The sequence below is a fragment of the Melospiza melodia genome, chromosome 7 (genome assembly GCF_035770615.1).
Source record: "Melospiza melodia melodia isolate bMelMel2 chromosome 7, bMelMel2.pri, whole genome shotgun sequence".
Taxonomy (NCBI): Eukaryota; Metazoa; Chordata; class Aves; order Passeriformes; family Passerellidae; genus Melospiza; species Melospiza melodia.
Window position 1 is genome coordinate 1,627,629 of NC_086200.1, and position 576,716 is coordinate 2,204,344.

At 49.5% G+C, this 576,716-nt stretch overlaps 4 protein-coding genes across 4 annotated transcripts; all 4 read right to left on the bottom strand.

Moving 5' to 3' along the window:
• Positions 1-133,966: 133,966 nt before the first annotated feature.
• Positions 133,967-134,899, bottom strand: LOC134420451 (olfactory receptor 14C36-like). The gene has a single exon (XM_063160622.1). The coding sequence runs from the start codon at positions 134,897-134,899 to the stop codon at positions 133,967-133,969; it is 933 nt and encodes a 310-aa protein (XP_063016692.1).
• Positions 134,900-212,808: 77,909 nt separating this feature from the next.
• Positions 212,809-213,729, bottom strand: LOC134420863 (olfactory receptor 14J1-like). Its single transcript, XM_063161274.1, has one exon. It carries the CDS (start codon positions 213,727-213,729, stop codon positions 212,809-212,811), a length of 921 nt encoding a protein of 306 aa, XP_063017344.1.
• A 135,314-nt stretch (positions 213,730-349,043) lies between these two features.
• On the bottom strand, positions 349,044-349,946 carry LOC134420452 (olfactory receptor 14J1-like; the record flags this gene model as incomplete). The annotated part of the gene is made up of 1 exon (XM_063160623.1): positions 349,044-349,946. A coding segment is annotated over exon 1 (903 nt), but the record flags the coding sequence as incomplete, so codon positions are not given.
• Positions 349,947-557,419: 207,473 nt separating this feature from the next.
• On the bottom strand, positions 557,420-558,356 carry LOC134420453 (olfactory receptor 14C36-like). Its single transcript, XM_063160624.1, has one exon. The coding sequence runs from the start codon at positions 558,354-558,356 to the stop codon at positions 557,424-557,426; it is 933 nt and encodes a 310-aa protein (XP_063016694.1). The 3' UTR covers positions 557,420-557,423.
• Positions 558,357-576,716: the final 18,360 nt, after the last annotated feature.

Genomic DNA, 576,716 nt, shown 5'->3' on the forward strand with positions numbered 1-576,716 from the left:
GAGCCTCATCCTTCTCCAGTGCACTCTGGATCAGTCCATAGCAGATGGGGGGGGCTGTGCTTCCACCCCTGGGGCAGTCGGTTCCAGCTGTACTACACGCTGCTCCAGGTGAAAGCAAACTGAGGCCTGCATTCTGCTGTCAGAGGAATGGAGAAAGATGTGTTAGCAATGTCAACAGTGGTGTACCACTTTGCTACCTTGGACTCCAGCTCGTACTGGAGTTCCAGCATGTCCGGCCCAGTGGTGCTCAGTGGAGGAGTCACTTCATTCAATGCACGATAGTCCACTGTCAATCTCCATTCTCTGTCAGATTTGTGCACAGGCCAGATGGGGCTGTTGAAGGGTGAGTGGGTTTTGCTGACCACCCCTTGGCTCTCCAGCTCACGGATCATTTTGTGGATGGGGATCACAGTATCTTGATTCATCCGATACTGCCAGCGGTGCACTGTCGAGGTGGCAATCGGCACTTGTTGCTCTTCCATCTTCAGGAGACCTACTGCATATGGGCTTTCTGATAGTCCAGGCAAAGTGTTCAACTGCTTGATGTTTTCTGCCTCCACAGCAGCTAGGCCAAAAGCCCATCTGAGTCCCATTGTGTTCTTGTAATAGCCATTCCGGAGGAAATCTATGCCCAGATACACGGGGCCTCTGGCCCGTCACAATAGGATGTTTCTTCCACTCTTTTCCAGTCAGGCTCACCTCGGCTTCCAACAGGGTCAATTACTGTGATCCCCCTGTCACCCTGGCAATGGAAACAGGTTCGGTCCCCACATGTCCCGATGGCATTAGGGTACACTGTGCACCAGTATCAACTAAAGCATTGTACTTTTGTTGTTCTGATGTGCCAGGCCATCTGATCAACACCATCCAGAAAATCCAGTTTTCCCGTGCCTCTCCCTGGCTAGAAGCACGGCCCCTCTAACCCTGGGCATACATGGTAGAGGTACCTTCCAGGGCATCTGACAGATCATACTCAGCAGCTTGGTCATGGGAGGATGAGGCTACCTTCACTTTACTGGAGTTCCCTTGGTTAGTGTTTCTCTCCTTGAGTTGATGCACCCGTGCTGCCAGGACAGAAGTGGGTTTTCCATCCCACCTTCCCATGTCTTCCCCATGGTCACGCAGAAAAAAACACAGGTCAGCCCGTGGGGTGTACCCTCTCTGTGTAGCTGGGGAACGTTGGGCTCTGACTCTGGGGCCTGTGACTTGCACTGGTGCAACGAGGGTACTGTTCCTCCTCACCTCCTCCCTCATCTCCCTCATCTCCTCTCTGAGTTCTTGGACCACAGCACAAAGACATGAGCCTGCATCGGGCCATTGATCACACTCTCATAATTCCTTAGCTTGTTGGCCACAGAACCCAATGTCTCTCGGTTGGTGTCGGCATTAATCATTGCAATAAAGGTGGTATATTGAGATGGCCCCAGATTTGCCAGGCTCCACAACATTTGCCCTGTGCACCTGACTTTTTCAGGGTCATTATCATGCTGTCCATCCCTCCCAAAGAGTCCCTCCAATACTGCCACTTCTCTCAGCTGTTGGATCCCTTCCTCAAGAGTCTTCCAGCGCATTCTATGGTGGTGGTTCTCCATTCTTTCCCTGTGAACAAACCTCTCTCTGACACTTGTTAAAAGCCACTCCCGGAGGGAAAGGGACCCTGGCTCCCTTGCAAAAATCTGATTGATACCTGAGTCCTGGGTCAAGGGTCCCAGATTCCTTGCCTTACCACCATCCAACTGGACGCCTGTACCCATAAGATCCCAGACCCGGAGTAACCAGGTTGTATAAGCCTCACGTCCCCATTGTACAATGTCTTTGTGCAGATTACAGAGACTTTCGTACATCAGAGACTCAGTGATGATCACAACCTCTGGTTCCTCTGTGGGTTTTGAGGGCCCTCCCCTATCTGCTTTCATCTTAAATCTCCTTGTTTCCACAGGGGCAACTGCTGCTGGCTGTGTCTGCCTTTGCAATTCAGCTGGAACCTGGACAGTTGTAACATCTGTGGGTTCTACTGCTGCACTATTAGACTCTCCCTCTTCAAGGCAGAGGGAGGGCTTCTCACCAGCTGGGGAAGTGTATTCCTTCAGCATCTGGCCCATCTCATGTATCTCGTTGACCGAACCCCCCACCCAATCTGGGTGGTTTGTATCTGAGGTGGGCTGTAGGGCAGGGTCAGGCTCTGGGGCAGCAGCATCCCTAGACTCTGGTGGTGTGTTAGGTTCTGGGGTAGGTGTCAGGGTAGTTATCCAGGTTAATCTTCCCTTCTCTCTAAATGCTAAATAGAACAGGCCTATCAGCAACACTGGCCACTGTATGATATTTTTAGTATTTAGAGTGGATCTGAACCCTTCAAAAACTGGTGGGGCGGACCCAAAGAGATGGTTAAAGGGTTGGGAGAAGATTTTTCCTGGTGTCATTTCTTTACAGCAGGTGCCATTATTAAAGTAACCCTAAAAACATACAGTTAGTTTTGTGCGATAGCTGTGAATCCATGTGCCTGCTTTCCAGAGGAAGTTAAAAATCTATGAATCCCTCACCTTATTCACCCATAAAACAAGCCGGATAACAGACACAGTAGCCTTGGTTATAGGACTCATGTTTAGATAAGGGCTTATATATGGGAGAAATACAGCCACGATCACGTGCCACCCAAACCAGGGCAAGCTGGACCACGTGGTGTTGCTTAATGAGGTTTCTATAGCAGCACACACACAAAAAATTAGATTACTCAAGAACTGTTACTCCCTTTTGGTTTCTGTGCCCTCGAGGCCCACATTGGGCGCCAAAATCTGTCTTGGTTTGGAAAGCCAGGAGTCTGCTCAGGAAGGCAGGCACCTTCCCTAAAATGGAGAATGTAAACCCTCCCCATGTCCCCGAATTGCGATAAACTTTAAATTAAGGGGGCTCTCAGGCAAAAATATGGAAGCAGGAAATAACAGTTCTTTAAAGGGATAAGAAAAAAAATAAACCATAGAATAAACAATGCAGTACACTGGAACAACACTGACAGAGTCAGAACCCAACCTGACACCCTGTGGGGTGTTGGTAGCAGTCCAATTGGAAATGCGGCTGCAGTCCTCCTGAAGTATCAGGTGTGGTTCTCTTGGAGCGAGGGGAATCTGTAGAGAAGGATGTATTCTTCCTCTGAAGATCCAGTAGAAGAAGGGACAGCTGCTGTTCCTCTGGGGAATCCAGTGGAGAAAGCCATGCTGGTGTCTCAAAATCTTCTGGATTATATCTGGGTAGAAATGCTTGGCTCCTCCCTCTGGGTGGAGCATCTCATAATCGGATGTTATAGTTCTTATTAGTCATGCAGTGACATTCAATAGCTGTTATCAGCAATGTCCCCTCCTGAGGGATGTGTGAATGTGGTCACTCAAAGAGAGAGATAAAGCAAACTGCCCACTTGACCAAAGGTAATCTGCCGTACAGATGGTAATGGAAAACAACTTTGCAATCTTCAACAGCCATGCTGTGCCTCTTAGTGACAAACCTGCCCTCCCCAAGTGCCCCAACCACCAAGGCCATTACAAAGGGAGAGGAAAGAGGACTATGGGAGACAGATGACAATAACATCACTACACATCTTAACATACACATAATATCTATCTCCACATTGTGAGACGAACTATGACATTACTCATCTGTAACACTGTGCAATAGTGGAGCCTTGTCCCTACTAGACCTGGCAATGTCCCAGTAGCACCTGTGTCCCATGAGGCCCCACTTGGTCACAGCAGAGCCTTGGTTTAACAACTGACCCTTGTTTCCTTGAGATTCATTTTGTGAAAAAAACATTCACTCTCCTGTGAAAATGTACAGAGTTTAATAAAAGCTTAATTGGAGACCAGGACCATGGAGCAAAGGTTATTATGGCCAGGTGCATCTTGGCACTCAGCCAGGAGCACCCTGTTACCTTCGGGGATCCCCCTGAAATACCTTTCCCCTTACATCAACCTGTTGCATATTCATAGACCCTCATGCATATTCATAAACTACTTTACATATTCCAGGAAAGATTTTACATGGCCCCTCCTTGGGTCTGCCTTTTCAGAGCATGTGTGTTTCTTGGCTGTGGTTTTGGCTCCTTCTCTTTATCACCTCCAGTTTTTGGGCCTTAGTCCACTCTGCCTTAGACGGTGAGTACGGATAGTTGGCAGATCTGTACAGGTGTCCTCATCTTGTGTGCATTGGATGTTATCCCATCCAAGCAGGCAGTTTAACACAAGCAGCTATTCCACTAAGCTTAATTAACAACACAAATAAGAACGATATTTTTACAACAAAGTTACTTTAACATCACACATATAAAATCCATTTTAATATTTGCAAAAAGCCAATATTATGATATTTATCTATAATAGGGTGAAGGAGCCCTGGCCCAGGCTCTGGCCCTGGGGGACACAGGGACGCTGCTGGGGGGTCCCTGTCCCCCTGTGCCTCCCCCAGGGCCCTGGCCCCCCGTCCCTATGTCAGGTTCTGGGGTCGATCTCGTGGAACATCCTCTGGGGGAGGCTGCGGGGCCGGGGGCGGGGGGATCCGGGGGGACAGGGGACCCTGCTGTGCATGAGCAGGGTTGGACTGCTCTGGGGGGAACTGTGAGGGGGACCGGGGCAGAGCGACCTCCCCAGGGACCTCACACAGCCCCCGTGATGTCACACTGCCCTGTGATATCACACAGCCTCTGTGATGTCACACAGCTCCTGTATTGTCACACTGCCCCTGTGATGTCCCACTGCCACCTGTGATGTCACACAGCCCCTGTGATGCAACACTGCCCCTGTGATGTTGCACAGCTGCTCTGTGATGTCACACTTCCATCTGCAATGTCACACAGCCCCTGTGATGTCACACTGTCCCAGTGATGTCACACTTCCATCTGCAATGTCACACAGCCCCTGTGATGTCACACAGCCACCTGTGATGTCACACAGACCCTGTGATGTCACACTGCCTCCTGTGATTTCACAAAGTCCCTGTGATGTCACACTGCCCCTGTGATGTCAAAATGCCCCTATGTTGTCACACAGACCCCTATGGTGTCACACTGCCCCTGTGAAGTCACAAAGCCATCTGTGATATCACACAGCTCCTCTGATGTCACACAGCCCCTGTGATGTCATGCAACCACTCTGGTATGTAACGCCGCCTCCATATGATGTCATTCAGCTGCTGTGTGATGTCACAGTCACACTATGAAGTCACAGCCTTCTCTGTGACATCACACAGCTGCTCTGCAATATCATAATCTACGTCACAACCCACATTGTGATATCACAGAGCCACCATCTGTGATGTCACAGCTAGCTCTGTGATGTCACACCCCACTCCGGGCTCTTACACAGCCCACTCTGTGCTGTCACACAGCCCCTTGCTGACATCCCACCTGCTTTGTGGCTCTGTGACACAGCCCCAGAGGTGCTGCTGTGACACAGCCCCCTCTGGGTCATCCCACAGCCCCTGCCAGTGCTGAGCCCCTGTGAGCTCTGTCTGTGCCCTGCTCGTGTCCCTGAGGGGCCCTGGCAGTGCCCCAGCCCTGCTGGGCTGTGCACAGGAGCTGCTCCTGGCCAAAGCTGTCTCTCTGCAGTGCTGCCCCTGCCAGGAGCTGCCTCTGGGCCAGAAGCCCGGCCCAGCTCAGCAGCACACACACAGCACAAGGACTTAATGACCCTCTGGGGCTTTGGTGCTCTTTGCATCAGACTCAGTCCCTCAGAGAGGGCTCAAAAAACTTCTCAAGAACTCAAAGTGAGATTGAAGTACTGAAGTTTCTTTAAAGAGATCTCTGTGAGGGACAGGACTGACAAAGTGTTCCCAGGTTCCAGGCAGAGCAGAACACTGGAGGCAGTGATGATAGCTGGGGACAAACAAGGCAAAGGTGTCTCTGATGCTGAGCAAAGCTGGATGTGTTTGAGGAATGCAAAGGGCCAAGGCCTGAGCCCCAGCCTCTGGCCAGGCTGATCCTGTCCCTCCCTCCTTGCTCAAGGCTCTTCCTGGGATGGGCACTGGCAAGTGGGGATGTGCAATGCCAAGGGGCGGCCCCTGCCAGGCTGCTGAGCAGGGACAAGGAGGCAATGAGGCCCCAGGCCTGCAAGGGTCACTTGTCCCCTCGTGGCCTCAGACCCAGGCCCAGCAGCCATGACCAAAGTGCTGCCCATGTTGGCCCTGGCAGGGCTGTCTTGCAGCTGCTGCCCATCCCTGTGCCCTGTGCAGCCCAGGCTGTCCCACGGTGTCCCTGCCCTGCGCCTCTGTCCCTGCAGGCTGTCGGCATCCCCCGGCTGCCCCACCTGCCTGGGCCCTTCCTTTGCTGACAGCTCTGCCTCCTGCCTGCCTCTGCCTGCCCACACAGAGCCTTGGGCTGCTCCAGGCTTCTGCTGGGGATGTGCTGCACCACAGCCCTGCCCTGGCAGGGATATTTCTTTCTCCTGGTGCCCAGGCTGGACCTCCCCAGCTGCCCTTGGTGCCATTGTTTCCTTCTCATGCTTATATCCTCCAGGAAGAAAAGCTCCAGCCTCTCTGAAACCACCTTTCAGCCCCTGCCAGGCTATGCCTTTTCTATCCTCAGTCTCCACACCACTGAGCCCAGAACCTGCAGCCTCTCCCTGTTGGTTATGTCATAAGGCCTCCAAACCCCATCTTGGGAGATGTTTGGGTCCTCTCCAAGGTCTGTGAAAATGGGGAAATAGATATCAAAGGTATTTTCAGGCAAATCTTTCAGGGGCAGAACAAGGGTCAATATCTCTAATGTGAATAAGGCTGGATTTACATTTCTTAGAAGGAAGAAATAATTTACAATGATGAGAGTGGAACAAAACTGCAACTGTTTTTCCAGAGAAGTGGATGCCCCATCCAAGGAATTTTCCAGGAGCAGGAGCTTTGTGCAACCTGACATAGGGAAACGCTTTCATTCCCCAAGGATGGAATGAATGGATGAACAATGTATGCTCTACTGATTGTGCTTTTTTTTTTTGCACTGAAGAAATGTGACATTTTCTAAATGTACTAGTCTATACATTTTTTTCCAAATTCCTGTTGTGTGGGTTCTCTGCTGTGCTGGGTGACCTCACAAGGCTTCTGGCCAGAATGTCATCTGAGGGCAGCCAGGCTGCTGCAGCAATTCAGAGGCATCTCCCTAATAATTTTAATAACCAGATGATAACAACCCACTGAAACTTGAACAGAACTTGTTCATCTTTAAGCAGTTTAAGCAATCATTTTAGAAAAAAAATGTATAGACTAGTAAATTTAGAAAATGTCACATTTCTTCAGTGCAAAAAAAAAGCACAATCAGTAGAGCATATATTGTTCATCCACTCAGCTGGGCACACCACTGAACTGCTGCACCAGAAGACGGGCACTATGCTGTCCTGTATTTCCCTTTGGCATTCTCTCTCAGAGCGCAGATTAGACAAAACCAAAAATCTCAACTTTAGTCAATCTTTACGTTCAAGAGAAATTCAAGAATCTTCTGCAGTGGCCAATGCTCTGCACGATGATGAACTCTTTGCAGAGGCCAATGCTCTGCAGGTGTAGGAATTCTCTGCGCAGACCAACGCTCTGCAAACAATTCCCTTTGCGAATCGCCTGGTGCAGCCGCCTGCAGGAGCCCAGGCTGCGCACACCCAGCCAGGGCCACGTTCTCAGGCAGCTGAGGCCATGCCGCTTTCACAGACGCCAACGCCGCGTTCGCGGTTCCCAGGCACCCGAGGCCCCCGGCAGCCACCGCCGTTTCCTGGATCCTGCCCCTCCCGGCCCCAGACGCTTCCCCAATATGCTGCTGGGGCTCGGGGGCTTCGTATCTCCGGGCTGGGGCTCGGCCTCCCCTGCAGGACAAGGTGGGGGGGGGTCCCGGGGATCCTGTCCCCCCCAGAAGCGTGTGTGAGTCCCCCATGTCCCCCCCAAGTCGGGGTCACCCCCTTTTCTCTGCCCAGAGCTCCTGAGACAGCTCCTGCTGCCCCCTGGGAGGGGCTTTGTGGAGCCCCCCGGGACCCCCTTGAATGCCCATTCCTGGGCACTGGGACCCCCCTGCATCTCCTTCCCCAGCTGCAGGACCCCCTCCACCCCCTTATCCTTCCCCGACTCCCCCTGCACCCCTTTCCTGGGTATTCTCCTCTCCTAGCCCCTGGATCCCCCCTTTCCATGATCCCAGGGATCCCCGGACCCCATTCCTGGCCAGCCCGGGGCACCTCACCCCCAGGCCTCCCTTAGCCCGGCGACCGGTGACGCCACTGCAGACTCGGGCCACCATTGGTGGGCAGCAAAGAGCGACACCAATGGCGGGGCCGGAGGCGGCTCAGGGGGTGCCGCGCCTGGGGTGGTGAAGGGCCTTGAGCTGTGAGGGGCCGTGAGGGTCTGTGAGAGGCCATGAGGGGCTGTGAGGGACTGTGAGGGGCTGTGAGGGGTCGTGACGGTCTTTGAGGGTCCATAAGGGGCCATGAGGGGCTGTGAGATGTCACTCTTGCACCGAGAATGACACAGGTACCAGCAGGAGGCAGTATTGCAGAAAGACTAAAAGAAGGTTTTATTCAAGAGAACCATGAGGTTTTTATAGAGTGATACAATATATTCTATTTGATTGGCTGGTTAACAGAACCACATTCTTTATACACTGTCCTTGAGAAGAAGAGAAAGATGAAGTAGAACACCACCTGCAGATTGTTTATACATAAGTTCTCACATTCTTTCAACTTGCTAATAATTCTCACAAGATGCTGTGAGAAACACTTGCTGTTTCTCCATCTCTGTCCCATGGCATCCACAGTGAGGGGCTGTGAGGGGTCTTGGGGAACTGTAAGGGAGCCATGTGGGGTCATAAGGGTCTGTGAGGATCCATGAAGTGCTGTCAGGGGCTGTGAGGGGTCTTGGGGAACTGTGAGGGGCCATGAGGGGCCTGTGAGGGACCATGAGGGGCTGTGAGGAGCCATGAGCTGTGAGGGGCCGTGAGGGGCTATGAGGAACTGTGAGGGAGCCATGAGGGGCTGTGAGGGAGCCATGAGGGGCCGTGAGGAGCCATGAGCTGTGAGAGGCTGTGAGGGGCCATGAGGGGCCATAAGGGGCCATGGGGAACTGTGAGGGAGCTGTGAGGGGCCATGAGGGGCCATGAGGGGCCATAAGGGGCCATGGGGAACTATGAGGGAGCTGTGAGGGGCTATGAGGGGCCATGAGCTGCGAGAGGCTGTGAGGGGCCATGAGGGGCAATGGAGAACTGTGAGGGAGCTGTGAGGGGCCATGAGGGGCCATAAGGGTCTGTAAGGGGCTGTGGGAGGCCAGGCTCCTTATGGAACCAAGGGTCCATTGTGACACTGCGGAACCAAGGAGATCATTGTTGACAGTGCAGAACTTCATGGAACAAAGGGGCTATTGTGGCACAGCAAGGCCTTGTGGAACCAAAGGGACCATGGTGACACTATGGAACCTCATGATACCACAGGTCTGTTGTTACACAGCAGCCACAGCAGGGCCGTAGAACCAAGGAGATCACACTACACAATCTCATGGAATCAAGGCACCCATGTTACACCAATGAACCTCATGGACCAAAGGGTCCATTGTGACACTGGAACCAAGGAGACTTTTGTTGGCAGCCCTACACATTTATTGGTTTAGTTAGGGTGAGTTTAGAGTTATCTTTTTTAGTGGAATTGGAGAATACTACAGCAAATAGCAGTGTTGACCTCATTGTCAAATGTACATGGCAAAGCATTAAGGGACACCTATTATCACAGAAATTTGTGCTAAGTAAAATAATTTACTTGTTTCTAGAAAAGGGGGGAATAAAATATGGGATTGGAAATTTAACTCAGGGTAGAAAGCAATTTTGGATTTTTTTGATTAGTCTTTTAACTTGTGTGCTTAGCAAAAAGCCTGCAGAGAGAGAACAAAGGAGACACAAGGCTACTCAGAAAATATTGTATTTGATTTCCAGAGTGCCCAGACGAAGGAAGGAACAATGAATCTGCCTCCATGTTCTCAGAAGGCTAATTTATCAATTTGTTACTATATTATATTAAAGAATACTATACTAAACTATAGTAAAGAATACAGAAAGGATACAGACAGAAGGCTAAAAAGATAACTTGTGACTCTTTCCAGAGCCCCGACACAGCTTTACCCTGATTGGCCAATAAGTCAAAACAATTCACATTAAACCAATGAAACAATCTCCAAACACATTCCAAAGCAGCAAAACATTGGAGAAGCAAATCAGATAATGATTGTTTTCTTTTTTCTCTGAGGCTTCTCAGCTTCTCAGGAGAAAAATTCTGGGTGAAGGGATTTTTCAGAAAATAGGAATGTGACAAGAAAGAAAAGCTGAAGAGAGATGAGAAGAGGCTCCCTGCTGACTTTGAGACAGAAGCAAACAGAAAAACTGAATCAGCGTTATAAACACCACATTACAACTATGTGACTGAAAATTTGTACAGGCTCATAAAATTGATACGTTTAATACATATGCATGATTTTATGCAAATGCAACATTATACAAATGCAACATTAGGGGATAAAGTAGACTCAGGAATTTTGGGGGTGCTCATGTCCTTGGGGAGCATGTCCAGCAGTGAAATAAATAATTCCAGCTTTACAACTTTTACAAGTTGTGGGATTTTTTTTCACAAATCACCCCCACTCTGGTCTGCTACACCACTTAGACCAATTCAGGCAGTGAGACAATTGAACCAGTTTAACTAGATAAACCAGTTAAACTTGTTCATTTAGATGAACCAATTAAACCAGTTGAAGCAGTTATAAACTCATTGTGGAACCACTTAAATAATTTAAAACATTTAAACCAGCTGAGTTAGATAGACTGGATTAAATTACCTAAATTAGAGAAATCAATTAGACAATTCAGCCAGTTAAACCAGTTACCCCAGCTAAAGGTGCCAGGCCCTGGGGGACTTTGCCCCGGATTCACCACCAGGAAGTTGGTTCTATTTATCCACCAGGAAGTTGTAATTTAGGATTTTTCCAGACAGAGGAGGGATTTTCCTGCCCCAGGACATTTCCAGCACCAGTGGAGACCCAGAAGGTGCTCAAACAGGGAGACCACAGGGAAATTTGGGGGCTGGGGTGGAGATACTGGATCCAGGGTCTACCTGGATCCAAGGAGACCAAGGTGGAGATTCTGGATCCAAGGAGTGCTGAGGAAAGCCCGGGGCTGAGGAAACCCCAGAGCTGAGGAGAAGATTTCAGTGCTGAGGAGACCCTGGATCCAAAGAGACACCGAATTTGAGAGGATTCCAGATCCAATAAATTTCCAGAGACAGGAACAAGATTCCGGAGCTGAGAAGATTCTGAATCCAAGGAGACCCCAGATCAGAGGAGAAGTGCTTAGGAGACCCTGGATGCAAAGAGATACCCAATCTGAGAGGATTCCAGATCCAAAGAGATTGTGGATCCAATAAATTTCCAGAGACAGGAACAAGATTCCAGAGCTGACAAGATTCTGAATCCAAGGAGACCCCACAGCTGAGGGAAAGATCCTAGATCCAAGAAGAAGATTCTGGAACAAAGAGACTCTGGAGCTGAGGAGGAGACCTTGGAGTGAGAAGATCACAGATTCAAGGAGACTCCAGAGCTGAGAAAATTCTGTCTCCAAGGCCAAGATCCCAGAGCTGAGGAAACCCCAGACGGGAGGAGTAGATTCTGTCCCCCTGGAGCAGCCAATCGTGTGCCAAGATGTGGAATTTCCTGGAGAGGACCGTGGAGATCCAGATATCCAACAGCACCCAGAATGTCACCCTGGAGAACCCCAGGTGAAGGGAAGGTGCAGGAGGACCCCTGGGGTGCAGGGTGTGTGGTGGTTTTAGTTTGAAATTGGGTGGAAACACCAATTTTGTGTTGTGGTTTAGGTTTGCTAATTTAAGATATTTTTAATTTGAATTTTTTTTGCTGATATACTAAAGAATGTGGTAGGTTTGATGTTGGCTGATTACTGATACACTTACTTTTTGTGGTGAGATAGGATTAGGAGAAAGGTAAAGCAGGTTTAAAACTTCAAGAGGGTATAAAGAAAATTTTATTAAAAGTAATTAGAACGAAAAAAGTAGTAAAAACCAAAACAAACCTTTTAGAAAACTTTTCTTCTTCTCACAAGTTTTCTTCCTCACTGATAATGTAAAGAAATTACACTTAAGATTTTTAGTTAGTTTATAATTTTTAAAATAGTTTTTCTTTAGTTTATTGAGGGAGAAAAGTCTTTTTTGTTCAGGTTATGGAGACTTTTTTATAAGAGACAAAGGAAACAGTTCTTTTGTGGTTCTTAATTTGTTACAAATAGCAGTTGTTTGGGGAATTTTGCTATGATGAAGTTTTTCTTATTGTTATAAGCATTTTTATAGCTTGTTGATGGGTTGTGTTGATTTAAGGGGTATTGTTTTAAAGATGTGTTGTTTAAAGGTGAAAATTCTCTTTATTGTTTTCTTTTAAATTATTTTTATTTTTAGGAATAGAGATTTTTTTTTTTGGAAGCATAGGACTACGTTTTTTTTCTGTTTAACTTTTTCTAGGATTACACTTATTTTAGCATTTGTTTATTTTAGTATGGAGGCTTTTGTTTGCTATCAACTTGATACACTTTTTTCTCTTTATATCTTTATGTGCTATAAGGAAAAAGAGTCTTTTCTCTATAGCTTATAAGAGGATTTTAGCTCTAAAAAGCAAATAATTTATTTTTCTTTCTTATTTGGGACTTCTACACCAACTTTGATGTCTTTATGCTGTTCTTTTACATGTTTGTATTTCGGGGTTTTTTCTCATTTGAGAGAGGATTGAGGCACTGGAAGGGTTAACATTACATTGAATTTGACTCCATGTCCTCAGAAGGCTGATTGATTATTTTTTGATATTATATTATATTATCTCAGAATCTCTGCTGATCACAGTGACCCCAAGTGTCAGAAAGTCTCTTTTCCCAGCCCGGCAGTAGAAGAAGGAGTCAGAACTCTTCTATTCTTGTTCTTAAGGTTGTTTATTGGTTTTTTATCTATAATTTTTTTTTTTGCTCACCAAGGTCTGTCTGGCAGGTTGGGTTGAGGCACATTGCCCGTCCTTGGGGTGGTGTTATCTTTTTATACTAAAAACTACGTGTACAATATTTACAATAACTTCTAAATGCTTATCACCTATGTTAGACAGTGAGTTTTTACTCTAAACTAATCTAAAAATGCCAACATCACTTAAAAGATGGAGGAAGAAGGGAAGGGAAGGGAAGGGAAGGGAAGGGAAGGGAAGGGAAGGGAAGGGAAGGGAAGGGAAGGGAAGGGAAGGGAAGGGAAGGGAAGGGAAGGGAAGGGAAGGGAAGGGAAGGGAAGGGAAGGGAAGGGAAGGGAAGGGAAGGGAAGGGAAGGGAAGGGAAGGGAAGGGAAGGGAAGGGAAGGGAAGGGAAGGGCACTTAAATTCTTCTATTTTGGGACTTTAAGCCCCCATTCTAAAAATCTCAAAAATCTATTTTTCGCCCCATGACAAACTAACTATTATTCTACTTAAACTCTCTTGACTTGTAATCCTTCCTATAAAGGCTGGTAATTGTTTTTTCCAAGGGCTAAATCAAAGGCACAGGGGTCTTGGGCTCTGTGCCTAGGTCTCTGAGCCCCCCAGGCAGGGGCTGGAGACCTCCAGGGCAGCCAGAGGAATTTCCTGGGTTCCCTCAATATGATATTAAAAGAAATGATATACTAAAACTACACTAAAGAAAGAGAAAGGATATATCAGAAGGCTGGAAATGAATGAATAATAAAAACCTGTGACTGACCAGAGTCCTGACACAGCTGGACTGGGATTGGTCATTAATTAAAAACAATTCACATTCTGGGTAAACAATTCTCAAAATCACATTCCAAAGCAGCAAAACAGAGAGAAGCTGAGGCTTCCCAGCTTCCCAGGAGAAGAAATCCTGGCAAAGGGATTTTCCATAAAATCTCACAGTGAAGCTGTTTGACTTGGTTTGGCTGAGTTGGGGGTTGAGGTTCGGGTTTGCTGCTTTTTTGTTGATTGGAAAGGAAAGAGAGAATTTTGAGGGTTTTTGGTTTTTAACATGTGTGCTTCACAGAGTTGTGCCCAGCTTCTCAGTGGTTCAGCAGCCCATCAGTTACACAAAAAGCTTTGCATCACTCCCCTGAATTTTCCTCCCATTCCAAACCAGGACAGGGTGGTGTCGCAGACATATTTTATGAAAAATCTTTTCATTAAGATTTTTTCTCTTGAGAAGTTGAGAAACTTAAAACTAAATGTAAACAACAATTATTTGCTACTGTAGAATGCAGCAAGTGCATCTTTGATTGGTTTCATGTAGTTGTTTTTAATTAATAGCTAATCACGGTCCAGCTGTCTCAGACTCTCTAGTCAGTCACAAGATTTTATTATCATTCTATCCTTTTCTAGTCTTTGCTAGCTTTCTGATGAAATCTTTTCTTCTATTCTTTTAGTAAGTTTTAATATATCATTTTCTTTTGATATAATATATATAATAAAATAATAAATTTGCTGCTGTAGGATGCAACAAGTGCATCTTTGATTGGTCTCATGTAGTTGTTTTTAATTAATGCTAATCACAGTCCCACTGTCTCAGACAAGATTTTATTATCATTCTATTCTTTTCTATTCTCTGGCAAATTTCTGATGAAATCTTTTCTTCTATTCTTTTAGTAAGTTTTAATATATAATTTTCTTTTAATATATATCATAATAAATCAGCCTTCTGAAACATAAAGTCAACATTCTCATCTCTTCCCTCATCCTGAGACCCCTGTAAACACCACCACAGGGTGGGGTCATCATCCCATGATGGGAGCATCTCCTAGGTCTTGGTCCATCTCCTATTTGTCCCCCAGTGCTCCCAGCACCTCCCAGCAGTGCTTCCATCACCTCCCAGTGCTCCCAGCATGTCCCAGCAGTGCCCCCAGCACCTCCCAGTGCTCCCAGCCCCTCCCAGCAGTGCTCCCATCACCTCCCGGTGCTCCCATCACCTCCCAGCAGTGCTCTCATCACCTCCCAGTGCCCCCATCACCTCCCAGTGGTGGTGAGACTGTCTCGTGCTGGTTCCACCACCTGCCACTTGCTCCACGATGATCTGCTGGTGTGTGACCGTGTTCACAGGGGTCCGAGAATGAGGGAAGAGATGAGGATCTGACTCCATGTTTCAGAAGGCTTGATTTATTATTTTATGATATATATTATATTAAAATATATTAAAAGAATAGAAGAAAGGATTTCATGAGAAGGCTAGCTAAGAATAGAAAAAGAAAGAATGAATAACAAAAGGTTCTGTCTCAGAAAGAGAGTCTGAAGCAGCTGACTGTGATTGGCCATTAATTAGAAACAACCACATGAGACCAATCACAGATGCACCTGTTGCATCCCACAGCAGCAGATAGCCATTGTTTACATTTTGTTCCTGAGGCCTCTCAGGTTCTCAAGAGAAAAAATCCTAAAGAAAGGGTTTTTCATTAAAAAATGTCTGTGGCATTGGTGGTCTCACCATGCTCCCCTGATGGCACAGCCCCATTTCTCCTCCCCAGGACCTACTTCTACAGTGGGCACAGCTCCATCCCCCCAGCCCTTCCGTGCCCCCAGGCTCCTCTGACACCTGCCAGTTCTCCAGCCCCCTGTTCCATGGCTGTTGTGGAGTCCTGGTCTATGAAACCACCACCTTCACCGTGGCCATCTTCTTCTCCAGCCCCCTGGATTACAACCCCTTTGCCATGGAGCTGGGCCTGGAGCTGTCCCTGGTCAAAGCTCACCTGGGCAGCTTGAAGGACACCTACAGCCGCATGTCCCAGATGAGGACATCCTTCACCACCAACGGAAGCACTGCGTGCTGCCACATCACCCTGGACACCTGCCAGGAGCCTGTCCAGGTGAGTGTTGGCCACGCCAAGGTGACAGCCACCATGTCCAACACACTGAGGTCCATTATCAGGGTGGTTCTGCAGGAGCAGGAGTGCTCAGGGAAGGAAGCTGGAGAGAGGCTTCCATGCTATGTGACAGCAAAGGAATTAATTTGGTTTTTACTGGGCTTGTGAACAGAGAAACCAAGCACACAAAAACTGCTTTTCCCAGCAAGAACAGTTGGAAGATAAGAAGAAAACATCCAGCTCAGGAATGTAGGAATAGACAAAACAAACAAAACAAGGCCTGAATCTGGGCTTTATGGTAAGTTGTAATATGTAAATTGCTTACTTGTAAAATTGTGTGTACACAAATGGTTAGGAGTTTCCCTTGTGTGACCTCAGGTCTGAATAAATTATGCCTTTTTAAACCAAATCAGTGTTAAGAAGGCTTGTTCCAACATTATGGAGTTTTTGTGCCAGCCAGAAGATCAGCCTAGAGCTTCAATGAATCTACAGATCTCTAGCCAGCGCTGAGGAATTTTCAGGGAGAACCTCAACTTTAGACCTTCAGGGACTCGAGGCAAGATCCCTGGCATAAGTGAAGGCATCATTTAAATTATTTTACTTTGGGTTATTGACAAGGGATGCAAATCCCCGCACAGAGTTACTGGTAAGTTTCAGAACCCAGGAAATTCCTCTGGCTGTCTTGGATGGCTCCAGCCCCCTGCCCGGGGGGCTCAGAGACCTTGGCACAGAGCCCAAGACCACTGTGACTTTGATTTTGACCCATGGAAAAAAAACTTTCGAACCTTATATATATGAGGATCTGCAAACGACGAAATTCTAAGTAGAATAATAGTTTGTCATGGGGTGAAAAATAGATTTTTGGGGTTTTTAGAATGGGGGTTCGGGAGGCAAGATGGAGGAATCTGGGTGTGTCCAGTCTTTCTCCTTCTTCTTCTTGGCCTCCATCTTCTGCTGTGATGCTGGCACTTTTGGATTGGTTTGGAGTAGAAGCTCACTGTCTGACATAGGTGATAGGTATTGGGAAGTTTTGGTAAATAATGTACATGTAGTTTTTAGTATAAAAAGATAACACCACCCCAAGAGTGGCCAGAGTGCCTCTGTCTGACCTGCTGAACAGACCTCAGCAAGCCAAGAGAAAGAATTTTATAGTTAAAAATTACTGCCCTTCTCTGCTCTGGCTTCTGCTGTCAAGATGATGGGCTGAACCTCCTCACCTCACTGGCAGAGGGATTCTTCAAGCCCCACAGAAAGAACTGTAAATGCCCTTTCCCAGGAGCTGTCAGCAGCTGTGCACAGCCAGAGTGTGACGGAGCTGTGCTGGCTGCGTTCAAGCTATCTCACAGCCTCACTTCTTGTGCCCACAGGATGGAAGCCAATGTGTGCCTGGCACAGGGATGCACTTGATCTCTTACTCCCCACTTTCCTGTTAAAGTGTTGGAACCCAGGAATTCCTCTGGCTGCCCTGCAGGACTCAAGACCCTGACAGTGGGCTCAGAGACCTTGGCACAGAGTCAAAACCACCTGTGCCTTTGATTTTAGCCCTTGGAAAAAACAATTACCAACCTTATATGAGGATTCACAAGCCATGAAAGTTTAAGTAGAATGATAATTAGTTTGTTCCAAGATAGAAAAGTAGAATTTTAAGATCCTTAGAATGGGGGTTCAGGAGGCAAGTTGGAGGAATCTGGGCATGTCCTATCCTTCTTCTTTCTTCTTAGCCTGCATCTTCTGGGTGATGTTGGCACTTTTAGATTGGTATAGAGTAGAAACACACTGTCTAACAGAGGTATTGGGAAATTATTGTAAATAATGTACACATGGTTTTTGGTATAAAAGATAACACCGCCTCTGAAGGAGGTCAGTGTGCCTCAACCTGACCTGCCAGACAGACCTCCATGGGTTGGAGAAAGAATGATGTACATAAGAAATAATAAACAACCTTGAGAATGAGAGCCAAGGAATCCTGAGTCATTCTTCAGCTGGGAAAAGAGACTCTCTAACACATCTTGTGGTCGAATGACCACAGAGACCTCCGAGATTAAGGGCAGTCACCTCTTGGAGAAAGTCTTGATCATCTTCTCAGCTTTGCACCCCTCAGGTGACAAAAGAAAAGCCTGAGGCACTCAGCTTCCTGGGAAATAGGCTAAGCATCTGGCCATCCTAAAGCAGCAGGAGTCAGACAGCAACAGCCCTGCAGCAGAGTGCAACTTCACACTCAGTATCCATAAATCGCTCACCTTTCCCTATTGGAATATGAATCCCAATATTACCAGTTAGATTGTGCCCGGGCCAGTCTGACCCTTGCTGCTGGGCCAAAGGCAGCAACTGCGGTATATCACCCCAGAGATACCTTTAGCTTGCTGGAGGTTGCAGCTGGGCACTGAACAAGTCCAGGCTTGTTAGGAACTCCGTTTACCTCAGGAGAAAGGCTTCAGGCAAATGGTGAGGAGGAAAAGGAGATGGATTCTGCTGGAGGGTTTATATCCAGAGGTTTATTCCATGGTTACAAAGGTCTGAATGTGAGCAACTGCTCCAACAGAATCCTGACCGCATGGCCTGATCACCTTTTTAAGCTCAGGGACAGGGGAAGGGGAGGGAACAGGTGAGCACCAACCAGATGAGAGGGGCAGGGTCTCAGGGGGGGATGACACCCAGACAGGCCAAAAGCCCCTGGGCTTGAGGGGCATCCTTTGAACTTGACCAACCACACAACGCCTTGCTGGAATGTTAAACCTGATTGACAGCCCAGAAGGGGGCGAGGGGGGAAGGGGAAGAGAGGTATTGGCACACCTGGGGAAGGAAGTTTACAACACACTGCATAATCTCCCCCTAGTTTTGTTTAAAAAGAAGAGGACTGTGTTTGTGGTGCAGAATGATTGCCAAACCATGGTTGGTAAATCAGTTCTTCCTCTACAGGAGGGTCAGTGTCTTCCACTGAGGCTTCTAGGTCATCCATTGGAGCACCGAGGGCTTCCAAATGGTAGACCTCAGGAGGGGGAGATGAGCTTGAAATTAACTTGAGAACCATGCGTTTGATTAGTCCAAAAACAATACTAATAATTACAATAAATATAACTAAAATAAACAGCACTAAAAACACAGTTTTCAGAATAGTTCCCAACCAGCCCGAGACTCCCCAGCCCTTGAACAGTCCATTCAGCCAGTTGTCAGTTTCTCTGTTGATGTCCGAGAACCTTTGTCAAGGTAGTCCATATGTGGTTTGGGCTGAGGCACTATGCAGGAGATAGCAGGTGGGATGATCACAAGTAGGACAAGAAGCAGGCTCGGTCTCATGGCATCTCGAGGCTACACACGAACAGTGGGATCTAAACTGGTACAAAAACTTGAAACAAACATATATTACAAACTATTCCAGACAGGAGGCTTAAATGGAACTTCCTCCAGAGAACGCGTGCGGCGTTTTCTTCTCCAGGCAGCATGAGCAACCTGGGGCGCTTCTGTAGATTTCTCTGAGACCTTGGGAACATAGGGCTTTACCCATTTGGAAGGAACCCACCTTAAACCAGAGGGGGTGGACACACAAGCGTATCCACGTCCCCAAGTAACCAATTTGTAAGGTCCCACCATTTTCCAAGTCTCAGAGTCCTTTACTAAAACCGGAGGTTTTTCTTTCATTACCCTATGATTGCTCCACCCAAAGTGGCATAGGATGGGTGGGTTCAGGCTGTCAAAAGAACAATTCAGAAAATTGATTGTGAATAGCGCCCTGGATAACCGGATGTGGGGAGGTTCCACCTTCAGAACCTGCTGTTGTTGGTCCAGGACCCTTTTAATATCACAGTGAGTTCTTTCTACAATGGCTTGACCTGTAGGGGAGTAGGGGATGCCAGTTTTGTGCTCTACTCCCCATTGCTGCAGGAAGCTCCTGAATTCCTTGGATTTATAAGCAGGCCCATTATCAGTTTTCAGCTCCTTGGGGATGCCCATGAAAGAAAAAGCCTGTAAGAGGTGCTTAATAGCATCGATAGATGATTCTCCTGTGTGGGCAGAAGCATAGACCGCTCCAGAAAAGGTATCTACACTAACGTGAACATATTTCTGCCGCCCAAAAGACTGTATGTGTGTTACATCTGTTTGCCACAGTTCACAACTGTTCAGTCCCCTTGGGTTTGCTCCCGTACTCACTGTAGGGAGTGCATGTTGTTGGCAATTTGGGCATGTGGCCACAATCGCTTTGGCCTGTTCTCGAGTGATGTTAAACTGACGAACCAGGCCAGGTGCATTTTGGTGGAAAAGCTGGTGGCTAATTTTTGCCTGTTCAAAAACATTTGGGAGAGTGGCCATCACTGCAGGTGCAGCAAGAGCATCTGCCGTTCTGTTGCCTTCAGCCATAAACCCTGGCAAGTCAGTGTGTGACCTGACATGCATCACATAAAATGGTTGCTCTCGGTGAGTGACTAACTTTACCAGTTTTGAGAGCAATTCGAAAAGTGCGATGTTAGACACTTCTTGCAGTATTGCTTGATCTGCCCTGGATGCTACTCCTGCCACATATGCAGAGTCTGTAATCAGATTAAATGGTTCTGAGAACCTTTCAAAGGCCCTAACAACTGCAGCCAATTCAGCAACCTGAGGTGAACCTTCCACCTCACCAATGTCTGTCTCCCACTGCTGGGTTTGAGGATCCTTCCAAGTCATAACGGACTTGTGGGACCTCCCGGACGCATCTGTAAAGACAGTCAGAGCCTTTTTTAAAGGTCTCCTACTTAAAGCACTTCTCAGTTTTAAGGTAAATTGAACATCTTGTTCGAACAATTTGTGAGCGGGCCACGCTACCGAAATTTGTCCTGAGTAGGAATCCAGAGCAAACTGCAACACTTCATTTTCTTGAAACAATTGTTCCAGTATTTTCATAGTATTTTGACCTGATTTTAACTCAACTGGAATGTGAATGCACTTAAAATCACATCCTGCTAACTCCCTGATCCGGGTCTATGCTTTCCGGATCAGTTCCGCTACCAGCTCCTGAGGCTTTGTCAGTCTCTTGGACCTTTTGTGACTGAGGAAAACCCATTCTATGATCAAGAGAGGGTCCCTCTGGTCCCGGTCCTTTTTTGGTGGGTTCTTTGCCTGAGGTGTTTGTTTTTCCTCCCACTGGAAAATAATTCCATGGAGGTGTGGCAACTTACCTAGGATGATAAATTTGAATGGCAGGTCAGGCCAGCATCAGTTGGCCTGTCTTGTGGACATTGCAATCTGAACCTTTTCTAGAGCTTTCTGTGCCTCTGGGGTAATGGACCTAGGAGCACCTGGGTCCTCTCCCCCTTTCAATAAATTGAAAAGAGGGGCAAGGTCTTCGTTAGTCAGACCGAGCCATGATCTTACCCAATTCAAAGACCCACACAACTTGTGGACATCCGCAAGGGTCTTGATCCTTGGATTGATTTCTAGTTTTTGGGGAACAATGGTCCTATTTCCAATTTCTAAGCCCAAATACTTCCAAGGTGGCATCTTTTGAATTTTCTTTTCCTGGAGCTCGAACCCTGCAACAATCAATGCATCGATCGTTAGGTCAAGCGCATGTGTGAGTAAATCATCATTGGGGGCACACATAGGGATATCATCCATATAATGATAGATGATGGCCTTCTCTGTGGCTGCACGTACTGGGGAAAGCAGGGAAGAGACATACCACTGGCAGATAGCAGGAAATACCTTTAATCCCTGAGGAAGAACGGTCCAATGGTACCTTTTCATAGGTGATTCCATATTAATGGAAGGGACGGAGAATGCAAAACACGGTGCATTGTCAGTGTGCAAGGGGATTTGGAAAAAAACAATCTTTAATATCAATAACAGCTAATTTCCAATCTTGAGGAAGCATTGTTGGGGATGACATACCAGGCTGGGGAGAACCCATATCTTCAATTACATTATTAATTTGTCGGAGGTCGTGAAGAAGTCGCCATCTCTTTTTGTCAGCTTTTTGGATGACAAACACTAGAGAGTTCCATGGGGACATGGTCTCCACAATGTGGCCCTTTTTTAGTTACTCTTCCACTAGTTCCTCAAGCATCTTTATTTTTTGTTTACTGAGCGGCCACTGTTTCACATCAACTGGTTTGTCTGTTTTCCACTTCAGTTTTTGGGTGGGGCGCTGTTGTTCAATGACTGCTGCACAAATATGCTGTGGAGAGTCTGGAATATCAATTGTGACACCCCACTGGGCCATTAAATCTCTCCCTAACAAAGGTTCCAAATAATCTAACACAAATGGACGGATATTTGCCAATTGTCCGTTTGGTCCCTCAAATTGAATAATGCTTTTGGATTGTCTTGCCAATTGCAGACCTCCTACACCTTGAAGATGACCTGCAACTTTTTGCAAAGGCCAATGTGCTGGCCAGTCTTGTACTGGAATTACTGTGCAGTCTGCACCCGTGTCTACAAGCATCTCAATGCGTTTTGACTCCCCACCCCCAATGAGGTTACACCATAATTTGGGTTTGTCTTTCCCAATAATTTGGACTCGGGCGACTTTGGGCCCTTGTTTTTCAATATTTTCAGGTAAAGATGGCACAGGGATAGCTTGTGCAACAATTTGTCCCTTGGGAAGAAACAGGGGTGGGTGGAAACAGTGCAGGCCGAGAACGAATTGCTCAGGATCTGATGTTGTCATTCCTGGAGCAATTTCAATCTCTTGTGGTGTGTGTTTGGTGTCCCCAATGATGATGTACTTACAATGAACCTGGTTCCAAGTACCCTTCTGTTCAGGATTAACAGAGACAAAATTCCAGTCAGTGTCCTCCAGGTGGAGTGACTCTGTCAGCTGCAACCTGTAAGGCTCATTCACAGAAGACGTGGTTAACACAGGATCATCTAAATCATAACAAAGGTTATTTTGTTTCACTTTCAACAGTGGACCAGCAGACTTGGTCTTTGAAGCACCTGCTTCACTTACACAAATATTAATATTATCGCGCGCTTGATTTGTTTTGCTACCCTTATTCCCTTGGCCTGCTCTTTTTGTGTCTGCACGCCTGGCAGGCCGGCGCTCCCTTTTCAGTTTTTTTGTTGTTGTTGACCCCCGGGGAGGGCTTGTAGTTCTCCTCCCCTGCCATGTCTGAATTCATCAAATTCCCTTTTCAGGGGGCACTGGTTACTCCAGTGCCCTAGGTTATTACAAAGCAGGCATGGTTTTGTGGGCTCAGCCATTGCTGGTCTCCGCTGCTGCCCAGGGTACTGCTGTGCAGAGGGAAAAGGCGCAGGGCTGGCAACGGCGACATGCTGAGGTGTGTCTTGGCAGCAGCCTTGGTCTGGTGTCTTCAGCCACACTCATCAGAGGCACTTTCCTGTTACAGACTAGAAGCATGTCTTTTAGTATAGGGGGAGGTTCTATAGGAAGGCTCAGGATTGCTGCTTGACACTGTTTATTTGCATTTGTAAATGCCATTTCCTCTAAAATCGCTTCTCTAGCATACTCTTTTTTAACTTGTATTTCAATAGCTCTAGTTAACCTTTCTACAAATTTCAAAAAAGTCTCTGATGGTAGCTGTTTAATTTTACTATAGGGTTCAAAAGGCCCCTCAGGTTGTAGGGAAAAGAATGCTTTTTCAGCTGCTTCTTTTACTTTCTCGAGTGTTTCTGCAGGAATTGCAGTAGCTTGGATTGAGGGAGAAGACCATTGGCCCTCACCACAGAGGTGCTTGATGGTGATAGGGTTACCCCTGTTGTCTTTGGCTGTGTTTGGATCAGCATGCAAGCCTGGGAGAGCATCATTCAGCATTTGTTTCCATGCTAATTCCCATAATTTGAATTCCGTGGAGGTCATGAGACAGGAAAAAAGCTGTTTTAAATCATGTGGAATCACTACAGTCCTACTCAATTCAGAATTTAAAAGGCCACGGAAATATGGACTGTGTGGACCATATTCTTTATGAGATTTACAGATGTCCTTAATCAATTGTCGTCCAAAAGAACTCCAATTAGCAGTTGGGGCTGCTCCCTGAGCTGCAGGCTGAAAGGTAACAGGAGCCAGTGACAACATGGGTTTATGCATTTGGTCTGCTGTTCCCTGCTCTGTATCACTTGAATTGGAAGCATTGGGATCACAGATACAGGTTTGGGGACAGGCAGTGAGTGTGTCCCACCTGTAGGAACCTGGGGAGGGGGCGGGGACGCAACGGGTACAGGGGGTGGAGACAGGGGGCTGGCAAGGGGCGGGGACACCCTAGGAACAGGGGGCGGGATCAAGGGGCGAGCAGGGGGCGGGGATGCCTGGTGACGTCACGTCAGCAGACGCCCCCTGGGAGGAGTAGAGGGGTGGAGCTGAGGGTACTGCAGGAAAGGGAGGGGGAGGGGGGAAGGTGTCACAAGGAACAGGAGGAGAGGGGGATGGGGCTGGAGTTTCGGGATGCTTAAGAGGATTTTGGGAAGAAGAAGACCAGGTTTGGGAAGATGCAACGTGGCATCCACCATCTTGTGGACCCCCTAGGGACTGGGGGCCATTTTGGGCATCACTGCTCTCTGGAAAGGTGACACATACTGTGGGTTTCAGAGGAGGGGACACCGGGGATTGGGGAAGGTTCCACGCAGCCTGGCCAGGGCCTTGTGGACAGGGCAACTCAGGCATTTTAACAGACTCTGGGAGTCAACTTCCCAAGGAGTGCGCTCTCTTTAAAATACCAAGTTTTGGGGTAAGACGTTTAGGGGTTTTAGAGCTAGGAGAGGGAGAAACAGGGAGAGCAGAGGTACATGGTTTTACATTTGGCTTTTTCTCCATTTCCTTTTGTTTGAGCAATGCTGTTCGAATTTGTAAACTCCAAAACACAAATTTAGCTGAGGGTGCATTGCCAGATTGTCCTAAGGTTATCAATTCATTTCCAAATTTATCCCAGAATTGAATATTGTGGATTTCTTCAGGGGACATTTTCGGGAAGTGCAGGAAAAGCCATCTTATAAACTGTTTCAATTTTCCTTTTGAGAACTTCACATTACCACTGATAAAATGCTAACAATATTATAAAACACTCCTTTTTGTACAATGCTGAGTTTGGAACCCTTGTTAGATGTAAAAGGCAAAGTTCCTAATCCCGCTTGACCAAAAACAAAGCCAAAATCAGCTACCCATTTCTAAAAAAAAACACAGATAGGAAAGCGATAACGAGCAGACAAAAGCTTCACAATGCAGCTGTATATACTGCTTTTAAAATTCCCGGGCAGCAGCAGCAGGGCACGCCCTGCCGAGCCAAGGCAGAAACAAAGCCTCCCCCACCGTGGAATGCAGCCCCCCTGTGAAGCAGAGAGAGCAGCCATGCCACATAGCAAGCTGAAACCGGGGCCCGCCCTCGCCGCGTGTGCAGAGAACACCCCCCCCCCCCCCCCCCGCCCCCGCACAGAGAGAGAGAGAGAGAGACAGATATCCCTTGACCACGTGGAGAGAGCCGAGCACGCTGCGCTGCTGAGCCAGGGGGAAGGGCAGAGCACTACCGCTCCGGCGTGCATTCCAAAAGAGAGTAACACATGCAGCAGAAAGCTAAAAGCTAGAACGCAATGAATTCCGGTCTGTGGGGAAGCCAAATTTGCAAAGGCAAAAAAGGAACAGAACTCACGGCAGAGTCTGTTTTTGAGCTTCTGCTCCACTGAGAGCAGAGATACTTAACCGAAATGGAAGCTGTAGCTGGCTGGGTACAGGCGAGTCTCTTTACTGGAACAGGACCTCTCTGTGGGCGAGAGAGGCTACCCTGTCCTCCCTCTGGAAAATCTGCTCACTACAAAGGAGCTGGGCTTTCCAGAGGCACTGAACAGTCCGTGAAACTTCTTCTGGGAATATTCCCAAAGTCTCTAGCTGAGGGCAATGCAACCAAAGCCCTTTTCAGCTGGGTGCACGGCTGCCAGAAGCTTCTCCGAGGTACTGAGAGTCCGTTCTCGGGCTGCAGAGTCGCTTAACCAACCCCAGGGATGCCAAAATATTGGAATATGAATCCCAATATTACCAGTTACATTGTGCCTGGGCCAGTCTGACCCTTGCTGCTGGGCCAAAGGCAGCAACTGCGGTATATCACCCCAGAGATACCTTTAGCTTGCTGGAGGTTGCAGCTGGGCACTGAACAAGTCCAGGCTTAGGAACTTAGGAACAAGTTAGGAACTCCGTTTACCTCAGGAGAAAGGCTTCAGGCAAATGGTGAGGAGGAAAAGGAGATGGATTCTGCTGGAGGGTTTATATCCAGAGGTTTATTCCATGGTTACAAAGGTCTGAATGTGAGCAACTGCTCCAACAGAATCCTGACCGCATGGCCTGATCACCTTTTTAAGCTCAGGGACAGGGGAAGGGGAGGGAACAGGTGAGCCACCCAACCAGGTGAGAGGGGCAGGGTCTCAGGGGGGGAAGACACCTAGACAGGCCAATGGCCCCATCCTTTGAACTTGACCAACCACACAACGCCTTGCTGGAATGTTAAATCTGATTGACAACCCAGAAGGGGGCGAGGGGGGAAGGGGAAGAGAGGTATTGGCACACCTGGGGAAGGAAGTTTACAACACACTGCAACATTTCCCTCAGCAACAAAGAGGTCCTTGCAGCCAGGAGGAAGAGAGTGATGACCACCTACCCTATCATGATATCTTGGTGAGACTTTTGGAAGCATGGAGGATTGGTAAGTGAAGGAACAGAAGCTGTTGTGGTAAAAGGGACATTCTGGAGAGGGGAAGTTTGGAGCAGAATAGGCCCTTAGAGCCAAGCCAGATTCTGTCTGTTGAACCTTTCCATGTCATGGTGTTGGCAGCTGGGCAGCCTTGGCCCAAAGCCGATGGGCACTGGCGGTGCAGGGAGGGAGTTACTCAGCATACATGCATGTTCCTGCTTAGGAGCTGGATGCACTGCCTAGCAGGAGAAAATGACAGGGAGACAGTCTGCAGCTGCCCCAGGTCCTGCAGACCCATGCCCTGTGGGCACCCCCTGCTGGGGCTGTGCATTAGTTCTGGCAGCACCACTCTCCCCTTTCCATCATGCTGAGCCAGGAGAGGAGCAGGAGGCTCTCCTGGCACTGGCAGCTGTTGCCCTGGCACCAAAGGCTGGGCTGAAGTGCACCCTGATCCTCAGCATCTCAACTGCCTGGGCACATGCCATGGGGCAGGCCAGGCTCCCTTGCCTCACTGGGGCTCTGGGGGGCCCGGCAGTGTTTCCTGGGTGTGCCCCAGTGCCACAGTTCACCTGGGACACTTGGATTCAGGACAGCACTGAGGGCAAAGTTCCCCACTCAGTCACTCTTGCTTGGATGCTAAGATCCACATGGCAGTGTCTCTGGGCTCCCCCTCAGCATGCTCAAGGGCATCAAGTAGCTCTCCTGTCCCTCTTGGCCTTTCAGGCTCTGCACCTGTACCCCATGCTTGCAGCAGATGATTCATGCGACAGGAGACTTTGGCACAATTGAGCACTCAAACAAAACAACAGGTCTACCCCAGCTCTGGCGGGACAACAGGTCTACCCGGAATCTGGAGGGGCAACAGGTCTAACCTGGCTCTGTAGAAACACTAGGTCTACCCCAGCTCCAGAGGGACACCAGGTCTATCCAGAATCCGGAGGGACAGCAGGTCTACCCCAGCTGTGGGGGACACCAGGTCTACCCAAGCTCCGGGGGACAACAGGTCTACCTCGCTCCAGCAGGACTTGGTCCAATTTCGGTGGGTGCCGGGTAGACCTGTCGTCGCGGCCAGCTCCGCAAGTTCACCAAGGGGGCCCGAAAGAGTGGATCCGGAGAGGCGAGAGAGAAGGGCGAAAGAGGATCCAGAGAGGCCGAGAGAGAAGGGCCAAAGAGGAGCCTGAGAGGACGAGAGAGAAGGGCCAAAGACCATCCTAGAGTCACTCGCTGGCCGAGGCCAGGCGGACACAGAAGCTGCCAGCATGTCCTGCTCCACCCTGGCTTCTGCCTGCCCATTTGCAAGGGGGGGCGGCCCCCCTGGGCACTGCTGGCGGCCGAGGCAGTGGTCCCTCATCCCTTTCCTGCCACCCTTAATTCCCGGACTTGCCTTGGCGGGCACAATTGTTCAGGGCCAGAGCCCACCCACGGTGCCTGCCCGCCCTAGAACGGACTCGCTCAGAAGCGCCGCTCCTGCTTGGCACTGCAGGGCCAGGCAGATGTGGCGCCACCTCCTCCCCGGCATGGACCACATCATCCTGGGGCACCTGGTGCTAAATCATTCCTAGACCACCTGATTCTGCCGCAGGCTTTCGGATGGAGCACAGCAGCTCCCTCGCTGCCATCTATTGACAATCAGCCCTCCACACAAGCCTTTCTCGTGGCGGCCCCGGGTCTCCCATTGCCGGTAGCATCCTGCGAGGGAGCCCGTTTGCTGCCGTCTGTGGTCGCGGGGATAGACCAGTTGTCCCTCTGGAGCCCGGGTAGACCTGGAGTCCCTATGGAGCCAGGGTATATCTGTTATATAGCCAGGTTTTCTGTGGACCTGTTGTCCCTCTAGATTTGGGGTAGACCTGTTGTCACTCTGGATTTGGGGTAGACTTATTGTCCCCCCAGAGCTGAGGTAGGCCTGTTGTCCTTTTGGAGCCCAGGTAGACTTGTTGTCCCTCTAGATTTGGAGTAGACCTGTTGTCTCCCCATAGTCGTGGTAGACCTGTTGTGCCCCCAGAGCTTGGGTAGACCTGTTGTCCCTCTGCATTTGTGGTAGACCTGTTGTCCCACTGGTTCAGGGGGGGGTAGGGGGAGGGTCAGGACACTGCAAACCATCTCTGATCACAGCTCAGCCCTTCATTTCTCTCTTCCTAGGCAAAAGCCATTCTTTGCCAACTCTTCACAAGCACCCTTTCCTCTCTGCGAGGACACAGCTGGCATGGAGAACACCAAGGCAGAGGGAACAATGACCAGAACCAATTTAATCTCAGTCAAGTGTCTTTTAGCCTAAAACTGGAAAAGGAAAGATGTGTTAAGCCTAAAACTCTTGCTCTCTTGACGTGCTTCTCCTGAGCTCATGGGAAGGACAGCAGGTGTTGGATTCAGCTGCTCACCCAAAAATCTCTTGTGAGACCAGAGCTAAGCTGGGGTGTGCAACCATGGAGCCCCAGGAGGGCCCAGCTGTGCTGCACAGGAGAGCTGCCTCAGCCATGGGTTTCTGCTGAGTGCAGTCGGAGCTGTTTTTCAGGTTGATGAGGCAAGTGCCTTCTCCTTGCAGGGGCTTCAGTGTCCTCTAGGAATTGTGGAGTGGAATCTTAAGGCTCATTGCAGTTTGTGCCTGTTTAGGACTCAGGTTTGTGTTCATTGCTTTCTCCTATGTGCAGATCTTCAGGGCTGTGCTGAGGATCCCCTCTGAGCAGGGACTGCACAAAGCCTTTTCCACCTGCCTCCCTCACCTGCCTGTGCTCTCCCTGTTTCTCAGCACTGTCATGTTTGCTCACCTGAAGGCCCCCTCGATCTCCTCCCCATCCCTGCATCTGGCTCTGTCAGTTCTGTACTCAGTGGTGCCTCCTGCCCTGAACCCCCTCATCTACAGCCTGAGGAACGAGGAGCTCAAGGCTGCAGTGAGGAGACTGATGACTGGATGGTGTCAGGAACATTAAACTGCTGGTCAATTTCTGCAAATCACTTGTAATCTTTGATACTTTTTGTTAGTTTAATTTTGGAGGTTCTTTTTCTTTGTTCTAGTTTTTTAATGTTGTCCGCAAAGAAAAGCCACTCCTTCTGCCATTTATCATTTTGTTTTTCTCTACCTTCCCCGTGGCCACAGACTGTGTCAATGAGGGGTTGCACTCTCAGTGGCTTTCAAGGAACTAAAGGATCTCGCAGCATAGTTTTCTGCAGAGATGCCCTTTTGTTGCCTTCTCTGGAGCTGTAGCAGCAATGTCTGTGTGCAGAGCTGGGGGCAGATCAGTGCTGGCCCAGCAGCTGTGCCCAGCAGCAGCACTTGGTGTTGCCAGTGCCACTGCCATGGCCCTGCCCTGCTGCCCTGGTGGTCCTGGTGTTGCTGTAGGGCCTGAGTGCTCTCGGGGCCAGGCACAGTCCTGGGGGTGGCAGTGCCATGGCTGCAGCAGGGACAGGCCATGGGCACTGCTGGGGCAGCACTGACGCCTCAGCCCAGGGCCTGGGGGCTCCAGGCTCCTTGCCCAGGCTCTCTCAAGAACACAGCTAGGGCAATGCTCAGTACAGAAAACCCCCGTGAGCAGCCCCAGGGTGGCTGTGGGCAGGCTGGGGGCAAACAGCATGGCTGGGGCTCTGCAAGAGCCCTGGGGGAGACAGGAAGGAGCAGCAGAGCAGGGGCTGATCCATCCCCAGTGCACTGCACAGCCCAGGGCAGTGTCCCAGAGTGTCCTCATGGAGCTGCCAACATCATCCCCCCTCTGCAGCCCTGGCCTCTCCCCAGCTCACACAGGTGCCCCATCCTTGCAGGCACAGACACAGCAGCCCTGGCTCAGCAGCCCCTGTTTGCATTGCACACAGCAGGGGGAGCACCCCCATGCTGTTGGTGTGGGGACATGAACCTGAGGGAGCACAAATGCCATTAGCCCCTGAGGCCAGCAAGGGCTGGGAGACACCAGGGAAACCATTTAGCTTTGTCCTGGCCTCTGCAGTCAGCCAGAAAGTTTGTTCCCATCAGCTGGGAGTTTCCTGTGCCACTGCAGACGCTGTGGCTCAGAGCCAGGGCTGCCTGGCAGCCACTCCCAAACTGCCCTGAGCATTATTTTGGCTTCACCTTTGCTTTCTTTACCCTTCACTGGTACACATTTCTTCCCATTGCCCACCCCAGTTCCCTCCCCTGCAAACAGCCCATCCCTGTTTGCCCTTTCCTCTCTGGCCCCACTCCCCATTGCAGTTCCTGACTTGGCCCATGGGAACGTCCCTTGGGCAGCAGGATCATCCTACAAGTGCTGCAGGAATTGTCTGCAGGCTCCTGCAGTGCCTGGTGCTGCTCCCTTGCCAGAGGCACCACAGGCCAGGGGGACACATCTGGGCTGCTGTGTCTGGCTCTGGGGCTCCCTGTTCTGGGCAGTGAGGAGGAGCTGCAGAGGCTCTGCAGGACTGACAGGATGGGCTTTGGGGCTGGCAGGAGAAGCTGAGGGACCTGGGCTGCTGGAGCTTCTGAAGAGGAGGCCCAGGGCTCATTCTGAACTGCGCCAATGGTGGTTTCAGAGAATCCCAAAATCAGCAAGGTTGGAAAATACTTTAGAGATCATCAAGTCTAACCTGTTCCCCTAAAACTGCCTGGTCTGCCCTGAGCCTCCTCTTCTCCAGGATAAACAACCCCAGCTCCCTCAGACACTACTCACAGGACTTGTGTTCCTGACCCCTCCCCAGCCTTGTTGCCCTTCTCTGGACACGCTCCAGCCCCTCCATGGCCTTCCTCAATTGTGGGGGGGGGGGGCAGAACTGGACACAGCACTCGAGGTGCTGCCCAAGCAGTGCTGAGCACAGGGGAAGAATCCCTGCCCTGCTCCTGCTGGCCACACGATTTCTGAGCCAGCCCAGGAGCCATTGGCCTTCTTGGCCTGCTGGGCACACTGCTGGCTCATGTCCAGCCTTCTGTCCATGAGTCCCTGCAGGTCCCTTTCTGCCTGGCTGCTGTCCAGCCACTCTGTCCCCAGCCTGTAGTGCTGCAGGGGTTGTTGTGGCCAAAGTGCAGGACCCGGCACTTGGACTTGTTCAACCTCACCTTGTTGGGTTTGGGTCCTGGATCCAGCCTGTCCAGGGCCCTGTGCAGAGCCCTCCTACCCTCCAGCAGATCCACACTCACACTCAGTTTGGTGTCATCTGCAAATTTCCTGATGCTGGACTCAATCCCTTCATGCAGATCATCAGTGCAGATATTGAAATCCTCGCTGGCTGGCTCTGATCCCTCAGCCATCCTGTGGGTGCCCTGGGATGGCACTCAAGGTGATCTTTTCCATAACCTTGCCGGTCACCCAGGTCAGGCTGACAGGCCTGGAGTTCCCCAGCTCCTCCTTCCAGCCCTTCTTGGGGATGGGCTCACACTGGCACCTCCAGTCCTCTGGGACCTCCTTGCTGAGCCAGTACTGATCGTAAATGATGGAGAGCAGCTTGGGGAGCTCATGCACCAGCTCCCCTATCCCCCTAGGATGGATCTCATCTGATCCCATACACCTGTGAGCATCTGAGTGGCTCAGTAGGTCACCAACTACTCCCTCCTGGATTACAGGGGCTGTTCTGCTCCCTGTGCCCATCTGCCAGCTCAGGAGAGCACTTGTCCAGAGGACAACCTCTCCTTATACTGAAAATTGAGAGAAACAAGATGCTAAGTGGCTCAGCCTTCTCCTTATCTTTAGTTACTATATTCCCCACTACATCCAATATATAGTAGAGATTTTTATCTCATGTTTTGCTATTAATTTAGCTGTAGAAAAATTTTGTATTATTTTTCACAGAAGTGGTCAGGTTTAGCACTAATTGAGCTTTCCCCTCTCAACTTTTGTTTCTGCATGACCTAAGAACATTCTTAAATACTTCTTAAGTTGCTAGACCTTCTGTCCAAAGTTGATGTTCCCTCTTTTTACCTTGAGTTCCCAGAAAAGCTCCATAGGCAGCCAGGCCAATCATTTTCCTCACTAGCTCATCTTTTGCCACAGTGGGATAGGCAGCCCCTTCCTCCTTACAATTACTTTCTTGAAGTGTGTCCATCCTTCCTGGACCCCTTCTTTTTTAAGGTCTGTTTCCCTTAAAAGAAATGAGTACCTGATTTGGTACTTCCCAAATCAGCATCCTAAATAGGCCAAAGTCTGCCTTTCCTAATTCCAGTGGAGAAGTTTCGTTGCTGCCCCTCCTTCTTTCACAGAACATCGAAAACTTGATTATTTCATGGTCACTGTGCCCGAGGCAGCCTCCGAGCCCCACATCTGCCACCAGCCCTTCTCTGTTTGTGAACTGCAGGGGACAGAGCTTTCCTTGGTAGTGGGAGTGTTACCAAAAATGTGGTAAAACAGAATAATCCTGAACCCCAATGTAGCATTAAGAAGCAGCATTCTTTATTCAGGGGAATGCACAGGGCATAGCTCCTCCCAAAGCCGTGCAGGCTGAGTGCAGGAAGGTTTCTGTTTATTTTCTGTATTTTCCTCACATATTCATTGATTGTCCTGGACTAAACATAGAGATGATAATCACTTCCCCAAAATCATTAACATATTTCCCCTCCCCTTTGCTGTGTTCATCTGTCCTGGGGGTGTTTCTGCTGGTCCCTGGTTCTCGTGGACCCCAATGTTCCAGTGGGCCTGGCTGAGCTGGCAGGACACAGAGGCTGCTGAACTTCCAGTTCCCCTTCTCACACAATGGGCATTGAGTGGTTTCCATAGGCCTGGGGTTTTGGAGAACAAGCTCCAGGCGTCAGCTCACTGGGTGTAGACAATTGATCATCTGGTAACATGAGGTCACAGAGTGGGTTATGTGAGGTCATCGAGAGCTATGACATTGTAGACTGCCTCTGTGACATAACAGAGATCCAGCTGTCACATCACAGGGCAGAGGTCTGACATCACAGAGCAGACTATGATATCACAGAGTTGTCTGTGACATCAGAGACCAGCTGTGTGACATCAGAGAATGGGCTGTGACATCACAGAGCAGGCTGTGACATCCCAGAGGGGCTGTGTGACATTCCAGCAGGGCTGTGTCAGGTCACTGGGTTGGTCACTCTGCCCCAGCTCCCCCTCACAGTTTCTCCCAACAAGTCCAATGCTGTCCATGCCCAGCAGGGTCCCTGTCCCCCGGGATCTCCATGGCCCAACTGGAGCCACAGCCTCCACCAAAGGATGTTCCACAGGATCCACCCCAGAGCCTGACATGGGGACAAGGGGCCAGGGCTGTGTGACCAGGACAGCTAGGATGGGGATTATCCAGGTCACTGTGGCCTGGGTTGGGTTGCCCAGAGCAGGAAGGATGTCTGGCAACTGGGGCAGGGTCTGGGAAGGGCCTCCAAGGTGGGGCTGGAGCCCTTGGGCTGTGGGCAGAGGCTGAGGGAGCTGGGCTGGTCCAGCCTGGAGCAGGGAAGGCTGAGGGGCTCCTCATGCCAGCCTGGCAGTGCCAGCCAGGAGGGGATGGAGAACACAGAGCCAGGCTCTTCACCGGGGGGCTGGGGGGAGACAAAAGCCAATGCATGGAAGGGAAAAGAGGGGAGATGAGCCAGGAAGCTGGAGATGAAATGAGTCAGGCTGGTTTCAGCATTTCCTCAGCACCAAAAGCAGCCTGACCTCCTTTGTCCATCCAGGACTGACAGCTTTTCAAATCAGGAATTGTTGGAGCTGTTTTGCCCCCACTCCAGGATGAGAAGCCTGATAGAGTAACTAATTGTTTTTGTATCTATCATAGAACCATGTTTGTCTGAAAGTAGTTTTAGTATGGAAATCACCTGTGGATGGCAGACTCATCAGACACTGCTGGCATGTTGCACAATGCTCAGGGAAGAGCTGTGATTGTTATTAAATTGTGTCCTGTTCAACTGTGTTCTGTGAGCCATGAAGAGAAACTTTCTGTGCCTCTGAGTCTCAGCAGTTCCTGACCCCCAAAGGACAAAAACCTGATGAGCTGTGGCTCCCACTCCAGTAGTGGCCCTTGGACCTCCCTCCATCCCCAGAGCAGAGCTCCCTTGTCCCAGAAATTCCGGGGCAATGCAGGGATGAAGGAAACAGGACAGGCTGTGGGGATCAAGGGAAGGGTGGAACCAGGGAGAAGAATGACTTTTGCATTTGATGGAGCTGTGCCTTCCCTTGGCTTTGTTGGCTGACAAGAAATGAACATCCCTCTGTGTCTTGGGCAGCTCCTTCTCCAAGAAAAGCAGGTGGGATTTGGAGCCAAGGAGCTGAAAGCTGCAGATACAGCCTGGGCTGGAGGGAGCTCAGATTTGCACAAGGCTGCTCTGAGTGCTGGGACTTGGATGGGGGAAATGGTGGGGTGGGGGTAGGGACAGAGTCTGATTGATAGTCAGCCATGAAGGGTCTTGATTTTCATATCTATTCAAACTGCACGTGGTTTTTGGATACAGTGTCAATTGGAGATTGCCCATATCAATGAATTAACAGGAAAAAAACCCTAAACCGGACCTAAAAAATCTTTTCTCACTGTCTTTTTAAATATCATATATTCACTTTGAATATACTACCGAGATCTACTTAACTACAAATTATTTGTAAACTGAAATCAAATTATTCCCAGAGGCTTGGCTTGTTTAGGTGTTCTGAATGTTAATGAGCCCTGGGACACTGAATTCCTGCACTGAAGAGCTGAAGGATTCTTCAGTGAAGAAGAAGTATTTAGAGCAGGAAAATTCAGCAGCAGCCTCCAAGGTGCTGAGGATGTCAGCAGCCCCCACTGAGGCCATCCCTGCCCAGAGACCGTGGGGGAATGGGCAGACAAGGAGAGCGTCCCTGGGGCTGGGGCAGCAAAACTCAGAGGCACCAGCGGCTGCAGCTGGGAAATGGAGTGTGGAATGTGGCTGGGAAAGCCCTGCCTGGGCTGTGCCAAGCAGGACAGACAAGCCCTGACTGCCATCCCCCAAACAACTCTTTCAAGGAGACATTTAAAAGGAATTACAATTGTTTGTGTACCCTGAGTTGGACTCACTGGAGAAATACCAACAAGAGTTTCTCAGGAGCTCAGAAGAACTTTAGGAAATCAGAGAAACTTTGGCAAAAATTTTTCAGGGCATTGTATTGATTTTGGTTTGTTAATTAAGGATTTTTCAAATCCTGGGAATTTTTAAGCAATGTATTGATGAGTGTGGTGGGTTTTAGTGTCAGTTAACTATTTATGTATTTCTTTTTTTGTGAGATATGATTAGGAGAAAGGGAAAGTAGACTTAAAATTTTAAAAGGGTATGAAGAAAATTTTATTCAAAGTATCTAAAAGAAAAAAACGCAGCAAGAATTAAACACTTTAGAACACTTGTTTTTGTTCACAACTTTTTCTTTTTACTGACAATGTAAAGAAACTGAACTTAAAATTTCTAGTTGCTTTACTCTTTCTAGACTAGTCTTTTTTTTATTACTTTGGGATGGACGTTTTTCTTGGTAAATTTATGGAGATTTTTTTTACAGGAGGAAAAAAATTTTTTTGTGATACTTTATTTTGTCATGGATAACAGTTGTCTGGGGAACTCTGTTCTTTTGAAGTTTTTTTTATTGCTACAAGCTTTTATGCAGCTTGTTTATGGGCCATGTTAACTTATGGGGTATTATTTTAAAAATAGTTCTTTAGAGGTAAAGGTTTTCATAATTTATTTTAAAATTATTTTTATCTCTGGTAATAGAGATCTTCTCTTGGGAATACTGGATTACTTTTTTTCCCCCCTGTTTAAACTTTTTATGTAATTACAGTTATTTTAACAGTTGTTTTATTTAGCATGGAGGTTTTTCTTTGATATTAGTTTGAATTTTTTCAATAGTTTTATGTGTTTTAATGAAAAAATAGTTTTTTGGGATTTAATTTCTTCTTTACTGACTTTGATGGTTTTATGTTGGTTTTTTATATGCTTGCATTTTGTTTTTCTTTTACTCGAGGGAGGATTGAAGTATTGAAAGGATTAACACCTGACCTGTCAGTAGCTTGTGGTTGAAGTTGTGGTTGGGTTAGGATTGGTTTTATGGTTCATTTTTGTGGGATGTTTTGTTTAATTTTAGTTGTGGGATTATATATGTGGATTGCAGGTTGTAGGAGTTTTTTGTTTTAATTGTCTTGGGGGGAGGGGACTTAATGGTAAGATTCTAACAGCTGTGGCTGGCCTTGTTCTGGTTAGGAGTTTGTAGGCTCTCTTCTTTTCCTGTTTGGTAGTTGTTGGGGTTTAGTTTGGTTTGAATGGGGCCAATGGGGGGGGGTGGGGGCCAACCTGAGGAGGAGGGAAGGGGCTCAGCCCATGGCAGAGTTGCTTGGTTTGGTTTGGTTTGCTTTGGTTTGGTTTGCTTTGCTTTGCTTTGCATTGCTTTGCTTTGGTTGAGATGGGGGCCGGGGCCAGGGCTCACTGCTTCATTGTTGACTGGAAAAAAAAGAGGTGGTTCCTGGGCTTTTTCATCTTTAACATATGTGTTTCACAGAGGTGTGTTCAGTATCTTAGTGGTTTAACAGATTGTCACTTGCACAAAAAGTTTTTTATTAAGTTTTTAAATTCTTCTCATGTCAAATTATGACAGACATTCAATCAACATAAAACACTTCTCAAAGCATTGACTTGGCCCATTCAACTTCACAAACTCTAAGACTGTTCAATTTAATGTTAATCAAAATGTGCAGAAGCACAGAAACAGAAGAAGAAGACACAGAAAGAGAGAAAAACATAAAAGATTTAGAGAAGCCCACACATAGCTACCAACTCCTGGATTCCAGCACTGTTCAGATGGAAATTCCAAAAGGAGATAGGTCTAGATGTGTGCTTGCCTTGTGGTCAGCCTTCAATTCCCCTTGATATCCCTGGGCCCTTCCCCCAGGTGAGGCTTGGGCTCATTTGGTCCCTCAGGAGCTGGGCTGGGGGCTGCAGAGGTGGCTGTGGAGCATTGCCTGTGCTGTGCCAGGGACTGGCAGACACTGCTGGGCTGGGATAGAGGCTCTGGGGGGATTGGGGTTCCAGGGTAGGGCAATGTTGGGCTTACAGGGCCGGGCAGGGCTGGACCTGCCCCTTCCTCCCCCTCACATGAAATATTTTCAGCCAAAAATCTCCTCCAGTCTTTGAAAATAGACAATGTTGGAGGTCAAAATCCCAATTCTGGCCATGGGCACGTGGATGAGAAGGGCAGTTCTATTCCATAGCACAGAGTGCCAGTGTTTAGAAGGCAGGTGAGAGCCTCACTAGGCCTAGGCCAGCCAGATTTGTCAGTAATGGCAGTTTTTGTCTGGAAGCATTCTTTGGACATAAGGAATTTTGGAGGTGGAAGCCCAATCTTGGCCATGAGTGCCTGGAGAAGTAGGACAGTTCTTTCCCATAGGAAGGAAAGCATGCAGCCTTCCCCACTGTTTCGAGGACCCATGAGAGGTGACCCTTGTGAAAACATTGCCAGCCAGACTTGTCCTGGCCATATTCCTATGGGAACAATCTCTGGATATAAGGAAATTCGGAGGTGAAATCCTAATTCTGGCCATGGGTGCCTGGAGGAGGAGGAGAGTTCTTTTCCATGGCCAAAAAGCATGGAATCCCAGTGTTTCAGCAGCAGAAGAGAACTGCTCCATTCCCCCCTCCCCTTCTCAGGCTGCCCTGCCAGCTGAGAAATGCTCCCTGGGGCTCGGCCTTGGCCAACAGCCCCTGGGCTCAGCTCCTCTGCAGCTCATCACAAACACTGTCTGCTCCAGCCACTGCTGCTGCCCAACCAGCTCCTGGTTTCTGTAGGAGCAGCCCTGGGAACTGTTTTTGCTCCCTCAGCGGCACAACATCCCTGTTCTCACACTGCCAAAGAAAGCTGTTGGTGCCAAGTGCGGCCAGGATGAGCCATTGCAGGGACTGAAGCCCCTCTCTTGGGGCCCTGCAAACAGCGCTCCAAAAGGAGCCCTTGGAGCTCTCCTGGGCCAGCGACTCCCTCTGAGTGGGGCCTCTCCCAGCTGGGAACTCTCCTGTTTGCTGAGCTTATCCTTTTGTAATTCTTTGCAGCTGTGCACGATATAAATGACACAATTCCTTAGGTTGGTGTCTGTCTCTTTGGTAGTGACCCTGCCCACTGGTGAAACAGGGCCCCCTCTTGCCTAAGTGTTCCCTGGGAAGGCAAAAGCCCTCCCTCCAAAATTCCCCCTTCCTCCCTGTTCCCCCCCCTTCACACCCTGACCATGATGTGCTCTGCTCTGGGCTATGCCCGGGGTCAGTTGGGGTCCCCTGTCCTGGCTGTGTCCCCTGCCCAGGTCCTCCGCAGCCCCAGCCCCTCCCCAGCGTGGCTGGACAAGGGGCAGGGCCGGCTTTGGCTGTGCTGCAGCTCAGCAAGAACAAAACCATCTCTGCGTGCTCAGCCCTGTGCTCAGCACCTGGCCCAGCAGTGTCCCAGTGCCAGGGGCTGTGCCCTCAGTCCCTGCCAGGGGTTTCCGTGGCAACTGCCAGGCCAGGTGACCCAAGTGTCCCCCCAGTGCTGGTTGCCATGGAAACAGTGCCCAGCCCTGCCCCTTTCTGTCTGGCTGACCTGGCCTTTGGCCCTGGCAGTGCCGGTGGCTGCTGGTTCCTGGTGCCTGAGCGGCCAGCGCGGCACAGGGCAGGTGGCCATGGCACAGCCCCCAGCAAGGGATCCCCTCTGGCTCTGGGCATTGACACCAGCCCTGAGCAAGGGGCCAGGGCAGCTTTCCATGGCCACCAACCATCACAACAGGTCCAGGCATTGGTTGTCATGGCACCAAACCAAGGAACAGGTCCCTGTGTCCATTGCCACGGCACCTGGTGGCACCAAGGAGTGTCACTGCAATTGTACCTGGAACAGCCCTGGCACCGCTTTGTCCTGAGGGTTGCCATGGCAGCTGAGGACAGCAACAGCTGGTGCTCTGCAAGGGCCCTGAGGGAGACGGGAAGGAGGAGCAGAGCAGGGGCTGATCCATCCCCAGAGCGCTGCAGAGCCCAGGACAGCGTCCCAGAGCATCCTCATGAAGCTGCCAACAACATTCCCCCTCTGCAGCCCTGGCCTCTCCCCCAGCTCACACAGGTGCCCCATCCTTGCAGGCTCAGACACGGCAGCACTGGCTCAGCAGCCCCTGTTTGCATTGCAGAGAGCACAAATGCCATCAGCCCCTGGGGCCAGCAAGGGCTGGGGGACACCAGGGAAACCACTCAGCTTCGTCCTGACCTCTGCAGTCAGCCAGAAAGTTTGTTCCCATCAGCTGGGAGTTTCCTTTCCCACTGCAGACGCTGTTGCTCAGAGCCAGGGCTGCTGTGGCCTGGCAGCCACCCCCAAACTGCCCTGAGCATTTTCTGGGCTTCACCTTTGCTTTCTTTCCTCTTCCTGATAAAAAAGTCTTCTTATTGCCCACCCCTGTTCCCTCCCCTGCAAACAGCCCATCCCCGCTTGCCCTTTCCTCTCCGGCCCCACTCCCCATTGCAGTTCCTGACTTGGCCCCATGGGTGTTGTTGTTATATTTCTACAATCTCATACTGTTTCTAAAGTCCCATATTTCTCAAGTCCTATACCTCCTCTCCTCGGTGTTTTCTTATAGCTAAATACCTACACAGCACAGACTCCTCCTTCTGCCAGTTTTTGCTTCTTAGTCAGGGCACCCACAAGGCTCACCCTGACTGGCCAACCCACCCCCTTTTATTCCAGTTATCTTCACTAGCCACAGCTGCAGCCCAATGAAGGACATCACAGCTGCAGCCCATCAAGAACAACTGGGACTTACCTGGGCAAGGCCGCTATACAAATATTCAAGTACAACACACATACTCTAATAGGACACAAAAGCCACCTATACTATACATGGCAACATCCCTTGGGCAGCAGGATCATCCTACAAGTGCTGCAGGAATTGTCTGCAGGCTCCTGTAGTGCCTCCTGCTGCTCCCTTGCCAGAGGCACCCCAGGCCAGGAGGCCACATCTGGGCTGCTGTGTCTGGCTCTGGGGCTCCCTGTTCTGGGCAGTGAGGAGGAGCTGCAGAGGCTCTGCAGGACTGACAGGATAGGCTTTGGGGCTGGTAGGAGAAGCTGAGGGACCTGGGCTGCTGGAGCGGCTGAAGAGGAGGCCCAGGGCTGCTCCTGCAACTGCTCCAAGGGTTCTTTCAGAGAATCCCAGAATACGCGAGGTTGGAACAGGCCATGGAGATCATCAAGTCCAACCTGTGCCCTGACACCGCCTTGTCTCCCCTGAGCCTCCTCCAGGATAAACAACCTCAGCTGCCTCAGCCACTCCTCACTGCTCTTGTGCTCCAGACCCCTCCCCAGCCTTGTTGCCCTTCTCTGGACACGCTCCAGCCCCTCCATGGCCTTCCTAAATTGGGGGCCCCAGAACTGCAAACACCACTCGAGATGCTGCCCAAGCAGTGCTGAGCACAGGGGAAGAATCCCTGCCCTGCTCCTGCTGGCCACACCATTCCTGATCCAGGCCAGGAGCCATTGGCCTCCTTGGCCAGCTGGGCACACTGCTGGCTCATGTCCAGCCTGCTGTCCATCAGTCCCTGCAGGTCCCTTTCTGCCTGGCTGCTGTGCAGCCACTCTGTCCCCAGCCTGTATTGCTGCAGGGCTTGTTGTGGCCAACATGCAGGGCCCAGCACTTGGACTTGTTAAACCTCACCTTGTTGGATTTGGGCCATGCATCCAACCTGTCCAGGGCCCGGTGCAGAGCCCTCCTACCCTCCAGCAGATCCACACTCACACTCAGTTTGGTGTCATCTGCAAATTTCCTGATGCTGGACTCAGTCCCCTCGTTCAGATCATCAGTGCAGACATTGGAATCCATGCTGGCTGGCTCTGATCCCTCGGCCATCCTGTGGGTGCCCTGTGATGGCACTCAGGGTGATCTGTTCCATAACCTTGCTGGGCACCCAGGTCCAGCTGACAGGCCTGGAGTTCCCCAGATCCTCCTTCCAGCTCTTCTTGGGGATGCACTCACATTGGCACCTCCAGTCCTCTGGGAGCTCCCTGCTGAGCCAGCACTGATGGTAAATGATGGAGAGCAGCTTGGGGAGCTCATCCACAGCTCCCTCATCCCCCTGGGATGGATCCCATCCATTCCCATACACCTATGAACATCTGAGTGGCTCAGCAGGTCAGCAACTACTTCCTCCTGGATTACAGGGGGCTGTTCTGTTCACTGTGCCCATTTACCAGCTCAGGAGAACACTTGTTCTGAGGACAGCCTGTCCTAGTATTGAAAATTGAGAGCAACAAGATGATCAGTAGCTCTGCCTTCTCCTTATCTTTAGTTACTATATTCCCCACTGCATCCAATAAAGAGTAGAGATCCTCCTTATCCCATTTTTTGCTATTAATTTAATTGTGGAAACATTGTCTATTTTTTTTTTTTTTCACAGAAGTGGTCAGGTTAAACCCTAATTGAGCTTTCATCTCTTGACTTTTTTTCTGCACGACTTTACAACTTCCTTAAACATTTCCTAAGCTGCTTGACCTTCTGTCCAAAGTTGATGCACCTCTTGTTACCCTTGAGTTCCCACAAAATCTCCACGCCCAGCAGGCCAGTCATTTTTCTCACTAGCTCATCTTTTGCCACAGTGGGACAGGCTGCTCCTTCCCACTTAGGATTACTTTATTGAAATATGTCCATCCTTTCTGGACCCCTTTTGTTTTTATGAGATGTTTTCCTTAAAAAAAATCAGTGCCTGCTTCAGTAATCCCCAAATCTGCATCCTAAATAGGCCAAAGTCTGCCCTTCCTAATTCCAGTGGAGAAGTTTCGTTGCTGCCCCTCCTTCTTTCCCAGAACATTGAAAACTTGATTATTTCATGGTCACTGTGCCCCAGGCAGCCTCCGAGCCCCACATCTGCCTCCAGCCCTTCTCTGTTTGTGAACAGCAGCAGACAGAGCTTTCCTTGGCATTGGGAGTGTTACCAAAAATTCAGTAAAATAGAAAACTCCTTAACACCAATGCAGCATTAAAAAGCAGCATTATTTATTCAGGGGGATGCACGGGGGACAGCTCCTACCAAAGCCCTGCAGGCTGAGTAAAGGAAAGTTTCTGTTTATATTCTGTATTTTGCATACATATTCATTAATTGTCCCAGACTAAATATACATCTGATAATCATTTTCCCCAAATCATTAATATATTTCCCCTCCTCTGTTCTCCTGGGGGTCTCTCTGGTGGTCCCTGGTGGTCGTGGACCCTGATTTTCCAGTGGGCCTGGCTGAGCTGGCAGGACACTGAGGCTGCTGAATTTCCAGTTCCCCTTCTCACACAATGGGCACTGTGTGGTTTCCATAGGCCTGGGATTTTGGAGAACAATCTCCAGGTGTCAGCTCACCTGGTGTACACAATTGATCATCTGGAAACATGAGGTCACAGAGTGGGCTATGACATCACAGAGTGGGTTATGTGAGGTCATCGAGAACTATGACCTCATAAACTGCATCTGTGACATCACATGGCAGAGATTTGATATCACAGAGAACACTGTGACATCACAGAGTTGGCTGTGTCATCAGAGACCAAATGTGTGACATTAGAGAATGGGCTGTGACCTCACAGAGCAGGTTTTGACATCCCAGAGGGACTGTGTGACATTCCAGCAGGGCTGTGTCAGGTCACTTGGTCACTCCGCCCCAGCTCCCCCTCACAGTTTCTCCCAACAAGTCCAATGCTGTCCATGCCCAGCAGGGTCCCTGTCCCCCGGGATCCCAACGGCCCACCTGGAGCCACAGCCTCCACCAAAGGATGTTCCACAGGATCCACCCCAGAGCCTGACATGGGGACAAGGGGCCAGGGCTGTGTGACCAGGACATCAAGGACGGGGATTATCCAGGTCATTGAGGCCTGGTTTGGGTTCCCCAGGGGAGGAAAGATGTCTGGCAGCTGGAGCAGGGTCTGGGAAGGGCCTCCAAGGTGGGGCTGGAGCCCTTGGCCTTGTGAGCAAGGCTGAGGGAGCTGGGCTTGTCCAGCCCAGAGCAGGGAAGGCTGAGGGGCTCCTCATGCCAGCCTGGCAGTGCCAGCACGGAGGGGATGGAGAACACAGAGCCGGCTCTTCACAGGGGGCTGGGGGGAGACAAAAGCCAATGGGTTGAAGGAGAAAGAGAAGAGATCAACCAGGGCATGAGGAGATGAAAGGAGTCAGGCTGGTTTCAGCATTTCTTCAACATGAAAAGCAGCCTGACCTCCCTTCTCCATCCACCACTGAAAGCTTTGCAAATCAGGAATTGTTCAATCTGTTCTGCACCCACTCCAGGAGGAGCATCCTTATACAAGAACTTAATTGTGTTTATACCTATTCCCACATTTGTGTAAAACTACTTTTAGTATGGAAATCACTTGTGAATGGTGCACTCATCAGACACTGCTGGGACATTGCACATAGCTCAGGGAAGAGTGTGATTGTTATTAAATTGTGTCCTGTTCAACTATGGTCTGTTGGCCATGAAGAGAAACTTTCTGTGCCTCTGAGTCCCACCAGTTTCTGACCCCCAAAGGACATAAACTTGATGAGTTGTGGTTCCCACTCCAGGGGTTGCACTTGGACCTCCCTCCACCCCAGAGCAGAGCTCCCTTGTCCCAGAGAGTTCCTGGCAATGCAGGGATGAAGGAAACAGGGCAGGCTGTGGGGATCAGGGGCAGGGCACAGTGTGGAGAGTTTAGTTCAGGCATGGCTTGAAGAAAAAGGCCATGAAGCCATGAAACTGAGAGAAAAGTAACAGGTAGCTGTGAAGCAGTTCCCAGCCTGACTTCTATAAACAATTAGACTCTTTCAGGCATCATTGTATAAACAATAAAGTTCTCAGGCAGTCTTCTCATAACAAGTGTAACACTCTCTCTGGGAAAAGATGGCACCCTGAGAACAGATGTGGAAGTTTTGGGAACCGTTCGCATCACAGTGAGAACACTGGTTTTGTTTTGTGTAAACAATCAACGGTGTAGTAAAACAAAAGGTGTGGTTAGAGTTTTCTCTGTTAGCCTATCATAAACCTGTATTTCAGAATATGCATGAAGTTCGTTAACACTATTATTTAAGCTGACTGATCGATCAATAAATCGAGTTCGATGCATCACAGGATGGTCGTTCTCCCCTCACTTCAACAAATGGTGACCCCGACGTGATAGTGGACACGACGATCGCGACCACCACGGGGATTGCGAACACCACGAGAAGTGAGGACTGGTTCAGGCTCCGAAGCAGCGGGAGCGGCAAATAAGCGCGAAACCAAAGCGGAGAAAAAAAAGCCGCCGATACGCGCCGTGCCCTGGCGACCATATAGATGGGACCAGCTGATACGTGTGGCCGATGCCTGGAAATCGCTGCTAGGTAAAAGTGCGCACTTAAAAGAGGTATGGAAAGGCAAGCCACATATGAACTTTTTATTATGTTTTTGCAAAAAAGGCAAATTAAGGGAATAGACTTACGGAAGGAATTGCAAGGTCTTTTGGCTTATGGTCTGGAATGGGGAGTCTTCGTGAATCCCCACACAGTTTACGAGTTAACGGAATTGCGTGAATTCGGTGATTTATTGTCAGAGGCTGCTTTAGAGAGTGGTAAAACTGCCAAGAAGCTAAGCAGGCCATGGCGAGTGATATATGGCGCACTGTTTTACTATCTATCTGAGTGCAAGACAGCGGCCGCGGCTCGCGGAGCTTGCGAGGCTGTGCTACTCCGAACTCGGCACGGGCGCTCCGCCATGGCGAGCAGCCGCGGCGAGCGACGCGGGAGCGGAGGCAGTGGCGGGGAGAGCGGAGCCGCAGCCGCGGGAGCCGAGGCTCGCCGCCCCGGGAGAGAGCGAAGCCGCCACGGGGGGAGCCGCGGGTGCAGCGGTGCCTGCAGCAGAGTCAGCCTGCCGGTGAGTAAACAAAGAGCCCAGCGCAGTGGGGGGGTTTCGCCCGCTCCGACACACGCGCCGCGGGACTGGAGCGCTTTTTGCAGCGGGAGCGTTTCTCCCTCCCCCCACAGCCGGCAAAAACTTCAGTTTAAGACCTAACAGCCTAATGGATGCCTCGGTCTAGGACATAACAGCCTAATGGATGTAACTTTTGTCAGCAAAAGGAAAAGATCCCTGTTGAAATTAAGAAACAAGTGATGGTAAACAAGGAAAGTTAAAGGCACTTTTGTTCTTCCTGGCAGAGACTATGAAACAGGAATCAGCGTACTGTATGCATGGGTCAAACTTCGGCCGATTTGGCTCGGCATTGGTTATGCTGTTTTGAAATCACCTGCATTAACGTAGACTTTAACATCAGAAGCCCGGATGGTTCAGTCAATGGAACATCAGACTCTAAAATTATATTTTGAAAAGTTTAAAAATGTTAAGATGTGTTGGATTGATTGTATGAGTGAGATGTTGTGAGTGTGCTTTTTGGTATAGAAATGCTATAGCAAACACATGAAGAAAGTTATTTTAGCTTAATATTTTAGAATCAGGCCTGTAAGTAAGTTATAGTAAATGCTATATTTTATTTCTATAGTAAGTTTTATCCGTTGCTAAGTAGTTTAAGTCGAATTATCTATTAAGTGCCGTTAAATGTTAAATACTGTTAAGGTTTAGTTTTGTTAAGTTGATCTCCTGTTAAGTTTAAGTGTTATTAAGTTTAAATAAAGCTAGATTCTGTTTAAATTATATTAGGTTTAGGTTAAGTTAGATTCTGTTAAGTTTGATCTTACATTATTTACAAATAAGTCTGTTATTTAAAGTCAGTTAAGTTTTGTTATAGTTAAGTTTTATTAGAATTAAGAGATTTTACATGTAAGTTCTGTTGATTTAAAAATCTATTAAGTTTAAGTAAAGATAAGTTTAAGTAATGTTAAGATCTATTAAGTTTAAATATTTTAAGTTTAAGTATTTTAAGTATAAGTGCTATTAGTTTTAAGTGATGTTAGATAGATTTATGCTTTTACGATAGACGTTTATTTTATGGCTTGTGTGCAAAGTGTTGTTGTGAACTTCAGAGAAACCTTGCTAGCTGAAAATACTATTTAATTATTAGAATTGCCTACTCTTATATTGCAAAGAGTGTAACACAGCTAGCCCATAGAATTTTGAAGCCAGTTAAGTTCTGTTAATTTACAAATAAGTCTGGTAAGTTAAATATTTTAAGTGCTTTAAGTGTATACTATTTTCTCACCACTCCAAATCAACAAAGGACTGAGAATCGCACAGCTGATGCCATTTCAGCCAAATGACTAAAGAATTACAGACTGTAAAACAGATTTTGAACTTTTCTGAGAGGCCCGGGGAAGGGGTGGATGTGAAAATCTCAAGGACAAAAAGGATTGTTTTCAGACTTGCCGTTCACCTCCTCTCCAGGTTCGCATGAATGAAAACAACTAACAGCTGTCTTTTCTTAGTCCAATTACCATCTACCTTGCAATGCCTGATAAGGCCGGACATTGTGGCTCAGCTGGGGGTGCGTTTAACCCTTTGGGATAAAACGCCGTTGCCGGAGGACCAGAGAACTGATTGACATTATTGAATCATTATCATCTTTCTATATAAAAGGACCGGCAAAAGAGAACTGTCTTGAATGTCACAGCCCAAATTGTGCTGCTTGGGTTGCACTGTGTTGTGGGGGTTGTGACAGGACCTTTTGGGTGGATCAGTTGTCACTTTTTCGTTTATGGTGTAATACCTGTAATTATAGACATAACTGGGAACATAATTGGGAGTGGGCACTACGGAATGAAACAGGACTAAACACTGCCTCAGCTTTAGCTCTTTATGAGTCACATGAGCAGAAAATCTTGGCTTATTATCGGTGGGAGGTAGAGTGTATTTTGAAAAGGATTAAAGCTCAAAGTGCATCATATATAACCTCTGTAAGGTGTAAAAAACTGGTGCCTTTAACACAACATTCCGTTGTAGGGCCTATAAAAGGAGATCCCAATCAGGCATTAGACAACTGCATTAGAAGGTTACAAAGGTGTGGTCTTCAGGTCTCGGGAACAGTAAGGTTAAAAACAGATATAAGAAAAAGAAAGTCAAAGTAAAACCAGAAAAATGAGGTTTACTTTTATTATATTACTTGGTGTAGTGGTAGCTGAAGAATTAAAGGTAACACATTTTAGTCAACCTAGAGATAATGTATGGTTAACACTTGCTAGGCAGATTAATCAGACATCGCTTTGTCTCAGCATTGGAGGAGTTACTAACCCCTTTCGAACATGTTTGGTAGGACTTCCAGTGTGGTCTCCTCAAGAATTCTGCAGTTTTATTAACAACCGTGCCTTATGTATGAGCAGTATGGTAAATATTAAATTGCCTAAAGGGTATACTGCCAGTCAGAGTGACGGCTACCGTCAATGCCTGTTAATTCAATCACTTAATATTCCTTTGCATTCTCCACCTGAGGAGTTGGAGCTTTTCGGGAGTGTAAATGCTAGCATGACCAGCACTTCTGACGGTGGGTGGTTTAGCTTTGATTATTCTAATCCTCAAAAGATGAATCAACATAAACAAACATGGGCTACCCTGGATTCAGCTCTAAAGCCAAACATAGTGTCTAAACAACTCTACAACCATTGTAAAGGCTCTAGCATCATAACACCTAAGAAATTACCTATGGGTATATTTCTAATTTGCGGAGATAGAGCCTGGAATGGTATACCTGCCCAGCCTCAGTGTGGACCTTGTTATTTAGGCAAGTTATCTTTATTCCACCCTAATATATCTGTGCTAATGCAATTAAGCCATAAGATAAGCAGGCAAAAGCGTAGCTTACATAATTTAGACTGTAGTCAAATAGGAGATCCGTGGTTCTGGAGTAAATTTAAGCAAGTGATGGTTTCAGCTTTCCTACCATGGGGTGCTGCAAGCAAAGCATTGACTCTAGCAAAACAAATAGGGTGTTGGGCTAAGGGTGAACTGAGTAAAACTTCACAGATATTAGATATGTTAACTGCAGATGTACAGAGTGTTAATCACGCTGTTCTACAAAATAGAGCTGCTATAGATTTCTTATTATTAGCACAAGGCCATGGGTGTGAAGAGTTTGAAGGAATGTGTTGCATGAACTTATCTGATCATTCTGTATCTATTCATGCTAAGTTAAAAGAGCTACGGCTAGGATTCAAAAAACTTAAGGAAGAAGAAAGATTAAGTATTGATGAGTAGCTTAAAAGTTTCGGATTGGGACCCTGGCTAAGAAACCTTATAACATATGCTATAGGGATATTAGGGGTACTCTTATTACTTTTACTTATATTACCTTGTTTCTGTAGCTGTATTCAAAAGATGGTTAGTAGGATGATAGAGAATACCTGGCAAACTAACCTCCTTTCTCTTAAAGAAAAAAGCGGGGGAAGTGTGGAGAGTTTAGTTCAGGCATGGCTTGAAGAAAAAGGCCATGAAGCCATGAAACTGAGAGAAAAGTAACAGGTAGCTGTGAAGCAGTTCCCAGCCTGACTTCTATAAACAATTAGACTCTTTCAGGCATCATTGTATAAACAATAAAGTTCTCAGGCAGTCTTCTCATAACAAGTGTAACACTCTCTCTGGGAAAAGATGGCACCCTGAGAACAGATGTGGAAGTTTTGGGAACCGTTCGCATCACAGTGAGAACACTGGTTTTGTTTTGTGTAAACAATCAACGGTGTAGTAAAACAAAAGGTGTGGTTAGAGTTTTCTCTGTTAGCCTATCATAAACCTGTATTTCAGAATATGCATGAAGTTCGTTAACACTATTATTTAAGCTGACTGATCGATCAATAAATCGAGTTCGATGCATCACAGGATGGTCGTTCTCCCCTCACTTCAACAGCACAGCCAGGGATTTGGGGTGGTTGTGAGCCCAGGGCAGGACCCAGCCCTTGGCCTTGGTGAACCTCATCCAATTTTCCTGGGCCCATGGCTCAGCCTGTCCAGATCCCTCTGCAGAGCTTCCTGCCCCCCAGCACAGCCACACTGCCACCCAGTTTGGGCTCACCTGGGAACTGACTGTGGGTGCCCTCGATGGCCTCATCCAGATCAGCAATAAAGAGATTTCACTGACCTGGCCCCAGTCCTGAGCCCTGGGGACACCCCTGGATGTGACTCCATTCCTCAGCTGCTCTGAGTGCCAGGGGTTGGATGAGGGAAATGGTGGTGCGATAAATGAATAGGATTCATGCCAACAATGGTAACTGTATCAATATTTTAGAAAAAAGTAATAGAGGAAAAGAATATGTAATTAGTGTCACAAAACAGATGTTTTCAGATGTTCATGAGATTATAGGGTCCAGGATGTAGATTGAGATAAGTAGCATCCAAAAAGTAGCATTTTGGAATATAATGCTGGCTTCTACACTACTTGGGGCGCATCTGCAAAATGTGGAGTTGCTCAAAGAATAGTGACCATGAGGAGAAGCCTTCATTGGATGTGACCACCAAAGAGCCAAAAGACCCCTTAGCAATAGTGCAAGCATGTGCTGTGCAGTACAGTGACATAGATTTCAAGAATCAAAAAGAGGAAGAGATTTACGGGAAAATATTGATGAATCTGTATTAGCATACAGTATATAAACTCGTGTTTGTATTCCTGTGCTATTTGTACAGGAGGGTGCGAGAAACCCTCCCCATATCCTGCTTGATCAGTTTTGCTTATGCTTTATCAGAACCACTGAGAAATTTTTTTGTATCTGTCAGACTTTATTTGACTGTAGTATTTTATATAAAAATGCTGCTCAGTTAAAATTGCTGCTAAATTCAACTTTGTTGTTTATTTAATTAGACATGTAGAAATTCTTTCATAACAGTGGGAAAGAGGTAGGGACAAAGTGTTATTCATAGCAATAAAAGGTGTTGATTTTCATATCTATTCTGACAGCATTAGAAGGTGCTTGGGGTCAGTATCAATTGGACATTGCTGATACCAATCTATAAAGAGGAAAAGAGAACTTAACAAGACAAAACAATTCTCTCCTAATTGTTTTCAATACAGTATATTCACTTTGAATACACTTCTGAAATTTGTCTAATTAACCACAAAAGAATTTAGAACTTAAATGATTCTCAGGGGCTTTTCTTGGCATTTTGGGCAAATGTTTATGAGCCTTTGTCAGTGAATTCTTGAACTGAAGAGCTCAAGAAAGAAGAGGCCTCAGGAGGAGTAAAATTCATCAGCAACCTCCAAGTGGATGAGGATCCATGCCCATCAGAGCAGCAATGAACAGAAATGGGCACAGCTTTGTGGCTGCCCCAGCTTTGACATGGGCCCTGGGCCTGGAGCAGGAGCAGCTCTTGAGGGCCCCAAGGCCATGGCTCTTGTGCTGCCCTGGGCAGATGGGATGGCAGCAGGGGCTGCAGAGCTCTCAGCACCTCAGCCCAAGGGGAGCAGGGCAGCCAGGGAGCCTCCTTTGGCCTTGGCCAAGCACCTTCCCCCATGGCTGGGGCTGAGTCCTGTGGCAGCTGCAGCTGCTGCTGTGCCCTTGCCAGGGGCTTAGGCTGTGGGGCAGTGCCCAGAGCAGCCTGGCCTGAGCAGAGCTGTGGGGCCAGAGCCAGCTGGGCTCGGCTGGGGAGAGGCCCTTGGTGGTGCCCGGAGCTCAGGGCAGCTGGCAGAGCTTGCAGGGAGCTGGGCTGGGCTCAGAGAGCCTGGTCCAGAAACCATCAGTGTCCCTCTCAGCCTGGCTGAGCGTGCAGGGGCAGGACTCAGGTCAGGCCTTGTGGGGCAGGGCCAGCTCCTGTGCAAGGCATCGCAAACAGGCAAGTGGCCCAGAGAGAAGGTTGTTCTGGTCCCTGGGTGGCATGGACAGAAAACAGAGAGGGCCCAGGACATTTGTCAGTGCCAGCCTCTGTGCCCAGTCCTTGGCAGCCCTGGCTGCTGAGCCCAGCTTTGGCCTGGGCTGAGTTTGGCTGTGGCCCAGCTCCATCCTCCTGCGGGGCTCAGGGCCTGTTCCCGACCATGGCCAGCCCTGGCTGCCTCTCTGCTGGCCCAGAGGCCGGCAGAGCCCAGGGCAGGGCTGTCTGTGCAGCCCCACAGGTGCCACGGGCTCTGCAGGAGCTGGCAGAGGCTGCCCAGCAGGGAGGCCATGGGGCACAGAGCCCCAAGGCTGCTGTGGGCACCACGGCACAGGGGCCGTTCCCAGCCACAATGCTCCTGGCCTGGGCTGGGCCTGCACAGGGGCTGGGCCACCATGGCTGGGCCAGCACAGGGCCACAAAGGGGCCACGCAGCCGCTGCCGGGGCTGACAGCAAGGCCAGGCACACACAAGCAATTGCTGAGCATGGCCTGCACTGGCCAGACCTGACTGTGCCAAAGGCAGAGCTCAGCTGCCCTTGGGGGCTGCAGGAACAGTCCAGAGCCCAAAGAGCCTCCATGACTGTGCTGGAGACCAAGGCTGCAGGAGGGAAATGCAGGGCTGCCGTGGAATGGGGAGGGCACTGAATTCCAGCACACACCTCAGCTCTCTGATGATCCCAGCACCATGCTGGGCCCTGTTTCAGACTGGAGCAGAGCAGATGTTAATGGGACAGGAGCCCTGCGGGTCTGTCAGGGACCTGCAGCTTGCAAGGTGCTCTGCTCTCCCTCAGGTGCACTCAGAGAGATCCAATCCCAGCTGGGCACCTCAGGGCAAAAGTGGAACTGCCTGTTCATGGGCACACAACTGATGTCACCCTGGATAGGGGCACAGGTTTTAATACATGTTTATCTGACAATATACAAGCGAATCTTTATTATGTGGGTCATTTGAGTACTTTTAAGAAATAGCAATATTTTCCCACCAGAAACGGTGGCTCCCACTCTACTTGTATAACCAATACTCATTCTATTTTTTAATCTCCCTTTTCCATCCGGTGTTTCTACCTCTCCTGTTGAAATAGTCATGTCTGACTACATCTCTTCACTAGACCAGCTGGATCCATGTCCTTCCTGCTGCTCTCCCATTTCTTCTTCCATATGCTCTCTGGCCATTCAAGTGCCTCTCAGCTGACTGGTTTCATGCTTTGAATCTCAAGGAGTGGCCAAATCTTTAAGAAGTTCAAATCAATATGAATTAAATATGTCGTTCTGGTTATATCTATCTCAGAATTACCTTTTTTATGTCTTTGTCTTGAACTGTTTCTGTATAGAAATCCCTTCTGGGTGGTGGACATGTGAAATGCTGCTGGGACACGACAGGAAACCGAGGGAAGACCTGTGATGGTTATTAAACTCTTCAAATATTCCTGTTGTGTTTGTAGGCAAGAAATTTTTCTGTGCCTCTGAGTGTCACCAGTCCCTGAACCCAAAGGACACAAACCTGATGAGTAGTTGTTCCCACTGTAGGGGCGCTTGGGCCTTGGCTCTGCACAGGAGAGCTCTTCATCCCCTTTCTCTCTTTTCCTCCCACTGGGCATAGAGGGAGCTCCTGACTTCAGCATGTGACTCGTGTGTGCAAAGAGCAAATCTGGGCAGAATCAGGGCAGGGAGGGTTTGGGGGGACCTTGGGATCTGTGCTGGGCACAGAAGGTGTTTTCCATTGCTCTGAGACTGTCTGCTGTGGGAAGTGGATTTAATATCAAGCAGAGGAATGACTTTTGCATTTGATGGAGCTGTGCCTTCCCTTGGCTTTGTTGGCTGACAAGAAATTGAACATCCCTCTGTGTCTTGGGCAGCTCCTTCTCCAAGGAAAGCAGGTGGGATTTGGAGCCAAGGAGCTGAAAGCTGCAGGTGCAGCCTGGGCTGGAGGGAGCTCAGATTTGCACAAGGCTGCTCTGAGTGCCGGGGCTTGGATGGGGGAAATGGTGGGGTGGGGATAGGGACAGAGTCTGATTGATTGTCAGCCATGAAGAGTCTTGATTTTCATATCTATTCCAACTGCATGAGGAGGCACTTGGATTCAGTGTCAATTGGAGATTGCACACATCAATGAATTAACAGTAAAACAAAATTACCAGGACCTAAAAAGTATTTTCTCACTGTCTTTTTAAATATCATGTGTTCACTTTGAATACACTACTGAGATTTACCTAAATACAAATTATTTGGAAACTGAAATCAAATTGTTCCCAAAGGCTTGGCTTGTTGAGGTGTTCTCAATGTTAATGAGTCCTGGGACACTGAATTCCTGCACTGAAGAGCTGAAGGCTGAACAAGCCTCTGGAGCAGGAAAATTCAGCAGCAGCCTCCAAGTTGCTGAGGATGTCAGCAGCCCCCACTGAGGCCATCCCGGCCCAGAGACCGTGGGGGAATGGGCAGACAAGGAGAGCGTCCCTGGGGCTGGGGCAGCAAAACTCAGAGGCACCAGCGGCTGCAGCTGGGAAATGGAGTGTGGAATGTGGCTGGGAAAGCCCTGCCTGGGCTGTGCCAAGCAGGACAGACAAGCCCTGACTGCCATCCCCAAACAACTCTCTCAAGGAGACATTTAAAAGGAAATTCAATTGTTTGGGTCCTCTGAGTTTTATGTGTTGAAGAAATAGCAACAAGAGACTCTAAAAAGTTCAAAAGAGCAAAACAACCTTTACTGTCAACTTTAGAAAATCAGAGAAACTTTTGCAAATGTTTAATATGACATTAAATCGGCAAAAAACACAATTCAAAGCATTACCTTGTGCTATTCAACTTCATAAGCTCTAAGCCTGTTCAATTTTAAGTCACTCAAATTTGGAAGAGGACATATATACGAGAAGTAGACACACAAAGAGAGACAGACAAAAAAGATACAGAGAAGCATACACACAAACAAACACACAGAACTACCAACTCCTGGATTCCAGCCGTGCTCAGATGGAAATTCCAAGAGGAGGGAGGGTCAAGATGTGTGCTTGCCTTGTTGTCAGCCTTCAATACCTCTTGGTCTTCCTGGGCCCTTCCCCCAGGTTGGACTTGGGCTCATTTGGTCCCTCAGGAGCTGGGCTGGGGCTGCAGAGGTGGCTGTGGAGCATTGCCTGTGCTGTGCCAGGGACTGGCAGCCACTGCTGGACTGGGATAGAGGCTCTGGGGGGATTTGGATTCCAGGGCAGGGCAGGGCTGGGGTTACAGGGCAGTGCAAGGCTGGACCTGCCCCTTCCTTCCCAACACACAAAATTTTTCCAGCCAAAAATCTCCTCCAGTCTTTCACAACAGGCAATGTTGGAGGTGGAAATCCCAATTCTGGCCATGGGCACCTGGCTAAGAAGGACAGTTCTTTTCCATAGGAAGGAAAGCATGGAGCCCCAGTGTTTCAGCAGCTAATAAGAAGAGACCCCCAACATGCCAAGGTCAGTTGGATCAGTCAGGAAGTCAAAAGGAGGCCAAACCAGCCAGACCTATGGGGCCTAACAGTGTCACAACAGTGCCTTGATTCCATGGGGTCCAGCAGTGTAACAATGGTCCCACAATGGTCCCTTGAGAAGACCTGCAGTGTCACAATGGACCCTTGGGTGTATGGGGTCAAGCAGTGTCACAGTGGCCCCTACATTTGATAAGGCCCTGAAGTGTCACAATGGTCTCCGTGGTTCCCCAGACCCCATAATGTCATGTGACTCCTCTGTTCCATGAGCCCTGAAATGTCACAATGTACCTTTGGTTCCATGCAGCCCTGCAGTGTCACAAAGGCCTCTTGGTTTCATGAGGCCCCACAGTATCACGATGTTCCTCTTGGTTCTGTAGGTACCCCCATGGTCACAATGGTCTCTCTAGTTCTCACAATGCTTTGCTTATTCCATGGTACCTCATAGCATCACAAGAGTCTCCATGATCCCATGAGTCCCCTCAGTATCACAATGGAGCCCTCAGTGCCATGGTGCCCCACAGTGTCACAATGGCCCCTTGCTTCCATGAGGCCTCACGGTGTGCCAATGGATCCTTGGTTTGATGGGGTATCTCAGTGTCACAATGACCACTACATTCAATGGAGTCACACAGTGTCAGTACTGTTCCCTTGGTTCTATGGGGCCCAGCAATGTCACCATGGTCTCCATGGTTCCATGAGGCCCCACAGTGTCACAATGGTCCCTTGGTCTCACAGGGCCCCACAGTGTCACAATGGTCCCTTGGTTCCATGGGCCCTGTGCTGCTGCATCCCCCCCTCCCCTTCTCAGGCTGCCCTGCCAGCTGAGAAATGCTCCCTGGGGCTCGGCCTTGGCCAACAGCCCCTGGGCTCAGCTCCTCTGCGGCTCATCACAAACACTGTCTGCTCCAGCCACTGCTGCTGCCCAACCAGCTCCTGCTTTCTGTAGGAGCAGCCCTGGGAACTGTTTCTGTTCCCTCCGTGGCACAACATCCCTGTTCTCACACTGCCAAAGAAAGCTGTTGGTGCCAAGTGCGGCCAGGATGAGCCATTGCAGGGACTGAAGCCCCTCTCTTGGGGCCCTGCAAACAGCGCTCCAAAAGGAGCCCTTGGAGCTCTCCTGGGCCAGCGACTCCCTCTGAGTGGGGCCTCTCCCAGCTGGGAACTCTCCTGTTTGCTGCACTCAGGGATCCCCAACAACTACAGAGCCTGGGCCGATCCCCGCACTCCTCCAGGCTCAGCCCTTCACCTGCTGGGGAGATGCCAAAGGATCCCACAGTGAGCATTTCCTGTCCTCAGGGGAATTACTCACAGGACCGACACTTTGTGTGCACACAGGACTGCCTGTGCTGAGGAAATGTGGCAGAAATGCTGCTCTCTGAGGGGTTTGAGTGCCTTAGATAGCTGAGTCAGTCAGGCCTGTAGGTCAGGTTAAGTCACAAGGCCTAAGTGAAGATAAATGCTGCTAAGAGTTGCTCTTTTGCTAAGCTGTTACCTTTAATATAAGTTATCTGTTAAGCAAAATATTGTAAAGTGTTATTCCACTGTTAAATTGCAAAGTCATAGGTTTGAGTTAGATTAAATGCTGTTACACTCTGCTCTTTTGCTAAATTGTGAAGTTGAAAGTATCAGTTAAGGTTAATGTATAAGTCCTGTTAAGTTTGAGCTCTGTTAGGCTTTCAGGCAGTATTCCTTTCATCCTTGCCCTCGCTGTCCTTGTGTCACACACAGACACACAGGGACAGTTCTCGGGTAATTTCTGGTTAGATTGCCTGGATTTGGTTTGGTTCTGTTGTTCCTTTGGAAACAAAGGAACAACAGAACCAAACCAAATCCAGGTGTGCCTGAAGTGTCCAGTCAGGAGAGTGACTCTTGCCAAGGAACTTTGTGCTGTTGTCCCTTAATATTAAATCTGGTTTTTACTGATCCCTTGCTGGGCATTTTTTCAGCGCTCTCAAGGCCTCGTTCGTAACAGGGTGAAGGAGCCCTGGCCCAAGCTCTGGCCCTGGGGGACGCGGGGACGCTGCCGGAGGGTCCCTGTTCCCCTGTGCCACCCCCAGAGCCCCGGCCCCCCGTCCCCGTGTCAGGTTCTGGAATCAATCTCGTGGAACATCCTCTGGGGGAGGCTGCGGGGCCGGAGGCAGGGGGACCCATGGGGACAGGGGACCCCGCTGTACACGAGCAGGGTTGCACTGCTCTGGAGGGGACTGTGAGGGGGCCCAGAGCATAGTGACCTCCCCAGTGACTTCACACAGCCCCTGTGATATCACACTGCCCCTGTGATGTCACACTGCCCCTGTGATGCCACACAGCCCTCTGTGATGTCACATATGCCCTGTGATATCACATAATCATATCTGTGATGTCACACTACACCTGTGATGGCACACAGCTATCTTTGTGATGTCACACTGCCCATGTGATGTCACAATCTGTTCTGTGATATCACAGCCAGGTCTAAGATGTTCCACAGCCACCAGGTGATGTCACAACCCACTCTCTGATGCCACAGAGCCACCCTCTATGTTGACAGGATCTGCTCTATGGCCTTACACCCTAATCTGTGATGGCACAGCCAGCTCTGTGATGTCACCACCCCCTCGTTGATGTCACAAAATCCTCAAGAACTCAGTTCTATTGAAACCCTGAAGTTTCTTGTATTTGAAGAAATTTCTGTCAGGGACACAACTGAGAAAGTGTCGCCAGCTTCCATGCAGAACAGAACATTTGAGGAAGTGATGGCAGCTGGGGACAAGCAAGGCAAAGGTGTCTCTGATGCTGAGTAAAACCTGGATGTGTTTGAGGAATGCAAAGGGCCAAGGCCTGAACCCCAGCCCCTGGCCAGGCAGATCCTGTCCCTCCCTCCTTGCTCAGGGCTGATCCTTAGCAGCCAACAATCACAAGCCCCTGTTTCTATGGTCACTTTCCATGGCAACCATCACCAGCCCCCTGTTGCTATGCTCAGTCCCTTGGCAGCTCCATGGAGACCCCATGCCAGGGGTGGTTGCCATGGACACCAGCTCAGGCCTGTAGCCAGAGCCCGTTGCCATGGCAACTATTGGCAGCCCCATCCCCAGGCTCATGGGATCCCAGAACCACAGAATTGGCAGAGCTGGGAAGGACCCATCAGGATCCTCCAGTCCAACTGCTGGCCCTGCACAGGACACCCCAACAATGCCAGCCTGGGCCTGGCAGCGCTGTCCAAACGCTGCTGCAGCTCAGAGAGCCCTGGAGCTGGGACCCTTCCCTGGGGAGCCTGGGCAGGGCCCCAGCAGCCTCTGGGCAAAATCCTTTTCCTGACATCCAACCTGAGCCTGCCCCGACTCAGCTGCAGCCGTTCCCTCCACTCGTGTCCCTGGGCACCAGAGGGAAGAGGTTCCCACAGCCCCAGTCAGGGACCCGCTCCCAATGCTGTTGCCATGGCCACCAGGGCTGGGACCAGCTGGGATGCTCGGTTTCAATGGGCCAGGATTCAGGAATAGGATTCCCCAATTTCCTGCTTTCGCTAAAACTGCGCTGCCCTCACTGCCCTCCCGCCTCCCATGGAAAGAACAAAAGGCAAAGATTCCGGGCTGGGATAAGAACAATTCATTGGGAACAGCAACAAGATAAGGAAGAAACAGAACAGAAACCATATTGCTAACAGAAGGGATAAATGAAACTGTTTACAGGGAAAACTACAACACAGCTGCCTGGCTCTTCCCAGCAACATATATCCCCCACCTGTAAAGGTCACCCTTCTCCTCAGGGAGAGAGTCCCTTTCCTGCCCCTGGCAGTGACCTGAGGTGAGAGTGAATGTAATGACATGCCAATGGCCAGACCCTCATGTTCGTCAGTTCCACACGATGTCATTGACAGGGGAAGGAATAGGGACAGGTGTCTTCCCAGCATGGATCACAGGGAACATGGATCACCCAAGCTCTTCCCAACATGGTTTTCTCATGGGGGATGAAGCTGGAGCAGTGCACAAAGCTCCTCCTGCAATTGGAGCATTTCCAGCTTCCCTTACTTGTGCCTGTGTTGGTGTCTGGTCAAGTCAGAGCTGCTGGTGAACCTCTTCCCACATGTGGTGCACTGGTAGGGCCTCTCCCCAGTGTGGATGTGTAGGTGGGTGACAAGGTGGGAGTTTTGCTTGAAGCCCTTCCCGCAGTTGGGGCAGTGGAAGGGCCTCTCATCTGTGTGAATCCGCTCATGCAGGAGGAGACTGGAGCTGCTCTGAAACCTCTTCCCACAGGTGGGGCACTCGTAGGGCCTCTCCCCACTGTGGATGCACTGGTGCCTGATGAGGTTGGAGTTGTGCTTGAAGCCCTGCCCACACTCAGGGCAGCAGAAGGGCCTCTCTTCTGTGTGAATCCGCTGGTGCTGGAGGAGACTGAAGCTGGTCCAAAACCTCTTCTGACACTGGGGACACTCGTAGGGCCTTTCCCCAGTGTGGGTACATTGGTGCCTGATGAGTTCTGACCTGTAGCTGAAGCCCTTCCCACACTCCCCACATTTGTAGGGCCATTCCGCGGTGTGGATCATGTGATGACGGATCAGGGTGCTGCTCTGCCTGAAGCACTTGTGGGGCTTCTCCCTATCATGAAGCTGCTCATGGGCCACCAGCTGCGAGCCCTGGCTGAAGCTCTGCCCACCTTCCTGGCTCAGGCTGGGTCTTTCCTACTCAGAGCCCACTGGGCTGGGTTTGGAGCCCCTCTTCCCATGGAGTCTCTGGAGATTTTCCTCCCTGTTGGATTCCTGTGCCCTGGAGTCACTCATAACAGCCTCTTCCATGAGGTTCTGCTGTGGGGATTTGTCCTTCCTGGTCTCCATCCTCAGCTCCTTCCCTGGGGGAGGAAGGACAAGGAGAGGATGGGATTTGCCTCCGTGCCAGAGGGAAGGGGAAGGAGATCCCCCCAGTGCATCCCCGGCAGGACAGAGTTGGCAGCAGGGTTGTCCTGCAGCCAGGGGCCATGCTGGGCTGGGAGATGGAGCAGGAGAGAGGAGGAAAGGGGTACTGACGTCCTCCTCACCTGCCTGGGTATCCTGGGGCATCTTCCTCTTCCTCGCAGCCTCCTTCTCCATCTGACAAAGGTTTCAGGATGGGAAATCCTGTTTTGGGAGAATAACAAGGGATGAGCACATTGAAATTTTTTCTGGTTTGAAGGCAAACCTGGGAGACAGTCTAAGCTAGAACTACAATTTAATAAGAAAATGAAGATCAAGGCAATGATACAGAAACACTGCCTTAAACTGACAGAGTCAGGATATAACCTGACACCCTGTTGGTCAGGGTGGTTGCAGCAGTCCCATTAAATGGTGGCTGCAGTCCTGTTGGAGTGACGAAGGTGATTCTGTCAAAGCAGTGATCCTGTAGAAGTGTCTGGCCTTCCTCTGAATGTCCCGTGGTGGTTCTGGAGCTTTTGTCCTCTGGGAATCCAGTAGGCAAGCTGCTCCTGGTATTGCAAGCCTCAGCTTATATCCAGGTAGGAATGCTTGGATCCTCCCCTTGGGCGGAGCATCCCACAATGGGATGATGGAATTTTATCAGTCCTGCAGTGACACTCAATGGCCAATTAGCACAAGATATCTCCCCTGGAGGGCATTATCAGGGGTGAGTCATGCAAGAGATAAAGAACACTGCCTTGCCTGTTTATAGCAGTTGATGAAGATGGTGATTGAAAACATGCATTTGCTTACATCTTGGACTGCAACCTGAAACAGTGGGGTAATCCCTGATCAGGGGTTGAACACCACCCCCTTACCCAAACTGGCTCAGGTGTAAAACCCCCACCCTGCGAAGGCCACAGACACAGGGGACAATGTCACACTTGCCCTGTCTCTGTCTCTCTCTTGCCCACCCCCCTTTTCTCTTTCACAGACTGGGGGGTTTTGCCAAATCTAAGAATATTTTGTCTTTTTTTCCCTATCAACCTTGTTAACACCTACACAGAGCTTTATCTTCCTTTTCAAAATCTGAATTCGGCCAAATTTCCACATTTCTTTTCTCAGCATGTGCCAGCAGCTGAGCTGGAGCTGTGCAGGACTAATGGAACTTGGAATTGCCACGAATTCGCTTCTTTTGTCAGTTTATTAAAGTTTGGGGTTTTTTTGCATTTCCATCAAAAGTGTCTTGTGGGAAAAGCAAATTCAAGTCATTTTTTGGAGGGTTAAGTTTGATTTCTGACCAGAAACAACTTTACTTTCTCCAGTGCCCAGAGGATGCTCAAGGGGTCTCTGAGCCTCTCACACTGGGAGATGCTTGGCAGGAGCTGGAGGGAGTTGTCCCTGTCCCTGTCACTCCAGGCCATTCCCCAGGGGGTGTCCCTGTCCCTGTCACTCCAGGCCATTCCCCAGGGGTTGTCCCTGTCCCTGTCACCCCAGCCCCTTCCCCAGGGGGTCTCCATCATTCTCACCCCAGGGAATGCCTGGGGGGTCTCCCTCCCTCTCACCCCTCTGCCAGGGGGTGCTCGGGGCAGTCTCTGTCCCTCTCCGCCCAGGGGATGCTCAGGGGGTCTCTTTCCCCTCACCCTGGGGGATGCTCAGGGGGTCTCCATCCCTCTGGCCTCAGGCAATGCCTGTGCAGGGCTGGGGACCAGGGGCTCTGTGTCCCTCTCACCGCTGAGGGTGCTCGGGGCTGGGGGGTCTCTCTGACCTTCTCACACCTGGGGAGGCCGGGGGGGTCTCTGTCCCTCTCAGCCCTGGTGTGACCCCACCCAAACATCATCGGGGTCAGAGGGACAGAGACACCCCCAAACCCCCAGAAAGGCTGAACCTGGGATTTTTGGTTTGGGGCTGAGGATTTAGGAAGGGGCTGAAATTGGGGCTGGCCTTGGAGTTGGGGCTGAGATTTGGATTAGAGCTGGGATTGGGGTTAAGGCGAGACAGGGGATTGGCTTTAGGGCTGGGGTTGGGACTGGGTCTAGGGCTAGACGAGTCTGGCACTGGGATGAGATTAAATACAGAACTGTGAGTTTGTCTAAACATGGAGTGAGACTGAGACAGGATCAGGGTCAGGTTTGGGATTGAGCTCACCCAGAGAGGGACAGGGGGATATCACAGTGGGAAGGTTTGGGGAAAATCCTGGTTTAGGAAAAAAAAAAGGTGTGAATGCCTTCAGTTGGGGATTCTTCCCACCCAAGTCCATTCCTAGAAGCCACCTGATATCCAGAAATCAAGAGTGAATAAAAAAAATGCCACCCAGATTTTCCCATTTCCAGTCTCATCGCTCTCGGGTTCTGCTTAGTACCCCATCTCAGGGCTGCTGGGGATGCCATGTGTCCTGGGGATTCCCTCTCTCCAGGGTCCTGCTTTTGGATTCTGGGGGGTTTAGGGGTCCTGCTCTCAGCCTCCCCACAATCTAGCCACTTGGGGGTCCCCCCACTTCCCACCATCCTACCCTGGTTTAGGGCAAAATTGGGAGAAAATCCCCAAAAGGGGTTTCCTCTAGACAGGAGATTCAAGCAGATTCTTTCCCAGCTGATTCAGAAAAATATTTCCTTGGAGAAAATTGCAAAAAAAACCTGTTTATTTAGCAGACAAAGAATTCACCAGCAAAACAAATGAACAATATTAAACAAGAAAATTGTTGCTGCTCCAAAAGAGATGACAAACTCACAAATTCCTTCCATGGGCTGTAGCTGGGCTCACTCAGTCTCTTATCAGTCTCTTATCAGTCCCTCCAGCACTGGAAATGCCGTGGCCCAGGCTCGGCCAGGTGGGCCACAGGTGTGAGGTGCCTGTGGTGTTCTGGTTGTTCAGTCCAGAGCAGGTTTAAACAGCACCAAAGAAAAAGAAAAATCACAGTCCAGGGAATTTCTCTGCCCCAGCGAGCTAAAAACTAACTAAAAGCAAAGGAGAGCTCTGTCCTGGTGTCTGTCTGTCAGCAGACAACTGATAGCTTAGGTTTTAAGTTCTTCTGTTCTGTTTTGATTTGCAGCTTTAGCTTTATATTAAATGTTACTGGGATCTTTTCTCAGGGTGTTGAAAACAAAACAATCCTGTTCTAGCTGGAGACTCAAGGACAATCTCTTCAAACTTCACGCCCAAAGCATAAAAAACGTCAAAAGAGGAGAGCAGGCAAGCAAGCAAGGAGGATGAAACTTCATAATTTGAAGTTATTAATTGGACAGTTATGTGCAAATGGACTAAAACTTATAAAAATGTGAGATCTTGTGATCAAGCCCTCTTTTGCTCATCCAGGCAGAGCCACAGCTGTGGCTCCAGTACTGCCGGGGTGTGGCCTTTGAAGGCATTTCAGTAAAAATCCACTTCGTTCCTCATAGCTCTGTCTGGCCTCTGTTCCAGCTCCTTAAGTCATCACAACAGTCCAGGAGCCGGAATGTGGAGGAGTGAGTGCAGTTTCTGAAAACAAACTGCAGCTTCTTCCTCCTCCCTTCGCTCTCAGAACCAGCCTTAAAGGTGCAGAACTCATTTCTGGGCTAAACAGACCGATGGGGTACGAGCATCATGAAGTCACTCCAGGACACCCCTGTCAGGGTCAGGGGGTCCCGTCCCCGCCTCATCTCCGGGCTGCCGGGGGTCCCCCAGCTCCGGTATCGCCCCTTCCCCTCTCCCCGCCCCGGGGGTCCCCCGTTCCACAGCCCCGGCTCTCACGGGGATCCCCAAAATCAATGTCCTGCCCCGTTTGTACTGGGCCATCCCTACATGGACCCGCCGGGCGATCGCGGCTCCTCTCCTCCCGGAAAAGCTCCTCTTAGGGAGCCCGGAGATATCCGGGGCTCGAGTCCGGGATCTGCCGGCTCCGAACACTCTCCAAAAAATCCTCCCGGAGACCCCTGGCTGGAGCCGGGGCGAGCTCGGCCTCCGCCCTCACCTGCGGCTCGGGGCTGGGGGCGATGCTCCCGGGGCAGGGGGTGCTGCAGGCTCGGCGTGCGAGCGCTGCGAGCGCCGCGATTCTCCCGCTCCTGCTCCCGCTCCTCCTCTCCCTCCTCTTCCTCCCGCATTTCCTCCGCTGCCAGCCCGGACCCCCCTTTCCCACCGCTCTGCCCCGCGGCCCCGCAGCACCGGCTGCTGGGTGGGGGAGCCCCCGATCGGCCCCAGGGCTGGGCAGGGGCTCGGGGACCCCCCCGGGCGGATCCGTCCCCCCGGCCCGAGCCCCAAATTCCGCCCCGGGGCCGCCGGGCTCTGCGGGCCCGCCGGGCAACCGATGAGTCATCGGAGAAAAAAGCTCTGGTTGGCTGGAAATTGGTTAGCGCCTCTTCTGATTGGCTGGAATTGTGAAAGGAGCTGCAGAGTCCATCTGGAGCCTTTTCCTATTTCTTTCTCTCTGAGAATATTTCTGATTTCTTTCTCTCCCTCACTCCTTTCCATTTCTTGTGCAGTACAATCCAAGTTCGAGCAGATCCACAGGTTGCGTTCCCATGATCTCATTTGCACCTTCACTCAGGTGTGAGAAGGTCAGAGAGCGCCCCCAGCCCCGAGCACCCTCAGCGGTGAGAGGGACACAGAGCCCCTGGTCCCAAGCCCTGCACAGGCATTCCCTGAGGCCAGAGGGATGGAGACTCCCCGAGCATCCCCTGGTCTGAGAGGGACAGAGACTGCCTCGAGCAGTCCCTGGCACAGGGTATGAGGGGGAGGGGAACCCCCAGGCATTCCCTGGGGTGAGAACGATGGAGACCCCCTGGGAATGGCCTGGGGTGACAGGGACAGGGACAACCCCTCCAGCCCCTCCCAAGCATTCCCAGGGCATGAGGTACAGAGACCTCTCGAGCAGCCACTGAGCACTGTGTTATAAATGAGAAGCTTGACTAGGCCAATATTCAAGCAGCAATCAATTTATTAATTAATATGGTAAAGCATGAGCAATACAGCGCTGGGTACAGTAGGGGAAGTTTTCCCTCCCACTGCACACCGATAGTTGAGGCTTACAGGTATTTATAGGGGTACTCATCAGCTTTCTCTGCAGTTTCTATTCCCAATTTTTACATCCCAATTCTATACCTATTGTGAATTAATTTTTCTCAGGATGTATCCCAGAAAGGAGTATCCCCAGATGGTGGTGGTTTGGTTTCCGAAAGAAGGAGGAAATCTCCCAGATGGTGAGGTCCAGATTACAGATGTGGGTCCACCTTTTATTTGCAAGGACTATAAATCTCATAACAGTGATGTCCAGCTACCCTTGGTCGAAATCATGAATCCTTGAGCTGATGTTCATCTTCCTTTCTCAAGCTGCTTTTCACTCTTTTGTTAAGGTGTGAGATAAGCATGTTTCCTTTTATATATTCTAAAGCTATAGTTTCAAAGATCCTTACTACAAGCAGTATTCTCAAATTATACTTCAAAAGGTTATTCTTATTGCAAAACTCTTTAAGGCTTAGCTACCAGCAGAAAGTTCCTGTCCAAAAGCAATATCCTAAAAGCGTTAATTCAAAAGCTCCTATATCACTTTAAGACTTATCAAGGTTAATTACAAACAAAGAATAGGTTCAAAGGCCTTCTTCCATGCTTTGCTTTCCTCAGTAATTATTAGAATTCATCTTTATACCTGTTCCATGGTCGGTTTCCGCCCATATTACAATCACAAATATCACGTTGCCAGTATGTACCTGACACGAAACACAGCTCTGTATTTCGCAAGGGGGCACAGGGATGGCTCCTGTGAGAAGCTGCTGGAAGCTTCCACCGTGTCTGGCACAGCCAATTCCTGGTGGCTTCAAAGACGGACCTGCTGCTGGCAAAGGCTGGGCCAGTTACAAATGGTGGCAATGCCTCCGTGATATCAGATTGAAAAAGAAATCAAAATGGAGATTGTGGCGCAGTTTTAACTCCAGTCAGAGGAGAGTAGAGGGAGAACATGTGAGAAGAACAACTCTGCAGACATCAAGGTCGGTGCAGAAGGAGGGGCAGGAGGTGCTCCAGGCACTGGAGAGCCAGGCACCCTGCAGGAGAGCCATGGAGAGAGGGGCCCTGCTCCCAGGCTGGAGCAGCCTGTCCCTGGAGGAATGCACCCCTGGAAGAGTGACCCATGCTGCAGCAGTTTGGAAAGGACTGTTGTCCCTGGCATGGACTCACACTGCAGCAGTTTGCAGAGGGCTGCTGCCCCTGAAATGGACCCACATGGGAGAAGCTCCTGCAGAACTGTCTCCCTTGGGAGGGACCCACGGTGCAGCAGGGGAACCACTTCTCTCCCTGAGCAGGGGCAGAAGCCATGGGTGATGAACTGACCATAACCCCCATTCCCTGTCTCCCTGCACTGCTGGTGTGGGAGGTAGAGCTGGAAGGAGGGAGCTGAGGGGCTTATTTTATTTCCCCTTTTCCTACTATGACCTTGACAGTAATAAATGAATTTCACATCTCTAAGCTAAGCCTGTTTTTCCCAGGACAGTATTTGATGAGTGATCTCACCCAGTCCTTATCTCAACCCATGTACCCTTTATTAAATTTTCTTTGTCCAGCTGCAGAGGGGAGTGAGTGAGCAGCCCACATGGATGCCTGGCATTTGGCCTGGGTCAACCCACGACACCTTGGTACCACAGTTTCACAATGGGCGCTTTTTTTCCTACTGCTTCACAGTGGCCCCTCGGTTCCATGTGTCCTGCACTGTTCCATGAATCTTTAGTTCCATGGGGTCCTGTAGGGTCACAATGGTCTCCTTGGTTTCATGGTGCCACAGTTGCCATAATTTCCATGGTATCACAACTGCCCTTGGATCCCAAGAGGCCCCATAGTGTGACAATGGCCCCTTGCTTGCATGACGCCCTGTAGTGTCACAATGGTGTCCATGATTCCATCAGGCCCTGCAGTGTCACCGTGGACAGTTGGTTCAATGACACTCCACAAAGTCACCATGGCCCCTTGGTTCCACAGAGCCCCACTGTGTCACTGTGGTCTCCTTGGTTCCAAGGCTCAGAAGTGCCAGAATGACCCTTTGGTTCCATCAGGCCTTGAAGTTTCAAAATGGCCTTCAAGGTTTCATGAGTACCCCCTGTGTCACAAGAGACTCTTGGTTCCCTGAAGTTCTCACAATGGGCCCTTGGTTCCATGAGGTTTGGTCGAGTCCCAATTGACTCCTTGGTTACATGAAGCCCTGCTGTGTCACAATGCCCATAGTTCCATGAGTGTCCATGGTGTCACCATGGTCTCCTTGGTCCCCCAGTATCATCATGGTCTCCTTGGTCCCATCCAGGCCTTGTAACAAGAGATAGGGAGCCATTTTGTGCCTTAGATAAAGGCTGCAGAACTCATGGTTGTGAGGCTGTGTCACTGATTAGAAAAAAAACCCACCTGAATCTGAACGCGAAACATCCTCTCAAGTACCTTCAATCCCAGCCTCAACAAAGGTAGAAAATACAAACAGAGATTCCACACTAAATCAAAAACAGGGACCATATTTGGAATGCAGCCAAATGCCTTCAAGTGCATTCAAATGCACTCACTATAATGGGGAGGTGATAATCCCCTATTCCAAGAGTGAACTTAAGAAGGGCTGACTATTGAAGGAACTGCAGAGAACCACAATATAAGAAAAGCAGGTGGCATAGGTGATTCTGTGATAGGGAGCCCAGAAAGCAAGAGCAGATGAAGCAGTACAATTGCCACCAAGAAGATCACGTTCACACGCTGTGGGCAGCAACCCCATCAGACCATGCCACCATCCCCTGGTACAAGGGGGGTCACGATGGTTCGTTTCACTGATCTCAGGGTGCAAAGACACACAGCAGGGGACTTTCAGTATTAACCAAAACAAATGCACCTTTTATTGAGTGCCCACAGCAGATGCAACAGAAGGATTAGAAATGAGATAAAGGACAGAGAGAGAGAAAAGGAGGGGGGGAATAGCTACCAACAGAGAGATGAGATCCTCGTGGTCTGGCCAATAGATCCGTCTGGTCACGTCGGTGAGAGTCTCAAAGTCTTTGGTTAACTCAGGGCTCTTTTATAATCTACCGCTGGGAGGGGAGCAGGACGGCACATGGAGGGAACAGTGGAGAATAAATCCATTGAGAACAGGTACAGACAGCCCAGTTGTGAACAGCACAAACCGGTGCCAGCAGTGAGCGGGGCCCGTTGTTTCTGGACTTGTTCCTATGGGAAACCTCCTGCTTCCCATGGCAGACATCCTGCTCCAGTCAGGCCTGCACCCCTGGGTTAAAATTTGAAGGGACTCAGTCTCAGTCCTTGGGGAGGGCTTTAATCTCCATCCTTGATGACGGTTGTGAGGCAGATGAGGGATCTCTGGACCATCTCTTACAGACTGACATGCCTAAACATAAAAAGAAATGTGCATTTCCCCTTAAAAATAAAATTTAGGGAATTAGGAAAATTATAATTCTTTTTGTTATTTATGATAGTAATATGCTATATTTGTATCACAAAATTTTAACATTTGTATTTAAAAATCCATACCTTTTTAGCAAGCAAAAAATTTATTGGTCATTAGTTCTAAGTAACACAATTCCCAACATTAATTCATTGACCAGTGTGGCTATTGATTTCTACTTCTTGAGTCTAATCTGTCCTATTTTAAATCCTTTTGTTATCTTTTTTATCATTTTCAAAGACAGGATAAAAGGGGCCACTTTGCGGTGCGTGGAGACATTTCTGGGGCACATTTAGGGCAGTTTTGGGTCTGGAGAGGGAATTCAGAGAGAATTTGAGGGTCCGGAGGGCACTTGGGGGAGACGAGTGGGCACTTGGTGGGGCAATCAGAGATTCCAGTTCGGGGTGCGGGGCAGCACTTGGGGGTCCAGGGGGGCGCTTGGAGGTCAGGGAGGGGAATTTGGGGCCCTTCAGGGTCCGGGCGGGCCCTTGGGAGGCTCTGACGGGGCTCACTAGGGCGCGAACGGTGATGGGAGTTGTAGGCGTGGGTCTAATGCAGTTTAACGGAGCCGCGGAGCATAATGGGAGTTAAAGGCGCAACTGCAATAGACATGGGCGGAGACGCGGGGCATGACGGGACATAAAGTCACGGCTGGAACAGCAATGGGTATGTGCCGCGGAGCATGATGGGAGCCGTAGTCCCGGAAGTGGCTCCAACGCTTTGTTTGGTGGTCCGGGAAGGCTCTTGGCGGATACTTCTGCATCCGAGTCACGACTTCACATCCTCGGAGGAACGTAAACGGTTCGAGAGAATTTACCGGGAGCTCGGGGAGCTCTAAGCGGGCTCTTTAGGGCGCGGGGCACGGCAGGAATTTTGGGCATGGGACTGTGTTCTGAGGGGCTCTGGGGGGGATGAGAGGAGATGAATTTCCAGAAGTGGCTGTACCGGGCATCTGTGGGGTTGGGAGCACGCAGGGGGTCCGGGGATGCTTTTGGGGGGTTCCGACTGGGCGCTGATGGGGCACTGAGGGATCCTAGAGGATCTGGGGGACACTTAAAGGACAAAGGGGGGGCGGATCCCGGGGTTAGAGTGCCGGGCATGACGGGACTTGTAGTCCCGGCTCCAATGGGGCTCAATGAGGCCGCGGGGCATGACGGGAGTTGTGGCTACCGTAGGCACCGTCCACGAGTCTCCGATGTCTGGCACTGATTGGCTTCGGGCGGCGATGGGCGGGAGTCTCGGCAAATGGGATGCGGCAGAGGCGGGAACAGCCCATTCAACTTCTCCAGTCCCTCCCAGTACAGCCCCGTTCATCCCCATTACAGCCCAGTTTATCCCAAGTAAAACCCTGTTCAACCCCAGTACCCCTCCAATCCCACCCAATAGAGCCCAGTCCCTCCCAATACACCTGAGTTTATACCCAGTCCCTCCAAGTTCCCTCCAGTGTCGTCCACAGGCTGCCCCAGTGTCCCCAATCCTCCCTGATATGGCCCCAGTGTCACTCTCAGTATGCCCCAGTGTCTCCCACAGCATTCCCAGTATGTCCCAGTCCTCCCCAGTGTTTCCAAGGACAGTTTCATTTCTCTCGGTGGCTGTGGCAGCCAAACCCAGCAGTGGGGTCAGTGCAGTGCCCATGGCCACCGCCCCTTCCAGGGGCCCAGTGCAGCTTGGGCTGATGATCCACCCTCACAGCTGGCCCAGGGCAGCTCTGCAGTGCCTTTGGTGGCACCTGGGGCTGGCACACACCTGAGCACTGGGTCTGTTTGCAGTGGGGAAACTCAGGAGTTTCAGATTGCTGCAAAAAGTACAAAAAGGGAAAACCCCTCTCAGGCTGGGTGCAGCCAGCTCTGCAAGCACAGCAGGGCCCAGGGCAGTGAGGACAGACAGGATGGGGCTGGGCAATGTGGAGCAAGGCTGTGCACACTGGGTCAGAGCTCCAGGCACAGCTTCTGTGAGCAGGCCAGAGCTGCTGAGGAGAGACCCTGGGTCAATATCAGTCACAGAATGCTGCAATCATCTCTGCTCTAAGGAGAAATTTTTTAAAAGACACCCTTTAAAATAGGAATGTATATTTTATTACTGCTCTTTGAAAACTTTCTCCGTAACTGGACTAGGAGAACTTCAATGAGTCTCTCAGGGCTTTGCTGTTGTTTACATCAGACTCAGTCCTTGAGAGTGTCTTGAAAAAACTTCTCAAGAACTCAAAGGTAAATTTGACTCCAAAGTTTCTTGAAGTTTCAATGGCTCCCACTGAGGGACATGACTGCCTGCCTCTGCCTGCCCACACAAAGGCTCCTTCTGGGGGACATGCTGCACCACAGCCCTGCCCTGGCAGGGAAATTCCTTTCTGTTTGGGTCGTGTCTGGCTCTCCCTATCTGCCCTTTGCATTAATTCTTTCTTTGTTCTGGGTGTTCTCTATTTTTCCAAAAGGATCCACCATCTCTGAAACTTCCCTTCGGTCCCTCCCAGGGCTCCTCTGCTGTCCTCAGTCTCCACTCCACTGAGCACAGAGCTGCTTTGTCCCTGTACATGAATTTGCTGTTTCAGAGGGTGTCATTTATTCAGGCCAGAGCTCCAGTCAGGGATAACTCCCAGCCTCACATGGACATGTAATTCTACCAGCGAGTTGCTTCTATACAGTCACTAAATGTGAATTACAATTTACCCATTTCCATAAAACCCACCCCATGTTCCCAGATTCAGTCCTTGTTTTCTCTGTCCCTGCACCCTTGAGCCAGATGTCTTCATCTTCTCTTCCAAGCATTCCTCCTGGGAATGCAGCCCCTGCATGCCTTGTTCCTGTGCTGTAAGTTCACAGGCACAGTAAAAATTGAATTAAACCTTTTGGTATCAAGGCCAAGGCTTTGTGTGGGCAGGCAGTGGCAGGCAGGAGGCAGAGCTGTCAGCTAAGGAAGGGCCCAGCCAGGTGGGGCAGCCGGGGGATGCCGACAGCCTGCAGGGACAGAGGCACAGGGCAGGGACACCGTAGGACAGCCTGGGCTGCACAGGGATGGGCAGCAGCTGCAAGACAGCCCTGCCAGAGCCAACTTGGGCAGCACTTTGACCATGGCTACTGGCCCTGGGCCTGAGGCCACAAGGGGACAAGTGACCCTTGCAGGGCTGGGGCCTCATTGCCTCCTTGTCCCTGCTCAGCAGCCTGGCAGGGGCCGCCCCATGCTCCTGCCCTTGGCATTGCACATCCCCACATGCCAGTGCCCATCCTGGCAAAAGCCCTGAGCAAGGAGGGAGGGACAGGATCTGCCTGGCCAGGAGCTGGGGCTCAGGCCTTGGCCCTTTGCATTCCTGAAACACATCCAGCTTTGCTCAGCACCAGAGACACCTTTGCCTTCTTTGTCCCCAGCTGTCATCACTGCCTCCAGTGTTCTGCTGTCCCTGGAACCTGGGGACACTTTCCCAGTGGTGTCCCCTCTGTGTGACCTATTAAAACTTCAAGAAAAATTGGAGTTTAAATTTAACTCTGTGCTATTGAGAAGTTATTTCAAGACACTCTCAAGGACTGAGTCTGATGTAAACAACAGGAAAGCCCTGAGAGGGTCATTGAAGTTTTCCTAGTCCAGTTATGCAGAAAGATTTCAAAGAGCAGTAATAAAATACACATTCCTATTTTAAAGCGTGTCTTTTATTAAATTTCTCTTTAGAGCAGAGGTGATTGCAGCAGTCTGTGATTGATACTGACCCAGGGTCTCTCCTCAGCAGCTCTGGCCTGCTCACAGAAGCTGTGCCTGGAGCTCTGACTCAGTGTGGACAACCTTGCTCCACATTGCCCAGCCCCATCCTGTCTGTCCTCCCTGCCCTGGGCCCTGCTCTGCTTGCAGAGCTGGCTGCACCCAGCCTAAGAGGAGTTTTCCCTTTTTTTACTTTTTGCAGCAATCTGAAACTCCTGAGTTTCCCCACTGCAAACAGACCCAGTGCTCAGGTGTGTGCCAGCCCCAGGTGCCACCAAAGGCACTGCAGAGCTGCCCTGGGCCAGCTGTGAGGGTGGATCATCAGCCCAAGCTGCACTGGGCCCCTGGAAGGGGCTGTGGCCATGGGCACTGCACTGACCCCACTGCTGGGTTTGGCTGCTACGGCCACCGTGAGAAATTAAACTGTGCTTGGAAACACTGAGGAGGAACTGGGACATACTGGGGAACACTGGGAACACTGTGGGAGACACTGGGACATACTGGGAGTGACACTGGGGGATACTGGGACATACTGGGGACACCCCCGTCTATATCTGGTTCTGGAGGAGAAAAGTCACACACCACAGGCCCTGAGACCTGAAAGCTCAGTTTTGAGCTATTGTTTTCACAGGAGTGTTTGCTGTATGCTAAGGAGAGGGCACCATGCCCTGTTTTCAACAATAGCAGCTTTGGAAGCTGTCCCACCTCTCGGCCTGGCTGGACTTCTCCTGAGTTCCAGGTGGTCTCCCACCAAAGACCCCCATCTGTTTTACAACAACCGTGAGAGACAGACAGAGATGTGAGAAGATTTTCCATCAAGGACTGAGACATGAAACTCCTAAAAAGGCTCCTCTGCTCCTTCCAAGGACTGGGACTGAAACCCCCAGCCCAGGGGAGTTTTGTGGGGAGGCAAGCTGACCGAAGCGAGATGTTTGCCTGCAGATTGTGACCACTGGGGAAAGAAAACAATGGCTCTCATTTACTGCTGAGAACATAGACTACCTGTTACATCTGTCCCCTATTGTATCTGTTCCCCCCCCCTCACAATTTTCAGTAATAAAATCCTCTGAGTTAGCTAGAGCCTTTGAGATCTCCCCAGTGTAGCAGGCGGATCCTCGGCTGGACTGCACCAAAGGACTTCGTCTCTGCGTTGGTAGCTATATCCCCTCTCTCTCTCTCTCTCACCCCCTCTTTTTCTCTTTCTCTATCTTTTTCTCTCCCTTAATCCCTCTATCGCATTTTTGCTGTGGTTATTTCAATAAAACTGCATTTGATTTGATTATCACTGCAAACCCTCTTGTACCGTGTTGGTGTTTGGCACTCTGAGATCATTCCTACGAACCATCAGGTCATCTGTCTACTAGGACAGACCCTGACATTGGAGAGTCATTTCTATGAGTTTTTTCGATGGGCAAAGTTCTTTGGGTTTTTCATGAATGTGCTCTTTGCCCTTGATATGTTTTTATGGGAATGCATGGAACCCATTTTCCAAGCCATTTTGAACCTTGGATTCGGGTACCCCCGCATTTATCCAATGTTCAGGGCACTTTTTCCGGTTTTGAAAGAGAGAGTGGCTGCCTTTCCCTAGATTGCTGACTGCAGGAGGCAAGCCCTATTCCCCCGAATTCTCATGGGAGAAGTTCCTTTTGGGGGAGATGATCTGCTGCTTCCCAGCCTCCCTGGCTCGCAGCAGAGGGGTGAAGTCTTGCCCGCAGCCAAAGAAGTTTTTCCCCTGCATTTTCGGAGCATGCTCAGATGGAGCCACTTTTTCCCTCCTCCATTGCTCTCAGAGGGGTTTGAGTGGGCTGAGCCGCCCCTGGAAGCTCTGCAGGCATCGTCCCGTCCAGCCTCTTGGACCCCGCCTCGCTCAGACCTGGGGGTGGCATCGGTGCCCGAGGTCCCGCCTCCCGAGTTTGTGGGGCTTCCCCAACTCTCCCTACAGGTGCGGGCGCTTCCCCATGTGGCCTCTCCCACGGCCGTCCCTCCTGCAGAGCCTGTGGGTGCAGCGGCCCCGCCTGGGCTTGAGAGCTCAGAAACACCGCTTCCCGCGGCTGCACCGGTGTTGCAAGGCAACAGCGATCAGGCACCGCTTCCGCCTCTTCCCGCAGCTGCGCCGGTGTTGCCAGGCGATGCACTCAGTGACAATGGCGGTTGCCGCCAGCGTGTGTCCGAGGCTGCGCCGCCTGTGGATGCACCAAGAGCCGACCCCATGTGGGTCCCTGTAGCCCCGCTCGCGGTGGCCCTGCTTTCACCCTCAGCGCCGATGCCGGAGGTGTCAGTTGAGACCAGCGACCCAGTGCTGCCGCCGTCACCCCCCCCCCCGCCTGCTGTGACTGCACTCTCTCTGGCCTCGCCCCCCCCACCAGCCACCCCAGCAGTTCTGCCGCCTTCGGGGACTCCGTCCTCCATGTCTGCGTCAGAGGCTGCCCTGGAACCGGAGGCATATCTGAGCTCAGACCGTCCCATGCCGTTTGCCCTTGCAAGAGCGGTTTCAGCGGCTGGCCTCTCCTTCCGTGGAGGAGGCATGGCTCAACAGCTGAGTGCGGGTGCATCCCGGCCGCCTTCTTTCAAGCTCAGTGTTCTTGGCGGGTTGGGGAGTGTTTGGTCGGTTGTTTCCCCTTGGGGGGTGCGAATCTCCCTCCCGTCCCTCATGCGCCCCAGCCGCAAGGGGGAGGTGGGTCCTGAAAGTTCTGCCTTTAGTCCCCAGCCCAGAGGGGGTGGGGGTGGTACTGGGAGGCAGATGGGGGGAACACCTTGTGCATTTGCATTGCAGAGGCAGAGGGAATGGCGGAAAGCCATCATTGCTTGTTTTCTGTGGGGAACAAACATTCCCAGACCCGAGATGGAGATTCTCAGGACAGCTTCTGTCCCCTCACTGCCAGCATGCATCAGTGATTTTGGGGGAAAGGATGCGTTTGGTCACTTGTTCTGCCATTGCACTGGCAGTGTGGTGCTGGGCTGTGACAACACAGAGCCCGCCTCGCAGACCGGGCCTGGGCTGTTTGGCTCGGTTCCCTGGGCCAGGGCCACTGCCCGGCCGGCTGCTGGGTTTGGGGGCTTTGCTTCCCCTGTCAGGACCTGGACCACTGTTCTGTGGGACAGGTCTGGGGTTCCTGATCCTTCCACGTGGGCCAGGGCCCACTCAGGGCCTCTCAGGCTCCTCTCTGCTGCTGCTGCTTTTTCCGGAAAAAAAAAAAAAAAAAAAAAAAGTTGAAAGAGCTAATAGCACCTCAAAAGTATTGAAGAGCCAAAAATTACAGGTAGTTCAATAAAGGAGTGTGGCCAAGGCATTAAAAAATTTTTCTCAAAATTGTTTGGTAACTGTCAATGGATTTTTGATAATTATTGATGATTTTTCTTCAGCAATTTGTTGTTTCAGGATTCTGCAAGACTGTTTCAGGACCAAAAGGGACTTTCAGAAATGTCAAAGAGGAACATCTTCAGTCGATGGACTTTCTCCTGTAACTCAGCTGTTTGGAGTTGAAGCAATGAATTTCTTTGCATTGTTTAAGCATTTTCTTATGTTGTAAGATTGTTTTAGTGATATTGTAGAATTTTATGTTCTACAAGTGAAGAATTTCCCTGATCATTCCACATCAGCACTTGATTGAGGTTTTTCATTGGCAACAGATAACCCGTCAAGTGTTTGTTCTTTCTTCTGCATGGGTACAGCAGACAAAATGACAAACACTTTTCTTTTTAATTTAACTAAAATAAAAAGGGTGATATGTCACAGACATCTTTTATGAAAAATCCTTTCCTTAGGATTTTTCCTCCTGAGAAGCTGAGAGACCTCAGGAACAAAATGTAAACAATGGTTATCTGCTGCTGTGGAATGCAACAGGTGGATCTTTGATTGGCCCATGTTGGTTGTTTCTAATTAATGGCCAATCACAGTGAGCTGGCTTGGACAGAGAGTTTGAGCCACAAGCCTTGGTTATCATTCTTTGCTATTCTATTCTTAGCTAACCTTCTGATGAAATCCTTTCTTTTATTCTTTCAGTATAGTTTTAATATAATAAATATAATTAAGTAATAAATCAAGCCTTCTGAAACATGGAGTCAGATCCTCGTCTATTCCCTCATGCTAAGACCCCTGTGAACACGGCCACGGTGACAGGCTGCCAGGGAGACAGCGTGACCGGAGCTCCACCACCCCTATATCCCGGGCACAGGCGAATTGGGGGCATTTCCATGGCACCCCTGCCACGCTTCCCCATCCCCCCTGCCGACCCCCCTTTGTCACTCCCTCAGCGTGGGGGACTTGGTGGCACTGCAGGACCCCTCTCTGTGCCATCACTGAGGTGGCACCTGTGCTTTTTGTCACCACCACCCGCCAATTTGTCACCAGCCAAAACGTCCTGTATTGATAGAGTATCAGGGTGACAGGCAAAACTTGGAAGGTTTATTAGATACTGGTGCAGACTCCAGCATTATCAGCCCGGATTGCTGGCCCCACAACTGGCCGTTACAGCCAACCACAGTAGCAGTTACCGGGGTTGGAGGCTTAACGCTTTCAAGGAAATCACCCATGTTATCAGTAACTATTGACAGAAAAATTTTATGGAGTGTTTTCTCTGTTGTGCCTTTGCCTCCTACTGTGCAGTGCCTCATTGGTTGGGACATTTTTGCTCAAATGGGGGTAGTGCTGAAAAAAGAGTACTCTTTGGGCTAATGGCCATTGTGTGGACTTTCCCAATCCCACTCATTTGGAACACAGACACACCAGTGTGGGTTAAGCAATGGCCATTAAAAAGGGAAAGTCTGGAACAAGCACATGTACTCTTACAAGAACAATATGAGCAGGGTCATTTACAGTTGTCAGTAAGCCCATGGAATACCCCTATTTTTGTTATAAAAAAGAAGTCAGGAAAGTATTGTTTGCAACAGGATTTATGGGCTGTAAATGAACAAATGGAGCCTATGGGAGCCTTACAACCAGGTTTGCCTAACCCAGCCATGTTGCCAAAGGACTGGCCACTGTTAATTGTGGATCTTAAAGACTGCTTTTTTACTATTGCTCTTCACCCTCGAGACACTCAGAGGTTTGCATTTACCTTACCGGCTTTAAATAGGGAAGAACCAGACAAGAGATTTGAATGGCTTACTCTCCCAAAGGGAATGCGCAACAGCGCCGCCTTGTGTCAGCTGTATGTTGACAATGCTTAACAACTTTTGCGACAGGCCTGGGCCAAAACAACCATTTATCATTACATGGATGATATTTTATTTGCGCAGCCACAACCTTTTGCAGGTCAACAAATTCAAGAAATACATAAGGCCCTGGAACTACATGGCTTAGTTGTAGCTCCTGAAAAAATTCAATTATCTGCACCCTGGAAATATTAGGGATGGACACTTACTGATCAGGTTGTTACCCCCCAGAAATTGCAATTGAATATTAAAATACATACATTGCATGATGCTCAAAAGTTACTTGGTGATCAGCAATGGCTGCGCCCTATTGTGGGCATCCCAAATGAGTTGTTAGATGAACTTCGACCTTTACTAAAAGGGACTGACCCAGCATAACCTGTCCATATAACCTCTGAGCAGTTTAAGACACTTCAGCAGATATTGGACTGTGTGACACAGGGCAGTGTCCGGAGACGAGATCTTAATCTCCCCATACAGCTGACAGTTTGGTGTGGAACTAAATTTTTACTGGGTGCACTTATTCGGCAAAACAGAAAAACGGGGGAGGCGTGGGCCTTAGAATGGATATCTCCTCCACTTCAACAGCATAAAACCATTCTTCAAAAAATTGAAATTTTGGCTGACCTGCTTAAGAAGGGTTGTGAACGTGCATTACAGATTACGGGAAAGGAGCCTGATCAGATACGGATACCAATGAAGAAAGATACATTGACCTGGTACCTGGTAAACAGTATGGAATTACAAGAGGCACCGCTGGGAGCTGGAAGAGTGATTGCCACCGATGATATTCCCAATATACCATTGAACTGGATAGGGCGGTGGGGTTGGATTCAATGCCCAAAAAGATCACAGAAGCCCCTGTTGGATGCTATAACAGCCTACACGGATGCAGGAAGAAAATCAAGAACTGCTGCAGTGACCTGGCAGGAAAAGGGACAATGGCACCATCAGATTCTCCAGGCTTCCGAGTCGGATACTTTACAAATGATGGAGCTATTGGCTGTTTTATGGGCCATGATGCATTTTTCGGGGCCCCTCAACATAGTGACAGATTCTTTGTATGTTGCAGGAGTGTGTGAGTGAATAGAGGATGCATCTATAAAAGAGGTTCAAAACAGGAGGTTACATGAACTGTTTATTCAATTACAGAGGGCAATTAAGCTGAGAACACATCCCTTTTCTGTTATCCATATCAGAAGTCACAAATGGGATATTGGTCTGGGAGAGGCTAATGTGCGAGCAGATAAGCTAGTCTCAATCACACAAATGACTACAATTCCCAGGCAGACTATTGCCAGAGAGGCACATTCCATGTTTCACCAAAATGCAAAAGGTCTCCATAGAGAATTTCAGATATCTATGGGCGAGGCACGGGCAATAGTCAAAGCCTGTCCCATGTGTAGTCATCATAATGGGGTCTGCGGGTAAGGTCTGGGAGTTAACCCAAGAGGGTTGAGTACAAATGAGACCGGGTAAATGGATGTCAAACATGTTGCTGAGTTTGGAAGGATGAAGTATGTGCATGTTACTATAGAAACTTACAGTCATTTTATATGGGCCACAGCACAGACTGGTGAGAAAGCCGGGCAAGTGGAGAGGCATCTCAGTAGCTGCTTTGCAGTAATGGGAGTGCCATGGTGTATTAAGACAGATAACAGGCCTGCCTACTGCAGCAAAAGAATAAAGCAGTTCATGCAAATGTGTGGGATAGAACATGTGACAGGCATTCCTAATTCCCCAACAGGGCAAGCAATCATAGAAAGAGCTAATGGTACCTTGAAAAGATATCTAGGTAAATACAAGGATATTAGAGAACCGCAAGAAAGCCCATTAAGGTGTTTATTTGTTTTAAATCACTTGTGTGTTTTTGGGGAAAGCAAGGTGCCTGCTGTAATTCACATTCACCACTATGTACAGGAGAAAGAGAGTGTAAAGCAACACGTATGGGTAAAATACAGAGATCCTAAAACAGGGCAATGGCAAGGTCCTGCTAAGGTGATATATTTGGGCCGAGAACATCTTTGTGTCTCTACCCCTACAGGGTCCTTATGGGTACCTGCTAAATGGACCCGAGCAGCTGTATTAGATGGAACCACCAGAACTCCATCAACTGAGCGCAGAAGACTGTCAGGGAGTAGAGACGAAGCTGTTGATCATCCTTCGACCAATACTTCTTAAGCTGAAAGGACAGTGTAGTTTGGCTATCTACCGAGCGATCAATCGGTGTAAATCCTTAGATTATATACTAAGCCTGCTTTAAGCGTTTTCTACATTTGATTTTAGAGGGCCTAGGGACCGAGCTTGTATTAATTGTCATAATAGACAGTGTGCTGCATGGGTATTGTTTTTCTGTGGGGGCTGTCAGCAAACTAAGTGGCTACATCAGACTCAATTACCTTACTTGTGGTGCAGGAACTGTGAATTTTATTGGCAGTTTGGCTCCTGGCAAGCAGAACTCCAGGCCTTTACAAAATTACCTGGCTACCAAGGGTTACAGTTGTATGAGTCACCAGAACAGAAAATTATTGCATGATTTAGGTGGGAAACCCAGCATTTAGTTAAACGTGCTTTGGGACAGTCCAAGTCGCATATTTTACAGACTAAGTGTGGTAGGGGTATTCCCCTTTCACAAACAAGTATAATAGGTCCAATTTCTGAGGATCAAGATCCCAACCAAGCGTGGGACAATTGTCTGAGAGACCTAAAGAGGTTAAATCTGGGCAGATCAAGGAGAAAGAAGGGGAAAGGAGAGACATTCTTAACGACTTGTGGGAAACACGTTTATCTCCCAAATGTGTGGGTGGTTCAATGCAGCGCCTGGGGAGACCAGGGTGATGTGGCACATTTATGCTGCTATGTTGCTGATCCTCACCCTCTTAGCAGACAGTGCAGATGCTACCGGAGAGATGAAAACTCATCATGCATGGGCCCCACCTCAGCCTAAGACTAATATTTGGGTCACCCTGGCAAACTTAACTAACTAGGAGGCTATTTGCCTGTCATTATCTTCTCCCGGTTATGAGATCTCAGCACCTCAGGACTGAGGTGCAGAGAGACCGAGACCACCCTTGCGGGGCTCGGGAGTCCTGGAACGTTGCCAGAAGTGTCTGGTGGCTAAACTTTGATCCTACAAGGGAGACGACACCTATATGAGGATGGGAGGATTTCACTGGGGTAAATGGTGAAGGGATAAGTTAATTAGAGTGTAAAACACAGGGTTTAGGATTTCCATACAGGGGGGTTTAGAGAAGTAAGATGGAGGAATTGGAGCGTGTCCTGTCCTTCTTCTTCTTCTTCTTCTTCTTCGCCTCCATCTTCTGTGGTGATGTTGGCACTTTGGGATTGGTTATTACTAGAAGTGCACTGATCAATAAGGGTGACAGGTATTGGAGGAAAAAGGTAAATATAGTATATGTAACTTTGAGTATAAAGATAGGTGACCGCCCCAGGGGCTCTCAGTGTGCTCATGGCTGACATGCTGTGCAGACCTCTGTCGGGCCGAGAGAAAATCTTTTAGATAAACAACTAATAAACACTGAAGATCGAGAAAAAACCTAAAGCCTCTTCTCGTCCTTTGAAGCGCGGGCTGTCCAAGGCCATCCCCAAGCCTTTCCAGGCCATAAATCAGCCGGTAGAAATCCGGCAAGTGGCGTCTGCTGCGTGGGCTACTCCCCACCAGACCTTTCGGGGGGGGATCAGCCCTGAAGAGCTGAAGAGCAGAAGAGAACCAAGAGGGCAGCGCCGGTCTTGGACGAATTCCCAGGAGAGCACTGATAACTCCTGAGGAGAGAAGCCAGAAAAAAGAAACAAGAGAAGAAAGAAAAGAAAAAAAAAACGGCCAGGACAGTCTGCAAAAAACAGCAGTCACTGAGAATTCCATCTCTCAGCTTCTGCCAAAGACAGTTCGTAGCAGAACAGCCCGGAAAGGAACCAGGAAAGGCGCCCCTGGATCCATCCCTCGTGACCCGCTGGACGGAGATCGAGAGCCTCCGGATTGCTCTGACGACAGATTTGGTGAGAAGGTCAAAAATAAGAACATGGGGGGCACACTCTCCCAGGAACAGCTGGGAATTTTGTCCGCCTTACAAGGTGTGGCTGCAGCATACACAGAAGGGATCCCAAAGAAAGAATTAAAACAATTATTGTTGTGGGTAAGGCTAAACTATCCACTCTCGGAAACACGCCTGCTGTTCGAAGTAGGGTTTTGGCAGGAAATCAACAGACATTTATATCTCCTAGCAACAATAAAAGATGAGACAGCATTAAAACTGCTCTCGCCGGCAAGATTGATGCTGGAAGGTATCTCGGTGCAGTTGAAAAGACTGGAGAAGCAACAAGTTGCAGGGTCCTCAGAAGGAGGGGGAAAGCAAAGCTCTGAGAAAAAATTAGCTCTGGCCTCAGGTAGCCAGGGGGAAAAGGCTCTCGAGGAAAGGGAGCAGGAAATACTATCAGATCCTCCAGTCCCAAGACCCAGAAACCCCAGGAAACTCCTAAAGCGTCCTGAAACCCCGGAAATTACAGAGGAATCAGGATCGGAATTAGGATCCGACTCGGACAGGAGATCGGAAGGGGGGGTGCAGGGGGGAGAAAAGGAATCGGGGGGGGCGCTTTCTCGTGGAGGGCACGGCGGCGGAGGCAGAGCAGGGCGGCCAGGCTGCGGCGGTGCAGGCGGGGAGCGCGGGTGAGGAGATAATGGGAGACACAGGTTCCGGTGCGGCTTTGGTCAGCGCAACGCCGGGGGCGGCGGCCGCCCCGGCCCGCAGGGTAGCGGAAACGCGCGCGGCGGGCAAAACTCGCAAAGACCCGGGGGAGGAGTCACAAACCAGGGCGGTGGCGTTAGGCATGGGTGGCAAAATGGGGGAAACTGCGCAGCCCCAAAGGGCCACCGTAATGAGATGCAGGAGGCACGTGGTTGTGACGTCAGACCCAGTGCGGAGGTCAGCTCGGATCGCGGAGCGGGCCCAGGTGCTGACGGGAGGTGGGCTGCGCACGCCGGTGGGAGGAGCCAGGGACACAGCATCAGAAGAGGAGGAGACAGAGTCAGGGACAGACCGAGGGGAGGAGACCTCGGAGGTGGAACGAGGGGGAGAGAGTGATGTCAGCTCGGGAGAGACAGGGAGCGGCTCGGAAAGCACCCGTGTGCAGAGAATAGAGCGCGGGCGGCGGCGGGCCCGATCCCCTGTGACGTCTCTGGCGAGGGGGGGCCGCGCTCGGGATTTTACGTGCCGGGGCTCCACACCTTCTCCAGACTCGGTGCCTTTGGTTGAAACCCTGGGAGTTCCAGTCCCTTCCCTTCAAGAGAGACGCTCTGGTGTTCGAGCTCCATTTTCAGCTGAATTAAAAGCCAGGCAGACTCGGTCTAAAACGAGATCACGAACACGGCAGTCGACCGGATGAGGGGCAGTCGAGTTCGCTCCGTCATCCGAACTGGGGAGCCTGGTGACAGCGCCACCTCGTGGGGAGATGACAGAAGTGCACGAGATGCCGGATCTGTTCGGTGGAGCCACAGCCCCATCTCGTGGCGAGACTGCAACAATGCAGCAATTTTTCCCAACATTATACAAAAAGAAAAGCGCTTCAAAGAAGACAGTGATAACACAGCAAAGGGATTATCTGTCGACTTCGGGATTTCGTGAAGACGATGAAAGTTCAGATGAAGCACAGCAACAAGGGGAAGATGTCATAAGGATCACAGCATCAGAAGGTGTTCCGGCATGGATGCTGTCAGCAGCAGAAGCAGCAGAAAGCTTCTTGCATTCATTTGATACAGTAAAAAAGAAATATCTACAAGATCCTCGAGTTTCCTTTTAGGATTTAGGAGCGAGGTTGAAATCCTCAAGGCAAAAAATGAGGTACGATGAATCACCAATGACATCCACAACACCATTATTCATGCAACTCCCAATGGAGTCTGAAGAAGAGGAATTTCTAGAGCCAGTGAAGACAATGGATTGGAAGCGAATCAGAAAAGCATTGGCAAAGGAAAAGCATTTATTTCCGGGGTCAGGAGATCTGACAATGCCGGTGACATATGATGCCCAGGGACAGAATCCAAGGTGGGAAAGGATGGGTCATGAGACACTCAAAGACTTAGGGAAGGCGGTTCAAACTTTTGGGCTGAATTCACAATACTTCAAACAATTATTAAGAGGGACATTAACCTCCTATGATCTCACGCCATATGATATTCGAAGTATTGTGGCAATGATTCTCACTGACACGCAAAGTCTTGTCTGGGAAAAAAGGTGGAGAAAATATCTTGCTGAATTGCGGAACAGATATCAAGGTGGGCCAAATGCGAACCTCACAGAAGGGCAGTTAGCAGGAGATCCTCCAGATGACAACCCAGGGGAACAAAAAGCGCGGCTTCCGCGAAGAGTGTTAAGTGACATCAAGGAAGCAGCGCGAATGGCAATCATGCAAATCACACCAACAGGAGCTCCAGAAGTCCCGTTCTCTTGCATCAGGCAAGGTCCTGCAGAACCATTCATGTCATTCATCGATCGACTCACGCAAGCCGTGGACCGACAAGTGACGATCGAAGAAGCAAAGAGGCCTCTCTTGGAGAGCTTGGCTTTTGGCAATGCCAACCCGGATTGTCAACGGGTCATCAGTGCCATGCCAGGACAGCCATCCTTGGCAGAGATGGTAGAGGCATGCAGCAAGGTGGGGACACCTCAGCACGTCGCATCGATCGTGAAGAGTGAATTAAGAGAGGAATGGGAAGAACAGTTAAAGGGACACTCAGAAAGGCAATCTGAGGACAAGACACTGGAAAAAATGTTGGATAAAATACTCCATCAACAGGACGAGAACATCAACAAAGTTCTCGCAACGATACAGAAAAAGAGCAATTCCCCAGGAGGACAGTGCTACAAGTGTGGGGAATTTGGACACATGAAAAGGAATTGTCCACGAGCACATACACCAACGCCAGCACAAAAAGCGGAGAGGCCAATTTGCGCGCGGTGCGGAAGAGGAAGACACTCTGTAAAGGAATGTTATTCCCAGACAGATGTGGACGGAAATCCGTTACCGCATCTGGGAAACGTGAAAAGGACCGCAGCCATAAATCGCCAGCACGCTCAGACACAAGTACTGGCGGTGGCTCAAGAGCAGACAGGGCAATCATCAGTGAGCAACAAGCAGATGCCCTCAGCAAAACCCTCAGTCAATTCCACAGTGACCCAGACCTCCTCCCACCAGGGGCACAGTGTGCATTGGCAGCTTCAAAACTAGTATGCTTTCTGGATGAGAGTCATGCGGAGATACCAACGGGTATCTGTGGGGATTCATATAAAAAACAAGATTTCTTGATAGTTGGGCAAGATAAATGCAGTATTCTTGGACTCATTGTTTAACCAACGGTTGTCTCAGCGGACAAAAATACAGAGTTGACAGTGTTGGCAAGAGCACTTTGTCCACCATTGACTGTACCAGAAAATACTGTGGTTGCGAGAGCTTTCGCATTGCCGCCACACGCGGTTGGAGAGGTCATGTCAATCTTCGATGAAGAAGGTTTCCCTATGAAGGAACATGTTGAAGTACATACAACATGGGTGAAGCACATAGGTCAAGACCGACCCACGCTCACATGCAATTGACATGTGGGGACAGAACAATAGCGATCAGAGGTATGCTCGACACATGGGCAGATGTTACGGTCATATCGTACATCTTTTGGCCATGCAGTTGGAGCTTGGTCGCGCCATTGGGTTCTCTCTCAGGCATAGGGGGAGCTTCTCTGTGTCTGCAAAGTGAGAATTCTGTCGTTGTCACGGGACCAAGAGACAAGACGGCGATCATTCATCCTTTTGTCGTCCAAAAGCCGATCACAGTCTGGGGTTGGGATCTTTAGGCACAATGGGGCGCGAAGATCGAAGTGGGTTTTTAATAGGGGTCACTGTGGCACTCGCCACATTGAAGTTGACATGGAAAACAGATGATCCAGTTTGGGTGGATCAGTGGCCCCTTGAGCGGAAAAAGTTGAGTGCTTTGAAAGACCTGGTCCAAGAACAAATGCAGAAGGGACACATCAAGCCAACAGACAGCCCTTGGAATTCTCCAGTGTTTGTCATCAAGAAAAAGCTATCGGGCAAATGGAGATTGTTACATGATCTCAGGAAGATCTACGAAGTCATAGAAGACATGGGACCGCTTCAGTTGGGACTTCCATCTGTCTCAATGATTCCCAGAGAATGGGTGCTTGTGGTCATTGACCTCAAGGATTGCTTTTTCAGCATTCCACTCCATCCAGATGATGCTCCGAGATTTGCCTTTTCAGTTCCGAGTATCAACAAAGAAACGCCTCTGCAGCGGTACCATTGGGTCGTTCTTCCACACGGTCTGAAAAATTCTCAGCCTGGGCTGGGAACACAGAGCAGAGCTCACTCAGGGCTCACTAGAGCAGAAATCTGCCCAGGTTTGAAGCAGTCATTCCCTGGCTGTGGGAAGAGAAGCTGCCGTTCCTGCAGGGATCTCCTGGAGCTGGCACATCCCACAGCTTTTAGGACCTTTCAGGAGGACTCTCAGAGCTGCTCCAGGCCAAGGCTGTGGCCCCAGGGCAGGGCTGGCTTTCCCTGCTGCCCCAGCCCAGGCACAGCCCAAGGCAGCTCCTGTTGCCAGGCTCTGCTGCAGGGCTGAGCAGCCGGGGCTGCAGCCAGGGGTGCCCAGGGCTGTCCTGCAGAGCAGGGTCCTGCAGCCCAGGGCGCTGTGCTGGGGCAGCGACTCTGCTGCCTGCCAGGGACAGCTCTCATCCAGCCTTGGCAGCAGCTCCCAGCGCTGGGGAGAAGCTGTGGGGGGAAGGAGCCACCCTGAGCAGGGCAGGGGCTGCTGGTGAGAGAGGCTGGGTGGGGCAGAGCTGCTCCCTGCTGTGCCTAGGCACAGCTCCAGAGGACACTTCCCAAAGAAGGTAAGCCTGGGATTGCTGCAATGATCAGGAGCTTTCCTGAGAGTATTTTCAATTTCCTACTTGGAGAGGATGGAAACATTGGAGTGATGACAAAAGATTTTTGTATTTTTTACATTTTATTTTTTCATAGCTCTCTAAATTACTATTATATAGTTACAATACTATAATCCTTAGTTTATTAAACTCTTGAACCTCTTAAACCACTATTATATTCTTATATAGCTTTAATCCTGAATTAAATCTAGTATGTTTTCTTACCTTTCTCTTAATAACCTGACTGTCTAAATATATTCCTAAAATGCTGTATAGTCCTATTCTTTTATATAGTTCTGAAATACTATATAGTCTTCTAGGAACTGGACATATAGGAACATTTTGGGTTTTAAGAATGAGCAGAATATGAGCAGTCATTACAAAAAGTGAAGGCAAAGAAGCCCTTGGACCTACTCCAATGGATTGAGCCAGGGGTGTGTAACTGGGGCAACTGAATCTCTTATTGAATGTTCCTGTTAAATATCCTAGTTAATCAATCTCAATAAATTGTTGAAATCAGGGCCTGGGTGTGACCCATCCCCACTGGGACACCCGGAAGCTTCCAATTAATATCTGGTTTTTACTTTACTGTTCTAACACTTGTAGCAAGGGTTTTTTTTTTTGTTTTTTTTTTTTCTCTCTGGATTATAGACAATGGGGGGATGAGAGAAGCAGAACAGGAATTGTAATCTCAGAATCACAGAACATTCTGAGTTGAAAGGGACACACAGGATCATCAAAGGAATGTTTGAACATTTACAGAGACTCCAGAATTGTAACTTTGGGTGGTCAGTCTCTCTGCTGGGAGCCTCCCAAAGGGCCCTCAGCCAGTCCTCAGCCCTGGACAGCAGCAGCATCACCTTTGCAGGGCCCATCAGGGCTCTCCTGAGCTGCCCTTGCCCAGCTGCACACAGAGCCTGCCCCAGCCAGGGCCCTGCACACAGGCAGGTTTCTGTAGGGCTACGACCAGGGCACACGGGCTGGGATGGGCTCTGTGAGCACTGGCAGGGACAAGGCTCCTCTCAGGGGGTAATGTGCAGGCCCAGGGAGATGCTCAGGGAAGGAGAGGGGGCTGAAGAGAGCAGTGCTGGGGGCAGGAGGGCACTGTTGGTGTGTGGGAGGTGCCAGGCACAGCTGGACACGGGAACACTGTCCTGAGTGCCTGGCTGTCTCTGCCCTGCCCTCTCAGGCACAGCACCACAACATCTTCTCTTGGTTCTGCACTGCCCTGATATTGTCCCTGTTATCTGCTGCTCTCAGGGAGGCTCTGGCATTTGCAGCAGCTGAGTCAGGCACTGCCCTTGGCATTTCTGCCAGGCAGGGGTGTGTCCATGGGAATGGGGTGTCCAAGCTTCCCTGGCACCTGTGGGGCTGTGGGCAAAGCAGTCCATGGGAAAGGGGAATGAGCTGAGCCCCCTCCCTGAGATCCCATCATGGGCACAGCCAGGGATCTCTTTGCTGTGCCCTTCCAAGCTCTGAGCTGCCCTCCTGGGTGCAAATCTGTGCCAGAGCCTCTGGGAGTTCCCTGAACGTCTGACGGGGAAGTGCAGAGCTGCCACAGCTGAGGAAATGCTGTTGGGTTTGCCAAGGAAGCTGTGAGTGTCCTTGGCACAAGGGGGTGTTGAGACCTTGCCCAGAGACCTTTAGAGAGGGTGAGACATTCAGGGATCCCTCTGCTCTGGGCAGGGTCTGGTTTATCCCAGGCTGACCCAGGAGTGTGATTGTGCTCTGATTGCAGCAAAAGGTGCAAAGCCAGGGAAGTTGGGAACAAGCCCATCCAGCCCCTCACCTTCCCTCAGCCACAGGGAATCCTTTGCCTCTCCCATCTCTCAGTGGCAAACTCTGAGTGCAGCAGAAATGTTGGGGATTTCTGACCTCAGAGAACCAGGAATGATGTGTGGCTAGGAAAACAATTCCGAAAACCAACTCCTGCCATCCACGTCCTATAGAAATGGGAGTGCAGATGCTACCAAGCCTTTCTGCATTCAGAGTGATTCCCCTGACAAATCCTGAATATCCATCCTTGTCCCTCCCCACAAACCCAGGGCAGAGGGCATTGCTCCAAGAGAGCCCTCACGCACAGGCCTGGCTGCTCCTGGCACACTCAGCCAGAACAAATGGAGCTCAGGCAAGGACCTGGGTGAAGGATTTCCCACAGCAGGAACAAGGGTGGGTGAGTCCGAGTGGGACAGTCTGCAGGGAATGGCCCAGGTTTGGGTCAAAGCAACCTCTCCTGACTTGTCACTGTCCTTTCTCCATGAACAGGTCCCCATGCCCAGCCCCAGCAAATGTCCAACAGCAGCTCCATCAGCACTTCCTCCTGCTGGCATTGGCAGACACGCGGCAGCTGCAGCTCCTGCACTTCTGCCTCTTGCTGGGCATCTCCCTGGCTGCCCTCCTGGGCAACGGCCTCATCATCAGCGCCGTAGCCTGGAGCCACCACCTGCACATGCCCATGTTCTTCTTCCTGCTCAACCTGGCCCTCAGCGACTTGGGCTCCATCTGCACCACTGTCCCCAAAGCCATGCACAATTCCCTCTGGGACAACAGGGACATCTCCTACACAGGATGTTCTGCTCAGCTATTTTTCTTTATGTTCTTCATCTCAGCAGAGTATTTCCTCCTGACCGTCATGAGCTACGACCGCTACGTGTCCATCTGCAAACCCCTGCTCTACAGGACCCTCCTGGGCAGCAGAGCTTGTACCCACATGGCAGCAGCTGCCTGGGCCAGTGCCTTCCTCTATTCACTGCTGCACACAGCCAATACATTTTCACTGCCCCTGTGCAATGGTAATGCCCTGGATCAGTTCTTCTGTGAAATCCCACAGATCCTCAAGCTCTCCTGCTCTAAATCCTATCTCAGGGAACTTGGGCTTCTTACACTTAGTGTCTGTTTGGTAGTTGGCTGTTTTGTGTTCATTGTTTTCTCCTATGTGCAGATCTTCAGGGTCGTGCTGAGAATCCCCTCTGAGCAGGGACGGCACAAAGCCTTTACCACCTGCCTCCCTCACCTGGCTGTTGTTTCCCTGTTGGTAAGCACTGTAGCAGTTGCCTACCAGAAGCCTCCCTCCATGTCCTCCCCATCCCTGGATCTGGCCCTGTCAGTTCTGTACTCGGTGGTGCCTCCAGCCCTAAACCCCCTCATCTACAGCCTGAGGAACCAGGAGCTCAAGGCTGCAGTGAGGAGACTGATGACTGGATGCTTTCAGGAACATTAAACTGCTGGTCAATTCCTGCAAATCACTTTTAATAAAAATCATCTTTGATACTTCTTGTTGGTTTCATTTTGGAGGTTGCTTTTCTTTGTTTTGCTTTTTAAATAATATCTACAAATAAATGCCATTGTTTGTGCCATTTCTCATATTTTTTTCTCTCCACCTTCCCTGTGGCTACAGACTGTTTCAAAGAGGGGCTGTACTCTCGGTGGCTTTAAAGGAACTAAAGGATTTTCCAGCAAAGTTTTCTGCAGAGATGCCCTTTTGTTGCCTTCTCTGGATCTGCAGCAGCAATGTCTGCGTCAAGAGCTGGGGGCAGATCAGTGCTGGCACAGCAGCTCTGCTCCTGCTGGCCACACCATTCCTGATCCAGGCCAGGAGCCATTGGCCTTCTTGGCCACCTGGGCACACTGCTGGCTCATGTCCAGCGTGCTGTCCACCAGTCGCTGCAGGTCCCTTTCTGCCTGGCTGCTCTCCAGCCACTCTGTCCCCAGCCTGTAGCACTGGGGCCAAATTTCAGGGCCTGGCACTTGGATTTGTTAAACCTCACCTTGTTGGATTCATCCTCTGGATCCAGCCTATCAAGGTCCCTGTGCAGACAGCTCCTATGTTCCCTCAGATCAAAACTCACATCCAGCTTGGTGACATCTGCAAAGATATCATTGGTTCCAAGGGTGCCCTCAGTGTCACAGTGGCCCTTTGGTTACACTGGGCCCTGCACTGTCCCACTGGTCTCCTTGGTTCCATGGGCCCCAAAATGTGACAATGGACTCCTTGGTTCCATGTGGCTTCACAGTGTCACAATGTTATCACTGGTGCTGCAGTTTCACAGAGGCCCCTTGGTTCCATGGGTCCCAGAGTGTCCCAATATTCCCTTGCTTCCAGGAGGCCTGGGGTTTTGGAGAACAAACTCCAGGTGTGAGTTCACCTGGTGTAGACAATTTATCATCTGGCAACACAAGGTCATAGAGTGGGCTATGACATCACAGAGTGGGGTATGTAAGGTCATGGAGAAGCTATGACACCATAGGCCACATATTTGACATCACAGGGCAGAGGTCTAACATCATAAAGCAGACTATGACCTCACAGAGCAGGCTGTGACATCACAGAGGGGCTGTGTGACATCCCAACAGGGCTGTGTCAGGTCACTGTGTTGGTCACTCTGTCCCAGCTCCCCCTCACAGTTTCTCCAAACAAGTTCAATGCTGTTCATGCTCAGTGGGGTCCCTGTCCCCCGGGATCCCCCCCACCCACCTGGAGCTACAGCCTCCACCAAAGGATGTTCCACAGGATCCACCCCAGAGCCTGACATGGGGACAAGGGACTGGGCTGTGTGACCACAACAGCAGGGACATGAATTATCCAGGTCACTGTGGCCTGGGTTGGGTTCCCCAGGGTAGGAAAGATGTCTGGCAGCTGGAGCAGGGTCTGGGAAGGGCCTCCAAGGTGGGGCTGGAGCCCCTGGGGCTGTGAGCAGAGGCTGAGGGAGCTGGGCTTGTCCAGCCTGGAGCAGGGAAGGCTGAGGGGCTCCTCATGCCAGCCTGGCAGTGCCAGCAAGGAGCTGATGGAAAACACAGAGCCAGGCTCTTCACAGAGGGGCCTGGTGGGAGACAAAAGCCAATGGGCGGAAGGGGAAAAGGAGAGATCAGCCAGGACAGGAGGACAGGAGGACAGGAGGAAATGAAATGAGGCTGATTTCAGCATTTCCTTCCCACCAAAAGCAGCCTGACCTCCCTTCACCATCCACCACTGACAGCTTTGCAAATCAGGAATTGTTGGAACTGTTTTGCCCCCACTCCAGGATGACCATCCTGACACAAGAACTTAATTGTGTTTATATCAATCACAGAACCACAATTGTGTGAAATTAATTTTAGTATGGAAATCACCTGTGGATGGTGGCCTCATCAGACACTGCTGGGATGTTGTACATGGCTCAGGGAAGAGCTTGATTGTTATTAAATTGTCCTGTTCAACTGTGGTCTGTTGGCCATGAAGGGAAACTTCCTGTGCCTCTGAGCCTCACCAGTTCCTGACCTCCAAAGGACACAAACCTGATAAGTTGTGGTTCCCATTCCAGTGGTGGCACCTGCACCTCCCTCCATCCCCAGAGCAGAGCTCCCTTGTCCCAAAAACTCCCTGGCAATGGAGAGATGAAGGAAACAGGACAGGCTGTGGGGATCAGGGGCAGGGCAGGGCCAGGGATTTGGGGGTGGTTGTGAGCACAGGGCAGGACCCGGCCCTTGGCCTTGGTGAACCTCATCCAATTGTCCTGGGCCCATGGCTCCAGCCTGTCCAGATCCCTTTACAGAGCTTCCTGCCCTCCAGCATAGCCATACTCCCACCCAGCTTGGGCTCACCTGAGAACTGACTGAGGGTGCTCTTAATGGCCTCGTCAGATCAGCAATAAAGAGATTTCACTGACCTGGCCCCAATCCTGAGCCCTGGGGACACCCCTGGATATGACTCCATTCCTCAGCTGCTCTGAGTGCCAGGGGTTTGATGAGAAAAATGGTGGGGTGGGGGTGGGGACAAAGTGTGATTGATTGTCAGAGATGAAGGGTCTTGAGTTCATATCTATTCAAATTGCATTAGGAGGTGCTGGGGGTAAATATCAACTGGGGATTGCTGATACCAACATATAAACAGGTGTCCTGGTTTAGGGCAAATTTGTTAAAGAATCTGCAAAGGGAGGCCCCTCCAGAAAGCAAAACCCACACAACCTCTCCCCCCCAACCGGTTCGGGAAAAAATTCCTTGGAGAGAGGTGGAAAGAACCTGTTTATTTGACTGGCCCAGCACCCCCCAACACACAAAATGAACAATACCAGCTGACACCGCTCTGAGAAAGATGACAAAATCAGAAAGTCTCTTTCGGGGGTGGTTGCTCTGTTCTCAGTCCCTCCGGCGCTGGGCCAGCTGCTGCAGCCGAACGGTGCAAACCCTTGGTGTTTCCCGGGTCCCAGTCTAGAGCAGGTTCGAGATGGTCACAGGAACAGGAGAGGAGAAACAGTCAGGGAAGAAATTTGGACTGGTTACCTAAACTAGCTAATAACTGCTTATTATAAGCAAAAGCAAGAGCAGAAGCAAGAGCAGAAGAGCAAGCAAGCAAAGCAGCAAGCTTAAAGCAAGAAGTGAAAAACCGCCCTATGTACTGCTGTCTCTGTGTCCCTGATAAGGGAAACCCAAACAAAACTTCCACTCTTCAGAGCCGGTCTTAAAGGCACAGAACAGATGATTGGGGATACAAGCATCCTCACGTCACCCCAGGACAACAGGAAAAGAACACAGGACAAAACAGTTCCCTCTGCATTGTTTTAAATACAGTATATTCACTTCTAATACATTTCTGAAATCTGACTAATTAACCACAGAAGAATTGAAAATTTGAATTATACATAGGGGTTTTTCTTGTTTGGATGTTTTGAACAAATGATTATGAGACTTTTCAACTGAATTCATGAATTGAAGAGATCAAGAAAAAAGAGGCCTCTGGAGGAGGAAATTCCATCAGCAATCTCCAAGTGGCTGAGGATCCATCCCCATCTGAGCAGCAATGGACAGAAATGGGCACAGCTTTGTGGCTGCCCCAGCTTTGGGATGGGCCCTGGGCCTGGAGCAGGAGCAGCTCTTGAGGGCCCCAAGGCCGGGGCTCTTGTGCTGCCCTGAGCAGATGGGATGGCAGCAGGGGCTGCAGAGATCTCAGCACCTCAGCCCGAGGGGAGCAGGGCAGTCAGGAAGCCTCCTTTGGTCTTGGTCAAGCCCCTTCCCCCATGGCTGGGGCTGAGTCCTGTGGCAGCTGCAGCTGCTGCTGTGCCCTTGCCAGGGGCTGAGGCTGTAGGCCAGTGGCCAGAGCAGCCTGGCCTGAGCTAAGCTGTGGGGCCAGAGCCGTCTGGGCTGGGCTGGGGAGAGACCCTTGGTGCTGCCCAGAGCTCAGGGCAGCTGGCAGAGCTTGCGGGGAGCTGGGCTGGGCTCAGAGAGCCTGGCCCAGAAACCATCAGTGTCCATCTCGGCCTGGCTGAGCGTGCAGGGGAAGCACTCAGGCCAGGCCTTGTGGGGCAGGGCCAGTGCCTGTGCAAGGCATTGCAAACAGGCTAGTGGCCCAGAGAGGAGGCTGCTCGGTGCCCTTGGTGGCACAGACAGAGCCGGGAGGGGGCCCAGGACATTTGACAGAGCCAGCTTCTGTCTCCAGCCCTTGGCAGCCCTGGCTGCTGAGCCCAGCTTTGGCCTGGGCTGACTTTGGTATTGCCCAGCTCCATCCTCCTGAGGGGCTCAGGGCCTGTTCCCAGCCATGGCTGTTATGCACAAAAATTCTGCTAATTTTTTTGTGAGAAAAGGTTACAAAAATCAGACAGATTACTGTTGCTGCCGAAGTTCTGCTTGTTTTGTTATTGTAATCTTGGGTCGTTGAGGCTAATTGCTCCTTTTGTGTTAACAGAGCCTTGCCCGAGGCTAAGTTGGACTTTTCCCCAGAATGGTGAAGAGACGTGGGGGGGCTATGCAAAGTGACTCTAAGACCAGCATGCTGTGAGGGACTACTGCTCCAAACGGACTGAGAAAACCCCAAAAACAATGAGACACCTAAGAGTTGAGAGATTGGAGTGATGTCTGGACATGAGGAGAGGAGTGCTGAGCCTGCAGAGATGCAGAACACCTTTGGAGTCCCTCTCACCCTGAACACGGGAGTCGTCCCGATGCCAGGAGTGGACGGGAAAGAACGGGGAAAAGTAACATCGGAAGGGGTCACCACGCCTTAAAGGCTCCCACAAGGACCAGGCCCCCAGCTCTGCCCCTGGTGGACAAAGCTGCACATATCCTCCTCATCCTCGTTGCCCTAGGAGACACAACGGGAGACCTGTCTGAGCTGCCAAATCCTGAGCTGATCACTTTTAATAAAAGCATTAAAAGTAGAGAAAGTCTCCTGCCCTGTTTATTTCAGCTGGGGTGTTCGTCCGGGATAGCCACGCTTGAAGAGCACACCAGGACTGGCCATCTTGGACCTCCAGGACAGCTGGCCACCAGGACCAGAGGGATCAGCTCAAGAGCAAGCAACGCAGAGGAGCACCGGAGCACTGGACTGGTGAGAAATCCGGTGGCGGGAGTGGGAGACGTGCGCATGTGTGTGTGAGTGAGATGAGGGCCGGCAGCCGGACCTTCGAAGTGAGAGCGGTCCCCTCAGTACTGCGTTTTCGGACTTTCACGAGAAAGCAGGCCAGGAACAGGGGGAAGTGCATGGAATTAGTGTGCATCAGTCGTCTCCTAAGGGGGATAGAAGGGCCCCTTCCCTACGGGCGTGCGGAGGGAATAGTTGTATGAGTGGCACGCACCCAAAGTAATTCCTGACAGAGGGAAGTCAGGCAGATTGTAAGTCCCGAGAAGGATTCGGGTAGATTGTAAGTCCCGAGAAGGATTCGGGTAAGATTTTTAAGTCCCAAGAACGATTCCGGTAGATTGTAAGTCCTGAGAAGGATTTGGGTAAGCTCAAGCCCTGCAGGCAAAGTAAGTCCTGACAAAGGAGTCAGGCACAAAGCCCAGCAAAGGAGGCTGCGGTTTGCTTCTAAGTCCTGATACGGTGAAGCCTAAAAATTGGCAGGTTAGGCAAACTAAAAATCGGGCAGTTGTTTTTCCTGACTGAGGAAGTCAGGCACGACCTGGATTCTTAGGCCGAGGTTTCGTATGTTCAAGTCCCGATAGATGTAAGACCTGACGTTGGGAATGTTGGGCAATCAAGAGATGGGGTAGTTGTTTCAGTATAAAGTCCTGAGCATCAGGCAGAAATTTGAAGTTCAGTGGAGGAGGCTGAAGCTCCTCAAAACAAGGGTTTTTTTGAAATTACCAATCAGTAAAGGCACCTTTGGGACTTTTTACTATTGAGACCTGTAAAATGGGAGGGTGTAACAGTAAAAAGACTGGCAAGAGACTGAGGAATATACCTCCCAATAGTCCCTTAGGAGAACTGTTAGAGAAATGGGATTCTATAGAGGCCATGGAGGGATTAGATAAAGTGAAAATGATCCACTACGGTGTAGAAGTCTGGCCAGAATTAGAGGTGCAAGGAGGATGGCTATGGTGTGGGACAAAGGATAAGTGGATGTGCCAACAACTGAATCATTATCTGACAGCTTGAGGAGATACCGATCCTGAGCAATTATTCCTCTTGCTGGTTAAAGAGCGCTGTTGGGGATGAAGGGGTGCGAATTTGTAAGGTACAGAAGAAGGAGGGAAATGAAGGAGGGGATGATAGGACTAGTAAAAGATAGGACCCCCTGGATTATTTGCCTCCTTCTGCCCCTCTACCTTACAATCCTCTTCTTCAAGCACCTCAAATGGCAGGTCCGGTTCTTCCCCCAGCTGCCATCTCATTACCACCTGCTAAAATTCCTCCTTCTACCTCTTCAGCTTCCCCTGTGATAAACCCAGTATCTCCTCCAGTAACCACTCCTTCACCACCTTCAGCTCCTCCAGTTCCTTCTCCATCACCACAAGTGCCTACTTCACCTGCTGCATTCTCCACCCCTTCTCCAGCTCCACTTAATATCCACTCAGGCTCTTCTCCCCCTCCTATTGCTGTTCCTTTACCTCCTCCTAGTTGGGACACAAATATCTCCTTGCCCACTAAACAGCTATCAGCAGATACACCTGCTGATGAGCAGGAAGTTCAGGGTAACCCAGATACCCCTCAAAGTAGTTTGGCATCTGAAGATGGGCTGTACTGTAGCACCAGATCCAAGATCTCCAAGGCAGAGAAACTCTTTCCTCTCAGAGAAGTTCCTATGGGAGGAGTAGCGGGAGGTGCTGGCTTTGTGAATGCTCCCCTAACTGCTTCTGAGGTGAGAGGATTCAAGAAAGAGTTGGGGCATTTAGTTGAGGACCCAGTGGGCATAGCCAACCAAGTCAATCAATTTTTATGTCCAAATATCCACACTTGGGGAGAGATTAATTCCATCTTGAGTATATATATTTTCCCCAGAAGAGGTCCAGATGATCAGGGCAGCTGACATAAGAATATGGGAGATAGATAACCATCCAGGACCCCAGGTGCCAACAGGTGAACAGAAATTGCCACTAACAGATCCCAGCTGGAACCCTAACCAGGAGGAGGGGAGGAAGGCCATGATGGAATATAGATCTTTGATCATACGGGGATTAAAGAGTCAGTTCACAAAGGACACCCAATTGGCATTTGAGGGTGCACAAGAGAAAGATGAAGCTCCTGCTGCCTGGCTTAATCGCCTAAAGCGGAACTTCCAGTTGTACTCTAGAATAGACCCAGACACCCTAGAAGGTCAAATGCTACTAAAAGTCCAATTTGTTACCAAATCTTGGCCTTATATATGGAGAAAATTGGAAAAGATGAAAGATTGGCAAGAGAAGGATGTCCATGAGTTATTAAGAGAGGCCCTGAAGGTGTATGTAAGGAGGGAGGAAGAAAAATCAAAGGCCAAGGCTAAGATCATGGTTGCTGTAGCTAGAGAAAGTGCAGGGTTGGCGGGTCCACCACCAGGAGGAGGCAAGGATAGGCCTCTTGTACTGTCAGGAGAGACCTTAAGTCCCTTTGAGAGAACGACATTGCTATTACTGTGGAGAAGCAGGACACGTCAGGATGTTTTGTAGAAAGCTCAGTTTCGATGCAGCAATATCCAGGGAATAGATAATTTAGGGAAGATCCTTAGAGGTGACGATTAGAGGGTCAGGGGCTTTACACTATAGGGGACCCGATGCAACATCTAGAAGAGCCCTTGGTAAACTTTGAGGTGGGACCTTTAAATGAAGAATTAGAATTTTTGAGTAGATACAGGAGCAGATAAGTCCTGTCTCAACAAAGTAACATTTGAAGTTAGAAAAAACCAGCCAGGTAGAAAGGATATCCAATAGCACCAAAACCAGCCAGTAATACTAAACTTGTAATAAGTGATGTGAAAGTAAAAGGTACCTTATGGTTGTCTTGTTGTGTGTGTGAGAGTGAGTCACAAGCAAAGTCAGCCTCAACTTCCCGGGCAGGTGGGAAGGGGGCAGTGGAGGGAGTGTGTGTGACCTGCAAAATCAGGATACTGTTCCCTGGGCAGGTAGGGGCTGTGGCCAAAGAGTGTGTGTGTGTGACCTGCAAACCAGACTAGTGCTCCCCAGATGTGTGAGGGAGCCATAGCTGTAAGAGCTGTAAGAGCGTGAGTGACACGCAGACAGCCTCACAGGTGAATGTGCACCAGAGGCAACCAGAGTCAGGGTCCTTCCAAGAGGCCCAGAGATACTGAGACCTGTGGGCCAACCCCAAGGTGAGGGGAGCCACAGGGACCCGTGATTTTCTAGGAATAATGATCCAGTTTGTGTCTTGAGGGTGTGAAGGAATGGGTGATAGTGAATGAGAAATAAAAGACAGTGAATATAGATGAATTAGAATAGAGGTAATGTAGATTGTGCATTACAAGTTTTACCACATCTCCTTAGAGGGAAGTGTATTGTGTAGAAAAATAGTGTGAGAAAAAAAAAATTAAGTGTAAGAGGTTGAAAGAAAAGTAGTATTTAAGCTGTAAGTGAAAGTAAGAAACAGAAGCAAGAGATAAATAGATAAGATCTTGAAAAATAGAACAGAAAACCAGTGAATTAAATACACAGAAAAATAGGAGAATAAAAGCACTCTGGGAGATTAGTTAGCTAACAGAATACAATGCCTTGCAAAATACAGAGTATGCAGAAGTTGATGAGAGAAACATGCAAGCTATGGAAAAAGAGAAATTAACCAATAATATTAAACAGAGAAACTGAGTTTTGATAGAATCATAAAATAGCAGACCATTATTACCTGTGTTTGAAAGCCCGTTTCAGGTATCTACATTACTAATTTGACTGTGCAGACCAAAGGAAAAAGGTTGGACCCACATCAGTCTCACCCCCTGGCATTGGACCAGGATTCAACATCAGTTTTTTCCCTCTGGCATTCTGGCATTGGACCGGACTGCACCCCATTTTCCCTCTGGCATTGGGCCAGAGTCCCAGTTTTTCCCTCTGGCATTGGGCCAGAGTCCACACCACTCTCATCTCCGGGCACTGGACAAGATTCATCTGCTTCACAAGTTAATTCACCTGAGTATACTGTGATAAAAGGACCAAAAGATTTAAAGTTGACTCTCAGAAGGAAGAGTCAAAAAGACTGAACTGTATGGGAAAACTGGTATCAGAGCTCTAACATTGCTTAAAATGTTTCAAGACGGTTCTGTGTAAACTATGTTGGTAAAAAGTTTAAGACCGTAAATAAGTAATTCTGGTTAAGTTCCCCAATTTAGTTCTAAAGACTCCAGGTTAATCCTCTACAGAGCACTTCCCTAGGAGAAACCAAAATTGGTAGGGAACAGACCAAGAGAGGTTTAACCAGAGAAGTGGGTAGAAGGGACTCTAAAGAGCTTGGGAGCTTCTTCTCAGTAAAATTCCCCAAGAGACAAGGCCGGGTGGGCAGGCTGTGCAAGATGACCCATACTAGACTCTTGGGAAGGGTGGTAATGATGGCTCTAATTGCTGGTGGTGCTCTGGGGAGCCCAGGAGAGCCATGCAGTGAATGCAACCAACCCCTCTATGAGGAGCAAGTGAGCTCCTTGTCTAGAGTCTACATCAATTCTAACCCAAATTGTGTTAACCTCTCCCAACTGGTCCTTTATCAGAAAAATAAGAGAATATATTGGATATCACACAATACTGCCACTTTTAGGCAGCAACTCCTGGGAGAGTGCCCTGTAGGAGAAGCCTGGTTGTGCTTTGAATGTGATGCTGCTGAAGCAAGCTTAGTAGATCTAGTCAAAAGAAAAGAATGGTAAAAGCAGTAGGAAAGATGGCTTGTAAAAGGTATTTAGCAGTAAAGAATTCAGCTACCCGGTGGATTCCAAGAGATCCAAATAAATTAGAGTCTGTTGAGAGAAAAGAGACAAGTGTATCTACTATGAAGTATATGAATTTTATGAGTGTACCGAAAAAGGGATAAACCCGTTTTGGAAAATGAAAACACTGTGTAAATATTAGGAATGCCCAACAGAAACTGATAACACATTTTGGGAGAGCCCTAAACACCTGGTTTTTATCTGTAGTACTGCAGCATACACTAAATTGCAAGGAGACTGGTCTGGCAGTTATACCATTAGAATGATAAACCCAGCTTTCTTTTTATTACCCAAAGAATCTGGAACAAGTTTAGGAGTTCCTATATATGATGATTTAAGAAAAACCAATGGAGGAGGCGAAGTGCAATAAAAATTGCAAGAATCCAAAATTGTAAGAGCCAGGTTTATACCCCAAGTAAAATTATCAAGACTTATGGCCCAGCCACCTGGGCTCAAGATAGGCCCTGGGGTTATTGGACCCCGATATCTATGTTAAACAGAATCATCAGGCTTCAGGCAGTATTAGAGATGAAGACAGCAATCATTAGAAACATCTCAAATGAAATAAAAAAAACAGCATATGTAAGTGACCAAGAACAGACTCCTGCACATGATTCCAGTTGTGGGGGATAAACTATGGACTTTCAAAGGAAATTGGTGGGGAAAAGTAGCTTTCTTCACTGTGTGTACACTTGCTGGTTTGCTCTTTTTACAATGCTTACTTCCCTGCTTAATTAAATTGGTAACATCTGCCATGCAGGCCAACCTAGAGATCTCTGAAGAAATTAACCTGAAGAAACCAGAAAAAGTAATAAAGTTAAGTAACCATGATTACCAGAGTGCTCAAGACATTTATAATCAATACAAAAAATTAAAGAAATTAATGAGTCAGAAATCGCAAGTTGATAAGAGCTTAAGTTTAGGCCTGATCATAGAAAAAGAGGGCGGACTGTTATGAGTAGAAAAGTTGCCCATTTTTTTAAAAGGTTGCAGAGTTCACAGTTTGGGCCAGTTGCTGCAAAGGTGGAGTTCTAACTGTTTGTTGTTGTTAATAGTTACCCTGTTGTTATTAGGTTTTCATTAACTACCTGTTGTTGATGGCTGAGAATTCCCCTTTTTGTCGAGTAACACCCTGCTGCTTCCTGGAGGATGGCACCCGAGACGGTGAAGAGGAGAGGACATCAGGGTTGGCATGCAAATGAAGAAATGCCTCACCAAACCTAGCAAAAACCCCTAAAAACAACGAGCCAACACGGAATTAAGGGATCAAAGTGATGTCAAAATGTGAGGAACAGAATCCAGTGTCCACTAAGACCCTTTTTACCCTTCACTCTAACCTAAAAAGACATCGGCTAGAAAGAGGACCCCAAATGTCAAACCAAAAAAGCAGGAATCTCTCGATGAGGACAGAAGCCCCAGCTCTGCCTGCAGACCAGAGGACAAAGCTGCACTTTTTCCTCCTCCTCTGTGCCACTCCTGGAACCAGCAGCGGTGTGAGCATGACACACCGTGGTTTTTCCCACCTGAGCTGATTTTTGATAAAGGCATTAAAAGGAGAAAGATCTCCTTCCTTATTTATTTCAGGTGATGCTCGTGGGACAGGGGGTGCTGCAGAATCACCGTGCAAGCGGTGTGAGCGGTGGGATTCTGCCGCTCCTGCTCCTCTTCCTCTTCCTTGTCCTTCTCCTCTTTGTCGTCCTCCTCCTCCTTGTCCTTCTACACCTTGTCCTCCTCCTCCTCCTCCTCGTACTCCTCCTTGTCTTCCTCCTTGTCTGGGGCCTCCTCCAACTCCACGTCCTCCACGTCCTCGTTCTTGTCCTAGTCCTCCTCCTCATCCTATTCCTCCCCCTTGGCCTCTTTCTCATCCTCCTCCTCTTTGTCATCATCCTCCTCCTCCTCACCCTTCTACACCCCGTCCTCCTCCTCTTCCTCATACTCCTCCTCATGATCCTCTTCATCCAGGGCCTTCTCCTACTCCACCTCCTCCACATCCTTGTTCTTGTCCTCATCCACCTCCTGGTCCTCCTCCTCGTTCTTGTTCTATTCCTCCCCCTTGGCCTCCTCCTCCTCCTCCTCTACATCTGTCCTCACCCTCCTCCTCCTCCAAATCCTTGCCCTCATCCTCCTCCACATTCGCGTCCTCATCCTCCTCCTCTTCGTCCTCCTCCTCCACCTCCTCATCTACCTCCATGTCCTCCTCATCCTCCTCCTCTTCATCTTCCTCCTCCTCGTCCTCGTCCTCCACCCCCATGTCCTGGTCCTCCTCATCCTCCTTGTCCTCTCCCTCATTGTCCTCCTCCTCTGCATCCTCCTCTTCCTCATCCTTTTCCTCATCCTCCTCCTCTTCCTCCTCCTTGTCCTTGTCCTTCTTGTCCTCACCCTCCTCCTCCTCGACCTTGTCCTCCACCTCCATGTCCTCATCCTCCTCCTCTTCCTCCTCATCCTCATCGTCCTCCTCCTCGTCCTTGTCCTCCTCCTCCTTCTCGTCCTCGTCTTCCTCCTCCTCCTTTGTGTCCTCATCCTCTCCCTCCTCCTCCTTCTCGTCCTCGTCTTCCTCCTCCTCCTCTGTGTCCTCATCCTCTCCCTCCTCCTCCTTATCCTCCCACTCACCATCATCCTCATCCTCCTCCTTATTTTCATGCTCTTCCTCCTTGTCCTCCTCCTCCTCGTCATCCTTGCCCTCCTTGTCCTCCTCCTCCTTCTCATCCTCATCTCACTCATCCTCCTCCACCTTGTCCTCCTTCTCCTCGTCCTCTTCTTCATCCTCTGCCTCCTCGTCCTCCTCCTCCTTGTTCTCCTCCTCGTCCTCCTCCTCCTGTCCTGCATCCTCATCCTCTCCCTCATCCTCCTTCTCCTCTCACTCAGTGTCATCCTCATCCTCCTCCTTATTTTCATCCTCTCCCTCCTTGTCTCCTCCTCATCCTCTCCCTCATCCTCCTTCTCCTCTCACTCAGTGTCATCCTCATCCTCCTCATTTTCATCCTCTCCATCCTTGTCTCCTCCTCTTCCTCATCCTTGTCCTCCTCCTCCTCCTCATCCTCCTTGTCCTCCTTCTCCTGTCCTCCTCCTTTTCCTCGTCCTCCACATCCTTATCCTCTCCCTCCTCCTCCTTGTCCTCCCATTCAGCATCATCCTCATCCTCTTCTTTGTTTTCATCTTCTTCCTCCTTGTCCTCCTCCTTGTCCTCCTCCTTGTCCTCCTCCTTGTCCTCCTTGTCTCCGCCTCCTCCTCCTCCTCCTCCTCCTCCTCCTCCTCCTCCTCCGCCTCATCCAGGTCCTTGTCCTAATCCTTCTCCTTATTCTCCTCATTCTCCTCCTCCTCTTCCTTTTCCTTTTCCTCATCCTCATCCTCATCCTTGTCCTTCTCGTCCTCGCCCTTCTTGTCCTTTTCTTCCTCCTCCTTCTCCACATCCTCCTCCTCCTCCTCCTCCTTCTCCCTTATCCACATCTTCATCCTCCTCCTCCACTTCCTTGTTCTCCTCAACCTCCTCATCCTCCTTGTCCTCGTTCTCATCCTCATCCTTACTTCCTCCTCCCTCTCCACCTCCTCTACTTCCTCCTTCTCCTCTTCATCCCCTTCCTCCCCCTCCTCCTCTTCCTCGTCCTCTTCATCTTCCTCCTCCTCCTCAGCCATGGCTTCCTCTTCCTACTCCACCTCATCCTCCTCTTCCTCCTCCTCATCCTCCTTGCTCATCCTCCTTGTGCTCCTCGTGCTCATCCTCCTAGTTGACAGGATGGGAGATTTTCCCCTCCCTGTTTTCCGTGGGACGATGAAGCCCAGCTGCCCTTTTCTTCTGGTGCCTCCTCTCCTCAGCTGATAATGTCAAACTCCCCAGGAGCAGGAAAATCCCCATTCCCTGTTTCCTTTTGGCTGCAAGCTGGAACATCAAGAACTTTCTGACAGCCCTGCTGAATGACCCTGGGAGCAGGTTTGTGAGAAAGGGCAGAAAATGTGTTGTGATAGGAAATCAAGTTACAAAATTATTTCTTTCTGTTTAATTCATTTTCAGCCAGTTCTAGTTCTGTTTTCTGGAGTGCCACCTTCTCAGCTGATTGTGTTTGTGTCCTCCCTTCTCTCCTGCCTCTCTTTCCCTGCTCTGTTTCTCTCTCAGGGTCTCTCTTGGCCCAGGGCAGCTCCCACCAAAGACCCTGCCCTGATTTAATTCCCAATCCACGAGCTACAACAACCAAGGGTGAAGTTATGAAGGCTGGCTTTGAAATGTCACTCTAAGAGTTTGTTCCACTTGGCTTTTGGCTCCTTCTTAAAAGTTTTGCTTTCCAGGGCAGGTGCATCTTTTTCTGACTGAGAACTGGAATTTCAGCCCCTGGGAGTGTGTGCCATGGATGCCAGGGGGGCATTCCTGAGGCCTCCAGGGTGCTGCTCCTGCCATGCCTCCCAAGGAACTGTGCAGGGCCAGGGGACAAGGTCCAGCAGCTCTGTTGGTTCTGCAGTACCACAACACCCCCTGGTGTTTCCCTGGGTTTCCATGAGTTTCCCTACTGCCAACAGCGGTTCCTTGGTTCCCATGAGGCCCTGCTGTGTCACAGTGGATATTTGGTGTCATGAAGTTCTTCAGTGTCACAATGGCCTCCCTCACTCCATGAGCTTCCGCAGTGTCACAATGGACTCCTTAGATGGGCAGTGCCACCATGGAACATTGGCTCATGCAGCCCCGCTGGGTCACCATGGACTCCTTGGTTCTATGAGGTTCTGGAGGTGTCTCCATGGTCTCCTTGGATCCACAGTGTCAAAATGGACCACTGGGCCCTGCTGTGTCACCATGGCCCCTTGGTTCCATGGGACCCCAGGGTCAAAATTGACTCCTTGCTTCCACGTCACCCCAAAATGGTCCCTTCATTCCATGAAAAATACAAAAGTTTTGTAGAAACATTGAGCAAATTCTGCTTAACACACCTGGGAACATCTGTTTGCATTCAAGAGAGGTTAAAGGTGAGGATGGCACCAGCAGCTTCCATCTGCAACAGAGATCCAGGTTAAGGACAGGGACAGAGAATTCAGCTGGGAGACTCAGAGAATTCTGCTACCAGAGATCATTTCTGCTCACACTGTCCCTTGTAGAAAGGTGACACCATTCCACGCAGCCTGGACTGAGCAGGTGGTTCCTGAGTGGGGTTTGTTGTTCAGAAAACCTGCTCAGGCTTTGCCTTTCCTTCCCAACAGGAAAACTTCTCCTGGGCCCGTGTGCAGGCAGAGCCATGAGGAGAGCAGGTGGGACATGGTGCACTAGGCTGGGACATGGAGCTGCAGAGCTCAGGGGACAAGGTTCTGCTGCAGGGCACAGGGATGTCAGTGCCAGGTGGGCCATGTCATACATGGTGAGGCTGGGGGTGAGGAGCAGCTTGTCCAAACAGGGTCAGCCCTCAATGGGCTCATTCTTCTCTGTGCCCAGACCTCCTAAGGAGAAATTCAGCATCAAGATCACCTGGGGAATGCTTCTATCAGCTCTTCTCTGAACTGGAAAATAAAAAAACATATTCACTCGATGAAAGAAACAAAGTCATGAGGTGCACTTTGAAATCTTTTTCCTTAAAGGCACTCTAAACTGACTTCAGTGCGCTGAAGGCCTGGAGACTTGAACATGATTGAAAGAAGAAAAAGAGCTTCTGAGGGTTTTCTGCATTTTAATCAGCCCTGTCATGGGTTTGAGGCTGAGTCCAGGACCCTCAGGCACTGGGAGAAGGCTGAAGAAGCTGTTCAACAAGTCAGAATCAAAACTCCAAGTCCCTTGGAGCATCACTGGGCCCCACTGAGGGCAGGGAGTGCCAAAGACTCCCCAGGGACTGCTGAGAGCAGATCCTTGAGGCCAGGATTGCAGGGAGCCAAAGGCTCTGAGCAGGGAATTGCAATGCTGAGCAAGGCCTGGGCTGGCTGGGGGAAGCAGAAAGGCCTAGCCCTGAGCCCAGCCTGGGACAGCAGGGCCTGTCCCTCGCGGGTGGCTCGGGGCTGTTTGTGGGGCACTGGGATGTGAGGGGCAGCAAGGACAAATGTCATAAACTTGTGTGACACTCTAGATCCTCATGGAACCAAGCAGCCAGTGGACACTGTGGGAAGTTGTGGAACCAAGGGGATCATTGTGGCAATGTTGGGGCCCATGGAGCCAAGGGGCCAGTGTGACACTGTGGGGCCTCATGGAAACAAGAGGCCATTGTCAGCCTACAGGGCTGGAACACCCCAGAACACTGAAATGCTGGGGGCAACCAAAGTTTCCTTGACTTGAGTTTGGTGCACAGGAGAATCACCAACCAGATATTCTTAACATGGCCAGATGCAAAGAATATTCTTGGTAGGAAGGGACCCTCAAGGATCATCAAGTCCAGCTCTTAAGTGAATGGCCCACACAGGGGTAGAACCCACAGTCTCAGTGATCCCAGCACCATGCTCAAACCAACCGAGCTAAGAGGTCAAATGACACAAAATTTTACTGACAAAATATAGACAAGCAAGAAACTTTTGCAAAGTGTTTAATATAACATCCACTTAACAGAAAATGCTTTTCATAGCATTAACTTAATTAACTTAGCCCATTTAACCTAAAAACTGTTAACCCTTAAGAGGTTAAGTTAGCAAAAAAATTTTCCAGGTAAGTAGGATTAGAAGGAGAAGAAATAGAGAACAACAGAAAAAAGAATATCTATAGAAAGACACACAAATAGGTACCAACTGCTCAGGTTCCAGCCTTGTTAAAAAAGGATATCCAGGAAAAGGCGGGATCCAGACCAGGGGCTGGCCTCGTACTCTGGCTTTTAACCTCCTGGGCCTTCATGGGGCCTCCACTGGGGTGGGACTGCCAGTTGCTTGTCCAATCAGAGCCAGGGTAGCACCAGTTGCGGGTGTGTGATTGATTGATTAACAGCTAGGGTAATCAGAGCTGGGTTAACATCACCCCCTGCTCTGGGATCGACAGCTCTGCCAGGGCAGAGCTGGGGGTGGGGCTCTGTCCAACCACAAACCAAGGCCTGACCCGGCCCTGCCCCCACAAAGGCATTCGAGTATCCCAAGATGTCTCGGGACATCAATCTCATCCAGCCTGTGACAGCGACCACGGTGACACTACGGAACCTCATGGAACCATGGGTCAGTTGTGACAATGGAGGTCCAAGGACACCATGGTGACACTATGAAACCTCATGGAATCAAGGAGACCATTGTGCAGCTCAGAGGCCCTGTGTATGCATGGGTCAGTAATCAAACAGTGGGCCCAGCAGGGATGCATGGAGCCAAGGGAACCCTGTGACTCTGTTGGGGCTCATGAAATCAAGAAGCCATTGGGACATTGCAAGACCTCATGGAATCAAGGAGAATACTGTGACAGTGTGGGGACCCGTGAAATCAAGGGAACACGGAACAGGTCTGCCTGGTTTGGCCTCCTGGGGGCTGTCCCACTGAATTTGACATGTCAAGGGCCACTTCCATTCTGACTGTGAAGCACTGGGGCTCTGTGCTTTTATTCCTATGGAAACGAACTGTCTTTCTTGTCAAGGCACCCATGGCTGAAATTAGGATTCCACCTCTAAAATTCCCTATATTTAAGGGTTTCTCCCAAACAAAATCTGCCAATACAGTCAAGTCCGGCTAGTCTTGGCCTCTGGTGACTGCCTCTCATCTGCCCGGGGGCTCACTTGTTTCCTTCCAATGGAGACCACTTTCACACTGCGGGGTGTTGTGGAGCCAAAGGGCATTGTTACATTATAGGAATTTGTGGAACCAAAGGGATCATTGTGTCACTGTGGGCTCCGTGGATCCAAGGCGCCATTGTGACATTGTGGGGTCTTGAGGAACCATGGAGACCAATGTGACGCTTTGAGGTCTTCTAAAATGCAAGGTACATTGTGACACTGCAGAGAATCATGGATCCAAGAGGCCGTTCTGATACTGCAGAGGACCATGGATCCAAGAGGCCTCATGGAACCAAGGACATCTTTGTGGCTCTGTTGGGCCGCATGGTCCCAAGGGGCCAGTGTGAAGCCACAGGGCTTTGTGGAACCAAGAGGCCATTGCTGCATTTCAGGGCCTCGTGGAGCCAAAGGGCCGTTGTGATCCTGCGAGGCACCGTTGATCCATGGACAGCATTATGGCATTGCAAGGCCCCATGGAATCATGGAGATCATTGTGACACTGTGGGGACCCATGGAACCAAAGGGCCATTGTGACACTGCAGGCTCTCATAGAGGGAAGGGGTCATTGTGACACTATGGGAAGTTGTGGAAACAAGGGAATCGTTGCACTACTGGGCCCCAATGGAACCAAGGGGCCATGGTGACACAGTGAGGCTTCATGGAACCCAAAAAACATTAGGACACTGTGGGGACTTGTGGAACCATGGAGACCATTAGGATCCTTAAGGAATTGTGTAACCAAGGGGCCACCCTTAGGGGGCATTATGGCAGCAAGGAGCCATTGTGACTCTGCAGGGCCCTGTGGAAGCAAGGGAACATGAAATTGGTGTGGCTGCCTTGGTCTCCAGGGGTCACTTGACAAGTCTGGCTGACCTTGGAATGTGGAAGGCCACTCTCATCTGCCCCTGAAACACTGGGGCTCTGGGCTTTCCTTTGTATGGAAAAGAACTGTCCATTTTTTCCAGGCATCCATGGCCAAAATTAGGATTCCACCTCCACATTTCTGTGTATCCAAGGATTGCTGCCAGACAAAAGCTGCCAGGACAGACAGGTCTGGCTGGTCTTTGATTCCTGAGTGCCAGAACTCACTGGTTTACCAAACACTGGAAAGGAGACTGTGCTTTTCTTTTTATGGAAGAAAAACATCCCTCCTCTCCAGGCACAAATGTCTGAAATTAGGACTCCACTTTCATAATTTCAAATATCCAAGGGTTGCTCCAAGCAAACCTGCCAGGACAGACAGGTAAGGCTTGCCTTGGCCTCTGGTGGTTGCCGTTCATCAGCTCCTGAAACATGGAGGCTCCGTGGTTTCCTTTCTATGGAGACCAATGTGACACTTGGGAGCCTTGTGAAATGAAGGGGCCATTGTAACACTGCAGAACACCATGGATCCAAGTGACCATTGTGACACTATAGAGCCTTGTGGAACCAAGGACATCCTTATGGCTCTGTTGGGCTGCATGGTCCCCAGGGGCCAGTGCAAATCAGCCATGTGGGAGTTATCCTGGCTCTAACTCAGAGTCAGACAGATTTTACCCCGGAAGAACTAGGCGTGAGTTTCAAGCCCTGGGAATCATTTGTTTAACTTAGGGTGAGCTTGAGAGTTCCCCCATAAGCCTTTAGTGTTGTTACGCTAAGTTGTCCAAATTCTACTCCCCTATTGGTTTATTGGTTACTTGTTTCATCTGTATGGTTATTGTTCTAGTTTTCTAGCCCCATTTCTGCCTATGTTGTTGCTTCCCCTTTGTTTCAGGTCTTAGGATCCTGCCCCTCGATCTGTGCTCGACTTCTCCATGTTTATTGTTCTTCACCCTGTATTAGAAAAGTTCCTTTTAAGCAACTCCATTGATCCTGCTCCTTTTCATTTTCACCACCCTCGCCCTGAAGTCAGGGAACCAGAGATGTTTGTCGCAGCCACCCTCATTGGGACATTTGGAGCCTGAACAGGGACCATGACATTCAGGGCTCCCTGTGTCAGTCATGTCAGCTGGGGTTAGCTGATAGATAGGCCAGTGCTTCCCAGGATTTTGGATTGTGCCGGGCCTGGTGGATTCATCGTTGTTTCGAGGGACCATGCCCAGGATCGGCAGGGACAACAATGGTTTCACTTGCATAGGATTGTAGGTGGGTTTGGGGAAATGCAAGATATTTATTGCCCATTTTGCCACTGTGATTTTACAATATGCAGCCACGTCCCATTATTGATTTGGGGTGTTCCGATGGCTCTTCCCCATGTGGCAGAGAAAGAGAAAAATGGGCAGCCAGATGTTCAAGGTAGAAAGGAGCATATATGGATGCTTTAATTCTCACTGATCATGACAAAATGTTTTCAAAGAACAAATTAAAATCAATCATGAGGTGGATTATTAAAAGTTTTCCAGATGCCTCTGTGGTTGAAACCTATACCACTGAATTTTGGGACTCAGTGGGAGTGAAATTTTACAGTCTCTGGACCCCATTGCAACCAGAGCCACCTTAAATCTGCATGTTCCCCATCTTCCAAACCATCCCTGAGACCCTTCACCAGCAAGCAGTGTGTTGAAAACTCAATCCATTTGTCACTCCTAACTTGGGATCTCCCCTCAAACCTCCTTTCTCAGACCTTCCATGATGGTCCAAGATGGCAATGGACAGGCTGTCTTGGAGCATCATGCCCTGGAGAGTCAACATGGAAGGAGCCTGAATGTGGCTTGGGAGCCGGACCATCCTCCCTCCATCTTGACTCCTCCACTTCCTGCTACCACAACCTTGTCTCCTGCCATGAACGAGCCTCCAAGTATCCACCCCCACAACTGCAGGTCACACCCCCGCTGTCAATCATTCCACCTCCACCCTGGGCCATGCCTCCAGAACTCCACCCCAGAAGTCCACCATCCTAAATCAAGGCCCTTCCTTCCCAACACCTGACAAAATGGCAGTACCCTTTGCATCACCCTCCGGCAAAAATGTAACCCCCATGGTCAAAGATACTAAGCCCAACTGTCACACTATTTCTAATCCAAATGTTTCTGCTCCAAGTTATTCTTCCTCCCTAGAAGACAGTTTGGATACCCCAGAGCCACCTCACCACTCAATCCCAGAAGATCCCTGGGAAAGGATCCGGAAAGAAGCAGTTAAGGAAGGAGACTTGCAAATATTCTCAAAACGTCTCATTGCCCTGGTATGTTATGAAAGAAGAGGGCAGAATCCCAGGTATCAGCCATTGGTTTATGGGGATATCAGGGATCTGTGTAGGGCAGCTAAAGACCATAGGAAGGACTTACCTTTTTTAATAGCCTAATGAGGGCCATATTTACAGCACATGTCTTACCCCCTATGATTTAAAATATATTATGACCATGTTGTTGTCACCTAGAGAATACACCCTGTGGGAAGGGGGATGGAAGTACTTACTAAATGAATTAATAGCAGACTATGCTAATAATGAGGCAAGGGAGGAATTGACATTCAACCATCTAGCTGGAGAAGGACAAATCAGCCTACCAGATGATCAAGCAGCAGGTATCCGCAGAGAAATATTGGATGATAATTATATGGCTTTGAAAGCTTTAATCCAGGTATCGGATGGTAGCACCCTCACTTTGGATTACCTTGGGTGGGTGTAGCTAAAGCTTTAGGACAATTTGACCATCCTGGGTGCCTGTTAAGTAAGCAAACCAATGCTACCTCCTACACATTGAGTGGCCTGCTCTCAGACATAGAGACCATCAGACATGCCACCTTGCAGAACAGTGATAGAATTTTTACTCTGGGCACATGGGCATGGCTGTGTAGACTCTGAGGGCATCTGTTGCATGAACTTCTTCAGCGAGTCAATCCACAAGAGCATTCAAATTCTGAAGGAACAGTTCAAGAAGCTTCAAGTGGAAAACAAAGACTGGGTCAAAAAACTGTTCCAATCCAAGGCACTAAAGAGTTGGATGATGTCTAGCTAAAACAGGACTACGCATTCTCTTAGTGGTTGTTGTTGGTTTATTGTTAATTGTTCCATGTTTGTTTGGATGCTTTTAGAAAGTCTTAGAAAATTCTTTCGGTTCCATCTTTGTTGTAAACCAGAAAGGGGGAAGATACCCAATACAGGCTCCTCATGGACGCCTTGGAGGAGAGAATTGGAAGCCAGGATGGCACAAAAACCTCTCAGAGACTCGGTGTGGGAAGGAAAATCCTTAAAAGTACGTAAAAGTATTCCCAAATCCATAAAGTACCTTAAAAACCTTGAGTATCTCACAGCATTAATGAGCCCCACTGAGTGTCAGTACAAAGCTCTCAAGGGACTCATTAAAAAGCAGATAACTGAGGCCTCAATTGAACAAACCTCTCACAGAGTCTGTATCAAAAGGGAAACACCAAGTACATTCAAATAACTGAAGTACCCTGAAGCATTAATGAGCCGCACTGAATGTTGTTACTGACAAAGCCTCTCGAGGGACTAATTACAGCAGATAATTGGAGGCCATGATTGCACAAACCTCTCAAGACTCCGAGGCAAAAGCCAAAGCCAAAGTCCTTTGAAAAACCAGCAGTCCCTGGGAGCATTCAAGAGTCCCCAGGGCCATTCCTGAGCAAGGCTTCCCAGGGACTCCTTCCAGCACATCCTTGAGGCCATTGGGATGTGGGCTAGGGGAGGATGCTGAGGGCAGTACAAGGGGCTGACAGCGCCCAGCCTGGCTGGCGCTGTGCCAGTAGGCCCCAGTGCCTCAGGACAAGGTGTCTCCTCACAGCCCTTGGTGGCACAGACCCTTCTGCTGTGCCCCAGGGCAGCAAGACATGGCTTCTCTATGTCCCCACCTGTCATCACTGCCTGCAGTTCTCTGCTCTGCCTGGGGCCTGGGGACACTTGCTCAGTCGTGTCCCTCAGTGGGACCCATTAAAAGTCCAAGAAACTTTGGAGTTGGATTCTGCCTAGGAGTTCTGGAGAGGTTTCTTCAGCTCCCTCTCAGGGACTGATGTTCAGGGCCTGAGCAGAAAGCCCCAGAGGCTCATTAAAGTCCTTGTGCTGTGTCTGTGCTGCTGAGCTGGGCTGGGCTCCTGGCACAGAGGCAGCTCCTGGTAACCAAGAAGAGCTTCAAAAGCACATTTCTCTTGATGAGCAGCACTTCGGCCAGCCCAGCAGGGCTGAGGCACTGCCTACAGCCACCCCGGGCACAGCACAGAGAGCTTCAATCAGTCAGGGCTGGGAAGATACTGAGAAGTGCCTGAGGCAGAATCACTGCCAGCCCTTGGCACAGGAACTTCTGGCTCCAGGACAATGCAGCTGCAGCTCCTAAAGCTGGAACATCCCAATGCCTACAGACTCTGTGAGTACATTCCCTGATTGTCTCTTCTTTAGAGCAGCCAGGGGTGCCCAGGGCTGTCCTGCAGAGCCGAGTCCTGCAGCTCAGGGCGCTGTGCTGGGGCAGGGACTGTGCTGCCTGCCAGGGACAGCTCTCAGACAGCCCTGGCTGCTGCTCCCTGCACTAGGGGACAAGGTCTGGGTGGGAGGAGACAGCTGGTAAGGCTTGGGAGTGTTCTCCTTGTGTGGTGAGGATGCTGCATTGTTCAGGACTGCTCCCAGCATGGCAATTAACTGCAGAACATTTCCAAGTCAATTATCCAGGGAGCACAGCTAGGACGGGGTTTCATAAATGGGAAAATCCTGCTTTTTTATTCTACTCATCTGTTTTGCCTAAATGGGAAATTGCATATAGATATTCTTCTCTCAGTTCAGGTGGAGAATAAATACAAAAGAATCCTACAGACCTGAATAAACCAGGCAGTGAGAGAGATCAGCAGAGGGCCCCTCACAGGGCAGCATCTTTTTTGGTTTTCCAGCCTCCTCAGGGTTGCTCTGACATTGCCATAAGAGCCTGCAGAGCCTGAGCTGCCCCTGGGCAGTGCCTGAGCAGGGAGGTGTCTGCAGGGCAGAGCTGAGCCTCCAGGGCTGGGCTGGGCTCTGGCAGCAGTGGCAGGGCCCAGTCCTGGGCACAGGGAAGCAGCTGCTGGCAGGGACAGCTCCAGGCAGCAGAGCCCTGGGCAGGCAGTGTGGGGAAAGTGCTCCCAGGCTGTGCTGGGGTATTTTAAGTCCTCTCCAAACACAACTATTCCATGATTACTTTTCTTACATCCCCATGCCAAGGCAGCACAAATGTCCAACGGCACCTCCATCAGGGACTTCCTCCTGCTGGCATTGGCAGACACACGGCAGCTGCAGCTCCTGCAGTTCTGCCTCTTGCTGGGCATCTCGCTGGCTGCCCTCCTGGGCAACAGCCTCATCATCAGCACTGTAGCCTGCGGCCATCACCTGCACACTCCCATGTTCTTCTTCCTGCTCAACCTGGCCCTCAGTGACCTGGGCTCTATCTGCACCACTGTCCCCAAAGTCAGGCAAAATTCCCTCTGGGACACCAGGAACATCTCATACACAGGATGTGCTGCACAGGTTTTTGTTTTTTTTTTCTGTGCAGCAACAGAGTATTTCCTCCTGACCATCCTGTGCTACAACTGGTACATGTCCATCTGCAAACCCCTGCACTACGGGACCTTCCTGGGCAGCAGAGCTTGTGCCCACATGGCAGCAACTGCCTGAGCCAGTGACTTTCTCACTGCTGTCATGCACACGGTCAATACATTTTCCCTGCCCCTGTGCCACAGAAATGCCCTGGGCCACTTCTTCTGTGAAATCCCCCAGATCCTCAAGCTCTCCTGCTCTAATTCCAACCGTAGGGAATTTGGGCTTCTTGTAGTTACTGGTAGTCTGGCTTTTGGTTCTTTTGTGTTCATTGTTTTCTCCTATGTGCAGATCTTCAGGGTTGTTCTGAGGATCCCCTCTGAGCAGGGACAGCACAAAGCCTTTTCCACCTGCCTCCCTCACTTGGCCTTGCTCTCCCTGTTCATCAGCACTGCAGTATTTGCTCATCTGAAGCCCCCCTCCCTATCCTCCCCATCCCTGGATCTGGCCCTGTCAGTTCTGTACTCAATGGTGCCTCCATCTCTGAACCCCCTCATCTACAGCCTGAGGAAATACAAGCTCAAGGCTGCTGTTTGGACACTGATGACTGGAGGCGCCAGTGAACAGAAGACACAGAAACATTAAACTAACAGCTAATTTTCTGGAAATCACTTGTAAAAAAAGTTATCTTTAATATTTCTTGTTGGTTTTATTTTGGAGGTTCTTGTTCTTTGTTTTACTTTTTCAATATCCACTAAAAAGTAATGTAATTTTTTGTCCAATCCCCCATTTGTGTCTCTCCACATTCCCAGTGGCCACAGACTGTTTTGGTTAGGGGCTGTTCTCTCAGTGGAATTAATGGAACTAAAGGATCTCCCTGCAGAATTTTCTGACTAGATGCCCTTTTGTTGCTTTCTCTGGAGCTTCAGCAGCAATGTCTGTGTGCAGAGCTGGGGGCAGCAGCTGGCCCAGCAGCTGTGCCGAGCAGCAGCAGCACTTGGTGTTGCCAGTGCTGCTGCCGTGGCCCTGCCCCGCTGCCCTGGTGGCCCTGGTGTTGCTGTAGGGCCTGAGTGCTCTTGGGGCCGGGCACAGCCCTGGGGGTGGCAGTGCCGGGGCTGCAGCAGGGACAGGCCATGGGCACTGCTGGGGCAGTGCTGATGCCTCAGGCCAGGCCCTGGGGGCTCCAGGCTCCTTGCCCAGGCTCTCTCAAGAACACGGCCAGGCCAATGCTCAGCACAGAAAACCCCCATGAGCAGCCCCAGGCTGGCCGTGGGCAGGCTGGGGGCAAACAACATGGATGGGGATCTGCAAGGCCCCTGGGGGAGATGGGGAAGAGCAGCAGAGCAGGGGCTGATCCATTCCCAGTGTGCTGGACAGCCCAGGCCAGCGTCCCAGAGCATCCTCATAGAGCTGCCAACAACATCCCTCCTCTGCAGTCCTGGCCTCTCCCCCAGCTCACACAGGTTCCCCATCCTTGCAGGCACAGACACGGCAGCACTGGCTCAGCAGCCCCTGTTTGCATTGCATACAGCAGCAGGAGCACCCTCATGCTGTTGGTGTGGGGACATGAACCTGAGGGAGCACAAATGCCATCAGCCCCTGGGCCCAGCAATGGCTGGGGGACACCAGGAAAATCACTCAGCTTTATCCTGGCCTGTGCAGTCAGCCAGAAAGTTTGTTCCCATGAGCTGGGAGTTTCCTGTCCCACTGCAGACGCTGTTGCTCAGAGCCAGGGCTGCCTGGCAGCCAGCCCCAAACTGCCCTGAGCATTTTTTTTGCTTCACCTTTGCTTTCTTTACTCTTCCTGCTACAAATTTCTTCTCATTATGCAGCCTTGTTCCCTGCCCTGCAAACAGCCCATCCCTGTTTGCCCTTTCCTCTCTGGCCCCACTCCCCATTACAGTTCCTGACTTGGCACCCTGGGAACATCCCTTGGGGAGCAGGATCATCCTACAAGTGCTGCGGGAATTGTCTGCAGGCTCCTGCAGTGCCTGGTGCTGCTCCCTTGCCAGAGGCACCCCAGGCCAGGGGGGCACATCTGGGTTGCTGTGTCTGGCTCTGGGGCTCCCTGTTTTGGGCAGTGAGGAGGATCTGCAGAGGCTCTGCAGGACTGACAGGATGGGCTTTGCGGCTGCCAGGAGAATCTGAGGGACCTGGGCTGCAGCAGCTTCTGAAGAGGAGGCCCAGGGCTCATCCTGCAACTGCTCCAAGGGTGGTTTCAGAGAATCCCTGAATGAGCAAGGCTGGAAAGGACCTTGGAGATCATCAAGTCCAACTTGTGCTTTGACACTGCCTTGTCTCCCCTGGGCCTCCTCTTCTCCAGGATAAAAAACTCCGGCTCCCTCAGCCGCTCCTCACAGGAGTTGTGTTCCAGACCCCTCCCCAGCCTTTTTGCCCATCTCTGGAAATGCTCCAGCCCCTCCATGTTCTTCCTAACTTGGGGAGCCCAGAATTGGACACAGCACTTTAGGTACTGCTCAGTCATTCCCAGCACAGGGGAAGAATCCCTGCCCTGCTCCTGCTGGCCACACCATTCCTGATACAGACCAGGAGCCATTGGCCTTCTTGTCCACCTGGGCACACTGCTGCCTCGTGTCCAGCCTCCTGTCCATCAGTTCCTGCAGGTCCCTTTCTGCCTGGCTGCTGTCCAGCCACTCTGTCCCCAGCCTGTAGTGCTGCCGGGGTTGTTGTGGCCAAAGTGCAGGACCCAGCACTTGGTCTTGTTAAGCCTCACCTGGTTGGATTTGGGCCCTGGATCCAGCATGTCCAGGTTCCTGTGCAAAGCCCTCCTCTCCTCCAGCAGATCCACACTCACACTGAGCTTGGTGCCATCTGCAAATTTGCTGCAGGTGGACTCAATCCCCTCATCCAGGCCATCAGTGCAGATATTGAAATTCACGCTGGCTGGCTCTGATCCCTTGGCCATCCTGTGGGTGCCATGGAATGGCACTCAAGGTGATCTGTTCCATAACCTTACTGGGCACCAAGGTCAGGCTGACAGACCTGGAGTTCCCCAGCTCCTCCTTCCAGCCCTTCTTGGGAATGGGCTCACATTGGCACCTCCAGTCCTCTGGGACCTCCCTCCTGAGCCAGCACTGATGGTAAATGATGGAGAGCAGCTTGGGGAGCTCATCCACAGCTCCCTCATCCCCCTGGGATGGATCCCATCTGCTCCAAGAGACACCTGTGAGCATCTGAGTGGCTCAGCAGGTCCCCAGCTTCTTCCTCCTGGATTACAGGGGTCTGTTCTGCTCCCTATGACCATCTACCAGCTCAGGAGAAAACTTGTACTGAGGACAACCCATCCTAAAATTTAAAATTGAGACAAACAAGATGTTAAGTCGAGCAGGCTTTTCCTCATCTTCATGTACTGTATTCTCCACTGTACCTAAAAAAGTGTAGAGGTTTTCCTAATCCATGTTTTGCTATTAATTTATTTGGAGAAACATTCAGTATTATTTTTCATAGAAATGGCCAGATTAAGTTCTAAAGGAGCTTTCACCTCTTTCCTTTTCTTAGTGTGACTTAACGACATCCTTAAACATTTCCTAAGTTGCCTGGCCTTCTGTCCAAAGGTGATGTTCCCTCTTTTTTCCCCTGAGTTCCCACAGAAGCTCCATGGGCAGCCAGGCCAGTCATTTTCCTCACCAGCTCATCTTTTGCTACACTGGGACTGGCTGCTCCTTCCCCCTTAAGATTACTTTCTTGAAATGTGTCCATCCTTCCTGGATCCCTTTGTTTTTAAGGACTGTTTCCCTTTAAAAAATCAGTATCTGATTTGGTACTCCCCAAATCTGCATCCTAAAGAGGCCAAAGTCTGCCCTTCCTAATTCCAGTGCAGAAGTTTTGTTGCTGCCCCTCCCTCTTTCACAGAACATTGAAAACTTGATTATTTCATGGTCACTGTGCCCCAGATAGCCTCCGAGCCCCACATCTGCCTCCAGCCCTTCTCTGTTTGTGAACAGCAGGAGACAGAGCTTTCCTTGGCAGTGGGAGTGTTACAAAATCCAGTAAAACAGAAAATTACTTAACCTCAAAGTAGCATTAGAAGCAGCATTCTTGATTCAGCTGGATGCATGGGGGAGAGCTCCTCCCAAAGCCGTGCATGCTGAGCACAGAAAGTTTCTGTTCATTTTCTGTATTTTGCACACATATTCATTGGTTGTCCTGGACTAAACACACATATTATATTCAATTCCCCAAAATCATTAACATATTTCCCCTCCCCTTTTGAATGCACCCTTCTGTCCTGGGGGTCTCTCTGCTAGTCCCTGGTGGTCGTGGACCCCAATGTTCCTGTGGGCCTGGCTGAGCTGGCAGGACACTGAGGCTGGTGAGCTTCCAGTTCCCCTTCTCACACAATGGGCATTGTGTGGTATCCATGTAGGCCTGGGGTTTTGCAGAACAACCTCCAGGTGTGAGCTCAACTGGTGTAGACAATTTATCATCTGGTAACATGAGGTCACAGAGTGAGCTGTGACATCACAGAGTGGGTTATGGGAGGTCATTGAGAAGCTATTACATCATAGACTGCCTCTATGATATCACAGAGACAGCTGAGATCACAGGGGAGCAGTCTGACATCACAGAGCAGACTGTGACATCATGAAATTGGCTGTGACATCAGGGATCAGTTGTGTGACATTAGAGAATGAGCTGTGACATGACAGAGCAGGCTGTGACATCAAGAGGCGCTGTGTGACATCCCAGCAGGGCTGTGTCAGGTCACTGGGTTGGTCACTCTGCCCCAGCTCCCCCTCACAATTTCTCCCAATAAGTCCAATGCTGTCCATGCCCAGCAGGGTCCCTGTCCCCCAGGATCCCCCTGGTCCACCTGGAGCCACAGCCTCCACCAAAGGATGTTCCACAGGATCCACCCCAGAGCCTGAAATGGGGACAAGGGTCCAGGGCTGTGTGACCAGGACATCAAAGACGTGGGTTATCCAGGTCACTGGGGCCCGGGTTTGGGTTGCCCAGGGTAAGAAAGATGTCTGGCAGCTGGAGCAGGGTCTGGGAAGGGCCTCCAAGGTGGGGCTGGAGCCCCTGGGGCTGTGAGCAGAGGCTGAGGGAGCTGGGCTTGTCCAGCCTGGAGCAGGGAAGGCTGAGGGGCTCCTCATGCCAGCCTGGCAGTGCCAGTGAGGAGGGGATGGAAAACACAGAGCCAGGCTCTTCACCAGGGGCTGGTGGGAGACAAAAACCAATGGGTGGAAGGGGAAAGAGGGGAGATAAGCCAGGGCATGAGGAGATGAAATGAGTCAGGCCGGTTTCAGCATTTCCTCAACACCAAAAGCAGCCTGACATCCCTTCTCCATCCACCACTGTCAGCTTTGCAAATCAGGAATTGTTTGAGCTGTTTTGTCCCCACTCCAGGATGAGCATCCTGATACAACAACTTAATTGTGTTTATATCTATCAGAGAACCACATTTGTCTAAAATTAATTTTAGTATGGAAATCACTTGTGGATGGTGGACTCATCAGACATTGCTTGGACATTGCACATAGCTCAGGGAAGAGTTTGATTGTTATAAATTGTGTCCTGTTCAACTATGGTCTGTTGGCCATGAAGAGAAACTTCCTGTGCCTCTGAGTCTCACCAGTTCCTGACCCCCAGAAGACACAAACCTGATGAGTTGTGCTTCCCACTCCAGTGGTGGTACCTGCACCTCCCTCCATCCCCAGAGCAAGCTCCCTTGACCTAGAAAGTCCCTGGCAATGCAGGGATGAAGGAAACAGGACAGGCTGTGGGGATCAGGGGCAGGGCAGGTCCAGGGATTTAGGGTGGTTGTGAGCCCAGGGCAGGACCTGGCCCATGGCCTTGGTGAACCTCATCCCATTGTCCAGGGCCCATGGATGGCTCCAGCCTGTCCAGATCCCTCTACAGAGCTTCCTGCCATCCAGCAAAGCCACACTGCCACACAGCGTGAGCTCATCTGGGAACTGACTGATGGTGCCCTCAATAGCCTCATCCAGATCAGCAATAAAGAGATTGAATTAACCAGGCCTCAATCCTGAGCCCTGGGGACACACTGGGATGTGACTCCATTCCTCAGCTGCTCTGAGTGCCAGGGCTTGGATGAGGGAAATGGTGGGGTGGGGGTAGGGACAAAATGTGATTGATTGTCAGCCATGAAGGGTCTTAATTTTCATATCTGTTCAGAATGCATTAGGAGGTGTGGGGATCCATATAATTTTGACATTGTTGATATCCATCTCTAAACAGGAAAACGTAAAAGGAAAAAACAGTTCTCTCTGCCTTCTTTTAAATATAGCATATTCACTTTGAATAGACTTTTGAAATGTGTCTAATTAACCACAGAAGAATTGAAAACATAAATTATTCCCAGGGGCTTTTATTGCTCAGGTGTTTTGAACATATGTTTATGAGCTTTTCTCACTGAATGACTGAAGAGCTCAAGAAAGCAGAGGCCTCAGGAGTGGTAAAATTCATCATCAACCTCAAAGTGGCTGAGGATCCATCTGCACCGTGGTCCCCAAAGTCATGCACAATTCCCTCTGGGACACCAGGGACATCTCCTACACTGGATGTGCTGCCCAAGTTTTTTTTTTTTTTGTTTTTTTGGTTTTTTTTTTTTTTTGGTTTTCTGCCCAGCAACAGAGTTTTATCTCTTCACTGTCATGTACTATGACCGCAACGTGTCCATCTGCAAACCCCTGCACTACGGTACCCTCCTGGGCAGCAGAGCTCGTGGGCAGCAGCTGCCTGGGCCTGTGGCTTTCTCACTTCTCTGCTGCTCACGGCCAATACATTTTCCCTGCCCCTGTGCCATGGCAATGCCCTGGGCCAGCTCTTCTGTGAAATCCCACAGATCCTCAAGCTCTCCTGCTCCAAACATTATCTCAGGGAATTTGTCCTAATTGCTGTAAGTGTGTGTTTAAATTTCGGATGTTTTGTGTTCATTGTTTTCTCCTATGTTGAGATCCTCAGGGCTGTGCTGAGGATCCCCTCTGAGCAGGGATGGCACAAAGTCTTTTCCACCTGCCTCCCTCACCTGGCTGTGGTCTCCCTGTTCCTCAGCATTGCAGTGTTTGCTCACCTGAAGCCCCCCTCCATGTCCTCCCCATCCCTGGATCTGGCCCTGTCAGTTCTGTACTCGATGGTACCTCCAGCCCTGAACCCCCTCATCTACAGCCTGAGGAAGCAGGAGCTCAAGGCTGCAGTATGGAGACTGATGACTGGATTCTTTCAGGACCATTAAACTGCTGGTCAATTTCTGCACAACACTTGTAATAAAAGTCATCTTTGATAATTCTTGTTGGTGCAGTTGTGGTGATATTTTTTCTCTTGATTTAGGTATTCATATTGCCCACAAAGAAATGTCATTGTTTCTACCAATTCTCATTTTGTTTCTCTCAACCTTCCCTGTGGCCACAGACTGTGTCAATGAGGGGTGCACCCTCAGTGCTTTAAAGGAACTAAAGGATCTCCCAGCAGAGTTTTCTGCATAGATGCCCTTTTGTTGCCTTCTCTGGAGCTTCAGAAGCAGTGTGTGTGTGCAGAGCTGGGGGCAGATCAATGCTGGCCCAGTAGCTGTGCCAAGAAGCAGCAACAGCATTTGGTGTTGCCAGTGCTGCTGCCGTGGCCCTGCCCCGCTGCCCTGGTGGCCCTGGTGTTGCTGCAGGGCCTGAGTGCTCTCGGGGCTGGGCACAGTCCTGGGGGTGGCAGTGCCGGGGCTGCAGCAGGGACAGGCCATGGGCACTGCTGGGGCAGTGCTGATGCCTCAGGCCAGGCCCTGGGGGCTCCGTGCTCCTTGCCCAGGCTCTCTCAAGAACATGCCCAGGCCAATGCTCAGCACAGAAACCCCCGTGAGGAGCCCCAGGCTGGCCGTTGGCAGGCTGGGGGCAAACAACATGGCTGGGGCTCTGCAAGGCCCCTGGGGGAGACGGGAAGGAGCAGCAGAGCAGGGGCTGATCCATCCCCACTGCACTGCACAGCCCAGGGCAGCGTCCCAGAGTGTCCTCATAGAGCTGCCAACAACATCCCTCCTCTGCAGTCCTGGCCTCTCCCCCAGCTCACACAGGTTCCCCATCCTTGCAGGCACAGACACGGCAGCACTGGCTCAGCAGCCCCTGATGGCATTGCATACAGCAGGGGGAGCACCCCATGCTGTTGGTGTGGGGACATGAACCTGAGGGAGCACAAATGCCATCAGCCCCTGGGCCCAACAAGGGTTGGAGAACACCAGGGAAACCACTCAGCTTTGTCCTGGCCTGTGCAGTCAGCCAGAAAGTTTGTTCCCATGAGCTGGGAGTTTCCTGTCCCACTGCAGACGCTGTTGCTCAGAGCCAGGGCTGCCTGGCAGCCAGCCCCAAACTGCCCTGAGCATTTTTTTTGCTTCACCTTTGCTTTCTTTACTCTTCCTGCTACAAATTTCTTCTAATTGCCCACCCCAGGGTGCCCAGAACTTGACACAGCACTCGAGGTTCTGCCCAACCAGTGCCCCTAAGCACAGGGGAATAATTACTGCCCTGCTCCTGCTGGCCACACCATTCCTGATACAGGCCAGGAGCCACTGGCCTTCTTGGCCACCTGGCACACTTCTGGCTCATGCCCAGCCAGCTCTCCATCAGTCCCTGCAGGTCCCTTTCTGCCTGGCTGCTGTCCAGCCACTCTGTCCCCAGCCCCTAGTGTTGTAGGGGTTGTTGTGGCCAAAGTGCAGGATCTGGCACTTGGACTTGTTAAACCACACCTTTTTGGATTTGGGCCCTGGATCCAGCCTGTCCAGGGTCCTGTGCAGAGCCCTCCTAACCTCCAGAAGATCAACACTCCCAGCCAACTTTGTGTCACCACGGTTCCATGAGGCTCCAGTCTGTCCCAATGATCTCCATGATTCCATGAGGCCTCCAAGTGTCACAATGGCCCTTAGGTTCCATGGGACCCCTTGGTGTCACAAAGTTCCTTGGATCCTTGAGTCCCGGAGTGTCACAATGGCGCTGTGGTTCCTCAGGGCCCTGCAGTGTCAGAGTGGATCCTTGGTTCCATGAGGTGAGACAGAGTAGAGATCCATTCTGAATTAGGTGAAGTGTCTAAGAGAAGTGAAAAGTCTGTGACGCCAAAGCTGAAAGAAAAGTCAGATGCCGGAGACAGTAAGACGACAGAGAAAGAAAAACAGAAATGACCACAAGGTCAATTTGCTCCCAACCTAAAAATTCCTTTGATAAAAGAGAACTGGCGATAAATGTCATGCAGAATGAATATGTATAAACCTATTGTGAAACTGTATGCATATGCACTTAGAAGAGAGATAAAAAGAGACCTGAAGTCTTCAGAAGTACACATGCTTTTTAGAGAAGCTTGCATCCGGCACGCATCGTAATAAAAGCATACCGAGCTTTACAACTTTTATAAAGTTGTGAACTTTCTTCTTTTCTCCGCAAAACAGAGGTCTGTCAGTGCAGCAACGCTCTCCTTAGTTCCACAGTGTCACAATGGCCTCTTGGTCCCAAGGGCCACCACAGTGTCAAACATGTTTCCTTCATTCCATGAGGCCCTGAGGAGCAGCCCTGGCCCCTTGCTTCCACGGGGCCCTGCAGTGTCACAACGGCCCCTCATGACACCAGGTTCTGCTCTGTCACAATGCTCTGCATGGTTCCACAAGGCCCTGCACGGTCACAGTAGCTTCTTGGTTCCATGAGGCCTCAGAGTGCCACAATGAATTCCTTGGTGCTTCAGTGTCACAATGGAGCCCTGGTGACACCAGATGCTGCAGTGTCACCAGGGACCCTTGGTTCCATGGGGCACCACAGTGTCACAATTGTTCCCTCAGTTCCCAGAATCCCTGCAATGGAACAATGGCGTCTTGATTCCATTTTCCCCAGGCTCTCCCAAGGTCTCCTTGGTTCCTCAGTGGCACAATGGCCCCTTGGTTCCACAAGGCCCTGCAGGGTCACAGGGGCCTCTGTGGTTCCACCAGGACCCACACTGTCACTATGGACTCCTTGCTTCCACTCAGCCCCACAGTGTCACAGTGGCCCCTTGGGCTCTGTACTGCCATGTCACACACAGTGTCACCATGGTCCTCTTAGTGCCACCAGGCTCTGTAGTGTCACAAGGGTCCCTTGCTTTGCCAGGGCCCTGCAGTGTCACAATCATTAGAGAATCAACCAGGCTGCAAAAGACCTTGGAGAGTATCAAGTCCAACCTGGGACCCAACACATCCTTGTTACCAAGGCCATGGCACTGAGTGTCTCATCTAGTCTTTCCTTTAACACTTCCAGGGATGGTGACTCACCCACCTCCCTGGGCAGCCCATTCCAATGCCCAGTTGTGTGGAGAATATTTCCTAATGTCCAGCCTAAATGTCTCCTGGTGCAGCTGAAGGCTGTGTCCTCTTGTCCTGTCACTGTTCCCTGGGAAAAGAGCCTGAATGCCACCTGGCTGCACCCTCCTGTCAGGGAGTTGTAGAGAGTGATGAGGTCTCCCCTGAACCTCCTCTTCTCCAGGATAAACAACCCCAGCTCCCTCAGCCGCTCCTCACAGGAGTTGTGTTCCAGACCCCTCCCCAGCCTTGTTGCCCTTCTCTGGACACGCTCCAACCCCTCCATGTCCTTCCTAAATTGGAGGGGCCCAGAACTGGACACAGCACTCGAGGTGCTGCCCAACCAGTGGTCAGCACAGGGGAAGAATCACTGCCCTGGTCCTGCTGGCCACACCATTCCTGATCCATAGGAGTGACGGAGGTTGTATGAGGGAAATGGTGGGGAGGTGGTGGGGACAAAGTGTTACTGATTGTCAGCCACGAAGGGTCTTGATTTTCATGTGTATTCAGACTGCATTGGAAGGGTCTGGAGGTCAATATCAATTGGACATGCTGATATCAACCTATGTACAGGAAAAGAAAACCAAACATGCATTGTTTTCAATATAGCAGATTCACTTTGAATACTCTTCTGAAATCTGTCTAATTAATCACAGAAGAATTGAAAACATAAATGATTCCCAGTGGTTTTTCCTGTTTGGGTATTTGAACAAATATTTATGAGCTTTGCTCACTGAATTCCTGAACTGAAAAGTTCATGAAATAAGAGGCCTTTGGAATAATAAAATTCGTCAGCAACCTCCAAGTGGCTGAGGATCCATCCCCATCAGAGCAGCAATGAACAGAAATGGGCACAGCTTTGTGGCTGCCCCAGCTTTGGCATGGACCCTGGGTCTGAAGCAGGAGCAGCTCTTGAGGGCCCCAAGGCTCTTGTGCTGCCCTGGGTAGATGGGATGGCAGCAGGGGCTGCAGAGCTCTCAGCACCTCAGCCCGAGGGGAGCAGGGCAGCCAGGGAGCCTCCTTTGGCCTTGGCCAAGCACCTTCCCCCATGCCTGGGGCTGAGTCCTGTGGCAGCTGCAGCTGCTGCTGTGCCCTTGCCAGGGGCTGAGGCCATGGGGCAGTGCCCAGAGCAGCCTGGCCTGAGCAGAGCTGTGGGGCCAGAGCTGTCTGGGCTGGGCTGGGGAGAGGCTCTTGGTGCTGCCCAGAGCTCAGGGCAGCTGGCAGAGCTTGCAGGGAGCTGGGCTGGGCTCAGAGAGCCTGGCCCAGAAACCATCAGTGTCCATCTCAGCCTGGCTGAGCGTGCAGGGGCCAAGAAGAGCAGCCCAGATTCTACAAGTTCTCTGTGTGGGAGCTGAGCTTGTGACCCCTTGAGCCCTCTGAAGTGCTGGGTCTGCACCTCCAGCTCCAGAGGAGATGTGACAGATGGGAGCAGAGACAAATAATTTCTGCTGGATTGTTTCTTGTGTTTGCTTATACATGTGACCTGGAGTCATGTGTAGATGAGGTGTTTTTCATCAGATAACACTGGGAGAGTGATAATAATATCATTTTTTAGCTGAAAATACTATTTCATGCATAATACACAATAAGAAAAAAAAGACACATAATTAGAAGAGCATCTGAATTTTTAAGATTCATTGATGTCCCAGCAGTCAAACCCCTGAAAATAATTTCCTCAGGGCTTCCTTGAGATGAGAGGTGACCAGCAGAGGCCAAAGCCTGCCAGAGCTCTGTCCCAGCAGCTTTTGTCTGGGAGAACCCTTGCATACAGGGAATTTTTCAGGGAGAGTATTAATTTTGGCCATGGGCACCTTGAAGGACGGACAGTTCTTTTCCATAGGAAGGAAAGCTCAGAGTCCCAGTTCTCCAGGTGCTGATGAGAGGCAGCCCTCAACATTCCAAGATCAGCTAGGCCTTTCAAGTGGCTCCTGGCAGGCCAAACCAGCCAGACCTGTTTCATGTTCCCTTTGGTTTCATGGCGCTCTGCTGTGTCACAATGTTCTCCTTGTTTCTGAAGTGTCACAATGGCCCCGTGCTTCCATGAGGCCCCCACAATGATGTCCTTGGTTCCATGAGACCCCACAGGGTCACAATGGTCCCTTGGATTCATGGGACCCCTGCAGGGTCACAATGGTCCCTTGGTTCATGAGATCCTGAAGTGTCACCATGGTTGCACAGAAAGGAAAGCACAGAGCCCCATTGTTTCAGGGGCTGATGAACGGCAGTTACCAGAGGCCAAGGCCAGCCAGATCTGTCTGTCCTGGCAGTATTCATCTGGAAGCAACAGAAAAAATATCTTGGATACAGTATCTAGGGTATACAGAATTTTTTGGGCCAGAATCCCAATTTTAGCCCATGAGCACCTGGATGAGAAGGCCATTTATTTCCCTCAGGAAGCAAAGGACAGAGCCCCAGTGTTTCCAGGGCAGATTGGAGGCGACCATGAGAGGCCAAACTGAGCCAGACCTGTCTGTCCTTGCAGCTTTTGTCTGGGAGAAACCCTTGCATGTAGGGAACTTTGGAGAACTACCAATTTTGTCCGGAGCTGTGAGCAGAGACTGCAGGAGCCGGGCTTGTCCAGCCTGGAGCAGGGAAGGCTGAGGGGTTCCTCATGCCAGCCTGGCAGTGCCAGTGAGGAGGGGATGGAGAACACAGAGCCAGGCTCTTCACAGGGGGGTCTGGTGGGAGACAAAAGTCAATGGGTGGAAGGGGACAGAGGGGAGATCAGCCAGAGTATGAGGAGATGAGTCAGGCCGGTTTCAGCATTTCCTCAACACCAAGAGCAGCCTGACCTCCCTTCTCCATCCACCACTGACAGCTTTTCAAATCAGGAATTGTTTGAGCTGTTCTGTCCACACTCCAGGACGAGAGTCCTGATACAAAAACTTAATTGTACTTATATCTATCAAAGAACCACGTTTGTGTGAAATAAATTTTAATATGGAAATCACTTGTGAATGATGGACTCATCGGACACTGCTGGGATGTTGCACATTGCTCAGGGAGGAGTTTGTAATTGTGTGATTGTTATTTTAATTGAGTGATTGTTATTAAATTGTATCCTGTTCAACTGTGGTCTTTTGGCTAGGTCCAATGTGGGCTGGAGGGAGCTCAGACTTGCACAAGGCTGCTCTGAGTGCCAGGGCTTGGATGGGGGAAATGGTGGAGTGGGCGTAGGGACAGAGTCTGATTGATTATCAGCCATGAAGGGTCATGAGTTTCATATCCATTAAAACTGGATCAGGAGGTACATGGATTCAGTGTCAATTGAAGATTGCACATGTAAATTTATTACTAGTGAAAAAAAAATTACAGGACCTAAAAAAATATTTTCTTGCTGTCTTTTTAATCTCAGGGTAGTCACATTGAATAGACTTCTGAAATCTGACTAATCAACCACAAAAGACTTGAACATTTAAATCAAATTATTCCCAGAGGCTTGGCTGGTTAAGGTGTTCTAAATTTTAATGAGCCCTGGGACACTGAATTCCTGCACTGAAGAGCTGAAGGCTGAACAAGCCTCTGGAGCAGTCAATTTCAGCAGCAGCCTCCAAGTTGCTGAGGATGTCAGCAGCCCCCACTGAGGCCATCCCTGCCCAGAGACCGTGGGGGAATGGGCAGACAAGGACAGCATCCCTGGGGCTGGGGCAGCACAACTCAGAGGCACCAGCGGCTCCAGCTGGGAAATGGAGTGTGGAATGTGGTTGGGAAAGCCCTGCCTGGGCTGTGGCAAGCAGGACAGACAAGCCCTGACTGCCATTCCCCAAAAAACTCCCTCAATGAGACATTTAAAAGGAATAACAGCTGTTTGTGTACTCTGAGTTGGATGTACTGGAGAAATACCAACAAGAGATTCTTAGTAGCTCAAAACAACTAAATAGTCTTTATTGCGAACTTTAGAAAAGCAGAGAAACTTTGGCAAAAGGTTTAATACAACATTCAATCAATTAAAAAAAAAAAAAACAAACTTCTCAAAGCAATAACTTGGCCCATTCAACTTCACAAATTCTAAGCCTTTTCAATGTAATGTTAATCAAAATTTGCAAGAAGAGAGAATTAGAAAGAGAGAAAGATATAAAAGATACAGAGGAGCACACACAGAGCTACCAACTCCTGGATTCCAGCACTGTTCAGATGGAAATCCATAAGGAGGTTGAGTCAAGATGTGTGCTTGCCTTGTGGTCAGCCTTCTATACCCTTTGCTCTTCATGGGCCCTTTCCCTACATGGGACTTGGGCTCATTTGGTATCTCAGGAGCTGGGCTGGGGGCTGCAGAGGAGGCTGTGGAGCATTGCCTGTGCTGTGCCAGGGACTGGCAGACACTGCTGGGCTGGGATAGAGGCTCTTGGGGGATTGGGGTTACAGGGCAGGGCTGGGGTTCCAGGGCAGGGCAAGGCTGGATCTGCCCCTTCCTCTCCCACACATGAATTGTTTTCAGCCAACAATCTCCTCAAGTCTTTCCCAATAGGCAATGTTGGAGGTGGAATCCAAATTCTGGCCATGGGCACGTGGAGGAAGATGGACAGTTTTTTTCCATAGGAAGGAAAGCACAGAGCCCCAGTGTTTGGAAGGCAGGTGAGAGCCTCAATGGGCCAAGGCCAGCCAGACTTGTCAGTAATGGCAGATGTTGTCTGGGAGCAGTGTTTGAATATAGGGAATTTTGGAGGTGGAAGCCCAATCTCAGCCATGGGTTCCTGGAGAAACAGGACAGTTCTTTCCCAAAGGAAGGAGAGCACAGAGCCTTCCCCAGTGTTTTGTGGATAAAAGAGACTTGACCCTTGTGAAAACGCTGCCAGCCAGACATGTCCTGGCAATATTGCTATGGGAACAATCCCTGGATATAAGGAAATTTGCAGGTGAAATCCCAATTCTGGCCATGGGTGTCTGGAGGAGGACAGTTCTTTTCCATTGGGAAGGAAAGCACGGAGCCCCAGTGTTTCAGTAGAAGATAAGAAGCGACCCTGAACATGGCAAGGTCAGTTGGACCAGTCAGGCAGTCCATGGGAGGCCAAACCAGTCAGACATGCTCTGTGTCCCCTTGATTTAAGAGGCCCCATAATGTCACAATGGTGTCTTGATTCCATGGGGTCCAGCAGTGTCATAATGGATCCTTGGTTCAGTGGAGTCACACAATGTCAAAGTGGCCCCCAGGTTCCAGAAGACCCCAAATGTCACAATGGTCCCAAGGATTCCATGAGGCCTTGCAGTGTCACAATGGTCTCTGTGGTTCCCCAGGCCCCACAATAACATGTGATTCTTCTGTTCCATGAACCCTGAATGTCACAATGGAACTTTTGACCTTGGGGGTTTGCAGTGTCACAATGGTCTCCTTTGGCTCAAGAGTGTCACAATGGACGATTGATGACAGGAGGCCACTCTGTGTCACCCTGGAGCTTTGGTTCCATGCAGCCCTGCAGTGTCACAATGAACCCTTGGTTCAATGAGGTTCCACAATGTCACCATGACCCCTCAGATCCATGCAGCCCTGCAGTGTCACAATGGTCTCATTTGGCTTCACAGTGTCACAATGGACCACTGATGACACGAGTCCTCCCAATGTCACAATGGCCCTTTGGTTCCATGAGCCCATGAAGTCTCTTAATAGTGTCTACATGGTTCCATGAGGCCTTGCAACATCACAATGGACCTTGGGATCCATAGGGTCTCACAGTGTCACAATGGCCCCTTGGTTCAATGACCCCAAAGTGTCATAATGGTCTCCAAAATTCCATGAGGTCCGGCGGTGTCACAATGGTCCCTTGGTTTCATGGGGTCCATCAGTGTCACAAGGATCCCTACATTCCATGGAGCCACAGTGTCAGTACGGTCCCCTTCGTTCCGTGAGGCCCAGCAATGTCACAGTGCTCTCCATGATTCCATGAGGCCCTACTGTGTCACAATGGTCCCTTGGTCTCACAGGGTCTCACAGTGTCACAATGGTATCTCGGTTTCACAGGGCTCCATAGGGTCACAATGGTCCCTTGGTCTCACAGGGCCCCACAGTGTCACATTGGCCCCATGGCCTCACAGGGTCCCACAGTGTCACAATGGTCCCTTGGTTCCATGGGCCCTGTGCTGCTGCATTCCCCCCTCCCCTTCTCAGGCCGCCCTGCCAGCTGAGAAATGCTCCTTGGGCCTCGGCCTTGGCCAACAGCCCCTGGGCTCAGCTCCTCTGCAGCTCATTACAAGCACTGTCTGCTCCAGGCACTGCTGCTTCCCAACCAGCTCCTGCTTTCTCTAGGAGCAGCCCTGGGATCTGTTTTTGTTCTCTCACTGGCACAACATCCCTGTTCTCACACTGCCAAAGAAAGCTGTTGATGCTGAGTGTGACCAGGATGAACCATTGCTGGGACTGAAGCCCCTCTCTTGGGGCCCTACAAACAGCACTCCAAAATGAGCCCTTGGAGCTCTCCTGGGCCAGCGACTCCCTCTGAGTGGGGCCTCTCCCAGCCAGGAACTCTCCCATTTGCTGCCCTCGGGGATACCCAACAACGACAGAGCCTGGGTCAATCCCCCCCATTCCTTCAGGCTCAACACTTGGCCCACTGGGAAGATGCCAAAGGATCCACAGGGAGCATTTCCTGCCCTCAGGGGAATTTTTCACAGGTGCCTTGCACTGACTCTTTGTGTCTGTGTGCACACAGGAGTGCTTGTGCTGGGGAAATGTGGCAGAAATGCTGCTCTCTGAAAGGTTTGAGTTCCTTGGATATCTGAGTCAGTCAGGCCTGTAGGTAAGGTGAAGTCAACAAGGTCTAAGTGAAGTTAAATGCTGCTAAGAGTTGGTCTTTTGTGAAGTTGTTATGTTTATTATAAGTGTAGTTAAATATTGTTAACTGTTATTCCTTTGTTGAAATTGCTAAGACAAAGGTTTTAAATTAGGTTAAATACTGTTAAGTGCTGTGCTTTTGCTAAACTGCAAAGTTTAAGGTAGAAGTTAAGGTCGAGTTCTAAGTTAAGTCCTGTCAAGTTTGAGCTCTTTTAAGCTTTTGGGCTGTATTTCTTTTATCCTTGCCCTCATTGTCCTTGTGTCTCTCACACACACACAGGGACAGTTCTCGGTTCATTTCTGTTTTGATGGCCTGGATTTTGCTTGGTTTTGTTATTGCTTTGTTTCCTTGCTGTGCCTGAAGTGTCCAGTCAGGAGCAGAGTGACTCTCTCCAAGGAACTTGTGCTGCTGTCCCTTAATATGAAATCTAGTTTTTGCTGCTCCCTTGCTGGGGATTTTTTCAGCACTCTCAAGGCCTCGTTGGTACCAGGGTGAAGGAGCCCTGGCCCAGGCTCTGGCCCTGGGGGACATGGGGACGCTGCCAGGGGGTCCCTGTCCCCCTGTGCCACCCCCAGGACCCCGGCCCCCCATCCCCATGTCAGGCTCTGGGGTTGATCTCGTGGAACATCCTCTGGGGGAGGCTGCGGGGCCGGGGACAGGGGGACCTGGGGGGACAGGGGACCCCCTGTGCACAAGCAGGGTTGGACTGCTCTCGGGGGAACTGTGAGGGGGGCTGGGGCAGAGTGACCTCCCCAGTGAGCTCACACAGCCCCTGTGATGTCACAGAGTCATCTCTGTGATATGACACAGCCCCCCTATGATATCACACAACCACCTGTGATGTCACATGCCATGCTGGAATGTCAGAAAGCTCACTTGTGATGTCACAGAGCCTTCCCTGGCACATCACTCTGTGATGTCGTACAGCTGTGATGTAAGGACATAGAAGACTCTGTGATGTCACCCAGGCTGCACCTGCAGCTTTCAGGCTCCAACTCCCACCTGCTTTCCTTGCAGGAACTGCCCGAGACACAGAGGGATGTTCATTTATTCTCAGCCAACAAAGCCAAGGGAAGGCACACCTCCATTAAATGCAAAAGTCATTGTTCTCCTCGGCTCTGCCCTTCACTTGATCCCCACAACCTCTCCTATTTCTTTCATCCCTCCTTTACCAGGGACTTTGTGGGACAAGGGAGCTCTGCTCTGGCTATGGAGGAAGTTCCAAGTGCAGCCACTGGAGTGGGAATCACAACTCATCAGATACCTGTAATTTGAGGGACCAGGAACTGGTGAGACTCAGAGGCACAGAAAGGTTTCTCTTCATGGCACACATAAAATATGTGAACATGATAAAATTTAATAAACATCAAAAAACTTTCCTGAACTCTTTGTGACATTCCAGCAATATCTGACATATCCACCATCCACAAGGGATTGCCATAAAGGAAGAATTTTAGACAAAGACATAGGAAGAAGTGAAAGAAAATATATAAACACCACTAAGATGTGTCTAAGGAGTTATTTAAACTTCTGGAAGATTGGGCAACTCCCTGAAGCTCAGGGCATAGAGCCAGTAAAGGGAGATGCATTGGAATGACAAGAGAACAGCTGTGGGAGGGAGTCTGGGAGCAAGGGGAAGGTCATAGATACAGCTGGCCTAACTGAAGAGGTATCCTTAGACATGGCCATTTAAAGAGGACAGCTGGAAACACCTGAAGGAAGAGAGTTGTGAAATATTACACTTAAAGTTGGGGGCAAAGGTCGAGGAGTAGCTGATTATTTATACTCCTGCCATCAGAAGAAGAATCCAGTAGATCAGGAAATCCTGTTCCTGGTGGGAAAACATTTTCATTTCTCAAAAGTACCCAAGTGACTCAGATAAAAAAAGATTTCCTTGTATATTATGAAAGAAACAGGTATTAAAACCTATGCCCCCTTCCAGGCAGATAGAGTTGTGTCCCCCTGAACAGGCAGTGCCACTGGTGCCCTGAGGTGCCCAGCTGGAATTGGATCTCTCAGAGAGCACCTGAGGAAGAGCAGAGCACCTTGCAAGCTACAGGTCCCTGACAGCCCTACAGGGCTCCTGTCCCATCAACATCTGCTCTGCTCCAGTCTGAAACAGGGCCCAGCATGGTGCTGGGATCATCAGAGAGCTGAGGTGTGTGCTGGAATTCAATGTCCTCCCCATCCCTCAGCAGCCCTGCGTTTCCCGCCTGCAGCCTTGGTCTCCAGCACAGCCATGGAGGCTCTTTGGGCTCTGGACTGTTCCTGTAGCCTCCAAGGACAGCTGAGCTCTGCCTTTGGCACAGTCAGGCCTGGCCAGTGCAGGCCGTGCTCAGCAATTGCTTGTTTGTGCCTGGCCTTGCTGTCAGCCCCGGCAGCGGCTGCGTGGCCCCTTTGTGGCTCTGTGCTGGCCCAGCCATGGTGATGCAGCCCATGTGCAGGCCCAGCGCAGGCCAGGAGCATTGTGGCTGTGAACGGCCCCTGTGCTGTGGTGCCCACAGTAGCCTTGGGGCTCTGTGCCCCATGGCCTCCCTGCTGGGCAGCCTCTGCCAGCTCCTCCAGAGCCCCTGGCACCTGTGGGGCTGCACAGACAGCCCTGCCCCTGGGCTCTACCAGTCTCCGGGCCAGCAGAGAGGCAGCCAGGGCTGGCCATGGCTGGGAACAGGCCCTGAGCCCTGCAGGAGGATGGAGCTGGGCCACAGCCAAACTCAGCCCAGGCCAAAACTGGGCTCAGCAGCCAGGGCTGCCAAGGGCTGGGCACGGAGGCTGGCGCAGCACTTGTAGGATGATCCTGCTGCCCAAGGGATGTTCCCATGGGGCCAAGTCAGGAACTGTAATGGGGAGTGGGGCCAGAGAGGAAAGGGCAAACAGGGATGGGCTGTTTGCAGGGCAGGGAACAAGGCTGCGTAATAGGAAGAAATTTGTAGCAGGAAGAGTAAAGAAAGCAAAGGTGAAGCAAAGGAAATGCTCAGGGCAGTTTGGGGCTGGCTGCCAGGCAGCCCTGGCTCTGAGCAACAGCGTCTGCAGTGGGACAGGAAACTCCCAGCTCATGGGAACAAACTTTCTGGCTGACTGCAGAGGCCAGGACAAAGCTGAGTGCTTTCCGTGGTGTTCCCCAGCCCTTGCTGGCCCCAGGGGCTGATGGCTTTTGTGCTCCCTCATATTCATGTCCCCATAGCAACAGCCTGGGGCTCCTCACAGGGCTTTTCTATGCTGAGCATTGGCCTGGGCATGTTCTTGAGAGAGCCTGGGCAAGGAGCATGGAGCCCGCAAATCCCTGGCCTGGGGTGTCAGCACTGCCCCAGCAGTGCCCATGACCTGTCCCTGCTGCAGCCACGGCACTACCACCCCCAGGGCTGTGCCCGGCCCCAAGAGCACTCAGGCCCTGCAGCAACACCAGGGCCACCAGGGCAGCGGGGCAGGGCCACGGCAGCAGCACTGGCAACACCAAGAGCTGCTGCTGCTGGGCACAGCTACTGGGCCAGCATTGATCTGTCCCCAGCTCTGCACACAGACATTGCTGCTGCAGCTCCAGAGAGGGCAACAAAAGGGCTTCTCTGCACAAAACTCTGCTGGGAGATCCTTTACTTCCTTTAAAGCCATCAAGAGTGCAGCCCCTCATTGAAATAGTTGGTGGCTGCAGGGTAGGTGGAGAGTAGCAAAATGAGAAATTGTACAAACAATGACATTTCTTTGTGGACAAAACAGAGGGGCTTTACAGCTAGCTTGCAAGCAAAGATGAGTTAATAGAAGAAATAACAGTTAGTGATTTTAGAGTATATTCATAGCAAGGAAGAAAACAAGGCAGTCACCATGGGAACAGATTAGTAAAGATTTATGAAAATTTTTGTAAGCTAGACTATGTGCATAAGTAGATGTTTATATGTACCCTATTAAATTTCTGTGAAATTTTGCCAATTATATTGACAGTAATAGCTTTGCATCAATGATTAAAAAAAGTTATTGTGATGTAATTCATGACTTAAGATCACTCTTTTTAAAAAATATATTAACTACAGAACATGCAAAATAAAAATGTTTTCTTCTTTGACCCTAATCACGTGTGTGTAGGTCATGTCCAACCAAAGAGTATCAGACAATATTATTAAATTAAATCAAAGAACTTTCAAAATGTCATAAGAAGTATCAAAGATGATGTTTATTACAAGTGATTTGCAGAAACTGGCCAGCAGTTTAATGGTCCTGAAAGCATCCAGTCATCAGTCTCCATACTGCAGCCTTGAGCTCCTGCTTCCTCAGGCTGTAGATGAGGGGGTTCAGGGCTGGAGGCACCACCGAGTACAGAACTGACAGGGCCAGATCCAGGGATGGGGAGGACATGGAGGGGGGCTTCAGGTGAGCAAAGAGAATAGTGCTGAGGAACATGGAGATCACAGCCAGGTGAGGGAGGCAGGTGGAAAAGGCTTTGTGCTGTCCCTGCTCAGAGGGGATCCTCAGCACAGCCCTGAAGATCTGCACATAGGAGAAAACAATGAATATGAAACAACCCAAACCTAAACAGGAACTACCAACAATGAGCCCCAGTTTCCTGAGTTTGGACTGTGAGCAGGAGAGCTTGAGGATCTGTGGGATTTCACAGAAGAACTGATCCAGGGCATTGCCATGGCACAGGGGCAGGGAAAATGTATTGGCCATGAGTAGCAGAGCATTGAGAAAGGCGCTGGCCCAGGCAGCTGCTGCCATGTGGGCACAAGCTCTGCTGCCCAGGAGGGCTGGGTAGTGCAGGGGTTTGCAGATGGACACGTAGCGGTCATAGCACATGATGGTCAGGAGAGCAAGCTCTGTTCCCAGGAAGAAGATAATCAGAAAAACCTGTGCAGCACATCCTTTGTAGGAGATGTTCCTGGTGTCCCAGAGGGAATTATACATGGCTTTTGGGACAGTGGTGCAGATGGAGCCCAGGTCGCTGAGGGCCAGGTTGAGCAGGAAGAAGAACATGGGCGTGTGCAGGTGGTGGCCGCAGGCTACAGCGCTGATGATGAGGCCATTGCCCAGGAGGGCAGCCAGGGAGATGCCCAGCAAGAGACAGAAGTGCAGCAGCTGACGCCGCCGCGTGTCTGCCAATGCCAGCAAGAGGAAGTGCCTGATGGAGCTGCTGTTGGACATTTGCTGTTGCTGAACATGGGTGAGAGGAGTTACCTGTAACCAAAATCAAAGCCATTTCTGATACACCCTTCCCTGGAACACACACAGAGCTTTTGGTATTCAGGTGTTCTGTGGCTTTCTTTTAAAGCTCCCCCCGTGTCTTTCCTGCTATTCTTAAGTATCAGAAAACCTCAGCTTTTCTCCAGCCCTCTGGAAGAGCAGAGTGAATTCCCTGAGGCAAGATTAAGAGTAGAGACTGAGGGGAAATGGTCTCTAACTTCATTTTGTTTGGAGTTTCTCTGGCTTTCTCTTTTCTCACATGGAGGATTTGCACACTCCCATGTTGCTCTAAAAAACCCCCAGATGCTGGTGAGAGCAGATGGATCCACCGCAGTCCAGCTCCACACTTGTAGCCAAGGGCTCACGTTGCTCATTTCACCAACCCAGCAGCATTTTCAGTGTCACAACACTTCTGCCTTTCCCCATCAATCTTACAACTCAGAGATGCTCTAGGACAGGTTTTCACCCTATATTGAAGCTCCCAGCTTGGACTGAAATCACAGAATGACTTGCAAGAGTCCTTATGATGGCATTGGATTGAGGGAGATGCAGCTGCTTACCTGGCTGCACTGAAAGCATTGCCCAGAACCAGGCACTGGGGACAGTGTCACCCTGAGCCAGCTGTGCCCCCTGCCAGAGCCCCCAGTACTGGGCAGCTGCTCCCAGCCCTGTCCTCTGCAGAGGGAACAGGGCCCAGGGTTGCAGAGCTGCCCCACGGCTCTGCTGCAGCTCTGCCTGCACAGGAGGGGCTGCATGCCTTTGAGCCCCGGCCCTGAGGGCAGAGGCTTGGCTGGGGGCACAGGAGGAAGGGGACTTATTCAGAGGGAGGGGCTGCACTGGAGAGGATCTTGTGGACATCTCTGAACTCTCCCGGCCACAGCATTTCTGGGTTTTCTATTCTCTCATTCCCTGATCTTCTCTCTGCTTCCTGCAGATTTTCCTCCTGCAGGTGTTTCCCTGTGCCTGATCTCTCCCTGCCAGCACTCACAGAGCCCAAATCTCTGTGCACTCTCCTTGGCCTGACAGAACCTTGCCTGTTTGCAGGGCACTGGCTGGGGGCAGGTTCTGTTTGCAGCTTGGAGAAAGGACAGCTCAGACTGAGCCTGATGGGTCCAGCAAAGGTGATGCTGGTGCTGTCCATGGGCAGAGGGGCTGTAAGGAAATTACAGATCTCCTACTGATCACTAAAAGGTACAGTTTGCATTGTCTCAGGCACTTGTCAAAATTAATAATGAATAATTCATAATCAAACTTAAATATTTACCTCACCCTCCCTGCCATGGTCCAGTAGTAGGAAACTGAATACAAAGTCTTAGGAATTTACCTCATTTTTTACAAAGTCCTTGTCCTGGAAATATTCTATGACTGATCAGAAACACTCAGCATATCAGAGCTTCAAGAGCATTTCACCTACCCCACACCAGAAATATTCAGTTCTACTCACAGAGTCTGTAGGCATTGGGATGTCCCAGGTTTAGGAGATGGCTCCAGGAGCAGCAGCTGCATTTTCCTGCAGCCAGAGGTTCCTTTGCCAAGGGCTGGCAGTGATTCTGCCTCAGGCACTTCTCAGCATCTTCGCAGCCCTGACTGATTGAAGCTCTCTGTGCCTCTGTACTGTGCCCAGGGTAGCTGTAGGCAGAGCCTCAGCCCTGCTGGGCTGGCAGAAGAGCTGCTCCTCAATAGAAATGTGCTTTTGAAGCTCTTCTTGGTTACCAGGATCTGCCTCTGTGCCACCCTGAACTCAGCAGCACAGACACAGCACCAGGACTTTAATGAGCATCTGGGGCTTTCTGCTCAGGCCCTGAACATCAGTCCCTGAGAGGGAGCTGAAGAAACCTCTCCAGAACTCCTAGGCAGAATCCAACTCCAAAGTTTCTTGGACTTTTAATGGGTCCCACTGAGGAACACGACTGAGCAAGTGTCCCCAGGCCCCAGGCAAAGCAGAGAACTGGAGGCAGTGATGACCGATGGGACCTAAGACAAGCCAAGTCTTGCTGACCTGGGACACAGCAGGGTCTGTGCAACCAAGGGCTGGGAGGAGACACCTTGTCCTAAGGCCCTGGGGCCTCCTGGCACAGCCCCAGCCAGGCTGGGCACTGTCAGCCCCTTGTCCTGCCCTCAGCATCCTCCCCTAGCCCACATCCCAGTGGCCTCAAGGATGTGCTGGAAGAAGTCCCTGGGGAGCCTTGCTCAGGAATGGCCCTGAGGGCTCCCTAATGTTCCCAGGGACTGCAGGTTTTTCCCAGGACTTTGGGTTTGGCTTTTTTCTTAGAGTCTGTGAGAGTTTTGTGCAATCATGGTCTCCAATTATCTGCTTTAATTAGTCCCTGGAGAGCCTTTCTCAGTAACAACACTCAGTGGGGCTCATTACTACTTCGAGGTACTTCAGTTATTTGAATGTACTTGGTGTTTCCCTTTTGATACACACTCTGTGAGAAGTTTGTGCAATCATGGCCCCAATTCTCTGCTTTAATGAGTCCCTTGAGAGCTTCGTACCGACACTCAGTGGGGCTCATTAATGCTGTGAGATACTCAAGGTTTTTAAGGTACTTTATGGATTTAAGACTACTTTTACGTACTTTTAAGGATTTTCCTTCCCACACTGAGTCTCTGAGAGGATTTTGTGCCATCCTGGCTTCCAATTCTCTCGTCCAAGGAGTCCATGAAAAGCCTGTGTTGGGTATCTTCCCCCTTTCTGTTTTACAACAAAGATGGAACTGAAAGAATTTTTTAAGACTTTCTAAAACCATTCAAACAAACATGGGACAATTAACAATACAATAACAACAACCACTAAGAGAATTATTAGTCTTTTTGTCGTCACCGCAACTGTTTTAGTAAACATCCTCCAACCATTTAGTCCTCAGGATTGGAAGAGTTTATTGAACCAGTCTTTGTTTTCCACTTGAAGCTTCTTGAACTGTTCCTTCAGAATTTGAATGCTCTTGTGGATTGACTCGCTGTGGCTGGAGAGGTTCATACAACACATGCCCTCAGAATCTACATGGGAATGCCCATGTGCCCAGAGTAAAAATTCTATTGCTGTTCTGCAAGGTGGTCTGTCTGATGGTCTCTATGTCTGAGAGCAGGCCACTCAATGTGAGGGAGGTAGCATTGGTTTGCATACTTAACAGGCACCCAGGATGGTCAATTTGTCCTAAAGCTTTAGCTGCAACCACCCAAGGTAGCTCAAATTGGGGTTGCTACCATCCGATACCTGGATTAAAGTTTTCAAAGCCATCTCTTTGATATCATCCCATACTTCTCTGAGGGTACCTGCTGCTTGATCATCTGGTGGGCTGTGTTGTCCTTCTCCATCTGGATGGTTGATTGTCAATTCCACCCTTGCCTCATTATTAGCACAGTTTGCTATTAATTGATTTATTAAACACTTCCATCCCCCTTCCCACAGGGTGTATTCTGTAGGTGACAACAACATGGTCATAATATATTTTAAATCATAGGGGGTTAAGACATGTGCTGTAAACATGGCCCTCATTAGGCCATTAAAACAAGGTAAATCCCTCTTATGGTCTTTAGCTGCCCTACACAGATCCTTGATTTCCCTGTAAACCAATGGCTGATACCTGGGATTCTGCCCCCTTCTTTCATAACATCCGGGGGCAACGAGGAGTGTTCAGACTATTTGCCAGTCTCCTTCCTTAACTGCTTCCTTCTGGATCCTTTCCTAGGGATCTTCTGGGGTTGAGGGGCAAGGTGGCTCTGGGGAATCCAAACTGTATTCTGGGGACGAAGAATAACTTGGAGCAGAAACATTTGGATTAGAAATACTGTGACAGCAGGGCAGTGTATGTTGTATCATGGGGTTATATCATTGCCAGAGGGGGAGGCAAAGGGCACTGCCATTTTTTCAGGTGCTGGGAGGAAGGGTCTTGATTTAGGATGGCAAACTTCCAGGGTGGAGATCTGGAGGCATGGCCCAGGGTGAAGGTGGAATGACTGACAGTGAGGCATGACCCGCAGTTTTGGAGGGGGAGTCTGGAGGTTCGTTAGGAGCAGAAGAGAAGGTTTTGGTAGCAGGAAGTGGAGGAGCCAAGATGGAGGGAGGATGGTCAGGCTCAGGGCCTTTGGAGAAATTTTAATGATACGTCTCAGGATTGATTTTAACTTGTTCTTTGAAGATATTTGGTCATGATCAATGAGAATTAACTTAAAGCATTGATATACACACCTTTCTACTTTGGACATCTGGCTGCCCATTTTTCTCTTTCTTTGCTTTAGGTAGAACAGCCACTGGAACACCCCAAATCAATTATGGGACATCAGTGCATATTGTAAAAAGGCAGTGACAAAATGGGCAATAATTTTCCTGCGTTTCCCTAAGCCCACCTGCAATCCTATGCAGGTGAAACTGTCGTTGTGTCTTGTGGATCCTGGCGGAGGTCCCTCGAACCAATAATGAATCTGCCAGCCTGGCACAATCCAAAATCCTGGGGAGCACTGGCCTATCCATCAGCCAACCCCAGCTGACGTGACTGAATGTCAGGGTCCCTGTCTGGGCGCCAAAAGTCACAATGAGGCTGGCGGTGACAAACCTTTCTGGTTCCCCAGCTTCAGGGCAAGGGTGGTGAAAATGAAAAGGAGCAGATGCTGGGGAAGATGAAACAAGAAAGCCTTAAAGATATGATTGCCTGGCAAAAGATTTTGAAAATATGGAAACTATAAGTCAGACTGAAATGAAAGCAAGCTTTGAGATACCAAGCCTTAGCTACTGAACAACTGGAAAACAATGGTATGGCTGAAGGTAATACTCTTTTGATGAAACAATACCCTCTGCTTGCAGATAGGTCCAAGGGTCAGAGCAGACCCTACTAGCTTGACAAAGGAGGTCAAAAGAAGTGGTCCAAAGAGTAGTTTTTAGGGTTTAAAATGTAACACAGTATGGTAATGTAATGATTCTTATAGGCTGTATATAAATGCTATAAGATTTGTATATTGTATTATATTGGTTAGTGAAAATTAGAATATGCAGCACAGAAAAAGATTTATTGTATTGTAACGGGAACTCCCCTCCTCTTTCAGGCATCCATTTTGGGTTCCTCTTTTGAGCTCTTCTTTTGGGCCTCCTCCAAGCTGTGGCTGGCAGCTCCAAACAAGGTCCCTGCACCCAAAACCCTTTGCAATAAACCACAAGTTCCAAGACCTGGCTTCAGAGATCTCTCACCTCCGTCTGTCCCAACTGTCCTACTGCCCAATGCTACAACAAGCAGGATCAATGGAGTTGCCCAAAAAGAACTTTAGTAAACGGGGGGAAAAACAATTAACATGGAGAAGTTGAGCACAGTACAAGGGGTGGGATTCAAAGACCTGAGATAAAGGCAAAGCAACAATATATACACATGAGGGTAGAACACTCTAGAACAATAACCATACAGGACAAACAAGTAACCAATAGGGGAGGAGAACTTGGACAACTTAGCATAACAACACTAAAGGCTTATGGGGGAACTCTCAAGCTCACCCTTGTGGGATCTCAGCACCTCAGGATGGAGGTGCAGAGTGGCCGAGAACACCCTTGGGGGGCTCGGGAGTCCTGGAACGTTGCCAGAAGTGTCTGGTGGCAGGACTTTGATCCTACACAAGAGACGACACCTGTATGAGGATGGGAGGATTTCACTGGGTGAATGGTGGAGGGATAAGTTAATTAGAGTGTAAAACACAGGGTTTAGGATTTCTGTACAGGGGGGTCTAAAGAAGTAAGATGGAGGAATTGGGACGTGTCCTGTTCTTCTTCTTCTTCTTCTTCTTGGCCTCCATCTTCTGTGGTGATGTTGGCACTTCGAGATTGGTTATTACTAGAAGTGCACCGGTTAATAAGGGTAGAAGGTATTGGGGAAAAATTATAAATATTGTATACGTAACTTCGGGTATAAAGATAAGTGACCGCCCCGGGGGCTTGCAGTGTGCTCATGGCTGGCTTGCTGTGCAGACCTCTGTTGGGCTGAAAGAAAATCTTTTAGATAAACAATTAATAAACACCAAGACCGAGAAAAGATCAGAAGTCTCTCCTTGTCCTTTGAAGCATCGGACTGTCCAAGGCCACTCTGGGCCTTTCCAGGCCACCTAAACAGCCGAGAAACCGACAAGTGGCGTTCGCTGCGTGGGCTACTCCCCACCAACCTTTCGGAGGGGGGATCAGCCCTGAAGAGCTGAAGAGCCAAGAGGGCAGCCTCGATCTAGGACGAGTTCCCAGGAGAGCACTGATAGCTCCTGAGGAGAGAAGCCTGAAGAAAAAGAAAAAAGAAAAAAAAAACGGCTAGAAGAGTCTGCAAAAAAACAGCAGTCACTGAGAATTACATCTCTCAGCTTCTGCTGAAGACAGTTCGTAGCAGAGCAGCCCGGATCGGAACCGGAAGGCGCCTCCGGATCCTTCTCCTGTGACCTTCTGGACAGAGACCGGGAGACTTCGGACAGCTCTAATGACAGAATCGGTGAGAAGGTCAAAAAATAAGAACACGAGGGGCACACTCTCCAAGGAACAACGGGAAATTTTGTCCGCCTTACAAGGCGTGGCTCAAGCATACACAGAAGGGATCCCAAAGAAAGAATTAAAACAGTTATTGTTGTGGGCAAGGCTTAATTACCCACTTGCCGAAACATGCCTGCTAATCGAAGTGGGGTTTTGGCAGGAAATCAATAGTCACTTATATTTCTTAGCAACAAAAAAAGACGAGACAGCGTTAAAGCTGCTCTCGCCGGCAAGATTAATGCTGGAAGGCATCTCAGTGCAGTCGAAAAGACATGAAGAGCAACGAAAAGTTGCGGCACCCTCAGAAGGAGGGGGGGAGTAAAGCTCCAGGAAAAAATTAGCTCTGGCCTCAAGAAGCCAGGGGGAAAGGGCTCTCGAGAAAAGAGAGCAGGAAATAGTATTAAAGCCCCTGGTCCCAAAACCCAGAAACCCCAGGAAGCTCCTAAAGCGTCCTGAAACCCCGGAGAGTACAGGGAAGTCAGGATCGGAAGGGGGGGTGCAGGGGGGAGAGAAGGGATCGGGGGGGGCGCTTTCTCGCAGGGGAAACGGCGCGGCAGCGGCGGAGCAGGCGGGGAGCACAGGTGAAGAGATAATGGGAGACACGAGTTCCGGTGCGGCTTTTGTCAGCGCGGTGCCGGGGGTGGCGGCCACCCCGGCCGGCAGAATAGTGGAGACGTGCGCGGCAGGCAAAACTCGCAAGAACCGGGGGGGGGTGTCACATACCAGCGTGGAGGCGGTAAAAACGGGTGGTGAAATGGGGGAAATTGCGCAGCCCCAAAGGGCCACCGTAGTGAGACGCAGGAGGTGCGCTGTTGTGACGTCAGACCCAGTGTGGACGTCCGCTCGGATCGCGGAACGCGCTTGGGTGCCGGCGGGGGGCGAGCTGTACACACCGGTGGGAGGAATGGACACAGCGTCAGAGGAGGAGGAGACAGAGTCAGGGACAGACCGAGGGGAGGAGACCTCAGAGGTGGAACAAGGGGGAGAGAGTGACGTCAGCTCGGGAGAGACAGGGAGCGGCTCGGAGAGCACGCATGCGCAGAGAGTAGAGTGCGGGCGGAGGGCGGGCCCGATCCCCTGTGACGTCTCGGGCGAGGAGGGGCCGTGTTAGGGATTCTACGTCCTGGGGCTCCACACCCTCTCCAGACTTGGTGCCTCTGGTTGAAACCCTGGGAGTTCCAGTCCCTTCCCTTCAAGGGAGACGTTCTGGTGTTCAAGCCCCATCTTCAGCTGAATTAAAAGCCAAGCAAACACGGTCTCAAGTGAGATCGCCGACACGGCAGCCAACCGGAAAAGGAAGAGCAGTCGAGCTCATTCTGTCATGCGAGCTGGGGAGGCCGGTGACAGCGCCACCTAGTGGCAGGAGGACAGAAGTGCATGACATGCCGGATCGGTTCGGCGGAGCCACAACGCCGTCTCGTGGCGAGACTGCAACAATGCAGCAATTTTTTCCAACATTATATAAAAAGAAAAGCACTTTAAAGAAAACAATATTAACACAACAAAGGGATTATCCATCGACTTCGGGATTTCATGAAGATGATGAAAGCTCAGATGAAGAACAGCTACAAGGAGAGGATGTCATACGGATCACAGCATCAGAAGGTGTTCCGACATGGATGCTGTCAGCAGCAGAAGCAGCAAAAAGTTTCTTGCATTCAGTTGATGCAGCGAAAAAGAAATATCAACAGGATCCTCGAGTTTCCTTTTCGGATTTAGGAGCGAGGCCAAAAACCTCAAGGCGAGAAATGAGGCACGATGAATCACTAATGACATCCACAACATCATTATTCATGCGACTCCCAATGGAACCTCAAGAAGAGGAATTTCAAGAGCCAGTGAAGACGATGGATTGGAAGCAAATTAGAAAAGCATTAGCAAAGGAAAAGCATTTATTTCCAGGATCAGGAGATTTGACAATGCCAGTGACATATGATGCCCAGGGGCAGAACCCAAGGTGGGAAAGGATGGGTCATGAGATACTCAAAGACTTGGGGAAGGCGGCTCAAACTTTTGGGCTGAACTCACAATACTTCAAACAGCTATTAAGAGGGACATTCACTACATACGACCTCACACCATATGATATTCGAAGTATTGTGGCAATGATTCTTACTGACACGCAAAGTCTTGTCTGGGAGAAAAAGTGGAGAAAATATCTTGCTGAACTGCGGAACAGATATCAAGGTGGGCCAAACGTGAACCTCACAGAAGGGCAGTTAGCAGGAGATCCTCCAGACGACAACCCAGGGGAACAGGCAGTGCGGCTTCCACGAAGAGTGTTAAGCGACATCACGGAAGCAGCGCGAAGGGCAATCATGCAGATCACACCAACAGGAGCTCCAGAAGTCCCGTTCTCTCGCATCAGGCAAGGTCCCACAGAGACATTCATGTCGTTCATCGATCGACTCATGCAAGCCGTGGATCGACAGGTGACGATAGAAGAAGCGAAGAGGCCTCTCTTGGAGAGCTTAGCTTTCGGCAATGCCAACCTGGATTGTCAACGGGTGATTAGCACCATGCCAGGATGGCCATCCTTGGCAGAGATGGTGGCGGCATGCAGCAAGGTGGGGACACCTCAGCATGTCGCATCGATCGTGAAGCCATTCCGAACGCGAGAACACGAGAACGCTGATCCAAAAAACAAAGAGACGAGTACTCAGACAGGAGTCGAGACTCAGACTGCATAGAGTGATTCAGAAGAAAAATAAAAAGAGGCTAAAGACTTTGGGGGAATTTTCCTTTAGGGTCTTGAATGAAAAACAGAACAATGATCTCACGCAGAAGCGGAGTCATGGGTTTCATGATGCTTATGTGCATCATTCTTTCATTCATTGCAGTAAGCAATGGGGGTAATTTAGCTATTACTCAGCCAAGGCAAAATGTATGGGAGACTTTAGCTCAGGCAGAGAATTTAGATAGTATTTGCCTGACACATTTGAGGCCAGGAAAACCACTTTCAGCATGCATGGTTGGATTGCCAGTGGGCGAATGGCCAGTTCCAGGGCACTCCGCAGTTAACATTTCACAGGTCATTAAAGATCCTGTGAAAGAGTGGTGTGCTCATGGCTGGCTTGCTGTGCAGACCTCTGTTGGGCTGAAAGAAAATCTTTTAGATAAACAATTAATAAACATCGAGACCGAGAAAAGATCAGAAGTCTCTCCTCGTCCTTTGAAGCGCCGGACTGTCCAAGGCCACCCTGGGCCTTTCCAGGCCACCTAAACAGCCGAGAAACCGACACACCCTAAGTTAAACAAATGATTCCTAGGGCTTGAAACTCACATTCAGTTTATCTGGGGTAAAATCTGGTTGACTCTGAGGTACAGCTGGGCCAACTCCCACACCATTGCTTTGCTCTAGTCCCTTGGGACCATGTGGCCCAACAGGGCCACAATGATGTCCTTGGTTCCAGGAGGCTCTACAGTGTCACAATGGTCCCTCGTATCCATGGTGCTCTGCAGTGTCACAATGGCCCCTTCAATTCATAAGGCTCCCAAGTGTCACATTGATCTCCATAGGAAGGAAACCATAGAGACCCATGTACAGGAGCTGATGAACAGCAAACACCAGAGGCCAAGGCAAGCCTGGCCTGTCTGTCCTGGCAGGTTTGCTTGGCACAACCCTTGGATATTTGAAATTATGAATGCAGAGTCCCAATTTAAAACATTTGTGCCTGGAAAAGAGGGATGGGTTGGTTTTTTTCATAAAAAAGCACAGAGCCCTTTCCAGTGTTTGGAAAATAGGTGAGTGCTGCCCCTCAGGAGTCAAAGACCAGCCAGACTTCTCTGTCCTGGAACTTTTGTCTGGGTGTAATCCTTTCATTGACTAAACTTTTGAGGTGGAATAGTAATTTTGGCCATGGATGCCTGGAAAAAATGGACAGTTCTTTTCCATAAACAGAAGAGCCCAGAGCCCCAGTGTTTCAGGGGCAGATGGGAGTGGCGTTCCACATTCCAAGGTCAGCCATACCTGTCAGGTGATTCCTGGGAGGCCAAGGCAGCCACACCTATTTCATGTTCCCTTGGTTCCACAGGGCTCTGCAGTGTCAAATTGGCTCCTTGCTTCCATGAGGCCTTGCAGTGCCACAGTGGTTCTATTGCTTACATGATGCCCTCAGGTGTCATAATGGCCCCTTGTTTCTATTGGGGCCCAATACTGCAATAATGATTCCCTTGGTTCCACAAGTACCCATAGTGTCTCAGTGGCCCCTTCCTTCCATGAGGACCTGCAGGGTAGCAATGGTCTCCATGATTCCACTGGGCCTTGCAATGCCACAATGCTCTCCATGAAACCATGGTGCCCTGCAGGATCACAACAGCCCTTTGGCTCCACGAGGCCCTGAAATGCAGCAATGGCCTCTTGGTTCCATGAAGCCCTACAGCTTCACACTGGCCCCTTGGGACCATGCGGCCCCACAGAGCCACAAAGATGTTCTTGGTTCCATGAGGCCCCACAGTATCACAGTGGCCCCTTGAAACCATGGTACTCTGCAGGGTAACAATGTTCCCCTTGATTCCACAAGTTCCTACAGAGTAACAGGCTCATCAAGGGTCTGCAGTGTCACCATGGCCCCTTGTTTCCACAATGCTCCACAGTGTCATAATGGTCTCCATATGAAGGAAACAAGTGAGCCCCAGTGGTGCAGGGCCAGTCACCCGAGAGGCAGTCACTAGAGTCCAAGTCTGGCCAGACTTGACTGTATGGGCAGCTTTCATCCGGGAGTAACCCTTGGATATAGGAATTTTTAGACACGGAATCCCAATTTTGGCCAAGGATGCCTAGATAAGAAAGACAGTTCTTTCCCATAGGAATAAAAGCACAGAGCCCCAGTGCTTCACGGTCAGATGGGAAATGGCCCTTGGCATGTCAAATTCAGTGGCACCTGTCAGACAATCCCCAGGAGGCCAAACCAGGCAGACCTGTTCCATGTTCCCTTGATTTCATGGAACCCCACATTGTCACAATGGTCTCGATTCCATGAGGTCTGGCAATGTCACAATGGCTTCTTGGTTTCATGAGTCCCAACAGAGTCATAGGAGTCCCTTGTCTCGAAGCTGCCCCATTGTGTCACAAGGGCTCCTTTTTTATATGGACACAACAGTTCTATTGCTGACCCTTGAATCCATAGGGCCCCTGAGTTGCACAATGGTCTCCTTGATTCCATGATTCCTGGATTCCATTGTCTAACCATCGTTTCCTTGGATCTCCATTGTCTCAACTGACCCGTGGTTCCATGATGTTCCAAAGTGTCATCGTGGTTGCTGTCAGAGTCTGGATGAGATTGATGTCCCGATGCTCGGAATGCCCGTGTGGGGCCAGAGCCGGGTCAGGCCTTGGTTTGTGGTAGAACAGAGCCCTGCCCCCAGCGCTGGCCTGGCAGAGCTGTCAATCACACAGCAGAGGATGGTGTTTACCCAGCTCTGATTGGCTGAGCTGTTAATCAATCAATCACACTTAGGCAGCTGATGCCTACCCTGACTCTGATTGGACAAGCAGCTAGCAGTCCCACCCCAGGGGTGGGCCCATGAAGGCCCAGGGGGTTAAAAGCCAGAGCATGAGCCCAGCCCAGGGTCTGGATCCTGCCTTCTCCTGGGGTTCCTCTGTTGGTGATGGTGGAACCCAAGCAGTTGGCACCTATGTGCGTCTCTTTCTATGGATCTTCTGTCTTTCTGTTGTTCTCTTCCTTCTCCCTCTAATCCTACTTACCTGGAACATTTTTGGGTAACTTCACATGTTTAGGGTTAAAGGTGTGGGATCTCAGCACCTCAGGATGAGGGTGCAGAGCAACCAAGACCACCCTTGGGGGGCTCGGGAGTCCTGGAATGTTGCCAGAAGTGTCTGGTGACAGGACTTTGATCCTACACAGGAGATGACACCTGTATGAGGACTGGGAGGATTTCACTGGGGTGAATGGTGAAGGGATAAGTTAGTTAGAGTATAATACACAGGGTTTAGGATTTCTGTACAGGGGGGTCTAAAGAAGTAAGATGGAGGAATTGGGGCGTGTCCTGTCCTTCTTCTTCTTCTTCTTGGCCTCCATCTTCTGTGGTGATGTTGGCACTTTGGGATTGGTCTTTACTAGAAGTGCACCGGTTAATAAGAGTAGAAGGTATTGGAGAAAAATCATAAATATTGTACACGTAACTCTGGGTATAAAGATAAGTGACCGCCCTGGAGGCTGCGGAGTGTGCCCATGGCTGACATGCTGTGCAGACCTCTGTTGGGCTGAAAGAAAATCTTGTAGATAAACAATTAATAAACACCAAGACCGAAACAAGATCAGAAGTCTCTCCTCGTCCTTTGAAGCGTGGGCTGTCCAAGGCCACTCTGGGCCTTTCCAGGTCTTTGAAACAGCCGAGAAACCGAGCAAGTGGCATCCCTGAGCTATCTCCGGACATAAAACAGCCGGGAAGAGAAACCGACAACCAGCAAACATAAATCAACCGTAAAACAGAAGAGAAAAATGAACTCCGACATAAAGGATTTTATATTAAATGTGTGGGAATCTGAGGCACAGAACCCAAGCCTTGGAATTCAGAAGTTTTTGGGAATTTAGCTACTTGAGCTGGGCTTCTTGTGGGACTTTTAGCAGCCTTGTGTTCCTCACTGTTGGGTGAATAAACCTTGTCAGTCTTGCTGGTATCATTTGCTCCCTTTCCTCCAATGATTTTAACAAACTTTTCAAGGAATAACAACAAAATATTTTCTTTACACTGGCCACCCACAACAGCCATTTTCCTCATCAGGTCTCCCATAAGTTGCTCAGTGGAAGCTGTGTCCAAGTTTCCAAGAGTTCTTCCAGAGAGAACCACAACCTGCTCAGAGGAGCAAACCATTCTGTTGTCAAAGGCACTTGAGGTCAGAGAACAGTTTAAGGCAGGGTTTCTGTATCATTGCCTTGATCTAAATTTTCTTATTAAATTGTAATTCTAGCTTAGACTCTCCCACAGATTTGCCTCGAAACCAGTAAAAAACTCAATGTACTCATCCCTTTTTTTCCTCCCAAAATAGGATTTCCCATCCCTAAACTTTCGCCAGATGAAGGAGGAGGCTGTGAGGAAGAGGAAGGAGCCCTGGGTTACCAGGCAAGTGAGGAGGAATTGAGTGCCCCTTTTCCCCTCTCTCCTGCTCCATCTCCCAACCCAGCACAGCCCCAGGCTGCAGGACAACCCCACTGCCAACGCCGTCCTGCTGGGGATGCACTGGGGGGATCTCCTTCCCCTTCCCTCTGGCACAGAGGCAAATCCCATCCTTTTCTTGTCCTTCCTGCCCCAGACAAGGAGCTGAAGATGGAGACCAGGAAGGACAAATCTCCTCAGCAGAATCTCGTGGAAGAGGCTGTTTTGACTGGCTCCGCAGCACAGGAATCCAATGGGGAGGAAAAGCCCAAGATCCTAAAGGAAGAGGGGCTGCAAACCCAGCCCAGTGTGCTCTGAGAAGGAAATACCCACCCTGTGCCAGGAAGGTGGACAGAGCTTCAGCCAAGCTCAGAGCTGGTGGTCCATGGGCAGCTTTATGATTGGGAGAAGGCCCACAGGTGCTTGGAGTGTGAGAAGAGCTTCACGCAGAGCAACACCCTGATTCAGCACCAGATGATCTGTGCTAGGAAATGGACCTATGAGTGTGGGGAGTGCGGGAAGGGCTTCAGCTGCAGCTCTGCCCATGTCATCCACCAATGCATCCACACTGGGGAGAGGCCCTAGCAGTGTCCCCAGTGTAGGAAGAGGTTTCAGAGCAGCTCCAATCTCCTCCAGCATCAGCAGATTCACACTGAGGAAAGGCCCTTTTGCTGCCCTGATTGCAGGAAGGGCTTCAAGCACAACTCCAACCTCATCACGCATCAGCGCATCCACACTGGGGAGAGGCCCCATGAGTGTCCCCAGTGTGGGAAGAGCTTCACCCAGAGCTCTCACTGGACCAAACACCAATGAAGGCAATGATAAGGGAAGCCCTGCAAATGCCCTGACTGCAGGAACAGCTTCATGCACCACTCCAGCTTCGTCCTTCTTGGAAGGATCCATATTGGTCAGAGCCCTGGTGACCCATATTCCCAGTGATCTGCGCTGAGAGGACACCTGGCTGGTTTTCCTTTTGGTTTGGCCCCAAGTTCCCCTTGATTCATTTTTATCACTTAAAAACACATGAAATAAGACTAAAAAGAAAGTAATTGATCAAGGATTTCACAGCTATTTCAGGTGGAATTTATGGTTTGGGGACATGTTCTGGAGGATTTGTGGGTTCTTGGGGGATTTCAGGAAGTTTTCTCCATATCTTTGCACTCTAAAAGTCAAGATGGATTGATTTGTCACCTCAAACTGACTCAGTCCCACCAAAAACAATTCAATCTGACCCCAAAAGAGCTCAACTCCACCTCAAATTGTCTTATTCCCACCTAAAAAAACCTCATTCCCATGTCAAAATTATTAAATTCCACGGCCTCCAGGGTGTGATGGGGTTGGAAGGAGACTGGGAGAAGTGGGATCCAAATTCTTGGGTGTTGGACCAGGATTATGTAGGGCTGGGTGTGTGGGATCCATTATGATAGTAAATAAAATTTCCAGAATTATTTATTTCTGCCTCAATCATTTTCCATCACTTCCAGTTTATTTTTCAGCCTGCCACCTTCTCAAATTATTGTGTTTGTGTCCTCCTTTCTCTCCTGCCTTTCTTTGCATGCTCTGTTTTTCTCTGAGTGTCACTGTAAGATCTTGCTCCACTTGGCTTTTGGCTCCTTCTTGAGAGCTTTGCCTTCAAGGGCAGGAACATCTTTTCCTGGCTGGGAACTGGAATTCCAGCCCCTGGGCGTGTGTGCCATGGATCCCAGGGGGCATTCCTGAGGCTCCCAGGGCGCTGCTCCTGCTGTGCCTCCCAAGGAGCTGTGCAGGGCCAGGGGACAAGGTCCAGCAGTTTTGTTGCTTCTGCAATGCCACAACAGCCCCTGGTTCCATGAGTTTCCATACTGACAGTAGCAGCTCCTTGGTTCCCATGATGCCCTGCTGTGTCACAGTGGATATTTGGTGTCATGAAGTTCTTCGGAGTCACAATGGCCTCCCTCACTCCATGAGCTTCCGCAGTGTCACAATGGCCTCCTTGGATGGACAGTGTCACCATGGAACTTTGGCTCCCTGCAGCCCCGCTGGGTCACCATGGACTCCTTGGTTCCATGAGGTCCTGAGGGTGTCTCCATGGTCTCCTTGGATCCAGTGTCACAATGGACCACTGGATCAACCTGGCCCTGCTGTGTCACCATGGCCCCTTGGTTCCATGGGACCCCAGGGTCAAAATTGACTCCTTGCTTCCATGACATCCCCTCAGTGCCAAAATGGTCCCTTCATTCCATGAAAAATACAAAAGTTTTGTAGAAACATTGAGCAAATCCTGCTCAACAAGGCTGGGAACATCTGTTTGCATTCAAGAGAGAGGTTAAAGGTGAGGATGGCACCAGCAGCTTCCATCTGCAACAGAGATCCAGGGAAAGGACAGGGACAGAGAATTCAGCTGAGAGACTCAGAGAATACTGCTCCCAGAGATCATTTCTGCTCACACTGTCCCTTGTAGAAAGGTGACACCATTCCACGCAGCCTGGACTGAGCAGGTGGTTCCTGAGTGGGGTTTGCTGTTCAGGAAACCTGGTCAGGCTTTTCCATTCTTTCCTTCCTAACAGGAAAACTTCTCCTGGGCCTGTGTGCAGGCAGAGTCATGAGGAGAGCAGGTGGGACATGGTGCACTGGGCTAACACATGGAGCTGCAGAGCTCAGGGGACAAGGTTCTGCTGCAGGGCACAGGGATGTCAGTGCCAGGTGGGCCATGTCAGACATGGTGAGGCTGGGGGTGAGGAGCAGCTTGTCCAAACAGGGTCAGCCCTCAAGGGGCTCATTCTTCTCTGTGCCCAGACCTCCTAAGGAGACATTCAGCATCAAAGTCACCTGGGGAATGCTTCTATCAGCTCTTCTCTGAACTGAAAAAGTAAAAAATACTCTATTAAAGAAGAAAAGTCATGAGATTCACTTAAAATCCTTCTCTTGAAAAGAATTCCAAACTGACTCCAGGGAGCTGTACAAGCCCCGAAGACCTGAAAACCATTGAACCCAGAGAAAGAGCCTGAAGTGCTTTCTGTATTTTAATCAAACCTGAGGGAGGTGAAGGGAGACGAGCACATCCTATTGATGATCTTTGTCTCAAATGTATTGATGCAGCTTACATACTTTTATAGTATTGTTAATTAAGCTCATACATATTGCAAAAGCTGAGCTCATCATTGGTTACAGATTACATGTCATCCCCTCCTTTGTCACTAATACCTGTGGCTTCCTTGTTGAGACTAATACTTGTTTTTTATCCTGCTGCTGACTACATTCAAGGACTCCATGTTTTTCGCCACGTTTTTCTCATCATTTGATCAAGGACACAGTGTTTTTGTTTTTCTTGTAATCAGAAGGCTGAGAACTTACTGCTTACAGCTGCTTTTTACTGCTTAACCAGCTGTATATGATCATGGCCTTTTTCTATAGGCCATGTCTGAACAAAACTCTCCAACAAAACCCATGGTGGATTTGGGGCTGAGTCCAGGACCCTCAGGCACTGGGAGAAGGCTGAAGAAGCTGTTCAAAAAGTCAGAATCAAAACTCCAAGTCCCTTGGAGCATCACTGGGCCCCACTGAGGGCAGGGAGTGCCAAAGACTCCCCAGGGACTGCTGAGAGCAGATCCTTGAGGCCAGGATTGCAGGGAGCCAAAGGCTCTGAGCAGGGAATTGCAATGCTGAGCAAGGCCTGGGCTGGCTGGGGGAAGCAGAAAGGCCCAGCCCTGAGCCCAGCCTGGGACAGCAGGGCCTGTCCCTCGCGGGTGGCTCGGGGCTGTTTGTGGGGCACTGGGATGTGAAGGGCAGCAAGGACAAATGTCATAAACTTGTGTGACACTCCAGATCCTCAGGGAACCAAGGGGCCAGTGGTGGGACACTGTGGGGCCTCATGGAAACAAGAGGCCATTGTGAGCCTGCAGGACTGTAACACCCCAGAACATTGAAATGCTGGGGGTAACTAAAGCTTCCTTGACTTGAATTTGGTGCACAGGAGAAACACCAACCAGGTATTCTCCACATTGACAGATGCAAAGAATATTCTTGCTAAGAAGGGACTTAAAATGATCATCAAGTCCAGCTCTTAAGTGAATAGCCCACACAGCGATTGAACTCACAGCTCTGGTGATATCAGCACCATGCTCTAACCAACTGTGCTAAGACATCAAAATTACACCAAATTTTACTGGCAAAATACACAGTCAAGGAACTTTGGCAAAGGGTTTAATACAATATCCACTTCAACATGAAACTCTTATCGTACCATGAACTTAGCCATTTAACCAAAAAACCTTCAACCTTTAAGAGGTTACCCAAAAATGTTCCAGGTAAGTCGGATTAGAAGGAGAAGAAATAGAGAATAACAGAAAGACAGTGTTGTCACATTATGTCACCATACATAACATGGTTTGTGCTGCACAATTAATTCATCTATAAATAAGAAACCCAGCCAGCTCCATGAAACCAACCCCTGCGTTGACTGACAGGTCAGTCAACCTCAACTAATTACAGAACCTCAACTAATTACATTGCATCCTAAGCTGCAGACATGTCACTGGTCCAGGAGCTAGGCAGTGTAAAAGATCAGACCAATGGGATATCCAGACTGGGTTTTTCATACATCTCTTTATAAAGAGGAGGTGGGGGAATAAATGCTCTATGTTCCACATGGACATCGAGTGAGTGGTTGTCTTTGTTGCCAACCCACTCTGCTCCACAATCACAAGACAGACAGTCTATAGAAAGACATGCACATACGTACCAACTTCTCATGGCACCATGGGTCAGCTGTGAGAATGCAGGTCCAAGGACACCATGGTGCCATGGTGACACTATGGAACCTCAAGGAACCATGGCTCAATTGTGACAATGCAGGTCTAGGGACACCACGGTGACACTTACAGAACCTCATGGAGCCAACGGGGCCATGGTGACACTGTAGAGCCCCATGGAACTGAGGAATCCATTGTGACTGATAGGCAAGATGTCTTTACAGACAATTTGATGGGTGAATGTAGGGGTGTTAACATCCTTGAATTGGGTCTTAATGTTTCTACTAACTTCAAGCAACAGGGTTATTACAGAGCCCAGATAGCTTGGCTTCTGAAACAGGCGAGTGGGTCTGCATGAGCTTGAGTTAATGAACTTTGGGTTAAAATGATGGTTTCAAGAGGGGAATATGGGGTTGGGGATTCAGGAGGGCTGTACCTTCTTTGTACCTCAACCAATAGGGAATACAAGAGGGCAACATGCAGCCAGGCGCTTAGGATAAAAAGAGGCTACACCTTCTGAAACCTCGTGAAAGAGAAAACCCCGTGGGCATGTGCCCTGGTGAATTCTCTCCCTTTATTCCATTAAAATTGAAGGACTCCTCCCTCTCCTTTATGGACACTGGCTTTTCATAGTGTGATTTTCCGTACATGACACTCTGGAACATCACAGAACCAAGGAGCCATTGTGACACATCAAGGCCCTGTTGGAACAGAAAAAGCATTGCTGACAGTACAGAACTCATGGAATCAAGGGGCCATTGGAACAATGCAGATCCAAGGACACCATGGTGACACTATGGAACCTCATGGAATCAGAGAGACCATTGTGACACTCTGGTACCTCACAGAATAAGGGGGACCATTACGAAATTCAGGACCCCTGTGGAAAAGGGGGCCAAGGATGAAGCTATGGGGCCCGTGGAACCAAGGAGTCATTGTGACACAGCGGGGCCACATGGAGCCGAGGGGCCATGGTGACATTGGAAGGCCTCAGGGAAGCATGGGGCTATTGTGACACTACAGAAGAAAGGAGAACACTGTGACTCTCCAGGGCCTCATGGAACCAAGGAGACCATTGTGGCACTGTGGGGCCCCATGGAACCAAGGCAACAGGGAACAGGTGTGGCTGGTTTGGTCACCCAGAGGCTGCTGAACAGGTCTGGCTGACTTTGGCATGTCAAGGCTGCTTCTCATCTGTCCCTGAAGCACTGAGGCTCTGGGCTTTCCTTCCTGTGGGAGAGAACTATCCTTGCTCTCCAGGAGCTCATAGCCAGAACTGGGATTCCTTCCCCAAATTTTCTTATATGCAAAGATTGTTCCCAGGTGAAATCTGCCAGGAGAGACACATCTGGCTGCCTTGGCCACCCAGGGGCCACTTCTCATCTGCCTTTGAAACACTGGGATCATGTGGTTTTTTTTCTTATGGGACAAAACCATCCATCTCGACCAGGTGCCCATGGCCAAAACTGAGAATCTGCCTCCAGAAATCCCAACATCCAAGGATAGCTCCCAGACAAAAGCTGCCAGGACTGACAAATCTGGCTGGACTTGGCTTCCTGAGGGCTGGAAATCAACTGCCTCTGAAACACTGGGGCTCTGTGCTTTCCTTCCTAATGAAAAGAACTCTTCTTCCTGTCCAGGCACCCACAGCCAAATATGAGATTCCACCTCCAAAATGCCCTATGTCCAAGGAGAGTCCCTAGATGAAAGACAGGTGTGGCTGTGTTGGCCTAAGGGTGGCCACCTCTCATCTTCTTCAAAAACACTTAGACTTGGCATTTTTCTTTCCTATTGGTAAAAACCATCCATCCTGACCCGGTGCCCACAGCCAAACCTGGAATTCTCCCTCCAAAACTCCGTACATCCAAGGATTACTCCCAAATGAAAGCCAGACAGGTCTAGCTGCCCTTGCCACTTGGGAATTGTCACTCACCTGCCTCGAAACACTGTGGTTCAATGCTTTCCTTCCTATGGAAAAGAACCATCCTTCTTCTCAAGGAGTCCAAGGTCAAAATTGAGATTTCTCCTCTGAAATTCCAAATATCCAAGGACTCCTCCATGACAAAAGCTGCCATGACAATCAGGCCTGGCTGGCTTGGGAGCCAGAACAGGAGCCACCTGTCTCCTCTTCTGCCTTTGAAACACTTGGGTTCCATGCTTTTCTTCCTATGAAAAAGAACTGTCATTCTTATCTACAAAGAAATGGCCAAAATTGGGATTCCACCTCCTAAATTCCCTATATCCAAGGGTTGCTTCCATACAAAAGCAACTAGAACAGAGAGGTCTGGCTGACCTAGGCCTCTGATGGCCCCCTTTTGTCTGCCCCTCAAATACCGGTGTTCCCTGCTTTCCTTCCTATGTAAAAGAACCATCCTTCTCCTCCAGGTGTCCATGTCTGAAATAGGGATTCCACCTCCAAAATTCTGTACATCCAAGGGTTGCTCCCAGGTAAATCCGTCTGTACCATCAAGTCTGGCTGCCCTTGGCCTGTGGTGACTGCCCCTGCAACACTGGAGTGGATTCTTTCCTTCCCATTGTCCTGGGGTGAGGTTATGATACTTGTATCCCCATTCAGATGTTCTGTGCCTTTTAAGACTGTCTCTGAAGAGTGAAAGTTTTGTTTGGGTTTCTCTTGTCAGGGACACAGAGACGGGCAGTACATAGGGCTGTTTTTGCCTTTTGCTTTTGGCTTTCTGCTTTGCTCTCTCTCTCTCTGCTCTTGCTTCTGCTTGCTTTTCCTTCTGCTTATTAGCTAGTTCTAGCTAAACAGTCCAAATTCCTTCCTGGACTGCTTCTCCTCTCCTTTTTCTTCGACCATCTTGAACCTGCTCTGGACTGGGACCTGGGAACACCGAGGGTTTGCACCGTTTGGCCTGCAGCAGCTGCCCCAGCGCCAGAGGGCCTAGCAGAGCAACCACCCCCGAAAGACACTTTCTGATTTTGTCATCTTTTTCAGAGCGGTGTCATCCGGTATTGTTCATTTTGTGTGCTGGGGGTGCTGTGCCTGTTAAATAAACAGGTTCTTTCCACTTCTCTCTGAGGAATTCTTCCCAAACCGGTTGGGGGGAGGGGCCGTGTGGGTTTGCTTTCTGGAGGGGCCCTCCTTTGGAGATTCTCTATCCAATTTGCCCTAAACCAGGACACTGGGTTTATCATAGGGGAAGCTGAAGAGGTAGAAGGAGGAATTTGAGCAGGTGGTAATGAGATGGCAGCCAGGGGAAGAACTGGACCTTCCATTTGAGGTACTTGAGGAAGAGGATTATAAGGTGGAGGGGCAGAAGGAGGCAAATAATCCACGGGGTCCCATCTTTTATTAATTCCATCATCCCCTCCTTCCTTCCCCTCTTTCTTCTTCTGTACCTTACAAATTCACACCCCTTCATCCCCAATAGCGCTCTTTAACCAGCAAGCTACGTACAATAATTGCTCAGGATCGGTATCTCCTCAAGCTGTCAGATAATGACTCAGTTGTTGACACATCCACTTGTCCCTTGTCCCACACCAAGGCCATCCTCCTTGCACTTGAAATTCTGGCCAGACTTCTACACTGTAGTGGATCATCTTCACTTTATCTAATTCCTCTGTGGCCTCTATAGAATCCCATTTCTCTAACAGTTCTCCTAAGGGACTATTGGGACGTATATTCCTCAGTCTCTTGCCGGTCTTTTTACTATTACACCCTCCCATTTTTCAGGTCTGAACAATAAAAAAAATCCCAAAGGTGCCTCTACTGACAGGTAATTTGAAGAAAAATTTATTTGCCTGATGCTCAGGACTTTATACTGAAACAACTGCCCGATCTCTTGATTCCCTAACTTTCCTAAGGTCAGGTCTTCTATTTACCAGGACTTGAAAACACGAAACCCCAGCATAAGAAGCCGGTTCGTGCCTGACTCCCCTGTGTCAGGAAAAACAACTGCCTGATTTTTAGTTTGCCTAACCTGCCAATTTTTAGGCTTCACTGTATCAGGACTTAAAAACAAACCGCAGCCTCCTTTGCTAGGATTTGTGCCTGACCCCTTTGTCAGGATTTACTTTGCCTGCAGGGCTTGTGATCTTGCCCGAATCCTTCTAGGGACTTGCAATCTGCCTGACTTCCCTCTGTCAGGACTTTTGGGGGTGCATGCCACTCATACAACTATTCCCTCCGCACACCTGGGGGAGGGGGCCATCTTTCCCCCTTAGGAGACGACTGATGCACACTAATTCCACACGCTTCCCCCTGTTCCTGGCCAGCTTCCTCATGGAAGTCGGGAAACGCGGTACTGAGGGGCCACTCTTGCTCTGAAGGTCTGGCTGCTGGCCTTTGTCTCACTCACACACACACTCACTCGTCTCCCACTCCTGCCACCAGATTTCTCACCAGTCCAGTGCTCCGGTGCTCCTCTGCGTCGCTGGTCCTGATCCGATCTCTCTGGTCCTGATAACCAGCTGTCCTGAAGGTCCAAGATGGCCAGTCCTGGTGTCCTCTTCTGGCATGGCTATCCCAGACGAGCGCCCCAGCTGAAACAAACAGGGCAGGAGACTTTTTCTCCTTTTAATGCCTTTATTAAAAGTGATCAGCTCAGGATTGGGCAGCTTACCGGGTCTGCAGTCTCTGTTGTCTCTCCCAGGGCGAGGAGGAGGAGGAGGAGGATATGCGCAGCTTTGTCCACTAGGGCCAGAGCTGGGGGTCCAATCCTCGTGGGAACTTTAGGGCGTGGTGACCCCTGGTCTTCAACTCCGCAGCCTCACCCCCCCTTCCCGGTCTGGTATCAGGACGACTCCAGCGCTCCAGATGAGAGGGACTATGAAGGTGTTCAGCATCTCTGCAGGCTCAGCACTCTGTTCCTCACGTTTAGACATCACTCCAATTTCTCAACTCTATACTGGCTCGTTGTTTTGGAGTTCTTTTCAGTGATTTTGGAATAGTAGCTTCCCATGGCATGCTGATCCCAAAGTTAGTTTGCATGCACCCCCTCCCATGTCTCAGTCCCTTCCGTTCACCATCTGGGGAAGAGAGCCATTAACTTGGCCCCAGCCAGGGCTTTTACTGATACAAAAACAACTATTAACCACAATTACCCGTAATTACAAACAAGCAGCACCCCAGCAGCAACAGTGGTCTGATTAGTTTTTGTAGCCTTTTTTCTCACAGAACAAATTGGCAGATTTTTGTTTATAACAAATGAATTAATGTTGGGAATCGCGTTACTTAGAAACAATGACTAATAAATTTTTTGCTTTCCAAAAATGTATGGATTTTAAATACAAATATTAAAATTTCGTAATACAAATATAGAATAATACTATTATAAATAAGAAAAACAATTATAATTTTCTTATTTCCGTAAATTTTCTTTTTAAGGGGAAATGCATAATTATTTTTAGGTTTTGGGATGTCAGTCTGTAAGAGACGGTCCAAAGATCCCTCATCTGCCTCACAGCTGCTGTCAAGGATGGAGATTGAAGCCCTCCCCAAGGACTGAGAATGAGACCCTTCAAATTCTAACCCATGGTACTGGCCTGACTGGAGCGGAATGTTTGCCATGGGAAGCGGGATGTTTCCCGTAGGAACCAGTCCTGAAACAAGGGGCCCCACTCAATGCTGGCACCGATTTGTGCTGTTCAGAACTGGACTGTCAGTACCTGTTCCAAATGGATTTATTCTCCACTGTTCCCTCCATATGCCATCCTGCTCCCCTCCTGGTGGTAGATTATAAAAGAGCCCTGAGTTAACCAAAGACTTTGAGACTCTCCCCAACGTGACCAGACGGATCATTTGGCCGGAGCACGAGGATTTAATCTCTCTGTTGGTAGCTATTCCCCCCCTCCTTTTCTCTGTCTCTCTATCCTTTATCTCCTTTCTAATCCTCCTGTTGCATCTGCTGTGGGCACTCAATAAAAGGTGCATTTGTGTTGGTTAATACTGAAAGTCCCCTGCTGTGTGTCTTTGCAGCCTGAGATCAGTGAAACAAACCATCGTGACGCTCCTTGTCCCAGGGGATGGTGGCATGGTCTGATGGAGTTGCTGCCCACAGCGTGTGAACGTGATCTTCTTGGTGGCAATTGTACTGCTTCATCTGCTCTTGCTTTCTGGTCTCCCTATCCCAGAATTACCTATGGCACCTGCTTTTCTTATATTGTGGTTCTCTGTAGTTCCTTCTATAGTCAACCCTTGTTAAGTTCACTCTTGGAATAGAGGATTATCACCTCCCCATAATATCGAGTGCATTTGAATGCACTTGAATGCGTTTTGCCTGCATTCAAAATATTGTCCTTGTTTTTGATTTATTGTGGAATCTCTGTTTGTATTTTCTACCTCTGTCGAGGCTGGGATTGAAGGTACTTGAGATGATATTTGGTGTTCAGATTCAGGTGGTTTTTTTTCTTCTTATCAGTGACACAGCCTCACAACCCTGAGTTCTGCAGCCTTTCATCTATAGCACAAAATGGCTCACTGTCTCTTTTTACAAGGCCTAGATGGTACCAAGGAGACCATGGTGATACTGGGGATGCAAGGAGACCATGGTGACACCATGGACACTCATGGAACCATGGGCATTGTGACACAGCAGGGCTTCATGGAACCAAGGAGTCAATTGTGACTCTACCAAACCTTATGGAACCAAGGGCCCATTGTGACACTGAAGAACTTCAGGGAACTAAGAGTCTCTTGTGACACAGGGGAAGGTGCTCATGAAACCATGGAGACCATTTTGAAACTTCAAGGCCTGATGGAACCAAAGGGTCATTCTGGCACTTCTGAGCCTTGGAACCAAAGAGACCACAGTGACACAGTGGGACTCTGTGGAACCAAGGGGCCATGGTTACATTGTGGAGTGTCATTGAATCAACTGCCCATGGTGACACTGCAGGGCCTGATGGAATCATGGACACCATTATGACACTACAGGGCGTCATGGAAGCAAGGGGCCATTGTCACACTATGGGGCCTCTTGGGATCCAAGGGCAGTTGTGATACCACGGAAATTATGGCAACTGTGGCACCATGAAACCAAGGATGTGATCTTGCAGGATCCCGTGGAACTAAGGATTCATGGAACAGTGCAGGACACATGGAACCGAAGGGCCATTGTGAAGCTGTAGGACCAAATGAGCCCATTGTGACACTGTGGGCCCCCATGGATCCAAAGGTCCATTTTGACATTGCAGGCCCTCATGGAATCCTGGAGACCACTGTGAAACTTTGGGGCCTTGTTGAATTAAGTGGCCCTGCAGGGCCTGATGGAACCATAGAGCCAAGGGTCCATTGTGACCCTGTGGTACCAAGGTGTCGTGGGTTGACCCAGGCCCAATGCCAGGCATCCATGTGGGCTGCTCACTCACTCCCCTCTGCAGCTGGACAAAGACAATTTAATAAAGGGTTCATGGGTTGAGATAAGGACTGGGCGAGATCACTCATCAAATACTGTCCTGGGAGAAACAGGCTTAGCTTAGAGATGTGAAATTCATTTAGTACTAACAAAGTCAGAGCAGGAAAAGGGGAAAAAAAATAAGCTCCTCACCTCCCTCCTTCCAGCTCTACCTCCTACCCCAGCAGTGCAGGGAGACAGGGAATGGGGGTTATGGTCAGTTCATCACCCATGCCATGGCTTCTGCCCCTGCTCAGGGAGAGGAGTGGTTCCCCTGCTGCACCGTGGGTCCCTCCCAAGGGAGACAGTTCTGCAGGAGCTTCTCCCATGTGAGTCCATTTCAGGGGCAACAGCCCTCTGCAAACTGCTGCAGTGTGAGTCCATGCCAGGGACAACAGTCCTTCCCAAACTGCTGCAGCATGGGTCACTCTTCCAGGGGGTGCATTCCTCCAGGGACAGGCTGCTCCAGCCTGGGAGCAGGGCCCCTCTCTCCATGGCTCTCCTACAGGGTGCCTGGGTCTCCCGGGCCTGGAGCACCTCCTGGCCCTCCTTCTGCACCGACCTTGATGTCTGCAGAGTTGTTCTTCTCACATGTTCTCCCTCTGCTCTCCTCTGACTGGAGTTAAAATTGCACCACAATGTCTATTTTGATTTCTTCTTAAATCCGTTATCACAGAGGCATTACCACCATTTGTAACTGGCCCAGCCTTTGCCAGCAGCAGGTCCATCTTTGAAGCCACCAGGAATTGGCTGTGCCAGACACGGTGGAAGCTTCCAGCAGCTTCTCACAGGAGCCATCCCTGTGACCTCCTGTGAAATACAATGCTGTGTTTTGTGTCACGTACATACAGGCAACTTGTGTATTTGTGATTGTAATATGTGTGGAAACTGACCATGGGACTCTTATAAAGACAAATTCTAATAATAACTGAGGAAAGTAAAGCATGGAAGAAAGCCTTTGAGCCTATCTTTTTTTCGTAATTAACCTAATTAACCTTTAAGTTGATTTAGGAGCATTTGAATTAAAGCTTTAAGAATGTTGCTTTTTTACAGGAACTTTATGCTTGTAGCTAAACCTGAAAGAGTTTTGCAATAATAACCTTTTGAAGTAAAATTTTAGAATATTGCTTGTAGTGAGGATCTTTGAAACTATAGCTTCAGAATATATAAAAAGAAAACATGCTTATCTCACACCTTAACAAAACAGTGAAAAGCAGCTTGAGAAAGGAAGATGAACATCAACTCACGGATTATTAGTTTCAACCAAGGTAAGCTGGACATCACTGTTATGAGATTTATTGTCTCTGCAATTAAAAGGTGGACCCACATCTGGATTCTGGACCACACCATCTGGGAGATTTCTTCCCTCTTTCGGAAACCGAACCACCACCATCTGGGGATACTCCTTTCTGGGATACATCCTGAGAAAAACTAAATCACAATAGGTATAGAATTGTGACATAAAAATTGGGAATAGAAACTGCTGAGAAAGCTGATGACTACCCCTATAAATACCTGTAAGCCTCAACTATCAGTGTGCAGTTGGAGGGAAAACTTCCCCCACTGTACCCAGCGCTGTATTGCTCATGCTTTACCATATTAAATAATATGGTAAAGCTACTTGATTGCTACTTGAATATTGGCCTAGTCAAGCTTCTCATTTATAAAAGAATCCACATCAGCCCAGGCCGGGGTGGGCAGTGGCTGCTCAGTTCCATGGACTGGACACAGTTCTGGACGCTTCCCTTGGAGCGACTGCAGGGACAGAACACTGGGGCTGTCACTGCTGGGGTGTCACACATAGGGGAACGCTGGGGCTACCTCAGTCCTGCCCTGTCCCCCAACAGCTCTGCCAGCGCCTCAAGGGGACACAAAGGCTGAGCCAAAGGGTGAGAATTGCACAAGGGGATGAGCTGGCAGGGGCCCATTGGGATCAGCCAGTCCAGCCCCCAGCCCTGCACAGTTCCCCCAACAATTGCAGTCTGTGCAGCCCTGGGAGCGGTGTCCAAAGGCCTCTGGAGCTCTGGCAGCCTCGGGGCTGTGCCCATTCCCAGGCGAGCCTGGGCAGTGCCCAAGCCCCCTCTAGGGGACGAAGCTTTTGCTGATCTCCAGCCCAGCCCTGCCCTGGCCCAGCTCCAGCCATTTCCTTGGTCCTGTCCCTGCTCAGCTGGGCAGAGATCAGAGCTTGCCCAGAGAAGCTGTGGCTGCCCCTGGATCCCTGGCAGTTTCCAAGACCAGGCTGGACAGGGCTTTGAGCAGCCTGGGATAGTGGAAGGTGTCCTGGCCCATGGCAGGGGGTGGAAAAAGATGAACTTTGGGGTCTCTTCCAAGCCAAGCCATTCTGTGATTCTGTGATTTTGGGAGAGATGCTGAAGGTCTGGCTCAGCTTTATCTCACTGAATGTCTGGACCCAGCAGCAGCCATGGGTGGGATCATCTCCTCCCTCTCCCTGTGGCTGGAACTCACCCAAGGGCAGCAACTGAATAATGTCCCTCATGGGCAGTGAGTGCCAGAAAGGAACGTTGTTCCCTGGGGAAAACACAATGTCCTTGGGCTTCAGCAGAGCATTGAAATGGGCCCCCTTGAGCACTTCAGCACCACTGCAATCTCCTCTTACTGCACTCGGCCCAGGAGATCTCCCAGAGCAGCTGCAGAGGAGTCGCGGTCAGGATGAGGGACATTTATCAAAGGTTGATGTAGATCAAAACAAGCTCTGGCACCATTCCACATTTTTGTTTGTCACTGGGAAATAAATGCAGATGTCCCCATGCCACAATCTCAGTCCCCCCAGGGTTCCTGTGTTCAGTTTTGTTCCCTAATATGGAGACACAGGAGCTCTCCCAGCTGGACAAGGTGTCAGGAATCCCTTCCTGAGTTTGACACCCTTGGAGAGGGTGAACAAGGAGGTCCCTTGCTGCAGGAGACTGTGTGGGTTTTGGAAACAGGCCAGACCCGGAGAAGGCTCCTTCTACAACCCCTCAGCATCCGGCAATCCCACGTCTTTATTTGGGTGACTGTCTTGTCAGGGCAGGGAGGGGGGAGAGAGGAGCCTCCTTGGGGCAGGGAGAGGAGGCAGAGACACCAAAAGCAGGAGTCCCAAAGGGATCTGGGCACATCTGGATCCAATGGCTGCAGTAGGTGTGCCATTCCTAAATCCAGTTTGGGAGAGCCATGGCCCTGTTGCTGTGTGAGCTCTGAGGCATCTGATGGTGGGAGATGCTCAGGTTTGTCCTGTTTACATCCCCAGTTCCTGCAGAGCTGCTGTCAAACAGTGCCAGGAGATGCTCCTGGCACTGACCCTGGCACGGCTCAGGGCTCAGCTTTCCTCAATCAATCCCACTTCAGAGCTTCACTCTGCTGGGAAGATGTCAGTGAGTCAGGAGCAGCACAATCCAGAGAATTGGAGGATGGCTTTATGTTGGTAATTCAGGGAATGGGTTTCTCTGGCAGGATGCTGGATACCAGGGATTTCTGCCCTCCCTTCTCAGGAGAGTTTGGGTTTCTCGTGTCGGTGCTGTTCCACAGCTCCCACCATCCGTGCTCCTTTCATTGACACTTGCCCAGCTTCCCAGTGTCCTTTCTGAGGGGGAAGAAAGGAACGTCCATGGTGGCACCCCTTGGCTGCCTGGGGTTCCAGCTGCTCCGGGAGCTGCAGCATGTCTGGCACAGCCGCTCTCAGTGGGGCTGGGCCTTGGTTCAGGCTCCACAGTCCCTGTCAGTGCCCACTCCCCGCTGGGCTCATCCTCTGGCCGTGTGGGGCTGCTGAAGGCTCAGCAGCTCTGACTGAGCACTCCCAGCTCTGCAGCTCCTGACCCATCCCAGGGATGGGGTCTCGCAGCCCTGGTCGGGGCTGTGTTGCCCACGGGGCTCTGGTTTGGGGTGTCCATGGGTACCTGCTGTTCCTCCACCCCCAGCAGCCCGACGGCAGAAGGGTCCTCTGGGAGCCCAGGCAAGGGATTCAGCTGTGCCATTCCCTCTGTCTCCGCAGCAGCTCTCCCAAAAGTCCTTTGGGCTCCCTGAAATCCTGTCTCCTGAGGTGATCCATGCCAGGGAGTCCCAGGGGGCTGCTGGACAGGTCTGGCTGACCTTGGCATGTCGAGGGCTGCTCCTCAATGCCCCTGAAGCACTGGGGCTCTGGGCTCTTCTTCCTAAAGGAGGGAACTCTCCTGATCTTCCTCCAGGGCCCTATGGCCAAAACTGGGATTCCTTCTCCAAATTCCCTTACAGGCACAGATTGTTCCCAGATGAAATCTGCCGGGAGAGACAGATCTGGCTGCCTTGGCTACCTGGGGCCACCTCTCATCTGCCTTTGAAACACTGGGACCATGTGCTGCTCCAGACCCTTGGCCTCTGGTGGCTGCCCCTGCAACCCTGGGGCTGCATTCTTTCCTTCCCATGGAGATCCCTGGTACACTGTGGGGACCTCATGGAACCAAGGGGATCATTGTGGCACCACTGTAGTCCATGGAACCAAGGGGATCATTGTGGCACCACTGCATCCCATGGGACCAAGGGGATCCTTGTGGAACCACTGGAGCCCATGGAACCAAGGGACCTTGGTGACACAGAAGGGCTCCATGGACTCAGAGACCATTATGGCTCTATGGGGCCTGATGGAACCATGGAGACCATTCCAACCTTCAGGGCCTCCAAGGGAGCATTATGCCACCTCAGGGCCTGGTGGAAGCAAGGGACAATTGGTACACTGTGGGGCCCCATGGAACCCAGGGAACATGGAACAGCTCTGGCTGGCTTGGCCTGCCAGGGGCTACCTCACAGCTCTGGCTGATCTTGGGATGTCAAGGGCTGCCTCTCATCAGCTCCTGGAGCACTGGAGCTCTGTGCTTTCCTTGCTATGGAAAAGAACTGTCCCCCTTTTCAGATGCCCATTATCAAAACTGGTACTCTCCCTAAAATAATTTCCTCTATGCAAGGGCATCTTGCAAAACAAAACCTGCAAGCTCTGGCTGGCCTAGGCCTCTGGTGGTCACCTCTCATCTGCCCCTGAAACAGAGGGGCTTTGTTCCTTCATTCCTATGGAAAAGAACCAGCCTTCTTGTCCAGGGACCATGGACAAAATTAGAATTTGGTCTTCCAAATTCTATATATCCAAGGACTGCTCCCAGACAAAAGTTGTCAGGACAGACAGGTCTGACTGGCCCTGTCCTCTGGTGATTTTCTTAGACTATGAGCTGAATGTTTTCATTTGGAAACACCTTGGAGAGGGCCCAGAGGTGTCCCAAGGAGGGGTTTGGAGGGCTTGGGCACATGAGCACTGTATAGGGACAAAGGAGCTCTGTGCTCAGTGGAGTGGAGACTGAGGACAGTGGAGCAGAGCCATGAGAGTGCTTAAAGGGAGATTTCAGGGATGGTGAATCCTTTTGACATAGGAGAAAACAGTCAGAGAGAGAAAGAATTAATGCCAAGGGCAGCTGGGGAGGCCCAAACTAGCACCAGGAGAAAGGAATTTCCCTGGCAGGACAGGGCTGTGGTGCAGCACATCCGAGCAGGAGCCTGGAGCAGCCCAAGGCTTTGTGTGGGCAGGCAGAGGCAGGCAGGAAGCAGAGCTGTCAGCAAAGGAAGGGCCCAGGCAGGTGGGGCAGCCGGGGGATGCCGACAGCCTGCAGGGGCAGAGGCGCAGGGCAGGGACACTGTAGCACAGCCTGGGCTGCACAGGGCACAGGGATGGGCAGCAGCTGCAAGACAGCCCTTCCAGAGCCAGCTTGGGCAGCGCTTTGGCCATGGCTGCTTGGCCTGGGCCTGAGGCAGGAGCAGGAGACAAGTGACCCTTGCAGGGCTGGGGCCTCATTGCCTCCTTGTCCCTGCTCAGCAGCCTGGCAGGGGCCGCCCCATGCTCCTGCCCTTGGCATTGCACATGCCCACATGCCAGTGCCCATCCCGGGAAGAGCCCTGAGCAAGGAGGGAGGGACAGGATCTGCCTGGCCAGGGGTTGGGGCTCAGGACTTGGCCCTTTGCATTCCTGAAACACATCCAGGTTTGCATAGCACAGAGGGACGTTTTCCTTGCTTGTCCTCACCTGGCATCACTTCCTCCAGTGTTTTGCTGTGACTGTGTAACATCAGAGAGTGGGTTGTGACATCACTGAGTGGCTGTGTAACATCATAGAGCAGGCTGTGACATCATAGAACAGATTCTGACAGATTCCTCTCAGAATTTCCTTCTGAATGCTGCTGGAATACAGGAGCTGGTAGCTGTGTGTATGTGCTTCTCTAAATCTTTTTGTCTTTCTCTCTTTCTGTGTCTACTTGCATTTTTGTCCTCTTGCAAATTCTGATTTACTTAAAATTGAACAAGCTAAGAGTTTGTGAAGTTGATTTGGCCAAGTCCATGCTTTAAGAAGTGTTTTTTTTGATTGAATGTCATCTTAAACATTTTGCCAACATTTTTCTGATTTTCTAAAGTTGCCAATAAAGGCTGTTTGGTTGTTTTGAGCTCCTGAGAAACTCTTGTTGGTATTTCTCCTTTGCATCCAACTCAGAGTACAAACAATTTTAAATGTCTCCTTGAGAGAGTTGTTTGAGGGATGGCAGTCAGGGCTTGTGTGTCCTGCTTGGCACAGCCCAGGCAGGGCTTTGCCAGCCACATTCCACACTCCATTTCCCAGCTGGAGCTGCTGGTGCCTCTGAGTTGTGCTGTCCCAGCCCCAGGGATGCTCTCCTTGTCTGTCCATTCCCCCGTGGTCTCTGGGCAGGGATGGCCTCGGTGGGGGCTGCTGACATCCTCAGCAACTTGGAGGCTGCTGCTGAATTTTCCTGCTCCAGAGGCTTGTTCAGCCTTCAGCTCTTCAGTGCAGGAATTCAGTGTCCCAGGACTCATTGACATTCAGAACACCTTAACAAGCCACAACTCTTGGAATAATTTGATTTCAGTTTCCAAATAATTTGTGGTTAATTATACAGATTTCAGAAGTGTATTCAAAGTGAATACATGATATTTAAAAAGACAGAAAATATTTTTTTAGGTCCTGTTTAGGTTTTTTTCCCTGTTAATTCATTGAAATGTGCAGTCTCCAGTTGACACTGAACCCAAATAGCTCCTCATACCCTTTGAATAGATATGAAAATCAAGACCCTTCATGGCTGACAATCAATCAGACTCTGTCCCTATCCCCACCCCACCATTCCCCCATCCAAGCTCTGGCACTCAGAGCTATGTCCTGTTTCCTTCATCCCTCCATGGCCAGGGACTTTCTGGGATAAGGGAGCTCTGCTCTGAGTATGGAGGGAGGCCCAAGTGCAGCCACTGGAGTGAGAACCACAACTTATCAGGTTTGTGTCCTTTGGGTATCAGGAACTGGTGAGACTCAGAGGCACAGATAAGTTTGTCTTCATGGCCAACATAAAATATGCAAACATGATAAAATTTCATAAACGTCAAAGCACTTCCCTCAGCTCCTTGAGACATCCTAGCAACATCTGACATGTCCAACAACCACAAGGGTTTACCATACAGGAAGGATTTTAGACAAAGACATAAGAAGACGCAAGAGAAAACATAAAATAACAAAGATGCTGACAAAGGAGTTCTTTAAACTCCTGAAAGATTGGGCAACTCCCTGAAACGCAAAGCATGAAGCCAGTTGAGGGAGGTGCATTGGAATGATCAGAGAACGTGCAAAAGGAAATCTGGGAGCAAAGAGAATAACTTAAATCCAGCTGCCCGAAATGAAGAGATGTCCTTAGACATGGCCATTTAAACAGGAGAGCTAAAAACACCTGAAGGAAAGGGGTCATTAAATATTAGACTAAACATTGATGGCAGAGGTAGAGGGGAAGACTAGCATTTCTTTCCCTGCCATCAGTAGAAGAATCCAGTAGATCCAGGAAATTTCCATTCTTGGTGGGAAAACTTTTCCAGGCAGACATCATTGTGTGCCCATGAACAGGCAGTGCCACTTTTACCCTGAGGTGCCAGAGACTGGATCTCTCTGAGAGCACCTGAGGAAGAGCAGAGCACCCTGAGAGCTGCAGGTCCTTGAAAGCCCCACAGGGCTCCTGTCCCATAAACATCTGCTCTGTTCCAGTCTGAAACAGGGCCCAGCATGGTGCTGGGATCATCAGAGAGCTGAGGTGTGTGCTGGGATTCAATGCCCTCCCCATCCTGCAGCAGCCCTGCATTTCCCTCCTGCAGCCTTGGTCTCCTGCACAGCCATGGAGGCTCTTTGGGCTCTGGACTGTTCCTGCAGCCCCCAAGGGCAGCTGAGCTCTGCCTTTGGCACAGTCAGGTCTGGCCAGTGCAGGCCATGCTCAGCAATTGCTTGTGTGTGCCTGGCCTTGCTGTCAGCCCCGGCAGCGGCTGCGTGGCCCCTTTGTGGCTCTGTGCTGGCCCAGCCATGGTGACCCAGCCCCTGTGCAGGCCCAGGCCAGGAGCATTGTGGCTATGAACGGCCCCTGTGCCGTGGTGCCCACAGCAGCCTTGGGGCTCTGTGCCCCATGGCCTCCCTGCTGGGCAGCCTCTGCCAGCTCCTGCAGAGCCCTGTGGGGCTGCACAGACAGCTCTGCCCCGGGCTCTGCTGGCCCCTGGGCCAGCAGAGAGGCAGCCAGGGCTGGCCATGGCTGGGAACAGGTCCTGAGCCTTGCAGTAGGATGGAGTTGGGCCACTGCCCCTGGTTCCTGGCCTGGATCAGGAATGGTGTGGCCAGCAGGGATTCTTCCCCTGTGCTGGACACTGGTCGGGCATCACCTCGAGTGCTGTGTCCAGTTCTGGGCCCCCAATTTAGGAAGGACATGGAGGGGCCTGGAGCATGACCAGAGAAGGGCAACAAGGCTGGGGACAAGTCTAGAGCACAAGTCCTGTGTGGAGTGGCTGAGAGAGCTGGGGTTGTTTATCCTGGAGAAGAGGAGGCTCAGGGGAGACAAGGCAGTGTCCGGGAAAAGTTTGGACTTGACGATGTCCATGGCCTGTTCCACCTTTGCTGATTCTGGGATTCTCTAAAACCACCCTTGGAGCAGTTGCAGGATGAGCCCTGGGCCTCCTCTTCTGAAGCTCCAGCAGCCCAGGTCCCTCAGCTTCTCCTCCCAGCCCCAAAGTGCATCCTGTCAGTCCTGCAGAGCCTCTGCAGCTCCTCCTCACTGCCCAGAACAGGGAGCCCCAGAGCCAGACACAGCAGCCCAGATGTGCCCCCCTGGCCTGGGGTGCCTCTGGCAAGGAAGCAGCACCAGGCACTGCAGGAGCCTGCAGACAATTCCCGCAGCACTTGTAGGATGATCCTGCTGCCCAAGGGACGTACCCATGGGGCCAAGTCAGGAACTGCAATGGGGAGTGGGGCCAGAGAGGAAAGGGCAAACAGGGATGGGCTGTTTGCAGGAGAGGGAACAGGGGTGGACAATTGCAAGAAATGTGTACCAGGGAAGAGTTAACAAATTAAAGGTGAAGCCAAGGAAATGCTTGGGGCAGTTTGGGGGTGGCTGCCAGGCAGCCCTGGCTCTGAGCAACAGCATCTACAGGGGCACAGGAAACTCCCAGCTGATGGGAACAAACTTTCTGGCTGACTGCAGAGGCCAGGACATAGCTGAGTTGTTTCCCTGCCATCCCCCAGCCCTTGCTGGCCCCAGGGGCTGATGGCATTTGTGCTCCCTCAGGTTCGTGTCCCCACACCAACAGCATGGGGGTGCTCCTGCCTGCTGTGTGCAATGCAACCAGGGGCTGCTGAGCCAGTGCTGCCTGCAAGGATGGGGCACCTGTGTGACCTGGGGGGAGAGGCCAGGGTTGCAGAGGGGGGATGTTTTTGGCAGCTCCATGAGGACGCTCTGGGACGCTGCCCTGGGCTGTGCAGCACACTGGGGATGGATCAGCTCCTGCTCTGCTGCTCCTTCCCTTCTGCCCCATGGCCCTTGCAGAGCACCAGCTATGCTCTTTCACCCTAGCCTGCCCACAGCCACCCTGGGGCTACTCACGGGGCTTTTCTGTGCTGAGCATTGGCCTGGCTGTGTTCTTGAGAGAGCCTGGGCAAGGAGCCTGGAGCCCCCAGGCCCTGGCCTGAGGCGTCAGTGCTGCCCCAGCAGTGCCCATGGCCTGTCCCTGCTGCAGCCCCGGCACTGCCACCCCCAGGACTGTGCCCGGCCCCGAGAGCACTCAGGCCCTGCAGCAACACCAGGGCCACCAGGGCAGCGGGGCAGGGCCATGGCAGCAGCACTGGCAACACCAAGTGCTGCTGCTGCTGGGCACAGCTGCTGTACCAGCACTGACCTGCCCCCAGCTCTGCACACAGACATTGATGCTGCAGCTTCAGAGAAGGGAACAAAAGGGCATCTCTGCAGAAAACTTTGCTGGGAGATCCTTTCCTTCCTTTAATGCCACCAGGGGACCATCCCCTTATTGACAAAGTCTGTGGCCATGGGGAAGGTGGAGACAAACAAAATCAGAAATGCTACAGACATTTCTTTGTGGATAACATGAACAACAAAAACGGGACAAATGACTCCACAATGAAACCAAAAAGAAGTATCATAGATGATTTTTATTGGAAGTGATTTGAAGAAATTGGCCAGCAGTTTAATGTTCCTGAAACCATCCAGTCATCAGTCTCCTCACTGCAGCCTTGAGGTCCTGGTTCCTCAGGCTGTAGATGAGGGAGTTAAGGGCTGGAGGCACCACTGAGTACAACTGTCACTGCCACATCAAGGTATGGGGAGGAGATGGAGGGTGGCTTCAGATAGGAAAACATTGCAGTGCTGAGGAACAGAGAGAACACAGCTAGGTGAGGGAGGCAGGTGGAAAAGGCTTTGTGCCGTCCCTGCTCAGATGGGATCCTCAGCACAGCCCTGAAGATCTGCACATAGGAGAAAACCATGAATACAAAACAGCCAAGTACCCAACAGGCACTAACTGCAGTGGGCCCTAGTTCCCTGAGGTGGGATTTGGAGCAGGAGAGCTTGAGGATCTGTGGGATTTCACAGAAGAGCTGGCCCAGGGCATTGCCATGGCACAGGGGCAGGGAAAATGTATTGGCTGTGTGCACCAGAGCATTGAGAAAGGCACTGGCCCAGGCAGCTGCTGCCATGTGGGCACAAGCTCTGTTTCCCAGGAAGGTCTCGTAGTGCAGGGGTTTGCAGATGGACACGTAGTGGTCATAGCACATGATGGTCAGGAAAAAATACTCTGTATTCGCGCAGAAAACAAAAAGAGCTGTGCAACATATCCTTTGTAGGAGATGGTCCTGGTGTCCCAGAGGGAATTGTGCCTGGCTTTTGGGACAGTGGTGCAGATGGACCCCAGGTCAGTGAGGGCCAGGTTGAGCAGGAAGAAGAACATGGGCGTGTGCAGGTGGTGGCTGCAGGCTACGGCGCTGATGATGAGGCCGTTGCCCAGGAGGGCAGCCAGGGAGATACCCAGCAAGAGACAGAAGTGCAGGAGCTGCAGCTGCTGCGTGTCTGCCAATGCCAGTAGGAGGAAGTGCCTAATGGAGCTGCTGTTGGACATTTACTGCAGTTGAACTTGGGACCTAATAATGGAGAAAAGGACAGTGAAGATTTAAAGGAGATAGCTGCAAGCAAAATCAAAGCCATTTCCCATATACCATCCTCTGTAACATACATGGACATTCTTTTATGTTTAAGTGTTCTGAAGTTTGCCTTTTAACCTCCCCCATGTCTGTCCTGATATTCTTGGATAGCAGAAACCCTCAGCATTTCTGCTGCCCTCTGGTAGAACAGAGTGAGTTCCCTGAGGCAAGAGGACGAGTGGAGACTGAGGGGAGATGGTCTGTCACTTCATTCTGTTTGGAATTTCTCTGGGCTTTGACTTTTCTCAAATGGAGGATGTTCACACTCCCATGTTTCTTTTAAAAACACCCAGGTATAGATGAGAGCAGATAGATCCACCACAGCTCAGCTCCACATTTGTATCCAAGGTCTCACAATGCTCATTTCACCAACCCAGCAGCATTTTCAGTGTCACAACACCTCTGCCTTTCCCCATCAATCTTATAACTCAGAGATGCTCTAGGACAGATTTGCACCCTGGATTGAAGCTCCCAGCTTGGACTGAAATCTCAGGGACACTTCCAAGTGTCCTTATGATGGCATTGGATTGAGGGAGATGCAGCTCCTTTCCTGGCTGCACTGACAGCATTGCCCAGAGCACTAGGCACTAGGTCACCCTGAGCCAGCTGTGCCCCCTGCCAGAGCCCCCAGTGCCGGGCAGCTGCTCCCACCCCTGTGCTCTGCAGAGGGAACTGAGCCCAGGGCTGCAGAGCTGCCCCATGCTCTGCTGCAGCTTTGCCTGTACAGGAGGGGCTGCATGCCTTGGAGCCCCGGCCCTGAGGGCAGAGGCTGGGCTGGGGCACAGGAGGGAAGGAGCTTGTTCAGAGGGAGGGGCTCCACTGGAGGGAATCCTGTGGGCATCTCTCAACTCGCCCTGTCACAGCATTGCTGGGGTTTTTTTTTTCTCTCCTTGCCTGCTCTTCTCTCTGCTTCCTGAAGATTTCCCTGCTGGAGATTTTTCCCTGTGCCTGATCCCTCCTTGTCAGCACTCAAAGACCCCAAATCTCTGTGCACTCTCCTTGGCTCTACAGAACCGTGCCTGTTTGCAGGACCATAGCTGGGGGCAGGTTCTGTTTGCAGCTTGGAGCAAGGACAGCTCAGACTGAGCCTGATGGCTCCAACAAAGGTGATGCTGGTGCTGTCCATGTGCAGAGTGGCTGAAAGTACATTAGGGATCTCCTGTGAACCTATTGATCACTAAAAGTAACAGTTTGGATGTCTCAGGCACTTGTCAAAATTCAAGATAAATCTTTCATAATCAGGCTTTAATATTTATTCACCCTCCCTGCCATTCTCCAATAGTACGAAAATGAATACAAAGTCTTAGGAAATTTCCTCATCTTAGTAAATGTCCTTGTCTTATAAATATTCCATGACTGATCAGAAATCCTCAGCAGGTCAGAGCTTCATGAGCATTTCACCTCCCCTGCACTGGAAATACTCAGAGTTGTACTCACAGAGTCTGTAGGCATTGGGTTGTTCCAACTTTAGGAGATGGCTTCAGGAACTGCAGCTGCATTGTCCTGCAGCCAGAGGTTCCTGTGCCAAGGGCTGGCAGTGATTCTGCCCCATGCACTTCTCAGCACCTTACCAGCCCTGACTGATTGAAGCTCTCTGTGCCTCTGTGCTGTGCCCAGCGTGGCTGCAGGCAGTGCTGGGCTGGCAGAAGAGCTGCTCCTCAATAGAAATGTGCTTTTGAAGCTCTTCTTGGTTACCAGGAGCTGCCTCTGTGCCAGGAGCCCAGTCCAGCTCAGCAGCACAGACACAGCACAAGGACTTTAATGACCCTCTGGGGCTTTGTGCTCAGACCCTGACCATCAGTCCCTGAGAGGGAGCTGAAGAAACCTCTCCAGAAGTCCAAGTCAGAATCCAACTCCAAAGTTTCTTTCACTTTTAATGGGTCCCACTGAGGGACACGACTGAGCAAGTGTCCCCAGGCCCCAGGCAGAGCAGAGAACTGAAGACAGTGCTGACAGGTGGGGACATAGAGAAACAAAGTCTTGGTGCCCTGGGGCACAGTAGGGTCTGTGCCACCAAGGGCTGTGAGGAGACACCTTGTCCTGAGGCCCTGGAGCCTCCTGGCACAGTGCCAGCCAGGCTGGGCACTGTCAGCCCCTTGTCCTGCCCTCAGGACTTCCCCCAGCCCACATCCCAGTGGCCTCAAGGATCTGCGAGGGGGAGTCCCTGGGGAGCCTTGCTCAGCAATGGCCCTGGGGGCTCCTTAATGCTCCCTGCAGGGACTGCAGGTTTTTCAAAGGACTTTGGGTTTGGCTTTTGCTTTGGAGTCTCTGAGAAGTTTCTGCAATCCTAGTCTTCAATAATCTGCTCTAATTAGTCCCTGGAGAGGCTCTGTCAGTAACAACACTCAGTGGGGCTCATTAATGCTTCAGGGTACTTCAGTTATTTTAAGGTGCTTGATGTTTTCCTTTGGATACAGACCCTATGAGAAACATTGTGCAGTCACAGCCTCCAATTATCTCCTTTAATTAGTCCCTTGAGAGCCTTTTTCAGTAAAGACACCCAGTGGGCCTTTAATGCTTCAAGGTACTTCAGTTATTTTAAGGTATTTGGTGTTGCCCTTTTGATACAGACTATGTGAGAGGCTTTTGCAATCATGGCCCCAATTATCTGCTTTAAGGAGTCCCTTGAGAGCTTTGTACTGACACTCACTGGGGCTCATTAATGCTTTGAGATACTCAAAGTTTTTAAGGTACTTTGGATGTTCCTTTCCACTCTGAATATCTGAGAAGTGTTTTTTCCAATTCTGGCCTCCAGTTCTCTCCTTCAAGGAGTCCATGAGGAGCCTGTGTTTGGGATGGACCTCAGTGGGAGCCATTCATGCTTTGAGATACTTTGGGTGTTTTCTCTGGCTTTGACTCCTGGAAAGGTTTGTGCAATCTCCTTTCAGGCCCTGAGGTTCCATGGCTGAACTCCAAATGCACCACGGGGCTCATTAGGATCAAGGAAGTCCTGACAAACCATGGCTCTGCCTTTATTTCCCTCTGGTCTAGTTCTGTTCAGCGGGAAGATTTGCTTTTGCAATTTTGTGGAAATATTTCAAATATCTTCTACGAAATATGTATTCCTATCTTAAAGGGTGTCCTTTTTGTTGTTCTTATCACACAAGAAGTGATTGCAGCATTCTGATTGGTATTGATCCACAATCTCTCCTAGGGAGGTCTGGCCCGGTCAGTGAAGTTTTACCTTGAGAGCTTACCCAGTGGACAACCTTGCCTCACATTACCCAACCCCGTGTGAGAAACTATTTTCACTTACAAAAATATAAATACTTGATTAAGATCTTATCAAAATACAATAGAAGACCGAATAAAGAAAAGAATACAGCACCAGGAGCAAATGATTCAGTCTCATATGCTCATCTAAAAAATGGATGTTCTGTCTTTTATACCTCTAGCCTGTCCCAAAGTCTTTTCAGTCGACTTCTTCTTCACTGTCCAATGGTGGAGATCACTGTCTTACCCCTTGACTGGAATTCAGGCGCTGCCATAGTAACAAGCCAACCCTCCCAAATGCCCCGACTACTGAGGCCATCCTGTGATAACAATGCAAGGGAAGGGGAAGGATAATTATACATCTACAAAACTTCTCTTAACATATATTTAATATTTACTCTTAAATTGTGAGAGTCAACCATAGGATTACTCATCCATAACAAGGCCCCCTTTTCCTTTTCTTAAAATAATTTTGCTGGAACAATTAAGTCAAAACATTCTCTTGCTTGCTTGAATGAGTCATACCAGCATCTCTTGCTGTGGGCAAGGACAATGGGAACAGGTGAAAAAAAATCTCAGGTTTTCCTTAGACTCACTTAATTGGAATGGACAAAAGGGCATCACAGATGTCCAGTATGGCCTTGATACCCATCTACCCTGCCTATGTGGCTGCTACCCATAGTCAGTGTATCTTAGGGGTGAGTACAGAGGCCAACTTGATGCTGCCCTCCAGTCCGTGTTGAATTAAAAGACAGTTGAGGAATTATAGAGGTCTGGTCTGGCCTTTTGTCTCTACCTTACCATGCCTACGGGATTGCTCCCCAGAGCAGGGCTATAGAGCCTTCTTGTTAGCAAACAAAGAAGTCAACTCGGTCTTGCCCTCCTTTTTTGTCTTATTTTCTTAAAGAAGCTATACCATTACCTTTTTTAGTTCCTTGTGTACTTCCCCTCCACAGATGTTGGTAATTCTCACCCATGAAAACAGGAAGACAGTTATCAAGCTTGTTGGTAGAAGATTGACTCTACTTTTTGGGCATCTTAGTGTTTTTCTGGTTGTCTTTCAGTCTCTGCTTGAGAGTCAATCTTGTTTCACCTGGCCTGGATGTAACAGTCCACTCTTTGGGTTCTTCTGCTGGGCCTTTGATTCTGTTGGCATGAGTCCATCGCCACTCGTCAGTTCGCATGACCGATTCTGTGTTGAGCAGTACCTGAAAGTGACCTTCCACTGAGGAGTTAGAGGCTGATCTCTCCATGACGTGATCATCACCCAATCCCCAGGATTAATATTATGGATTCTGAAATCCATGTGTGGTAGTTTGAGGAATCGCCCCTTTATGTCTTAGCCCTTCCAAAGTTTGTGCTATAGACATCACTTATTTCTTGGCATTGGCTTCCCCTTCCTCATTGGTGGCAACCTTCTGGGGTGAGGTCAGGAAGGGTAACCCAAACATCATTTCATAGGGTGACACCCCCAGATCTGACTGGGGTTGGGTTCTAATTCTTAATAAGGCCAAAGGGAGACATTTTACCCATGACATTTGGGTTTCAATCATTAGCTTAACTGGAGCTCTTTTAAGAGTTTGATTCATCCTCTACATGACCAGAACTTTGTGGATGTCATGGAGTGTGTAATTCCCATTTTACTGCCGGGGCCTGAACAACTTTTTGCAATATCTGAAATGAGTTCTCCAGTCTGAATCAATCCTGTTTGCCATCCCATATTGGGGAATGATTGATTCTAGAAGTGTTTTAGTCACAACACTGACATTGGCTTTAACAGTGGGTACCACCTCTACCCAATCAGTCACGTGATCTACTGTCACTAGCAAAAACTTCCAGCGCTGTATGTGGGGAAGCTCAGTAAAGTCTACTTGGATGTTTTGGAAGGGCCTTAAGGCTAGATCTCCCCCTCCTCTAGGTCTTTTCCTCATGATTTTCTTATTTACTTTTTGACGTATCATATCAGTTACTTGCTTAGTTATTCTGAAAATTCCTATGCGTCCCCAGTCCCTTAGAAATTGATCACTTAGCACTTGTGTACCCCATTGTGTTGTTCCATGTATGCCTTCTAGCATTTTCCTGGCAAGGGGTTTATTCAACATTTGCCTCCCATCTGCTAATCTCCACTTCCCTTCATTATGTTTCTTGGCTCCTATTCTAAGGAGTTCTTCCTCTTCTGTCTCCCTGAATACCGGGACTTTTTGCATATCTCTCATGGGTGTTAATACTAATATTACTTTTTCTGTCTCTGATTCAGTTGCATTTTTGGCTTCTATATCAGCTAAATTGTTCCCTTGTGTCCCTTTCTTTTGTCGTTAAACATATACCACCACTACTTTCTCTTGCAATTGTAAGGTTTCTAACTCTTCTAAGACAGATTTTTCATTAATCAGTCCCTTTTCCTTTGAATTGAATAGCCCCCTCTTTTCACAAATTTTTCCAAAGGTATGCACTACTCCAAAAGCATATTTTCAGTCTGTATCTATTGTTCTCCTTTTCTGTGCTAATATTTCCAGAGCTCACTTTAGGGCATACATCTCACACCTTGGGCTGACCAGTTGGAAGGTAACTTTCTCTTTTCTATGGCTGCCAACCCTTCATGCACTATAGCGTACCCCAATACCCTGTGCCCCTTTACTACCTGTGAAGATCTATTGATGTACAATCGTCTTCCACCTTGGAGTGGTCAATCTGTTAGGTCCTCTCTTCCTTTAGTTTGATAGTTAATAACCTCTGAGCAATTATGTATTAGTGCCTCATCTGGTTCTCCATACATAAACTGGGCAGGGTTGAGTTTGTTGCTCTAAACCATTATGCATTAAGATGGCTTCATACTTTAGCACTCGGGAATCAGTGAGCCATTTCTCAGCCTTTTGGCTTAGGATACTTCTGTCTGAGTGTGGGGTACATATTTTCAATTTTCCCCCAATTTTTTGCTTTCCTCCACAAGTATGGCAGTCACTGCCCCCACCTGAATGCAGGTTGGCCACCCCTGACTGACAGGGTCTAGTAATTTTGATAAATAGGCCACTGGCTTCCTGGATCCCCCCCAGTCTTGGGCTAATACTCCATGTGCTATCCTTTTTTCTAGATCCACAAACAGATAAAAGGGTTTGTCTGAGGCAAGAAGACTCAATGCTTGTGCACTGACTAATTTTTGCTTTAAAGCTTCAAACTTTTGTTCATCGTCTTTTCCCCACCTAATCTCTTCTTCAACTAGTTTTTCATACAAGAATGTGACGGCCTGTGTGTATCCTTCAATCCATAGCCTACAATATCCCAACAGGCCTAAAACCTTCTGACTTCCCTCTTAGTTTTTGGTCATGGGAGTGAGACTATCCCTGTAATTCTCTCAGGGTTCAGCTGCCAGCTCCCTTGGCAAATCACATGTCCTAGGAATTTTACTTCCTACTCTACAAATTGGAGTTTCCCTCTTGATACCCAAAGTCCTTGGTCCCTCAGAAAATTTAACAATGCTATGGTGGATTCCCGAACTTCCTTTACTTCCTGTCCTGGGATAAGAATACAATTTACATGTTGGATAAGCTTTATGTCAGGTTTGATGGAGAAGAGTTGTAGTACTTCTCCTAGGGCTTGACCAAATAGGTTTGGGGATTCAGAAACCCTTTGGGGTAACCCAGTCCACTGAAGCTGTTGCTTCCTCCCAGAATTGAGGTTTTCCCATTCAAAAGCAAATATATCCCACTTTTCTCTGCCAGTAGGCATGCCTAAAAAGCATCTTTTAGGTCTATCACACTGAACCACTGGTGCGAAGGAGGGATATTACTCAGTAGTGTATAGGCGTTAGGCATTACTGGGTATCAATTCACTGTTCTTTTGTTCACTTCTCTCAAATCTTGGACAAGCCTGTAAGTCCCATCTGACTACTGGTAATATGGGTGTATTATGGGGGGGACATACATGGTTCTAATTTCCTGTCCTCAAGTAGGTCCTGGATCAGTGGCCATAATCCTCATCTCCCTACCAGGGAGAGTGGATATTTTCGTACCTGAACTGGATGGTTCTCATTAACTTTTTTTATTACCACAGGTTTCATGTTCTGTTTACCTCAGTTTTTCAGTTTTGCCCACACCATCTCATGAATTTTCTCCTCATTTTCTTCTCTTAATTGGAGAAGCTTAACTACCATTTTCCCTTTCTCTGGGAGCACTCCAATGTCAAACTGCACCTGTAAATCCCATCCTAAGAAATTTCACCCTGCATCTGGAACTAATTGGTCTTCCCCAATTCCTATTTTATTTGTTCCTTCCAACTTTATTTGCATTATAACTGAGACTTTGAACCTGTCCCCTTGTCTTGCCTTGAAAAGACAGGTGTCTGCTAAGGAAGGCAGGAGCTGCCCCTGAAATGGAAAATGTAAACCCCTCCTGCCGAATTGTTATCATTTTGAAATTAAGAGGGCTTTCAGGCAAAGATATAGGAGAAGGAATACCAGTTCTTTACCAGAAAAAAAGCAAATCAAAACAAAACAATGCAGTAATACAAAACACTGACAAGAGTCAGAATACGACCTGAAACCCTGTGGGTCAGGGTGGTGATAGCAGTCTTATTAAATGGTGGCTGCAGTCCTCCTGGAGTGCCAGGTGGCACATGTACAGCATCTGCATATGCTTGGATGTGGTTCCATTGAAGCAGTGATCCTGTAAAAGGGGGTAGTCTTCCTCTGAAGATCCAATGGTGGTGTAGATGGGCCTGGTCTTTGTCTGGGAATCCATTGGGAAAGGCTGTCTCTGGTGTCCCAAAATCTCAGATTATATCCAGTTAGGAATGCTTGGTTCCTCCCTCTAGGCAGAGCATCTCACAATGGGATGATGTAATTTTGATCAGTCATGCAGTGACACTCAATGGCCCATTAACAGCAGATGTCTCCCCAGAGGGAGAATTGGTTGTGGAAGAGATAAAGAAGATAGAAGATATTAACAGAAGATTACTTCTACCCCTCTAACAGATGGGAATAGAACACACACATTGCCTTGAAATCCAGGACATTATCCACCCGTTATTCTATTTCCATCTGCATCACAATGAAACTTTACACATAGTTCTCACTTATGACTGGGTTTCCCTGTGGTACACAAAGGGGTTCTCCACCTTTCTGCATTACCCACCAAGTGTAACCAGGTCCTGGAGCAATAAAAATCCCAGGGATGGGTTTGTCTTTGCCTGCGGTGGGATTAATCCAAACAGGCTTTCCTAAAATACCTTTCATGTGTACAACAGGGACTTTATCTCCATCCACTGTGTGCAGGGGTTCAGACTGGGCAGGACCAGCTCAATTGATGGACCCTTGGGTGCTGACCATCCAGGTGGCTTTTGCTAAGTTCATTTCCCAATTTCTAAAAGTTCCCTCGCCTACTGCCTTCAGGGAAGTCTTAAGTAGTCCATTGCACTGTTCCACTTTCCTGGCAGCTGGTGCATGATAGAGGGTATGATATATCCATTCAATACCATGTTCTCTGGCCCAGGTGTTGATAAGGCTTTTCTTGAAATGGCTCCTGTTGTCTGACTCAATTCTCTTGGGTGTGCCATGTCTCCACAGGACTTGCTTTTCCAGGCCCAGGATGATGTTCTGAGCAGTGCTGTGAGACACAGAGTAGGTCTCCAGCCATCCAGTGGTGGCTTCCACCATGGTCGGCACATAGCCAAGTCTGAGGCAGTGTGATGTAGTCAATCTGCCAGGCCTCCCCATACTTATACTTGGACCACCGCCCACTGTACCACAGGGGCTTCACTCGTTTGGCCTGCTTGATGGCAGCACACGTCTCACAGTCATGGATAACCTGAGAAATACTGTCCATGGTTAGATCCACCCCTTGGTCTTGTGCCTACTTGTAGGCAGCATCTCTACCCTGATGGCCTGAGGCATCATGGGCCCATTGAGCTAGGAATAACTCTCCCCTGTGTTCCCAATATAAGTCTACCTTGGACACCTCTATCTTTGCAGCCTGGTCAACCTGCTCATTGTTTTGGTGCTCCTCATTGGCTCTACTTTTGGGGACATGGGCATGTACATGGCAGACCTACACAGGTAGCCTCCCTACCCTGGTAGCAATGTCTTTTCACTCTTCAGCAGCCCAAACTGGTTTTCCTGTATGCTGCCAGTAAGCCTCTTTCCACCTCTCCAGCCATCCCCACAGACCATTGGCTACCATCCATGAATCAGTATAAAGGTAGATATTTGGCTATTTCTCACTTCCTGCAACATCCAGGGCCTGCTGAACGGTTTTGAGTTCGGCAAATTGACTTGATCCACCTTCTTCTATGGCCTCTGTGACCTGTCATGTGGGGCTTCATATGGCTGCTTTCCACTTCCAGTTCATCCCTACAATGCAACAAGAACCGTCAGTGAAAAGAGCATAGCGTGTTTCCTCTTTTGGAAGTTGGTTATATGGAGGAGCTTCTTCAGCCCATGTCACTGGTTCTTGTTCTCCATCTGTGACACAAAAATGTTCACCTTCAGGCCAATTTGTAATTACCTGCAAAATCCCAAGGCAAATCAGTTTACCTGTACAGGCACACTGAGTGATAAGAGCAATCTACTTGCTCCATGTAGCACTGGTGGCATGGTGAGTGGAAGGAACCTTGCCTTTGAACATCCACCCCAGCACCGGCAGTTGAGGTGCCAGAAGGAGTTGTGATTCTGTACCAATCACCTCTGAGACAGCTTGGACTCCTTCACAGGCAGCCAAGAATTCTTTCTCTATTGGGGTGTGGTTGGCTTCAGAGCCTCTGTATCTTCAACTCCAAAATCCCAGTGGTCAGCCTTGAGTCTCTCCAGGCACTTTCTGCCAAGGGCTCCAGGTCAAGCCATGGTTCCCGACTGCAGAGTAGAGCATGTTCTTCACATCTGGTCCCATCCTGACTGGGCCAAGGACTACTGCATGAGCGATCTCCTGCTTAATCTGGGCAAAGGCTTGTTGCTGCTCATGGCCCGACTGGAAATCGTTCTTCTTATGGTTGACCAGGTAAAAAGGGCTGACAATCTGACTGTACTCGGGAATGTCCATTCTCCAAAAGCCTATGGCACTAAAGCTTGTGTCTCTTTCTTATTGGTGGGTGGAGACATTGCTGTGACCTTGTTGATGACATCTGTAGGAATCTGATGCCGTCCATCTTGCCACTTTACTCCGAGGAACTGAATCTCGTGATCTGGTCCCTTTACTTTGCTCTGTTTGATGGTGAAACCAGCTCCCAGGCCGTCTGGGATTATTTTCTTTCCTTTCTCAAACTCTTCCACAGCTGTGTTCCCCCACACAATGATGCCATCAATATACTGTAGGTGTTCTGGAGCCTCACCCTTTCCTAGTGCGGTCTGGATCAGTCCATGGCAGATGGTAGGGCTGTGCTTCCACCCCTGGGGCAGTCAGTTCCTCCAGGTGAAGGCAAACTGAGACCTGCATTCTGCTGCCAAAGGAAAGGAGAAAAATGCATTAGCAATGTCTATAGTGGCGTACCACTTCACTGCCTTGTCCTCCAGCTCATACTGGAACTCTAATGTCTGGCACTCAGTGGTGGAGTCACTTCATTCAAGCCACGATAGTCCACAGTCAATCCCCATTCTTTGTCAGACTTGTGAACAGGCCAGATTGGACTGATGAAGGGTGAGTTGGTCTTGATGACCACCCCTTGGCTCTCCAGCTCATGGATCATTTTGTGGCCTGGAATCACGGCATCTTGATTCATCCAATACTGCCAGCGGTGCACTGTTGAGGTGGCAATCAGCACTTGTTGCTCTTCCACCTTCAGAAGACCTACTGCAGATGGGCATTCTGATAATCCAGGCAAAGTGTTCAACTGCTTAATGTCCTCTGCCTCTACAGCAACAACGCCAAAAGCCCATCTGAGACCCTTGGATCCTTGTAAGTAGCTGTTCAGGAGGAAATCTATGCCCAGAAGGAATGGGGCCTCTGGGCAAATCACAATAGGATGTTTTTTCCACTCTTTCCCAGTCAAGCTCACCTCGGCTTCCAACAGGGTCAATTGCTGTGATCCCCCCATCACCCCGGCAATGAAACTGCTTCTGCCCCCACATGTCCCAATGGTATTAGGGTACACTGCATGCCAGTATCAAATAAAGCATTTTACTTTTGTGGTTCTGATGTGCCAGGCCATCATATCCACACTATCCAGAAGATCCGGTTTTCCCATGCCTCTCACTGGCTAGAGGCAGGACCTCTCTAACCCTGGGTATACATGGTAGAGGTACCTTCAAGGGGATCTGACAGATCATACTCAGCAGCTCAGTCATGGCAGGTTGAGGCTGCCTTCATTTTCCTGGAGTTCCCTTGATTAGTGCTTCCCTCCTTGAGTTGACACACCCGTGCTGCCAGGACAGAAGTGGGTTTTCCATCCCACCTTCCCATGTCTTCCCCATGGTCATGCAGAAAAAAACACAGGTCAGCCCGTGGGGTGTACTCTCTCTCTGTAGCTGGGGAATGTTGGGCTCTGAGTCTGGGACCTGTGACTCGCACTGGTGCCATGTGGGAACTCTTTCTCCTTACCTCCTCCCTCATCTCCCTCATCTCTTCTCTGAGTTCTTGGACCACGGCAGAGACATGAGCCTCCTTCAGGCCATTGATCATACTTTCATAATTTCTAAGCTTTTTGGCCACAGAACCCACTATCTCTTGGTTGGTGTCGGCATTAATCATTGCAATAAAGGCGGTGTATTTAGATGGCCCCAGATTTGCCAGGCTCCACAGCATTTGCTCTTTGCACCTGACCTTATCAGAGTCATTATCATGCTGTCCATCCCTCCCAAAGAGTTACCTCCAATAGTGCCACTTCTCTCAGCTGTTGGATCCCTTCCTCAAGAGTCTTTCAGTGCATTCTATGGTGCTGGTCCTGCATTCTTTCCCTGTGGACAAACCTTTCTCTGACACTTATTAAAAGCTGGTATCAGAGGGAAAGGGACCCTGGCTCCCTCACAAAAATCTGATTGATACCTGAGTCCTGGGTCGAGAGTCCCAGATTCCTTGCCTCACCACCATCCAGCTGGACGCCTGTTCCCATAAGATTCCAGACCCGAAGTAACCATGTTGTATAAGCCTCACATCCCTGTTGTGCAATGTCTTTGTGCAGATTACAGAGCCTTTCGTACGTTAGGGACTCAGTGATGATCTCAACCACTGGCTCTTCCGTGGGTTGTGAGGGCCTTCCCCTATCTGGGTGCTCTGCGGTCATCTTAGATCTCCTTGTTTCTACAGGGGCAACTGCTGCTGGCTGTGATTGCCTTTGCAATTCAGCTGGAACCTGGACAGTTGTAACATCTGTGGTTTCCGCTGCTGCACTATTAGACTCTCCCTCTTCAAGGCAGGGGGAGGGCTTCTCACCAGCTGGGGAAGTATATTCCTTCATCATCTGGCCCATTTCATGTATCTCCTTCACCAGACCCTCTACCGAATCTGGGTGGTTCGTATCTGAGGTGGGCTGTGTGGCTGGGTCAGGCTCTGGGGCAGCAGCATCCCTAGGCTCTGGTGGCGTGTTAGGTTTTGGGGTAGGTGTCAGGGTGGTTATCCAGGTTAGTCTCCCCTTCTCTCTAAATGCTAAATAGAACAGGCCTATCAGCAATACCAGCCACTGTATGATATCATTAATATTTAGAGTGGATGTTAACTCTCCAAAAACTGGTGGGGTGGACCCAAAGAGATGGTTAAAGGGTTGGGAGAAGATTTTGCCCAGTGTCATTTCTTTACAGCAGGTGCCATTGTTAAAGTAACCCTAAAAACATACAGTTAGTGTGTGATAGCTGTGAATCCATGTGCCTGCTTTCCAGAGGAAGTTAAAAATCTATGAATTCCTCACCTTATTTATCCTTAAAACAAGCTGGATAACAGACAGAGTAGCCTTGGTTATAGGACCCATGTTTAGATAAGGGCCTACAAATGGGAGAAATGCAGTTGTGATCATGTGCACCCAAACCAGGGCAAGCTGGACCACATGGTGTCACTTAATGAGGTTTTTATAGTGGCACACACACAAAAAATTAGATTACTCAAGAACTGTTATTCCCTTTTTGTTTCTGTGCCCTCGAGCTGCACGTTGGGTGCCAAAATCTGTCTTGGTTTGGAAAGACTGGAGTCTGCTAAGGAAGGCAGGAGCCTCCCCTGAAACGGAGAATGTAAACCCTCCCCACCCCTCCAAATTGCTATAAATTTTAAATTAAGAGGCTCTCAAGCAAAAATATGGGAGCAGGAAATAACAGTTCTTTAATAGGGGAAGGAAAAAAAAATAAAAGGATAAAATAAACAATGCAGTACACTAGAACAACACTGACAGAGTCACAACCCAACCTGACACCCTGTGGGTCAGGGTGTTGGTAGCAGTCCAATTGGAAATGTGGCTGTAGCCCTCCTGAAGTGTCAGGTGTAGTTCTGTTGGAGCAAGGGGGATCTGTATAGAAGGATGTATTCTGAAGATCCAGTGGAAGAAGAGGCAGCTGCTGTTCTTCTGGGAAATCCTGTGGAGAAAGCCGTGCTGGTGTCTCAGAACGACAGAAGATTTAAAAAAAATCTTAAAAAATCTTAATCTGGATTTATCTGGGTAGCAATGCTTGGCTCCTCCCTCTGGGTGGAGCATCTCACAATGAGATGCTGTAGTTCTTATCAGTCATGCAGTGACATTCAATAGTCTGTTATCAGCAGATGTCCCCTCCAGAGGGAGGTGTGAATGTGGTCACTCATAGAGACAGACAAGGAAAACTGCCCACTTGACAAAAGACAACGGCCATACAGATGGTAATAGAATACATACTGCCTTGCAATCTGGAACAACCCCAGAGCCATCAGCCTGTCCCTCCTGGTTATGTGATGAGGCCTCCAAATCCCATCTGGGAAAATTTTTGGTTCCTCCCCAAAGTCTGTAAAAATGGATAAAGTGATCAAAGGCATTTTCTCCCAAAACTTGCAGTGACAGAACAAAGGTCAATATCTCTAAATTGAATGATGGTGGATTTACATTTGTTAGAAAGAGGAAATATTTTACAGTTCGGAGAGTGGCACAAAATGACAACTGTTTTTCCAGAGAAGTTGATTCCCCATCACAGGAATTGTCCATGAGCAGGAGCTTTCTGCAACCTGACCCAGTGAAACCCTCTCATCCCCAAGGACAGAATTCCTGTAGTGTGAGTTCTTTGATGTGCTGGGTGCCCTCACAACACTTCTGGCCAGAATGTCTGCTGAGGGCAGCCAGACTGCTGCAGGGGCAGTGGCCTCGCAGCCATCACCATGGCAGCCCTGTCCCCTGGGCCTGGCTCTGCCCTTTCCTCTGCCCCTGCCTTGGCTCTGCTGCCATGAAGAGTTTTGTCATTAATATCTTGTCCCCAAGGTGCTGGGCCCAATGGCTTCCCAGTCAGGCTCCTGGAGCAGAAGTGGCTTTTCAGAGCCCAGCCAGGAATGAGCCCTGAGGCAGCAGCTCTGCAGTAGTGGCCACCAGGCCGGGCTGCCAAGGGAGGCTTCTGGCCATGGCCTGCAAGCAGCTGCTGCTGCTAAGGTGCCTTTGGTGCCTCACGCTCTCCCTGGCACAGCTCCCAGCGCGGCACTCTGCCCTTGTGCCGAGCCCTTCCCTGTGTGGGGCTGGCCTGGGGCTGTTCCTGCAGCGGGACCTGCCCTGCTCATGGCACAGGAAAGGCAGTTGCTGCTGGAGCAGGAGGCTCTGCCTGCCATGGGCTCCAACAACTCCAGACAGGCCCTGTTGACTTCAAAATTGCTTCCTAGAGCAGAATATTCTAATGGTTAGAGCTCCAATGCTGTGGAGGAAATAACTCTGATCAGGATTTTTCTGTCTAATCATGATCAGATCAATAATAGCTGTATTTCTAGAAATCTGTCTGGTATTCCATCATTAATCCTGTGGGACAAGTTGCATTAAAGGTCAATTCCACCTGTCCAATCTTTTGCACCTTTTTCAAATTGGATCCAGCCACTCCCAGTCTCCTCTCTAAAATGGAATTTTAGGAGTCTAGAGGTCCTGCAGGACTTTTGGGGTTCTGTGGTGGCTGCTGTCTGTCATTTCTCCACCTCATGTCTCAGCAGGATTTTCTCAAATAAAGAAATAAAGCTTTTGCCTGAAGCTCCCACTGTGCCCATGACAGGAACCCCTGTGAGTGTCTGGGACATCCCGGCTCTTTGGCAGCCTGGGGACTCCTGGGATGTCACTGTGGAGCCCCCATGAGTGCCTGTGACAGATCGATGCCTTTGCAGCCCAAGGTCCCCTGGGATGTCACCATGGAATGGCTGTGACTGCCTCTGACCACAGGGCTCTCTACCATCCCCAGAAAGCCCTGGAACGTCTCCATGGAGCCCCTGTCTCTGCCTGTGACATTCCAGCTCTGGAACAGCCTGGAGACTCTTGAAAAGTCCCCATGTGTTGCTGTAGGACACGAAAGAACAGAAAGGAGCACCACTGTTCTCAAGGTGAAAAAAAAAGGAAGTTTATTTTCTGACTCCAACATTTATAGTTTTCTAAGAGTGACAGTGGATTGCAGGGTGACAGTGCCACTTCTCCAATGACATGGAAAAACCAAGATTCCATCAACTCTCTCATCCTCCATAAAGGAATGCAAAACAATGAGTTATTTATAACAAGTGTGTGAGAAAGTTCGCTATAAGAATGTCAATATCTTAGAAAATCTTAAAAAATCAGGGTGACTCCCATGGAACCCCTCTGAGTGCCTGTGGCAACGCAGCAACGCAGTTCCTTAGCAGGCAAAAAACACCAGAACCCATTGCTCTGGAAACTTTCCAAGGCAACCATCACCAGCCCCCTGTTGCTATGGGCAGTCCCTCGGCAGCTCCATGGAGACTCCATGCCAGGGGTGGTTGCCATGGACACCAGCTCAGGCCTGCAGCCAGAGCCCGTTGCCATGGCAACCATTGGCAGTCCCATCCCCAGGCTCATGGGATCCCAGAAGCACAGAACTGGCTGAGCTGGGAGAGACCCATCAGGATCCTCCAGTCCAACTGCTGGCCCTGCACAGGACACCCCAACAATGCCAGCCTGGGCCTGGCAGCGCTGTCCAGATGCTGCTGGAGCTCAGAGAGCCCTGGAGCTGGGACCCTACCGTGGGGAGCCTGGGCAGGGCCCCAGCAGCCTCTGGGCAAAAACCTTTTCCTGACATCCAACCTGAGCCTGCCCTGACTCTGCTGCAGCCGTTCCCTTCACTCCTGTCCCTGGGCACCAGAGGGAAGAGGTTCCCTAAGGCCCAGCCAGGGACCCGCTCGGAAGGCTGTTGCCATGGCCACCAGGGCTGGGACCAGGTGGGATGCTCGGTTTCCATGGGCCGGGCTTCAGGAATGGGATTCCCCAATTTCCTGCTCTCACTAAAATCGCGCTGCCCTTGCTGCCCTCCCGCCTCCCCTGGAAATCACAAAATGCAAAGATTCCAGGCTGGGATAAGAGCAATTTATTGGGAACAGCAATGAGATAAGGAACGAATGGAACAGAAACAATATTGATAACAGAAGGGAAAAATAAAACTTTGACAGGGAAAACTACAACGCAACTCACTGGGTCTCCCTGGCCACAATCTCCCCTTCCTGGAAAGGACACCCTTCTCCTTAGGGAGTGAGGGAGAGAGTCCCTTTCCTGCCCCTGGCAATGATCAGAGGTGGGAGTGAATGACTGGACACGTCCATGGCCAGACCCTCATGTTCCTCAATCCCACATCATGTCATCGGCAGGGGCAGGAAAAGGGACAGGTGCCTTCCCAGCATGGAACATGGATCCCCAGGACTCTTCCCAATGTGGGCCCTCTAACTGGGGATGAAGCTGGAGCAGTGCCTGAAGCTGTTCCTGCAGTTTGGGCATTTTCAGTGCTTCCCTTACCGGTGCCTCTGTTGGTGTCTGGTCAAGTGACAGCTACTGCTGAAGCTCTTCCCACACTGGGGACACTCTTAGGGCCTCTCCCCAGTGTGGATGCGCCGGTGTCTGATGAGGGTGAAGTTGTGCTTGAATCCCTTCCCATAGTCAAGGCAGCAGAAGGGCCTCTCATCAGTGTGAATCCGCTCATGTAGGAGGAGATGTGAGCTGATCTGAAACTTCTTCCGACACTCGAGACACTTGTAGGGCCTCTCCCCCGTGTGAATCTGTTGGTGGATGGAGAGGGCGGATCTGCAGCTGAAGCCCTTCCCACATTCCCCGCACTCATAGGGCCATTCCCCAGTGAGCATTATCTGGTAGCTGATCAGGGTGCTGCTCTGCCTGAAGCCCTACCCACACTCCAAGCACTTGTAGGGTTTTTCCCCATCATGAAGCTGCCGATGAGCCACCAATTCCAAGATCTGGCTGAAGGTCTTTCCACCTTCCTGGCTCAGGGTGGGTCTTTCCTCCTCAGAGCACCCTGGGCTGGGTTTGCAGCCCCTCCTCCTGTGGGATCTCTGGGGATTTTCCTCCCTGCTGGAATTCTGCACTGTGGAGTCACTCAAAATGGCCTCTTCCACGAGGTTCTGCTGTGGTGATTTGTCCTCCCTGGTCCCAATCCTGAGCTTCTTTTCTGGGGGAGGAAGGACAAGGAGAGGGTGGGATTTGCCTCCATGCCAGAGGGACGGGGAAGGAGATCTCCTGAGTGCATCCCTGGCAGGATGGCATTGGCACTGGGGTTGTCCTGCAGCCAGGGGCTGTGCTGGGCTGGGAGATGGAGCAGGAGAGAGGGGAAAGGGGCACTGAATTCTTTCTCACCTGCCTGGGTGTACCGGGGCATCTTTGTCTTCCTCACAGTCTCTTCCATCCGGCCCAGTATTTGAAATCGGAAATTCTGTTTTGGGAGGAAAACAAAGGGTGTGCTCATTGTCTTTTGTACTGGTATGAAGGCAAACCTGGGGAGGGTCTAAGCCAGAATTATGATTTAATAAGAAAATGAAGATCAAGGCAATGATACAGAAACACTGCCTTGAACTGACAGAGTCAGGATATAACCTGACACCCTGTTGGTCAGGGTGGTGGCAGCAGTTGCATTAAATGGTGGCTGCAGTCTTGTTGGAGTGAAGAACGTGATTCTGTCAGAGCAGTGATCCTGTAAAAGGGTCTGGTCTTCCTCTGAAGGCCCAGTGGTGGTTATGGAGATGTTGTCCTCTGGGAATCCAGTAGGCAAGCTGCTCCTGGTGTAGCAAGGCTCAGCTTATATCCAGGTAGGAATGCTTGGATCCTCCCCCTAGGCGGAGCATCCCACAATGGGATGATGGAATTTTATCAGTCCTGCAGTGACACACAATGGCCCATTCACAGAAGATATCTCCCCTGGAGGGCGTTATCAGGGGTGAGTCATGCAAGAGATAAAGAACACTGCCCCAGCTGTTTATAGCAGTTGATGAAGATAGTGATTGAAAACATGCATTTGGTTACATCTTGCATTGCAACCTGAAACAGTGGGGTAATCCCTGCTCAGGGGGTGAACACCAACCCCTTACCCAAACTGGCTCAGGTGTGAAACCCCCACCCTGGGAATGCCAGGCATACGGGGGACAATGTCACACTTGCCCTGCTCCAGGGGAGGTCTCTGTCCCTGACACTCCCTTGCTCTCCTCCCTTTTCTCTTTCTTTCCAACTCTTTCTCTACCTCACATTTACAGTTCAATAAAATTCACCTTGGATTTGGTATTGTTAGCACTTTAACTGGGGCAGAGGCATCTCTCCAACAATTTTCTTAACCAGATTGTGACATTATTTTGGCACAGTGAGTTCAGGGCACATTTGTCTGACCCCAAGTGCCTTTGACAACACTATGGTTCCCTCCCCTGAGGACGTTTTGGTTCTTCCAGGAAGAACTCTTGGAACTTGGATGCAGTCTTTCCTTCTTCCTGGGGAACTTATGGGAGAACTGATGAGGAAAATTGCTGTTGTGGGTGGCCACTGAAAAAAAAAATTGTTGTTCTTCCTTGAAAAGTTGGTTAAAATCACTGGAGGAAAGGAAACAAATGATATCAGATTGTCTGATAAAGTCCATTTACTCCAAGGTGAGGAATACAAGGTTGCTAAAAGTCCTACAAGAAGCCAGCTCAAGTAGCTGAATTCCCAAATAACTCCAGCCAGGGGTCTCTGAGAGGATTTTTCTGGAGAGTGTTTGGAGCCGGCAGATCCCAGACTCGAGCCCCGGATATCTCCGGGCTCCCTAAGAGGAGCTTTTTTGGGGGCAGAGGAGCCGCAATCGCCCCTCGGGAGGGTCCTAGGTGGTCCATGTGGGGATGGCCCGGTGCCGACGGGGTGGGACATTGGTTTTGGGAATCCCTGTGAGAGCCGGGGCTGTGGAACGGGGGACCCCGGGGCGGGGAGAGGGGAAGGGGCGATACGGGAGCTGGGGAACCCCCGGCATTCCGGAGATGAGGTGGGGACGGGACCCCCTGACCCTGACAGGGGCGTGTCCTGGGGTGACTTCATGATGCTCATACCCCATCGGTCTTTTTAGCCCAGAAATGAGTTCTACACCTTTAAGGCTGGTTCTGAGAGCGAAGGGGAGGAGGAAGAAGCTGCAGTTTGTTTTCATACACTGCACTCACTCCGCCACATTCTGAGTCCTGGACTGTTGTGATGCCTTAGTATTCCAGTGACTTGTGAGGGTTCCTCAGGGTGAGAGAGATGGACAAGAATCTTGCTCCATGATCAGAAGGCTGGATTTATTGATTTATGATATATAATACATTATGACCATACTAAAAGGAATAGAAAGAAAAGTTGCAGAAGCTTGCTAAGCAAAGAATGGATAGGAATCTAAAAACAAGAGAGTTCTCTGTGACTCTGTTCCAGAGATCTTGGCCCTGTGATTGGCCCTTAATTGTACACATGGAACATGAGCCAATTACAGATGCACCTATTGCATTCCACAGCAGCTGATAATTATTGTTTGCATTCTCTTTCTGGGGCCTCAGCTTCCAGAAGATGAAAAAATCCCAAACAAAGGATTTCTATGGAAAAATGTCTGTGACAGCTTAAGGAGCTGGAACAGAGGCCAGATGGAGTTAAGAGGAGTAAAGTGGATTTTTACTGAAGTGCCTTCAAAGGCCACTCCCTGGCAGTACCGGAGCCACAGATGTGGCTCTGCCTGGATGGCTCCAAGATGGGAGCAAAAGAGGGCTTGGTCACGAGATCCCACATTTTTATAAGTTTTAGTCCATTGGATATAGGAGTAAACTGCCCAATTAATAGCTTCAAATTTTGAAGTTTAAGTCTCCTTGCTTGCTTGGCTGCTCTCCTCTTTTCACGTTGTTTGTACTTTGGGCCTGAAGTTTGAAGAGATTGTCCTTGAGTCTCCAGCTAGACCAGGATTGTTTTGTCTTCACCACCCTGAGAACAGATCCCAGTAACACTTAATATAAAGCTAAAAGCTGTACAACAAAGCAAAACAGAAAAACTTAAAACCTAAGGTAACAGCTGTCTGCTGACAGACAGATAGCAAGACAGAGCTCTCCTTTGTTTTTAGTTAGTTTTTAGCTCTCTGAGGCAAAGAAGTTCCCTAGACTGTGGTTTTTCTTTTTCTTTGGAGCTGTTTAAACCTGCTCTGGAGTGAATACCCAGAGAGCACCTCGCACCTGTGGCCCACCTGGCATTTCCAGTGCTGGAGGGACTGATAATAGACTGATAAGACACTGATAAGACACTGAGTGTGAGGAGCTACAACCTAAGGAGGGACTTTCCGAGTTTGTCATCTATTTTGGAGCAGCAGGAGGTTTTATTGCTAATATTGTTCAAATTTTGTGCTGGTGAATGCTTTGCCTGTTAAATAAACTTTTTTTCCACTTTTCTCCAAGGAAATATTTTCCCAAACTGGCTGAGGGTGGGGCTGCTGAATCTGCATTCTAGAGGAAACTCCTTTTGGAGGGTTTCTCCCAAATTTGCCCTAAACCAGGACAGGGTGGTGGAAAGAAGGGGGAACCCCAAGTCCTGGATTGAGGGGACGCTGGAGAGAGGGACCCTGGGACCCCAGAACCTCCTAGAATCCAAAAGCAGGACCCTGGAGAGGGGGGATATCCAGGACTCATGGGATCCCCACCAGCCCTGAGATGGGGGACCAACCATAACCCAAGAGGTATGAGACTGGAAATGGGAAACTCCTGGAAGCTTTTTTTTATTCACTCTTGATTTTTGGACATCAGATGACTTCTAGAAGTGGACGTGGGTGGGAGGAATCCCCAACCCAAAGGATTCATGCCTTGTTTTTCCCCAAACCAGGATTTTCCCCAAACCTTCCCACCGTGACATCCCCCTTGTCCTGCTCTGGGTGAGCTCAGTTCCAAACCTGACTCTGATCCTGGTCTCAATCTCACTCCACGTATAAATGTTGTGGTGTGCTGTAATGTCCCATTTTAGACTTCCAGGTCACTTTCCCAGCTGTGCCTATACCTCTCTCCCTTCCCCCTTGCACCCATGCTGAGTGAGTCCTGTCAATCAGGCTTAACATTCCAGCAAGGCGTCGTGTGGTTGGTCAAGTTCAAAGGATGCCCCTCAGGCCTGGGGGTAATTGGCCTGTCTGGGTGTCATCTTCCCCTGAGACCCTGCCCCTCTCACCTGGTTGGTGGCTCACCTGTACCTCCCCTCCCCCTGTCCCTGAGCTTAAAAGGTGAATCAGACCATGTGGCCGGATATTCTGTTGGAGCAGTTGCTCACGTTCAGACCTCTGTAACCATGGAATAAACCTCTGGACATTAAACCCTCCAGCAGAATCGTCTCCCTTTTCTCTTCACCATTGCCTGAAGCTATTCCTCCTGAGGTAAATGGAGTTCCTAACAAGCCTGGACTTGTTCAGTGCCCAGCTGCAACCACCAGCAAGCCAAGGTATCTCTGGGGTGATACACCGCAGTTGCTGCCTTTGGCCCAGCAGCAAGGGTCAGACTGGCCCAGGAACAATCTAACGGGTAATATTGGGATTAATATTCCAATATATAGACACACTCACAGTTCTGTATTTAATCACATCCCAGTCCCAGACTTGTCTATCCCCAGACGAAATCCCAACCCCAGCCCTAAAGTTAATCCCGTGTCTAGCCTTAACCCCAATCCCAGCTCTAATCCAAATCTCAGCCCCAACACAAACTCCAGACCTAATTCCAGCCCCTTCCTAAATCCTCAGCCCCAAACCAAATCCCATGCTCTTCTGAGGGTTTGGGGTGGCGTCTCTGTCCCTCTGACCCCGCTGATGTTTGGGTGGGGTCACACCAGGGCTGAGAGGGGCAGAGACCCCTCCCAGCCTCCCCAGGTGTGAGAAGGTCGGAGAGTCCCCCCAGCCCCAAGCACCCTCAACGGTGAGAGGGACACAGAGCCCCTGGTCCCCAGCCCTGCACAGGCATTGCCTGAGGCCAGAGGGATGGAGACCCCCCGAGCATCCCCCCGGGGCGAGGGGACAGAGACCCCCTGAGCATCCCCTGGCCTGAGAGGGACAGAGACTGCCCCGAGCACCCTCTGGCACAGGGGTGAGAGGGAGGGAGACCCCGACCCCCCAGGCATTCCCTGTGGTAAGAATGATGGAGACACCCTGGGAAATGGCCTGGGGTCACAGGGGCAGGGACACCCCCTGGGGAATGGCCTGCGGTGACAGGGACAGAGACAACTCTCCCAAGGCCCTCCCAAGCATCCCCAGGGCGAGAGGCACAGAGACCCCGTGAGCATCCCCTCAATACTTGCCAAAATAACCTTGGTAGAAATCAGACTTTGCGTAAAATACTTTGATGAATATTTGATTTCCCACAAGTCACATGTGATGAAAACACAAATCCCAAATATTAATTACCCAATAACAGAAGCAATTCTGTGGCAATTCCAAGTTTCATCGGTTTCTGCACAGCTCCAGCTCAGCTGCTGGAAGGTTCCAATAAAACAAACAGGAAATTTGGCCCAATACAGATTATTAAAAGGAAAGGGAAGCTCTCTGTAGCTGTCACAAAGGTTAAAGGGACAAAGAGAATAATGATTCTCACATTTGGCAAAGCACCCAAGCCTGGGAATTCAGGAGTTATTCAGGAATATGGCTACTTGAGCTGGGCTACTTGTAAGACTTTTAGCAACCTTTTCTTCCTCACCATGGGGTGAATGAACCTTGTCAGTCATGCTGGTAACATTTGCTCCCTTTCCTCCAGTGATTTGAAGAAAAATTTTAAGGAGGTAACAAAATATTTTCTGTACATTCCGGGCCCACAACAGCCATTTCCCTCATCACTTCTCCCATAAGTTGCTCAGAGGAAGCTGCGTCCAAGTTTCCAAGAGTTCCTCCAGAGAGAACCCCAACCTCCTCAGAGGAGGGAATCATGGTGTTGTCAAAGGCACTTGGGGTCAGACAAATGTGCCCTGAACTCACTGTGCCAAAATAATGTCACAATCTGGTTAAGAAAATTGTTGGAGAGATGCCTCTGCCCCAGTTAAAGTGCTAACAATACCAAATCCAAGGTGAATTTTATTGAACTGTAAATGTGAGGTAGAGAAAGAGTTGGAAAGAAAGAGAAAAGGGAGGAGAGCAAGGGAGTGTCAGGGACAGAGACCTCCCCTGGAGCAGGGCAAGTGTGACATTGTCCCCTGTATGCCTGGCATTCCCAGGGTGGGGGTTTCACACCTGAGCCAGTTTGGGTAAGGGGTTGGTGTTCACCCCCTGAGCAGGGATTACCCCACTGTTTCAGGTTGCAATGCAAGATGTAACCAAATGCATGTTTTCAATCACTATCTTCATCAACTGCTATAAACAGCTGGGGCAGTGTTCTTTATCTCTTGCATGACTCACCCCTGATAACGCCCTCCAGGGGAGATATCTTCTGTGAATGGGCCATTGTGTGTCACTGCAGGACTGATAAAATTCCATCATCCCATTGTGGGATGCTCCGCCTAGGGGGAGGATCCAAGCATTCCTACCTGGATATAAGCTGAGCCTTGCTACACCAGGAGCAGCTTGCCTACTGGATTCCCAGAGGACAACATCTCCATAACCACCACTGGGCCTTCAGAGGAAGACCAGACCCTTTTACAGGATCACTGCTCTGACAGAATCACGTTCTTCACTCCAACAAGACTGCAGCCACCATTTAATGCAACTGCTGCCACCACCCTGACCAACAGGGTGTCAGGTTATATCCTGACTCTGTCAGTTCAAGGCAGTGTTTCTGTATCATTGCCTTGATCTTCATTTTCTTATTAAATCATAATTCTGGCTTAGACCCTCCCCAGGTTTGCCTTCATACCAGTACAAAAGACAATGAGCACACCCTTTGTTTTCCTCCCAAAACAGAATTTCCGATTTCAAATACTGGGCCGGATGGAAGAGACTGTGAGGAAGACAAAGATGCCCCGGTACACCCAGGCAGGTGAGAAAGAATTCAGTGCCCCTTTCCCCTCTCTCCTGCTCCATCTCCCAGCCCAGCACAGCCCCTGGCTGCAGGACAACCCCAGTGCCAATGCCATCCTGCCAGGGATGCACTCAGGAGATCTCCTTCCCCGTCCCTCTGGCATGGAGGCAAATCCCACCCTCTCCTTGTCCTTCCTCCCCCAGAAAAGAAGCTCAGGATTGGGACCAGGGAGGACAAATCACCACAGCAGAACCTCGTGGAAGAGGCCATTTTGAGTGACTCCACAGTGCAGAATTCCAGCAGGGAGGAAAATCCCCAGAGATCCCACAGGAGGAGGGGCTGCAAACCCAGCCCAGGGTGCTCTGAGGAGGAAAGACCCACCCTGAGCCAGGAAGGTGGAAAGACCTTCAGCCAGATCTTGGAATTGGTGGCTCATCGGCAGCTTCATGATGGGGAAAAACCCTACAAGTGCTTGGAGTGTGGGTAGGGCTTCAGGCAGAGCAGCACCCTGATCAGCTACCAGATAATGCTCACTGGGGAATGGCCCTATGAGTGCGGGGAATGTGGGAAGGGCTTCAGCTGCAGATCCGCCCTCTCCATCCACCAACAGATTCACACGGGGGAGAGGCCCTACAAGTGTCTCGAGTGTCGGAAGAAGTTTCAGATCAGCTCACATCTCCTCCTACATGAGCGGATTCACACTGATGAGAGGCCCTTCTGCTGCCTTGACTATGGGAAGGGATTCAAGCACAACTTCACCCTCATCAGACACCGGCGCATCCACACTGGGGAGAGGCCCTAAGAGTGTCCCCAGTGTGGGAAGAGCTTCAGCAGTAGCTGTCACTTGACCAGACACCAACAGAGGCACCGGTAAGGGAAGCACTGAAAATGCCCAAACTGCAGGAACAGCTTCAGGCACTGCTCCAGCTTCATCCCCAGTTAGAGGGCCCACATTGGGAAGAGTCCTGGGGATCCATGTTCCATGCTGGGAAGGCACCTGTCCCTTTTCCTGCCCCTGCCGATGACATGATGTGGGATTGAGGAACATGAGGGTCTGGCCATGGACGTGTCCAGTCATTCACTCCCACCTCTGATCATTGCCAGGGGCAGGAAAGGGACTCTCTCCCTCACTCCCTAAGGAGAAGGGTGTCCTTTCCAGGAAGGGGAGATTGTGGCCAGGGAGACCCAGTGAGTTGCGTTGTAGTTTTCCCTGTCAAAGTTTTATTTTTCCCTTCTGTTATCAATATTGTTTCTGTTCCATTCGTTCCTTATCTCATTGCTGTTCCCAATAAATTGCTCTTATCCCAGCCTGGAATCTTTGCATTTTGTGATTTCCAGGGGAGGCGGGAGGGCAGCAAGGGCAGCGCGATTTTAGTGAGAGCAGGAAATTGGGGAATCCCATTCCTGAAGCCCGGCCCATGGAAACCGAGCATCCCACCTGGTCCCAGCCCTGGTGGCCATGGCAACAGCCTTCCGAGCGGGTCCCTGGCTGGGCCTTAGGGAACCTCTTCCCTCTGGTGCCCAGGGACAGGAGTGAAGGGAACGGCTGCAGCAGAGTCAGGGCAGGCTCAGGTTGGATGTCAGGAAAAGGTTTTTGCCCAGAGGCTGCTGGGGCCCTGCCCAGGCTCCCCACGGTAGGGTCCCAGCTCCAGGGCTCTCTGAGCTCCAGCAGCATCTGGACAGCGCTGCCAGGCCCAGGCTGGCATTGTTGGGGTGTCCTGTGCAGGGCCAGCAGTTGGACTGGAGGATCCTGATGGGTCTCTCCCAGCTCAGCCAGTTCTGTGCTTCTGGGATCCCATGAGCCTGGGGATGGGACTGCCAATGGTTGCCATGGCAACGGGCTCTGGCTGCAGGCCTGAGCTGGTGTCCATGGCAACCACCCCTGGCATGGAGTCTCCATGGAGCTGCCGAGGGACTGGGCATAGCAACAGGGGGCTGGTGATGGTTGCCTTGGAAAGTTTCCAGAGCAACAGTCGGCTGGTGATGGTTGCCATGGAAACAGACCATAGCAACAGGGGGTTGGCGATAGTTGCCATGGAAACTGACCATCGCAACAGGGTCCTGGTGATGGTTGCCATGGAAACTGACCAGAGTAACAGGGTCCTGGTGATGGTTGCCTGCTAAGGATCAGATTTTTCACAGGTCCTCAGAGGTGTTCAGTGGGGATTTTCCAAGAGTCTCCAGGCTGCTCCAGAGCTGGAATGTCACAGGCAGAGACAGGGGCTCCATGGACACCTCCCAGGGGTTTCTGGGGATGGTAATGAGCCCTGTGGTCTGAGGCAGTCACAGCCATTGCATGGTGACATCCCAGGGGACCACTGGCTGCAAAGGCACTGATCTGTCACAGGCACAAGGGTAGAGTGCCGTGCTGGGAGCTGTGCCAGGGAGAGCCTGAGGCACCAAAGGCACCTTGGCAGCAGCAGCTGCTTGCAGGCCATGGCCAGAAGCCTCCCTTGGCAGCCCGGCCTGGTGGCCACCACTGCAGAGCTGCTGCCCCAGGGCTCATTCCTTGCTGGGCTCTGAAAAGCCACTTCTGCTCCAGGAGCCTGACTGGGAAGTCATTGGACCCAGCACCTTGGGGACAAGATATTAATTGTCGCAGACATTTCTTCACAGAAATCCTTTCTTTTAGATTTCTGTGTCTTCTGGAGGCCAGAGACCTCAGAAGACAAGGTAAACAATTATTATCAGATGCTGTGGAATGTAACAGGGTTTTCTTGATTGGCTCATTTTCTATGTTTATAATTAAGGGCAAATCACCAGTGCAAGCTAGGGGACTGAGTCCTTGGGAAAAACTTTGTTATAGATTTCTTTCTATCTATTCTTAGCCTAGCCTAGCAGCTCTGCAAACGTCTCTCTTTATTCTATTTAGTATAGCTATAATGTATTATATATGATATCTCAATAAATCAAGCCTTCTGATTCAAGAAACAAGATTCACTGTCTCTTCTCTCACCAGCAGCGACCCACTCAGGTGTGGTAATAATTAATGACAAAACTCTTTATGCCCGCAGAGCCAAGGCAGGGGCAGAGGAAAGGGCAGAGCCAGGCCCAGGGGACAGGGCTGCCATGATGATGGCTGTGAGGTCACTGCCCCTGCAGAAGCCTGGCTGCCCTCAGCAGACATTCTGGCCAGAAGCGTTGTGAGGGCTCCCAGTATATCAGAGAACTCACAATAGGAATTCTGTCCTTGGGGATGAGAGGGTTTCACTGGGTCAGGTTGCACAAAGTTCCTGCTCTTGGACAATTCCTGGGACGGGGAATCCACTTCTCTGGAAAATCAGCTGCAGTTTCGAGCCACCCTCTTACTTGTAAAATATTTCCTCCTTCTAAGAGATATAAATCCACCCTCATGCAGTTTAAAGATATTTGCCCTTGTTCTGTCATTGCAAGATTTGGGAGAAAATAACTTTGATCACTATTTTTCCATTTTCTCAGACCTTGGAGAAGACACAAAAATCTCCCAGGATGGGGTTTGGAGGCCTCATCACAAAACTAGCTGGTAGAGTGTGATGGCTCTGGGCTCAGTGGTGTGCAGACTGAGGGTAGAATAGGAGTAGCCTGGGAGGGATGGAAGGGTGGTTTCAGAGAGGCTGGAGATTTTTTTTCATAGTGGGAATGAGCCTAAAGAAGACATATTAGCACCAAGGGCAGCTGGGGAGGCCCAGAGTGCACACCAGGAGAAAGGAATTTCCCTGCCAGGGCAGGGCTGTGGTGCAGCATGTCCTCCAGATGGAGCCTGGAGCAGCCCAGGATTTGTGTGAACAGACAGAGGCAGGTAGGAGGCAGAGCTGTTGGCAAAGGAAGGGGCCAGCCAGGTGGGGCAGCCGGGGAATGCCGACGGCCTGCAGGGACAGAGGCGCAGGGCAGGGACACCGTGGGACAGCCTGGGCTGCACAGGGCACAGGGATGGGCAGCAGCTGCAAGACAACCCTGCCAGAGCCAACATGGGCAGCACTTTGGCCATGGCTGCTGGGCCTGGGCCTGAGGCCACGAGGGGACAAGTGACCCTTGCATGGCTGGGGCCTCATTGCCTCCTTGTCCCTGCTCAGCAGCCTGGCAGGGGCCGCCCCATGCTCCTGCCCTTGCCATTGCACATCCCCACATGCCAGTGCCCATCCCAGGAAGAGCCCTGAGCAAGGAGGGAGGGACAGGATCTGCCTGGCCAGGGGCTGGGGCTCAGGCCTTGGCCCTTTGCATTCCTCAAACACATCCAGGTTTTGCTCAGCATCAGGGACACTTTTGCCTTGCTTGTCCCCAGCTGCCATCACTTCCTCCAATGTTCTGTTCTGACTGGAAGCTGGCGACACTTTCTCAGTTGTGTCCCTGACAGAAATTTCTTCAAATACAAGAAACTTCAGGGTTTCAATAGAACTGAGTTCTTGAGGATTTTGTGACATCAACGAGGGGGTGGTGACATCACAGAGCTGGCTGTGCCATCACAGATTAGGGTGTGAGGCCATAGAGCAGATCCTGTCAACATAGATGGTGGCTCTGTGGCATCAGAGAGTGGGTTGTGACATCACCTGGTGGCTGTGGAACATCTTAGAGCTGGCTGTGATATCACAGAACAGATTGTGACATCACATGGGCAGTGTGACATCACAAAGATAGCTGTGTGACATCACAGGTGTAGTGTGATATCACAGATATGATTATGTGATATCACAGGGCCTATGTGACATCACAGAGGGCTGTGTGACATCACAGGGTCAGTGTGACATCACAGGGGCAGTGTGATATCACAGGGGCTGTGTGAGGTCACTGGGGAGGTCACTATGCCCTGGGCCCCCTCACAGTCCCCTCCAGAGCAGTCCAACCCTGCTCGTGTACAGCGGGGCCCACTGTCCCCATGGGTCCCCCTGCCCCCGGCCCCACAGACTCCCCCAGAGGATGTTCCACGAGATTGATCCCAGAACCTGACACGGGGACGGGGGGACGGGGCCCTGGGGGTGGCACAGGGGAACAGGGACCCTCCGGCAGCGTCCCCGTGTCCCCCAGGGCCAGAGCTTGGGCCAGGGCTCCTTCACCCTGTTACGAACGAGGCCTTGAGAGCGCTGAAAAAATCCCCAGCAAGGGATCAGTAAAAACCAGATTTAATATTAAGGGACAACAGCACAAAGTTCCTTGGCAAGAGTCACTCTGCTCCTGACTGGACACTTCAGGCACACCAAGGAAATAAAGGAACAACAAAACCAAACCAAATCCAGGCAATCAAACCAGAAATTACCCGAGAACTGTCCCTGTGTGTCTGTGTGTGACACAAGGACAGCGAGGGCAAGGATGAAAGGAATACTGCCTGAAAGCCTAACAGACAGAGCTCAAACTTAACAGGACTTAACTTATACATTAACCTTAACTGATACTTTCAACTTCACAATTTAGCAAAAGAGCAGAGTGTAACAGCATTTAATCTAACTCAAACCTATGACTTTGCAATTTAACAGCGGAATAACACTTTACAATATTTTGCGTAACAGATAACTTATATTAAAGGTAACAGCTTAGCAAAAGAACAACTCTTAGCAGCATTTATCTTCACTTAGGCCTTGTGACTTAACCTGACCTACAGGCCTGACTGACTCAGCTATCCAAGGCACTCAAACCCCTCAGAGAGCAGCATTTCTGCCACATTTCCCCAGCACAGGCACTCCTGTGTGCACACAAAGTGTCGGTGCAAGGCACCTGTGAGCAATTCCCCTGAGGGCAGGAAACGCTCACTGTGGATCCTTTGGCATCTCCCCAGCAGGTGAAGGGCTGAGCCTGGAGGAGTGGGGGGATCGGCCCAGGCTCTGTGGTTGTTGGGGATCCCCGAGTGCAGCAAATGGGAGAGTTCCCGGCTGGGAGAGGCCGGACTCAGAGGGAGTCGCTGGCCCAGGAGAGCTCCAAGGGCTCCTTTTGGAGCGCTGTTTGCAGGGCCCCAAGAGAGGGGCTTCAGTCCCAGCAATGGTTCATCCTGGCCGCACTTGGCACCAACAGCTTTCTTTGGCAGGGTGAGAACAGGGATGTTGTGCCACTGAGGGAACAGAAACAATTCCCAGAGCTGCTCCTACAGAAAGCAGGAGCTGGTTGGGCAGCAGCAGTGCCTGGAGCTGTCAGTGTTTGTGATGAGCTGCAGAGGAGCTGAGCCCAGGGGCTGTTGGCCAAGGCCAAGCCCCAAGGAGCATTTCTCAGCTGGCAGGGCAGCCTGAGAAGGGGAGGGAGGAATGCAGCAGCACAGGGCCATGGAACCAAGGGACCATTGTGACACTGTGGGGCCCTGTGAGACCAAGGGAACATTGTGACACTGTGGGGCCTCATGGAACCATGGAGACCACTGTGACATTGCTGGGCCCCATAGAACCAAGGGAACAGTACTGACACTGTGGGGCCTCATGGAACCATGGAGACCACAGTGACATTGCTGGGCCCCATAGAACCAAGGGAACAGTACTGACACTGTGTGACTCCATTGAATGTAGTGGTCATTGTGACACTGACAGACCCCATCAAACCAAGGATCCATTGGCACACTGTGAGGCCTCATGGAACCAAGGGGCCATTGTGACACTGTGGGGCACCATGGCACTGAGGGCTTCATTGTGATACTGAGGGGACTCATGGGATCATTGAGACTCTTGTGATGCTATGAGGTACCATGGAATAAGCAAAGCATTGTGACACTGTGAGGCCTCATGGAACTAGAGAGACCATTGTGACCATGGGGATACCTACAGAACCAAGAGGAACATTGTGATACTGTGGGTCCTCATGAAACCAAGAGGCCTTTGTGACACTGCAGGGCTGCATGGAACCAAAGGTCCATTGTGACATTTCAGGGCTCATGGAACAGAGGAATCACATGACATTATGGGGCCTGGGGAGCCACGGAGACCATTGTGACACTTCAGGGCCTTATCAAATGTAGGGGCCACTGTGACACTGCTGGACCCCATGGAATCAAGGCACTGTTGTGACACCGCAGGTCTTCTCAAGGGACCATTGTGGGACCATTGTGACACTGCTGGACCCCATGGAATCAAGGCACTGTTGTGACACTGTTAGGCCCCATAGGTCTGGCTGGTTTGGCCTCCTTTTGACTTCCTGACTGACCCAACTGACCTTGGCATGTTGGGGGTCTCTTCTTATTAGCTGCTGAAACACTGGGGCTCCATGCTTTCCTTCCTATGGAAAAGAACTGTCCTTCTTAGCCAGGTGCCCATGGCCAGAATTGGGATTTCCACCTCCAACATTGCCTGTTGTGAAAGACTGGAGGAGATTTTTGGCTGGAAAAATTTTGTGTGTTGGGAAGGAAGGGGCAGGTCCAGCCTTGCACTGCCCTGTAACCCCAGCCCTGCCCTGCCCTGGAATCCAAATCCCCCCAGAGCCTCTATCCCAGTCCAGCAGTGGCTGCCAGTCCCTGGCACAGCACAGGCAATGCTCCACAGCCACCTCTGCAGCCTCAGCCCAGCTCCTGAGGGACCAAATGAGCCCAAGTCCCACCTGGGGGAAGGGCCCAGGAAGACCAAGAGGTATTGAAGGCTGACAACAAGGCAAGCACACATCTTGACCCTCCCTCCTCTTGGAATTTCCATCTGAGCACGGCTGGAATCCAGGAGTTGGTAGTTCTGTGTGTTTGTTTGTGTGTATGCTTCTCTGTATCTTTTTTGTCTGTCTCTCTTTGTGTGTCTACTTCTCGTATATATGTCCTCTTCCAAATTTTGAGTGACTTAAAATTGAACAGGCTTAGAGCTTATGAAGTTGAATAGCACAAGGTAATGCTTTGAGTTGTGTTTTTTGTTGATTTAATGTCATATTAAACATTTGCAAAAGTTTCTCTGATTTTCAAAAGTTGACAATAAAGGTTGTTTTGCTCTTTTGAACTTTTTAGAGTCTCTTGTTGCTATTTCTTCAGCACATAAAACTCAGAGGACACAAACAATTGAGTTTCCTTTTAAATGTCTCCTTGAGAGAGTTGTTTGGGGGATGGGAGTCAGGGCTTGTCTGTCCTGCTTGGCACAGCCCAGGCAGAGCTTTCCCAGCCACATTCCACACTCCATTTCCCAGCTGGAGCCGCTGGTGCCTCTGAGTTGTGCTGCCCCAGCCCCAGGGAAGCTCTCCTTGTCTGCCCATTCCCCCACGGTCTCTTGGCAGGGATGGCCTCGGTGGGGGCTGCTGACATCCTCAGCAACTTGGAGGCTGCTGCTGAATTTTCCTGCTCCAGAGACTTGTTCAGCCTTCAGCTCTTGAGTGCAGGAATTCAGTGTCCCAGGACTCATTAACATTGAGAACACCTCAACAAGCCAAACCTTTGGGAACAATTTGATTTCAGTTTCCAAATAATTTGTAGTTAAGTAAATCTCAGTAGTGTATTCAAAGTGAACACATGATATTTAAAAAGACAGTGAGAAAATACTTTTTAGGTCCTGGTAATTTTGTTTTGCTGTTAATTCATTGATGTGTGCAATCTCCAATTGACACTGAATACAAGTGCCTCCTCATGCAGTTGGAATAGATATGAAAATCAAGACCCTTCATGGCTGAAAATCAATCAGACTCTGTCCCTACCCCCACCCCACCATTTCCCCCATCCAAGCCCTGGCACTCACAGCAGCCTTGTGCAAATCTGAGCTCCCTCCAGCCCAGGCTGCACCTGCAGCTTTCAGCTCCTTGGCTCCAACTCCCACCTGCTTTCCTTGGAGAAGGAGCTGCCCAAGACACAGAGGGATGTTCATTTATTGTCAGCCAACAAAGCCAAGGGAAGGCACAGCTCCATCAAATGCAAAAGTCATTCCTCTGCTTGATATTAAATCCACTTTCCACAGCAGACAGTCTCAGAGCAATGGAAAACACCTTCTGTGCCCAGCACAGATCCCAAGTTCCCCCCAAACCCTCCCTGCCCTGATTCTGCCCAGATTTGCTCTTTGCACACATGAGTCACAGGCTGAAGTCAGGAGTTCCCTCCATGCCCAGTGGGAGGAAAAGAGAGAAAGGGGATGAAGAGCTCTCCTGTGCAGAGCCAAAGTCCAAGCGCCCCTGCAGTGGGAACAACTACTCATCAGGTTTGTGTCCTTTGGGTTCAGGGACTGGTGACACTCAGAGGCACAGAAACATTTCTTGCCTACAAACACAACAGGAATATTTGAAGAGTTTAATAACCATCACAGCTCTTCCCTCGGTTTCCTGTCGTGTCCCAGCAGCATTTCACATGTTCACCATCCCGAAGGGATTTCTATACAGAAACAGTTCAAGACAAAGACATAAATAAAGGTAATTCTGAGATAGATATAACCAGAACGACATATTTAATTCATATTGATTTGAACTTCTTAAAGATTTGGCCACTTCTTGAGATTCAAAGCATGAAACAAGTCAGCTGAGAGGCACTTGAATGGCCAGAGAGCATATGGAAGAAGAAATGTGAGAGCAGCAGGAAGGACATGGATCCAGCTTGTCTAGTGAAGAGATGTAGTCAAACATGGCTATTTCAACAGAAGAAGAAATACGGAATGGAAAAGGGAGATTAAATAGTAGAATGAGTATTGGTTATACAAGTAGAGTGGGAACCACCGTTTCTGGTGGGAAAATATTGCTATTTCTTAAAAGTACTCAAATGACCCACATAATAAAGATTCGCTTGTATATTATCAGATAAACACGTATTAAAACCTGTGCCCCTATCCAGGCTGACATCAGTTGTGTGCCCATGAACAGGCAGTGCCACTTGTGCCCTGAGGTGCCCAGCTGGGATTGGATCTCTCCAAGAGCACCTGAGGGAGAGCAGAGCACCCTGAGAGCTGCAGGTCCCTGACAGACCCGCAGGGCTCCTGTCCCATAAACATCTGCTCTGCTCCAGTCTGAAACAGGGCCCAGCATGGTGCTGGGATCATCAGAGAGCTGAGGTGTGTGCTGGAATTCAATGCCCTCCCCATTCCACAGCAGCCCTGCATTTCCCTCCTGCAGCCTTGGTCTCCTGCACAGCCATGGAGGCTCTTTGGGCTCTGGACTGTTGCTGCAGCCCCCAAGGGCAGCTGAGCTCTGCCTTTGGCACAGTCAGGCCTGGCCAGTGCAGGTGATGCTCAGCAATTGCTTGTGTGTGCCTGGCCTTGCTGTCAGCCCCGGCAGCGGCTGCGTGGCCCCTTTGTGGCCCTGTGCAGGCCCAGCCATGGTGGCCCAGCCCCTGTGCAGGCCTAGCCCAGGCCAGGAGCATTGCGGCTGGGAACGGCCCCTGTGCTGTGGTGCCCACAGCAGCCTTGGGGCTCTGTGCCCCATGGCCTCCCTGCTGGGCAGCCTCTGTCAGCTCCTGCAGAGCCCCTGGCACCTGTGGGGCTGCACAGACAGCCCTGCCCCGGGCTCTGCCAACCTCTGGGCCAACAGAGAGGCAACCAGGGCTGGCCATGGCTGTCAACAGGCCCTGAGCCGTGCAGGAGGATGGAGCTGGGCCACAGCCAAACTCAGCCCAGGCCAAAGCTGGGCTCAGCAGCCAGGGCTGCCAAGGGCTGGGCACAGAGGCTGGCACTGACAAATGTCCTGGGCCCTCTCCCTGCTCTGTCCATGCCACCCAGGGCTCAGAACAACCTTCTCTATGGGCCACTTGCCTGTTTGCAATGCCTTGCACAGGCGCTGGCCCTGCCCCACAAGGCCTGGCCTGAGTCCTGCCCCTGCACGCTCAGCCAGGCTGAGATGGACACTGACAGTTTTTGGGCCAGGCTCTCTGAGCCCGGCCCAGCTCCCTGCAAGCTCTGCCGGCTGCCCTGAGCTCTGGGCAGCACCAAGGGCCTCTCCCCAGACCAGCCCAGCTGGCTCTGGCCCCACAGCTCTGCTCAGGCCAGGCTGCTCTGGGCGCTGGCCCCACGGCCTCAGCCCCTGCCAAGGGCACAGCAGCAGCTGCAGCTGCCGCAGGACTCAGCCCCAGCCATGGGGGAAGGTGCTTGACCAAGGCCAAAGGAGGCTCCCTGGCTGCCCTGCTCCTTTCTGCCTGAGGTGCTGAGAGCTCTGAAGCCCCTGCTGCCATCCCATCTGCCCAGGGCAGCACAAGAGCCATGACCTTGGTGCCCTCAAGAGCTGCTCCTGCTCCAGGCCCAGGGCCCATGCCAAAGCTGGGGCAGCCACAAAGCTGTGCCCATTTCTGTCCATTGCTGCTCGGATGGGGATGGATCCTCAGACACTTGGAGGTTGCTGATGCACTTTATTACTCCAGATGTCTCTTCTTTCTTCAGCTGTTTCGTTCAGGAATTCAATGGAAAAGGCTCAGAAACAATAGTTCAAAACCATCAAACAAGAAAAGCCAATGGGAATAATTGAAGCTTCAAATTCTTCTGTCATTAATTAGACAAATTTCAAAAGTATATTCAAAGTGAATCTGCTATATTAAAAAAAAAAAAAAAGCAGAGGAAATTGTTTTGACAGTTATTCTTTCCTGTTCATAGACTGCTATCAGCAATGTCCAGCTGATAGTGACCCCCAGTACTTTCTAATGCAGTCTGAACAGATATGAAGATAAAGACCTTTTATGGCTGACAATCAATAATACTTTGTCCCCACTCCCTCCCCATCATTTCCCTCATCCAACCCCTAGCCCTCCTATGGATCAGGAATGGTGTGGCCAGCAGGACCAGAGCAGTGATTCTTCCCCTGTGCTCAGCACTGGTTGGGCAGCACCTCAAGTGCTGTGTCCAGTTCTGGGCCCTCAATTTAGGAAGGACATGGAGGGCCTGGAGCGTGTCCAGAGAGAGCCAACAAGGCTGGTGAGGGGTCTGGAGCACAAGTGATGTGAGGAGCAGCTGAGGGAGCTGGAGTTGTTTATCCTGGAGAAGAGGAGGCTCAGGGGAGACCTCATCACTCTACACAACCCCCAGACAGGAGGGTGCAGCCAGGTGGGGGTCAGACTCTTTTCCCAGGGAACAGTGACAGGACAAGAGAACACAGCCTTCAGCTGCATGAGGGGATGTTTAGCTGGACATTAGGAAATAATCTCCTCAAAAAGAGTGATTTGGCACTGGAATGGGCTGTCCAGAGAGATGTGTGAGTCACTGTCCCTGGAAGTGTTTAAGGAAAGACTGGATGTGGCACTGAGTGCCATAGTCTGGGTGATAGGGTGGTGTTGGGTCCCAGGTTGGACTTGATGCTCTCCAAGGTCTTTCCCAGTATGGTTGTTTCTCTGATGATTGTGACACTGCAGGGCCCTGGAGAAGCAAGGGGCCATTGTGACACTGCGGGGCCTGGTGGCACTAAGAGGATCGTGGTGACACTGTGTACGACATGGCAGCAAAGAGCCAAGAGGCCATTGTGACACTGTGGGGTTGGATGGAAGCAAGGAGTCCATAGTGACAGTCTGGGTCCTGGAGGAGCCACAGAGGCCACTGTGACCCTGCAGGGACTTGTGGAGCCAAGGGGCCATTGTGCCACTGCAGAACCAAGGAGACCCTTGGGAGAGCCTGGGGACAATGGAATGAAGGGGCCATTGCTCCATTGCAAGGACTCAGGGAACTGAGGGAACAATTGTGACACTGTGGCGCCCCATGTGTGAGAGTCTGTCCCAATTTTCCCTCATCTGCCTCACGATCGTCCTTGAGAGACCACTGAAGAGAAGACACCCCCTGTCTATATCTGGCTCTGAAGGAGAAAAGTCACACGCCACAGGCTCCGAGATCTGAAAGCTCAGTGTTAAGCTATTGTTTTCACAAGTGTGTTTGCTGTATGCTAAGAAGAGGGCACCATGCCCCGTTTGCAACAATAGCAGCTCTGGAAGCTGTCCCACCTCTCAGCCTGGCTGGACTTCTCCTGAGTTCCAGGTGGTCTCCCACCAAAGACCCTCACCTCTTTTACAACCACCGTGACAGACAGACGGAGATGTGAGAAGCTTTCCATCAAGGACTGAGACATGAAACTCCTAAAAAGGCTCCTCTGCTCCTTCCAAGGACTGGGACTGAAACCCCCAGCCCGGGGGAGGTGTGTGGGGAGGCAAGCTGACTGAAGCGAGATGTTTGCCTGCAGATTGTGACCACTGGACCGAGAATACAATGGCTCTCATTTACTGCTGAGAACATAACTAGCTGTTACATCTATCAAGATCATTTACTGCTGAGAACATGGACTACCTGTTACATCTGTTCCCTCTTGTATCTGTTCCCCCCCACCCCCACACACACAATTTTCAGTAATAAAAGCCTCTGAGTTAGCTAGAGCCTTCAAGATCTCCCCAGCGTAGCAGGCGGACCCTCGGCTGGACTGGACCAAAGGACTTCGTCTCTGCGTTGGTAGCTATATCCCCTCTCCTTCTCTCTCTCTCTCCTCTCTCTTTCTCTATCTTTTTCTCTCCCTTAATCCCTCTATTGCATTTTTGCTGTGGTTATTTCCATTAAACTGCATTTGATTTGATCATCACTGCAAACCCCCTTGTACCGTGTTGGTGTTTTGCACTCTGAGATCATTCCTACGAACCATCAGGTCATCTGTCCACTAGGACGGACCCTGACACCATGGAACCAAGGGTCCCTGGAGACACTGCAGGATCTTGTGTCACCAGGGCTCCATTGGGACACTGCAGCACCAAGGAATTAATTGTGGCACTCTGAGGCCTCAGGGAACCAACAGGCCACTGTGACCCTGCAGGGCCTTTAAGAACGATGCAGAGCATTGTGACATAGCAGGACCTGATGCCAGGATTGGGCCATTATGACACTGCAGGGCCCCATGGAACCAAGGGTCCAGGGCTGCTCATCAGGGACTCCTGAAATGAAGGAAACATGTTTGACCTCATGGTGGCCCTTGGGACCAAGAAGCCATCGTGACACTGGGTAAGGAAGGAGAGCATTTCTGCACTGACAGACCTCATGGAACCAATGATCCATTATAACACTGCAGGGCCCAAGGATCCACGGGATTTTGTGACACCGAAGGGGCCCCATGGAACGAAAGGGACATTGTGATACTGAGAGGTCTCATGGAATCATGAAGACCATTGCGACACTCTGGGGCCTCATGGAACCCTCATGACACCAAGTTGGCTGGGAGTTTTAATCTGCTGGATGGTAGGAGGGCTCTGCACAGGGCCCTGGACAGGCTGCATCCAGGGCCCAAATACAACAAGGTGAGGTTTAACAAGACCAAGTGCCAGGTTCTGCACTTTGGCCACAACAACCCCTGCAGTGCGACAGGCTGGGGACAGAGTGGCTGGACAGCAGCCAGGCAGAAATGGACCTGCAGGGACTGATGGACAGCAGGCTGGACATGAGCCAGCAGCATGCCCAGGTGGGCAAGAAGGGCCAATGGCTCCTGGCCTGGATCAGGAATGGTGTGGCCAGCAGGAGCAGGGCAGTGATTCTTCCCCTGGGCTCAGCACTGGTTGGGCAGTGCTGTGTCCAGTTCTGGGCCTCCCAATTCAGGAAGGACATGGAGGGGCTGGAGCATGTCAAGAGAAGGGCAACAAGGCTGAGGAGTGGTCTGGAACATAAGTGGTGTGAGGAGTGGCTGAGAGAGCTGGGGTGGTTTATCCTGGAGAAGAGGAGGCTCAGGGGAGACAAGGCAGTCTCCGGGCACAGGTTGGACTTGATGATCCCCAAAGACTTTTCCAGCCTTGCTGATTCTAGGATTCTCTAAAACCACTCTTGGAGCAGTTGCAGAACGAGCCCTGGGCCTCCTCTTCAGAAGCTCCAGCAGCCCAGGTCCCTCAGCTTCTCCTGCCAGCCCCAAAGCCCATCCTGTCAGTCCTGCAGAGCCTCTGCAGCTCCTCCTCGCTGCCCAGAACAGGGAGCCCCAGAGCCAGACACAGCAGCCCAGATGTGCCCCCCTGGCCTGGGGTGCCTCTGGCAAGGGAGCAGAACCAGGCACTGCAGGAGCCTGCAGACAATTCCCGCAGCACTTGTAGGATGATCCTGGTCCCCAAGGGATGTTCCCATGGTGCCAAGTCAGGAACTGCAATGGGGAGTGGGGCCAGAGAGGAAAGGGCAAACAGGGAGGGGCTGTTTGCAGGGCAGGGAACTGGGGAGGGAAATAGGAAGAAATTTAAAGCAGGCAAAGAGTAGAGAAAGCATAGGTGAAACCACGGAAATGCTCAGGGCAGTTTGGGGGTGGCTGCCAGGCAGCTCTGGCTCTGAGCAAACAGCATCTGCAGTGGGACAGGAAACTCCCAGCTGATGGGAACAAACTTTCTGGCTGACTGCACAGGCCAGGACAAAGCTGAGTGGTTTCCCTGGTGTCCCCCAGCCCTTGCCGGCCCCAGGGGCTGATGGCATTTGTGCTCCCCCAGGTTCATGTCCCCACAGCAACAGCATGGGGGTGCTCCTGCCCGCTGTGTGCAATGCAAACAGGGGCTGCTGAGCCAGTGCTGCTATGTCTGTGCCTGCAAGGATGGGGCACCTGTGTGAGCTGGGGGAGAGGGCTGCAGAGGGGGGTTGTTGTGGGCAGCTCCATGAGGATGCTCTGGGACGCTGCCCTGGGCTGTGCAGCACACTGGGGATGGATCAGCCCCTGCTCTGCTGCTCCTTCCCCTCTGCCCCAGGGCCTTTGTAGAGCCCCAGCCATGCTGTTTTCCCCCAGCCTGCCCACGGCCAGCCTGGGGCGGCTCACAGGGCTTTTCTGTGCTGAGCATTGGCCTGGCTGTGTTCTTGAGAGAGCCTGGGCAAAGAGCCTGGAGCCCCCAGGCCCAGGGCTGAGGTGTCAGCACTGCCCCAGCAGTGGCCATGGCCTGTCCCTGCTGCAGCCCCGGCACTGCCACCCCCAGGGCTGTGCCAGGCCCCGAGAGCACTCAGGCCCTACAGCAACACCAGGGCCACCAGGGCAGCGGGGCAGGGCCATGGCAGCAGCACTGGCAACACCAAGTGCTGCTGCTGCTGGGCACAGCTGCTGTACCAGCACTGACCTGCCCCCAGCTCTGCACACAGACATTGCTGCTGCAGCTTCAGAGAAGGGAACAAAAGGGCGTCTCTGCAGAAAGCTTTGCTTGGAGATTCTTTAGATCCTTTAAAGCCACTGAGAGTGCAGCCCCTCATTGACACAGTCTGTGGGCACAGGGAAGGTGGAGACAAACAAAATGAGAGATGGCACAAAGAATGACATTTCTTTGTGGACCATATGATAAAACTAATAGAAAGGGGGAAAAAAAGCCTCTATCAAGCCATCAATAACATTACTTTTATTTCACGTCATTTGTAGAATTTGGCCAGCCCTTTAATGTCTCTGAAACTATCCAGTCATCAGTCTTCTCACTGCAGCCTTGAGCTCCTGGTTCCTCAGGCTATAGATGAGGGGGTTCAGGGCTGCAGGCACCACTGAGTACAGAACTGACAGGGCCAGATCCAGGGATGGGGAGGACATGGAGGAGGGCTTCATGTAGGCAAATATGGCTGTGCTGATAAACACGGATACCACAGCAAGGTGAGGGAGGCAGGTGGAAAAAGCTTTGTGCCGTCCCTGCTCAGAGGGTATCCTCAGCACAGCCCTGAAGATCTGCACATAGGAGAAAACAATGAACACAAAACAGCAAAGTGCTAAACAGCAAGTAACAACAAGATAACCAAGTTCCCTGTGGGAGTTAGAGTGTGAGCAAGAGATCTTGAGGATTGGGGGCACGTCACAGAAGAACTGGTCCAGGGCATTGCCATGGCACAGGGGCAGGGAAAATGTATTGGCTGTGTGCAGCAGAGCATTGAGAAAGCCACTGGCCCAGGCAGCTGCTGCCATGTGGGCACAAGCTCTGCTGCCCAGGAGGGTCCCGTAGTGCAGGGGTTTGCAGATGGACACGTAGCGGTCATAGCACATGATGGTCAGGAGGAAATACTCTGCTGAGATGAAGAACAGAAAGAAGAAGAGCTGAGCAGCACATCCTGTGTGGGAGATGTCCCTGGTGTCCCAGAGGGAATTGTGCATGGCTTTGGGGACAGTGGTGCAGAGTGAGCCCAGGTCGCTGAGGGCCAGGTTGAGCAGGAAGAAGAACATGGGCCTATGCAGGTGGTGGCTGCAGGCTATGGCGCTGATGATGAGGCTGTTGCCCAGGAGGGCAGCCAGGGAGATGCCCAGCAAGAGGCAGAAGTGCAGGAGCTGCAGCTGCCGTGTGTCTGCCAATGCCAGCAGGAGGAAGTGCCTGATGGAGCTGCTGTTGGACATTTGCTGGTGCCTTGGCATTTGGATCTGTAAAAAAAGTAATCATGGAATATTTTTGCTTGGAGAGGACCTTAAATATCCCAGCACAGCTTGGGGGCACATTCCACACACTCCCTACCCAGGGCTCTACAGCCTGGAGCTGTCCCTGCCAGCAGCTGCTTCCCTGTGCCCTGGGCTGGGCCCTGCCAGTGCTGCCAGAGCTCAGCCCAATCCTGGGGGCTCATCTCTGTCCTGCAGACCCCTCCCAGCTCTGGCACTGTCCAGGGGCAGCTCTGGACCTGCAGGCTCTGATGGCAACGTCAAAGCAACCCTGAGGAGGCTGGATAAACAAGACAAGATGCAGCTTCTAAGGGGCCCTGTGCTGATTTCTGTCACTGCCTGGTTTAGCAACATCTGAGAAATTTTTTTTTTCTCATCCTGGACTGCCAGATGAATATCTGTTTGCAATTTCCCATCAAGACAACCCAGAGCAGTACTTTAAAAAAGCAGGATTTTCCCTTTTATGCAGTCCCTGCCTCGCTCCGCTCCCTGCATAATCTACTTGGAAATGTTCTGCAGTTAAGTGTTATGCTGGGAGCAATCCTGAACAATGCAGCATCCTCACGACACCATTAGAGCCCTCCCAAGCCTTACCAGCTGTCTCTTTTCACCCAGATCTTGTCCCCCAGTGCTGGGAGCAGCTGCCAGGGCTGACTGAGAGCTGTCCCTGGCAGGCAGCAGAGTCCCTGCCCCAGCACAGTGTCCTGGGCTGCAGGACCCTGCTCTGCAGGACAGCCCTGGGCACCCCTGGCTGCTCTGCACAAGAGACAATCAGAGAATGTACTCACAGGGTCTGTAGGCATTGGGATGTTCCAGCTTGAGGAGATGGCTGCAGGAGCTGCAGCTGCATTGTCCTGCAGCCAGAGGCTCCTGTTCCAAGGGCTGGCAGTGATTCTGCCCCAGGCACTTCTCAGCACCTTCCCAGCCCTGACTGATTGAAGCTCTCTGTGCCTCTGTGCTGTGCCCAAGGTGGCTGCAGGCAGTGCCCCAGCCCTGCTGGGCTGGCAGAAGAGCTGCTCATCAAGAGAAATGTGCTTTTGAAGCTTTGCTTGGTTACCAGGAGCTGCCTCTGTGCTACAAGCCCAGTCCAGCTCATCAGCACAGACACAGCACCAGGACTTTAATGAGCCTCTGGGGCTTTGTGCCCAGGTCCTGAACATCAGTCCCTGAGAGGGAGCTGAAGAAACCTCTCCAGAACTCCAAGCCAGAATCCAGCTCCAAAGTTTCTTGGACTTTTAATGGGTCCCAGAGAGGGACATGACTTAGCAAGTGTCCCCAGGCCCCAGACAGAGCAGAGAACTGAAGACAGTGCTGACAGGTGGGGGCAAAGAGAAGCCAAGTCTTGGTGCCCTGGGCCACAGCAGGGTCTGTGCCACCAAGGGCTGGGAGGAGACACCTTGTCCTGGGGCCCTGGGGCCTCCTGGCACAGCCCCAGCCAGGCTGGGCACTGTCAGCCCCTTGTCCTGCCCTCAGCATCCCCCCCTAGCCCACCTCCCAGTGGCCTCAAGGATCTGCTGGAAGGAGTCCCTTGGGAGCCTTGCTCAGGAATGGCTCTGGGGGCTCCTTAATGCTCCCTGCAGGGACTGCAGGTTTTTCCCAGGACTTTGGGTTTGGCTTTTGCCTTGGAGTCTCTGAGAGTTTTGTGCAATCATGGCCTCCAATTATCTGCTATAATTAGTCCCTGGAGAGGCTTTGTCAGTAACAACACTCAGTGGGGCTCATTAATGCTTCAAGGTACTTCAGTTATTTTAAGGTACTTGGTATTTCCCTTTTGATCCAGACTCTGTGATAGTTTTGTGCAATCATGGCCCCAATTATCTGCTTTAATGAGTCCCTTGAGAGCTTTGTACTGACACTCAGTGAGGCTTATTAATACCTTGAGATACTCAAGGTTTTTAAGGTACTTTATGGATTTAAGAATACTTTAGGTACTTTTAAGAATTTTCCTTCCCACACTGAGTCTCTGAGAGGTTTTTGTGCCATCCTGGCCTCCAATTCTCTCCTCCAAGGAGTCCATGAGGAGCCTGTGTTGAGTATCTTCCCCCGTTCTGTTTTACAACAAAGATGGAACTGAAAGAATTTGTAAGACTTTCTAAGAGCATCCAAACAAACAAGGGACAATTAACAATACAACAACTAAGACCCTGTTTTAGCTAGACATCATTCAACCCTCTAATTCCTAGGATTGGAAGTGTTTATTGAACCAGTCTTTTTTTTCCATGTGAAGCTTCTTGAAGCTTTTTTCCTTCAGTATCTGAGTGCTCTTGTGAATTGACTCGCTGTGGCTGGAGAAGTTCATGCAACACATGCCCTCAGAGTCTACACTGAGCCATGACCATGTCTCCAGAGTAAAAGCTCTATCGCTGTTCTGCACGGTGGCATTTCTGATGGTCTCTATGTCTCAGAGCAGGCCACTCAATGTGAGGGAGGTTGCATTGGTTTGCTTACTTAACAGGCACCCAAGATGGTCTAATTGTCCTAAAGCTTTAGTTCGGCCATGCAAGGTAGTCCAAATTGGGGGTGCTACCATCCGATACCTGATATCTTTTTGATATCATCCAATACTTCTCAGGGGATGCCTGCTGCTTGATCATCTGTTAGACTGTGTTGTCCTTCTCCACCTAGATGGTCGATTGTCAATTCCACCCTTGCCTCATTATTAGCACAGTCTGCTATTAATTGATTTAGTAAATACTTCCATCCCCCTTCCCACAGGGTGTATTCTGTAGGTGACAACAACATGGTCATAATATATTTTAAATCATAGGGAGTTAAGACATGTGCTGTAAACATGGCCCTCATTAGGCCATTAAAAGAAGCTAAGTCTCTCCTATGGTCTTCAGCTGCCCTACACAGATCATTTGATTTCCCTGTAAACCAATGGCTGATACCTGTGATTCTGCCCCCTTCTTTCATAATATATAGGGGCCACGAGGAGTTTCGAGACTATCTGCCAGTCTCCTTCCTTAACTGCCTTTTTCTGGATCCTTTTCTAAGGATCTCCTGGGGTTCAGGGGCAAGGTGGCTCTGTGGAATCCAAGCTGTCTTCTGAGGAGGAAGAATAACTTGGAGCAGAAACATTCAGATGAGAAACATTGTGACTGTTGGGCTTAATATCTTTGATCATGGGATTATATTGTTGCTGGAGGGTAAGGCAAAGGGTACTGCCATTTTGTCAGGTGTTTGGGAGGAAGGGCCTTGATTTATGATGGTGGACTTCCAGGGTGGAGTTCTGGAGGCATGGCCCAGGGTGGAGGTGGAATGATTGACAGTGGGGCATGACCCACAGTTGTGGGGGTGTAGTCTGGAGGTTCATTCAGGGCGGAACAGAAGGTTGTGGTAGCAGGAAGTGGAGAAGCCAAGATGGAGGGTGGATGGTCAGTCTCCTGAGTCACATTCAGGTTTCTTCCATCTTGAGTCTCCAAGGCATGATGCTCCAAGACCACGTGGCCATTGCCATCTTGGACCATTGTGGAAGGTCTGAGAAAGGCAGGTTTGAGGGGAGGTCTCGAGTTAGGAGTGACCAATGGATCAAGATTTTGAGACAGTTGTTGCTGGTGAAGGGTCTCAAGGATCAGTGTGTGTCTGACCAGGAATAAGCAAAGCAGGCTCCTGCTTAGAAATAAAGAAAACTTTATTAACTAAACTACAAGAAAAGAGGAAAAAAAATCCATAAGGGAAAAAATTAAAACCTTACAAAAGCATTTTCCTCCTCCCCCCCCACCAAATTTCCCAATGCAATACATTCCCCGAAATCACCAACTCTCACTCTGGCACCACCCTTTAGAATACTCAATCTTCAGTTCATGAAGAGGAGAGGAGTCCTTCTTGCACCATAGGCTTCCCCTGGAAACACGCTGAAACCTCGTGTGCTTCCATGTCACTCAGCACCACTGGAAAGTCCTTTGCCATCGTGACACCTTTCCTTCCATGCTCAGTGCTCTCACCACTGTGCATGGAGCAGACCTTGTTCTAGGGTTGTCTTTCCAGGATGCCTTGTCTCACTCCAAAAAAGGCACATTCTCTCCTTCGGGACATCTGTGCCCCCCAAGTTTTCACCTCCTGGGACCGAGGGGTAACCACACTGAACCCTCCTGGTTCTGAGGCACTGCCTCCCCCTAAATGCAGTCTCTGTGTCACAGGAAAAACAATGGTTCAGTCTATGGCCACACAAAAAAAGTCCAGCCAGAAGGCCACTCCGTCATCTCTCCCCCCACTCAAGAGTCTTCTCCACTTCCCTCGTGGCCTATCCCTTGTTATCTCATCTCTTATCTCTCTTCTTATTCAGCTCCAGGAGGATCAGCATTTGCAAGGTTTCTGTCATGCAAGAAAAGGGTTAAAAATTTCAGTCTCTGCATGTCTGAGAGCTCTGGAACTCCCACGTTGCCCTGCCGGGCACCTTCTCGCTTGCACTCCCCCCTCTTCTCCTTCTCAGTTGGCCGCTATCAAATTCAGACGCTGGCTCTCGCTCTCTCTCTCCTGGGGGGGGGATGGCTGCCCGATGGCTGTCTCTTAGGGCTCCTCCACGCTTCCATCCTCAAGGGCCTCCTCACCTCCCATCTCTGTCCAGGCCCAGGCCTACCGCAGGCTGCCCCTCCCCTGCCCAGCAGCAGCAGCTGAAGAGGGGAGGGAGATCCGACCTCTTTCTCTTGAAGTCCCAAGAGAGCTTCCTGGGGCAGCAGCTCTGGTTTTTACCCCCTGTGTGTTCTCAGAGGTGTGTCCGAACGTCAGTGGCTACATCAGGTGCCAATATTTAAATCTGAGCACCCATTGGTTTGACTACAGCATCCCAGAATTCCCATTTTCTGGTCAAACCAGCACACCCACTCACTCTTTCTGTGAAGAACTTCTTCCGATTGTCCAGCCTAACCCTCCCCTGGTGCAGCTTAAGGCTGTGTCTTCTTGTCCTGCTCTCCAGCAGATCCACACTCACACCCAGCTTGGTGCCATCTGCAATTTGTGAATGGTGGACTCGATCCCCTCACCCAGATCATCAGCGAAGATATTAAACAGGACTGGGCCCAACATGGATCCCTGTGGGACACCACCAGTGCCTGGACACCAGCTGGGTGCAGCACCATCCCCACCACTCTCTGGGCCCAGCCTCCAGCCAGCACTTAAATCTCCCAGCAAGGAGGGAACCTGCCAAAGCCATGGACTGCAGCTTTTCCAGGGAATCCTGTCAGAGACAGAGTCAAAGGCTCTGCTAGAGTCTGGGCACACAACATCCAAGCCTTTCCTGCGTCCACAGGTGGGTCACCTGGTCATAAAAGGAGACCAGATTGGTCAGGCAGGACCTGCCACCCCTAAATCCACGTTGGCTGTCTCTGATCCTTCAGCCATCCTGTGGGTGCCCTGTGATGGCACTCAGGGTGATCTGTTCCATAACCTTTGCGGACACCCAGGTCAGGCTGACAGGCCTGGAGTTCCCCAGATCCTCCTCCCAGCCCTTCTCGGGGATGGGCTCACACTGGCACCTCCAGTGCTCTGGGACCTCCCTGCTGAGCCAGTACTGATGGTAAATGATGGAGAGTAGCTTAGGAGCTCATCCACCAGCTCCCTCATCCCCTTAGGATGGATCCCATCTGATCCCACATCCCTGTGCCCGTCTGAGTGGCTCAGCAGGTCACCAACTGCTGCTTCCTCCTGGATTACAGGGAGCTGTTCTGCTCCCTGTGCCCATCTGCCAGCTCAGGAGAACAACTGTCCTGAGGACAACCTGTCCTAATATTGAAAATTGAGACAAAAATGGTATTAAGTAGCTCAGCCTTTTCCTTGTCTTTAGTTTCTATATCCTCCACTGCATCCAATAAAGAGTAGACGTACTCTTCCCTCCTTTTGCTATACGCTTTTTGAAAAAAACATTTCTTTTTTTACAGAATGGGCCAGGTTAAGTTCTGATTGAGGTTTCACCTCTCTAATTTTCTTTCGCATAACCTAAGGACATCCTTAAACACTTTCTGAGTTGCCAGTCCTTTCCCTCCTGAGTTCCCACAAAATCTCCATGGGCAGCCAGGCCAGTCATTTTCGTCTCTAGCTCATCTCTTGCAACACTGGGACAGGCTGCTCCTTCCCCTTTAAGATTACTTTCTTGAAGCATGTCCATCCTTCCTGGACTCCTTTGTTTTTAAGGGCTGTTTCCCTTCAAAAAATCAGGACCCAAAATCAGCCCCACATCTGCCACCAGCCCTTCTCTGTTTGTGAACAGCAGAAGACAGAGCTTGCCTTGGCAGTGGGAGTGTTACCAAAAATTTGGTAAAACAGAAAACTCTTTAACCCCAGTGTAGCATTAAGAAGCAGCATTCTTTATTCAGCTGTATGCATGGGGGATAGCTCCTCCCAAAGCCATGCATGCTGAGTGCAGGAAAGTTTCTGTTTATTTTCTGTATTTTGCACACATATTCATTGATTTTCCCTGACTAAACACACATATGATGATCATTTCCCCAAAATCATTAACATATTTCCCCTCCCCTTTACCCATGTGTTCTTCTGTCCTGGGGGTCTCTGTGATGGTCCCTGGTGGTCATGGACCCCAATGTTCCAGTGGGCCTGGCTGAGCTGCCAGGACACTGAGGCTGGTGAACTTCCAGTTCCCTTCTCACACAATGGGCACTGTGTGGTTTCCATAGGCCTGGGATTTTGGAGAACAAGCTCCAGGTGTCGGCTCACCTGGTGTACACAATTGATCATCAGGAAACATGAGGTCACAGAGTGGGCTATGACATCACAGAGTGGGTTATGTGAGGTCATTGAGAACTATGACCTCATAGATTGCATCTGTGACATCACATGGCAGAGATCTGATATCACAGAGAAAGCTGTGACATCGCAGAGTTGGCTGTGACATCAGAGACCAACTGTGTGACATTAGAGAATGGGCTGTGACCTCACAGAGCAGGCTGTGACATCACAGAGGGGCTGTGTGACATTCCAGCAGGGCTGTGTCAGGTCACTGGGTTGGTCACTCTGCCCCAGCTCCCCCTCACAGTTTCTCCCAACAAGTCCAATGCTGTTCATGCCCAGCAGGGTCCCTGTCCCCTGGGATCCCCCTGGCCCACTTGGAGCCACAGCCTCCACCAAAGGATGTTCTCCAGGAGGAGCATCCTGATACAAGAACTTAATTGTGTTTATATATATTGCCACATTTGTCTAAAATTACTTTTAGTATGGAAATCACTTGTGAATGGTGGACTCATCAGACCCTGCTGGGACATTGCACATAGCTCAGGGAAGAGTGTGATTGTTATTAAATTGTGTCCTGTTCAACTGTGGTCTGTTGGCCATGAAGAGAAACTTTCTGTGCCTCAGAGTCCCACCAGTTCCTGACCCCCAAAGGACACAAACCTGATGAGTTGTGGTTCCCACTCCAGGGGTTGCACTTGGACTTCCCTCCACCCCAGAACAGCACTCCCTTGTCCCAGAGAGTCCCTGGCAATGCAGGGATGAAGGAAACAGGACAGGCTAGGGGGATAAGGGATTTGGGGTGGTTGTGAGCCCAGGGCAGGACCCGGCCCTTGGCCTTGGTGAACCTCATCCAATTGTCCTGGGCCCATGGCTCTAGCCTGGCCAGATTCCTCTGCAGAGCTTCCTGCCCTCCAGCACAGCCACACTGCCACCCAGCTTGGGCTCACCTGGGAACTGACTGTGGGTGCCCTCGATGACCTCATCTGGATCAGCAATAAAGAGATTTCACTGACCTGGCCCCAATTCTGAGCCCTGGGGACACCCCTGGATATGACTCCATTCCTCAGATGCTCTGAGTGCCAGGGGTTGGATGAGGGAAATGGTGGTGCAATAAATGAATAGGATTCATGCCAACAATGGTAACTGTATCGATATTTTAGAAAAGTAATAGAGGAAAAGAATATATAATTAGTGTCACAAAACAGATGTTTACAGATGTTCATGAGATTATAGGGTCCAGGATGTAGATTGAGATAAGTAGCATCCAAAAACGGAGTATGTCTTGGGATAATTAGAGAATCAACCTTGAAATAAACAGAATTGAAATTATTTCAGGTGTCTATGAAATGAAAAGGTTTTCTTTTGGAATATAATGCTGGCTTCTACACGACTTGGGGTGCATCTGCAACATGAGGGGTTGTTCAAAGAATAGTGACGATGAGAAGAAGCCTTCATTGGATGTGACCACCAAAGAGCCAAAAGACCCCTTAGCAACAGTGGGAGCATGAACTGTGCAGTACAGTGACATAGATTTCAAGAATCAAAAAGAGGAAGAGATTTACAGGAAAATATTGATGAATCTGTATAAGCATACAGTATATAAACTTGTGTTTGGCTTCCTGTGCTTTTTGTACAGGAGGGTGAGAAAAACCCTCCCCATATCCTGATTGATCAGTTTTGCTTATGCTTTATCAGAACCACTGAGAATTTTTTTTGTATCTGTTAGACTTTATTTGACTGTAGTATTTTATATAAAATTGCTGCTCAGTTAAAATTGCTGCTAAATTCAACTTTGTTGTTTATTGAATTAGATGTGTAGAAATTCTTTCATAACAGTGGGAAAGAGGTAGGGACAAAGTGTTATTCATAGCAATAAAAGGTGTTGATTTTCATATCTATTCTGACAGCATTAGAAGGTGCTTGGGGTCAGTATCAAGTGGACATTGCTGATACCAATCTATAAAGAGGAAATAAGAACTTAACAAGACAAAACAATTCTCTCCTAATTGTTTTCAATACAGTATATTCACTTTGAATACACTTCTGAAATTTGCCTAATTAACCACAAAAGAATTTAGAACTTAAATGATTCTCAGGGGCTTTTCTTGGCATTTTGGGCAAATGTTTATGAGCCTTTGTCTGTGAATTCCTGAACTGAAGAGCTCAAGAGAGAAGAGGCCTCAGGAAGAGTAAAATTCAACATCAGCTTCCAAGTGGCTGAGGATCCATCCCCATCAGAGCAGCAATGGACAGAAATGGGCACAGCTTTGTGGCTGCCCCAGCTTTGGCATGGGCCCGGGGCCTGGAGCAGGAGCAGCTCTTGAGGGCCCCAAGGCTGCGGCTCTTGTGCTGCCCTGGGCAGGTGGGATGGCAGCAGGGGCTGCGGAGCTCTCAGCACCTCAGGCAGAGGGGAGCAGGGCAGCCAGGGAGCCTCCTTTGGCCTTGGTCAAGCACCTTCCCCCATGGCTGGGGCTGAGTCCTGCGGCAGCTGCAGCTGCTGCTGTGCCCTTGCCAGGGGCTGAGGCCATGGGGCAGTGCCCAGAGCAGCCTGGCCTGAGCAGAGCTGTGGGGCCAGAGCCAGCTGGGCTGGTCTGGGGAGAGGCCCTTGGTGCTGCCCAGAGCTCAGGGCAGCTGGCAGAGCTTGCAGGGAGCTGGGCTGGGCTCAGAGAGCCTGGCCCAGAAACCATCAGTGTCCATCTCAGTCTGGGTGAGCATGCAGGGGCCATCACAACCCCTGTGATGTCACACAGCCACCTGTGATTTCACAAAGGTCCTGTGTTGTCACACAGCCCCCGTGATATCACACAGCTCCTGTGATGTCACAGAGCCCCCAGTGGTGCCACACAGCTTTTTTTGCAATGTCACAAAGCCACCTGTGATGGCACAGCCCACTCTGGCATGTCACATAGCACCATTGTGATGTCACAGAGCCAAATCTGGGATGTCAGCCTGGAATGTCATGCAGTTGCACTGTGATGTCACAAAAGACTCTGTGATGTCAGAAAGCCACAATGTGATGTCAGAATTTGTTCTGTGATGTCACAACCTGCTCTGTGATGTTACACAGCCAGCCAGTGATGTCACAACCCATTCTCTCATTTCACAGAGCCACATTGCATGATGGCAGGATCTCCTGTATTACCTCACACCCTACTCTATGATGTCACAGAAACTGTATGATGTCAAAACTCCCTCAGTGATGTCACAAAACCCACTCTGTGATGTCATACTGTTATGAGTAGAAAAGTTGCCCATATTATTAAAAGGTTGCAGAGTTGACAGGTTGGGCCAGTTGCTGCCAGGATGGACTTTTAACTGTTTGTTGTTGTAATCATGGCTTGTTAATAGTTTTTCGTTAACTACCTGTTGTTGATGGTAGAGAATTCCCCTTTTTGTTGAGTGGCACCTTGCTGCTTCCTGGAGGATGGCACCCGGGATGGTGAAGAGGAGGGGACAACCAAGTTGGCATGCAAATGACATTGGGGTTTGCATGCAAATGAGGAAGCCCCTCACCAAACCCCTAAAAACAACCTACCAACATGGAATTGATGGATCAAAGTGATGTCTAGATGTGAAGAACAGAATCCAGTGTCCACTAAGACCCTATTTACCCCTTATCCTAACTTAAAAACATGTTGGCTGGAAAGAGGACCTCAAATGTCAAACCAAAATACTGGGAATCACCTGGTGCTCTAGTGAGGAAGGAACTCCCAGCTCTGCCTGCAGACCAGTGGACAAAGCTGCACTCTTTCTCCTCCTCTGTGCCACTCCTGGGGGCAGCGGCAGCATGAGACCCATCAGATCGCCCCACCTGAGCTGATTTTTAATGAAGATATTAAATAGGAGAAAGATCTCCTGCCCGATTTATTTAGTTTATATTAAAAAAAATACATTTTTAGGAACCAAAACCATTCTTGGTTGTTGGTTCTAAGTAATACAATTCCATTCATTCATTCAATAATCTCCATTGGCTATTTATTTATTCCTCTTTATGGTAACTAGTAATATTTGAGTCTTTTTGTCATCTTTTTTATCATCTTTTTCTCAGAAAGGGTCAAGGGAGGCTCTTTAGGGTCCATGGAGACATTTCTGCGAAAAATTTGGGGCAGTTCTGGGTCTGGGGAGGGAATTCAGAGAGAACTTGAGGGCCTGGAGGACACTTGGGGAAGCTGGGTGGGCACTTGGAGAGGAACTCAGGGATTCTGAGGGACAGTTTGGGGTCTGGGGCAGCACTTGGGAGACCAGGGGGGCCCTTGGAGGTCAGGGAGGGGAATTTGGCGACCTTCGGGGTCCAGGCGGGCCCTTGGGGGGCTCTGACTGGGATCTCTGGGGTGCGGGGGTTGATGGGAGTTGTAGGCTCGGGTAGCATATGGTTAAACGGGGCCACGGAGCATCACGGGAGTTCAAGACGCAGCTGCAATGGCTCTCGGTGGAGGCGCGGGGCATGATGGGAGATGAAGTCCCGGCCGAAACAGCGCTGGACATGCGCCGCGGAGCATGATGGGAGCCGTAGTCCTGGAAGTGGCTCAAACGCTTTGTTTGGGGGTCTGGGAAGGCTCTTGGGGGACACTTCTGTGTCCGAGCCGCAACTTGAGATCCTTGGGGGAATGTAAACAGTTTGAGATCACTTGCAGGGAGCTCAGGAAGCTCTAACCAGGCTCTTTAGGGTGCGGGGCATGGCAGGAGTTTTAGGCGCAGGACTGTGTTCTGAGGGGCTCTGGGGCCGTGGGGGACGAGAGGAGATGAATTCCCAGAAGCGGCTGTACCGGGCATCTGTGGGGTTGGGAGCACTTAGGCCTCCAGGGACACTTTTGTGGAGTCCCAAATGGTCTCTGAGGGGGCACTGAGGGGTCCTGGAGGATCTGGGGGACACTGAAGGGACAAAAAGGGTGGCAGATCCCGGGGTTCTGTGGAGCACAGGGCATGACAGGTGTTGTAGTCCCAGCTCCAGTGGGGCTGAATCGGGCCTCGGGGCATGACGGGAGTTGTATGAAAAAAAAAGGTGGTGCCAGTATCAGGCAGCGCTTTCGAGATCCTGTGGGATCTCAGCACCTCAGGATGAGGGTGCAGAGCAACCAAGACCACCCTTGGGGGGCTCGGGAGTCCTGGAATGTTGCCAGAAGTGTCTGGTGGCAGGACTTTGATCCTACACAGGAGATGACATCTGTATGAGGACTGGGAGGATTTCACTGGGTGAATGGTGAAGGGATAAGTTAATTAAGGTGTAGAGCACAGGGTTTAGGATTTCTGTACAGGGGGGTCTAAAGAAGTAAGATGGAGGAATTGGGGTGTGTCCTGTTCTTCTTCTTCTTCTTCTTGACCTCCATCTTCTGTGGTGATGGTGGCACTTTGGGATTGGTCTTTACTAAAAGTGCACTGGTTAATAAGAGTAGAAGGTATTGGAGGAAAATCATAAATATTGTACACGTAACTTTAGGTATAAAGATAAGTGACCGCCCTGGAGGCTCGGGAGTGTGCCCATGGCTGACATGCTGTGCAGACCTCTGTTGGGCTGAAAGAAAATCTTTTAGATAAACAATTAATAAACACCAAGACCGAAGCAAGATCAGAAGTCTCTCCTCGTCCTTTGAAGCGCCGGGCTGCCCAAGGTCACTCTGGGCCTTTCCAGGTCTTTGAAACAGCCGAGAAACCGAGCAAGTGGCATCCCTGAGCTATCTCCGGACATAAATCAGCCGGGAAGAGAAACCGACAACCAGCAAACATAAATCAACCATAAAACAAAAGGAAAAGAGAAAAATGAAACTCCAACATCTGGCGTCCCTGGAATCCGACAAGATCCTAAACCAGGCGCTGATTGCCTTTGGGCAGTGATGGGCAGAAGCCTTGGCAAATGGGATTCGGCAGAGGTGGGAACAGCCAATTCAACTTCTTCAGTCCCTCCCAGTACATCCCCAGTACACACCAGTATAACCCCAGTAGAACCCAGTTCATCCCAAGCAGAACCCAATACACCCAGTGCCCCTCCAGTCCCTCCCACTACATACCAGTGTAACCCCAGCACAGACCAGCACAATCCCAGTACAACTGATCCCAAGTAGAACCCAGTACAACCCCAGTGCCCCTCTAATCCCTCCCGGTAAAGCCCAGTCCCTCCCAAGACACCTGAGTTTATTCCCAGTCCCTCCCAGTTCATCCCAGTGACATTCACAGGATGCCCCAGTGTTCCCCAGTCTTCTCCGCAATGGCCCCTGTGTTCCCGAGTACGTCCCAGTCCTCCAAAGTATCCCTCCCAGTATTTCCCAGTCCTCCCCAGTGTCACTCCCAGTATGGCCCAGTGTCTCCCACAGCGTGCCCAGTGTCTCCCACAGCGTTCCCAGTGTCCCCAGTGTGTCCCAGTCCTCCCCAGTCTTTCCAAGGACAGTTTCATTTCTCACGGTGGCCGTGGCAGCCAAACCCAGCAGTGGAGTCAGTGCAGTGCCCATGGCCACAGCCCCTTGCAGGGCCCCAGTGCAGCTTGGGCTGATGATCCACCCTCACAGCTGGCCCAGGGCAGCTCTGCAGTGCCTTTGGTGGCACCTGGGGCTGGCACACACCTGAGCAGTGTGTCTGTTTGCAGTGGGGAAACTCAGCAGTTTGAGATGGCTGCAAAAAGTACAAGAAGGCAAAATCCCTCTTAGGCTGAGTGCAGCCAGCTCTGCAAGCACAGCAGGGCCCAGGGCAGTGAGGACAGGATGGGGCTGGGAAATGTGGAGCAAGGCTGTCCACACTGGGTCAGAGCTCCAGGCACAGCTTCTGTGAGCAGGCCAGAGCTGCTGAGGAGAGACCCTGGGTCAATATCAATCACAGAATGCTGCAATCACCTCTGCTGTACAGATAAATAAAATAAAAGACACCCTTTAAAATAGGAATGTATATTTTATTACTGCTCTTTGAAATCTTTCTCCATGACTGGACTAGGAAAACTTTAATGACCCTCTCAGGGCTTTGCTGTTGTTTACATCAGACTCAGTCCTTGAGAGTGTCTTCAAAAAACTTCTCAAGAACTCAAAGTTAAATTTAAAGTCCAAATTTTCTTGAAGTTTTAATGGGTCCCACTGAGGGATACAACTGGGAAAGTGTCCCCAGGTTCCAGTCCGAGCAGAACACTGGAGGCAGTGATGACAGGTAGGGACAAGCAAGGCAAAGGTGTCTCTGGTGCTGAGCAAACCTGGATGTGGTTCAGGAATGCAAAGGGCCAAGGCCTGAGCCCCAGCCCCTGGCCAGGCAGATCCTGTCCCTCCCTCCTTGCTCAGGGCTCTTCCCGGGATGGGCACTGGCATGTGGGGATGTGCAATGGCAAGGGCAGGAGCATGGGGCGGCCCCTGCCAGGCTGCTGAGCAGGGACAAGGAGGCAATGAGGCCCCAGCCCTGCAAGGGTCACTTGTTCCCTACATGGCCTCAGGCCCTGGGCCGGCAGCCATGGCCAAAGTGTTGCCCAAGTTGCCTCTGGCAGGGCTGTCTTGCAGCTGCTGCCTGAAATAAACAGGTCAAAGACACTTTTTCTCCTTTTAATGCCTTTATTAAAAAGTGATCAGCTCAGGATTGGGCAGCTCGGACAGGTCTGCAGTCTCCCATCATCTCTCCCACGACGACTCAGTGAAGGAGGATATGTGCAGCTTTGTCCACTAGGGGCAGAGCTGGGGTTCTGGCTCTCGTGGGAGCCTTTCAGGCGTGGTGACCCCTTGCAGATGTTACTTTTCCCCGTTCCTTCCCGTCCGCTCCCGGCGTCGGGACGGCTCCCATGCTCAGGGTGAAAGGGACTCCGAATGTGTTCCGCATCTCTGCAGGCTCAGCACTCCGTTCGTGATGTCCAGACATCACTCCAATCTCTCAACTCTTAGGTGGCTCGTTGTTTTTTGGGGTCCTTTTTAGCAAGCTAGAAGCAGTAGTTTCTCATGGCATGCTGGTCCTTGGAGTCACTTTGCATAGCCCCTCCCACCCTCTCAGGTCTCTTCACCATTCTGGGGAAAAGTACAACTTAGCCTTGGGCAAGGCTCTGCTAATACAAAAGGAGCAATTAGCCACAACAACCCGTGATTATAATAACAAAACAAGCAGAACTTCGGCAGCAACAGTGATCTGGCTGATTTTTGTAACCTTTTCTCACAAAAAAAATTAGCAGAATTTTTGTTCATAACACTGCCCATCCCTGTGCCCTGTGCAGCCCAGGCTGTCCCACGGTGTCCCTGCCCTGCGCCTCTGTCCCTGCAGGCTGTTGGCATCCCCCGGCTGACAGCTCTGCCTCCTGCCTGCCGCTGCCTGTCCACAGAGAGTCTTGGGCTGACACCACAAGCTTAGTTCAATTTTTCCCCTGCCTGTGAACTTTCAGCACAGGAACAAGGCATTCAGGGGCTGCTTTCCCAGCAGGAATGGTTGGAAGAGAAGATGAACACATCTGGCTCAAGGGTGCAGGGATAGAAAAAACAAGGACTGAATCTGGGAATTGAGGAGGGTTTTATGGAAATGGATAAATTCTAATCCACATTTAGTGACTGTATATAAGCAACACGCTGGCTGCTGGCCCAGGGCCTGAGGCCACGAATGGGACAAGTGACCCTATTGGAGCCGGGATTACAACGCCTGTTGTGCCCGGCGCTCCACAAAACCCCCCTGGGATCCGCCCACCATCTGTTCCATAAGTGTCCCCCAAACCCTCCAGGATCCTTCAGTTCCCCCTCAGTGCCTTTCCAGCACCCCCCAAAAGCATCTGCAGACCCCTGAGTGCTCTCAACACCATAGAGGCTGGGTACAGCCACTACAGGGAATTCATCTCCTCTCGTCCCCCATGGCCCCAGAGCCCCTCAGAACACAGTCCCGTGCCTGAAACTCCTGCCGTGCCCCGCACCCTAAAGAGCCCGGTTAGAGCTTCCTGAGCTCCCTGCAAGTTCTCCCGAGCCGTTTACATTCCCCCAAGGATCTCAAGTTGTGGCTCGGACACAGAAGTGTCCCCCAAGAGCCTTCCCAGACCCCCAAACAAAGCGTTTGAGCCACTTCCGGGACTGCGGCTCCCATCATGCTCCGCGGCGCATGTCCAGCACTGTTTCGGCCGGGACTTCATCTCCTGTCATGCCCCGTGCCTCCACCGAGAGCCATTGCAGCTGCGTCTTGAACTCCCGTGATGCTCCGTGGCCACGTTTAACCATATGCTACCCGAGCCTACAACTCCCATCAACCCCCGCACCCCAGAGATCCCAGTCAGAGCCCCCCAAGGGCCCGCCCGGACCCCGAAGGTTGCCAAATTCCCCTCCCTGACCTCCAAGGGCCTCCCTGGACCCCCAAGTGCTGCCCCGCTCCCTGAACTGTCCCTTGGAATCCCTGAGTGCCCCTCCAAGTGCCCACCCGTCTTCCCCAAGTTTCCTCCAGGCCCTCAAGTTCTCTCTGAATTCCCTCCCCAGACCCAGAACTGCCCCAAATTTTTCCCAGAAATGTCTCCATGGATAGAGTGGCCCCTTTTACCCTGTGCGAGAAAAATAATTTAAAAAAAGATTACAAAAGTTCTGCAAATATTACTAATTACTATAACGAAAAAGAAATAAATAACAATAGAGCTTAATTAATTAATTAAGGGAATTGTGTTACTTGGAACCAATGACCAATAACTTTTTGCTTGCTAAATATTATAGATTTTTTTAAGAACAGCATAAAAAATAAGTAATAAAACTCCATAATAATATTTTATAAATAAGAAAAATATAATTATAATCGTATGAATTACTAAATTTTATTTATAGAGAAAAATGAATATTTAAAAAAAATTTTTGAATGTCTGTCTCAGATGGGTGATGTCAGACATGGTGAGGCTGGGGGTGAGGAGCAGCTTGTCCAAACAGGGTCAGCCTGCAAGGGGCTCCTTCTTCTCTGTGCCCAGACCTCCTAAGGAGACATTCAGCATCAAGATCAGCTGGGGAATGCTTCTATTAGCTCTTCTCTGAAATGAAAAGTAAAAAAATATTTCCTTGACTAAAACCAAAAATTACGAGGTGCACTTTGGAATCTTCCTCCTGAAGAGAACTCCAAACTGACTCAAATCAATACACAAGCCCTGGAGACTCAAAGACAATGGAAGGGAGACAAAGAGCTCCTGAGGGCTTTCTGTATTTTAATCAGCCGCACGGTGGACTTGGGGCTGAGTGCAGGACCCATAGGCACTGAGAGAAGGCTGAAGAAGCTTCTCAAGGAGTCAGCAGCAAAACTCCAAGTGCCTTGGAGCATCACTGGGCCCCAGTGAGGGCAGGGAGTGCCAAAGGCTCCCCAGGGACTGCTGAGAGCAGATCCTTGAGGCCAGGATTGCAGGGAGCCAAAGGCTCTGAGCAGGGAACTGCCATGCTGAGCACGGCCTGGGCTGGCTGGAGGAACCAGAAAGGCCAAGCCCTGAGCCCAGCCTGGGCCAGCAGGGCCTGTCCCTCATGGGTGGCTCGGGGCTGTTTGTGGGCCAGGGGGATGTGAGAGGCAGCAAGGACAAATGGCATCAACCTACACCCCCTGCAGCCTCCCCAGGGAGGCCGAGGGAGATGCAAAGTGCAGCCCTTGCCAGGAAAGTTCCTCCTGTGGGGCCTCCAGAGGCGCTGCCCAAGCCCAGGGCACAACGGCCTGGGTGCCTGTGGCCCTGCCAGCCCTGCCCAGCCCTTGGCCATCTGTCCTGCAGGCTGTGCCCCCTGTGCGTGCTGCTCCTCTGCCCTGGCCCGCTGCACTCGCCCATCTCACTGTGCCCCAGCATTTCTCACCCAGCGTTTCTGTGCCCTCCCTGGGCTCCCTGCACCCAGTGCTGGCGGCTCCTGGCACAAAGAGCCCGGCCATGGCCCAGCCTCACGCTGCCACACCTCCACCACCAACATTCTGCCCTGCAAGGGACTTTGCTTTCTCCTCAGCTCCAGGCTGAACTTTCCAAGCTGCACTTTGGGGACGTTTCCTGCAATTCCCATTGCCAAGGAAAGCTCTGTCTCCTGCTGCTCACAAGCAGAGAAGGGCTGGTGGGAGATGTGGTCAGAGGCTGTTTGGGGCACAGTGATGTTATGTTTGCTCAATTCTCCCATCATAAAAAAATCAAACAATATTAAAAGTAGTAGAAATTTTAATTGAATAGTTAAAATAAAAAAATATAAATTTGGACACAATATAATTTGATTAAAATAAGGGATAATTTGGTTCAAATAATAGCACATAAGCAAAAACAACCACGGGGTACAGAGTGCGGGGTTCAATGACTCTTGCCACTTCACGTACAAGCTTGCCAAGTGAAAATCACCCCTTATATGCTATGTGTCAATTCCATCTCCTCCCATTTTCGGTTCGTCATATCTCTATTTCCGCCTTCATTACCACCTTCACCACGCATGTGCCACCACTCGGTTTGGTGGTCGCACAAGTCTTTGGAGGTGGTCACTGATGAAGGCTCTGTAGTCTTCTTCGTTGTCCTTTAATTCACCTTTGGGTTACACATGCACACCAAGCCAATCCAATGCAAGCCAAGATTAACATACCACTAGATCTACATATCAAGGCAATAAATCCCTTATAATTAGCATTTTCTGGGACCCAACCAGGTTTTGCTTCCTTTCTGCTCATTTTTAGCAACTGTATCTTCATCTTCTTTCCTCCTGTCCTTGTGAACATCTGCTTGGGGGGGAGGGGGGAGGTGGAGCCCCTCCTCTCCCTCTCTTATTTGGCATTACAACTTTTAACTATTTTTATTATTCCCGAATATTAATTACAGTACCAATATTGATTGCTCTTTCAATTTTATCAGCACAAATCATACCTATTTATCACAGTGACCATGAAATTATTGAGTCTTTAAATATTCTGGTAAAGGTGGAGTATGAAAAACTTTTCTACATTGGAGTTACAGAGAACAGAGTTTGGCCTATTCAGGATTGATTTGGGGAGTACCACATCAGGTACTGATTTCTTATACGGAAACAGCCCTTAAAAACAAAGGATTCCAGGAAGGATGGACACCCTTCAATAAAGAAATTTAGAAGGGGCAGCAACAGCCTGTCCCTGTGAGACAAAAATTGAGCTGGCAAGGAAAATAATTGGCCTGGCAGGGCATGGAGGTTTTTCCAGGAACTCAAGGGAAAAATTAGGGTGCATAACCTTTGGACAGAGGAGCAGGAAACTCAGGAAATGTTTAAGGATATTGTTATGTTATGCAGAAAGTAATACAGAGAGGTGAAAGCTCAATTAGAACTTAACCTGGCCACTTCTGGGAAGGATAATAAAAATTTTATAAACATATTATGCAAAAGGAGGGACACGTACAACTTCCATTCTTTATTGAATATGAGGGGGAATACAGTAACTAAAGCTGAGGAATAGGCTGAGGTACTTAACGCATTCTTTGCCTCAAATTTCAAAAATCAGACAGGTTATCCTCAGGACAAGTGTTCTCCTGAGCTGGTGGATGGGCACAGGGAGCAGAACAGCCCCCTGTGATCCAGGAGGAAGCAGCTGGGGACCTGCTGAGCCACTCAGATGCTCACAGGTGTCTCTGGGACCAGATGGGATCCATCCCAGGGGGATGAGGGAGCTGGTGGATAAGCTCCCCAAGCTGCCCTCCATCATTTACCATCAGTCCTGGCTCAGCAGGGAGGTCCCAGAGGACTGGAGGTGCCAATGTGAGCCCATTCCCAAGAAGGGCTGGAAGGAGGAGCTGGGGAACTCCAGGCCTGTCAGCCTGACCTGGGTGCCCGGCAAGGTTATGGAACAGATCACCTTGAGTGCCATCCCAGGGCACCCACAGGACGGCTGCAGGATCAGAGCCAGCCAGCGTGGATTTCAATGTCTGCACTGATGATCTGCATGAGGGGACTGAGTCCAACATCAGCAAATCTGCAGATGACACCAAGCTGGGTGTGAGTGTGGATCTGCTGGAGGGCAGGAGGGCTCTGCAGAGGGACTTGGACAGGCTGGATCCAGGGCCCAAATCCAACCAGGTGAGGTTGAACAAGACCAAGTGCTGGGTCCTGCACTTTGGCCACAACAACCCCTGCAGTGCTACAGGCTGGGGACAGAGTGGCTGGACAGCGGCAAGGCAGAAAGGGACCTGGGGGCACTTGTGGACAGCAGGCTGGACATGAGCCAGCAGTGTGCCCAGCTGGCCAAGAAGGCCAATGGCTCCTGGCCTGGATCAGGAATGGTGTGGCGAGATGGAGCAGAACTGTGGTACCGCCCCTAACCTGCCCCCAGCTCTGCTCATAGACATTGCTACTGCAGCTCCAGAGAAAGGAAGAAAAGAGGGATTTCCAGGGAAAACTGCTGGGAGATCCTTTAGTTCATTTAAAGCCACTGAGAGCACAGCTCCTTATTGACACTGTCTAGGGCTACAGCAATGATGGAGAGAAACCAAAAATCAGAAGTGGCATCAACAATTTTTTTGTGGACTAGATTAATAGACTAAAACAAAAGTAAAAAAACACCACAACCAAAAAAAAAAAGAACTATCAAAGATGATTTTTTTTACAAGTGATTTGCAGAAACTGGCCAGCAGTTTAATGTTTCTGAAACTATCCATTCATCAGTCTCCACACTGCAGCCTTGAGCTCCTGGTTCCTCATGCTGTAGATGAGGGGTTGCAGGGGTGGAGGCACCACTGAGTACAGAACTGACAGGGCCAGATCCAGGGATCGGGAAGAGATGGAGGGGGTCTTCAGGTAGGCAAAAAATGAGGTGCTGACAAACAGGGTGACAACGGCCAGGTGAGGGAGGCAGGTGAAAAAGGCTTTGTGCCGTCCCTGCTAAGAGGGGATCCTCAGCACAGCCCTGAAGATCTGAATATAGGAGAAAACAATGAACACAAAACAGCCAAACAACAGAAAAGCACTAACCACAATAAGTCCAAGTTCCCTGAGGTAATGTGAGTGTGAGCAGGAGAGCTTGAGGATCTGGGGAATTTCACAAAAGAACTGGCCCAGGGCATTGCCATGGCACAGGGGAAATGAAAATGTATTGGCCGTGTGCATGAGAGCATGGAGAAAGGCACTGGCTCAGGCAGCTGCTGCCATGTGGGCACAAGCTCTGCTGCCCAGGAGGGTCCCGTAGTGCAGGGGTTTGCAGATGGACACGTAGCGGTCGTAGCACATGATGGTCAGGAGGGAAAACTCTGCTGCAATAAAGAAGAGAAAGAAAAAGAGCTGAGCAGCACATCCTGTGTAGGAGATGTTTCGGGTGTCCCAGAGGGAATTGTGCATGGCTTTGGGGACAGTGGTGCAGATGGAGCCCAGGTCGCTGAGGGCCAGGTTGAGCAGGAAGAAGAACATGGGTGTGTGCAGATGGTGACTGCAGGCTACGGCGCTGATGATGAGGCCATTTCCGAGGAGGGCAGCCAGGGAGATGCCCAGCAAGAGGCAGAAGTGCAGGAGCTGCAGCTGCCGCGTGTCTGCCAATGCCAGCAGGAGGAAGTGCCTGATGGAGCTGCTGTTGGACATTCCTTAACTGTGGGCATGGTGGACTGTTGAAACAAGTTGACCAAGTTGAGACCAATTGACAAGTTGAGACCAAGCTCTTGGAAACAATCCTATGGGGTTTTTTTAGGAATTCCCTCAAAACTATTTCTCTACTTGTAGGGAAACTTCTGTCAATATTTTATTTTTGAGCTTGGGTTTATGCTCCTGAGTTACTGATTCATCTTCAGCACTGCTCTCAGCCTGAACCCTGGGGAAGCCCACAGGGAAAACAGCACTCCCTCTGCCCCATTGCAGTCAGACCTGCTGGTCCCCACACAGGTGCCCTTTGCCCATTCCCCCTCCTGTAGTTCAGGGTGATCTAACATAAACCAAGCTTGAAAAATTAAGTCGAGTTTTTAAAGACTCCGGTTTGAAAGTAAATTTCTCTAAGCCCTTCTCTCTCTCCCTGTGCAGCTGGACAGGTTGGGATGCCAAGGGTTGGTCTGGCTCTCTGCTGCCTGGAGTTGTGCCTACTGGGAGCTGTTGCTCTCTATGCAAGCTGTGTCCCTGCCAGTGGTGCCAGAGCCCAGCCAAACCCTGGGGCCTCAGCTCTTCCCTGCAGACCCCTCCCGGCACAGGGCACTGCCCAGGGGCATCTCCCTGGCAGCAGGGCCTTAAGGGCAGGCCAGACAAACAGAGATGCTGCAAGCCAAGGTGCTGCTGCTGCTGGCTGTAGGGAGAGGAGGCTGAGGAGGCACTTTGTGAGGGAGATCTGAGGCCCACCTGCTGATGCCCAGGCTGACAGTGCAGGAGTCTCAGTGACACAGAGAAAGCTGACAGCCCCCTTCCCTTCCCTTGAGGAGAAAGCTGAGAGTAGCCCTGGCCATGCAGCACCATCTCCAGAGCAGGAGGAATCTGCCCTGATGGGGGTGGCCCCTTCCACCTCCAACTTCTCCCCTGCAGTGTCCATGGGGAGCTGCCAGGCCGGCTGAGAGCTGCCCCTGGCAGGTGGCACATGCCCTGGGCTGGCCAAGAGCCCTGAGGGCTGCAGGAGCTGCTCTGCAGGACAGCCCTGGGCAGCCCTGGCTGCAGCCCCAGCTTAGCCCCTGCAGCCATCCCTGGCAGCAGCAGCCGTCCTGCCCTGTCCATCTGACAGTGCCCAGGGCAGCCCCGCCCTGCAGCACATCCTCCTCCTCATCCTCCCTCCTCCTGTGCCACAGAGAAACTGGGAGAGTCCTCCTGACACATCCCCCAGGCTGTGGAATGTGCTGGCTTCAGGAGATCCCTCCAGGAGCACAGGGGACACTGCCCTGCACCCACACACTTACCATGCAAAGGACTGTGAAGATGTTTCCCCAAGTGAAGTCTCAGCTGAATGTCTTCCCATTCCTGATTGCCTTCAGCCTGACTCTGCCTGGCTCCTGTCCCCTCAGTGCTTGCAGGCAGAGCCCTCAGCCCTGCTGGGCTGGGAGAGGAGCTGGTCCTGGCAAGAGCTGTTCCTTTGAACCTCAGCAGCACAGACACAGCACAAGGACTTTAATGAGCCTCTCACGGATTTGGTGTTGTTTACATCAGACTCAGTCCCTGAGAGAGTTCATAAAACTTCTCAAGAGTTCAAACTTAAAATGAAACTCTGAAGTTTCTTGAAGTTTTAATGGCTCCCACTGAGAAAGTGTCTCCAGGTTCCAGTTAGAGCAGAACACTGGAGGCAGTGATGACAGCTGGGGTTAAGCTGGGTCCAGCTTCCCTTGGTCGAAAATATAAATCCTTGTGTTGATGTTCATCTTCCTTTCTCAAGCTGCTTTTCTCTGTTTTGTTAGGGTGTGAGATAAGCAGGTTTCCTTTATATATATTCCAAAGCTATAGTTTCAAGGATACAAGCAATATTGTAAAATTATTCTTCAAAAGGTTATTATTGCAGAACACTTTAAGGATTAACTGCAAGCAAAGAGCAACCTCCTTAATGCTTTAATTCAAATGCTCCTCAATCAACCAAGGTTAATTGCAAACAAAAGATAGGTTCAAAGGCCTTCGTCCATGCTTTACTTTCCTCAGTTATTGTCAGAATTCGCAACTGTCCCATTATCGGTCTCCACACATATTGCAATCACAAACACACACATTGCCTGTTTGTACCTGACAAAAACCACAGCTTTGTATTTCACACGTGTCACAGCTGGCACTTGAAACACTGCATGTCCTCTGGGCAATACAGTGTGGGCGATATTCCACCATGCAAAGGCTGCAAGATCAGCTCTGCAGGACATGGAGGACTCGACCTTGTCTGTCGGGGCTCAGCTGGCTGCGCTGCTGGAGCTCTGCAGAGAGCTGATCCTGGAGGCTCTCTCTGCTGGGGAAAACCTGAGCCAGGGGGAATTTTCCTTTTCTTTAAGATTTTTCTTTTCTTTTCTTTTGAAATTTTTATCTCTATTGGAAGAGATAAAAATAAATAAATAAATTACAGCAAATACATAATTCTATGTATTACTATATATTATATATTACTGTAAATAAATAAATTCTAGAATGCGTTATGATACACAGACTCCCAGGAGCTTTCCTTTGCTGCCCAGGGTCTGCAGGGCAAGAGGTAAGAAAGGGTGAAAAGGCAGCTTGTGCTCAGCAGCACAGCAGGCTGAGGGGTGGTGAGGCCCTGAAGGGGGAAAAGGGCGCCATGGCTCAGCAAGTTGCCCAGGTGTGCAGTGTTGCAGGGAAAATGGTCAGAGGCCCCTTGGCCTGTGGTGGTTCTGCTGAAGCCTTTGTGCTGCCCACAGAGCGGCTGGGCAGGGGCCAGAGCTGCGGGGATCCCTGCCAGAGCGGTGCCTGGAGATGGCCACAAGCCCTGTGCCAGGCAGGAAGCGCCATCCGTGTCCTCCTGACCGTGTGCTGCTGGCTGCAGTGCTGAGGGCTCCCAGGTGCCTCTGGATGGGGCTGCTCTGGAGCTGCTGTGGGGCTGCAGTGCTGCTGCCGGGCAGCTTGGCGGGGCTAGGGCAGCACATGAGGGGCTGGGGCGCTGGCAAGCCCTGGGCAATGGGCTGTCAGAGGCCACCAGCAGCCCCCTGGCAGCCGCCTTGTTCCTACCAGAGTTGACTTGCAAGAGGGACCCTGGGCACTCTGGAACTAACAGCATCAGTGTTGTTGGAAACCCAAATGCAGGGAAATCTCAGACCTTTGGTCTTGTCAGCAAAGCTTAGAATTAAACACAGGATTTGATGGGAGACCTTGGAAAGGGCTTCCAAACTTAGGTGCTAGGAGCGAGAATGTGGATTTCTAGTTTATTATAGCAGAGACACGGGGAGGAAGGTTGAAGTGAAGGAAAGTTTAGAGTTTTAGGGCTGAAGATCTAGAAAAAAATCAAAGTAGTTACAATGGTAAACAAGAAGCTTAAGATGCAGTGCTGTAGGTTTGTGTGTCATAACATGATTGGCTAAGGAAGCTTACACTGTAGCATGAGTCCATAAGACAAAAGATTGAAGGGTTGGCTCCAAACTCCAAATATCCTTGTTGGCAGTGTCTTCTTGGCCAAGAAATCCTTCAAAGCTCTTGTAACTATAAGTCTTGCGGCCTTGTGAGCCATGCAGTGCAGATGTGAGCCAAACTCGCCCTTCCTGTCTATGTAGAAGAGAAGAAAAAGCAATGGCATCATCTAAAAAACTCAGAGGTCTGCTCTCTAGCTTGTTCCAAACTCCCTCAAATCCCCCAAAGTGGCATTTAGCTACAAAGAGATGACAGGGACTCTTAGTGCTGGCTCTTTGACTCCACAGCAGCTGCTTTAGAATCTTTCACTTAACCCTGTGTAGTCATGTGCCAGAAATGGATCATTTGAAGAAACTTTCTCAACTGACTTGCATGGAGGTTTGTTTGAAGGGTATTTGAGGAGAAAGGCTCCCAGCAGAGGTCTGGGCTTTGGCCTAGCTGTGTTCCCTGCTAATTGTGAAGTGTGCCATCAGCTGCAGGGCTTTCTGGGCTAAAAATATCATCCAGTCACTTGGACTTGCTCTTTTAGGCCTCTAAGAGCTGGACCCAATTTCGGGCACATTTGGAGACCTCATCTGTGGGTGGATGGACCACCTAGGATTTTCCCAATTGCTGGGAAAGGTTCTCCGGGTCCCTGGTGTAAAACGGGGCTCCCCAGCAGCTGCGCATCTGCAAGATGATAAACAATTGTCTCGGTTTGAAGAGAGAGGTGTCTGCTAATGAAGGCAGAAGGCTTCTCTGAAGTGGAAAATGTAAATCTCCTCCCTTCAAATGATTCTCATTTAGTAATTCAAATGCTCTCAGGGAAAGATATGGGGATAGGACTGAGCCCGCAGAGCAGGGCAGCATTTGCTGATGGTCTGAGCCCTTCCTAAAGATCCTGTGCGGGCTGTCTTAGACACCTGGGGCCAGGCATTCCTTCCAAGCTGAGCCACTGTGGTTGGGCTGGGGGCAGCCCCAGGGCAGTAGGCAGCGTGTGCAAGGGCCCTGGGTTACACGCTGCAGCACGGTCTCTGTGCCATGGAACGGAACCCGGTGACCAAGGGCCCTTTGTGACACGTGGGAAATAGAAGCTTGCCCAGCTGCTGGGAACACACAACGGGGCAGAATGGGACAGAGTGCTGCCGTGAGGAGCCCCCGCACAGCACACTCGTTCCTGTCTGACCCGGAGCCTTTCCAAGGCATTATTCCTGCAGCTGAGCTCGCGGCCAGACCACAGGACTTGGTGACCTGTGGCCTTCCCAAGGCTTCTCTTCTGCGGGTGCCCTAACAAATCCAGTCCCCCTGAAAGCGCCCAAGGTGGCCTGGGGGGAAGAGGAGGAAGAAAGCCCTGGAGCTGCCCCAGCACATGAAACCAAAGCGGTGGTGCCGTCTGAGCTGCCGCAGGAGGGTGAGTGGCAGAGCTGGGCCACAGGGTTGGTGCCTGCAGCCAACTTTGCACCATCACATCCCATCCCATTTTATCCCATCCTACCCAATCCCATCCCATGCCCATGGACAGGACAGAAGAGGGGCCAAGCAGACACCCTGCAGTGGCCGTGCTCCATCCCCTGGGGCATCCCGGGGCTCTCCCTGCCTGGGCAGCGCAGGGCTGGGCCGTGTTCTCCGGCCTCTCCCGCAGCCCCTCAGCTCTGGCTGCACTCGCTCTTTGCCAGGTGCAGCCCTGCAGCGCACACAGGAGCAGGACCCCGCCCGTGGCCTCTTCCGCAGCACAGCCCAGGTACCTGCAGCCACCCCCACCTGGGCTGGGCCTGCTGGCACCGCGCTTGGAGCATTCCCTGCAACATCCCTGGCTTCTTGCCTTTCTCCTACAGCTGGTTTGCAAATTCATCAAGAAAATTTGGCAGGAAGAGACCAGCACCATGGGCACTGGGCTCAGAGCATATTTGCACATCTTCAAAACCAAGACCAGTGCTGCACCGCTGGATATGCTTGCAGAGGAAGGCTTTTCCAATCTAAAGCAAGTAAGCAGCCTGTGGCCAGGGTTTGATCCTCCCAGGAATTGCTTGGTCTCCCAAGCCACGCCTGCTGGTCACTGTAACTCTTTGAGGCCATGGCAGTGTGGTGGGTAGGGAAGCACTTCTTTAGGGAAGCTGGGGACATTCCTTCCCTCCGGCCGCTTTCCAAGTCTTCCCGTGCCTTCTCCAGGTTCCTGCCCTGGTCAGGTACATCCACCAGTGGCTCCTGGCCAATCAGTTTGCTGAGCACAGGCTGAACAGGACGCTGCTGGATCTCACCGAAGCACACCCTGCTGACATAGTCATGACGCTCCTGCATGTGGCCCCATCCTGTGACAGGTATGGGGCCAAAATGCCCAGAGGGCTCAGGGCTCGCCAGCCTATCAGCCTGTACAGCCTGGCCCAGGTGTGTGACCAGCAGAGAGTTCCAGGGCCTTCTGGCTGCTCCCTTGGCCAGCCCCGGCACGTGCTCCCTCGGTGCCCCGCAGGGGCCTGTCCCCACAGCACTGGCTGCCTGGGTGCTGCTGGCGAGTGGCAATGGGCACAGGCAGAGCTGGCAGCCAGCTCAGGTCCCCACTGCTCCCCAGGCCATGGTGCTGTGTCTGAGACCCTCCTGAGACAGAGCTCTAACCCCACAGAGCTGCTTTGACCATGTGGAAGAGCATCATGTGCTCGCCCAGGACTGCAGAGCCAGCACTGCTGACACTCCTGGATGTGCTGGGGAGCTGGCCTGAGCACAGCATGTGCACCTCGGATGGGGACAAAACGGCTGTCTTTGTCCTGGCTGTGAGTTTCTGTAACTGGCCTTTGTTGGCCCCAAGGCTGCCTCTCCAGAAGCTCTCCATCCTCCTTCCCCCACTGCATCTCCCTGCCTCAGATGCTGGGTTGAAACCCGGCCCAGCCTGACTCGGCCCAGGGGCAGCTTCAGGCCCACCAGGCCCCGTGCTCCCCCTGCGTCTCTCTGAGCCTCTCCCTCCCCTGCTCGGGCCCTGCCACACGGACACCTCGGCACTGAGCCCTGTCTCGGGGGGCTTTGTCCTTTGCAGGCAACTGTGGTGATGTGGAAGATCCTCCAGGTGCCCTGTGTCCCACATATGGTGACATTGTATTTCCCTCGCTTCTTTGTAAATCTTCTCTTCCAAGTGTCCTTGAGCACTCTGGATATGCCAGAGGAGGTCGATGCATTCTGGAAGGGATTCCAGGATGAATACAGCCTTGGCACCAGCCCCAACAGGAGCTCCATCCCACTTGTCCTGTCTCTGCCATGTCCCTGGGCAGGAGCCAGTGCTCCCTTTGTGACCTGGGCTTTGCTGTGCACACAGGTTTGCAGTGAGGACCCTGAAGTCCCTGCTCTGCCGAATGCAGCACAAGGATATGGTGGTGGCAATGGAACACAATTGTGGCTGGGACACGCTGCTGTGCGCTGACACCCACCACTATGCTGTGGGTGTGCTGGCCAGGTGAGACCTCCTTTTCCCCACTGCCTCTGACATTTGTGCTCTGTACCCAGGGAGCTCCACACAGTCCCCGAGGTCGTGGGCCAGAGGGCCTTGTCACCGAGGGATGGCCAAGCAGATTGGAAAAGGCGGGAGAGGAGGGCGCCCACCAGGAGCTGCCTCCCAAATAGCCCAGAGCCCCTTGCAGGATGCTGGGGAAAGACCAGACCTCTGCGTGTCAGTCGTGGCAGAGGTTTGTCCCCCTGGCCCACAGTCTTGGTTCCTTTTCCTGCTGCCAGGGAGATGTGCTGTGTCTCCATTCCCTTGTGTTCCCAGATCGCTCGCTACCTGCTCCGGCTGCTCAGAACACAGGAGTCACGCTGGGAGCTGCCCACCATGGTGTTCCTTGCAGAGGTGAGCCTGACGGCCAGCGCTGCCTGGCTGAGCTGCCTCCCAGCTCTCTGCCCTCTTGGAGCCGCAGCTGCCTGGCACGGTGCCCGCGCCCTGTGCTGCTGCCTGGGCCCGGCCCCGTGCGGCTCCGGGCTCCTGCTGGGCAGGTCCCTGTCACTGCCCTGTGCCTTTCAGGTCCTCGAGTGCCTGGACTTGAGTGAACGTGGTGCTAACAGAGTCCTGCAAATCTTGTCAAGGCAGCTGCAGAGCGAGTGCAGGGAGAGGCATCGCCTGGCACTCAGGGCCCTTCTTGAGCTCATTGAGGAGCCCTCCATGGTGAGAAGGGGGCAGTGGCTGAGGCTGAGCTAGGGAATGCAGTCGCTTGGACTTGGCAGGGCTTTGGGTGCTGGGGCAGCTGCTCCCAGCTCTCCTGCCTCCCAGTTCAGCTGCCCGAGTGCTTTGGGACAGGCTTTTGGTCTCTGACCCCTGTGTCCAGGTTTAGAGCAAATTTGGGGATGAATCCCCCAAAGGAGCTCTGGTGGGAAAAGCAGATCAAATCAGCCCCTCCCCCCCAACTGGTCCAGGAGGAAAAAATACCTCCTTGGAGAAAGGTGGAAGAAAACTGTTTATTAAACAGTAAAACCAAAACAATATCAAACAATGAGACCCCTTGCCACTCTAAAAGAGATGACAAACTGAGAAAACCCCGTTCCCGGGTTGCATCTCACTCAGTCTCTGATCAGTCCCTCTGGTGCTGGAATTGTCGCAGGCCAGGCCCGGCCCGGTGGGCCAGAGATGTGGGCTGCCAGTGCTCCCCTGGGTGTTCAGTCCAGAGCAGGTTTCAAGAGGTCCAAAGAAAAGGAAGAAAACACAGTCTAGGGAACTTCTTTGCCTCAGCTAGCTAACACTAACTGAAAAGCAAAAGAAGAGCTCTGTCCTGCTGTCTGTCCGCAGACAACAACAGTCCAGGAGGAGGAATGTGGGGGAGTGAGAGCAGTGTCTGGAAGAAAAAAAACCTGCACTTCTCTGCCCCCTTCACTCACTGCAATAAGTCTTAAAGGTGCAAAACTTACTATTCAGCATAAACAGAACAAGACGATTGGAGATAAAAGCATCATACAGCCAACCCAGGACATTCTACCCCTTATCCCCATACCGTCTGCTTACTACTAAAACTAATATAAATTCTAACTCTACAAACACATACAATATACATCCATTATACAGCTATACACAGACAATGGTAATAACATTCAGTAAACAGTGATATTTACACTTTTTATCCAACAATCAGATCTCCCTGAGGTACACATCGTTTTCTTCCATCTTTTTGCATTATCCACCATGTGCAACCTGGTCCCTGAGCAAAAACAACCCCACGAATGGGTTTGTCTGTATTCGAGGCAGAATTAATCCAAACTGTCGTCCCTAACAAACCTCTGACATGTACCACTGGGACTTTGTCTCCATCTACTCTATGCAAAGGCTCAGATTGGGCAGGGTCCACTCAGTTAGTAGAGCTTCGGGTGTTAACTAACCCAGGTGTTGATAAGGCTGTTCTTGAAATGAAACCCATTGTCTGACTCAGTTCTCTCAGGGGTGCCATGTCTCCACAGAACTTGCTTTTCCAAGCCCAGGATGGTGTACCGGGCCATAGCATGAGACACAGGGTGGGTTTCCAACCATCCAGTGGTGGCTTCTACCATGGTCATCACATAGCGTTTGCGCTGGTGTGTCTGGGGCAGTGTGATGTAGTCAATCTGCCAGGCCTCCCCATACCTGTACTTGGACCACCACCCACTGTACCAGATGGGCTTCACTCGCTTGGCGCTGCTTGATGGCAGCACACGTCTCACAGTCATGGATAACCTGAGCAATACTGTCCATGGTTAAATCCACCCCTCGGTCTTGTGCCCACTTATAGGGGGCATCCCTGCCCTGATGGCCTGAGGCATCATGGGTCTATCGAGCTCAGAATAACTCTCCTTTATGTTGCCAATCTAAGTCTATCTTTGACACCTCTATCTTTGCAGCCTGGTCTACTTGGTCATTGTTTTGGTGCTCCTCATTAGCTCTACTCTTGGTAATGTGAGCATCCACATGGCGGACTTTCACAGGTAGCTTCCCTACCCTGGTAGCAACATCTTTCCACTCTTCAGCAGCCCAAATTGGTTTTCTTCTATGCTGCCAGTTAGCCTGTTTCCACTTCTCCAGCCATCCCCACAGAGCATTGGCTACCATCCATGAATCAGTGTAAAGGTAGAGCTTTGGCCACTTCTCTCTCTCAGCAATGTCCAGGGCCAGTTGAACAGCTTTGAGTTCAGCAAGTTGGCTTGATCCACCTTCTCCTTCAGTGGCCTCTGCCACCTGTTGTGTGGGGCTCCATACGGCTGTTTTCCACTTCCGGTTCATTCCACACTGCAGCACGAACCATCAGTAAAGAGAGCGTATCGTGTATCTTCTGCTGGCAGTTGGTTGTATGGTGGAGCTTCCTCAGCCCGTGTCACTTCTTGTTTCCCTTCATCAGCGAGACCAACGTTTTCACCTTCCGGCCAGTTTGTAATTATTTCCAGAATCCCAGGGCAATTCAGGTTTCCAATACAGGCGCGCTGTGTGATAACAGCAATCCATTTGCTCCATGTAGCATTGGTGGCATGGTGCGTAGAGGGAACTTTTGCTTTGAACATCCACCCCAGTTCTGGTAGTCCGGGTGCCAGGAGGAGTTGTGCTTCAGTGCCTGTTACCTCTGAGGCAGCCTGGACTCCTTCATAGGCAGCCAAGATTTCTTTCTCTGTTGGAGTGTAGTTGGCTTCAGACCCTCTGTAGCTACAATTCCAAAATCCTAGTGGTCGGCCTCGAGTCTCCCAGGCACCTTCTGCCAAAGGCTCCAGGACAAGCCATGATTCCCGGCTGCAGAGTAGACCACGTTCTTCACCTCTGGTCCTGTTCTGACTGGGCCAAGGGCTACTGCATGAGCAATCTCCTGCTTGATCTGTGTAAAGGCTTGTTGCTGCTCAGGGCCCCAGTGGAAAGTGTTCTTCTTACGGGTGACCAGGTAGAGAGGGCTCACAATCTGACTGTATTCGGGAATGTGCATCTTCCAAAAACCTATGGCACCTAGGAGAAGTTGTGTCTCCTTCTTATTGGTGGGTGGAGACATTGCTGTGATCTTGTTGATGACATCGGTGGGAATCTGACGCCGTCCGTCTTGCCACTTCACTCCCAGAAACTGGATCTCTCAGGCAGGTCCCTTGACTTTGCTCTTCTTGGTGGCGAAGCCAGCTTTTAGCAGAATCTGGATGATTTTCTCCCCTTTCTTGAACACCTCTGCTGCTGTCTTCCCCCACACAATGATGTCATCAATATATTGCAGGTGTTCTGGAGCCTCACCCTTTTCCAGTGCAGCCTGGATCAGTCCATGGCAGATGGTGGGGCTGTGCTTCCACCCCTGAGGCAGTCGGTTCCAGGTGTACTGCACTCGCCTCCATGTGAAGGCAAACTGAGGCCTCAATTCTGCTGCCAGAGGAATGGAAAAAAATGCATTGGCAATGTCTATAGTGCCATACCACCTTGCTGCCTTGGACTCCAGCTCGTACTGAAGTTCCAGCCTGTCTGGCACAGCAGCGCTCAGGGGTGGAGCCACTTCATTCAATGCACGATAGTCCACTGTCAATCTCCATTCTCCTTCAGATTTATGCACAGGCCAAATGGGACTGTTGAAGGGTGAGTGGGTCTTGCTGACCACCCCTTGGCTCTCCAGCTCTCAGATCATTTTGTGCATGGGGATCACAGCATCTTGATTCGTTCGGTACTGTCAGCGGTGTACTGTTGAGGTGGCAATTGGTACTCGTTGCTCTTCTACCTTCAGGAGTCCTACTGCAGATGGGTTTTCTGACAGTCCAGGCAAGCTGTTCAATTCCTTGATACCCTCTGTCTCTACAGCCGCTATTCCAAATGCGCATCTGAGTCCCTTTGGGTCTTTTAAATACTCACTTAGAAGGTAGTCTATGACCAAAACACATGGGGCCTCTGGGCCAGTCACAATAGGATGTTTCTTCCACTCATTTCCAGTCAGGCTCACATCAGCTTCCACCAAAGTGAAATCCTGTGATCCCCCTGTCACACCAGCAATAGAAACAGACTGTCCCCACATGTCTCAATGGAATTAATGTACATTGCACACCAGTATCAGCCAAAGCTTTGTACTCTTGTGGTTCCAGTGTGCCAGGCAAAGGAATCCACACAGACCAGAAAACACAATTTTCCCTGGCGTCTACCTGGCTAGAGGCAGGGCCCCTCTAAGCCTGGTTATCCTTCTTTCCCTGGGCATATGTCTTGGATGTTCCTTCAAGGGGATCAGACATGTCATCATCATCATACCTGGCCATTTGGCTACGGGCAACTGGAGCTGCTTTCCTTCTGGTGGCTTCCTTCAATTCACACACCCGTCGTGCCAGAACAGCAGTAGGTTTTCCATCCCACCTCCCCATGTTTTCTCCACAATCATGCAGGTAGAACCACAGCTCATTTCGTGGGTTGTACCGTCTCTCATCATCTGGGAGATGTCTGCCTTGAGTACCAGAACCTCTGATCTGTACTGTGGAGATTTGGAGAAGGTCTTCTTTAATCTCCTCTCTGAGCTTCTTATGATTCTCCTCTATCTTGTCCTCTAAGTTCTGCAGACGTGTTTCTACCGCTGCGATTCTGGCATGTGTTGGGCCATGTACAGAATCTGCATATGCTCGGAGCTTCCTTGCCATGTCAAGCACAGTCTCATCCCTCTCATCCCTCTTCATGATGGCTAAGGCAGAAGCATACTCATGTGGCCCAAGTCGTACAAGTTTTCGCCACATTACAGACGTGCGTGGTACTAAGTCTGGATTCCTAGTTGTTACATCATCTGAGAAGATAATCTCTGCCATGGCCATTTCTCTCAGGCGTTGGATCCCTTGCTCTATGGTCTTCCACTGAGTTTGTTGCATATAGAGATCATCTGCACACAGGGATCTTTGTGCAACACTGTCCAAGACCCGTGACCAGAGGCTGCGTGGATTAGCCCCCCTCTTCATTCCTTGGTCAATAACAGGATCTTGTGACAGTGATCCCAAATGCCTGGCTTCAGTGCCATCCAGAATTGTAGCCTCGCCTGCAGCATCCCAGAGACGGACCAGCCAACTAATTATGGACTCATCAGGTCATCGAGTGTAACCCTTCCGTAAGCCACAAAGGTCCTTCAGGGAAAAGGACTCAATATTTGCATCTGATCTTGCACCTGCTGCTTTGACTCCTGATTTTATGTCAGGAGGCATTGAGGTTACTTCTCCTTCATCATCATCATCATCATCCACTGGTTGATTGGTCTTGTCTGTGCATTTCCCACTTCTAGTGCTGGTAGCAACAGCCATGGGTTTAGCTGCTGGCTTAGGCTCACTATCTGGTTTGTCTGCTGACTTTGAGCCTGGGGTGTTGGCTGCAGCCTGAATCACTGGGATAGCTGATTTATCTCCCTGCCCCCTGCCTCTGTCTCCTGCCCTTCAGTATCTAGCAGTGTGCGATAAGCATATGTCAGGGCCCAGCTCACTGCAATGACCTTCCTCTCCTTAGGCTCATCCTGGTACTTCTCTTTCAGGTATTTGCCCACCTCAGCTGGCTTCTGAATTTGTTCATGGGGAAAATCCCAGACTATAGGGTCAGAGAATTCCTTGAGGATTTGTCCCATATCCTCCCATCTCCCACACCACTTAGGATTTTCCGCACCTGGGTCTATTCCTGGGTTCGGGGTCTCATCAGCCCGTCTAGAAATCTCATCCCTCATTCTAGAGAAGCTGCAGGCTGTATAGAGGAAGCTTACCAGACTGAATATCAGAAAGATGGTCTCTTTAACGTTCAGGAGAAACTGAACATTCTTCAGTAGTGATGCAAACAATTCATAGGAGAAGAAAGAAAGCAAAGGCTGAAAGGCTTCATCCCCTGCTCCTCCTTTAACAAACTGGGTGCGTAACCATAGCCATGAACCATTCATACCTGGAGCAAACTCCAGCGTGTTTATAAACTTCTTACAAACCATTACCACCAAGCCCAGCAGGAGAGATCTTCTGGTCACAGCCCCTCTGCTGTGAAAACTATGTATTAGGGACAATACTAAAGCTATTTCTGGATAATAAAATAAGCCTAGGGACCATAGAGGTATTAAGATCACAAAAAAACCTAGGGACCAGAAATACATGCAAACCTTTACCCCAATAGGCATTATGAATTCAAAAAGCATGGCTATTAGCTGATTTAAATGAACACATAGTAATGGCAACCAAAATGCAGTCAAAACAGGGTTTTTCCACTCTCTCTCGAGCACCACGAGTTGGGCACCAAGATTTTGTCCTGGTTAAGGGCAAATTTGGTACAGAATTTCCAAAGGAGGGCCCCTCCCCCCCACCGGTTTGGGAAGAATTTCTCAGAGAGAAGTGGAAAGAACCTGTTTATTTAATAGGCACTGCAACCCCCAGGACACAGAATTAACAATATGGGGTGACACCACTCTGAAAAAAAGATGACAAATTCAGAGAGTCTCTCTTTGGGGTGGTCGCTCTGTCATCAGTCCCCCTGGCACTGGGGCAGCTGCTGCAGCTACAAAGTGCAAACTCTCGGTGTTCCCAGGTTCCAGTCTGGAGGTTCAAGATGGTCAAAAAAAAGGAAAGGAGAAACAGCCCAGGAAGAAATTTGGACTGTTTAGCTAAACTAGCTAATGAGCAGAAGCAAAAGCAAGCAGAAGCAAAGCAGAAGCAAGAGCGAGAGATAGAGCAAAGCAAAAAATCAAAGCAAGAAAGCAAAAGCAGCACCATGTACTGCCCGTCTGTGTCCCGCCAGGCTGATAAGAAAACCCAAACAAAACTTTCACTCTTCAGAACCAGTCCTAAAGGCACAGAACATAATATCCAGCATTAACAGAACACATGAATGGTGATACAAACATCATAACGTCACCCTAGGACACATGGGGACCACTGTGACACAATGGAATCTCATGGAAGAAAGTGTCAGCTGTGAACGCAGCATGACCTCACAGAACCCAGGGGCAACGGGGACCGTGCTGTGGCTCGTGGGAGCAAGGGGCCATTGTGACACAGCGTGGCCTCCTGGAACCCAGGAGAACATTGTGGGCCCATTGATTCTCATGGAAGCACCACCCCTGTGCGAAAAAGGGCAGTGTCACAATGGTCTCCTGGGTTCCATGAGTCCTCACTGTGTTTAGAATTGACACTTGGTTCCCCAAGATTCCATAGCATCCCTCTGCTCTCTTGTGATTTGAGGCTGTGCTGTGTCACAATGGACACTTGCTTACGCCAAGGCTGGAGATGTCCCAGTGGCACTGGGCTTCCATGAGGCCATGCTTTGTCACAATGGGGCCTTGGTTCCATCAGGTTCCATTGTGTCACAATGCTCTCCTAGGTCCCATGAGGCCTTGGTCTGACACAGTGGTGTCTTGTTCCTACAAGGCCTGACAGTGTCCCAGTGGCACCTGTGTCCCATGAGGCCCACCTTGATCAAAGCAGAGCCTTGCTCCCATGAGATTCCACTGTGTCACAATGTTCTGCTTGGTTTCATGAGAACCTGATGTATTGACAATTGATCCTTGGATCCTAGAGATTCCATTGCATCCCAACAGTGTCCTTGGTTCCATGAGGCCCAGCTTTGTCACAACTGGACCTTGGTTCCATGAGATTCCATTGTATCACAGTGGTGTCCTTGGTTCCATGATGAGGCCCTGCTGGGTCACAGTGGAGCCTTTGTGACATTCGTTTCGATGGTGCCACAATGGTCTCCAGCATTCCATGAGGCCCTGCTGGGTCACAGTGGAGCCTTTGTGACATTCGTTTCGATGGTGCCACAATGGTCTCCAGCATTCCATGAGGCCACACAGTAAAAGAGTGGACCCTTGAATCCATGAGTTTCCATTCCATCACAATGGTCTCTTGAATTCCATGAGGCCACGCTGTAAAACAGTGGACCCTTGGATCCATGAGTTTCCATTCCATGAGGATGATCACTTGCATTCCATGAGGCCCTGCTGTGTCGTTAAGGAGCCTTTGTTCCATGTGTTCCCATTGGGACACAATGGTCTCCAGGGCTCCATGAGGCTGAGCCATGAAATTCTGGGCACTTGGTTCCATGAGATTCCACCATGGTGTCACCATGGTCTCCTGGGTCCTGGAACAGTTCACACTTGGTTCCATGAGATTCCACCATGGTGTCACCACGGTCTCCTGGGTTCTGTAACAATTCACACTTGCTTCCATGAGATCAGTGCTGAGAATTTTGGACTTTCTGAGCTGAGAAACACAAATTCTCAGCAGCCAGGTTTCCAACAGGAAACAATGTTCTCTTGTGTTCCAGTAGGTTCCATTAGGCCCATCTCTGTCCCCATGGACACCTGGTTCTATGAGATTCCTTTGGGTAACAATGTTCTCCAGTGTTCCATTGTTAATAATAACAATTTCAAAAAATGATTAATTAATTAAAACAATATCATTTGTTTAACAATTTCAAAATTATTAAAACAAATCACAAATAATCAAAACAACAAGCAAATCATAGTATGAGCATTGTCTTTTAAAAATTATTTTCTAAAAATTAAAGTAACTTTCTGTAAACTATACTTGATAATTAAGAAATTGTTCTAAACCACATATGCTTGATTCATAATTGTTTTGTGTCAAGTGTTTTGGGGACATCTATTGTATAGAGTACATCAGCTAAGTGGTGTGAATTGATCACAGTTGTCAATCTCCTAAGCTTTTTCATCATGTTCCAGTTCATAATGAATAGGGCTGCTGACAAGATAAAGCCAAGCGTAACTAGGATCAAAAGAACAACAATTGGATGGCACACACTGTTCAGGATACCTGTGGCAGTAGGTGACCACCCTAAGAGAGTATCCCACCACTTATGCTCAGCATCCTGCTTTACCCTCTCCATAACCCGGTGTATTTGTCTCACGTTGTGATGAACAGTCACTAGGGTCTTCTGTCCATTCTCCTTGATTTTCTCGAGGATGTCAACCAGGTTCTGATGGAGTAGTAGTTACCTCACGAGGGTGAGGTTCATTCCGATAGGAGTGGGCATCAACTTCTGGATCAGTGTGTAGTTGGATTGCAATAGGTAGTGAGAGGTAACTGGAGCTTCGTAAGAGAAATCACATCCTATAATCTTAGTAAAGTTACAAGCACAAAAGTTTGAATGATTCTTTGTATCTACTACAACATCTTCTACAAAAACAGAATCACATGTGGTTCTAAAGCACACACAGCCATTGCCTATGTATATAAGAACTGTCTGAGTAGCCTTATGTGGATGAATCTGAAAATGACAGATGTTCTGCTCTGTGTCCAAACAGATATCCTGAGATACAATTGCATTGCTTTCACAGATGAACCCTTGTTGTTCTCAGACAATACAAGATTCCAGATAAACAGTTTGCCATTTGTCATCAACCTGACGGGCCCATCCCCTATGTTCAGTAGGATAGAGAACAGCTCCGTCATGGTTTAATTCTAATGCAGTAACAGGGAAGACCAAATGTACGGAAGCATTGCGTATGGTTAAAACAAAAGCAGTGGCTGTGTTTGAAATGGGATCATAGGTAAAGTTCACCAAGTTCCACCAGGACTGGAATTCTTTTTCAAATTCACTGGCACTGTCCCAGATTATTTTCCGAATTTCTGTTGGGAAGGTGCCTTCCTTGCCCTCTCTTATAATTGAAGCAGAGACCGACTGCATCCACAATTGTGCCTGGATACAGCTGAGGGCTAAGGAACCATTGTTCTGTGTAGCACTAAGTGCATCAATTACCAATTTGTGATCATTCACGTTCACTCTTTCCCAATTTGGCAAAACGTTTGACAGCAGCCACTGGTGCGTCCCCAAGGCTGACAGAGATGACCTCAGTGGTTGCTGCAATTTGGTCAGGTCCCTAGTTGTAGCAGCCAATTTGTTCATTAGTACTTCAGAGTCAATGCTATTCAGAATTCCCAATCCTATACCCACAACACCGGTCACATCCCTTAGTGTTCTAATTTTAAAGGAGCTTCATTTCCGAAGCCAAGTGGTCTAGCCTTCAAAAGAAGTTTGCAGGAACAGAGAACAGGTTGACTGAATATCTGAAACATTGTTCTGCATTAGCAATTTGACCCGTTTGAGAGACCATGCCGGATTGAACAATATTTGTTGTTGGCCAGTTTTCCTGATCACATAAGGTCCAATCTCGAAAATTATCAGGATGAGTATGACCAGATGAAGTGGTGACAGTGGTAACAATGGTAACAGTGGTTTGAGCATTTTTTACAAATATAAAAGAAAGGCCTTGAGTATCCTTGGCCCAGAGACAAATTACCTCTGTAGTGTGGGTTAATGTGAAACTGTACCAGCAATCTCGTACGCTTGGGTGCGTACAGATTTGCTTCTGTTCATTTTCCCGATCTGTGGAAGTACGGATTGACATTGCTTTGCTGTAGTCAGACCCATTAACCATTCAACACCCAACACTAATTAGTTCACCCACTATTCCTTGAAGCTGCCAGGTTTTGTGTCTCTCCCATTCCTGTCTGGTGTACAACTTATCCTCATGTGTAACTACTGTTAGCAAGTTCAGACCCATGATATTTCCCATAGATCCGGTGGATTGCAGGAAGGCTTGAGACCAGGGCCACTCAAAGGGGTTCCCTGTTGCCTCTGCCAATTGGGGTGTGACGTTAGAAAAAAGGTTCACACTTTGGGTCTGAGAGAGTGTAATTACAGCACTCGGTGTGGGTTTTTGGTACAGTGTTTATCTTGAATGTGTAAACCAAGCCTCTTAGTCCTAATGGACTAGCTGTGTCATTCTCCCAACGACATGTCACATAAGTGGGTTTGGCCAAAGTAAAACTGTACCAGCAATCAAGTGATTCATCATTACAATCTCTTGTAATTGCAACATTGGTGGTTTTGGCACTGGAAACATAACTACCAACATGTTCCTGGCGGCAACACATAGTAAGGGGACTTTCTATTTTCAAACATCCCCACTTCTTCATGGGACATAATTTTGCTGAGGGGATATCCAGATGATTCCTTCCACCTGCTTCCATAAAATTTCCAGCAATTATGATGGAGGTGGCTTTCTCATGGAGGGTACCTTCCACCTTTCTGCATGTTACCACAATTGACTCACCAACCGTTCCCGTCAGGGTTCTCATCAACTCATTCTGGTCCCATCTCCACTCATTCGGGTGGTACACCTTGGAGTCATGCTGCACTAGGGTTGCCAGGCTCAGGTAACAACCCTTGGGATAGGTTCCAAGAACATTGGTGTGCTGGACAATGGCTTCAGGCTACAGCTGCTCACCAGGGGGTTGTCCATGAAATTGTGGTAAAATGCAGAAAAGTATTAGCAAGGTTATCATGTTTTCAGATGATTCTCATGTCCCTCGGGTTTCTCCTGTAAAAGCAAGAACAACAAAAAATCCTGCCACTGAGAGGCAGAAAGGAGTTTAAAATGAGGGGATTATCCAGCGTGTGTGTATGCGGTGCTCTTTTCCAAGAGTGTCAGAGGCTACCCATGCATATTTATTCAGAGGGGTTTTCAGCACAAGTGGTACCTCGCCCACCATGGGGAGGTCCACTAAGACAGGTTGTCCAGGGTAATGTGATGGATTGTTTGCATCGTCGAGACCTTCCAGCGAAGGGATGATGCTTAGAGGTGTGGGGTAAAAAGCAGTGACTTTGGGGCAGCCGTTCACTCCCCACCTGTTATTTACCCCTTTAACAGCCTCCCACAACCGACAATCCCAGCTTGCTTTCTGGGGCTTAAGGAACCGCTTTAAAAGGCCATTTGTCCTTTCCACGATCCCCCTCCCTCACCCTCGTTAGCCTGAGGGTAGTAAGGAGTATGAAAAGTCCACTTTATGCCTTCGGCTCTGGCCCAATCCTGAACTACCTTGGCAGTAAAGTGAGACCCATTGTCAGACTGGATTTCTTGCAGCTTTGGAAAAGTTCCAAACCACCCCTGCAAAGGTTTAACTGTATTATCACCTGTGGCCCTTTTAAAAGCATTGGCTTGTACCAACCCAGATACAATTTCCACTCCTACTAACACAAAATGTTTACCTCCTGATTTCTTAAAAGGACCAATATAATCTATCTGCCACGCATCCCACAAGCCTTTACCTTTCCTCAAATGCAGAGGGTTATCCTCTAAAGGATGCCTTTCCAGTCGCTTGCGGCACTGTTCGCAGGCCGATATGCATGTTTTACACATTTCCCTGGTGACTGGCCAGCCGCGGGCGTGTGCTTCCTGGTACAGATCCTTGGCACCTGTGTGCTGCCTTTTTACATGTAACCATTCTAACAGTTGATTCCAATCCTCTGAAATAGTTTCTCTTTTAAGGGGGCTAAGCCTTGCTAGTTCATCACCTCTGTTGTTCCATTCACCTGCTTGGTTTCCATCTGTTTGATGAGAAGCTACTCAACCAACCAGAAAGTTTCCTTTACTGGCGATTTCTAGGATTTCTTTCCACTTATCTTTCTGCCACACTGGGATTCTGTTAACTTCCCAGCCATTCTGTTGCCAGAAAGGGAGCCACTCAGTGCAGACTTTGTATACCGCATATGAATCAGAATAGATATAAACAGGAGAAGTGTTTTGTGCCTCACGCTGGAAAACACTCCAGAGGGCTATGAGTTCTCCTACCTGAGCGCTGCCCTCCCCTTCTGTGATAATCTTTTCACCAGATGAAATATGTAAGGCAGCCGCCTTATATTTCCAAATTTTTCCTTCCCGCTTTGAGGAAGCATCTGTAACCCAACAGTTTGTTGCTATTTCAGGTGAGAATGGTGGTGCTATTTTTATTACAGAAGCCGGTTTGTCTTGGCTACTATCTAGGCTCTCAGTATTTTGTATTGCTAAGAATTTTGCAGCACCTTCTGTGACAGAAAAACTATTGCACTAATACTCTATTTGAGCATACCATTTCCTGACGGATGATTTTTGAGCTATGCCGTCAGGTGGAGGGGTCCCATTTGTGACAGCTTTAATTACCTTGAAGGGACCTCTCAAGATGATAGCTTGCTGCCGTGTGATTTTTTCTACTTCAATGAGAGCTAAGCTAACAACAAACAATCCTTTTTCCCAGGTAGTGTATCTTTTTTCAGCATCTTTAAAACCACGGGAAAAGAAGCTGACAGGCCTTGTTGGGCCTTCGGGACCTCGTTGCCAGATGTGTATTGATAGCCCTGAGGAGGCAAATCCCCATTCCACTTGGAAAGGGTCTTTAGGATGGATGGGCCCCAATGACTGATGTGCAGTGGCTTCAAAAATCAGTAACTGCAGTGCTTCCTCCTGAGAAGGAGTCCAATCCCATTTGATTCCTTTCCTCAGTAAATTGTAAAGGGGCCTAGCAATGATTGAGAAATCTGGGATGTGTTTCCTCCAGAATACTAACAGTCCTAAGGCTTGCTGGAGGTCTTTTTTGTTTTCAGGCATTTTCATCTGCTCTAGAGAAGTTAGAGTGTCAGGTGGGATGCATGTGCTGCCAGATCGCCACCAAATTCCCAGGAATTTCACTTCCTGAGAAGGCTTTTGGATTTTCTCTGAGGGGATCTTTAAATCAAGGTTCTCCAGATGAGAGATTATATTCTGCTGGAGATCCCCCACCTCTTTAATTTCCTCTCCTCCTACCAAAATGTCATCAATGTATTGGTACACAGCTACAGTGTCAGGTTTAGGTATTTTTTCTAATTCTTTTGCTAAAGCGTGATGTGCTAGTGTTGGAGAGTGTTTGTATCCCTGAGGGAGTCTGGTGAATGTGTACTGTTGTCCCTCCCATGTGAATGCAAAGCGATCCATGTCCTCTGGATGTATAGGTATCATGAAGAACATGTCTTTGACATCTATGGTTGCCATGATTGTGTGAGCCTTTTCTTGTATTGATGTTATCAGTTCAGCTAAATTTGGCACTGCTGCAGTCAGAAGGTCAGTGTTGGCATTCAGCCTATGGTAATCAACCGTAAGCCTCCACTTCCCGTTAGGCTTTCGGACTGGCCACACGGGTGAATTGTATGGGGAGTGTGTGTTAACAATTATTCCTTGATCACGCAATTCCTGAATAACTGGTTTGATGCCTTCTCTAGCTCCAGAAGGCAAGGGATACTGTTTCACATTGATTGTTTTACTGTAAGGCAGTTCGGGTGGGGTCTGAAGCAGCCTAATGTTAAGTTGTGGAGTGCCAAAAGACCAGAGGAAACCCTCAGTGTCTTCCCACTGTCTTCCTGAGAGGACATCCATCCCTAGCAGATTATTCGGTATGTCCCCAATTACCATTTTGATAATCAATTGATTTTCTTCTCCAGGGAGTGTTATTTTGACTAAAGCAACGTTCATGGGTTCTATGGTTCCTAAAGCATTAAGAACGCAGCATTGCTTTTTTGTTGGAACAACTCCGCACTTCTGGGCATCTCTATGTGTCAGTGCGGAGATCTGGGCTCCCGTATCAACAATGTAGGTTACCAGAACTTTTTTAGGACCCGTGATTGCTGTAATTAACATGTCTCCTGATTTATTTTTTGTGAGCCTTCGTAAATAAACCCAATCTCCACCCCTTCGCTCACCTGTAAGCGGTGGAGATATTAGTTTCCTGAAAGCTCTGTTGGTGAAGATTCACTGTTTGTGATTTGGGGCACGGGCGGGTGGGCAGTTACGTTGCTTAGATTCTGTGAAAGAAGTTGCGAAAGAGTTACTTCCGGCTTACTGCTGGTGCTTTTTAGGAGACACGCAGCCAGGGTTTCACTGTCCAAGTTCTGAGAAAGAAGCTGAGAAAGAGTTAATTTTGGCTCACTGGCTGTGTTCTGTGGGAGAGGCTGAGATGCAGCCTCACTGCCCAGGTTCCGAGGAAGAGACTGTGAAAGGGTTAACTTTGGCTGATTGCCTGTGTTCTGTGTGAAAGACTGTGATGTATTGTGTGTACTGAACTGTGTACTGGTAGGAGTGTTTGTTAATTTCTGGTGAGGGAGGGGGATCGGTGCACTGGGCTGGGTATTTGACCTCCTAAAATTCCAGTTAGTTATGATTTTCTGCAATTTTTCAAGTGGTAAACCATCCATTATGTCCCGGGGAACCCCTTTCTTTATTCCCAGCATCCACCAGCGTTGTCTGTTGGAAATCTGTTTTCTTGGTTCTATGTTTTCAGTGTTAGGGGTTCCCATAAACCGGACACCTTTTGTTTTTTCAGATTTTTCTTCCAGGGTCTTTACAGGCCCATACTGTCTGCAATAGTTTATTAAATCAACTGCTACCTCACCCCATGTCCAAGTCTTGCGGTTACTGTTAGATGTGTCAGATGGTGTTGTGGGAGCCTGTGTTTGTGTGTAGGGTGAAGGTGCAGCGTCAGTGGATTCAGACTGATCAGTGGAGTTGTTAAGAAGTCTTTCTAATCTATCTATTGGGCTTAGAGCCATAACTGTTTTCTGAATAGTGATTGCGGTTGATTTCAATGTTTCTGGAAGCCCACGAATTAAAGGGGTCATAATTTCAGGCTTCACAGGCAATTGCATTGGGGATTCAAAACCAGGAATTAATTTTTTCTCATGAATCATTTGCAAACATGCAGCTTTTTGTACACTTTCTAGGATTTGGTCAGGGGTAGTGGCAATTGCTAAGGGATCACCCCTTTCCAGGGGATTTATTCCCCCGGCCCAATAGGCTGCACGTTGTGTTAGAGACCAGGCATCACGCTTATCTCCTGTTGTTAGGAAAACACCGTGTCCCCAGTAACCGCTGGCTTCTTGTTCAGTTAACTTAATCTGGTCTCCACCAGTGAGAGAAACACGAAACACATATTCTGTTTCTGATTCGTGGGGGAGGCGACCGAATTCCTTTTTCAATTTAGCTAATTCGGTAGCGCTGAATGGTGTTTGTTTTGTTGTTATGTGGGGATCCATGTCTTCATCATTAATGTAATTATATTCAGTCTTAATAAAAAGTCTCAAATGAGGACAACAATTTTCCCCACAATTTTTAGCTGTTTCAGATTCTTTTTGTTTTACTGCCTCGAGTTCTTTCTAAGGATAAATCTTTTTAATGCAAGGTGTTACTTTTTCTTCCTCCTCTGTAGAGGAGTTGATTTTGTGTATGGCTTTGGTGTGTTCTTCCCTAAGAGCAGCTCGCAGTGTGTAAATTTCATTTCTGTCCTCATTTAACTGTTTTTGCAAAATTTCAACCAAATTTTGAAGGGAATCTATAATTACCATTTCCTCAGTTCTCCGTTTACAGCGGTTTTCTATGGCTGCAGTAGGACATGCTCCAAGAACTGAGCAAAGAATGTTTTTATTTTTACCCATTTTGAATTTTGATTCATGTTGCAGAGAACATATTCTATCAATGACATTTTCCAAATTAAACCAATTGTTCTCTGCCCAAGTTTCTCCGCCAGATGATGGTTTGGCATGGTATTTAGCAAGCAAGGTGTAAAAGTCAGCTTTTGCTTTCGGATTGAAATTTTCACTCATTTTTGTGTGAAGGGACTAGGACTATACCAGGGAGCTGATTTGCGAACTCAAGTTACACAATCATACAGACTTTTGTTCCACTCTGTCTCCCTAGATAGCTGAAGAAAACAAATCTGTCTGGAAGGCACTGTTTTAATTGCTTCAGATTGTCCCTTCCTTTCCAGACAGTCTAGACGCACACACTCACACACACAAATGTTTTCTCTGTGAGGGGACCAGAAACCTAGAACAGGGAAAAGCCACTCAGCCTTCGCTGCGCCGCCCCTCACTCCCTGTGTAGGTGAAGGGACAATATCTGTCTAAAAGGCACTGCTTAATTACTTCAAGTCTGCCCCTTCCCTTTTAGACAGTCCACGTACACAAAATACAGCAGTAAAAAACAGTAACAGGTTCAAATTCAGCTCAAAAACAACAGTAACAGGTTCAGATTCAATTCAAATACAACAACAACAACAACAACAGTGTCAATATCAGTATCAATATCAGAAACAGCATCAATATCAGGATCAGGAGAAGTATCAGTGTCAGTGTCCGTGCCGGTAAAATCAGTAACAGAAGTGACAGTAACAATTTCCCCTGCTTTTGCACCGAAAAATCTTTTGTGTCAATTCCGGAGCCTGTGTGCTCAATCGAGCGTGAGATTTGGCTTTGGCGTGTGTAGTCTGCGAGAGGTTACAAACTACACAAAACCTGCAAAATCTCACTGGCTGCTGGAATCCTTGTCCGTGACGCCAATTATGTGAAGGTCTGCCCAAAATGAACGGGTGACGAATGATTTTTGGGTGCAAAAATAACCAACAAGAGGCACAGGGGTTTTGCAGTAACAAATCAGCAAGGTGCAATTTTATTGATTATAACCACAGCTAAATATGCGTTTGGTTAAGGGATCCGGGGAAGAGAAGGGTAAGACAAGGAAAAGGGAGGAAAGAAGGTCAGGGAATGGGGTATAGCTACCAAAACGTGATGTCTTCGGGGTCCCGCCGCCAAAACTCGCTTGTAAACGTCTTGGGGAGATCTCAAAGGACAGTCGGGCCGAACCCCAATATATATACTGTTCTTGGTTGGGGGAAGGTAACTGAAATTAGGTTTCCATGGAGGGGAGAAGTCCATTGTTTTCATGGCCGAATGCTCACAGGTACGTTAGGTTTTCCCCCTCCCTGAGTTGGGAGGGAGTACAGTCCCAGTCTCTGGAAGGAGGTTTCCAGGGGGGTGCCATGGGGGTGCCATGGGGGTGCCAATAGGGTGCCAGAGGGGTTCTTGGTTCCTTGATGAGGGGATTCGCATCTCGGTTGGTCCATCACGGTGGTTGAAGACAGGCAAGAGGGGTCTTCTTATGGAGCGGAGGGGAACCACCCCAGAGCTCAGTCCAGCCAGGTCAGGAGTTTGGAAGAAAGTCCAGTTCAATTGTCCAGAAAAGGGCAGCATGCCCCCTTCGAGTACAGCATGGCGTGTTCTGCAAACATCACTTGTGAACACAGTAGATAAGCAGGAGACTTTCTTTCCCAACCGGCTCAGCAGCTTTAACCCTTCGGTAGTCTTTTCTCATGACAATTGTGAGGCAAAAAATGAAGGATTTCCATTTGGTTGAAAATCCCAACTTTCACAGTCACTTCTGCAGTATATTTTTCCATCTAACAGAATAATTCCAGCTGATGTGCATACCCTAATAAGACTTAGAATGCCACCCTATCAGCAGGTGATGTTTCATAAAAGCTGGGAGCAAAAAGTGTGCTCAAGAAGCAGCAAGATCTGTGCTAGAGTGCAGGGTATGGTTTAACAGCACAACAGTTTACTTGGCAAAGGGCCCGGGGCTACTGCCACTGCCCAGGCTAGGAGCATTGATCAAGTCTTACAGATGAGCCAACAACTAGCATATAATGCTATCCTTGAACTTCCAGATAAGTTACGCACTATGTCTTTTTAGACAGATTTGTCAAAGAAAGAATGAAGACTTCGATAAATTTTTAGACAAATTGCATGAAGCTATCTATAGTGATTCTCATTTAAATTCAGACACAAAGATACAATTGTATGGACTTTGGGATCATTACTCCATTCCAAATAGCTTTCCCTTCAGTCACAAGAGCCTTCCATCTCTTCCAAAAATTGCCTGCTGAAACTCTTCTGCTCCCTTGCAAATCAGTTCACTACTCCAGCATAACCCTTGAAGCATGGACAGATGACTCTTCAACTAATTATAGTAGAAAATAAGGGTATTTATTGCAGCCGTGGTCACATGTGAACTAGTTTCCAAAGACATGTTCAAGGAGTTGCAGACTCCTGCTCTCTATTTCTACAGAAAAAGTTTTACATTAGGTTCCTAAGGACACCTAATACATAATTATTATCTGCCTGCTTCATATTTTTATCAGCTGAATATCTATTACAGCTGCACAATTGTACTCCCTCAACTGGATTGGTGGGATTTTGAAATGAGGAAGTGGTTGTATGGGAGGAAGAAAGCAGTCTTCCTCATGGTGAACTCTTCTCCCATGGCCAGTTGGCAAGACCTTTTGACCTGCTACTCATGGTCCAAGCCTCTCCTAACTCTTCAATTATTCTTAAGGCAAGGTATTTCTATGGTCTCAGCTTCTTCACAACTGCTTCCTCTATCCCTGTCACTCCTAGCTTTATGTTCCTAATATATTTGGTACTCTTTAACTAAGGTACATGATTTCTGCTAGCTGTAGTACTAACTAAGCTTCTTACATCATTTTAAAATCTTAACTAAAACATGCAATCTTCCAATTCTATTCCAATTCCAATATTCCAATTCTATTCCCAGCTGGCCCCTCGACTTATCTGCACTTTTCAATTATCCTAAATACATTTTCGGGTTACCCCTTGACTCACCTCAGGCACAACCCCGACTGCCTCTCTCCCAGCAGCTCAGAGCTGCATTGCACAGCACTTGCTGTGCGCCACAGAGCACAAAGCAGGCTGGCCTGGTGGGCCTGAATATTTCTGCCAAACACTCTGCATCTCACACCCTTGCTCTGGCTCAGTGCAGAACTGCAGGGTTGCAGGCGCTTCCTCCCAGAGCTGCGTGAGGCGCTGGCTCCTACAGATGGGCCCTGCCAAGCTGTCCCTGCCTCACGCTGGCCTCGCTTCCCTGGCACAAGTGCCGGGCCTGAAGGAGCTGCCCTGTGCTCCAGCCTGCCCAGCAGCCCGGCTCCCTGCCCCGGTGCCCAGAGTGCTGCACACACTGCTGGCCTTTGCAGGAGTTGCAGAGCAGCCGGCAGAAGAGGAGGAATCCTCAGCCAGCCCGCAGCTGCCCTTGGCCTTTCTCTGCTCCTGGGCACACTCCAGACGGCCATGGCCTCCAGGCCGGGCTGTGCCCAGCACGGCTGCGCTTCCCCTCGGCAGCAGCCAGCTGCCACCTGGGCTCTGAGAGCGGAGGATTCACCCGCTCCCAGCAAGAGGCACCCAGGGCCCGGCTGCGGCCTCTTGCAGCTCCAAGGGCCTCCTTCCAGCCTGCCTCTGCCGGGGCTCAGGCTGCTCCGGCCTCTGCCGGGGCTCTGCTGGGGCTTCAGCCCAGGCAAGGCCGGGCCCGCTCTCACCTCACAGGCACTGACAGCTCTGCACCACAGGAGACCTTCCCGAGCACCCTCTCTGATCTTCTGCTTTCTCACTTGAGCAAGGCTCTCCTCCAGCCAAAGAGATTATTGCATTTAGGGAGCCCAAATGCTCTCCAGTCACAGCTGAAGGCCTGCATCTGTATAAGATGTTTGGGCTGCCCCATTCTTCCTGTGCTTTTGCCTTCAAATGCCATTGCCCTTTCTGCCTAAAATAGAAGTACCAAAGATGGCCAAAAACAGACCAGTGGGCCATATTCCAAAGGCAGTGTGGTCTGGAGAGGATGAATGAAGAACATCCTTCCCCACTTTCACACCATGCCAAAGACACTGTTTCACTTTCCACCTTTAAGAAACAACAGACAATTCAGAAGGAATTCTCGAGCTTATTCGCAGAGTGAGAAGGAAGGGAATCTTCAAGGTGAGTTGTGGTTTCAGAAACTTTATTGATTTTCAATCCTACTCTGCAGTCCTATTAGACAATCCTACTCTAACCCTAACCCTTACCTTAACCCTTATCCTTATCCTTATCCTTATCCTTATCCTTATCCTTATCCTTATCCTTATCCTTATCCTTATCCTTATCCTTATCCTTATCCTCATCCTAATCTTAATCCTTATCCTTATCCTTATTCTTATCCTTATCCTTATCCTTATCCTTATCCTTAATCTAATCCTAATCCTAATCCTAATCCTAATCCTAATCCTAATCCTAATCCTAATCCTAATCCTAATCCTAACCTACAATCCTACTCTAAACTGATTGAGGAATAAATGGTCCTGATGTGATTGTCACATTCTTGTCTCCCTCCTCTTCTTTACTGAAACAATCAGTGGCACCAGGCTGGACGCAGGCTCAGCAAATCTTACAAATGGATGCTGCCCAAAGGGAAAAAAACCAGATCAACAAAAAACAATGAACCATGACTTTCCAAGCTCAGTGCTTCACAGGATTCCTCCTGCTCCTAGAAGGATGCAGGAAGAGGAACAATGGGACTGTCTACACCTCCATCTTTATGTGCAGACTTTGCCATCACAGGCAAACCTGGCCCAGAATCCCACTCATCCATTTATACAGGTGTCTTCATCTTGCTGAGATTTTAGCCCTGCCAGTGCTCTAGAAATGGTGCTTTCTGTCCTTGGAGTTTCTTCTTTTCAGGGAACTCCAAAGCCTCTCATTGGTCCCTCTCTTTGAAAGACAGGCACTGTGCTGATTCCCACAGGGACAGAAAGCAGTGTCTGCCTTTCCATGCCCTGCCCCTCGTGTGCTGGATGGCACCTTCCTTCCCAGCAGGGCCAGCCCAGTGGCACTGGGCCCTGCAGTTCCCTCTCTGCCACACAGCCTGGCAGTAACCCTGGCACAGTTCCCGTCTGCTTGAGCGTGCCAGGCCGCAGATGGGGCTGGGACAAGTCCCTCCCAGCTGTCCCTGTTTGCATGGCAGAAACCTCTGAGGGTGGGCTGGGGGGCACCAACCAGGGCCCCTCAGAGGCTCACAGTGAGCCCCCCACAGCCCCTCCTGCCCACAGCCAAATCTCTGACCCCTAGGCTGGGACTGGCTTCCTTGGGTTCCTCCACCACCATTTCATGTCTCTGTACCCTGCATTGCTCTACTTCAATTCTTTTGCCATTACATAAAACTGAACACCCCACCAAATTACAAAGGAAGGTGACAGAAACAGCCAGAGGACCTCTCTGACTCAGGAAATGCAGAGAGGTGGGGTTGCTCAGTTTTGTCAAGAACAGGCCCCAGGGAGACTTTATTGCCACTTTCCAAAACTTCAGAGTGGCTTTGAGGAAAGTTGAGGACATCTTTTTTAACAGGGCCAGTTACAATAGGATGTGGGTGAATATTTTTTAACACAAATAGGATCTAATCAGAACTTGTTTACTCGGAGCATGGTGTGACCCTGGCACAGCTTGCCCCAAGAGCTTGTAGGTGCCCCATCCCTGCAACCATTCCGGCTCCAGTGGGAAAGGGCTCTGAGAAACTTGATGTCTTTAAAGATGTCCCTGCTCATTGCAGGACACTTGCACCAGAGGACATTTGCAGGGCCCTGCCAGCCCAGCCCAGTCTAGGATTCCTCACTGTTTTCATTTGAAGAGCACCAAGAGTGGAGGTGAGGAGGAAGGGGGCTCATCTGCTGCCTTGGGCTTGAGTGGAGGAGGAGCCCATCCCTCAGAGCGTGTTTCACCTGCAGCCCCTTCACATTTTACCTGCAGGAGCTCCTTGGCAGACCACCGCCGCGCCTCGTCTCTCTGCAGGCAGCAGCTCAGGAAGTCACGCAGGCAGGATGAAAATAGGTTGGGCTGCTGCAGCTTTTGTCTTCCTCCTGTGGCTATCAGGAGTTGAGGCTGGGGAAAAAGGAGACACCAGGCTCCACCTGCTTCTTTCCCATCTGTCACTGCTCTCCCAGATCCCACTGATTAAGCTCCACTCTGCAGTGGCAGTTTCTGCCCTGGCACAGACCCAGAGATGACTTTCCTTTACCAACCAAAAAACCCAAACCCCGATGCAGCCACAGCCTCTCCAACATCTCACAGATCTTGCCTTGGCAGCTGATTTCATATACTGACCTAGTTAGTGGGAGCTACATCAGCAAAAGGACATTTGCTTCTCTGAGGATTCATGCCAGCTTGAGAGGCTTTTTGGAAGAAGGACTTTGCTATACTAACTCTACTGTATCCAAGGGTTAGTACATGGAAAGTATTTCTGCAGTGCTTGTTGGTCCCTTAAGCACTGCTGCCACAAAACAAAACTAATCAAGCTTTTTGCTTTGTTCTTGAAAAGAATGGGAATTGGAGGGAAAGAAAGGAAATCCACCAGGTATTCCTCAGGTAAGGAAACAAATCTTTGGAATCTCATCCTCAACACAGACACATTATGGTCCATGCACAAATGTACTGGGATGAAAACGCCTGCTTGGACACACAGGAGCCACCTGCAGCTCTGTTTCTCAGCAGTCTGAAAATTTCTGCTTTCCTTACATGGAAAAGAAAAACCTTTCATGGTCAAATCAGAAGGAGAGGTTCCATCCCTATGATCACCCTCTAGTCATTTGGCTGCTCAAGTCAATGCATAAATGGTAGGCCCATCCCAGAAAGTGCCAGGAAACAAATGGGAGGTTTTGGCAGGCTCTCCACATCACCAGGCTCTGGCTTGGTGACGGGCAGAACGTGACTTGGGCTGGGAGAGAAACATGGTCACTGAGTGTTTCAGCAGCACTGCACAAGAAGCAGAAGAGACTCTGTAGCCTTTACACCCTCATGCCCAGGTTTCAGGCACGTTTCCCAGTGAGAAGAAACTGCACAGGGGGTTAAGTTCCTCTCTAAAAACCAGTGCCTTAGCAACTTTCATGTGTTTGGGCTTCTTTTCTTCATTTCTGGAAATGTAACACCACTTCTGAGAGGCTTGCCTTGTGGTTTTAGGGGCATCTTCACAGACAGACAAGTGGGAACAACTTGATACCCAAAGCAAATGTTGCCTGAGAAGAGCTGGGGAGTGTTTGCCTGTGGTGAGGCTTGAGCTGTCTGGCAATCCCCTTCCATGATGTGCAGAAACATCCAGCTGCTCCCCAGAACTCAGTCCCTCTGGGCACGCAGGCCTCTGGAAACACCTGACGATTCCAGCCTTTCTCCTGCTCAAGAGCATCTAACCTAAGCTGAGCTCCAGTTTCTTCAGCAAGGCCAAGGATGCTCACTTCCATGCAGCTGACAGTGTCCATGGAGCTCAGCAGGTCTTTCTGATACTCCTCAGGCCAAGGAACTACAGTGTAGATTGGCAAGACATCAGCTGATCATTATCCAGTGTGGTTCATGTGGAACCAAGCTCTAACACGCTGACAAGTCAGGGGGAGAGAGCTCATTCTGCTTTTGCAAGATGGTATTTAGAAACATAAGACACCAACTTGGAACTATTCAAACCTCAACTTGCAGAATCCATCTCAAATAGACAAAAAGAACAATGGCAAGAGGCCTTGGAGTCTCCATAAAAATGCCCACCACTGTCATGATAACTCTGTGCTCATGGCACTGAAATAGATGGTGACCAAAGAGACTTTGCTATTATCCTCTTCAACCCAAAGGAGAATTTCAAAGCCAGAAATGGCAATGCACTCCCCTTGTGTACAAATAATTTATGCGGCTTTCTGTCCTTTCCCACATCACCAGAGGTGACAAAGAGGGTTTTATCCTGACTCTCAGCTGAGCTCAGCCACTGGCCATGGTGGGGAGCTGGAGCCCTCCCTGTCATTATAACAGTGCAGGCCAGGGATGGCCCTGCTCCTGTGGTAAAGAAACACAGCACTGGTGTCAACTGCCCATGCTGGATCCCAGCCCAGGCACCTGCCTGCAAGCTCATCAACTTGTTAAAGTACCCAGAAACAGCCAAGGGTTTGGCAAACAATTCTAACTGCAGTCAGAGAAAAACACATCCTAAAATTATCCAGGCCACCCACACACGTGACTGAACAATGTACAGATGACTTGAAAGCCTGAAAGTTTCAACAACCACAGGATTTGGAAAAGATGCTACAGAATGGAAGAGAAGAGCTGCATATAAAAAATGAAAAAGCAAGCAGAACTGCTTCGGCATTGCTTTGGTAGTAGGTTTTTTTCTCTTTTCCTTTTTTGCTTACTCTTCTTTTTCCTTTTTTTCTATGTTTTCTATAAAATTGAAACTGAGAAGGTCTAACCTCCATTGCTCAGGATGTTTATCACATGTCTACCCTGTCCACTGAAAAATTCTTGTCCTTCAGAAACAGAGTTCCAACATTGTTCAGAAAACAAGTGGGAAATGTCAGGCACGGCTGGAGGCCAAAATGGCAGGTTTCTGAACTGGTTAGGTTTCTGAACTGCCACTTCCCTTTCTGATACAACCAAAGCTACAGCAGATGCCGATGTGTTGCAGGGGCATTTTTAGAAGGGGACCTTGGTGGAAGTGGTGTCAGCAGATGGCAATGGGATTTTGTCCAATGGCACACACAACATGGGACAGGTGAGAAAGACAGTGGAATCAGTGAGTATTTACACCTTACCAAGACAGGAGTTGCATGCCAGGAAGGAACTTCTCGTTCCACCATTTCGATGCCCACAATTCCCAAAGACCATATGTCCACTTTGGGGCCACATGGTTGACCTGTCACCACTTCAGGCGCCAGCCACCCAGCAGCGCCGGCCACGGAGCTCCATCTGCCCTGCTCAGGGCTGAGCTGAGCAAAGAGGCCAAAGTCAGCTGTGGAGAAAACAACAAACCATGAAAGCCAGCTCCAATTAGGAAACCAAGCAAAAGAATTCCTCACTCTCAGGCTAAGAATGGGCTGTTGAATCTCCTGGAGAACTGTCCACGCTCGATTTCCTTGGGGCTTTAGCCAAGGGAGTATGGAATTGGCCACTTCCAAAAAAACCCAGGTTTCTTAATGCTGCTCACAGCAGTGGACTTCATTCCCCTGAAGCTTTAGATTGTAGATCCCTCTGTCTAGAAGGGACACACACAGAGCAAGGCCACTCTTGACTGCTTGTGGTTCCTTATACCTCTGTGCACGTTGCAACTGTGCCCTCAGCTCGCAGCAGGGGTCCCTGCACTGCCACCAGCACCATTTTTGGGGAGCTGGCAGTCACGCCAAGCAGCCCCACACACACATCCCTGGAAAGCTGCATCTGACCAAGAATATACTGACCCAGCTTGACAGAACCGTCAGTTCTGAGAAGGATGTTGCTGCTCTTCACATCTTGGTGGATGACATGGTTTGAATGAAGAAAATCCAGTCCTTGCAGGCACTGAGCGAAAAAACAGAAAGAGGAGGGCAAAAATGAGTGATGTGATTTCATCACACAAGAAAGGAGACAAAGAATCGAATGGGGGAATGGGGAGTAAGGGCAGAACAGTCATGGCCACTGAGAGGAAGAGCTTGCTGCTCCAACACTTGCAGGGCAGGACCTTTCTGAGGAAAGGCACATCAGCTTTTGAAAGAGCAACAGCACCTGCTGTTGTAGGCTGTCCCCTGCAAACCAGCCAGGATGACTGCTGCTGCAGTGGACCTGCTTTTTCCATGCAGAGGACAAAGGAGGGGTTTGGAAAGGAAAAGTCCTTCCCTTCGGTGTTTAGTGGATCACTTTTGGGTGGGAGGCTGCATGGAAAAGATTTTCTTGCTGGCCTCAGCACAGGCTTGGAAGTATCACACCAGTCACTTTGCGGAAGCAAAGAGCATTTTGGCTGCACTTCTATCCTTTTCAGCTGAGGACTGTGAGAAATGAGTCTTTTTTCTTTGCTGGTCTTTTCAAATCCTGCCACCAGCACTTTTCTTTTACAGGCAAGGAATGCAGCGAAGACAGACTCCAGGCAAACATTTAGAGAGGCAAGGTAGAGAACAGAAAATACAAATACAAATACAAGAGACAGAACGAGAATACAACAGCAGGAGATAAGAGTACTGGCACTGAGTACAGGGAGTTCAGGGGCACTGGCAGGCCTTTCCCTTGAGATGCTTTTACTTGCCCATAGCATACCAGCAACACAGAAACAAAGCTTGGCACAGGAAATCACTTCAGCTCTGAGCCCGTTTCCCAGATAATCCTGCCGAAGCCCTTGGAAACACAGATGGGATTGCTGACCTCCCGACTGATGGCTGCCATCTCATCTTCCGACAGGTAGGTCTGGCTGATGACATTGCTCAGAGTGCCTCCATCCATGTACTCCATAACCAGGGACAGTTCCTCACCCACAAGGTAGCTGAAAGAAGGAAACAAGGGCATGGAGATGAATGTACATGGCTAAGTTGCTGTTTGGAAAAGACAGGTTGGTTCTTCTTTTCAGGTCCCTTTGAGACAAAGACAAAATAAAGGAAGAGACATTCCCTCTTGGCTGTGCATTGTTTGCCATCTGTGCAGTCTCAAGGAGAAAGGCACAGCTGCAAAAAAGGAGATGTCTTAGATGGGCAGCAAGCAAAATGTGCAGTTTAGTAACAGCCCAGATTAAAAAACCTGTCATGCATGGTGTTTCTGGAAAAAAAGTATCTAGTCTTCCTGGCATGCATAGCAATGGAAAACAGTGGCAACAATCCAAGGGAAATCCTTGTTAGTTTACCTGGACGTAAGAAGACACTTGAAAAAAATCAAGCTCCAAAACAAAGTGGTGGCTGTGAATATAGAGATCATTGATTTAGTAAGACACAACTCATCCGGGTTTTTGAACAATTTTCAAATACCATGTGCCAGCGAAGACTAATGCAGACAAAATGCAATCTCTTCCCATCCACTGGAGATGAAAAGAGCAATCATAATTAGCCAATAATTACAGCTCTATTTTCTGCCAGTGACCAAAGTGGGATTTTACCTTGCATGTTTGCAACATGCAAACAAACATTCATGGGACAAAAGCACAACTCACCTGTCTAAACAGTTGACCAGGTTGAGATTTCTATTCACCTTCATGACCATGAGTTCGTTGACTTTTAGTTCCTTCTTCCTCAGTCCTTGAAGCTGTATTTTCTTGATGGCCACCTAAAACGACATTGAAAATCAGTAACTTGAGGGGTTGGTGGCATGAGACCACAAGGCACGTGGAGCGAGTGATTTTGCAATGACACAGCTGAGCTGTGCCAAACTCCCTTGTGATTAGGCACTGCAGTAATTAGGAACTGACATTCCAACAGCCCATTTCTCTGCTCCCTTGGGAGCCAGTTACAGGACACGTGGGGCCACTGACATTTTGCCTTGACCACTTGGTAACAGCAGTGTCTCAGTTATCACCCACAAACCTTTGACCACACTCTCTGCTGCTTTGTTTGGGACTCAGAAGAAGTAATCCATGCCTTAATACTCTGTGGATACATCTTGGGCTATGGGCAGGGCTTAGGGCTTTCAGGGACACCTTGCAGATCTCTCCCTATGTGCAGTTCCCAAGTGCAGCACTGCAGGTGGCTAAGGAACTACCAGTAACTTTCAGATGGATTTGCTGGCAGCCAGAAATGAGAATTCAGGACTCTGAAGCTGTAGCCCCAAAGAGCAGTGAGGTGCTCGAAGGCACCACCTTTGTTTTAGCAATGGAGAGCGAGTGAGCGCGTCCTTCTCTGAAAGGAACCGCTGCCCTCCGTGCCTTCCTTCCGGCAGCTGAGGAGGACAAAGTCCCAAATGTGTTCTGTGGGCTGGCACCAGTCTGTGCTTCTTGTGCCTTTTCATCACAGCTCTGCCCAAAGCTCCAGCCACAGCTCACACCAGAGGGGAAAGCCCTCGAGTGCAGCAGAGCCTGCAGGGGCTGTTGACATTTACCTCTCCTCCTGTGGCAGTGTCAAGTGCTTTAAAACATCTCCAAAAGTCATAGAAACAAAACAGAAGCAGAGAGAGGAGAAGCCATTTAGATCTTGCAGTGAAAGCCAGCCCACACAGGTGATCTGTGCTGTAAATATCGCAGACCTGCAGGACACTGGAAGCATTGAGATGTGTTTGACAATGCCTTCTGAGCACACTTAGAAATTCTGATCAGCACTGAAAATCTAAGCCCAGTGCCTGAACACATTTGCAGCTTGTCTGACTTCACACTTGATACCTATTCCACCAGCAAAACACCTGATGCATAGTTTTGTACAATTAACATTGCTTGGACTCACCCACTGCCAATATTTTCCAGTTCAATGTATTTTAGAATAGGATTTTCCATCTTCACCATTCTCCCTGAGGGAAACAAAATGCAAGATGTTCACTTTAAAGCAGAGATCTCACCTTCTAGGAGATACAAAAGGCAGCCCCACTGTCTGGAGCTCTGAGCCCTCCCTTTGTGGACAGCTGGCTAACAACAACAGGAACAGGAACTGGAACAACAAGAAAAGAACAACAGGCCCACAGCACAAGTGGCTGGCACAGAGACTGATTTCCAGCATCCTTTGAAGGGAGAGACCTCTTGACAGCAGGCCCACAGGGAAGCACAGGGAGATACATTCAGAGGAGACTGGGACCAGAAGAGAATACCTACCAAGGCAAGTAAGTTTGTCATCTAGAAACATTAAGGAGAGCTGGAACTAACAGTGCCTTTGTTTTCTTGGGAATAAACACTGTGAGATTTAGAAAAGGTTTCCTACTTGCTAAGATTAAGTGCACCAGGACATCTAGAATCAGTTCCTCTGAACAGATGCCAAGTTCAGGACAGGAGGAATATTGCCAAGTGTTCCCATCTTTTCCACCTTGCAGCAGTTTGCCAGAAGAATGCCTCTGTGTTTGTAAACCAGAGCAGCTCATGCTAGAACCAATCCCCACGGGGCTTTCAGCATCAGGACCCTCACCCTTTATGAGCAGGCTGAGCTCAAAGACGCCCTTGCCCATGCCCTGCATGAAGAACCGCGCCGCTTCTCTTCACCCTGACAGCGCGGATCAGTCGCTCCCATTGCACTCGCCCTCTCGGCACCGCACACGTCCCCATCTTCCCAACTTGGCACGGCGGGCATGGGCACAGAGGACAGCAGTGCTCCTCAGGCGCCCCTGTGACACAGAGAGCTGCCCAGAGGAGATGCTGACCCTCTTGTGAGTCCAGGCCGTGTGAGGCAGATGCCGGCCCAGAGAAGGGGCTGCGGCTTCAAGCAGCTCCGCGCTGCAGCAGCCGGGCAGCAGCGGGACCCTCCCAGCTAAGGAAGGCTCCAGCCTCTGCATTCCCACAGCCCTCAGGGACAGGGCAGCGACCACAAAAAGGCTGGCAAAGCCCCAGCATGAGCACTGACAGGCACTGATGAGAAGAAGCCAGAGTGAGCCTGAGCCCCAGACAAGCTGTTACCCCCATTCAGGACACAACAGGATGGGCTTTGAGATCAGCCACACCCAGGCACAGATCAGTGCCCTTTTTGTCCCAACAGGTGATGGTAGACACAGAATCCACTGGGCTCTCTTCTCAACCCTACCAGATCTTATCTGAGAGCACAGCACTGGCAGCTGTTAAGGGCAAGAAGCAGATTCATTGGGTTGCGCTGCAGAATCACAAAGGGCTTGATCTGTTCTCCTAGAGACTGATCTCAGCAGGGCTTCTGCCAGTGGCTAGGACTCAAGCAGTCACAGCCTTCTGCTGATCCAGGAACAATCCCTGATTCTGCCTTCGGCAGAGAGGGAAGCTCAGGCAAACTCCAGCCAGTCTAAGCTGCCCTCAGAGGCAGCAGGAACACCCAGAGCTCTCTCTTGCTGCCTCGGAGCACTGCCAGCACTTCTGTGACACTAAACTGATCAGAACCCTTGGTACAGCTATGCTGACACATGCACACAACACACTGTCCCTCAGATAAGAAAGATACCAGACGTACTCTGCTGCTCCAGGGAGTCACCCGCCATCTCCTGTTGCTGAGCAGCAGCTGGGTCAGCACGGCAGGTGAACCAAGGGCTCAGGCTCCACTTCTTCAGCTGGGGAGCAAAGGCTCCTTGGGATGGCACTGCTGCTTCTGCAGCAGCTTCAGTGTCAGAGTCGGTGTAGATCTGAGACAAGAAATGAGTTGATGTCAGGAAGGTGTGGCAGAGATTGCCCTGAAATGCAAGAGAGATTGCCATTTGAAATGCAAGCCCTTAGGAAGCTGCTGTCAGCCACATGCAGAGCTCCTCAACTGGATTGCTTTGGATGTCCCCTTGTGAAACCAAATGGTCAAAACCAAAGGCTGGTTTGACTCGAGTTCATAGCCAGTTTCTTGTTCTAAAGGATGACTGCAGCAACGACCGCTCCACTTCTCTCAAAGACTCCTTTCCCCCTCCTAGGTCTGCAGATACATTTGCAGCTCCTCATTCTAATATTCTACCTCCTGCCATGAAATTCTCTTTTTCTGCACCTTCCTCGGGACATGCTTATCCTGCAGCATCTCTGGGTGGGTCAGTTCCTGGGCCTCATGCCAGCCTTGGGGCTCTTGGTTGCCCGTCATTTGCTGGAACTCTCTGCAGGCTGCCAGGTAGGATGGCGACACTTCCACCTCAAGTCAAACAGAACAAAGCAGTCAGAGACTACAGCTTGTGCCTGTCAGCCAGGAGACATCGACTGGGAAGAAAGTAAAGGACAGGAGCAGATCTGCAAGGGATACAGACAGCTTGTAGCTCGTATTCGAAATCTATGTGAGTGACCATGTTCACCTGCAAAAACACCTCAAGAAACAAGGTCACCTGGAAGAAGCCAGCAGGAGTTCATTTGGATGACTGCTGGCTAAATGGCCAAAGGAGTAATGCCACTGTCTAGAGCATCAGCTGAGATCCAGCAGAGCAGGAAGTGTCCTTGAGAGCAGCTTTAACAGAGGCCTCATCAGGATGGCACTCAGAGGCATCACCCACCCCTGCTGCTCTGCACTGGAAAGGCAAGGAGGGCAGAAACCACCCTTGGGTGACTGCAGTGCTGATGGCTATTTCCCTCACTTGCTTTTCTAGAGCCTTTTGCTCCTGAAGGAGGCAATTCATTTTCTCTTGGATGATTTTAATTTTTTCGTCTAGCCTCTTCTTCCTTGCCTTGGTCCTAGCCTCAGTTTCCTGCAGCTGTGCCTGCATCTGTTTGTCAATTTTCTGTAAACAACAACGGAAAGGACTCTCTTTCATGAGTAGAGTGGCTGCCATTCCTTCATTCACCTGTTTTTGTTGATTACCCCTGTGCATAGGGAGATTCTTCTCCTCTTGGATGTCTTCATTCCTCCTCTTCACTGCCATGATGGCATTCTGAGCTTCAAGCAGCTCTGCTTGTGGCTCTGCCTTGATGTTCTGTGCACACAAAAGCAGAGCAAGTGACTGAGAGCTGCCATCAAGCTCAGCTTTTCCCTCTTTTAGCCTCAAAATCACATTTATTCAGCCCCTTCTTTCTGCTTCCCTACCCAGCTCTGCTTCCACTGTAACCCTCCTGTGCTGGTGCTGATCTCTGCAGATTGCAAGGCTCTGTCCTTCCAGTGCCTGTGGGACTCCTGGCCTCCTCAGTCCCAGGAGCTCTGGTTGATGCCCCTCTCCCTGCCCTTCCCTCTGTGCCCTGGCCAGTCAGGCTTACCTGGCCATTCTCCTGTGGCTCTTCCACCTGCTGCCTGAGCTGCTCTTCCTGCCCTCGGGCAGGGAACAGCACTCCCTGAGTCTGGCATGGCATCTCAGATAAGGCAGTGTGCTCCTGCTCTTTCCCTAGAAGCACCTGCACAGAAAGCAAGAGAAGATGGGTTTCAACTTCCCATACGCCCTTTGTGGGCCAAGACTCACAGACTGCTGGGCTCACACGTTCCCAAAGCACTGTGCTGCTGCTCTCCTGGGTCGTTCTCTGCCCGAGGGGAGGCACAGATTCCAAAGTGACCCTGGCCCTACAATCAGGGGCCATCTGGGACTGAAGCTCCAGCAGCCTCTCAGGCAGCTGACAGGGAAGGGGTGGCATTTCTCAAGGGTCTGGTGAGGGCCTCCCTCTGCTTCCGCCGTGTCCTGTTTGTCTCTCCTGAAGGGATGCCTTTAGGTGAGCTTTGCATCTTCCACTGCTTTGGAGCAGAGTCAGGAGGATTTAAATAGATACATAGATAGACAGACAGATCTCACTTTTATAATCTCTCTTTACTGTACTGTGGTATTTACATTCTTTGAATGGAGAGAGATATAATTCTCTCTCCTAGGTTTTTTTTAAGGGAAGGTAGTGAGAAACTTAGAGAAGAAGAGAAAACAATTCTAATCTCTACTGGCTGTTCTTGTTTTTTAGTATAGGAAGAATGTGTTATAGTGATTGTTTTCTGAAAGTGATTTGTTAGTTGGATTTTAGTGATAGTTGTTTAGACTGATTAGTTAATTAGATAAAAGACTGCCTGGAGACAGTCACGAGATTTTCTTTAGTAGCTTTTTAGTGAAGTATCTCTTTAGTATAGTTTTAATATAGTACTAGTGTAATATAACATAGCTTAAGAAAGCATTTGTTTAACCTTCTTAATCATAGAGCCAAAGCACATTATTCCCCACGTGGGGGTCACCTTGAATTAATCCTGTTCTTTCTGTCGCTACACACATCAGCACTCGGTAGCAGTGCCCCGATCAGCAGCCATCCTGAATTTGCTCTCCTGTTGCTTCAGTAACCCACACTCTTGGGGAATCTGGAGCATGTCGGTCCTTATGGAATGCAACCAGACCCAGAGCATTGCACTGGGAACAGCTCTCTTTGTGCATCTGTGCTCGGGCAAGTTCTTCTCTTGGACTCGCCCACACTGATGGTGCTAAAGTGGCTGGAATCAGAAATGCAGCCCAGCCCCTCCCAGCTCCTCTAATCTCTGAGGGCCAGCTGGAATGCAAGGGCATTGATTTCCTACTCACTTCCCAAACACAACACACACTGATTCCCTGGGATGCCAAAAGACACGGGAGCCGTTAACTTGAAAATGATGGGCAAGCCCTACTGGCTGGTCTGGCACCAGAACAGCTCGTTCTGCACCAACATCCCTGCCCCAAACTATGTGTTCTTGTGCAAAAATACTGCATTATCCAGAACTGCCTCCTTGAACATTAAAATTTTAGCAGAATTTCTGCCAGTGCTGTAAAAGGGCAGGAAAGATTGAGAAAAAAGCTCCCTTGCTCTCTGGAGAAGGAGAAATTGCACAAGGCTTGTCCTTCTAGCAAACAAACAAATAAACAAAATATGAAAGTGTTACCCACACCAGTGTCTAAAGCACTTGGATGCAGTGAAGGGATGTCTGGCAGGGAAAAAGCCCTCGTGCTGAGCACTGGCTCTATGGATCCAAGGCAGGGATCAATGGCAGTCTGCCTGAAGGTCCCTCATGAGCCCCCATTGTCCAGGCTAAAGCTCCCTCAGCACCTTCTTCCTGGCCTTGTGCTGCACCCCTTGCCCAGCTCCCCTGTCCCTCTGTGCCCACGCTGCAGCCCCTCCATGACTTTCTGCTTCCCAGGGCCCACAGCTGCACACAGCACTCCAGCTGTGGCCGCAGCGCTGCCCAGCACAGGCCACGCTCCCTGCCCTGCTCCTGCTGCCCCACTGCTGCTGGCACAGCCACCGTGCCCTTGGCCTTCTGGGCCCCCTGGCCCCACTCTGCCTCATCTTCAGCTGCTCACGGCCGCCAGCCCTGCGTCCTTTGGGCCCACGCAGCTCCCCAGCCACAAAGGTGCCCATTGCACTTCAGATACTGCAGGCACCATTGCAAGGTGTACATCCTGGGTTTAGCATTACAAGACAGCAGTCAAGGACTTGCAGCTTTTCTCGCACTCTAGGCTCCAATGCAGTTTTCAAATGCAGTTTTCAAAGCATACTACACAATAGAAGGTATCGACAGACACATGCAGTGTCTGGTTTTTGCCTCAGAAGAAGGGTTCAGAACTACTCCCTTTGTTTCTTTTGCCACGCCTGACAAGAATGCCCCCCCACAGCTTCATGGACAACACAGTCATCTCCTTGCAGCTTATCAAAGACCAAGAAACAGGCAGACTCAGAGCACCTATCTGCTCTGCTACTGGCTGCTCTGCCTGAAGGGGCAAAAGAGCAACCTGGCAACAAAGGCACCAAAATCCCTGACTTCAAGCAGCAACTCTACATCCCCAGTGTGTCTCTGAAATACTCCCAAGTAAACACACCCAAGAAGTTTGTGGAGACAAAGCACCAGAAAGAACTTGTGTGGTCAGATCAACATTTTTTTTTGTGCCTGCAGCTACTTGGCCAGTCTGTGCAGGGGGACAGGTCTCTCCACGCCACAGTGTCCCCTGTGTTTACAACAAGGCTGAGCACAGTGTCTTTGACATGCTCCCTCCTCTGGGAACAGGGAGCCTTCGTGCTTCAGGCTGGCCCCTATCAAAATGCCAGGAAGCTGGTGCCTAAACATGACAGACCAAAGCCCATTGTCCATCTCTCACAGGCTGGGGGCAATCACTGGGTCCTGGCAGGACTCCAGCACTCAGCATCCTCAGCCAGCAACAGCAAGTGCTGGCTGGTCAGAAACTTGCAGCTCTGCCCTGCACTAAAGACAGCAGCACACACAGCTGGCACTTACTGGCTCAGAATGTTCAGGCTGTGGTGTGAGCACAGCTGGAGGCTGGCACTCATCCACCTCATTTGCCTCCTCTTCGGCCTCCTCTCCATGAGCAGAGGGAGCCAGGGGAGAGACTGCTGTTGGTTCTGTGATCTGTGGACAGACAGCAGTATGAGGGACACAAAGTTACCTATAATTTATAACCTCATTTCTATTCAGCACTTTATGCTATTCAGCTCTATTTCTACAACCAGCTCTGCTAAGGACAAATCAGAAACTTTGATAACAATGGGATTCTAAGTCACTGACACTAAATTTAAATGGGCTAATTCAACAGAATTGCTAATAGTTCTGAATTAGACATTTCGCCCTGGCTACTATCAAGAAGCAACATTCTCTCTGCAAAACAAGCTTTTCATTCCTTGAAAGTTCTGAAATGGAAAATTAGGAAATAGCCAGCGATGCCTTTGTTATTGCTGCTGCAGACATGGAAATGGATTTTCTTTCAGCCTGCCCAGCTGGCCCTCTACACTCTACTGCCACAGGCCAAGCTCACAGCTTGCTCTACAATTCTTAAGCACCAGGAACATGAAATGTTCCTTTCTCACTCACCTCAGGATCAGCACCTCTGAATACACGCTTCAGGTGACCTGTAGTGGGCAACGGAAAATGAACAAGTGCTGTGAGAAAACTGCCTGGGCTGCTGAATCCCACAGAAGAGAAGAAGTCAACCCAAACAGAGAGTATTTTTCTTTATCAACATCCCTCCACATGACATAGTTCCTTCACACAGCCAGCAAGAGATCAGGACAATAATCTTGGTTGTGCCTACACTTTGGCCAGTTTAGCCAGTAAATGAATACAAACATGATCAAGAAAATGCAAATTGTTCTTCAACACTCAATGCTTCTGTTCTGTCCAGCAGATAAAGCAGCTATTGTTCTCTTGTCTTTCAGGTACTTTTTTAAAAAAAGAAGTTTCATGCACTAATTCCCATTAAGTTGCTGAAAACAGTCACCCAGAAAAGCTTGCCCCAAATCCCCCTGAGCTGTGGCAGTTCCATTGTGAAAGAGCACAGCAGCAGCTCCAGGCTCAGGAGCAGACACTCACTGCTTTGGCGTTTGCACTTCACTGCAAAGGGAATCACTCTTTTAGCACTCAGTCAAGGGTCAAAATAGACAGTCAAATCCTTTCATTACAAAATTTGGAACAAAAGAAGCTTTCTCTGAGTTCTGGGGAGAACTAAAAAGTCCTTAGAAGGCCTTCTGAGAAGGCCTCCCAGTCTGCATTTTGGAAGTTGTCCTGCTTGTCCCAGCAAACTGAGAAAATGACAGACTCTGCTGCCACAGACTCTCCTGTGGAGGGAATGGAAGCCCAGCAGGTTCCCCTGCAAATGCTGCCCCTGTGGCTACAGACACCCCCTTTTTAGCTGAACCTCTTGACAGGAGCTTTACCAAACCACTGGCATCCTAATGCTCTTTCAAAATCAGAAACTCAGCCCCCAAGAAAGAGCAGGAAGACATACAAAAGCCAGGTAAGGATACACCCTAACCTAAGTAGAATGGAAAACTCTACTTACGTGCAAAGTGTGTAACGTAATACACGGAAAAAGAAATGCCATATGCAGCAAAAGCTGCTGTGGCCAGATGGTGAAATATTGTCATTTTTGAAAGTTGGGTAAATAGAAGAAACAAGGCTCTTGTCAGTGGGCAGCTACCCACTGACAAATACCCCAACCAGAAAAGTTCTCATCAACTGAGCAAGGCCTAGGGCTGCTCTGACACTCAGGCCTTCCGTGCACCAAGGCAACCTTCTGATGTCACGACGACAAGGTGGCAACCATGCCCTGACATCACAAAGCAAACGCTCCATGTTGGTCTGTGAGTTTATGCAAAGCAATAACCAACCTTCCCTACAGCAAACACAAAAGAGCCTGGGAAGTTTTTCTGTGTCACAAAGCAGCGCAAAAGCCCCTCATGGGCCAAACCCTGTTCAGGGATCCAAGAGGAACTCCAGGAGGGCCCCAAGCACCTACAGCCTGTACCCCAGCTGAGCACTCAGATGGGACCCAAGCAAAGGAAACCAGAACAAGACAATGGCCCACAGCATTGCACATGTGAGAAATGACTCTCACTTTTAAAATTTTAAAGGTTTAGTAAACCTTAACAAAGGACTGAATAAGGAAAAATTGCAGCATTGGGAGTCTCTGTGACTAGCAGCCTTGTGCTCATCTACAAAAACGATGTTCTGCCTTTTATACTCTTAGCTCCTCTAAAAGTTTTGTCAGTCAACTTTTTCTCTGCTATCCATTGGAGGATATTACTTTCTTGCATCCTGACTGGAGGTCAGGTGTTGTTACACCCTGCCTGCTGGTCACAAGCCAGCCCTCCCTGAATGCCCTGACTACCAAGGCTATTACAAGGGGGACGGGAAAGAGGACTATGGGAGGATATATTACAATACCATCACTGCACATTTGAACATCCACATAACATCTGCTTCATAATTGTCAGAGCCAACCATTGCATTACTCGTCTAGAACACACAGAACCTGGAGAGAAGCCACTGTTGGCATCACAGCTGAAATGCTTCATAACAAATCTCCCCACATATTTGCACCTTTATTGGACATGCCCAGGGCTCCGGTACCTGTACATCTCTGCCTCTCTTCCCCTTTGGCAGCAGTCGAACTGGCAGCATCTGCCCGCCAGCAGCAGCTGCTCCCAGCTGGGAACGCCACTGGCGGTGCTGATTTCCAGAGGCTTCTGTGTGCCAGGGGAAGCCAAGGCAGGAGCGGGTTGAACGGTGCTGGCGCTGCTGCTGCTCTGTGCCAGAGAGCCCCGGCTGGGCAGGGCACGGTGCCCACTGTGCTGCGGGCTCCTTCTCCTGCCACAGCTGGGCACACCTGGCAACAAGGCATGACAACCTGTGGGCAAGCCAAGGAGTTTCTGGGGCTGCACTGCTCTGCACACACCCAGCACACCTGCAGCACACAATTTTAACCCTCAAACTGGTAAACCAAAGGGAAACAGCTGGAAAAGATTTCATTTTGGCCATTCTTACCTGCTCAACAGAAGTCTTCAAAATGAACATTACCAAGCAGGGCCGAATTCCTGCTGCCAGCTCAGGGTTAGAAGAGAGGCAATCCTTGATCTCAGCACTGGGTGTGTGGGGAATCACTTCCCTAACACGTGCACACCCAGCAATCTCACTTACTAGTTTGTATCCATGGATCTAAGACATATTCAATACTTTGCTGAAACTCACAGGCTAAATATTCCTCTATCACAGACATCTTTTCATTAAAATCCTTTTGTTAGGATTTTTCCTGCTGAAGCTGAGAAGTTTCAGCAACAAAGTGTAAACAATGGGTATCTACTGCTGTGGAATGTAACAGGTGGATGCATGATTGGTCTCCTGTGGATGTTTGGATTTACTGACCACTCATGGCAGAGCTGGGTCTTGCTCTCTGCCAGGAGACAGACCTTTGGTATTCATTCCTTTTATATTCTTAGCTTAGCTGGCCTTCTGACTTTTCCTTCTATTTCTTTTAGTATAGCTATAATGTAATATATATCATAAAATAATCAAGCCCTCTGAACATGAGGTCAACATTTTCGCCTCTCTCTTCATCCTGCAACCCTTGTGACCATCATCACATTCCCCGAAATTATTTGATTTACTGATTGATACTTATTGACACTTAAATCACTTCTCCGAATTTACTGACATGAGAATAGGAGTGTCCTGTAGGTCCCTGCCGGTCTTTGACACAGGTTCAGGAGGAGACAGACCCATGCACAAAATAACCCAGGACAAAACTGGGCTTGCAAAGCAAATTCATTCTATTTGTTGCACTAGCAAATAATACATACCAAGCCCTGGATTCCTAAAAATTTGCTGAGCAGGAGAAGGAGGTGGAGCATGGTGCTCGGCAGCAGGGGCAGGTAGGCAGTGCACTTTCAGGACATCCCCTGGATCAAAACGCTGTGCATCTCATCCTTCTCACCCTTCCAGCTCAGAACCAGGCCTGGGATCTCCTGCTCAGGAGTGGAATTTCCCAGTTACAGCATTGGCTCACACATGCCTGGCGTGTGAGATGAGGCCAATGAATCCAGGATTTAAAAGAACTGGAAGAGTTAAAATTTTAGCAAGATTTAGTTAGGGGGAAAGAGTATAGCAAGAAGAGTAGAAATAATAGAGGATAGTTAATTTTTAGCAGATAAGGTAGTTAAGGCTAGGGTAATATATCACTTGCCTGTCTTTACTATGTTTAAAGAAGCAGGATGGGATGCGGATTTCTTTGTGACAAAGAAGAGGACCGTAGCCTGCACCTGGGCCCCAAAACTACAACTATAGCCAAGGGGTGTGAAAGCCTGCCAACAGGTCATAAGGAAAGAGGTCAAATTGAGCAAGAAGTCTTGGCCTTCATCAGAAGGAGACCATTCCCCACTTTAAAACCCACTCACCCATGTGATGTGAAAGAATCCGCAAATGTGAAGGAACTTTGGACTCAGTTATAATACATTTGAATACAAAGGGGGTAGGTGGGGTTACCTAATGAATATGTATTAGTTGTTTTGGGAATTATATGAATATGTAAGATTTTTTTAGATCAGTAGAGAGACAGTGCTTCTTCACACATGTCTTCAGGAGACAACTCCTCCTGTGCCTGGCTGTAATAAACACACCACCTCCTACCTTTAACTGTGGGGAGTTCTATTCCACACCTCATTTGGTGACCACGGCAGGAACGCTTCCCTGCTCCAGCAAGAACATCTGGGCTCTGGATGTCTCTGGGCGCTGCCAGGACATTCCTTTCCTGGAGGCACCTCTGCTCTCAGCTGTTCCTCGTGGGGGACAGACAAGACTGCTGGCACTTTGGAGAAAGGAACGTTTAACTCTGTATAAAGTAACCCGTAAGGCGTATGCAGGGGAAGGGCTGTTCACAAGTCACACAGAGATGTCCTGTGCACAACGTACGCCTGTGCAGTTTGGGCTTGGGTCTGGCTGATGGCAGAAAGGATTTGCTGTGTCAATAAGGACCTGCTAGGAATTCTGGAGGTGAATTGAGCAAATCCTGTTTTATTGCTGCTATTTTTCCTGTGTGTTGTAATTGTGGCTGTGTTTTCAGTGTGTGAATTGTGGAGAGTATTATTAATAATTGGTTAGCTGAGAAAGGCCACACTGATATAATGCCACTGGTTAAGCTGAAAGAGAAAAGTCAGCAGTCAGCAAGCTGAAAGGAAGAGTCAGCAGCGACCTTGCTGCAACATGAGGATAGGGAGTTGAGATTAGTCCTGAATATATCCTAAGAATATGTAGAAAGTATCAAAAGTAGAACCATAGGAATGTAGAAGTAGGCGTAGGTGCTGATATGTAAGCTGACCAATCCTGAGCTCAACTTTTGCAATATGTATGAAGCTCATTATTAACTGTATTTAACCCACCGTACTGATCAATAAAATCGAGCCTGTGATGATCAAATTGATGTCCTGGTTCCCTTCCGCCGACAAATGGTGGAGAATGCGGGCATAACCGAATCTCTGCCCTTTTTCTCGGATTAAAAGAAAAAGGGATTACGCCACGGTCGAGGAAGTTGGGTTTGGGTCCTTGCAGCTGGGACGGTGCCAGAATTTGAAGCACCCTTAAGGTTCACAACTGTGACTTAAGCCAATACGTGTCCGCCGGAGCCTGGAGAGCTGCAACAGCGCGCGCTGATTAATAGGTATGGATAGGCAAGCGGCATATGATTTATTTACCACCTATTTAGAGCGGCGTGGGATAAAAGGGATAGATTTAAAAAAGGAGTTACCAGGGTTATTAGCTTATGGCCATGGTAAGGGTATCTTTTCTAATCCTCATACAGTTCATGAGTTATCAGAGTGGAGAAAGTTTGGGGAAATATTGTGGGATACAGTACTAGACGATGATAAATCAGCAAAGAAATTCGGGAAGTTATGGCGGGTGGTGTATAACACGTTACTTCAGCAGGTCTCTGAGAGAAAGGCAGCAGAAAGGGCAACAGAAGCTCATAAGAGGAATATAGGGTATGGTCGTGAAGATGATCCCCTGGCACCTTCTGTAACTAAGGTACTTATGCCTAAGAGTCCCCAGCAAAGTGGTGTGGAGGATTTTTCTATAGGCGCAGTGGAACCGTCTGCACCTTTCCTGTCAGAGGGGGAGGGCGAGTCGGATGGTGGGAGTAAGAGCAAGCCAGCTTTGCCTCCGCCACCAGCTTCAGGCGGGTCGGATGGTGGGGGTGGGAGCAAGCCAGCTTTGCCTCCGCCGCCAGCCTTGCCTCCGCCGCTTCCCCTCAGTGAGCCGGCTCCGGTTACAGCTTCGGCGGGGGAAGGGCCCATTCCTCCGCCTGAGCCGGCTCCAGCGGGGGGGCGGATTGCCCCCCGCAGGCTGGCTCCGCGTGAGCCGGCTCCGGTTTCACTGTCAGCTCCAGCGGAGGAGGGGGGGCCATTTCCCCCGTGCGAGCCAGCCTCTGCTTCACTGCCCCCCCCGCGCGAAAACTCGGTGTCTGTACCGAAGCGCCAGCAGCATAGCACCCTTAAAGAGCCAGATCCCATCCCAGGGGCACACCGTGATCCATGGGGGGAGATGGCTAAACAGAGGAGGGAAGCTTGGGCTGCTTTGGCGAAAGAAGTAATGCAAATGGGGGATGGTGATGTTGGAAAAGAAATGAAATTTAGCAAAATATTTAATTATAGTGAGTTGTGTGTGAACTGGTTTGTTAAAAAGCAGTTTTGTAGCCGTTGAAAAGTGTGTTGAGTTTTGTGTGTAACCTAGCAGGTAGTCTTAGGGATTTAATAAATAATTAAACTAGTGCAAGAAAGTAAGAATGCTAACCTGTCTAGAGGCAGCATACAATGCTCTTAGAATAAGATAAGCAGAGGATCAATGATCTTGTTTGTGAACCAAGGAATGTATCACAAGGGGTCTGTGACCAGGCAAGGGGAACGGGGAACTGTTCCTTGGAGGCTAGGCAAGGGGAACGGGGAAACTGTTCCTTGGAGACTTTGTTGTGAATCGCATGTATAAGAGGGAAGCACCCATACGTGAATTTGGGGGCTCGGACTTTAGGGACGTGAGTCCCCCAGTTCCCCGGGCCCTTAATAAAGCACCCACAAAACTTATCTGAGTTTTGTGTCATTTATCAATCGGGCAACAGTTTTCTGGCGACCGCAGCAGGACTCCGAGGGCTGCTGGGGCGGTTCGCGTCCCGATCCACTCCAAGCCGGCACCGAGCACTTCTCGGGGAGTCATCGGTCGTGCCCGACCCCCCGCGCCTGTCGGACAAACTGCATTAAGGTAAGCCCGAAGGTGCTTTATATTGGAAAAAGGTGATAATTGGATTTGGATTTGGTGGTTGGTAAAAAAAAAAGCCTAGGCTCCGGCCATAAGACGTCTAAGGACGCAGGACCGGAACTCGCCTCCTGTTTGTTTTAGGGAAGGACGGCGAGAAGGTATATTGGTTTAAGGTATATTGGTTTATTGGGATTAATAGTGGAATTAAACGTTGTAATATGATGTCTTTTAAAACTTTTAAAACCTTAGTGCAAGCCAATGGTAAAATACCTGGAAATACACCATTAGGTTGTATATTGAAACGGTGGAAAAGTGAAGGGTATTATCAGGAATTGGATAAAAGTAAAATGATAGATTATTGTAATCATTGGTGGCCTGAATATGAGATTGGGGTAGCGGGATGGCCGGTGAATGGTACACTGGAATTGGGGATAATGGAATCTTTGATGCAATTTTTAAGGAGGAATGAGAAATGGGATGAAATACCATATTGGATTTGTTTTTCGTTTTATATCGGAAAGAGGAATGGCAAAAGGAATGTGGTATTTTGGTTTTAGAAGTGAATGATGAAAGGGAGTGTGTGGGATGTAAAGAAAGAAAGGAGCGTAATTTGTATCCTTCAGTCGAGGAAGATTTGTCTTATTGTATAGCACCTCCGAGGGTTCCGGTTGCTCCTAATGTGCCCCCTGCTCCCCCTGCGGATATAGCTATAAAAACGGGATCTAGTGAGAGTGATAGTGATGGTGGTGATGGTGAAAAGAATGAGAGTGTTAAAAGAACTCCGTTAGCAGGGCGGACTCGCAAGGGAAGGAAGGGGCAGAAGGGGCCACATTTAATTGCGCCGTTGAGGGAAGCTGTGGGACCACAGGGAGAAAGAATACTTATAAAAGTGCCTTTCTCCCCCGGGGATTTGGTAATATGGAAGCAATCAGCGGGGAGTTATCGGGAGGATCCTGAAAGGGTGGCAAGGGTGGTTAAAATGGTGATAAAGACTCAGAATCCGGACTGGAATGATTTACAGGTATTATTAGATACTATAATGGATTCCACGGAAAAGGAAATGGTTATTAGAGCCACTAGAGAAAAGGCTCGTGAGGAAATTCGGTTGAGACAACTAAATGAGACAGTTGATGAATTGGTACCAAGTGAGGAACCTAAGTGGGACCCAAACTCTACGGGAGGAATAAGGGCTGTAAAACGATATCAGGAATTGTTGGTGGAAGGAATTAGGACAGGAATACCTAAGACTATGAACTGGTCTAAGTTGTATTCGGTCAAGCAGGACAAGAATGAGTCTCCGTCTGCCTTTTTAGAACGATTAAAAGACATGGCTCGGAAGTTTACTAATTTAGATGTAGAGGATCAATCAGGAAAACTTCAGTTGGCATTGTTGTTTATGGGGCAATCACAAGAGGATATTAGGAAAAAGTTACAAAAGCTGGAAGGAGAGGATACTAGAAGTTTGGATAAAATGCTGGAGGTAGCGTGGAAGGTATACAACAACAGGGAAAAAGAAACTGCAAAAAGACAACAAGCTAGTATTCTGGCTGTAATGCAACAGGCAGGGGCAGGAGGAAGACCCATTAGGGGTCGAGGTCGGGGAGGAGCTAATCACGGACAGAGGGGATTGCCAAGAGGTCGGGGAGGATTTGGGTTTGCACCTAACATGGGGAGGTTGGATCCAAACCAGTGTGCGTTTTGCCGACAATTGGGACACTGGAAAAATGAATGCCCGGTTAGAGGAGGTATGGGCATGGGAAACATGGGATTAAGGACAGCCCCAGTGGGAAATGCCCCTGTGGGAGGATTCACGGGAGGACCAGCAGAAGTCGCTCAAGCACTAGTTTTGGGAAACTATCAGAATCAAAGCTGACTAGAAAAGGATTTAAGGGTAGTTTTAGAAATAGATGGAAAGGATCAAGAATTTATGGTAGACACTGGAGCTACTTATTCTGTACTCAATAGACGATTGGGACCTTTGAGTGACACAACGGTACAGGTGGTGGGGGCAACAGGGAAACTAGAGGAACAACCATTTTTACAACCTTTAAATCTTAGGTTTGGGGGGAAGGAATTAGATCACCAATTTTTGTATATGTCAAACTGCCCCACACCCCTTCTTGGCAGAGATCTGTTGTCCCGACTTAATGTGAAAATAATATTTGAAGGGGGAAGGGTGAAATTGGAAATACCTGAGGAACAAATAGCAGACATTTTTGTAATCAAGGAAGTGGATGCCTCTCCTATTCCAGAAGAAATTGAGCAGGCTGTAGTACCCTGGGTATGGGAGTCAGGGGTCCCCGGAAAATCTAAAGCTGCGCAGCCAGTAAAGGTGGAACTAAAGGAAGGGGCCCAACCAGTGAGGATAAAGCAATACCCCTTGAAGCTTGAGGCAAGGAGGGGAGTAGCCCCGTTAATTAAACAATTTTTGGCTCAAGGAATATTACAGGAATGTGAATCGGAGTATAATACTCCAATTTTTCCAGTAAAGAAACCTAATGGTAAGTACCGTTTGGTACAGGACTTAAGGGCTATTAATGAAAGAGTGAAAGACATACATCCAGTTGTTGCTAATCCTTATACTTTGTTAACATCTGTATCAGAGGAGTTTAAATGGTTCTCAGTGATTGACCTTAAAGATGCCTTCTTCTGCATCCCACTGGCAGTAGAGAGTAGGAAATATTTTGCCTTCGAGTGGGAGAGTCCTGATTTTGGGAGAAAGAAGCAGCTCATGTGGACGAGACTCCCACAGGGATTTAAATGCTCCCCTACTATTTTTGGAAACCAACTGGCCAAGGAGCTGGAGGAATGGAAGATAACCCAGGTAACAATATCCCCATCCTTGTATGTAGTCCAGCAGTACGTGGACGACATTTTTCTGGCTACTAAGGAAAGGGAAATGTGCGTGGAATTAACAATTAAATTACTCAACATGCTTGGCCAAGCAGGGTATCGGGTTTCTAAGGAAAAAGCTCAATTGGTCAAAAATAGCGTTATTTACCTCGGTTGTGAGATCACACAAGGGCAGAGACGTTTGGGAGTAAACCGAATAGAGGCAATATGTGCTATTCCTTTGCCTCGTAACCATCAGGAATTGAGATCTTTTCTAGGAATGGTGGGATGGTGTCGACTGTGGATCATGAATTTCGGTCTCCTAGCCAAGCCACTTTATGAGGCCTTGAAGCAGCATCGGTTGGAGTGGACGACACAGCAAAAGAAGGCCTTCCAGGAATTGAAGCAGGCACTAAAAGAGGCCCCAGCCCTAGGACTCCCTGACGTGACCAAGGAATTCCAGTTGTACGTGAATGAGAGGCAAAAACTGGCATTGGGGGTCCTCACCCAGAAGGTGGGATCCCGGAAGAGGCCAGTGGGATACTTCTCTAAACAACTGGATTCGGTAAGTTCCGGGTGGCCCTCGTGTTTACGAGCCGTGGCGGCAACAATAATTCTTATTCAAGAGGCCCGGAAATTGACTTTGGGGGCAAAAATGAAAGTGTTTGTTCCCCATATGGTCATGGCCGTTTTGGAGCAAAAGGGGGGTCACTGGCTATCATCCAGTCGAATGTTGCAATACCAGGCCATCCTGAGAGAACAGGATGATATTGAAATAAGGAATACTAATCATGTTAATCCAGCAGAGTTTTTACGCAGTGACCAGGAAGCTGGGGGACTGGTGCATGATTGCGTAGAGGTAATTGAACAAGTATATGCCAGCAGACCCGACCTAAAGGATGAACCATTGGAAGAACCTGAATGGGAACTATACACTGATGGATCCAGTTTTGTCGAGAATGGGACTCGCTATGCCGGGTATGCAGTGGTAACATTGGATCGGGTAATAGAGGCAAAGGCTTTGTTACCTGGAACTTCGGCCCAGAAGGCAGAGGTGATTGGACTCACCAGAGCCCTGTATTTGAGCAACGACAAAAGGGTTAATATCTGGACAGATTCTAAATATGCCTTTGGTGTGGTTCATGTACATGGGGCGTTGTGGAAGGAAAGGGGGCTTTTGAATTCACAGGGAACCAACATCAAGCACCGGGAAGAAGTGCTACAGCTACTGGATGCGGTACACAGTCCCAAAGCAGTTGCAGTAATGCATGTTAGAGGACATCAGACTGCGGAAGGAGACGTTTACAGAGGAAATCGATTTGCTGATGTTACAGCACGGCAAGTGGCAGGGGAAGTATGGAGTCAAATGGCAATGGTACCGGTAAGAACAAATCCGGCTACCCCATACCTGAATCAGGAGCCCAAATATTCAATAGAAGATGGAAAACTAATAAACTTGCTAGGGGCACAGAAGAATCAACTTGGGTGGTACGTTACACCAATGGGACAAATAGTGGTACCTACCCGCATAATGAAATTTATTTTGGAATCAGAACATAATAAATGTCATTGGGGGACAGAAGTATTGGTAAAATTTTTGAAGAATGAGATAATCTCTAATCAGATGTTAACAATGGCAAAAAGAGTTAATGCAATGTGCCCAGTATGTTTGAAAAATAATCCAGTAGTTAGGAGACAAATACAAATGGGAAAGTTGCAAGTCGGGCCACAACCAGATTACTGGCAAGTTCATTTTTCTGAATTGCCTAGGGCACAGGGATACAGATACTTGTTAGTGTACGTATGTACGTTCTCAGGGTTGCCGGAAGCTTTTCCATGTAGAACTAATCAGGCTAAGGAGGTGGTAAAAACCTTGTTAAAAGAAATAATACCAAGATTTGGAGTACCTTTAGGATTGTCATCAGATAGGGGTCCACATTTTATAGCCGGGGTAGTGCAGGAATTAGCACGAATGTTAGATATAACCTGGAATTTGCATACCCCCTGGAGACCTCAGTCTAGTGGGCAGGTGGAAAGGATGAATCAAACCCTTAAAGGACAAATCAAAAAGATTTGCCAGGAAGCTAAACTGCACTGGCCTCAAGCTTTGCCTTTGGCCCTACTCAGGATTCGAATTAAACCAAGGGAAAAGGTAGGCGTAAGTCCATATGAGATATTATATGGCAAACCATATCATGCAACTGTATTAAAAGGGGAGGTACATGTGAGTGGGGACCAGGTGATTGCAGAGTATGTTATGTCACTTAATAAGATCTTGAATTCTTTAAGAAATACGTTACAGTGGAATAGACCGCTCACGCTGGAGAATTCTGTCCACGACATCCAGCCTGGGGACCAGGTGTACGTCAAGAAGTGGATCACAGATCCGCTACGGGAATCATGGAGCGGACCCCACCAGGTGATGATGACGACCTACACGGCGGTGAAGGTCCAGGGGATGGATGCTTGGATCCATTACACTAGGGTAAAGAAGGCACCGTTCCAGTGGGAAACCCAGATAGTGTCTCCAACCCGGATGATCTTCCGCGCAAAGCCGCCTTCTTAATTATATTACTGCTAGTGATCATGAGACTAGTACCCGTTCAAGGGTCTACTCTTGTACAGGTTGAAAAAACAAAGGTTACAGTCATGGAAGGGATGGATGTTCAATTAACTTGTGTTATCTTTGACAGCCAGAGAGTTGAGGCCGGTGAAGTTATTGCAATATGGCAACGGGGGGCTGAAAGAAGCCGAGGCAAGATAGGAGTCGGTTGGGATCAGGATAAACAACAAGGAAACACGGTACTGAATCTTACCAAGGTAACCACAAACGACACGGGAGAATATACATGTTTGGTCAAAATACAGGATAGTTTTGATTACAAAAGAGTGAGTATGAGGGTTTTGCCATGGACAGGGGATCGTGCTGAAAACATAAAGGTTAATCCAGTATCAATGGCAGTGGACATGTGGGATGGGCCACCTCTCAGAATAAATTGTTCCTTCCTATTAAGATCAAGATATCAAAGGAACCTTTGGGTCAAATGGTGGAAGCAAAATAGGGAACTGACCTGGGACAGAATAGAGGACGGGACCAATTGGTGGGGAAAGGAAGGCAAAGGTTGTGGGTGGTTGAGTGTCACTAATCCTAGAATAGGAAATGCATGGTGGAGGCATGACAGAATGATGTTATCCTTACAGAGGCACGGTAGGAGTAGGCGGGAGGTTAATGATACAATAGAACGAAATACTGAGCAGGAAAATTTAGTGGTAGGATTAATCAGAGATTTTGGGATCATGCAGAATGTGACTAAAATAACAGCTTGCCTGCCATTGCCACAGGCTGCAGGTGAACCAATTCCCTGGGGAATAATACCAGTAACCAAAATGCCTGAAACATTCAAGAATGTTTCATGGTCCTGCCAGTCAGTTCCCAAACCAGTAGATGTATGGAGGGATTTGTGTATGACCACTTGGGCTATGACTAGAGAGGAATGTGAAAAGAAATCCAATCATTATGGTTGGATTCAAAATACCAGGAGGTGTTTAATTGCAACCCCAATAGATGAGCCATGCAATACAGTACGAATAAGAACGAAATCCCAACAAAATGAGATGAGTTGTCAGAATGTCACACAGAATTTTGACACCTGGAATAGTTGGAAGACATTATGGGGACCTAGTGTTTTGGAACACTATAATTACCTTGGGGAAGTACAATGGTGCATCCAATGGTCAGGAGTAAAGAATCAGTCACATTATAGGGCCCTTATCACGTCTACATCTTCCCGAGAGTTCAGACCGCAGAAAGAGGATTGGAATTGTACTGAGGCTTTTACATGTGATACACCGGAAGACCGAATCGGATTGGTACTGGTGAAAATGGCATTAAAGTGGGGATGCCGAGTGTAGGGGGTATGATCACACGGTTAGCAGAGAGTCCATGGATGGACCTATAGATTGCAGATATACTACTGTGCATAGCCCTGGAAATCTAGTCTGGGTATTGGGACACGGACAGTGGACCACACATTTACCTCTAGATGGATCAGTAACACAAATCACCCTAGGGGTTCCCACATTGTGTCCATACTGGAAACAGAACAGATTGATCCAAAGGAAAGGACTCAGAAAGAGGGAAGAATCCCTAGAGGAGCAGTGGCATGAACCTGGCTCAGGAGTGCAATTTGGATGGATATTGGAGTCATTATTCCCTCCGGTAGCGACATATCGAAACAGGGAAATGCTCAACAATTTGTTAGGACAGACAGAAAGGTTGGCAGCAGCTACTAAGAAGGGATTTAAGGATCTAAATTTGCAATTGCAAGCTACATCAAGAATGACCCTACAAAACAGAATGGCATTGGATTTGCTACTGTTAAAGGAACATGGAGTTTGTGGTTACCTGAGTAGGAGAATAGATCATTGCTGTGTACACATTCCAAATGTTACACTTGAAGTTGAGAAAGATATTTCTCAACTGGCAGAAGTGGAAACAAAAACCAAGGAAATTGAAAGGGAAGCACAGCATAATTGGATAGGAGCAGTATTTGATTCTTTGGGGCTTCACCTGTCTGGCTGGATTACGTCTGCTATACAGTATGTACTAATGTTTTTAGTATTTCTAGTGACTATATGGATTGTATATAGATGCCTCTTAGGTGTGATCGAAAAGGAAAAGAGGCGATCTCTCCAGTTGCTGAAGGCGATGACCCGTGGGCGGCAGAATGAAGAACATTCCCCACCTCGTTATGAAGATGTTACTGTCAATACTGTTGATTGAGCATCCTTGCAGCAGGACTGAAGGATGCTCAAAAGGGGGGAAATGTTGGAAAAGAAATGAAATTTAGCAAAATATTTAATTATAGTGAGTTGTGTGTGAACTGGTTTGTTAAAAAGCAGTTTTGTAGCCGTTGAAAAGTGTGTTGAGTTTTGTGTGTAACCTAGCAGGTAGTCTTAGGGATTTAATAAATAATTAAACTAGTGCAAGAAAGTAAGAATGCTAACCTGTCTAGAGGCAGCATACAATGCTCTTAGAATAAGATAAGCAGAGGATTAATGATCTTGTTTGTGAACCAAGGAATGTATCACAAGGGGTCTGTGACCAGGCAAGGGGAACGGGGAACTGTTCCTTGGAGGCTAGGCAAGGGGAACGGGGAAACTGTTCCTTGGAGACTTTGTTGTGAATCGCATGTATAAGAGGGAAGCACCCATACGTGAATTTGGGGGCTCGGACTTTAGGGACGTGAGTCCCCCAGTTCCCCGGGCCCTTAATAAAGCACCCACAAAACTTATCTGAGTTTTGTGTCATTTATCAATCGGGCAACAGTGAGGCGGTGGAAATAGCTTCTAGTCTTGCATGTCCAGTTACATACACACCACAGTATGATGCACAGGGGAACCTTACGTATAATATAGCAGAATATACTCCCTTAGATTGGAAGCTGTTAACTCAGCTACGTTCTACGGTTAGTCAGTTTGGAGTAAAAAGTGAACCTGTTAGGCAAATGTTAGATTATCTTTTCAATACTCAGGTTTTATGTCCTAATGATTTAAGAGGAATAGTTCGGTTGATATTCACTCAGCATCAGCAGTTATTGTTTAATGCACGACCCATTACATGGAGTAATAGTAGAGGAGCTGATGGGCTTAGGGGCATATTTGCGTACAGAGGCACAGATGATATCGGGAGCAGATAAACTTAGAGAGTCTATGCAGTTAGTGCGTGCTGCAATAGACATGGTTAAAGAACCAGGAGGGTTACCGGCTTATATGGGCATTAAACAAGGTAGAGAAGAATTATTTGGAAATTTTATCGATAGAACAGCTACTGCTATAGATCGGGCTGGTGTTGCAGGGCGCTATTGAAGCAGTGTGCTTTGCAAAATAGCAATCCAGCAACCCAGAGAGTGTTGGCTACTTTAGGGGCAAATTGGACTATTGAGGAAGCATTAGAGCGAATGGCATTAATGCCAACAGCTTCACAGGCATTTATAGCAGAAGCCTTAAAGGAATTAGGATTGGGGTTGCAAAAGCAAGCAGAGTCCACTCAAAATCAGGTGCTAGCTGCTCTTGCTCCTCTCCGAAACGGCTCACTGGCATTCACGCAAAGAGGCTCGAGACCATTCATCACACAAGTTGCCGCCATGACATTGGAGACACCAGCAGCTGCCGTGACATCGCTGTTACCTCCTGTCTGCAACCCGCAACAACTGGGAGCCTCGGCTTGGACTTAGCAGCAGTAGACGTCACACTAATGACGAACCGGCCTGCGAGGATACCCACTGGATTAAAGGGTCCTCTTATGTTAAATGGACAAACATGTGGAGCATTATTGCTGGGACGTTCCTCTATAACTATGTTGGGATTATTTGTTTTGCCTGGTGTTATTGATGCGGACTTTACCGGGGAAATAGAAATTATGGCTTACACCCTTTATCCTCCGATTAAAATTACAAAAGGACAACGCATTGCTCAATTGGTACCACTGTCACAAATGACATCAGGAATACAATCATTTTCTGGGCAAACACGGGATGAAAAAGGTTTTGGCTCTACTGGTGTTACACTTTTAACTGTGGATTTACAAAATAGACCAAAACAAAAGGTTGAAATTACCTATGGGCATCAAAGCATAACCCTTTATGGATTATTGGATACAGGAGCAGATACTAGCATCATTTCTCCAGAAGCATGACCACAACATTGGCCTCTATTTCCTTCATCAAACATGCTCACAGGAGTGGGAGGATTTACATTGGCAAGCAGGTCGCTGTCTTTGTCTGTGTGCATTGAGAATCAACAAATATCTGCTGTGTTTTCAATTGTTCAACTGCCTCCTACAGTTTCCTGCTTAATTGGAAGGGACATTTTAACACAATTGGGAGTGATGTTAACTAATCAGCACCCTTTGGGGTAATTGCCATTGCTTGGACTTTCCCCATTCCACTCACCTGGAAAACGGATACACCGGTGATGGTTAAGCAATGGTCATTAAAAGGGGAGAGTCTTATGCATGCCCATGAATTGGTCAGGAACAATATACAAAGGGACACCTACGACTATCCACAAGCCCTTGGAATATACCTATTTTTGTAATCAAAAAGAAATCAGGGAAATATCGTTTGATACATGATTTGAGGGCTGTAAATGACCAAATGGAACCAATGGGGGCCTTACAGCCTGGTCTTCCAAATCCAGCTATGATTCCAGAACACTGGCCACTTTTAATTATTGACCTTAAGGATTGTTTTTTCACTATTGGCCTGCATCCTGATGACATGAAGAGATTTGCTTTTACTTTACCAGCAATAAATCGTGGGGAACCAGATATAAGATTTGAATGGACATCTCTTCCGCAGGGCATGCGCAACTCCCCCACTTTATGTCAGCTTTATGTTGATGCTGCATTACAACCACTACGTTGTAAATGGCCAGCAACTATAATATATCATTACATGGATGATATTTTGTTTGCACAGCAACAGGCATTCTCCTCTTTACAGATTAACACCATTAAAAATACTCTTGCTGCATATTCACTTGTTATTGCTGCAGAGAAAATTCAGACTACAAAGCCCTGGAAATATTTGGGATGGACTTTGACGGATCAAATAGTGATACCACAAAAATTGGAATTACAATTGGACATTAAAACTCTACATGATGCACAGAAGTTGCTGGGAGACTTACAGTGGCTGAAGCCTATTGTGGGAATACCAAATCACTTATTAGAAGCCCTACGGCCTTTGTTAAAAGGTGTGGACCCTACTACTCCTGTACACCTGACAAAGGAGCATCATCTTGCCTTGCAGAAAATTAGTAACTGTGTACAGCAAGGGTATGTGTCTCGTCGACAACTCGACCACCCCATTGACCTTACTATCTGGAATAGCCCTTGCCACTTGCTTGGGGCTCTCTCTGAGTTGCAAAAGAAAACGGGGGAGATACGGGTATTGGAATGGTTATCACCACCACTAAAGCATAAGAAAACAATATCTTCAAAAATTGAACAATTGGCTGCATTAATCAAAAAGGGGCATCTCAGAATTCTTGAAGTGGATGGTAGAGAACCTGCTACTATTAGATTGCCTATGGAAAAAGAAACCTTGGACTGGTACTTGATAAATTCAAAGAATTTACAAGAAGCATTATTGATGTCACCTGCTAAAGTAGAGACTAGTAAATTAGTGCCTAGAGTTTTGCAATGGATGACAGAATGGAACTGGATTACTCGACCTTTGAGAGAAGAAAACCCCATAGAAGGAGCTATTACAGTTTTTACAGATGCAGGAAAGAAATCAAGGCGTGCTGCTGTTACCTGGCAAGAAAAAGGACAATGGAGGCATCAACTCCTCACAGCAGACCCTGCAGATAGCTTACAAACTTTGGAATTGTTAGCAGTAGTATGGGCGGTGTCCAACTTACAGGAGCCTTTAAATGTGGTCACAGACTCTATGTATGTTGCAGGAGTAGTCAAACGAATAGAGGAAGCAGCAATTAAGGAAGTGAATAATAAACGATTGTATGAGTTATTGATACAGTTAAGGAAGGCTTTACGAGAAAGAAATGCAGCATATTCTGTGATTCATATTAGGAGCCATAAGTGGTCTGAAGGTTTAGGAGAAGGGAATGAACATGCAGATAAATTGGTTACCCTACCCATTGATTACTCTTGTCCTATTGACAAGCACACATTGGCCAGAGAAGCACATAGTAGATATCATCAAAATGCAAGAGGTTTAGCAAAACACTTTGAGCTGAGTTTGTCAGAAGCCAAGGCCATTGTCAGAGCATGTCCAACATGTAGTTATCATAATGGTGGGATAGGTCTAGGCATCGGAGTTAATCCTCGAGGTTTAAAAATAAATGAGATATGGCAAATGGATGTTACACACATAGCTAGATTCGATAAAGTCAAGCATGTGCATGTCACCATAGATACATATAGTCATTACATATGGGCTACGGCTCAGGCAGGACAGAAAGCTATACAGGTTATCAGAAATCTGTTAAGTTGTTTCGCTGTCATGGGAGTTCCAAAGAGTATCAAAACGGATAATGGTCGAGGTTATGTAAGTGCTAGGGTCCGAAAATTTTTGAATCAGTGGTCTGTTAAGCACGTGACAGGTATTCCACACTCTCCTACTGGACAGGCAATAGTGGAAAGAGCAAACGGTACCCTTAAGCAGTATATTGAAAAACATCAAGATTTGACAGATCCACAAGCATGTTTGGCTAAGGTTTTGTATGTGATTAATCATTTATGCAGTTTTTGGGGAAGATGATACCCCCCCTGCAATGAAACATCATCCGAGGTCAGGTCAGGAAAATACTAAGGAAACAGAGGTCTGGGTTAAGTATAAGAACCCGAGTACAGGATTATGGGAAAAACCTGCAAAAGTATTATATTGGGGTCGGGGGTATCTTTGTGTTTCCTCACCTACTGGGCCTTTGTGGGTGCCTGCTAAGTGGACTAAACCTGTTTTTGATGCAGCCTCTGGTGGATCGCCTTACGGAGGAGGACAAGGAGCGACTGGGGAAGAAACTGCTTCTAGTCCTACAACCACTACTGTTACAATTGAAGGGGTACTCGGAAGCGGTGGACAGAGCACTGACACGTCACTACCGGACGGTCCAGGAGTTGATTGGTTTCATTGACTCATTATCAACTTTTCACTTAACAGATCCAGCGAAACTACATTGCCTTGACTGTCACAATCCACATTGTGCTGCCTGGATAGCTCTACGTTGTGGGGGTTGTAAAAGAACTTTTTGGATAGAACAATCATTATTACGGGATTTGTGGTGTCATACTTGTGAACACGAGCATACATGGGGAAAAAGCTGGCAAGATGAATTAAGGAGACAAACGGGGCAAAACGCATATATAGCTTTAAATCTTTATGAGTCTCCTGAACAGAAGGTTCTTGCTTATTATCGATGGGAAATACAATGTATTGTAAATAGAATTAAGGTTCAAAGTAAATCACGTATAGTTTCTATAAGGTGTAGGAAATTAGTGCCTTTAACACAGCATTCAGTTGTAGGACCCTTCCAAGGGGATCCTGATAGAGCATTAGATTGCTGCATTGATAAGTTGCAAAAATTAAGTTTGAAAGTGGCAGGACCAGTGAAATTAGGAGCAGCAAGACTGAAGACAGATAAGAAAAAGAAGGCAAAAAAGGGAACGGTCTCATTTGAATAGGGGTATCAGTGATTGCTAATTAATTTTCTATGATTAGAACACTTTTACAGTTGTGGGACCCTCAGGAGGATATAGTTGTTGAGGAGGATAACGAACAAGAACTACGATTACGAAATAGGATACACCTTGTGTTAAGGAAAGACCTTGAGCTGTTAGCCTCATATAGTAAAAAGGCTGAAGAGGCTTTGCAATCACCACCATTGAATTGGTTGCTTTGAATTGAAGAACCAGAATTTTATACTGGTCCTTACGTACATTCGCTTCCTTGTTATGTTTGCAAAAAGGATAAAGATAAATGCTATGCATGGGTAGCTTTGCATTGTGCAGATTGTAATCAGGTTTATTGGTATCCACAGAGGTCATTGGGATATTTATGGTGTACACCTTGTTTTGGAACGTGGATTCGAAATCATATCTGGGTTAGAGCTCTTGAACAAAGTACTGGCCTGCCAGGATGGACAGGATTACAGCTCTTTGAGAGCGCAGAACAAGTGATTATAGCATATCTTAGGTGGAAGTTGCAGGAAATACTTAGAATATTTGAAATTAATACAGTCTCACGCATCATAGCAGCGCGCTGTAAAGCTGATTTGCCTTCAAACTTACCTCATGCTATACCTGTGAGCAAGGATGCTGATTTAGAATTAGATCAGTATATTCAAAAATTGGCTCAGCCTTACAATAGACATTCTAGCAAACCAGGGAAAAGACAACGAAGAAAGGAAAAACAAAGCAAGCAGAAAGAAAAATGAGGTTTGTTCTTGTTATACTGCTCAATGCTGTAGCAAGTGAAGCAGTAGGAATAACACACTTTAGTCAACCAAGGGAAAATTTATGGGTAACACTTGCTAATCAAACTAACCAATCATCGCTTGGTCTTAGTCTTGGAGGAGTCACTAACCCATTTCGAACATGCCTGGTGGGACTTCCAGTGTGGTCTCCTGGAGAATTTTGCACTTTGATAAACAATCAAACCTTATGTATTTCTAACATGTCAAACATCACATTGCCAGCGCAACAAGGGTATACTGCAGGTCAGAGTGATGGCTATCGTCAATGCTTACTAATCCAATCACTAAACACCTCTTTGCATTCGCCTCCTGAAGAATTGGATCTTTTTGGAAGTACAAATGCCAGTATGTTTAACACTACAGCTGGCAGATGGTTTAGCTTAAAATTTTTGGATGCTCAGAATTTAAACCAACCTAAGGAAACATGGGCCACCCTAGATTCATCCCTGAATGTGAGTGAATTCTCTCCGCAGCATTACAGTCAATGTAACGGCACAAATACCACAGCACCAATTAAATTACCCACAGGAATATTTTTGATTTGTGGAGACAGGGCGTGGAATGGTATACCAGCTAAACCACAGGGTGGACCCTGTTATTTGGGAAAATTGTCATTGTTTCACCCTAATGTATCCTTGTTAATGCAGCTGAGTCAAAATTCAAACAGGAAAAGACGTAGCATACATGACTTAGACTGCAGCCAGATAGGAGATCCACAGTTTTGGGGCACATTCAAACAAGTGGTGGTTTCAACTATCTTGCCAGGAGGATCTGCCAATAAAGCCATGAATTTAGCAAAACAATTAGGATGCTGGGCAAGGGATGAGCTGAACAAGACATCACAAATTCTAGACATGCTAATCGCAGATGTGCAAAGTGTTAACCATGCTGTTTTGCAAAATAGAGCTGCTGTGGATTTTTTGCTCTTAGCACAAGGGCATGGATGTGAAGAGTTTGAGGGAATGTGTTGCATGAATCTGTCTGATCATTCGGTGTCCATTCACACTAAGATAAAAAATTGCAACAGGGACTTCACAAACTTAAGGAAGAAGAAGGTTTAGGAATTGACGAATGGCTTAAAGGCTTAGGACTTGGACCGTGGCTGAGGAACCTTGTGATCTATGCTATAGGACTGCTGGGTGTAATTTTACTGTTTTTGCTTATTTTGCCTTGTATCTTTAACTGTATTTAAAACGTGGTCAGCCGTACAATAGCAAAAACATGGCAAACTAATCTCCTTGCTCAAGAAGAAAATGGGGGAAATGTGGAGAGATTTATTAATAATTGGTTAGCTGAGAAAGGCCCTACTGACATAATGCCGTTGGTTAAGCTGAAGGAGGAAAGTCAGCAGTCAGCAAGCTGAGAGGTCAGCAGTGACCTTGCTGCAACATGAGGATAGGGAGTAGAGATTATTCCTGAATATATCCTAAGAATATGTAGAAAGTATCAAAAGTAGAACCATAGGAATGCAGAAGTAGGCGTAGGTGCTGATATGTAACTGACCAATCCTGAGCTCAACTTTTGCAGTATGTATGAAGCTCATTATGAACTGTATTTAACCCTCCGTACTGATCAATAAAATTGGGCCTGTGATGATCTAATTGATGTCCTGGTCTCCTTCCGTCGACAATCTGGTGTCCTGCTCTCCCTTCTTTTGACAGGCACTGGCATGTGGGGATGTGCAATGCCAAGGGCAGGAGCATGGGGCGGCCCCTGCCAGGCTGCTGAGCAGGGACAAGGAGGCAATGAGACCCCAGCCCTGCAAGGGTCACTTGTCCCCTCGTGGCCTCAGGCTCAGGGCTAGCAGCCATGGCCAAAGAGCTGCCAATGTTGGCTCTGGCAGAGCTGTCTTGCAGCTGCTGCCCATCCCTGTGCCCTGTGCAGCCCACGTTGTCCCACGGTGTCCCTGCCCTGCGCCTCTGTCCCTGCAGGCTGTCAGGATCCCCCGGCTGTCCCACCTGGCTGGGCCCTTCCTTTGCTGACAGCTCTGCCTCCTGCCTGCCTCTGTCTGCCCACACAAAGCCTTGGGTTGATACCAAAAGGGTTAATTCAATTCAATACCAAAAGCTTAATTCAAAAGGGTTAATTAAATTTTTACTCTCCCTGTGAACTTTCAGCACAGGAATAAGGCATTGAGGGGCTGCTTTCCTAGCAGGAATGGTTGGAAGAGAAGATGAAGACATCTGGCTCAAGAATGCAGTGACAGAAAAAAGAAGGTCTGAATCCGGGAACTTGGGGTGGGTTTTAGGGCAGTCAGTAAATTGTAATATACATTTAGTGACGCTGGTGGAATTACATGTTCACATAAGGTTAGGAGTTATCCCTTGCTAGACCTCAGTCCGGAATAAATGATACACACTTAAATAGGAAATTAGTGTTAATGAGTCTTATTCTGATATTTTTGAGATTTGGTGGCAGTGGAGCCTCAGAGAATCAAGGAATCAACTGTGACACTGAGCAAACTCATGGAACAAAGGGTCCATGGTGACACAGAAGAATCTCATGGAACTAAAATCCATTTTGGCACATTGGGGCCACATTGAACCAAAGGTCCATTGTTATAGTGCGGATCCAAGGAGACCATTGTGACCCTGAGAAACCTCTTCAAACCAAGGGGCCATTGTGACACAGCAAGGCCTGGTGGAACCATGGGTCCATTGTGACAATGCAGAACGTCACAGAACCAAGGTGACCGTGTTCTACTGCGGAACCTCATGGAACCAAGAGTCCATTGTTCCACTGTGGGGTCCTGTGGAGCCAAGGGGAACATAGTGACATTGTGGGGCCTTATGGAACAATGGAGACTGTTCTGACACTTTGGGACCCACAGGAACCAAGGGGCCATTGGAGGATGGCAGGGCCTGGTGGAATCAAGGGGATTGCAGTGAACACTGTGGGTGTCCATGGGATGAAGGGTCCATATTGACACCATGGAACCAAGGATACCATTATGACACTCTGAGGCATCATGGAACCAAAGGTGCATTGTGACACAGCAGGGCCTCATGGAACCATGGAGGCCATTTTTACACTTGGAGGCCTCGTGAAACCAAAGGGCCATTGTGGCACTTCAGAGCCTTGTGGAGCCAAGGGGACCACAGTGACACATTGAGGTTTCATGAAACCAATGGTCTGTTGTTACACTGCAAGGCCTTATGGGATCATGGAGACCACTGTGACACTACAAGGCCTCACTGAACCAAGGAACCATTGTGACACTGTGGAGTCTGGCAGGCCAAGGGGCAGTTGTCACACTGTGTGGCACCATGGAACCAAGGAGGCCATTGTGACGCTCCCGGGCCCTATGGAACTAAGGATCCATGGAACATTACAGGACCCCATGGAACCAAAGTCCATTGTGATATTGCGGGGCCTCATGGAATCCTGGAGGCCATGATGACACTTGGAGGCCTTGTCGAATCAAGGGGCTCTGCAGGGCCTCATGGAACCAAGGAGACCCTTCTGACACTGTGGGTCCCCATGGAACCAAGGGTCTATTGTGACACTGCGGCACCAAGGAGACCCCTGTGACACTGCCAGGCCTCATTGAAGCAAGAGACCATTGTGACACTCTGGAGCCCCATGGAAACCAGAGGCCAGTGTGACACATCTGGGCCTGATGGGACCAAGGATACAATATGACATCACTACTGTGACACTGCACGGCCCCATGAATCCAAAGGAACAGGGAACAGGTCTGGTTGGCTTAGCCTGACTGGTCCAACTGCCCTTGGCATGTTGAGAGTCTCTTCTCATGTACCCCCGAAACCCTGGGGTCTGAGCTGACTTTCAAATGGAAAAAAAACCTGCCCTTCTCATTCAAGCATCTACGGCCAAAACAGGATTCCCTCTCCAAAATTCCCAATATCCGGGGATTGCTGCCAGAGAAAAGCTGCCATTACAAACAAGTCTGGCAGCCCTTGGCCTCCTGAGGGCTGGGTCTCACCTGCCTTCCAAACACAAGGGCTCTGTGCTTTCCTTTCTGTGGAAAACAACTGACCTTCTTCTCCAGGCAAAAATGACTGAAATTGGGATTCCACATATAAAATTTCAAATATCCAAGAGTTGCTCCCAGACAAGCCTGCCAGGACAGACAGGTCTGCCTGTCCTAGACCTCTGGTGACTGCAGTTCAACAGACCCTGAAATACCGGGGCTCTGTGGTTTCCTTCTGTGGTGACACTGCAGGGAACCTGTGGAACCATGGAGACCATTGTGACACTGTGGGGCCTGGTGAAATGAAGGTGCCACTGTGACACTGTGAGGCCTTGTGGCACCAAGACCATCACTGTAGCTCTGTTGGCCAGCATGGTCCCAAGGGGCCAGTGTGAAGTAGCAGGGCTTTGTGGAACCAAGAGGCCATTGCTGCATTTCAGGGCCTCGTGGAGCCAAAGTTGTCACAGATATCTTTTGTGAAAAATCTTTTCTTCAGGATTTTTCCCTCTTCTGGGAAGCTGAGGCCTGAGAAAGAGAATGTAAACAATGGTTATCTGCTTGCTGCTGTGGAATTTAACAGGTGCACCTGTGATTGGCCCGTGTTCCATGTTTACAATTAAGAGCTAATCAGGGGCCACGCTCTCTCTGGGACAGATCAGAGAGACCTTGTTGTTGATTCATTCTTTTTTCTATCCTTAGCATAGCAGCTTCTGAACTTTGCTCTCTATTCCTTTTAGTATCGTCTTAATGTAATATATATCATAAAATAATAAATCCAGCCTTCTGATCATGAAGTCAAGATTCTCGTCTCTCTCTTCACCCCTGAGGAACCCTTGCAAGCCCAGTAACAGGCCGTTGTGATCCTGCAGGGCACCGTGGATCCATGGAGAGCATTGTGGAATTGCAAGGCCCCATGGAATCATGGAGACCATTGTGACACTGGGGCCCCACGGAACCAAAGGGCCACTGTGACCCTACAGGGCCTCATGGGAGCACGAGGCCATTGTGACACTGCAGAAACAAGGAGAACATTGTGATACTGCAGGGCCTCCTGGAACCAAGGGGAGATCAAACAGATCTGGCCGGTTTGGCCTCCCAGGGGCCAGGTGATCTTGAAATACGGGGGGCTGATTCTCATCAGTTCTTGAAGAACTGAGGCTCTGTGCTTTCCTTCCTATGGAAAAGAACCATCAGTCTATCCAAGTGCCCAAGGCCAAAATTGATACTCCCCTTGAAAAATTCCCTATATGCAAGGGTTCGCCCAGACAAAAGCTGGCAGGACAGAGAGCTCTGGCTGACCTTGGCCTCTGGTGGTCACCTCTCATCTTAAGGAAGGCCTGAGGAAAGTATTTGAACAGGTTTGACTACTGCAACATCAATAGGTCTCTCATCCTCTGAAAAACTCAGATGCTGTTCTGATCATATGTGTCTTTTTTTCCTCAGTGTGTATTATGCATGAAATATTATTTTCAGCTAAATAATATTATTCTTCTCACTCTACCAGTATTATCTGAAACAAAACACCTCCTCTGCATATGGATCCAGGTCACCTGTACAAGCAAACACAAGAAAGAATGCAGCAGGAATGATTTGTCCCTACTCCCATCTGTCCCATCTCCTCTGGAGCTGGAGGTGCAGCCCCAGCACTTGGCAGGGCTCAATGGCTCCCAAGATCAGCTCCCACCCATAGAACTTGCAGACCCTGGGCTGCTCTTCTTGGCCTCTGCACGCTCAGCCAGGCTGAGATGGACACTGATGGTTTCTTGACAGGCTCTCTGAGCCCAGCCCAGCTCTCTGTAAGCTCTGCCAGCTGCCCTGAGCTCTGGGAAGCACCAAGGGCCTCTCCCCAGCCCAGCCCAGACGGCTCTGGCCCCACAGCGGTGATCAGGCCAGGCTGCTCTGGGCATTGCCCCAAGGCCTCAGCCCCTGGCAAGGGCACAGCAGCAGCTGCAGCTGCCACAGGACTCAGCCCCAGCCATGGGGGAAGGTGCTTGGCCAAGGTCAAAGGAGGCTCCCTGGCTTCCCTGCTCCCCTTGGGCTGAGGTGCTGAGAGCTCTGCAGCCCCTGCTGTCATCCCATCTGCCCAGGGCAGCACAAGAGCCCCGGCCTTGGGGCCCTCAAGAGCTGCTCCTGCTCCAGGACCAGGGCCCATGCCAAAGCTGGGCCAGCCAGCTGTGCCCATTTCTGTTCATCCATGCTCTGATCAGGATGGATTCGCAGCCACTTACAGGTTGGTGATGAATTTTACTTTTCCAGAGGCCTCTTCTTTCTTGAGCTTCTCATTTGAGAAATTCAGTGACAAAGGCTCATAAAGATTTGTTCAAAACACCCAAACAACAAAAGCCTATGGGAATAATTCAAATCTTCAGTTCTTCTGTGATTAATTGGACAGATTTCAGAAGTGTCTTCAAAGTGAATCTACTATATTGAAAACAATGAAAAGAGAATTCTTTTGTCCTTTATAGTTTCCCTGTCTATAGATCGATATGAGCAATCCCCAGTTGATATTGATGGCCAGCCCCTCCTCATGCAGTCTGAACAGATATGAAAATCAAGACCCTTCATGTCTGACAATCAGTCACACTTTGTCTCTACCCCCATCCCAGCATTTCCCTCATCCAACCCATGGCACTCAGAGCAGCTGAGGAATGGAGTCACATCCAGGGCTGTCCCCAGGGCTCAGGATTGGGGCCAGATCAGTGAAATCTCTTTATTGCTGATCTGGACGAGGCCATCGAAGGCACCCAGGTAAGTCAGTTCCCAGGTAAGCCCAAGCTGGGTGGGAATGTGGCTGTGCTGGAGGGCAGGAAGCTCTGCAGAGGGATCTGGCCGGGCTGGAGCCATGGGCCCAAGACAATGGGATGAGGTTCACCAAGGTCAGGGGCTGTGTCCTGCCCTGGGCTCACAGCCACCCCAAATCCCTGGCTATGCCCTGCCCCTGATCCACACAGCCTGTCCTGTTTCTTTCATCCCTGCATTGCCAGGGACTCTCTGGGACAAGGGAGCTCTGCTCTGGGTGTGGAAGGAGGCGCAGGCGCCAACACTGGAGTGGGAACCAGAAATCACCAGGTTTGTGTCCTTTGGGCATCAGGAACTGGTGGGACTCAGAGGCACAGGAAGTTTCTCTTCATGGTGAAGAGATTGTGGTTGAACCGGATATAATTCAATAACAACCACGTTCTTCCCTGAGCCATACGCAATGTCCCAGCAGTGTCTGACATGTCCACCATTCACAAGTGATTTCCATACTAAAATTAATTTTGGAAAAATATGGTTCTGTGATAGATATAAATAGAGTTAAGATTTTGTATCAGGATGCTCATCTGGAAGTGGGATAAAACAGCCTGAAAAATTCCTGATTTGCAAAGCTGTCAGTGGTGGATGGAGAAGGGGGTCAAACTGCTTTTAGTGTTGAGGAAATGCTGAAAGCAGCCTGACTCATTTCATCTCCTCCTGTCCTGGCTTATCTCCCTTCTTTCCACTTCCACCCATTGGCTTTTGTCTCCCCGCAGCCCCCGGTGAAGAGCCTGGCTCTGTGTTCTCCATCCCCTTCTCGCTGGCATTGCCAGGCTGGCATGAGGAGCCCCTCAGCCTTCCCTGCTCCGGGCTGGACAAGCCCAGCTCCCTCAGCCTTTGCTCACAGCCCAAGGGCTCCAGCCCCACCTTGGAGGCCCTTCCCAGACCCTGCTCCAGCTGCCAGACATCTTTCCTGTCCTGGGCAACCCAACCCAGGCCACAGTGACCTGGATAATGCCCGTCCTTGATGTCCTGGTCACACAGCCCTGGCCCCTTGTCCCCATGTCAGGCTCTGGGATGGATCCTGTGGAACATACTTTGGTGGAGGCTGTGGCTCCAGGTGGGCTGGGGAGATCCCCGGGGGACAGGGACCCTGCTGGGCATGAACAGTTTTGGACTTGTTGGGAGAAACTGTGAGGGGGAGCTGGGGCAGAGTGACCAACCCAGTGACCTGACACAGCCCTGCTGGGATGTCACACAGCCCCTATGGGATGTCACAGTCTGCTCTGTGATGTCACAGCCCCTTCTCTAATGTCACAAAGCTGGTCTCTGATGTCCCACAAGAGTCTGTGATGTCATAGTCTGCACTGTGATGTCAGACCTCTGCCCTGTGATGTGACACGTGGGTCTGTGATGTCACAGAGGCAGACTATGATGCCATGGCTGCTCGATGACCTCACATAACCCACTCTGTGATGTCATAGCCCACTCTGTGATCTCATGCTACCAGATGATCAGTTGTCTCCACCAGCTGAAGTGACACCTGGAGCTTGTTCTCCACAACCCTAGGCCTGTGGAAACCACACAATGCCCATTGTGTGAGAAGGGGAACTGGAAGTTTGCGAGCCTCAGTGTCCTGCCAGCTCAGCCAGGCCCATGGGAACATTGGGGTCAATGAGCACCGGGGACCACCAGAGAGACCCCCAGGACAGAAGAAAGCATGGGTAAAGGGGAGGGGAAATCTTAATGATTTTGGAGAAATGATTATCACATGTGTGAAAAAGAATAGAAAATAACCAAATTTGCAGATGACACCAAGCTGGGTGTGAGTGTGGATCTGCTGGAGGGTAGGAGGGCTCTGCACAGGGCCCTGAATAGGCTGGATCCTGGGCCAAAATCCAACAAGGTGAGGTTTAACATGTCCAAGTGCCGGGTCCTGCACTTTGGCCACAACAACCCCTGCAGTGCTACAGGCTGGGGACAGAGTGGCTGGACAGCAGCCAGGTAGAAAGGGACCGGCAGGGAGTGATGGACAGCAGGCTGGACAGGAGCCAGCAGTGTGCCCAGGTGGCCAAGAAGGCCAATGGCTCCTGGCCTGAATCAGGAATGGTGTGGCCAGCAGGAGCAGGGCACGGATTCTTCTCCTGCACTCAGCCCTGGTGAGGCCACACCTTGAGTGCAGTGTTCAGTTCTGGGGCCCCATATCAGGAAGGCCATGGAGGGGCTGGGACATGTCCAGAGAAGGGCAACAAGGCTGGTGAGGGGTCTGGAACACAAGTCCTGTGAGGAGTGGCTGAGGGAGCTGGGGTTGTTTATCCTGGAGAAGAGGATGCTCAGGGGAGATAGGGCAGTGTCAGGGCACAGGTTGGACTTGATGATCTCCAAGGTCTTTTCCAACCTTCCTGATTCTGGGATTCTCTGGAACCACCCTTGGAGCAGTTTCAGGAGAAGCCCTGGGCCTCCTCTTCAGAAGCTCCAGCAGCCCAGGTCCCTCAGCTTCTCCTGCCAGCCCCAAAGCCCATCCTGTCAGTCCTGCAGAGCCTCTGCAGCCCCTCCTCACTGCCCAGAACAGAGAGCACCAGAGCCAGACACAGCAGCGCAGATGTGCCCCCCTGGCCTGGGGTGCCTCTGGCAAGGGAGCAGCGCCAGGCACTGCAGGAGCCTGCAGACAATTCCTGCAGCACTTGTAGGATGATCCTGCTGCCCAAGTGACGTTCCCATGGGGCCAAGTCAGGAACTGCAATGGGGAGTGGGGCCAAAGAGGGAAGGGCAAACAGGGTTGGGCTGTTTGCAGGGGAGGAAACAGGGAGGGGCAAGATTGAGAAATCTGGAACAAGAAAGAGGAGAGAAAGCAAAGGTGAAGCCAAGGAAATGCTCAGGGCTGTTTGGGGGTGGCTGCCAGGCAGCCTTGGCTCTGACCAACAGCATCTGCAGTGAGACAGGAAACTCCCAGCTGATGGGAACAAACTTTCTGGCTGACTGCAGAGGCCAGGACAAAGCTGAGTTGTTTCCCTGGTGTCCCCCAGCCCTTGCTGGCCCCAGGGGCTGATGGCATTTGTTCTCCCTCAGGTTCATGTCCCCACAGCAACAGCATGGGGGTGCTCCCCCTGCTCTGTGCAATGCAAACAGGGGCTGCTGAGGCAGTGCTGCCGTGTCTGTGCCTGCAAGGATGGGGCACCTGTGTGAGCTGGGGGAGAGGCCAGGGCTGCAGAGGAGGGATGTTGTTGGCAGCTCCATCAGGACGCTCTGGGACGCTGCCCTGGGCTGTTCAGTGCACTGGGGATGGATCAGTCCCTGCTCTGCTGCTCCTTCCCATCTGCCCCAGGGCCCTTGCAGAGCCCCAGGCATGCTGTTTGCCCCCAGCCTGCCCACGGCCAGCCTGGGACTGCTTACAGGGGTTTTCTGTGCTGAGCATTGACCTGGCCATGTTCTTGAGAGAGCATGGGCAAGGAGCCTGGAGCCCCCAGGCCCTGGCCTGAGGTGTCAGCACTGTCCCAGCAGTGCCCATGGGCTGTCCCTGCTGCAGCCCCGGCACTGCCACCCCCAGGGCTGTGCCTGGCCCCGAGAGCACTCAGGCCCTACAGCAACACCAGGGCCACCAGGGCAGCGGGGCAGGGCCACTGCAGCAGCACTGGCCACACCAAGTGCTGCTGGTGTTGGGCACAGCTGCTGGGCCAGCACTGATCTGCCCCCAGCTCTGCACACAGACATTGCTGCTGCAGCTCCAGAGAAGGCAACAAAAGGGCATCTCTGCAGGAAACTCTGCTGGGAGATCCTTTAGTTCCTTTAAACCCACCAAGGGAATAGCCCCTCATTGACACAGTCTTTGGCCACAGGGAAGGCAGAAAGAAACAAAATGAGAAATGGTACAAGCAATGATATTTATCTGTAGACAATATGATGAAAGTAAAACAAAGGAAAAAACACCACAACCAAAGCAACAAAAAGTATCAAGGAATACTTTTATTACAAATGATTTCCAGAAAGTGGCCAGCATTTAAATGTTTTTGAAAGCATCCAGTCATCAGTGTCCACACTGCAGCCTTGAGCTCCTGGTTCCTCAGGCTGTAGATGAGGGGGTTCAGGGCTGGAGGCACCACCGAGTATAGAACTGACAGGGCCAGATCCAGGGATGAGGAGGACATGGAAAAGCATTTGAGGTAGGTGAGCAATGCTGTGCTTACAAACAGAGAGACCACAGCCAAGTGAGGGAGGCATGTGGAAAAGGCTTTGTGCCATCCCTGCTCAGAGGGGATCCTCAGCACAGCCCTGAAGATCTGCACATAGGAGAAAACAATGAACACAAAACAGCCAAATGCTAAAGAGGCACTAACAGCAATGAGTCCCAGCTTTCTGAGGGCGTTGGTGTGTGAGCAGGAGAGCTTGAGGATCGGGGGCACATCACAGAAGAACTGGCCCAGGGCATTGCCATGGCACAGGGGCAGGGAAAATGTATTGGCTGTGTGCATGAGAGCATTGAGAAAGCCACTGGCTCAGGCAGCTGCTGCCATGTGGGCACAAGCTCTGCTGCCCAGGAGGGTCCTGTAGTGCAGGGGCTTGCAGATGGACACGTAGCGGTCATAGCACATGATGGTCAGGAGGAAATACTCTGCTGAAATGAAGAAGAGAAAGAAAAAGACCTGAGCAGCACATCCTGTATAGGAGATGTTCCTAGTGTCCCAGAGGGAATTGTGCATGGCTTTGGGGACAGTGGTGCAGATGGAGCCCAGGTCGCTGAGGGCCAGGTTGAGCAGGAAGAAGAACATGGGCATGTGCAGGTGTTGGCCGCAGGCTATGGTGCTGATGATGAGGCTGTTGCCCAGGAGGGCAGCCAGGGAGGTGCCCAGCAAGAGGCAGAAGTGCAGGAGCTGCAGCTGCCGTGTGTCTGCCAATGCCAGCAGGAGGAAGTGCCTGATGGAGCTGCTGTTGGACATTTGCTGTGGCTGCACATGGGGACCTGTTCATGAAGAAAGGACAGGGATAAGTCAGGAGAGGGTGCTTTGAAGCAAACCTGGGCCATTCCCTGCAGACTGTCCCGCTGGGACTCACCCACCCTTGTTCCTGCTCTGGGAAAACCTTCACCCAGGTCCCTGCCTGAGCTCCAGTTGTGCTGGCTGAGTGTGCCAGGAGCAGCCAGGCCTGTGCATGGGGGCTCTCGAGGAGTCATCCTTGCCCCTCTGCCCTGGCTTTGTGGCCATGTGGCAGAGGGATAAGGCTGGATATTCAGGATTTGTCAGGGGAATCACTGCTAATGCAGAAAGGCTTTGTAGCATCTGCATTCACAGTCCTATAAGACACAAATGGCAGGAGTTTGTTTTAGGAATTATATTCCTACCCACACATCACTTCTGGCTCTCTGAGGTCAGAAATCCCCAGCATTTCTGCTGCACTCAGAGTTTGCCACTGAGAGATGGGAGAGGCAAAGGATTCCCTGTGGCTGAGGGAAGGTGAGGGGCTGGATGGGCTTGTTCCCAACTGCCTTTGCACCTTTGGCTGCAATCAGAGCACAATCACACTCCTGGATCACCCTGGAATAAACAAGACCCTGCCCAGAGCAGAGGGATCCCTGAATGTCTCACCCTCTCTAAAGGTCTCTTGGCAAGGTCTCAGCACCCCCTTGTGCCAAGGACACTCACAGCTCCCTGGCCAAACCCAACAGCATTTCCTCAGCTGTGGCAGCTCTGCCCTTCCCCGTGGGACATTCAGGGAACTCCCAGAGGCTCTGGCACAGATTTGCACCCAGGAGGGCAGCTCAGAGCTTGAAAGGGCATTGCAAGGAGATCCCCAGCTGTGCCCATGATGGGATCTCAGGCAGGGGCTCAGCTCATTCCCCTTTCCCATGGACTGCTTTGCCCACAGCCCCACAGGTGCCAGGGGAGCTTGGACACCCCATTCCCATGGACACACCCCTGCCTGGCAGGAATGCCAAGGGCAGTGCCTGACTCAGCTGCTGCAAATCCCAGAGCCTCCCTGAGGGCAGCAGATAACAGTGACAATATCAGTGCAGGGCAGAACCAAGAGAAGATGTTGTGGTGCTGTGCCTGAGAGGGCAGGGCAGAGACAGTCGGGCACTCAGGACAGTGTTCCTGTGCCCAGCTGTGCCAGCACCTCCCACACACCAACAGTGCCCTCCTGACCCTAGCACTGCTCTCTTCAGCCCCCTCTCCTTCCCTGAGCATCTAAGCCTGGACATTCCCTCCTGAGAGGAGCCTTGTCCCTGCCAGCGCTCACAGAGCCCATCCCAGCCCGTGTGCCCTGGCCGGGGCCCTACAGAAACCTGCCTGTGTGCAGGGCCCTGGCTGGGGAGGGCTTTGTGTGCAGCTGGGCAAGGGCAGCTCAGGAGAGCCCTGATGGGCCCTGCAGAGGTGATGCTGCTGCTGCCCAGGGCTGAGGAGTGGCTGAGGGCCCTTTGGGAGGCAAGCAGCAGAGAGACTGACCACGCAAAGTTACACTTCTGGACTCTATGTAAATGTTCAAACATTCCTTTGATGATCCTGTGTGTCCCCTTCAACTCAGAGTGTTCTGTGATTCTGGGACTACAATTCCTGTTCTGCTTCTCTTATCCCCCTGTTGTCTATAACCCAAAGAGGAAAAAACCCCATTGCAGCAGTGTTAGAACAGTAAAGTAAAAACGAGACATTTTTTGGAAGATTCCAGGTGTCCTAGTCAGGATGGGGCACACCCAGGGCCTGATTTCAACAATTTATTAAGGTTGAATAATTAGGATATTTAACAGGAACCTCCAAAAGGAGATTCAGTTTCCCTAGTTACACACCCCTGGGTCAACCCATTGGAGTAGGTCCAAAGGCTTCTTTGCCTTCACTTTTTATGACTGCTCATATTCTGCTCATTCTCAAAACCCAAAATGCTCCTATATGTCCAGTTCCTAGAAGACTATATAATATTTCAGGACTATATAAAAGAATAGGACTATACTGCCTTTTAGCAATATATTTAGACAGTCAGGTTATTAAGAGAAAGGTAAGGAAACATACTAGAGTTAATTCAGAATTAAAGCCATATAAAAATATAATAGTGGTATAATACAGTTAAGAGTTTATAGAGTTAAGTAAGGATTATAGAATTGTAACTATATAATAGTAATTCAGAGAGCTATGAATCTATAAAAATGTAAAAAACACAAAAATCTTTTTGTCACCACCCCAACGTTCCCATCTTTGTCCAAGAAGGAAATTGAAACACTCTCAGGAAAGCTCCTGGCCTTTACAGCAATCCCTGGCTTACCTTCTTTGGGAAGTTTTCCTCCGGAGCTGTGCCCAGGCAGGTCTGGAGCTGGGAGCAGCCCTGCCCCACCCAGCCCCTCTCAGCAGCAGCCCCTGCCCTGCTCAGGGTGGCTCCTTCCCCCCACAGCTTCTCCCCAGCGCTGGGAGCAGCTGCCAGGGCTGACTGAGAGCTGTCCCTGGCAGGCAGCAGAGTCCCTGCGCCAGCACAGCGCCCTGGGCTGCAGGACCCTGCTCTGCACGACAGCCCTGGGCACCCCTGGCTGCAGCCCCGGCTGCTCAGCCCTGCAGCAGAGCCTGGCAACAGGAGCTGCCTTGGGCTGTGCCTGGGCTCGGGCAGCAGGGAAAGCCAGCCCTGCCCTAGGGCCACTGCTCTGCCCTGGAGCAGCCCTGAGAGTCCTCATGAAAGGTCCTCAAAGCTGTGGGATGTGCCAGTTCCAGGAGATCCCTGCAGGAACTGCAGCTTCTCTTCCCACAGCCAGGGAATGACTGCTTCAAACCTAGGATGCTTCCTGCTGTGGTGAGCCCTGAGTGAGCTCTGCTCTGTGCTCCCAGCCCAGGCTGAGTTTAACCCCTCTGTGCCTCTGTGCTGTGCCCGGGGTGGCTGCAGGCAGTGCCCCAGCCGTGCTGGGCTGTGCACAGGAGCTGCCCCTGGGCAGAGCTGTCTCTCTGCAGCTCTGCCCTTGCCAGGAGCTGCCTCTGGGCCAGGAGCCTCTGTGCAGGTTTTTCAAAGGACTTTGGGTTTTGCTTTTGTCTTGGGGTCTCTGAGAGTTTTGTGCAATCATGGCCTCCAATTATCTGCTATAATTAGTCCCTGGAGAGGCTTTGTCAGTAACAACACTCAGTGGGGCTCATTAATACTTCAGGATACTTCAGATTTTTTAAGGTACTTGGTGTTTCCCTTTTGATACAGACTGTGAGAGGTTTGTGCAATCATGGCCCCAATTATCTGCTTTAACGAGTCCCTTCAGAGCTTTGTACTGACACCCAGTAGTGCTCGTTAATACTCTGAGATACTCAAGGTTTTTAAGGTACTTTGGATTTTCCTTTCTGTACTGAGTCTCTGAGAGGATTTTGTGCCATCCTGGCCTCCAGTTCTCTCCTCCAAGGAGTCCATGAGGAGACTGTGTTGGGGATGGACCTCAGAGGGACCCATTTATGCCTCAACAAACTTTGGGGTTTTTGTCCATCTTTGACTCCTGGAAAGGTTTGTGCAATCTCCTCTCAGGCTCTGAGGTTCCAGGGCTCAGCTCCAAATGCACCATGAGGCTCATTATGATCAAGCACTCCTGACAAATCATGGTTTTGCTTTGATTTCCCTCAACTGTAGTGCAGTTCACTAGGAAGTTCTTTTTCTATTGTTACAGAGAAATATTTCAAATAGCTTCTAATAAATCCACATTCCTGTTTAAAGGGTGTATGGTTCTCTTTAGAGAAGAAATGATAACAGCATTTTGTGACTGATAGACCCAGGGGCTTTCCTAAGGAGGTCTGGCCTGCTCTGAGAAGCTGTGTCTTGAGATCTGACCCAGTGTGGAGAGCCTTGCTCCACATTTCCAAACCCCATCCTGTCTCTCATCACTCACCTGGGGTAAGCTTAGCTTGGAGAACTGGCTGCACTCAGGCAAAGAGGGGTTTTTCTTCTTTTATTTTAGCAATCCGAAACTCCTAAGCTCCCTGTTGAAAACAGACACCCTCCTCAAGTGTGTGCCAAGCCCAAGCTGCCACCAAGACCACTCCAGACCTGCCCTGGGCCAGCTGTGAGGATGTGTGGAGGCCCAGAGGCCTACCATCAGAGTCTCAATCCCCTAGACATGGAGGACTGGTTCCAGATAAGAGGAATAGGCTTTCAAGTTAGGGTGAGACGCTTTCTTCTCCCATAGATCTTTGCATACACCTGAGTTATGTCACGTTATGTTATCCCATTGGCCCATTGGCCTAATTACCCTAGTTCAACTCCTATTGCTCACATTTGTTTGGCCCTTAGAATGTTCTCTCTCTGTCCCTCCACTGGCCCTAGTTTGCTGCATTCCTCCACCCTTGTTTCCTATTGGCTGACCTGAGCTCTGACCCCTCCTCTGCACCATTTCTCCCCATATCCATTGGACTCTGACCCTCAGCTCCACCCTCACTACCCCATATAGGGCCCTGTTCCCTCAGCCTAAATTCTGTTTTCATCCCTGGACTGTGTTCAGCTGTGTACCCTGTTCCTGTACCAATAAACCCAGTTTGCTGGAGATCATATGAAGACCTATCCTGCCCATTCTGTCAGCTTTCTAAGGTAACAGTGAGCTTTGGACCCATGAGTGCTGGACGCTCCAAGGGCCTTAGTAGTGCCACCTGGCACCCGAACAGGGACCTGATTCATTGAGGTCCCTGTGAGCGTCTCCAGTGGTGATCCTGCCAGTCAGACATCACTGGAAGCTGTACCCCTTCGGGTCAGCTGCAACACTGAAGTTAGACTCGAGTTTTATCAAATCTCACTGAAGAAGAAGTCGACAATCCCTTCAACATCTGTGGGACCAGCTTCTCTGACAGCCCCATAAACTCCACTTTGGCTGGAGATTGTGCCTGTGAGACTGAGAGTGAGTGACTGAGTGGCAGAGAGCTTCCAGGGGTTTGGGCTTTTGATTTTCTGTTCCTGTGGATGGGCATTTCCTCTTCTATTGGGGGGAGCTATGGGAAATAATCAGTCCCAAGCTGCAAAGGATGTTTTTGTTAAGTTTTGGAGAGTTTTAAATTTAGAGGGGGGTTCATTTTCTGAGGGGAGTTTAAAAGGTACTGTTCATGGTTATTTGAGGAGCTTCCTGATATCTCTGTTGCTTCTATCTATCAGTTACCATTTTGGGATGCTGTTGGGAAAAAGTTTTATATTTTACAAACACAAGGGGTTTTAAAAGCTGGAAAGTTTTTGCTGTTGTTTCATTCAATTTATGGGATCATGTAACGAGTTCATGGTTCCAACCCATTGTCCTGGTTTATTCAATCCTCCCCCCAAGTTCCTGAACCCATGTTCCCTGAGAACAGGATGGGAGATGTCTGTTTTAGGCACAGACAAGCCATCTGCCAACTGCCATCTGCCATCTCCCCTCCTTTTCTGTCCTCTTCTCAGGGTGGTAGTGGCCATGCTGCCCTGAGATATTCCCTCGCCCACATTCCTTCATCCCCTGATCCTAATCCCCCTTCCTATAAATCACAAGATGGCAATGCTCCTGTTAGAGAGACCGCCATTTTAGATTCCCTCCGGCCTTCATCCCCATTTCCTGCCTTTGCTCCAGGTACCTCCCCTGTGACAGTCCCACTTTGACATTGAGTTCCACCCCCAGAACTGGAAATGGGGCCAACTGGAAGGAAGCCATTTTTGCTACCAAAGGCCTTCAACACAGAGTGTTGCCAGTCGGCCAAAGCCCTGTGCCTCTGCCAGCAGACCTGCTTCCTCTAAGAGGAAGAGAGCAATAGCTTATCCAAGAGTGAGGATGAGCCCAAGGATTCTTGGCACAGGATACAGAGAAAAGCCACAAAGGAGGGGAACTGGGAGGTGGTATCCAAGATTCAGGTGGCACATATGCAGTATAAGCAGGGGCCAAAACCTCAAAGGGAATCTATTCCCCACAGGGAAATGAAGGATTTACTTAGGGATGCAAAGGATTATGGTAGGGTTTCTCCCTGTTTTAACCATTTGCTGGACACGACATTTTCTGCCCACCTGATGGTACCATAAAATCTAAAACAGTGTATGAAAATTATATTGTCACCTGCTGAGTTTATTTTGTGGAAAGGACTTTGGATAAATAAACTTAATGAATTTCCAAAAGGTTATGTTAAGGAAGAAGGGCAAAAACAACTCACAGTGGACCACATTACCAGGGAAGGAGACTATACTAGACTGCAGTATCAGGCTGAAGTCCTTCCCTGGTCAATACTGGAAGATCTCAAAGGTGCTGCACGGTCCACCCTCCTCCAAACACCTGAAGTTTCTACACCCCACACTGACTTCACTGACATTCGCCAGTGCCTGGACAAGAGCTATATCAAGTTTATCAATCACCTTATGAAAGTGCTGGAAAAACAGGTAGATGACGAAAAGGTCCGGGATTATTTTATTAGGAAATTAGCTTTCTATAATGCCAGTATTGACTGCCGAAAGGTTCTGCACACCCTCCCCCTTACCCTGAGCCGACCATAGCTCAGATAGTTGACGCTTGCATTTGCCAAGCGAACTCAGACCGTGACTCCAGCCTAGCCAAGGCCACCGGCCATGGTGCAATGGAAGCACTGGTTGCAGCAAATATTTTTCCCCACAATACAAAATGTAATAAAGGCAGTGAAAACTGTTATAACTGTGGTGTTAGAGTTCAAAAACACATAATCACGGAGCGATTATATGCGGTGCTTTTTATTAAGAGCTCTGGGTGTAACGGGTATATTCAACCCAAATCTGACTCCCGACCATACATCCGAAATGATCATGTTTTATACTCTATCGTTACATAACTTTCATGTTAATTATTAAACTTATATTGTTCTATTGTATACATAAATTTAGCCCCTCTCTGAATTTCTAACATAGTTTCTCACTATTCTTCTTATGGTTATATAATAATTACATTTAATTACTAAACAATCATCACATCTAACAATTATATAATTTATCATACTGCTTACGCAGGTGCAGTTGATCTGGGAAAGCACAAAGCCTAACATTTTAGATTCTATCTTTAACTTTTTCCAAGGGTCCACTATCATTCTCCCCCCTTTGAAAGCATTTTCACTTCACTATAGGTGTAAATGTTTTCACTTAATACAGTCCTTTATTCCTCAGTTCGTACTTGGTTCTTCAAATCCAGGGTTGATGTAAACGTTGTCGTGGATGCTGTTACGAACTGGAGAACCAGAAGATGGTGGGCGTGGATCTCGTGTTAGTGCCTTTATTATCCTCTGGTTCCAGGATGTTTTCTTCTGTATGTCTCCCTTTAAGAAGCTGTAAACTAACCAAGTTGCTAAGAATACAATTAGTAAGATTATCACACACTCAATGATAGATTTAATCCATGAACTCACATTCCACCCCAATCCTTTAAAGATTTTTCCTAATCAGCTTGTAGCCAAATCCTTTTGCTCTTCTTGTGCTTCATGATCTACTTGTTTCAACTGATTGATGTCATATTCTACATCTGCAGTTACATTTGGGATATGAACGCAGCAATGATCAACTTGTCCCTTTAAAAATCCACATACTCCATGCTCTTTCAGGAGTAACATATCTAGGGCCAATCGATTTTGTAAAGTCATTTTTGTGGTGGCTTGTAATTGTATATTTAATTCTTTAAATCCTTCCCAGGTGACTCTTGCCAGTCTACCTACCTGACCTGTAAGTTTGTACAGCATCTCTCTGCTCTTATAGTTTGCTATAGGACCAAGCAATGACTCTAGGGCCCATCCAAATTTCACTCCACTAGAGGGTTCTTGCCAAGTGTCATCTGGATTTTCATTGTCTAGAACTTCTTGTCTTGCTCTTATCTGCAGAAGTTCATGTTTTCCATTAAATGGGGAGTTTTTCCAAATTGGACATAAGGTTGGGAGGCCTAAAGTAATCTCCTTTACTTTCCCATCTATAGGCAGATGTGTTGTCCAGGTACCATCACTTGCTGCCCATACAAATTGTCCTGGACCTCGGATTGTAATCCTGGTACACCCTATAATGACTTTATAATTCACTCTGCCTTGTTTATGTTTGATCCCTCTGCAAGCACAACCAATTTGTAGGGCTATTGCCAGGGGTGGCATCTGTTTTATCTCTTCATCATCTGAAGTGCAGTCGTAAGTTTTATTACATGCCCACCAACTTACTTTGTCTGCCCTCGTTCTGCTACTAGTGTCAGTATTTGTTATTGCTGGATCTGTTTCATTCTCGGGGCCTTCCCACTTAATACACCAAGGGGTGTTTGTGATATATTGGAATCTTTGAAGAATACTCACAGACCACGCACTGTCCCAAGGCTCTATCTGATCTTTCTTATCCTTGGCCTCACATTCCATACCAGAGTTGTTTCTGTAACTTGCCTCGATTCGGGTACCAGTTTACATGTAATTATTTTGTTCTTTTGTATTTTAGGTAGTTTTGATGTTATGATTCCCCAATTTACTGGGTCTCCTGCTGCCTTTGGTATTGGCAGACAGGCAGTTATTCGGCTGGTGTTTTGCATTTTGGCAAAATCTTTGACTAATCCGATCATTACATTCTCAGCCCGAACTGCATTAGAAACCTTTATCACCTGTGTTTCCGTTTGTACCTCTCTCTTCATTCTAGAATGAAGAGTGGTTAGTTGATCATTTTGCATTCCACATCCCAAAGATATTAATAAACATAACGTTAGCACAATTACTGATAGCATTCTGAAAGCAATTAAACACGTCTTATCTGCAGCCTTTGTTCATTCCAGAGTTTATACAGCCTGTGATCCAGGATGGATTTCTTCACTCGGGTATAGTGGATCCAGGGTTCCACGCCGGCTACTTTGACTGCTGTAAAGGTGGTCAGTAGTACCTGATGGGGTCCACCCCACTTTTCTTTCAGCGGTTCCTCGTTCCAGTTCTTGATTTACACCTCGTCTCCTGGATGTATGTTATGGACTGGGTTCTCAAGAGTCACTGGTCTATTCCACATGAGGATACTCCGGAGCCGAGCTAAAGTTTTCCCAAGAGACAGAACATAATTATACACTTCCTGCTTTCCTGTGACATGTACATTAGGATTAGGCTCAGGAGATTCATATGGTTTCCCATACAATATCTCATAAGGACTGACTGACATCCCACTCCTAGGCTTTATGCGAATCCTCAACTGTGCTATTGACAAAGCCTGGGGCCACTGCAATTTGGTTTCTTGGCATATTTTACTGATTTGCCTTTTTAGTGTCTGATTCATCCTCTCTACCTGTCCACTTGACTGGGGTCTCCATAGTGTATGGAGGTCCCAATTTATCCCCAGCAATCTACTTACCTCTCTTACTACTGTAGCTATGAAATGGGGTCCCCTATCTGATGATACTCCTAGGGGTACCCCAAACCTGGGAATAATCTTCTGCAGTAACCACTTAACTGTTTCCTTTGCTTGGTTCGTGCGACAGGGAAGGGCTTCTGGCCACCCGGAGAATGTGTCAACCCCCACTAACAGGTATTTGTATCCTCGAGTCCTTGGCAGTTCTACAAAATCTACCTGCTGATAGTCTCCTGGCTCTATTCCTATCCGAATTCTTCCTAGCTGTGCCTGTCGCCTGGCCACTGGGTTGTTTTTCAAGCAGATATCACATTTTGACATTACTGATTTTGCCATTGTAAACATCCGTACTGAAATTAAACTCTGCTTTAGCAATTTTACCAATGCCTGCAGTGACATTCGTTATGTTTAATTTGTAGAACCTCTCTCATTATCAAGAGGGGTACCACTATTTGTCCTTGTGCAGTTACATACCATCCCTCTGAATTCTTTTGTGCATTTAGCAAACGTGCCAGTCTCTCATCTTCTACTGAATATTTTGGTTTTGGAGGCAAATTGAATTGGGATACATTAAGCCTCAAAGGTATCAATGCCATTGTTGTTTGCACCTTTCGAGCAAGCACCTGTCGTGCTGCCCAGTCTGCTTTTCGATTTCCCTCACAGATTTTGGAGTTTCCTGATTGGTGTGCTTTGCAGTGAATGATTGCTACTTGTTCAGGTTTTTTGTACTGCCTTTATCAATTGCAGGACAATTGCATCCTGATGTTTAATGCGCGTACCCCAAGAAGATAACAGTCCTCTTTCTTTTCACAGTGCTCCGTGTACATGCACCACTCCAAAAGCATGTTTTGAGTCCAGATATTTACCTTTTTCCCTTCACTTAATTCTAGTGCCCTGGTTAAAGCAATCAGTTCTGCCCTCTGGGCAGATGTATTTGGTGGTAATGCCTTTGCCTCCACTACTGTATTGACTGTTGTTACCACATATCCAGCGTATCTGGTTCCGTTTTCCACGAAGCTGCTCCCATCTGTAAACAGCTCCCACTCCGGCTGCTCTAGTGGGACGTCTTTCAGGTCTTCTCTTGCTGAATAGGTGTACTCTATCACTTCTACACAGTCGTGTTCTAATGGGCCTTCTTCAGTTGTGGTACCTAGGAACAAAGCTGGATTCAAAAGGTTAGTTGTTTTTAATGTGACATCATCCTGCTCAGTCAGGATTACCTGGAATTTCATCATCCTGCTGGGAGATAGCCAACGGCCCCCCTTTTGTTCTAAGACAGTGGTTACCATGTGTGGTACATTGACATCTATGTGCCTTCCCGTAGTAAGTTTCCTGGCTTCTTGTATAAGGATCACAGTAGCTGCGACTGCCCGCAGACATGGGGGCCACCCGGCACTTATGTTGTCGAGTTGTTTGGAAAAGTAGCCCACCAGCCTTTTCCAGCTTCTCAGACGTTGGGTCAGGACTCCTAGTGCTAGGCGCAGCCTTTCATGTACAAACAGCTGGAAATCTTTAGACAGATCAGGTAACCCTAGTGCTGGAGCAGTTGTCAGTGCTTCCTTTAATTTTAGGAAGGCTTCTTTCTGTGGTTTGCCCCAGGTGAATGGCTGCGTCTTCTGAGCTTCGTACAGGGGTTTCGCAATCAGTCCATAGTCCACGATCCACAAGCGACACCATCCTGCCATCCCGAGGAAGACTCGCAGCTCATGTAAATTCTGGGGCTCTGGAATAGCACAAATAGCTTGGATACGATTAGTACCTAGTTTTCGTTGCCCTTGTGAAATTTCACATCCCAGGTAAATCACAGTCTTTTGTGCGATTTGTGCTTTTCCTCTGGATACTTTATAGCCTCCCATCCTCAGTGAATTTAAAATCTCAATGGTTACCTTTATACAGGTTGCTCTTTCTTCTGTAGCTATTAGTATATCATCAACATACTGCAACAATAAGTATTGGTCTCTTGGTACTTGCCCATTTTCAGTCCAAATTTCCAGTTCCTTTGCCAGTTGGTTTCTGAATAGGGTCGGCGAATTCTTGTAGCCTTGTGGTAATCGTGTCCAGGTGAGCTGGGTCTTTCTTCCGTTCCCTGCGTTTTCCCACTCAAAGGCAAATAGTTTCCTACTTTCTTTGTCAAGGGGGATGCAGAAAAAGGCATCTTTTAAATCAATTACGTTAAACCATTTATATATCTCCTTTACGGATGTTAGCAATGTATAAGGATTTGTTACCACTGGATAAATGTCCTTTGTTATTTTATTTATTACTCTCAAATCCTGCACTAATCTATATCCACCATTTGGCTTCTTTACTGGAAATATTGGTGTATTAAATTCTGATTCACATTCTTCTAAAATTCGGTATTTCAAGAATTTCTCAATAATCTTTACTATTCCTTGCCGTGCTTCTGGTTTTAAGAGATATTGTTTGACTTGTACAGCCCTTGCCCCTTCTTTTAACTCTACATGCACTGGTTGTGCCAGTTTAGATTTCCCTGGTATATCCGTCTCCCATACAGAGGGAATCACTGCATCTTCTACTTCCCTAGGGATAGAGGGGACAGGTTTTTCTTTGATCATTAATATCTGTCCCGTCTTTGATTCAGGTGTTTTCATTATAAGCTCTCCATTTTCAAAGGTTATTACCGCATCAAGTTTTCCTAGCAAATCTCTCTTTAAAAGTGGAATTGGACACTCAGGTACATATAAAAATTGGTGTGTCATGACCTTGTCTCCAAAACACAAATTTAGGGGTTGCAGGAAAGGCCGTTTTTCCTCTTTCCCTGTAGCGCCAACTATTGTTGTTTCCTTGTCCCCAATTTGTCCTTCCAAATCATTCAATACAGAAAAACTAGCTCCCGTATCTATTAGAAATCTGACCTCTTTATGCCCTAACTGTATATTTACAACAGGTTCCTTAACTTGTTCTACCGGTTCTATGTCTAGTCAGCTGGTATACTCCCCCAGGACCATCTCCTTGGTAGCCTGCTGGAACTGATTGCCCTGGTCAAACTGGTTATTCAAACTTGGGCAATTTTGCTTCCAATGCCCCTCCTGCTTACAATATGCACACTGATTCAGGCTTAACCCTTGGGTACTGGTCTCCTACCCCGACCATTCCTGTTATGCCCCCTGAAATTTGGGTTCCCTCTCCCCTGTATTACTGCCAAAAGATTCTGCTGATGCCTTTTACTAGCTTCTTTTTCCCAATTGTTATATACCTTCCAGGCAACCTTGAGTAACTTATCCAAATTCCTTAATTCTTCCCTTTCTAATTTTTGCAATTTTCTACGAATGTCATCCTGTGATTGGCCCAAGAATATGAGAGCAAACTGAACCTTTGCTTGCTCTGTATCCATTTGGAGGTCTGTATATTTCCTTGCTACCTCCTTAAGCCTCTCCAAAAATGCAGTGGGAGATTCTTTCTTTTCCTGTCGAACCTCATATAGTTTGGACCAGTTTATAGTTTTGGGCACAGCATTTTGAACTCCTATTTGGATCCACTCTTGGTATTTCCGTAATCTCCTCATATCACACGATAAATTAGGGTCCCAATTGGGATCCTCAATTGGGAAATTCACGTCTAAGTTCCCTGTTACCAGCCCATTTCTAATATCTTCTCTTTTCCTCTCTTTGGCTGCCTTAAGTACCATTTCTTTTTCAGTAGAATCCATCAGAGTATCTAATATTACTTGTAGGTCATCCCAGTCAGGATTTTGAGGTTTTATAACCATTATTACTACGCGTGCCATTTTATCAGGATTTTCTCTATAAGTTCCGGCTGACTGTTTCCAAATAACTAAGTCTGCCGGGGAAAAAGGTACTTTTACAAATACTGGCCCTTCCACTCCGACACCTTGTCGCAAGGGGGCAATCACAGTCTGTTTTTGTTTGCTTATGCCTTTTCTATGCACAACTGGAGCAAGATTTGACCGACTCCTGGTTCTATGGGCTATTCGGGTCACTGATTCATTACCATTGCTATCTTTTTCACTTGCATATGTCTTTCTCCTTGCTATCACAGTTAGGTTTTACTCATCTTCCGAGAAAGAGGGATCAGGTGATGATGGGAGAGGAGAATAAAAAGGGAAAGGTGTACTAGACGAGACAGGTTCAGGAATAGGTGGGTGAGGAGCAGGTAGTGGGATAGGGACAGATGAAACAGATGGGATAGGGTTAGGTTCTCTTGTTCCTATTGGAGCTACTTCTAAATCAATATCTGTATAATTTTCCCTACTCAAGCTTTCTCTTGACGCCAAGTGTTCTAAACAACGTTCCTCACAAACCCCACACTTTGCAGATGTTTTAACCATTAGTAATCCACATTAATCCTGCCATTCTGGCTTTCCCTGTAAATAGTAAAACAGATCAACATATGGGACTTCATCACATTTTCCTTCTTGTTTACAAAATGACATTAACTGCGAAATAGTATTATATTGCAGAGTACCATATTTTGGCCATTTTTCACCGTTCTCCAAGGCATATTCTGGCCACCATGAATTACAATAATCAATCAACTTAGTTTTACGTAATCCTTCCCCAAAGTTACCCTGTTTCCAATGTGCTAATAAGCGCCCCAAAGGAGAATTTTGTGGGACAGGGGTGTTACTGCCCAAAATCCCTTTAAGTTTCTCCATTTCAAATACAACACAAATGCCAACCCCACAATGCTTTCGTGATTGTCTTACAGAACGGCACCTAGGCTTGTACCAACAGGAATTCCTTTAGCCCAACCAAGCATAGCTTTTGCTGTGTCTTATTTGGCAGGCATCCAAAACCAAACCAAAGTAAAAAGCACCTTACCTTTCTCTGGGGGACGTTTGTTACCGGCGGAAGCGGTCACAGCCAATGGGCTCCCCGAGAATCCCTCGGTGCCGGCTGGAGCGTGATCGAGTCACGAACTCACTCAGCAGTGCTCTCAAGGGCCCATCTGGGGGTCCCCAAAATGTTGGCATTCAAAAACACATAATCACGGGGGATTATATGCGGTGCTTTTTATTAAGAGATCTGGGAAACGGGGTATATTCAACCCAAATCGGATTCCGACCACACATCCGAAATGATCATGTTTTTATACTCTATCATTATATAACTTTCATGTTAATTATTAAACTTTTATTTTTCTATTGTATAAATAAATTCAGCCCCTCTCTGAATTTCCTACATAGTTTATCATTATTCTTCTTATGGTTTTATAATAATTATATTTAATTACTAAATAATCATCACATCTAACAATTATATAATTTATCATACAGCTTACGCAGGTGCAGTTGATCTGGGAAAGCACAAAGCCTAACATTTTAGATTCTATCTTTAACTTTTTCCAGGGCTCCACTATCAATATGGCCATTTTCATCCCAGATTCCTCATGAAGTGAGAAGCCTGAGCTTGTGGAAGTGCCTGAAAGATGCCCTGTTCCTCTGCAGGGACAGTCAGGCTTAAACAGGAAGTTGTTTTGAAATAATTGTGTGATAGATGAGTAATGCGATGGTTGAGTCTCGCAATTAAAAGGCAGATACTGTGGATATCCTAAGACAAGTTTTATAGATTTACAGTTTTGTTTTACCCCCCCCCCCCCTTGTTTTGTTATTATCACAGGGTTTCCTGGTAGTCGGGGTTTTTAGGAGGGTTGGCTTGTTACTATGGCAACACCTGACCTCCAATCAAGATGTAAGGTAGTGATCTCCACCACTGGACAGCAAAGAAAGAGTTGATTAACAAGATTTTGAGAGGGGCTAATGGGTTAAAAGGTGAAACATCCATTGTGTGGAAAGCACATGGTGGGCAAAATCCTTTGCTCCCGGTGCCGTAATATTTTCTGTGTTCAGTCTTCTGTTGTACTTTTTGATAAGGTTTTAATAATCCTTTTAAATTTTTGGAAATGAGCATAATTTCTCACAAATGGGGACTCATCTGGGAAATACACCTGGTGGCCTTAGGAGTTTTCAAAATGGGCACCCCCCTCCACAGATTTGTGGAGTCTATTGGACTCTCCCAGTTCCACCAGTGGTTGCGGTTTGGAAGCCCAAAGACTCCAGGAGACTGGATAAAGAAAAGAGGGGAAGAGGTGTGAGTACCAACCACATAACTATTTTTGGCCAGATTGTGACTCTGTAATTCCAGTATATGAAAGTGAGCTTCACCTTAGTAATATGCTGGATCCATCCTGGTCCCTTGAAGCATCAGGATGTTGGATGGTAGAAAAGAAAAAGGAACAGTGGGACACATAGGGGGGAGGAAATTTGGTATCCCACAGACAAGGACCCCATGGCTGGTGGGACACGTAGGATTGAAGGGTTTGTGGGGACTTGGGAACTGGGTTCCCCATCGGGCAAACCGTGTTTGTGCCGGGATGGGGACCCACAGCATGATTCCCATCCAGCAAACAGCATGGGAGCCGGTGAGCTCCACATGGCACGGTGGCTCGTGCAGTGCTCAGAGCGGGGGCAGCCTCTGGGGTGCAGCCAGTCCTGTAATTTCCAGGGCCAGCCGAAGCCGGGCTGGAAGTTGGGTGACCGCCGAGGGGTTTGCTGCAGGGAGTAACCCAGGAGCTGGTGCAGCAGTTTGTGTGCTGCCGAGCCAAGGGCGTCGGGGCAGTCTGGCTGCCAAGCCAAGTCACGTCAGGGTGGAGCTGCCCAACCAAGGGAGTCGGACTGGGCCAGCTGCTGAGCCGAGCCAAATTGGGGCAGGCAGAGCCGCTGAGGCTCAGCCGAGTCAGGCCAGGGGCAGGACCGCAACCGCCAAGCCAAACTGGGACGAGCTGAGCCTCCAAGTTGAATTGGGGTGGGCAGAGCAACCAAAGCCAAACCAAGTTGGGTGAGAAGCAGGATGGAAGCTGCTGAGACAAATCAAGGCAGGCAGAGGCCACCAAAGCTGAGCCACATTGGGCCAGGGGTGGGACTGCAGCTGCTGAGGTGACTTGGGCCGGGGCAAGTCACAGCCGAGGTGCGCCAGGCGGAACAGGGAGCAGAGTGCGACCGTGGGACCAGAGCATTGAACCGAGAGGAGGAAGGGCAGGGACCAATCCAGTGATACAGAAGCCCCTGGATCATAAGATTTTTTAATTTTTACTTGTCAAAAGAGAAGTACAGTTTTTTTTGTTTTTCCTCTCTCTTCCCTTTCCTTCTCATTCCTCTATTCCTTGTTTCTTTTTTTCCCACTCCCCCTTCCCTTTTCTCTTCTGAGAGAGGCAGGCTCTGTCCAGAGGGCCTGTGGTTGGAAAGGCAGGCTCTGTCAGAGGAGGGCCTTTGATGGGCCAGTCAGCATGGGACAATGGGCAAATAGGGAATCCCTAAGGGAAGGAGTACAAATTGAAGAGGTACCAATAGTATACTCCCAGATGGCCCACTGGGAAGGAAACTGGACCTGTGGAAATATGACCAGAGATAAGGATGAGGTCAAAATGATTGAGTATTGCATGGTAAAATGGACCAGAAGGGAAATTAGGAGCAATCATGTATACTGGCCGAGGTATGGGTCAGATGAAGGATGGATGTGTCAGGCATTATACATCCATGTAAGAGTTAAGAAACCATTCAATCAGGAAGAGAGTGACTATGCTGCCTTATTGGGAGGGGTAGACTTCACCCTCAAAGGTGAGCACGTTTAAGGTATCAGAAAATAAAGAATGGGACCCATTAGAACACTTACCCCCTCCACCTCCAATAGCCCCAGGTGCACCTCCCTTACCCCCTGATGGGCCTAGTCAAAACACCAGAAACAGGGTGGCACAATGAGAGGAAAGTAGATCAGGGGATGGGAACCAAGCAGCGGGATTATATCCCTTAAGGGAAGCACCCCTGTGTGGGGTGCAGGGAGGAATTAGATTTGTAACTGTGCCTCTCAGTTCTTCTGACATGAGAATGTTCAAGAAATAATTGAAAGGATTACTAGAGGATCTCACTGGATTAGTGGAACAGTTAGACCAGTTTCTGGGGCCTAATATTTATACATGGGAAGAGATGCAATCAGTCATGACCATGCTATTCACACCAGAACAAAGACAGATGATCCGAGTGGCTGAGATATGGATATAGGAAAGGGAGCATGTGCAAATACCTCCTGGGGACCTGAAAATGCCCATAGTGCACCCCACCAGAGACCACAACAGCACTGGGGGGGGGGGGGGGGAGCATGGAGGAATATAGAACATTGTTTATAAGAAATATCAAAGAGACAGCTCCATGTAATTAAAATGCTTGTAAAGTTTTGATGAGCAGCAAAGGAAGGAAGAAACCCCAACAGAGTCTCTAGAAAGACTGAGAAGGAATATGAGGCAATATTCAGGGGCTGGCCCTGATACAGTGGTCGGACAGATCTTACTAAAGATAAATTTCATCACTCATGCCTGGCCAGATATACAGAGAAAGTTAGAAAAGTTAGATGGTTGTCAAGAAAGGAGGTGAGAGAATTTTTTAAGGAAAGCACAGAATATATGTAAAGAGGGACAAAGAGAAAACCAAGACAAAACCCAAGGTAATGGCAACTGCCATTAGGGAAGAGAACCAGCATGCAAAGAACAACCCATGTAAGGGAGGGGGACCCCAAGTCAGAGAAGATAGACAGAGAGGGGAAAGCAGTGCCTTGGGACAGGACACAAAAAGGAGTTTGGGAAACACGGGAACCAAGGACCAGTTTGCTTTTACTGTAAAGAGAGTGGGCATATCAGAAAGAATTGCCCCCAGAAGGAAAAGGAGCTGAGGGTCTATGAGACTGTGCAAAAAGGAGAAGTAGAAGACTTGGGCTGTCAGGGACTCTACCTCCTGGGGACAGAATACCATCAGGAGCCCTTGATAACTTTAAAAATAGATCCCCGTGAGGAAGAATTCTAATTCTTAGTAGACACGGGGGCTGAAAGAACTTGTGTTTGTGGAATCCCAAAGGCGTGCAAAAAGGGTCAAGGTACTGTGCATATAGTAGGTGCTAAAGGGGAGGGGTTCAAAGCCTCAGTTATAAAGTAAATAAAGTTTGAAGAAACAAATAAGTAGGAATTGGGGATGTTTTATAAGTTCCAGAAGCAGGGTGAAATTTGTTAGGATGGCATGTACAGATGCAGTTTGACACAGTTTGACATATGAGTGCTCCCAGAGGAAGGGAAAATGGTAGTTAAACTGCTCCAATTAAGGGCATGCTCCAATGAGGGCAGAATTCATGAGATAGTGTGGGCAAAACCAAAAAACTGAGGCAAATTGAACATGAAACCTATAGTAATAAAAATAGTTAATGAAAACCATCCAGTTCAGGTACAACAATATCCACTCTCCCTGGAGGGGAGATGAGGACTGCAGTTGGTGATCCAGGACCTATTTGAGGACAGGGCCTTAGAACCATGTATGTCCCCCCATAATACGAGTGTATTACCAGTGAAGAAGTCAGATGGGACTTACAGTCTTGTCCAAGATTAAGAGAAGTGAACAAAAGAACAGTGAATTGATACCCAGTAGTGCCTAACCCCTAAACACTACTGAGTAATATCCCCCCAGCACACCAGTGGTTTAGCATGATAGACCTAAAAGATGCTTTTTGGGCATGTCCACTTGCAGAGGAAAGTGGGATGTATTTGCTTTTGAAAGGGAGGACACAGATTCTGGGAGGAAGGAACTTGGTGGACTAGGTTACCCCAAGGGTTTTCTGAATCCCCAAACCTGTTTGGTCAAGCCCTAGGAGAAGTAATACAACTCTTCTCCATTAAACCTGAGATAAAGTTCATCAAATATGTAAATTATTTGCTTCTTCATATCAAGAAGAAAAAGAAGTTTGGGAATCCACCATAGTGTTGTTAAATTTTCTGGGGGACCAAGGACTTCAGGTATCAAAAGGGAAACTCAAATTTGTAGAGAGAGAAGTAAATTACCTAGGACGTGATTTTTCAAGGGAGCTGGTAGCTGAACCCTGAGAGAATTATGGGAATAGTCTCACTCCCATGGCCAAAAACTAAGAGAGAAGTCAGAAGGTTTTAGGTCTGTTGGGATATTGTAGGCTATGGATTGAAGGCTACATACAGGCCATCTGGTTCTTGTATGAAAAGTTAGTTGAAGAAGAGATTAGGTGGGGAAAAAGATGATGAACATAAGTTTGAGGCTTTAAAGCAAAAATTAGTCAGTGCACCGGCACTGAGTCTTCCTGCCATAGACAAAACTTTTTATCTGTTTATAGATGTAGAAAGAGGGGTAGAACATGGAGTACTAGCCCAGGACTGGGGAGGATCCAGGAAACCAGTGGCCTATTTATCAAAGCTTCTAGACCCTGTCAGCCAGGGGTGGCCAACCTGAATTCAGGCTGTGGCAGTGACTGTCCTACTCATTGCATAAAGTGAAAAATTACCCTTTGGGGGAAAAATGAAGATATATATCCCTAACTCAGTAAGGAGTATTCTGAGCCAAAAGGCTGAGAAATGGTTCACTGATTCCCAAGTGCTAAAGTATGAAGCCATCTTAAGAGATAATGGTTTAGAGCTAATCGTGAGTAACCAACTCAACCCTCCCCAGCTTTTTTACATGGAGAACCAGGTGAGGAACTAATATATAATTGCCTAGAGGTTTTAAACTATCAAAAAAAAGGAAGAGGGGACCTAACAGATCAACCACTCCAAAGTGGAAAATGATTGTACATCGATGGATCTTCACGGGTAATAAAGGGGCACAGGGCATCGGGGTATGCTATAGTGGATGAAGGGCTGATAGCCATAGAAAAGAGAAAGTTACCTTCCAACTGGTCAGCCCAAGGTGTGAGTTGAATGCCCTAAAATGAGCTCTGGAAAAATTAGCACAGAAAAAGGGAACAATATATACAGACTGAAAATAGGCTTTTGGAGTAGTGCATACCTTTGGAAAAATTTGGGAAGAGAGTGGGCTATTAAATTCAAAGGGAAAAGAACTGATTCATGAAAAACTTATTTTAGAAGAGTTAGAAACCTTAAAATTACCAGAGGAAGTAGGGGTGATATATGTTAAAGGACATCAAAAAGGGGAGCAAGGGAACAATTTAGTAAATTTAGAAGTTAAAAATGCAACTGAATCAAAGACAGAAAAACTAATAATAGTATTAACATCCATGAGAGAAATTCAAAAAGTCCCCATATTCAGTGGGACAGAAGAGAAAGAACTCCTTAAAATAGGAGCCAAAAAAGATAACAAAGGGAAGTGGAGATTAGCAGATGGGAGGCAAATGTTGAATAAACCCTTTGCTAGGAAAATGCTAGAAGGCATACATGGAACAACACATTGGGGTACACAAGTGCTAAGTGATCAGTTTCTAAGGGATTTGGGATGCATAGGAATTTTCAGAATAGCTAAGCAAGTAACTGAACAGTGGGTGATATGTCAACAAGTGAATAAGAAAATAATGAGGAAAACACACAGAGGGGGGCAAGAACTGGCCTTACGGCCCTTCTAAAACATCCAAGTAGACTTTACTGAGCTTCCCCAGGTACAACGGTGGAAGTTTTTGCCAATGATAGTAGATCACGTGACTCATTGGGTAGAGGTGGTACCCACTGTGAAAGCCAATGCCAATGCTGTGAGTAAAACATTTCTAGAATCATCAGTCCCCAATATGGGATGATAAACAAGATGGATTCAGACTGGAGAACTCATTTCACATTGAAGATATGGCAGATATTTTCAGGCCCTGGGCGTAAAATGGGAATTACACACTCCATGGCATCCACAGAGTTCCAGCTGGGTGGAAAGAATGAATCAAACTCTAAAAAGAGCTCTAGTTAAGCTCATGATTGAAACCCAAATGTCATGGAAAAAATGTCTCCCTTTGGACTTATTAAGAATTAGAAACAAACCACAGTCAGATCTGGGGGTGTCACCCTATGAAATGATGTTTGGGTTACCCTTCCTGACCTCACCCCAGAAGGTTGCCACCTATGAGGAAGGGGAAGCCAGTACTAAGAAATAAGTGATGTCTACAGCACAAACCTTAGAAAGACTAAGACATAAAGGGGCAATTCCTCAAACTACCACCCTGGATTTCAGAATCCATAATATTAATCCCAGGTTTGGATGATGATTGTCACGGAGAGATCAGCCTCTAACTCCTCAATGGGAAGGTCCCTTTCAGGTCCTGCTCACTACTGAATCGGCTGTGCGAGCTGCAGAGCGGGGATGGACTCATGCCAAGAGAGTCAAAGGCCTAATAGAAGAACCCAAAGAGAGGACTATAACATCCAGGCTGGGTGAAACAAGATTGACTCTCAAGCAGAGACTGAGAGACAACCAGAAAAACACCAAGATGCCCAAAAAGTAGAGTCAAGCTTCCACCAGCCAGCTCGAGAACTGTCTTCCTGCTTTAGTGGGTAAGATTTACCAGCATCTGTTGAGAAGAAGTACACAAGTAACTATAAAAGGCAATGGGACAACTTCTTTAGGAAAATAAGACAAAGGAAGGAGGGCAAGACCTAGTTGGCCCATTTGTTTGCTGACAAGAAGGCTCCACAGCCCTGCTGTGGGTAGCAACCCATAGGCATGGCAAGGTAGGGACAAAAGGCCATACCAGACCCCTACAATTCCTCAATTGCATTTTAATTCAACAGGGACTGGAGGGCAGCACTGAGTTGGCCTCTGTACTCAGCCCTAAGATACATCAATTATGGGTAGCAGCTACATAGGCATGGTAGATGGGAGTCAAAGCCATATTGGACCTCTAGGATGCCCTTTTGTCCATTCCAGATAAGTGTGTTGGAGGAAAACCTGAGATGTTTTTTTCCTGTTCCCACTGTCCTTGCCCACATCAATAGATGCTGGTATGACTCATTTAAGAGAGAGAATTTTTTTTTATTTAATTATTTGAGCAAAATTACTTCTAGAAATAGAAAAGGGGAGTTTGTCATAGATGAGTAATTCTATGGTTGACTCTCACAATTAAGGGGTGAATTTTAAATATATGTTAAGAGACATTTTGTAGATGTATAGTTATCCTTCCCCTCCCCCTTGCATTGTTATCACAGGATGGCCTCAGTAGTCAGGGCATTTGGGAGGGTTGGCTTGTTACTATGACAGCACCTGACCTCCAATCAAGGTGTAAGACAGTGATCTCCACCACTGGACAGTGAAGAAGGAGTCGATTGACAAGACTTTGGGAGGGGGTAGAGGTGTAAAAGAGCATCCATTTTGAAGATGAGCACGTGGTGACTGAATCCTTTGCTCCCAGCTCTGTATCGTTTTCTTTATTCAGTCTTCCGCTGTATTTTGATAAGGTCTTAAAAAATCATTTAAATTTTTGAAAGTAAAAATCGTTTCTCACATAGGGTTGGGGAATGTGGGGCAAAGTTGTTCACACTGGGTCAGCTCCAAGGTACAACTTAACTGAGCTGGCCAGACCTCCTTAGGAGAGACCCTGGATCTATATCAATCACAGAATGCTGCAATCACCTCTTGTATAACAAGAACAGTAATAAAACACACCCTTTAAGATAGGAATACATAATTTTAGAAGATATTTGAAATATTTCTCCATAACTGTAATGTACAGCAATAGACCAGAGGGAAATGAAGGCAGAGCCATGTTTTGTCAGGACTTGTTTGATCCTAATGAGCCCAGACGTGCATTTGGAGCAGAGCTGTGTAACCGCAGGGCCTGAGAGGAGATTGCACAAACATTTCCAGGAGTCAAAGTCAGAGGAAACACCCAAAGTGTCTCAAGGTATGCATGGGAACCACTGAGGTCCATCCCCAACACAGGATAATCATGGACTCCTTGGAGGAGAGAATTGGAGGGCAGGATGGCACAAAAACCACTCAGACACTCAGTAAGGAAAGGAAAATCCAGAGTACCTTAAAAACCTTGAGTATCTCAAAGTATTAATGAGCCCCACTAAGTATAAGTAGAAAGCTCTCAAGGGACTCATTAAAGCAGATAACTAGGGCCATGATTGCGCAAACCTCTCACAGAGTCTGTATCCAAAGGGAAACGCAAAGTATCTTAAAATAACTGAAGTACCTTGAAGCATTAATTAGCCCCACTGAATGTTGTTACTGACAAAGCCTCTCCAGGGACTAATTAAAACAGATAATAGGAGGCCATGATCACACAAAACTCTCAGAGACTCCAAGGCAAAAGCAAAACCCAAAGTCCTTTGAAAAACCTGCAGTCCCTGCAGGGAGCATTCAGGAGCCCCCTGGGCCATTCCTGAGCAAGTCTCCACAAGGACTTCTTCCAGCAGATCCTTGAGGCGACTTGGATGTGGGCTAGGGGGGGATGCTGAGGGCAGGACAAGAGCTGCCACTGCCCAGCCTGGCTGGGGCTGTGCCAGGAGGCCCCAGGGCCTCAGGACAAGATGTCTCCTCACAGCCCTTGGTGGCACAGACCCTGCTGCGGTGCCCCAGGACACCAAGACTTGGCTTCTCTTTGTTCCCACCTGTCATCACTGCCTCCAGTTCTCTGCTCTGCCTGGGGCCTGGGGACACTTTCTCAGTTGTGTCCCTCAGTGGGACCCATTAAAAGTCCAAGAAAGTTTGGAGTTGGATTCTGACTTGGAGTTCTGGGGAGGTTTCTTCAGCTGTCTCTCAGGGACTGATGTTCAGGGCCTGAGCACAAAGCCCCAGAGGCTCATTCAAGTCCTTGTGCTGTGTCTGTGCTGCTGAGCTGGGCTGGGCTCCTGGCATAGAGGCAGCTCCTGGTAACCAAGCAGAGCTTCAAAACACATTTCTCTTGATGAGCAGCTCTTCTGCCAGCCCAGCAGGGCTGGGGCACTGCCTGCAGCCACCCTGGGCACAGCACAGAGAACTTCAATCAGTCAGGGCTGGGAAGGCGCTGAGAAGTGCCTGGGGCAGAGTCACTGCCAGCCCTTGGCACAGGAACCTCTGGCTGCAGGACAATGCAGCTGCAGCTCCAGGAGTGATCTCCTAAAGCTGGAACATCGCAATGCCTACAGACCCTGTGAGTACATTCTCTGACTGGCTCTTGTGCAGAGCAGTTAGGGGTGCCCAGGGCTGTCCTGCAGAGCAAGGTCCTGCAGCCATGGGTGCTGTGCTGGGGCAGGGACTCTGCTGCCTGCCAGGGACAGCTCTCAGCCAGCCCTGGCAGCTGCTCCCAGCACTGGGGGGAAAGGTCTGGGTGGGAGGAGACAGCTGGTAAGGCTTAGAAGTGTTGTCCTTGGGTGGCGAGGATGCTGCATTATTCAGGACTGCTCCCAGCATGATATTTAACTACAGAACATTTCCAAGTGCAGGGAAATGTTATACAGGGAGCATAGTGTGACAGGGGCTGCATAAAAAGAGAAAATCCTGCTTTTTTAATCTACTGCTTCTTGTTGCCTGGATTGGATATTGGCCATAGATATTAAACTCTCAGGTAATGTTAAAAGAAAAAAAAATTCTCTAAGATCTGAATAAACCAGGCAGTGACAGAAATTAGTGCAGGGCCCCTCAGGGGCACCATCAGTGTCGCTTTTCCAGCCTTGTCAGGGTTGCTCTTACATTGCCATCAGATCCTGCAGAGCCAGAGCTGCCCCTGGGAAGTGGAAGAGCTGGGAGGGATCTGCAAGGCAGAGCTGAGTCCCCAGGGCTGGGCTGGGCTCTGACAGCACTGGCAGGGCCCAGCCCTGGGCACAGGGAAGCAGCTGCTGGCAGGGACAGCTCCAGGCAGCAGACCCCTGGGCAGGGAGTGGGGGGAAAGTGCCCTCAAGCTGTGCTGGGATATTTAAAGTCCACTCCAAACCCAACTATTCCATTATTACTTTTTCTTACAGATCCTCATGCCAAGGTACTGCAAATGTCCAACAGCAGCTCCATCAGGCACTTCCTCCTGCTGGAATTGGCAGACACGTGGCAGCTGCAGCTCCTGCACTTCTGCCTCTTGCTGGGCATCTCCCTGGGTGCTCTCCTGGGCAACGGCCTCATCATCAGCACCGTAGCCTGCGACCACCACCTTTATACGCCCATGTTCTTCTTACTGCTCAACTTGGCCCTCACTGACCTGGGCTGCATCTGCACCACTGTCCCCAATGCCATACACAATTCCCTCTGGGGCACCAGGAATATCTCCTACAATGGATGTGCTGCTCAGGTGTTTCTGCTTATCTTCTTTCTTGCAACAGAGTATTTCCTCCTGACCATCATGAGCTACGACCGCTACGTGTCCATCTGCAAACCCCTGCACTACGGGACCCTCCTGGGCAGCAGAGCTTGTGCCCATATGGCAGCAGCTGCCTGGGCCAGTGCCTTTCTCAATGCTCTCATGCACACAGCCAATACATTTTCCCTGCCCCTGTGCCATGGCAATGCCCTGGGCCAGTTCTTCTGTGAAGTCCCCAAGATCCTCAAGCTCTCCTGCTCAAACTCCAGGCTCAGGGAACCTGGCCTCATTCTTGGTAGTGCCTGTTTATCATTTAGTTGTTTTGTCTTCATTCTGTTCTCCTAAGTTCAGATCTTCAGGGTTGAGCTGAGGATCCCCTCAGAGCAGGGACGGCACAAAGCCTTTTCCACCTGCCTCCCTCACCTGGCTGTGCTCTCCCTTTCTGTCACCACTGGCACATTTTCCTACCTGAAGCCCCCCTCCATGTCTTCTCCATCCCTGGATCTGGACCTGCCAGTTCAGGGCTCAGTGGTGCCTCCAGCCCTGAACACCCTCATCTACAGCCTGAGGAACCAGGAGCTCAAGGCTGCAGTGTGGAGACTGATGACTGGATGGTTTTGGAAATACAAAACAGCTGGCCTAATTCGGCAAATGCCTTCTAATAAAAACTTCTGTGGTACTTCTTCTTGGTTTGTTTGTTGAGGCTCTTTTTGTCTCTTTTACTTTTCTAATACTGTCTACAGAGAAGGGTCATTTCTTGTGCCATTTCTTATTTTGTTTCTCTCAACCTTCCTGGTGGCCACACACTGTTTCAATTAGGGGCTATGCTCTCAGTGGTTTTAAATGAATTAAAGGATCTCCCAGCAGAGTTTTCTGCACTATGCCCTTTTGTTGCCTTCTCTGCAGCTGCAGCAGCAATGTCTGTGTGCACAGATGGGGCAGATCAGTGCTGGCCCGGCAGCTGTGCCCAGCAGCAACAGCACTTGGTGTTGCCAGTGCTGCTGCCGTGGCCCAGCAGCTGTGCCCAGCAGCAGCAGCACTTGGTGTTGCCAGTGCTGCTGCCGTGGCCCTGCCCCGCTGCCCTGGTGGCCCTGGTGTTGCTGTAGGGCCTGAGTGCTCTCAGGGCCGGGCACAGTCCTGGGGGTGGCAGTGCCAGGGCTGCAGCAGGGACAGGCCCTGGGCACTGCTGGGGCAGCGCTGATGCCTCTGGCCAGGGCCTGGGGGCTCCAGGCTCCTTGCCCAGGCTCTCTCAAGAACACAGCCAGGCCAATGCTCAGCACAGAAAAGCCCCGTGAGCAGCCCCAGGCTGGCCATGGGCATGCTAGAGGCAAACAGCATGGCTGGGGCTCTGCAAGGGCTCTGCGAAAGACGGGAAGGAGCAGAAGAGCAGGGGCTGATCCATCCCCAGTGTGTTGGACAGCCCAGGGCACTCCAGAGTGCCTCATGGAGCTTCCAACAACATCGCCCCTCTGCAGTCCTGGCCTCTCCCCGAGCTCACACAGGTGCCCCATCCTTGCAGGCACAGACACGGCAGCACTGGCTCAGCAGCCCCTGTTGGCATTGCACAGAGCAGGGGGAGCACCCCCATGCTGCTGCTGTGGGGACATGAACCTGAAGGAACACAAATGCCATCAGCCCCTGGGGCCAGCAAGGGCTGGGGGACACCAGGGAAACCACTCAGCTTTGTCCTGGCCTCTGCAGTTAGCCAGAAAGTTTGTTCCCACCAGCTGGGAGTTTCCTGTCCCACTGCAGACGCTGTTGGTCAGAGCCAGTGCTGCCTGGCTGCCACCCCCAAACAGCCCTGAGAAATTTCTTGGCTTCACCTTTGCTTTCTTTACTCTTTCCAGTTACAAATTTGTTCCTGTTCTCCACCCCTGTTCGCTGCCCTGCAAACAGCCCGTCCTTGTTTGCCCTTTCGTCACTGGCCCCACTCCCCATTGCAGTTCCTGACTTGGCACCATGAGAACACGCCTTGGGCAGCAGGATCATCCTACAAGTGCTGCAGGAATTGTCTGCAGGCTCCTGCAGTGCCTGGTGCTGCTCCCTTGCCAGAGGCACCCCAGGCCAGGGGGGCACATCTGCGCTGCTGTATCCGGCTGTGGGGCTTCCTGTTCTGGGCAGTGAGGAGGAGCTGCAGAGGCTCAGCAGAACTGACAGGATGGGCTTTGGGGCTGGCAGGAGAAGCTGAGGGACCTGGGCTGCTGGAGCTTCTGCAGAGGATGCCCAGGGCTCATCCTGCAACTGCTCCAAGGGTGGTTTCAGAGAATCCCAGAATCAGCAAGGTTGGAAAGGCCTTGGAGATCATCAAGTCCAGCCTGTGCCCTGACGCCACCTTGCTCTCCTGAGTCTCCTCTTCTCTAGGATAAACAACCCCAGCTCCCTCAGCCACTCCTCACAGGACTTGTTTTCCAGTCCCCTCCCCAGCCTTGTTGCCCTTCTCTGGACACACTATAGCCCCTCCATGGCCTTCCTAAATTTGGGGGCCCAGAACTGGACACAGCACTCGGGGTGCTGCCTAAGCAGTGCTGAGCACAGGGGAAGAATCACTGCCCTGCTCCTGCTGGCCACACCATTCCTGATCCAGGCCAGGAGCCATTGGCCTTCTTGCCCACCTGGGCACACTGCTGGCTCATGTCCAGCCTGCTGTCCATCACTCCCTGCCGGTCCCTTTCTACCTGGCTGCTGTCCAGCCACTCTGTCCCCAGCCTGTAGCACTGCAGGGGTTGTTGTGGCCAAAGAGCAGGACCCGGCACTTGGACTTGTTAAACCTCACCTTGTTGGGTTTGGGCCCAGGATCCAGCCTGTCCAAGGCCCTGTGCAGAGCCCTCCTAGCCTCCAGGCGATCAACACTCCCAGCCATCTTGGCATCACCATGGTTCCATGAGGCCCCCAAGTGTCCCAATGGTCTCTATGATTCCATGAGGCCTCCCAGTGTCACAATGTCCCTTTGCTTCCCTGGGATCCCTTGGTGTCACAGTATCACTGTTTCCCCCAAGGCCGTGCAGTGTCACAATGGATCCTTGGTTCCATGAGGTCTGGCAGTGCAGCAATGCTCTCCGTTATTCCACAGTGTCACAATTGCCTCTTGGTCCCAAAGGCCACCACGGTGTCAAACATGTTTCCTACATTCCAGGAGTCCCTGAGGAGCAGCACTGGCCCCTTGGTTCCATGGGGCCCTGCAGTGTCACAACGGCCCCTCATGACACCAGGTCCTGGGGCTGACAGCAAGGCCAGGCACACACAAGCAATTGCTGAGCATGGCCTGCGCTGGCCAGGCCTGACTGTGCCAAAGGCAGAGCTCAGCTGCCCTTGGGGGCTGCAGGAACAGCCCAGAGCCCAAAGAGCCTTCATGGCTGTGCTGGAGACCAAGGCTGCAGGCGGGAAATGCAGGGCTGCTGCGGGATGGGGAGGGCATTGAATTCCAGCACACATCTCAGCTCTCTGATGATCCTGGCACCATGCTGGGCCCTGTTTCAGACTGGAGCAGAGCAGATGTTGATGGGACAGGAGCCCTGCGGGGCTGTCAGGGACCTGCAGCTTGCAAGGTGCTCTGCTCTCCCTCAGGTGCTCTTGGAGAGATCCAATCCCAGCTGGGCACCTCAGGGCACAAGGGGCATTGCCTGTTCACGGGCACACAGCTGATGTCTGCCTGGAAAGGGGCACAGTTTTAATCCCTGTTAGTTTCATAATGTATAAGCAAATCTTTATTTTCTAAGTCATTTGAGTCCTTGTAAGAAATGGCAAACTTTTCCCACTAGGAACAGGAATTTCCGGGAGGTGCACTGAGGAGGTGGAAAAATAGTGATCTTGACTTTGACTGGTGTCACCAATATTCTGTTTATTATTTCGTCTCCCTCGTCCTTCAGGTGTTTTCAGCTCTCCTCATTAAATGGCCATGTCTAAGGGCATCTCTTCACTATACCAGCTGGATGCTATGTATGTCCTTCTCCTCCCAGAGTTTCTCCTCCAGATGCTCTCTGGTCATTCAAGCGCCTCTCAACCAACTGATTTCATGCTTTGAGCATGAGGGAGTTGCCCAATCTTTCTGAAGTTAAAATAAATATCACATTAGTCAACATCTTACTTCTGTTTATATCTATCACAGAATTACCCATACTCATGTCTTTGTCTAAAAATGTTCCTGTACAGAAATTCTCTAGGGGATAGGGAACATGTCAGATGCTGTTGGAACTTTCCAGAGAGCTGAGGGAAGAGCTGTGATGGTTATTAAACAGTTCAAATGTTCAACTCATGTTTGTTGGCAAGAAACCTTTCTATGCCTCTAAGTATCACCAGTCCCTGAGCCCAAGGAGTTGTGTTTCCTCACAACCTCATGAGTTGTGTTTCCCATTGCAGGAGCACTTGGAACTTGGCTCTGCACAGGAGAGCTCTTCATCCACTTTCTCTCTTTTCCTTCCTCTGGCCATGGAGGAAGCTCCTGACTTCAGCCTGTGACTCGTGTGTGCAAAGAGCAAATCAGGGCAGAACTGGCGCAGGGAGGGTTTGGGAGGTGGGACTTTGGGACCTGTGCTGGGCACAGAAGGTGTTTTCCAATGCTCTGAGACTGTCTGCTGTGGAAAGTGGTTTTAATATCCAGTAGAGGAATGACTTTTGCATTTGATGGAGCTGTGCTTTCCCTTGGCTTTGTTGGCTGACAATAAATGAACATCCCTCTGTGTCTCAGGCAGCTCCTTCTCCAAGGAAAGCAGGTGGGAGCTGGAGCCAAGGACCTGAAAGCTGCAGTGCAGCCTGGGCTGGAGGGAGCTCAGATTTGCACGAGGCTGCTGTGAGTGCCAGGGCTTGGATGGGGGAAATGGTGGAGTGGGGGTAGGGACAGAGTCTAATTGATTGTCAGCCATGAAGGGTCTTGGTTTTCATATCTATTCAAACAGCATGAGGAGGTACTTGGATTCAGTGTCAATTGGAGACTTCACATATCAATTTATGAACAGGAAAACAAAACTAAACAAGACCTAAAATATCTATTCTCACTGTCTTTTTAAATATCAAGTATTCACTTTGAATACACTACTGACATCTACTTAACCACAAATGATTTGGAAAATTAATCAAATTATTCCCAGAGGCTTGGCTTGTTCAGGTGTTCTGAATGTTAATGAGTCCTGGGACACTGAATTCCTGCACTGAAGAGCTGAAGGCTGAACAAGCCTCTGGAGCAGGAAAATTCAGCAGCAGCCTCCAAGTTGCTGAGGATGTCAGCAGCCCCCACTGGGGCCATCCCTGCCCAGAGACCGTAGGGGAATGGGCATGCAAGGAGAGCATCCCTGGGGCTGGGGCAGCACAACTCAGAGGCACCAGTGGCTCCAGCTGGGAAATGGAGTGTGGAATGGGACTGGGAAAGCCTTGCCGGGACTGTTCCAAGCAGGACACACAAGCCCTGACTTCCATCCCCCAAACAACTCTCTCAAAGACACACTTCAAAGGATTTACAATTGTTTGTGTCCTGTGGTTGAACTCACTGGAGAAATACCAGCAAGAGATTCTCAGGAGCTCCAAACAAGCAAACAGCTTTACTGTCAACTTTAGAAAATCAGAGAAACTTTGGCAAATGGTTTATCATGACATTGTAGTGGTTTTGGTTTGTTAATTTAAGATTTTTTCCAATCTTTAGATCTCTTAATTAATGTATTGATGAGTGGGGTTGGTTTTACTGTCGGTTAATTATTTATGTATTTATTTTGTTGTGAGATAGGACTATGAGAAATGTAAAGTAGGCTTAAAATTTTAAAATGGTAAAAAGAAAATTTTATTAAAAGCAAATTTAAAAAAGGTAGTAAGAATTAAATTCTTTAGAACCCTTTTTTCTGTACAACTTTTTTTTTAACCTGACAATGTAAAGAAACTAAACTAAAAATTTCTAGTAGTTTACTATTTCTAGAATTGTCTTTTTTTAGTTTTAGAGAGAGAAGTTTTTCTTGTTAAATTTATGGAGTTTTTTTACAAGAGGAAAAAAAATTTTTTTGTGGTTCGTAATTTTGGCATGGCTAACAATTGTCTGGGGAACTTTGTTATTGTGAAATTCTTTTATTGCTATAAGCTTTTTTACAGCTTATTGATGGGTCATGTCAACTTACGAGGTATTGTTTTAAAGGGGAGTTGCTTAAAGGTAAATGTTTTTATTATTTACTTTTTAAAATATTTTTATCTCTGGAAATAGAGATCTTCTCTTCTGGGTACTAGATTACTTTTTTTTCAGCCTGAACTTTTTGTGAAATTGCAGGATTTTCATAATTTATTTTAATATGGAGGTTTTTGTTTGATATTATTTTAAATACATTTTTGTATAGTTTTATGTGTTATAAAGAAAAAGAGTTTTTTCTTTATAGTTTATAAGAGGATTTTAGTTTCAAGATTAAGGTATTTTTTCTTCTTTTTTATTGGGTATTTATTTCTTCCTTTCTTACTTTGATGGTTTTATGGGTTTTTTTAATGTTTCTATTTTGTTTTTTTCTGTTACTTGAGGGATGATTGAAGTATTGAAAGGGTTAACATCTCACCCGCCAGTAACTTGTGGTGGAAGTTGTGGTTGGGTTGTGTTAGGATTGGTTTTTGCTTTTTTTTGTCTTTAGTTGTAGGGTTACTTTGTATGAGTTGTAGAATGTAGGAGTTTTTGGTTTTAGTAGTGTTAGGGGGGAGGGGACATGGTGGTAAGATTTTAATAGCTGTGGCTGGCTTTGTTCTGGTTGGGGTTTTGTAGTCTCTTTTGTTTTCCCAGTCCCAGCTCTCCCAGTCCCTTCACCCCTTTCCTTGACTCTGAGCCCCTGAACTTCCTTCCCAGCTCTGCCAGCTCTTCATGTCCTGTTGTATTGGAGTAGGATCCCAATACTACCAGGTAGATTGTGCCTGGGCTGGTCTGACCCTTGCTGCTGGCCAAAGGCATCAACTGTGTTGTATCACCTCAGAGACACCTTTGGCTGGCTGTATGTGGCAGCAGGCACTGAAACAAGTCCAGGCTTGTAGAAACTCAGTTTACCTCTGGTGGAAAGGCTTTAGGCGATGGTGAGGAGAAAAGGAGACAGATTCTGCCGGAGGGTTAATATCCAGAGTTTTATTCCATGGTCACAGACATCTGAATCTTAGTAACAGCTCCAACAGAATCCCGACCGCATGGCCTGAGTGACTTTTTAAGCTCCAGGGGGAGGGAAGGGACAGGTGAGCCACCAACCAGGTGGGAGGGGCAGGGTCTCAGGGGATGATGACACCCAGACAGGCCAATGACCCCCAGGCCTGAAGAGCATCCATTTGACCAACCACTCGAGGCCTTGCTGGAATGTTAAGCCTCATTGACAGAGCTCACTCAGCAAGGGGGCGAGGGGGAAGGGAGAGAGATATTGCCCCACCTGGGAAGGGAGTGGGAAGGAAAACAGGAAATTGCAACACACTGCAACACTGTTGTATACATATTGCTGTATTTCGTATTTCTAGAGTCTCATACCTTCTCTCGGTGTTTTCTCACACACAGCTCTTCACAACAGTGTTGCTCCTGCTTCTTCGTCAGAGCTCCTCCAAGGCTCTCCCTGACTGCCCCACCCCCTTTTATCCCAGCTAAGTCCACGGGCTACAGCTGCTGCCCAATTAAGGACATCACAGCTGCAGCCCATTTACAATAAATCAAATCAGGGCAGGGACACTTATACAGTACAGAGATCTTTTAATGCAATATTTATATTTACTCAGGCCCCTATAATGTCCCCCTTTTGCTTCGCCTGTGGAACCCCCTGGATCCACAAACTCTCACTTTCAGCCCCCCAGCTCCCCCAAATCTCCATGTCCCCTCATTCTCCCCTCCCTCCAGTACCGGGAAGTGGCGCTGTCGGAACCCAACCCAGGGGTCCCCAGTCCTTGATTGTGGGGGATGTGGAGGGGACCCCCTGGGAGCGCTGGGGGAGTGAGCGGGGCTGGATGGAGCCACAGAAAGCAGGGATGGTGGGAGGAGCTGAACTGAGCTATTGGAATACCCAGAACTGGGATATTGGGATGGCCAGGGCTGGGATATTGGCACAGACAGAGCTGGGATATTGGGATAGCCAGAGCTGGGATACTGGGAGAGCCAGAGCTGCGATATCGGGATAGCCAGAGCTGGGATATTGATAAACCAGGCTGGGATATAAGGATAGCCAGGGCTGGGATATTGGGATGGCCAGAGCTGGCAGATTGAGATAGCCAGAGCTGGAAGATTGGGATAGCCAGAACCAGGATATTGGGATAGCTAGAGCTGGGATATTGGGATAGCCAGTGCTGGAAGATTGGGATAGCCAGGGCTGGGATACTGGGAAAGCCAGAGCTGGGCTATTGGGATAGCCAGAACTGGGATATTGAGATAGCCAGACCCAGGACGTTGGGATAGGCAGAGCTGGGATATCACGATAGCCAGAACTGGGATATCAGGATAGCCAGAGCTGGGATGACCACAGCTGGGATATTGGGATAGCCAGGGCTGGCATATTGGTACAGCCTGACCCGGGATATTGGGATAGCCAGGGCTGGAACATTGGGATAGCCAGGGCTGATGGCTCTGATGGCTCTGGCTGATGGCCAGAGCTGTCACACTGGGACAGCCAGAGCCGGGATATTGAGATAGCCAGACCCAGGACATTGTGATAAACAGAGCTGGGATATTGGGATAGCCAGAACTGGAACATTGGGATAGCCAGGGCTGGGATATTGGGATAGCCTGAGTCAGAATATTGGGATGGCCAGAGCTGGGATATTGGGATATCCAGCCCTGGCTCAAGGACAGGACCTGGCCCATGGCCGACAATGCCCTGGAGATAGGGCCGGTACAACCAGAGTGAGGGGAGCCAGGGCTGGGCTGGGATCTGTGAGAATGGAGGACTCTGAGGGGCTGGGATGGGATCTCTGGGGATGGGGGGGATCTGTGGGGCTGGGATGAGAATCCAAGGGGCTCCCTGGGGCTGGGACACAACTCCATGGATACGTTCTATCCTCGTTCCCAGGTCTCCACATGCTGCAAGTGGTTTCCAGCTGTGACCTCCTGTCCAGTGGAGAGTCCATGGATCTCACCAGTATGGCTACAAGGGCTGGGATTTCATCTCCTTCCAGCTGGGATCCAGGAGCTTTGCAGTATCCAATGGTGCCACATGGATCAGCCAGAGGTGCTGGGAATCCAAAGGGATCATTGTGGAGCAGACGAAGCATTACCTGGGACACACCCGGGTGGAAATACATCAGATGGGGTTGGGTGGCTCTGGAGCACACAGGTGGGTGTGGGAGGGGAAGGGCAATTCCTATGGGAATGGGGGATTCAGGAATGGGGGACTTGGGAATGCAGGAATTACCATGGAATTTCCATGGCCAGATCTCACTCTCATTCCAGTCAGGTTAGAATTCCATGAATGGATCCCACCCTAACCCACTGCCATGGGAATTCCATGGGGAAATGATTTGAATGGATGACCAATGCAATGCCAGCAGTGCAATGAGAAGTAATCCCTGCTGGGATTCCATGGGACATCAGTCCCAATCCTTTGCCCAGGCTGGCTCTGCTGTGCCTGTGGCAGCACCAGGGGAGTGCCCTGTCCCTGCTCTGAGCCCAGCACGAGCCTTTCCTTGGCTGTTCTGTCCCTGCCCGGGGCAGGAGGGCACTGCCAGAGCAGCTCTGGTGGCCGTGGGCACCCGGCCGGGCTGCAGCCACTGCAGGAGCTCTTGGGAAATGTTCCAGAGCAAAGCTAAAAGTAAACAGTTCCTGGAGGGGATTCTGCCCCTGGGACTGTGCTGGGAGCCCAAAGACACCAGCCCGAAGTGCTGGAGCTCAGTGTCCCTCGGCCAGGCCATGTTCTGAGGCTGTGCCCTGTTCCTCGGCTGTCCCCTGTCCCTGAGCTGTGCCCTGTCCCGTGGCTTTCCCCTGTCCCTCAGCAGTCCCCTTTCCCTCGGCTCTGTTGGCCAGGAGTGGCAGCAGGACCCGGGGCAGCCCTGGGGGAGAACAACCCTGAGCCCCAGCAGGGCCAGTTCCCCCAGTTCCCCCCACGTCACTCCCAGCATGAGCCCTGTGTCTCCCAGTCACCCCCAGGATGCTCCCAGTCACTTCCAGTTACACTCAATATGATCCCAGTATCATCACGGTCACTCCCAGTATGATCCCAGCATGATCCCAGCATGGTCCCAGGTGTTCCCATTCACCCCTACTATAGTTCCAGGCACTCCCAGTATGGTTCCAGTCCCTCCCAGTATGATTCCAGTATGAACCCAGTCACTCTCAGTATGAGGCCATTTGCCTCCAGTATGGTCCCAGTCATCCTAAGTTACCCAGTATAATTTCAGTCACTCCCAGATACCCCCAGTATTCTTCCACTAACTTCCTCTATGGGTCCTCTGTGATCCCAGTCACTTCTGGTCTCTTCCAGTATATCCCAGTTGCCCCCAGTGTGTTTCCATTCACTCCCAGTCGCTCCCAGTAGCTTCCAGCATGATTCTGGTTGCTCATAACCACTCCCAGTCACTTCCAGCATGATTAAAGTCACTTCCTGTATATCCCAGTTGCCCCAGCATGATCTCAGTTGCCCTCAGCCTTCACCTAGTCACTTCCAGTATCATCCCAGAATGACCACAGTCACCATCAGTGTGGTGCCATTTCCTCCCAGTCTGATCCCAGTTACTCCCAGCATGGTCCTAGCTACTCCCAGTCTGATCCCAGTTGCTCTCAGTGGCCCCTAGCATTGACCCAGTCACTCCAAGTATGATCCCAGTATGACTCCACTCTGATCCCAGTCTCCCCCAGCATGGTCCCAGTCAATCCCAGTTGCCCCCAGTGTAGACTCAGTCACTGCCAGTTGCTCCAGGTACCCATTGAGATTGGATTCCACCTCAAAATTCCCTTAATACAAAGATGACACCAAGACAGATACTGCCATTCCTGACAAGTCTGGCTGACCTTGGCCTAGTGAGGCTCTCATCTGCCTTCCAAACACTGGGGCTCTGTGCTATGGAAAAGAGCAGTCCTTCTCATCCAGGTGCCCATGGCCAAATTTGGGTTCCACCTCCAACATTCCCTGTTGTGACAGACTGGAGGAGACTGTTGGCTCTAAACATTTCATGTGTGTGGGAGGAAGGGGCGGGTCCAGCTCTGCTCTGCCCTGGAACCCAAGCCCTGCCCTGCCCTGGAACCCCAATCCCCCCAGAGCCTCTATCCCAGCCCAGCAGTGTCTGCCAGTCCCTGGCACAGCACAGGCAATGCTCCACAGCCACCCCTGCAGCCCCAGCCCAGCTCCTGAGGGACCAAATGAGCCGAAGTCCCACCTGAAGGAAGGGCCCAGGAAGACCAAGGGGTATTGAAAGCTGACCCCAAGGCAAGCACACATCTTGACCCTGCCTCCTCTTGGAATTTCCTTCTGAACAATGCTGGAATCCAGGAGTTGGTAGCTGTGTGGGCACTTCTCCATATCTTATTTGTCTTTCTCTCTTTCTAATTCCCTCTTCTTGCAAATTTTGAGTAACATAAAATTGAACAGGCTTAGAGGTTGTGAAGTTGAATAGGCCAAATTCATGCTTTGAGAGGTGGTTTTGTGTTTTTTTTTTTTTTTTGATTAAGTGTCCTATTAAACCTTTTGCCAAAGTTTCTCTGATTTTCTAAATTTCCCAGTAAAGTTCCTGTTTTGTTGTTTTTGAGCCCCTGAGCATCTCTTGTTGGTATTTCTCCAGAGAGTCCATCTCAGAGTACACAAACAATTTTAATTCCTTTTAAATGTCTCCTTGCAAGAATTGTTTGGGGGTTGGGGGTCAGGGCTTGTCCATCCTGCTTGGCACAGTCCAGGCAAGGCTTTCCTAGCCACATTCCACACTCCATTTCCCAGCTGGAACTGCTGGTGCCTCTGAGTTGTGCTGCCCCAGCCCCAGGGATGCTGTCCTTGTCTGCCCATTCCCCCACGGTCTCTGGGAAGAGATGGCCTCAGTGGGGGCTGCTGAAATCCTCAGCAACTTGGAGGCTGCTGCTGAATTTCACTGCTCCAGAGGCTTGTTCAGCCTTCAGCTCTTCAGTGCAGGAATTCAGTGTCCCAGGGCTCATTAACATTCAGAACATCTTAACAAGCCAAGACTCTGGGAATAATTTGATTTCAGTTTTCAAATATTTTTTGGTTAATTAGACAGATTTCAGAAGTGCATACAACTGAATATGTTCTATTTTAAAAGACAGGGAGAAAAACTTATTTTAGGTCTTGTTTAGGTTTTTTTTTCCCCCGTTAATAGCAATCTCCAGTTGACATTGAATCCAAGTACCTCCTCATGCAGTTTGAATAGATATGAAAATCAAGACCCTTCATGGCTGACAATCAATTAGACTCTGTCCCTACCCCCACCCCACCATTTCCCCCATCCAAGCCCTGGCACTCACAGCAGCCTTGTGCAAATCTGAGCTCCCTCCAGCCCAGACTGCACTGCAGCTTTCAGCTCCTTGGCTCCAACTCCCACCTGTTTTCCTTGGAGAAGGAGCTGCCTGAGACACAGAGGGATGTTCATTTATTGTCAGCCAACAAAGCCAAGGGAAGGCACTGCTGAATTAAATGCAAAAGTCATTCCTCTGCTGGATATTAAGGCCACTTTCCACAGCAGACAGTCTCAGAGCAATGGAAAACACCTTCTGTGCCCAGCACAGATCCCAAAGTCCCCCCAAACCCTCCCTGCCCCTATTCTGCCCAGATTTGCTCTTTGCACACACGAGTCACAGGCTGAAGTCAGGAGCTCCCTCCGTGGCCAGAGGAGGAAAAGAGAGAAAGTGGATGAAGAGCTCTCCTGTGCAGAGCCAAGGTCCAAGTGCAGCACTTGCAGTGGGAACCACAAATCATCAGGTTTATGTCCTTTGGGGTCAGGGACTGGTGACACTCAGAGGCACAGAAAGGTTTCTTGCCAACAAACACAAGTTGAACATGTGAACAGTTTAATAGCCAATCACCTCTCTTCCCTCAGCTCTTTGGGATGTCCCAGCAGCATCTGACATGTCCACAATCCCAAAGGGATTTCTGTACAGGAACAGTTATATACAAAGATAAAAGAAAAGGTAATTCTCTGATGGATATAAAGGCAATTAAGATGTAGACTAATGTGGTATTTATTTGAACTTCAGAAAAATGGCGACTCCCTGAAGCTCAAAGCATGAAGCCAGTCAATTGAGAGGCACTGGAATGACAAGAGAGAATCAGGAGGAGGAAATCTGGGAGGAATGGGAAGGGCATTGATGCAGCTGGTCTAGTGAAGAGATGTCTTTAGACGTGGCCATTTTAACATGAGAGATTTAATTATTCCAGGAGAGCTGGAAACACCTGAGGGAAGAGGGTCATGAAATATTACACTGAATAATGGTGACACGAGTAGAGGGGAAGATCAGCATTTCTTGTGCTGCTAGTACTTCAGGCCCTACAGCAACACCAGGGCCACCAGGGCAGCGGGGCAGGGCCACTGCAGCAGCACTGGCAACACCAAGTGCTGCTGGTGTTGGGCACAGCTGCTGGGCCAGCACTGATCTGCCCCCAGATCTGCACACAGACATTGCTGCTGCAGCTCCAGAGAAGGTAACAAAAGGGCATCTCTGCAGAAAACTTTGCTGGGAGATCCTTTTGTTCCTTTAAAACCACCAAGTGGGTACCTTGTCATTGACACCATCTGTGGCTACAGGGAAGGTAGAGAGAAACAAAAAGAAAAATGGCACAAACATTGACCTTTCTATTTGGACAATATGGAAAAAATATAACAAAGAAAAAACTCTCACAACCAAACCCATAAGAAGTATCAAAGATGACTCTTATTCCAAATGATTTGCAGAAATTGGCCAGTAGTTTAATGTTTGTGAAACCACCCAGTCATCAGTCTCCTCACTGCAGCCTTGAGCTCCTGGTTCCTCAGGCTGTAGATGAGGGGGTTCAGGGCTGGAGTAACCACTGAGTACAGAAGTGAAAGGGCCAGATTCAGGGATGGAGAAGACAAAGAGGGGGGCTTCAAGTCAGAAAATGTGGCAGTGCTGAGGAACAAAGAGACCACGGCCAGGTGAGGGAGGCAGGTGGAAAAGGCTTTGTGCCGTCCCTGCTCTGAGGGGATCCTCAGCACAGCCCTGAAGATCTGCACATAGGAGAAAACAATGAACACAAAACAACCAAGTGATAAACAGATGGAAAACATAAGAAGTCCCAGTTTTCTGAGGTCTGAGTGTGAGCAGGAGAGCTTGAGGATAGCAGGGATTTCACAGAAGAACTGGCCCAGGGCATTGCCCTGGCACAGGGGCAGGGAAAATGTATTGGCTGTGTGCATGAGAGCATGGAGAAAGGCGCTGACCCAGGCAGCTGCTGCCATGTGGGCACAAGCTCTGCTGCCCAGGAGGGTCCCGTAGTGCAGGGGTTTGCAGATGGACACATAGCGGTCGTAGCACATGATGGTCAGGAGGGAAAATTCTGCAGAGATGAAAAAGGCAAAAAAAAATAATTGTGCAGCACATCCTGTGTAGGAGATGTTCCTGGTGTCCCAGAGGGAATTGTGCATGGCTTTGGGGACAGTGGTGAAGATGGAGCCCAGGTCACTGAGGGCCAGGTTGAGCAGGAAGAAGAACATGGGCATGTTCAGGTGGTGGCCGCAGGCTACGGTGCTGATGATGAGGCTGTTGCCCAGGATGGCAGCCAGGGAGATGCCCAGCAAGAGGCAGAAGTGCAGGAGCTGCAGCTGCCGCGTGTCTGCCAATTCCAGCAGGAGGAAGTGCCTGATGGAGCTGCTGTTGGACATTTGTGCTGCCTTGGCATGAGGATCTGTAACAAAAGTAATCATGGAATAGTTGAGTTTGGAGAGGACTTTAAATATCCCAGCACAGCCTGGGGGCACTTTCCCCCCACTGCCGGCCCAGGGCTCTGCTGCCTGGAGCTGTCCCTGCCAGCAGCTGCTTCCCTGTGCCCAGGGCTGGGCCCTGCCAGTGCTGCCAGAGCCCAGCCCAGCCCTGGGGACTCAGCTCTGCCTTGCAGATCCCTCTCAGCTCAGGCACTTCCCAGGGGCAGCTCTGGCTCTGCAGGATCTGATGGCAATGTAAAAGCAACCCTGACGAGGCTGGAAAAGTGACACTGATGCTACTCTAAGGGGCCCTGCGCTGATTTCTTCTACTGCATGGTATATTCAGATCTGTGAGAATTTTTTTTTTATTTTTCTCAGCCTGAATTGAGAGATGAATATCTATGGGCAATTTCCCAGCCAGGCAAACCAGAGCATTAGATTAAAAAAGCAGGAATTCCTCTGCTATGCTGCCCCTGACTTGCTGTGCTCCCTGTATAATCTACTTGGAAATGTCCTGCGGTTAAATGCCATGCTGGGAGCAGTTCTGAACAACGCAGCATACTCCCCACACAAGGAGAACACTTCTAAGCCTTACCAGCTGTCTTCTACCACCCAGATCTTGTCCCTCAGTGCCGGGAGCAGCTGCCAGCGCTGGCTGAGAGCTGTCCCTGGCAGGCAGCAGAGTCCCTGCCCCAGCACAGCACCCATGGCTGCAGGACCCTGCTCTGCAGGACAGCCTTGGGCATCCCTAACTGCTCTGCACAAGAGACAGAGAATGTACTCACAGGGTCTGTAGGCATTGCGATGTTCCTGCTGTAGGAGATGGCTGCAGGAGCTGCAGCTGCATTGTCCTACAGCCAGAGGTTCCTGTGCCAAGGGCTGGCAGTGACTCTGCCCCAGGCACTTCTCAGCGCCTTCCCAGCCCTGACTGATTGAAGCTCTCTGTGCCTCTGTGCTGTGCCCAGGGTGGCTGCAGGCAGTGCCCCAGCCCTGCTGGGCTGGCAGAAGAGCTGCTCATCAAGAGAAATGTGCTTTTGAAGCTCTGCTTGGTTATCAGGAGCTGCCTCTATGCCAGGAGCCCAGCCCAGCTCAGCAGCACAGACACAGCACAAGGACTTGAATGAGCCTCTGGGGCTTTGTGCTCAGGCCCTGAACATCAGTCCCTGAGAGACAGCTGAAGAAACCTCCCCAGAACTCCAAGTCAGAATCCAACTCCAAACTTTCTTGGACTTTTAATGGGTCCCACTGAGGGACACGACTGAGAGTGTCCCCAGGCCCCAGGCAGAGCAGAGAACTGGAGGCAGTGATGACAGGTGGGGACAAAGAGAAGCCAAGTCTTGGTGCCCTGGGGCACAGCAGCTGGGTCTGTGCCACCAAGGGCTGTGAGGAGACACCTTTTCTTGAGGCCCTGGGGCCTCCTGGAACAGCCCCAGCCAGGCTGGGCACTGTCAGCCCCTTGTCCTGCCCTCAGCATCCCCCTCCTAGCCCACATCCCAGTGGCCTCAAGGATCTGCTGGAAGGAGGCCCTGGGGAGCCTTGCTCAGGAATGGCCCTGGGGGCTCCTGAGTGCTCCCTGCAGGGACTGCAGGTTTTTCAAAGGTCTTCGGGTTTAGCTTTTGCCTTCGAGTGTCTGAGAGGTTTGTGCAATCAAGGCCTCCAATTATCTGCTGTAATTAGTTCCTGGAGAGCCTTTGTCACTAAAAACACTCAGTGGGGCTCATTAATACTTCAGAGTACTTCAGTTATTTTAAGTTCTTGGTGTTTCCCTTTTGATACAGACTCTGTGAATGTTTTGTTCAATCATGGCCCCAAGTATCTGCTTTAACGAGTTCCCTTGAGAGATTTGCACTGACACTCAGTGGGCCTCATTAATGCCTTGAGATACTCAAAGTTTAAGGTACTTTATGGATTTAAGAATACTTTTAGGATTCTCCTTTCCACACTGAGTCTCTGAGAGGTTTTTGTGCCATCCTGGCCACCACTTCTCCCTTCCAAGAAGTCCATGATGAGCCTGTGTTGGGTGTCTTCCCCCTTTCTGTTTTACAACATAGATGGGACTGAAAATATTTTGTAAGTCTTTATTAAAACATCCAAACACACATAGGACTATTAAAAATACAAAAACAACCAGTACAAAAATAATAGTCCTATTTAGCTAGACATCATCCAACCTTTTAGTCCCTTGGATTGGAATAGTTTATTGAACCAGTCTTTGTTTTCCATTTGAGGCTTCTTGAAACCTTCTTTCAGTACCTGAGTGCTCTTGTGGATTGACTCGCTGTGGCTGGAGAGTTTCATGCAACACTTGCCCTCAGAGTCCACACAGACATGCCCGTGTTCCCAGAGTAAAAACTCTCCCGCTTTTCTGCAAGGTGGCATGTCTGATGGTCGTCATGTCTGAGAGCAGGCCACTCAATGCAAGGGAGTAGCATTGGTTTGCTCACTTACCAGGCACCCAAGATGGTCTAATGGTCCTAAAGCTTTAACTGCAACCACCCAAGGTAGTCCAAATTGGGGGTGCTACCATCCAATACCTGGATTAAAGCTTGCAAAGCCAGCTCTTTGATATCATCCAATACTTCTCTGGGGATACCTGCTGCTTGGTCATCTGGTAGGCTGTGTTGTCCTTCTCCAGCCAGATTGTTGATTCTCAATTCCGCCCTTGCCTCATATCAATTGATTTAGTAATCACTTCCCCCCCCTTCCCACAGGGTGTATTCTGTAGGTGATAACAAAATGGTCATAATATATTTTAAATCATAGGGAGTTAAGTGCTGTAAACATGGTCCTCATTAGGCCATTAAAACAAGATAAGTCCTTCCTATGCTCTTTAGCTGCCCTACACAGATCCTTGATTTCCTCATAAACCAGTGGCTGAGACCTGGGATTTTGCCCCCTTCCTTCATAATATATGGGTGTAACAAGGAGTTTCCTACCTATTTGCCAGTCTCCTTCCCTAACTAGATTGTGGACTTTTAGGGTGGAGTTCTGGAGCCACGGCCCAGGGTGAAGGTGGAATGATTGACAGTGGGGCATGACCCGCAGTTGTGGGAGTGGAGTCTGGAGGTTCGTTAAGGGTGGAAGAGAAGGTTGTGGTAGCAGGAAGTGGAGGAGCCAAGTTGGCGGGAGGATGGTCAGGCCAAATTCAGGATCCTTCCATCTCGAGTCTCCAGGTCACAGTGCTCCAAGAGGGCATTTCCATCACCATCTTGGAGCATCATGGAAGGTCCAAGAAAGGCAGGTTTGAAAGGAGATCCTGAGTTAGGAGTGACCAACCAATTGAGTTTTCGACACACTGCTTGCTGGTGAAGGGCCTCAAGGATGGTGTGGAAGATGGGGAGTATGTGGGTTGCAGTTCGGTCCCTTTAGATCGAATGGTTGTACAGTTTAACTCCCACTGAGTCCCAAAATTTGGTAGTATAGATTTTTTCAGCAAGGGCATCTGGAAAAATTTTAATAATCCACCTCACAATTGATTTTAATTTGTTCTTTGTAAATATTTTGTCATGATCAGTGAGAATTAACAAAGCATCCATATATGCTCCTTTCTACTTTGGACATCTGGCTGCCCATTTTTCTCATCCTCCACCTTACGGGGAACTGTCACCGAACACCCCAAACCAATTATGGGATGTGCGTTCATACTGTAAAAACACAGTGGCAAAATGGGCAATGTCTTGCATTTCCCCAAACCCACCTGCAATCCTATGCAGGTGAAACCGTCATTGTCCCTGCAGATCCTGGCCAAGGTCCCTCAAAGCAATAATGAATCTGCTGGCCTGGCACAATCCAAAATCCTAGGGAACACTGACCTATCCATCAGGTAACCCCAGCTGACATGATTCAATGTCAGGGTCCCTGTTCGGGTGCCAGAAGTTGCAATGAGGGTGGCTGTGACAAACCTTTCTGGTTCCTCAACTTCAGGGCAAGGGGGGTGAAAATGAAAAGAAGCAGATGCTGGGGAAGATGAAACAGGAAAGCCTTATAAGTATGATTGCCTGGCAAAAGATTTTGAGAATATGGAAACTATAAGTAAGATTGAAATGAAAGCAAGCTTTGAGACACCAAGCCTTAGTTACTGAACAACTGGAAAACAATGGTATAGCCGGCTGAAAGTAATCTTCTTTGATGAAATAATACCCTCTGCTTGCAGACAGGTCCAAGGGTCAGAGCAGACCCTACTAGCTAGGCGGAAGGGGTCCAAAGAGTAGTTTTTATGGTTAGTGAAAATTAGAATATGCAGCACAGAAGAAGATTTATTGTATTGTAATAGGTACTCCCCTCCTCTTTCGGGTATCCATTTTGGGCGCCTCTTTTGAACCCCTCTTTCGGGCCTGCTCTGAGCTGTGGCTGGCAGCTACAAACAAGGCCCCTTCACTCACACCCTTTGCAATAAACCCCAAGTTCCAAGACCTGTCTTCTCGTCTCCGTCCGTCCCAATCGTTCTAGTCCCTGATGATTCTACAAGCAGGATCAATGGAGTTGCCCAAAAAAAACTTTAGTAACAGGGTGAAAAACAATAAACATGGAGAAGTTGAGCACAGTACGAGGGGTGGGATCCAAAGACCTGAGATAAAGGCGAAGCAACAATATATACACTTGAGGGTAGAACACTCTGGAACACAAACCATAGAGGGGAAACAAGTAACAAAAAGGGGAGGAGAACTTGGACAACTTAGCATAACAACACTAAAGGCTTATGAGGGAACACTCAAACTCACCATAAGTTAAATGAATGATTCCTAGGGCTTGAAACTTGCGCTCAGGTCTTCTGGGGTAAAATCTGTCTGACTCTGAGTTACTGCTGGCCTAACTCCCCCACCCTCTGCTTTGCTCTGGCACCTTGGGACCATATGGCCCAACAGAGCCACAATGATGTCCTTAGTTCCACGAGGTTCTACAGTGTCACAATGGTCCCTTAAATCCATGGTGCTCTGCAGTGTCACAATGGCCGCTTCATTTCTCAAGGCTGCCAAGTATCACATTGGTCTCCATAGGAAGGAAACCACAGAGCCCCCATATTTCAGGAGCTGAGGAACAGCAACCACCAGAGGACAAGGCAAGCCTGATCTGTCTGTCCTGGAAGGTTTGCCTGGAGTAACCCTTGGATATTTGAAATTATGCATGCAGAGTCCTAATTTCAGACATTTGTGCCTGGAAAAGAAGGATGGGGTTTTTTTTTTCATAAAAAGAAAAGCACAGAGCCCTTTCCAGTGTTTGGAAAATAGGTGAGTGCTGCCCCTCAGGAGTCAAAGACCAGCAAAACTTGTCTGTCCTGGCAACTTTAGTATGGGAGCAATCCTTTAATACACAAAAATTTGGAAGTGGAATCCTAATTTTGGCCATGGATGCCTGGAAAAAATGGACAATTCCTTTCCATAAAAAGAAGAGCCCAGAGCCCCAGTGTTTCAGGGGCAGATGAGAGCAGCCTTCCACATTCCAAGGTCAGGCAGACCTGTCAGGTGACCCCTGGGAGGCCAAGGCAGCATCACCAATTTATTGTTCCCTTGGTTCCACAGGGCCCTGCAGTGTCACATTGGCTCCTTGCTTCCATGAGGCCCTCAGGTGTCATAATCCCCCCTTGATTACACAAGTCCTTAAGGATCTCAATGGTCTCCATAGTTCCACAAGGCCCCACAGTGTCATAATGCTCTATTGGTTCCATGAAGCCTTGCTGTGTCCAATGGTCTCTTGGTTCCATTGAGGCCCACTACTGCAACAATGATTCCCTTGGTTCCACAAGTTCCCAAAGTGTCCCAATGGTCCCTTCCGTCCATGAGACCCTGTAGGGTCACAATGGTCTCCATGATTCCATAGGGCCTTGCAATGCCACAATGCTCTCCATGGATGCACGGTGCCTCGCAGGATCACAATGGCCCTTTGGCTCCACGAGGCCCTGAAATGCAGCAATGGCCTCTTGGTTCCACAAAGTCCCACTGTTTCACACTGGTCCCTTGGGACCATGCAGCCCAATAGAGCGACAATGATGTTCTTGATTCCATGAGGCCCCACAGTGTCACAGTGCCACAGTTCCCCTTGGATCCATGGTATCCTGCAGGGTCACAATGTTCCTCTTGTTTCCACAAGTTCCTACAGTGCAACAGGTTCCACAAGGGCCTGCAGTGTCACCATGGCCCATTGGTTCCACAATGCCCTGCAGTGTCACAATAGTCTCCATAAGATGGAAACAAGTGAGCCCCAGTGATGCAGGGGCAGATGAGAGGCAGTCACAAGAGGCCAAGTCTAGCCATACTTGACTGTATAGGCAGATTTTGTCTGGGAGTAACCCTTGGATGTAGAGAATTTTAGACACAGAATCCCAATTTTGCCATGTCTATCTAGACAAGAAAGACAGTTCTTTTCCATAGGAATAAAAGCACAGAGCCGCAGTGCTTCACAGTCAGGTGGGAAGTGGTCCTTGTCATGTCAAATTCAATGGGATCTTTCAGACAGACCCCAGGGGTCCAAACCAGGCAGACCTTCTCCATGTTCCATGGACTTCATGGGTGCCCACGCTGTCACAGTGCAATCCTTGATTCCATGAGGTCTTGCAATGTCACAATGGCTTCTTGGTTTCATGAGCCCCAACAGAATCACAGTGGTCCCTGGGCTCTATGCAGCCCTGCTGTGTCACAATGGCTCCTTGTTTCTGTGTGCCCCACTGTCTGATAATTGACCCTTGCTTCTATAGGGGTGCCTGAGTTGCGCAACAGTCTCCTTGATTCCAGGAGGTTCCGTAGTCTCACCATAGTTTCCTTGGATCTCCATTGTCACAACAGACCCTTGGTTCCATGAGGTTCTGTCGTGTCACCATCGTCGCTTTCAGAGGCTGGATGAGATCGGTGTCCCGAGACACCTTGGGATGCTCGGAATGCCCGTGTGGGGCCAGGGCTGGGTCAGGCCTTGGTTTGTGGTGGGACAGAGCCCCGCCCCCAGCCCTGGCCTGGCAGAGCTGTCAGTCAAACAGCAGGGGAGATGTTAACCCAGGTCTGATTAACTGACCTGTCAATCAATCACACACCAGCAGCTGGTGCTACCCTGACTCTGATTGGACAAGAACTGTCAGTCCCACGCCAGGGGTGGGCCCATGAAGGCCCAGGGGGTTAAAACCCAGAGCACAAGGCCAGCCCATGGTCTGGGTCCTGCCCTCTCTTGGGGTTTCTCTGTTAGTGATGCTGGGACCCAAGGTACCTATGTGAGTGTCTTTCTGTATGTCTTCGGTCTTTCTGTTTGTCCTGGTTCAGATCAAATTTGGGAGAGAACCCCCAAAGGGGCTCCTCTAGGAAAGCAGATTCAACTGAGACCTCCCCCCAGCCGGTTCTGGAGAAACTACCTCCTTGGAGAAAATTGGAAAAAACCTATTTATTAAACAACAGGGCCTAAACAATATTAAACAATAAAACCTCTTGCTGCCCCAAAAGAGATTACCTGCAACCTCCCTGGGTTGCAGCTTGGCTCAGTCTCTTATCAGTCCCTCTCATGCTGGAAATGCTGCCGCCCAGGCCTGGCCCGGTGGGCAACAGGTGCAAGCTGCCGGTGCTCTTCTGGGTGTTTAGTCCAGAGCAGGTTTAAACAGCTACAAAGAAAAGGAAAAAAACCCCACAGTCCAGGGAACTTCTTTGCCTCAGTAATCTAAAACAAAGGAGAGCTCTGTCCCACTGTCTGTCCATCCACAGACAACACAGTCCAGGAGCAGGAATGTGAAGTGAGTGCCATATCTGAAAACAAACTGCGCACTTCTTCTCTTCCCTCTTCACTCTCTGGAACAAATCTTAAAGGTGCAGAACTTATTATTCAGCTTAAGTGGAACAAGACAATTGGGGATAAAAGAATCATATAGTCAGCCTAGGAAATTCCACCCATTATCCCCATATCCTCAGTTTACTACTACAACTAATATATATTCTAACTCTACAAACAGGCACATTACACATCCAATATACAGCTATACTCAGAAAATGGTAGGAACATTCAGCAAACAGTGATATTTACACATAGTCCTCACCCAACAATCCGATCTCCCTGAGGTACAAGTCATGTTCTTCCATCTTTTTGCATTATCCACCATGTGCAACCTGGTCCCTGAGCAAAAACAACCCCATGAATGAGTTTGTCTGTACTTGAGGCAGAATTGATCCACACGGTCTTCCCTAACAAACCTCTGACTTGTACCACTGGGACATTGTCTCCGATTACTCAATGCAAAGGCTCAGACTGGGCAGGGCCCACTCGATTAGTAGAGCCTCGGGTGTTACTAACCAGGTGGCTTTTGCCAGATGCTGCTCCCAGTCTTTGAAAGATCCCCCATCTAATGCTTTCAATGTGGTTTTTAACATTCCGTTGTACCTCTCTACTTTTCCTGCAGCTGGTGCATGGTAGGGGATATGGTACACCCACTCAATGCCATGTTCCCTAGCCCAGGTGTTGATATTGAGTCTCACTGTCTGAATCAATCCTCTCAGGGGATCCATGTCTCCACAGAACTTGCTTTTCAAGGCCCAGGATGGTGTTCCGGGCTGTACCATGAGACACAGGGTAGGTTTCCAACCATCCAGTGGTGGCTTCCACCGTGGTCAGTACGTAGCGCTTGCCCTGGCGTGTCTGGGGCAGTGTGGTGTAGTCAATCTGCCAGGCCTCCTCATACTTGTACTTGGACCACCGCCCACCGTACCACAGGGGCTTCACTCCCTTGGCCTGCTTGATGGCAGCACATGTCTCACAGTCATGGATAACCTGAGAATTACTGTTCATGGTTAAATCCACCCCTTGGTCTCGTGCCCACTTATAGGTGGCATCCCTGCCCTGATGGCCTGAGGCATCATGGGCCCATCGAGCTAGGAATAACTCTCCCTTATGTTCCCAATCTAGGTCTATTTTGGACACCCCTATCTTTGCAGCCTGGTCTACTTGCTCATTGTTTTGGTGTTCCTCATTAGCTGTACTTTTGGGTACATGGGCATCTACATCGCGGACCTTCTCATGCAGTTTCCCTACCCTGGTAGCAATGTCTTTCCACTCATCAGCAGCCCAAATTGGTTTTCCTCTATGCTGCCAGTTAGCTTCTTTCCACTTCTCCAGCCATCCCCACAGAGCATTGGAATCAGTGTAGAGGTAGAGCTTTGGCCACTTCTCTCTCTCAGCAATGTCTGGGGCCAGTTGAACAGCTTTGAGTTCAGCAAGTTGGCTTGATCCAACTTCTCCTTCTGTAGCTTGTGCAACCTGTCGTGTGGGGCTCCATACGGCTGCTTTCCACTTCCGGTTCATCCCTACGATGCGGCAAGAACCATCAGTAAAGAGAGTGTATCTTGTATCTTCTGCTGGAAGTTGGTTGTATGGTGGAGCTTCTTCAGCCCATGTCACTTCTTGTTCCCCTTCATCAGTGAGACCAAAGTTTTCACCTTCCGGCCAGTTTGTAATTATTTCCAGAATCCCAGGGCAATTCAGGTTTCCAATACAGGTGCGCTGTGTGATAACAGCAATCCATTTGCTCCATGTAGCACTGGTGGCATGGTGCATAGAGGGAACTTTTGCATTGAACATCCACCCCAATACTGGTAGTCGAGGTGCCAGAAGGAGTTGTGCTTCAGTGCCTGTTACCTCTGAGGCAGCCTGGACTCCTTCATAGGCCGCCAAGATTTCTTTCTCTGTTGGAGTATAGTTGGCTTCAGACCCTCTGTAGCTATGACTCCAAAATCCTAGTGGTTGGCCCCGAGTCTCCCCAGGCACCTTCTGCCAAAGGCTCCAGAACAAGCCATGGTTCCCAGCTGCAGAGTAGAGAACATTCTTCACCTCTGGTCCTGTCCTGACTGGGCCAAGGGCTGCTGCATGAGCAATCTCCTGCTTGATCTGTGCAATGGCTTGTTGCTATTCAGGGCCCCAGTGGAAAGTGTTCTTCTTACGAGTGACCAGGTAGAGAGGGCTCACGATCCGACTGAATTCGGAAATGTGCATCCTCCAAAAACCTATGGCACCTAGGAAAGCTTGTGTCTACTTCTTATTGGTGGGTGGAGACATTGCTGTGATCTTGTTGATGACATTGGTGGGAATCTGACGCCATCCGTCTCACCACTTCACTCCCAGAAACTGGATCTCTTGAGCAGGTCCCTTGACTTTGCTCTTCTTGATGGCAAAGCCAGCTTTTAGGAGAATCTGGATTATTTTCTCCCCTTTCTTGAACACCTCTGCTGCTGTCTTCCACGACACAATGATGTCATCAATATATTGAAGATGTTCTGGAGCCTCACCCTTTTCCAGTGCAGTCTGGATCAGTCCATGGCAGATGGTGGGGCTGTGCTTCCACCCCTGGGGCAGTCGGTTCCAGGTGTTCTGCACGCCTCTCCAGGTGAAAGCAAACTAAGGCATGCATTCTGCTGCCAGGGGAATGGAGAAAAATGCATTGGCAATGTCTATAGTGGCGTACCACTTTGCTGCCTTGAACTCCAGCTCGTAATGGAGTTCTAGCATGTCCGGCACAGCACCGCTCAGGGGTGGAGTCACTTCATTCAATGCACAATAGTCCACTGTCAATCTCCATTCTCCTTCAGATTTATGCACAGGCCAGATGGGACTGTTTAAGGGTGAGTGGGTGTTGCTGACCATCCCTTGGCTCTCCAGCTCTCAGATAATTTTGTGGATGGGGATCACAGCATCTCGATTCATTCGGTACTGTCGGCAGTGCACTGTTGAGGTGGCAATTGGCACTCGTTGCTCTTCCACCTTCAGGAGACCTACTGCAGATGGGCTGTCTGACAGTGAAGGCAAGCTGTTCAACTGCTTGACACCCTCTGTCTCTACAGCAGCTATTCCAAATGCCCATCTGAGTCCCTTTGGGTCTTTGAAATACCCACTTCGGAGGAAGTCTATGCCTAAAATGCATGGGGCCTCTGGGCCAGTCACAATAGAGTGTTTCTTCCACTCATTTCCAGTCAGACTCACCTCAGCTTCCACCAAAGTAAAATCCTGTGATCCCCCTGTCACACCAGCAATAGAAACAGACTCTGTCCCCACATGTCTTGATGGGATTAATGTAAATTGTGACCAGTGTCAACCAAAGCTTTGTATTCTTGTGGTTCAGATATGCCAGGCCAACGAATCCACACAGTCCAAAAATCACGGTTTTCCCCAGCCTCTACTTGGCTAGAGGCAGGGCCCCTCTAAGCCTGGTTATCCTTCTTTCCCTGGGCATATGTCTTGGAGGTTCCTTCAAGGGGATCAAAAATATTGTCATTATCATCACGTGTGACAGTTCGAAGCATTGTGACAATGATTCTCACTGACACACAGAGTCTCGTTTGGGAAAAAAGATGGAGAAAGTATCTTTCAGAGTTGCGAAATAGATATCAAGGTGGGCCAAACGCAAATCTCACAGAAGCACAGTTAGCAAGAGATCCTCCGGATGACAACCCAGGGGAAAAAGCAGTGCGGCTTCCACGAAGAGTGTTAAGTGACATCAAAGAAGCAGCGCGAATGGCAATCATGCAGATTACGCCAACAGGAGCTCCGGATGTTCCGTTCTCTTGCATCAGGCAAGGTCCCGCAGAACCATTCATGTCGTTCATCGATCAACTCACGCAAGCCGTGGATCGACAGGTGACGATTGAAGAAGCGAAAAGGCCTCTCTTGGAGAGCATAGCTTTTGGCAATGCCAACCCGGATTGTCAACGGATCATTAGTGTCATGGCAGGACGGCCATCCTTGGCAGAGATGGTGGTGGCATGCAGCAAGGTGGAGACACCTCAGCATGTCGCATCGATTGTGAAGAACAAATTAAGAGAGGAATGGGAAGAACAAATAAAGGGACACTCAGAGAGACAATCTGAAGACAAGGCATTGGAAAAGATGCTGGAAAAAATACTTCATCAACAAAAGGAGAACACCAACAAAGTTCTTGCAACAATGCAGAAGAAGAGCAATCCCCCAGGAGGACAGTGTTACAAATGTGGGAAGTTTGGACACATGAGAAAGAATTGTTTACAAACACATGCACCAGCGCCAGCACAAAAAGTGGAAAGGCCAATTTGTGCGCGGTGCGGAAGGGGAAGACACTCTGTGAAAGAATGTTTTTCTCAGACAGACGTGGAAGGAAATCCATTACCGTATCCGGGAAATGGACAAAGGAGCGTGGCCGTAAATCGCCAGCGCGCTCAGACACAAGTACTGGCGGTGACACAAGAGCAGACAGGGCAATCATCAGTGAGCGACAAGCAGACGCCCTCAGCAAAACCCTCAGTCGATTCCATAGCAACCCGGACCTCCTCCCACGAGGGGCACAGTGTGCATTGGCAGCTTCAAAATTAGTATGCTTTCTAGATGAAAATCATGCAGAAATACCAACAGGTATCCACGGAGATTCATACAAAAAACAAGATTTCTTGATAGTTGGACAAGACAAATGCAGCATCCTTGGACTCATTGTTTATCCTACAGTTGTTTCTGAATAAGACAAGAATACAGAATTGATGGTTCTGGCAAGAGCGGTCTGTCCGCCGTTAACTCTGCCGGAAAATACTGTGGTTGTGAGAGCTTTTGCCTTGCCGCCACATGCCGTTGGAGAAGTCATGTCAATCTTCGACGAAGAAGGTTTCCCTATGAAAGAACATGTTGAAGTACATACAACATGGGTGAAGCACATAGGTCAAGATCGACCCACACTCACGTGCCAATTGACATGTGGAGACAGGACAATAGCAATCAGAGGCATGCTTCACACAGGGGCGGATGTCACAGTAATATTGTACATCTTTTGGCCACGCAATTGGAGCTTGGTCGCACCCTTGGATTCTCTCTCAGGCATAGGGGGAGCATCTCTGTGTCTGCAGAGTGAGAATTCCGTTGTTGTCACGGGACCAGGAGACAAGACGGTGATCATTCGTCCTTTTGTCATCCAAAAGCCAATCACAGTCTGGGGTCGAGACATTTTGGCACAATGGGGCGCAAAGATCGAAGTGGATTTTTAATAGGGGTCACTGCGGCACTCACCACATTGAAGTTGACATAGAGAACAGATGATTTAGTTTGGGTGGATCAGTGGCCCCTTGAGCGGAAAAAGTTGAGTGCTTTGAAAAACCTGGCCCAAGAACAATTTCAGAAGGGACACATCAAGCCAACAGACAGCCCTTGGAACTCTCCAGTGTTTGTCATCAAGAAAAAGCTATCAGGCAAATGGAGGTTGTTACATGATCTCAGGAAGATCAGTGAAGTCATAGAAGACATGGGACCGCTTCAGCTGGGACTTCCATCTGTCTCAATGATTCCCAGAGATTGGCCACTTGTGGTCATTGACCTCAAGGATTGTTTTTTCAGTATTCCACTCTATCCAGATGATGCTCCAAGATTTGCCTTTTGCAGCGGTACTGTTGGGTGGTTCTTCCACAAGGACTGAAAAATTCTCTGACGATCTGTCAATGGTACGTGGCACGAGCTTTGGCACCAGCGCGGCAGAAATTTCCGAAGGTGAAGATCATTCATTACATGGATGATTTGCTCATTGCAGCGTCAACGCAACAGGAGCTGCAAGAAGCTCGTGATTGTGTGATCACAGAAGTGCAAAAGGCAGGTCTGGAAATCAGCATTTCAAAGATTCAAGAGGTTGCGCCTTGGAAATATCTAGGGTGGAAGATTTCAGAGAAAACAATGAAACCTCAGAAAATGGAGGTCAGCACAAAGATCAGCGTTGCTCGATCTTTTGAGAGGAGACACAGACATTTGCTCTCCCAGGACACTCACGCCAGAAGCGAAGAAAGAGTTGGAGAAAGTCACAGACGGGATACAGAAAAGGCAGAAGGCAGGCATGTCGATTTGTTCCAATGTTGTCTTTTCAGTTGGCAGTGCTGGGGAAGAAAACACAGTTTCATGCTTTGATCTTCCAATGGGATGAATCACAAAAAGACTCCTTGATAATCATAGAGTGGGTTTTTCTACCATACAGGCCTTCAAAGACAATTCTCACAGATTTAGAGATGGCAGCACAAATCATCATAAAGGCGAGAACGAGGTTGCTGACAATGGCAGGATGGGAATTCTCAATCATCAGATTACCTCTGAAGCAAGACTATTTTGATTGGGCAATGCAACAATCGAAAGACTTATTAATCGCGTTGTTAGCTTTTCCGGGAATTTGCACAATCCATTTTCCACAGCAAAGAATAGTGCAATCACAAATATGTTACAAAGCGAAACCAAGAATAAGTGAAGAACCTTTGGATGGGATCATAGTGTTCACTGATGGCTCAGGGAAGACACACAAGTCAGTGATCACGTGGAGGAACTCAACGACATGGGATTGGGAATCAGATGTAAAAACAGTTCAGGGCTCTCCACAAATTGGGGAGTTGGCAGCCGTTGTCCGAGCATTTCAGTTGTTCAAACAACCTCTCAATCTGGTCACAGATTCCGCATATGTTGCGGGTGTGGTCAAACGATTGGAGGGTTCTCTCTTGAAAGAAGTCAGTAATGAGGTTTTATACTCATATCTGGTGAGCTTGAAAACATTGCTAGAGAGCAGGGAAAGAGAATATTTTATCACGTACATTAGAGCACACACAACACTTCCAGGGATTTTAGCGGAAGGAAATGCTCTGGCAGACAGGTTACAATGCCCATTTCGCAAACACTGCCGGACATTTTTGAGCAGGCAAGATTGAGTCACGTGTTCTTTCATCAGAATGCACAGGCGCTGATGGAGTCCTTTCGTCTCAAAAAGAGTCAGGCGAGGGAGATCATTAGTGCTTGTCCAGACTGTCAGCTTGTGCAGCCACCTTCTTCTACCGGAGCCATCAATCCGTGGGGACTGCAAAGTCTTCAATTGTGGCAAGCTGATGTCAAGAAGTATCCATCTTTTGGGAGGCTCAAAAATGTTCATGTTTCAGTAGATACATTCTCAGGTGCAGTCTTTGCCTCAGCACGTGCAGGTTAAACAGCAGACCATGCTTGTGGACATTTCCTGCAAGCATTTGCATCATTAGGTGTGCCTCAGGAGATAAAAACAGACAATGGTCCAACGTATACAGGCAGGGTGCTTGACAGATTCCTGAAAAGATGGGGTGTCAAACATACGTTTGGTATTCCACATTCGCCCACGGGTCAGGCAATCATTGAAAGAACACATCACACTCTGAAATCCCTTCTGGACAGGCAGAGAAGGGGTGAGCCAGAGGCAACACCTCACATGAAATTAAATTAAGGCATTGTATGTGTTGAATTTCCTAAATAGTTCATCCTCAGAACCTAATCCACCAATCGTGGGGCATTTTTTAAGCAGCACACAGGCAAAGCTAATGAAAAATCCTTTAGTTTTGATCAGAAACCCAGAGACAGGACAAATACAGGGTCCTTTCAAACTAATCACTTCAGGCAAGGGTTTCACTTGTGTTTCCACAGATCAAGGTCTGAAGTGGGTGTCAGCGCGACACGTGAAGCCATTTCAAACACGAGAACAGGAGAACGCTGATCCGAGAAACAAAGAGATGAGTACTCAGACAGAAGTTGAGACTCAGACTGCAAAAGATGACTCAGAAGAGAAATAAAAGGAACTAAAGACTTTGGGGATTTTTCCTTTGGGGTCTTGAGTGAAAACATAACAATGATTTTGCATGAAAGTGAAGTCATGAGCATCATTCTTTCATTCATTGCAATAAGCAATGGGGCAAATTTACCTGTTAATGAACCAAAACAAAATGTATGGGAAGCTTTAGCTCAAGCAGCGAATTTGGATAGTATTTGTCTGACACATTTGAGGCCAGGGAGACCATTTTCAGCATGCATGGTTGAATTGCCAGTGGACAAATGGCCAAGTCCAGGGCACTCCGCAGTTAACATCTCGCAGGTCATTAAAAATCCTGTGCAGGAGTGGTGTGCTTGGACACATCTACTTCCTGTGGCTTCTACAGAACCTCAGGAATTGGAGATTTTTGGGCCCATGACAATGGAACTCTGCATGCAGTTCGAAATTCCAAATGTCACAAAGGCAAAAACTATCGATTTGACTCCCAATCATGAATTCTATAAAAATGCATCAGCTTGGTGCAAATACACAGAGAAAACTGCCAGAGGATCGATCCAAGTCCCAGTGCAATTGCCACGGAGTTTGTTTCTAATTTGCGGGGACAGAATTTGGCACAGCATTCCTGCTAATGCCACGGGAGGTCCATGCAGCATTAGGAAAATTTCAATGTTGTCGCCAGATTTGAAATCGTTAAGAGAGAAAAAGCACAAAGAAAAAAGATCAATACGACATTATGCGGCAGATTGCAATGACAAAATATTTACTTGGGACAAGGCAGCGAGAGTTGCTACAGCAATCTTCTCACCTCAAGCAGCATCAGGGGTGGCCTTGACTCAATTCGACCGCATGGGTTGTTGGTTGAGCAAACATGCTCAGTCTGTGTCTGTCGCATTGAGTGACATGTTAAAAGACATCAGTGGTGTAAGACAGGCGACTCTTCAAAACAGACCGGCGATCGATTATCTATTGCTCGCTTATGGACATGGGTGTGAAGAATTTGAAGGGATGTGCTGCATGAATCTCTCAGACCATTCAAGATAAATTCATGAAAGTATTCAGAAAATAAAAGACAGCATAAATAAACTTGGCGAGATCACAGGATCGTGGCTCGATGATCTGGTAGGATTTTTTGATATCTCTCCCATATGGAGAAGAATTTTAAAGATAGCATTCTATGTCTTAATAATTCTCTTAGTCCTCATACTTGTTATTCCGTGCATCCTTGTATGTCTAAGGCATGTCATGAGTCAGGTAGCCAAAGAAGTGTTTTTAGTGCAAACAGAAGGGGGAGATGTGGGAACTCAGCACAACATTCCTGATGTGCAGACTCTCCGAGACCACCCTTGGGGGGCTCGGAGGTCCTGGAACGTTGCCAGAAGTGTTTGGTGGTTGGACTTTGATCCTGCACGGGAGACGACACCTGTATGAGGATGGGAGGATCACACGGGGATAAATGGTGAAGAGATAGATTAATTATAGTGTGAAACACAGGTTTTAGAATCTCGGTACAGGGGGTTTCTGAGAGGACAAGATGGAGGAATTAGGGCGTGTCCTGTCCTTCTTGTTCTTCTTCTTGTCGTCCATCTTCTATGGTGACAGTGGCACTTTGAGATTGGTTCTTACTGAATGTGCACTTGTCCATAAGGGTGAAAGGTATTGGGGAGAAAAGGTAAATATCTTACATGTAGTTTTTGGTATAAAGATAAGTGACCGCCCTGAGGGCAGTCAGTGTGCTCATGGCTGACTTGCTGTGCGGACCTCTGTCGGGCAGGGAGAAAATTAATAAACAACACTGAAGACTGAAAAACCTGAAGACTGCTTTCGTCCTTTGTAGCGCGGGCTGCCCCAAGGCCATCCCGAGCCTTTCCAGGCAATTAAAACAGCCGAGAACGAGACAGCCACTGGAGCTGCTTCCCTTTTGGAACTTCCTCTCTGAGTCTTCAGTTCATTCACCCTTTGTGCCAGAGCAGTGGTAGGTTTTCTATGCCATCTCCCCATGTCTTCTCCAAAATCACACAGGTAGAACCACAGCTCAGCTCGTGGGATGTACCTTCTCTTGCCATCTGGGGAACGTCTGCGTTGGGTACCAGAACCTCTGATCTGTACTGCCGAGATTTGGAGAAAGCCTTCTTTAATCTCCACCCTCAGTTTCTTGTGACCCTCCTCCATCTTGTCCTCTAATTTTTGCACATGTGTTTCCACCACTGCGATTCTGGCATGTGTTGGGCCATGCACAGCACCTGCATATGCTCGGAGCTTCCTTGCCATATCCAGCACAGTCTCCTCACCATCATCCCACTTCATTATTGCTAAAGCAGAAGGGTATTCTCGTGGCCTAAGTTGTACAAGTTTTCTCCTCATCACAGATGTGCATGGTACCAAGTCTGGGTTTACAATGTTTCCATCATCTGAGAAGACAATCTCAGCCACTGCCATGTCCCTCAAGCGTTGAATCCCTTCTTCTCTGGTTTTCCACTGGGTTTGCTGCATATAGAGATCGTCTGTGCACAGGTATCTTTCTGCTACACTTCTTAGGACCCGTTCCCAGAGGCTGTGAGGGTTAGCCCTGCTCATCATTCCTTGGTCTATGACAGGATCCTGTGACGGGGATCCCAAATGCCTGGCTTCAGTGCCATCCAGAATTGTAGCCTCGCCTGCAGCATCCCAGAGACAGACCAGCCAACTAATTATGGATTCATCAGGTCATCAGGTGCAATCCTTCCTTAGGCCATGAAGGTCCTTCAGGGAATAAGACTCAATATTTGCGTCTGATCTTGCACCTGCTGCTTTGACTCCTGATTTTATGTCAGGAGGCATTGAGGTTCCTTCTCCTCTATCACCATCATCATCATCCACTGATTGATTAGTTTTTTCCGTGCATTTCCCACTTCTAGTACTGGTCGCAACAGCCATGGGTTTAGATGCTGGCTTAGGCTCATTATCTGGTTTGGCTGCTGGCTTCGAGCCTGGGCTGTTGGCTACAGCTTGAGTGACTGGGATAGCTGATTTATCTCCCTGCACCCCTGCCTTTGTCTGCTGCCCTACACTATCTAACAGAGTGTGATAAGCATAGGCCAGGGCCCAGCTTATTGCAATGAGCCTTTTCTCCTTAGAATCATCATGGCACTTCTCTTTTAGGTATTTCCCCACTTCTGCTGCATTCTGAATTTGGTCCCGTGGAAAATCCCAGTCTACAGGGTCAGAAAATTCCTTCAGGGTTTGGCCTATATTTTCCCATTCTCCACACCACTCAGGATTTTTCATGCCTGCATCTGCTTCTGGGCCAGGGGTCTCACCAGCTCCTCTGGATATCTCAGCCCTCATTCTAGAGAAGCTGCAGACCATATAGAGGAAGCTTACCAGATTAAATACCAGCATAGCATTCAGGGGAAACTGAACATTCTCAAAAAGTGACATAACCGATCCAAAGGAGAAGAGGGAAAGGGAAGGCTGGAAAGTCTCATTCTTGGCTCCTCCTCTAACAGACTGAGTGTAATTACTAATAAATTCCCAAAACGTACTACTGGAATTGGGATGCAGGGTAGGAGGAAGAAACCATAAACCAAACATATCGTAAAGAGACCAGTATCTTTGTAAATGCTTTATAAATCATTATCACCAAGGCCAGCACAACAGCTATTCCAATCCATACCCCTCTACCATAAAAATTACGTGTTAAGGACAATAATCCTTGTGACCAGAAAGGTATTGAAACCTCAAAAATGTCTAGAGCCCAGAGCCACACAAAGGCTTTCACACCCAGAGACATCAGGGGTTCAAGCAGCATGGCTACTGACTGCTTTAACAACAAACACACAATTAATAGAGCTTTTTTCGACCTTTTCCAGCCACGCGTTGGGTGCCAATTCATGTATTTGTCCAGGTTTAGAGCTAATTTGGAGAATAATTCCCCAAAGGAACTCCGGTGGGAAAAAAGCAGATCCAATCGACCCCTCCCCCCAACTGGTCCAGGAGGAAAAAGAACTCCTTGGAAAAAGGTGAAAAAAAACTGTTTATTAAACAATAAAACCAAAACAATATCAAACAATGAGACCCCTTGCCACTCTAAAAGAGATGACAAACTGAGAAAACCCCGGGTTGAAGCTCAGCTCACTCAATCTCTGATCAGTCCCTTCGGTGCTGGAATTGTCTCAGGCCAGGCCCAGCCCGGTGGGCCACAGCTGCAGCTGCCAGTGCTCTGCTGGTGTTCAGTCCAGAGCAGGTTTCAAGAGGTCCAAAGAAAACGGAAAAAAAAACAGTCCAGGGAACTTCTTTCCCTAGGCTAGCTAGAACTAACTAAAAAGCAAAAGAAGAGCTCTCTGTCCTGCTGTCTGTCTGTCCGCAGCCAACACAGTCCAGGAGCAGGAATGTGGAAGAAGATTGCAGTGTCTGAAAACAAACTGCATGCTTCTTCTCTCCCCACCTTCACTCTCTGGAACACTCTTAAAGGTACAAAACTTAATATTCAAAATAAACAGAATGAGACGACTGGGGATAGAAGCATCATATAGTCAACCCAGGACACACGGCCACTCCCCCTGCAGGTTTAACTTAGGCCAGATTTCCATACCATAGTGAATCATTTTTATTTTGTCGAAGCCTTTTCTGGCCTCCTGAGTGTCCCATTGATCTAGCATCTGTCCAAGAGGACTATCAGGGGGAATATTCTTCTCTTTTTTCTCATCTTCCCTTCCAAATCTTCTTCTTTTCCTCAAACACTTTCCCATACTGACTCTAATTTGGTTCTTAACTGAAATCTTAAGGTCCCCCTACCCGAACGAAAACTACAGACAAGCAAAACAACACTTAATATTCTTTTACTGATCAAGCAGGCATTCACTTTCACACTGGTAAATATGGGGAATTTACTCACATACTCTGGAAAAGGAGGGGAACCTGACCCACACTCACGGGCTTGACCTTTCACTTCCCAGGGGTTAGGTCCCAACGGGGCTCCCTCTGGCCCCTCCCTTGTACCCCTAGGCTAGATCTGGGGTTAGGTCCAAATGGGGCTCCCTCTGGCCCCTCCGTTGCACGCCTAGGCTGGGGGTTATGTCCCAATGGGGTTCCCTCTGGCCCCTCCCTTGCACCCCTCCTTACCAGGAGGGGGGTCCTACCCCTTTTGGAGACACCTCAACCACTGATTCCACTCACTTCCCCCTGTTCCTGGCTGGCCCCCTCGGGGGAGTCCAGAAACGCGGTACTGGGGCTCTCACTGACGTCGGGGGTCCGAGCTGCTGGCCCCCATCTCGCTCACTCGCCACTTACCCACCTCCAACTCCCGCCACCGGTTCTTCCCAGGTCCCAGCGCTCCTCTGCGTCGCCAGTCCCAGGCTGTCTTCCCAGGTCTGGCGTAGCCAGCTGTTCTCTGGAGGCCCAACAGAGCAGGCAGCCATCCTGTCCTCAGTCCTCTTCAGATGTGACTATCCTGGAGGAGTCCCCAAGCTGTGATAAATAGGGCCAGGAGAGCAGCTCCTTTAAAAAGGCCTTTATTATAGACACCTCTGGTTTGGGAACCTGAGGGGTCGCGCACACCGCCACTGCTCCCACTGGACAACGCTGAGGAGGAGGAGTGCAGCTTTGTCTCTCGGCAGAGCTGGGGCTTCCATCCTCACGAGAGTCCTTAGGAAGGCAAATATTGGCTCGCAGCCGAGGGGTATCTTCCAAACTGGGTAATGTAAAAATTATGGTGACAGGACGGAATTCGGCTCTGGCCAAGAGTGGGTGACTTAGTGTGCTTCTGATGGGCTAAAGTCAAAGTTTGTGTGCTAGTTCGTTGTTTTGAGAGGGTTCAGAGTTCCCACAGCTTCTCATTTAAATTCAGTCTGGGTGCAAGTCCTCCTGGGAGCAGGGGAGTAGGGGAAGTGGTTCCTGAGGGGAATGGATACAAATCCCGGGAAAAAATACACACTATGTCGGGGGAAAGATACAAATACAGGGTAAAATAGCAACATCGAACAGCAGCAACTAAAGGCAAGTCTTAGAACACTAACATTCAAAGTTTAACAAAAGACTAACAAGGGGTACAAATACAGAGTATGACGAGGAGAGATACAAATACAGGGTAAAACAGTAACAGTTAGCAACGGCAACTGAAGGCAAGTCCTAGAACTCTAACATTCAATGTTTAACAACAGACCAACACTTCAAATTAAGACCTTATCAACTTCATTAACATCAACTACCAAATACTACTCTGACAAACAGCTCTCATCCCCACGATTTCATTCCTCACAACTGCCACCTCCTCTGTCCATGCGTATCCCTGAGCTGCCTTTATCTCTTTTTTGATCTTCCTCTGTCCCATCCCAACCCATTCCCGAGTTCTTTTAGAGACCCCAGGAGCAGCCCAGCACCCTCTGGCCCCTCCTGAGCCCAACATGTCCTTTCCTGTGCCCCTAAGTCCCCTAGCCATGCCCTCTCAACAACACAGACATTGACCCACCTCTGCAGGAGTAGCTGATGGCCCCTTCTTCTATTGCAATAAAGAGGTGGAGCTGACAGATAGTGTCCGGGTGGCAGCAGCAGCAAAGCCCAGCCGGCAGCAGCACTGGCTGAGCTCTATGGCCAGGAGTAGCCGTGGATGCCCACGGTGTGGGCAGGCAGGAGCCAGGCAGGGGCTGCTGTGACCAGCGGCGGGGTCCTGAGGGCTGGGGGAGCCCAGGGGGCAGGCAGCAGCATGGAGCTCCCAAGAAAAAGCAACCCCATTTGCTTTTCAGTTTTAGAAAATAGAAATTTGTAGAAATATTTTAAAATAGTTTTTCTGTAGACAGACATCCCCAAAATATTCCTTCTCAATTCCTATAGTCGTTAAAGATTTTTCTAAGTAGTTTTAGAATCCAGGAAAAGTGACCTAATTTTATCTTCGCTTTTCATCTTTAGAAATATTTAGAAATATCTTTTGTAGAGAGAAATGCCCAAATGTTTCATTCCTGTTTCCACAACACATCTCTATTTTTTAAACTGGTTTTGAGTTCTGGAAAATATTTTCCCTTTATACAATAAAAATTACAATTATACAATAAAATTGCACTTCAGTGGTAATCTTTATTCTAGGAAGAAGTAAGACCCCTTCAGCCCACCAGCCTGCTGCAGAGGCTCTTTTCCTGCAGGAGCTTTGTACCTAGTCACAACCAACATACATAAAACCTTTTCCCAGATATTTCCGGGGATTTTTGACGAACTCCCATCTTAGTCTTCCCAGACAAACTTTGAATACAGTGGGAATCTCTTCAAGTTACCATCTTTGTTTGCTTCTGGTGGAACTCTCTCAGTTCTAGAGCAGGGCCTTCTCTCATCTTCCTGCTGGCCCTGGGCTCTTCTCCCGGCCTGCTGGGCTTTGTTGGGTGGCACAGCCTGTGACGTTGCTCCCACATGTGACTGAGGGCACAGCTTAAGCAGAACCTATCCATCTTCTCTGCAAAAATATTTATCACTGAAAGACACCAGGTTTCTGAAATAATTTGGGGAAAAGCTTGGTCATGAAGCTTCTCCACCAAAGGTGGGGCTTTCCAGGTGATATCAGCACAATTTTCAGGGTGGGCAGGTGCCTTACTGTGCAGAGAACTGTCTCCCAACCCACTGGGCCTGAGGGGCATTTACTCTACCACAATGCCAAGATTTCGGCTGCAGCAAGAGGAGGAGCTGTGCTGAGTGAGAAGCTGAATCAGAAGCTTCAGAGTGCTCGGAAAGTCCTCACAAATAGGTACCTGTCAGTGGGGATGTGGATCATTCCTCTTGGGTTCAGATGCAAACAGGGCATTTTGAGTAACATTTGCAGCCTGTACCGGCTCCCTCAGGCCTTACACAGCCCAAGGCAGCAAAGGAAGACTTGGAAAAAAGCATTAATTCCATAAAAGTGGTGTTGGGAAAGCAGGAGATAGCAAAGCACTGCTGAAAGCACGCAGTGTATATGATGTAAAATTATTGTTTTATTGATATACTGCAACATATTTTTCGAATGGTAGGAGGAAAAAGAAATAATGATCAGTTATCTCATTATTAATGTTCATTTTCTCTTCCAGTATTGCCCGCGGGTTGAGTTATTTATTAAGCATGACAGTTGGGCTTTAATGTATCAGCTGTAGATTCCAGTCACAGCAGTCTAGTTTAATAATTGGGTTTCTTTCTCCCTCATTTTGACTAATAGCACACTTATAGCAATTATTAAAATTCATCATAGCACAAAAATAAACCATTTGAAACCTCACCAAAAATGGCAACACAAGAGAGCTCTGCTTAGCATTTAGTGGAGAATTCAGAACAGTTTCTTGGAAAACAAGGAACAGCTTCTCTGATCATTCAACAGCCACAATCTGAACATGGACACTCAGTGAAAGCCAAGAGTGCTGCAGGTGAGCCAAGGCAGTGTTGAATAGGCTGCTGTCACTAAAAAAGCGCATTCAAACTTTACGGAAAATTCCCTCTGAAAATGCAAATTCATATGTGGTTCTTTAGCTATAGGTAGTTCAGCCAAGCCATGGCAGTTTACCAGCACTGGCAGAAAGTTGTTTTAACACTGCATCATCAAACTGTTCTGGAGACTTCACAGTCTGCCTTGGAATGGCTGTAGGTGCCAAGTGGACACAGCTTCTGCTGTGAGGAGCTTAAAATCCTCCTTACTGCTCTTCCAGACTCTTTAAAGACAAGGTTTACCTTCCAGCATGAGCACAGCTCTGCATAAGCTCATTGACCCCAAAACCTATAGGCATCAAGGCACCCAGCAGAAATCCTGCACATTCCCACCATGCCAAAGAGAAATGGGGCTTATTCAAGGACTGACAAATAGGCAAGACTTTGAGGGGTGAGAGTGGAATGAAAATAGAAAACTTGAGAAAAGCCTGGTGTTTATAGCTTTGGGAGAAAGGGCAGCAGGACTGTAAGCTGCGTGCTCACCATCTCCTCCTCCAGGTGCACACAGGGATGGAGCAGGCCCAGTGAGTGGTTTCAGGCATTGAAACCACTGTAGACTTGGAATCAATTCACAAGTGAAAATAAAGACAGAATAATCACAGAATCCCAGATTGGTTTGGGATGGAGGGACCTCAAAGCCCACCCAGTGCCACCCCTGTCATGGCAGGGACACCTCCCACTGTCCCAGGCTGCTCCAAGCCCCAGTGTCCAGCCTGGCCTTGGGCACCGCCAGGGATCCAGGGGCAGCCACAGCTGCTCTGGGCACCCTGTGCCAGGGCCTGGCCACCCTCACAGGGAGGAATTTCTTCTTAACATCTTACCAAGTACCTGGTTACACAGACACCAGGGACTGTCTCACTCTGCAGCAGGCTGCAGTGAATGTCTGCTGAAATACGATGCACAGAATCCACCCCAGGTTCCGCCTGCACGCATTGCCTGCACTCCTCTCAGGACACAACTCTCACAACCAGTCCCAGAATGCTCCTGCTGCCCAGGAGGAGATGGGAAAGGGCTGTGCCCTGGCTACAGCCTGGGCAAGAGCTCAGCAAGAGCCATCGGTGTCACCGCAGCCCGAGAGACAGAACAGGGAGAGAATTTCTATTTGCCCTTTGAAGCTGAGAAGGGACCAGTTTGTGTCTGAACAGCATTCCTTCACGCCTCCCCATATTATCTAAAAGTAGGAGACTCAGCAATTAAGCAACCCTCAGATGAATAATTGAGGAAAACTAAAGACTGGAAAGATACAAAAGGCTTCCCTCACAGGACTGCAGAGTGATGCATTGCTTTGGAACTGCAGATAAACCAGGCCACAACCAACCTCATCCTCTGGCCACTATTTAAGAGCCAGGAGGAAAAGACTGGAAGCAAGAAAACACCAGCTTACTACAAGTTTTGCCCTGAAACTCTATTGGCACAGGAGCCCAAGGCTTTCCTGCATGCTGCTTCATGACTCCAGGATGCTGTTACAGCCTCACTCAGCCACTGCACAGCCCATGCATCGTTCACTTGAGCATCCTGAGCCTGGGAACACCAGAGAGTATTATCAGAGCACAGGGAATGCTCCTCTAATGGTTGTTTTGCAATGTTATGTGGATAAATGATCATCCGGGGAAAGAAACATGGTGTATGTACAGCTAATCTATTAGATTTTGTTGTAAATTAATCATATTGAATATTAAGACTACTCCCTATTCTCACGTTTAAATGACTCCTCAGTATTTTCATCTGATCTTATCAGAAATGATGAAGCTGTACTTTGCTGTCCACCTCTCCCATTACCTCTTGCACTGCCAGGAAAGTGCTAAATAGATGAATTGCCAGCTCCCTGCAGCAGAGAGCTGATCTTCTGGGCCCTGTGACACACAGATGAGGGAGTCAAACCACAGAGGTCTTTGGAGGCTAAAATCCTGTGTCTCTGTGGTGCTCACAGCAGCTGGTGCCAGGCAAGAGGTGAGCAGCTGCACAGGTGACCCGAGGTCTGTGGGGAGTTTGAAATCCCACATATTTTGTTCATGTGTCAAATCTGGGCTCTGTTTCCTGTGCTCACCCCATAAACTCCATAGGTGAACTCACTAAAAATGGCATCACAGAGATCCCTGCGGATCAGCTAAGTGCAGATATCAGGTCAAAGACTGGACTCACTTACCTTGGAGATTCTTTCCAGCTTTTGTGATGCCTGACTCTATAAACTGAAGCTGGTCTTTTGCTCATTCTGCATTTTTGTCATAGCTTCTGAATCAATCCCTTCAGAACATCAGCTGAACAAGTATTGCTCTCCAGGCAGCTTCTCACACAGTAGAGGGATGGGCAATAGAAACCACACAATGTTTTTCACAAAGGTGTATTTGTTCTTTTCTAGGACAATTTTGGAATCAAGTGCTGCAGCACAAACATGTTTTTTAAGGTTTACAATAGCCGCTCACCTTTACTGGTTCTGCAAAGCCAATTGGGTGCTGAATACCACTCACACATGAATTAGTGGCCAATTGGCCAAAACTTCTCTTTCTTGTCTCCAGCCCAGCTTTAGCCATGACTCTGCACACTCAGAAATCACAGGGCAATGGAAGATTTGTCCTCTTAACAGCAGTAATGCAAGATGACTGCAGATGAAATTTTACATTCTAATTAATACTTGGTCCCCAGTGATGCTCCTGAGTATCCTGGCTGTTCAGAGGTGTCCCAGCTCCCCCAAACACAACTGCACCAGCCAGGACATCTCATTTCATGGCCCGTGGCAGCAGAAACGCACTGCCACAAGGCTCTGAGACCAGTGGGCTGCACTACAGAGCAGATAATCTCCAGCAGGGGTTGGAGGAAGAGTTCTGCTTTGAGCTCACCTGAAGATGATCAATAGCTGCACCACCAAATTTGTTTTGTTGTTGCCCATCAGAACTAAGGAGAAGAATTTCTCAAGAGCTCCTGCCAACCATTGCAGTGAGCTATTTGAACTCTTGTCCTTGTCCCTTTCCCAGGTCTGCTGTGTGAGAAGCCACCTCCACAGTGCTGCCAGACATCCTGGGGCCACCAGCCCCTCGCTGGAAGGGTTCCAGCCAGGTACTGCCAGCTCTGCGTGTGCTGGGGATGTCACCTCCTGCACACACACCTCGTAAACGCCCCATAAACCCCCGGCACTGGAGTGGTGCATGTGCATTACTATCAAGCTATGTCACTGCTTCCAGAATAAAATTATTTCAGGGGGTTGTAAATCAGCTATAAAACTCTCTTTGGGCTAAAACTTGGCATGTCCACATATGCAAACACACTCACACAGCCTGATTTCTGGGAAGGGGAGAGACTGTGCATTACTCCTGAATTCTGCACAGGGGCAGAGGGTATTCTCACGGGGAGAAGCTGCAGAGCACCCGCGAGGCCAGTGGGGGAAGGCAGAGACTGCTGGAAATGGGACGGCCACAAACCCACCCATCACTGCCATTCCAGCCTCCTTTCCATCGCCCAGCTCCGGGAAAGGGGGACGGCATCTTGTCTGCTCCTGGGGATGGGTAGCGGAGGGTTACATGTTTTCCCAGCTCTGTGAGAAACTCAAGAGGGTACAGGGACACTTCAGAGTCCCCCTGCATAGGCTGCTTCAAAGAAGGAGTCCTTGGAAGCTCACCGGCACTAAACCCATCCTTTAAACAAGCTTTGCTTTGCAAGAGTTTGGATGCTCCTTGACTGTTACTGCAAACTGCAGAGGGAAAACATGTTTGCAGTGCCAGCACTGTCCTGGAATGTTGTGTTGTTTCTGTAGAAGTTGGACTTTCTGTTCCCCCTATCATGTAATGGTTCTGCGCTGGTTATCTTCTCCTTCCCTTGTGCTGCCAGTTATCCCAACTCCTTCCCAGTTGCCTTGGACACTAATGTATCCTTTCTCAAATCCCTCCCCAGTGCCCTGTCCGTCACTCGGCGCTCGCACCCTTCTCTCTAGAAACTTCCAGCCAGAGCGTTGAGTGATTGGTTCAGGGACCAGGGCCCCACCTTCAAGTTATCCCCATTGGGCTTCTCCCTAAGTCAATCTTTTGTATCCCGCTCCCCTCTGAAACTCTATTCGCCAAAGGGTCGACTCCTCCCCTGTCTCCCTCCCTCCTTAGAAGCTGTTGCCAGCGTCTCTCCCTTTCCCTGTCCAGCTGTCGATTCTCCTGGGACCCAGTGAGCCTGGATTCCCCGCAGCTGGACAGTGCTCTCTTTTTTCTGCTGGCTGCAGCCATAAGCCGTGCCACGTCCCACCGCAAGGTGTGGCTGCTGTCACAGCACAGGGCGTTTGCCTCAGGCGCTGTCCCGAGCCACGGGGATCGGGACAGTGCTGCCCTGCTGGGAGCCGTGCTGGATAGCTGGCCGGGCCGTCCGAGAAGGACAGTCCTTGCCCAGCTTGACCGCTTTACTGGGACATGGCTGCTGTTAAAGAGTGTAAATCCCACTGCTCACAGAGGTCCCTCCTGCAGGGCCCTGCGAGCTTGGCACTGTCATAGGAAGAAGAAATCTGCTGCAGGAAGCTGCATCCAACAGTGCCTGCACAGTCAGTGGGAAGAGGGGAGGGATTTTTAAGAAGCATAAAGAAAAGGGGAACATAGAGAAAAAGGGAGCCTCCTGCTGTCTCTTGAAATCTCCCCCAGCCTGAACAAGCTCTCTTTGGGGCTAGAGACTCCCAGAAACAGAATGGGGCAGTGCCTGCTGTAAACACAGCATCTTTGTGATGTCTGCAGCTGCAGGTGTTTGTACACTTGACCTTTTGTGATAAACAGTAAGGACATTTCTTTCCTACTTACTTTGCAAGTCTTCTGGGAAACACACCAAACTCCAGGCAGTCATTTGCTGTGATGTTTTGTTCCCAGAATGACACAAAACTCCACCTTTATGTCAGTGTTGCTCTGGTTTGCTGGGTCAAAATACATCTCTGGCCTGAGGGAGATGAGTCATTTGCCTGGGTGTTTCCACTCCTGCTGCAGCCCTGAGATGGTCCACATATAGAAAGAAGAGATGTAGGGAAAGAACTGTAACAACATATTATCATGTAATCAGGTGGTAAAAAAAGGGGAGTGTAATTGAAAGTAAGCGTATTCTTTAATTTCATGCAACTATATTTAGTGATATTAGTGGTTTGAGCATTGCTGTACATCCTCCCAACTAGAAATTATCTGGTTCTACCATGTGGACTCAGGAGAATGTAACAGCTCCATCTTTTCAGGGAGGAGGCAGCACTAGGACCACAGTGATTGTTTCACACAGTAGACCTGAGCACACAGTTTGCTCCAGCTCGGAGCATGGGCTCATCCCAGCCTAAGAACTCCTGAAGGCTAAATGATTAGAAATAGCATTACCACAGGATCTATGATGGCTATCATGAGATAATCATTGCACATCTGGATTTTAAGACACAGAGCATAGTCCGGTGCTTTCCAGTCCCTGGTGACATGACCTAATAGCAACAAGTGCCTGGAGCTGCGCTAGTGCAGCACTCTGTGCTGGGGGAAGGAGGCACCGCTGGGCTGGGAGAGCACACAATTGGCAGCCCATGGCCGTGATTTACACAAAGCTGTCTTGTAAATAGATTTCTTTTCCTTCAGTGGTAGGGGAGCCAGGAGATGCATTGGTCAGCAGCAGAACAGAGAACATCTTGGTGCAGAGCCAGGAGCAGGGGAAGGACAAGCCTTCCAGCACAGGGTACTCCCATGGCTTTTGAAATGGAGAGCTGCAGCAAATGTGGAAGGGTAAATAAGACCAGGAAATCTTTTGCTCTATGAATGAACTCCCTGCTATTTATGATGCAGAGTTTCCAGGGATGTTGCTTTGGAGCTGGGCTCCTGCTGGGCAAATGATTCTTCCCAAACTGAGGTGGGTGCCCTGTTATCATTCCCTGGCTCTACCTGTCCCTATCTGGCTGCTCCTCAAAGCTCTGGCTTCAGCCCAGTCTTCTGCCTTCTGAGCAGCAAAATTTAAGTGGTCCTTATCATTCAAAAGACTTGACTTCAAATTGAAATTTTAACAACTGATTAAATCAGCTCCCTCTGATCTAATGGTGTTGGTGTCTGGGAACCGTGCAGACAGGACTGAGATGCTCAGTACGGGCTGCAAAACCTGCTGGAAATGCATGACAGTATTTAGGTTGTTTACGACACTCCCCTCCCATTTCCTCATGCTGTTCCTGCCCTGTACTGGGTGGGCGAGGCTGTGCATGCCCTTTGAGATGAGATGAACTTTTGGGGTCAGCTGCCTAATGGCCAGGAGGTGCCAAACTGTTTGGGTCACTGGTGTCCTCTGCCTGCCCTGCAATTCATAGCCACCATTTCTCTCACCTCTTACTTCTTCTCCCTGGTACCTGTGCCATTACTTCAGCTTCTCAAACCTTTTTCTCTGTTTCTCCTCCCCTCTGGAAGTTGTCGGATCTTCTCTTCTCTTCCCAGGGAAGTGATGTGGGCTCATTTTCCTTCTCCAGTCTTCACACCTGGTTTGTTCCTTCCATGTGCTGGCAGATGGATGTGGAGAAAACATCAGAGAGTGAAACAAGTCATTTACACCAAGAGAGATTAGATTATGTTATCACTGGGTTGTTTACAATCATGGAATCAGAGAATCCTTAAGGTTGGGAAAGACCTTCACAAAAATCAATTCCAACCATCAAGCACCACCATGACTATGTTCACCACTAAACCACATCCCAAGTCCCGCATCAACATGTCTTTTGAGCTCTTCCGGGGATGTTGATTCTACCAGTGCCCTGGGCAACATGTTCCAATGCTTTACAACCTTTTCCAAGAAGAAACGTTCCCTAATTTCCAATCTAAACTTCTCCTGGTGCAAGTTGAGACCTTTTCCTCTTGTCCTGTCCCTGTTCCCATGGGAGCAGAGCCCCACCTGGCTCCACCCTCCTGTCAGGGACTTGTGGAAAGCCACGAGGCTCCCCCTGAACCTCCTTTTCTCCAGGCTGAAACCTGGAGAAACTCCAACCCACAGTTCGAGTTGATTCAGAGGAACTAACAAATCTGTTTTAGGTACTGATAAATTGTGCTGGCTGTTCTTAGTAGTAAAAACCAGAAAACAAAGGAGATATGCCCAGCAGCTCAGTGTGGTGAGTTGTGCTAGGAAAGAGCCCACTCCAGACTCCAATGGCACAAGCATCAGCACCAGATTCTGCCTGGGATAACCTCTGTGAATTCCTCCCTCAACTTAGGCAGCTGAAATAATAACTGATCCACATGAACCAAATCTTGACATTGGGTACATTTTTTCCCTACTGTTTCCAAACAAAAATCAAACATAAACAGTGAGAAATTATTTCATCTCTACTAATGAGTGGCAGCATGAGAACTCAGCAATATGTTAAGAGAAAATCACCCTGGTACACTGAATTACACTTTTCCTGGAGTGAAGCAAGAACCCTTGTGATTGAAAAACTCCCTTTCCAGACTCAGAGATTGTTTTTATAAAGTATTTAAAAAAAAGTATAATGTTCCAAATCTCAGCCAGGAAAGCAGCGGTAATAATTCTTCCCTAATGCCTCTGAAATTAAACTACGCTTAGCCTGAATTTTTTCAGTTTGGAGTGGATGTATACACAATATTGCTAACATATCCCTGCAGTAGATGTGTGCAGTGTGTGCTGCAGTGCCCAGCTGCTGGCTCTGTCACCCCAGAAACTGCTGCTCCATCCCCACGGGCTGCAGGCCCCCATGGGCAGGGCTGGGCCGTGGGGGCTGCTCCCCTGCACGGCCTCCCCTTCACATCCCTGCCAGAGCCATGAGCAGCTGCCTGTGGCCCCCGAGCGCGCTCAGGAACTGACCACTGCTGCTGGAGGCCTTGGTGCTGAGCCCCTGAATCATCTCTCACTCGGACATGCTCACAAAGGAGGAACAGGGCCTCAGTGGCCCGAAGAGCTGCCCACAGAACCAGGAGGACCTGGACGAGTGGGATTGCAGAAGCGGCACGGGGAGAACATCCAGGCAGGCTGCCAGGGGCTGAGGCTGGGGATACGGAAAATCTGCAGTGTGAAGGAAACAACACAGCATCTGGTATTTTGAAACACAGCTAGAGTTTTCCTGTGCATTCTGACTATGAGTTACCAATGGTAGGCTGTGAAATTCCTAATACCTGTCTGGCCCTTGGGGCTGAGCTGTGGGATGAAGCTCTGGGAATTGACCTGGGAGAGATCCTAGAGTGAGCCAGGGTCAGAGCAGAGCCTGGAACAGCGTGAAGGGATCCATGGCAGCCTCGCTCCCTCTCTGCCCTTTCCCCACCATGGGCCAAAATACATCCTGAAGCACATCGTGACAGAACCGCTCAAAGGGAATTGTGGGTGCATTCCCACAGCCTTGTCCTGGGGCTCAGCAGCCGAGGGCTCTGGCTGCCCGTCTGGACACGCCTCGTCCGGAAGAGCGGGAAGGGATCCATGGCAGCCTCGATGCCACACTGCTGCTTCCACACCCTGCAGGGTTGTTTCCCAGACTGGCCTGGCTGCAACTTCTCCCCAGCCTCTGCAGGAAGGCATTGGGCATCAGCGGCCACACAGCCCCAACTCACCAGGGATCCCCTGAATTTTCCCAGTCCCCAGGCACATCCTGAGGTGTGGCTGCCTCGAGGAGGGAGGGCCATAGCCAACCCCAAAGGCCTGGGGGGGATTAGGATTTTCCTGATCCTTATCCATGTTTTGGACAAGTATTGCCTCCTGAAGAGGCCACCTCCTGGATGTGCAATGATTCCATCTGATCCAGCTGTGCCTCTTCCTTTCTCAAGGGATGGACAGAGGGGCTCTATGGAATGTGGCATTTCCTGCAGGAAGGGAGGCGATGCCAGGCACAGCCACAGGAGGTAATTGCTGTGCCTCTGGGCCTGAGCCCTGCGGAGGCTTGAGCTGCCCTCTCTGCTGCTTGGCACTGCGGGCACAGCCCAGACAAGACAGGCAGAGCCCAGAGGAATTATCCTGAGCAGGCTCAGGGCACGCGGGTACTGAGCTGTCCTGCTGGGCTCCCTCCGTGGGAGACACGTCCCGAAACCTGGGAGCGGCTGCACGGGGTGCCCATGGTGGGGAAAGGGCAGAGGGGGAGAGCAAGGCTCCAGTGTGTCCTGAGAGGGCCTGGCTATGTGCCCGTGGGCTGTGGGAGCTGTTCCATGGGCAGGTGGGCAAGCAGGAGGGAGGGACGGAGGTTGGGAGCAACAGCTGTGGCCCTGCAGATTTCCCCAAGCATTTAGTGAGGGTTTCCTGTGTGGGAGGGAGAGAGCCCTAGGGCCCTGGGCTGCTCCAGCTGCCCCTCCAGGCATGTTGCACACCACCTGCAAAGAGCGTGGAGAGTGACCAGGAGGCACAGGCTCCCACAGCCTTACCCCACCCCCTTGCAGTGCCCAATTCCCCAAGGGAGAAGGGGATCCCAGCACACCATGGAAATGGTTCTGTTGCATCTGTGCTCCCTTCTCGACTGGGATCATGACTTGGATTAGTTGGAAATGCTGGTGAATGGTGCTTTGAAGACCTTGCCAGATGTTGGAGGCATGTTATGAATGTACCTTTCCTGACAGAATAATCTGTGTCAGTGTGGCAAGAGCTCACATATGAGCCAGTTCCCTTAAGTTCCTCTGAAGGTTGATCAGTTCTGGAAACCTTGCCCTGCTCCCTTCTGGAGCCCTGAGAGATCCCACAGGATCACTGTCAGTAGTAAGAAGGGGCATTTAGCTGTCCATCCTCCTCCTGTGTGCAATGCCACTGTGTCCTTCTGTGTGCTCTGTGCAGCCACAGAGAAGAGCAGAGAGGGAAGAGGTTGGGCCCAGGGCTGTGCCCCGGGGCTGAGCCTTTCTCAGCTCCTTTGCCACCCCCAGGGAGCCCGAGCTGCTCCTGCTGCCGCTGCCAAGCCCTGGCCCTGCCTGGGGCTGGGTTTATTGCTGATGGCAGCTCCAGGGAGTCATTTCTGACCCGACTGCCCCGCAAGGGGCTCCTTCCATCCCAGTGTGGGGCCACTGCAGGCACAAGATCCCCCAGGCCCTGCTTCTGAGTGGAAGGCAGAGCCAAGGGAGTGCCTTGGAGGGCACCAATCACCCAGGTGCCCTCACTGCCACTCGGGCCTGAAGGAGAATCTTCAGCAGTGCTATTGGAGCTGTTGTGTCCTGCCTTTCATTGCAGCTGAGACTGTTGCTAAAGGTGATCTGGCTTCCCAGCCCACGTTCAGGATTGAGCCTCTGGGAGATGGTGAGGGTAGGTCAAGGCCTTTCCCCTGAGAGAGCTGCCAGCTCAGATCCCAAAGCTCAGCCAGGGGGGCATCGCTGCAGATGCCAGGAGAGAGCCATGGCCGTGTGTGCCCTCGCCCTGCACAATCCACTCACAACTTCTGCTCAGCACTGGCAGCTGTTTGGAGGAAGGTGGCCCCTGGCCCAGCAGAAAAAGCCTAGATGATTTGTTGATTTTACCAGATTGTGCATAAGCATGACGTCCTGAACATGCCATCAAAGTAATGGAGAACAGTTCCGTCTTTTAAGGTGTACTTTTTGTTTCTCAAGTGGTGGGCCAAAAGGCAGGACAGAAGGAGGTGTTTCCCCAGCGAAGCAGAGGCCGATTGGCCGCCCCTGCTGCAGGAAGGAAGGCCAAGCCAAACACAGACATGGGCACGGGCACAGGCTCAGAATGTAATTGCTGTGCCAGGGTCAGCAGTGTCAGCCCTTGCCAGGGCTGTGTGACAGCAGCTCTTCCCCCAGGGCTCGCCCATGAAAGGCCTGGCAGCAGCCAAAGGTGGAGGCGCCTCTGGAGGCCTTGAGGCCTCTGGAGCTCATTCACAGCCCTGGGGAAAGGGAACTCATGCACCAACGTCCCTCCCACTGCAGCTGGGCTTTGTTGGGTGGCATTGCATGTGCCAAGGGGTGGCAAGGTGCCTGCAGGCCCCAGCTCTGGGGGAAACGGAGAACATCCTGCCCACATCCACTGTTCTGCCAGCTCAGCAGTACAGCAGAGCACGGGCTGACATTCCCCATTGCTCCCACAGGTGCAGCTGGAACCACAGTACATGTTCCTGATGCCCAGAAGGGCCTTGGAAGGGGTTTCTGTCAGGGAACGGGCTTCTGGCTAGGGTTACTGGCAGGCATGCTTCTCTTGGAGCTGATCTTCATCTTATGCTGTGTCCGAATATGGACTTGCTGGAAGAGAAAAGGGTGAGTGTTTAGTTCACCTTTCCCTCAAACAGCTACTTTTGAAAGTCTACTGTACATAGGAAACATTCCCAGTGAGGCTGCAGTGTAGGTGTGGCCAGTCCATGATTGTCCAAAGAACTCTGCTGAGGGTTCTGCTGCTGCCCAGAGCTTTCATTGGCCTCCTAATTGCTGGGCCTTGTCCTGGGGGGCCCGCTGGGGCTGCAGCCAGTGCTGGCTCCCACTGAGGCTGCCTGGCCAAGAGCAGCCCCAGGGGCACAGGGCAGAGGCAAAGCTCGGTGCGGAGGAGAAAGAGCAGGGACGAGATTGCCCTTGAAAGGCAGAGGCGCTCTGGGGCCTGCTCCTGGCTAGGGAGCCTGCCCAGAGCCGTGGCCTGCTGGCCGGGGCCTTGAGGGACAGCTGTGCAGCTGGGCCAGGCTGTGCCAGCAGCTCCAGCCGTGCTGGGGAGCCTTGCCAGCTCTGGGCCCAGCTGTGCAGGAGGCTCCCTGTGTGCCACTGGCAGCTGGGGCCTCAGCCACCTCCTCTTTCCACAGTTCCACCTCTGGAGAAGAGTTATAAGACAGTGGCTGCACCTCACACCCAAACAGCAGGAGCAGTTCCTCCAGCAGTTAGAAGAGCCTGGGTAGCCCTGTCAAGAGTTCTGAGAAGACTCCAGAACAGCCATTGACAAGGAAATCTCCTATTCTCCTGGAGATCCCACTGACACCTCCTCTTTCCATGTATATCCCCAAGCTACTTTCATTTCTTTTTTGATCCTCTTCTGTCCCGTCCCGACTTCTTCTATAGACCCCAGGAGCAGCCCAGCACCATCCAGCCCCTCCTGAGCCCAATATGTCCTTTTCTCTGCCCCTGAACACCCTGGTCCTGCCCTCTAAACAACACTGAAGTTGTCCCCACTCTCTGCCAGGCTAGGTGATGGCCCTTTCTTTAGTTGCACTACAGGGAAGGTGCTGTCACCCCAGTGTCTGGGTGGCAGCAGCAGCAAAGCCCAGCTGGCAGCAGCACTGGCTGAGCTCCATGGCCAGGAGCAGCCGTGGATGCCCATGGTGTGGGCAGGCAGGAGCCAGGCAGGGGCTGCTGTGACCAGCGGCGGGGTCCCGAGGGCTGGGGGAGCCCAGGGGTCAGGCAGCAGTATGGGGCTGAAGAGAAAAAGAAGCCCCTTTGCTTAGTTTTTCCATTTTAGATTTTAGAAATTTGTAGAAATATTTCAAAACATTTTTTCTGTAGAGAGACACCCCCAAATATATCTTCCCAATTGCTATAGTGTTTAAAGATTTTTGTAAGTAGTTTTAGAATCAAGAGAATGAGTGACCCCATTTTTTCATTTTTAGAAATATTTAGAAATATCTTTTGTAGAGAGCAATCCCCAAATGTTTCACTCCTGTTTACACAACACATCTATATTTTTGAAACTAGTATTATTGTTCTGGAAAATATTTTCCCCTTATACAATTGTTGAGATGAAGGGAGAACGACCATCCATTAATGCATCAAACTCAACTTTATTGATCGATCAGTCACTTTAAATAACAGTGTTAACGAACTTCATGCATATTCCAAAATCCAGGTTCATGATAGGCTAACAGAGAAAACTCTAACCACTCCTTTTGTTTTACAATACCGTTAATTGTTTACACAAAACAAAACCAGTGTTCCCACTGTGATATGAAAGGTTCTCAAAATTTCCACATCTGTTCTCAGGGTGCCATCTTTTCCCAGAGAGGGTGTTTGCTTGTTATGGGAAGACTGCCTGAGAACCTTATTGTTTATAAAGTGATGCCTGAGAAAGTCTAATTGTTTATAGAAATCAGGCTGGTGCTGCTGCTTTTGGAACTGCTTTGCAACTACCTTTTACTTTTCTCTCAATTGTATGCCTTCATGGCCTTTTTCTTTAAGCCATGCTTGAACTAAACTCTCCACACTTCCCCCGCTTTTTTCTTTGAGAGAAAAGAGGTTGGTTTGCCAGGTTTTCTCTATCATCCTACTAACCATCTTTTGGATACAGCTACAGAAACAAGGTAATATAGGTAAAAGCAATAAGAGTACACCTAATATCCCTATAGCATATATTACAATGTTTCTTAACCATGGTCCCAATCCTAGGCTTTTAAGCCATTCATCAATTCCCTGTCCTTCTTCTTCCTTAAGGCTGTTAAGCCCTAGCCGTAGCTCTTTTAACTTAGCATGAAGAGATACAGAATGATCAGATAAATTCATGCAACACATCCCTTCAAACTCTTCACACCCATGGCCTTGTGCTAACAGTAAGAAATCTATGGCAGCTCTATTTTGTAAGACAGCGTGATTAACACTCTGTACATCTGCAGTTAACATTTCTAATATCTGTGAGGTCTTATTCAATTCACCCTTAGCCCAACACCCTATTTGTTTTGCTAAAGTCATTGCTTTGCTTGCAGCACCCCATGGTAGGAGAGCTGAAACCATCACTTGTTTAAATCTACTCCAGAACAACGGATCTCCTATTTGACTACAGTCTAAGTTATGTAAGCTGCACCTTTGCCTGCTTGTCTTATGACTTAGTTGCATTAATACAGATATATTAGGGTGGAATAATGATAACTTGCCTAAATAACAAGGTCCACCCTGAGGTTGGGCAGGTATACCATTCCAGGCTCTATCTCCACAAATTAGAAATATTCCTGTAGGTAATTTCTTAGGTGTCATGATACTAGAGCCTTTACATTGGTTATAAAGTTGTTTGGACACTATGTCCGGGCTTAGAGATGAATCCAGAGTAGCCCATGTCTGTTTATGCTGACTCATCTTTTGAAAATTAGAGTAATCAAAGCTGAAGCACCCACCATTGGAAGTGCTGGTCATGCTAGCATTTGCACTTCTGAAAAGACCTAACTCCTCAGGTGGAGAATGCAAAGGAGTATTAAGTGATTGAATTAGCAGGCATTGGCGGTAGCCGTCACTCTGACTGGCAGTATACCCTTTTTGTGTAGGCAATTTAATATTTACCATACTGCGCATACATAAGGCACGGTTATTAATAAAACTGCAGAATTCTTGAGGAGACCATACTGGAAGCCCTACCAAACATGTTAGAAAAGGGTTAGTAACTCCTCCAATGCTGAGACAAAGCGATGACTGATTAATCTGTCTAGCAAGTGTTATCCATACATTATCTCTAGGTTGATTAAACTGTATTACCCTTAATTCTTCAGCTACTACTACAACTAGCAATATAATAAAAATGAACCTCATTTTTCTGTTTTTTCTTTGACCTTCTTTTTCTAATCAGTTTTTAACTGCCTAGTTTTTATCGGCAGTTCCCGATACCTGAAGACCACACCTTTGTAACCTTCTAATGCAGTTATCTAATGCCTGATTGGGATCTCCTCTTATAGGCCCTACAACAGAATGTTGTGTTAAAGGCACCAGTTTTCTACACCTTACAGAGGCTATATATGATGCACTTTGAGCTTTAACCCTTTTCAAAATACACTGTACCTCCCACCGATAATAAGCCAAGATTTTCTGCTCATGCAATTCATAAAGATCTAAAGCTGAGGCAGTGTTTATCCCTGTTTCATTCCATAGTGCCCACTCCCAATTACGTTCCCAGGTATGTCTATAATTACAGGTGTTACACCATAAATGAAAAAGTGACAACTGATCCACCCAAAAGGTCCTGTCACAACCCCCGCAACACAATGCAACCCAAGCAGCACAATTTGGGCTGTGACATTCAAGGCAGTTCTCTTTTGCCTGTCCTCTTATATGAAAGGATGACAATGATTCAATAATATCAATCAGTTCCCTGGTCGTCCGGCAACGGCGTGTTATGGCCCTGTCGATTGCCTTCGAGTGTCCCTTCAGTTGAAGCAGTAGTGGTCTCAGGATCAGAAGTAGCTTCTTCTCCAGACGGTCCTTGTCCTCTTCCGTGAGTTGATCCACCAGCCGCTGCATCAAGAACAGGTTTAGTCCACTTGGCAGGTACCCACAATGCTCCTGTAGGGGTGGAAATACAAAGATATCCCCTTCCCCAGAACAGGACCTTAGAAGGATCCTTCCATAGCCCTGTCTTGGGATCTTGGTATTTTACCCACACTTCTTTTTCCTGTTCACCAATTTCTTGTGGCTTATAATGTAGTTCTGCTGGGGGTTGCCCTACATCTCCAAACACACACAAATGATTGATCACAAATAGGCTTTTTAATAATCTGGCGTGGGGGTCAGTTACTTCCTCATGCTTGGCTAAATACTTCTTTAAGGTACCATGTGCCCTTTCAATGATGGCCTGCCCTGTTGGGGAATTTGGAATACCTGTAACATGTTCAATCCCCCAATTTCCTAAGAATTTCCCTATCCTTTGACTGGTATAGGCAGAGCCATTATCTGTTTTAATCCTTTTTGGTGTACCCATCACTGCAAAGCAACTGTACAGATGTCTTTCCACATGTATAGCTCTTTCTGAGCTGTTGCCCATATATATTTGCTATAAGTATCAATGGACACATGTACATACTTTAGTCTGCCAAAACTAGGGACATGTGTAACGTCCATTTGCCATAATTCATTTGTTTGCAGGCCTCGTGGATTTACTCCTAGGCCTAAACCACTTCCCTGACTTGACAGAGGTGTACTTTGGGTAATGGTAACCAATCTATCTGTGCTATCATTCCCTTCACCTAAACCAACCTTCCATTTATGACTTCTAATATGAATTACAGCATAAGCATGTTCCCTGGATCTTGTAGCTCTCTTTAACTGCAATAGTAGTTCATATAGTCTTTGATTTTGCACCTCTTTTATGGAAGCGTCGTCAATTCTTGCTACAACTCCTGCTACATACAGAGAGTCTGTAACAACATTCAAAGGTTCCTTAAATTGTGCCATTGCCCATACCACTGCTAACAGTTCCATGGTTTGTAGGCTGTCCACTGCTTCTGCTTGCAGAATATGATGCTTCCATACTCCCTTTTCTTGCCGGGTTATTGCAGCAGTTCTTGATTTCCTGCCAGCGTCTGTAAATGCAGTAATGGCACCTGAGATAGGAGAATTCTCTCGCTTTGGACGAGTTATCCAGTCCCAGTCCCCTATCCATCGAATCAAAGCTGGTCGAAGCTGGTGTGTTTCAGTAGGGCAACATGCACCTAAGAGAGCTTCCTGCAGTTCCTCTGAATTAGTCAGATAGCAGTCCAAGGTATCCTTTTTCATTGGTATCTTGATGGCAGCTGGTTCTGCCCCAGCCATCTGCAACATCCTTTCTCTGCCCTTCTTTATCAGATCCGCTAACATTTCAATTTTTTGAAAAAGAGTCTTACTTTGCTGTAGTGGGGGGGAGATCCATTCTAATATCCGTGTTTCCCCCGCTTCTTGTTTGCATTGCGTAAGTGCTCCCAAAAGATATTGTGGGCCCTTCCAGATGGTAAGATCTATGGGTACATCTGGATCCCTTCGATGAACATGTCCATGCATAACACAGTCCATAATTTGTTGAATGACCCGCTGTTGTTTGTTAGTAATACACACTGGATGAGTTGGGTCAGTTCCTTTCAGCAGTGGACGCAACTCATCAAGCAGTTCATTAGGTATTCCCACCATCGGTTTTAACCACTGTAAATCACCCAAGAATTTCTGAGCATCATTTAAGGTGGTTATTTTTGTTTTTAATTGCAGCTGTTGAGGTTTAACAATTTGTTCTGTCATAGACCATCCCAGGTATTTCCAGGACGAGTAGTTGTTTGGATCTTCTCAGGAGCTACTACTAGACAGTATTATGCCAGTGTGATTCTTATTTACTGGACTTGTTGTTGTGTGAAAGGCATCGGCTGAGCAAACAATACATCATCCATGTAATGATATATCACTGTATTAGGCCATTGCTTCCTAAGAGATTGCAAAGCTGCACTTACATAAAGCTGACACAAGGTGGGGCTGTTGCACATGCCCTGCGGAAGAACCGTCCATTCAAACCTCTGATCAGGTGCTTCTTATTAATCGCAGGTAATGTGAAAGCAAACCGTCGCATATCCTGCGGGTGGAGTGCGATAGTAAAAAAGCAGTCCTTGAGATCAATAATCAGCAAAGGCCAATCCATCGGGATCATGGCTGGGTTAGGTAATCCAGGTTGCAATGAGCCCATAGGTTCCATCTGATCATTAACAGCATGCAAATCATGGAGCAGTCTGTATTTTCCTGACTTCGTTTTAATTACAAAAATTGGAGTATTCCAGGGGCTGGTAGACAAACGCAAGTGTCCCTGTTGGAACTGTTCTGAGATAAGCTGATGTGCATGTTGCAGACTTTCCCCTTTCAAAAGCCATTGCTTAACCCATACCAGAGTGTCAACGATCCAGGTAATGGGAATTGGGAAAGCCCAAGCAATGGCTTTTACTCCAAAGGGTGTTCATTTGTTGAAACAACCCCTAGCTGAACCATAATGTCCCGACCTATAAGGCATTGAACAGTAGGTGGTAACTGCACCACCGAAAAAGTCGCCGTCAGCTGCTTCCCATCGATATAAACTTGAAGGGGGGGTGAGCGGCTAGCCAGGGTAAATCCTCCTACCCCGGATACTACAGTGGCTGCCAGCTGCAAAGGCCAGTGATGAGGCCAGCAGTTAGGACTAATGATGCTGGAATCTGCTCCAGTATCCAGCAGACCTGAAAATGACCTTTTCTGTCCATTAAATTCCACTTCTACTTTTTTCTTGGGTCTCTCTGCAAGATTTAAAGTTAACAAGGTAAGTCCTCCTGTGGAACCAAAAGCACTGTCTCTCCTCTCTTGAGTTTTTATGGGTTGTATTCCTTTCGTCATTTGCTCAAGCAGTACCAGCTGAGCAATCCTTTGTCCCTTGTTTATTTGAAGAGGAGGAAAAGGGGTGTAAGCCATTACCATAATCTCTCCCGTGTAATCTGCGTCAATAACGCCAGGCAAAACAAACAGTCCTAACATAGATGCAGAAGATCTCCCAAATAGTAGCGCACCCACTGCTTTGTTCTGTATAATAATAGGTCCTTGGACCCCCGTAGGGATTTTTTGCGGGTGCGGAGTCATCAACGTTACGTCTACTGCGGCTGCCAGGTCCATGCCGAGGCTCCCTGCTGTGGCGGGCTGGAGACTCCCGGCTGCAATGGGTTGGAGGCTGCCTGCTGTGGAGGGTTGGAGGCATGGGGGGGTGTTGTTGCTGCAGCGGCAATTTGTGTCTGGGCGCGGCTGCTGAGAGAATACGCGCTCCTGGAGAAGTTTCCCGACCTCCTTCTACAAGCGCTCGTATAATGATTGTCCATACGGCATTTCGCACCAGATTCCGACAGCCTGGCATTCCTGGCGTACATGGCCCATGCCTCCGCATCGGTAACATCTCACCTGGCCCCTTTTATTTGATGCTGCAAATGCAGCTGATGCTTGGAGAGGTGCAACAGCGGCTAACACCTGACTCTGAGAGGACTTTGCCTGTTCTTGCAAGCCTATTCCTAACTGTTTAATTGGTCTACCACTAAAGCCTGCTGCCTGGTTGGTATGAGAGCCATCCTCTCTAATGCCTCCTCTATAGTCCAATTTGCACCTAAGGTATTAAGTATGTTTCTAGTAGCGGAATTACAATTTTGAATCGCACACTGTTTGAGGAGGGCCCCGCGCATATATTCTGCTACTCCAGCTCTCTCAATTGCAGCCGCAGCTCTATCAATAAAAGCGCCAAATGATTCCTCTCTGCCTTGCTTAATTCCCATATATACTGGTATCCCTCCTGGTTCCTTTGCCCTTTCTATTGCGAGTCTGACTAACCTCATTGCCTCCCGGCACTTCTCCTGACCTATTAAGGCTTGTGCCTCAGTGCGAAGGAAAGGTCCCAGACCCATAAGCTCATTAACAGTGACGCCATGGAGGGGGTCACCCTACTGCCTTTGAACTGCCACGCACTCGTTAACGAGCGCTTGCCAGTGAGCATTAAACAGCAATTGTTGATGTTGGGTAAAGATTAGTTTAACTATGCCATGGCAATCATTAACGAGAAGGATGCTGGTGTCAAAAACATAATCGAGCATTTGCTTGGCTGGTTCGCTTTTAAATCCAAACTGACTAACAGTAGCTCGCAATTGAGATAACATTTTCCAGTCTAAAGCACTGATTGTCGCCTGTATACTGCCTCCGGCCTGAGGGGTAAAAATAACCGGACAAGCCAGTTCGCTCGCCATGCTTATCAGCTCTTGGTCTCCCTTTTCCATTGCATCCTTGGCCAGGGCAGCCCACGCATCTCGTCTTTCCCTTGCAATCGTCGCCGCTAGATCATTTTCCGACCCAGGGACCGACTGACTGCTTTTCGGGAACGGAGTATGCGGTTTTGGCCCCGGCTGCTGCGATACAGTAGATACCGGAGACTCAGAGGTGCTCCATGTAGCCTGTGGCAAAGCGGGCAATAAAGCACCCTGCGGAGCTTGGCTCGTTAAGGGGGGCTGGCTCATTAAGGGAGGCGGCGAAGCGGGTAATGCAGCGCTCTGCGGCGCCTGGCTTATAGCCTGGCTCGCAGCCTGGCTCGCAGAGGGAGTTGGTGAGGCTGGTAATAAAACCGTCCTCATAGCGGGGCCAAGAGGAGTTCCCGACTCTGTATCAAACTCCCTGTCTTGATCGTACTCTTTGTTACCATCATGAGCGGCAGTAGCCTGGTGGGCAGCCCTTTTTTCAGCCTGAAACTGCAACAGTTCGGTATTAACGACCCGCCATAATTTACCCCACTTTTTAGCAGTTTTATCATCGTCTAACGTAACCTGCCATAATATATCACCAAATTTATGCCATTCCAACAATTCATGAACTGTGTGGGGATTCACAAAAATTCCCCGTTCCAAACCATAAGCCAAAAGACCCGGTAATTCTTTCTGTAAGTCTATTCCCTTAATTTGCCTTTTTTGCAAGAAAGTAATAAAAAGTTCATATGCGGCTTGCCTTTCCATACCTATATAATTGCGCACTTTGCAGCTCCTCAAGGCTTCCGGCCGCACATATCAGCCAGGCCCGTCTATACGGTCGCCTAGGGCACGGCGCGTCTCGGCGGGTTTTCCTCCGCTTTGTTTATTCGCGCTTATTGCCGTTCCGGCTGCTTCGGAACCCGAACCAGTCCTCACCTCCTGTGGTGTTCACAATCCGCGAGGTGTTCGCTATCATGGTCGGGTGTCACCATTTGTTGAGATGAAGGGAGAACGACCATCCATTAATGCATCAAACTCAACTTTATTGATCGATCAGTCACTTTAAATAACAGTGTTAACGAACTTCATGAACATTCCAAAATCCAGGTTCATGATAGGCTAACAGAGAAAACTCTAACCACTCCTTTTGTTTTACAATACCATTAATTGTTTACACAAAACAAACCCAGTGTTCCCACTGTGATATGAAAGGTTCCCAAAATTTCCACATCTGTTCTCAGGGTGCCATCTTTTCCCAGAGAGGGTGTTTTGCTTGTTATGGGAAGACTGCCTGAGAACCTTATTGTTTATAAAGTGATGCCTGAGAAAGTCTAATTGTTTATAGAAATCAGGCTGGGAACTGCTTTTGGAACTGCTTTGCAACTACCTTTTACTTTTCTCTCAATTGTATGCCTTCATGGCCTTTTTCTTTAAGCCATGATTGAACTAAACTCTCCACATACAATAAAAAATAAAATTGCATTTCAGTGGTAATCTTTATTCTAGGAAGAAGTAAGACGCCTTAAGCCAGACAGCCTGCTGCAGGGGCTCTTTTCCCGCAGGAGCTTTGTACCTAGTCTCAACCAACATACATAAAACCTTTTCCCTGTTACTTAAGGTTTTTGACAAGCTCACGTCTTAGTGTTCTCAGAAAAACTATGAGCACAGTGGGCATCTCTTCAAGTTACCATCTTTGAATGCTTCTGGTGGAACTCCCTCAGTTCTAGAGCAGGGCCTTCTCTCAGCTTCCTGCTGGCCCCGGGCTCTCCTCCCGGCCTGCTGGGCTTTGTTGGGTGGCAAAGCCTGTGCCAAGGGGCGGCATGGTGCCTGCAGGCCCCAGCTCTGGGGGAAATGGAGAACGTCCTGCCCGCATCCACCGTGCTGCCAGCTCAGCAGTGCAGCACAGCATGGGCTGACGCTCCCCATTGCTCCCACAGGTGCAGCTGGAACCACAGCACATGTTCCTGATGCCCAGAAGGGCCTTGGAAGGGGTTTCTGTCAGGGAACAGGCTGCTGGCTGGGCTTCCTGGCAGGCCTGCTTGTTTTGGAGCTGATTTTCATCTTATGCTCTGTCCAAATTTGGACTTACGAGAAGACAGTGAGTGTTTAGTTCACCTTTCCCTCAAACAGCTTTTTTTGAAAGTCTACTTTACATAGGAAACATTCCCAGTGAGGCTGCAGTGTAGGTGTGTTATGGTTTAGGCCTGGCAAAGCCAGAGCCCCCATGAGTATACCTTCTACCTGATATCCGCTGTGAGATGTGAGCAGGAATAAGCAAAGCAGGCTCCTGCTTGAACATAAAGAAAAGTTTATTAACTAAACTACACACAATTACTAAACTACACACACAAAAAAAAAAAAAAAAAAAAAAACACAAGGAGAATGAAAACTACACAGAAACACTTCCCCCTGCTCCTCCAGATCCCAGTACAATTCATTTCCCAAAATTATCCACACTCGGTCTGGTACCACCCTTTAGAAAATCAAATCTTCAGCTTATGAAGAGTACACGGAGTCCTACCTTATTCCACGGACTTCTTATCACAATTAGCACCGCCCGGAGTCCTGCTATCTTGTGACATCTCCTTTCCATGCCAAGGTGCTCTCACCACTAGGCATGGGATGAGGCAGAGGCCTGCTTTCAGGGTGGACCACCCTGCTTTCAGGGTGGACCCCATTTCTTCTATACCCCCTGGGGCCGAGGGGTCTCAACACCAAACTCTCCTGGCTCCGAGCCTCTGCTTCCCCCTGCAATGCAGCCTCTGTTACACCAGGAAACCGTCCATGGATCTACAACAAAAGAGTCCAGCAAAGTTGCCACTCCATCTTCCCCCATTCCTTCAAAATCTCTCTTTCTCTTTGCCAGACCCCCTTACTGGCCTGTTTCTTCCTTCATCTTCCACTCTTATCCCTTTCCTAGGAAAGGTAATGTTCCGTGAAGTTCTCACTATCCACAAGAGTTAAAAGCTCTCCCAGGCGGCTGGGCTGCTCACAGCCCTCCCTCCCTTCTTCTCCCAGTCGTACAGTAAAAGTTCCAGCACAGGCTGCATTCTCTTCCTCTCCAAAAAAAAGGGGGGGGGGGAGTAAACAGGTCGCTCGATGCTCCCCCACCCTTCCACCGAATCCGGGCCTACCGTAGATGGGCCACGTGGCTCTCCCCTCCCCCAGCCCAGCCAGCAACTGGGCCGGGGGAGGGAGGCCCAACCCTTCACGCCGGAAATCCCAAGAGGGCTCTGAAGGACAAGAGCCCTGCTTTTAACTCCTTGGGTTTGTAGTCTCAAGAGGTGGATACAATACCCAACTGGTCAAACCAGGTGCTCATCTTAAAATCCGAACACCCATTGGTAACCACAGCAAATACAACAAATCCCAGATGTCCCATTTCCGGTCAAGCCACGACAAGGTGTGGCCAGTCCGTGATTGTTTAAAGACCTCTGCTGAGGGTTCTGCTGCTGCCCAGAGCTTTCACTGGCCTCCTAATTGCTGGGCCTTGTCCTGGGGGGCCCGCTGGGGCTGCAACCAGTGCTGGCTCCCACTGAGGCTGCCTGGCCAAGAGCAGCCCCAGGGGCACAGGGCAGAGGCAAAGCATGGTGGGGAGGAGCAAGAGCAGGGACGAGATTGCCCTTGAAAGGCAGAGGCGCTCTGGGGCCCGCTCTTGGCCAGGGAGCCTGCCCAGAGCCGTGCCCTGCTGGCCGGGGCCTTGAGGGACAGCTGTGCAGCTGGGCCAAGTTGTGCCAGCAGCTCCCGCCATGCTGGGGAGCCTTGCCAGCTCTGGGCCCGGCTGTGCAGGAGGCTCCCTGTGTGCCACTGGCAGCTGGGGCCTCAGCCACCTCCTCTCTTCACAGGAGCACCTCTGCAGCTTTACAAGACTGGCCAAATAACTCAGCCAGGGAGAACTGGACCTGTCATCTCTCATTCCCATGCCGGTGTCCATTGTCCCTGCCATGGCTGCAATACCAGTTTGTTGCTGGGGTCATGCTGTTGCCACCACCACCCAGAACAGGACCCTCTATCACCAATTGGGCTGGCTCTGCTCTAGAGCCAGGCCAGGAGGTGCAGCCCTCCAGACAGGGAAGGGCCTGAGTACAGCCACGTCTTTGGGCTACAGCTCATGTGTCTGTGAGCTACCACCAGCACAGGCTGAGCTGCTTGTCTAGGCACAGCTTTAGGTGGGCAGGCAGTGGCCAAGCATGGGGCTCCTGAGACACCATATTTTAGCTTAGTTCTTCATTTTATTAATTAGAAACTTTTAGAAATAGGTAGGGTTTATTTTTTTCCTAATAAAGAAATCGTCAAAAATTTGCCCCCCTTTTCCATAGTCGGTAAGGATTTTTCAAAGTAGTTTTAGAATTCAGAATAACTTTGAACATTTTTACACTTCTAGAATCAACTGGACTTGTCATCTTGCATCTCTGTGCCAGTGTCCATTTTCCCTTCCCCACAGCTGCATTAACAGCTTATTGCTGGTGACATGCTGTTGCCTCCACCACCCAGAAGAGGACCCTCTGTCCCCAAAGGTGCCTGCCCTGGTGTCCAGCCCGGCCAGGAGGTGCAGCCCTCCTGCCAGGGAAGGGCCTGAGTCCACCAACATCTTTGGCCTTCAGCTCGGGTGTCTGTGTGCTACCACCAGCGCTGGCAGAGCTGCTTGTCTGGGCACAGCCAGGGCTGGGCAGACAGTTGCAGGGCATGGGGCTCCTGAGAAAAAGCAACCCCATTTTGTCTTCATTTTACATAGCAGAAATTGTTCAGGATTTTTACATAGCAGAAAATGTTCAAAATATTCAGAAACAGTTTTTGTAGAAAAAAATCCCTATATATTTCTTCCCTTTTCCCACAGGAGTTCAGGATTTTTCAAAGTAGTTGTAGAATTCTGAAAAAGGTAGAACACTTTACTACTTGCAGAATAAAAACTAAAACTGAATTTAATTGGTGATCTTTACTCTAAGAAGAACTAAGTCATCACAAGGCACCCAACGTACTGGAGAGGCTCTTTTCCCACTGGACATTCTTACTGAGCGACAACAACCAACCTTTTCCCTGATACTTTCTGGGATTTCTGAGAAGCTCACCTCTCAGACTTCAGAGGCAAACTTTGAGCACAGTGGGAATCTCCTGCTGGGCAGGAGGGTCTCTGTGTGCCAGCTGCAACTGGAAGCTCAGCAACCTCCTGTCTCAACAGGCGTCCGTCTGCAGCTTCACAGGAGCGACCAAACGCCTCAGTCTGGGACACCTGTACCAGACATTCCCCATTGCTATGCCCATGCCCGATGCCCCTGTCACAGTTGCTTTACCAACTTGTTGCTGTGCAGGTGCTGCCACGACCCAAACAAGGTCCTCTCCTCCTGAAGGCACTGGCCCTGATCTCTGGCCCCTACTGAAGATGGGCAGAGCTCGGCCCAGCATTTCTGTTGCAATAAAGAGATGGAGCTGTCACCCCAATGTCTGGGTGGCAGCAGCAGCAAAGCCCACCTGGCAGCCACACTGGCTCAGCTCCGTGCCCATGGATGCCCACGGTGTGGGCAGGCAGGAGCCAGACAGGGGCTGCTGTGACCAGCGGCAGGGTCCCCAGGGCTGGGGGAGCCCATGCTGAGCGTCCCTGGGCGGAGGGCACATTTCCTTCCCTGGCATCATCTGGGCCTGGACCTCCTCCAGTGGCAAGCCCAGGAAAAGAGGGAAGCCATCAAGAGCATCTCCATGGACACAGTCTGACCCACAATGTCAGCAGGTGACAATTAAGGTTTTGCTGAGCAATGGACCTGGGATACACAAAAAAAATCAAGGCAGTCCATTTGTACAGATGCAGGCACACTCTGGGCTACAGCTGAGGCCATGAGGTCACAGCAGGCTCAGGGGTCCCAGCAGGCTGAGGTCACAGTTAGCTCTGAGGTCACAGAGGTGCCAGACACAGTGGTTGCACAGCAGCACAAGGAGCGAGCAGTCAGTCCTTGAGCACAACTGTTGCGGCAGCAGCGGCGGTGGCAGCAGTGGTGCTGACATTGGGACAGCACTGTCAGGACAGTGGTGACAGCAAGAGCGGCGGGACTGGCAGAGGGCAAGGCACCATGGCCCTTGCTCTGCGCCTCTTCCTCCTGCTCCTCCTGGCCGTGGCCCTGCCGGCGAGGGCTGCCCAGGCTGCTCCGCTGCAAGCGTGGCGAGCACGTGAGCAGGCAGCCTGGCTCCCCTTTCCTGGCACAGCGCTCCCTGTACCCCGGGAAGCGCTGGGGATGGTTTTCCCCAGGCCTTAAGGGAGGGTTTACTCTGGGGGAGGGAGAGAGCCCCCATGGCCCTGGGAATCCTCAGTTTCCTCGCCAGGGATGTGTCACAGGCCTGCAAAGAGGGTGCAGAGTGACCAGGAGCCAGGCCATAACTCCCCAGGCCCCTGTGCAGTTTGGCCTTGTCCATTTACACCTGGCTCCCGTAGCCTTAACCAACCCCCTTGCAGTGCCCTGTTCCCAAAGGCAGAAGGGGATCCCAGCACACAAAGGAAATGGTTCAGGTCTTTGCTCCATTCTAGATTTGGATCACGCCTTGGAAGATTGGAAGTCCAGGTGAATGACACTTTGAATGTCTTGGCGAATGCCAGAGGCAAGTTCTGAATTTCCCTTTTTACTGGCAAAATAATCAGTGTCCATGTGGCAAGAGCTCACCCATCGGCCATTTTCGTTAACGTTAAGTCAGGGCTGAAGAATTCGGTAAACCTTGCCCCACTCCTTTCTGGAGCACCGAGGGATCCCACAGGATCGCTGTCAGTGGGAGGAAGGAGCATTTAGCTGTCCATCCTCCTCCCGTGTCCAATGCCACTGTGTCCTTCCGTATGCTCTGTGCAGTCACAGAGAAGAGTAGAACGGGCAGGGGCCAGGCCCAGGGCTGTACCGCAGGGCTGAGCCTTGCCTGCAGCCTGAAGATCTCCTACAGTGCCACAGGAGGTATTCTGTCCTGCCTTTCTTTGCAGCTGAGCCTGTTGGTGAAGGTGATCTGGCTTCCCAAACCACATCCACAACTGAGCCTCTGGGAGATGGTGAGGGTAGGTCAAGGCCTTTCCCCTGGGAGAGCTGCCAGCTCAGAGCCCAAAGCTTGGCCAGGGGGGCATCGCTGCAGGTGCCAGGACAGAGCCATGCACGTGTGTGCCCTTGCCCTGCGCGATCCCCTCACCGCTCCTGCTGTTCAGTGGTGTCCGTGCAGCTGAGCAGAGATGGCAGAAGCTTCTGTGCCTGATGTGTTACAGATGTGTCTGCAGGGAGGACTTTTCCTGTACCTGTGATGATTCCTACACAGAAGCCAGGCTCCCGTCGCAGGGGTAAGTAGTGTGTCCCTGCTGACCCCACAGGCTGAGCCCTCCTTTTTTGGCATCCATTCATGGGAAATGGAACCGTGTTGCTCTAAGGTCCTCCAAGGGGAAAGAACAAACCTACAGGACAGAAGAAACCCCATGAGCCATCTGAACAAATGAGGGAAATGCTGAAGGAAATGCAGCAGGCAGGACAAGGTGGGTGCATTCCCTCAGCCTTCACCTGGGGCTCAGAAGCCGAGGGTTCTGGCTGCACATCTGGACACGCCGAGCCCGGCAGAGCAGGAAGGGATCCATGGCAGCCTCACTGCCCCGCTGCTGCTTCCATGCCCTACTTCCAGCCTGGCCTGGCTGCAGCTTCTCCCCAGCCTCTGCAGGAAGGCATTGGGCATCAGCTGACAGGCAGACCAAACTGCACCACAGGCATGAGATGCCCTGCAATTTCCCATCTCCAGGCAAATCAGAAGGGGCACCTATATGGAGAAGGGAGAGCCCTGCCCTACCCCACCCCAAAAGTTGAAAGGGATTTCCTGAATCTTAGCCATGTCTTTGAGAGGCATACCCTGCTCCAGTGTGTCCTGAGAGGGCTTGGCCATGTGCCCATGTGCTGGAAGATTTGTCCCAGGGGAAAGACAGTTGGAGGGATAGAAGTAGGTAGAAAGGGAGGGAGAAAGGGCAGGAGGGACGGAGGGGTCAGGGGGATAGCTGTGGCACTGCCTGCTGCAGTTTTCCCCAGGGATTTAGCAAGAGTTGCAGCTGTGGAAGTGAGAGCTCCCAGGGCCCTGGCTTGCTTCAGCCGTCCCACCATGGATGTTGCACAGGGCATGGAAAGAAGGTGCAGAGTGACCAGGAGCCTGCCCACAGCTCCCGAGGCCCCTGTGCAGTTTGACCTTGCCCATTCACACCTGGCCCCCACGGCCGTACCCGACCGCCTTGCAATGCCCAATTCCCAAAGGCAGAAGGGGATCCCAGCACACAAAGGAAATGGTTCAGGTCTTTGCTCCATTCTAGATTTGGATCACGCCTTGGAAGATTTGGAAGTCCAGGTGAATGACACTTTGAAAGTCTTGGCGAACGCCAGAGGCAAGTTCTGAATTTCCCTTTTTACTGGCAAAATAATCAGTGTCCATGTGGCAAGAGCTCACCCATCGGCCATTTTCGTTAACGTTAAGTCAGGGCTGAAGAATTCGGTAAACCTTGCCCCACTCCTTTCTGGAGCACCGAGGGATCCCACAGGATCGCTGTCAGTGGGAGGAAGGAGCATTTAGCTGTCCATCCTCCTCCCGTGTCCAATGCCACTGTGTCCTTGCATGTGCTCTGTGCAGCCACAGAGAAGAGTATAATGGGCAGGGCCAGGCCCAGGGCTGTACCCCAGGGCTGAGCCTTGCCTGCAGCCTGAAGATCTCCTACAGTGCCACAGGTGATGTTCTGTCCTGCCTTTCTTTGCAGCTGAGCCTGTTGGTGAAGGTGATATTGCTTCCCAAACCACATCCATGACTGAGCCTCTGGGAGATGGTGAGGGTAGGTCAAGGCCTTTCCCCTGGGAGAGCTGCCAGCTCAGAGCCCAAAGCTTGGCCAGGGGGGCATCACTGCAGGTGCCAGGACAGAGCCATGCACGTGTGTGCACTCACCGCTCCTGAGGCTCAGTGGTGCCCGTGAGGCTGAGCAGAGATGGCAGAAGCTTCTGTGCCTGATGTGTTACAGATGTGTCTGCAGGGAGGACTTTTCCTGTCCCTGTGATGATTCCTACACAGAAGCCAGGCTCCCGTCGCAGGGGTAAGTAGTGTGTCCCTGCTGACCCCACAGGCTGAGCCCTCCTTTTTTGGCATCCATTCATGGGAAATGGAACCGTGTTGCTCTAAGGTCCTCCAAGGGGAAAGAACAAACCTACAGGACAGAAGAAACCCCATGAGCCATCTGAACAAATGAGGGAAATGCTGAAGGAAATGCAGCAGGCAGGACAAGGTGGGTGCATTCCCTCAGCCTTCACCTGGTACTCAGCAGCCGAGGGTTCTGGCTGCACATCTGGACACGCCGAGCCCGGCAGAGCAGGAAGGGATCCATGGCAGCCTCACTGCCCCGCTGCTGCTTCCACGCCCTGCTGGGCAGTTTCCCAGCCTGTGGCTGCAGCTTCTCCCCAGCCTCTGCTGGAGAGGCATTGGGCATCAGCTGACAAGCAGACCAAACCGCACCACAGGCATGAGATGCCCTGCAATTTCCCATTTCCAGGCAATTCAGAAGGGGCATCTATATGGAGAAGGGAGAGCCCTGGCCTACCCCAAAAGTTGAAAGGGATTTCTTGAATCTTAACCATGTCTTTGAGAGGCATTGCCTCCTGAAGATGCCACTTCTCCAATGGGGAAGAGCCCAATCTGATCCAGCTCTCTCTTTTCGTTTCTCCAGAAGCAGATGGAGAGGTTTTGCAGAAAGAAGCTTTTCCTGGAGGAAGCAGTGGCTCATGGACAGCCTCTTCTGCAGGAAGGGAGGCGATGCCAGGCATAGTCACGCGAGGTAATTGCTGTGCCTCTGGGCCTGAGCCCTGCTGAGGCTTGAGCTGCCCTCTCTGCTGCTTGGCACTGCGGGCACAGCCCACACAAGACAGGCACAGTCCAGAGGAATTGTCCCGAGCAGGCCCAGGGCACTCGGGTACTGAGCTGTCCTGCTGGGCTCCCTCCGTGGGAGACACGTCCCGAAACCTGGGAGCGGCTGCACGGGGTGCCCATGGTGGGGAAAGGGCAGAGGGGGAGAGCAAGGCTCCAGTGTGTCCTGAGAGGGCCTGGCTATGTGCCTGCGTCCTGGGGGATTTGTCCCAGGGGAAGGACAGTTGGAGAGACAGAAGTAGGTAGAAAGGGATGGAGAAAGGGCAGGAGGGATGGAGGGGGACAGGGTGATAGCTGTGGCACTGCCTGCTGCAGTTTTCCCCAGGGATTTAGCAAGAGTTGCATCTGTGGAAGTGAGAGCTCCCAGGGCCCTGGCTTGCTTCAGCCGCCCCACCATGGATATTGCACATGTCATGGAAAGAGTTTGCAGAGTGACCAGGAGCCTGCCCAGAGCTCCTGAGGCCCCTGTGCAGTTTGACCTTACCCATTTACTGTCCCACGGCCGTACCCAACCACCTTGCAGTGCCCAATTCCCAAAGGCAGAAGGGGATCCCAACACACCCTGAAAAATGTTCTCATCTGTGCTCTGTTCTAGATGAGGTTGCTCGAAAGGCTTCCCCATTAGATTGGTTGAGAAAAGTGTTGAAGCCTTTGGAGCCTCCTTCAGGTATGTTCTCACTGTCCTACACAGTAATAATTGTTGACAACTTCACAGCAACCAGGTTACACAAGCTACTGTGACTGTTGTATAACAGATATGTCTGCAGGGAGGACTTTTCCTGCCCCTTTGCTGATTTCTACAGAGAAGCCTGGCTCCCATCGCTGGGGTGAGTAGTGTTGTCCCTGCTGACCCCACAGGCTGAGCCCTGCTTCTGTGGCATCCATTCCTAGGAAATGGAACTAATTTCTGTTAAGGTCCTCTGAGAGGGAAGAACAAAGCCCCAGGACACAAGAAACCCCATGATCCAAACAACATCTTGAAACGAATAGTGACAGAACTGCTCAAAGGGAATGGTGAGAGCATTTCCCCAAGCCTTGTCCTGGGGCTCAGCAGCCGAGGGCTCTGGCTGCATGTCTGGACACGCTGTGCCCAGAACAGCAGGAAGGGATCCATGGCAGCCTCGCTGCCCCGCTGCTGCATCCATGCCCTGCAGGGCTGTTTCCCAGCCTGGCCTGGCTGCAGCTTCTCCCCAGCCTCTGCAGGAAGGCATTGGGCATCAGCTGCCACGCAGCCCAAACTCACCAGGGATCCCCTGCATTTTCCCGGTCCCCAGTCACATCCTGAGGTGTGGCTGCATCGAGAAGGGAGGGTCATAGCCAGCCCCAAAGGCCTGGGGGGATCAGGATTTTCCTGATCCTTACCCATGTCTTGGACAAGTATTGCCTCCTGAAGAGGCCACCTCCTGGATGTGCAATGATTCCATCTGATCCAGCTGTGCCTCTTCCTTTCTCAAGGGATGGACAGAGGGGCTCTATGGAATGTGGCATTTCCTGCAGGAAGGAAGGCGATGCCAGGTACAGCCACAGGAGGTAATTGCTGTGCCTCTGGGCCTGAGCCCTGCGGAGGCTTGAGCTGCCCTCTCTGCTGCTTGGCACTGCGGGCACAGCCCGGACAAGACAGGCAGAGCCCAGAGGAATTATCCCTAGCAGGCTCAGGGCACTCGGGTACTGAGCTGTCCTGCTGGGCTCACTCCGTGGGAGACACATCCCAAAACCTGGGAGCGGCTGCACGGGGTGCCCATGGTGGGGAAAGGGCAGAGGGGGAGAGCAAGGCTCCAGTGTGTCCTGAGAGGGCCTGGCTATGTGCCCGTGGGCTGTGGGAGCTGTTCCATGGGCAGGTGGGCAAGCAGGAGGGAGGGACGGAGGTTGGGAGCGACAGCAGTGGCACTGCAGATTTCCCCAAGCATTTAGTGAGGGTTTCCTGTGTGGGAGGGAGAGAGCCCCAGGGCCCTGGGCTGCTGCAGCTGCCCCTCCAGGCATGTTGCACAGGACCTGCAAAGAGCGTGGAGAGTGACCAGGAGGCACAGGCTCCCACAGCCTTACCCCACCCCCTTGCAGTGCCCAATTCCCCAAGGCAGAAGGGGATCCCAGCACACCATGGAAATGGTTCTGTAACATCTGTGCTCCCTTCTCGACTGGGATCATGACTTGGATTAGTTGGAAATGCTGGTGAATGGTGCTTTGAAGACCTTGCCAGATGTTGGAGGCATGTTATGAATGTACCTTTCCTGACAGAATAATCCATGTCAGTGTGGCACGAGCTTACTCATGAGCCAGTTCCCTTAAGTTCCTCTGAAGGTTGATCAGTTCTGGAAACCTTGCCCTGCTCCCTTCTGGAGCCCTGAGAGATCCCACAGGATCACTGTCAGTGGGAGGAAGGGGTATTTAGCTGTCCATCCTCCTCCTGTGTGCAATGCCACTGTGTCCTTCTGTGTGCTCTGTGCAGCCACAGAGAAGAGCAGAGAGGGTAGGGGCTGGGCCCAGGGCTGTGCCCCAGGGCTGAGCCTTTCTCAGCTCCTTTGCCACCCCCAGGGAGCCCGAGCTGCTTCTGTGGCCACTGCCGAGCCCTGGCCCTGCCTGGGGCTGGGTTTGGAGCTGCTGGCAGCTCCAGGGAGTCATTTCTGCCCCCGACTGCCCCGCAAGGGGCTCCTTCCATCCCAGTGTGGGGCCACTGCAGGCATGAGGTCCCGCTCCTGAGTGGAAGGCAGAGACAAGGGAGTCCCTTGGAGGGCACCCATCACCCAGGTGCCCTCACTTCCACTTGGGCCTGAAGGAGAATCTTCAGCAGTGCAATGGGAGCTGTTCTGTCCTGCCTTTCGTTGCAGCTGAGCCTGTTGCTAAAGGTGATCTGGCTTCCCAGCCCACGTTCAGGATTGAGCCTCGGGGAGATGGTGAGGGTAGGTCAAGGCCTTTCCCCTGGGAGAGCTGCCAGCTCAGATCCCAAAGCTTGGCCAGGGTGGCATTGCTGCAGGTGCCAGGAGAGAGCCATGGCCGTGTGTGCCCTCGCCCTGCATGATCCACTCACAACTTCTGCTCAGCACTGGCAGCTGTTTGGAGGAAGTTGGGCCCTGGCCCAGCAGAAAAAGCCTAGATGATTTGTTGATTTTACCAGATTGTGCATAAGCATGATGTCCTGAACATGCCATCAAAGTAATGGAGAACAGTTCCGTCTTTTAAGGTGTACTTTTTGTTTCTCAAGTGATAGGCCAAAAGGCAGGACAGAAGGAGGTGTTTCCCCAACGAAGCAGAGGCCGATTGGCAGCCCCTGCTGCAGGAAGGAAGGCCAAGCCAAACACAGGCATGTGCACGGGCACAGGCTCAGAAGGTAATTGCTGTGCCATGCTCAGAAGGGCTCAGCCCTTGGCAGGGCTGGGTGGCTGCAGCTCTTCCACTGGGGCCTGCCCTTGCATGGCCCAGCAGTAGCCAAAGCTGGAGGTGCCTTTGGAGCTTGTTCACAGCCCCGGGGAAAGGGGACTTGTGCCCACGAAGCTGCGCTGCCCCCGGGCTCTCCTCCTGGCCTGCTGGGCTTTGTTGGGTGGCACAACCTGTGCCAAGGGGCGGCAAGGTGCCTGCAGGCCCCAGCTCTGGGGGAAAGAGAGAACGTCCTGCCCGCATACACCGTGCTGCCAGCTCAGCAGTGCAGCACAGCACGGGCTGACATTCCCCATTGCTCCCACAGGTGCAGCTGGAACCACAGCACATGTTCCTGATGCCCAGAAGGGCCTTGGAAAGGGTTTCTGTAAGGGAACAGGCTTCTTCTTAGGGTTACTGGCAGGCCTGCTTGTTTTGGAGCTGATCTTCATCTTATGCTGTGTCCGAATATGGACTTGCTGGAAGAGAAAAGGGTGAGTGTTTAGTTCACCTTTCACTCAAACAGCTTCTTTTGAAATTGTACTTCAGACAGAAAACATTGCCAGTGAGGCTGCAGTGCAGGTGTGGCCAGTCCATGATTGTCCAAAGAACTCTGCTGAGGGTTCTGCTGCTGCCCAGAGCTTTCATTGGCCTCCTAATTGCTGGGCCTTGTCCTGGGGGGCCCGCTGGGGCTGCAGCCAGTGCTGGCTCCCACTGAGGCTGCCTGGCCAAGAGCAGCCCCAGGGGCACAGGGCAGAGGCAAAGCATGGTGGGGAGGAGAAAGAGCAGGGACGAGATTGCCCTTGAAAGGCAGAGGTGCTCTGGGGCCCACTCCTGGCCAGGGAGCCTGCCCAGAGCCGTGTCCTGCTGGCCGGGGCCTTGAGGGACAGCTGTGCAGCTGGGCCAAGCTGTGCCAGCAGCTCCAGCCGTGCTGGGGAGCCTTGCCAGCTCTGGGCCCTGCTGTGCAGGAGGCTCCCTGTGTGCCACTGGCGGCTGGGGCCTCAGCCACCTCCTCTTTCCACAGTTCCACCTCTGGAGAAGAGTTGTAAGACAGTGGCTGCACCTCACACCCAAACAGCAGGAGCAGCTCCTCCTGCAGTTAGAAGGGCCTGCGCAGCCGTGTCAAGAGTTCTGAGAAGAAGACTGCAGAACAGCCATTGACAAGGAAATCTCCTATTCTCCTGGAGATCCCACTGACACCTCCTCTCCTCATGTATATCCCCAAGCTACTTTCATTTCTTTTTTGGTCCTCCTCTGTCCCGTCTCGACTACTTCTATAGACCCCAGGAGCTGCCCAGCACCATCCAGCCTCTCCTGAGCCCAACATGTCCCTTCCTCTGCCCCTGAGCCCCCTGGCCCTGCCATCTAAAGAACACTGAAGTTAACCCTGCTCTCTGCCAGGCCAGGTGATGGCCCTTTCTTTTGTTGCACTAAAGGGAAGGTGCCGTCATCCCAGTGTTTGGGTGGCAGCAGCAGCAAAGCCCAGCTGGCAGCAGCACTGGCTGAGCTCCATGGCCAGGAGCAGCCATGGATGCCCATGGTGTGGGCAGGCAGGAGCCAGGCAGGGGCTGCTGTGACCAGCGGCAGGGTCCCCAGGGCTGGGGGAGCCCATTGGGCAGGCAGCAGCATGGGGTTCCTGAGAAAAAGCAACCCCATTTTCTTAATTTTTCACTTTTAGATATTAGAAATTTGTAGAAGTATTTCAAAATCGTTTTCTGTAGAGAGACACCTCCAAATATTTCTTCCCAATTCCTATAGTAGTTAAAGATTTTTCTAAGTAGCTTTAGAATCCAAAAAAATGACCTCATTTTGTCTTCACTTTTCATTTTTAGAAATATTTAGAAATATCTCTTGTAGAGAGAAATCCCCATATGTTTCATTCCTTTTCCCACAACACATCTGTATTTTTGAAACTGGTTTTAGAGTTCTGGAAAATATTTTCCCCTCATACAATGAAAAATAAAATTGCATTTGAGTGGTAATCTTTATTCTAGAAAGAAGTAAGACCCCTTCAACCAGCCAGCCTGCTGCAGAGGCTCTTTTCCCGCAGGAGCTTTTTACCTAGTCACAACCAACATACATAAAACCTTTTCCCAGATATTTCCTGGGATTTTTGACAAGCTCACGTCTTAGTTTTCTCAGACAAACTTTGAGCACAGTGGGAATCTCTTCAAGTTACCATCTTTGTTTGCTTCTGGTGGAACTCCCTCAGTTCTAGAGCAGGGCCTTCTCTCAGCTTCCTGCTGGCCCCGGGCTCTCCTCCCGGCCTGTTGGGCTTTGTTGGGTGGCACAGCCTGTGCCAAGGGGCGGCATGGTGCCTGCAGGCCCGAGCTCTGGAGGAAATGGAGAACATCCTGCCCGCATCCACCGTGCTGCCAGCTCAGCAGTGCAGCACAGCATGGGCTGACGCTCCCCATTGCTCCCACAGGTGCAGCTGGAACCACAGCACATGTTCCTGATGCCCAGAAGGGCCTTGGAAAGGGTTTCTGTAAGGGAACAGGCTGCTGGCTGGGCTTCCTGGCAGGCCTGCTTGTTTTGGAGCTGATCTTCATCTTATACCCTGTCCAAATTTGGACTTACTTGAAGAGAAGACAGTGAGTGTTTAGTTCACCTTTCCCTCAAACAGCTTCTTTTGAAAGTCTACTCTACATAGGAAACATTCCCAGTGAGGCTGCAGTGTAGGTGTGGCCAGTCCATGATTGTCCAAAGAACTCTGCTGAGGGTTCTGCTGCTGCCCAGAGCTTTCACTGGTCTCCTAATTGCTGGGCCTTGTCCTGGGGGGCCCGCTGGGGCTGCAGCCAGTGCTGGCTCCCACTGAGGCTGCCTGGCCCAGAGCAGCCCCAGGGGCACAGGGCATAGGATATCACAGTTGGGAAGAGAAAGAGCAGGGACGAGATTGGCCTTGAAAGGCAGGGGAAGGGAGAATGTCGCTTATCCGAGAGAGCCCCAGAGAGCAGCTGGAAGGGGTGCCGGCTGATCAAGGACCCCCGAGGAGCGGAGGGAGGGCGTATCGGCTGACGGAGTGTCCCGAGGAGCGGCTGGGGAGAGTGGGGGTGTGCGTTGGCGGGGAGGAGCGGCCGGAGCGCTTGCATGGTCCGGTGGTGGGGAGGCCGGCGGGGCTGTCGGAGTAGGCTTAGCCTGGCCGGTGGGTACGGCAAACGCTGCCTGCCCGCAAGACCATGGTGCAGTTCCTGTTCGAGGCAGACCTGCACGGGCTGCTGAAGCTGGACACGCTGATCCCGAACGCGTCGCCCGCGCGATGGCAGCGCAAGGCCAAGGAGAGCGGCCCTGGGCCCAGCCCCGTCGGCGTGTCGCCCGTGAAGCCGGCCAGTCGCTCCCACAGCTCCAGCAAGACGCCATCCAAGACACCCGGTGAGCACCGGCCACCAGCGGCAGAGGTTGAGTGCGGGAGCCTGGCCCAGGCTGCCTGTCCGTAGCCATGGGGCTCTGGGCTCCCTGCCACGCTGCCCTACCGGCTGCTGCTCAGGCAGGAGGAGGTGGGCTGTGCTCCTGACAGCCACCCACCTCCTTGCCAGCATGAGGGGCAGAGCTCTGAGCACTGGGGCTGGCCAGCTGCTGTTCGCCCAGCTGAGCCTTGCTGGCACACAGCTGTATGCTAGGACGAGTGTGGGCAGGACTGTCAGCTGACAGCTTTACATCCTGTGAGCGTTTCTGTATCTTCCCCTTATCTCTGGACTCTGGAATTGTTGCACTAGTCCTACTTGTCTGGTGGGTGTGATGTGGAAGAGTGTTGGGTTTACTCCCATGAAAGCTCTAATACAGGCTGTTAAGTAGCTGTAAGACAATATTTTCATATGTGAATGCAGGTAAATCTGGATCCAAAATTCAAAGCACCCCCAAAAAGGCTGGGGGGGATTGCTACATTCCCAACCGCAGCACTATGCAGATGGAGATGGCAAATTTCCTCCTAACCAAAGAGAATGACCCTGCTGAGGATTCCCCTACCAAGAAGGTGAGCATGGTGCTAAGTTACAATTACTTCAACAACCGCTACTCCTTCCTGCCCCTTTACAGAGCAGTAAACTATAGGTTCTATCAAGTTGGCACACGGGACTGACAAGTCCCAGCCATCACTACTTGCAGCTCTGGGCTTCAGGAGCCTAGGATGAGACTGAAGCTGTAGAGACTGCCATGCACTCTAAGCCTATGCTGCTTCTGGAAGCAAAATTTAGCTTTTGACTAATGAGGTGTTAAAATGTAGCAGGCAACAAAAACACAACGCTGTAAGCCTATGCAAAGTGAAACTGCTGGTGGTAGCTATTCTAGGACAATGTCTCCACCAGGAACACTTCTGGAATGTTTTACACTGTGTTCTGAAATCTGTTTATGAAGAATTTGGTCGCTTTGTGGCTGTGGCTTTTCCCACTGGCAATAACACTGAATTTGCCATTGTGTGAAAATGTGAGCAGGATGATGTATGAAAGTCTGAGGAAAAATTGCTTTGACCTGCCTCTGTGTGACTGACCCTTGCAGCACAGGCAAACATCTTCAGATTCTAAGAGAAGGGGACTTAGGTGTCTGTTTAAATTGCAGGGTGGGAATTGTTTTAAATGCATTGCACTGAGGGTGATTTGTCTCTGTAGGAGCAACAGAAAGCCTGGGCAGTGCATCTGAATGGTTTTGATGTAGAAGAGGCAAAGATCCTCCACCTCAGAGGAAAACCACAGAATGCTCCAGAAGGTGTGATACAGGGTCTGTGTGAGCTGAATCAGCAGGAGAGATCAGGTCAGGGGAACAGCAACACAGAGGCTCTGTGTGTGGTCACAGGAGAAATCAACTGGTTTCTGAGAGCTGTACAGGCTGGAGTCTCCTTTCTTAAGGTTCCTGAGGTCGAGGGAGGGCATAACAGTTACAGTGAATTTATTTAGGAGAGGTGCTATGACTGCCAGTTGGTCACCTGTTACAGGGCTTGCAAGGGTCTTCAGGGTGAAGAGAGAGATGAGAATCTTGACCTCATGTTCAGAAGGCTTGATTTATTATTTTATGATATATATTACATTGCTACTATACTAAAAGAAATGGAAGGAAAGTTCTCAGAAGCTAGCTAAGCTAAGAATAGAAAATGAATGAATAAACAAAGGGCTGTGTCTCAGCAGAGGGCGAGACCCAGCTCTGCTGTGAGTGGTCAGTAAATCCAAACATTCACCCAGACCAATCACACATCCACCTGTTGCATTCCACAGCAGCAGATAATCATTGTTTACATTTTGTTGCTGAGGCCACAGCTTCTCAGAAGGGAGAAAAATCCTAAAGAAAGGATTTTTATGAAAAGATGTCGGTGACAGTCACCTGTACTGCAGGTTCCAAACCTTCATGAAGTCTATAAGAGCACCAAACTCTCTGCACTTTCTAGCTTAAACTGCAACTAAATATAATGGGATTCAAAAACCCAAGTGTTTGTTAAATTTGTTTCCATGAATGATGAAATTGTAGCTCACCCCTGTTCAGCAGTTTGTACTGGCAGTGATTTTAGTGCACTGCAGGCTTGTGAGTGTTTCTCTTACAACTTCATTTTCACTCCAAGGGATTCCTAGGTGGGTGAGCAGCACTCAGCTGGGAGGAAACTAACTCAGGTTAAGAAACCTGTTCCCCTGCACACAGGCTATCAGAATAACCTGAAAGTGCTCTACAGTCAGAAAATGGCACCTGGATCCAGCAGGAAGAAGAGCAGAAATGTTCCCTCAAAGCCAGAACGGGTCTTGGATGCACCAGAGATGTTCAACGACTACTGTAAGTAGGCTACAGGGTTGAGTGCTGGGCATCCAGAACATTCTGCACTGGATTGCTGTTCCTAGGACACTGTAACTGGGCTGTCTGTATTATTTTGTGTACCCAGGCTAGCACAGACCACTTCTGGAGTGTCCCTGTGTGGCCTTAGCGGGACAGTGGTCTAGGGCACAGTGTAGATGCCTTGGAGCAGGGTACCTGGCCCCAGCAGCTGGGCATAGTGACACTCAGAAGGCTGCCCCTCACCTGCATGTGTGTGTGTGCACATGTGCACCCGCACCTGCTGCATCAGCACGGGTGAAGGGCAGGGCTCTCTAGCCAAGCATGGTGTGACCTGCATTGCTCTTTCAAAGTGTAGATCTGAATCTCATAGACTGGAGCTCCCAGAACTTCCTGGCAGTGGTTCTGGATGACACTGTTTATCTGTGGAATCACACTACTAGGGAGATTATCCCCCTGCTGCAGATGGAGCATCCAGATGTTTACATTTCCTCTGTGTCATGGATTAAAGATGGAGACTACCTTGCTGTTGGCACAAGTAGTGCTGAGGTTCAGGTGAATGCAAGAGTAAAACTAGAGGTGTTTTCTAGGGATTGACAGGACTGGGGACAAAACCTTGGCTGGCAGAGGAAGGATACCATGCACCTGACTTGTCTTCCCTGGTGTGGGGTGGAACTGCCCAGTGTGCAAGGCAGGGTTTGGTTTGGGGGTTTTCTGATAAGTAGCGTTACCTTCTGTGCTATAGTCATGAGATACACACTTTCTCTGTTCCCTTACTGAGAAAGCTGAATGCCAGAGCCTTTGCAGTGAGGTTCCTAGGGCATAGAAACAGGATTGGGTTTCTTCTGAAGAACTTTTTGCTTTGCCTCTCCAGCTATGGGACGTTGAGCAGCAGAAACATCTCTGAACCATGACCAGCCATTGTGCCTGTGTGGGAACCCTCAGCTGGAACAGCTGCATCCTCTCCAGGTAAAGCAGTGGGTCAAGGGCAGTTTCCAGTTGTTGCAAACTCCTATCCCTCAATCTATGTGTGGCATGGGTTAGGGATGGCAGAGAGAAGTTTGTCCTGGCTTGGGATTCTTACTCAGCCTTACCTGTTGGGGCTGTGAGGAGAAGGCCTCTTTCCTCTATTGCAATTTGTGCTGAAGTTGTAAAGAGCTTGTGTGGGTGTTTCACTCACACCAACAGACCTGTGTTGCTGGTAACACTGGTTGAAACCCAGTGGCAGGTATAGCAGTCTTGCAACAACAAAAATGGATTTGGGTGAAAATGTGCAGCCTGACCCTGCAAGCCTTCTCTTCTCTCTGCAGTGGTGCACGGACTGGGCACATCCATCACCACAATGTCCGAGTGGCTGAGCATCACGTGGCCGCCCTTGCTGGCCACACACACAAGGTATGCGGACTCAAATGGTCTCTGGATGGCTGCTACCTGGCCAGTGGTGGCAATGACAATCTGGCGAACGTCTGGCCATGCACCCAAGGTGGGGATGGAGACTCTGCTCCTGTACAGACCTTCACTCAGCACCAGGGTGCTGTCAAGGTGAGCACAGAGCTACCACGGGCGGATATGTGTGTGCAAGGCAGGCAGGCAGCACTGGCTGGGTGCAGGTTGTCTCTTGTATGTTTTAAAATGAACTCTCCTCTCTCAGGCTGTGGCATGGTGCCCATGGCAGATGAATGTTCTAGCCACTGCAGGTGGTACTAGAGACAGACATATCCGCATCTGGAACGTGTGTTCTGGCGCCTGCCTCAGTGCTGTTGATACCCGTTCCCAGGTGAGAGCTGAACATCAGCTTGGAGACAAACACCTTCTGGCAGCCCACCTACACAGAGCTGCTGGCTCCTCAGGCCCAGAGGCACAGGGAAGGAGGGGGACCATGCTCGCCTCCAAGTGGTGAGCATCAGCACAAGCACCTTGTCTAACCTGGGTTACTGCCTCGTTGCAGGTCTCTTCTATCCTATGGTCAACAAACTACAAGGAGCTCATTTCAGGCCATGGCTTTGCACAGAATCAGCTGGTTATATGGAAGTATCCAATAATGACTGTCGGTTTCTCGGCTGTTTTAAAGACCTGGAAAGGCCCAGAGTGGCCTTGGACAGGCCGGCGCTTCAAAGGACAAGGAGAGACTTCTGATCTTGTTTCGGTCTCGGTGTTTATTAATTGTTTATCTAAAAGATTTTCTTTCAGCCCAACAGAGGTCTGCACAGCAAGTCAGCCATGGGCACACTCCGCAGCCCCTGGGGCGGTCACTTATCTTTATACCCGAAGTTAGGTGTACAATATTTATAATTTTTCCCCAATACCTTCTACCCTTATTAACCGGTGCACTTCTAGTAAAGACCAATCCCAAAGTGCCACCATCACCACAGAAGATGGAGGCCAAGAAGAAGAAGAAGAAGGACAGGACACGCCCCAATTCCTCCATCTTACTTCTCTAGACCCCCCTGTACAGAAATCCTAAACCCTGTGTTTTATACTCTAACTAACTTATCCCTTCACCATTCACCCCAGTGAAATCCTCCCAGTCCTCATACAGATGTCATCTCCTGTGTAGGATCAAAGTCCAGCCACCAGACACTTCTGGCAACATTCCAGGACTCCCGAGCCCCCCAAGGGTGGTCTCGGTCACTCTGCACCTTCATCCTGAGGTGCTGAGATCCCACATCTCCTCCTTCTGTTTGCACTAGGAAAACTTCTTTCGCTATCCGATTCATAGCGTGTTTTAAACATGCAAATATGCATGGGATAACAAGTATGAGGACTAGTAGAATTATTAAAACATAGAATCCTACCCTTAAAATTCCTCTCCAAATGGGAGAGATGTCAAAGAACTCTACCCTTAAAATTCCTCTCCAAATGGGAGAGATGTCAAAGAATTCTACCACACATTTTGCTTTTCCTGACTAATAGGTATATTACCCCCATTGCTTACTGCAATGAATGAAAGAATGATGCACATAAGCATCATGAAAACCACAACTCTGCTTCTGCGTGGAATCATTGTTCTACTTTTCATTCAAGACTCTAGAGAAAAATTTCCCCAACGTCTTTAGCCTCTTCTTATTTTTCTTTTGAATCGTTCTGTGCAGTCTGAGTCTCGACCTCCGTCTGAGTACTCGTCTCTTTGTTTCTTGGATCAACGTTCTCGTGTTCTCGCATTCGGAATGGCTTCACGTGCCGCGCCGACACCCACTTCAGACCTCGATCCGTGAAGATACAAGCGAAACCCTTGCCCCAAGTGATTAGCTTGAAAGGACCTTCTATTTGTCCTGTCTCTGGGTTTCTGATCAAAACTAAAGGATTTTTCCTTAGCTTTGCCTGTGTGCTGTTTAAGAAATGTCTCATGATCGGTGGATTGGGTTCTGAGGATGAGCTATTTAGGAAATTCAAAACATACAGTGCCTTATTTAATTTCATGTGAGATGTTGCCTCTGGCTCGCCCCTTCTTTGCCTGTCCAGAAGGGATTTCAGGGTGTGATGTGTTTTTTCAATGATCGCCTGACTTGTGGGCGAATGTGGAATACCAAACGTGAGTCTGACACCCCACCTTTTCAAGAATCTGTCAAGCACCCTGCCTGTATACGTTGGCCCATTATCTGTTTTTATCTCTTGAGGCACACCTAACGCTGCAAATGCTTGCAGGAAATGTCGGCAAGCATGGTCTGCTGTTTCCCCTGCATGTGCTGAAACAAAGACTGCCCCTGAGAATGTATCCACAGAAACATGAACATTTTTGAGCCTCCCAAAAGATGGATATTTTGTGACATCAGCTTGCCACAGCTGAAGACTTTGCAGCCCCCGCAGATTGATGGCTCCGGTAGAGGAAAGTGGCTGCACAAGCTGACAGTCTGGACAGGCACTAATGATTTCCCTCGCCTGACTCTTTGTGAGACGAAAGGATTCCATTAGCCCTTGCGCATTCTGATGAAAGAACGCATGACTTAATCTTGCCTGCTCAAAAATGTCCGGCAGTGTTTGCGAAATGGGCATTGTCAACCTGTCCGCCCGAGCATTCCCTTCCGCTAAAAACCCCGGAAGTGTTGTGTGCGCTCTAATGTGTGTGATAAAATACTTTCTCTCCCTGCTCTCTAGCAGTATTTTCAAACTTGTCAGATATGAGTATAAAACCGCATTACTGACTTCTTTCAAGAGTGAACCTTCCAATCTCTTGACCACACCCACAACACATGCGGAGTCTGTCGCCAGATTGAGAGGTTGTTCGAACAACTGAAATGCTCGGACAACGGCTGCCAACTCCACAATCTGTCGAGAGCCCTGAACTGTTTTTACATCTGATTCCCAATCCCATGTCGTTGAGTTCCTCCACGTGATCACTGACTTGTGTGTCTTCCCTGAGCCATCAGTGAACACTATGATCCCGTCCAACGGTTCTTCGCTTATTCTTGGTTTCGCTTTGTAACATATTTGCGATTGCAGTATTCTGTGTCTCGGAAAGTGGACTGTACAAGTTCCTGGGAACGCCAGCAACGCGATCAATAGGTCTTTCGATTGTTGCATTGCCCAATCGAAATAGTCTCACTTCAAAGGTAATCTGATGACTGAGAATTCTCTTCCTGCCATTGTCAGCAGCCTTGTTCTCGCCTTTATGATGATTTGTGCTGCCATCTCTAAATCTGTAAGAATTGTTTTTGCGGGCCTGTGTGGTAGGAAAATCCACTCTATGATTATTAAAGAGTCCTTCTGCGATTCGTCCCATTGGAAGATCAGACCATGGAACTGTGTTTTCTTCCCCAGCACTGCCAACTGAAAAGGCAACGTTGGAACAAATCGATGTGCCTGCCTTTTCTGTATCGCGTCTGCGACGTTCTCCAACTCCTTTTTTGCTTCAGGCGTGAGCGTCCTGGGAGACCGAATGTCTGTGTCTCCTCTCAAAAGATCGAGCAGCGCTGGGATGTCGCTGTTTGTGATTCCCAAGATTGGCCTCATCCAGTTGATTTCTCCTAAAAGCTGTTGCAGATCATGCAAATTGCTGACCTTGGTGCTGATTTCCATTTTTTGAGGTTTTATGGTTCTTTCTGAAATCTTCCACCCTAGATATTTCCAAGGTGTAACCTCTTGAATCTTCGAAATGCTAATTTCCAGACCTGCCTTTTGCACCTCTGCAATCACACAGTCACGAGCTTCTTGCAGCTCCTGTCGAGTTGATGCTGCAATGAGCAAATCATCCATGTAATGAATGATCTTCACTTTCGGGAATTTCTTCCGCGCTGGTGCCAAAGCTCGTGCCACGTACCATTGACAGATCGTCGGAGAATTTTTCAGTCCTTGTGGAAGAACGACCCAATGGTACCGCTGCAGAGGCGTTTCCCTGTTGATACTCGGAACTGAAAAGGCAAATCTCGGAGCATCATCTGGATGGAGTGGAATACTGAAAAAACAATCCTTGAGGTCAATGACCACAAGCTGCCAATCTCTGGGAATCATTGAAACAGATGGAAGTCCCAACTGAAGCGGTCGCATGTCTTCTATGACTTCGTTGATCTTCCTGAGATCGTGTAACAATCTCCATTTGCCCAACAGTTTTTTCTTGATGACAAAAACCGGAGAATTCCAAGGGCTGTCTGTTGGCCAGATGTGTCCCTTCTGCAATTGTTCTTGGACCAGGTCTTTCAAAGCACTCAATTTTCTCCGTTCAAGGGGCCACTGATCCACCCAAACTGGATCATCTGTTTTCCATGTCAGCTTCAGTGTGGCGAGTGCTGCAGTGACCCCTATTAAAAATCCACTTTGATCTTTGCACCCCATTGTGCCAAAAGGTCCCGACCCCAAACTGTGATCGGCTTTTGGACGACAAAAGGACGAATGATCGCCGCCTTGTCTCCTGGTCCCGTGACAACGACAGAATTCTCACTTTGCAGACACAGAGATGCTCCCCCTATGCCTGAGAGAGAACCCATTGGCGCGACTAAGCTCCAACTGCGTGGCCAGAAGATGTACGAGATTACCGTTACATCCACCCCTGTGTCGAGCATACCTCTGATCGCTATTGTCCTGTCCCCACATGTCAATTAGCACATGAGCGTGGGTCGGTCTCGACCTATGTGTTTCACCCATGTTGTATGTACTTCAGCATGTTCTTTCATAGGGAAACCTTCTTCGTCGAAGATTGACATGACCTCTCCAATTGCGTGTGGCGGCAACGCGAAAGCTCTCGCAACCACAGTATTTTCTGGTACAGTCAATGGTGGATGAAGCGCTCTTGCCAAGACTGTTAATTCTGTATTTTTGTCCGCTGAGATGACTGTTGGATATACAATGAGTCCAAGAATACTGCACTTATCTTGTCCAATTATCAGGAAATCTTGCTTCTTATAGGAGTCCCCGCGGATACCCGTTGGTATCTCCGCATGACTATCATCTAAGAAGCATACTAGTCTCAAAGCTGCCAGTGCACACTGTGCCCCTGGTGGGAGGAGGTCTGGGTCACTGTGGAACCGACTGAGGGTTTTGCTGAGGGCATCTGCATGTCGCTCGCTGACAACTGCCCTGTCTGCTCTTGTGACACCGCCAGTATTTGTGTCTGGGCGCGCTGGCTTACGGGCGCGCTCCGCTTCCTGTTTCCCGGATGCGGTAGCAGGTTTCCGTCCACGTCTGTCTGGGAATAACATTCTTTCGCTGAATGTCTTCCCCTTCCGCACCGCGCACAAACTGGCCTCTCCGCCTTCTGTGCTGGCGCTGGTGTATGTGTCCGTGGACAATTTCTTTTCACGTGGCCAAACTCCCCACATTTGTAGCATTGTCCTCTTGGGGGGTTGTTCTTTTTCTGCATCGTCGCAAGGACTTTGTTGATGTTCTCATCCTGCTGTTGCAGTATTTTTTTCGAGCATCTTTTCCAGTGTCTTGTTCTCTGTCTGCCTTTCTGAATGTCCCTTTAACTGTTCTTCCCATTCCTCTCTTAGTTCACTCTTCACGATTGATGCAACATGCTGAGGTGTCCCCACCTTGCTGCATGCCTCCACCATCACTGCCAAGGATGGCCGTCCTGGCATGGCGCTAATCACCCGTTGACAATCCGGGTTGGCATTGCCGAAAGCTAAGCTCTCTAAGAGAGGCCCCTTCGCTTCTTCCATCGCCAGCTGTCGATCCACGGCTTGCGTGAGTCGATCAATGAATGACATAAATGGCTCTGTGGGACCTTGCCTGATGCAAGAGAACGGGATTTCTGGAGCTCCTGTCGGTGTGATTTGTAAGATTGCCTTTCGCGCTGCTTCCTTGATGTCACTTAACACTCCTCGTGGAAGCCGCACTGCTTGTTCCCTTGGGTTGTCATCTGGAGGATCTCCTGCTAACTGCCCTTCTGTGAGGTTCGCATTTGGCCCACCTTGATATCTGTTCCGTAATTCAGCAAGATATTTTCTCCATCTTTTTTCCCAGACAAGACTTTGCGTGTCAGTAAGAATCATTGCCACAATACCTCGAATGTCAAATGGTGTAAGGTCATATGTAGTGAATGTTCCTTTTAATAGCTGTTTGAAGTATTGTGAACCTAGCCCAAAGGTTTGAGCCGCCTTCCCCAATTCTTTGAGTACCTCATGACCCATCCTTTCCCACCTTGGGTTCTGCCCCTGGGCATCATATGCCACTGGCATTGTCAAATCTCCTGATCCTGGAAATAAATGCTTTTCCTTTGCTAATGCTTTTCTAACTTGTTTCCAGTCCATCGTTTTCACTGGCTCTTGAAATTCTTCTTCTTGAGGTTCCATTGGGATTTGCATGAATAATGGTGTCGTGGATGTTATTGGTGATTCATCATGCCCCATTCCTCGCCTTGAGGTTTTTGGCCTTGCTCCTAAATCCGAGAGGGAAACTCGAGGATCCCGTTGATATTTCTTTTTCGCTGCATCAACTGAATGCAAGAAGCTTTTTGCTGCTTCTGCTGCTGACAGCATCCATGTCGGAACACCTTCCGATGCTGTGATCCTTATGACATCCTCTCCTAGTAGTTGTTCTTCATCTGAGCTTTCATCACCTTCATGAAATCCCGAAGTCGATGGATAATCTCTTTGTTGTGTTAATATTGTTTCCTTTAAAGTGCTTTTCTTTTTATATAATGTTGGAAAAAATTGCTGCATTGTTGCAGCCTCGCCACGAGTAGGCGCTGTGGCTCCGCCGAACCGGTCCGGCATGTCGTGCACTTCTGCCCCCCTGACACTAGGTGGCGCTGTCACCGGCCTCCCCAAGCTCGGATGAGGGAATGAGCTCGACTGCACTTCCTTTTCCGGTCGGCTGCCGTGTCGGCGATCTCACTTGAGACCGTGTTTGCTTGGCTTTTAATTCAGCTGAAAATGGAGCTTGGGCACCAGAACGTCTCCCTTGAAGGGAAGGGACTGGGACTCCGAGGGTTTCATCCGAAGGTACTGGCTCTGGAGAGGGTGTGGTGCCGGGGGACGTAGAGTCCCAAGCACGGCCCCTCCTCGCCCGGGACGTCACAGGGGACCTGGCCCGCCCCCGCCCGCGCTCTGCTCTCTGCGCATGCGTGCTCTCCGAGCCGCTCCCTGTCTCTCCCGAGCTGACGTCACTCTCTCCCTCTTGCTCCACCTCCGAGGTCTCCTCCCCTTGGTCTTTCCCTGATTCTGTCTCTTCCCCCTCTGACGCTGTGTCCGTAGCACCTCCCGCCGGTGTGTACGACCCATCCCCCACCGGCCCCTGAGCGTGTTCCAAAATCCGAGCGGACCTCCGCACCGGGTCTGACGTCAGAACCGCGAGCCTCCCGCGTCTCACTACTGTGGCCCTTTGGCGCTGCGCAGTTTCCCCCAATTCGCCGCCCGTGTTTACCGCCTCCGCGCTGGTATGTGGTCCCTCCCCCCGGTTCTTGCGAGTTTTGCCCGCCACCCGCGTCTCGGCTATTCTGCCGACCGAAGCGGCCGCCACCCCAGGCGCTGCGCTGACTAAAGCCGCGTCTGCACCCGTGTCTCCCTGTATCTCTTCATTCGCGCTTCCCGCCCGCTCCGTCACAGTCGCGCCGCGTCCCCCGCGAGGAAGCGTGCCCCCCGATCTCTTCTCTCCCTCCTTCACCCCCCCTTCCGATCCTGACTCCCCTGTACTCTCCAGAGTTTCAGGACGTTTTAGGAGTTTCCTGGGGTTTCTGGGTTTTGGGACCGGGGGCTTTAATATTATTTCTTGCTCTCTTTCCTCGAGAGCCCTTTCCCCCTGGCTTCTTAAGGCCAGAGATAATTTTTTTCCGGAGCATTGCTCCCCCCCTTCCGATGAGGGTGCCGCAACTTTTCGTTGCTCTCCCAGTCTTTTCGACTGTGCTGATATGCCTTCCAGCATTAATCTTGCCGGCGAGAGCAGCTTTAACGCCGTCTCATCTTTTTGTGTCGCTAAGAAATATAAGTGCCTGTTGATTTCCTGCCAAAACCCCACTTTGAATAGCAGGCATGTTTCGGCAAGTTGGTAGTTAAGCCTTGCCCACAACAATAACTGTTCTAATTCTTTCTTTGGGATCCCTTCTGTATATGCTTGAGCCACGCCTTGTAAGGCGGACAAAATTTCCCGCTGTTCCTGGGAGAGTGTAGCCTCCATATTCTTATTTTTTGACCTTCTCACCAAATCTGTCGTCAGAGCTGTCCGAAGTCTCCCAATCTCTGGCCAGCAGGTCACAGGAGAAGGATCCGGAGGCGCCTTCCGGTTCCGATCCGGGCTGCTCTGCTACGAACTGTCTTCGGCAGAAGCTGAGAGATGTAATTCTCAGTGACTGCTGTTTTTTGCAGACTCTTCTGGCCGTTTGTTTTTTTTTTCTTCTTCTTTTTTCTTCAGGCTTCTCTCCTCAGGAGCTATCAGTGCTCTCCTGGGAACTCGTCCTAGATTGGAGTTGCCCTCTTTGCTTTTCAGCTCTTCAGGGCTGATCCCCCCCCGAAAGGGTTGGTGGGGAGTAGCCCACGCAGTGAACGCCACTTGTCGGTTTCTCGGCTGTTTCAAAGACCTGGAAAGGCCCAGAGTGGCCTTGGACAGGCCGGCGCTTCAAAGGACAAGGAGAGACTTCTGATCTTGTTTCGGTCGTGGTGTTTATTAATTGTTTATCTAAAAGATTTTCTTTCAGCCCGACAGAGGTCTGCACAGCAAGTCAGCCATGGGCACACTCCGCAGCCCCTGGGGCGGTCACTTATCTTTATACCCGAAGTTAGGTGTACAATATTTATAATTTTTCCCCAATACCTTCTACCCTTATTAACCGGTGCACTTCTAGTAAAGACCAATCCCAAAGTGCCACCATCACCACAGAAGATGGAGGCCAAGAAGAAGAAGAAGAAGGACAGGACACGCCCCAATTCCTCCATCTTACTTCTCTAGACCCCCCTGTACAGAAATCCTAAACCCTGTGTTTTATACTCTAACTAACTTATCCCTTCACCATTCACCCCAGTGAAATCCTCCCAGTCCTCATACAGATGTCATCTCCTGTGTATGATCAAAGTCCAGCCACCAGACACTTCTGGCAACATTCCAGGACTCCCGAGCCCCCCAAGGGTGGTCTCGGTCACTCTGCACCTTCATCCTGAGGTGCTGAGATCCCACAAATGACCAAGGTTGCAGAGCTGTAAGGTAGGTGGATGTTGTTATCTTGTTGTTGCATTTTTAAAGTCCCATACTGTCGCAATCATATTTCTAAAGTCTCGTACCTTCTCGGTGATACTTATTGGGGGCAGTTCTTCACAGCTCCGACTTCTTCTCCTGCTTGCTGCTCCTTCTTCATCAGGGCTCCTTGTCAGCTCAGCTTCACTGGCCAAGCCCAGCCCCTTTTATCCCAGTTATCTTCACTAGCTACAGCTGCAGCCCAATTAAGGACATTGCAGCTGCAGCCCATCAAAAACAACCAGGGCTTATCAGGGCAAGGCCTATATACAGATATTCAATGTACAATACAGATATTTGTCTGTGCATCATACTGTGGTGTGTATGTGACTGGACATGCAAGACTAGAAGCTATTTCCACCGCCTCACCATCCCCCATTTGCATTACTTCTTTCACCAAAGCAGCCCAAGCTTCCCTCCTCTGTTTAGCCATCTCCCCCCATGGGTCACGGTGTGCCCCTGGGATGGGATCTGACTCTTTAAGGGTGCTATGCTGCTGGCGTTTCGGTGCAGACACCGAGTTTTCGCGCGGGGAAGGCAGTGGAGCAGAGGCTGGCTCGCGCGGAGGAAGCGGCCCCTCCGCTGGAGCTGACAGTGAAACCAGAGCTGGCTCGAGCGGAGCCGGCTCGCGCGGGGGAAGCGGCGGAGGCAAAGCTGGCGGCGGAGGCGAAGCTGGCTTGCTCCCACCCCCACCATCCGACCCGCCTAAAGCTGGTGGCGGAGGCAAAGCTGGTTTGCTCTTACCCCCACCATCTGACTCGCTCTCCCCCTCTGACAGGAAAGGTGCAGACGGTTCCACTGTGCCTATAGGAAAATCCTCCACACCACTTTGCTGGGGACCCTTAGGCATAAGTATCTTAGTTACAGAAGGTGCCAGGGGATCATCCTCATGACCATACCCTATATTCCTCTTATGAGCTTCTGTCGCCCTTTCTGCTGCCTTTCTCTCAGAGACCTGCTGAAGTAACGTGTTATACACCACCCGCCATAACTTTCCTAATTTCTTTGCTGACTTATCATCGTCTAACACTGTATCCCACAGTATTTCCCCAAACTTCTTCCACTCTGCTAGCTCATGGACTGTATGAGGGTTAGAAAAGGTACCCTTAGCATGGCCATAGGCTAATAACCCTGGTAATTCCTTTTTTAAATCTATCCCTTTTATTCCTCGCCGTTCTAAATACGCGGCGAATAAATCATATGCCGCTTGCCTATCCATACCTATTAATCAGCCCTGTTGCAGCTCTCCAGGGTCCCGCGACATGTATTGGCTTGAGTCACCGTTGTGAACATCAAGGGTGCTTCAAATTCCGGCACCGTCCCGGCTGCAAGGACCCAAACCCAACTTCCTTGACCGTGGCGTAATCCCCTTTTTCTTTTAATCCGAGAACAAAGGGCAGAGATTCAGCGTTGTCCGCATTCTCCACCATTTGTCGACGGAAGGAGACCAGGACATCATTTTGATCATCACAGGCCCAATTTTATTGATCAGTACAGCAGGTTAAATACAGTTCATAATGAGCTTCATACATATTGCAAAAGTTGAGCTCAGGATTGGTCAGTTACATATCAGCACCTACGCCTACTTCTGCATTCCTATGGTTCTACTTTTGATACTTTCTACATATTCTCAGGATATATTCAGGAATAATCTCTACTCCCTATCCTCATGTTGCTGCAAGGTCACTGACTGTTGACCTCTCCTTTCAGCTTGCTGACTGCTGACTTTCCTCCTTCAGCTTAACCAGCGGCATTATGTCAGTATGGCCTTTCTCAGCTAACTCTCCACAGATATTTTACTAAGACTCCTACTATATTTCCCCCTTTTCAGTTACTTACAGATACTAAGACTCCTACTATAGGTGGACAGGGCCTGGGTGGGGGGGCTTTTAGAGGTTGAAGACAGCTGCACTCCTTGGTTTGAGCCTGCAGCATCACTGATACAGGACAGTATCCAGGGCCATGCTGCTAGGAGTGAAGCATGCCCACGGGGCTGTTGAAGAGATACCATTGATCCAAGTGTGTGCTTGGGGTCTGAAATCATGTTGCCACAGCCAGTGGGGAGACAGCTATGCAAGCTGGCAGGGCTCATGGGAGCATACAGGAGTAAATGTGCATGTGCTGATCAGCTCAGCCCTGATTGCACATTCTTTCTCCTCCTCAGGTCATACTGATAGAATCTTGACCCTGACCATGAGCCCTGATGGTAGAACAGTGGCCTCAGCAGCTGCTGATGAAACACTGCGGCTCTGGCGCTGTTTTGAGATGGACCCCTTAAAGAAGAAGAAGGAGAAAGAGAAGGCAAACAGTACCAAAAGCAGTATTCCTCACCAGAGCATCTGCTGAGAGCATGGGATTGTTGTGGGGAGGGGGATATTTGGTTTACACACTGTACAGTATTTTAAATGTTAATGAACTGCTTAACTTGACTTTTTCTTAATGGAGTCTGATGGAAGAAAAAGCCATGGCTCCTAAACCCAAGTCCTTCTCCCTGAGGCTGGGGATCTGGGCAAGGAGTGGAGACCTAGGTCTTTAAGGGCCAGTTTAGAGGCCCCTGAGCTTAGCACAGCCTAGCAGAAGGATGCTGTGCAAGGGCTGTACTTCTGTTTCTGTCCCAGCTAAGATAGATATGTCACCTGCCCCATCTAGATGCTGACTACAAGCACAGCAGCTCTACCACAGGCTCAACTGAAAGCACAGCATGGCTGTGGCCTCAGTTTGTGTTGTCCTGGCCTGTCTCACAAGCCCAGGGACACCTTCCTATGGCTCTGCAGGCAGATCTCAGTTTGTCTTGTTAGCTACAGGCAACCATCACTGCCTGCCTATGGTGCTGGAGTAGAATAGCTGTTGGAAAAAAAAGGAGGGAGGGAAATACAGAGCAACAGCTGTAATCACCCCAAAGGCTGGAAAGGCGCTGGCTCTGGCATAAAGCCTGATGCAAAACAAAAGGTTGGCTTACACTGCCACAGCCAGCCTGGATGTCATGTGAGAGCCACGCAAAGCACCACCAACCCTGTGCTCAGCCTTCAGTCACTTATTCCTCCAACAACTCTGATCTCCCTTCCCCTCCTGCTGACAGGAGGCCCTGGTGCCTCACTGAGGCTTCATGCAGGGGAGCAAGCACCAGGGCTCAGCTGACATTTATTGGAGCTTGACTCCCCTACACCTGGAAAAATGCCTTTTTTCCAGGCTGAACTGTGCTGGAGCAAGTTGCAGGAAATATATTTGAGCCCTCACCTGACCAACAACCAGCTCAGCCATGATGCTTTGCACGGTGGAGCTGCAGTGTCTGAGGTTGTGGGGCTGCACCAGACCCATCAAGCCTGTCCTTCAGCTGCACCAGCATTGCCAGGGGCTGCTGGGGACACTGCACAGCTGATAAGCACCTTGGCCTGTACACAGCAGCTCCACCAAGCCTGTGCCTCCCATCAGCCCTCAGTGATTAGCTGAGGGTGGATTATTAACTATTTTCACCTTTCCCTCAGCACAGCACCACACTGTGCCTAGCACCAGCTCTGCCTCCTGAGCCTTACAGCAGCTGGAACCTTCAAAGGTTCCGACTTGTGCTCTGCCAAGGCCAGTGAGTGTGTAACCACACCCACCAGAGCACCCCCCCACACACACACATAAAGCTGATATGGGGGGCACAGTCTCAACAAACAGCCACTGAGCCAGCACCTTCCCAGCAGTGCTGCTGGTGCATCCCCATTTGGCCACTTGGGAAAGATCGGGAGGTCCAAGGATGGAGCTCTCCCTCAGACACAAATCCTAGGGCCACAGCTGTCTCCAAAGGGGAAGCAGGCAGGAACCCAGATGCAAGGCTGGGCTCTTCCACAGAGCTGTGCTGTTGTTGTAGGAGCCCTGCCCCACAGCCCTGCACTTGGTGCTGGGAGTTAGCACAGACTTGCCCTGTAGGGCCACAGCTGATTAGGCCTTCCCTGGTCCCTGGCCTGGAAGGAAAGCTTTATATGCCAAAACGCTCCTGTCATTTTTTCAGTCCCATGTAAGAGCAGCTCAGCTTTCTCACAGACTCTTTCTTTCTCCTTAGCACATGCCCCACACCCAGATGCTGTGCATTACACAGCCCTTAGAGGACCTCTGAGCATTACCAGAGGGTAATGATACTGCAGGGTCTTTGACCCCATGCTGGTCTCTCACAGTCCTGGAGCGAGGAGGAGCAGAGGAAGGAAGAGGGCACTGATCCAGCAGGCCCAGTAAACACAGCCCTGTAAGGTGTGAATTCAGTTCACAGCATGACAGCATATTAATTACCAAGTGCCATGGCCAGCCCATAGAAGAGCACAGCTAACAGTGTTATGAATAAGAAGCTTGACTAGGCCAATATTCAAGCAGCAATCAATTTATTATTTAATATGGTAAATATGAGCAATACAGCGCTGGGTACAGTGGGGGAAGTTTTCCCTCCAACTGCACACTGATAATTGAGGGTTACAGGTATTTATAGGGGTACTCATCAGTTTTTTTCAGCAGTTTCTATTTCCAATCTTTTACTCATCAGCAATTCTTATTCCAAATTATTACATCACAATTCTATACACTATTGTGATTTTAATTTCTCAGGATGTATCTCAAAGGAGTATCCCCAGATGGTGATGGTCCAGTTTCCGAAAGAAGAAAGACGACTCCCATCTGGTGGGGTCCAGCTCCACAGATGTGGGTCCACCTTTTAATTGCAGACTCTAAATCTCATAACAGTGATATCCAGCTTCCCTTTGCTCAAAACCATAAACCCTTGAGGTGATGTTCGTCTTCCTTTCTCAAGCTGTTTTTCTCTGCTTCAATAAGGTCTGAGACAACAATATTTCCTTTATATATATTCCAAAGCTACAGTTTCAAGGATACAAGTAATACTCTAAAATTATACTTCAAAAGGTTATTATTGCAAAGCTCCTTATGGATTAAATGCAAGCAAAATGCAACATCTTTAACACCTTATTTCCAATACTCCTAAATCAACTAGGGTTAATTGCAAACAAAATTATGTTCAAAGGCCTTTTTCCATGCTTTATTCTCCTCAGTTATTATTAGAATTCACAGCTCTCCCATTGTCGGGGTCCACACGTTTTGCATTCACAAATACACAAGTCACCTGTTTGTACCTGACACAAAACACTGAGACAGAGTAAAGATCCATTCTGAATTAGGTGAAGTGTCTAAGAGAGGTGAAAAATCTGTGAGGCCAAAGCTAAAGGAAGAACTCGCATGCGGAGACAGCAAGGAGACAGAGAAAGAAAAACAGAAAAGACCACAAGGTCGATTTGCCCCCGACTTAGAAATTCCTTTGATAAAGAAGAACTGGTGCTAAATGTCACGCAGAATGAATATGTATGAAATTATTGTGAAACTGTATGCATATGCATTTGGAAGGGGGATAAAAGAAGACCCGAGGTCTTCAGAAGTACCCATGCCTTGTTGGGGGACTTGCGTCCCACGCGCGTCGTAAATAAACATACCGGGCTTTACAACTTTTATAAAGTTGTGAGGTTTCTTCTTTTCTCCGCAAAACAACACAGCTTTGTATCTCACAAACAAGAAAATGTACTCCTTGCTCTTCTGACACAGCTCTCTCTGTTCATGATGTGGGGCAGCGAGTGCTGATGATGTGCAGGAGCTGATGCAAGGGACAGGGACAAGGATGCAGCAGGCACAGTGCCAAGCTGACAGAGGGACGATTTCTGGCAACGGCACTGAAGGAGAAGAGTTTGCAGGCAGGACAGAAAATGGCTCTTTGTTTCACCTCTTCTTTCAGTGCTGCTAAGAATGTAGCCTGGAGCAAGCTGGGAACACCAGAGCCTGGAGCCCTTTCCAGGCAGGCTGCATCAGACACAAACCAGCAGGGGACTGAGGAGCCCCTGGGGTGACAGTGAGCAACCTCGGGCTCTGCTCACTGCTGCTGGCATTTTCTATTGACCCATCTCCAAGGATTTCTGTTGTGCTCTGTATTTCTAAGGGTTTTCCCCCTTGTTTGTTTTTGGTTGTCTCCTGCACCTTTTCTTCTCCAAATTTTCCTACCCTGTCAGCAGCAGCCCCTGTCCACAACTGGCTCTAAAATATCAGCAAAGCAGCTAGGAACAACAAGGGTGGAATCCTGCGGCTCAGGAATTCCTATGCCAGAGCCCTGTCTGTGCCTGTGCCTTATGTCAGGACCTCTTTCTCTGAGCAAAAACTAGGGATTAGTGGAGTTTTTTGTGAAAGAGCTCCTGAGAAGCAAATGTTGTGCTAGGTTTCTCAGGAGTGTATCTGTTAAGTTCATTGCTGGCAAAGAGAAAGTAATGCCAGGGTAGCAGAGCAGCTGGGAGCTGGTCACTCCCTGCAAAGGGCTGGTGTAGGATGTGGGAACACCAAGTTCCAGGAGGGGCGAACAGGGTCAATGTGCTCAAGGTGCTGCCAATGAGGTTTGAGTTCACTCAGAGAGCAGTCAGGAGTGGTGAGCACTGCAAGATCCAGCTGCAGTCCCCATCCATGTCCCTTTCAGTGCTGGCTTTAGGGTGTCTGCAGCCTGGAACCAGAGCGCCCTGGGGGGCTCCTGAGGCTGCCTTTGCACTCAGGGTGAGGATGCCCAGGAGCCCTGAGGCCGGCAGTGGGGACCAGGGCTGGGGCTTGTGGCCTGGAAGGTGTGGCTCTGGGGGCTGTGACATGCCAGGGCATGGGTCACTGTCACTGCCCTCCACAGCCCTGGCTAGCTCTGTGATGCTCCAGGGACAATGGCAAGAGCGGGGAACTGGCTAGGTTGGGGTTTTGCCTGAGCCAGAACCTCTAGACCAAATGCCAAGCAGTAGAAACACCTGGAGGACTGGGTGAAGGAAGCAGAGGAGGCTCTTCTGCGGTGTAAAGTGCAGCAAATTCATCAGGAGAGGCGGGGGGAAGATTCACAGGTGAGAATTCCCAAAGGGAACAGATGTTGAAAGAACCCCCAACACCCCTGTGCACGGGTTTCTAAAATCTTTCAAAACACGGGGTGGACACCATATGGAAACCAATAAGGGACTCTCGGGGTGTGGTTTTGAGGGCTACAACAAATCAGAACAAGGGGAAGAGAGAGCGTTGGGATAGGGATTTGATCTTGGGGTGAGGGACAGGGAACTTTCTGGAACAAAGGGTAGGGTTTGGGCTGAGGGATGGGGCAAAGGGGCCGGGTTGTCTTGACAGACAGGGAAAAATCTGGTGAGGAGGGAGGGGATTCCTTGAGGGACTCTGGGGTAGGAGGGCATAACATAGGGGAGAAATTAACTGTAATAACTCGGGGAACACTTGAACATACCGCTATATAACAGAACATTTGACTCAATAAACTAACACACTGCAACACAGAAATTCAGGCTTTCAGCAGCTGAGAGGTGGCACTATTAGAACCCGCAGCAGCTGGTGAAAGCCATCTCTGTCCTTCAGGTTCTTGCTGTGTGGGAAGGTGCTGCGAGTTGTGGTGGCTGAACTGACCCTTTGCTGGGAGGATGATCTGTACCAGGGCAGAGCAGAAAGCTGCCATGGTGAGCAGAACATGCTCAGAGCATTACAGTTCAGAGAATGGCACTGCCGTTGAAGGGCAAAAAGCCTGAAAGCACAGAATTCTGTGAAGAACCGTTGCACAAATTTTCCCTTCTAGAACATGCCCATTTTTGTATGCTGTAAATGAATGCTCTGGGTTTTATAGAATACATGGGGTTTTTACTTAAGGTTTTTGGGAGAACTCTCAAGTTTATTTCTCTTTGTATTTTACATCCAGCATGCATACAGGTTTTTTTTAATTATTATTTTTCTTTAGTAAATACTTAGGGAAAAATACCTAAGCATTTTTGAATCCTTTGGGATATTGTGATTAATATTCTTAGAAAGAAAACCTTGTTGAACAAGTGTGAAAACACAGAGAGAGGGAAAATAGCATAGACGTCTTTTAGAACAGGGCATGTAAAAAGGACTGCAGAACTGAGTAATTCCTCCAAGGGCAGAATTAGCAAGATATATCACCAAGAGTAACTGCCAAGATACTTCCTTAAACCAAGGGAAATGTGACCTGCAGCCATACAAAATACAGCCAAAGCAAATGAAAACCTTTGGAAAAGAGAGAATTTTGCCAGTGACATCAGTCTGTCTGGATAACTGAGGGATGCCCATCAATATTGCATACATTCCTCAATATTTGCAATGTCTTTTCTCCCAATTTCTGTGAAATGAATAAGCTGCAGTTGTTTACCATTAGCTTAAGCCCTTAGGGGAATGACCAAGCACCATGTATGTTTTTCTGTAGCTGAGCAGGACTTGAGTTTCCCAAATCTTCTACAAAGCAGAAGGGAATCACACATTAACTTGTGCTAATGTTAATGAAGGGTTTCATGAAAGCAGGTGAATGAGAGCATTGCGTTGTAAAACTTCCACATGCAAGAAAACAGGAGTCCACTTAGAATAAAACATATAAGGCTAGCATAACATCAGAACAGGATAAAATGAAATTGCTAGACAGGAACTGATGCATCAGAAATTAGGTGTATCATTTCTGATACATCTGCATGCATTTGCAAGCTAAAACAGAAAAGGAAGGGCAGAGATAATAAGGAACGAAGATTTTAAAATTGCACTGTGCAGAAGAGACACACGAACCACCAGTGTGAACACAGCTGGGAGATCCAGCTTGGAGATGGATTAGAGTGAAGCCCTAAAGCAGATAGCCTTCCAGAAGTAATGGGTTAAAACATGGAATGTGAGGTATGTAAAGCAGGGCCTAGCACTAGAACACACGGAGAAAGCACAGCACTAGGAAAACAGAGCAATGAATTAAATGAGAGGTAGAGCATCATGACAGGGGAAGAGATAGGTATAGGAGAAACTAATGGGCTAAGCAGGTTTAGAGCCAGCAATGTCGAAACGACCCTAAGGGTTTTGCCAAGCCACAGGATCTAAGCCAAATACACCGGGAATTGACCAAATTAGGAAAAGAGTTCAAAAGTTTAAAGAGGAAGACTCATCGGAAAGACCCCGTCTATGATGAAGGCAACAGGAACGACCACCTGAAAATTCCCCAAAAGAGATGTCTCCACCTACGCTCCGCCCACGCTCCGCCTACACCACGCCCCATATGAATATGCATGATTATGTATCTGATCTGATGTAATCCTATACCCAAAATTGTATATAAGGCTTGCTTTTGCTATGTGAACTCAGAAATCCATTTTGTGATTTCTCCGACGCGTCGCTAATAAAAATACCTCCTGCTTAATTGACTTAAGCTGAGTCTGATTAGGCAGTCACTCTGCCTGTTTGGGGCAAAATTCGGCATCATTTCTGGCGAGCCAGCCAGGAGGAATGGCACCAGACATGAGATCCAAGCCTTAAGGGTCCTCTCCCGAGCCGGGTCCGGGGCCGGGGTCTTCTGGGCGCCTCTGACGGCTTTTCGTCGGAAGAAGCTCCTTCCCTGGACCGGTGCTCTCGGATGGACACTGGCTGCATCTCCTGCTCAATTAAGAGGTATTTTAATTGCCTATTGGCTTTAAGAGGTATTTGAATTGTTTGTTGGTTTTGGGATAAAGCGCTTTGTTTGGGAAACGAGGGTCAGACGTGACCGCTCGCAGGGTAAGCCGGAGGGACGCCTCGGTAAAAATCCCTGATTTTACGGGTTAAAGTCCCGTAAACGCAGGTTAAAGTCCTGCTACTGGGTTAGAGTCCCGGTAATAGAAACGCAGGTTAAAGTCCTGCTGCTGGAAGGAGTATTTGTTTATCTTGGTATCTTTAGTTTGTTTTTATTGTGTGGGAGACTGTTTTAACATTGTGTTTAATGTTATAATACTGTGAATTAAGGGTTAAGAACTAAGATTGCTTTCTGAGAACGGGAGAGAGGTCTGTTAGTTGGTGGTTTTCATGTGTCTGTCTGGTCTGTTAGTTGGTGGTCTTCCTGTGTCTGTTCTACTAGCCCTGGAAAGGGATAAGAAGGGTCCAAAGCCTAAGGAACGTTGCTGTGATGCATGTAGTAGAAATGAAAAAAAGCAGAAAGCAGATGCCAGAATTTTGGTGGCAGCAGTTCAAGAAATGCAGGCAGCTTTGAATACAGAAAAATTTGCAGGGAAAGACAAACAGTGGATGTCAGGATCTATTTTTAGGAACACAAGACCTGTGCATTTTTCCCGCGGCAAGAAGAAAAAAAAAACAAAAAAAAAAAAAAAAAAAAAAAACAAAAAAAAAAAAAAAAAAAACACTTTAAAAATTCTTGCCCCACTTTGAAGGGTGTGGGACCTACCTGCTTTTATTGTCATAAAAAGGGGCACCTGCAAAGAAATTGCAAAAAGAAACAGCAAGATGAGAAAACTTCTCAGGAGAGTCAGAAAGGACAAGGGTTTTGTCTAACGAAGAAGATCGAATTACACCTAGAAGAGCCCTTGATAATAAAGCTAAGAGTAGGTCCTCAGAGTGAAGAATTTGTATTTTTAGTAAATACAGGAGTTTCTCGGTCAACAGTGACAAAATTACCCCAGGGATGTGAAGTGAGTTGTGAGCGAGTTTCAGTAGTCGGAATTACAGGAGAAGCTTTCCCTGTTCCTATAATAAAAGGGGTGAAAATTGAAACAAATGACAAATTTGGAGTAAATGATTTATTGTTGGTACCAGAGGCCGAAGAGAATATGCTAGGCAGAGATCTAATAGTAGCCCTAAATTTACAGATAAAACCCTGTGAAGGAAAACTTGAAATTTATTCTTTACCTAAAGAAGATGATCTAGAAATTGATGACATGGGTTGGCATTCAGGTGAAGTAAAAAAGTTTAGAGTGAAGGAGTCTAGTCCCTTTAGTCCCTCCTGGTCAGCGCAAGCTTGTGGATTTTAAAAGGGCAAGAAGGGACTATTTAAACAGACTCCAAATATGCTTTTAGTGTAGTATATACTTTTAGAGAAATTTGGAAGGAAAGGGGACTTATAAACACTCAAAGGAAGGGGTTAATATATGGGGGATTGACAATTTCGAAAAAAAAAAAAAAAAAAAAAAAAGAAAAAAAATATAGCGATAGTTCATATAAAGGAACACCAGAGGGGGGGGGGGATATTAGAGTCAGAGAAATAATTTGGCTGGTAAAGAAGCAAAAAGAGCGACCTTAAGAAAGGGAGATACTGAAATCATGACCTTACAAAAAAAAAAAATAGAAATTCAGCAGGAGACTCTTTTCCTTCCGCTACTAGAATTGGCAGCTATAAGGAAATTAGGAGCAACATTTAAGGAGGAAAAGTGAGTTTTTCCTGATGATAGAATTATGATGCCAAAACCAGTGGCACATTAGATCTTAGATAACTTGTATAGACGGACATACTGGGAAGCAAAAGCCTTTTGTGGTCACTTTTTAAAATGTTTTTTTTTGGATGTATGAGGATATTTGAAATTCAAAAGCAAATTACTCAGGTGTGTCTCACCTGTTAAAAGGTAAAAAAGAAGGTGTTTAAAGCCCTCCCTCTGGAGGATGCAAAACAGCCTAACGGCTATTTCCAAAGATCCAGGTTGAATTTGTAAAGTAAGTCGGTGGAAATATTTGTTAATTATAGTAGATCAATTAACTCAGTGGGCTGAAAGCACAGTTCAAACAGTACCTTTGATTAATACAGGAGCACTCTTTCGGTTTTAAATCAGGAATTGGTACCTAAAAGTGATCAATTTGTACAATTTGTGGGAGCAACAGGCCAACCAGAAAAGCCTTACTTTTAAAACCCATTAAATACAATATTAGGAAACAAATGGGAATTCATCAATTCTTATATTTACCAAATTCACCAAAGCCCTTATTGGGAAGAGACCTATTGGAGAACCTGGGAGCCATGATAAAATTCAACAAAGATAAATTGGGATTTCAAGTAAGTGAAGAGCAACTGATTACAGCCTTAAGCCTAACAATCAGCTGTATAGAACCGAAACCTAAAAGTCACAATGTTGAGTGTATCCTGAGTGAGACATATCCATTAGTATGGGCTACCGATATACCTGGGAAATTAAAACAAGCCACACCTATCATTATTGAACTTATGCCTGGAGCAAGGCCGGTAGTTAGGAAAAAATACCCACTGAGGTTAGAAGATAGAAAGGGAATTGATAGAGTGTGAATCGGATTTTAATGCACCAATCCTGCCAGTAAAGAAACCTAATGGAGCTTATAGACTAGTTTAGGATCTGAGAGCAGTAAACGAAATAACCAAGACATTACATCTGGATGGAGCAATTCTCCCACGATTTTTGGGAATTAGTTAGCCAAAGAATTAGAACAGTGGGAAAGGCCGCTGGGAGATGGCACCCTTCTGCAATACGTAGACGACCTCCTAATAGCAACAGTGACAGAAGAAGAATGCATTGAATGGACTATTTCCTTGTTAAACTTTCTGGGATATTGAGTCTCTCAACAGAAAGCACAGCTGGTGCAAAAAGAAGTGGTGTACCTGGGATACGAAGTCTCCAGAGGACAGCGATCCCTGGGAGCAGCTAGAAAAGAGGCCATCTGTCAGATGCCTAAACCAGAGACAGTGAGAGATCTGTGCACCTTTTTGGGGATGACAGGTTGGTGTCGGCTATGGATCTACCAGTATACTCGCTAAACCACTGTATGATTTTTTGAAGGAAACTAAGGACGTTCTAGTTTGGACTCCCGAGGCAGAAGGGGCCTTCAAGAAGTTGAAGCTGGAGCTAATGAGAACACCGGCCTTAGGTCTCCCAGATGTATCAAAACCATTCTGGCTGTTCTCCCATGAACAACAAGGGATGGCCCTGGGAGTCCTAGCACAGCAGTTGGGAACACACAAAAGAGCTGTGGCCTACTTCTCCAAGCGATTGGATGAAGTAAGTAAAGGATGGCCAGGCTGTCTGAGGGCAGTGGCCGCAGTGATAATTAACATAGAAGAGGCCAGAAAGCTCACGCTGGGCCAAAAGGTGACTGTATTAGTATTTCACACTGTATCGGCCGTGCTAGAACAGAAAGGCAACCATTGGTTGTCGCCTTCCAGATTCCTAAAATACCAGGCCATCTTGGCTGAATCACATGACATAACCATTCAGGTAACTAACATTGTGAACCCAGCTTCATTTCTAGAAGGGAGAGCCCCAGCAGAACCCATCGAACACGACTGCCTGGAAACAATTGAAGCCATCTACTCCAGTCGCCCAGATCTCAAAGAAGAGCCGCTCGAAGATGCGAACAACTGGTTCTCAGATGGCAGCAGCTTCGTGAAACAAGGAGTAAGAATGGCTGGCTATGCAGTCACTACTACAGAAAAGGTAATTGAGTCAAACCCCCTGCCTGCAGGGACTTCAGCCCAAAAGGCAGAGCTGATAGCTCTGACCCGAGCCCTAGAATTGGCGGAGAACATGCAAATTAATATATGGACAGACTCTAAATATGCCTTTTCTGTCGTACATGCTCATGGAGCCATCTGGAAAGAAAGAGGACTGTTGACTACACAAGGAAAAACAGTCAAACATGCAGAAGAGGTTCTGCGACTGCTGGAGGCGGTCCAACTCCCAACACAGGTGGCCATAATGCATTGCAAGGGGCATTTGAAAGGCAATACTATTCCAGAAATAGGGAACAGGAAGGCAGATACAGAAGCTAAGTTGGCGGCCACAAGAAATAGGGAAGCGGAAATAGCGGCCCTAATACCAGGGGAGCTGGATATCAATATCCAGCCAGATTACCAAGAATCAGATCATAGGTGGATTCAAAGGAATAAGGGCAAAATACTAGAAAATGGTTGGGGTCGATTAGAAACAGGACAGTTAGTGATACCAGGAAACGTGATGTGGCAGTTTGTGAAGGCAGAACATGAGAAGGCCCATTGGGGCCTAGGTTCGCTTTACCAATATTTGCAGACCAGAATAGCAGGACCAAAATTATTTACTACTATAAAACACGTTACGTCCCAGTGTGAACGGTGTCTGAAGAACAACCCGAATACAGGAACCAAAGTACACCAAGGAGCCATAAACCGAGGCAAATTCCCAGGTGAGGTATGGCAAATTGATTTTTCTGAACTCCCAAGAAAAGGGGGGGTTTCGGTACTTGTTGGTATTAACTGACACATTTTCTGGGTGGCCTGAAGCATTCCCCTGTAGGACAAATAGGGAAAGAGAGGTAACTAGAGTACTGTTGAATGAAATTATTCCACGGTTTGGGGTACCGAAGAGCATTTCTTCGGATAGAGGTACACATTTCTGTGCAAAAGTAGTGAGAGCAATAAGCAAAGCATACAAATCAAATGGCAATTGCACACGCCCTACCATCCACAGGCCAGTGGGCAAGTGGAAAAGATGAATCATCTTATCAAACAGCAAATTGCTAAAATATGCCAAGAGACTAATTTGCAGTGGTATCAAGCTTTGCCTATTTCTCTGCTGAGACTGAGAGTCAAGCCAAGATCGAAGGAAAAGTTAAGTCCTTTTGAAATTCTGTATGGTAGACCTTATGCTATGCAAGTTGTAAATGGGGATGTCATAGACCAGATTGGTAATCAATACATTTACGATTATGTAATTGCGGTGGGGAAACAGTTTGATAAGAATGCTACTGTGATGATCGAGCACCAACCTAAGCAACCTGATTGTAAATTGCATCCGTTTAACCCCGGTGATTGGGTGTATGTTAAGAATCTTTTAGGAAAACCCCTACAAGAAAAGTGGGAGGGACCTTTCCAAGTGCTGCTGACTACCTTCACCGCGGTTCGGATCAAGGAACGACCTACGTGGATCCACTATTCACGGGTCAAGAGAGCTCCGGAAAACAAACAAGAAGAGCTTAAACCTGCCCTAGATGTACAGACTTCTGAGTCAGCTGTCTCCGCAGGATCACGTGAGAATCCAACTAACATTGACTTTGCCAAAACCTTTATCTCTCATAGCAGAATTTAATGCCGAAGCTAGAGCTGCATTGCGTAGCACGCCAATACAGTGGACAGGGTGGGTTGAAACATACAGTCAACAAGGACCTGACCCACAGGACCCTATTCACGATCAGCCGTGTTTTGGGTGTGGGGAAAGAAATTGTGTGGGACTAATTGGATTTCTTTGTGGAGGTTGTGATAGAAAATTTTGGAACGTACAAAGTTGTTTACTGGACCTCCAATGTTATGAGTGTAGCTGCAAAGAAGCAAGGGAAAATGACGACTATTTGGCCTTAGAGAAATTCGCCAACAGACCCATTTTAGAGGCTAGGGAATTGTTTGAAGCTCCCGAACAAATTGTATTAGGGTGGTGCCATTGGAAAGTACACCGCTGGTTACAATATTGTTTGAAACTTAGTCGTTCTAAGGTTTTATCGACCCGTTGCTATTCCTCTGTCCCACGACATCCACTAACAAGTGACCAAATTGGACCCTTTAAAAAACAAAGAGATTTAGACACTGAACTAGAAAAGGTTATTTTACGGGTAGAACAAATTCACATCAAGCAACGAGAGCGCCAAAAGAAACAGAATTGACAGCCAGACATCATGACCCCGACTCCTCGATAAGTATAGCTCTTCCCCAAGACTCTTCCCCAATAGACCCATGGTCTCATGCACATCAGTGTATCCACCCGGAATTGGGAATGAGCGGACCCTATTTCGAGGTTTATGCCTTACGTAATAATCAGCCATATGCAAGTGAAGTATGGGATCAGCCCTCCATGATAGCATACAAGGATTTTCCATGATAGCATACAAGGGAGACCAAATCCAAATTGGGTGTTGAGAGCTTGACCCAGCAGAAGGAAGAGAAGGAAAAACAAGGCGGCTGGTATTAACAATTCAACCCTCGATGCCAGCCTCTGAACATAACCTAATTACCTTTAGTCTAGTGAAAATGGGCAAGCCTATTGCCTGGACTCAGCAAAAGGGCCCAATTTCGTGTCAGTGGAGTGACTTCAGGGAAGATCCACCTGGATCACAACCCCGAAACTCGGTGATTTATAGAGAAGATTCACTTGGGGAGCTACACCCTCAAAACATAACCTATAACCCTCACCCCCTTCTCCATTCTCCGGGAGAAATTGTAGCATCTAGTGGTCCTGAGGAAGGAAAAGCACAGTGTGAGATGGCATTTAGATTGGATCAGTCAATGACGTTCACATGTGATCTAGTGGTCCTGAGGAAGGAAAAGCACAGTGTGAGATGGCATTTAGATTGGATCAGTCAATGACATTCACATGTGAAAGGGAGTTGAATACACTGGGACGGGGTTTTAGCTTCCCCGGGCGTGATGTCGAATATAGGATAGAATTACCAGGAGACGTGATCCCATTGTATCCAGATCTAGACTTGCCCCAAGAAACCACCCTACCAGTGGAATGTAAAGCAGTACATAACCTAACCTTTATAGGGCCTCAGGTGATAAGAAAATCTAATGAACTAAAATTATTGTTAGACCCCACTTATTCCCTGAAAAAGGTGCAAATGAACATTCACACCGATATTACTTATTTGCAAAAGGATTGCCGACCATTTATACAGCAAAGCCTTAAGGGATGGAATGCATGGCTAGCGACAAGGTCTCATCACAGAAGAACAAAAAGAGATCTAAGTGGATGGATTGGCACCGGATTTGGCATAGTAAACACAATAGATCAGGAGGTATTAGTAAACAAATTAAGTACCGTCACATCGAGCTTAGGAAAGCTTAAGATGCCCCTCAGTTCATCCATGCTTACATTAGCTGAAACACAATCGCTAGTGGTGAAATTACTAACCATGGTAGCAAACCATACTGCAGAGGATTTTGTAAAGCTCACTGACTACACAGGGGAACTCAGCAGAGACGTTGCACTCGCTATCCAATGCTCTCAGACGCAACAATGGGTACAATCAGTAGCGGCAGGAATAATGAGGGAAGGAACGTCAGGTATATTACCTCAAGAAATAAGGGAAACAATATTAAAGGACAATCACACTACACAATTTGAGAGGGACCATCAGGCTTGGTGGCAACTAGTGAACTTCACTTATGAGCCTCAACAGGAACACATTGAAGCTTATGTCCTCACCATTAGTGCGGCAGAGGAAAGAGCTATCTTTCCCATCCTCACTCTAGGGACAATACACCAAGAAGTCGTTGTCAGGCCAATAAACCATAACGTCTGGGCCAGTTATGATTACACCAAAAATAGGTGGCAATCGGTTAGCAAAGAAGCATGTATCCCTAGAGGACAATTAGGCTATATTTGCGAAAATGCTGTGGTAGAAGCCGAAGATTTATGCTTAGATGCTGAAAATAGTGTATGTACCTTAGAAATGCTTCCGCATGATAGAACACAATCACAAGTTTACTATATAGGAAATGGGTGTGCTTGCGTAAGGACGGCTTGTGACAACGTCACTATAGATAATTGCCAAGAAGAGACTAACAATACTAACTTTTGTGTATGTAACTTTACCAAGATCATAGGTTGTGATTTTCATTACACCGTCCCAATAACTACCCAACAGCTAATTAACGCAAATTTCAAATTTCAAGAAATACCGAAATTACAAATAGGGACGGACGTCAAGATTCTCAAAGCAATGCTTGCACACCCTGAAGTAAAGAAATTGGTGCAAAAGGTGAATCAAACAACTAAACGAATGGTATGGCAGATAGAACACAATTCAGAAAGAATAAAGAATGTCCTGACTGAAGTAGAACAAGTAGGCCAGCATCACTGGTGGGACATCTTTACAGGATATTCCCCAACAGCTACACCGGTCTTCCATTACCTGGTGCACCCAATGCTAATAGTAATTGTAGCTTTGTTATTACTAACTCTTACAAACATTTCTTTGTGGTGGAGACTAAGGAGCATAATGAAAAGGACCCAAATGATTTGGGCAATGGTACGAGCCTATCAGCGTCCTGTGGAACCAGAACTTGACGAAAGAATTCGTAAGTTACAAGAAAAGGGGGGAAATGAAGCCCTAAAGCAGATAGCCTTCCAGAAGTAATGGGTTAAAACATGGAATGTGAGGTATGTAAAGCAGGGCCTAGCACTAGAACACACGGAGAAAGCACAGCACTAGGAAAACAGAGCAATGAATTAAATGAGAGGTAGAGCATCATGACAGGGGAAGAGATAGGTATAGGAGAAACTAATGGGCTAAGCAGGTTTAGAGCCAGCAATGTTGAAACGACCCTAAGGGTTTTGCCAAGCCACAGGATCTAAGCCAAATACACCGGGAATTGACCAAATTAGGAAAAGAGTTCAAAAGTTTAAAGAGGAAGACTCATCGGAAAGACCCCGTCTATGATGAAGGCAACAGGAACGACCACCTGAAAATTCCCCAAAAGAGATGTCTCCACCTACGCTCCGCCCACGCTCCGCCTACACCACGCCCCATATGAATATGCATGATTATGTATCTGATCTGATGTAATCCTATACCCAAAATTGTATATAAGGCTTGCTTTTGCTATGTGAACTCAGAAATCCATTTTGTGATTTCTCCGACGCGTCGCTAATAAAAATACCTCCTGCTTAATTGACTTAAGCTGAGTCTGATTAGGCAGTCACTCTGCCTGTTTGGGGCAAAATTTGGCATCAAGAGTAGAATCCATTCACTGAAGGTCTCTGGTGCACATGAGTGCAAAGACTGAGGAAAAAAGGAGAAAAGTTTAATTTCTGAAAGCTGTTTAGATTCCTGGAAGCATTGTCTAGAGACCTAAAAATCTAAAGCCTCAGAGAATCTGAACCTAAACCATCCCCAAATGGATTGATCAGGTATGATGTGCACATCTCTGCTGTTTTCAGAGTCAGTGAAATTGACAATGAGTGTCTGGAAATTAGGAATGCCCACCCAGATTTTATCACCCTTACTTTAAGAACACCTTAATAAGGCACTTCAGGAACTGAACACTGACATTCTCACCCTGCTCTATTTACTTTACATTTGAATAAAGGCTGGTAGAAGCAGAAATCGGGCTTAAATTTCTCCCCAAATTACCTGTTGCACTTTCAGGTTAGGAGTAGATGTAAAATTCAGCCAATCACTCTCTCTATGCATGAATATTCCACTAGGGAACTGACATACAGAGCATCCTTTTTCTCTTTTGCACCTTCCTAAATGGTGCCCCATGAACAGAACACTTGCATAAAACTCACAGAAAATCAACAAAATTGCTGAAATTAACACTCAATTCCCTGATAAAAGCTTCCAAGAAAAGGCTTGACAGAATCACTGAACAAACTGAAACTTGGAAGAGAAACACCCGTTTTAGCACTGATCAAGGGGAAAGAAAAAGAAATGCTGTAAAAATTCCAAGTGGAAGGTAGGGAGAAAGACAGGAAGCACAGAAAGAGCAAGGCCCTGTCAGATGACCTGTGCAAGGTAACTTTGTGCCCCAGCACTGTTAGAGGACATTCCCTGTCATTGGTGCAAGCAGCTGGAGACATAAATGCTGATTGATTTGGGGGCCACAGTCTCGATAGGTGCAGAGGCGGTTCAATGACGTGACATGAGGGAGTTCCCTCAGAGCAAATGGGATGCCAGAAAGAAGTGAACAGCTCACCACAGCCCGGCCTGCTCGGCTGCTTTTCCTTCTGACCCTCCTGGGGAGGCTCTGACATTTCCTCTGCCCTGATGGAAGTGCAGCTGCTGCCAAGGGAAACGTCCCCACCCTCACTCAGTGTTCCCTGTGCTTGCCAGATGTCCCATCTGCTGTCCCTGTCCAGGACAGCTGCTCTGCATGGGAGGAGGAGCCGAGCGAGAGCCTGGGAACATCGGCGGCTGCAATCCCTCCTGATCTAGCGCTGTTTATGGATGTGTAGTTGGATTTGGATAGTTACAAGTATAGGGATATTTACATACACTGACTGATATTTGTATAGGGATATTATGTGTGTATATTGTTATATTGATGCGTGTATATTCATCTGTTTACATACTTGTACAGCTCTGTAGCTGTGCATTTCTATTGCTGGGGTTGTATGGATTTTTTTTTTTTGGTCCATTGATATTTGTGTATTTATAGACAGGTTTGTTATATTTGTGTTATACTGTCATGTTATATGTCATGAAATATGTAATGCATGTTTACATCTCTATATTGTTATGTCTATATATGTATTTACTTCTATTTATTATGTATGGAGTTGTATAGTTCTAAAATTCTATTTATTTAATTCTGGATCTGAGATTCTTTAGAGAGGGATATTGATGTTTCTGTATTTGTATATGGGCTGTATGGTTGTAGTAATATGTAATAAATTTAATTGTTAAACTTCAATTCAGTAACTTCAATATTTGTGTACAGTGAGTTGTTGCAGAGGGTTGCAATAAAGTATTTTTTTTTCACTGAAGTTGATATTTGTATATATTTACATAGCACATTTCTCAGAATAAATTAGATTTTAATCATAAATGGATATTTCTGTGTTTCTATATTGGTAGCACAGGTGTTGCAATTTAAAATAAATTTCATTTTTAAATCTAAGGTAATGTTTGTGTATTTGTACATTAGTAGTGCGGGTGTAACTATCTGCAATAAATGCAGTGTTTCAAGTGAAGTAAGTGTAGATTTGTGCTACCCAAAGCCATGAGTAGATGTAAATGCTGGAGGATTTTGGCCATGCCAATCTCTGGCCATGCCCAGCACATGCCCCACCTGCACTCAGGCTGGGCAGGGGAAGCGCAGATTTGGGCTGGCAGCAGAGCCCCACGTTGGCTCAGAACTCGCTGCAGAGGCAGCTGAGAAAACTCCGGGGCTCCATGAGCACAGAATCCAAGCAGGAGCCACCCGGGGAGGACAAATCCCTCATCACACGGGCAGCTCTTTAGGAAAGTGCTCCAAGTGTCCCCCTGAAGCTCATCCCAGAGACCAGAAGCCAGCAGGGATCCTGAGCCAGCCCTGCTGCCTTTGGCAGCACTTTGGCAAAAGAGCTGCAGCAAGGGGGAGGCAGCAGCGACTGTGACTGCTGCAGGCTGGGGATGAAGGAAGGGCCATGGACACAAGTGCTGAGATGCCCCTAAATCCAGAGGGAGGCTGGAGAGTTGGGAATCAACTTGGCATTTCAGTGCCAAGCTCTCACAGGCACTGAAATGATGGAATCCCTTTGTGTGAAGTGACCTGGAAGAACTGACAGGGAGTTGCTGCTAGGATCAGCAGTAGCAGAAACTAAAATGTACAAACACTAAGAGATCATCTAATATCCCCCACAAGCAATGGCTTCAATAATGATCTCATGTATATATTATATTATATTACATTATATTATGTTATGTTATTATTATATTAATCAAAATATATAATATATAATATGCATGAAATTTAATGCACATGTATTTTTGGACTATTTTATTTTTTGATATATATTTTCATTTAAGATATATATTTGAAATAGTCTTTCAGCTTGGGAGAGTGTAGTTTTAAAACACTGCAAAGCCATCTGCCCACACAGCAGTCAGCCCCTGGGTGTGTGCATGCACACCCACCTGTCTCAGACATTTTTCCACAGAAATCCTTTCTTTCAGATTTCTGTGTCTTCTGGAAGGCAGAGGCCTCAGAAGGGAAGGTAAACAATTGTTATCAGCTGCTGTGGAATGCAATGGGATGCACCTTGATTGGTTCATTTCCTATGTTTATAATTAAGGGCCAATCACCAGTGCAAGCCAGGGGACTGAGTCCCTGGACACAGCTTTGTTTGGGATTCTTTCTATCTATTCTTAGCTTAGCTAGCAGCTCTGCAAACCTCTCTCTATATTCTATTTAGTATAGTCATAATGTATTATATATCATATCTTAATAAATCAAGCCTTCTGATCAAGAAACAAGATTCACCGTCTCTCTATCACCAGCAGCGACCCACACAGGCACAGTCACAACCACTGTGCCTGCTCTTCTCAGCATCTCGGGGCTGCTGTTTGCACACAATTGGGATCAATTTAACTCGACAGAGCCACGAGTGGGGTGTCCAGCTTGCCATGAACACTCATGTGGCAATGAACAACACAGAGCTCTCAAATCACATTATCACAGGTCATTTCATTCCTGCTGGGCACTGTGGAACTCTTAAAAGACACAGAAAAGGGGTGGAAAACATTGGCATCATGCTACTGCTGGTGTCCTCCTGGAGGAAAATCTGTTGGGTTTCTTAAGGTGGTAGCTTTCCAAAACCTAGGAAAACTGCTCAGCACTGGTAGCCCAATTGTGAATGGTTTTCTTGACTTGGAAAATCTGGGGTGTTAACAATGGACTCTGTCCTTGGTCCAAATCACCTGCCCTCACCTGCAGACAAAAGCACCACCACCAGCAGCAGCTACATCAGTCAATTTTCTCAAAAAGCTGTGTTAAATTTGGGAGAGGAAAGGAAAACACATCAGACACTGTGGATTATTGACAAGACTCTGAGGAACAGTTCCAAAGCAAAGGGCAGCAGCTTCTCTCTGGGCCACTCCTTGTGCTCCAAGGCGGCCGGGCTGCCCTGGCTTCCCAGGACCCTGCGCCCCGCGGGCTCTGCAGAGCTGCACAGCGGGGAGGCAGCTTCGGGCACCTCAGCCCCTGGGCAGGAGGGGCTGCTTGCTCTGCAGGGCTGCCTGTGGGCAAAGCAGGGTGCTGGCCTTCTGCTCTTGGCCCCAGCCTGGCCTTGCAGGGCTAATCCTGTTCCCTGTCTCAAATGTGCTAAAGACAGACTTGTTTGTTTGCAGCTCTGCACAGGTGTGATTTGCACCACAAAATACTGAAGGACTAAGGCCTGAACAACAGACCCTTACTGAAGCCTCAACAACAGGACCTGAGCCAAAGCTGCCCTCTAGATCACCTTCCCAAACTAATGTTCCATGTACCTGCTCCTTAACCAAGTGTTATTATCAAAAAGATTGTTGCATCCATTCACTGGTGAAACACGTCTTCACCTTTCTGCATGAGGAAAATGGACAAGGCCACACCTGCCCTTGGTTCCTCCTTGAGCCCTGGGCAGGCTCGGGGAGAAAACCAAGAGGAGAATGACACCAGCTGTGCCCCCAGCAGAAGCTCTGGCACATTGCTCGTCCAGCACTGTCAGAGCCGGGCTACTCTGACAGCGCACTCGGGAGCCTCGTGGCCGCCAAAGGTGGAGGCACCACAGGATTTCCCGGTTCCCGGCCGTGGCTCTGCAGGGCTGGGCTGGGACAGCTTCCCCCAGCTGATGTGCAGCTCTGGAGGAAGGGGAAACCATTGGGGTACCTGATGATGTATCTTACTTAATCACCAGAGGCACCCTTTTGTAATAATGCTGAGGTGCATTGCTTAGCTTATCCTTTCCTGACTCTTTTTTGCACTTTTGCATTACAGTAAATTACACTGTTCCTTCAGCTGGTGTCTGTGTCTGCATCTCTGACCCTCTCCACCATCAAAACAAACACACAGCCAGTTTAGCAGGAGACCTGCCTCTCTGTCAGCCCATCTCTTGGCAAACACCCCTGGTGGCCATCTCCACAAATGAAATTCCCACTTTGCAACTTCCTTTTCTTCAGGCAGGTGAGAAAAGGAGCCACTCCCAGTTCTGGACACCTCCAGAAACCAGCTGCTTTCAGCATTCACAACCCTGAAGTATCAACCTCCTTCCTTAACCTGCCACAGAGAGCTCCCACCAAGAGGCCTTTTGTCCGAGGATACCCACAGAAGAGCTGGAGAAGGGAGCAGTTTGAAACACAACTGCTTTAGAGTTTAAACCTGCCATTATCAAATGAGCACACACCAACCTGTCCCAGAGGGAAAAGCAGGCAGGAAAGAGAAGCTCCTCTCCCACAACAGCAAACTCTGTGCTTCCTTCTGTTCCAGCTGGAGAGTGGAGGCCATGGGCTGCACCTCACTTTGGGAAGGAGCCCTTAGAATTGGCCTGATCTGGGAGGACAGCAAAAGCAATTCCCCAAAAAGTACCAAAAATTCTCTGGAAGCATTAGATAATGACAGTATTTCTGGAAGAAAGCAAAAAATAAAAAAAGGAATTGGGAACTTCAAAAAGTTCCCAGACTGAAATTTGTTTGCCAATATGACAACCCCAAAGTCTCTGAGGTGGGTCAGGAAGCTCAGGAATGTAGAGAGCATTTTCAGCAGACACTGGAGAGAAGCAAGCTGCACAACCCTGCATACGTGCCTTAGACCAGAAGCATGCTGCCCTTGGGCAAACAATATAAAAAAGTTTGCCAAGATGTACCCACGGAAAAGAAATGTGAAGCAAGATGTTCTAGGGATGTGAAGAGAAGATATGGGGCAGAATGTTCTGCTGACACTTTTGCCAATCTATATACCTGACCAAAGATATGTTAGCTCTTTGTCCTACACATAACACTTTGTAACCACTTATAAGTATTCTCCCGTTGCTGAACCCTGCATTAGCATATAAATGTACCCTGAGATTTGCAATAAACTGAGCATCGATCATTACCTCCATGAAGATTGATCTCTGCCTCCCGAGGGCTCCTTTCTCTATTACCCCTCTCCTTTTCCCCGTCTCTCTCCCATACACCTTGTTTCTCTACCTGGCATCCATATACCTTCTTTCTTTATCTGCAAGACTTGGATAAACACCACTGGTGTCCGTCCCCCAGAGCACGAGCAGCTCCCCAACAAGACTTCAAGACTAAGGGACAAAGCTTCCCCCTTCAGCTCTCCACAGCAGCTCTAGGGAGTCTCTCCCCACTGCCAGATCTCCTTTGTCAGTCCACAGTGACAAGAGCTGGCTGCAGGAGGCATTTGCATTGGAGCTCTCCCCAAATGGGGGGGAAAAAAAGAAGAGGTGATTCCTGTGGAAATACAAAGGCAACGCTGCTTGGGAAGACACCAGTGTGAGTTTGCTACAGCTCTAGGCCAAAAATCCCTTGAAGAAAGCAACATCCATCCATGGGGAAGCACTTTGGCTTTGATATCAATGCTAACAAAATTGCTTCCCATTCCTGCTGCTGTAGCTGACTCCGAATCACGAGAAATGTGCCAACTCTGCCAAAGACAGGCAGACATAGTGAGATAAAACCAGCTAGTCTGTGGAAAAGGAGACCAAATGAATGTTTTCTAATCACCCCTTTTCATCCTTTTCCCAGTCAAAACAGAGCAATGTCCTTCCTCTCTGTCTCCGATGGTGACCCAGACACGGCATGCAGTGTAGGGATAACCGGCTGTGCCGTGCCGTGCCGTGCCGTGCTGTGCAGAGCCGAGCCGAGCCGAGCCGAGCCGAGCCGAGCAGAGCCGAGCCCGGCCAGCCCCGGAGCCGCCCCGCCCGCGCTGTGCCCGCAGCCCCGGCTCTGCCGCGCGCATCCCCGCGGGCCCGAGCGCAGCGCCCCCCTCAGGCCGCGCGCCGCCGGCGCAGCCGCGGCCGTTGCGCTGCGGGCGTTGTGGCCACAGTCGGCGATCGATGCCATGGCGGAGCTGCCGCTGCCCGCCGGGCTCAGCGCCCGCACCTTCCCCGCCAAGCTCTGGCGCCTCGTGAACAGCCCCCGCGTCCGCTCCGTGCGCTGGGACAGCCGCGCCGAGGGGCTGCTCATCGACCGCTCCCTCTTGGAGCGAGAGCTGCTCAGCTCGGGCCGCGCCCACAGGGGCCGTGGCCATGGGCCGGCCCCGGTCCCGCACACCTTCAGGGCCACGCAGTTCCGCAGCTTCGTGCGGCAGCTCTACCGCTACGGCTTCCGCAAGGTGCCGGGCTGGCTCGGCTCGGCCGCGCTGGGCGATGCCGGGGCCTGGCTCCACTACAGCAACCCCTGCTTTCGCCGCGACCGCCCCGACCTCCTGCTCCGCATCAAGCGCCGGAGCGCGGCCAACAGGCAGCGGCCGGTTGCGGGCCGGGATGGCCGCAGGCGCCCGCCCCGCTGCTCCCAGCAGCTCCCCGGAGCGCGGCCGCTGCCGGTCAGGCGGCACGGGCGCGGTCGCTTCACGCCGCTGCCCAGGGAGCGGCCGCCGCTGACGGCCGGGCGCCCGCCCAGCGGCTTCCTCCTGCTGCACAGGGAGCGGGCGCTGCCGGACGGGCGGGAGCTGCGCAGCCCCCGGCCCGGCCGCCTCCAGCAGCACCCCGGGGAGCGGCCGCTGCTCGCCCGGCGCCCGCCCTGCAGCTTCCACCTGCTGCACAGGGAGCGGCTGCTGCCGGCCCGGCGGGAGGGGCCGAGCCGCTTCCAGGAGCTCTACGGGGAGCGGCCGCCGCCGGCCGAGCGGGAGGTGCTCGGCATCCCGCCCTGCCACTTGCTCGGGCTCCACGGGGAGCGGCCACTGCTGCTCGGGCGGGAGGGGCCCCGCAGCCGCTCGCAGGAGCTCTACGGGGAGCAGCTGCCTCCGGCCGAGCGGGAGGTGCTCGCTATCCAGCCCGGCAGCTTCCAGCAGCTCCACAGGGAGCAGCAGCCCCCAGCCTACGACGCACGAGGTAAGAAAAGAGTTGTAGCCTTGTTTTTCCAAAAGGTCCTGAATAGTTACCGTTTGAAGTATTTTCCCACAAGGCTCTGTCATTCTCGGCCAGAAGTTGTCAAGCCTACTAGGAAGGGGCACCTAGGAGGCCAAAAGATTCTCTGCCTGGTTTTGCTGTGTGCTTCCCGTGATGTTTGGTCCACAGCAGCACTAGAGCTCTGTGTCCCACAGCCACGTTGTGGAGCCTGACCAATGTGTTTGGATTCTTGCAGCCACCCCAGGCACTTCAGGGCCCAGCGCTCCACCCGGCAGTGCAGCCTGTGCAGCATGGACGGCCTCCAGCTCAGCACAGAACGCACTTGGGGGGAAGGAATGGCCACCAGCAGATCTAGGCCTTGCCGTAGAGAAAATGATTCGGGAGATCAGGAGGTCCCTGTCTGAAAGATCTCCCTCTGCTCAGGTAATTCCATTGGATTGGGATAAAAGGGGCTGGACTGAGAACTTTTGAACCTTGTTACATGGTTAAGAAGCAAAGGCTTCTTTAATTGAACTTATTTCATTATTATTTAGTTATTGAATTATTCTTGGTAAATAAAGATTTCTAAAAGAGGGGATGAAGAAGAAATGAAGAAGAGGTTTTACTTGCTGGGAAAGAGGAGAAGAGTGTTTGGAGAAGTGGCACTGAAGGCCAAATGTCCCGTGCAGGGAGGGGCATGCCAGAGGTGCCTCTGTTGCAGCTGCAGCAGATGTGGGCTGTGCCTCTTTTGGGTGGGAAGGCCAAGGCAAAGCAAGGGCTGGGCTGCAGCTGCTGCTGCTGTGTGAGCCCTGCCGAGCGTGTGGGCGCTCCCAGAGCCGTGGCTGGGGCTGGGCTGCAGCTGCAGCTCTCTGTCCTTTGCAGATTATTACACTGTTGGCCAAAGAATGTCTCTCTTTCTGTTGATGTGCTGACCCATTGCCTGCAGTACATTTGTGATTATGACTCGAGGGGGAGAGTGGGATTTTTTGGATTTGCCAATGCCTTATTCTCAAGTGGCATGACTTTTGTCTTCTGTAAAATCACACATAGCAGCTTATAGAAGCATTTTATTCCATAATAAAAGGAAACATTGCAGGCTTGGAACCATCTTCAGAATCTTTAGGGTTCTGATGGATGGACTATGGCAGAAGAGATGAATGTTCTGAAACTGGTCATAGGGAGAATATCTTTGTGTCCAAAGGTAATTTGCTTCATTGTGGACGTTTGCTTCCTCAGTATAGAGTATAGGAATAGAAACACTACTTGGTTGTCTGGATTTTCCTGTCTTTTGGGTTGGTTTTTTCCCCACCCTAACGATTTACAGATTTTTGCCACTGATCACAAATGTGATCCTGGAAATAGCCTGGGTGCATCAATGTTTGCCTGGACGATACACGCGGGGCAGCAGCAGAGGGCTCGGAGAAGCAGCACCTTGTGATGGGCTGTGTGAGCGCTTGGCTGGGGGTGCTGATACTGCCAGGCAGAAATGTGTGCTTTGCCTGTGGGTTTGCAGCACACAGCCCTGGGCAGGGCTGGGAGCCGTGCTGGCAGCAAGGAGAGCCCCTGGCTTTGTGCTGGCTGATTTCTCACAGCTCTGGGATAAGGCAGGGTCAGAGCGTGGGGGCACGTCCCCTCACTTGGTGTCTTCTGGTTTTCTGTGTTCTTGTTTTGTCTCAAAGGTCATTTTGTGAGAGCTTCAGTTTCACCTTGGCCCCTGAATCCTGAGTTTAAAAGGCTTGTCATGTGAACCGTGTGGGCAGTGTTCCCTCCTCTGGTCTCCATGTCCTTTGGGATTGGAGAAGGACAGTTACTGTATCCCTGATATGATTCCAGCAAAATAGTGAATGATCTTTGGGTTCCTTTCTTTCTGTTTTTCTGCTCAGGACAATGTTGGTGTTGCCCCTGATTCTTCAGGAGGGGAGCCTGTGAACAGAGCTGCAGCAGAGGAAGCTTCATCTGGCACTGAGAGCTGCAGGAACAGTTCCCAGGAGCCCGAGGAGCCTGGTAAGGACAGAGCCCCCACTGGTTTAGAGAGCTGTGAGATGGCTGCCCTGAGCAGGGTTGGTGCTTCCTGGTGCCTTGAGTTCAAATCCTGCGCTGGCACAACCTCTCTGAGCCCTGCCCTCCACACTTCTCCAGAGGCTCTGACACGGAGTCCTCTGCTGGGGCAGAGAGCAGGGAATAAACCTGACCTTGTGCGAGTTGTGTCACCAAGCCGGGTGTCCCAGTTTTGTGCCAGAGTTGGTGGATAAATTTACTGCAGGGTGCCAGGGAAGGCCAGGCTGAGTGACTCTTGAAGGAACAGGGGAAAAAAAGAGCAAAAAGTCAGGGTAGAAGTCCAAATCACTGACTAAATGTAATTCCAGTGGTCCTGACCCACAAGAAAAACAAGGAGCACAACATCAGAGGCCAACCAATTGAAAAATCACGGTAACTCCAGTATCAGAAGGAAAAGCTTGAATGACCCCTGATTAGGGAGGCCTAAGAGGAGAGAGGGAGCACTTTGCATCCATTCCTTAGCCCAGCTGGTGCAGCCTGCAGGCCTCGTAGGGAGCTCTGTCCCTCCCAGCCCTTCCTGCCAGAGCTGATGGTCGAGTTGGAGCAGCTGCTGCTCCCTGCAGAGGGCAGTTTGTAGATGGCAGGTAATGGAGCTGGTTCATGACTCAGCTCCCAGCACCTTCAGCTTCAGCCATTTCAGTGAGGACTGAGGTCTCTCTATCAGCTCAGAGAAAGAACAAGGCTGGGCTTCCTTGTGGCAGCTGGGACTGTCTGTGTTTCAAGCTCTCCTGGGTGCCCTTTGCACTGCGGGGGCTGGGACTTTATCGAGATAATTCAATGCTTTGAAGCACACTTTTGAACCCTTGGGATGGAACCTGTTCTTTTAAGGGCAGATTGCTTCAAATTGCTAAGTGAGAGTCTGCATTTCGGGTAATCTTTGACAGCCCCTGGTAGAAGGACAATTACTGCCCAAGGGAAAGGTGAAGAAGGGCCAATATTGACTGAGCGTTCCCTTTGCTTCCCAGATGCCACGTGACCAACATCTCCAGGAGGGCTGGAAGAGACAGGGGAGAGCCTGTGACCATCAGACAGGTAGAACTCCTCTGCTTGTAGATATGTTTATAGATTTCTATGGTTTTAATTATTAGTGGATATAGTTCCATTTATAGAGGATAATGTTCTATTTCTATGGACATATATTGATAGGTCTGTGTAGTTAAATGTGGATATTTATATAGTTATAGATGTGATATATTTTATTATATATTTACATTAAATATTTTCAGAGTTAGATTCTTATATGTGTGGAGTAAAATACTTATATAAATATATATATATTTATGAAGTTACATTTATAAACATGTATAGTTATATAGTAGGAGGAACAGGAATGTTTAGGTGGAGAGATTGATGGAAGGATTGCTGTTTGTGTAGGCCTAGGCTGCCTTTGTACCTCTTTCCCCCCTCAGCTGCCTTTTTCACCTCTTGCTTTTCCCCATGTCCCCTGTCCCTGTGCTGGGTCCGAGCTGGCGCCCGGGCCGGGCGGAGCAGCACTTCCAGCCCCGGCTGTCCCTGGAGCAGTGGGAGCTGCCGCTGGCCCCAGGCACTGTCCCTGAGGAGCTGCTGAAGGATGGTGAGACTGAGGGGGCTGAGGGGGCCGTGGCGCTGAAGGGACAGTGACCCTGAGCTGCTGCTGGGGCTGAGGGCTGTGGGGCAGCCGAGGGCCTTGGTGGCACTGAGGTGACAGGGAAGTGGCACAGGCTGTCAGGGTGGCAGGTCTCAGGGGACGGGATGGCTCAGAAGGGACTGAGGGGGGTGAGAGGAATGTGAGGGGCTGAAGAAACTGAAGGGGGCTGGGGCTTCACCGAGAGCATGGCAAGGCTGAGGGGATGGAGGGGGCCAGCAGGGAGCACAGAGGGCTCCAGGACTGCAGCTCTGCCAGGCCTTGGAAGCAATTCCAGAGCCTCCACTTTTGCCACAGCTGCCATGAAGACCTTGAGGACAGCTGGAGACTGACGGGAGCCAGCAGGGAGGAGCTGAAGGCCAGCAGCGAGAGCAGTGAACGGGGCCCTGCTGCTGCCAGCCTGGAGAGAGCCCGGCTGAGGCCACAGGCCCGGGGAGGCAGGTGGGGCTGAGGCTGCCATGGGCTGTGGCCGTGGGCACTGCCCGGCAGGGCAGGAGCGGGCCCTGCCCGTGCTGGGGCTGCTCAGCGCAGCTGCCCTGGCTGGCACAGGGGCTGTCCTTGGGCAAGGCAGCTGTGCCGCAGGGCCCGGGAGCTGTGCCGGCTCTGCCGGGCTGCCGGGGCTGCGGGACAGTCCCGCCGCGGCTGCGCTCACCACAGCCCGGCCCGCCCGGCTGCTTTCTCCTTCTGACCCCCTGGGGAGGCTCTGACATTTCCTCTGCCCTGATGGAAGTGCAGCTGCTGCCAAGGGAAACGTCCCCATACTCACTCCGTGTTCCCATTGCTTCCCAGATGTTCCATCTGCTGTCCCTGTCCAGGGGAGCTGCTCTGCACGGGAGGAGGAGACCGAGCGAGAGGCTTTGAAGATGGGGCAGCTGGGATCCCTCTGCTTTGAGTTCTGTGTAGACATGTCTAGAATTGCATTATCCATTTGGATAGACATGTCTATCCATCTCTAGACATATCTGTTATGTAGAAATGTCTAAAGATATCATTTGGATATGCACATTTGTGGGTTGCTGTTTGTATAGGACTATTTTTGTATGTGTGGTGTTTAGGGATGTACCCTCTGTATATATGTACGTGTATATATACATATTTGTTTATAATTACATCTATGTGTATATTTCTATCGTAGTATACATGGATGTTATTGTATCTGTGTTTAGTTCTCTTTCCTATATATAAAGTTGTGTTGCTATTTATTCATTTGTAGTTATATGTAATAAATTAAGTTGTTAAATGCCTAATTGATCTTTGTGTATAGTGAGTTGTTGTAGAGGTTGGCAATAAATTTAGTTTTGTTAACTGAATTAGTATTTGTATATTTTTACACAGATTGGTTGTAATCTAATAAATTCCTGGTTTTAACTTAAATTGAGATTTGTATAGTTCTATATTGTCAGCGTGAGTGTAGCAATTTGTAATAAATGACATTTTTCAGCTGAAATTGATTCTTGTGTATTTGTGGATCAGCAGCGTGGCTGTAGCAATCTGCAAGAAATGCCATTTGTCAGCTGCGATGGGTGTTCTGTGATCTGTGCTACCCAAAGCCATGAGCAGGTGTAAATGCTGGAGGATTTTGGCCATGCCAATCTCCGGCCATGCCCAGCACATGCCCCACCTGCACTCAGGCTGGGCAGGAGAAGGGCAGATTTGGGCTGGCAGCAGAGACCCGCGTTGGCTCAGAACTCGCTGCAGAGGCAGCTGAGAAAACTCCGGGGCTCCACTGAGAGTAGAACTCCAAGCAGGAGCAACCCTGGCAGGAGAAATCGTTCACAATGAAAAAAAGAGAGAAAATGTGGCAAAGCAGATGTGGGGATACTCTGTGAGGCTGATAAAATGCTCTGAATCACCCCTGCTTAGGCACGTCTTCTGCAAAAAGGTTTTGTGAAAAACTGAATACCTCCCATGAAATACAGATTGCTCTTTCCACTTACCTTGCTGTGTGAGTGGAGACACTCTCTCCTCATCACTGAGAATTTTTGCCCTTCAGCACCTCACATTTAATCAAAAGATTATGTACTACCCTGGCACCATCAATGAAAACAGCCCTGCCCTCGTGGCCGTGTTTGCAAAGTCTTCCCACCTCCTGTCCCCACATGTGACAGACGGAACCATCCCCTTCTGTCCAAACTGTGCCTGAGCTGAGTGAGGGCTCCAGGAGCTCAGGAGGTGCAAGAGCACCGCTCGCGGGAAGGTTTAGCAAAGCTTCCTAAGCGCCAGTAAACTCTGGGTTTGCCAGTCTTCCCCTGCAATATTGTCCTATTCAAGAATGATCTTGGAGAACGCTGTGCCTCCAGCTCACTCAAGAAAAGTTTGTTTTCTTCAAGGCTTGAATAGAGGAAAATAAAAATTGTGGTTTTTAGAGTGAAATTCGGGGGGTGGTGCAGCTGGGTTCGCTCCACTATTTGCTGTGGAAAGTAGGGCAAAAGCTTTAAATTCCCAGCAGAAGCTGACTACCAGCCCACACAGACCTGAATGAGGCCCAGGTGGGCTTGCTGCACGCTGGTCCAAGGGAAAAGCTGGAACAAAGTCCCCTTGTATTGCAGATGGAGCCTGTGCTGGTGTCTTCAGGGCTGTCTGTGGTAAGACATGGCAATCCAGCCAGAAACTGTGGATATGAGAGTTCCAACAGCAACCTGGTTCTCCAGGGTGAGGGACGAGGCCAGCCCAAAAGCCTGGAAGGTGCTCTGGGCACTGGAGAAGGCCAGGCTGTCCTTGTGCAGGGATGGCCTTCAAAGGGGATCTCACACCTTGTGCTGCTGACCAAGGGCAGCTGGTGCCCTTCCACAAAATGCTTCTTTTGTCCAGCTCTTGGAAAAGTTCCAGCCAGTAACAATTCCTGATGTTCACACCAGCCCTTTCCAAGCAGGAGGAATTTCAGCAGCAGCCTGACAGCTTAGTGGCAGGAGAATAAAATACTTAGCTGAGCGTTATCAACTCTCTGTCAGAAGCCACATCCTCAGCCCCTCATCTCCTCCAGTTGTCTCAGATGTGGAGGAAGCAGCAGGAAATCTCTGATCCTGGAAGGGAAAGCAGAAGGAGGAGAGGCAGTGGCTGATCCCTGGGGCCTTAGGAGCAGTGAGAGCCATCCAAAACAGGATCTCTCCTGGGCTGTGGAGATAAGAGTGACCAATCAGCAATGCCCTGTGTCAGACTGGAGCCATCTGTGAAAGTGAGCATGGAAATCTGACCTTGCAAAACAGAGGAAAAGGTGTCTTTGGGTATTTGCAAAAGCTTGCAGGGGCTCTGAGCCACCTGGTCTAGTGGAAGGTGTCCCTGCCCATGGCAGGGGGTTGGATCTAGAGGGTCTTTAAGGCCCCTTCCAACTCAAGCTCCTCTGTGAGTCTGAATTACAAACCCACAATGACAAAGAGAACACAGCAAACCTGGCCTCCACTGGGTTGTTGGAGATGTCTGCAGTCACTTGTGTCACCTCGAGACTGGTTTGGATCTGGAGACATTTTCATGGTCTCACAGTATTTAGTGTGACTTTCCTGGTTCAGGGCCCCAAAAGATGCCAGAACAGATTATCTGCAAGCACAGAATTGGTTAAGCTGCCTGTGAACCTGATGGGAGAAGTGTATTCATGTTATTTACCCTGTACCTTGGTGATATTTGGTTTCCATTTTGATGATGCAATGTTCTTGCACAATGCTTGTATATGCAAAAATACTGGCTTTACATCCTAATTCCATCTTCACACAAGGATGTGTAATCCCTCAGAAATGTTTAACACAGAGCCATATTAGCTTTGGGCTCGGTGGTATGGGTTGTTTAAAGTGTGTGATGAGTAATGGCAGCTCTTACAAATATCCCTCTTGTTAATTTGGGTCTGCCCTTTATCAGCCCTGTTGCATAGAAATCACTTCTTTACAGCAGAGACTAAATGAAATTCCTTCATACAGATGAGAATTGTGCAATTCAGGCTGATTAAAGGGGAAGTTTTCTGTTATTGTGAAAGGACAATCTAGATAACCTCTTTGCTGTACATCCTGGAGGGGCTTTGCAGTTAAGAGTGAAAAGGAAAAAGACATTTCTCTTAAGAAGTGTCTTGAAAGAGCTTTTTGTATTACCAGAAGCAGTTACACTGATATTGACCTCCACAATTAGAAATGCACAACAACCACTTAGGTGACTAAATCTGGCCATGACTTTTAGCTGCAATTCCAAAATCTCATCAAATATGTTGCTATCCTTTAAACAAGGAAGGACAGCACAAATACCAACAATTCTCATCAGCCTTCTGGGTTGGAAAGACCATTTAATTTACGCTCCCTTAGCTGTCAGCCTAAACTCTGCTGTGCAAACCTTAGGTCTATGTTGGACCTCATAAACTTCTTGAGCATCAACTTAGGTGCAACCCTGCTACAAAACCCTTCAGGCACCACACTGATTTAGAGTGGCAGGACTTCACTGTTCTAGCAGAGAATTTTATTTACTTGCTCCTGCAAGTCATTTCCAGAGTGGAAGTGAAATCAGTGCCTTGCTATCTGGATGTGACAGGATTTTCCTCCTGTCCCAACAGACAACAGGGGAAGAGATTTGTTTCTATTATACCATTACATCTAAATCTTTGGTTTGAGAGCAAAAGGAAAATGTTCCTTTAAGGAGTTCTGCCCGGACTTTTTGGCATGAGGACAAACTGTGGTGTGTTGGCAGGAGCAGCACTGTCCCTGTGGGTGCAAACCCCCTGAAGGATGAACAGGCTGCTGTCACAGGGGCCACACCTGCAGCATGAAAACCCACCGTGCCATTAACTCGATGCAAACTAAACACAAGTGACACAGCTCTGCATCCTCAGCAAGGACTTGCCTCTGCAGAGATGTTACTGACAGACTCAGCTCTTGTTTGCAAGGGCTGTTAAATTGTCACACAAATCAACCACCCCTCCCTCTCATGTCCTTGGCATCCGGCTGCTGAGCTACTGCTGAGAAAGAAGAGGCAGAGTCCTTCAGGGCAAACGGGGACTTTCCAATGGGCAGAAACTTCCTCCTTTCTTTTGTTTTCAGTGACAACGGAGGGGTTTGTCATCAGTCCCTGTGTCAGCAGGGAAATTGTGCCTGCCCATCACACCTAGGTGTCGAAGGAAGGAGACCAGGACACCAGATGGTTGATCACAGGTCCAGTTTATTGAAGAAAGCATCAAACACTTATACAATAAATAATAAGCCTATGAATATTCTGTAAGCCAAGCAATCTATTGGTTAAACTATACCATTAACTCTTCCTCATTCCTTAGGGGTTACATCTCTCTTTTCTCATGTCTCTTTCACTATTTGTTATCCTACTACAGCTAGGCCCAAGGACACACTATCTAGCAGGTGCAGAACTTGGAATTAGCCACAGCTTTGTACTTTTCCAGTCTCTAGTCAGCTAAATTTCCCAACACCTAGGATCTGAACAGCCTGGATTTTTATTGGTGTAAAACCCACAGTGACCTGACCTTCTGCAGAAATATGGAGAGAAGAGTCAAAAGGGATTCCTGGAATGTTGCAATAAGCAGATAGTGGTATTAAACATATATAGATAAAAAGGCATAAAAGCTCATAAAAGCATCTGGAACTGATGTAAACCTAATAAACAAAAGCATTTTATTGTAATAAAGAGTGAGGGTTGCACACCACAGTGTGAGAAATAGCTACCCACTTTTCATTGTTTAGGAAGGTTTATTAAACCTTATCAAAAATACAACAGAAGATTGAATTAAGAAAAAAGGTTACAGCACCAGGAGCAAAATATTTTCCTCGCCATGTGCTCAACCCCCTCACAATGGAGGTTTTCCCTTTTTAACCCTTTAACCCCTCCTGAAGTTCTGTCCATCAACCCCTTCTTCGCTGTCCACTGGTGGAGATCTCTTCCTCAAATCCTGATTGGGGGTCAGGTGTGGCCATAGCGACACGCCAGCCCTCCCAGATGTCCCAACCCCAGCTGTCCCTTGATAACCATGTGAGGGGTACAGCACAACTATAAATCTATAAACTTTTCTTAACCTATATACATTGTGAAAAACGCCAATCACTTGTTTTTAAAATTTTAAAAGTTTAATAGTAATAAAATGGTTCTAAAAATAGTAATGCAATTAGAATAATTTGGACAAGTTGAATTAGGACAATATGAGACAATAGAGACAAAGAGTTATGGATGTCCGGGTACCTTTTTCTGGACAGCAGGAGCCTGAAAAAGGACCCCCGTTAACGAAGGATTAACCCTTAAAAACAATAACCCATTGCATATTCATACACTTCACACATGATGCATAAATTCCATTCAAATACAGGATTCTGTCTGGTCATCATCAACTTCTTCCTTCTAATCCTTACAGTGCCTTCGAGGCAGGAAAAAGTTCGTTTCTTCTGATAAGAGAGAAATAAATTCTTTTTCTCTGAAAGATTCAGGTGTCCTGTGGCTGCTATCTGGTGCGAGTGCCTCATTCCTTCCTTAAAAAACTCCCACTGACATAGTTCTTATTTTAACTACAAAAGTTACCTTTTAATTACAAGACTACATTTATCATATTATTAAAATGTTAATACAGCACTACTAATCAATACATCAAAATACATATGGTAAATATCTGCATAGAGCCATATAATATGCGTTTTTCACACACATTATCTTTCTCTATTAATTGTGAGAGTCAATCATCACATGACTCAACTGTCACAACAGGAAAAGAAGTTTCTGGTGGGAGGGACACTGGTTTTTAAGGTAGGACCTGTTCTAGAGGTTTGATTTGTTCCCTCTTTCAGATTACAAGGAAGTCATGGTGTTCCAGAGTAGAAGCTGGTGCCAAAAGTTTGAGAACAGGGTGTGATAAGATCACCAGAGTATTTTATCTGTATCTAGGAAGAAGCCCTGCAGAGCTTCTTTTTGGCTTTTCCTGAAAGTAGAAGTCCTATTTTTACCAAGAATTTTGATCTCTTGGTGTTTTGGAGGAAGGAAAAGAAAACAACAAAGCACCTGAAGTCTGCATTGAGGTGACGTATATCACAGAGGGCTGAGGGCTCACCAAGGCAAAAGAGACCCTCCTGTGACCGTGGTGACAGGGGTTTTCAGGTGAAGGGAAAGATGAGAATGTTGAGTCCATGTTCAAAAGGCTTTATTTATTATTTTATGATATATATATATTACATTTTAACTATACTAAAATGGAAAAGAAGGTAAGGTTTCCTCTCATAAGCTAGCTAAGCTAAGAATAGAAAAGAATGATAACAAAAGGCAGCTCTCTGGGACTCTGTCCGAGATAGCTCAGTCCTTGATTGACCACTCATTATAAACATCCAAGATGGGCCAATCACAGGTGGACCTGTTGCATTCCAAAGCAGCAGATAATCATTGTTTACATTTTGTTGCTGAAACTACAGCTTCTCAGAAGGAAAAATCCTAAGAAAGGATTTTTCATAAAAGATGTCTGCAACATGTCACCTTTTTTTATTTAGGTAATTTAAAAAGAAAAATGCTTTTAATTTTCTCTGCTGGGCTCATGCAGAGAAAAGGACCAACACTTGACAGGTTATCTGTTGCCAATCAAACTTCACTCAAGTGCTCCTGTGGAATGAACAGGGAATTTCTTCACCTGTAGAACATAAAATTCTATCATATCACTAAAACAATTTTACAATATAAGATAAAGCAAAAACAATGCAAAGAAAATTCAAGTTCAAGGAGCTGAGTTTCAGGAAAAGTCCATGGACTGAAGATATTCCTCTTTGCCATCTCTGAAAGTCCCTTTTGGTCCTGAAACAGGCTTGCTACAGAAAAATCCATCAATAGTTATCAAAAGTCCATTGACAGTCATCAAACAAAATGCTTTTGAGCTGCTGCCAGCACTTTCAACCCTTTTCTTTTTTTTTTTTCTTTTTTTTTCTTTTTTTGTCTTTTTGTCTTTGTCTGAAAGAGCAGCAGCAGCAGAGCAGCCAGAGCGGCCTTGGGGGACCCTGGCCCATGTGGACGGACAAGGAACCCCAGATCTGGCCCACAAAGCGGTGGCCCAGGACCAGAAGGGGGAAGCAAAACCCCCAACCCCATCAGGAGGCCAGGAGGTGGCCCTGGCCCAGGGACCCGAGCCCAACAGCCCAGGCCCAGCCCACGAGGCAGGCTCGGCCTTGCCACAGGCCTGCACCCTGCTGCCAGTACAAAGGCTGAATGGGCCAAACGCTTCTTTTCCCCAAAATTACCAAGGCACACCGGCAGTGGGGGAATTTAAGATGCCCCAAAGATCACCATCTCAGGTCTGGGAATGTTTGTTCGTCACAATTATTCTTTTTTTGCTTTTCTGCAGTAATATTGTCATCATCTATTCCTTCCAGACAATCTTTTCCTACTTTTTGGGGAATTGCTTTTGCTGCCCTCCCAGATCAGGCCAATTCTAAGGGCTCCTTCCCAAAGTGAGGTGCAGCCCATGGCCTCCACTCTCCAGCTGGAACAGAAGGAAGCACAGAGTTTGCTGTTGTGGGAGAGGAGCTTCTCTTTCCTGCCTGCTTTCCCTTTGGGACAGGTTGGTGTGTGCTCATTTGGTAAAGGCAGGTTTAAACTCTGAAGCAGTTGTGTTTCAAACTTCTCCCTTCTCCAGCTCTTCTGTGGGTATCCTCGGACAAAAGGCCTTTTGGTGGGAGCTCTCTGTGGCAGGTTAAGGAAGGAGGTTGATACTTCAGGGTTATGAATGCTGAAAGCAGCTGGTTTCTGGAGGTGTCCAGAACTGGGAGTGGCTCCTTTTCTCACCTGCCTGCAGAAAAGGAAGTTGACAAGTGGGAATTTCATTTGTGCAGATGGCCACCAGGGGTATTTGCCAAGAGATGGGCTGGCAGAGAGGCAGGTCTCATGCTAAACTGGCTGTGTGTTTGTTTTGATGGTGGGGAGGGTCAGAGATGCAGAGACAGACACCAGCTGAAGGAACAGTGTGATTTCCTGTAATGCAGAAGTGCAAAAAAGAGTCAGGAAAGGATAAGCTAAGCAATGGACCTCAGCATTATTACAAAAGGGTGCCTCTGGTGATTAAGTAAGATACATCACCGGGTACCCCAATGGTTTCCCCTTCCTCCAGAGCTGCACATCAGCTGGGGGAAGCTGTCCCAGCCCAGCCCTGCAGAGCCACGGCCGGGAACCGGGAAATCCTGTGGTGCCTCCACCTTTGGCGGCCACGAGGCTCCCGAGTGCGCTGTGAGAGTAGCCCGGCTCTGACAGTGCTGGACGAGCAATGTGCCAGAGCTTCTGCTGGGGCACAGCTGGTGTCATTCTTCTCTTGGTTTTCTCCCCGAGCCTGCCCAGGGCTCAAGGAGGAACCAAGGGCAGGTGTGGCCTTGTCCATTTTCCTCATGCAGAAAGGTGAAGATGTGTTTCACCAGTGAATGGATGCAACAATCCTTTTGATAATAACACTTGGTTAAGGAGCAGATACTTAGAACATTGGGTTGGGAAGGTGATCTATACGGCAGCTTTGGCTCAGGTCCAGTTGTTGAGGCTTCAGTCAGGGTCTGTTGTTCAGGCCTTAGTCCTTCAGTATTTTGTGGTGCAAATCACACCTGTGCAGAGCTGCAAACAAACAAGTCTGTCTTTAGCACATTGGAGACAGGGAACAGGATCAGCCCTGCAAGGCCAGGCTGGGGCCAAGAGCAGAAGGCCAGCACCCTGCTTTGCCCCCAGGCAGCCCTGCAGAGCAAGCAGCCCCTCCTGCCCAGGGGCTGAGGTGCCCGAAGCTGCCTCCCCACTGTGCAGCTCTGCAGAGCCCGCGGGGCGCAGGGTCCTGGGCAGCCAGGGCAGCCCGGCTGCCTTGGGGCACAAGGAGTGGCCCAGAGAGAAGCTGCTGCCCTTTGCTTTGGAACTGTTCCTCAGAGTCTTGTCAATAATCCACAGTGTCTGATGTGCTTTCCTTTCCTCTCCCAAATTTAACACAGCTTTTTGAGAAAATTGACTGATATAGCTGGTGCTGGTGGTGGTGCTGCAGGTGAGGGCAGGTGATTTGGACCAAGGACAGAGTCCATTGTTAACACCCCAGCCTTTGCCAAGTCAAGAAAACCATTCACAATTGGGCTACCACTACTGAGCTGTTTTCCTAGGTTTTGGAAAGCTACCACCATAAGAAACCCAACAGATTTTCCTCCAGGAGGACACCAGCAGTAGCATGATGCCAATGTTTTCCACCCCTTTTCTGAGTCTTTTAAGAGTTCTGCAGTGCCCAGCAGGAATGAAATGACCTGTGATAATGGGATTTGAGAGCTCTCTGTTGTTCGTTGCCACATGAGTGTTCATGACAAGCTGGACACACCACTCATGGCTCTGTCGAGTTAAATTGATCCCAATTGTGTGCAAACAGCAGCCCCGAGATGCTGAGAAGAGCAAGCACAGTGGGTGGGTGTGCATGCACGCACCCGGGGGCTGACTGCTGTGTGGGCAGATGGTTTTGCACTGTTGTAAATCTTCACTTTCCCAAGCTGAAAGACTATTTCAAATATATATCTTAAATAAAAATATATATCAAAAAATAAAATTGTCCAAAAATACATGTGCATTAAATTTCATGCATATTATATATTATATATTTTGATTAATATAATAATAACATAACATAATATATTGTAATATAATATAATATATACATGAGATAATTTTTGAAGCCATTGCTTGTTGGGGATATTCGATGATCTCTTAGTGTTTGTACATTTTAGTTTCTGCTACTGCTGATCCTAGCAGCAACTCCCTGTCAGTTCTTCCAGGTCACTTCACACAAAGGGATTCCATCATTTCAGTGCCTGTGAGAGCTTGGCACTGAAATGCCAAGTTGATTCCCAGCTCTCCAGCCTCCCTCTGGATTTAGGGGCATCTCAGCACTTGTGTCCATGGCCCTTCCTTCATCCCCAGCCTGCAGCAGTCACAGTCGCTGCTGCCTCCCCCTTGCTGCAGCTCATTTGCCAAAGTGCTGCCAAAGGCAGCAGGGCTGGCTCAGGATCTCTGCTGGCTTCTGGTCTCTGGGATGAGCTTCAGGGGGACACTTGGAGCACTCTCCTAAAGAGCTGCCCGTGGGATGAGGGATTTGTCCTCCCCGGGTGGCTCCTGCTTGGATTCTGTGCTCATGGAGCCCCGGAGTTTTCTCAGCAGCCTCTGCAGTGAGTTCTGAGCCAACGTGGGGCTCTGCTGCCAGCCCAAATCTGCGCTTCCCCTGCCCAGCCTGAGTGCAGGTGGGGCATGTGCCGGGCATGGCCAGAGATTGGCACGGCCAGAATCCTCCAGCATTTACATCTGCCCATGGCTCTGGGTAGCACAAATCTACAGTTACATCCATTGCAACATTGCATTTATTGCAGATAGTTACACCCGCACTACTATTGTACAAATACACAGACATTAACTTAAATTTAAAAATGAAAAATATTTTTAATTGCAACAGGTATGCTACCAATATAGAAACACAGAAATATCCATTTATGATTAAAATCTAATTTATTCTGAGAATTGTGCTATGTAAATATATACAGATATCAACTTCAGTGAAAAAAAATTACTTTATTGCAACCCTCTGCAGCAACTCACTGTACACAAATATTGAAGTTACTGAATTGAAGTTTAACAATTAAATTTATTACATATTACTACAGCCATACAGCCCATATACAAATACAGAAACATCAATATCCCTCTCTAAAGAATCCCAGATCCAGAACTAAAGAAATAGAATTTTAGAACTATACAACTCCATACATAATAAATAGAAGTAAATACCTATATAGGCATAACAATATAGAGATGTAAACATGCATTGCATATTTCATTACATATAACATGACAACATAATACAAACATAACAGACCTGTCTATAAATACACAAATATCAATGGACCAATAAAACAATCCAGACATCCCCAGCAAGAGAAATGCACAGCTACAGAGCTGTACAATTATGTAAACAGATGAATAGATAAACATCAATATAACAATATACACACATACTATCCCTATACAAATATCAGTCAGTGTATGTAAATATCCCTATAATTGTAACTATCCAAATCTAACTACACATCCATAAACAGTGCTAGATCAGGAGGGATTGCAGCCGCCGATGTTCCCAGGCTCTCGCTCGGTCTCCTCCTCCTGAGCAGAGCAGCTGTCCTGGACAGGGACAGCAGATGGGACATCTGGCAAGCACAGGGAACACTGAGTGAGGGTGGGGACGTTTCCCTTGGCAGCAGCTGCACTTCCATCAGGGCAGAGGAAATGTCAGAGCCTCCCCAGGAGGGTCAGAAGGAAAAGCAGCCGAGCGGGCCAGGCTGTGGGGAGCTGTTCACTTCTTTCTGGCATCCCAGTTGCTCTGAGGGAACTCCCTCATGTCACGTCATTGAACCGCCTCTGCACCTATCGAGACTGTGGCCCCCAAATCAATCAGCATTTATGTCTCCAGCTGCTTGCACCAATGACAGGGAATGTCCTCTAACAGTGCTGGGGCACAAAGTTACCTTGCACAGGTCATCTGACAGGGCCTTGTTCTTTCTGTGCTTCCTGTCTTTCTCCTTACCTTCCAGTTGGAAATTTTACAGCATTTCTTTTTCTTTCCCCTTGATCAGTGCTAAAACGGGTGTTTCTCTTCCAAGTTTCAGTTTGTTCAGTGATTCTGTCAAGCCTTTTCTTAGAAGCTTTTATCAGGGAATTGAGTGTTAATTTCAGCAATTTTGTTGATTTTCTGTGAGTTTTATGCAAGTGTTCTGTTCATGGGGCACCATTTAGGAAGGTGCAAAAGAGAAAAAGGATGCTCTGTATGTCAGTTCCCTAGTGGAATATTCATGCATAGAGAGAGTGATTGGCTGAATTTTACATCTACTCCTAACCTGAAAGTGCAACAGGTAATTTGGGGAGAAATTTAAGCCCGATTTCTGCTTCTACCAGCCTTTATTCAAATGTAAAGTAAATAGAGCAGGGTGAGAATGTCAGTGTTCAGTTCCTGAAGTGCCTTATTAAGGTGTTCTTAAAGTAATGGAGATAAAATCTGGGTGGGCATTCCTAATTTCCAGACACTCATTGTCAATTTCATTGACTCTGAAAACAGCAGAGATGTGCACATCATACCTGATCAATCCATTTGGGGATGGTTTGGGTTCAGATTCTCTGAGGCTTTAGATTTTTAGATCTCTAGACAATGCTTCCAGCAATCTAAACAGCTTTCAGAAATTAAACTTTTCTCCTTTTTTCCTCAGTCTTTGCACTCATGTGCGCCAGAGACCTTCAGTGAATGGATTCCACTCTAATCCATCTCCAAGCTGGATCTCCCAGCTGTGTTCACACTGGTGGTTCGTGTGTCTCTTCTGCCAGTGCAATTTTAAAATCTTTGTTCCTTATTATCTCTGCCCTTCTTTTTCTGTTTTAGCTTGCAAATGCATGCAGATGTATCAGAAATGACACTTCTAATTTCTGACGCATCAGTTCCTGTCTAGCAATTTCATTTTATCCTGTTCTGATCTTATGCTAGCCTTATATGTTTTATTCTAAGTGGACCCCTCTTTTCTTGCATGTGGACGTTTTACAATGCAATGCTCTCATTCACCTGCTTTCATGAAACCCTTCATTAACATTAGCACAAGTAACTGTGTGATTCCCTTCTGCTTTGTAGAAGATTTGGGAAACTCAAGTCCTTCTCAGCTACAGAAAAACATACATGGTGCTTGGTCATTCCCCTAAGGGCTTAAGCTAATGGTAAACAACTGCAGCTTATTCATTTTACAGAAATTGGGAGAAAAGACATTGCAAATATTGAGGAATGTATGCAATATTGATGGGCATCCCTCAGTTATCCAGACAGACTGATGTCACTGGCAAAATTCTCTCTTTTCCAAAGGTTTTCATTTGCTTTGGCTGTATTTTGTATGGCTGCAGGTCACATTTCCCTTGGTTTAAGGAAGTATCTTGGCAGTTACTCTTGGTGATATATCTTGCTAATTCTACACTTGGAGGAATTACTCAGTTCTGCAGTCCTTATTAAATGCCCTGTTTTAAAAGACTTTTATACTGTTTTTCCTCTCTCTGTGTGTTCACACTTGTTCAACAAGGTTTTCTTTCTAAGAATATTAATCACAATATCCCGAAGGATTAAAAAATGCTTAGGTATTTTTCTCAAGTATTTACTAAAGAAAAATAATAATTAAAAAAAACCTGTATGCATGCTGGATGTAAAATACAAAGAGAAATAAACTTGAGAGTTCTCCCAAAAACCTTAAGAAAAAAACCCATGTATTCTATAAAACCCAGAGTATTCATCTACAGCATACAAAAATGGGCACGTTCTAGAAGAGAAAATTTGTGCAACAGTTCTTCACAGAATTCTGTGCTTTCAAGCTTTTTGCCTTCAGGGGCAGTGCCATTCTCTGAACTGCAATGCTCTGAGCATGTTCTGCTCACCATGGCAGCTTTCTGCTCTGCCCTGGTACAGATCATCCTCCCAGCAAAGGGGGAGTGCAGCCACCACAACTCGCAGCACCTTCCCACACTGCAAGAACCTGAAGGACAGAGATGGCTTTCACCAGCTGCTGCGGGTTCTAACACTGCCACATCTCAGCTGCTGAAAGCCTGAATTTCTGTGTTGCAGTGTGTTAGTTTATTGAGCCAAATGTTCTGTTATATAGTGGCATGTCCAAGTGTTCCCTGAGTTATTACAGTTAATTTCTCCCCTATGTTATGCCCTCCTACCCCAGAGTCCCTCGAGGAATCCCCTCCCTCCTCACCAGATTTTTCCCTGTCTATCAAGACAACCCGGCCCCTTTGCCCCATCCCTCAGCCCAAACCCTACCCTTTGTTCCAGAAAGTTCCCTGTCCCTCACCCCAAGATCCAATCTCTATTCCAACACTCTCTTCTCCCCTTGTTCTGATTTGTTGTAGTCCTAAAAACCACACTGCCAGAGTCACTTATTGGTTACTGTATGGTGTCCACTCCCTGTTTTGAAAGATTTTAAAAACCCGTGCACAGGGGTGCTGGGGGTTCTTTCAACATCTGTTCCCTTTGGGAATTCTCACCTGCAGAATCTTCCCCCTTCCTCCCCTGATGAATTTGCTGCACTTTTCACCTCAGAAGAGCCTCCTCTGCTTCCTTCACTCGGCCCTCCACGGGTCTTTACTGCTGGGCATTTGGCCTAGAGGTTCTGGCTCAGGCAAAACCCCAACCTAGCCAGTTCCCCACTCTTGCCATTGTCCCTGGAGCATCACAGAGCTAGCCAGGGCTGCGGAGGGCAGTGACAGTGACCCATGCCCTGGCATGTCACAGCCTCCAGAGCCACACCTGCCAGCCCACAAGCCCCAGCCCTGGTCCCCACTGCCGGCCTCAGGGGCTCCTGGGCATCCTCACCCTGAGTGCAAAGGCAGCCTCAGGAGCACCCCAGGGCGCTCTGGATCCAGGCTGCAGACACCCTAAAGCCAACACTGAAAGGGACATGGATGGGGACTGCAGCTGGATCTTGCAGTGCTCACCACTCCTGACTACTCTCTAAGTTGAACCCAAACCTCATTGGCAGCACCATGAGCACATTGACCCTGCTCGCCCCTCCTGGAACGTGGTGTTCCCACATCATACAGCAGCCCTTTGCAAGGAGTGACCAGCTCCCAGCTGCTCTGCTACCCTGGCCTTACTTTCTGTTTGCCAGCAATGAACTTAACAGATACACTCCTGAGAAACCTAGCACAACATTTGCTTCTCAGGAGCTCTTTGGCAAAAAAACTCCACTAATCCCTAGTTTATGCACAGAGAAGGAGGTCCTGACAAAGCATAAGGCACAGGCAGGGGTCTGGCATACGAATTCCTGAGCCGCAGGATTCTACCCATTGTTGTTCCTAGATGCTTTGCTGATATTTTATAGCCAGTTCTAAAATATCAGGGGCTGCTGCTGACAGGGTAGGAGAATTTGGAGAAAAAAAGGTGCAGAAGACAACCAAAAAAAACCAAGGGGGAAAACCCTTAGAAATACAGAGCACAACAGAAGTCCTTGGAGGTGGGTCAATAGAAAATGCCAGCAGCCATGAGCAGAGCCCGAGGTTGCTCACTGCCACCCCAGGGGCTCCTCAGTCCCCGGCTGGTTTGTGTCTGATGCAGCCTGCCTGGAAAGGGCTCCAGGCTCTGGTGTTCCCAGCTTGCTCCAGGCTACATTCTTAGCAGCACTGAAAGAAGAGGTGAAACAAAGAGACATTTTCTGTTCTGCCTGCAAACTCTTCTCCTTCAGTGCCACTGCCAGAGATCATCCCTCTGTCAGCTTGGCACTGTGCCTGCTGCATCCTTGTCCCTGTCCCTTGCATCAGCTCCTGCACCTCATCAGGACTCACTGTCTCACATCATGAACAGAGAGAGCTATGTCAGAAGAGCAAGGAGTGCATTTTCTTGGCTGTGAGATGCAAAGTTGTGTTTCGTGTCAGGTACAAACAGGCGATGTCTGTATTTGTGAATGCAAAATGTGTGGACCCCGACAATGGGAGAGCTGTGAATTCTAATAAAAACTGAGGAGAATAAAGCATGGAAAAAGGCCTTTGAACCTATCTTTTGTTTGCAAATTAACCTTAGTTGATTTAGGAGCATTGGAATTAACGTGTTAAAGATGTTGCTTTTTACTTGCATTTAATCCATAAAAAGCTCTGCAATAAGAACCTTTTGAAGTATAATTTTAGAATATTACTTGTATCCTTGAAACTGTAGCTTTGGAATATATATAAAGGAAATATTCTTATCTCACACCTTATTGAAGCAGAGAAAAACAGCTTGAGAAAGGAAGACGAACATCACCTCAAGGATTTATGGTTTCGACCAAAGGGAAGCTGGACTTCACTGTTACGAGATTTATAGTCTCTGCAATTAAAAGGTGGACCCACATCTGGAGAGCTGGACCCCACCAGATGGGAGTCGTCTTTTTTCTTTCGGAAACTGGACCGTCACCATCTGGGGATACTCCTTTGAGATACACCCTGAGAAATTAAAATCACAGTAGTGTATAGAATTGTGATGTAATAATTTGGAATAAAAATTGCTGATGAGTAAAAGATTGGAAATAGAAACTGCTGAAAAAAACTGCTGAGTACCCCTATAAATACCTGTAACCCTCAATTATCAGTGTGCAGTTGGAGGGAAAACTTCCCCCACTGTACCCAGCGCTGTATTGCTCATACTTTACCACATGAAATAATAAATTGATTGCTGCTTGAATATTGGCCTAGTCAAGCTTCTTATTCATAACACTGTTAGCTGTGCTCTTCTATGGGCTGGCCATGGCACTTGGTAATTAATATGCTGTCATGCTGTGAACTGAATTCACACCTTACAGGGCTGTGTTTACTGGGCCTGCTGGATCCGTGCCCACTTCCTTCCTCTGCTCCTCCTCACTCCAGGACTGTGAGAGACCAGCATGGGGTCAAAGACCCTGCAGTATCATTACCCTCTGGTAATGCTCAGAGGTCCTCTAAGGGCTGGGTAATGCACAGCATCTGGGTGTGGGGCATGTGCTAAGGAGAAAGAAAGAGTCTGTGAGAAAGCTGAGCTGCTCGTACATGGGACTGAAAATATGACAGGAACGTTTTGGCATATAAAGCTTTCCTTCCAGGTCAGAGACCAGGGAAGGCCTAATCAGCTGTGGCCCTACAGGGCAAGTCTGTGCTAACTCCCAGCACCAAGTGGGAGTTGGCTGTGGGGCAGGGCTCCTACAACAACAGCACAGCTCTGTGGAAGAGCCCAGCCTTGCATCTGGGTTCCTGCCTGCTTCCCCTTTTGTCGACGGAAGGGAACCAGGACATCATTTTGATCATCACAGGCTCAATTTTATTGATCAGTACGGCGGGTTAAATACAGTTAATAATGAGCTTCATACATATTGCAAAAGTTGAGCTCAGGATTGGTCAGCTTGCATATCAGCACCTACGCCTACTTCTACATTCCTATGGTTCTACTTTTGATACTTTCTACATATTCTTAGGATGTATTCAGGACTAATCTCAACTCCCTATCCTCATGTTGCAGCAAGGTCGCTGCTGACTCTTCCTTTTAGCTTGCTGACTGCTGACTTTTCTCCTTCAGTTTAACCTGTGGCATTATATCAGTGTGGCCTTTCTCAGCTAACCAATTATTAATAATGCTCTCCACATTTCCCCCGTTTTCTTCTTGTGCAAGGAGATTAGTTTGCCATGTTTTTGCTATTGTACGGCTGACCATGTTTTGGATACAGTTAAAGATACAAGGCAAAATAAGCAAAAACAGTAAAATTACACCCAGCAATTCTATAGCATAGATCACAAGGTTCCTCAGCCACGGTCCGAGTCCTAAGCCTTTAAGCCATTCGTCAATTCCTAAACCGTCTTCTTCCTTAAGTTTGTGAAGTCCCTGTTGTAATTCTTTTATCTTAGTGTGAATGGACACTGAATGATCAGACAGATTCATGCAACACATTCCCTCGAACTCTTCACATCCATGCCCTTGTGCTAAGAGCAAAAAATCTACAGCAGCTCTATTTTGCAAAACAGCATGGTTAACACTTTGCACATCTGCAGTTAGCATGTCTAGAATTTGTGATGTCTTGTTCAGCTCATTCTTTGCCCAGCATCCTAATTGTTTTGCTAAATTCATGGCTTTATTGGCAGATCCTCCTGGTAAGATAGTTGAAACCACTACCTGTTTGAATGTGCCCTAAAACCGTGGATCTCCTATCTTGCTGCAGTCTAAGTCATGTATGCTATGTTTTCTCCTGTTTGAATTTTGACTCAGCTGCATTAGCAAGGACACATTAGGATGAAACAATGACAATTTTCCCAAAAAACAGGGTCCACCCTGTGGTTTAGCTGGTATACCATTCCATGCCCTGTCTCCACAAATCAAAAATATTCCTGTGGGTAACTTCATTGGTGCTGTGATATTTGTGCCGTTACATTGACTGTAATGCTGTGGAGAGAATTCACTCACATTCAGGGATGAATCTAGGGTGGCCCATGTTTCTTTAGGTTGGTTTAAATTCTGAGCACCCGAAAGTTTGAAGCTAAACCATCCACCAGCTGTAGTGTTAGATATGCTGGCGTTTGTACTTCCAAAAAGATACAACTCTTCAGGAAGAGAATGCAAAGAGGTGTTAAGTGATTGGATTAGTAAGCATTGACGATAGCCATCACTCTGACCTGCAGTATACCCTTGTTGCATCGGCAATGTGATGTTTGACGTGTTAGACATACATAAGGTTTGATTGTTTATCAAACTGCAAAATTCTCCAGGAGACCACACCGGAAGTCCCACCAGGCATGTTCGAAATGGGTTAGTGACTCCTCCAAGACTAAGACAAAGTGATGATTGGTTAGTTTGATTAGCAAGCGTTACCCATAAATTTTCCCTTGGTTGACTAAAGTGTGTTACTCCTACTGCTTCACTTGCTACAGCATTGAGCAGTATTACAAAAACAAACCTCATTTTTCTTTCTGCTTGCTTTGCTTCTCCTTTTCTTCCCTCTGCTTACGTTGTTTTTCCTTTCTTCGCTGTCTTTTCCCTGGTTTGCTAGATTGTCTATTGTAAGGCTGAGTCAGTTCTTGAATATACTGATCTAATTCTAAATCAGCATCCTTGCTCACAAGTATAGCACGAGGTAAGTTTGAAGGCAAATCAGCTTTGCAGCGAGCTGCTATGATGCGTGAGGCTTTAGTAATTTCAAATATTCTAAGGTTTTCCTGTAACTTCCACCTAAGATATGCTATAACCACTTGTTCTGCACTCTCAAAGAGCTGTAATCCTGTCTGTCCTGGCAGGCCAGTACTTTGTTCAAGAGCTCTAACCCAGATATGATTTTGAATCCACTTTCCAAAACAAGATGTACACCATAAATATCCCAATGACTTCTGTGAATACCAATAAATCTGATTACAATCTGCACAATGCAAAGGTACCCATGCATAGCATTTATCTTTATCCTTTTTGCAAACATAACAAGGAAGCGAATGTAAGTAAGGACCAGTATAAAATTGTGTATCTTCAACCCAAAGCAACCAATTCAATGGTGGTGATCGCAAAGCCTCTTCAGCCTTTTTACTATATGAGGCTAACAGCTCAAGGTCTTTCTTTAGCACAAGGTGTATCTTATTTCGTAATCGTAGTTCTTGTTCGTTATCCTCCTCAACAACTATATCCTCCCGAGGGTCCCACAACAGTAAAATTGTTCTAATCATAGAAAATTAATTAGCAATCACTGATACTCCTATTCAAATGAGACCGTTCCCTTTTTTGCCTTCTTTTTCTTATCTGTCTTCAATCTTGCTGCTCCTAATTTCACTGGTCCTGCCACTTTCAAACTTAATTTTTTCAACTTATCAATGCAGCAATCTAATGCTCTATCAGGATCCCCTTGGAAGGGTCCTACAACTGAATGCTGTGTTAAAGGCACTAATTTCCTACACCTTATAGAAACTATACGTGATTTACTTTGAACCTTATTTCTATTTACAATACATTGTATTTCCCATCGATAATAAGCAAGAACCTTCTGTTCAGGAGACTCATAAAGATTTAAAGCTATATATGCGTTTTGCCCCGTTTGTCTCCTTAATTCATCTTGCCAGCTTTTACCCCACGTGTGCTCGTGTTCACAAGTATGACACCACAAATCCCGTAATAATGATTGTTCTATCCAAAAAGTTCTTTTACAACCCCCACAACGTAGAGCTATCCAGGCAGCACAATGTGGATTTTGACAGTCAAGGCAATGTAGTTTCGCTGGATCTGTTAAATGAAAAGTTGATAATGAGTCAATGAAACCAATCAACTCCTGGGCCGTCCGGTAGTGACGTGTCAGTGCTCTGTCCACCGCTTCCGAGTACCCCTTCAATTGTAACAGTAGCGGTTGTAGGACTAGAAGCAGTTTCTTCCCCAGCCGCTCCTTGTCCTCCTCTGTAAGGCGATCCACCAGAGGCTGCATCAAAAACAGGTTTAGTCCACTTAGCAGGCACCCACAAAGGCCCTGTAGGTGAGGAAACACAAAGATACCCCCGACCCCAATATAATACCTTTGCAGGTTTTTCCCATAATCCTGAACTTGGGTTCTTATACTTAACCCAGACCTCTGTTTCCTTAGTATTTTCCTGACCTGACCTTGGATGATGTTTCATTGCAGGGGGGGTATCATCTTCCCCAAAAATGCATAAATGATTAATCACATACAAAACCTTAGCCAAACATGCTTGTGGATCTGTCAAATCTTGATGTTTTTCAATATACTGCTTAAGGGTACCGTTTGCTCTTTCCCGTAAAGCTTTCCTTAACTGTATCAGTAACTCATACAATCGTTTATTATTCACTTCCTTAATTGCTGCTTCCTCTATTTGTTTGACTACTCCTGCAACATACATAGAGTCTGTGACCACATTTAAAGGCTCCTGTAAGTTGGACACCGCCCATACTACTGCTAACAATTCCAAAGTTTGTAAGCTATCTGCAGGGTCTGCTGTGAGGAGTTGATGCTTCCATTGTCCTTTTTCTTGCCAGGTAACAGCAGCACGCCTTGATTTCTTTCCTGCATCTGTAAAAACTGTAATAGCTCCTTCTATGGGGTTTTCTTCTCTCAAAGGTCGAGTAATCCAGTTCCATTCTGTCATCCATTGCAAAACTCTAGGCACTAATTTACTAGTCTCTACTTTAGCAGGTGACATCAATAATGCTTCTTGTAAATTCTTTGAATTTATCAAGTACCAGTCCAAAGTTTCTTTTTCCATAGGTAATCTAATAGTAGCAGGTTCTCTACCATCCACTTCAAGAATTCTGAGACGCCCCTTTTTGATTAATGCAGCTAATTGTTCAATTTTTGAAAATATTGTTTTCTTATGCTGTAGTGGTGGTGACAACCATTCCAAAACCCGTATCTCCCCCGTTTTCTTTTGCAACTGAGAGAGAGTACCAAGCAAGTGGCAAGGGCTATTCCAAATAGTAAGGTCAATGGGGTGGTCGAGTTGTCGACGAGACACATACCCTTGCTGTACACAGTTACTAATTTGCTGCAAGGCAAGATGATGCTCCTTTGTCGGGTGTACAGGAGTAGTAGGGTCCACACCTTTTAACAAAGGCCGTAGGGCTTCTAATAAGTGATTTGGTATTCCCACAATAGGCTTCAGCCACTGTAAGTCTCCCAGCAACTTCTGTGCATCATGTAGAGTTTTAATGTCCAATTGTAATTCCAATTTTTGTAGTATCACTATTTGATCCGTCAAAGTCCATCCCAAATATTTCCAGGGCTTTGTAGTCTGAATTTTCTCTGCAGCAATAACAAGTGAATATGCAGCAAGAGTATTTTTAATGGTGTTAATCTGTAAAGAGGAGAATGGCTGTTGCTGTGCAAACAAAATATCGTCCATGTAATGATATATTATAGTTGCTGGCCATTTACGACGTAGTGGCTGTAATGCAGCATCAACATAAAGCTGACATAAAGTGGGGGAGTTGCGCATGCCCTGCGGAAGAGATGTCCATTCAAATCTTTTATCTGGTTCCCCACGGTTTATTGCTGGTAAAGTAAAAGCAAATCTCTTCATGTCATCAGGATGCAGGCCAATAGTGAAAAAACAATCCTTTAGGTCAATAATTAAAAGTGGCCAGTGTTCTGGAATCATAGCTGGATTTGGAAGACCAGGCTGTAAGGCCCCCATTGGTTCCATTTGGTCATTTACAGCCCTCAAATCATGTATCAAATGATATTTCCCTGATTTCTTTTTGATTACAAAAATAGGTGTATTCCAAGGGCTTGTGGACAGTCGTAGGTGCCCTTTGTATATTGTTCCTGTACCAATTCATGGGCATGCATAAGACTCTCCCCTTTTAATGGCCATTGCTTAACCATCACCGGTGTATCCGTTTTCCAGGTGAGTGGAATGGGGAAAGTCCAAGCAATGGCAATTACCCCAAAGGGTGCTGATTAGTTAACATCACTCCCAATTGTGTTAAAATGTCCCTTCCAATTAAGCAGGAAACTGTAGGAGGCAGTTGAACAATTGAAAACACAGCAGATATTTGTTGATTCTCAATGCACACAGACAAAGACAGCGACCTGCTTGCCAATGTAAATCCTCCCACTCCTGTGAGCATGTTTGATGAGGGAAATAGAGGCCAATGTTGTGGCCAGGCTTCTCGAGAAATGATGCTAGTATCTGCTCCTGTATCCAATAATCCATAAAGGGTTATGCTTTGATGCCCATAGGTAATTTCAACCTTTTGTTTTGGTCTATTTTGTAAATCCACAGTTAAAAGTGTAACACCAGTAGAGCCAAGACCTTTTTCATCCCGTGTTTGACCAGTAAATGATTGTATTCCTGATGTCATTTGTGACAGTGGTACCAATTGTGCAATGCGTTGTCCTTTTGTAATTTTATTCGGAGGATAAAGGGTGTAAGCCATAATTTGTATTTCCCCTGTAAAGTCCGCATCGATAACACCAGGCAAAACAAATAATCCCAACATAGTTATAGAGGAACGTCCCAGCAATAATGCTCCACATGTTTGTCCATTTAATATAAGAGGACCCTTTACTCCAGTGGGTATCCTCTCAGGCCGGTTCGTCATTAGTGTGACGTCTACTGCTGCTGATAAGTCCAAGCCGAGGCTCCCGGTTGTTGCGGGTTGCAGACAGGAGGTAGCAGCGATGTCACGGCAGCAGCTGGTGTCTCCGATGTCACGGCGGCAACTTGTATCTGTCCCTCATTGCCGCATCGGTAACACTTGATGAATGGTCTCGAGCCTCTTTTCGTGACTGCCAGTGAGCCTCTTCGGAGAGGAGCAAGAGCAGCTAACACCTGATTTTGAGTAGACTATGCTTTTGCAACCCTAATCCTAATTCCTTTAAGGCTTCTGCTATAAATGCCTGTGAAGCTGTTGGCATTAATGCCATTCGCTCTAATGCTTCCTCAATAGTCCAATTTGCCCCTAAAGTAGCTAACACTCTTTGGGTTGCTGGATTGCTATTTTGCAAAGCACACCTGCTTCAATAGCACCCTGCAACACCAGCCCGATCTATAGCAGTAGCTGTTCTATCGATAAAATTTCCAAATGATTCTTCCCTTCCTTGCTTAATACCCATATAAGCCGGTAACCCTCCTGGCTCTTTAACCATATCTATTGCAGCACGCACTAACCACATAGACTCTGTAAGTTTATCTGCTCCCGATATCATCTGTGCCTCTGTACGTAAATATGCCCCTAAGCCCATCAGCTCCTCTACTGTCACCCCATGTAATGGGTCTCCCTGGGCTCGTTGTACAGCAACCGATTCATTTACCAACGCGTGCCAATGGGCATTAAATAATAACTGCTGATGCTGAGTAAATATCAACCGAACTATTCCTCTTAAATCATTAGGACATAAAACCTGAGTATTAAAAAGATAATCTAACATTTGCTTAACAGGTTCACTTTTTACTCCAAACTGACTAACCGTAGAATGTAGCTGAGTTAACAGCTTCCAATCTAAGGGAGTATATTCTGCTATATTATGCGTAAGGTTCCCCTGTGCATCATACTGTGGTGTGTATGTAACTGGACATGCAAGACTAGAAGCTATTTCCACCGCCTCACCATCCCCCATTTGCATTACTTCTTTCGCCAAAGCAGCCCAAGCTTCCCTCCTCTGTTTAGCCATCTCCCCCCATGGATCACGGTGTGCCCCTGGGATGGGATCTGGCTCTTTAAGGGTGCTATGCTGCTGGCGCTTCGGTGCAGACACCGAGGTTTCGCGCGGGGGGGGCAGTGAAGCAGGGGCTGGCTCGCGCGGGGGAAGCGGGAGCCCCCCCTCCCCCGCTGGAGCTGACAGTGAAACTGGAGCCGGCTCGGGCTGGGGAGGTGACCCCCCCACCGAAGCTGTAACCTGAGCCAGCTCATTGAGGGGTAGCGGCGGAGGCAAGGCTGGCGGCGGAGGCGAAGCTGGCTTGCCCCTACTCCCACCATCCGACCCGCCTGAAGCTGGTGGCGGAGGCAAAGCTGGCTTGCTCCTACCCCCACCATCCGACTCGCCCTCCCCCTCTGACAGGAAAGGTGCAGACGGTTCCACTGCGCCTATAGAAAAATCCTCCACACCACTTTGCTGGGGACTTTTAGGCATAAGTACCTTAGTTACAGAAGATGCCAGGGGATCATCTTCACGACCATACCCTATATTCCTCTTATGAGCTTCTGTCGCCCTTTCTGCTGCCTTTCTCTCAGAGACCTGCTGAAGTAATGTGTTATACACCACCCACCATAACTTTCCGAATTTCTTTGCTGACTTATCATCATCTAGTACTGTATCCCACAATATTTCCCCAAACTTTCTCCACTCTGATAACTCATGAACTGTATGAGGATTAGAAAAGATACCCTTAGCATGGCCATAAGCTAATAACCCTGGTAACTCCTTTTTTAAATCTATCCCTTTTATCCCACGCCGCTCTAAATAGGCGGTAAATAAATCATATGCCGCTTGCCTATCCATACCTATTAATCAGCGCGCGCTGTTGCAGCTCTCCAGGCTCCGGCGGACACGTATTGGCTTAAGTCACAGTTGTGAACCTTAAGGGTGCTTCAAATTCCGGCACCGTCCCGGCTGCTGGGACCCAAACCCAACTTCCGGACCGTGGCGTAATCCCTTTTTCTTTTAATCCGAGAAAAAGGGCAGAGATTCGGTTATGCCCGCATTCTCCACCATTTGTCGACGGAAGGGAACCAGGACATCATTTTGATCATCACAGGCTCAATTTTATTGATCAGTACGGCGGGTTAAATACAGTTAATAATGAGCTTCATACATATTGCAAAAGTTGAGCTCAGGATTGGTCAGCTTGCATATCAGCACCTACGCCTACTTCTACATTCCTATGGTTCTACTTTTGATACTTTCTACATATTCTTAGGATGTATTCAGGACTAATCTCAACTCCCTATCCTCATGTTGCAGCAAGGTCGCTGCTGACTCTTCCTTTTAGCTTGCTGACTGCTGACTTTTCTCCTTCAGTTTAACCTGTGGCATTATATCAGTGTGGCCTTTCTCAGCTAACCAATTATTAATAATGCTCTCCACACCCTTTGGAGACAGCTGTGGCCCAAGGATTTGTGTCTGAGGGAGAGCTCCATCCTTGGACCTCCTGATCTTTCCCAAGTGACCAAATGGGGATGCACCAGCAGCACTGCTGGGAAGGTGCTGGCTCAGTGGCTGTTTGTTGAGACTGTGCCCCCCATATCAGCTTTATGTGTGTTTGGGGGGGTGCTCTGGTGGGTGTGGTTACACACTCACTGGCCTTGGCAGAGCACAAGTCGGAACCTTTGAAGGTTCCAGCTGCTGTAAGGCTCAGGAGGCAGAGCTGGTGCTAGGCACAGTGTGGTACTGTGCTGAGGGAAAGGTGAAAACAGTTAATAATCCACCCTCGGCTAATCACTGAGGGCTGATGGGAGGCACAGGCTTGGTGGAGCGGCTTTGTACAGGCCAAGGTGCTTATCAGCTGTGCAGTGTCCCCAGCAGCCCCTGGCAATGCTGGTGCAGCTGAAGGACAGGCTTGATGGGTCTGGTGCAGCCCCACAGCCTCAGACACTGCAGCTCCACCGTGCAAAGCATCATGGCTGAGCTGGTTGTTGGTCAGGTGAGGGCTCAAATATATTTCCTGCAACTTGCTCCAGCACAGTTCAGCCTGGAAAAAAGGCATTTTTCCAGGTGTAGGGGAGTCAAGCTCCAATAAATGTCAGCTGAGCCCTGGTGCTTGCTCCCCTGCATGAAGCCTCAGTGAGGCACCAGGGCCTCCTGTCAGCAGGAGGGGAAGGGAGATCAGAGTTGTTGGAGGAATACGTGACTGAAGGCTGAGCACAGGGTTGGTGGTGCTTTGCGTGGCTCTTGCATGACACCCAGGCTGGCTGTGGCTGTGTAAGCCAACCTTTTGTTTTGCATCAGGCTTTATGCCAGAGCCAGCCCCTTTCCAGCCCTTGGGGTGATTACAGCTGTTGCTCTATATTTCCCTCCCTCCTTTTTTTTCCAACAGCTATTCTACTCCAGCACCACAGGCAGGCAGTGATGGCTGCCTGTAGCTAACAAGACAAACTGAGATCTGCCTGCAGAGCCATAGGAAGGTGTCCCTGGGCTTGTGAGACAGGCCAGGACAACACAAACTGAGGCCACAGCCATGCTGTGCTTTCAGTTGAGCCTGTGGTGGAGCTGCTGTGCTTGTAGTCAGCATCTAGATGGGGCAGGTGACATATCTATCTTAGCTGGGACAGAAACAGAAGTACAGCCCTTGCACAGCATCCTTCTGCTAGGCTGTGCTAAGCTCAGGGGCCTGTAAACTGGCCCTTAAGACCTAGGTCTCCACTCCTTGCCCAGATCTCCAGCCTCAGGGAGAAAGACTTGGGTTTAGGAGCCATGGCTTTTTCTTCCATCAGACTCCATTAAGAAAAAGTCAAGTTAAGCAGTTCATTAACATTTAAAATACTGCACCGTGTGTAAACCAAATATCCCCCTCCCCACAACAATCCCATGCTCTCAGCGGACGCTCTGGTGAAGAATACTGCTTTTGGCACTGTTTGCCTTCTCCTTCTTCTTCTTCTTTATGGGATCCATCTCAAAACAGCGGCAGATCTGCAGTGTTTCATCAGCAGCTGCTGAGGCCACTGCTGTACCATTAGGGCTCATGGTCAGGTTCAAGATTCTATCAGTATGACCTGAGGGGGAGAAGGAATGTGCAGTCAGGGCTGAGCTGATCAGCACATGCACATTTACTCCTGTATGTTCCCATGAGCCCTGCCAGCTTGCATAGCTGTCCCCACAGTGGCTGTGGCAGCATGATTTCAGACCCCAAGCATACACTTGGATCAATGGTATCTCTCCCACAGCCCCGTGGGCATGCTTTACTCCTAGCAGCATGGCCCTGGATACTGTCCTGTATCAGTGATGCTGCAGGCTCAAAACAAGGAGTGCAGCTGTCTTCAACCTCTAACAGCCCCCCCACCCAGGCCCTGTCCGCCTACCTTGCAGCTCTGCAACCTTGTTCATTCTTGGATACTTCCATATAACCAGCTGATTCTGTGCAAAGCCATGGCCTGAAATGAGCTCCTTGTAGTTTGTGGACCATAGGATAGAAGAGACCTGCAAAGAGGCAGACACAGGTGAGACAAGGTGCTTGTGCTGATGCTCACCACTTGGAGGCGAGCATGGTCCCCCTCCTTCCCTGTGCCTCTGGGCCTGAGGAGCCAGCAGCTCTGTGTAGGTGTGCTGCCAGAAGGTGTTTGTCTCCAAGCTGATGTTCATCTCTCACCTGGGAACGGGTATCAATAGCACTGAAGCGGGCGCCAGAACACACGTTCCAGATGCAGATATGTCTGTCTCTAGTGCTACCTCCAGTGTCTAGAACATTCATCTGCCATGGGCACCACGCCACAGCCTGAGAGAGGAGAGTTCATTTTAAAACATACAAGAGGCAACCTGCACCCAGCCAGTGCTGCATGCCTGCCTTGCACACACATATCCGCCTGTGGCTGTGGAGAGATTCATTCATAATTGGTTAGCTGAGAAAGGCCATACTGACATAATGCCGCTGGTTAAGCTGAAGGAAGAAAGTCAGCAGTCAGCAAGCTGAAAGGAAAGCTCAGCAGTGACCTTGCTGCAACATGAGGATAGGGAGTGGAGATTATTCCTGAATATATCCTGAGAATATGTAGAAAGTATCAAAAGTAGAACCATAGGAATGCAGAAGTAGGCGTAGGTGCTGATATGTAACTGACCAACCCTGAGCTCAACTTTTGCAATATGTATGAAGCTCATTATGAACTGTATTTAACCCGCCGTACTGATCAATAAAATTGAGCCTGTGATGATCAAATTGATGTCCTGGTTCCCTTCCGTCGACACGTGGCAGCTCTGTGCTCACCTTGACAGCACCCTGGTGCTGAGTGAAGGTCTGTACAGGAGCAAAGTCGCCACCCCCACCTTGGGTGCATGGCCAGATGTTTACCAGACTGTCATTGCCACCGCTGGCCAGGTAGCGGCCATCCAGAGACCATTTGAGTCCACACACCTCGTGTGTGTGGCCAGCAAGGGCGGCCACGTGATGCTCAGCCACTCGGACATCGTGGTGATGGATGTGCCCAGTCCGTGCACCACTGCAGAGAGAAGAGAAGGCTTGCAGGGTCAGGCTGCACATTTTCACCCAAATCTATTTTTGTTGTTGCAAGACTGCTATACCTCCCACTGGGTTTCAACCAGTGTTACCACCAACACAGGTCTGTTGGTGTGAGTGAAACACCCACACAAGCTCTTTACAATTTCAGCACAAATTGCAATAGAGGAAAGAGGCCTTCTCCTCACAGCCCCAACAGATAAGGCTGAGTAAGAATCCCAAGCCAGGACAAACTTCTCTCTGCCATCCCTAACCCATGCCACACATAGATTGATGGATAGGAGTTTGCAACAACTGGAAACTGCCCTTGACCCACTGCTTTACCTGGAGAGGATGTAGCTGTTCCAGCTGAGGGTTCCCACACTGGCACAATGGCTGGTCATATTTTGGAGATGTTTCTGCTGCTCAACGTCCCATAGCTGGAGAGGCAAAGCAAAAAGTTCTTCAGAAGAAACCCAATCCTGTTTCTATGCCCTAGGAACCTCACTAGGAACCTCAAAGCATTCAGCTTTCTCAGTAAGGGAACAGAGAAAGTGTGTACCTCATGACTATAGCACAGAAGGTAACGCTACTTATCAGAAAACCCCCAAACGAAATGCTGCCTTGCACACTGGGCAGTTCCACCCCACACCAGGGAAGACAAGTCAGGTGCATGGCATCCTTCCTCTGCCAGCCAAGGTTTTGTCCCCAGTTCTGTCAACCCCTAGAAAACACCTCTAGTTTTACTCTTGCATTCACCTGAACCTCAGCACTACTTGTGCCAACAGCAAGGTAGTCTCCATCTTTAATCCATGACACAGAGGAAATGTAAACATCTGGATGCTCCATCTGCAGCAGGGGGATAATCTCCCTAGTAGTGTGATTCCACAGATAAACAGTGTCATCCAGAACCCCTGCCAGGAAGTTCTGGGAGCTCCAGTCTATGAGATTCAGATCTACAATTTGAAAGAGCAATGCAGGTCACACCATGCTTGGCTAGAGAGCCCTGCCCTTCACCCGTGCTGATGCAGCAGGTGTGGGTGCACATGTGCACACACACACGTGCAGGTGAGGGGCAGCCTTCTGAGTTTCACTATGCCCAGCTGCTGGGGCCAGGTACCCTGCTCCAAGGCATCTACACTGTGCCCTAGACCACTGTCCCTGTAAGGCCACACAAGGACACTCCAGCAGTGGTCTGTGCTAGCCTGGGTACACAAAAAATTACAAACAGCCCAGTTACACTGTCCTAGGAACAGCAATCCAGTGCAAAATGTTCTGGATGCCCAGCACTCAACCCTGTAGCCTACTTACAGTAGTCGTTGAACATCTCTGGTGCATCCAAGACCCGTTCTGGCTTTGAGGGAATATATCTGCTATTCTTCCTGCTGAATCGAGATGCCATTTTATGACTGTAGAGCACTTTCAGGTTATTCTGATAGCCTGTGTGCAGGGGAACAGGTTTGTTAACCTGAGTTAGTTTCCTCCCAGCTGAGTGCTGCTCACCCACCTAGGAATCCCTTGGAGTGAAAATGAAGTCGTAAGAGAAACACTCACAAGCCTGCAGTGCACTAAAATCACTAGCAGTATGAGCTGCTGAACAGGGGTGAGCTACAATTTCGTCATTCATGGAAACAAATTTAACAAACACTTGGGTTTTTGAAACCCATTATATTTAGTTGCAGTTTAAGCTAGAAAGTGCAGAGAGTTTGGTGCTCTTACAGACTTCATGAAGGTTTGGAACCTGCAGTACAGGTGACTGTCACCGACATCTTTTCATAAAAATCCTTTCTTTAGGATTTTTCTCCCTTCTGAGAAGCTGTGGCCTCAGCAACAAAATGTAAACAATGGTTATCTGCTGCTGGGGAATGCAACAGGTGGATGTGTGATTGGTCTCGGGTGGATGTTTGGATTTACTGACCATTCAAGGCAGAGCTAGGTCTCGCTCTCTGCTGAGACACAGCCCTTTGTTTATTCATTCTTTTTCTATTCTTAGCTTAGCTAGCTTCTGAGAACTTTCCTTCTATTTCTTTTAGTATAGTAACAATGTAATATATATCATAAAATAATAAATCAAGCCTTCTGGACATGAGGTCAAGATTCTCATCTCTCTCTTCACCCTGAAGACCCTTGCAAGCCCTGTAACAGGTGACCAACTGGCAGTCATAGCACCTCTCCTAAATAAATTCACTGTAACTGTTATGCCCTCCCTCGACCTCAGGAACCTTAAGAAAGGAGACTCCAGCCTGTACAGCTCTCAGAAACCAGTTGATTTCTCCTGTGACCACACACAGAGCCTCTGTGTTGCTGTTCCCCTGACCTGATCTCTCCTGCTGATTCAGCTCACACAGAGCCTGTATCACACCTTCTGGAGCATTCTCTAGTTTTCCACTGAGGTGGAGGATCTTTGCCTCTTCTACATCAAAACCATTCAGATGCACTGCCCAGGCTTTCTGTTGCTCCTACAGAGACAAATCACCCTCAGTGCAATGCATTGAAAACAATTCCCACACTGCAATTTAAACAGACACCTAAGTCCCCTTTTCTTAGAATCTGAAGATGTTTGACTGTGCTGCAAGGGTCAGTCACACAGAGGCAGGTCAAAGCAACTTTTCCTCAGACTTTCATACATCGTCCTGCTCACATTTTCATACTATGGCAAATTCAGTGTTATTGCCAGTGGGAAAAGCCACAGCCACAAAGCGACCAAATGCTTCATAAACAGATTTCAGAACACAGTGTAAAACATTCCAGAAGTGTTCCCTTTGGAGACATTGTCCTAGAATAGCTACCACCAGTAGTTTCACTTTGCATAGGCTCACAGCTTTGTGTTTGTGTTGCCTGCTACATTTTGAAGCCTCATTAGTCAAAAGCTAAATTTTGCTTCCAGAAGCAACATAGGCTTAGAGTGCATGGCAGTCTCTACAGCTTCAATCGCATCCTAGGCTCCTGAAGCCCAGAGCTGCAAGTAGTGATGGTTGGGACTTGTCAGTCCTGTCTGCCCACTTGATAGAACCTATTGTTCACTGCTCTGTAAAGGGACAGGAAGGAGTAGCGGTTGTTGAAGTAATTGTAACTTAGCAACATGCTCACCTTCTTGGTAGGGGAATCCTCAGCAGGGTCATTCTCTTTGGTTAGGAGGAAATTTGCCATCTCCATCTGCATAGTGCTGCGGTTGGGAATGTAGCAATTCCCCCCAGCCTTTGTGGGGGTGCTTTGAATTTTGGATCAAGATTTACCTGCATTCACATATGAAAATATTGTCTTACAGCTATTTAACAGCCTGTATTAGAGCTTTCACGGGAGCAAACCCAACACTCTTCCACATCACACCCACCAGACAAGTAGGACTCTGAGGTCTCATGCCACCCAGTCACAACTAACTTATATTTTCCTCCCTGCCACCAAGTTGGTTGGGGACTGTGTGCACGTGTTGTCTAGTGCAACAATTCCAGAGTCCAGAGATAAGGGGAAGATACAAAAACGCTCACAGGATGTAAAGCTGTCAGCTGACAGTCCCGCCCACACTCATCCTAGCATACAGCTGTGTGCCAGCAAGGCTCAGCTGGGCGAACAGCAGCTGGCCAGCCCCAGTGCTCAGAGCTCTGCCCCTCATGCTGGCAAGGAGGTGGGTGGCTGTCAGGAGCACAGCCCACCTCCTCCTGCCTGAGCAGCAGCCGGTAGGGCAGCGTGGCAGGGAGCCCAGGGCCCCATGGCTACGGACAAGCAGCCTGGGTGAGGCTCCCGCACTCAACCTCTGCCGCTGGTGGCCGGCGCTCACCGGGTGTCGTGGACGGCGTCTTGCTGGAGCTGTGGGAGCGATTGGCCGGCTTCATGGGCGACACGGCCCCGGCTGGGCCCGGGGCCGCTCTCCTTGGCCTTGCGCTGCCATCGCGCAGGCGGCGCGTTTGGGATCAGCGTGTCCAGCTTCAGCAGCCCGTGCAGGTCCGCCTCCAACAGGACCTGCGCCGTGGTCCTGCGGGCGGGCGGCGTTGGCCGTGCCCACCGGCCGGGCTGAGCCTACTCCGACAGCCCCGCCGGCCTCCCCACCACCGGACCATGCAAGCGCTCCGGCCGCTCCTCCCCGCCAACGCACACCCCCACTCTCCCCAGCTGCTCCGCGGGACATTCCATCAGTCGATACGCCCTCCCTCCGCTCCTCGGGGGTCCTTGATCAGTCGGCACCCCTTCCAGCTGCTCTTTGGGGCTCCCTCCGATAAGCGACATTCTCCCTTCCCCTGCCTTTCAAGGGCAATCTCGTCCCTGCTCTTTCTCCTCCCCACCATGCTTTGCCTCTGCCCAGTGCCCCTGGGGCTGCTCTTGCCCAGGCAGCCTCAGTGGGAGCCAGGACTGGCTGCAGCCCCAGCGGGCCGCTCAGAACAAGGCCCAGCAATTAGGAGGCCAGTGAAAACTCTGAGCAGCAGCAGAACCCTCAGCAGAGTTCTTTGGACAATCATGGATTGGCCACACCTACACTGCAGCCTCACTGGGAATGTTTCCTATGTAGAGTAGACTTTCAAAAGAAGCTGTTTGAGGGAAAGGTGAACTAAACACTCACTGTCTTCTCTTCAAGTAAGTCCAAATTCAGACAGAGCATAAGATGAAGATCAGCTCCAAAACAAGCAGGCCTGCTGGGAAGCCCAGCCAGCAGCCTGTTCCCTGACAGAAACCCCTTCCAAGGCCCTTCTGGGCATCAGGAACATGTTCTGTGGTTCCAGTTGCACCTGTGGGAGCAATAGGGAGCGTCAGCCCATGCTGTGCTGCCCTGCTGAGCTGGCAGCACGGTGGATGTGGGCAGGACGTTCTCAGTTTCCCCCAGAGCTGGGGCCTGCAGGCACCTTGCCGTCCCTTGGCACAGGCTGTGCCACCCAACAAAGCCCAGCAGGCCGGGAGGAGAGCCCGGGGCCAGCAGGAAGCTGAGAGAAGGCCCTGCTCTAGAACTGAGGGAGTTCCACCAGAAGCAAACAAAGATGGTAAGTTGAAGAGATTCCCACGGTGCTCAAAGTTTGTCTGAGAAAACTAAGTCGTCAAAAATCCCAGGAAATATCTGGGAAAAAGTTTTATGTATGTTGGTTGTGACTAGGTACAAAGCTCCTGCAGGAAAAGACCCTCTGCGGCAGGCTGGCTGGCTTAAGGGGTCTTACTTCTTTCTAGAATAAAGATTACCACTCATTCAATTTTATTTTTTATTGTATGAGGGGAAAATATTTTCCAGAACTATAAAACCAGTTTCAAAAATACAGATGTGTTGTGGAAAAAGGAATGAAACATATGGGGATTTCTCTCTACAAGAGATATTTTTAAATATTTCTAAAAATGAAAAGTGAAGACAAAATGAGGTCATTTTTTTGGATTCTAAAGCTACTTAGAAAAATCTTTAACTACTATAGGAATTGGAAAGAAATATTTGGAGGTGTCTCTCTACAGAAAACGATTTTGAAATACTTCTACAAATTTCTAATATTTAAAAGTGAAAAATTAAGAAAATGGGGTTGCTTTTTCTCAGGAACCCCATGCTGCTGCCTGACCCCTGGGCTCCCCCAGCCCTCGGGACCCCGCCACTGGTCACAGCAGCCCCTGCCTGGCTCCTGCCTGCCCACACCGTGGGCATCCACGGCTGCTCCTGGCCATGGAGCTCAGCCAGTGCTGCTGCCAGCTGGGCTTTGCTGCTGCTGCCACCCAAACACTGGGATGACGGCACCTTCCCTTTAGTGCAACAAAAGAAAGGCCCATCACCTGGCCTGGCAGAGAGCAGGGTTAACTTCAGTGTTGTTTAGATGGCAGGGCCAGGGGGCTCAGGGGCAGAGGAAGGGACATGTTGGGCTCAGGAGAGGCTGGATGCTGCTGGGCTGCTCCTAGGGTCTATAGAATTAGTCGGGACGGGACAGAGGAGGATCAAAAAAGAAATGAAAGTAGCTTGGGGATATACATGAGGAGAGGAGGTGGCAGTGGGATCTCCAGGAGAATAGGAGATTTCCTTGTCAATCGCTGTTCTGCAGTCTTCTTCTCAGAAGTCTTGACAGGGCTACCCAGGCTCTTCTAACTGCTGGAGGAGCTGCTCCTGCTGTTTGGGTGTGAGGTGCAGCCACTGTCTTACAACTCTTCTCCAGAGGTGGAACTGTGGAAAGAGGGGGTGGATGAGGCCCCAGCCACCAGTGGCACACAGGGACCCTTCTGCAGAGCAGGGCCTAGAGCTGGCAAGGCTCCCCAGCATGGCTGGAGCTGCTGGCACAATTTGACCCAGCTGCACAGCTGTCCCTCAAGGCCCCAGCCAGCAGGGCACGGCTCTGGGCAGGCTCCCTGGCCAGGAGCAGGCCCCAGAGCGCCTCTGCCTTTCAAGGGCAATCTCATCCCTGCTCTTTCTCCTCCCCACCATGCTTTGCCTCTGCCCTGTGCCCCTGGGGCTGCTCTTGGCCAGGCAGCCTCAGTGGGAGCCAGGACTGGCTGCAGCCCCAGCGGGCCGCTCAGAACAAGGCCCAGCAATTAGGAGGCCAATGAAAGCTCTGGGCAGCAGCAGAACCCTCAGCAGAGTTCTTTGGACAATCATGGACTGGCCACATCTACACTGCAGCCTTACTGGGAATGTTTACTGTCTGAAGTACAATTTCAAAAGAAGCTGTTTGAGGGAAAGGTGAACTAAACACTCACCCTTTTCTCTTCCAGCAAGTCCAAATTCGGACACAGCATAAGATGAAGATCAGCTCCAAAACAAGCAGGCCTCCCAGTAACCCTAACCAGAAGCCTGTTCCCTTACAGAAACCCTTTGCAAGGCCCTTCTGGGCATCAGGAACATGTGCTGTGGTTCCAGCTGCACCTGTGGGAGCAATGGGGAATGTCAGCCCATGCTGTGCTGCACTGCTGACCTGGCAGCACGGTGGATGCGGGCAGGACGTTCTCCATTTCCCCCAGAGCTGGGGCCTGCAGGCACCTTGCCGCCCCTTGGCACAGGCTGTGCCACCCAACAAAGCCCAGCAGGCCGGGAGGAGAGCCCGGGGGCAGCACAGCTTCGTGGGCACGAGTCCCCTTTCCCTGGGGCTGTGAACGAGCTCCAAAGGCACCTCCAGCTTTGGCTGCTGCTGGGCCATGCAAGGGCAGGCCCCAGTGGAAGAGCTGCAGCCACCCAGCCCTGCCAAGGGCTGAGCCCTGCTGAGCCTGGCACAGCAATTACCTTCTGAGCCTGTGCCTGTGCCTGTGTTTGCCTTGGCCTTCCTTCCTGCAGCAGGGGCTGCCAATCGGCCTATGCTTCTTTGGGGAAACAACTCCTTCTGTCCTGCCTTTTGGCCTATCACTTGAGAAACAAAAAGTACACCTTAAAAGACGGAACTGTTCTCCATTGCTTTGATGGCATGTTCAAGACGTCATGCTTATGCACAGTCTGGTAAAATCAACAAATCATCTAGGCTTTTTCCGCTGGGCCAGGGCCTACCTTCCTCCAAACATCTGCCAGTGCTGAGCAGAAGTTGTGAGTGGATCGTGCAGGGCGAGGGCACACATGGCCATGGCTCTCTCCTGGCACCTGCAGCGATGCCCCCCTGGCTGAGCTTGGGGATCTGAGCTGGCAGCTCTCCCAGGGGAAAGGCCTTGACCTACCCTCACCATCTCCCAGAGGCTCAATCCTGAACGTGGGCTGGGAAGCCAGATCACCTTTAGCAACAGGCTCAGCTGCAACAAAAGGCAGGACAGAACAGCTCCAATGGCACTGCTGAAGATTCTCCTTCAGGCCCGAGTGGCAGTGAGGGCATCTGGGTGATTGGTGCCCTCCAAGGCACTCCCTTGGCTCTGCCTTCCACTCAGGAGCAGGGCCAGCGGGACCTCGTGCCTGCAGCAGCCCCACACTGGGATGGAAGGAGCCCCTTGCAGGGCAGTCGGGGCAGAAAGGATTCCCTGGAGCTGCCAGCAGCTCCAAACCCAGCCCTAGGCAGGGCCAGGGCTTGGTAGTGGCCACAGAAGCAGCTCGGGTTCTCTGGGGGCAGCAATGGAGCTGAGAAAGGGTCAGCCCCGGGGCACAGCCCTGGGCCCAGCCCCTTCCCTCTCTGCTCTTCTCTGTGGCTGCACAGAACACACAGAAGGACACAGTGCCATTGCACTCAGGAGGAGGATGGACAGCTAAATGCCCCTTCCTCCCACTGACGGTGATCCTGTGGGATCCCTCTGGGCTCCAGAAGGGAGCAGGGCAAGGTTTCCAGAACTGATCAACCTTCAGAGGAACTTAAGGGAACTGGCTCATGAGTAAGCTCTTGCCACACTGACACGGATTATTCTGTCAGGAAAGGTACATTCAGAACATGCCTCCAACATCTGGCAAGGTCTTCAAAGTACCTTTCACCATCATTTCCAACTAATCCAAGTCATGATCCCAGTCGAGAAGGGAGCACAGATGCTACAGAACCATTGCCATGGTGTGCTGGGATCCCCTTCTGCCTTGGCGAATTGGGCACTGCAAGGGGGTGGGGTAAGGCTATGGGAGCCTGTGCCTCCTGGTCATTCTCCACGCTCTTTGCAGGTCCTGTGCAACATGCCTGGAAGGGCAGCTGGAGCAGCCCAGGGCCCTGGGGCTCTCTCCCTCCCACACTGGAAACCCTCACTAAATGCCTGGGGAAATCTGCAGGGCCACAGCTGTCACTCCCAACCTCCGTCCCTCCCTCCTGCTTGCCCACCTGCCCATGGAACAGCTCCCACAGCCCACGGGCACATAGCCAGGCCCTCTCAGGACACACTGGAGCCTTGCTCTTCCCCTCTGCCCTTTCCCCACCGTGGGCACCCTGTGCAGCCGCTCCCAGGTTTTGGGACATGTCTCCCACGGAGGGAGCCCAGCATGACAGCTCAGTACCCGAGTGCCCTGAGCCTGCTCAGGACAATTCCTCCGGGCTGTTCCTGTCTTGTCTGGGCTGTGCCCACAGTTCCAAGCAGCAGAGAGGGCAGCTCAAGCCTCAGCAGGGCTCAGGCCCAGAGGCACAGCAATTACCTCCTGTGACTATGCCTGTCATTGTCTCCCTTCCTGCAGGAAATGCCACCTTCCATAGAGCCTCTCTATCCATCCCTTGAGAAAGGAAGAGGCACAGCTGGATCAGATGGAATCATTGCACATCCAGGAGGTGGCCTCTTCAGTAGGCAATACTTCTCCAAAACATGGGTAAGGATCAGGAAAATCCTGATCCCCCAGGCCTTTGGGGCTGGCTATGACCCTCCCTTCTCCAAGCAGCCACACCTCAGGATGTGCCTGGGGACCGGGAAAATGCAGGGGATCCCTGGTGAGTTTGGGCTGTGTGGCAGCTGATGTCCAATGCCTTTCTGCAGAGGCTGGGGAGAAGCTGCAGCCAGGCCAGGCTGGTAAACAGCCCTGACGGGCATGGAAGCAGCAGCGGGGCATTGAAACTGCCATGGATCCCTTCCCGCTGTTCTGGGCACGGCGTGTCCAGACGTGCAGCCAGAGCCCTTGGCTGCTGAGCCCCAGGACAAGGCTGAGGGAAATGCTCTCACCATTCCCTTTGAGCAGTTCTGTCACTATTTGTTTCAAGATGTTGTTTGGATCATGGGGTTTCTTGTGTCCTGGGGCTTTGTTCTTCCCTCTCAGAGGACCTTAACAGAAAGTAGTTCCATTTCCTAGGAATGGATGCCACAGAAGCAGGGCTCAGCCTGTGGGGTCAGCAGGGACAACACTACTCACCCCTGCGATGGGAGCCAGGCCTCTGTGTAGGAATCATCACAGGGGCAGGAAAAGTCCTCCCTGCAGACACATCTGTAACACAACAGCCACAGTAGCTTGTATAACCTGGTTGCTGTGAAGTTGTCAACAATTATTACTTGTGTATGACAGTAAGAACATACCTGAAGGAGGCTCCAAAGGCTTCAACACTTTTCTCAACCAATCTAATGGGGAAGCCTTTCGAGCAACCTCATCTAGAACAGAGCACAGATGAGAACATTTTTCAGGGTTGTGTTGTGATACCCTTCTGCCTCTGGGAATTGGGCACTGCAAGGGGTTGGGATACGGCTGTGGGACCCAGATGTAAATGGGTAAGGTCAAACTGCACAGGGGCCTCAGGAGCTCTGGGCAGGCTCCTGGTCACTCTGCACCCTCTTTCCATGACCTGTGCAACATCCATGGTGGGGCGGCTGAAGCAACCCAGAGCCCTGGGAGCTGTCACTTCCACAGCTGCAACTCTTGCTAAATCCCTGGGGAAAACTGCAGCAGGCAGTGCCATAGCTATCCACCTGTCCCACTCCATCCCTCCTGCCCCTTCTCCATCCCTTTCTACCTACTTCTGTCTCTCCAACCGTCTTTCCCCTGGGACAAATCTTCCAGCACACTGGCACATAGCCAGGCCCTCTCAGGACACACTGGAGCCTTGCTCTTCCCCTCTGCCCTTTCCCCACCATGGGCACCCCGTGCAGCCGCTCCCAGGTTTCAGGACGTGTCTCCCACGGAGGGAGCCCAGCAGGACAGCTCAGTACCCAAGTGCCCTGAGCCTGTTCGGGACAAATCCTCTGGGCTGTACTGATCTTGTCTGGGCTGTGCCCGCAGTGCCAAGCAGCAGAGAGGGCAGCTCAAGCCTCAGCAGGGCTCAGGCCCAGAGGCACAGCAATTAGCTCGTGTGACTATGCCTGGCATCGCCTCCCTTCCTGCAGAAGAGGCTGTCCATGAGCCACTGCTTCCTCCAGGAAAAGCTTCCTTCTGCACAGCCTCTCCATCTGCTTCTGGAGAAAAGAAAAGAGAGAGCTGGATCAGATTGGGCTCTTCCCCATTGGAGAGGTGGCATCTTCAGGAGGCAATGCCTCTCGAAGACATGGTTAAGATTCAAGAAATCCCTTTCAACTTTTTGGGTAGGGCAGGGCTCTCCCTTCTCCATATAGGTGCCCTTTCTGATTTGCCTGGAGATGGGAAATTGCAGGGCATCTCATGCCTGTGTTGCGGTTTGGTCTGCCTGTCAGCTGATGCCCAATGCCTTCCTGCAGAGGCTGGGGAGAAGCTGCAGCCAGGCCAGGCTGGGAAACTGCCCTGCAGGGCATGGAAGCAGCAGCGGGGAGCGAGACTGCCATGGATCCCTTCCTGCTGTGCCGGGCTCGGCGTGTCCAGATGTGCAGCCAGAACCCTCGGCTGCTGAGCCCCTGGTGAAGGCTGAGGGAATGCACCCACCTTGTCCTGCCTGCTGCATTTCCTTCAGCATTTCCCTCATTTGTTCAGGTGGCTCATGGGGTTTCTTCTGTCCTGTAGCTTTGTTCTTTCCCCTTGGAAGACCTTAGAGCAACACGGTTCCATTTCCCATGAATGGATGCCACAAAAGCAGGGCTCAGCCTGTGGGGTCAGCAGGGACACACTACTCACCTCTGCGACGGGAGCCTGGCTTCTGTATAGGAATCATCACAGGGACAGGAAAAGTCCTCCCTGCAGACACATCTGTAACACATCAGCCACAGAAGCTTCTGCCATCTCTGCTCAGCTGCACGGGCACCACTGAGCCGCAGGAGCGGTGAGGGGATCGCGCAGGGCGAGGGCACACACATGCATGGCTCTGTCCTGGCACTTGCAGCGATGCCCCCCTGGCCAAGCTTTGGGCTCTGAGCTGGCAGCTCTCCCAGGGGAAAGGCCTTGACTTACCCTCACCATCTCCCAGAGGCTCAGACGTGGATGTGGTTTGGGAAGCCAGATCACCTTCACCAACAGGTTCAGCTGCAAAGAAAGGCAGGACAGAATGTAACCTGTGGCACTGTAGGAGATCCTCAGGCTGCAGGCAAGGCTCAGTCCTGGGGTACAGCCCTGGGCCCGGCCCCTTCCCTCTCTGCTCTTCTCTGTGACTGCACAGAGCACACAGAAGGACACAGTGGCATTGGACACGAGAGGAGGATGGACAGCTAAATGCTCCTTCCTCCCACTGACAGCAATCCTGTGGGATCCCTCAGTGCTCCAGAAAGGAGTGGGGCAAGGTTTACAGAATTCTTCAGCCCTGACTTAACGTTAACGAAAATGGCCAATGGGTGAGCTCTTGCCACATGGACACTGATTATTTTGCCAGTAAAAAGGGAAATTCAGAACTTACCTCAGGCATTTGCCAAGACATTCAAAGTGTCATTCACCTGGACTTCCAAATCTTCCAAGGTGTGATCCAAATCTAGAATGGAGCAAAGACCTGAACCATTTCCTTTGTGTGCTGGGATCCCCTTCTGCCTTTGGGAATTGGGCACTGCAAGGGGGTCGGGTACGGCCGTGGGGGCCAGGTGTGAATGGGCAAGGTCAAACTGCACAAGGGCCTCGAGAGTTCTGGGCAGGCTCCTGGTCACTCTGCACCCTCTTTCCATGCCCTGTGCAACATCCATGGTGGGACGGCTGAAGCAACACAGAGCCCTGGGAGCTGTCACTTCCACAGCTGCAACTCTTGCTAAATCCCTGGGGGAAACTCAGCAGGCAGTGCCACAGCTATCCCCCTGTCCCCCTCCTGCCCTTTCTCCCTCCCTTTCTACCTACTTCTATCTCTCCAACCGTCTTTCCCCTGGGACAAATCTTCCAGCACACGGGCACATGGCCAAGCCCTCTCAGGACACGTTGGAGCAGGGTATGCCTCTCAAAGACATGGTTAAGATTCAGGAAATCCCTTTCAACTTTTGGGGTAGTGCAGGGCTCTCCCTTCTCCATATAGGTGCCCCTTCTGATTTGCCTGGAGATGGGAAATTGCAGGGCATCTCATGCCTGTGGTGCGGTTTGGTCTGCCTGTCAGCTGATGCCCAATGCCTTCCTGCAGAGGCTGGAGAGAAGCTGCAGCCAGGCCAGGCTGGAAGTAGGGCATGGAAGCAGCAGCGAGGCAGCGAGGCTGCCATGGATCCCTTCCTGCTGTGCCAGGCTTGGCGTGTCCAGATGTCCAGCCAGAACCCTCGGCTTCTGAGCCCCTGGTGAAAGCTGAGGGAATGCACGCACCTTGTCCTGCCTGCTGCATTTCCTTCAGCATTTCCCTCATTTGTTCAGGTGGCTCATGGGGTTTCTTCTGTCCTGTAGCTTTGTTCTTTCCCCTTGGAGGACCTTAGAGCAACACGGTTCCATTTCCCATGAATGAATGCCAAAAAAGCAGGGCTCAGCCTGTGGGGTCAGCAGGGACACACTACTCACCTCTGCGACGGGAGCCGGGCTACTGTATAGGAATCATCACAGGGACAGGAAAAGTCCTCCCTGCAGACACATCTGTAACACATCAGCCACAGAAGCTTCTGCAATCTCTGCTCAGCTGCACGGGCACCACTGAGCCGCAGGAGCGGTGAGGGGATCGCGCAGGGCGAGGGCACACACGTGCATGGCTCTGTCCTGGCACTTGCAGCGATGCCCCCCTGGCCAAGCTTTGGGCTCTGAGCTGGCAGCTCTCCCAGGGAAAGGCCTTGACCTACCCTCACCATCTCCCAGAGGCTCAGACGTGGATGTGGTTTGGGAAGCCAGATCACCTTCACCAACAGGTTCAGCTGCAAAGAAAGGCAGGACAGAACATCACCCGTGGCACTGTAGGAGATCCTCAGGCTGCAGGCAAGGCTCAGCCCTGGGGCATAGCCCTGGGCCTGGCCCCTGCCCGTTCTACTCTTTTCTGTGACTGCACAGAGCACACGGAAGGACACAGTGGCATTGCACACGGGAGGAGGATGGACAGCTAAATGCTCCTTCGTCCCACTGACAGTGATTCTGTGGGATCCCTCAGTGCTCCAGAAAGAAGCAGGCAAGGTTTACAGAATTCTTCAGCCCTGACTTAACGTTAACAAAATGGCCGATGAGTGAGCTCTTGCCACATGGACACTGATTATTTTGCCAGTAAAAACGGAAATTCAGAACTTACCTCTGGCATTCGCCAAGACATTCAAAGTGTCATTCACCTGGACTTCCAAATCTTCCAAGGTGTGATCCAAATCTAGAATGGAGCAAAGACCTGAACCATTTCCTTTGTGCGCTGGGATCCCCTTCTGCCTTTGGGAACAGGGCACTGCAAGGGGGTTGGTTAAGGCCACGGGAGCCAGGTGTGAATGGACAGGGTTAAACTGCACAGGGGCCTGGGCAGCTCTAGCCTGGCTCCTGGTCACTCTGCACCCTCTATGCAGGCCCTGTGACACATCCCTGGAGAGGAAACAGGGGCTCCCCAGGGCCATGGGGGCTCTCTCTCTCTCCCCCAGAGGAAACCCTCCCTAAAGGCCTGGGGAAAACCATCCCCAGCGCTTCCCAGGGAGCAGGGAGCGCTGTCCCGGGAAAGGGGAGCCAGGCTGCCGGCTCACCTGCTCGCCACGCTGGCAGCGGAGCAGCCTGGGCAGCCCTGGCCGGCAGGGCCACGGCCAGGAGAAGCAGGAGGAAGAGGCGCCGAGCAAGGGCCATGGTGCCTTGCCCTCTGCCAGTCCTGCAGCTCTTGCTGCCACCGCTGTCCTGACAGTGCTGTCCCAATGTCAGCACCACTGCTGCCACTGCCGCTGCTGCCGCAACAGCTGTGTTCAAGGACTGACTGCTCGCTCCTTGTGCTGCTCTGCAATCACTGTGTCTGGCACCTCTGTGACCTCAGAGCTAACTGTGACCTCAGCCTGCTGTGAGCCCTGAGCCTGCTGTGACCTCATGGCCTCAGCTGTACCCCCAGAGTGTGCCCGCATCTGTACAAATGGACTGCCTTGATTGTTTTTGTGTATCCCGGGTCCATTGCTCAGCAAAACCTTAATTGTCACCTGCTGACATTGTGGGTCAGACTGTGTCCATGGAGATGCTCTTGATGACTTCCCTCTTTTCCTGGGCTTGCCACTGGAGGAGGTCCAGGCCCAGATGATGCCAGGGAAGGAAATGTGCCCTCAGCCCAGGGATGCTCAGCATGGGCTCCCAAAGCCCTGGGGACCCCGCTGCTGGTCACAGCAGCCCCTGCCTGGCTTCTGCCTGCCCACACCGTGGGCATCCATGGCTGCTCCTGGGCACGGAGCTGAGCCAGTGCGGCTGCCAGGTGGGCTTTGCTGCTGCTGTCACCCGGACATTGGGGTGACAGCTCCATCTGTTTATTGCAACAGAAATGCTGGGCTGAGCTCTGCCCACCTTCAGTAGGGGCCATAGATCAGGGCCAGTGCCTTCAGGAGGAGAGGACCTTGTTTGGGTGGTGGCAGCACCTGCACAGCAACAAGTTGGTAAAGCAACTGTGACAGGGGCATCGGGCCTGGGCATGGCGATGGGGAATGTCTGGAACAGGTGTCCCAGACTGAGGCGTTTGGCCACTCCTGTGAAGCTGCAGATGGACGCCTGTTGAGACAGGAGGTTGCTGAGCTCCCAGTTGCAGCTGGCACACACAGACCCTCCTGCCCAGCAGGAGATTCCCACTGTGCTCAAAGTTTGCCTCTGAAGACTGAGAGGTGAGCTTCTCAGAAATCCCAGAAAACAGCAGGGAAAAGGTTTTAGGTTGGTTGCTGTTGCTCGGTAAGAATGTCCAGTGGGAAAAGAGCCTCTCCAGTATGCTGGGTGTCTTGTGATGACTTAGTTCTTCTTAGAGTAAAGATCACCAATTAAATGCAGTTTTATTTTTTATTCTGCAAGTATTAAAGTGTGCTACATTTTTCAGAATTCTACAACTACTTTGAAAAATCATGAACTCCTGTGGGAAAAGGGAAGAAATATATGGGGTTTTTTTTCAACAAAAACTGTTTCTGAATATTTTGAACAATTTCTGCTATGTAAAAATGTAAAATGAAAACAAAATGGGGTTGCTTTTTCTCAGGAGCCCTGTGCCCAGCAGCTGTCTGCCCAGCCCTGGCTGTGCCCAAACAAGCAGCTCCACCAGCGCTGGTGGTAGCACACAGACACCTGAGCTGAAGGCCAAAGATGTTGGTGGACTCAGGATCTTCCCTGGCAGGAGGGCTGCACCTCCTGGCCTGGCTGGATACCAGGGCCAGCACCTTTGGGGACAGAGGGTCCTCTTCTGGGTGGTGAAGGCAACAGCATGTCACCGCTGTTAATGCAGCTGTGGGGAAGGGACAATGGACACTGGCACAGAGATGCAAGATGACAAGTCCAGTTGATTCTAGAAGTGTAAAAATGTTCAAAGTTATTCTGAATTCTAAAACTACTTATAAAAATCCTTAAGTACTATGGAAAAAGGGGGACAAATTTTTACTGATTTCTTTATTAGGAAAAAAATAAACCCTAACTATTTCTAAAAGTTTCTAATTATTAAAATGAAGAACTAAGCTAAAATATGGTGTCTCAGGAGCCCTATGCTTGGCCACTGCCTGCCCACCCATGGCTGTGCCCAGACAAGCAGCTCAGGCTGTGCTGGTGGTAGCTCACAGACACATGAGCTGAAGCCCAAAGACATTGCTGTACTCAGGCCCGTCCCAGTCTGGAGGGCTGTAACTTTTAGCCTGGCTGTAGAGCAGAGCCAGCCCCTATGGGGACAGAGGGTCCTGTTCTGGGTGGTGGTGGCATCAGCATGACCCCAGCAACAAACTGGTATTGCAGACATGGCAGGGACAACGGACACTGCCACAGAAAAAGAGATGACAGGTCCAGTTCTCCCTGGCTGAGTTATTTGGCTGGTCTTGTGAAGCTGCAGAGGCGCTCCTGTGAAGAGAGGGGGTGGCTGAGGCCCCAGCTGCCAGTGGCACACAGGGACCCTCCTGCACAGATGGGCCCAGAACTGGCAAGGCTCCCCAGCACAGCTGGAGCTGCTGGCACAGCTTGGCCCAGCTGCACAGCTGTCCCTCAAGGCCCCAGCCAGCAGGGCACGGCTCTGGGCAGGCTCCCTGGCCAGGAGCGGGCCCCAGAGCGCCTCTGCCATTCAAGGGCAATCTCGTCCCTGCTCTTTCTCCTCCCCACCATGCTTTGCCTCTGCCCTGTGCTGTCGGTTTCTCGGCTGTTTAAGTGACCTGGAAAGGCCCGGGGTGGCCTTGGACAGCCCGCGCTTCAAAGGACGAGAAGAGGCTTCAGGTCTTTTCTCGGTCTCGGTGTTTATTAGTTGTTTATCTAAAAGATTTTCCCTCGGCCCGACAGAGGTCTGCACAGCAGCCAGCCATGAGCACACTGAGAGCCCCCGGGGCGGTCACCTACCTTTATACTCAAAATTACGTATACAATATTTATCATTTTTCCCCAATACCTTTTACCCTTATTAACCAGGGCACTTTTAGTTATAACCAATCCCAAAGTGCCAACATCACCACAGAAGATGGAGGCCAAAAAGAAGAAGAAGGAGGACAGGACACGCCCCAATTCCTCCATCTTACTTCTTTAGACCCCCCTGTACAGAAATCTTAAACCCTGTGTTTCACACTAATTAACTTATCCCTTCACCATTCACCCAGGGAAATCCTCCTATCCTCATACAGGTGTCGTCTCCCTTGTAGGATCAAAGTCCAGCCACCAGACACTTCTGGCAACATTCCAGGACTCCTGAGCCTCCCAAGGGTGGTCTCGGTCACTCTGCACATCAGTCCTGAGGTGCTGAGATCCCACATCTCCCCCTTCTGTTTGCACCAAGAAGACCTCTTTTGCTATCTGATTCATGGCACGTTTTAAACATGCAAATATGCATGGGACGACAAGTATGAGGACTAGGAGAACTATTAAGACATAGAACCCTATTTTTAAAATTCCTCTCCAAATGGGAGAGATGTCAAAGAATTCTACCAGCTGATCGATCCATGATCCTGTGATCTCGCCAAGTATATTTATGCTATCCTTTATATTTTTAATACTTTCATGAATTGACCTTGAATGATCTGAGAGTTTCATGCAGGACATCCCTTCAAACTCTTCACACCCGTGTCCATGAGTGAGCAATAGATAATCGATCGCCGCTCTGTTTTGAAGAGTCGCCTGTCTTACACCACTGATGTCTTTTAACATGTCATCCAACGCGACAGACACAGACCGCGCATGTTTGCTCAACCAACAACCCATGCGGTCGACCTGAGTCAAGGCTACCCCTGATGCTGTTTGAGGTGAGAAGATTGCTGTAGCAATTCTCGCTGCCTTGTCCCAAGAAAATATTTCGTCATTGCAATCTGCCGCATATTGTTCTATTGATCTTTTCTCTTTACGTTTTCTCTCCCTTAACATGTTCAAATCAGGCGATAACATTCAAATTTCCCCAGTGCTGCATGGACCTCCCGTGGCATTAGCAGGAATGCCATGCCAAATTCTGTCCCCGCAAATTAAGAACAAGCCCCGTGGCAATTGCACTGGGACTTGGACCGATCCTCTGGTAGTTTTCTCTGTATATTTACACCATGCTGACGCATTCTTATAGAATTCATGATTGGGAGTCAAATCGATAGTTTTTGCCTTTGTGACCTTCGGAGTTTCAAACTGCATGCTGAGTTCCATTGTCATGGACCCAAAAATCTCCAATTCCTGAGGTTCTGTAGAAGCCACAGGAAGTAGATGTGTCCAAGCACACCACTCTTTCACAGGATCTTTAATGACCTGCGAAATGTTAACTGCGGAGTGCCCTGGAACTGGCCATTCGTACACTGGCAATCCAACCATGCATGCTGAAAATGGTCTCCCTGGCCTCGAATGTGTCAGGCAAATACTATCTAAATTTGATGCCTGAGCCAAAGTCTCCCATACATTTTGCTTTGATTGACTAACAGGTAAATTTCCTCCATTTCTTACTGCAATGAATGAAAGAATGATGCACATAAGCATCATGAAACTCATTACTTCACTTTTGTGTGAAATCATTGTTTTGCTTTTCATTCAAGACCCTAGCGGAAAATTCCCTAAAGTCCTTAGTTTCTTTTTATTTCTCTTCTGAATCGCTCTTTCCAGTCTGAGTCTCGACTTCTATCTGAACTTTCATCGTCTTCACAAAATCCCGAAGTCGATGGATAATCCCTTTGTTGTGTTATTATTGTCTTCTTTGAAGTGCTTTTCCTTTTGTATAATGTTGGGAAAAATTGCTGCATTGTTGCAGTCTCACCACGAGATGGCGCTGTGGCTCCACCAAACAGATCCAGCATGTCGTGCACTTCTGTCCTCCTCCCACTAGGTGGCGCTGTCACCGGCCTGCCCAGCTAGGATGACGGAATGAGCTCGACTGCCCCTTTTCCGGTCGACTGCCGTGTCTTCTGCCTGGCTTTTAATTCAGCTGAAAATGGAGCTCGAACACCAGAACGTCTCCCTTGAAGGGATGAGCCTTGGACTCCAAGGGTTTTGACTAAAGGCACCAAGTCTGGAGAGGGTGTGGAGCCCCAGGACATAGAATCCCGAGCACGGCCCCTCCTCGCCTGAGACGTCACAGGGGACCTGGCCCACCCGTGTTCTGCTCTCCCTGCATGTGTGCTTTCCAAGCCGCTCCCTGTCTCTCCCAAGCTGACGTCACTCTCTGCCCCTTGTTCCACCTCCGAAGTCTCCTCCCCTCGGTCTGTCCCTGACTCTGTCTCCTCCTCCTCTGACACTGTGACCACTCCTGCCACTGGTGTGCGCAGCCCGCCTCCCGCCGGACCCTGGGCCCGCTCCGCGATTCGAGCCGACCTCCGCACCGGGTCTGACGTCACAACTGAGCGCCTCCTGCGTCTCTCTGCGGTGGCCCTTTGGGGCTGCGCAGTTTCCCCCAATTCGCCGCCCGTGCCTAACGCTCCTGCGCTGGTTTGTGACTTCCCCCCCCGGGTCTTTGCGAGTTCTGCCCGCCGTGTGCATCTCTGCTACCCGCCGGCCTGGGTGGCTGCCACCCCCAGCGTTGCGCTGACAAAAGCCGTACCGGAACTCGTGTCTCCCGTTATCTCTTTACCCGCGCCCCCCACCTGCACCGCCGCAGCCTGGCCGCCCTGCTCCGCCGCCGCGCCGCTGCGGGAAAGTGCCCTCCCCGATCCCATCTCCCCGCCCTGCATCTCCCCTTCCGATCCTGACTCCCCTGTACTCTCCGGGGTTTCAGGATGCTTTAGGAGTTTCCTGGGGTTTCTGGGTCTTGGGACCGGAGGCTTTAATACTATTTCCTGCTCTCTTTCCTCGAGAGCCCTTTCCCCCTGGCTGTTTGAGGCCAGAGCTAATTTTTTCTCAGAGCTTTGCTCCCCCCCTTCTTCTGAGGGTCCCGCAACTTTTCGTTGCTCTTCCAGTCTTTTCGACTGCACTGAAATGCCTTCTAGCATTATTCTTGCTGGCGAGAGCAGCTTTAACGCTGTCTCATCTTTTTTCATTGCTAAGAGATATAAATGTCTATTAATTTCCTGCCAAAACCCCACTTCGAATAGCAAGCATGTTTCTGCAAGTGGATAATTGAGCCTCACCCACAACAATAACTGTTTTAATTCCGTCTGTGGGATCCCTTCCGTGTATGATTCAGCCACACCTTGTAAGATGGACAAAATTTCCCGCTGTTCCTGGGAGAGTGTGCCCCCCATGTTCTTATTTTTGACCTTCTCACCGAATCTGTCGTCAGAGCTGTCCGAAGGCTTCCGGTCTCCATCCAGCAGGTCACGAGGGATGGATCCAGAGGCGCCTTTCTGGTTCCGATCCGCGCTGCTCTGCTACGAACTTTCTTCGGCAGAAGCTGAGAGATGTAATTCTCAGTGACTGCTGTTTTTTGCAGACTCTCCTGGCTGGTTTTTTTTTTTTCTTCTTCTTTCTTCAGGCTTCTCTCCTCAGGAGCTATCAGTGCTCCCCTGGGAACTCGTCCTAGGCTGAAGCTGCCAACTTGGCTCTTCAGCTCTTCAGCTCTTCAGCTCTTCAGCTCTTCAGGGCTGATCCCCCCCCGAAAGGTTGGTGGGGAGTAGCCCACGCAGCGAACGCCACTTGTTGGTTCCTCAACTGTTTAAGTGACCTGGAAAGGCCCGGGGTGGCCTTGGACAGCCCGTGCTTCAAAGGACGAGAAGAGGCTTCAGGTCTTTTCTCAGTCTCGGTGTTTATTAGTTGTTTATCTAAAAGATTTTCCCTCGACCCGACAGAGGTTTGCACAGCAAGCCAGCCATGAGCACACTGAGAGCCCCTGGGGCGGTCACCTACCTTTATACTCAAAATTACGTATACAATATTTATCATTTTTCCCCAATACCTTTTACCCTTATTAACCAGGGCACTTTTAGTAATAACCAATCCCAAAGTGCCAACATCACCACAGAAGATGGAGGCCAAGAAGAAGAAGAAGAAGAAGGACAGGACACGCCCCAATTCCTCCATCTTACTTCTTTAAGATCTTACTTACTTCCCCTGTACAGAAATCTTAAACCCTGTGTTTCACACTAATTAACTTATCCCTTCACCATTCACCCAGTGAAATCCTCCTATCCTCATACAGGTGTCGTCTCCCGTGTAGGATCAAAGTCCAGCCACCAGACACTTCTGGCAACATTCCAGGACTCCCGAGCCCCCCAAGGGTGGTCTCGGTCTCTCTGCACATCAGTCCTGAGGTGCTGATATCCAACACTGTGCCCCTGGGGCTGCTCTTGGCCAGGCAGCCTCAGTGGGGGCCAGCACTGGCTGCAGCCCCAGCGGGTCCCCCAGGACAAGGGCCAGCAATTAGGAGGCCAGTGAAAGCTCTGGGCAGCAGCAGAACCCTCAGCAGAGTTCTTTGGACAATCAAGGACTGGCCACATCTACGCTGCAGCCTCACTGGGAATGTTTCCTATGTACAGTAGACTTTCAAAAGAAGCTGTTTGAGGGAAAGGTGAACTAAACACTCACCCTTTTCTCTTCCAGCAAGTCCATATTCGGACACAGCATAAGATGAAGATCAGCTCCAAAACAAGCAGGCCTGCCAGTAACCCTAGCCAGAAGCCTGTTCCCTGACAGAAACCCCTTTGCAAGGCCCTTCTGGGCATCAGGAACATGTGCTGTGGTTCCAGCTGCACCTGTGGGAGCAATGGGGAGCGTCAGCCCATGCTGTGCTGCACTGCTGAGCTGGCAGCACAGTGGATGTGGGCAGGACGTTCTCCGTTTCCCCCAGAGCTGGGACCTGCAGGCACCTTGCCACCCCTTGGCACAGGCTGTGCCACCCAACAAAGCCCCGTAGGCCGGGAGGAGAGCCCGGGGGCAGCGCAGCTTCTTGGGCAGTCACTGCTTGGAGGGACACGGGCCAAAGCCATCCCTGAGCAGCCCCCGCAAGCCCTGGCCCTCCCTGCCCCGTGACAGCTCCCCCAGCCCCAGGGCACAGAGTCAGGCCCTGTCAGGAACCGCGGCAGCCCCTGCCTAGTCAGGAGCGAAGGCTGGCTCGGGCCCTGGGCTCGTGGCAGGGCTCCCGCTCGGGGCTGCTCCTGTGCCTTGGGCCTCTGGGCACTCAGGGCCAGCTCCGGAGCAGCTGCAGTGGGAGGGACGTTGGTGCACGAGTCCACTTTCCCCGGGGCTGTGAACGAGCTCCAGATGCCTCAAGGTCTCCAGAGGCGCCTCCAGCTTTGGCTGCTGCTGGGCCGTGCAAGGGCAGGCCCCGGAGGAAAAGCTGCAGCCACCCAGCCCTGCCAAGGGTTGAGCCCTGCTGAGCATGGCACAGCAATTACCTTCTGAGCCTGTGCCCGTGCCCATGGCTGTGTTTAGCTTGGCCTTCTGTCCTGCAGCAGGGGCTGCCAATTGACCTCTGCTTCGTTGGGGAAACACCTCCTTCTGTCCTGCCTTTTGGCCTATCACTTGAGAAACAAAAAGTACACCTTAACAAATGGAAAAATTCTCCATTACTTTAATGGCATGTTCAGGACGTCATGCTTATGCAAAAACGGGTGTAATAAACAAATCATCTGGTCTTTTTCAGCTGGGCCAGGGCCCACCCTCCTTCAAACATCTGCCAGTGCTGAGCAGAAGTTGTGAGTGGATTGTGCAGGGTAAGGGCACACACATGCATGGCTCTGTTCTGGCCCCTGCCGTGATGCCCCCCTGGCTGAGCTTTTGGCTCTGAGCTGGCAGCTCTCTCAGGGGAAAGGCCTTGACCTACCCTCACCATCTCCCAGAGGCTCAATCCTGAACGTGGGCTGGGAAGCCAGATCACCTTTAGAAACAGGCTCAGCTGCAAAGAAAGGCAGGACACAACAGCGCCAATGGCAATGCTGAAGATTCTCCTTCAGGCCCAAGTGGCAGTGAGGGCACCTGGGTGATTGGTGCCCTCCAAGGCATTCCCTTGTCTCTGCCTTCCACTCAGGAGCAGAGCAAGGGGGACCACGTGCCTGCAGTGGCACCACACTGGCATGGAAGGAGCCCCTTGCGGGGTTGTTGGGGCAGAAAGGATTCCCTGGAGCTGCCAGCAGCTCCAAACCCAGCCTCAGGCAAGGTGAGGGCTTGGCAGTGGCCACAGAAGCAGCTCAGGATCCCTGGAGGCAGAAAAGGAGCTGAGAAAGGCTCAGCCCGGGGCACAGCCCTGGGCCCAGACCCTTCCCTCTCTGCTCTTCTCTGTGGCTGCACAGAGCACACAGAAGGACACAGTGGCATTGCAGACAGGAGGAGGATGGACAGCTAAATGCCCCTTCTTCCCACTGACAGGGATCCTGTGGGATCTCTCAGGGCTCCAGAAGGGAGCAGGGCAAGGTTTCCAGAACTGATCAACCTTCAGAGGAACTTAAGGGAATTGGCTCATGAGTAAGCTCTTGCCACACTGACACGGATTATTCTGTCAGGAAAGGTACATTGAGAACTTGCCTTCAACATCTGGCAAGGTCTTCAAAGCAGCATTCACCAGCAGTTCCAACTAATCCCAGTCATGATCCCAGTCGAGAAGGGAGCACAGATGTTACAGAACCATTTCCATGGTGTGCTGGGACCCCCTTCTCCCTTGGGGAATTGGGCACTGCAAGGGGGTGGGGTAAGGCTATGGGAGCCTGTGCCTCCTGGTCACTCTCCACACTCTTTGCAGGTGCTGTGCAACATGCCTGGAGGGGCAGCTGGAGCAGCCCAGGGCCCTGGGTCTCTCTCCCTCCCACACAGGAAACCCTCACTAAATGCTTGGGGAAATCTGCAGTGCCACAGCTGTTGCTCCCAACCTCCTTTCCTCCCTCCTGCTTGCCCACCTGCCCTTGGAAAAGCTTCCACAGCCCACGGGCACATAGCCAGGCCCTCTCAGGACACACTGGAGCCTTGCTCTCCCCCTCTGCTCTTTCCCCACCATGGGCACCCCGTGCAGCCGCTCCCAGGTTTCAGGACGTGTCTCCCACCGAGGGAGCACAGCAGGACAGCTCAGTACCCGAGTGCCCTGAGCCTTCTCGGGACAATTCCTCTGGGCTGTGCCCATCTTGTCCGGGCTGTGCCCGCAGTGCCAAGCAGCAGAGAGGGCAGCTCAAGCCTCAGCAGGGCTCAGGCCCAGAGGCACAGCAATTACCTCCCGTGGCTGTGCCTGGCATCACCTCCCTTCCTGCAGGAAATGCCACCTTCCATAGAGCCTCTCTGTCCATCCCTTGAGAAAGGAAGAGGCACAGCTGGATCAGATGGAATCATTGCACATCCAGGAGGTGGCCTCTTCAGGAGGCAATACTTGTCCAAGACATGGGTAAGGATCAGGAAAATCCTGATCCCCCCAGGCCTTTGGGGTTAGCTATGGCCCTCCCTCCTCGAGGCAGCCACACCTCAGGATGTGCCTGGGGACAGGAAAATGCAGGGGATCCTTGGTGAGTTTGGGCTGCGTGGCAGCTGATGCCCAATGCCTTCCTGCAGAGGCTGGGGAGAAGCTGCAGCCAGGCCAGGCTGGGAAACAGCCCTGCAGGGTGTGGAAGCAGCAGTGGGGCAGCGAGGCTGCCATGGATCCCTTCCCGCTGTTCCGGGCTCGGCGTGTCCAGACGTGCAGCCAGAGCCCTTGGCTGCTGAGCCCCAGGACAAGGCTGAGGGAAATGCTCTCACCCTTCCCCTTGAGCACTTCTCTCACGTTGTGCTTCAGCATGTTGTTTGCCCTTGGTGGGGAAAGGGCCGAGGGAGAGTGAGGCTGCCATGGATCCCTTCCTGCTGTTCCGGGCTCTGCTCTGTCATGGGTAACCCTGTCTCACTCTAGGATCTCTCCCAGCTCTCCCTCCAGAGCTTCATCCCACAGCTCAGCCCCAAGAGCCAGACAGGTATTAGGAATTCCACAGCCTACCATTGGTGACTCAGTCAGAATGCACAGGAAATCTCTAGCTGTGTTTCAAAATCCCAGATGCTGTGTTGTTTCCTTCCCACTGCAGATTTTCCATTGCCCCAGCCTCAGCCCCTGGCAGCCTGCCTGGATGTTCTCCCCGCGCCGCTTCTGCAATCCCACTCATCCAGGTCCTCCTGGTTCTGTGGGCAGCTCTTTGGGCCACTGAGTCCCTGTTCCTCCTTTGTTTGTGAGCATGTCCGAGTGAGAGATGATTCAGGGGCTCAGCACCCACACCTCCAGCAGCAGTGGTCAGTTCCTGAGCGCGCTCAGGGGCCACAGGCAGCTGGCCATGGCTCTGGCAGGGATGTGAAGGGGAGGCCGTGCAGGGGAGCAGCCCCCAGGGCCCAGCCCTGCCCATGGGGGCCTGCAGCCCGTGGGGATGGAGCAGCAGTTTCTGGGGTGACAGAGCCAGTGCTGGGCACTGCAGCACACACTGCACACATCTACTGCAGGGATATTTTAGAAATATTGTGTATACAACACTCCAAATTGAAAAAATTCAAGCCAAGTGTAGCTTAATTTCAGAGGCATTAGGGAAGAATTATTACCGCTGCTTTCCTGGCTGAGATTTGGAACATTATACTTTTTTTAAAATACTTTATAAAAACAATCTCGGAGTCTGGAAAGGGAGTATTTCAATCACAAGGGTTCTTACTTCAGTCCAGGAGAAGTGTAATTCAGAGTACCAGGGAGATTTTCTCTTAACATATTGCTGAGTTCTCCTGCTGCCACTCATTAGGAGAGATGAAATAATTTCTCACTGTTTATGTTTGATATTGGTTTGGAAACAGTAGGGAAAAAATGTACCCACTGTCAAGATTTGGTTCATGTGGATCAGTTATTATTTCAGCTGCCTAAGTTGAAGGAGGAATTCACAGAGGTTATCCCAGGCAGAATCTGGTGCTGATGCTTGTGCCATTGGAGTCTGGAGTGGGCTTTTTCCTAGCACAACTCACCACACTGAGCTGCTGGGTATATCTCGTTTGTTTTCTGGTTTTTACTACTAAGAGCAGCCAGCATCATTTAACAGTACCTAAAACACATTTGTTGGTTCCTCTGAATCAACTCAAACTGTGAGTTTGAGTATCTCCAGGTTTCAGCCTGGAGAAAAGGAGGCTCAGGGGGAGCCTCGTGGCTCTCCACAAGTCCCTGACAGGAGGGTGGAGCCAGGTGGGGCTCTGCTCCCATGGGAACAGGGACAGGACAAAAGGAAAAGGTCTCAACTTGCACCAGGAGAGGTTTAGATTGGAAATTAGGGAACATTTCTTCTTGGAAAATGTTGTAAAGCATTGGAACATGTTGCCCAGGGCACTGGTAGAATCACCATCCCCAGAAGAGCTCAAAAGACATACTGACGCGGGACTTGGGATGTGGTTTAGTGGTGAACATAGTGATGGTGGTGCTTGATGGTTGGAATTGATTTTTGTGAAGGTCTTTCCCAACCTTAAGGATTCTCTGATTTTATGATTCTAAACAATCCAGTGATAACATAATCTAATCTCTCTTGGTGTAAATGACTTGGTTCACTCTCTGATGTTTTCTCCACATCCATGTGCCAATGCATCTTCCAGCACGTGGAAGGAACAAACCAGGTGTGAAGACTGGAGAAGGAAAATGAGCCCACATCACTTCCCTGGGAAGAGAAGAGAAGATCCGACAACTTCCAGAGGGGAGGAGAAACAGAAAAAAAGGTTTGAGATGCTGAAGTAATGGCAGAGGTACCAGGGAGAAGAAAGAAGAGGTGAGACAAATGGTGGCTATGAATTGCAGGGCAGGCAGAGGACACCAGCGACCCAAACAGTTTGGCACCTCCTGGCAATTAGGCCGCTGACCCCAAAAGTTCATCTCTGCTCAAAGGGCATGCACAGCCTCGCCCACCCAGTACAGGGCAGGAACAGCATGAGGAAATGGGAGGGGAGTGCCATAAACAACCTAAATACTGTCATGCATTTCCAGCAGGTTTTGCAGCCTGTACTGAGCATCTCAGTCCTGTCTGCACTGTTCCCAGACACCAACACCATTAGATCAGAGGGAGCTGATTTAATCGGTTGTTAAAATTTCAATTTGAAGTCAAGTCTTTTGAATGATAAGGAGCATTTAAATTTTGCTGCTCAGAAGGCAGAAGACTGGGCTGAAGCCAGAGCTTTGAGGAGCAGCCAGATAGGGACAGGTAGAGCCAGGGAATGATAACATGGCACCCACCTCAGTTTGGGAAGAATCATTTGCCCAGCAGGAGCCCAGCTCCAAAGCAACATCCCTGGAAACTCTGCATCATAAATAGCAGGGAGTTCATTCATAGAGCAAAAGATTTCCTGGTCTTATTTACCCTTCCACATTTGCTGCAGCTCTCCATTTCAAAAGCCATGGGAGTACCCTGTGCTGGAAGGCTTGTCCTTCCCCTGCTCTTGGCTCTGCACCAAGATGTTCTCTGTTCTGCTGCTGACCAATGCATCTCCTGGCTCCCTACCACTGAAGGAAAAGAAATCTATTTACAAGACACAAACAGCTTTGTGTAAATCACAGCCATGGGCTGCCAATTGTGTGCTCTCCCAGCCCAGCAGTGCCTCCTTCCCCCAGCACAGAGTGCTGCACTAGTGCAGCTCCAGGCACTTGTTACTATTAGGTCATGTCACCAGGGACTGGAAAGCACCAGACTATGCTCTGTGTCTTAAAAATCCAGATGTGCGATGATTATCTCATGATAGCCATCGTAGATCCTGTGGTAATGCTATTTCTAATCATTTAGCCTTCAGGAGTTCTTAGGCTGGGATGAGCCCATGCTCCGAGCTGGAGCAAACTGTGTGCTCAGGTCTACTGTGTGAAACAATCACTGTGGTCCTAGTGCTGCCTCCTCCCTGAAAAGATGGAGCTGTTACATTCTCCTGAGTCCTCATGGTGGAACCAGATAATTTCTAGTTGGGAGGATGTACAGCAACGCTCAAACCACTAATATCACTAAATATAGTTGCATGAAATTTAAGAAGAATACCCTTACTTTCAATTACACTCCCCTTTTTTACCACCTGATTACATGATAATATGTTGTTATAATTCTTTCCCTATGTTTTTTCTTTCTAGATGTGGACCATCTCAGGGCTTCAGCAGGAGTGGAAGCACCTGGGCAAATGACTCATCTCCCTCAGGCCAGATGTGGATTTTGACCCAGCAAACCAGAGGAACACTGACAAAAAGGTGGAGTTTTGTGTTATCCAGGGAACAAAACATCACAGCAAATGACTGCCTGGAGTTTGGTGTGTTTCCTAGAAGACTTGCAAAGTAAGTAGGAAGGAAATGTCCTTACTGTTTATCACAAAAGGTCAAGTGTACAAACACCTGCAGCTGCAGACACCACAAGGATGCAAGGATGCTGTGTGTACAGCAGGCACTGCCCCATTCTGCTTCTGGGAGTCTCTAGCCCCAAAGAGAGCTCGTTCAGGCTGGGGGAGATTTCAAGAGACAGCAGGAGGCTCCCTTTTCCTCTATGCTCCCCTTTTCTTTATGCTTCTTAAAAATCCCTCCCCTCTTCCCACTGACTGTGCAGGCACTGTTGGATGCAGCTTCCAGCAGCAGATTTCTTCTTGCTGTGATAGTGCCAAGCTCGCAGGGCCCTGCAGGAGGGACCTCTGTGAGCAGTGGGATTTACACTCTTTAACAGCAGCCGTGTCCCAGTGAAGCGGTCAAGCTGGGCAAGGATTGTCCTTCTCGGACGGCCCGGCCAGCTATCCAGCACCGCTCGCAGCAGGGCAGCACTGTCCCGATCCCCGTGGCTGGGGACAGCGCCTGAGGCAAACACCCTGTGCTGTGACAGCAGCCACACCTTGCGGTGGGACGTGGCACGGCTTATGGCTGCAGCCAGCAGAAAAAAGAGAGCGCTGTCCAGCTGTGGGGAATCCAGGCTCACTGGGTCCCAGGGGAATCGACAGCCGGACAGGGAAAGGGGGAGACGCTTGCAACAGCTTCTAAGGAGGGAGGGAGACAGGGGAGGAGTCGACCCTCTGGCGAATAGAGTTTTAGAGGGGAGCGGGATACAGAAGATTGACTTAGGGAGAAGCCCAATGGGGATAACTTGAGGGTGGGGCCCTGGTCCCTGAACCAATCACTCAACGCTCTCGCTGGAAGTTTCTAGAGAGAAGGGTGCGAGCGCCGAGTGACGGACAGGGCACCGGGGAGGGATTTGAGAAAGGATACATTAGTGTCCCAAGCAACTGGGAAGGAGTTGGGATAACTGGCAGCACAAGGGAAGGAGAAGATAACCAGCGCAGAACCATTACATGATAGCGGGAACAGAAAGTCCAACTTCTACAGAAACAACACAACATCCCAGGACAGTGCTGGCACTGCAAACATGTTTTCCCTCTGCAGTTTGCAGTAACAGTCAAGGAGCATCCAAACTCTTGCAAAGCAAAGCTTGTTTAAAGGATGGGTTTAGTGCCGGTGAGCTTCCAAGGACTCCTCCTTTGAAGCAGCCTATGCAGGGGGACTCTGAAGTGTCCCTGTACCCTCCGAGTTTCAGACAGAGCTGGGAAAACATGTGACCCTCCGCTCACCGTCCCCAAGAGCAGACAAGATGCCGTCCCCCTTTCCCGGAGCTGGGCGATGGAAATGAGGCTGGAATGGCAGTGATGGGTGGATTTGTGGCCGTCCCATTTCCAGCAGTCTCTGCCTTCCCCACTGGCCTCGCGGGTGCTCTGCAGCTTCTCCCCGTGAGAATACCCTCTGCCCCTGTGCAGAATTCAGGAGTAATGCACAGTCTCTCCCCTTCCCAGAAATCAGGCTGTTTGAGTGTGTTTGCATGTGTGGACATGCCAAGTTTTAGCCCAAAGAGAGTTTTATAGCTGACTTACAACCCCCTGAAATCATTTTATTATGGAAGCGGTGACATACCTTGATAGTAATGCACACGCACCACTCCAGTGCCGGGGGTTTATGGGGCGTTTATGAGGTGTGTGTGCAGGAGGTGACATCCCCAGCACGCGCAGAGCTGGCAGTACCTGGCTGGAACCCTTCCAGCGAGGGGCTGGTGGCCCCAGGGTGTCTGGCAGCACTGTGGAGGTGGCTCCTCACACAGCAGACCTGGGAAAGGGACAAGGACATGAGTTCAAATAGCTCACGGCAATGGTTGGCAGGAGCTCCTGAGAAATTCTTCTCCTTAGTTCTGATGGGCAACAACAAAACAAATTTGGTGGTGCAGCTATTGATCATCTTCAGGTGAGCTCAAAGCAGAACTCTTCCTCCAACCCCTGCTGGAGATTATCTGCTCTGTAGTGTGGCCCACTGGCCTCAGAGCCTTTTAGCAGTGCGTTTCTGCTGCCACGGGCCATGAAATGAGATGTCCTGGCTGGTGCAGTTGTGTTTGGGGGAGCTGGGACACCTCTGAACAGCCAGGACACTCAGGAGCATCACTGGGGACCAAGTATTAATTAGAATGTAAAATTTCATCTGCAGTCATCTTGCATTAAGAGGACAAATCTTCCATTGCCCTGCGATTTCTGAGTGTGCAGAGTCATGGCTAAAGCTGGGCTGGAGACAAGAAAGAGAAGTTTTGGCCAATTGGCCACTAATTCATGTGTGAGTGGTATTCAGCACCCAATTGGCTTTGCAGAACCAGTAAAGGTGAGAGGCTATTGTAAACCTTAAAAAACATGTTTGTGCTACAGCACTTGATTCCAAAATTGTCCTAGAAAAGAACAAATACACCTTTGTGAAAAACATTGTGTGGTTTCTATTGCCCATCCCTCTACTGTGTGAGAAGCTGCCTGGAGAGCAATACTTGTTCAGCTGATGTTCTGAAGGGATTGATTCAGAAGCTATGACAAAAATGCAGAATGAGCAAAAGACCAGCTTCAGTTTATAGAGTCAGGCATCACAAAAGCTGGAAAGAATCTCCAAGGTAAGTGAGTCCAGTCTTTGACCTGATATCTGCACTTAGCTGATCCGCAGGGATCTCTGTGATGCCATTTTTAGTGAGTTCACCTATGGAGTTTATGGGGTGAGCACAGGAAACAGAGCCCAGATTTGACACATGAACAAAATATGTGGGATTTCAAACTCCCCACAGACCTCGGGTCACCTGTGCAGCTGCTCACCTCTTGCCTGGGACCAGCTGCTGTGAGCACCACAGAGACAGAGGATTTTAGCCTCCAAAGACCTCTGTGGTTTGACTCCCTCATCTGTGTGTCACAGGGCCCAGAAGATCAGCTCTCTGCTGCAGGGAGCTGGCAATTCATCTATTTAGCACTTTCCTGGCAGTGCAAGAGGTACGAATGGGAGAGGTGTGGAAAGCAAAGTCCAGCTTCATCATTTCTGGTGAGATCAGATGAAAATACTGAGGAGTTATTTTACGTGAGAATAGGGAATAATTTTAATATTCAATATGATTAATTTACAAAAAATTCTAAGTAGATTAGCTGTACATACACCATGTTTCTATCCCCAGATGATCATTTATCCACATAACACAGAATTGCAAACCAACAATTAGAGCAGCATTCCCTGTGCTCTGATAATACTGTCTGGTGTTCCCAGGCTCAGGCTGCTCAAGTGAACGATGCATGGGCTGTGCAGCGGCTGAGCGAGGCTGTAACAGCATCGTGGAGTCACGAAGCATCATGCAGGAAAGCCAGGGGCTCCTGTGCCAATGGAGTTTCAGGGCAAAACTTGTAGTAAGCTGGTGTTTTCTTGCTTCCAGTCTTTTTCTCCTGGCTCTTAGATAGTGGCCAGAGGATGAGGTTGGTTGTGGCCTGGTTAATCTGCAGTTCCAAAGCAATGCATCACTCTGCAGTCCTGTGAGGGAAGCCTTTGGTATCTTTCCAGTTTTTAGTTTTCCTCAATTATTCATCTGAGGGTTGCTTAATTGCTAAGTCTCCTACTTTTAGATAATATGGGGCGGAATGCTGTTCAGACACAAACTGGTCCCTTCTCAGCTTCAAAGGGCAAATAGAAATTCTCTCCCTGTTCTGTCTCTCGGGCTGCGGTGACACCAATGGCTCTTGCTGAGCTCTTGCCAAGGCTGTAGCCAGGGCACAGCCCTTTCCCATCTCCTCCTGGGCAGCAGGAGCACTCTGGGACTGGTTGTGAGAGCTGTGTCCTGAGAGGAGTGTAGGCAATGCGTGCAGGCGGAACCTGTGGTGGATTCTGTGCGTCGTATTTCAGCAGACATTGACTGCAGCCTGCTGCAGAGTGAGACAGTTCCTGGTGTCTGTGTAACCAGGTACTTGGTCAGATGTTAAGAAGAAATTCCTCCCTGTGAGGGTGGGCAGGCCCTGGCACAGGGTGCCCAGAGCAGCTGTGGCTGCCCCTGGATCCCTGGCGGTGCCCAAGGCCAGGCTGGACACCGGGGCTTGGAGCAGCCTGGGACAGTGGGAGGTGTCCCTGCCATGGCAGGGGTGGCACTGGGTAGGCTTTGAGGTACCTCCAGCCCAAACCAGTCTGGGATTCTGTGATTATTCTGTCTTTATTTTCACTTGTGAATTGATTCCAAGTCTACAGTGGTTTCAATGCCTGAAACCACTCACTGGGGCTGCTCCATCCCTGTGTGCACCTGGAGGAGGAGATGGTGAGCACACAGCTTACAGTCCTGCTGCCCTTTCTCCCAAAACTATAAACACCAGGCTTTTCTCAAGCTTTCTATTTTCATTCCGCTCTCACCCCTCAAAGTCTTGCCTATTTGTCAGTCCTTGAATAAGTCCCATTTCTCTCTGGCATGCTCAGAATGTGCAGGATTTCTGCTGGGTGCCTTGAAGCCTATAGGTTTTGGGGTCGATGAGCTTATGCAGAGCTGTGCTCATGCTGGAAGTTAAACCTTGTCTTTAAAGAGTCTGGAAGAGCAGTAAGGAGGATTTTAAGTTCCTCACAGCAGAAGCTGTGTCCACTTGGCACCTACAGCCATTCCAAGGCAGACTGTGAAGTCTCCAGAACAGTTTGATGATGCAGTGTTAAAACAACTTTCTGCCAGTGCTGGTAAACTGCCATGGCTTGGCTGAACTACCTATAGCTAAAGAACCACATTTGAATTTGCATTTTCAGAGGGAATTTTCCGTGAAGTTTGAATGCGCTTTTTTAGTGACAGCAGCCTATTCAACACTGCCTTGGCTCACCTGAAGCACTCTTGGCTTTCACTGAGTGTCCATGTTCACATTGTGGCTGTTGAATGATCAGAGAAGCTGTTCCTTGTTTTCCAAGAAACTGTTCTGAATTCTCCACTAAATGCTAAGCAGAGCTCTCTTGTGCTGCCATTTTTGGTGAGGTTTCAAATGGTTTATTTTTGTGCTATGATGAATTTTGATAATTGCTATAAGTATGCTATTAGTCAAAATGAGGGAGAAAGAAATCCAATTATTAAACTAGACTGCTGTGACTGGAATCTACAGCTGATACATTAAAGCCCAACTGTCATGCTTAATAATTAACTCAACCCGCGGGCAATACTGGAAGAGAAAATTAACATTAATATTGAGATAACTGATCATTATTTCTTTTTCCTCCTACCATTCGAAAAATATGTTGCAGTATATCAATAAAACAATAATTTTACATCATATACACTGCGTGCTTTCAGCAGTGCTTTGCTATCTCCTGCTTTCCCAACACCACTTTTATGGAATTAATGCTTTTTTCCAAGTCTTCCTTTGCTGCCTCGGGCTGTGTAAGGCCTGAGAGAGCCAGTACAGGCTGCAAATGTTACTCAAAATGCCCTGTTTGCACCTGAACCCAAGAGGAATGATCCACATCCCCACTGACAGGTACCTATTTGTGAGGACTTTCCGAGCACTCTGAAGCTTCTGATTCAGCTTCTCACTCAGCACAGCTCCTCCTCCTGCTGCAGCCGAAATCTTGGCATTGTGGTAGAGTAAATGCCCCTCAGGCCCAGTGGGTTGGGAGACAGTTCTCTGCGCAGTAAGGCACCTGCCCACCCTGAAAGGTGTGCTGATATCACCTGGAAAGCCCCACCTTTGGTGGAGAAGCTTCATGACCAAGACTTTTCCCAAATTATTTCAGAAAATGGTGTCTTTCAGTGATAAATGTTTTTGCAGAGGATGGATAGGTTCTGCTTAAGAGTGCCCTCAGTCACATGTGGGAGCAACGTCACAGGCTGTGCCACCCAACCAAGCCCAGCAGGCCGGGAGGAGAGCCCGGGGCCAGCAGGAAGCTGAGAGAAGGCCCTGCCCTAAAACTGAGGGAGTTCCACCAGAAGCAAACAAAGATGGTAACTTGAAGAGATGCCCACTGAGCTCAAAGTTTGTCTGAGAAGACTAAGACGAGAGCTTGTCAAAAATCCCAGGAAATACCTGGGAAAAGGTTTTATGTATGTTGGTTGTGACTAGGTACAAAGCTGCTGCGGGAAAAGAGCCTCTGCAGCAGGCTGGCTGGCTGAAGGGGTCTTACTTCTTTCCTAGAATAAAGATTACCACTGAAATGCAATTTTATTTTTTATTGTATAAGGGGAAAATATTTCCCAGAACTCTAAAACCAGTTTCAAAAATACAGATGTTTTGTGGAAACAGGAACGAAACATTTGGGGATTTCTCTCTACAAAAGATATTTCTAAATATTTCTAAAGATGAAAAGTGAAGACAAAATGAGGTCACTTGTCCTGGATTCTAAAACTACTCAGGAAAATCTTTAACGACTATAGGAAATGAGAAGAAATATTTAGGGATGTCTCTCTACAGAAAAAAATATTTTGAAATATTTCTACAAATTTCTAATTTCTAAAACTGAAAAACTAAGCAAATGGGGTTGCTTTTTCACGGGAGCTCCATGCTGCTGCCTGACCAATGGGCTCCCCCAGCCCTTGGAACCCCACCGCTGGTCACAGCAGCCCCTGCCTGGCTCCTGCCTGCCCACACCATGGGCATCCACGGCTGCTCCTGGCCATGGAGCTCAGCCAGTGCTGCTGCCGGCTGGGCTTTGCTGCTGCTGCCACCCGGACACTATCTGTCAGCTCCACCTCTTTATTGCAATAGAAGAAGGGGCCATCAGCTACTCATGCAGAGGTGGGTCAATGTCTGTGTTGTTTAGAGGGAATGGCCAGGGCACTCGGGGGCAGAGGACACGACATGTTGGACTCAGGAAGGGCTGGTGGGAGCTGGGCTGCTCCTGGGGTGTCTAAAAGAATTCGGGAAAGGGTTGGAATTGGACAGAGGAAGATCAAAAAAGAGATAAAGGCAGCTCGGGGATACACATGGGGAGAGGAGGTGGCAGTGGGATTTACAGGGCCCTAAGAGATTTCCTCAAAGATGGCTGTTCTGGAGTCTTCAGCTCAAAACTCTTGACAGGGATGCCCAGGCCCTTCTTACTGCGGAAGGAACTGCTCCTGCTGTTTGGGTGTGAGGTGCAGCCACCGTCATACAACTCCTGTCCAGAGGTGGAACTGTGGAAAGAGGAAGTGGCTGAGGCCCCAGCTGCCAGTGGCACACAGGGACCCTCCTGCACAGCAGGGCCCAGAGCTGGCAAGGCTCCCCAGCATGGCTGGAGCTGCTGGCACAGCTTGGCCCAGCTGCACAGCTGTCCCTCAAGGCCCCAGCCAGCAGAGCACGGCTCTGGGCAGGCTCCCTGGCCAGGAGCAGGCCCCAAAGTGCCTCTGCCTTTCAAGGGCAATCTCATCCCTGCTCTTGCTCCTCCCCATCGTGCTTTGCCTCTGCCCTGTGCCCCTGGGGCTGCCCTTGGCCAGGCAGCCTCAGTGGGAGCCAGTACTGGCTGCAGCCCCAGCAGGCCACACTGACACGGATTATTCTGTCAGGAAAAGTACATTCAAAACATGCCTCCTACATCTGGCAAGGTCTTCAAAGCACAATTCATCAGCATTTCCAAGTAATCCAAGTCACATGCCAGTCGAGAAGGGAGCACAGATGTTACAGAACCATTTCCATGGTGTGATGGGATCCCCTTCTCCCTTGGGGAATTGGGCACTGCAAGGGGGTGGGGTAAGGCTGTGGGAGCCTGGGCCTCCTGGTCACTCTCCACGCTCTTTGCCGGTGCTGTGCAACATGCCTGGAGGGGCAGCTGGAGCAGCCCAGGGCCCTGGGGCTCTCTCCCTCCCACTCAGGAAACCCTCACTAAATGCTTGGGGAAATCTGCAGTGCCACAGCTGTCACTCCCAACCTCCGTCCCTCCCTCCTGCTTGCCCACCTGCCCATGGAACAGCTCCCACAGCCCACGGGCACATAGCCAGGCCCTCTCAGGACACACTGGAGCCTTGCTCTTCCCCTCTGCCTATTCCCCACCACGGGCACCCCGTGCAGCCGCTCCCAGGTTTCGGGACGTGTCTCCCACTGAGGGAGCCCAGCAGGACAGCTCAGTACCCGAGTGCCCTGAGCCTGCTCGGGATAATTCCTCTGGGCTGTGCCCATCTTGTCCGGGCTGTGCCCGCAGTGCCAAGCAGTAGAGGGGGCAGCTCAAGCCTCAGCAGTGCTCAGGCCCAGAGGCACAGCAATTACCTCCTGTGGCTGTGCCTGGCATCTCCTCCCTTCCTGCAAGAAATGCCACCTTCCATAGAGCCCCTCTGTCCATCCCTTGAGAAAGGAAGAGGCACAGCTGGATCAGATGGAATCATTACACATCCAGGAGGTGGCCTCTTCAGGAGGCAATACTTCTCCAAAACATGGATAAGGATCAGGAAAATCCTTATTCCCCCAGGCCTTTGGGGCTGGCTATGGCCCTCCCTCCTCCAAGCAGACACACCTCAGGATGTTGCTGGGGACCGAGAAAATGCAGGGGATCCTTGGTGAGTTTGGGCTGCGTGGCAGCTGATGCCCAATGCCTTTCTGCAGAGGCTGGGGAGAAGCTGCAGCCAGGCCAGGCTGGTAAACAGCCCTGCAGGGCATGGAAGCAGCAGCAGGGCATCGATGTTGCCATGGATCCCTTCCCGCTGTTCCAGGCATGGTGTGTCCAGATGTGCAGCCAGAGCCCTTGGCTGCTGAGCCCCAGGACAAGGCTGAGGGAAATGCACCCACCATTCCCTTTGAGCGGTTCTCTCACAATGTGCTTCAGGATGTATTTTGGCCCATGGTGGGGAAAGGGCAGAGGGAGAGCGAGGCTTCCATGGATCCCTTCCCGCCGTTCTGGGCTCTGCTCTGACATGGGGGACCCTGGCTCACTCTAGGATCTCTCCCAGGTCTCCTCCCACAGCTTCATCCCACAGCTCAGCCCCAAGGGCCAGACAGGTATTAGGAATTTCACAGCCTGCCATTGGTGACTCATAGTCAGAATGCACAGGAAAACTCTAGCTGTGTTTCAAAATACCAGATGCTGTGTGGTTTCCTTCCCACTGCAGATTTTCCATTGCCCCAGCCTCAGCCCCTGGCAGCCTGCCTGGATGTTCTCCCCACACCGCTTCTGCAATCCCACTCGTCCAGGTCCTCCTGGTTCTGTGGGCAGCTCTTCAGGCCACTGAGGCCCTGTTCCTCCTTTGTTTGTGAGCATTTCCGAGTGAGAGATGATTCAGGGGCTCAGCACCAAGGCCTCCAGCAGCAGTGGTCAGTTCCTGAGCGCGCTCGGGGGCCACAGGCAGCTGGCCATGGCTCTGGCAGGGATGTGAAGGGGAGGCCGTGCAGGGGAGCAGCCCCCAGGGCCCAGCCCTGCCCATGGGGGCCTGCAGCCCGTGGGGATGGAGCAGCAGTTTCTGGTTGTGAAAGTCCATCTGAAAATCCTTCATTTTTTGCCTCACAATTGTCATGAGAAAAGACCCCCGAAAGGTTAAAAACTCTTGAGCCAGTTTGGAAAGAAAGTCTCATGCTTATTCAGTGTGTTCACAGGTGGTGTTTGCAGAACATGCCATGCTAAACTCGAAGGGGCATGCTGCCCTTTTCTGAACAATGGAACTGGACTTTCTTCCAACCTCCTGACTTGGCTGGACTGAGCTCTGGGGTGGCTCCCCCACTCCAAGAGAAGACCCCTCTTGCCTGCCTTCAACCATCGTGACAGACAAACAGAGATGCGAGTCCCCTCATCAAGGAACCAAGACAAGGCAAGGAACCCTTCTGGCACCCTATTGGCACCCCCATGGTACCGCCTTGGCACCCCCCTGGCAACCTCCTTCCAGAGACTGGGACTGTACCCCCTCCCAGCTCAGGCAGGGGGGAAAAACTGCCCAGAGTAAACGTACCTGCGAGCATTCGGCCATGAAAACAATGGAATAACCTCCCCCATCCTGCTGTTCCTATTCTTTTCCCCTCCTTGGAAACCTAATTTCGGCCACCCTTCCCCCAACCAAGAACAGTATATTTGGGGTTCGGTTTCGACTGTCCTCTGAGATCTCCCCAAAGCGTGCACCAGCAAGTTTCGGCAGCGGGACCGCCAAATACATCACATTTTGGTAGCTATAAGCCCCTCCCTAACCTTCTTTCCTCCCTCTTTCCCTTGTCTTACCCTTCTCTTCCCGAGATTCCCTAACCAAACGCATATTCAGTTGTGGTTATCATCAATAATATTGCATTTTGTTGATTTGTTACTGCAAAACCCCTGTGCCTTTGTTGGTTATTTCTTTGCACCAAAAAATCATTCATCACCCGTTCATTTTGGGCGGACCCTCACATAACTGGCGTCATGGACAGGATTCTGATAGCCAGTGAGATTTTGCAGGTACTGTGTAGTCTGTAATCTCCCATAGACTGCATACTCCAAAGCCAAATCTCACCCCCGACTGAGCACACAGGCTCCGGAATTGACACAAAAGATTTTTCAGTGCAAAAGCAGGGGAAATTGTTACTGTCATTTCTGTTACTGATTTGATACTGGCACGGACACCGACACTGATACTCCTCCTAATCCTGATATTGATATTGGAATTGATGCTGTTATTGTTGTATTGGAGTTTTATCTGAACCTGTTACAGTTGTTACTGCTGTATTTGTGTACCTAGACTGTCTAAAAGGGGAGGGACAGACCTGAAGAAATTAAGCTGTGCCTTTTAGACAGATATTGTCCCTTCACCTACACAGGGAGGGGGCGGCCCAGGGAAGGCTGAGTGGCTTTTTCCCTGTTCTAGGTTTCTTGTCCCCTCACAAAGATAACATTTGTGTGTGAGTGTGTGTATCTGGATTGGCTGGAAAGGAAGGGACAAACTGAAGCAATTGAAACAGTGCCTTCCAGACAGATTTTTTTTCTTCAGCTATCTAGGGAGACGAAGGGGAACTAAAGGTCCATATGATTGTGTAACTTGAGTTCACAAATCAGCTCCCTGGTATAGTCCTAGTCCCTTCACACAAAATGAATGAAAATCTCAATCCTAAAGCAAAAGCTGACTTTTACTCGTTGCTTGCTAAACACAATGCCAAACTGTCATCTGGCAGAGAAACTTGGGCAGAGAACAATTGGTTTAATTTGGAAAATGTCATTGAAAGAATATGTTCTCTGCAACATGAATCAAAATTCAAAATGGGTAAAAATAAAAACATTCTTTGCTCAGTCCTCGGAGCATGTCTTACTGTTGGAAAAGTAATGAAATTTAGCAAAATATTTAATTATAGTGAGTTGTGTGTGAACTGGTTTGTTAAAAAGTAGTTTTGTAGCCGTTGAAAGTGTGTGTTGGGTTTTGTGTGTTACCTAGCAGGTAGTCTTAGAGATTTAATAAATAATTAAACTAGTGCAAGAAAGTAAGAATGCTAACCTGTCTGGAGTCAGCATACGATGCTCTTAGAATAAGATAAGCAGAGGATTAATGATCTTGTTTGTGAACCAAGGAATGTATCACAAGGGGTCTGTGACCAGGCAAGGGGAACGGAGGACTGTTTCTTGGTGGCTAGGCAAGGGGAATGGGAAACTGTTTCTTGGAGACTTTGTTGTGAATCGCATGTATAAGAGGGAAGCACCCATACGTGAATTTGGGGGCTCGGACTTTGGGACGTGAGTCCCCCAGTTCCCCGGGCCCTTAATAAAGCACCCACAAAACTTGTCCGAGTTTTGTGTCATTTATCAATCGGGCAACAGTTTTCTGGCGACCGCGGCAGGACTCCAAGGGCTGCTGGGGTGGTTCGCGTCCCGATCCACTCCAACCCGGCACCGAGCACTTCTCGGGGAGTAATCGGTCGTGCCCGACCCGCCGCGCCTGTTGGAAAACTGCCAACGTAATCCCGAAGGTGCTTTATATTGGAAAAAGGTGATAATTGGATTTGGATTTGGTGGTTGGTAAAAAAAAAGCCTAGGCTCCGGCCATAAGACATCTAAGGACGCAGGACCGGAACTCGCCTCCTGTTTGTTTTAGGGAAGGACGGTGAGAAGGTATATTGGTTTAAGGTATATTGGTTTATTGGGATTAATAGTGGAATTAAAGGTTGTAATATGATGTCTTTTAAAACTTTTAAAACCTTAGTGCAAGCCAATGGTAAAATACCTGGAAATACACCATTAGGTTGTATATTGAAACGGTGGAAAAGTGAGGGGTATTATCAAGAATTGGATAAAAGCAAAATGATAGATTATTGTAATCATTGGTGGCCTGAATATGAGACTGGGGAAGCGGGATGGCCGGTGAATGGTACACTGGAATTGGGGATAATGGAATCTTTGATGCAATTTTTAAGGAGAAACGAGAAATATTTGGATTTGTTTTTCGTTTTATATCGGAAAGAGGAATGGCAAAAGGAATGCGGTATTTTTGTTTTAGAAGTGAATGATGAAAGGGAGTGTGTGGGATGTAAAGAAAGCAAGGAGCGTAATTTGTATCCTTCAGTAGAGGAAGATTTGTCTTATTGTATAGCACTTCCAAGGGTTCCGGTTGCTCCTAATGTGCCCCCTGCTCCCCCTGCGGATATAGCTATAAAAATGGGATCTAGTGAGAGTGATAGTGATGGTGGTGATGGTGAAAAGAATGAGTGTGTTAAAAGAACTCCGTTATCAGGGCAGACTCGCAAGGGAAGGAAGGGGCAGAAGGGGCCACAGTTAATTGCGCCGTCGAGGGAAGCTGTGGGATCACAGGGAGAAAGGATACTTATAAATGTGCCTTTCTCCCCTGGGGATTTCGTAATACGGAAGCAATCAGCGGGGAGTTATCGGGAGGATCCTGAAAGGGTGGCAAGGGTGGTTAAAATGGTAATAAAGACTCAGAATCCGGACTGGAATGATTTACAGGTATTATTAGATACTATAATGGATTCCACAGAAAAGGAAATGGTTATTAGAGCCACTAGAGAAAAGGCTCGTGAGGAAATTCGGTTGAGACAACTAAATGAGACAGTTGATGAATTGGTACCAAGTGAGGAACCTAAGTGGGACCCAAACTCTACGGGAGGAATAAGGGCTGTAAAACGATATCAGGAATTGTTGGTGGAAGGAATTAGGACAGGAATACCTAAGACTATGAACTGGTCTAAGTTGTATTCAGTCAAGCAGGACAAGAATGAGTCTCCGTCTGCCTTTTTAGAACGATTAAAAGACATGGCTCGGAAGTTTACTAATTTAGATGTAGAGGATCAATCAGGAAAACTTCAATTGGCATTGTTGTTTATGGGGCAATCACAAGAGGATATTAGGAAAAAGTTACAAAAGCTGGAAGGAGAGGATACTAGGAGTTTGGATAAAATGCTGGAGGAAGCGTGGAGGGTATACAACAACAGGGAAAAAGAAACTGCAAAAAGACAACAAGCTAGTATTCTGGCTGTAATGCAACAGGCAGGGGCAGGAGGAAGACCCATTAGGGGTCGAGGTCGGGGAGGAGCTAATCACGGACAGAGAGGGTTGCCAAGAGGTCGGGGAGGATTTGGGTTTGCACCTAACATGGGGAGGTTGGATCCAAACCAGTGTGCGTTTTGCCGACAATTGGGACACTGGAAAAATGAATGCCCGGTTAGAGGAGGTATGGGCATGGGAAACATGGGATTAAGGACAGGTCCAATGGGGAATGCCCTGTGGGAGGATTCACGGGAGGACCAGCAGAAGTCGCTCAAGCACTAGTTTTGGGAAACTATCAGAATCAAAGCTGACTAGAAAAGGATTTAAGGGTAGTTTTAGAAATAGATGGAAAGGATCAAGAATTTATGGTAGACACTGGAGCTACTTATTCTGTACTCAATAGACGATTGGGACCTTTGAGTGACACAATGGTACAGGTGGTGGGGGCAACAGGGAAGCTAGAGGAACAACCATTTTTACAACCTTTAAATCTTAGGTTTGGGAGGAAGGAATTAGATCACCAATTTTTGTATATGCCAAACTGCCCCACACCCCTTCTTGGCAGAGACTTGTTGTCTCGACTTAATGTGAAAATAATATTTGAAGGGGGAAGGCTGAAATTGGAAATACCTGAGGAACAAATAGCAGGCATTTTTGTGATCAAGGAAGTGGATGCCTCTCCTATTCCAGAAGAAATTGAGCAGGCTGTAGTACCCTGGGTATGGGAGTCAGGGGTCCCCGGAAAATCTAAAGCTGCGCAGCCAGTAAAGGTGGAACTAAAGGAAGGGGCCCGACCAGTGAGGATAAAGCAATACCCCTTGAAGCTTGAGGCAAGGAGGGGAGTAGCCCCGTTATTTAAACAATTTTTGGCTCAAGGAATATTACAGGAATGTGAATCGGAGTATAATACTCCAATTTTTCCAGTAAAGAAACCTAATGGTAAATACCATTTGGTACAGGACTTAAGGGCTATTAATGAAATAGTGAAAGACATACATCCAGTTGTTGCTAATCCTTATACTTTGTTAACATCTGTATCGGAGGAGTTTAAATGGTTCTCAGTGATTGACCTTAAAGATGCCTTCTTCTGCATCCCACTGGCAGTAGAGAGTAGGAAATATTTTGCCTTCGAGTGGGAGAGTCCTGATTTTGGGAGAAAGAAGCAGCTTATGTGGACGAGACTCCCACAGGGATTTAAATGCTCCCCTACTATTTTTGGAAACCAACTGGCCAAGGAGCTGGAGGAATGGAAGATAACCCAGGTAACAATATCCCCATCCTTGTATGTAGTCCTGCAGTACGTGGACGACATTTTTCTGGCTACTAAGGAAAGGGAAATGTGTGTGGAATTAACAATTAAATTACTCAACATGCTTGGCCAAGCAGGGTATCGGGTTTCTAAGGAAAAAGCTCAATTGGTCAAAAATAGCGTTATTTACCTCAGTTGTGAGATCACACAAGGCCAGAGACGTTTGGGAGTAAACCGAATAGAGGCAATATGTGCTATTCCTTTGCCTTGTAACCATCAGGAATTGAGATCTTTTCTAGGAATGGTGGGATGGTGTCGACTGTGGATCATGAATTTCGGTCTCCTAGCCAAGCCACTGTATGAGGCCTTGAAGCAGCATCGGTTGGAGTGGACGACACAGCAAAAGAAGGCCTTCCAGGAATTGAAGCAGGCACTAAAGGAGGCCCCAGCCCTAGGACTCCCTGACGTGACCAAGGAATTCCAGTTGTACGTGAATGAGAGGCAAAAACTGGCATTGGGGGTCCTCACCCAGAAGGTGGGATCCTGGAAGAGGCCAGTGGGATACTTCTCTAAACAACTGGATTCGGTAAGTTCCGGGTGGCCCTCGTGTTTACGAGCCATGGCGGCAACAATAATTCTTATTCAAGAGGCCCGGAAATTGACTTTGGGGGCAAAAATGAAAGTGTTTGTTCCTCATATGGTCATGGCTGTTTTGGAGCAAAAGGGGGGTCACTGGCTATCATCCAGTCGAATGTTGCAATACCAGGCCATCCTGAGAGAACAGGATGATATTGAAATAAGGGCTACTAATCATGTTAATCCAGCAGAGTTTTTACGCAGTGACCAGGAAGCTGGGGGACTGGTGCATGATTGCGTAGAGGTAATTGAACAAGTATATGCCAGCAGACCCAACCTAAAGGATGAACCATTGGAAGAACCTGAATGGGAACTATACACTGATGGATCCAGTTTTGTCGAGAATGGGACTCGCTATGCCGGGTATGCAGTGGTAACATTGGATCAGGTAATAGAGGCAAAGGCTTTGATACCTGGAACTTCGGCCCAGAAGGCAGAGGTGATTGGACTCACCAGAGCCCTGTATTTGAGCAAGGACAAAAGGGTTAATATCTGGACAGATTCTAAATATGCCTTTGGTGTGGTTCATGTACATGGGGCGTTATGGAAGGAAAGGGGGCTTTTGAATTCACAGGGAACCAACATCAAGCACCGGGAAGAAGTGCTACAGCTACTGGATGCGGTACACAGTCCCAAAGCAGTTGCAGTAATGCATGTTAGAGGACATCAGACTGCGGAAGGAGACGTTTACAGAGGAAATCGATTTGCTGATGTTACAGCACGGCAAGTGGCAGGGGAAGTATGGAGTCAAATGGCAATGGTACCGGTAAGAACAAATCCGGCTACCCCATACCTGAATCAGGAGCCCAAATATTCAATAGAAGATGGAAAACTAATAAACTTGCTAGGGGCACAGAAGAATCAACTTGGGTGGTACGTTACACCAATGGGACAAATAGTGGTACCTACCCGCATAATGAAATCTATTTTGGAATCAGAACATAATAAATGTCATTGGGGGGCAGAAGTATTGGTAAAATTTTTGAAGAATGAGATAATCTCTAATCAGATGTTAACAATGGCAAAAAGAGTTAATGCAATGTGCCCGGTATGTTTGAAAAATAATCCAGTAGTTAGGAGACAAATACAAATGGGAAAGTTGCAAGTCGGGCCACAACCAGGAGATTACTGGCAAGTTGATTTTTCTGAATTGCCTAGGGCACAGGGATACAGATACTTGTTAGTGTACGTATGTACATTCTCAGGGTGGCTGGAAGCTTTTCCATGTAGAACTAATCAGGCTAAGGAGGTGGTAAAAACCTTGTTAAAAGAAATAATACCAAGATTTGGAGTACCTTTAGGATTGTCATCAGATAGGGGTCTGCATTTTATAGCTGGGGTAGTGCAGGAATTAGCACGAATGTTAGATATAACCTGGAATTTGCATACCCCCTGGAGACCTCAGTCTAGTGGGCAGGTGGAAAGGATGAATCAAACCCTGAAAGGACAAATCAAAAAGATTTGCCAGGAAGCTAAACTCCACTGGCCTCAAGCTTTGCCTTTGGCCCTACTCAGGATTCGAATTAAACCAAGGGAAAAGGTAGGCGTAAGTCCATATGAGATATTATATGGCAAACCATATCATGCAAATGTATTAAAGGGGAGGTACATGTGAGTGGGGACCAGGCGATTGCAGAGTATGTTATGTCACTTAATAAGATCTTGAATTCTTTAAGAAATACGTTACAGTGGAATAGACCGCTCACGCTGGAGAATTCTGTCCACGACATCCAGCCTGGGGACCAGGTGTACGTCAAGAAGTGGATCACGGATCCGCTACGGGAATCATGGAGCAGACCCCACCAGGTGATAATGACGACCTACACGGCGGTGAAGGTCCAGGGGATGGATGCTTGGATCCATTACACCAGGGTAAAGAAGGCACCGTTCCAGTGGGAAACCCAGATAGTGTCTCCAACCCGGATGATCTTCCGCGCAAAGCCGCCTTCTTAATTATATTACTGCTAGTGATCATGAGACTAGTACCCGTTCAAGGGTCTACTCTAGTACAGGTTGAAGAAACAAAGGTTACAGTCATGGAAGGGATGGATGTTCAATTAACTTGTGTTATCTTTGACAGCCAGAAAGTTGAGGCCGGTGAAGTTATTGCAATATGGCAACGGGGGGCTGAAAGAAGCCGAGGCAAGATAGGAGTCGGTTGGGATCAGGATAAACAACAAGGAAACACAGTACTGAATCTTACCAAGGTAACCACAAACGATACGGGAGAATATACATGTTTGGTCAAAATACGGGATAGTTTTGATTACAAAAGAGTGAGTATGAGGGTTTTGCCATGGACAGGGGATCGTGCTGAAAACATAAAGGTTAATCCAGCATCAGTGGCAGTGGACATGTGGGATGGGCCACCTCTCAGAATAAATTGTTCCTTCCTAGTAAGATCAAGATATCAAAGGAACCTTTGGGTCAAATGGTGGAAGCAAAATAGGGAACTGACCTGGGACAGAATAGAGGACGGGACCAATTGGTGGGGAAAGGAAGGCAAAGGTTGTGGGTGGTCGAGTGTCACTAATCCTAGAATAGGAAATGCATGGTGGAGGCATGACAGAATGATGTTATCCTTACAGAGACACGGTAGGAGTAGACGGGAGGTTAATGATACGATAGAACGAAATACTGAGCAGAAAAATTTAGTGGTAGGATTAATCAGAGATTTTGGGATCATGCAGAATGTGACTAAAATAACAGCTTGCCTGCCATTACCACAGGCTGCAGGTGAACCAATTCCCTGGGGAATAATACCGGTAACCAAAATGCCTGAAACATTCAAGAATGTTTCATGGTCCTGCCAGTCAGTTCCCAAACCAGTAGATGTATGGAGGGATTTGTGTATGACCATTCGGGCTATGACTAGAGAGGAATGTGAAAAGAAATCCAATCATTATGGTTGGATTCAAAATACCAGGAGGTGTTTAATTGCAACCCCAATAGATGAGCCATGCAATACAGTACGAATAAGAATGAAATCCCAACAAAATGAGATGAGTTGTCAGAATGTCACACAGAATTTTGACACCTGGAATAGTTGGAAGACATTATGGGGACCTAGTGTTTTGGAACACTATAATTACCTTGGGGAAGTACAATGGTGCATCCAATGGTCAGGAGTAAAGAATCAGTCACATTATAGGGCCCTTATCATGTCTACATCTTCCCGAGAGTTCAGACCGCAGAAAGAGGATTGGAATTGTACTGAGGTTTTTACATGTGATACACCGGAAGACCGAATTGGATTGGTACCGGTGAAAATGGCATTAAAGTGGGGATGCGAGTGTAGGGGGTATGATCACACGGTTAGCAGAGAGTCCATGGATGGACCTATAGATTGCAGATATACTACTGTGCATAGCCCTGGAAATCTAGTCTGGGTGTTGGGACACGGACAGTGGACCACACATTTACCTCTAGATGGATCAGTAACACAAATCACCCTAGGGGTTCCCACATTGTGTCCATACTGGAAACAGAATAGATTGATCCAAAGGAAAGGACTCAGAAAGAGGGAAGAATCCCTAGAGGAGCAGTGGCATGAACCTGGCTCAGGAGTGCAATTTGGATGGATATTAGAGTCATTATTCCCTCCGGTAACGACATATCGAAACAGGGAAATGCTCAACAATTTGTTAGGACAGACAGAAAGGTTGGCAGCAGCTACTAAGAAGGGATTTAAAGATCTAAATTTGCAATTGCAAGCTACATCAAGAATGATCCTACAAAACAGAATGGCATTGGATTTGCTACTGTTAAAGGAACATGGAGTTTGTGGTTACCTGAGTAGGAGAATAGATCATTGCTGTGTACACATTCCAAATGTTACACTTGAAGTTGAGAAAGATATTTCTCAACTGGCAGAAGTGGAAACAAAAACCAAGGAAATTGAAAAGGAAGCACAGCATAATTGGATAGGAGCAGTATTTGATTCTTTGGGGCTTCACCTGTCTGGCTGGATTACGTCTGCTATACAGTATGTACTAATGTTTTTAGTATTTTTAGTGACTATATGGATTGTATATAGATGCCTCTTAGGTGTGATCAAAAAGGAAAAGAGGCGATCTCTCCGGTTGCTGAAGGCGATGACCCGTGGGCGGCAGAATGAAGAACACTCCCCACCTCGTTATGAAGATGTTACTGTTGATTGAGCATCCTTGCAGCAGGACTGAAGGATGCTCAAAAGGGGGGAAATGTTGGAAAAGAAATGAAATTTAGCAAAATATTTAATTATAGTGAGTTGTGTGTGAACTGGTTTGTTAAAAAGTAGTTTTGTAGCCGTTGAAAGTGTGTGTTGGGTTTTGTGTGTTACCTAGCAGGCAGTCTTAGGAATTTAATAAATAATTAAACTAGTGCAGGAAAGTAAGAATGCTAACCTGTCTGGAGGCAGCATACAATGCTCTTAGAATAAGATAAGCAGAGGATTAATGATCTTGTTTGTGAACCAAGGAATGTATCATAAGGGGTCTGTGACCAGGCAAGGGGTACGGGGAACTGTTTCTTAGAGACTAGGCAAGGGGAACGGGAAACTGTTTCTTGGAGACTTTGTTATGAATCGCATGTATAAGAGGGAAGCGCCCATACGTGAATTCGGGGGCTGGGATTTTGGGACGTGAGTCCCCCAGTTCCCCGGGCCCTTAATAAAGCACCCACAAAACTTATCCGAGTTTTGTGTCATCTGTCAATCGGACAACAATCCTGGTCTCAGTCTCACTCCATGTTTAGACACACTCACAGTTCTGTATTTAATCTCATCCCAGTCCCAAACTCATCTATCCCCAGACCCAATCCCAACCCCAGCCCTAAAGCCAATCCCATGTCTAGCTTTAACCGCAATCCCAGCTCTAATCCAAATCTCAGTCCCAACTCCAAGGCCAGCCCCAATTCTAGCCCCTTCCTAAATCCTCAGCCCCAAACCAAATTCCAGGTTCAGCCCTTCTGGGGGTTTGGGGGTGTCTCTGTCCCTCTGACCCCGATGATGTTTGGGTGGGGTCACACCAGGGCTGAGAGGGACAGAGACCCCCCCATGGCCTCCCCAGGTGTGAGAAGGTCGGAGAACCCCCCCAGCCCTGAGCACCCTCATCCGTGAGAGAGACACAGAGCCCCTGGTCTCCAGCCCTGCACAGGCATTGCCTGAGGCCAGAGGGATGGAGACCCCCGAGCATCCCCCAGGGTGGGGGAACAGAGACCCCTGAGCATCCCCTGGGCTGAGAGGGACAGAGACTGCCCCGAGCACCCCCTGGCACAGGAGTGAGAATGACGGAAACCCCCTGGGGAATGGCCTGGGGTGACAGGGACAGGGACACGGCCCGGGGAATGGCCTGGGGTGACAGGGACAGGGACACCCCCTGAGGAATGGCCTGGGGTGACAGGGACAGGAAAAACCCCCCCAAGCCCCTCCCAAGCATCCCCCAGTGTGAGAGGCACAGAGACCCCTTGAGCATCCTCTGGGCACTGGACAAAATAAACTTGGCAGAAATCAAACTTGACTCTGCATAAATCACTTTGAAGAATATATGCTCTTCCCAATAGTAACTTGCGATGAAAGCGCAAACAAATCCCAAATATGAATAAACTTACATTCCAAGAAGTGATGTGGCAATTCCAATATTCATTGCTTCCTGCACATCTCCAGCTCAGCTGGTGGAAGGTTTCAAAAAAAGGAAAGTGGAAATTTGGCCCAATACAGATTATTAAAAGGAAGGGAAAGCTCTGTGTAGCAGTCACAAAGGTGACAGGGATAAAAAAGAAAAATTATTTGCACATTTGGTAAAGCCCCCAAGCCTGGGAATTCAGGACCTATTCGGAAATTTAGCTACTTGAGCTGGGCTTCTTCTGGGATTTTTAGCCGCCTTGTGTTCCTCACCATGGGGTGAATGAACCTTGTCAGTCTCACTGGTAACATTTGCTCCATTTCCTCCAATGATTTTAACAACTTTATAAGGAAAGACAACAAATTATTTTCTTTACACTGGCCACCCATAAAAGCCATTTTCCTCATTATTTCTCCCATAAGTACCGCAGGAGGAAGGAGCGACTTGGTCCAAGATTTCAAGAGTTCTTCCAGCAAGAACCACAACCTCCTGAATGGAGGGAACCATGCTGTTGTCAAAGGCACTTGGGGTCAGACAACAGTGCCCTGAACTCACTGCACCAAAATGATATGGCAATATGGTTAAGAAAATTGTTAGAGAGATGCCTCTGCCCCAATTAAGGTGCTAGCGCGACCAAATCCAAAAAGGATTTTATTGAACAGTAAATGTGAGGTAGAGAGAGAGGTGGAAAGAAAGAGAAAAGATGAGTGACAAGGGAACGAGACCTCCCCTGAAGGGGGCCAAGTGTGACATTGTCCCCTGTGTGTGTGGCCTTCCCAGGGTGGGGGTTATACAGCTGAGCCAGTTTGGGTAAGGGGGGTGGTGTTCATCCCCTGAGCAGGGATTACCCTGCTGTTTCAGGTTGCAATGCAAGATTTAACCACATGCATGTTTTCAATCCCCAACTTCATCAACTACTATAAACAGGTGGGGCAGTGTTCTTTATCTCTTCCATTACTCAGCCCTGATAACACACTCCAGGGGAGATATCTTCTGTGAATGGGCCATTGAGTGTCTCTGCAGGACTGATAAAATTCCATCATCCCATTGCGGGATGCTCCGCCCAGGGGGAGGAACCAAGCATTGCTACCTGGATATAATCAGAGGCTGGAAATACCAGGGACAGTTTGCCTACTGGATTCCCAGAGGACAAGAGCTCCAGAACTACCACTGGACCTCCAGAGGAAGACCAGACCCTTCTGCAGGATCACTGCTCTGACAGAACCACGTTCACCTCTCCCACAGGACTGCAGCCACCATTTAATGGGACTGCTGCCACCACTGTGACCAACAGGGTGTCAGGTTATATCCTGACTCTGTCAGTTTAAGGCAGTGTTTCTGTATCATTGCCTTGATCTTCATTTTCCTCTTATATTGTGATTATGGCTTAGACCCTTTCCCAGGTTTGCCTTCAAACCCAGAGCAAAACTCAATGTACTCATTCCTTGTTTTCCTCCCAAAACAGGATTTCCCATTTCCATACCTTTGCCAGATAGAAAAGGAGCCTGTTAGGAACAGAAAGGATCCCCAGGACACCTGGGCAAGTGAGGAAGAAGTCAGTGCCCCTTTTCGCCTCTCTCCTGCTCCATCTTCCAGCCCAGCACAGCCCCCGGCTGCAGGATAACCCTGCTGCAAACACTGTCCTGCCAGGGATACACTGGGGGGATCTCTTTCCCCTTCCCTGTGGCATGGAGCCAAATCACATCCTCTCCTTGTCTTTCCTCCCCCAGACAAGAAGCTGAGGATGGAGACCAGGGAGGAAAAATCCCCGTGGAAGAACCTGGAGGAAGAGGCTTTTATGAGTGACTCCAGGGCACAGGAATCCAATGGGCAGGAAAATCCCCAGAGATCCCACAGGAGGAGGGGCTGCAAACCCAGCACAGTGTCCTCTGAGGAGGAAAGACCCACCCTGTGCCAGGAAGGTGAACAGAGCTTCAGCCAGAGCTCAGAGCTGGTGGTCAGTGATCAGCTTCGTGATGGGGAGAAGCCCCACAAGTGCTTGGAGTGTTGGAAGAGCTTCAGGGAGAGCAGCACCCTGATCAGCCACCAGATGATCCACACCGGGGAATGGGCCTATGAGTGTGGGGAGTGTGGGAAGGGCTTCAGCTACAGATCCACCCTTGCGACCCACCAATGCATCCACACCGTGGAGAGGCCCTACGAGTGTCCCGAGTGACAGAAGAGGTTTTGGACCAGCTCCAGTCTCCTCCAGCACCAGGAGATTCACACAGAGGAGAGGCCCTTCCGCTGCCTTGAATGTGGGAAGGGCTTCAAGCGCCACTCCCACCTCATCAGGCACCGGCGCATCCACACTGGGGAAAGGCCCTATGAGTGCCCCACCTGTGGGAAGAGGTTTCAGAGCAGCTCCAATCTCCTCCAGCACCAGCAGATTCACACTGGGGAGAGGCCCTTCCTCTGCCCCAACTGCGGGAAGGGCTTTGAGCAAAAGTCCACCCTCATCATCCACCAACACATCCACACAGGGGAGAGGCCCTACGAGTGTCCCCAGTGTGGGAAGAGCTTCACCCAGAGCTCTCACTTGACCAGTCACCAATGGAGGCACTGGCAAGGGAAGGCTTCCAATGCCCCAAGTGCAGGAGGATTTTGTGCACTGCCCCAGCTCCAATCATTGGAGTATCCACGTTGGGAAGAGCCCTGATGATCCATGTTCCCCATGATCCATGCTGGGAAGACACCTGTAGCTTTTCCTGTCCCTGCCAATGACATGATGTGGGATGGAAAAACATGAGGGTCTGGCCATGGCCATGTCATTACATTCACTCCAACCTCAGGTCATTGCCAGGAGCAGGAAATGGACTCTCTCTCTCCCTGAGGAAAAGGGTGAAATTTCCAGGAAGGGGAAATTGTGGCCAGGAAGACCCAGTGACTTTTGTTGAGTTTTCCCTGTGAACAGTCCCTTCTGTTATCAATATTGTTTATGTTTTTGTTTGTTGCTTATCTCGTTAGTGTTCTCAGTGAATTGTTCTTATCCCAGCCTGGGATCTTTGCCTTTTGTGCTTTCCATGGGAGGCGGGAGGGCAGTGAGGGCAGCGCGGTTTTAGCGGTAGCAGGAAATTGGGGAATCCCATTCCTGAACCCTAGCAGGTGGAAACCGAGCATCCCAGCTGGTCCCAGCCCTGGTGGCCATGGCAACAGCCTTGGGAGCGGGTCCCTGGCTGGGGCTGTGGGAACCTCTTCCCTCTAGTCCCCAGGGACAGGAGTGGAGTGAACGGCTGCAGGTGAGTTGGGGCAGGCTCAGGTTGGATGTCAGGAAAAGGTTTTTGCCCAGAGGCTGCTGGGGCAGGCTCTGCCCAGGCTCCCCAGGGAAGGGTCCCAGCTCCAGGGCTCTCTGAGCTGCAGCAGCGTTTGGACAGCGCTGCCAGGCCCAGGCTGGCATTGTTGGGGTGTCCTGTGCAGGGCCAGCAGTTGGACTGGACGATCCTCATGGGTCCCTCAGCCAATTCTGTGGTTCTGAGATTCCATGAGCCTGGGGATGGGGCTGCCAATGGTTGCCATGGTAACGGGCTCTGGCTGAATGCCTGAATTCGTGTCCATGGCAACCATCCCTGGCATGGAGTCTCCATGGAGCTGCCTAGGGACTGACCATAGTAACAGGGGTGGGTGATGGTTGCCATGGAAACTGACCACAGCAACAGGATCGTGGTGATGGTTGCCATAGAAAGTGACCATAGCAACAGGAATCTGGTGATTGTTGCCATTGAAATTGAGTAGAACAACAGGGGTCTTGTAATGGTTCCCACAGAAACTGACCATAGGAACAGGGGGTTTGTGATGGTTGCCATAGAAACTGGCCATAGCAACAGGGGGTTTGTGATGGTTGCCACAGAAACTGACCATAGCAACAGGGAGCTGGTGATGGTTGCCATGGAAACTGACCATAGCAACAGGGTCTTTGTGATGGTTTCCTGCGAAGGATCAGATTTGTCACAGGCCCTCAGAGGGGTTCCATGGGGACTTTCCAAGAGTCTCCAGGCTGTTCCAGAGCTGGAATGTCACAGGCAGAGACAGGGGGTCCATGGAGACCTCCCAGAGACTTCTGGGGATGGTAAAGAGCTGTGTGGTCAGAGGCAGTCACAGCCATTCCATGGTGACATTCCAGGTCACCTTGGGCTGTAAAGGCACCAATCTGTCACAGGCACTCACGGGGGCTCCACGGTGACATCCCAGGAGTCCCCAGGCTGCCAAAGAGCCAGGATGTCCCAGACACTCACAGGGTTCCTGTCATGGGCACAGTGGGAGCTTCAGGCAAAAGCTTTATTTCTTTATTGGAGAAACTCCTGCTGAGACCTGAGGTGCAGAAAGTACACCCAAAAGCCACCATGGATCCTCAAACCCCTGCAGGACCCCTAGACTTCTAAAATTCCTTCAAAGACAGGAGACTGGGAACAGCTGGATCCAATCCCAGCCCAAGAATTTCTCAAAGGTTTATGTGTAAAAGATTGGACAGGTGGAATTGAACTTTAACCCAATTTGTCCCACAGGATTAATGATGGAATACCAGATATATTTATATGAATACAGCTCTGATTGATTCTGATTATGATCGGACAGAAAGATTTTAACGCGAGTTATTGACTCCATAGTTCAGAGCTTTATCAATTATTAGAATATACTGCTCTAGGAAGCAATTTTGAAGTCAACAGATTGGTCTATGACATCTGAGAGTTTGTTGTGGAAGTCACTGAGCAGCTACAGCATCATAGAGGGGATTTTGTGACATCACCGAGCAGGCTTTGGCACCATGGCATGGCTGGATGACATCATAGAGCGGGCTGTGAGGTTCAAAGTATGTGCTGTGACATTAAACTGTCCCAGTATGATATCACAGAAAAGGTCTCGTGGCATCACTGAGGGGTTTGTGACATCACAAAGCTGTCTGTGACATCATAGTTTGATGTTGTAGTGTGTTCATTAAGTTCATTTAATTCCTCCCCCATTTTATGTATCTGCTCCCCCCCATTTTGTGTAAAATGGTTCTGCCCTCCTCAGTTTTCCCGCCACAGCCCTGCCAGTTCTATTGTCAATCTTCTAGGTTATATAATTCCTCCTCCCCTTTTTCCCTTATATGTATGCTTTTTCTCCTCCCTGGGCCAAGTCAATCACCCCCCTCTCCACCTAGTATTCCAGAAGCTTCTCCTCTTTGGGGGTTGTGGTTGGCTGTGGTCCCGGGGCCCCTCCCATACCTGGTACCTATTGGGCTCTCCACTATGTCATTTGTATTAAGTTCATCCCCTCTTCTCCCCCTATTGGTCTTCTGTAAACCCCTCCCGGGTCCACTCCTTCCCTTTATAACCCCTAAGCACCCTTTGTTCTTGGTCATTCGCTGGGGCATCGCGGGCTTTCCAATAAACCAAGTTTAGCCCCCCCCCCCAGCAAATGTCCAGCTCCTTCCTTCTCGTCCTTAAGCAGTGAGTCCAGTCCGCAATCCAGCCCAGCCTGAGGCCAGGATGCCAAAGGGGGTTGGCACTTTATGCAGTTGGGGTGTCGGCCACCTCAGCTAGCCGGACTTCGCCTTAGTGGCCACATGCACACCGCTGCAGTTGGCGCCCAACATTGGGGCCTGAAGTGGACTTCTGGACAGTTGACCACCGGACCCCGCGGATTGGAAATACAATTTTCCTTTGGCCGTCCAGCTACCCCAGGTTGTAGCAGGCTCCGTTCTAGGGGCGGCGCTCCCGGGGGATTCGAAGCCGCAACTCCCCGCACCTGAGGAGGGCTTCGAGACGAGAAACCATCCGCCTGAACTTTTCGTTTGTACCGCTGCTGGGTTTGGTGAGCCCCGGACTCGGTGGTTACCCCCCCTGCCTTTTTAATTTTCCCTGGGAGCCCTCCCTGCGCTGGGGAGCGCTCCCGACCCTTCTTCCCTTGGGGGCTGGTTCCCGGGCGCTGCTCGGGGCTGGGGGAAATTCTCTCTCGGCGCTTTTTCACGCGTGCGGCGTCCCTGCTCGCCGCGGAAGGGCGAGCTCCAAGCTCTCGGAGCGGCGTCGGGCGGCTGCCGCGGGTTTTTTCAGCGCGGGGCGGTTTTTGCGCTCGGTTCGCCGCGCCGGGGCCGCTCCCCACCCTCACCGCTTTTCGCGTGCCTTTTTGCCACGTGGCACAGGGGGGCCTGGTGCCTGCCACGTGGCGTGGCTCTCGGCTCTGCGGGGGGGCTGCATTCCACGGCAGGGGAGCCTTTGTGCCTGCCTCGGCTCGGCAGGGCGTGTCCCAGCTCCCTGTTGCTGCTGCCCGGGAATTTTAAAAGCAGTATACACAGCTGCATTGTCTCTCTCTGCGGCGTGTTTTGCTGTCTTTTGGAATTCGTGCCGGCGGGCGCGGGGAAGCTCTGCCTTCTCTCTGTCCGGGGCGGGGGGCCTCTTGGCGCGGGGTGTTCTTCTGGGGACAGTCCTCACCCCTATCGTTTGTTGTTTTCCCTTTCCTGTGGGGTCTGCTTCCCCAGACTTGGGGCCAGGTCCTACCACCTAAATTCCTTTCTTTCCCCTCAGTGAACCCTCAGACTTGAGGACAGTGGGGGGAGCAGGGGTCCGGCGGCGTGTCTTCTTGTTTTAGTTTTCTTTCTCCTCGGGCAGGTGGAATTTTCCATCAAGGGTTTTTGCTCCTTCTAAGGTATTCTCTCTTTCAGGTACCTTAGGAGTCACTATGGGTGCTAGTATGAGCAAATCCCAAAAAGGAGTTTATAATGTTGTTAAAAGTTTGTTGCTTGGGGGAGGTCACCAAGCCCCCAAGAAAGAGTTGAAGTTGTTGGTAAAATTGGTCTTTTCTCAATTCCCCAAGGTTTCCCCAGAGATTGTTAGGGAGCCACGGTTTTGGGCAGCTGTTGTGGCCAAATTAGATAATGCCATTGACTCTGGGGAAACCATCCTGGCAACCGTGGCTTACTGGGTGCGCAGAGTGCATGCCACACTCCGCACATCAGGGGGGTTGAAGAAAAGTCCCTCAAGTTCTAGTTTAATCCCTGGTTTTCCCGGTTCGGTTACCCCTACCCCTCGGTCCTTACCCTCTACCCATAGGCAGGAGCCCTCGAGGGGGATCCTGAAGGCCGACAAGAGGCAGGGGGTCCATCCTGCCCCTGCTCCCCCTCGACCTGCTCGGCCTCCCCCTTCAAGGGACCCTGGCCAGGCCCCTTGGAGTTCTCTTCCCGATCCCTCTCTCCCTGTCCCTGAGTCCCCAGTTGTTTCTCCAAGAGTTGTTCAGTTTGATGATGACGCACAAAATGGCTCCTATGGAGTCCAAAATGACAGGGACCACGAGGTCGTTCCCGCCACTGTTCCCTCTTCTCCGCCCAATCCTTTCCTTCCCAAGGCCAACCCCTTCCTTCCCCCTGACCCAACCCCTTCTCCTGTTACCCCTCCCATGGTTCCTGTTGCCCCTCCCTTGGCTCCTCCCTCTTTCCCACCCTTTCCTCCACCCTTGGCTCCTCCCAAGACTCCTCCTTATACCCCTCCTACAGTTCCGCCCCCCGGTGTCTCCTCCCCTGCTCCTCCTTCGCATGTTGCTCCACCTCCAAACAACACCCAGGGGGCGGAGCGGGGTGGTGTGCCGCGCCCATGCCCTCATCCTGCCTCTCTGCCAGACCCCGCCTCAACCTCCTCCTGTTCTGGTTCCCACGCTCCCGCTTCCGGTTCCCACGCTTTGTGTTCCGGGGGGGGGGGGGGGGGGGTGGATGACCGTAAGCTGGGGCAGGCACCTTTATTGGAAGCCGCCCCAGTCACGTATCACCTAAGTGGGGATGGGAGCTCCCAGGCCCAATGGGTGCCATTTGCACAGGCCCGGATCAAGGAACTGTGCAAGGCGCAGAAGGATTACTCCCGGGAGTCTGAGTACTTCCGGGGGATGCTCCGTAATGCCCTTGCGCAGGGAGATCTGGTGCCTGCGGACCTGAGAGCCCTCTTCTCCAGCCTTACGAGACCTATGGAGTTTAGGGTCTGGGTGATGGAATGGAGGAGGGAGATCTTGGAGGTTCTCCCAATTCTTTGGGGGAATCCTGCAACATCTCATGACGCGGATGGTCTGGTGGTTTCCCAAGACCATCTGGTGGGCGAGGGGCAATGTGCAGAGGGGGCAGCTCAGGCCAAGGCTCTCTTCCCACAACAGCTGGTAGAGGCCGCCAAGGCAGCTGAGCGAGCCTTCTACAAGTTAGCTGTTGTAACATCGCAGTGGGAAGATGAGGAAATTCGGCAAGGGGCGCAGGAGCCATACATGGCCTTTATCGAGCGCCTCTACCGCTATGTAGAGGCGCAGGTGACCGGGGACAGCGAGAGGGAGACCATGCTTCGTAGGATGGCGTACAACAATGCCAACGCTGAATGCAGGAGGGCCATCAAAACTCTCCCTCGGAGTCCCCCGCCAACAGTAGAGGCGATGATAGAGGCTGTGGTTAATATGGTTCCCTTGACATCGCGCTCCAAAAGAACATCCGTAGCCCTTGCCGAATGCCCGGAGCCTGACTTCGGTGAAGTAGAAGCTGCCCCCGTCGCCGGACCGTCAACACCAGGGTCCGGCAGAAGATCAGCGGCCACCCACCCCTGCCACTTATGTGGCAAAATAGGGCATTGGATGCCCCAATGCCCCATGCGTTTAGACTACCTCGAATACAGGAGGAAGCAGGAGAGAGGTGAAAAAGTGGCCCAAAAAAACTAGGCCATGAGCGCAGCCCCTCCCTGCGCGAAGACAGAAGTGTGGCGGGCAACAGAACATCTAGCGGGGAGAGAGGAGAGATGGGAGAACCGCCGCATGCTTTGCCGGATTTGACCTTTTTATCGGACTTGACACACCATACCTGTGGTATTCAGCCGCAACCTGCCATTAACACCATGTTCTCTGTTTCCCCTTACAGGCTGCAGCTCACTAGGGACCTCCATCTCCCAGATAGTAATTTACAGCTGCTGTCTGTCGACCTGCAACATCCTGGTCGCTGGAGGAAATTAGGACGTTGCAGGTGGACCATCGTCGGGGACACAAAGCACACGCCGCGAGAAATTTACATCGTCCCGGGTTTGGTTACTACCGATCGGGACCGTTTCGCGGTAGGGCTGTACTGTGTCCGACCCCCATTCTTCCTCCCCAAAGGACAGGTCATCGCCCAGGCCATTCCAGTTCCAGAAGAGGATCATTGGAAGAAGTCCACGGAGTAGTCATCGCCTCCGACAGTGGCCTAGGCGCAGGTAGTGGGGAGGGAGAAGCCCCGCCTGACTTGTCAGCTTGCGTTGGGCGGGGACCGAAAGATCGTGAGGGGTCTATTGGACACGGGGGCAGATGTGACGATCATTCCCTCTCAGGAGTGGCCGTCACATTGGGGCTTGCAAAATGCCGCCGGCACGATTCAGGGTGTTGGAGGGCTTCAATTGGCCAAACAATCAAGGAGTGTTGTTCAAATCACGGGGCCAGACGGGCAATTGGCTTCTGTACGCCCGTTTGTATTGGATTTCACCGAGCCTCTCTGGGGGAGAGACCTACTAGCCCAGTGGGGAGCCAGAATTGACCTACCTAAGGCTCCCCAGGTTTTTCGGGCAGTGGCCACTGAGGAGCGCCGGACCTGGAAACTGAATTGGCTGACTGATAAACCAGTACAGGTCTTGCAGTGGCCACTTAATAAACAGAAATTAAAGGCGCTCAATGAGCTCGTTCAGGAGCAGCTGCTTAAGGGCAACATCGTGGAGACGATGTCTCCATGGAATTCACCAGTATTTGTAATCAAAAAGCCCAACAAAGATAAGTGGCGGTTCCTGACCGACCTCAGACAAATTAATGACCAAATTGTTGACATGGGGTCTCTCCAGCCAGGGATGCCCTCCCCAGCAATGCTCCCCCAAAACTGGAATCTGGCTGTGATAGATATAAGGGATTGCTTTTTTCAAATTCCTCTTCACCCTGACGATGCCCCGCGTTTTGCGTTCACGGTTCCATCCATCAACCGTGAGTCCCCAGCCAAGCGCTACCACTGGCGGGTTCTTCCACAAGGAATGAAGAACAGCCCGGTGATCTGCCAGTGGTACGTTGCTTCGCTGTTGTCCCCTATACGTACAGCCCTCGGGGATGCCGTCGTGATTCACCATTATATGGACGACATCCTCGTGTGTGCGCCTGACCACAGTCTACTTGCCCATGCGCTGGACCTGACAACCAATGCGTTGGTTGCTGCAGGGTTCGAGCTCCAGCAGGAAAAGATTCAACAGATGCCGCCTTGGAAGTACCTGGGCCTCGAAATTACGAAGCGGACCATTGTTCCGCAGAAATTGGCTATTCGGACGAAAGTCCAGACCCTAGCGGATGTCCATCAACTGTGTGGGTCTTTAAACTGGGTGAGACCCTGGCTGGGCATTTCTACCGAGGACCTGGCCCCCCTTTTCAATTTGTTGAAAGGGGGAGAGGGGCTTAGTTCCCCTAGGGCTCTTACCCCAGAGGCACAGGTAGCTTTGGAGAAAATCCAAAAGGCTATTTCGGCCAGGCAGGCCCACCGCTACCATCCGGGCCTGCCTTTCAAATTTATTGTACTGGGAAAGTTGCCACACCTCCATGGCATCATCCATCAGTGGGACGAAAGTTTAAAGGACCAAGGCTCAGGAGATAAGCTCTTAATCATAGAGTGGGTCTTTCTGAGCCACCACCGGTCCAAAAGGATGACAAGGCCACAGGAGTTGGTAGCCGAACTGATCCTAAAAGCAAGATCAAGGATCAGGGAGCTGGCAGGATGCGATTTTGCATGCATTCATATCCCAATTAAATTGGAATCGGGCCAGTTAAAATTGAAGACCTTTGAGGAACTGCTGCAAACTAATGAAGAGCTCCAGTTTGCATTGGACAGTTACACTGGGCGCATTGCGGTAGATCGGCCGGCCCACAAATTATTTAATTCGGAGTTTAAATTATCTCTAAAAAAGGTCCAGAGCAGGGAGCCACTGGATGCCGTGACAGTTTTCACAGACGTGTCTGGAGCATCCCACAAGTCAGTGATGACTTGGAAGGATCCTCAGACTCAGCAGTGGGAGACTTATGTTGCCATTCTGGAGGCTTCTCCTCAAATCGCTGAGTTGGATGCTGTCGTCAGGGCATTCCAGAGATTCCCAGGACCTTTCAATTTGGTCACAGATTCCGCTTATGTTGCTGGTGTAGTGTCCAGAGCTCAATCTGCAGTTCTACAAGAGGTCACCAACAAAAAATTATTTGAGTTACTTAATAGGCTCGTTGATTTAGTCTCCCATCGCGAGCATCCATTTTATGTAATGCATGTAAGATCGCACACTGACCTGCCTGGGTTTATTGCTGAAGGCAACCGACGTGCTGATTCCCTGGCCGCGGCTGCTGTCACGCAGGGCCCACTCCCAGATGTGTTCGGCCAGGCTAAGATCAGCCACCAACTCTTCCACCAGAACGCGCCTGGCCTGGTTCGGCAATTCAATCTAACGCAGGAACAGGCCAAGGCAATAGTGGCCACATGTCCCCAATGCCAAAAAGATCAGATGCCCGCCATTGCCGCAGGGGCTAATCCCCGAGGTTTGGCGAGCTGTGAGGTGTGGCAGATGGACGTAACACATATCCCGTCTTTTGGTCGATTGTGTTACGTCCATGTCTCAGTGGACACTTTTTCTGGGGCTATCTATGCTTCTGCCCACGCAGGGGAAAAGGCGGCGGATGTCCAAAAGCATTTGCTTCTGGCATTTGCTGTCTTGGGCATCCCTAGGGCCATAAAAACCGATAATGGCCCAGCATAAACATCCAAGGAGCTGCGGAGCTTCCTGCAGCAATGGGGAATAGTGCATAAGACCAGCATCCCCTATTCCCCGACAGGCCAAGCCATGGTGGAGAGGGCCCACCAGAGCCTGAAGAAGATCTTATCCCGTCAGCAAGCGGCAATGAAGGTGGAGACCCCCCACGTCCGGTTGTCGAGAGCACTGTACACTCTCAACTTCTTAAACTGCTCATTCGACAACCAAAATCCTCCAGTGGTCCGGCATTTCGGCAGCCACCAGCAGCTGCAGCCTAAAACCAGGCCTCCGGTTCTAGTCAAGGATCCAGAGACCTGGCGGACGGAGGGCCCCTTTGACCTGGTGACCTGGGGGAGGGGATATGCTTGCGTGTCCACTCCCTCAGGCCCCAGGTGGATACCATCAAAATGGGTCAGGCCCTTCGTCCCGAAACAGAGGACACAAAAGGAGGCGATACCACAGGTCCAGCAGGCATGTTGGCGGCGTCGGAGGAAGCCCTCTCACCAAGCTCCATCTTTTTCTCCAGTACTCCCGACGGTGTCCGAGGAACCCTCTCCTCCTTCCTCCCCTCCACCCCTTGACTTTTGTCATCCTTCGAGTCCCAATCCTCTATTCCAGCTCCCTCACCGTTGATTTCAAATTTAAGTTGGATATTTGGGGCAGAACCATCTGTTTAAGTATTTTGTGTCTAACTGTTCCCTTTTTGTCTTTTAGTACATTTCCCCAACTCTTGATTTTCACCCCCCTGATTCGCAAACTAGTCCGGAAAAAACTGACAGCGCCGCGTGCCACTGTTCCTTGCAACGAGCTCAGGGAAAGGAGCGACCCCTCTCCTTCAACCTCTCTTCAGAGGCAAGCTGCAGAGGAGATGGGGGCTACCGGTCCAACATCCAGCTACTCATGGGCCGATGGACTATGTTCAGAACACAAAGGCACTTGTGAAGACCAGCCGCGAGTCACAGCCTTTTAAGTTATTTCACTTGGACTTTTCAGTTTTACATGGACTTTCCCGTTCTTTTATCTTTATTTGGTAAAAAATGGGGAGATGTTGTAGTGTGTTCATTAAGTTCATTTAATTCCTCCCCCATTTTATGTATCTGCTCCCCCCCATTTTGTGTAAAATGGTTCTGCCCTCCTCAGTTTTCCCGCCACAGCCCTGCCAGTTCTATTGTCAATCTTCTAGGTTATATAATTCCTCCTCCCCTTTTTCCCTTATATGTATGCTTTTTCTCCTCCCTGGGCCAAGTCAATCACCCCCCACTCCACCTAGTATTCCAGAAGCTTCTCCTCTTTGGGGGTTGTGGTTGGCTGTGGTCCCGGGGCCCCCTCCCATACCTGGTACCTATTGGGCTCTCCACTATGTCATTTGTATTAAGTTCATCCCCTCTTCTCCCCCTATTGGTCTTCTGTAAACCCCTCCCGGGTCCACTCCTTCCCTTTATAACCCCTAAGCACCCTTTGTTCTTGGTCATTCGCTGGGGCATCGCGGGCTTTCCAATAAACCAAGTTTAGCCCCCCCCCCCAGCAAATGTCCAGCTCCTTCCTTCTCGTCCTTAAGCAGTGAGTCCAGTCCGCAATCCAGCCCAGCCTGAGGCCAGGATGCCAAAGGGGGTTGGCACTTTATGCAGTTGGGGTGTCGGCCACCTCAGCTAGCCGGACTTCGCCTTAGTGGCCACATACACACCGCTGCAGTTTGAGGCAGTAGAGCAGACTCTGCCATTATCGAGAGTGGCTCTGTTAAATCAGAGAGTGGGTTGTGACATCACTGGGTGGCTGTGTAACATCATAGAGCAGGTTTTGACATCACAGGGACTTCTATGACATCACAAAGCAGATGTGGCACATCATAGGGTGACATCTCATAGTTAGCTGTGTGAGATAACAGGGGCTGTGTGACAAGCCAGAGTGGGCTGTGACATCACTGGTGGCTGTGTGACATTGCATAAGAGCTGTGTGGCATCACAGGGGCACTGTGACATCACAGGGGCTGTGTGAGGTCACTGGGGAGGTCACTCTGCCCTGGCCCCCCTCACAGCTTCCCCCAGAGCAGTCAGAACCTGCTCGTGCACAGCAGGGTCCCCTGTCCCCCTGGATCCCCCTGCCCCTGGCCCCACAGCCTCCCCCAGAGGATGTTCCACGAGATCAACCCCAGAGCCTGACACAGGGACAGGGGGCCGGGGTCCTGGGGGTGGGACAGAAGGACAGGGACCCCCCAGCAGTGTCCCTGTGTCCCCCAGGGCCACAGCCTGGGCCAGGGCTCCTTCATCCTGTTACAAACGAGGCCTTGAGAGCACCGGAAAAAATCCCCAGCAAGGGATTTGCAAAAACCAGATTTTATATTAAGGGACAGCAGCACAGAGTTCCTTGGCAAGAGTCACTCTGCTCCTGACTGGACACTTCAAGCACACCAAAGAAACAAAGCAACAACAAAACCAAACCAAATCCAGGCAATCAAACCAGAAATGAGCTGAGAACTGTCCCAGTGTGTGTGAGACACAAGGGCAGTGAGGGCAAGGATAAAATGAATAAAGAAATAAAAGCTTGACAGAGGTCAAATTTAATAGGACTTCACTGATATCTTAACTGATACATTCAACTTCACAATTTAGGAAAAGAACAGAGCTTAACAGTATTTAACCTCACTTAAAACCAATGACTTAAGGATTTAATAATGGAATAACATTAAACAATATTCAACTTAGCTTATAACATAGTAAACTTTGCAAAAGAAAACCCTCTTAATACTATTTAACTTAATTTATTTGTCATGATGTAATCTTACTTACAGGCCTGACTGACTCAGCTATCCCAGGCACTCCAACCCCTCAGAGAGCAGCATTTCTGCCGCATTTCCCCAGCACAGGCACTCCTGTGTGCACACAGACACAAAAAGTCAGTGCAAAGGACCTGTGAGAAATTCCCCTGAGGGCAGGAAATGCTCACTTGTGGATCCTTTGGCATCTCCCCAGCAAAGGGCAAAGGATTGAGCCTAGAGGAGTGGGAGGATCGGCCCAGGCTCTGTGGTTGTTCAGGATCCCCGAGTGCAGCAAACGGGAGAGTTCCCGGCTGGGAGAGGCCCCACTCAGAGGGAGTCACTGGCCCAGGAGAGCTCCAAGGGCTCCTTTTGGAGCGCTGTTTGCAGGGCCCCAAGAGAGGGGCTGCAGTCCCAGCAATGGTTCATCCTGGCCACAATTGGCATCAACAGCTTTCTTTGGCAGTGTGAGAACAGGGATGTTGTGCCACTGGGGGAACAAAAACAGTTCCCAGGGCTGCTGCTAAAGGAACCAGGAGCTGGTTGGGCAGCACCAGTGCCTGGAGCTGACAGTGTTTGTGATGAGCTGCAGAGGAGCTGAGCCCAGGGGCTGTTGGCCAAGACCGAGCCCCAAGGAGCATTTCACAGCTGGCAGGGCGACCTGAGAAAGGGGAAGGGGAAAGGCAGCAGCACAGGCCTCATGGAACCAAGGGACCATTGTAACACTGTGGGGCCCTGTGAGACCAAGGGACAATTGTGACACTGTGGAGCCCTGCGACACCAAGGGACCATTGTGATGATGTGGGGCCCTGTGAGACCAAGGGACCATTGTGACCCTATGGAGCCCTTTGACACCAAGGGACCATTGTGACACTGTGGAGCCCTGCAACACCAAGGGATCATTGTGATGATGTGGGGCCCTGTGAGACCAAGGGACCATTGTGACCCTGTGGAGCCCTTTGACACCAAGGGACCATTGTGACACTGTGGGGCCCTGTGAGATCAAGGGACCACTGTGACACTGTGGGGCCTCATGGAATCATGGAGAGCACTGTGACATTGCTGGGCCTCATGGAACCAATGGGATTGTGCTGACTCTGTGTGGCTCCATGGAATTTAGGGATCGTTGTGATACAGCAAGACCCCATGGAGCCAAAGGTCCATTGTGACATTGCAAGTCCTTATGTAATGATGGAGAGGCCATTGTGACACTTCACAGCCTCATGGAACCAAGGGGCCATTGCGACACTGTGGGGCACCATGGAGCCAAGAAGACCATTGTTACACTGAGGGGACTCATGGAAACATGGAGATCATTGTTACACTATGAGGATCGATGGAATAAGCAAAGCATTGTGACACTGTGAGGCCTCATGGGACCAGTGAGACCATTGTGACCCTGGGGGTCACCACAGAACCAAGAGGACTATTTTCATACTATGGGGCCTGGTGAAACCAAGAGGCCTTTGTGACACTGCATGGCTGCATGAAGCCAAAGGTCCATTGTGACATTGCAGGGCCTCCTGTCATCAATGGACCATTGTGAGACTGTGGAGCCGAAATGAGACCATTGTGACACTGCAAACCTCCAGGGTCTAAAGGTCCATTGTGACATTGCAGGGCTCATGGAACAGAGGAGTTCTGTGACATTGTGGGGCCTGGGGAACCATGGAGACCATTGTGACACTGCAAGGCCTCATGGAATCAGTGGGACCATTGTGAAAACTGTACAGTACAGGTCTGGCTGGTTTGACCTCCCAAGATGTCAGGCTGACCTTGGCATGTTGAAGGTCTCATCCACTATTGAAACAGTGGTGCTCCGTGCTTTCCTTCCTATGGAAAAGATCTGACATTCTGCTCCATGCACGTATGGCCAGAATTGGAGTTTCACTTCCAAATTTCCTTGTATCCAGGGATTGTTCCCATAGGAATATTGCCCGGACAAGTCTGGCTGGCAGTGGATTCATGAGGGTCACTCTCATCTGTTCCCAAAACACTTGGCAAGATTCTGTGCTTTCCTTTTTATGAAAAAGAGCCGTCCTTCTCGGCCAGGTGCCCATGGCCAGATTTGGGATTTCACGTCCAACATTGTCTTACTGTGGCAGACTGGAGAAGATTTTTGGCTTGAAATTTTTAGTGTGTGGGGGAGGAAGGGGCAGGTCCAGCCTTGCCCTGCCCTGGAATCCCAATCCCCCCAGAGCCTCTATCCCAGCCCAGCAGTGTCTGCCAGTCCCTGGCACAGCACAGGCAATGCTCCACAGCCACCTCTGCAGCCCCCAGCCCAGCTCCTGAGGGACCAAATAAGCCCAAATCCCATCTGGGGGAAGGGCCCAGGAAGCCCAAGGGGTACTGAAGGCTGACCACAAGGCAAGCACACATCTTCATCCTACCTCCTCTTGGAATTTCCATCTGAACACATCTGGAATCCAGGAGGTGATAGCTGTCTGTGTGCTTCTCTGTATCTTTTTGGTCTTTCTCTTTCTATGTCTTCTTCTTCTGTTTCTGTGCTCCTGCAAATTTTGATTAACATTAAGTTAACCAGGCTTAGAGTGTGAAGTTGAATGGGCCAAGTCAATGTTTTTGAGAAGTGTTTTTTGTTGATCAAATATCTGCCATAGTTTGACATAGAAGAGTTTTAAAAAGTAATAAAAGTAAATCCATAAATAATTAACTGAAACTATAACCCACCACACTCATCAATACATTAATTAAGAAATCTCCAGATTAGAAAAATCTTAAATTAACAAACCAAAAACCACTATAGTGTCAAACCACTATAGTGTCATAATAAATCATTTGGCAAAGCTTGTCTGATTTTCTAAAGTTGCCAGTAAAGGCTGATTTGTTGTTTTGAGCTCCTGAGAATCTCTTGTTGGTATTTCTCTAGAGAGTCCATCTCAGAGTACATAAACAATTGCAATTTCTTTTAAATATCTCATTGAGAGAGGTGTTTTTTAGTGGATGGGAGTCAGGGCTTGTGTGTCCTGCTTGGCCCAGCCCAGGCAGGGCTTTCCCAGCCACATTCCACACTCCATTTCCCAGCTGGAGCCGCTGGTGCCTCTGAGTTGTGCTGTCCCAGCCCCAGGGACGCTCTCCTTGTCTGCCCATTCCCCCACGGTCTCTGGGCAGGGATGGCCTCAGTGGGGGCTGCTGACATCCTCAGCAACTTGGAGGCTGCTGCTGAATTTTCCTGCTCCAGAGGCTTGTTCAGCCTTCAGCTCTTCAGTGCAGGAATTCAGTGTCCTGAGCTCATTAACATTCAGAACAACTTAAGAACCTAAGCCTCTGGAGTTTGATTTAAGTGTTGATTTGATGAAAGTGTTCAAATATTTGTGCTTAATTTGATAGATTTCAGTAGTGTGTTCTAAGTAAATGCCTTTTATTTAAAAAGACAGTGAGAAAACATTTTTACGTCCTGTTGGGTCTTTTTCCTGTTCATAAATCAATATGTGCAGTCTCCTATTGACACTGAATCCAAGTAGCTCCTCATTCAGTTTGAATAAATATGAAAATCAAGACCCTTCCTGGCTGACAATCAATCAGACTCTGTCCCTACACCCACCCCATCATTTCCCCCATCCAAGCCCTGGCACTCAGAGCAGCCTTGTGCAAATTTGAGCTCTCTCCAGCCCAGGCTGCACCTGCAGCTTTCAGCTCCTTGGCTCCAAATCCCACCTGCTTTCCTTGGAGAAGGAGCTGCCCGAGACACAGAGGGTTGTTCATTTATTGTCAGCCAACAAAGCCAAGGCATGTCACAGCTCCATCAAATGCAAAAGTCATTCCTCTGCTGGATATTAAATCCACTTTCCACAGCAGACAGTCTCAGAGCAATGGAAAACACCTTCTGTGCCCAGCACAGATCCCAAGGTCCCCCCAAACCCTCCCTGCCCCAATTCTGCCCAGATTTGCTCTTTGCACACACGAGTCACACACTGAAGTCAGGAGCTCCCTCCATGCCCAGAGGGAGGAAAAGAGAGAAAGGGGACGAAGAGCTCTCCTGTGCAGAGCCAAGGTCCAAGTGCAGCCCCTGCAGTGGGAACCACAACTCATCAGGTTTTTGTCCTTTGGGCTCAGGGCCTGGTGACACTCAGAGGCACAGAAAGGTTTCTTGCCAGCAAACACAAGTTGAATATTTGAACGGTTTAACAACCATCACAGCTCTTCCCTCAGATCTCTGGGATGTCCCAGCGGCATCTGACATGTCCACCATCCCCAAGGGATTTCTGCACAGGGACAGTTTTAGACAAATACATGAGGTAATTCTGTGATAGATAAAAACACAATTTAAATTATATTTATTATATATTTATTTGAACTTCAGAAATATTGGGCAATTTCTTCCAGCTCAAAGCATGAAGGCAGTCAGTTGAGAGGCACTTGAATGGCCAGAGAGCATCTAGTGGAGGAAATCAGAGAGCAGTAGAAGTACTTAGATCCACCTGCTGTAAACGAAGAGATGTCCTTAGAGATGGCCATTTCAACAGAAGAGCTGAAAACACCTGAAGGAAAATGGAGAGGAAGTAATAAACAAAATATTGGTCACACCAGTAGAAGGCAAGATCAGTATTTTTCCTCCTGCCATCTGTACACCTCCAAGAAATTCCTGTTCCTGGTGGGAAAACTGTGCCATTTCTTAACAGTACTCAAATGACCCAGATAATAAAGATTTGCTTGAATATTATGAAACTAACAGGTAATAAAAGCTGTGCCCCTATCCAGGCTGTCATCAGTTATGTGCCCATGAACAGGCAGTGACACTTGTGCCCTGACGTGCCCAGCTGGGATTGGATCTCTCAGAGAGCACCTGAGGGAAAGCAGAGCACCTTGCAAGCTGCAGGTCCTTGACAGCCCCGCAGGGCTTCTGTCCCATTAACATCTGCTCTGCTCCAGTCTGAAACAGGGCCCAGCCTGGTGCCGGGATCATCAGAGAGCTGAGGTTTGTGCTGGAATTCAATGCCCTCCCCATCCCTCAGCAGCCCGGCATTTCCCTCCTGTAGCTTTCATCTTCAGCACAGCCATGGAGGCTCTTTGGGCTCTGGACTGTTCCTGTAGCCCCAAGGGCAGCTGAGCTCTGCCTTTGGCACAGTCAGGCCTGGCCAGCGCAGGCCATGCTCAGCAATTTCTTGTGTGTGCCTGGCCTTGCTGTCAGCCCCAGCAGTGGCTGCATGGCCCCTTTATGGCCCTGTGCTGGCCCAGCCATGGTGGCCCAGCCCTTGTGCAGGCCCAGCCATGGTGGCCCAGCCCTTGTGCAGGCCCCGCCCAGGCCAGGAGCATTGCAGCTGGGAACGGCCCCTGTGCCGTGGTGCCCACGGCAGCCTTGGGGCTCTGTGCCCATGGCCTCCCTGCTGGGCAGCCTCTGCCAGCTCCTGAAGAGCCCCTGGCACCTGTGGGGCTGCACAGACAGCCCTGCCCCGGCATCTGCCGGCCTCTGGGCCAGCAGAGAGGCAGCCAGGGCTGGCCATGGCCAGGAACAGGCCCTGAGCCCCACAGGAGGATGGAGCTGGGCCACAGCCAAACTCAGCCCAGGCCAAAGCTGGGCTCAGCAGCCAGGGCTGCCAATGCATTGCAGAGAGGCTGGTGCTGACAAATGTCCTGGACCCCCTCCCTGCTCTGTCCATGCCACCAAGGGCACAGAGCAGCCTCCTCTCTGGGCCGCTTGCCTGTTTGCAATGCCTTGCACAGGCACTGGCCCTGCCCCACAAGGCCTGGCCTGAGTCCTGCCCCTGCACGCCCAGCAGGCTGAGATGGACACTGATGGCTTCTGGGCCAGGCTCTCTGAGCCCAGCCCAGCTCCCTGCAAGCTCTGCCAGCTGCCCTGAGCTCTGGGCAGCACCAAGGGCCTCTCCCCAGCCCAGCCGGCTCTGGCCCCACAGCTCTGCTCAGGCCAGGCTGCTCTGGGCACTGCCCCACGGCCTCAGCCCCTTGCAAGGGCACAGCAGCAGCTGCAGCTGCCACAGGACTCAGCCCCAGCCATGGGAGAAGGTGCTTGGCCAAGGCCAAAGGAGGCTCCCTGGCTGCCCTGCTCCCCTTGGGCTGAGGTGCTGAGAGCTCTGCAGCCCCTGCTGCCATCTCATCTGCCCAGGGCAGCACAAGAGGCGTGGCCTTGGGGCCCTCAAGAGCTGCTCCTGCTCCAGGCCCAGGGCCCATCCCAGAGCTGGGGCAGCCACAAAGCTGTGCCCATTTCTGTTCATTGCTGCTCTGATGGGGGTGGATCCTCAGCCACTTGGAGGTTGCTGATTAATTTTACTCCTCCAGAGGCCTATTCTGTCTGGAGCTCCTCAGTTCAGGAATTCAGTGAAAAAGGCTATTAAACATTTTTTTAAAACATATAAACAAGAAAACCCCGTGGGAAAATTTGAAGTTTTCAATTGTTCTGTGGTTAATTAGTCAGATTTTAGAGGTGTATTTAAAGTGAATATGATATATTGAAAACTAAACAGAGGAACTGGTTTTGTCCAGTTTTCTTTTCTTGTTTATAGGTTGGTATCAGCAATGTCCAGTTGATATTGACCCCTAACCCCTTCAAATGCAGTCTGAATAGATATGAAAATCAAGACCCTTCATGGCTGACAATCAATCACACTTTGTTCCTACCCCCACCCCGCAATTTCCCTCACCCAACTCCTGGCACTCAGAGCAGCTGAGGAATGGAGTCACATCCAGGGGTGTCCCCAGGGCTCAGAATTGGGGCCAGGTCAGTGAAATCTCTTTATTGCTGATCTGGATGAGGCCATCGAGGGCACCCTCAGTCAGTTCCCAGGTGAGCCCAAGCTGGGTGGGACTGTGGCTGTGCTGGAGGGCAGGAAGCTCTGCAGAGGGATCTGGACAGGCTGGAGCCATCCATGGGCCCAGGACAATGAGATGAGGTTCACCAAGGCCAGCGGACAAGCCCTGCCCTTGGCTCACAACCAGGCTCCAAATCCCTGGCTGTGCCCTGCCCCGATCCCCACAGCCTGTCCTGTTTCCTTCATCCCTGCATTGCCAGGGACTTTCTGGGACAAGCTAGCTCTGCTCTGAATATGGAGGGAGGTGCAGGTGCCACCATCGGAGTGGGAATCACAACTCATCAAGTTTGTGTCCTTTGAGGGTCAGGAACTGGTGAGACTCAGACACACAGAAAGTTTCTCTTCATGGCCAACAGACCACAGTTAAACAGGAAACAATTTAATAACAATCATGCTCTACCCTGAGCTATGTATAATGTCCCAGCAGCATCTGATGTTCAACATCCACAAGTGATTTCCATACTAAAATGAATTTCAGACAAATGATGTTTTGTGATAAGTATAAACACAATTAAGTTCTTGTATGAGGATGCTCCTTCTGGAGTGTGGGGAAAACGGCTCCAACAATTCCTGATTTGCAAAGCTGTCAGTGGTGAATGGTGAAGGGAGGTCAGGCTGCTCTTGGTGTTGAGGAAAAGCTGAAACCAGCCTGACTCATTTCATCTCCTCCTGTCCTGGCTGATCTCCCCTCTTTCCCCTTCCACCAATCGGCTTTTGTCTCCCCCCAGCCCCCAGTGAAGAGCCTGGCTCTGTGTTCTCCCTCCCCTTCTCGCTGGCACTGCCAGGCTGGGATGGGGAGCCCCTCAGCCTCCCCTGCTCCAGGCTGGACAAGCCCAGCTCCCTCAGCCTCTGCTCACAGCCCAAGGGCTCCAGCTCCACCTTGGAGGCCCTTCCCAGACCCTGCTCCAGCTGCCAGACATCTTTCCTGCCCTGGGGAACCCAAACCAGGCCCCAGTGACCTGGATAATCCCTGTCCTTGCTGTCCTGGTCACACAGCCCTGGCCCATAATCCCCTGTCAGGATCTGGGGTGGATCCTGTGGAACATCCTTTGGTGGAGGCTGTGGCTCCAGGTGGGCCGGGAGGATCCCGGGGGACAGGGACCCTGCTGGGCATGAACAGCATTGGAGTTGTTGGGAGAAACTGTGAGGGGGAGCTGGGGCAGAGTGACCAACCCAGTGACCTGACACAGCCTGCTGGGATGTCACACAGCCCCTCTGTGATGTTACAGCCTGCTCTGTGATGTCACAGCCTTCTCTGTGATGTCACAGACCACTCTCTGATGTCATACCAGAGTCTGTGATGTCATTGTATGCACTGTGATGTCAGACCTCTGCCCTGTGATGTCGCAACCTTCTCTGTGATGTCACAGACCATTCTCTAATGTCACACAGCCCCTCTGGGATGTCACAGTCTGCTCTGTTATGTCACAGCCCACTCTGTGACCTCATGTTGCCAGATGATCAATTGTCTCCACCAGCTGAGCTGACACCTGGAACTTTTTCTCCACAACCCCAGGCCTGTGGAAACCACACAATGCCCATTGTGTGAGAAGGGGAACTGGGAGTTCAGCAGCCTCAGTGTCCTGCCAGCTCAGCCAGGTCCACTGGAACATCGGGGTCCACGACTACCAGGCACCACCAGAGACACCCCCAGGAGAAAAGAGGAGGGGAAATACATTAATGATTTGGGGAAAATGATTATCAGATGTATATTTAGTCTGGGACAATTAATGAATATGTATGCAAAATACAGAATATAAACAGAAACTTTCCTGTACTCAGCCTGCAGGGCTTTGGGAGGAGCTATCCCCCGTGCATCCCCCTGAATAAATAATGATGCTTTTTAATGCTGCATTGGTGCTAAGGAGTTCTCTCTTTTACTGAATTTTTGGTAACACTCCCACTGCCAAGGAAAGCTCTGTCTGCTGCTGTTCACAAACAGAGAAGGGCTGGTGGCAGATGTGGGGCTCGGACGCTGCCTGGGGCACAGTGACCATGAAATAATCAAGTTTTCAATGTTCTGTGAAAGAAGGAGGGGCAGCAACCAAACTTCTACACTGGAATTAGGAAGGGCAGACTTTGGCTTATTTAGGATGTAGATTTGGGGAGTAATGAATCAGGCACTGATTTGTTTTTAAGGAAAACATCCCTTAAAAACAAAGGGGTCCAGGAAGGATGGACACATTTCAAGAAAGTAATAGTAAGGAGATTACAATTGCCAGCCTGTCCCAGTGTGGCAAAAGATGAGCTAGTGAGGAAAATGACTGGCCTGGCTGGCCGTGGAGATTTTGTAGGGAACTCAAGGGTAACAAGAGGTTCATTAACTTTGGACAGAAGGTCAAGCAGCTTAGGAAATGTTTAAGGATGTTGTAAAGTCATGCAGAAAAAAAGTTAAGAGGTGAAAGTTCAATTAGAGTTTAACCTGACCACTTCTGTGAAAAAAAAATAGACAATGTTTCCACAATTAAATTAATAGCAAAACATGGGATGAGGAGAACCTCTACTCTTTATTGGATGCAGTGGGGAATATAGTAACTAAAGATAAGGAGAAGGCAGAGCTACTTAACATCTTGTTTCTCTTAATTTTCAATATTAGGACAGGCTGTCCTCAGGACAAGTGTTCTCCTGAGCTGCTAAATGGGCACAGGGAACAGAACAGCCCCTGTAATCCAGGAGGACACAGTTGGTGACCTGATGAGCCTCTCAATTCTCACAGGTGTCTCTGGGATCAGATGGGATCCATCCCAGGGGGATGACGGAGCTGGTGGATGAGATCCCCAAGCTGCTCTCCATCATTTACCATCAGTGCTGGCTCAGCAGGGAGGTCCCAGAGGACTGTAGGTGCCAATGTGAGCCCATCCCTAAGCAGGGCTGGAAGGAGGAGCTGGGGAACTCCAGGCCTTTCAGCCTGACCTGGGTGCCCAGCAAGGTTATGGAACAGATCACCTTGAGTGCCATCAACAGGGCGCCCACAGGATGGCCGAGGGGTCAGATCCAGCCAGCGTGGATTTCAATGTCTGCACTGATGATCTGCATGAAGGGACTGAGTCCAGCATCAGCAAATTCGCAGATGACACCAAGCTGAGTGTGAGTGTGGATCTGCTGGAGGGTAGGAGGGCTCTGCACAGGGCCCTGGACAGGCTGGATCCAAGGCCCAAATCCAACAAGGTGAGGTTGAACAAGTCCAAGTGCCGGGTCCTGCATGTTAGCCACAACAATCCCTGCAGCTCTACATGCTGGGACAGAGGGGCTGCACAGCAGCCAGGCAGAAAGGGACCTGGGGGCACTGATGGACAGCAGGCTGGACATGAGACAGCAGTGTACCCAGGTGGCCAAGGAGGCCAATAGCTCCTGGTCTGGGTCAGGAATGGTGTGGCCAGCAGGAGCAGGGCAGGGATTCTTCCCCTGTGCTCAGCACTGCTTGGGCAGCACCTCAAGTGCTGTTTGCAGTTCTGGGGCCCCCAATTTAGGAAGGCCATGGAGGGGCTGGAACGTGTCCAGAGAAGGGCAACAAGGCTGGGGAGGGGTCTGGAGCACAAGTCCTGTGAGGAGCAGCTGAGGGAGCTGGGGTTGTTTATCCTGGAGAGGAGGAGGCTCAGGAGAGAGAAGGCAGTATCAGGGCACACGTTGGACTTGATCTCCAAAGCCTTTTCCAACCTTGCTGATTCTGGGTTTCTCTGAATCCACCCTTGGAGCAGTTGCAGGATGAGCCCTGGGCCTCCTCTTCAGAAGCTCCAGCAGTCCAGGTCCCTCAGCTTCTCCTGCCAGCTCCAAAGCCCATCCTGTCAGTCCTGCAGAGCCTCTGCAGCTCCTCCTCACTGCCCAGAACAGGGAGCCCCAGAGCCAGACACAGCAGCCCAGATGTGCCCCCCTGGCCTGGGGTGCCTCTGGCAAGGGAGCAGCACCAGGCACTGCAGGAGCCTGCAGACAATTCCTGCAGCACTTGTAGGATGATCCTGCTGCCCAGGGACGCTCCCATGGTGCCAAGTCAGGAACTGCAACGGGGAGTGGGGCCAGAGAGGAAAAGGCAAACAGAGACAGTCAGTTTGCAGGGGAGGGAGCAGGGTTCGGCAATAGGAAGAAATCTGTATCAGGAAAGAGGAAAGAAAGTAAAGGTGAAGACAGGGAAATAAATCCTGAAGGCATTTTGGGGGTGGCTGCCAGGCAGCCCTGGCTCTGAGCAACAGCGTCTGCAGTGGCACAGGAAACTCCCAGCTGATGGGAACAAACTTACTGGCTGTCTGCAGAGGCCAGGACAAAGCTGAGTGGTTTCCCTGGCATCCCCCAGCCCTTGCTGGCCCCAGGGGCTGATGGCATTTGTGCTCCCTCAGGTTCATGTCCCCACACCAACAGCATGGGGGTTCTCCCCCTGCTGTGTGTAATGCAAACAGGGGCTGCTGAGCCAGTGCTTCCATGTCTGTTCCTGCAAGGATGGGGCACCTGTGTGAGCTGGGGGAGAGGCCAGGGCTGCAGAGGGGGGATGTTGTTGGCAGCTCCATGAGGACGCTCTGGGACGCTGCCCTGGGCTGTCCAGCGCCCTGGGGATGGATCAGCCCCTGCTCTGCTGCTCCTTCCCGTCTGCCCCAGGGCCCTTGCAGAGCCCCAGCCATGCTGTTTGCCCCCAGCCTGCCAACGGCCAGCCTGGGGCTGCTCACGGGGCTTTTCTGTGCTGAGCATTGGCATGGCCGTGTTCTTGAGAGAGGCTGGGCAAGGAGCCTGGAGCCCCCAGGCCCTTGACTGAGGCGTCTACGCTGCCCCAGCAGTGCCCATGGCCTGTCCCTGCTGCAGCCCTGGCACTGCTACCCCCAGGGCTGTGCCTGGCGCCGAGAGCACTCAGGCCCTACAGCAACACCAGGGCCACCAGGGCAGCGGGGCAGGGCCACGGCAGCAGCACTGGCAACACCAAGTGCTGCTGCTGCTGGGCACAGCCGATTGGCCAGCACTGATCTGCCCCCAGCTCTGCACACAGACATTGCTGCTGCAGCTCCAGAGAAGGCAACAAAAGGGGGATCTCTGCAGAAAACTCTGCTGGGAGATCATTTAGTTCCTTTAAAGCCACTGAGAGTGCAGCCCCTCATTGACACAGTCTGTGGCCACAGGGAAGATGGAGAGAAACAAAATGAGAAATGGCACAAGCAATGACATTTATTTTTTTAAAATATGTAAAACTAAAACAAGGGAAAAAAATCCCCACAACCAAACCAAGAAGAAGTATGAAAGATTACTTTTATTACAAGTTATTTGCAAAAATTGTCCAGCAATTTACTGTCCCTGAAAGCATGCAGTCATCAATCTCCACACTGCAGCCTTGAGCTCCTGGTTCCTCAGGCTGTAGATGAGGGGGTTCAGGGCTGGAGGCACCACCGAGTACAGAACTGAAAGTACCAGATCGAGGGATGGGGAGGACATGGACGGGGGCTTCAGATAGGAAAATATGATAGTGCTGAGGAACAGGGAGACCACGGCCAGGTGAGGGAGGCAGGTGGAAAAGGCTTTGTGCCGTCCCTGCTCAGAGGGGATCCTCAGCACAGCCTTGAAGATCTGCACATAGGAAAATACAATGAACACAGAACATCCCAGTCCTAAGGAGATGGAAAACACTAGAAATCCAAGTTCTCTGATGTAGAAATTGGAGCAGGAGAGCTTGAGGATCTGGGGGATTTCACAGAAGAACTGGCCTAGGGCATTACCATGGCACAGGGGCAGGGAAAATGTACTGGCTGTGTGCATGAGAGCATTGAGAAAGCCACTGGCCCAGGCAGCTGCTGCCATGTGGGCACAAGCTCTGCTGCCCAGGAGGGCCCCATAGTGCAGGGGTTTGCAGATGGACACGTAGCGGTCGTAGCACATGACAGTCAGGAGAGAAAACTCTGTTCCAATGAAGAACACAAAGAAAAAGAGCTGTGCAGCACATCCTGTGTAGGAGATGTTCCTGGTGTCCCAGAGGGAATTTTGCATGGCTTTGGGGACAGTGGTGCAGATGGAGCCCAGGTCAGCGAGGGCCAGGTTGAGCAGGAAGAAGAACATGGGCATGTGCAGGTGGTGGCCGCAGGCTATGGCGCTGATGATGAGGACGTTGCCCAGGAGGGCAGCCAGGGAGATGCCCAGCAAGAGGCAGAAGTGCAGGAGCTGCAGCTGCCGCGTGTCTGCCAATGCCAGCAGGAGGAAGTGGCTGATGCAGCTGCTGTTGGACATTTGCTGTGCCTTGACATGGGGATCTGTAAAAAATGTAATAATGGATTAGCTGGGTTTGGAGAGGACTTGAAATATCCCAGCACAGCCTGGGGGCACTTTACTTTCCCCCCACTGCCTGCCCGGGGCTCTGCTGCCTGGAGATGTCCCTGCCCGCAGCTGCTTCTCTGTGCCCAGGGTTGGGCCCTGCCAGTGCTGCCAGAGCCCAGCCCAGCCCTGGGGGCTTAGCTCTGCCCTGCAGACCCCTCCCATCTCAGGCACTGCCCAGGGGCAGCTGTGGCTCTGCAGAACCATCAGAGCAACTCTGACGGGGCTTGAAAAGCATCATTGATGCTGCCTCTGAGTTGTCCTGTGCTAATGTCTCTAACTTCCTGATTTCGAATGATTTCAGAAAAAAAAATTTCTCACCCTGAACTTAGAGATAAATATTGATGTGCAATTTCCCACTCAGACAACCCGGAGCAGTAGATTAATAAAGCAGGATTTCCCCTTGCATGCAGTCCCTGACTCAGTGTGCTCCCTGTATAATCTACTTTAAAATGTTCTGCAGTTAAATGCCATACTGGAAGCAGTCCTGAACAATGCAGAATTCTCCCCAGACAAGGAGAACACTTCCAAGCCTTACCAGCTGTCTCCTCCCACCCAGATCTTGTCCCCCAGTGCTGGGAGCAGCTGCCAGGGCTGGCTGAGTGCTGTCCCTGGCAGGCAGCAGAGTCCCAGCCCCAGCCCAGCACCCTGGGCTGCAGGACCTTGCTCTGCAGGACAGCCCTGGGCACCCCTGGCTGCTCTGCACAAGAGACAATCAGAGAATGTACTCACAGGTCCTGTAGGCATTGGGATGTTGCAGCTTTAGGAGATGGCTCCAGGAACTGCAGCTGCATTGTCCTGCAGCCAGAGGTTCCTGTGCCAAGGGCTGGCAGTGATTCTGCCCCAGGCACTTCTCAGCACCTTCCCAGCCCTGACTGATTGAAGCTCTCTGTGCCTCTGTGCTGTGCCCAGGGTGGCTGCAGGCAGAGCCCCAGCCCTGCTGGGCTGGCAGAAGAGCTGCTCATCAAGAGAAATGTGCTTTTGAAGCTCTTCTTGGTTACTAGGAGCTACCTCTGTGCCAGGCTCAGCTCAGCAGCACAGACACAGCACAAGAACTCTAATGAGCCTCTGGGGCTTTGTGCTCAGGCCCTGAATATCAGTCCCTGAGAGGGAGCTGAAGAAACCTCTCCAGAACTCCAAGTCAGAATCCAACTCCAAAGTTTCTTGGACTTTTAATGGGTTCCACTGAGGGACACGACTGAGAAAGTGTTCCCAGGCCCCAGGCAGACCAGAGAACTGGAGGCACTGATGAAAGTGAGGACAAAGAGAAGTCAAGTCTTGGTGCCCTGGGGCACAGCAGGTTCTGTGCCACCAAGGGCTGTGAGGAGACACCTTGTCCTGAGGCACTGGGGCCTCCTGGCACAGTCCCAGCCAGGCTAGGCACTGTCAGCCCCTTGTCCTGACCTCAGCATCCCCCCTAGCCCACATCCCAGTGGCCTCAAGGATCTGCTGGAAGGAGTCCCTGGGGAGCCTTGCTCAGAAATGGCCCTGGGGGCTTCTTAATGATCCCATGGACTGCAGGTTTTTCAACGGACTTTGGGTTTGGCTTTTGCATTGGAGTCTCTGAGAGGTTTGTGCAATCATGGCCTCCAATTATCTGCTGTAATTAGTCCCTGGAGAGGCTTTGTCAGTAACACCACTCAGCGGGGTTCATAAATGCTTCAAGGTACTTCAGTTATTTTAAGGTATTTGGTGTTTCCCTTTTGATCCAGACTCTGTGAGAGGTTTCTGCAATTATGGCCCCAATTATCTGCTTTAATGAGTCCCTTGAGAGCATTGTACTGACACTCAGTGGGGCTCATTATTGTTTTGAGATACTCAAGGTTTTTAAGATACTTTATGGATTTAAGAATACTTTAAGGTACTTTTTAGGATTTTCCTTCCCACACTGAGTCTCTGAGAGGTTTTTGTGCCATCCTGGCCTCCAATTCTCTCCTCCATGGAGTCCATGATGAGCCTGTGTTGGGTATCTTTCTCTGTTCTGCTTTACAACAAAGATGGAACTGAAAGAATTTTGTAAGATTTCCAAAAGCATAAAAAACATGGGACAATTAACAATACAACAATCACTAAGAGAACGAATAGTCCTGTTTTAGCTCAACATCATCCAACCCTTTAGTCCCTTGGATTGGAAGAGCTTATTGACCTAGTCTTTGTTTTCCACTTGAAGCTTCTTGAACCCTTCCTTCAGTACTTGAATGCTCTTGTGGATTGACTCGCTTTGGCTGGAAAAGTTCTTACAACACAGCTCTCAGAGTCTACACAGCCATGCCCATGTGCCCAGAGTAAAAACTCTATGGCTGTTCTGCAAGGTGGCATGTCTGATGGTCTCTATGTCTGAGAGCAGGCCACTCAGTGTGAGGGAGGTAGCATTGGTTTGCTTACTTAACAGGCACCCAACATGGTCTAATTGTCCTAAAGCTTTAGCAGTAGCCACCCAAGGTAGTCCACATTGGGGGTGCTACACTCCGATAACTGGATTAAAGCTTTCAAAGCCATCTCTTTGATATCATCCAATACTTCTCTGGCGATACCTACTGCTTGATCATCTGGTAGGCTCTGTTGTCCTTCTCCACCTAGATGGTTGTCAATTCCACCCTTGCCTCATTATTAGCATAGTCTGCTATTAATTTATTTAGTAAACACTTCCATGCTCCTTCCCACAGGATGTATTCTGTAGGTGACAGCAACATGGTCATAATACATTTTAAATCATAGGGGGTTAAGACATGTGCTGTAAACATGGTCCTCATTAGGCCATTAAAAGATGATAAGTTCTTCCTATGGTCTTTAGCTGTCCTACACAGATCCTTGATTTCCCCATAAACCAATGGCTAATACCTGGGATTCTGCCTCCTTCTTTCATAACACATGGGGGAATTTCGAGACTATATGCCAGTCTTCTTACTTTCCCAGGGATCTTCCAGGGTTGAGGAGCAAGCTGGCTCTGAGGAATCCAAACTGTCTTTCAGGGGAGGAAGAATAACTTAGAGGAGAAACATTTGGATTAGATATAGTGTGACAGTTGGGCTTAGTACCTTGAGCATGGGGTTATATTGTTGCCGGAGTGTGATGCAAAGGGCACTGCCATTTTGTCAGGTGTTGGGAAGGAAGGGCCTTGATCTAGGATGGTGGACTTCTGGTGTGGCCTTCTAGAAGCACGGCCCAAGGTGAAGGTGGAATGATTGAAAGTGGGGGCGTGACCCACATTCATGGGGGTGGAGTCTGGAGGTTCATTTAGGGCGGAAGAGAAGGTTGTGGTAGCAGGAAGTGGAGGAGCCAAGATGGAGGGAGGACAGTCAGGTTCAGGGGCATCTGGAAAATTTTTAATGATCCACTTCACGATTGAATTTAATTTGTTCTTTGAAGATATTTAGTCATGATCAGTGAGAATTAACTTAAAGCATCGATCTACACACCTTTCTACTTTGGTCATCTGGCTGCCATTTTTCTCTTTCTCCGCCTTAGGTGGAACAGCCACTGGAACACCCCAAATCAGTTATGGGATGTGGATGTGTATTGTAAAAACAGAGTGGCAAAATGGGCAATAATTGTCCTGCGTTTCCCCAAACCCATCTGCAATCCTACGCAGGTGAAACTGTCGTTGTCCCTTGTGGATCCTGGCCGAGGTCCCTCAAAGCAATGATGAATCTGCCCGCCCGGCACAATCCAAAATCCCAGGGAGCACTGACCTATCCATCAGGTAACCCCAGCTGACATGATTCAATGTCAGGGTCCCTGTTTGGGTGCCAAAAGACCCAATGAGGTAGGCTGTGACAAACCTTTCTGATTCCCCAACTTCAGGGCAAGGGGGGTGAAAATGAAAAGAAGCAGATGCTGGGGAGGATGAAACAGGAAAGCCTTATAAATATGATTGCCTGGCAAAAGATTTTGAGAATATGGAAACTATAAGTGAGATTGAAATGAAAGCAAGCTTTGAGATACCAAGCCTTAGTTACTGAACAACTGGAAAACCATGGTATGACTGGCTGAAGGTAATCTTCTTTTGATGAAACAAGACCCTCTGCTTGCAGACAGGCCAAGGGTCAGAGCAGACCCTACTAGCTTGAAAGAAGGAGTCCAAAGAGTAGTTTTTAGGGTTTAAAATGTAACACAGTATGGCAATGTAAAGTTTCTTACAGGCTGTATGTAAATGCTGTAAGATTTGTATCTTGTACTAGATTAGTTAGTGAAAATTAGAATATGCGGCACAGAAGATGATTTATTGTATTGTAATGGGAACTCCCCTCCTCTTTTGGGCATCCATTTTGGGCGCCTCTTTCAAGCTCCTCTTCCAGGCAAGCTCCGAGCAGTGGCTGGCAGCTCTTGACAAGGCCCCTGCACCCACACCTGTTGGGATCTCTAGCTGGTTAGAGTGACCCTGAGAAAAGTTCAAAGGATTCTTTTCCCAGCCCAGTGCTTGAAGAAGGAGTCTTCAAGAAGGGCTCTTCATTTCTCCATCTTAAGGTCGTTTATTTTATATTATCTATAAAAAATTTTCTCCTGCCCTGCTGAGGTCAGCTCAGCAAGACTGTCCAAGGCATTCTGCCTGCCCCCGGGATGGTGTTGTGTCTTTATACTAAAAACTACGTGTACAATGTTTACAATTACTTTCCAAAACCTATCACCTATGTTAGACAGTGAGCTTCTGCTCTAAACCAATCTGTAACAACATCACAGCAGAAAATGGAGGCCTAGAAGAAGAAAGAGAAAGGCCGGATACACCCAGTTCCCTCCATCTTGCCTCCTGAACCCTGAGACAGAGTAGAGATCCATTCTGAATTAGGTGAAGTGTCTAAGAGAGGTGAAAAGTCTGTGAGGCCAAAGCTGAAGGAAAAGTCAGATGCAGGAGACAGCAAGACGACAGAGAAAGAAAAACAGAAATGACCACAAGGTCAATTTGCCCCCGACCTAAGAATTCCTTTGATAAAGGAGAACTGGCGATAAATGTCACGCAGAATGAATATGTATGAACTTATTGTGAAACTCTATGTATATGCATTTGGAAGGGGGATAAAAGGAGACCTGAAGTCTTCAGGGGTATGCATGCCTTTTGGGGAGGCTTGCATCCGGTGCACGTCGTAATAAAGGCATACTGGGCTTTACAACTTTTATAAAGTTGTGAGGTTTCTTCTTTTCTCCGCAAAACATTATGGCGAGCCAGCCAGGAGTTCTCTGTCCCTGCAGGGGTAGGGGAGATAGACGGACCTCCAAGGCATGCCCTAGGATTTTTTTTCCTTGTGGGGCTCCGCTCGTCTCGCTTGCCACCTGTGGAGACAGACAACGACCTGCTGGCCTGCGGAGGAAGATACGGTATGTACTGAGGGGCCCCCGGGGCAGGGAAAGGAGAGCAAGGGAGTAAACCACCCAGAGACATCTGGGTATAGCTGATGGAGCAGCTGTATTAGAGATGGGGTTCATCGGAACCGCTAGTGGCTCTGGGGGTGAGCCGGGTGAACCCGTGTATGTGTGTATTGGGGAGTTCATTGTTCTGATAGAGCACAACTGCTGAGCCCGTGTGTGTTTTGTTTGTGTGTGTGTGATGCCTGGACACTGTGTCACTGTATGGTCAATGTATTGTGTGGCCAGTGCACTGTGTTTCTAATCGTGCAAGTGTATAAGTGTATGGTATATAAAAGAGAGTAAATCTACAGTGCCCTACACTGCCGGGGGGGTGAGTACCACCCGTGTTTGAAGCAGCCGAGTGAGGCCTGAGACACTGGCTGCAGCAGGCTGTGGGGGCAGGGAGAGAAGTGCCCCGCGGAGAAGCGAGTGGGGGAACATCAGTGATGATATTTATCGTGTTTAAATGTAGTGATTTGTGTAGATTTGGTACATTTTAACCATGAGTATGAGCTCAGAGGGTTCCTTTGCCTTGGATGTTTGGACTTGATCTCTAGACTGTGTGCTGTTATTTTGATTGTGTCCAGGAAAAACTGATGTGAGTAAATGCTGAATTATGGTACGCTGTGTTGTGATGAGAAAAGTGAGCACTTTGAGAGATATGCCCTTTCCCAGTGATTTTGTGTGGTGAATTTCTTCCGCTGCATTGTGGTAATTTGATTCTTAGATTGTATAGTGGTGTTTGTGGAGATTTTAAGATTTTGTTGCAACAAGAGGAGCATTTTACACAGGAGAACCATAGTACGGTGATTTATGCTTAACTACGATAAAGCGAGTTAAAGGAATTCCAAGAATTCTCTCCCTCACAGCAATTCAAGCCTTGGCTCTAGTGATTTTGAGATAAAGGGTGGGGGGGGGTGCATGTGTCTGTGGTCATATCAGAGTTTCGGCTGTGACTAGCACAGACTTTTTGCAAGGCAGTAAAACAAGTGTAAGTAGACACAGGGCTTAATTAGATTGTGCAAGAAGAGAACTAGAAAAGACTGATATTTTGTAAAACAGAGTTTATATAGAAGCGATGAATGAGATGAATTAGTTAGTGAGACTTATGAGATTTATGAGACTTCAGCTGGTACTGCAGTAAGTTTGGACTGGAAACAATCTGCTGTAGGGATTTAAAGTTCTCTGTAACAAACAGAATAGCCTGCCTTTGTGGGCAATTTCGGGGAGCCTTTGGTGCATCAAGAGGCTAGCATGCTTTGTGAGGTGACAGTGGCTGTCCCCTGGGCACAGGGACAGCTCTGGCTGCCCTGTCTCCCCAGGAACACGGGAATGACCTGTGGGAAAAAGCTGGATGTGCAGGTATTATTGCAGTGCGGTGTTTATGAGAAACACTGGTATTGCTGTTTTGCTGTTCTAATAAGTGTCAGGGCACATGCCCCGAGAGTAAATTAGAGGTTTCTGGTCAAGCAGATTCAGAACCTAAGGTCTTAGAGCTTGTGTGTGGGAATCACATCTGATACCTGCCACCTGGAGCTGTGTGTATAGGAGGAGAACTGAGAAACTGCTGTGAAGGTCTGTAAAAAGGTTTGAATGGAAGCGAGATAGGGCAAGGAGAAATAAATAATGAGAACTGACCAGAGCAAAGAGGTTCCTAAATTAGCCCCTTTTAGGAGGGGCTCACTGGGAGGAGGTTGCCAGTAAGAGCAGCTCAGAAAATAAAAAGATTTATAATACTTCATTGCTGTTAGTGCTGTTTTATAATAGGAAAATAAATGGGATAGAGTTTTTGTATGCTGAAATGTTTTTTTGTTTTAAGAAATCACCCAGAATGGCAAAGAGACTCTGAGATCAGACCGCCCTCTGGTCTTGGCCCTTGAAAAGGAAAACAAGGCAAAGAGAAAGCAAATCAAACATGTTGTTTAGCATGCAGCATAAGATAGCAATGTATGAAATCAAGCAAAGATTATCATGCTGAAATGCAAAGCAATCACAGTTTGCAAAATGAGTACATATGATTTGTTAAAGGCTCCTTCCAAGGTAAGGGAGGAAGGGTAAAGATGACCTCCCCAAAAGGGAAGAATTTTAGTTGATACAAGGGCAATATATTCAGTTTTAAATAAAGCCTTAGTACCTGTGGAGAATGTTTATATTGTAGTGTGGGGAACAACTGAACAACTGGCCAGTCTGAGAAGGCATACTTTTGCAAACCTTTAAAGTAACATATGTACTATGTGTACCTGAAAGCTTTTGTACAATTTGCTCAATTTGCTAAACATTCTCAAATGAGAAAGGTTACTCTGGAGGCAAATGATATAAAGAGGTTAGGCTTAACATTAACAGACACTGAAATTAAAGACATTAGTAAGGAGATAATAAAATAAGTAAATAAGTGTTTTCAAGGGTATGGGCCTCTGCTGTAGCAGGGAGAATGAAAGATGCCCCCCCATAGTAATCAAGCTTAAGGAAAGAACACAACCAGTGAGAGCTGAGTAGCACCCTCAAAAGGAAGATAAGGAAGGAATCAGCCCAATAATTGATAGTACTGGATTAAGGACTAATAAGATAACACAGAATTTGTACCCTGTGGTAGCAAATCCATATACATTACTAACTTGTTGTGGTGGTTTGACCAGGAAGAAGTGGGAATTCTGGGATGCTGTGGTCAAACCAATGGGTGCTTGGATTTTGATATTGGCGCCTGGTGTAGCCAGTGGGTTTTGGACACACCTCTGAGAACACACAGGGGTTAAAAGCAGAGCTTCGGCCGTGGGAGGCTCTCTTGGGACTTGGAGGGACGGAGGTCGGATCTCCCTTCTCCCATCCAGCCGCTGCTGCTGGGCGGGGGAGGGGCAGCCATGTGGTAGGCCTGGGCCTGGACAGAGATGGGGGGTGAGGAGGTCCTTGAGGATGGAAGGGTGGAGGAGCCCCAAGAGACATCGGGCAGCCATCCCCCCCCCCCCCCCCCCCCCACCCTTGGAGACAGAGAGAGAGAGTGCGACCTGTGTTTGTGTGCCGTTACCTTGAAATTCAGTAAACATGTGCTGGCAGCAGGCAGCCCGGCTGAGGAGATGGGGGAGTGCAGCCAGGAGTCCAGCCACCTGGAGGAGTTTTTAACCTTTTTTGGACAATGAAAACCTTACAGAACATTAACCCTTCGTAGACGAGTGATGAAGGTCTGGACCAGAGAGAGAGAGAGTGAGAGATGTTGGAAAGATGGAGAAGATGGAGTGGCATTTTATGCTGGACTCTTTTGTGTAGTCATGGACAGAGCCATGTTTCCGTGTGATACAGAGACTGAGTCCAGGGGGAGAAATGTCCCAGTGCCAAAGAAGATTCAGTGTGGGTACCCCTCGGCCCCAGAGGGTATAAAAAATATGGGGAGACAGATGTCCCAAAGGCGGGAAGGTGAGATACTGTGCTTTTCTGGAACTGGACAAAGCATCCTTAAAAAGACAACCCTGGAAGCAGTCCTGATCCCTGTTCGGTGGTGAGAGCACCGGAACAAGGACGGAAAAGGCCACCACGACACATGGAAGGACTCCCTCTCCTCTTGAGGAACTGGAAGTTGAGCATTCTAAAGGGTGGTGCTGGACCCAGAACTGGTGATTTTGGATGATGTATTGTATCGGGAATTTAGGGGGAAGGAGGAGGAGAGTGTTTTTGTGAGGTTTTCATTTTCCTTGTGTTTTCTTTTTCTTTTGTGTGTAGTTTAGTAATTTTTGTGTAGTTTAGTTAATAAACTTTTCTTTATGTTTAAGCTGGAGCCAGCTTTGCTTATTCCTGGTCACATCTCACAGCAGACACCAGGGAGAAGGTATACTCATGGGGGCTCTGGCTTTGCCAGGCCTAAACCATGACACTTGTCTAACACCTGAGCTAACCTGGTTCCCTGTTTTAGGCCTGAGAGATGCCTTCTTTTGCCTCCCTATCCACAAAGCCAGCCAGAAAATTTTTGCATTCAAAGTCAAGCTCACGTAGTCCATGTGCCTGAAGGCTTCAAAATTCCCCACTCCGATTGGAGAACAGCTTGCAAAGACCCAGAGTCCCGGGAAGCTCCACAAGAGGAAAGGAGGCTGTTGCAGTACGTGGATGATCTTCTAGTAGCCACTCAGACGAGGGAAGCAAGAGAAGCCTGGACGGTAAGCCTTTTGAATTTCCTAGGACTCCAAGGACGCAGAGTCTCAAAGAGGAAGGCACAGGTAGTGAAACAGAAGGTAATCTAAGAAGGTAATCTACCTGGGGTAAGAAGTGAGTGCTGAGCTGCAGACTTTAAGGCAGGGAAGCCGTATGCCAAACCCTGAAACCCCAGACAATGAAAGAACTCCGAACCTTCTTAGGCATGGCAGGGTGGTGTCAGCTGTGGGTTTATAATTATGGACTGTTCGTCAGACACCTCTATGCTCTTATTGCCAATGGAAACAGAAATCTGCAGTGGACAAGAGACGCCACACGGGCCTTTCACCAGCTAGAGAGTGCCCTCATGTCAGCTCCAGCTTTGAAACTTCCAGATGTAAGTAAACCATTCTTTTTGTTTTTCCACGCAAAAAAATATTGGGAATATTGGGAATATTGGCTCAACACTTGGGTCCATACCAGAGGGTAGTTGCTTACTTTTCTAAGCAACTAGATGCAACAGCCAAAGGATGGCCAGGTTGCCTCAGAGGTGTAGCAGCAGTTGTGCTGAATATTCAAGAGGCACGCAAGTTTACCCTGGGACAAAAATGACTGTGCTAGTGTCCCACACAGTGTCCGCAGTACTGGAAGTAAAGGGTGGCCACTGGCTTTCACCAACGAGGTTTCTGAAATACCAGGCCATCATGGTAGAGCAAGATGATATAGAGATAGTGGTGACTAATATTGTCAACCCAGCTTCTTTTCTCAGTGGAAATCAAGGAGAAGCAGTACACCAAGATTGCCTAGAAACCATTGCAGCTACGTACTCCAGCCACCCAGACTTAAAGGACACTCCTTTGGACGATGCAGAGGCCTGGTTCACTGACAGGAGTAGCTACATTGCCAGTGGAAAGCGACATTGCAAAGTACACAGTGACTACCTGCAGAGAGGTAAGAGCCTGGACCCTTACCAACAGGTACCTCTGCACAGAAGGCTGAGATAAATGCATTGACCCATGCCTTAGAAACAGCAAAAGGCATTCAGAGTTGAGCATGCACATGGAGCCATCTGGAAGGAGAGGGGACTGCTGACCTCACAGGGAAAGAAGAGACAATCCAGCTGCTGGAAGCAGTTCAGCTACCTGAAAAAGCATATTAAGGCACACCAGAGTGTGAGCTTAAAATTGGAGGAAAGAAATGAGCTGGCAGATGGAGAGGCAAAGAAAGCAGCAAAGGGTGAGGTACAGATTTTCCTCGAAGGTAAGCCATAATACAGTAATACTAACCAAAAGAGACGTACAACTGCAAGGGGTGGGCTACCATTGAAAGAGAGCTAGTAATCCCTTCCCATTTTTGTGGTTACTAGTGAAAGAGGTGCACCAGAAAACACATTAGGGCCTAACTACTTTAAAAACTTATACTTTTATAGAGTGTGGCTCCTTTTTCAAAATGACCAAGGCTGCCAGTGATACAGAGTGCATTGAAATGAAGTGTTGACTTTGAAGCAGTAATTTCCACAGGCTTTCTAGAACACACATCTGATTGAAACAATCGTTGTATCGTTGTCAGGAATTTATATGCCACTATCACTCAGGTAAGCCGACAATGTGATCCTTGCCTCCAGACTAACCTCAAAATACCCCCTGGCCAAAACTCGGTCAGACTGGGAGAGGCCATGAGCCTGTACAGCAATGGCAAATTAACTTTTCTGAACTTCCAAGGAAAGGGGGGTATCATTATTTACTAGTATTAATGGATACATTTTCAGGGTGGCCAGAAACATTCCCCACCAGAACTGTCAAAGCTCAAGAGGTGACCAGATTATTTTTACAAGAAATAATACCACGCTTCAGAGTTCCGGCCACGATATCCTCAGATAAAAAATCACATTTCATTTCCAAAATAGTGCAAAAGATTAGTAGCCACCTGGGCATAGATTAGGAACTTCACACCCCATACCACCCCCAATCAAGCGGCCAGGTGGAGAGAATGAATCATTTGATTAAGCAGCAAATCATAAGACTGGGGCAAGAAGTTAATCTACCCTAGCCCAAGCTCTTCCACTAGCACTATTGCAAATTCAAACTAAACCTTGAGCTAAAGGAATGCTGAGTCCTTTTGGAATGCCTTATAGAAGACCATATAGAATACAAGGGGAATGTCCAGAATGTCCACCTACATGGTGGCATTAAGCAAACAGCTCAGAGTAATTGAGAAACATGTAGCTGGAACTTGGAGCAGGGAGTTAGATAGCCTGAGGATGATGTATGTGTTAAGTCTCTTACAGAGAAGACTTCGGAACCACAGTGGGAGAGACCACTGCAAGTACTTCTCACCACCTTCACTCCAATCAAAATCAAGGAGCAGAATGCCTGGATCCATCACTCTCAGGTGAAGAAGGCCCAGAAGCCCCTTCGGGAGTGACACCAGGAGACAATGAACTGAGACTAAAACGTACTCGGGCAAAATGAGTATATTGCGGTCAGGAGTAGCTCATACTTTAGTGTACGGAATTGTTTTGTATGGAATTATAACTGAAGTTTTAGAACTAGAGAGTACCTCTACCCAAAGCAATGCTGAATGGCCTTGGTCCCTGGCATTTAATCAGTATACTGGATCCATGGGAAAAACTTCTGAGATAAAAGATTTAAACATATCTACTGTAGTAATCCACGAGAATCAGGTATGTGAGGAGCAAGAATGGCAGGAACAGGAACTGTGAACACTTCAAGGAATCTGAGGAGAAAAAATCAAAGTAGGGTGCCAGGTCATCAAAAGGACGGCTTATGAGAGACCAGATGTAATTAGTGTCTGAACCTCCCCTGGTGTATATTAACACCAGGAAGTCTGTGATAACCTAAGTGAATCAGACTGTTGGTGTAATTTCACCTTGATACAGCCTGTAGAAGTGACCTGCCTTTGAGCTAGAGTTGCTATCACACTTTCATTTGAATTCAAAGTGGACACTGCACTTTTTACCACAGCAGGGCCTTATACACCCCATACTAGTTCAGACTCTACCCAAACTTGAACCTAACATAGTAAAGAATGTGACTGAAGAACAACTATTATTCAATCCAGAATGGTCTCTCAAACGTGTGGAGTTGATAATGCAAATTAACATCTCAAAAATCCAACCAGCCTGCTCCTCCTTCCTAAAAACTTCCTTCGAGGGCTGGACAACATGGTTACAAAAACAGGCATATCTCAGGAGCAGAACAAGAAAGTAAGGAGCCAGCTTTCCTGGTGCCTAAAGCCAGGAACACCAAGAAATCAGTTTCCTTACATCATTTTCCAAGCTGGTTGGCTGAACACCCAGGCAATGGCTGGTAAAGGGTGCTGAACTGCAGGTGGTGAATTAACCCAAGCAAGGGAGGTGATTTTCTTTATTTATAGCTATCCCTTTTCCTACTGAGATTTGGATCAGTGATTGTCCCAGTCTGAGGCAGTTGGATTCTGCTTAAAAAAGGTAGAGAGAGACTTCCCTCAGAGCTCAGCAGCAGGCTGTAGGATTTTGAGCATCATTTTGTGCTGAGTGTTTCAAGTAGCAGAAACCTGATCCCAGTTTCTTCTGAGGCACTGCAATGAATTTAGGCTCTTCTCTCAGATTTCCCCTTCATTATTTACTTGAGGCTTGGGCCTGCCCTGAACAGAGTCCACAGCTTGATCTTAGCTAGGGGCAAGGTGGGTGAAGTTTTGTAGACCAGGAGAGACATTCCTGCTTGCCACACATCTGGGAAATCAGGTGCTCTGGAGGGGGAAGGAGATTCCTGAGGTCTCTACATTTCAGAACAAACATCTGCCTCAAATATGACCTAAACCTCTGTCAGATACACTTGTGAAGTGTGTCTGAATTTGCAGTGTGAGCCCAGCACATCCCTCTGGCAGGGAGGGATGGTCATAAACAGAAAGCAGTTCCTGTTCCCCATAACAAACATCTAACTGGCATATTAGGGACAAGATTAGGAGTTTTAAATGGAATTGATTCAGAAATACTGGTGAATAAACTGGCCACTGCAGCAGGTAGCCTAACAAAATTGAAGCAGCCTTTTATAGTAATCTCTATTGGCATTAGGAACTAGCCAGTGACAGATTTCAAAAGTACTGCCAAAGTAAGGAAGTATGAAAAGGCCGGGGACCAAGACCACAAGATGATAGTAGAAGCACTTAGTATAGTACAAGATAATGTATCTTTAGCTTTCAGTTGTATACAGGCACAGTTATGGATACAAGCAACAGCAGCTCTAATCATATGGGAAAGGGGTGAAGGTAATTTTCCAATTCAAGAAATTGTGTGGGATAATGCAATTGATGTTGAAAGGAAGTTTCAAACCTGGCGGACTATGGTGAATTTCACCTATGATCCTGTTTCTAATGTGGCAACTGCCTTTGTGCTTACCATACATAATGCCACTGTTTATGTTATCCATCCCATCGTTGCTCTAGGATTAAACCATGAAACTTAGAATCCTGCACTGCTAGAGAACAGATGGGATTCATTTGTGAAAGCAATACTATTAATGCTCAGGATGTGTGTTTGGACACTGAGCAGAGTATTTGTCGCTTCAAAATTCATCCAGTCACTGACCAGAAAACTGTGCTCATATATACTGGAAAAGGGGGTATGCTTGAGAACTGCTTGTGCTGCTGTATGCTACAACGAATAGCTGTACTAACATCTTTGTCAAAAGCACATGGTGAAGCACTAAAAGACACTTACTGTTGTGAAGGTTTTCATTAAGTAAAAGAATTTACTTATTTCCTAGGAAAGGGGGGAATGAGACAGAGTAAAGATCCATTCTGAACTAGGTGAAGTGTCTAAGAGAGGTGAAAAGTCTGTGAGGCCAAAGCTGAAGGAAGAACTTGCATGCCGAGACAGCAAGGAGACAGAGAAAGAACAACAGAAAAGACCACAAGGTCGATTTGCCCCCGACTTAGAAATTCCTTTGATAAAGAAGACCTGGTGCTAAATGTCACACGGAATGAATATGTATGAACTTACTGTGAAACTGTATGCATATGCATTTGGAAGGGGGATAAAAGAAGACCCGAGGTCTTCAGAAGTACGCATGCCTTGTTGGGGGACTTGCGTCTGGCGCGCACCGTAAATAAACATACCGGGCTTTACAACTTTTATAAAGTTGTGAGGTTTCTTCTTTTCTCCGCAAAACAGTGGGACCTTGCCTGATGCAAGAGAACGGAACATCCGGAGCTTCTGTTGGTGTAATTTGCATGATTGCCATTCGTGCTGCTTCTTTGATGTCGCTTAACACTCTTCGTGGAAGACGCGCTGCTTGTTCCCCTGGGTTGTCGTCTGGAGGATCCCCTGCTAACTGCCCTTCTGTGAGGTTCACGTTTGGCCCACCTTGATATCTATTCTGCAATTCAGAAAGATATTTTCTCCACCTTTTTTCCCAGACGAGACTCTGTGTGTCAGTGAGAATCATTGCCACAATACTTCGAATATCATATGGCGTGAGGTCATACGTGGTGAATGTCCCTCTTAGTAGCTGTTTGAAGTATTGTGAATTCAGCCCAAAAGTTTGAGCCGCCTTCCCTAAGTCTTTGAGTGTCTCATGACCCATCCTTTCCCACCTTGGATTCTGTCCCTTGGCATCATATGTCACCAGCATTGTCAGATCTCCTGATCCCGGAAATAAATGCTTTTCCTTTGCCAATGCTTTTCTGATTCGCTTCCAATCCATCGTCTTCACTGGCTCTTGAAATTCCTCTTCTTGAGACTCCATTGGGATTTGCATGAATAATGGTGTTGTGGATGTCATCAGTGATTCATCGTACCTCATTTTTCGCCTTGAGGTTTTTGACCTCGCTCCTAAATCCGAAAAGGAAACTCGAGGGTCCTGTTGATATTTCTTTTTTGCTGTATCAAATGAATGCAAGAAGCTTTTTGCTGGTTCTGCTGCTGGCAGCATCCGTACCGGAACACCTTCCGATGCTGTGATCCTTATGACATCTTCTCCTTGTTGCTGTGCTTCATCTGAACTTTCATCATCTTCACAAAATCCCGAAGCCGATGGATAATCCCTGTGTTGTATTAACATTGTCTTCTTTGAAGTGCTTTTCCTTGTATAATGTTGGGAAAAATTGCTGCATTGTTGCAGTCTCACCACGAGATGGCGCTGTGGCTCCACCAAACAGATCTGGCATGTCATGCACTTCTGTCATCCTCCCACTAGGTGGCGCTGTCACCGGCCTGCCCAGCTAGGATGACGGAATGAGCTCGACTGCCCCTTTTCCGGTCGACTGCCGTGTCTTCTGCCTGGCTTTTAATTCAGCTGAAAATGGAGCTCGAACACCAGAACGTCTCCCTTGGAGGGATGAGCCTTGGACTCTGAGGGTTTTGACTAAAGGCACCAAGTCTGGAGAGGGTGTGGAGCCCCGGGACATAGAATCCCGAGCACGGCCCCTCCTCGCCCGAGACGTCACAGGGGACCTGGCCCGCCCCCGCCTGCGTTCTGCTCTCTGCGCATGCGTGCTTTCCGAGCCGCTCCCTGTCTCTCCGAGCTGACGTCACTCTCTCCCCCTTGTTCCACCTCCGAGGTCTCCTCCCCTCGGTCTGTCCCTGACTCTGTCTTCTCCTCCTCTGACGCTGTGTCCACTCCTCCCACCGGTGTGTGCAGCCCGCCTCCCGCCGGCCCCCGGGCCTGCTCCGCGATCCGAGCCGACCTCCACACCGGGTCTGACGTCACAACCGCGTGCCTCCTGCATCTCTCTACGGTGGCCCTTTGGGGCTGCGCAGCTTCCCCCAATTCGCCGCCCATGCCTAACGCCCCCGCGCTGGTTTGTGACCACCCCCCCGGGTCTTTGCGAGTTTTGCCCGCCGCGCGCATTCCCGCTACCCTGCCGGCCGGGGCGGCCGCCACCCCCGGCGTTGCGCTGCCAAAAGCCGCACCGGAACTCGTGTCTCCCGTTATCTCTTTACCCGCGCCCCCCGCCTGCACCGCCGCAGCCTGGCTGCCCTGCTCCACCGCCACGCTGCCGCGAGAAAGCACCCCTCCCGATCCCTTCTCTCGCCCCTGCATCCCCCCTTTCGATCCTGACTCCCCTGTACTCTCTGGGGTTTCAGGACACTTTAGGAGTTTCCTGGGGTTTCTGGGTCTTGGGACCAGAGGCTTTTGTGGAGAGCATTATTAATAATTGGTTAGCTGAGAAAGGCCACACTGATATAATGCCACTGGTTAAACTGAAGGAGAAAAGTCAGCAGTCAGCAAGCTGAAAGGAAGAGTCAGCAGTGACCTTGCTGCAACATGAGGATAGGGAGTTGAGATTAGTCCTGAATATATCCTAAGAATATGTAGAAAGTATCAAAAGTAGAACCATAGGAATGTAGAAGTAGGCGTAGGTGCTGATATGTAAGCTGACCAATCCTGAGCTCAACTTTTGTAATATGTATGAAGCTCATTATTAACTGTATTTAACCCGCCGTACTGATCAATAAAATTGAGCCTGTGATGATCAAACTGATGTCCTGGTTCCCTTCCGTCGACAAATGGTGGAGAATGCGGGCATAACCGAATCTCTGCCCTTTTTCTCGGATTAAAAGAAAAAGGGATTACGCCACGGTCCGGAAGTTGGGTTTCGGTCCCAGCAGCCGGGACAGTGCCGGAATTTGAAGCACCCTTAAGGTTCACAACTGTGACTTAAGCCAATACGTGTCCGCCGGAGCCTGGAGAGCTGCAACAGCGCGCGTTGATTAATAGGTATGGATAGGCAAGCGGCATATGATTTATTTACCGCCTATTTAGAGCAGCGTGGGATAAAAGGGATAGATTTAAAAAAGGAGTTACCAGGGTTATTAGCTTATGGCCATGCTAAGGGTATCTTTTCTAATCCTCATACAGTTCATGAGTTATCAGAGTGGAGAAAGTTTGGGGAAATATTGTGGGATACAGTACTAGACGATGATAAGTCAGCAAAGAAATTCGGGAAGTTATGGCGGGTGGTGTATAACACGTTACTTCAGCAGGTCTCTGAGAGAAAGGCAGCAGAAAGGGCGACAGAAGCTCATAAGAGGAATATAGGGTATGGTCGTGAAGATGATCCCCTGGCACCTTCTGTAACTAAGGTACTTATGCCTAAGAGTCCCCAGCAAAGTGATGTGGAGGATTTCTCTATAGGCGCAGTGGAACCGTCTGCACCTTTCCTGTCAGAGGGGGAGGGCGAGTCGGATGGTGGGGGTAGGAGCAAGCCAGCTTTGCCTCCGCCACCAGCTTCAGGCGGGTCGGATGGTGGGGGGAGGGGCAAGCCAGCTTCGCCTCCGCCGCCAGCCTTGCCTCCGCCGCTACCCCTCAATGAGCCGGCTCAGGTTACAGCTTCGGTGGGGAAAGGGTTCATTTCCCCGCCAGAGCCGGCTTCAGCGGGGGGGCGGATTGCCCCCTGCAGGCTGGCTCCGCTTGAGTCGGCTCCGGTTTCACTGTCAGCTCCAGCGGGGGAGGGGGGGCTCCCGCTTCCCCCGCATGAGCCAGCCTCTGCTTCACTGCCCCCCCCGCGCGAAACCTCGGTGTCTGCACCGAAGCGCCAGCAGCATAGCACCCTTAAAGGGCCAGATCCCATCCCAGGGACACACCGTGATCCATGGGGGGAGATGGCTAAACAGAGGAGGGAAGCTTGGGCTGCTTTGGCGAAAGAAGTAATGCAAATGGGGGATGGTGAGGCGGTGGAAATAGCTTCTAGTCTTGCATGTCCAGTTACATACACACCACAGTATGATGCACAGGGGAACCTTACGCATAATATAGCAGAATATATTCCCTTAGATTGGAAGCTGTTAACTCAGCTACGTTCTACGGTTAGTCA

Bases quoted from the DNA above. Each gene is read 5' to 3' on its own strand.
- LOC134420451 (XM_063160622.1), bottom strand. From the start codon at position 134,899: ATGTCCAACAGCAGCTCCATCAGGCACTTCCTCTTGCTGGCATTGGCA.
- LOC134420863 (XM_063161274.1), bottom strand. From the start codon at position 213,729: ATGTCCAACAGCAGCTCCATCAGGCACTTCCTCCTGCTGGCATTGGCA.
- LOC134420453 (XM_063160624.1), bottom strand. From the start codon at position 558,356: ATGTCCAACAGCAGCTGCATCAGCCACTTCCTCCTGCTGGCATTGGCA.